Below are 552,097 nucleotides of genomic sequence, written 5' to 3'. Positions count from 1 at the left end.
CACACAGACATGTATAAAATAAAGGAACGCAGGCAGCAGTGTGCAGTTGCAGGGTGCGTTTGCTGCTGCCCACGCGTGTAAAAACGACTGCAGTCTCTGTGTTTTCTAACTCGGGTGTCTTAGCTGAAGAATTACAGGGTGATTTAAAGAAATCCCCTGTCAGGATTGTTTTCTCATTCTCTTGTTGTGATGATGATGATGATGATGATGATGATGATGATGATGTTGTTTATTATTAGAGTTTCATGTTTCTGTTTATCCATGTTTTAGGAATTGTGGTTTCATGTATTATTTTCTGTCCGTGTCTTTTAGTAGTGTTTCATGTTTTCTGTTTTATTGTGAAAGTCGTTGTCTTAGGTTAGTGTGTGCAGCTTTGTTCCCCCCTGTCTCGTTAGCCCTGATCTCTCCCAGCTGTGTCTCCCTCCTGTTGCCCATTCCCTCATTACTACCCTGTGTATATAAGCCCTGTGTTTTCCCATGCTCGGTGTCGCGTCGTACCCTCAGATTATGCCTGTGTGTTTTTTGGTTTCTGTATTCGCGGCACTTCACGTTTGGTTTTCATGTCAGCAATAAAGCTGAGGTTTTGATTTACAATTCTGTGTTCGAGTCCTGCGCTTGGATCCTCCTCTCCGCCTGCCCGCACACAGAGCCCTGACATAGATAGATAGATATAGATATAACCCCTTCAGAAATCCAGTTTACTCCAGTCTGTTTACGAAGACATGTAAAGATATTACTCGTAAAAATTTAAAGGAAAAAAACACACACACAGAAACATTGGAAACCGCTCTTTGGCTGACGATCACTTTTTGGCACAATACCAGCAAATAATAGAGCACCAAACAGAGACAGAGATTTAACAAAAGGAGGCAGGACTTCAAGGACAACATAATTAAAAGAACAAAACACTTAACTAAGAACACTGGGACTCGGGATTATGACACCAAGGTCTGTAAATGATACTACTGTGTTAACTAATCTCACTATTGTTGTCTCTTAGGACAAAATTCATTCAACAATATACAACATAGTGTAGAAGAAACTAGACACATTTTAAAAATAGAAATACAATTAAAACCTGTTCCTATGTAACAGTATATTTGATCATGTGGTTAATAAAACAGTAGGCTGATTGGTTATCCAGCCAACCCTTGCCTATACCCTTGCCAGGCAGCTCTAATACAACAACAGCATGGCAAGAGTATATAATCCGATTATTAAAAGTTGTTTCCTTCTCTGCTTCTGGACAAAATCTTTTTACCTGTAGGTGATAAAATTGTTGAGATAGGAGCAAACTGGATCCATGGGCCGTGTGAGGAGAACCCGGTGTTTTGTCTGGCCCGTCAGTATGGGCTTTTGGATCCAGAAGCCCTCAAGCCGGAGAACCAGGCCTTGGATGTCAGAGGCCATCTTCCTTGGGTTCCCAGATTCTTCAGCAGTTCAGGTTCAAGGATGTTTTTATAAAGTGTATTTGTTGGTTTGATTGTTTTTTTAGATTAGTAATATTTTGATTAGTCTTACACATAACCTAATTACTGGGGCAGGGAAGGTACGTCAACCAAATGCAAAGTATTAATGCAAATAGACAAGGAAAAGGCAGAGGCTGTAAATCATCATTGTTTGCATGCTGGTGTCTTAACAGTGTGAATGGTGTGGCCAACAGCCACTGAGCTCTGCCATCAAGAGGTGATATAGTTAAAGAGTGAAAAAGTCCATGAGGAGTAGAGAATTCCCTTCATTTTATGAGGATGACTTCATGGAACAAATGGATTTTAAATTGATTTAAAAGATTCAGAGCATACTAAATCTGTCTTGGTCATCTTTATTGAATGGGAAGATAAAGTGTGAAACCAGCCTTCAAGAAGAGCTCTGAACTGGAGGAGAGGTTAAAAAAATGTAGAGAAGTCTAGATTTTCCTGACCAGTGTTCTTGTGTAACATCTGCAGGTCGGGAGCTGAACGCTGAGGACATCTTACCTGCTCAGAAATTGTTTTTGGAGCTGATAAATGAAAGTTCCGATTTTCAGAGTCAAAGAGGAGAACCCTGGCCCAGTGTGGGTGATTTCTTACGGGCACAGGTAAATTTCTGGCTGTGTTTTTATCCACAGCAAATCATTAGTGGCATCTAGATTCTCACATGGATTGTGGGTGTTTTTCTTTGCTTGTTATCTGGTGTAGGTGCAACAGCACGCAGCAGAGAAATGGAAAGATGTTGATGAAGCCACCAGATCTCTGCGACTCTGTGTGATCAGTAACATGTTGAAAGTCGAGTGCTGTGTCAATGGGACTCACAGCATGGATGAGGTCAGCATGGGGGCCTTTGGCCTATACAAGACTCTACCTGGACTGGACTGTACATTCCCAGGGTTCGTACTCCTGACTCTGCATTTACACTGTGCAAAAACAACCATTTATTTTGTTAGGGCAAACAAGCAAATACTCAGTCTTAATTATTGTCTTAGTAGATTAGTCAGCCTGTAATGCAATTTTTAATTTAATTCAGTAAATTGTTGCAGCACATATGACTTAATAGTTATGTCCTTTGTTTGTACAGTGGCTATGAAGGTCTAACCCAGAACTTGATAGAAGAGCTCCCTGCTGGTTTAGTGACCTACAATAAGCCTGTGCGCTGTGTCAACTGGAACAGCGCAAAGAGCGCAGAGCCCGTGATAATTGAGTGTGATGGCCAAAAGCTCGTTGCTGATCACGTTATAGTCACCGTGCCACTTGGTAAGTTTCACACGCATAAAATGCTGATTTATACCTCAGTGTATGAAGGTTTTATTACTTAATTCATGCTCCCTTATTCACATAGGGTCACAAAAACAAGTACTTCCACATTGAGGCTCAGTGAATTTAAAGTTGTTGTCTTTTTGTCAGGATACTTGAAGAAGCACCACTCAACCTTGTTCCATCCTCCTCTCCCTCTGCACAAGCTGCTCTCCGTCCAGAGGCTGGGTTTTGGGACAAACAATAAAATATTTGTGGAGTTTGATTCACCGTGGTGGGATGCTGACTGTGAGGTCATCTTCTTCGTGTGGGATGATGAGGTGAGATTTCATAAAGGCATACTCAGCCACCTAAATAAAGATACTGTGCATGCTGTGTTGGATCTTAAACAGGAGTACATCAGCTCATATCTCTGTTTCAAAATGTTTGTAGGTTTATGCTGGTTGTTAGATTCTTTGCTAACGCTTGAATGTCTGTTTAATCCCTTTTCATACTTCAGGATGCTGTGGTGGACCAGGTGCCAGATGTGCAAACATCCTGGATAAAGAAGTTGTTTGGCTTCACTGTACTCAAACCCACTGAAAGGTCAACTGCTCACAAAATGCTAATGCTTGCCCAGCATTTTAGATTTGCACTGAGTGGTAAAAACATGCCAATTCGTACATTAACAGTGCAGTTCTGTGTGTGGTTTAATCTTCAGGCACGGTCACCTTCTCTGTGGCTGGATTTCTGGACATGAGTCAGAGTACATGGAAACACTGTCTGAACAGCAGGTCACAGATGCCATCACACAACTTATTCGCAGGTTTACAGGTGAGTCCAGACAGATCATAAGTAGTGAGAAATGCCAGATATTCCAGTGTCATTAGTTTCACAAGGACTTACAAAAGTCATTTTAGAAAGATATGTTTTGGGGTTTGTTTGTTTTTTTGCATGTTTAGGGAACCCCATCATCACTCCAAGGAGAATCCTGCGCTCCCAGTGGTTTCACGATCCGTGGACGTGTGGATCCTACAGTAATCTTGGAAAAGGCTGTTCAGAGCAGGACCTGGACAACTTGATGGAGCCCCTTCCACCAAAAGGATCAAAATCACAAGTAGCTACATATTATGTTCACACTCAAACCACCAGAAACATCATTAAAGGTCTAACACTTCTTTCTAATTTGCCTCTTTCAGCCCCTGCAGGTGTTGTTCGCTGGAGAGGCAACTCATCACTGCTACTTCTCAACCGTCCATGGAGCTGTTCTCACCGGGTGGAGAGAAGCTGATAGACTTATCTCGCACTACTCACTCATTACTCCTTCTGAGTTTCCAAAGTCAAAGTTTTAAAAAATTGCTCTTTGCCACTAAAAAGCTCAAATTTACTATAATATAAAAATGTACTTCACTTTTGATGTGTTACATTATTTTTAAACAATGAAAATCAGAGTGAATATGAAGGCTTGCTGCTAACTTGAGGATGTTTAATGGGCCTCACTGGTACTTTCAACCAGTACAGGCAACACACACAGTGTGTAGAATAATGATGTGTTGACATGAATAATGGTTGTTAATACTGACTGTGCAAATTTGTCATTTGAGGACTGACGATAACTGACTGAACTTTCCTTTTGCAAACTCGAATTGTTGCGTTTGGACTGATTTTAATTAACTATGAATAAACTGTATTTTCTAGTGGATCGGCTTTTTGTGAATGTAATTTTTAGGAACTAAGCACATCTCCTGACATGATGCATTTTAAGGCAAATATTACAAGGTCCTTCACCTCAAAAATGCTAGAACAGCTTTAAAATATGACTTTTTAGCTGTTTTTTAAGCACGCTCACAGAGTCCACAGATCTCAGGCACAGAGGAGAGTTTGGGGCCTCAAGGATCTGCTGAGGATGTATGGATTTAAAGGTTCACTGAGGTAGGCTGGGGCTTGTCCATGAAGAGCTCTAGAGCAGCAGTAATGCATCTTCACCGGCTGCTAATTTGTAAAGTATAATATACTTTAACTTTTTATTTAAGATTTTCTGCCTTTAGAATCATCAAAGTCCTTCTAAGTCTCATCATCCAATACCGTTTCAGATCACCAGTCAAATCTTAAAAAATAAATTCTAAAAAAGTTTGTTGATTGTAATATAGGGGTTCAACGGGGTGAAAATGTATCACCTCTTTGCAATCTTTTTAAATGATTTTGAGTATACAATGAATAGGTATTATAATGACTGCAAAATGAGTGATGATGATGCTGAGGTCTGTATAAGACTTATTGTTCTTACGTATGCAGATGACACTGTAGTATTGTCAGACTCAGAGACAAAGCTATAGAAGCCTGTATACCTGTTCTGACTCGTCTCCCCAATGTGATGTTTGTGTAATTTCACTGCAGGCAACTGCAAGTGGCAAATAAAGGCTTCATCATAAGAAGAAGAAGACTTTAAATGCAGTAGAAAGATATTGTGTTGACTGGAAACTAAGTGTAAATTCTAATAAAAGTAAAGTTTTTGCAAGAGGTAAAGTAAGAAAATTCCATGACTTCAAATTTGGAATTTCTGTATTACAAGCAGTGGATCGTTATGCTTATCTTGGTGTCACATTTAATTACAATAACCACTTGAAAGGGCTATTAAGTCAACTGGGGCAGATTTGGAAAGCTCTATAGTTTGTTAACTAAAGCTAGAGATCTGGGATTATCTGTTGAAACTCAGTTACAGTTATTTAACCAGTTGCTCTTACCAGAGGCGTGGGACCATGAAGACATTTCATTAATTGAATCTTAAAGCAAGCATTTCAATATACAGGATTTTATTATTTATGAGAACATACCAGAGTGGTGAATGATAGCTATAAGACCACTTACTGAGATGAGTATATCTGATATTCTGAGACAAAATTGGAATTCCAAAATGTTTAATAATTTTGGAATTCCAATTTTTTCCAATAAATTACAGAATATTTCAACAAGAGATCAAACTGGAATAAAATTTGTGTAGTTTCTATTTTGTGTTATCTGGAAAAGGTTTAGATGCGGTGTTCCCAGTCATTATGGGTAGATTGTATGGAGTTATATGTACCAAATGTTTATGTGGACTTTTTAGATTAGGGAAACTTGGAGATGACTCTCATTACTTGTTTGAATTTAGTCATTTTAAGTTGCAAAAACAAACATGTCTGCCTGTGTATTTTAGGTTGAGACCAAATGTTTATAAGATGGAGAAGTTGTTTAATACTAAGAATATTGTTAAGGTGCGTAAACTTGCAAAATTTTATAAAGAAATTGTATATAAACGTGGATATGTGATTTGTTGGGAGAATGAAATATAGCCTAAAAGTCTGTACCAAAATAGGGTTTTTAAAGGCTTCCCCTTGAAATAATCTCCCTACCACCATCTTTGACACCGTCATCAGTTTTTATTCAATGACACGGAAGATTTTCTGCCCAGCTCAGGTGTTCCTGCAGGGGGCGGTAGCAATTTATACGAACCTGAAAAAAGTAGAAGAAGTCGTCTTCATGCCGGTGTGTCTGCCAGAAACTGATTGCCGTCCGCGGGAGCGCGCGCAGCTGCTTAAAGCCGCAGCGCCCGGATTACTTGCGTTGCCAGCTACTTCCGTGCAACTGATACAACGTGGGGGGAAAAAACCCAAACACATTTATGCCTTTGTTATTAGGCAAAGGTATGCATTTATGGAGCTTTAACGTTTCTTGTAACCGAATTATGACGCTATCAGAAGGTTGCTTTCAGTGTGTAGCGCAGTCACGAATGACTACACGCATCACGATGGAATAATTAATGCCTACAGGTTTAGTATGTCTACTCTTGTTGTTCATATTTGTTATAAGACTGTCGAATAGTAGTTAAAACAATAAAGACCTATTGTACCACCATGACTCTTTCTTGTTTGTTCAGAATAACGACTGAGAACATGGCATTTTAGCGCTACCAAAAAGTGATTGTGGCCTATAACTTGTCACTGAAACAATATTTCGGCTTCAAACTTGTTGGATATATTCCAGAGGGGCTACATGTGATATATTATATCCCCAAAACTCTCCAAGAACTGCTGAATAACTTGTACAGGAACAATAAAACTGATAATATGCCATTTTCAAGCTGCCAAAAAGTGATTGTGGACTATAACTTGTCACTGAAACAATATTTCTGCTTCAAACTTGGCGGATGTCATTCAGAAGGGTCATATGTCAAATATTACATCTCAAACAGTCCCTTAGAAATGCTGAATAACCTGTAAAGGAACATTAACATTGATAATATGCCATTTTCAGCCTGCCAAAAAGTGATTGTGGCCTATATCTTGTCAATGAAATACTATTTCTGCTTCAAACTTGCTGCATGTCATTCTGAAGGGTCCTATGTGACATATTATATCTCAAACACTCTCCAAGAACTGCTGAAAAACTTTTAAAATAACATTAATACCGATAATATGTCATTTTCAACCTGCCAAAAAGTGATTGTGGCCTATATCTTGTCAATGAAATACTATTTCTGCTTCAAACTTGCTGCATGTCATTCTGAAGGGTCCTATGTGACATATTATATCTCAAACAGTCCCTTAGAACTGCTGAATAACCATTAAGGGAACAATAAAACTGATAATATGCAATTTCCAACCTGTCTGTGAAGGTTCTCAGTCATCCAGGTCATCATAGTTTTTTTCAAAATTGTTGGATATCATCCAGAAGGGTTACATGTGATATATATTATGTCCCAAACACTCTCCAAGAACTGCTGAATAACTTTTAAAAGAACATTAATACCGATAATATGTTATTTTCAACCTGCCAAAAAGTGATTGTGGACTATATCTTGTCACTGAAACAATATTTCTGCATCAAACTTGTTGGGTATCATCCAAAAGGGTTACATGTGACACATTATATCTCAAACAGTCTCTAAGGACTGTTGAATAACTATTAAAGGATCATTAATACCCATAATATGCCATTTTCGACCTGCCAAAAAGTGATTGTAGACTATAACTTGTCACTGAAATACTATTTCTGCTTCAAACTTGGTGGATGTCATTCAGAAAGGTCATATGTCAAATATTACATCTCAAACAGTCCCTCAGAACTGCTAAATTACCATTAAGGGAACAATAAAACTGACAATATGCAATTTTCAACCTACCAAAAAGTGATTGTGGCCTATATCTTGTCACTGAAACAATATTTCTGCTTCAAACTTGTTGGGTATCATCCAAAGGGATGATATGTGGCACAGCATATCCCAAACAGTCTCTAAGAAATGCTGAATAACTTTTAAAGGAACATTAACATTGATAATATGCCATTTTCAGCCTGCCAAAAAGTGATTGCTGCCTATAACTTGTCACTGAAACAATATTTCTGCTTCAAACTTGTTGGGTATCATCCAAAAGGATGATATGTGGCACAGCATATCCCAAACAGTCTCTAAGAAATGCTGAATAACTTTTAAAGGATGCCATTTTCAGCCTGCCAAAAAGTGATTGCCGCCTATATCTTGTCACTGAAATACTATTTCTGCTTCAAACTTGCTGCATGTCATTCAGATGGGTCATATGTCAAATATTATATCTCAAACAGTCCCTTAGAACTGCTGAATAACTTGTACAAGAACAATAACACTGATAATATGCCATTTTCAAGCTGCCAAAAAGTGATTGTGGACTATAACTTGTCACTGAAACAATATTTCTGCTTCAAACTTGTTGGATACGATCCAGAAGGGTTACATATGATATATTATATCCCAAACACTCTCCAAGAGCTGCTGAATAACTTTTAAAAGAACATTAATACCGATAATATGTCATTTTCAACCTGTGCATAAAACGTCAAATTTCAAAAATGTTGTAATTCAAAAATAATACAAAAAAAGGATAATGGCCAAATGGAAACAGGTGGGAGGAGATCTGCTTAAACACATTAGGAACACCAAGTAATAGGAAAGACAAAACAAACGGTAATAAAAATGTCATTCCAATACAGCACTTATTAATTGAAACGAAAAACAAAAACAAATAACAATTACATCCAATTAAAGAAGAAACCACCAGTTAAACTAAACTAACAAATAGACCAGAAACAGGGGGTATAGCAGAAGCTCAACACCAGTAAACCATGGAACAACATATATATTAATTCTTTGCATACAGTAACTATACTAACATGTTAGGAAACACAAAATAATTGAATCATCCTACAAACAAATTGCAATCAAAGCTGAACTCTAATGTTGTGAACAACACAGAAACACACACAGCAACACGAACATAAATTAATGAATTAATAAACAAATTGAACAGGTTGAAAATGGCATATTATGGGTATTAATGATCCTTTAAAAGTTATTCAGCATTTCTTAGAGACTGTTTGGGATATGCTGTGCCACATATCATCCTTTTGGATGATACCCAACAAGTTTGAAGCAGAAATATTGTTTCAGTGACAAGTTATAGGCGGCAATCACTTTTTGGCAGGCTGAAAATGGCATATTATCAATGTTAATGTTCCTTTAAAAGTTATTCAGTATTTCTTAGAGACTGTTTGGGATATGATGTGCCACATATCATCCCTTTGGATGATACCCAACAAGTTTGAAGCAGAAGTATTGTTTCAGTGACAAGATATAGGCCACAATCACTTTTTGGTAGGTTGAAAATTGCATATTGTCAGTTTTATTGTTCCCTTAATGGTAATTTAGCAGTTCTGAGGGACTGTTTGAGATGTAATATTTGACATATGACCTTTCTGAATGACATCCACCAAGTTTGAAGCAGAAATAGTATTTCAGTGACAAGTTATAGTCTACAATCACTTTTTGGCAGGTCGAAAATGGCATATTATGGGTATTAATGATCCTTTAATAGTTATTCAACAGTCCTTAGAGACTGTTTGAGATATAATGTGTCACATGTAACCCTTTTCGATGATACCCAACAATTTTGAAGCAGAAACATTTTTTCAGTGACAAGATATAGGCGGCAATCACTTTTTGGCAGGTTGGAAATTGCATATTATCAGTTTTATCGTTCCCTTAATGGTTATTCAGCAGTTCTAAGGGACTGTTTGAGATATAATATGTCACATAGGACCCTTCAGAATGACATGCAGCAAGTTTGAAGCAGAAATAGTATTTCATTGACAAGATATAGGCCACAATCACTTTTTGGCAGGTTGAAAATGACATATTATCGGTATTAATGTTATTTTAAAAGTTTTTCAGCAGTTCTTGGAGAGTGTTTGAGATATAATATGTCACATAGGACCCTTCTGAATGACATCCACCAAGTTTGAAGCAGAAACATTGTTTCAGTGACAAGATATAGGCCACAATCACTTTTTGGCAGGCTGAAAATGGCATATTATCAATGTTAATGTTCCTTTACAGGTTATCCAGCAGTTCTAAGGGACTGTTTGAGATGTAATATTTGACATATGACCCTTCTGAATGACATCCGCCAAGTTTGAAGCAGAAATATTGTTTCAGTGACAAGTTATAGTCCACAATCACTTTTTGGCAGGTCGAAAATGGCATATTATCAGTTTTATTGTTCCTGTACAAGTTATTCAGCAGTTCTTGGAGAGTTTTGGGGATATAATATATCACATGTAGCCCCTCTGGAATATATCCAACAAGTTTGAAGCCGAAATATTGTTTCAGTGACAAGTTATAGGCCACAATCACTTTTTGGTAGCGCTAAAATGCCATGTTCTCAGTCGTTATTCTGAACAAACAAGAAAGAGTCATGGTGATACTGGTACAATAGGTCTTTATTGTTTTAACTACTATTCGACAGTCTTATAACAAATATGAACAACGAGAGTAGACATACTAAACCTGTAGGCATTAATTATTCCATCGTGATGCGTGTAGTCATTCGTGACTGCGCTACACACTGAAAGCAACCTTCTGATAAGTGTCATAATTCGGTTACAAGAAACGTTAAAGCTCCATAAATGCATACCTTTGCCTAATAACAAAGGCATAAATGTGTTTGGGTTTTCCCCCCACGTTGTATCAGTTGCACGGAAGTAGCTGGCAACGCAAGTAATCCGCGCGCTGCAGCTTTAAGCAGCTGCGCGCGCTCCCGCGGACGGCAATCAGTTTCTGGCAGACAATCACTTTTTGGCACAACACCGGAACAAAAAAAGCTTGACGGCAGATTCGAGTCGGGATGTAAACAGTGAGACACATGTCTGTTTAGTGCATGCAGTTGAGTCAAAGTAAGTGTTCTCTTAAAGCAAATGAAGGACGGTGGATATATATTTGGGTAAATAGCATGAAACTGTACCAGGCACTCCGTCATGTCGACAAGTTCAGAACCGTTTTCGACTTTGGCGGACGGGAAGTGGCTCACTGGTTCCCCGGACACATGGCTAAAGGTGACAGCTTCGGCTTTACATTGGCTCTAAAGTGTGGTTTATGGTGCTTTTGAAAATGCGGGTAATCTGGTGTTCGAGGTCATTTCTTGGTCACATAGTTGCTGAAATAATTTGTTCTTTGTAGGACTAAAACAGATGAGAGCCAACCTGAAGAGTGTGGACTGCATCATAGAAATACACGATGCCAGAATATCCTTTTTATTATATTACACCATAAAACAGTATCATCTTTTAAATAAAAAACAAACAGTGGTGTATTTAATTGTATCAAAATTCCAATAAAAACCGTATTTTCTGGAGGGTGCTGCATGATGCCAGCTGTCATAGCTTTTATTGTTGATATTTGGACATTATGCCGTGTTATTTTGTTAACCAATACCTTAATAATCGATGAGAGATTTTGGCATATTTTTAGGGTGAAAAATCTTTTATATTGGTGTAATTTTAATTTTAAGCCTGAATATTTTTATTTATAAAAAGCCCTTACCTCTACCTAAAGTACCTCTGCAACATCAGCGGATATGATGGGTTATGATTATATGTATAGATAATCTATACACTCTTAAAAACAAATTATTTTATAGACAACATAGCAACATAGCTTTGACAACAATTAAGCTTTGACTTTGAAATGGGGAAAAATGGTGTATATAGGTAGTGAGTTTTTTTCTATTTTTGATTTTCTTAAATATATTGAAGGACAGCAGACAAGGTCACATAAGAAAAAAGAGCAAATTGATATAAACATTAACAGTGTATATGGATTTTATCACCCTTTTTAATCCTTAAGAGAAACTCTTAAGAATAAGAACATTTTGTGCAAAAGGTACTCTATGCACCATGTTAACATTTTCATTGTAGAAGCGACTTTTTTAAGGCACGGCAGGAAAATAAAACAGGAAAGAAAAAAGCACATTGGTTTGTGATTCGGAGTAACCTTTTAAACTTTACTTAAAGAAAGAGCTACAGGAGAGACAGAGAGTTTTCACTATTATGCCAATAAACATGGTGCATAGTTGTGAAAATAGAAGGTGCATCACTGTGAACTGATCTGGGAGATGCACATGAGCTGATTTAAAAAAAAAATATATTTATCTATGCAAGATTTTGGCAAGATAACAACTAAATTATGTAGAAAGTGGTTTAGTTTAGTTCAGAGCTTGTTTACCACCTGAGCAAGACAGGTGTTTCTAGTCCTCTACTAAGTACTCCACGTGTGTTCTGAATTTCAAAAATAGCATGTGGTCAGGTGATAATTTAAAACTGCGGGAGCCCTGTGATGTTAATCCTTAACTTTAAAAACATCCCATTCTCTGGAAGAAACCCGGTGTTTCAGGACACACTGAGTGCCAAACCACATTTGCTAATTCTCAACAAGATGGACCTCGCTGATCTGTCCAACAAGCAGGTACAAATTCTTGCAGCAGCTTTGGCAGAGTCGCATGTCAGCAGCATTTTACTGTACTACAGCTACATTTACTCTGCAGAGAATCCTGAAGAAGCTAGAAAAAGAAGGGATGACACATGTTCTCTTCACAGACTGCTTAAAGCAGAGAGACCACAACATCAAAAAGGTAGAAAAACATTTTACTGTTTGCAGCCATTTCCTACACAGCTAAAAAAGTTGCAAAAGTTATGAGCACAGATGTGCAAACTAATTCTGTCTTCTTTTCTTTAGCTGGTGCCAAAGGTGATGGATATTATTGCAAGCAAACCACGCTTTAACCGAGAGGAGGTACATTCAGTCTGGACGGTTAAACTATATTGTTTTAGTGCTCTGTGGCAGAGAACATATATCCTCACTGCTTCTATACAACCTCAAATTCAATTTCTTGCACAAGATATGAGGTATGTCCAGAAAAAGTGCCACAAAACTATAGAAATTGCACTCATATCCTCACCATGCTGTGAGTTTTGCCTATTAAATAATGACACGTCCCTCCTTATTGGCTATCTTAGTCTTTAAGCTACAAATATGGAAGCAAATTGCTCACCAGTGTCTTCTATGTTGAAGAAATTAGTTTTCTTTGAATGTTACATTTTCCTACTTCATTGATTTTATTTAAAATGCAACCACATTAACGTGTTAAACTTTCAGATTACAAATTACTGCCTGATGGTGATTGGAGTGCCCAATGTTGGGAAGTCGTCTCTTATTAACTCGTTGAGAAGAACAAATCTAAAAAAGGGTAAATGCAGAAAAGTTGTGGATTGATTTGAAGATTTCAGTATAACTTTCACCTCCTCATTAACGAGTGTTGCACTTGTACACTAATTTCAGGTCGTGCATCTCGAGTAGGTGGGGAACCAGGAATAACCAAAGCGGTCCTAACTAAAATTCAGGTGTGTGTGGAGAATGCGTTTGCCTTTGTTTGTGTTTTGATGGTCTGATCAACCATCCAGTATTTATAACTGCTGCTGTCCTCAGGTGTGTGAGCGACCCATAATGTACCTGTTAGACACACCTGGAGTCTTGCCTCCTAAAATTGAGAGTGTTGAAACAGGCATGAAGCTGGCCTTATGTGGTATGCAGATTTTTTTTCTCCCTAACATAATTATTGTCAGTTTGTATATATGATAAAATTATTTTTTTCCAAATAGTTGGATTTCTTGTTTATACAGAATGATTTGAAAATCTGTTTTTCTCCAGGAACTATACTGGACCATTTAGTGGGTGAAGACATCATTGCTGACTACTTACTCTATTCTCTGAACAGGCTAGGAAAGTTCAGGTGGAATTTTTCTTTCTCCTATTTTGTGTTCATGTGCATTTTTTATTTTTTTTATTTAGCTTTCTCTTGAATGTTTACTGTAAAGATGTGTTTGTGTGCAGTTATGTGGACAAATATGATCTCCAAGAGCCTAGTGACGACATCCAGCATGTCCTCAAACGCATTGCTGTAAAACTTGGAAAAACTCAGCGGGTCAAAGCGATTACTGGAGTGGGTAAGACACTGCTCATCCTATGCATACAACTGCTCTGTACAGTGTAATTAATGATTTATTTATCAGTGATTTGGTTTTATTTATTTGCTTTTTGACTGGGAACAAAATTGATGCCACTGCCTTGTCTGTGTTGCAAGCAAGCTTTGTAGTTTAGCATGAAGGCTTGAAATGGGGATAAAAAAAAAAAAAGTCTGCAGGCAGGAGCTTTAAATAGATATTTTTTATATATATTTAAAAGTAAAGTAAAGAAAAAAATCTTACTATTCCTAAAAAATAAAAGTGACTGCTTATATGCAACTGGCCATTTCCTTAGTTACTATTACTGGGTCAAGATCTGAAGACTGTGGGTCACCGCGTGGTCTTCTGCAACTGTAGCCCATCTGCTTCAACATTTCATGTGATGTGTGTTCAACATTCCTTGAGTTACTGCTGCCTTCCTGTCAGCTCAAAGCAGCCTGACCATTCTTCTCTGGCATCAACAAAAGCATTTTCACCCAAAGAACTGCCACTCACTATTTTCCCTTTTTCTGGCCATTCTCTGTAAACCTTGGAGATGGCCGTGTGGCCATGTTCATTCTCAGTTTGAACTTTGGTAAGTGGTCTTGATCATGTCTGCATGCTTAAATGCATCAAGTGACTGGATGATCATATATTTGCTTTAATCAGCAGTTTAACCTACTGCAGTACCTTTTTTGAACTACTTGCCTTGGAGTCATTTTTGACCAGGACATGTCCTTCAACGCACATATTAAACAAATATGTAAGACTGCTTTCTTCCATTTGCGCAACATCTCTAAAATTAGAAATATCCTGTCTCAGAGTGACGCTGAAAAACTAGTTCATGCATTTATTACTTCCAGGCTGGACTACTGTAACTCATTATTATCAGGATGTCCAAAAAACTCGCTGAAAAGCCTTCAGCTAATCCAAAATGCTGCAGCAAGAGTACTGACAGGGACTAGAAAGAGAGAGCACATTTCTCCTGTTTTGGCTTCCCTTCATTGGCTTCCTGTTAAATCCAGAATTGAATTCAAAATCCTGCTCCTCACATACATGGTCTTAAATAATCAGGCCCCATCTTATCTTAATGACCTTGTAGTACCATATCACCCTATTAGAGCACTTCGCTCTCGCTCTGCAGGCCTACTTGTTGTTCCTAGAGTATTTAAAAGTAGAATGGGAGGGAGAGCCTTCAGTTTTCAGGCCCCTCTTCTGTGGAACCAGCTTCCAGTTTGGATTCGGGAGACAGACACTATCTCTACTTTTAAGATTAGGCTTAAAACTTTCCTTTTTGCTAAAGCATATAGTTAGGGCTGGACCAGGTGATCCTGAATCCTCCCTTAGTTATGCTGCAATAGACTTAGGCTGCCGGGGGATTCCCATGATGCATTGAGTTTTTCCTTTCCAGTCACCTTTCTCACTCACTATGTATTAACAGACCCCTCTGCATTGAATCATATCTGTTATTAACCTCTGTCTCTCTTCCACAGCATGTCTTTTATCCTGTCTTCCTTCTCTCACCCCAACCGGTCGCAGCAGATGGCCGCCCCTCCCTGAGCCTGGTTCTGCCGGAGGTTTCTTCCTGTTAAAAGGGAGTTTTTCCTTCCCACTGTCGCCAAAGTGCTTGCTCATAGGGGGTCATATGATTGTTGGGTTTTTCTCTGTATCTATAAAGCGCCTTGAGGCGACTTTTGTTGTGATTTGGCGCTATATAAATAAAATTGAATTGAATTGAATTGAATTCACGGGCAATCCTCATGGTTTGTTGCACTTTTCTCTTTTAACGGTTCAATCCCTTTTTTTCCTTGTCTCTTTCAGGAAATGTTACCATCACAATACCAAACTACACAGCAGCAGCATATGATTTCATAAGAGCCTTCAGGAAAGGAGAGCTGGGTCAAGTAATGCTCGACTGACCAGAGTCATTTTACCGACGATAACTAAAAACTGTTTCTGGATTTCTTCAAGAGCATATTAGTCTGTGTCTGCACTGACATGGTGCAGTTTTTTGGGCTTGTGGATAATGCAAAAAGTCACCAGACTCCTGCATGACTTGTAAATAAAAGACATTTATTAAATAGTCATTCTCAGTTTTGCTTGTAGGATACATGAGACAGATATCCAGGGTGGTGTAAACAGGATATTTATTGGCATAAAGACAGTGATAACAAACTCTTTAATTATTATGTACATCAGTGTAGCATATAATAGAGTGCACTTGTAAATGTGGAACAGTCTGTTGCTCCTGAGTGTCTTTTGTAGGTAGATAAAAATTTTTTTTTTTTTGGAAGATGTAAACACCGTGAAAGCCTTCCAGAGACACCGGTCGCTTTTGAGAGCAGCGGTAGGTTTGCCTCTCATCCATGTCATGATCACAGATCTCAGATGAATTTCAGGCGTTATTAGAAAAGAGTGAACTATTCAGAATGCGAAGACGATTGTGGAAAACTAGCTGTCCCAAAGCACAGCACTCTTACTTATTCTGTTATTTAAATTATTGTATAAAGAACGAAATGAAATGTGTTTCATTGGTTGAGTTTGGAAGCTGAACAAAAACACGTATTTTCCTCTGTAAAATAAATAAGTCCATATTTCAGAGAAAAATTACTAATACTGTTTGATTTCAGGGGTGAGAAAATGCTGGTGCCAGGTTCCTTTCAACTTAATAAATGTTATAAAGTAGCTGATAATCTGTACTTCCATATTTTAAATGAACTGCAGCAAGTCCAAACTTTATATTAATACACCGGTCTGCTTTTAAACACAGATAGATTCTCTCATTTGTACAGAGCTGCAGTACAAGTCACTTTTTATTTTGTGCATATTATTAAAAGTATATATTTTTTAAATTTGGCAGTAGTTAAAATTGGCAGAAAGCAGCTCGGTTAGACTCTGAAGAGTCATTGGCATTTTGCTGATATGTTCTTCAGTGAAATACTAAGATTTAAGCTTTAGGGGTGGAAATTGACAGTAGTTCTGTTATATATGCAGAGATGAAGTCTGAGAGGTGAAATGTCCCCATGAATACTAAGCTGGTAACGCAGCCTGTTGTTTGCCGGTTGGAAAAACTGTAAAAAGTACAGTACAGTGATGCTTTTGTCATTGTTTTGTTCTGCTCCTGTGTGGCCGCTCTAACTGGTCTTACCCGTGCAGGTTCCAGTCAGTCCTCTGCATTATAATCATAACCTGGATGGAACTTCGGTTCTAGATCCAATCACAAATGTATCCTACAAATCACCCAAATATCTACAGTATACTGTCCATCAAGAGTCCATATTTAGGAGAAAACATTGTGATAATGACAGAAACTACTTTAGAGAAAAAAGATCCATTTTGAGTAGAACCTGACATTAGAGCATCAAAGTAATTGGTCCTGTTGTAGTAATCCAGCTCTTCCTCCGAGTTGTCTGTGTTGCCGCGTCGGTAGGCAGATGCGTACCATTTATCTGCCGTTAACGCCACTGCTGCCCCTGCTGCTGCTGCACTTGCCACCCTCACCGGTGACGTCCGGCCGGCCACCCTGAAACGAGAGCGGGTCCCGCCGTAAGCGCCTCCTCCCCTGTAGGTCCCTGCTGTGGAGCTGCGGGAGGGTGACCCTCGAGAGGAGCCCCTGGACCCTCCACGTCCGCCTTTACACAGCGTGGGCTCAAACAGGAAGGCAGAGAGCAGGAGGCAAGTCCAGCATGTTGCAACCACCTGGTTCATCCCAGACATCTGTACAGGAAGAGGACACGATGGCACATCTTAAACCTTCCTTTGATGCAGTGGTCAAATAAGACTTAAAATATTTTGTCTGTTGTGCAAATATATAGGAAGTATTTGTCAATTTGCATAGTTTTAAGTTTGCATATACAGTCATCATGGTAATGTGGGTCTTTTAATGATTTCTTTGGGCTGCTCTTTTTCTAGACCACGGTGATCATACAGCATACATCTTTCATGACTTTAACCTCCTAGGACCTGGCGTCCACATATGTGGACATCACATTTTGGGTTATTTAGACCAAAATACTAAATCTTGCTCTACAAGGGCCTGATATCTACTTACACGAACATTATACTGCAACTGTTATATTGAAATTTTAAATGAATATCCTCATATGTGGCTCTCATTTATCTTAGAAACAAAAATAAGGGAAAATAAATCTGGTAATACTTTGGTTTTACATTCATCAGGTCCCAATCAGCCCAAATATCAAAGAGAAATTAAAAACGCATGCCATGGAAGAGTTTGGGACTTAGGAGGTTAAAAATGAAGAATTGGGTGCACAAGTTTTAGCTGATTTTGAATTTACTTTCATCAACACAGGGTCAAAATGATACATACAATATGTGCATACATACCCACTAATATTTTGTTGAATAAACCTTAGCAAGTTGCACCTCAACCAGATGCTTTTGGTAGCCATTAACAAGATTCTGGTATAATCATGGCTACATATTTGACCACTCTTGTTAGAAGAATTGGCAAACTTCAAAAAAAGGGTTGAGGTCAAGGCTTTGGGAAGGTCATTCCAGAAACGTAATGTTAGCCGGCTGTATCCATTACAAAAACAGTTTCTTCATTACTTCATCCACTTTGTGCAATGTACCAGTGCTGCTGGCAGCAAAACAGCCCCACAGCATGATGCTACCACCACCATGCTTGACAGCTCGTACAGTGTCCTTAGGTTTGAAAGACACATCTTTAGTCCTCCAAACATACCTCTTGTCATTGTGACCAAATGTCAATCTTTCTCTTGTCTGACCATAAACCTTTTTGTCAGAAGACATTTGACTTGTTGATGTGGGCAGCGAAAAATTTCAGTCAAGCTCAAAGGGGCTTCGTTCTTGGTCGGCACCATCTCAGTCCATGACAATGTCGTTTCACTGTGGACAGTGACATTGGTGATCTAGCAGTTTCCACTTCATGGCAGGCTTGAGCTTTGGTGGTTCGTTGATTTTCCCTGAACACCCTAACCAATTTCCTCTCATTAGACAGTGTGGGTCTTCTACCAAACCATGGCAAAGTGCTGACATATCTGAATAAGTTATACTTACATTTGAACAGATGATCTTAGAATTGGCAGGCTTTTTTTCTTTATACAAATAGCTCTAAGACACCTTCCTTACTTGTGTAAATCTACAGTTCTCCTTAGATCCTTACTGAGTTTTTTAGCCTTACCCATTGTTCTAAGTATTGGACAATCCACTAAGTGTCAAACAAATCCTTTTTATGGTGGCAAAGAGACTCTATCAGTTGTAGTCAATCTTGACCTCATTAAGCTAAAAGACATACAAAGGTCTCTCTCTCTCTCCCCCCTATACATATATATATATATATATATATATATATATGTATGTGTATATATATATATATATGTATGTGTATATATATATATATATGTATGTGTATATATATATATATATATATACATATACATATATATATGTATACATATATATATATATATATATATATATATATATATATATATATATATATATATATACATATATATATGTATACATATATATATATATATATATATATGTGTGTGTGTGTGTGTGTGTGTGTGTGTGTGTGTGTGTGTGTGTGTGTGTGTGTGTGTGTGTGTAGATAGATATTGGAACTGTGTGGATTAGAGAAAGCAGATTAGAAAAAATAAATTCAGACGTTTGCACCCGATTCTTGCTTTTCAAAGTCATTAAAGATGTATGCTTTAGAGTCATTCCATCATAAAAATGTAGCATCCCGACTGTCATAAAAATGTATATGCAGTTCCATAAATTTGCTGGGAGTGTGAAGGGTTCCTATTTTTATTTCCAGTCCCACAGCTTTTGAGGAAACAGCTGTATGTCATTAGTTTAATGACTTCTGTGCACTGATTATTTTTGCATAAAATTAGAAAACCACCATATGTTTGTGTGACACAATGTGTTTAAAGAAATACCAGCTAATGAGCATAGACAGCACTGTCTATGTTACTGACCCCCCAAAAATTGATGTGTCCATTTAATGCTCAGTGCTTCTGTTGCACATCACTCCCCTCTCCATTAGAGTGGAACAGTTTAAACAGAAATATGCTAAGCAAAGAAAATTGCATTTGGGTCTCAGCCTGCAGTGAGACTACATGCAATAATATTCATAAAATGGAGGGTTATAAATAAAAGGCAAAAAATAATAATAATAATATGGCGTGTTTGTTGGTAGCAATAGGCCATCGTTTGAAATGCTAGCAGGAAACTGGGCCACTGTTTTCAAAGATTAAAAAAAATTTCTTCGACAATATATGTTCCATATCTTAAAACTTGTCCTTTTATACAAAATTGTCATATATATGCATACAAATGCATCGACAACGCATCCTATTTGATTGTCTTGTACATTCTCATAAATTAGCACTTTCATGTTACAGCCTGATCATCGATTTAAAAAAAAAAAATCATAATTATATATTGGATTTATACACCCAGGTTACACGCTACATCAAAACAGACTTACCTTTATTCCCTGGTGTTGTTAAGCCCGTTAATGGGTTGGTACTCGGAGGAAAGATGGAGGGGATTGTCGTGTACGGCGCAGGCTTGTTCCATCTGAAGGATGCGAGAGCGCGCAGCACGCTCACAGAAACATCTGAGCATCAAATATTGTTATGCTGACTTCAATAATTCTTCATAGGCATTTTATAATATCAGTTTAGATTCAATGTTTTTTTAATTAGTTTTTTAAAAATGATTTCGCGATCTTATTTATGTAGAAAGTAATTAAACCGGTGTATTTCCTCTGTATATATGAAAAGGTATATCTGTATCATGAACTCATTTTACATCGTTGGCCACACAGGGCTCACTTTTAATCTTAAATTGACCGAACTAGCGACCTTCCCCTTTCTGTAGATACGTTTAAATACATATCAATTCAAATAAATAGGCTGTAAGCAAAAGAAGTTTAACAGCAGGTCTCGGTTTTACTATGTGATTATTATAAGCTTTTCTATATGAAAAGCTACTGTAGTAAATTAAAGAAATATGTCAGAACGAATAAATACATGTGTAAAATTACAGAAAAGCTTCTCGTTGCATATTGTCTTGAAAATTAGGTCTTTCTTTTTTAAAATACAGTTAAAAGTCAAAAATCTATGCCCTCCTTCATATAGTGCAAAACCATCCAGTGGGCGGATTGGCGTCTTTGTCAGGCGTATTCTATTCTAGCCTTATGTTTGACTTATAATAATATATGAATTTAGTGCAAAAACAGGAAGATGGTGGAGAGGACAGGGATATTTCATCACGTATGTAGAAGGAAAAGTATTTCACCTCCGCAGACAGCAGGTGGCGGTAGCGCGAGTTTCTGTCACGTGCTCGTTCACGGACAACACCAACAAATAAGAACCAACAGGAGGCGAGCGAGAGCTGCTAGCTGCTCCCGAAGCAACTTATCTGACGTCCATCCTGCTGTCATGGCCTTCCTCTGCCGAAGTGCTGCTTCGCTGCTGAAGCCCTACCAAGCTGCCCCGGCCGTGCTATCCGCAGCCCGCCTCTACAGCTCAGGTGTTTTTGTGTGTTTGTGGTTTAAGCGCCACCGTGTCTGCAGGGGTCAGTTTGTTGGTGCTGCACCAACAGCTGCTACAATGTCAAAAACCTGCGTCACTGTCTGTGCGACGGCTTCACGTTTAGGGCAACAGTTTATGTGTTGTTGATGGTGTTTTTGCATCGCAAAGTCTTTGTTTGCGGAGCTTAACAGTGTGAAAAAGTCCCCACTTTTGTCAATGTTGTGTTGTGTGCGGTTTGCAAAGGTAATTTGAACGTGGCATCTTCCAGGTGCTGACCGTTTAGTCTGTGCAATTTATTATTATTATTATTATTATTATTATTATTATTATTATTAGTGGTGCTACTATTGTTTTGGGGGGGGGGGGGGGTTGTTTTTTTTTACATTTATTTTCTGATGATTTTGTTTGAAGTTTATGTGACCTGGTGGAGTTTGGCTCACACAAGAAGAGAGCCATTTTTTGAATTACACAACACAGTGAGCAATCTGTTGAAACATACAAGTAGGAGAAAACAATTTATACTGCATATTCAATATTTGGTGTGATTACATTTGTTCTTCAGGGCAGCTTTACTATCATTTCTTTAAGTAGTCTTCAGGAAGAGTTCTCCAGGCTTTTTGAAGGACATTCAAAGCTGGATGTTGTTCCATTTTTTGCTCTGTTCCCTGTCGAGATAATCCCACACTGTTTCAATAATACAGAGGCTTAAGCTCTGGGGAAGCCAATCCATGTCCTTGGTATGCTGAAAAATTAAATTATTGCCAATCGCATGCTCTCCATTTGGTATTGCATGGTGGATCAAAATCTTCTGGTACTTCTTTGTGTCTGTCCTGAAAGACGTGAGCCTCAATTTAATGAGACTCTAGCTCTAAATACCAGGTTAAAGGTGCAGAGTAATTTGAACATTTAATACAAATAAATGCTGTAACTTTGCTCACTGTCTGAAGCCATACTACTAGGCTGTTGGTGTTAATCCTTAACTGTTTCTTGAATAATCGACCTTGACTTTTGAAATCAGTGTTTTATCAGTGAGGAATTAAATGTCCAGGGTAGTCAGATCAGACATTAAAGCTTTTATCTTGCCTTGTTTTTGTTTTTTTGCTGTATTATTATAAAATACTTTCAAAATAAAATATTAAAAAATAAAATGAGGACAGTAACAGCATAAGTTACATTGGAAGTTTTTTTTTTTCGTTAATGTTGAATTTTGTCTTCATGCAGGTGGTAACTATGAGCATATTTTGGTGGAAAAGCGAGGCGAGAAGAAAAACGTGGGTTTCATTCAGCTGAACCGACCTAAGGCTCTCAATGCTCTGTGCGACGGGCTGATGAAGGAGGTGGGACAGGCGCTGGATGCGTTTGAAGCTGATGGAGACGTCGGCGCTGTCGTCATCACTGGCAGCGAAAAGGCCTTTGCTGGTGAGGACTTTTTTCTGTCCTTGTATTTGCAGATTTCCTCCTTTTTGAAGGCACGTAAAACTGTTTAAGTGAACTTGAGTTTGGTGTGGACTTTTTTGCAGCTGGAGCAGACATTAAAGAGATGCAGAATCGAACATTCCAGGAGTGTTACGGTGGAAACTTCCTGGCTCACTGGAACAGAGTGTCCACGGTGAAGAAGCCTGTGATAGCAGCTGTCAATGGATTTGCTGTAGGTTTCAAGTTTTGTTTTTTGTTTTTTTTCTTTGCTTGTTTTGACATCTGGGGTTTTCATGTAGGCTTGTTACTGTCGATAAGTGGGGGATCAGGTTGGGTTGGTAGCCATTTTTAATTCTTCAAAAATCCGAGCGTTCCTGGTTGGGCTCTTTGCAGGACAGTTTCGAGGCTCAGAAAGTGGATGTCACACTGTAGAGGGTCATCATTGTTAAAACTAAGGACAACAGAAGTAATATGTTCAGTTGTATCATCCAAACAGCTCCTGCTTTGGTGTTTTTATACGTGCATTCTGCTCTTTCAGCTCGGTGGAGGGTGCGAGCTTGCAATGATGTGTGACATTATCTACGCCGGGGAGAAGGCTCAGTTTGGCCAACCAGAAATCCTGCTGGGGACCATTCCTGGTAAAGTCTAATTTATGGATTACTGTACTTTTCTATTAAACTGCACCTCTTTACTAGAGGCTGGCTTTTTGAGCAGTCGATTGTAAAGCTTTTCTGCTCATCGTGTCACTTAAGTTGTAGGTCGCATGTGACAGTTTTCACATGACATCCTGTGTCGCGAGACACAATCTTTATGGCGCATTGGCCTGCTGTGCCGTTTTAATGAGAATCCTGCACAGAAACTCAGAGACATACTGACACATAGAGAAAGATGATGGAATTGTTTGAAAATTGAAAATTGTTTGAATTTGTGGAAGAAACTCGACAAAGGCTTCTGGTTTTGACTTCTTCTCTTCCTTATCAGCGTGTATGACGCAATATTGTCTGAGTGGCAACACCTATTGCGTAGGAGAATACTGCAGTGGCTTTTTGCACCTTAACAAGTATAAATGACTGTATCTGTGTGATGACATCACTGAGGCAGGTTTATTGACACCTTAACTTCTCTCTGCCTGTAGGGTCGGGTGGCACCCAGAGGCTGACACGTGCTGTGGGCAAATCCCTGGCGATGGAAATGGTACTAACAGGGGACAGGATTGGTGCTCAAGAGGCAAAGCAATCAGGTAATGACAAAGAGCACTGCAAAGGCGCTTAAGGTTCTACAAGTTTCTGCTTTATATAAACAACCTTTTCTTAAAAAGATTATTTTTAGATTGTGGTTCTGGTACTTTTACATACAGGAAGGTACTGAATAGTTCTGCACCTGGATAACAGCAAAGCTAAACTGCACAGAGTCTGCTTTTAAACAAAATGTGACATGAATAGTGTGTCAAATAAACTGACTTCTTATATTTATTGTTCTCAACTGTGTATCTTTGTGTTCCTTAGGTTTGGTGAGTAAAGTTTATCCCGTGGACCAGCTGGTGTCTGAAGCCGTAAAATGTGGAGAGAAGATCGCTGCCAACTCCAAACTCGTGTCTGCTATGGCTAAAGAGGCTGTTAACGCAGGTATGCACATTTTAAAAGGCTAAATATTCTAAAACCGACTGAGCTGAATATGTTGGATGTTTTATCTGACTCATCTTCTGTGTGACGGCAGCTTTTGAGCTGACTCTGGCTGAGGGGAATCGCTTGGAAAAGCGCTTATTCCATGCTACATTTGCAACGGTGAGTAGAAGAACTAATATGGGATTAAGTGAAAACAGTGGAGTCAGATTTTAATAATCAATCCATGATCTACTTCTGTTTTGTTTTTTTCCCTTCCCTACAGGATGACCGTAAAGAAGGCATGACTGCCTTTGTGGAGAAGAGAAAGGCCAGTTTCCAGGACAATTAGAAAAGGAGCAGATGAAGATCACAGTCAAGAACACAAAGTTTCTGATATCAGTGGCTCACTTCCTTGTGTGTAATATGCTGAGTGATGCAAAAATCCAGGATTATTGGAATTTTCCAGCTGCTGGGACTAGGATTTGCCACCATGTGAGTGCACAAGAGTGTCTCTCTCACTGAAGCCCCATCTGATGAGGATCAGCATCAAAATCAAATGGAGTCGGGGTGCAAGGGGGTTGAATGTGAATATGATTTGATCTCTGTGATTATAGTCAGTGTGTAGCAGGTGGTGTAGGGCATGTGACATGTACTGACTTTGCCTTTTCATTTGTCAAACATTTCTATTTTGTAGGCAAGTTATTCTGTACATTTTACAAATAAACCCTGGGAGTGGCAAGAAGACATGGGAAGACTTTATTGATTATTCACTTGTAAACATATTAGTTTATTCCATTAAACATTTTTCATATTTTACATATTATATTTTTCCAATTTCATATACATTGTGTTTGGTTATTGGCAAGCAGGGGCTGATTTGTAACATGCTAACAAAGCACATGCTTACCAGCTGCTTTGTTAGGTACGCAGGTTAAAAATATCTCATCAACCAGTCACGTGACAGCAACCCAGTGCCTTCAGGCAAGAGAGGACCTGCTGAAGCTCAAACTGAGCAGCGCACCTATATTGGAAACTTTGCATTTCTCAGAGATGAATTCTTTTTTTCTTTAAAGGAGGTTACAAGAACTAAGCAGCAGTTTTTATGTTACAAATTTGAGCGTTCATATCAAACCTTGAAGAAGATTGGCCGCAGTAGCAGGACACCACTCCCCATTTCCATCCCTTTTAGGACCACAGTATACTGGTCTTCTGATGGCTGCTTCCAGTAGGATAACACTCAGATCCTATCAAACTGGTTTCTTGAAAGTAACCTTGAATTTACTGTAGTCAAATCACTTCCATAGGCACCAGATCTCAATCCACTACAGCACCATTGGGATGTGGTGGAACAGGAGAGTCACATCATGGGAATGTGGCCTTCAGACCGCTAGGTGGCCCTCTTGCGCTGTAAACAAGTGCAGGGAAACGCAACATGGCCAGTAAGTCCTCTGGTCGGCCCACAGGACAGAGACACACCGAGCTGGACAAGTAAGGTCAAATTCACAGCTATGAAGTCACTAAAATACAACTCTGGGTTTTATATATTCGATAAGATCAACCTGACGGAAAATATAACACTATATCTTTGCTCAAAATAAATTGTGCCGTTTGCATCGGGCTTTGGATAAAGTGTCAGCTGTCTTTTTTTTCTTCTTAAATTACTAGCTCTGTGCCATACTCCCAAATTTTTTGATGACTGATACCAAGTAGATACCCGACCAGTATTTCTGATGCGCGGTGATATGTTTAACCTATAAAGGGAGCTTATAAAGGAAAAGGTGTGTGTCGTGATTCATGAGATGAATCATCATCAGTGTGCCAAATTTTGGACACATTTTAATAACCACTAAACTATGATTTTAACTTTCCACAACAATAACCCAACAAAACACACCTTTCATTTTATAACTTTTTTTTAGAACATCCAAATGTTAGGGGTTTTTATAGAACTTTAAATGTGCTACAGGTTATAAATAAAACAGATGGGACAATAAAGTTCAGACATTTTTTCATAGAGCATGTTTTTTCTTCATTTCCATCAAAGGAAATAAAAAATTAACACACTTATATACAGAACTTAGATGATAAGGAAAAATGTACCGATCATATACAGTATGAGTCCAATACTAGCGTTGGTATCGATATTATTGATATTTGGATGCTCTTGCCACCTCTGTAAATTACTGATAAGCACTAAAAATCTCAGCAGCAAGCACGCAAGTTAAAGTTAAAAAACAACTATAAAAAAAACTATAGATAAGTTAAGAGTTAAGTTAAGAGTTCCCCATCACATATTGAGTGAGGATCTTCGGGGCCACATAAACCCACAATTTTCACTTCAAAGAAAACACCAGAACAAATTTGGTTAGTGCGCACTTTCTTTTGCCGCTCCAGTCATCAGGAGGCACCTTCTTTCTCTCTGATCTTCACACGGCGGTGCCCCATATCTCCACAAGTCCGTGTCCTAATTGATTTTTTTTATTCAATATTCCCCTGGAGCTTGCTTTCTTGTCAGCCCCTTGAAACAAACCTTTAAAAAGGAGAGGGGGGTGAAAAAAAACTGGTCTCTTCTCTCCGCGGGGAAGCACAAAAGTCCGCAGAGAGGGCCCGAAAAGAAACCTCTCTTTGAGGCTACCAAAAGGTCAAAATAATAAATGTAGACTCAATTGAGGCTCTTCGCTGACAAAGGAAGCAAAACGTTACATTTTGGCAGCGTGGACCCTCGTAGCGTGATAAACTCATTTAAAGAAGCCGGAATAAAGAGAGAGCAGCGTGGGTCCGGGGAGGGTGAAGGGGCTCTCAAGTCTGGCAGACAGGCCTGACTCCCGCAAAGGGCCTTTTCTCCAGCTCAGCAGCCCCCCAAAAACTCTTATCTTCTTAAACAGCAGTGCAGCAGTGCCAGTCATGCCCGGATATCTCCGCTTTTATGTCCGCGTTATAATCCGTTTGCATGCATTTAAATTCAGGCAGCTGCATTTAGTAAGCAAAGCAATATTTTCTCATGAGAAGTTACATACAAACTTAAAAAGTAAGGTTATAGCTAGTTAACGAAAGCAAAACATACGGATTTATATAGTCCTTTACTCGGATATAAGATAAATGCAGATCGTGGATATTTGTTTGCAAATTAAATGCGAGCAATAAAGCGCCAGTATTTCTTTGGTGCATTATTACCAGCATCTGCAAATTCAGTGTAAAAGCCCACAAGCCTGCAACTGTGACTTTACTTTTTAAAAAGCCTTTTTATATCAGCACCGGGCTGGCTCTGCGGTCATGGAAAGGATTCCTCAGCATCTTTTTTTTCTTGTCATCCAGCTGAGAGCATTCTGGCCCAGATGAAACAAGCCGGGTGGAGTGTGGTTTTCATCGTACAAATATTTTCATTATCTCACATTCTTGGCGTCACAGATCGGGTCGGAATAACACGTTCACCGGTGTCTGCTTTGAATTATGCCCACCCAAGGGTGTCAGAAACAACACGGACCTAAGATTAATTACACCAGACTACAGGCGAACAACGCGACCCTGCTTTATAGATTCACGTAAGCACAGTGTGGTTAGATAACTTTTACTAACTGAAGCAAAAAGAAAACACAAACTATTTATAAGCTTATTTAGTATTCGTTTAAGCCACATTAGTATTTTATGCTATTATTTATTTGTTCCAAAAACTGGGCTTTCGGATTTTTGAGACTGTATTTAAAGTTTAAGAAAAGTGAGCTAACCAATCAGATTCATCAGTTTTAGCACGTGATCCGTTTACGTTCATCTAAGGAAGACTGTCAAGATAGTTGTTGCTAAAGCTACTAAACCCTTTATCCGACAAACCAACAACGAAAAATAATAAGAGTTTGAATCTTAGCTTGACGACTGAATCTTCCGCCATAACAGTTAACATTTACAACTTTAAAGTTTTTTTTTTCTTCCTAAATTGGTAATTTTATGTTTCTAGCATGTCACAAACGAAGACGGAAGTTGGCTACAGGCACTACTCTCGCGTCGCTTGAGCCGTCTCCGATTCTCCGTGTTTTGAGGCTGCAGGAATGGTCGTGCTAAGAGGAATCCCCTCTGTTTTATCACCTGAACTTCTGTATGCTCTCGCTAAAATGGGCCACGGGGATGAACTGGGTATGATAATTACACGCATACAGAGCTGCTAACAGCAGTGACCTGTATACCCTGCTTGTAGGCATGCTGCACACTGCTGTGCTAATCTGAGTTTATGTCAACACCACGTAAAAAGGATCATTAACCTGTAGCTACACGGCACAGTTACAGAGATTTTACTCACTCTTCATGAAGTCACTTACTCGTTTAATTATTTTCAGTGCTTGCTGATGCTAATTTCCCAGCATCTTCTATTTGTGCATGTGGCCCAAAGGAGATAAGGGCTGATGGTATGTAAATACACCTGCCTATAAAAAAAATGTGTGTGTGTGTGTGTCCTTCAAGTTTAGCTTTCAGACTGTGTCTAACCTTAATGCAGGGTTGGGGATCCCACGGCTTATGGAGGCTGTTTTGAAGCTTTTGCCCCTGGACACCTATGTCCCCTCTCCGGTACTGAGCTAAAGCATCTGCATAGACATTCTGTCGTTTTTGTGCCTGACTGTTTAATATTTAGTTTATATAATGTAAAATCTGTGCTGCATGCTTTCACAGGCTGCAGTTATGGATCTAGTAGATAGTGACAAGCAGAGAGGTTTAGCTGTGCCTGTGTGGGACACCTACGAACAGCTCTTGAGCCAGGCAGGCTCTCAGGTAAGACAGCCCTTTCACCCTGTTATTAAGTGAAACAAAATGAGTGTGTGTTCATTTGATTTGTGACTCTCTGTGTGCTGATTTCTGTTTATATACAGGTTTCTCTTGAGAAGGTGGAAAGGTTTGCTTTCTATGAACGAGCCAAGAAGGCCTACGCTGTTGTGGCAACAGGGTTGGTGTATTTTCTCTGCCTTCATTTGAGTCTAGGTTCAGCTAGATTGAGTTGCATTGCTAAAAGTGCACTTCTGTGTTTCAAAATCAAGTGTAGAAATGGTTCCGTTTGTAAAAAAGAAAGAAAAAGATGTTCCGTGCTAGAAATCGTTCTCATGATTTATCTGTCAGTTGTTGTTGTTTTTCTTTTTGTTTTTTTCATAAATTAGCAAACCTACAGCATCATGAATCAAGAAGTGTCTCATCTCAATAATCAGACTGTTGCACTGATTTTAATCGCTTCATTGTCATGAACAAATCTGGATATCATTGCAGAGGCCTGGAGCTAGTTTAATTATGGAGATTATGGTCTGCACGCTAAAGTTTAAAATCAACACAAAAGGCTTTTTTCTTTTTCTTTCTTTCTTTTTTTACATTGTGTCTTTATGATTTTCCTCAGGGAGACAGCTCTGTATGGTAACCTGATACTGAAGAAGGGGGTCATCCCTGCTGAGCAGCTACAGTGACACGCACACACACATTTTGAACACATTTGATGATTTCAGTTTTTATTTTTCTGTTGTTCTGTGATATTAGGCACTAATTGAATTCTTTACAGTCAAAATCATCATATTTTGTGAATTCATATGCATTTTTTTCAAATCTGTAATCACTGCTGTAAATACAATCTATATTTTTATAACTGATTTCTGCATTATGTTTATATCAATAAATAAATGAAACACAGTCTCTGATGGGAGTGTTTACAGTATCTTTATCATCAAGATGCATATGAGCGACACAGATTTAGGTGTTCTTGCTTAGTGAAGCTTTAAGGCAGTGTAATTGAATCAAATGAAGCTCTTGATTTTTTTTCTTTTTACTCAGTTGCAGCTACATGAACTTAAATGATAAAGAGCTGAGTTGTTGGAAGATCAGCGATGGTAGATCATATCCAAATCTTCCTCTGGCTCAGTGTGCTTCTGAGGTGGAAAATTGACAGGATAGGCAGCTCTGATGTTGTCCTGGTGAAAGACCGGCCTGACTGGTTCTTTGTGGTAGACAGCATCCATGTCCTCCTCAGGCTCAAGGTGAACCCTGGCCTGAATTTTAACCGCCATCTGAGGTATCACCGGCTCAGCCTGGACAACAGGGGGGACATCCAAGTTTTGGTTTCGACCTCGGAGGAGATTACCCGTTGAGGGATGGTACAGCTCATCCAGGTCTTCCTCAGCCTTCAGATATTTTTTCTCCTGTCCGCTGCCTCTCATACTCTTCCAGATCTTCATGTTGGGGTCAATATCATAGTGGGTCCTATCCATATCCTCAGGAGGCTCAACTGCCACTGCCCAGGCTGGCCTACCTCTCTCATCTATAGACCTGAAATGAGTATCACACACCATTTGTTTTTATCAGCCTAAGCAAACATGAGAACCTTTCTTTTAGTTTAAGAAACTTCAACTCACATGACAGCTTTCTGGAAGACTTCATCTGAAAGTTTATTCTGAGAGAAGAGCACAAATAATACAGGATTACGATTCAAATAAATACTATTAACCATAAAAACATGTTTAAAAGTAACAGTAAAGCTGATTTATTTCAATGTAATATAAGACTGGAAGTAATATATACATACCCAAGGCTTTGCTGTGATGCCAAGTATCAGCGAAACACAGACGATTAGAGAAATCCTACCAGGGGAACCAATTTAGGTTAATTGCTAGAGTTCTACTTCATAAACACAGATCCCTGTCAACTTACAAAAACAACTCATCTAATCTATAAGCATTAAAAACCAGCTAAATCTTTGAAGAGATTTCTCACCTGAACATGGTGCGTCTTCGTGCTGGCAGCTCAGTGTTTGGAACAAGATTGCCTTTTGATCACCTGCTACTGAAACGAAGGACCAAAGATCTATCTATAAACCTGCTGTCCCGACCTTTGTATCCTCCAAGTGCAGGCTGTAAGTAACTTATCATTTCTAATCTCGCCTGTGTTTTGTGTTGGTGCCATTAAAATTCCTCTTTCTGTCAAAGTGTCAAAGTACACTCCACGTAACTGAGCAGAACATGTCAAATATAAAATGTTTTTCTTATTTATATCATCCTATATTTTTCTTTGTTTTAATTTATCACAGTTATGCAAACACAGCTAAAATATGTAATAAATATACAATATTGTAATTACATTTGATGCAATTATCTCCCTTATCAAGGCTGTAAAGTTCCTTGTCTTTATTACTGAGAGTAAGAGATAAACTTTATTATCATGCAGCAGTAGTTTCTCCAAGCTCTATACGACGACGGTATCTAACCTCAGTAACTATTGTATACATGGCTGTATATATGTCAGCTAGTTAGCAGCAAGCACCAGTGGATTATCCTTTCTTTCTGTGCTTGGTTACATTTGCAGCATTGTATTAAACTGCAGTTTTCTATCTGAACATCATATCTTCACTGGTGATGAGTTCGGAGCTCATCTGCTGTCATTGTGTGCAGAAAGACGGTAACAAATCACACACATATTCATCTATAAAATCATTCTCCGTGAACTGCAAGCACATTTTACCACTGGTAGTTTTAACTCAATACACTCACACAGTTGCACACTGCATTTTCCACAGAGTTTGGTTTTCCTGCTCTCTGTTTTAATAATCTTTTTATTACATATTTTCACCGTTTCTCTCTCATTGGGTTTAATGCCCTGCTGTGTATCACAACTGTGTAACATCAGGAATTGTTCACTGAAATATCTCAACTATTCTGAGAACTGTCATGAAGTGCTGTGAAGATATTTATGATCCTCTGCTGATGAAGCCTAATGACTAGCACCACCACCAGGTTGACATGTAGTTTTGATTGAAATGTCTCCACAGTGGCATGCACTGCCATAAAATCTGATAATCTTTGCAATGATGTGATCCCTTTCCTGACATTTGCTGTAAGGAGATCAGGTTCTATTTGAGTTTGTCCAATATTTTGGTTTATTCCTGTAAAACAATGACATCCACCTCATGCTAAGCCCTGTTTTGTGTTCATCTCATATATTACATTGGTAAGTATACAGTAATTAGGGTACAACGAGACTCTTGAGCATTCTGCATGTCTTTCAAATAATTATTCTTACACACATATAGACCTGATTTACTTGTCTGTCCTTTTTTGTGTTCAACTTACAGGCATGAGAGTCAAAGTGCGATGAGTTGATTTTCTGGTCTGATATCACGCCAATAATGCATCTATAAATGTGCAGATAAATTATTGTATTTTCATTCATCGGTTGAACTTAATTAGCTCAGATTTGTTCTCATATTGAAAACATTCTGCGTGCTATAAACATTCCCCTTCTATTAGGGATTATGAATTTAAGATTTCAGCTACGTCACTTAGGCTGACTGTAAATAAGAAGGACAGGCAACCTAATCCTAAGATTAGTTTGTAAGCTCAAAAAACACAGTGGCTTGAGCTCAGCTTCCATCTTTTGAGAAAAATCTTAAGATAAGAGACCTCATCTTCCTTTTTCCTTAGAATTCCTCTATTGTTATCTGCCTGGGTGCAAAACATCTGTAGATGATGTACAGCTGCTAAGATCATGCATGAATTTTGAATAAACTGAGGGGACGTGTTTCCTGCATCCCCTAAAAATCTACACTTACTTACTTATAGGCTATAAGATACAATAATACACAATAGCCTTTTTGAATACGTGTATATCACTGCAGGACCCACAATCCAAATACTGGTCCTACTTTAAATCCTGAGTGTGGATTTTACATTACACATATGTAAAATCAAGTTTGACATATGTATAATGTTACAGTGCCACAAAGCAAAAAAAATGCACACACTTCCCATACCAGGCTTACTTTCATGAGAACTTACCCAGATTCAGACGGAGTCCTATTGTGTACAGCTTTAATCATTTAAACAGACTAATCACCCTTCACATGCACATCCATGTGGACAGATTGGAGGCAGATGATAGGTCTGTGATCTTAGTGCCAGGCACCACAGATACTGAATCATCTACGAGTTTGTCAGCTCTTCATGCCAACATCTTATCATACTGCAAAACTGCGTCGGAATAAAACATTCATTCATTCATGTTTGATGCACAGACTGAGTTGTTTACATTACAACTCAATTCTGAATTGCTGCTTTCTGATATGCAAACTCTGGGATTTATGTTAAACATCTGTAAGTTGAAGCATACAACCATAATTTTCCTCAATCAGCTTACCCCTGAGGAATATAAGTTCATTTCAGCTCAGTGTTTTAGCATTTCTGGCAGTGCCTCCGTCAAACTGCTGTCGTGTCTCTTCGCTAAATGTCTTTCACTGTTCATCATGGCAGCAGGGGACCCATTAAGTTAACCCAAGTTAATATTTTCTCATGCCAACAGGATTCAGTGTAATGTACAGGAGCTGTAAGATACAACACAAACTTCCTGTTCGGTTTAGGGGACGGCTCCAGCATGTCGGCAGTCTCGATCAGATTCATGTGTCCAATATTACGAGACAGTCTGGCTTGACTCGCCCCCGCTGAGTGGTCTGCTTCTTTACTAAAACACGCCTTAAGCAAGCAAATACCAGACATCTTTGGAGGCACTTATTGTAAATCTGCCTTTAAAAATAGTTTAAAACCTCCTAAAATAAACTAAACAGGAAGAAATGACTGCTCTAACCGTATGCTGAAAAACATTATGCTGTTGTGTTAAAGAGAAATCTACTAAAGTGAAGGTAAGTCATTAAGAAGGCACTCTTTTCCTACTGTTGTCTATTGACAAAAAACAAAGCCACATTATGTTTGCACCAACAAGTTGATTTCCAAAGAGATATTAACCAAAATCTGTCCTATCACAGCATGGTGGAAAAGGTGTTCTGAAAAAATTAAGGAAACATATCAAGAAGAAGACAAAAGGAGATGTGGCAGGCCTACAAAAAAAATGTCTACGGCAGATAAAAACATGGTGCAGGCTCTGTCATGGGGCTGCATCTCAGCCAGTGGTGTTGGGGATGTTTCCAAAATTGATTGAATTATGAACACAGAAAAGGGCCATCAGATTTTGATCTACCATGCAATATCATCTGGAAAGAATCTGATTGGCAACTGCTTTGTTTTTCAGCATAACAATGATCCCAAACAAACTGCCAATGCAGTAAAAGTATACCTGAATAGAAAAGCGCACAGTGGAACACACAGTCATGGTCTACATATGCATGTTAGAGTAAATAGCATTTTTCATGGTCCAAGCTAAACAAAAATAAATAATGATGACAGATCTTTGGACAGTACAGCAGATAAAGATATATTATCATTTTTGGATAGTAAATGTGAAGCTACTAGGAGATGGTCTAACTTAGCATGAAGACTAAAGAGAGAGTAAAACCACCTACTTGGTTTTTCCTTGTTAATACACAAACTGTTTTACTTAGAACAACTTTAAGTATGCATGCTATGATAACCTAGCTGTACTCATCTGGACCATGGTGCTAATAAGAATTTACTATTCCTTTAGATAAGATCTGGTCTTTGCAAAGATAAACATGAAAGAGATTGTGATTTTCAGAATATATCGACCATTTGTAAATAGCGGACATTACTCATGTATAGTTTTGGGCTTTTTATGGGCATGTTTGGGCATGTTTATGATCAGACATTAAGGCCTGCACATGTGATCTCATAGAAACCACACCTTAAGACATCCAAAGGAGTCTTGAAGGTGAGCTCTGATGAATATAGTGCGATGCAGCTCTTATCCATCTGCCCCTTATTCCCTGCACATACACATCAAACATCTCTACATGAAACCCAGAGGCAACCAGCAATGGACCGACCACAGGACAGTGCTCTCTGAACTTCTAACAGTCCCGCAGGTTTAAAAATAATCTGATCCTTTGTATGAGTAAGTGGTGCATCACTCAACCCATCTAGGTGCTGCAGTGCTTTTAATCTGTGTTTTGAACTGAAGTTTACAATCAGTGGGATTAGCTGAAAAGTTAAGGGAGGTTGTTTTTCAGAGCAACACTTAATGTAAATCTGTGTGGCAAAAATGTGTGAGCTTTGAATTATATGCATATATTTCTAAGTCATTTATTTTAAAACATGCAAAAAGAATTATGCAATTAAAAGGAATAGTAGCTAAAAAAAAAACCCAACTACCTTTGTAAAACAACAAACTATCAGCAGCAACTGAGGCTAATTTTTTTTACAGACTAACTAATTCCATGTGCTTTTCATGCTGATGCATAATAAGATATCCAGTGTGGAATATTTTGACCCTATCAAAATGAATTTTTATTGGTATTCTCTGATAGTGAACTCTCAGGGTTGCTCCCCTGCATTTCATTCTGTAACCACTTTCTTTCTCTCCATGCTCAAAGAAAAGCAGTTATTATTCAGTAAAACCAGAAGTGTCATGGTCCCTGTGCCTCACCAGCTGATTCTGTATTAGGCAACATGTTTTCTCTCTCTCTCTCTCTCTCCTGCCGGGGCGATGCTCATTATGGGCTCCCGCCCCTGGCCCACGCACCTGCTGCCGATCGGGATAATCACAAGGCCGATTTAAGACAGCAGCACTGTGTCACTCGTCGCTGGATCGTTGAGTTATCAGCGTCAGTCACTCAGTAGATTGTAAATAAGGATCTGTGAGTTCGTTCCGTCTGTTCGCCTCTAACTATAATCTCTGTGTACAGATCTATCCCGGACCTTTCCCTGCCTGCCTGTCATCCCGTGGACGAGTGAGTGGATGGTGTTTCCCCAGTGTGGGGAGTGAAGAGAGAGAGCCTTTGGAGGACGTCAGATTCCCGTCTTTTCCCTCACATACCCCGGAACCCTGGACCCCCCTCCCCTCCCTCCAGCACTTTGTAAATAGCATCACCTGGTGTCGTTGTGTAAATAAAATCTGTAAATCCTGTAAGGAGTCCCGGTCTGCGCCTGAGTCCGTTAACTGAAACCTGACAAGAAGTCTCATCGAAATTGTGAAATCCACATCATTTTTCATTTTGATAAAATAATAACTGCACATAACCTTGTACTTTACCTGCATTTGTGCAATAAAGAACTTCATGTTGAAGCAAAACCAGCATAAAAGATGTTTAAATGCTGGTTTCTTCTGCCAAGCGCATGATTGTTTTCCTCTTCCTGTCACTCAGAGATGTATTAATGTGCGAGTATGTGAATGACAAGCATTTAAGTAAATGTAAAAGCAACAGTGAAGACCAGAGCGAATGGGAGTTGTCAGTAAGCAAAGGCTGATGCCAATAAACTGAAACACACAGTCACACAGTGTTTTTGCACAAAATGCTACAAGCGAGCCAAGAATAAATTGCCTGTCTGTAACTGTTTAAACGCAGCATTAAGTCATGATTTATTCCCGTAATTCTGGGATAGAAAACATGCTGCAAATGTTGCAGCCTGCAGCAATTTACGAGGGAAACCACCAAAATGAATATTTGACAAAACTCCCATTTTAAATTAAATGATCATTGCATCATGCAGCTTAATGTTTGACTCACTTGTTGCATGACTTGTATAAGTGTGTATATAAGACTACTGCATGCAGGAATGATGCATAGCATAGCTAGAAAGATCAATATATCATTCCAGCTTTTAGTCCTGGCTCCGCCCTGAAACCAATAACAGCCCATTACCACTTAGACTTTCGTGAATGCAGCTGTCATGTTTCTACTTGACTCAAAGTGGCATCTTCATCAAGATGTCTTCACTGCTGAAGAAACAAATAGGGAACACAAGATTTAACAGGTGGCAATCAGCTGGAGACATCAGACTCCACACTAGACCTCAGCACATTATGTATCGCTGTTTGAAAGCAAATGGAAACAGAAAAGTCACTCTCCCTGCCCACACTAAAACAATCATCAGCACCAAAACCTCATCATCAGCGTCATTACTATAAGTAAATCCCATAAAGGTTGTCCCGGAGCGCAGGGCTGTATTTGAGGCTAACCACCCCTCTGTCTTTACACGCAGCCTTCCGTCATATCCCCCCGCATTCACAACATTTAGGAAAGCTGGGGTTTTCTAAATAACTAAAATTAACTCAATGATCTACAATTAACTTAATTGATGCTTCACCAACACTCATTAAACACACATCAGACATCTCACGGCGGATTTTTCTTGCACGAATTACAGGGTTGGGGGAAGGACCTCCATGGAAGAGGGGAGGCGAATGTGAAGTGTAGTGACGGGTTGGGTGAACGGGAAAAGGGGTGGGGGGGAGTTATGAAGAATTAGCCACCCATCTGTGTAACAGTTACACAAGCATTATTTCTTTGACACTGCCTTTAACATTGTGAGTGCTTAATAAACCATTTCCTCATGATCAGATGGGATTTCATTTTTTTTTTTGTAACCAGAGCCAGTCAGTCTGGGGCCCTGATCCACCTGACTATCTGGCTCCACAGGTAATGCCTGAAACTGTTTTCCAGCAACAATAGGACTGACGACAGTTGAGGTAGACGAGGGGAGATGCACCAGAATCTGCACAGCTCCACAGAAGACAAACAAAACAATCTGTTATGTAACTGATGACAGAAGAGTGGGCAGCTCATTGTTCAGGAGGAGACGCAGAGGAATGGCTAAACTCTTTTTGTCCAGGGCAGGTAATCTGAAAAGCTGATCTGACCATCTGCATGAAAGATGTCCTTAGCTGTGCCAGCTGCCTGTGCTGACTCAGAACCATCACATTGCTGGGACAATGTGTGTCACCTCCATGAAAATAATAGACTATAATGAGAAGGAAATCTCAGGTGGTCTTTCTGTTTTTCTCTCTCACACAGCCACGCACGTACACCCTCCTCCTCCTTCCCTCAATCACACCCCTCACAAACTCAGTAAACATATGGGAGCTGTTAAACTAAGTTTAATGGCTATTTACTGTGTTTTGTGCGCTTCTCATTAAAGAGATTTTCCACTCAAAGAGAACTAATGTTTTGGAAAACACATCATGCCAACACTTGGCACATCTGGCTTATTTCGGTAATTAAGAAACCGACCTTCTAACGAAAGAAAGAAAAAAAAGGGGGGGGAAACAGAAACCGTAAGTAAGGACATTCAGTTTTAAGTCGATATGTCCAGCACTCACTGACTCAGTCATTCTACTTTTAGCTCAACAAATATGTGATAAATAATCTGCCATGTCCAGCCACTACTTGCTAACAAATGGTAACATCTGGACTGAAAAATGAAGCCAGCAGAATTGATAAAAACTGCAGTTTTTCTGATTTTTGTTGAGGCTAGAGCTAAAATCAGCTCCATAGACACCTACAGCAAAATGCTCAATTCTGTAAATATTGTAAAAATAAAACTGTTTAGCCTTTTTTTAATAGTAAGAGTTTGGTGTCTTTAGCAAATTTTCTCCTTTCATGAGCAGTATTTTTAGCTCCTTACACTTAATTAAGGCCTAAAGTGATCATTATTAGGGGGTGTTTTCACTCACGTGCGAATGTCAGCACAGGTGCTAACTGACTGCTAGAGTTTGCCAACCTCGACTTCGACTGTGTGCTGCTTGGAGCAATTTAATGCAATTGTCTACCATAATAATGTCAAACAGCCTGTAGTTAATGGTAATATCAGCCACTGTAATGGTCTCTTTTCCAGTTTTGGTGGAGGGGGAGTCTAATATTGTATTTGTTATTTATGTGTCTGCAGGCATTCAGTGTACGGTTACCTTGGTAACCAGGCTTGCTTGCAATAGCTGTTAATTTAGCAATCCACCCACTCAACCAAATCAAGCTGGCAAAGGCCAAAATGCCACTGCCTCAAAACAGATCTTCATGGAACTTTTGCCCATCATTTAGATACAGTCTAAAGTTGCTACCTGTGTTTCCTACCATTTAGAAGCAAACAGAGATTTTTCTTATGCCAGTGAAAGTTGTACATCAAGCTCAGATTCCACTCAAGGGTTGTTTTCCACTACTGGTGACCTCAGGAGCAATCGTGGTATTCATAAATAAAAATAAAACAAACTTATTATAGATGCTTTAGCAATCAAGAGGCCCACACAATGCAATTTAAAGACATCTCCTCTTCCAGCTTGCATTGTTATGTGAAAGCAGAGATCATTCATGCCAGAACATTAAAAGGCCTTGAGAGCTGAGTATCAACCATGAAACACAAAAGCCTCGCCCCCTCCCCTTCTACCCCTGTTCCAGTCGCTGAATGACTCCTCACTGGAGTCCACTGCAGCCCTAGCTGCCAGCTGGAATACCCCTAACCTTTAACCTCTGACCTCCAGCCCCACAGAATTTATCACAGAGCCATCAGAGAATGAACTCAGTGGGGAGCACATCCTTGTTGAAAACGTTGTCAGGAGGTGAAGGGCGTACAGTTGTTAACAGAGATTAAAGGTGTTCCAGATGTTTATTACGCTGCCCTCACCACTGTATATTTAATCCAGAAATCCTCTCTGTGTCTGTCACATGGGTCTGAATTTGCGTGTATCTGATGTTGCGTGTCATGACCTAATCTGTGCCGATGCTCCCGGGTTAAGGAAAGGATCCTGCTGTTCCTTGATGGAAAGCCTTCTGCTACAGAAAGATCCAGTTACAAGAGCACCGCGCTTTCATCCTTATTAAAGAAACATGTGCCCGCTCTGAGCAGTTATGTCAGTGGATGAAACTTTGTATGCTTTCGACTTTTATGTTTTTTCCCTGAGAACATTTTACACAAATATGGTCGGTGCAAACACCCACAAGAAGAAATATCCATCTTAGCCTATGAGAATATTTAAAAGTTAATACAAGAGGGCTATTAGTGAAAGTGTTTCTAACAGTAGTGATTTCCCCAGTGATGTAGAAGGTCAAGGTGATTCAGTTAATCAGCATCCATCACTTACAGCTAACTAGAGCGCTACTTTCTGCTTAAGTCTTTAGAGAGATCAATTTTTTCTTAAGTGTGAGTATTTAATAAAGTATTAATTTCATCAATATATATATATACTTTTTCCTTTTTATTTTGTTTATTTTATTATTGCATTTTTTTTTAACTGTATCACAAAGACAATCTGTGATCAGATTTGAGGAATCTTGCACATGCAATGCATTACTGCACTGCATTGCTCACCCTCTGTATCTTTTATAGTAGGCTCCATTCATTTAAAAGTGCGCAAAGTTGCTCATTACACATCATTCAGTAAACTCTCGCCACAGTCAGACGATGTGAGTCAGACCTCCGATTCGACTCCACCAGTAGACGTTCACTTGACAGTGATGACTGCCTCCTTGATGTCTATCTCTGTAGTTCGCAGCCACCGTGCTCCCTGACCTCGGCTCCCAGACCCCGGTTTGTTCCCACGCTGTGCCCTGTGGAAAGTCTGGCTCCAGCCTTTTCAAACCATAATTGCATACCTGTAGAACGCAGACAACAGCAGAGCAAATACAGACACAGCTAAAAGGGAACGAGGTTACCAGCAGAGATATGTGATAGCTTTCTGACACGTACTTTCTGCTGTATTTAACTCATCTTACAGGTCAGCGCTGTAAATAAGGCACTGATTCTTGCACCAGTTACTCCAAATTCCACCAGGCCAACACATATAACAGCTCACTGTTGCACATGTAACAGATAAGATTTTTGCTGTTGGACATGTTTAACTAATGCAAATGAAAGTAGCTACAGATAGTGTATAGTCAAACAGTCTGGGGGCAGATATGGGGGGTAGTACTATGGAAAGAAGTGCAGATGCCATACAAGAAGACATGCTGCATTGTTGTTTATGCTCTTTTATGTTACATTGCTGGAGATAAGATTATGGAAGTTATACGAAGCTGCAAAAAGCTACCAAAAAAAGCCTTTTCTGTTCCATTTATTAAAATTTTATTCACTGTTTAATCTTGTGAAGTAAATTAAAATATCTTTTTTTTCATGGTGTCTTTCTCACAGTGAATCACATGAAATGATGTGGAAAAGGTCTAAGCTAGAGAACTCAAACAAGCCTTTAATAGGTAGCCCGAGCAGAGTTAAGGGCTGCAGACGTGCTGTGCGTACTGGTCTGCAGCCAGTCAACGGGAACTTTAAGTGGATTTTGTGAGCCAAATTTTGCATGTCATATCAGCATAAGTTACAGCAGTAAAATTGTGTTCCACAGCATGCGGTACACCTCTGGCTCACAATATTTTTATCTAAATGGGGCACAAACTCTCTGCAGTTAGTTCATAAAATAGAATTGCATATATTCAGAGATCTGACACAAGAAATTAACTGGAGAGATTAAACGCAGAAGTCAGAGCTTAATAAACTCACACAACAGTGATGTTCACTGTATCCTAACACAAGACAAATCTCACAAAAGAGGGTTTAAGTTACATTGTTGGTTTACATAGCCCTCTGAACTTATCCCTGAGGAAAGACATGTTCCAGAATGGGATTTAACTAATGTCTCTAAATCACTCCCAGCTGGCCTGACTGCAGGAAATGTTTCTTTCTTCTCAAAAACTCCAAGTAAATGCTACATGAAGTATGGTGCATTCATTAGTGTGTCTTTCTTCAGAACTTACACTGAACTGTCTGTCCTGGATGTCATAGCATTTAACGCCTTCCAAGGCCGTGGTCACAGCCTGTCTCTGTCAGTGTGGTTGGCCCTCTGCAGTGCCATGAGCACGCCCCCATTCACTGCTTAACCTTTCAAAAGTGGTCAACTAACTTCAGAAGGAAAAAAAAATCCCAGCAGTTTAGTGTAGAGTCAAACAGCCCGGGGCCAGCAATAACAGAGTGGAACTGATTAGAGGAGGAGAAGGAAGGAGGGAGAAAGAGGAAAACAAGAGAGTAAAATGAGACAGGGACTGATAGCATCTTCTTAACCAACGTAATTACATTAGACAGTTAAAGGCTTCAGACTGCGGCGTGTTTAAAATCTCATGTGAAATGTAAACAATAGCAAAAGATGATGCTGTAGAAATATTTCCTTAATTTGGACTACAAGTTTGTGTTATGGGCATAATTAAAATAACAATAAATGTATCTAAATCTGCCTACTTACTTAATCTTACTGCTTGTAATAATGAATTATTCTAAAGGAAAGCCTGTAATGAAACTGAGTACTTTGCACAGATTCATAGAGAGGCAATGCGATCTAGGCAAAAAAGAGAGCTCTGTGAGATCAAAAAATTAGCCTAAGAGATCTTATTTGTTGCTTGTTTATTGGATTTTTTGCATGGTCTTTTCCTTTCCTTTAGTGCTCCTGTTTAGCCCTTTGCTTTTAAACGCTCAGTCCACTTCTCACCATCGCCAACTTTTCATATGTCAGTGAAAGCTGTTGCTAATAAAAGTTAGAGAGCAAACTATGAACAGGAGGTGCAAGTGAGAGGAGGGAGGCACATTCTTTCTTGTCTGCTTTGCCCTTGGCAAAAGGGAGTCCACAGTGCTCTGGGACAGGACTGAAGGGGAGGAAGGGGGTTAAGAGAGGGGAGGTGCGCATAGGAGTGTCACCTCCATCACCCCAGGACATGGAAAAAACATTCAGTTTCATCAAACTTCAAAAGAACAGCAATTACATAGGAGACACGGGATGGCAGGGCATCCCTGCACGGCGGTGGCAAAGCTGCGGGGAAAGAACCACGCCTTCAGAAACTTAAAAAGAGGGGACTCATCCCAGCCTCTCTTCTCTCATCACCTCTCCTCGACATGGCTATAAGCAACACTAAAGCAGCACCCCAATAGCTCATCTCCATCTTCTCTGTGTCCAGAGAAGGCGGCCATTGTGTGCCCGTTCCTCTTTCCCCAAGTCAGTTTCCTATTGAGGCTCTGAAAAGGCCTTTGAGGGGCCCTGTTTTGGCTGTGCAGCTCACCTGCAGAGGGGAAACTATGGGTCTATTCTAAAGCCCAGCAGCTGCCAGGGCAGAGAGGCTGGCACCCAGTGGGAGAGAGAATAGTGGCCGCAGAGTCTTTCAATATGAAGCCACTTAGTAACAGAAGGCATGTGCCAAGCTTGCAAAGCCAGAATGAAGAGTCATCCTTTGGAGTTCACCAAATATCAGAGAAGAATTAGACCCATCTCCTTTTTGCTCGCTTTTGCCATTATCCACTACGTCCTAACTTTTTCTTGCCTTGCTGTTTATAGAATAATAATCCACAGGTAGCAGGAGAAAGAGAGCCGGGGTGCAGCAGACTAGAGGTGAGTAGGTTTATTTGGAAAATGCAGATCAACAGGTGGGACAGTGGAGTAAGAAAAACAGCTACATTGGTAAATGCATGAGACAACAGGGCTACCAAACAGCTCTGAAAGGCTGAATTTCCTTGCCCTGTGACAGATCGAGCTATGATACCGCTGTGAAGATCCCAGCGGCTGCGGTCCTGTGAAGAAGCCTTCACCACACAAAGCCCCTTTTCTGTCAGCAGGCTAGCTCCCACACTGGCGCTAATTTACGATGCCCTCACAGCAATTTCCACAGTCAGAGAAGTTCAATTGTGTTTTCCAGCTCATTAAGCATCAGCACAACAAAGCTTTCATCTTCTCCTTCATCTACTTCATCCCACTCTTCACTCCCCACATTTATCCTGCTGTCAGCTAATCTGCCTCTTTCACCGAGCATCCAACCTAAAGGGCGCAGGTAAAATAGGCATCTGTATTTACTGCTATTTGTCTATGCCCTTGAGTTTTGTTAGTTTAAAGCACGGCCGCAACTCTAAAGACTCCCCTCATACTTGCGAAGGGAGAATTTAATGGTTGTTGATTCAGGGGCCTCCGCTGTGCCCTCCCATCCCTTTCAGAGCTTCATGAGACGACGTGGACTCTATTGTAATCTCAGAAGAATCAGCTTGGCTTATTTGTTCAGGCTGTCACTGCACTGAGATCACAAACACACACTCAAATTCCAGTTAGTGCACTAAATATCTTTTAACTAAACTATATTTTTATGTGTGATCTGTACTGGCAGGAGACTGCTGAAGTACAGTAGTGGCATTTTTCTTAAAGTTAGAGAGGCACACACGTGACCAGATAGAGAGAGCAAATGGCACAAAAGAGGCCCCGAGTAATGGCTAGCATCACATTTCACCTGAATTTTGAAATGTAATCATTTACTCTCATAATCAAAATATATACAGTTCTGTGCAAAAGTCTTGAGCCGCCTCTAATCCAAATCATATAAAGCAAATACAGAGTTTTAAACAATTCTAACAGTCAATATTTGGTTGACCACCTTTATTCTTCAGCAGAGCTAGAACTCTCTTAGACAAGCTTTCTAGTCATTTCTTTGAGTAGTCATCAGGAATAGTTCTCCAGGCTTCTTGAACTACATCCAAAGCTCATTTTTGGGTGGATTTGTCTGCATTTTGTTCCGTTTTCTATCAAGATGATCCCACACTGCTTCCGTAATATTGACGGTCGGGTTCTGGGAAGACAAAATTAATATGTGTGTGTCTATCCACGTGTGCTTTTACTGCACTCGTAGTGTGTTTAGGATCACTGTCATCCTGAAAAAGGAAGGTGTTGCCAATCAGATGCTTTCCAGATGGTGTTGCGTGGTGGATCAAAATCTGACAGGATTTTCTACTTTGTCCTTAGTTCTCAAATTTTAGTTTATGCAAGCCATGCCGTGTCAACTCTGAGGTCAATGCTGATATAAATAAGCCAAACAACAACACTGAAACATTCTGTCAAATCATTTGTTATTTGACTAAACAGCCATTTAAACTACACAAATTTTTATATCTCAGTTTGACTAAAGGTTAGTACACCAAATAAAAATTTGTTGGCTATTTTTAGAATTAAGATTTACATTTACAAAGAAGGAAAATGGCATCTAATATTTGAAAAAATACCATCTTTGCTACACAGTTGTAATCTATTAAAGGAATATTTAGATATTGTGGAAAATCCATGTATTTAGTCAGTACAAAGACTTGGGAACAGCTGGCTTAGCAGTGCCCAAAAGTGACAAAATAGTTTACCAGTACTGCTAAACATTTAACTAAACCACTGCATGATTTTTGTTTTGTTTTGTTTATTGTGCATAATTAAATTGGTGGGAAAAAAACGCATTGTATTTGGCAGATTATGGGACATTTTTCCTGCTGAATGTCTCAGTGGGCTGCCCATCTCTCAACAGGTGCTGCTGTGTGATTTATCGCAGTTTAAGTGGTCACAGCATGTTGCACTGCAGCTGCCATCACATCAGCGGTTTTTGGAAGAATATTGTTGGAAGTCTTTGGCCGAATTTACAAATCGTCAGCGGCACTTTTACACAAATTGGTGCACTATTTTCATTTTCCAGAAAGCCTAGGCCAGCTGTCTTCGCTATTGTCTCCCATTGTGTTGTGGTCTGACTTCACTCTGCAGTGAGGAGGAAAGAGGAAACTGATGCTGAGGCAGACACATTTGCAAGGTCTTAAGACTGCATAAAGACTTGCAATGTACAGGATCATAGCAGATCGTATTCTGTGGTAACAACCACTCACTTTACCCCAAAACGGCTCAAATTACTATGAGAACATAGAAGGCCCTCTGTGTCCCTCTGTGAAATACTTCTCTCAGGCACCTCTTTAGTAGTTTAATTGTTTTTCTCTGTATTTTAAGACACTGCATTTAGGAAAATGTACCTCTGGTTGTCTGTTTTGGTCAGGTTTCCCTTGCTACTATTAGTCTTCCTATTGCTTCTGTGCTGCACCCTAACACTAATCATGCCTATATCTGCCATCATAGCCAAACAATACCATAATCTGACATCCCAAGCATCTGTTAGTGGGTCATTTTCCAACATCATCATCTTTGTCATTATCATCCCTGAGTGCAAGCTGCCATCTGAGTCCCCCCTCCTGCTCTTAGCGCCATCCCTGAGCTCACTCTGTAACCCCTGGCTCGTTCCAGGCCCATAGAAGGTGTCCGGTTCCCTATACACCCCTCCATTTCTCCCAAACTGCAACAATACAGCAACTCTATCTCTGTGTTCACCTGTTAGCACCTGGCACCACGTCCACATCAGCCAAAGGCTTCTGCTCATCCCTGTCAGACACCATGTGGGACTCGCCTTCCTGTCACCAAACCCAACATCCCACACACAAAACACACAGGGGCACAATGAACCGCTCACCGCTCGCCTGTCAACACTTTCCCCTGACAGCCGAGCCATGCTAACATTATTGAGGATAAATGAAAAGTGCTTAATCAATCAATAATCCATCGGGTAATTACAAAAGCTTCAAGCATCATCTGGCACATGAGTCCTGAGTATGTACTACTTAAGAAATTAATTAGTAAGATAATGCTTTAAACAAGCAACCTCAGTTTCATTCATGCAAGTACGTTGAGTTTGAACTGCATGAACTTCTCCACTGTGCCTCTTATAAATCATATTTATCAACCACTAAATTACAGCAGCAAATGCATTTCGGATTATGGAGAAATAAGGAGCTTGGAAAGAAGTTCTGAACTGAAGAAGCTTCTTGGATGAGAAGTGAAACATCCAGCTGCTTTTTTTTTTTCAAGTTCCTTAAACTGTCATGACCTGGATGACCTACATGATGAAGAGATGCGTTACTAAGCCCCACTATCAAACCTCATACTCATCACATGTTGGCACTCAAAGCATTTAAGATTGTGATTTGTAGCCTAAACATACCAACACATTCGGTTCTGTAAACAAACCCCAGTCCTTGACATCAAGGTCCAGCATTTTGTACACTTGCCACTTCCCTCCAACTCGTGTGTGATATATAAATAAAGCTTTGTTCATTAAAAAGCCTGTGAACATCATCCAGCCCGCAATTACATATGTCATCACAACATAAATTGGAAAAGAAAAGGAAAAAAGATTTAGGACTGCTATGTGTGTGTGTGTGTGTGTGTGTGTGTGTGTGTGTGTGTGTGTGTGTGTGTGTGTGTGTGTGTGTGTGCTATACTTGCTTTCCAAACTTCACTTGTTGCTCAAAAAGTTGTGGATGGAAACTGAAGTTGAAGCTTTCATCGTGGCTATAATCACCTCCTGTCTGGTTTTCCTGGCTCAACTTTGCCTGGATATTAGTCTCTTGTAAGGGTCAAATCTGTGTCCTTCATCACAGTTTTGCTCAATAGGTTACACTTGACCTTGGGTTAAGAGTAGCAGCTCTTAACACACTATGTGCTGACAGTTGCAAAGATGAGAAAACTAATTTAGGCTGACATGTTGTTGCAGTTGCTCTCGACTGCTGATCAGATAACGAGGCACATCAGAGGAAGACCTCGGGCCCTGCACATCCTCTTGGCTGACTGGCATGATTGGGCCTGAGTAAAACTGAGCCGGAGCCAAGAAAGCCTGTACCTGTCAACATTATTGTTTCAGTAACTGATGCAATACCCATGTCAGTCATTCTAATTTTGGCTCTGAGTGCTGCAAGTGGTAACTAGTGCTTAACAAGTAACTTTAACACAATGAATGACCACAGTTTATTTCAAGAAAACAAGACAGAGTGCAACTCCTTGTGAATGTAAGCAGGGAAAGAAGAGTTTGTGATCTTCCATCCACTGACATTTTGACATACCAGCTTTGGCAGGTCCACTCAGACACACAATAATGTTCTGTTATGCTTCCGCAGACAGGCCTCTCTCGTCCCCTTTAAAGACGATACACTTTCACCACCACAAGTTCCCCGCTGTGCGTTTCATAAATGTTTATCCCACATGACTCTAGCCCCCTCCCCAAAAGTTTGCTTAGGATAGCTGCGAGCGCTGCCAACTCAGATGAAAGGGAAAGATTTAAAGAATGAAATATATAAAGCCTGCTTCGACATGCTTGGTTCGAAAGGTTTCAAACTCTTTTACAAAACCACAATTAACTCTTTACACAGTTCTCCACTGAGTTAAATAAGCAGGACTTGGAGTTGGGTAAAGAAAGAAAGTCAGTTTGACATTTTTTGACTTTACATGTAAATAGTTAATAATCTTATAACCTACAGGATGAATGGATTGGCATAAAATATCAGGAAAACACATAAGAGCTGATTCCAAAGGGGAAAAGCAATGGATAAACCCGCACCAGTGTTTGCTGATCACAGTATAATGAAAGATTGCTTAGAAGTGATCTACTTTTTCCAAACATGCTGAAAAGTCATTATTAATTAAACACCAGACTATGTGAAAACAAGCTGCAGCTGTCCTATAGATAGATTTTAATTTCTCAACATCAAAATGTTTGGTTGACTCTTGTGGCATGTGTGTGCCATTCTTAGAGAAGCAGGAAACTTTTTTTATTTAAATATTTACTCATTCATTACAAAACAATAGAGGAGAAACAACAACACTACAGACAGCCCAGCGTCTCCTTTCAAACAGGCGGAGAGTGAGAGTGGTAATATTCACAGTTACTAGAGGAGAATGTAATGTCGCACTAAATTACAGTCATTGAAAGCTTGTATGGTTACCCAGCGATCTATCACTGTCACACAGAGGGGGAGAGGGGGCGGGAGAGCAGACAGGCGCCAGGCGCAGCAGGATCAAAGCAGGGACATACCTCAGGGAGAGAAACAGTTAACTCCATTTAACCAATTGTCCTACAGACAGTCATTCAGTCAGTGCGCTGCCGCTGCAGGCCCAGCAGCAGTTCCCATAAGAGAGAAGAACGCTCACATATAGAGTTTCACTGAAAATGATTTGACTTGATTTGAAGAGCTGCAGAACAAGGCCAATTTGGATGGGCTGCTTGAATGGGCCCTTTACTGTCTCTCAAAGGGATTACAGACAATGAACACAATAGGCTGAAATATGGCCATGGACAATTTGATTACAGGCCACAAGATAGAAATTTACAGTGATAATAACTCTTTGGAATATAAAGAGTGCTGTAAATCGCTGCCTGGATTGCCTTACTGCTTTAATGAAACCTGGTGAAAAACTACTGTCAACACATTCTCCGGTACAACTTCCCAGAAGGGGCCCAAAGAGAAGAATTTGTGTGACATATATCTGGTGAGGTTTACATCTATTAAACTGTGAATGGATTTATGACACAATCACAGCACCACATGGTAAATATTTTTAAAAACAAATAATTACACTATATACACACCCAGAAGGCACGCACCAAATCTTAGCACTCATTTAGAGTCCGTTTGTGTCCACCTGATGTCTTTGTATGCGCAACCCATTTTCTGGTTCTGTTTTGTTGTCTACCAGTTCAGAAAGGGAATATTTGACTATTTAGGCAAAGTTGGGATTGTAAAGCAGAAAATTAAAAACACAAAAATGCTCTGTAAGAACTGAAGGGGACAAGCATGGGCGAATTGATAAACTCTAAATAAAAATATTAACCAGTGCAGATTTAGATTTGGATTCCAGCAAAGAGTGTTTAAAAGGTAGGAACTGCACATCTGTCCTACCTTACATAGAATAACTCGAGCTGTGCCACTGACGAGAGGTTTATATCTGTCAGAAACCACAGCATATAAAATGGACCGCAACACTGTCTTTACAAATTCGGCCTATCAGAAACCGCTTTAGCCCGGTCACGTGGAAACATCTAAAGACTGATAGGCAGGCGGCAAGATGGAAGGGGAACTTGTGGCACTGCGCTAACGGAGAGACAAGTCTGTGCGTAAAAGCCTGAAAAACACACAGCTGTAGCGTCATCGGAGGAACATCTGCACTAGCACTTATCTCCTCAAGAGAAGCCACGAAAACATAAACAGTGTCGGAGAGAGCGGCAGGAAAATTAGTTGTATGGCACCGCAGTCGTGCGTAATGAATCCTGCGCAAGGATCACCGCCCGTGGCTGCTCCCGGGGAGACTTCGCCGGAGGATAGAGCCGCTGATGGAATTGGAACTGATGAGCTGGACCTGTCACCTGTTAGAAGGTGTAAAACCAAAAGTTCAGATCTGCCTTTCAGTGTGGAATCACTCATATCAGACAGGACGCCGTGCAGAAGCCTCCAAGACTCAGAGCCTGGCTCGGGTTGCGTCCGGATAGAGGACGCAGATTGTGCGTCACAGAGAGGATTTTATCGGTCTAAAGCGGAGGCGGTGGACCTCAGCGACAAGGAGACGAGCTCCTGGTTGCAGGCGCCTTGCGCATCCCCTCCAAGTGAGTGTAGAATGCGCTATTGCGACATTTTGTGCGATATTTAAAACAAAAACGTCAACAACTTGTATAGACATATTCAAAGAAGCATAAACAAAATGACTGCTAAACGATTGTATAAAATATTATAATTGTCTGTAATAAAACTATTAAGAGCCAACAGTGAGAGGGAGCTTGAACTTTCCTCCAAAGAGTAAATAACGGCAAAGGTGCACTGACTGTAGAATAGTTAGGATATTAAAAAGCTTTGATATTTCCCCGATCTTTCAGATTATAGTCTATGCGCAATCAAAAATTAAACTTCAAACAATCACTAGTTATGCTATTAAATCGATCGCCGAAGTTCTAGCAGTGTACATAACTTCTTAATTGTATTTCCAGGACTTCCCAGCCCCAGCCCGTGCAACCTACGGAAACACAAGAACAACAGGAAACCCAGAACTCCCTTTACAACCTCTCAGCTTCTTTCTCTGGAGAGGAAGTTCCGACAGAAACAGTACCTCTCCATCGCGGAGAGAGCGGAATTCTCCAGCTCCCTCGGCCTCACAGAGACCCAGGTCAAGATCTGGTTTCAGAACCGCAGGGCCAAGGCCAAGAGACTGCAGGAGGCCGAGCTGGAGAAACTAAAGCTGGCCACGAAGCCGTTGCTCCCGGCCTTCGCCTTTCCTTTCCCCTTGAGCGCACCAATAGGCGCCCCGGCGCTATACGGGGCCCTGAACGGACCTCGGCCTGCCTTACCCGTACCAGGACTATTCAGTGGACCATATGGGATGTACTACTTGTCCTAACTCATACTAACTTTTAAGCTGCTTCGTTGGGGAAACTGCCTTAGCTTTATCCAGCAAAAAATATTCTTATGAAATAATCTGTCTGAAATCTCACATTGAATGAAATGTTTTTCGTTAAAGCGCTAATGGGGAAAGAATAATATAATAACCCACAGCAGGGATATGTTAACATAACAGTCTCGCTTCATTTTAAAGCTGTTCATTATTTCCAGGAACAAAAACAAAACAGTTGATTGCCTTTTTTATTTTCAGCTGCCCCAGCTCAGGTATGCTTCAGTTCCAGTAATTTTACTGTAGTAAGAGAAGACCACAGAAGACGATTTTTTTCAGAGCCTGTTGCTTTGAGCTGAAAGCAAAAACTTGTAATGACGCACTGAAAGACAACGGCTTGTTCATTATTTCTATTTTAAATGCTTTGAAATGTCCCGCCTCTTCAAGGAGAGTTTTAATTTATAGAAAAAATATTTAAATGACAGTTTTGCTGACTTTCTATATTTTTCTGATAGTCATTTCTGATTTATCTTATTCATGTATGCCACAGAGCTCGAATGTTATCCAAAAAGAAACGTATGGTAGATTAATTCGGGGGGTTTTTAATGGGCATAACCGCTCATTTAGAAACAGCTTCACAAATAACGGGAATCACTTTGACACTTTAATGTTGCAAAGATGCGAAAGTGATGGTTGAGAATCTGTGGATTTGGTGTTTTAATAGGGTCTCTGAACTTAAAATGGAAATATAGAAAATTAAAGTTATCCTTTAATCACTTCCTGAGGTGAGCCCTGATGCTGTAAAACTCTAAAAAGACTTTAAAGGCCTTTCCTCTTCAACAAAACAAAAACATACATATTTAAAGAATGTCGTTTCTACACGTTGCATCTTTTGTGCCTTAGTTCTTCAGTGCTTTACATTAACTGGGGTGAGAACCAGAAGATCTTTAAAGGTTAATTTACTGTAACAATAAGATTTAAGTTTCCAGCTCGTTGACAACTGTGCTCATTTCATAAATACAATAAACCTGCTTTACTCGAGCCCTTACCTCAAAAGGAGAATGTTTTTGCACAGGTGTCAGAAGAGCTCTCGAGATCAGCTTCATTACTAAATGTAGATAACTCCTCGTGTAGTTTTGCAAACACTCCAAGTGTTGAACGTGGCAGACCAACTTACATGAGCTATTAAGGTACAGTGTATTTTATATTTCAAGAGTGGAAGATGTTTTGTACAAGTATTAAAGTTTATTATGGAAATCCCTGACATTCTCTTTTGTTTCTCCTAACAAAAAATTTAAAGTGGGCTCCAAAAACCTGCTTTTTTATATTGAAAACACAGCAGTTAAGTATTACTGCATCCTTTTATATATATATATATAAAACTCTAATAAATGCCTTTTCAGTTTTTCCAGTCAAATTGTGAATGGGTAAGTGTTGGTTGTTGTGTAAATGCAGCACTGCTCTGAGGGATCAGCAACACCAGAACAGCACCACATGAATGCAGTTCATTTACCACAAACAAAAAAAAACAACAATTAAAAAAAAAAAGGAAACTTGCAATTTTTGCAAAATAAAACTGTTTTTTATTTCAGGTTAAAAACATCTATGACTGTGAAGGTATTCTGTACAAAGGTTATAACGCTGTAAATCTGAAAGGCCAGAAAATAGCAGCCTTGACTTTGATGCTTCACTTCCTCCTTCCTCGTCGTCCTCTAAAGCCTCGGACCGAACCGTGACCAAAACACACAGTGTTGGGGATCCTGAGAGAAAAGAGCACAGCTGCTCAATTCTGGGCCTCAGATTGCTTAGTTTTAAATGCTAAAAAACTGTAGTACACATGTGCTGTAATCAGTACTTTACACATATTTAACTTATATAATATTCTGGATTTTTTTTAATTGCAAATTTCTTAAAAATGGCTGATTTAGTTTTAACACATACAGATTTGAAGGCTAACCTGTAGGAATACTCAGGCTTTCGTGGCGCTGTGCTCTCAGTGTCCTGGGCTGCAGCAAGAACGTCCTCGGTAGTGGCTTTTTCCTCACACTCGTGTGTCTCCATGGATTCCCCTCCCTCGGGTTCGTCGGACGGAGAGTTACACATAACCTCACAGACACCCTCAGACTCACACACATCATCCACCACCTCCATGGCTGCGTCTTTCTGCTCCTTTCTTTTTGTCTCTCGTCTTCTATTAACAAAGATACAATATTTAAAATACGCATAAGGCAAACATATTAAAGTGATGCTATTTTAAACTGCGCCTTTCACAGAGTTAGAAAAATAATACAAAAATACAAATTTTACACATCAGCATCAATAAAGAAGCAAAAAAATCTTATGCTATAATGTGTCTGATCTTATCATGTCACTAAATAAATAATAAAAGAGACATGTAGAGTGTAATGTAAGAATATAAAGAGTAGATAAGGCAATAAGGAGATTGACTAAAAGTCATAATTTGACATTTTGCTACCATCTAGTGGACAAAACACAGCCTTACCCTCGTTCCTTTTTGGTTTTATCGAATCTGAAGTCTGGAGGATACTTGTGAATTCTTATTAAATGGTCCTTCCTGTGTTTATTAGTCCTGAACGTCTGTCCACAGCCTTCCACCAAACACTGGTACTGAAAAATGTGAAGAAAATGTCATTGTTCTTCAAAAAAATAAAAAAAATAAAAATATCTCCTAACAGCAGAGCTCTATTTGACACCGACTTACCATGTCCTGTTTCTGGGCAAGGATAGTAAAGAGAGAGTCATGCCACTCCTGAATGTGAATGTCCAAGAGCCGGGCGCTCGGCAGGGAGCGGCGGCATGAGCAGCACACGTGCCTGTGCAGGGCGTTGTAGTGGTGCTCGTACTCCTCCAGAGCACTGAAGACCCCACTGCAGCCTGAGATGTGACAGGCAAACTCAGACACGCTGACACAAGACAAGAGGAGGAGGAAGGTTATCAACAGTCTGACCAACACTGAGATTACAAGTCATCAGTCAAGTAGAAAATCCAACACGGTTGCTAAATAATGATCCCTTCTGGGGCAAATTTGTCATTTTACTGAATATTTTTAGCATTTCTCAATTAAATATGTCCAAGTGCATAATCTACTACTGTTGCAATCATCTTATTTGACTCGTTTTATTTCTAAATATGATCGCTTATTTTATTTACAAGTAATCAGCTTCCCAAAATCCCAAAAATGAAATGTGGGATTAATGTGTTATTTTTTTTTGTCATTGTGCAAATATAGTGATTATAACATCCACATGAACGGAATCAACTTCATGGGATTTCCTTACCTGGATGGACATTAAGACACCAAAGGACAAATAGTATGTGGGGCAGGTTAATATGGAAGCCTGTTTCTGCCACTGAAAAAACCAAACATTTTTGGTGATCCATAAGTCAAAATTTTCAGGTTATTGTCTCAAAATTTCAAATTATGAAGTCAAATTTTGAATTCTTTTCTCAGACTTTTGAGTTGGTGACTCAAAATTGTGAGATAATAACCCCAAATCTTTATTTACAGGTAGGTTTTTTTTTTTTCAGCACTAGAAAGGACTTTCCATAGATGAGTCATGCTCACAGGAATTTAGGATGAAATAAATATGTAAAAGGATGTTGAAAGTCAGTTATGCAAGTCTTCTGGCTCCTGTATTTTCCTTTTTGTTTCATTAACCTTTATCTCACTTAGTGTTTCGTCAATCTATGGCAGATTTCTCTCTGAGCAACAGATTTTTACAGAGACTCGCAAATAACGGACAAAAACCTTCCTAGTCTTGATTGTAGTTGCATTTGTTTTTACTTGTACTTCTCATCATATCCCATTACAAATCTGACTTTGTGGTGCAAGCTTAGGGGATGAGAGAGAGATCCAGGATGAGATCCTAGCATGTTCACCTGCAGGAGAGCCATGATGAAAGCTTTTACTGATTTCTTCACAACCATGGGGGGGGGGGCAGGTGTCAAAGTCTGTGCAGTCACACATAAAGAGTGACACCTGCTCACCCTAACAACAACATGAAAATGTAATTTGAAAGTTTCAGGAGACATTTTAAAGGATGAGTGTGTTAACCTATGCATTGGCAAATGTAAATTATGTGCTGTTTAAAGGTGACCCATGCTCATAGCTAGCTAGCTAGCTAGATAGATAGATAGATAGATAGCAAGCACTTATATCTCCTGCCTCCCTCACCTGAGTGCTGGCTTGTCTTCTGCCTCCGAGATGTACAGGTCCTGCAGGTACATGTGTCTGTGAATGTCCCCGTCCTGCAAACAGCATTCATCTGCACGTTACAGCCGTTAGCAGAACGAGCAGCTGCCTGCTTTTCTGCTCGGTTTCTTGGTGCTTGGTTACCTCAAACAGCTCGTGGTCCTTGTGCAGGCGGATGATCTGCGGCGTGAAGCTGAACGGGTTGTTTCCCTCCTCGGACTCACTGAGTCTCCGCTCCTGCTGTTCATCGCGTCCCTCCGTCCGAAGCTGGAGTGCTTCTGGCTGCAGCATCGCTTCTACACGTTTTCATTGGCCGGGCACAGAAACACTCGTTCACTATTATAACGTTATCAAGTCCAATGGTCGCTACGATGTTACCTCTGGGAGAAGGGTCTGGCTGCAGCCACTGCGGAGCTCCACAGTAACCGGATACACGCGACCTCCACACTAACCGGAAGCACGTGACCTCCACAGTAGCCGTAAACACGCATGGATACCGTGGAAGGTTTTTTTGTTTTTTGTTTTATAAACCTTTATTTAAACATCAGTACAATACAAAATGGAATTAAAAAGTACTACAATAATGGTGTTGTACTTACAAAAGAATTGTATGCATAGATAAACAAATACAAGAACAGTATTCAGAAACAACAATATAAATATGCTAGGGGGAAAGTAACTGATCAAGCCAAAGAATAAAGTGATTGAAAGATCTTGATTTTTTCACAAACACCAATAGTTTTTATAGTTTTTGGGTTAGTGGAGTTCTTAATTGAGTTAAGATACTGTACAAGTTCAAAGGAGAATACATAAAAAGAGGGATGTCTTCCTAAACATTTGGACTTGTGAATATGAAATTTAGCCATTAAAAGTAACAAGTTAACCATATATCTGTTATCAAAGTTGAATTGGTTTTGGTTTTTGTGCAGACCAAACAAAACATATTTCCAAAACAATAAAAATCCTTTAATATATTTTCTGAAATAAAAACACATAAACTCTGCCAAAAATCTTGTACAAGGTTACAAAACCAAAAAAGATGTATAGTAGATTCCTTGGAAGTTTTACAAAAGCTACAGCTTGTATCAATGTCTAATTTGAATTTGCTTTGAAGATAATCTTTAGAAGGATAAATTCTGTGTATTAATTTATAAGAAATATCTTTAATTTTGTTGGTAATTAAAAACTGATTAGGGAGTTTCCAAACTTCGTTCCACATAATACCATCTGACAGCCGGTTCCAGAAAAAAATGACATATGGTAGCGTGGTTATGGTACTCTGAAATAAAGCTCTAATCGATTTATTGTTGTTTTTAGATTGCTTAGAAAAGCAAATTTTGCCAACAAAAGTTTGTATGGGAGATGCCAACGGCCTGTGGAATGAAGTGATATTAGGTTGATTCTTAAACAGCATACAAACCCCTGATGGTATTGAGCCAAATACTTTGGTATAATCATGACGAGTTATAGCTAAATTGAAATGTAAACAAAATTCTTCATAGGAGAAAAGAATACCATTTGAATCAAATAATTGGTTGACTAAAACAATGTCATTCCTAAACCAACTATCTAAGAAGAGAGATTTTCTTTTAAATAAAACATCCTTATTATTCCAGATATAATAACTGTGTGGACTAAAGTTATGCTTGTAAATAAGAGTCCATGCTAAAAAAGCTTGACGATGAAAAGCAGAGATTTTTAAAGGGATTTTATCAATATCAAAATTACAAGTAAGGAAAAATTCAGTGCCACCTAACTTAGAAAACATGAACACAGGTATAGTATTCCAAATGGAAGTAGGATTAGTAATTAGATTCTTCAACCAATTTATTTTGAATGTGTTATTTAAAGTGTTAAAATCCAACACATTAAGTCCTCCATTGACATAGGAGTTCATAAGAACTGTTTTTTTAATGTAGTGTGTCCTATTTTTCCAGATAAAGTTGAAAAGTAACTTATCAACCTCTTTTATAAGTTTTTTATCAAGGTGCAATGCCAATGCAGCGAGAGATGCCTTCTGCTTTAGTTATTAATACCCTGCCTTTTAACGACAAATCTCTTAAGAGCCACTGATTAAATCTGCGTTTGAGTTTCTCTAGAATAGGATAAAAATTTTGAGTGATTCTACTTTCCTGATTTTTGGTTATTATGATACCTAAATAACGAACTTCTTGTTTTATTGGAATGTTACACAAAGCTGTTTTCGAACATTCTTTTATCGCCATAAGTTCACATTTAGGAATATTCAAGTACAATCCAGAAGCTTTGGAAAATATGGAGATAGTTTCAATAGCAATAGAGATTTGATTTTCATCTTTTAGGAATAATGTAGTGTCATCCGCTAACTGTGTTATGAGTACATCTTTGCCAATTAGTGATATACCTTTTACATTGCTTGATTTCATATGGTTAGACAATAGTTGGGCAATTAACAAAAACAGGTATGGAGAAATGGGACAGCCTTGTCTTATCCCTCTTTGTATGTTAAATCTGGGTGAAGTACCGTTTGTTAATTTAATACTGCTGTTACTGTTATGGTATAATGTTTTAATCGCTGTAGAGAAGTAAGAGCCAAAACCATACTTATCCAGAGCTTGAAATATAAATTCATGGTCCACTGTATCCAAGGCCTTGTAGAAGTCTAAAAATAATATAAAACCATTGCAATCTATGAGGTCAGAATAATCCAGAACATCTAAAACCAATCTGATATTGTTAGTTATGTGTCTTTTGGGCATAAAGCCAGATTGTGTTTCATCAATAACAGAGTCAAGAATCATTTTAAGTCTGTTAGCTATAATTAGAGCAAATACCTTATAATCATTATTTAGCAAGCTAATTGGTCTCCAATTATCAATCATTAATAGGTCCTTATTAGGCTTCGGAATCAACGTTGTCAAACCTTGATTCATCGTAGTGGGAAGCTGTTGGTTTCCTATGCTTTCTGCAAATACCTCAAGAAGAAAGGGAGACAACTCTTCAGAAAAAGCTTTATACAATTCAGCAGTAAGACCATCCGTACCTGGAGATTTATTATTTTTCAATAGCCCAATTGCATCTTTGACTTCTTCTAATGAGATGGGTTGATCACATAATATAGAATCTTCTTGGCTGATAGATTTAACATTCAGCGATTCTAAGAGATGATTTGTAGCTTCCTGAGAAAATGTAGAGCTATAAAGTTCCTTATAGAAATGACTACAATATTTAGAGATTAATCTGTAATCCTCTGTTATAACCCCATTTATCATTTATTTGCTAATATTATTTATACTTGAGTGTTTCTTTTCTAAACTGAAGAAATAATGGGAATTACGCTCACCTTCTTCAAGCCATTTAGATCTTGATCTGATAAAAGCTCCTTTTGCTTTGTCTGTGTATAAACGATCTAATTTATCTTGTAATTTAGCAAGGTTCATTTTATCCTCTTCAGTTAAAGTGTCAATTTGTTTATTAGATAACTGTGTGATTTGAGAGATTATATTTTCTTCCTCTAATCTTTTGGACTTTGCATTAAGACTACCAACCTTCCTTAAATATTTGCCAATTTCAAATTTTAATAATTCCCAGTTATTTCCATACTTTAAATCTTTTTGAGCTATAGACCAAAAGTTTGAGATCAGTTCTTTAAGCTCCTTTTTCACATCGTCTTTTTGTAATAATGAGCTGTTGAGTTTCCAGTATGTAAATTTAACAACAGAAGAATTAGATAGAGAAGTTAGATTTATTTTAATCTAAGAGAAACTGAGAGAAACTGACCCCTTTCATCAAGTAAGTCTGTTATAAAGATTATGTTTTTTTCAAACCACTCTTTAATAAACAATGACTTCTTATTAATTGTAATTGTTCTGTTATTCCACAAGGTGGAGCAATGTGGTGAAAAGTTATGGGCAAACACCATCTTCCAATAAGACAAGACCTATAGTGACAGCCAGATGCTCTTGACTTTTTCGGTTGTATTTTGGCGCGGGGTTATGACGTCACCTGATAGTCATCACTGAACACTAGTCGCCCTGCTTTGACCTAATACAGCTGTGGGAAACACTGTCTTCCCTCAAACTTAATAGTTAAAAAAAATAAATGAATAATAATAATAATAATAAATATCAATGCTTTATTCCAAAGGAAGGTTATTTCAAGCCCTACCGCTCTCATCTTATAGAACATTAAGTTTTTGGTGTAGTTCAAGAAATATCAGAAAACAGAAATAATTGTATTTGAGTTTAAATTAGCATCAGCCCTAATTATAAAACCCCAAATTTCACTCAAATTCTGAATTTTAACCCTTTTTAATACCATTTAGATCAGCTAATTCGAATTATTTACAAAGAGAAAAGCATAAAAGCATTTTCTAACTATGATTGCAGTTAAATGTATTTCAATAATTAACAGTATCAATGATTATACATGCGTCATAACTTTTTTGTGCAGTGACAGAAAACCCCCAGCAGCATATTCGTGGACAAAAGTGGCCACCTTCTGTTTACCTTCACAAAATGCCATAAATGAATATATTAAAACAATTTCCACTTGATTTTTCAAACTGGTATCAGTCCTTGTCACGAAAACCAACATTTTATTCAAATTCAGATTTATTTATTTTTTTACCCTTTAAAGCCTAGTTTGGTTATATTTTCCCAGTAACTTTTCAGAGAAAAAGGAAATAAAGTTCTGAATTTTTTAACCATATAATGCATGAAACCTAATATTTTTTCAATCATTACAGGTCAGTAAAAGTAACAGTAACAATGATTTATTTAATTTTGCATGATCAGTTCTTGTGATGAATGACCAAAAATAAACAACCACCTGGCGTCTTATTGGCCAGAAATGGCCATTTAATGACCAAATGACCACTAAGATGACAAAAATTTGTATTTGAGTTTGTGTGCATCCTCATTAGGATGTGCTAACCACGAGGGAGTGGTCTTTGTAGGCACACTTTCCATAGGTGGAGCAAGTGGATGTTCTAATCCAACATCTAATCCTGCAGGTGCACTTCTTGCTCAGTCTTCTCATTTTGTTGGTGGGGTATGGGTCACACTCTGGTTCAGACTACTGTATCTTGGGATGAATGGCAGCTATCGAGTACTGGGGACAAGGCTGTCTTGCAATTGTTGAGGTCACCAGCATGTGCCCCAGCTCTTCCAGGATCACTCTTCATTTGTAGGTGTTAGAGGACTCCCACTCCTGTGAAGTGGTTTCCACCGAACAAAGGCATTGTATTCCACAACATCCAGGAGATCGTAGAAAAGACACAACAGCCATCTGCTAGTTTTCCTTCAACAACTCGAGGTGCCAACATCCTGTCTAGGTTATCCACACCGTATTTGTGCTTCTTGTAGTCCAGGCTTCCTCTTCTCCCCATTACTGCCTGTTGGTTACCTGTGTGTTGTGCACATTTTAGCCTCACTTGGGCATGTAGGATACTGCCTTCACCAAAACTACCATGGCAAAGACAGACAACAAAATCTTCCTCTGTTGCAACTGGAGGAGCTGGGTGAGGTAGGTCTGGGTTGTTTCCCCTAAATGTGCCAACCAGAGCCAGATTTCATCTGAGGAGTTTCTTTGCCAAGGTGTGTAACACACACACAAACAGATTCTAGGTCTGACCAGCTGTCTCAGCCATGGGCAAAAGACAACAACCAATAAAATTCAAAAAGAATTTATTAGTACAATGATCAAAAAATGAAGGGATAAAACAGTCCAGTGTCCCACTTGAAAAGGGGATAAAACCCACAGTCCAAGGCCAGAGCCAGCGATGCCTCAGTTCAGTTGCACTTCAGATATCAACCAGCAGCTGTCCCCCAAGACCCACCACCCTGAAAGTAGATGGCCAGTAATCACTCCAGCCTCACCAACCCAATTCTGCCTTTAGGCTGCGGCATATAGTAGGCCCTGGTCTGCACAGAGAGACACAATATAACTACATCTTCAATATACAATTCACAGAGCAGCAAACTATCCATCCTAAACATATTTGAATCAAGTCATCTTAGATCTGATCATATGACATACCTGCACAGAGAGACAAAACATCATAGCGGTGTTTGTAGTGTGGGCTATAAGTAGACTAGCATATCAGTGCAATCAAATACACCCGCCTTCAATTAATCCAACCCCATCACAGCCATTGGCTCACAGTAAATGTGGCACGCAAAACCACAACTTCCCACAACAAACAAGGAGATGAATTAATACAAGCAACATTAGTCCACCATGTTACAGGTGAACGAAGTAAAGATGTTGTCAGCGTGTCCTTGGAGCGCCTCTGTTGGTTGGAGTGTGAACCCCTTTTTCTTTTTAACTCCTTGGAACTTGGAGTCTTGTCATCCCACATGCCACATGTAGCTTTATTCTGGGGTAGGCTCTCATCTACACTTCATGTATATCTCTCCAATTCTCCTCCCATGCAGATTTTTATAGGTGCACAGCAGCTAAAAGAGCTTCTTTCTTATAAAAAAGTCAAAGGCAGGTCTCAGGCTGCTAATGCAGAGAACTGCATACAGTGCGGGCCCTGGTCTGATACCAGTGGGCACTGGATTGTAGGGCAGTCTCTCTTCAGTAGTGGGACCTACATAGTTTTCCTTCACAAGGCATCCAGTCAGTTGCAAGCTCATTGTTCTTGAAAATTGCTCCCTAAATGTGTTTTTTTTGTGACCTAAAAACATTAAAACACAGGTCACCAATCAACATCCCTAAACTTCAAGCCTATGCTTCAAGCACATTACCACTAGATGGCTGCAAATACAACAACGTGCCCTGATGGCTAAAGACAGATAACTCTTACCGTTCTGTAGCAGTAAGCTTTGATACTCAACAGTTTGTGAGAGTGGTTAGGATGGGTGAAACTTTGGTGGCAAAGCGTTTTATTTTTCAGTTAACTGCAGAAATAACTTTCACAGACTTTCCAGGCGTGGTTTTTTAAAGTGCTTCTGTTATTCGTGTCTGTTTCTTCACTCTGCTCGTTCAGCCCCTCATGTAAATCACAGACTACAGAGTTCAAAAACATATTTGGAGACAATTTTTTTTAACAATTTCTTTTTTTCTTTTTTGACAATCTCTTGTGGTGACTCGTGGTTACTCTGATTTAGATGCTACAGGATATTACGAGGCAGAGAGGAAGAGAGAGAGAGAAAGAGAGAGAGAGAGGCGGAGAGCTGAGGATCCTCTGTATTTCCCTCAGAGAGCCAACCACACAATGACAGAGTGTGTCTGATAGAGCAACATGTCAAGTTCTGGATGTTTTATATGGATTTTCTTCTCCTCATGGGGTATGTAAAGAGTTCTTTCTTTCTTTCTTTCTTTCTTTCTTTCTTTCTTTCTTTCTTTCTTTCTTTCTTTCTTTCTTTCTTTCTTTCTTTCTTTCTTTCTTTCTTTCTTTCTTTCTTTCTTTCTTTCTTTCGATTTATCTAATAAATCATTTAACACTTGCAGGGATAATTACAGCCAGTGTAGAGACTCTACCTCATGTCATAAAGTACCAAACAGTGATACCTCTGAGGCTGAAGGACTCATCTGTTTTTAATGATGATGATGCTGCTGCTACACACAAGGTAACACTCACTCTACTGTGCTGTTGAAGCAGTTCATTAAGAAAAAAGTGATCTGAAGAATGAATTTAAATCCCTTCTGCTTCTTGTGTGTGTGTGAACAGAAATACCCTGATGCACTGCAGTACTCTATATGGATCGCAGGGCAAAACCACACTCTGCATTTGGAAAAGAACAAGTGAGAAAACTTTAAATGACTTGTTTGATTTTGAGCTACTTTCTAAGGCTTTTTTAAACCTTAGAGGTTCCTCAATTTGTGCACTTTCTTTTTTCAGGAATCTAGTGGGTAAAACCTTCTCTGTGACACATTACTCTGATCAGGGAGACCAAATCTCAACCACTCCAGATCTAAGTGTATGTATCTTTACATTATTTTATTTGTCTACACCATCGGGAAAATGTGTCTATTTTGTTTTTGTGAAAGTGCACAAGATGCTTAGCACGATACTCCATAGTCATTCTCTCTCAGATCCTTTTTACTGGTATAGATTACCATATAAGTATTTGACTGCACAGGCTTGAATCATATGAAAGCAGGATATCCTGTGCCACCAACTGCTTTCAGAGGTGTTTGTACATTTATCATTCATTACTGGATTTTTTTTTTTTCCTTTTGCGAAATGCCAATATAAATCTTTTGACTATATTAAAATCATAGCTCTGACCTGAAGAAAGACAACAGGTCTTTTGTGCTCACTTATTTGTATCCACGCTTACTGTTAACGTATTTCTAAAGTAAACACTTTGCAGTAAATTGTAATTATCTGCTACAAATATCAGATCAGGGGCATTTTGTGCAGTATGTGTAATTATTTCTTGCACGTTTCAAAATATCAAATTGCATAAAAAAAAAGTTTCTCAGGTTCCCGATTATGACCACAGACACACACGCAGCAGGAAGAAACAGGAGGAAGTGGGAATGACATATAAGGTTAAGATTAGCATCCAGACCACACTGAGATATCTGGGAGATTAAAAAATCCCAAATGTCATTATTAATTCTGGTACAAATCATGGCTGTCTGTTCAGGTTCACTGCTACTACCACGGACACATCGTGGGAGTGGAGGACTCCTCTGCCAGCATTGGACTCTGCTCAGGAATAAAGTGAGTAATGCAGGCTATAATTTTTTTCTTTCATCTTTTACCTCTAATTACAAAAAGGTTTCTTTCCCTGAAGGGGTGCCCAAATTTCATAAAAACCATGATGCTATGTTACGGTAAGACTTCGTCTGTGACTCATGGCCAGCACGCCCAAACTAAAGGGAAGATCAGCATCCCTCCTAAAGATCATCAAGACTGCATGCACAGTAACTCGTGCTCCTTGGATGCAGACTTCTCTCGTTAACCCTTCTGTTGCTGTCATGAAAGGGGAAAGTTGACGTTTGAGAACCAGACATGCTGAAAAGTTTGCCTTTGTCCCCTCTGTAGGGGGTTTGTGCGCCTCCGGGACCAGACGTACCTCATTGAGCCTCTCGGTACCAAGGCAGGACAGCAGGATGACGGCCAGAGTGCCGACACTCACAGCGATGAGGGTCTTCATGCTGTTTACAACTACAAACACCTGAGGAAGAAGAGGAGCCTCTGTTCCCATGGAAACACGACCACTTTCTATGATCATGTAGCTCGTCCGTCTGGACTGTTCCGGCTCGCCAGTCTGGTAAAGACACACAAGATGAACACATCCAGATTTATGGTGCTGTCTCACATTTCATAGATTTATGCAAAAAACAAAAAAACAGGACTTTGCATTGTGATACAAAAATATAAGTAATTCTCTATCGTCATGACATTTATGAAGATGTATGAAAATAGATTTCTTTAGGTCGACAATTAGAAGTGAAGTTACAGTGAAATAACCACATTTCCCACAAGTGACAATACATTTAGTCAATGAAAGGATCTAAGAAAAAAGGGAAACACCACAGAGAGAAGTTATAGATCGCTTTTAATATGTTTGGGTCATTACCTGTGACTGAGTGTGTGAATATTTAGCACAAAGTCACTGTTACACTGCTCTAAAAGCATTTAAACGATCAAATGGACTTACATAGTGCCTTTCTATTCAACTTTAAAAACTCAAAGCGCTTTATACTAGGATTCCTATTCACCCAATCACACACACTTTATTCACACTCACATCTGGGGTAACTCAGGGTTCAGTGTTTCTCCCAAGGACACTGTGACACACAGACTGGAGGAGCTTCTGATTGGTAGACAACCTACTCTACCACCTGAACCACAGTCACCCCAAACACTGAAACTTTTTATTTTTCATTAACCACCCTTTAACCGCATAATCCTAACCAAACAGGTACACATACACAAATGCTCAACATTGTTAATATCATGTGTCTTTTGTGTTTCTCAGAAAAGCAGAGCTCAGAAAGCAGAGCGAACGAAGAGACCCAGGACGGTGGAGCTGGTTGTTGTGGTTGACCATAGAGAGGTTTGAGCTCACTTTTTCTTTTGCCTAGTCACGAGTAAGACAATTTTTGAGGTGTAAGATCTTCTTTTGTTCATGGCATGTTGTTAAATGTGATACTAAGTGAAATAATGGTTTCTTTCAGTATAAGAAGTTTGGCAGTAAGAAGACAATAGAGGCCAGAGCGCTTGAAATAGCAAACCACGTGGACAAAGTACGTTTGTGTCTCGGCACTGTTTCTGTGTTTTCGTGTCCCACATGTCTTCAAGCTTTACTTTCGCTTTGGATTTCACGCAAGAAATGTGTCCTGATACTTTGTTCTTTACTGACTGGAATCTGACCAGTAAAAGGAAGGAGAAGGTTTTTTTTTTTTCTCACTGTGAAAAATCTAACTTTAACTGTGAATCTTCACACCTTAACTGAAAATTTTCACACATATCCCACAATTCTCTTTGCATACTCCCAATGTGTATGCATCATCTTGCAGCACTAGACCCAACATTAGTTTCCTGTTGCACATTTATAAAATCTGCTGCTTGAAGCATTTTGTGGTTTTGCAAATGCTGATTTTAACTGATTTCGCTCACCGCGCTGCTCTGTTTCAGCTCTATCGCCCTGTGGGCGTTCGTGTGATGCTCGTCGGCCTGGATATCTGGTCATACAGAGATCAAATACATGTCAGCACTGACCCTGAGGTCACCCTCCGTCGTTTCCTTGAGTGGCGTCAGCAGCACCTTCTGCCGAGGACCAAACATGACAATGCGCAGTTCATAACGTAAGATGTTCGTCTTTCTACTGCTTACTAAACCTATCTAAAAAATGATAAGATAATTTGTAAACATTTTGCCTCATCACCTTTCAGAGCTGTGGATTTTGATGGCTCCACTGTAGGCTTAGCAAACACCAATGCTATGTGCACCTCTAACTCTGGAGCTGTCAATGAGGTAGTCATGTTTCAATGTGGATTTCTTTAATTAAAAGTGGAAAGATGTGGAAATTAAATGTTTGTGAATTAAATGTCGCACAGGACCATAACACTAATGCAATTGGAGTGGCTTCCACCATTGCGCATGAGATGGGTCACAACCTAGGCTTGTCCCACGACACTGAAGACTGTGTCTGTGGCACTTCTGTGTCAAAAAAAGGCTGCATCATGTCAGAGAGCGTTGGGTAAGCTCAGCTTTGCACCTGTGCAAATGAACACCCTCCTATGTGCAGACCTTCGAAGGAAAAACATCTGATATGGTCTTATTATCGTCCACCTCCTCTAGCTTAAAGTATCCGGAGCTGTTCAGCAGCTGCAGTCGGCAGCAGCTCAGCAAGTTCTTGGAGGAGATCAACCCGGCATGTCTGCTCAATACTCCTTCCACCGATCGAGTTTATGGGGGCCCCATGTGTGGAAATGCCTTCTTAGAGCCTGGAGAGGAGTGCGACTGCGGCACGGTGGAGGTTTGTGCATATCACGTTCGTTTTGTATAGCCAAACTCCCATTACTGAAACACACAATGATGACTGAGATGTGCATGCCTCTGTATGCCTGCCAGGAATGCAAGAATCCCTGCTGCAATGCCACCACCTGCAAACTGAATGCAGGAGCCCAGTGTGGAGAGGGAGAGTGCTGCCACAACTGCCAAGTAAGTACTACTCACTGTGTGAAGTCACACTGATACTAATTATGTTACTATATAACAAGACACAGTCTGACTGTGCCGTCTGGCTGGTTATGTGTGAGTGCGTGTATTTTAGTAGTCGGTACATCACCATCTGTGTTCCTCTCCACTCCGTAGCTGAAACCGACAGGCAGCGTCTGCCGACCGAAAGCAGGAGACTGCGACCTGGCAGAATATTGCACCGGCTTCTCTGCTGTCTGTCCGACTGACGCCTACACCCAGAATGGCCTGCTGTGTAACCATGGAACAGGGTACTGCTACAATGGACAGTGTCCTTCACGCCGGGATCACTGCAAGAGGCTTTGGGGACCAGGTTAAGAAACTAGTGAATCACAGTTTGCTTCAGATGTGCTTTATTCTTAATAATCAAGACTCATCAAGCTGTATTTTTTGCTGTGATTGTTTTCAGATGCTGAAGTCGCTTCAGACGCTTGTTTCTATCTGCATGGAAACTGCAGAAAGACACACTTTAACCAGAGATGCCCAGGCCGGTATGCAATCCAAAGCTCTACAATTGCACATATTCACTGCCAGGTACTGTTTGTTCTTGAAACCATCCCTTGTGGTTTTCGGTTACAGAGATCAGTCCTGTGGTCAACTTTTTTGTTCCGGCGGATGGGAGTTCCCTGTGACATCCAGGAAGTCCCTTTACAAAGTAGGAAACGGAGACATGTGCAATGTGGCAACTATGAACCCTGAAGATAACTACCCCGAAGATTTGGACATGGTACCTACTGGCACTAAGTGCGGCAAAAACATGGTGAGAAAGCTGCTCTTTGTAGCTAAAATGAAGAAAACATCCATGCGCTACAGATTCCTGCAAAGTCTTTGTGTGTCCTTTAGGTATGCTACAATCAACAGTGTCAAGACATAAAAAACATAAAAATGTATGGAAGAAATGACTGCTCTGCCAAATGCAACAACCGTGGGGTGAGAACTTTAGATCCTCGGTACTCTAAAGCACTGTGGATTTATGGCAGCACAACATGCGTACTATGAGTGGGATCTCTTACAGGTCTGCAATCATGAGAGCAAGTGTCACTGCGATCCTGGCTGGGCTCCACCTTTCTGTGATGTGCAGCAGTCCGAGCTGCCTCAAGGTACTCTACTATCCTGACATACACCCACTGATAGCCCGCTTCTCCCTGCCCTTTTAATAACCATGATTTACACATGACCCATATGCTCTGTTTTCCACTGAGCTGCAATACTTGGATTGAATTTCTCATGGGCCTTAAAACAATCGTGCTCTGTTCTGATGAATACAAGCAGACACTGATGCAGTGGCATTTCCTTATTAGTGTGTACATACGCCCTAATTATGTTACAGAGGAGTTTGCTTCCTGAGGGGGGTGACGTATGTTGTTATTTGCTCATCCTTGGGCAAAAAAAATCTCATTGGCCTAATCTGTTGTGTTATTGTGTGTGTGTACAGAGTCAGGCCTGGTTAAGTTCATAGTGTCAGTGGTGGCTGGCTTACTTCTTCTTTTGCTCGTGGTTATCGGGAGTTTGATGTGGTACGTCAGAAAGAGACAGCCTGCGAAGAGGTACAGAAAGGAGCTCCTCCTCTCTTTTAGCTTTTGGATCACCACAATAAGTAAATAAAACTTTATAAGCTTGTCAGAGTTTCTTTTAAGCAATTGTGCATATTTCCTTGCAGATACCTCCCATCTTCCGCGGGACAGTTCAACCCGTTGTTTCGGTCGAGCAGCGAACGACGCAGGCCTCCTCTTGGATCAGCACAAATCAGCCAGCCTAAATTTTTGGAGTCGTCGGCCACTCAAGCATGTAAACCGCTCTTCTCTGCTCCTACCAGATCACAGACTGGAGCACTAAAGCCCAGCCGAGCAGCTCCAGAGGTGAGCACCTTCTGTGATGTAGCAGATTTGCCACCAGAGTGCCGTAATGTGCTGTGGCAGTAGATTTTGGCCTGTGTTATTGGACCAAATTCAAATCATAAACAGACTTGTATTTTAGTCAAACTGTCAAAAACCAGTGAGGAATAAGGCTTAAAAAATAAAATTTTAGACTGTACTCATTTCTATTTTCTCCCTTTACAGCCGCCCAAGAAAGCAGCAGCCGTACCCCAGCCATCTGTGTTTCAGCAGGTAATCTGACCTCCGGTTCCAGCTTCATTTAAATGTTATTTATATGTTTCAACTAGTAAATAAATGTTTTTATTTAGGCTATAAAGCCATTCACGCAGGCTCCAGCTGTTTCAAGAAAGCCAATCTTTACTGAGGTAAAACTGCATGTCTTCATTGTCTTTTGGGGCAGTAATTATTTTTAAAAAATTTTATTTTAGTATCATTATTCTGGTCTTATATATATACTTTTTTTTCTCTTTTTTTCAGAGTAAGCCACTGCCTCCATCGAGACCTCTGCCACCACTCACAACAAAGCCGGTAAACATTCAAACTGAACTCATTATTTGCGTATACACATTTAACAGTGCTTGCGTTTGCTGCTTCTTTAAAACATGAACTGTTTTGTCTCTCAGATCATGAAACCAAAGGCCCCAATGCCTCCAGCGAAGCCAAAGCCCTCCGCAGTCCTGTCTTCATTGCCTCACACTCAGCTGGTATGTATTCAGACTCAGACATTCTCAGAGGCTATCACGTTTATGAAGATGTCTGTGGTTTTTGGCTCTGTCCTAGCATAGCAGTGTAATGAACAAGCAGTCAGTGAATCAGTAAGCATATAAACTTCTCCTGACCACCAGTGAGTTGGTGAGGCACTAACATGGGGAAATAAACACACCAAGACCAAGTTTGGAGAATAAAAATGTCTCATCCCAAGTATGTGTGCTAATACTATTTATCTGCTCCCCTAGCTCGGCGGGAGGGCTGCCCTGATGCCTCCCAGCAGGCCCAGATGACAGTGGGACTAATTCATCGAGGTGTAAACACTGAAATCCTCTGACAGGGGACATTGTTTTTGTCTCACCTAGAAGGACCAAGAAGATCCTGTCTGGAGACGCTCTTCTGTTTTAAAGTAGAAACAGGATCCGCTGAAGAATCGGCATTGTTAAGCAACACAGCTTTTGTGGTCTCCTTGAGGATTACCACTGCTTATGTACACCTTCAGTATGTTAATGAAAACCTGAAGTAATGATCAGCAGACTCATATTCTGTGCTTTATGAATGACAAATGGCACTGCTGCCATGACGATTGTTTAGTTTATTTGAGTCTTTTTAAAGGGAAACATTTGGTTTTTGGGTTTGTTTGTTTTTTGCCTAAATCCTGGGATATGTGAAGATTTTATAAGGTAACTGCACTATCAATGCTGTAACTGTTCCTTTTCCCTTTTCCCTCACATTTTTTTTGGTACTGCATTTCTCTGAAATATGGTTGTTAAGGGATTTTAAAATGTGGCATGAGCACTTTACAGGTAGATTTTTTTAATTGAAGAAGGTCTTTTCTTGTCATTTTTTTAAAACTCTTTGTACTGACCTGTCTATGCTTGACTGTGCAATTGAACCAGTACATATATCTGTTTTATTTTGCGTGCTGACCTGATAGATGTCAAAGGATATTGATTATTCTATGCAGCAGACAAGATCACAAAGTCCTTTCACTCATAATACCAATGATGAGGATTCACCCTCGATTTGTCTTTAAATCTTTCAGTTCTGAATGTTCTAATTTATTGGCTTGCAATAAACGTGATCCATCACACTCAGTGTTTCTGTCACTTTCTCTGTCTTTATATCCAGATGATCCAGAAGATATTCATATTAACATCTGTGACTCTCTGTTGATTTTTTTGCTCTGTCCTATCAGCAGCGTAATGTCAGAACAAAACTCAATTAGATCTATAACTGGTTGGGGGGAAAAAAAGATTGATTTTGTAGTTTTTCCCTGCAAAACCTGATTCAACATGTGAATGGAGTCCAGACTTTCAGCTTTAATTCAAAGGGATTTTTAAGAAACCATTGCATTAACTCTTTCAGTTATAGTAATTTTTATACAGTTCCCCATTTTCAGAGTCTAAAGAGACATTGATTGCCTTCAGCTAAAAGCCTAAACAAACCTATCAGGGAGATTTAAAAAAAAAAAAATGAAAAAAGTCAAATTTGATACATGAAAAGGGTGAATGCACTCATCAACTCAGCCACACCAACAGGGCTGAAATACCACAGAAGAGAATTAAGGTGCATGATGACATAATTATTCCATGGTCATGAAAAGAAAACCTCCAAGAACTTGACTTCAAAAGATGGCAAACACTCTTGAGGAGGTGTATCATTGTCAAGGTCTGCAATAAAGAGATGCCTTCTTCATTTGAAATACAGAGAGTTTACAACGAGGTGCAAACCACTGGTTACACTCAAGAATATAAAGGCCAGATTAGAGTTTCCCACAAACCAACTAAAAGCGTCACAGAAAACAATGGAAACACAAAACCAAGACGAACTTGTTCCAGAATGATGAGAGAGAGAAGTATGGATATGGAAAAGGAGAGAAACTGCTAAAGCATACAGGGTGAGTTTGCTCCAGATGAAGGGGTTACCATTACTACCAGGAGCCTCTCCTCAAGGGTAGATTTGGGGGTCATGATGTCTGCAAGATGCCGTGCTTACTTTTAGATGCTTTGAGCACCAGAGCAACACAAGTTGACTGAATGTATTCAAGAGAAGGCCGATAACAACACAACATTAGAACTGAAAGACTTTGCAACTCCCTAAAACCCCAAATCCCTCAAAGATTGGCCAAAAGAGAAACAAATCTATATTTTTGATTTGGGGTTGAACTGGCCCTTTAACAGCTGATCGCCTAGCAACGCTTCAAACAACCTGAGGTGGGCTGAAGCTATAGGTTAGCTCATCAAGACTGTTTTAATCGTTCAGAAACGACTGTAATTTTATAAATAATGGAACGAGAACTGAACGAAGAGGAACTACAGGACCTGTTTGCGTGGATAGATAAGATACCGCTGTCCCGGCCCAAAAGACACATCACAAGAGACTTCAGCGACGCAGGTAGTAAAGTTAGCCTAGCAGTCCTCATGGAGGTGCTAACCAAACAATCAAGCAGTAACAGCAGGAGTAATATGATCTGCATAGCTCCATGTCTCCAGCTACGGTAATTTTATTTATTTGTGATCTGACTAAGTTTCTCTTTGAACCTTAGTGATGGCTGCTGAGGTGGTAAAATATTTCTTCCCCAAGCTTGTTGATCTGCACAACTATGTTTCTGCAAACTCCACACAGCAGAAGCTCAGCAACTGGAACCTGCTCAACAGGCAAGACATCACTGTTTTATGTGTGTGTGTGTGTGTGTGTGTGTGTGTGTGTGTGTGTGTGTGTGTGTGTGTGTTTGATTCTTCTGAATCTGGTGGATTGAATGACTACATCCCAGCCAGAGAAAAACACTCTCCACAGCTGAAAAACATCACATTTTAACAGCCTGCCACAAAAACTTGTACACAAGCTACAAAAAAGTTAAAAAGCTAGATGGCTAATTAATATCTCTTAATAGGAATGACAGACATTGCCTAATGTTTTTCCCATCCAAATAAAATTTTTCCTGGGCCTCCACATCTGGTCCTGCGGACATATCCTACTTACACCCACTCACTCCATCCCTCGCCACTGATATGGCACAAAGCCAGCTTCAGATTTATGGGAATTTGCTGAAAACATTTTGGCTCCTATGTTGTGTCTCATCAGTTAAATCACACCGAGTCTGCTGATACTACTGTGCATAGTTCTAGGTATTAGAAACATGTGTTTTTATTTATATGAGGATAGGAAGGTATTTTCCAAGCTGGACTTCCATGTGCCTGAGGAGACACTGAAGAAAATTGCACAGAGCACCACAGGAGCAATAGTGCCTGTCCTGAGCAACCTCAGGGAGAAGATAGACAAGAAACTGGAGTACACCACCAACAACATACTGGTGTGTAGTGACACACACGGTATAGGTCATTTTTTTTGTCTATTTGAATGCAAAATATGATTTACTGCATGCTTGTCCATGTTAATCTAACTACAGTGGATATATATTTTGTTTTATAAATTTAGGATATGGAGTATTATGACACCAGGAACCAGGAGAAACCTCATGAAGGTACAATCTTCTGCATTTGATGCCATATTTGGCTTTGCATCACATCACACGATAGTGATGTAGGTGTTGCTGGAAGTTACAAACTGTGATGAAGTCAGTAACATTAAGTAGATTATGGAAATAAAACAGCTGAATTAGGATAAATGCAATGACTTTATATTGGCCTTATGCATGTTGCAGCATGTGTCATAATGATAGTGTAGTTTGTGCAGAATATCAGCTGAAACTGTTGTTTTTTATTTAACTGAAGCCAAACAAAACTGAAGCTAAGATGTGCTTTATTTAGCACAGGAAGTGAGTTTGGTGTTATTTTAGACTTTTTTTTTGTTAATGCAGCTATATCTGCCGGTCAACTCCCAAACACCAAGTCAGCATATTCAGCATTCAGCAAGGTGTTTTTTCCCCCCTCTTTATTTGGTTTTTGTTTAAGGGAGCAGTTTAGTGACTGTTCATCGCTGTTTTTGTCACTGAAATGAAGCGTCTCCAAGATCTTCTCAGGCCCAAATTAAGTGTAATCTATCCCAGAGATAGCAGTGACCAATCAGAAACACAAAGAAACGTCCATTTGAAGGAATTGGGGAGAACTGATTAGAAGAAAATTCCACCACCCTAAAGGAGTGAACTTGTTTCCCACACCTCATCCGTCCCTATCAAAGCTGGCCAGTGCCTCCACCCTCTGCTCTTTCCTCTTCCGTCTACACTCGCTCCCGCCATCAGACACATGACTCAGGTTCTCGTATCAGTTTCCACATGGCTCTTATCGCTGGCCTGAGCTCAGCACCGTTGACTTAAAGCCTGATATTTTTTTCCTTTATCTACTAATCTTACTTCAGCGTTTCACCCTCTTTCTGCTATTGGTCGTCACCCTTTCTGCCACCAAGCCTTATCTCTTTTACTCAGCTGTATAGATTCTTTTAGTCATTGTGTTTTGTTCACATCATAGTTTGTAAAACAAGACACTTTTTTTCTTCAGAAATTCAACAGACTGAGATAAGACTTCTAACTCAGCTGGAGGAATTGAAAAAAGATGAAAAGAACAGGCAAAAAAACAGGTATGACCAAAAAACCACTGCTTTTAATTATAATGCAATGAATCGCAAGAACATTTAAAACAAAAATAATAGCCTGTCCATTCTTTTTTTTATGGTACAGTAAAGTGGAGCGTGCAGTAAAGTTTTATTCAGACATGGATCCTGCTTTCCAACAAATGCTGAAGGAAAAAGAAAAAGCAATTATGTCTTTGATGGAGACTGTGGAGGTAAAGTCTGCATGCAGACATGCATGAATGCAGGAAACACTCTGCTAAAGTGTGTGTGTGTGTGTGTGTGTGTGTGTGTGTGTGTGTGTGTGTGTGTGTGTGTGTGTGTGTGTGTGTGTGTGTGTGTGTGTGTGTGTGTGTGTGTGTGTGAGATGGAGAAAAATATTTAGGAGTGTGTGTTAGGCATGTGTAATGTCCTGTGTCAGCAGTGGCGAGTGAGTCAGTATCTGCTCAGCGGATATAACCCTTATTTTTCTTTTCCATCTGTGGTCACATCTGCATGTTTAGAGAGAAGCAGAAGGATGACACAAACGTGCAACTTCTCCTTTCACCGCACTATGAAGTTTTCAGAAGCCTTCAAAGAAATATCCTCTCTTTAGCCTCATCCCTCTTTTCTTTTTCTTTTCTTGGTTTTCTTGGTCGTGTATGTTTGCAGATCCTCCAGATGAAAGTGAACAAGCTGGAACATCTGGTTCACTTGAAGGATGTCCGTATTCAAGATCTGACACAGCATCTGGAGACGTACAAAGCAAGAGGCAACACACACTGAAGCAGCTGTGAAACTATACAGACAGAGAAATGTCTGTAGCAGTTCTGATATGTAAACCTGTATTTTGTAAAAAAGCAATATTAGTTAAGGCAAATGATCATCTTATCTAATCCCACCAGCTAAAACTGTCACATCTGTTGAAATGCACAAGCGAGATTCCAGATGTGAACTTTTTAAATCCTTGTTTTGAAAAAGAAAAAAATGGAATTTTATCCCAGAACATAAAATGTACACACTTCAGGATGCAGAAATGTCTCTTTTTCTTTGTTTAATAATATGATCCACTGCCTTATATCTTGAATCTTCTGTGTTTATGCTTCATGACCCTTTTATATGAAATCATGACTTGTTGAATGTAAATAGTTGCTTCTTTGTGAAAGGTATCTCTGGGCTTCTTTTAACAGCCCATAATTTCTGACTGTCAGCTTCTAAATAAAGCCACAAATCCCCATTCACAATTGTCTCACTAAATAAGAGGGCAGTGTATCAAATAAGCCAAGTCGTGGGTTAAAGCCAACAAAACAAAACTATATATGGTGTTGCATTTGGCGGCAGCCACTTCCTTCCTTCACTCATTTTTGGTAAGTTTCCTGCTTTTGTGTAAGTGTGAAAACCAGACCTTAGTTAACCAGAACTTAGTTAATAATTTCACTTCCACTTTATCGAGCATTTTTTTTTTTTTAGAATTACTGTGACATCAAAGTCAGGAGCATTGACGAAGTCGTGACACAGCAGCAGCAGACCGCAGCCCAACGTCTGCTTTTCAGATATAAAGTTCATTTCACTTTCTTGAGGTTTTTCTGTAGTGCCAAATGAGAGAGAGATGTCCCTCATTATTTTACTTTATGTGGGCTTTGTTGGCGTGAGAGGCATGTGACCCCGTGAGCTGTACCAGGAGCAGCTGATCATCTCCAGCTGCCTGCCAATGTGACTGTCATGCTCACAATCATGCCACCTCATTAATCATCATTATCACTTAATTAATGACTGAGAAAAACAAACACCTAATGAGTTTACAGTTACACTTATTTTAGATTTAGATTTTAGTTACTCCTTTTTTCACAAGGGGTCGCCACAGCAGGTAGCTCTGCATGTTTGAACTGACAGACTTTTACACTGGATACTTCTTGATGCAACCATAAAGGAATACGTTTCTCCTCCTGGGATCCATTAGCTTATAAACCACTACACTTTGGAGCCACTTAACAAATACATGTATTTAAATTAATGAATTATTGATTTATTTTTGGTAAATTACGCCTAACAATGGAAAACATCTGACTCAGTGTGACACAATATATGTGATGAGTCACAATCACACCCAGTTAAAGTGGTTCTGCTGCCGGACCACACTATATGAAAATGTCCCTGTTTATCTGACAACCAATACATATACTCACTTCATTAGGTACTTCTGTTCAACTGCTGGTTAAATAAATGTCTAATCAGCCAATCACATGGCAGGAACTCAAGCCGAAGTTCAAACTGCATCAGAATGGTGAAGAAAGGTGATTTAAGAGAATCTGAATGTAACATTGTTGCTGGTGCCAGATGGGCTGATCTGAGGATTTCAGAAACTGCTGATGTACTGGGATTTTCCCAAACAACCATCTCTAGGGTTTACAGAGAATGGTCTGAAAAAGAGAAAACATTTTGTGAGCAGCAGTTCTCTGGGCAAAAATGCCTTGTTTATCCCAGAGGTCAGAGGAGAATGGCCAGACTTCTTTGAGCTGATAAGAAGGCAACAGCAACCCAAATAATCACTCGTTACAACCAAGGTATGTTGAAGAGCATGTCTGAAAGCACATCAAGTCTAATCTTGAAGCAGATGGGCTACAGCAGCAGAATACCATACCAGGTGTCTTTAATAAGGACCTCTCTTAAACATAGATGAGCAGATGATTTCCACATTTCTAAGTAAAAACCTTTCCTGATCTCATAACATGCCCGATCACTGTATGAGCAGTGGCTGAGGTGATCTACATTTACAGCACAGCTAATCAAAAGCTTGACTGTGGGAAGTTATTTCTTAAAACAATGTTTTTAGTGTTCAGATGTGCTTCCCTCATCTATTTCATGTTCATGAGACAAAAAGAAATTTTTACCAGAAATCCACAGGAAGATGAAAACAACATCATTACATCACTGTGGTTAAGCAAGACCCAAAGTCCAATACAAAGGACAGATGTTAAAAAAATATCATTCAAAATTTAGATTTCTTTTACTGTAATACATTTCTTTCAATCACAGTACTTAAAATATCTAAAATAAATATCTGACATGTACATTTGTACCTTTGTGATGCTGTGCGACACATGAGATTTTCATCATGGACGTGCAGCAGACAAAACTGTGTGATGCTATCATGTCAGTACGGACCAAAAGCTCTGAGGCGTGTTTCCAAATCCTCTGACTCTATGCCATGAAGAGTTCTAAAAAGATACCAACAATCAATTTTATTTAAGGTTCGTGCTAAGATTTCAAAATAGATATAACAATATACTGTATATAAAATGTATACAAATAATCAAATCAACTGAACTTACAGAGGCTCCAATATGTCAAATATTTGAAAGCTAAAGCCTTTATTCCTTTTTACATGAAATCTCGTGCTTGCACTTTTTATGGCTGGTCGTTAATTCCTTGTTGAGTTTTCCTATTTTGCTGGTACTTGTACATTTACTCCCTGTGGAGGTTTCTTTCTGCCACTGATTCATTTTTATTTATTTTAAGCATGTCAAACTTTTGGGTTAGCATCTTGAAATTTCAACTTACTCAGAAGTGACTTGAAATTTGAGATAATAACTTGACATATCAACTCAGGAACTCCTGACAGCAGATTGAAAAACTGAAGATTGTAAGAGTTAAGATGGCTGCAGCAGCAAACATTAAAAACAGTGTTTACTTAGCTTCCATTTCTCCCTTCCTTTTCCCTCAAAAATCAACTATTTGAACAATTTAAAAGCAAACAAATTAAGCAGACCTGTTTTACCAAGCAATGTTGGCGTCTTAAACACAGTAATCCTGATGATCTCTTGGGTTATTTTCCCAAAACAGAGCTCTATTCATAGCCACAGAAGAGCCCTAATTGTATAGCAGACTTTAGAAATTACCAGGGTCTCCATAGAAACTCAGACAGTGATAAGTGGTAGGAAATAGCAAAGTTAATACTCCTTTTAATACAGACAGTGGATAAGAATGTGAGGGAAAACTGAAGAACAGAGCTGCTTTTGATAAAGGAGCTGCCTGCCGCTGATGAATCACACTGAGTATCACCCTGCTGTTTGGGAACTAGATTTACTCAGAGATGAGGGACCACACCTTTCTGTATCTGGGGACACATCCAGGATGATGTCAAGGCAAGATGGATCATCCAGGATCTGATGAAAAGCAACAAAAGGAAAAGCGCTGGTTCAGCCAGGAAAGGGAAAAAAACCTGACCATAACCTCACTTCCTAAGAGAGAGGACTTCAAACTGGTTGGAATTGCGCAAATGGCAAGAAGTAATAAGACCACCCATTACACTAAGCACAGGCCAAAACACAAAAAAACCCAACAAATTTCCTTTGTAATCAATGAGGAGTGAAGCTTATTTAAACCCGAAAACACTCAATATGATCATATATCTTTAAAATCTTATCAAAAGTGGGGGGGAAAAGTTTATCTGGGTCAATCAAAAGCTAAACCCCTCCCCCAGAAACCACTGGTTTGGCTGTGAGAGGATACCAGGGTCCATGAGGGCTGAGAGGTCACAAGAGGAAGCCATCCTTCATCTGGTAACATGGACTGACACACACTTTTAATGCTTCCTGGAAAGCATTTGTGAACAGCTGACTGGCTGTGCTGAGGGAAGAGCGGGTTTTATTTTCTTCAGATGACCACTTTACAAACTCAACAGACACACACTCACACAGATCTGTTTTTGGAGTGTTTACAACACATTATGTGGGTTAGAACAACAAGGACTGTGTGATGGATCGTGTTTATATATTCAGTGTGTTCACTGAGTCGTGCTCATTTTTCCACAACTACCCAGCCTTTGGAATGAAATAAAAAGCTACAGTCGCACATCATATAAATTCCTCTTATTAGAATATGTGGTGGGATATAAATCATGCCAATTATGCACAGGCTCAAATGTGGGTTGGTATATCTATCAATTTGTAAACATATAGAAAACCTGTAGATATAATGTATAATGTCACTTCTTGAAAACATTGGAAAAAGGACATAAATACAACAACAGTGAGATTTGAGGCACTTGCGCTGCAGTTAAGATGCAAATATATTTTAGTGTGCATGTGTAGTTTTGTGTCACAAAATAGTATGGGAAATTTGAGTTTCCTTCTATAACTTAGCACATAAAATAAAGGTGTTTCTAAACTTTGTACAAGCTCATGATTGATTTTACTTCTATACATACATAACTTTTGGAAATGTACAAACTGACACATATTCAATGGGTCCCTGGGGTCTTTATCCATCCATTTATTCATAAAATATTTTCCTTCTTTCTTTTGATCAAGTCTGCCACTGCTAGTATTCAAACCAAGTGACTCATCTACCATGGCACAAGTTCTCCTCCTTGTGGCATTCGAATGCACAACAATGCCCACACATCAATGCAAAGAGAAGAGAGGTATCAAAATAGGTTTTATTTGTTACATAAGAACATTGTCAAAACTTGAAAACATTTTTGCATATAAACCTTTTAAAACAAGGAAACAATGTTTAAATTTCACAGATTGTACAAAAAAAAAAAAAAAAAAAAAATCGACAAAAATTATTTTTGTGAGTGATTCATCCCCCTCTTTTGCATCTTTTATTTGAACCCACCACCAAAGCAATTGCGAGGTGCAGCGTTAAACTGCCAAATGGAGGTCACAGAAACAGCGCGGCGTCTTCAAAACACTCGTAGTGTTCACTGCCTGTTGAGTCTTTCAAAGCGAGAGCGACGATCCGTACAGAACGGCACATCTTCAAAGTCTATGAGGAGCCTTTTAGCCTGTAAGAATCGCTGAACCTTTAAGTCTGGGGTAAACCATTATATTATTTAAGGCTCGTTATCTCAATTGTATTTCCATGTTTCTAAAACACAAAGCAGAACAGAATCAAAATGTACACACACATTAAAACTAGCACCAACCCGTATCTTTTCTTAAGCCAAAGCAACATTCATCTCTAAACAGACCAACTTGTTTTTGAGTAGAACTCGTGCTGTCAAAAACTGATTGGAGGTTACGTGAATCCTCTCCGAGTTTCTGTCGTCATAGGAAGCTCTGTGGTACTTCAATTATCTCGGTGAGAAATGACAGAAGATCCTGTAGTCCGCTTAGTTATGAATCACCATAAAAAATGTAAACATTGACAATGAAATGTCGATTTCGTTTTAAATATTATTCCTATTTCAGTCGCCCTGCATGCTCTTAAATTGGCATTGTTCCAGACAGACACCTAGCTGAAAAGGTGGTGCTTTTCCATTTTCCTCTCAAACTGCAGCTTTCTTCATGGTGAAAATCTGAATTAATTGTTGTTTGGAGAGTGAACATTAAACAGCTGTCTTATTAATATTTAATACATGTCCTGAGAGTTTACATTTAACCACTTATGAAGACACTGCATAACAACAGAGTTGGTTGCAGGCTCTATCTGAACCATCCCAAACTCATAATTTCAACATGCACGGCTCTGGAAACCAATCTGAAGAAAGAAACATGCGCTGACTTCTTTAATGATAATCTCTACTTCCTGCAGTGCTCACTGTTACAACAATCAGCTGTTAATCATCCTCAATTTGTATTAGACTAAATCTTTAAGCAACGCCAGATCTTTCTTCCATTTTCCCCCCTCTCATTTGCTTCAGAGTCTGTGTCACAGGAGGTCCAAAAAACAACTAATAACAGAATACTACACTAAATAATAAACTACATTTCCAATCTGATACCCCTCCACAGCTAATATCTGTATAATTTCACTCAACTGGACATTTATAACACACTCACTTCTGTATATAACCCATCAAGTGTTCAAGTTCATCCACCAGCAGCTTAAACGGGCCCTTATACTCTTAAAAGAACAGCCACCTTAGTAAGTCAGTGCAAGTGAGGTTGGCACAGAGATGACTTGACCCCCATCACACGCACATACATTGTCCACCCAGCTTTTAATTAGTGTCACCTGTCAGATTCCAGTGCAGCCAAGCCACATAACTCTCAAAAATCAATAGCTCATCACAAATCATTGACCTTGCATCCAAAAAAATCAATAACAAAAAAAGATAACAAAAGAAAAACGAAAAATGAATGCAGCCCCAAAAGCAAAAGTTAAACACCGCACTGATTGCAAGCACATGTAAATTAGGGCGACTAGTTGCCGTCACCTTCTCAGGCATTAGCATGTTTATGCTTGTTTTTTTAACTATGGCATCAATCTCATTTCTAAAGCTCGTCTTTTTAAAAATGTGGAAGGCTGAAAACCCTCCAAAACAAAACAAAACAAAAAAAATCCTTTTCATCTGTCACATTCTCCCATCTCACTTTTCTTCCACCTTAAACCCTCTCCCACTCTTTTTTTGCCATTTAGATTTAAGACTGAAGCGTGCGGTTCACCAAACTAGCTGAAAAGCTACCCCACCCATCATCATCATCTTCAGTTCAGCGCTCTACGCCCCAGTGACAAGACAATTCCTCATCAAGCTCTCCTGTCCTGTGCAGAGGCAGAGCTGTGGACTCACTGTCCATCAGGCTTCACTTTAAAGAAGTCTGATTCAGCATTCGGTAATGAAGGGGAGCGCGGAGACTTTGGTGGACCGTTGCCCCCCTCTACAAACATGTTCGGGATGTCCTGGCCAAAGTAGATCTTACTGTTAGCTGCTATGGCCTGGTACTTCATCAGCTCCATGTATTCAGGTGTCAACTTCAGCTGTAGGGATTTAGAAGAGAGACAGAAGAGTGTGAGGATTCAATTAGTGCTGGATCACATTGCTGTTTGTGATAACACTTTATCTTAATGTGACTATATACAGCTACATGGCTAAAAATAAATGCAACATTGCAGCTGGACCAACTTCAGTGATGAGCAATTAAATTAACTCTGATCAAGTGGAGCTGCTTCAAGACCTGACTCTTGTCAGGAGGACGGTAATCAATGGTTTGTGACATCTTTCTGCAATTACCCAGTTTGGTAGAGTTTGTCGAAAGTCTGCATCTATTTAAAGTTGATTCTGTTTAGGTCAGGTGAAGTGAGGTTATTAAGATCATTACAGCAGGTTTGTGTGGATCCATGCGTTTGCCGTATAAACCTACAAATAAACATAAACTAAAACTATGTTACTACAACTGCTGGAAATCTACGCCATAACCTATGCCGTAATCTAACGTGCACTTCCCTGGGAGTTTAGCTACACACGCAGTCGACGCAGCCCGCAACTATTGTAAATGGTCTGTTCAGTACAATGGAGTCCTCCTGTGAATTTCTGGCTACTTTTTCCACCGCAGTTTTTAAATTTATCATTGAGAAAATATGGATCATCATCTCAAAATAAGGAATGATAATCATAGCATCAATATAAGAACTCACAAACGTCAACAAATTTCTGGATGCAGACTGTTGTAATGATCAGAACTGACGTGAATGTATGCACAGAGAAGTAGAAAAACTTCAGGGACAAATATGTTTGCCGTTAAAAAACAAACAAACAAAAACAAAACAGACCAGTACAAAGAGCAGGGACCAGGGAGGGAAAAAGCCCCAGCATTTCAACTGTTTCTATCAGCTGACACCGCATCAGGACACAACCACAAGGTAATTAACACATATTGGACCAGCACAAGCATAAATGCGTCAACAACGTCAGCCACCTACATAGGTTACATCATGGGCTCTACAAAGAAGTCTAAATCAAGCCTTATTCTCTTTTACATTAGGGATTTTTTTATTACTATAGCCACTGCAAAAACACCTCTCAGCAGAGTGTTATTGTTTTAAAACTATACGATCTGTGATGACTGCATTTGATGTTAACAACAAAGTGTTTAAACTGTTTGGGTCTTTTTACCCTGTTTGCTTCAGCAAACTTGGCAGCAGTGTAAAATTCTGCATCAGCCTTAGCTTTCTCTCTGGCCAGGAAGGCAGCATCTGAAACAAAGAAGCACTATTGAATGAGACAAATAAACCAGCACACCACAACTCAGGAACACACAGATTCATGACACAGAAAGGAACCAAAGGATTTCAGGCAGACCCTCTATTTCAGAGATCTTCTTCTCTGTCTCCTTCTCCATCACCTTCTGCTGGAACTGGATCTCTGCCACCTGAGCCACTTTCTGAGCCTCTGTGTGACAGAAAAGAGAAGGCTGAGGTTGGCAGTGGGGTTTCGCATGAATAACTTTGAGAGGCAAAATGCTAAAATTGCACGGATGGTCATGCAAATAAAAAGGGAACTGCCTGCTTTACAGTAAAACAGCGCATTTACCAATAATGGCTTTCTTCCTTTCAGTCTCAGCTTCCTTTTCCACCACCTTCTGAGTCTGAGCTGTTATTAGCAAACGAGTCTTTTCTGCTTCCCTGCACATACACAAACACACACAGACAGACACACAAGGATAGACAGAAATGAGGTTCTTGCAAATATTTTGCTTTCCATGTGGTCTTGCATGAATTGAGTGAGGAAATCACAGAAACTAAACCATGTACAAAGTCTATGCTGGTAACTTCAATTGTACAAACTCACATAAGTTCAAAGTTCCTCCTGATAGACTCAGGGATCTTTGGTTTGGTAACACGAACTGCCTTTATCGGAAACAGTACAAAAAAAAGAAAAAAAGAAAAAAAGAGGGAAACAGTGAGGGAAAATTGCTCACAAAAATAAAAAGACACATGAAACAGATAGATTGGCCTACTAGTATCTATTCAGACTTTGACTCCTCCCCTCAAACTGGTGAGCAAATGTCATTTATTTTTTTATATTTTCATTTTTATTTATTGTGTGTGTGGGTTTGGGGGGAGGGGTTGTTTGGGTGACACACTAACATCTGTTTCTTCCTAGCTGTGCACTAATGGTCCTGGCCCATGAGCAGGGGTCATTAAACAAACACTAACAGACAGTAACCTGGTTTACCCCGCGGCTTAAAATGAATTTATAGTTCCTGCAAGAAGCTAATAGGTAATGCAGTAAACAACAGTTTAATCTGACTTCTGTTTTACCTCACCTCAAAGGGAGCATTTTTAACTGTATTAACACAGGTTAGTGCGGAAGAAAACGTGCAATAAGTTTGGGCTATTTGGTGATCAACTGCCAACGAGGAAGAGGAAAAAAACAAACAAAAACAACACTATTAGTGTACTAGTAGGCAGTACGAAGGACTGACTGTTAATCTCTACTCTCTGTACATTTGCTGCTAGTGCCCAAATCTAGCTGGTATGAAACTGTGTGTTATTTACCAGCTCCATGATCCATGTGCGATCTCACCTTTTTCCCACTAAACATTCTCTATTTCAGCTGGAAATGTTAAACTATGTACAATATAGACTAAGTACTGAGTGTTACCTTAAAGTCTTTGTAAAAGGGACAGAGCAAGGGAATGAGGGAAGGTGGAATCTGAGTTCTGGATGTGTCACAGCACAAAACCAACTAGCTGATTTTATCATCCCTAAAATGTCACTGAAAATGTGCAGGTTATGTGTGTGTTTAGGTACCTGTATTGTAAGTCCAGGTGCCATAACATTCAGATCTTTCTGTAATGCCGTCTTCAGATTCTCATCTATGATGTCTGCAAACAAAATAAAAGAAAAAGTTCTAATGTATGATCCAATTTCAGGAATTTCAGGATTGTAGTAAAATGCAACCAAAACGTACTAACCAAACAACTCAATGTAAACCTCCTGTAGTGTGTGCACGCTGCAGAACTGGTTGAGTTCATGGTGAATTTTGTTGAAAATTAGAGTTTTGTCGTAATCTGCGGTGTAGTTCCTCACAATGTCCACCACTGAATATAGCAGAACAAAAGCAACAATTACTTTGATGCCAACAGGGTTAATAAGTCAACAAAATAAGGAAGTTTTGCAGTGAAAGAAATTCACAAAAACAAGCTGCACCTGCTGAGGGGACGAGCATGTTCACAACTTCTATCCTGTCAAAATAGATCATCACACCTCCACTGTGAAGAAAAAAAAACATTTCAGGTAAATATATATTAATGTGGGAATGACTTTATTAACAGCTGAATTAGGAAGTTCAGTCACACCTTGTTCCACAAGGCACATTCTTGATCTCATCTGTTTGGAGTGTAGTCTGGAAAAAAAAAAAAAAAAAACATTGAAAATATTGTGACATAGTTATCAGTATAAGTGACCTGTGTGTTTTCCTTTTTGTTAAAACTGAGCATATAAAATCCAGGGTACAACAGGTTCAACTGCTATTAAACATAGCTGAAGTTCAAACTGAGCATCAAAATTGGGAATAAAGGACTACAATTTGCACATGATCACAAAAATTGAAATCATGGATCCATCCTGCTTATTTCATGCTTATGGCCATACGACTCCAAGCACCCCCTATCTTTTCTGATTTGCAGGAGTTCTTCATCATTCAAATGCCACAGCCTTAAATGTCATCTCTGTATGATCTTTTGATGGCTGCTTACAGCAGAATAACACAACATGTCATAAAGGTCAAATCATCTCAAACTGGTTTCTTAAACATAACAATCAGTTCACTGTACTCAAGTCGCCTCCACAGACACCAGATATCAGTCCAAAGGAGCACATTTGGAATGTGGTTGAGTGAGAGATTTATATAATTGATGCGTAGCCAACAAATGTGCAGCAAATGTCTGATGCCATCATGAAACAAAATCTCTGAGGAATGTTTCCAGCACTTGCTTCAGAGAAGCAGATCTGAAGGCAAAACTGGGTCCAATCTGGTACTAGCAAGGTACCTATTAAAATGGCCTGTGAGTGTATTATTAAGATTTGAAATTGAGTGCAATGCTACTTTATACTACATTATATAATTTAGGAGCTATACAAGATTACATAAAGAAGTGCATGGTTGTTTCAAGTTAATACAAGCTGAATGCATACAATGTGTAAAGCATATTCTACTATATTACTATGATACTCTTTTACAATTCTGATTGTAAACGTTCGTTAACTGTAACAGTAGTTTTCCAAAACAGCCATAATTCTTCAAGTTACCTGGATATGTTGCCAAGGTCTGGAACAAGACCCAAACTACCACCCTCAAATGAGAGGATGTTTGTTAGAATGTTCAGGAACAAGCCAGGAACCACTAAAGCTCAAGCCTGCCATGATCTATTGGAACATCGACATCTCTGTCCACAGTAAAGGGAGTTTTATATCACCCTACACTAAGAACATGCAACCAAGAAAGAAACCTGTGTTTCAAAACCAACCAACCAGCTTAACTTTGCAGCTGCCAACAATGACGAGCCAAATGCCTTCTGGAGAAAGGTTTTATGTCAGATGACAGAAAGATTGAGCTATTTTTCCACAATGACAAGACTTATGCTTGGAGGAGTAAGGCTTTCAAACCTAAGAACACTATAACAGCTGTTAAGCATGGTGTTGGCTGTAGCATGGTCTGAGGCTGTTTTGCTGCCAGAGGTACTGGTACATTGCACAAATTGGATGAAATAACAGCGCATGAGGACCATTTCCAAAATCTTCAACTTCACTTACAATTAACAGCTAGACGGTTAAAACTTGGACACAGTTGGGTGTACCAGCAGGACAATGATCCCAAAAATATATCAAAACTGATTTTCGAATGGATAAACCAGGCTAACATCAAGTTTCTGGAATTGCCCTCCCAAAGCACAAATGAAAATTTGTGAACTATGATGCTTAAAAGCCTGGTCTGTACCAAGAAAACAACCAATTTAAATGAACTCTACCAATTCTGCCATTAACGGTGACCAAATACCCAGACAGAATTGTGCCAGAACTTGTAAAGAGACATTTAAATAAGTATTAGAGGGTTTGTATGTATATATTTGCACCTCTATGTTTAATTGCAACACAGTGTGGATTTGAGAAAATCCTAAATAAATTCAAACCTGTGCAACCAATTCTTGTTTCTTAAAGGCATTAAAGATGTAGGCTGCACAATCATTCTACCCCAGAAAAATAACACCTCAAAGAAATCAATGAAAAACCTAAAATTGCCATGACTTTCATGCCAATGATAAGCGTATGCAAACTTCTGCCCACAACTATATATGTATTGGCATGTAAATGCTCCATTTACTTGTTGTAAAACAGAGCCCCTGCAGCCACGGTTGAATAACAACTGTTTGCATGCTGTAGCTGACTTATTTATAGAAGATCCCACTCTAGTTTTAAAGCGCAGGCACCTCCTGTTTGAATCTTACATTACACATGCCTTTGCTCAAAGGCCATGTTTCAAGCCTGGAAAGAGAGGCTTACCTGCACTGCTCTGTAGGTGGTAATGAAAGGCAGCATAATGTGATATCCAGGACCATTGGGAGTAGTCAGCAATGCCCCACCTCTGAAACAAATACAAATTATTTGGCCAGAGTTCAGAACATCTGATTTTCTTTTGATTATATTTAATGAGAGTGGAAAAAAGAAGAGGACATATAACTTTATAACCATCATTTGAAACAGGGTGCTTACAAATAGCACTCCCACATTCTTAGTACAGGTGTCATTTTCATTAGAAACAGGTGTGATGAGTCAGGCCTGATGTACCTGTAGTACACAGCGAGGTGTCCTTCTTCTATCTTGTGAATAGAGGAGTGCAACATGATGGCCATCACTCCTGTTATTGCTGCAAATACTGCCCCTACATGCGGCATCGTCATCCTTGCTAGCACTCACCTGCAGACAGAAAAGGAAAATACTGAAATATTTATACAACACTAAGTCCTCAGGGCACTGTCACGTCTGTGATCAGGTGGAAACTGTAACTATTAACAGCAATACATGCAGTCAAGACTCTTAGGTGAACCATCAGTAATGCATGGGCTGTGCCATAAAACCTGCCTCTTTACATCCAGTAAGTCTATGGTCAACACACTATATGGCTTAGCTTTTCTGCTCCGTGCACCCCGTTTTTCACCCCATTGTAATGAAAGTAAGAGTTTAAGTAAATCGTTACACACACTCTCATAAATACGCCTTTTATATTCACCAGTGAGACGGTCAGCTATTAACACAGGTGCACCCAGGTCAAACATGGAAACCTTTATGCCTATGATAGCTGCCTTAACAGCAATCGATGCATATCATATAGCAACACTATTGGTGACAATTAACGACTTCGCTTAGTTAAAGTACACTTCACGTGTATTTAGTTTAAACATCTAACGGTGACAGGCACGATTAGCTGACAGAAAGACTTGAGAAGGGTAACAAGCAAGTGACTCCTCATCCAACTTATGAAGCAACATATGTGCTTCAAAGCTACAGGTCCTTTGATGTAGCTATAACATTAAAACAAATACATTCTGAAAAAGAAAACACAGGCTTACCCACCACTCGGTTGGTAACGTTTACCCTAGCTGGCTGGGTTGGATTAGCTAGCTAGCTAGCTGGCTGGCTGGCTAGCTCTCACTGGGTGGGATCGGAAGTGAAGCACTGTTTCAGTGTAGCTTAATGCTAATGTAAGCTTGCTAGGCTACTAGCGTGAAGCAAAGCTTTTAAATCGTCCTGCACTACGACCAAATAATGTTTCAGTACGTACTGTAAACCACAGGCTTATAATATGTAAAATTACCGCTGTAGCAAACCGTGTCCCCTTCTGATCTTAGCATTCAACGTCCCACCCCCATTTCCCCGCCTCCCACAGGTTTCAATCTTGCTTTGACTCGCTGCATTATGCTGCCTTCAGGACTGTTGGAAATAAAAGAAGTGACATTGTAAATGGGTGGAATTTGTCAAACGATTTATTTTATTTAAAATCTTGATAAAACCTTTTTATTTATACAGATATATAAGACCCAAATGGCTTCGCAAGAAGATATCAGTATGGATATCAATGTTTTACAAAACCAATATTATAAAACAATCGCCAGTCTTTGACAGATGTCCAGAAAAACCAGTGGACTAAGGAAGTTCTTTTCACTTCATTTTTTTCAAATTCAAATTCAAATTCAAATTTTATTTGTCACACACACACAACCATACACAGTATGACATGGGGGTGAAATGCTTGTAGCTGTACAATGCCCGACCATTAAATGACAGAAGAAAAGTTTTACAATATTTACAATTTACAGTTTACTACAAAAATTTACAAATTAACTTAGGAATTTACAGTAAAGAATGTGCAAATAGCAGAAGAGATTATAAAGATAAGGATTATAAATTATAGGAATTATAGGATTATAGGAAATGTGTGCTGGTGCGTGTGGTGACGTGTGTGAGAGTCCAGTCTTATAGCGACGTGTTTGGGAGAGTCCAGTCCTACACCTGGTTCAGACCCCGAATAGCCTGGGGGAAGAAGCTCCTCCTCATTCTCTCTGTTTTGGCCTTAAGGGAGCGGAAGCGCTTCCCAGACCTCAACAGTGAGAAGAGTCCATTGTTGGGATGGGAGAGGTCCATCATAATCTTCCTAGCTTTGGACTTGCACCGCTTGGTGTAGATCAGGGGTGCTCAATCCCAGTCCTCGAGAGCTACTGTCCTGCAGCTTTTAGATGCATCCTTGTTCCGACACAGCTGAATCAAACGAATGGCTTGTTATCAGGCCTTCTCCAAACTTGATGGCATGCTGAAGAGGTGATCAAACATTTGATTCAGCTGTGTTGGAGTAGGGATGCATCTAAAAGCTGCAGGACAGTAGCTCTCGAGGACTGGGATTGAGCACCCCTGGTGTAGATGGACAGCAGGTCAGGGAGCTCTGATTGAATGATGCGTTCGGCTGAGCGCACCACCCTTTGCAGATCTCGTCTGTCCTGCTTGGTGCTGTTCCCAAACCAGGTGCAGATGTTTGCCATCAGGACGCTCTCGATGGTGCAGGAGTAGAAGTTCTTGAGCACCTTCAGTGGCAGATGGAAGTCTCTAAGTCTTCTGAGGAAGAAGAGACGCTGACGGGCTTTCTTAACCAGGGTGTTGATGTGACAGGACCATGCAGGTCCTGAGTGATGTGGACACCCAGGTATTGGAAACTGTCCAGTCTCTCTACTGGCGTGCCACTGATGATGAGGGGTTTGTAATTCCTTGCCTGCTTTGTAGTGAAGTCCACGATCAGCTCCTTAGTCTTGCTGATGTTTAGGAGGAGGTTATTCTCCTGGCACCAGGTCTCCAGGTTCCTAATCTCCTCCAGGTAGGCCGTCTCGATGTTGTCGGAGATCAGGCCCACAACAACAGTGTCGTCAGCAAACTTGACAATGGAGGTGGTGTCGGATGTGGCTACACAGTCATAAGTGTACAGTGAGTACAGCAGGGGGCTTAAAACACAGCCCTGAGGCACTCCAGTGCTGAGTGAGATGGAGGGGGAGACTTGTTTTCCCACCCTCACTGATTGGGGTCTGTCTGTGAGGAAGTTGAGGATCCACTGACACAGTGATGAGCTGAGTCCTAGATCCGTCAACTTGGTGAAAAGCTTAGAGGGAATTATTGTGTTGAATGCTGAACTGTAGTCCACGAACAGCATCCTAACATAATTCCCTCTGCCAGTGTCCAGGTGACTCAGAGATGTGTGGAGCAGGTGAGATATGGCATCGTCTGTGGAACGATTAGTCCGGTAAGCAAACTGAAGTGAGTCGATGGTGGCAGGAAGTGAAGAAGTGATGTGATCTCTCATCAGTCTTTCAAAACACTTCATCACAATTGAAGTCAGTGCTACTGGACGGTAGTCATTGTGGCAAGCGGGCTGTTGTTTCTTTGGAACAGGGACAATAATGGACTGTTTGAAGCACGTGGGAACCACAGCTTGGGCCAGGGAGAGGTTGAAGATCTCCGTGAACACCGGTGCTAGTTGATCAGCGCAGGCTCTAAGGACCCGGCCAGGGATTGCATCTGGTCCTGCTGCCTTCCTGGTGTTCACCCTCCTGAAGGTGTTCCTCACGGCATGCTCTGTGATGACGAATGCATTTTCTTCACTGGTGCACTCCGAGCGCGCGCAGCCGTTTGTTGTTTTAATTGCTGCGGCGTCGAAGCGAGCATAAAACGTGTTCAGCTCATCAGCCAGTGAAGCATCTGCATTCATCATTTTTGGTATGAATACTATAAAAACATATTCAAATATCTTCTTTTGATACTGGCTGGCTTTTGTTCTGCATTTGCTCTCTGTCAAGATAATCCCACACTGCTTCCATAATGGTAAAGGTTGTGGGATTGTCCCCTAAACCATGATATATCCTTTGTGGTCTTTTACAGATGGCTGTGAGCACTCACTGTTGTGGCTCTCTCTATATATTGACAACAATTTTAACCAAAAATTTGAAATTTCCATTTATCATGGGGTGGCTGTAGCTCAGGTGGCAGAGCACCTGATCAGAAGGTCGGTGGTTCGATCCCAGGCTGCCTCCTGGCTGCATGCCAAATATCCTTGGGCAAGATACTAACCCCATGTTTGCCTACTGGTGGTGGTCAGAGGGCCCGGTGGCGCCAGTGTCCGGCAGCCTCGCCTCTGTCAGTGCGCCCCAGGGCAGCTGTGGCTACAATGTAGCTTGCCATCGCCAGTGTGTGAATGTGTGTGTGAATGACTGAATGTAGTGTGAAGCGCTTTGGGGTCCTTAGGGACTAGAAAAGCACTATACAAATACAGGCCATTTACCATTTTATCACTCCATAAGACCTTTAGCGCACCCTGTGGGTATTAAAGGTACTGCGCTGCAGTTGTGTAATAGAACCCAGTTTGTTCATGTACATGGAGAGTCCTCTTCGTACATTGTACTAATGTAGTTCGTTATTATCAGAATGTGTGAAAAATTCACTGAAAAGCCTTCAGATGATCAAGGACTAGAGAGAGCATTTTTATTCTATATTGGCTTATCTTCTGTTAAAAGCAGGATAAACTTAAAGTCTTTCTCACCAAGGTCTTGAATAATCATTCCCTATCTTATCTTAATGGCCTTATAGTACTCTATCACCCCATTAGAGTTATTTGTGCTTAGACTGCGGGCTTGCTTATGGTTACCAGAGTCTTTAAAAGTAGAATTGGTGACAGAGTCTTCAGCTTTCAGGCCCTTCTTCTGTGGAACCACCACCTAGTTTGGATTCAGGAGACAGATACCCTCTCTACTTTTACACTTAGGCTTAAAACTTGCCTTTTTGATAAAGCATATAGTTAGGTCTGGATCAGGTGAATCCTCCCTTAGTTACACTGCAATAGACCTAGGCTGCTAGGGGCTCTCATGATGCACAGTGTTTCTTCTTCGCACACGTCTTTTCTCTTCCTGCGTGTTTATACACCACTTTCCTTTTGAGTATTAGTTATAATTCATCTCTGTCTCTCTTCCACTGCATGCCTTTGTCCTACGTTTGTCCCCTCACCCCAAACTGGTTGCGACACACAGCCAAGCTTTTTCATGTTAAAAGGGAGTTTTTCCTTCCGACTATTGCCAAAGCGCTAACTCACAGGCGATCATCTGATATTTACTGTTTTCTTCAAATTATTGCAAGGCCCAATTATTGTGTAATTTGGCATATCACAGGTTTTGTTCCTATTTCCCTTTACTGTCAGTACAAATACAGTATCGTAGACTATTGTCTGGTTTTGCATCATATTTTACATTAGACTTTTCTGCATTCTTGCAGTTTGGATTTCAGCAAATCCCAGGAGAATTTTAAACCTGCATTTTGTGTGTGCTCCACTGCGTGAATGTAAAAAGGTTTCACCCGTGCAGATAGAAACTAAACATTGAACAAATTCAAAACCTTGTACATGTACTATAAGTTTCTAGAAATTTATTCACATTCAATCATGCACAGCAGCAGTTTTTACCTTTAGTCAGTATTGCCAGTAAAATAAATATCTTGTATCTACAGCTGGAAATATTTCTTAACATTCAAAAATATACTTCAAATTAAATTGTCTGTAGCTTACCACATCGTGCTGTTTCATACATTCTAGTCAACAGCATTACATAAATGTAAAGGACACTGTGAGGAATAACAAAGCTTTCACATAGTGTGACTCTGATAGAGCACTTTTTAAAGTGTGTGATATCTGGTGAGTTTCTAGAGCGTCTGAGGCTTCACTTTCATTGCTCCATACTGAGTCCAGCTCCAATCCTGATCCTGCACAGAGAAGCAACATATTCGCTCAGTACTTTTGTGCCAGTCTCCAATAATTAGCTGTTAATTAGTGCTCTAATAAAAAACAACTTGGTAATTTGCTGATATACATGAGCAGAACATAAAAACACATCTCTGCCATACCATAATACTGTGCTCCATCTCTTGGGTGGCGTCTTGCAGCAAAGACGTTAGCTGACTCAGATAACGTTGATTTTCATCAAGTAAATGATGAACTGTTTCACTGAAAGAAAAAACAGACTATAAGGAGGGTTGGGGGTCTTTTTTTTCCCCCTACAAACTGAGATTTTAAAGACCAAAGAGTGACCTCTAGTGGTGGTTTTGTGCAAAGATTCATCTTCTAAACTACACATAAAATCCTTACATTTGGGAGATAATCTCAAAACAGTGTGACAGATTATTGTAGCTGTTAACTTCAGTAGTATTTTTCAGATATTAAACTGATCTCACCTGTCAGTGGAAGGCTGTGTAAGTGAAGGAGATGGAGAACTGCTCTGGGCCTGAAAACACAATCACACCCTGTATTAGCAACAGTCTCATTTGACTATATTCAAACCTTTATGTTCCCTAAACACTGCTCATCCCCAAGAATATTTTCTGCTGTGCCAACTATTAAATGCTTACACAGGCAATCTTGAGAAGGTACCAGAACTCTCTCTGTCTCGACACTTGCATCTGCATCACTACTGTTTCTGCAGTTGTTATGTTTTTTAACGCCTTCTCCAGTTTAGGGAACAAATCCATGATGCGCTGCTTACACACCAGAATTGTGCTACAGAGAAAGAGAAAGATGGAAAAAAAATCACACGTGGCCCACAGGGAACTGTAAAATTGTGCCTTAGGTGGGCTAAACTAGACATGTTTGTGTGTGTCTGTTAAAATTAAACTTGCCTCAGGTGGGTGTACATGTCTTTCAGCACTCTGTCCTGGTTCTGAACTGTCTGAAGAATGGTCTTTACCATGTCTGAACTGTCACTGTAGCCATGTGGAGGGTCAGAGGCTGCAGAAGACACACTTACACAATCATGTACATAAAATATTTGGATATACTACACAACTACCATAACTTCTGTTTTTTAATCTAAAAAAATTTGAAAAATCTTTTGGGACCAAAATGATACATTTGATCAACAAGACCTTTTGCACAGTTTGTAACTTGTTTATTAGAAGCTTTATCAGAATTACCTGCACTCTAATTGGCAAAAAGCATCTCTGCTATTTTATTTTTGGAATGACTTGTACTTACTTTTGCATTTAGCCTTAAGTTGCTTGTAGAGTTCAATAGCCTTTTGCTCACTAAACAAGTAGACAGAATAAACACATGCATACGGCAGTTATTTTTAAAGGATATGCTTACATTTCTCTCCAAATAATCATGTATGATAAAATCCCTCCGAAAAGTATTCTGATGTTTACGTGAAGCTAATGTGGACAATTAAGACCATTTTCCATTTTTATTTTTAGTCTAATAGGGATTTCTAAAGAGTAGTATAAGCAATAAAGTAAATTATACAGTACATAAGCCTCCCTTAAAATATAATCCAGTTCTTACACTGGACTTTTACTATGGTGTTACAAGAGAGGGCTATAGTATAAGTTTGTATCACAGATATACTCACAGCTGCTCCATCACATCCCCTTGTCTCCTAGCAAAAGGACTCCTTTGGAGCTCCACAATCTCCGAATGTAGAGCCACTATCTCTTCATCCAGATACCCCACATCTGCAACCTGCAGAAAAAAAACCAAACCAAAACACTCTTAGCTGTCTTTAAACTTTAAAGAAAGTTTGTGAAGAATTACTGAATTTAAAACCGCCTCACCTTTGTAAATTCATCAGCTTTCTCTTCATTTTCATGCCATTTCTTCAGCATTTTTTCCGAAGCTTCAGATAACAACAACAGCACAACAATAAGATATAGTCAAGTTAAGACTTCAGTAATGAGTTAACAGTGTTGTAACAGGACAGTAGCATCCACTCACAGATCCCAGCCTTGCTCTGCTTGGTGTACTGCTCAAGGTCATGCTGGATGCTCGTCTTAAAGAAAGACAGTTTGGCTTGGAGCTGCTGCGACTGGGAGAACAGCATGTTCTTGTAGCGCGTTAAGTTGGTGTTGAAGCGTAGCAAACTCAGCCTACGTAGACACATACATGTTAAAACGTTTGAGTACCTGAATGCACACTGCTCCAAAAGACAATTAAGGGATCACTCCTTCATCACAATATTACACAAAGTCAGTTAAACTTAAGGAATGAAACATAAAGCATTGCAAATCTATTTCACCTGCTTTGGTGCAAATAAAAGTGGTGCCCTGTTCTCTTGAGATGAGATCAGGTTCTTCTAAGGCCCTCTCCAGCGCTCATTGTTCTCAATATCTCGTGGTATCTCTTGGTTTGCTGACGCTAATATCAATGACAAGTGCACTTGCAAAATGCAAAGCTCAGTCAGGAGGGATAAGGAGAAAGCAATGGTCTTTGGCCACCACCTGCTAAACTTTTTGGGATTATCTTTTTCTGTCTTTTTAGCGCTCCTGTTGTCACTTTTATTTGCACCAAAGCAGGTGAAACAGGTTCACAGACTCACAGTTTGTCCAGTGTGCTTCCCAACTGGACAAACTGATGTAACCCACTTTGTGTTTTACTGATTTGACTTATTTACTGATTATCAAATGTTCAGGTAATTTCTTGAAGTAGTGCATTTTTTATGCGTGGTGTTTTATGTACTCACATAGCAGCCCTCTGCCCTTGGTATAGGCGATTGTAATCCTCTTTCAGTCCACAGATGTAGCTGACCGCTTCACCCCACACCTTTCTAAGAGCAGACAGTGGCAGCTGTGTCTTAGTCTCCCTCACTGAGACCATAGAGAGTACACAAAGTTAGTTAATACCACATTGATTTAGACACCACATTGAAACAATTTTGCTTCATGCTTCTAAAAAGCATTCACAAAGACCCAAATCTCATTATAATTATGCACACTGCCACCTAGGTTTGTTCACTTCCTGTAATTAACCTTTATGTAAACATTATGTAAGATCTCCATCAGTTAAGAACCTCATAAAGATATACTAATTTAACTAGATGTTTAAGACAGCTGAGGGATATTCATGGATCTGAGACTTTTAAAAGTTAAATAAATGGCTTCATGTAACCACTCACAATTTTCTTAGTCACTATCTTCCAAGGCTAAAAGACAATCTCCAAAGATCTGCTGAGTAATGTTTACGAGCTCAATATACAGTTTTATAGCTCACCAATAAAGTTGACACTGTCTGGCAAAGGTCTGGCAGTCAGCGGTCCAGAGTACTTGGTTAGGCTCTTATCAAACAGGTAGACTATAAAGGTGTCCCAGCCACGCTGAAAGCAGAGAATGAATATTGTTCTGGGTATAATCATGTGTTTAAGCAATGTTTAATGTTTAACTAATAATCATCGGTAATAACAAACACTCTCCTGCTGGATTATTCCAGAGACTGGAAACAAGTCATTCCTATATATTCAGCATTGTCAGTAATAACTGACTAATCTGACTTGCTTAATTTTTACTTCGCCCTTTGCTGGATTCAGCTGGAAACAGTCGATTCCAGTTAAATTTACCACACTGTTAAAACATGACAACAACAAAGCAGTTTAACTCTGGAAAAACCCCAATATTTCAAAACAACCAAAATGTTTAAGATGAAAAAAAAGTAGGTCACAGGTCTGCACCTGTTTCACATTTCATATTTGTTTTTATGTGTCACATACCAGTCCATCTGGCAGACAGTGCGCGAGCGGTCTTCGAGGGTCAAGGGAGATTCCCGTCTCCAACAGCAGCTCCTGACTCAGCGGGGGGATGTGACTCTGAGTCTGCATCTGCAGGCTAAGCTGCAGGGAGTGTAAACTATCCTCAGCACCCAAAACCACTGAATGCAGCTGGGCTGAGGTCATATCCAACACATGAATGATCTGAAGAAATAAATATGCAGAATGACAGGCTTCTTTTGCTTGCTATCCTTTCTCAGTCCGGTCACATGTATAAAACCACAAAAGCATTCCATATAACCTGGTTTAAGTGAGTCTAGCAAGGTTCAAAATATTAACCTTCATGTTGAGAATATTCTGCAGAGCTGTGTAGAAGTACGGCTTGTTTGCGCCAGGATCCAGGCCGCCACCACGCATCGCAGGGTCCCACAATAACAACATTTGGAGAAGGGACTCGACTGGTTCCAGCAGCGGCCTTGAAACAAACTCAGAGAGGTCAGATGCTACTTATAATGAAAGAAGCTCAACTGTTGGGTACAAAAAGTGTCTTTTTAAGTCTACCTGCTGAGATTGTTGGGATATGGAAGATGTGTAGAAAATCTGACTTCTCCATTCATATCTTCTACTGCCATGATGTCTTTGGGACCTTTGTTCTTGACTTTGCTTGTCCTACCAAAGCAGGAAAACACGTTAAAAACAAAGCCCATGCTCTCTCTTTACATTACTTCTACTTTTATTAACAGGTCTTCACATTACACAGGTGTTTTTTCTATCTATGAAGAGGATAAATAACAGTAATTAAGGTAAAAATCCAGATAGGGAGCCCTAAATTTGTCATAAAGCCCCAGTAGAAACACAATAAAGGCAGATAATTCATCCATGAGGATGATACAAATGATATGAATCATATGTTCTGGCATTTTTGACCCAATTTTAAGGGACATTTTAGTGATACATGGTAGACAGCAGTATACACCACCATAACAAAAACACAAAATGAGTGAATATCTTCTGAATGAATGGTGCACCACTCCTCCAGTGGAGTCACAGAGACTTGAGTAAACATTGCACATTTTAGCTGCTGTGTCAGCAAGTGATGGAACGACACCTTACTAAGAGGCTTTATTTGTATTTACGTAGCACATCAGCTGCGTAGAGGTGTCAAAATCAGAACGTTTACCAGTGATGTTTCGATTTCTAGCCCCATATTTTTATTCCTAGATTCTACTGGGGTAGTTTTGCATGATTCAGTTCAAAATATTCATTATATCGTATTGGGTCACATCTCTTAATCTTTTCAGATTCTTTCAGTCTCATTGCCATCGGTGTAAAGAAAATCGAGTATCTAGCCTTGCAATCTGCCTTTACGAACATTTGTGAAAGACTGGATTTCTCTAATCAGCTTGCTGAATTTTGAATGTGGCTCTGTTAAAGCTGTTGTCATCCACCATTACAACAAGTGAGTTTGTGAATTTTCTTTCAAGATTAGCGGAAGTGTTTGGGAACAGCACCAACTCAGCCACACAGTGGCAAACCATGTAAAGTTATAGAGTGGTCACCAAGTGCTGGGGCGGATAATTGCCAGCACTCTGCTGAATCATTAACTGCAGAGTTGTAAACCGGCAGTTAATGATAAAATCAACACAAAAACTGTGCCCCAGGAGCTTCGTGGCACAGGTTTCTATGGTGGAGCAGCTCTTGTAGGTTTTAGGAGTAGGTGGCCCGGTCCATATAGTGTACAGTGGGGCAAAAAAGTATTTAGTCAGCCACCGATTGTGCAAGTTCCCCCACTTAAAATGATGACAGAGGTCAGTAATTTGCACCAGAGGTACACTTCAACTGTGAGAGACAGAATGTGAAAAAAAAATCCATGAATTCACATGGTAGGATTTGTAAAGAATTTATTCGTAAATCAGGGTGGAAAATAAGTATTTGGTCAATAACAAAAATACAACTCAATACTTTGTAACATAACCTTTGTTGGCAATAACAGAGGTCAAACGTTTACTATAGGTCTTTACCAGGTTTGCACACACAGTAGCTGGTATTTTGGCCCATTCCTCCATGCAGATCTTCTCGAGAGCAGTGATGTTTTGGGGCTGTCGCCGAGCAACACGGACTTTCAACTCCCGCCACAGATTTTCTATGGGGTTGAGGTCTGGAGACTGGCTAGGCCACTCCAGGACTTTCAAATGCTTCTTACGGAGCCACTCCTTTGTTGCCCGGGCGGTGTGTTTTGGATCATTGTCATGTTGGAAGACCCAGCCTCGTTTCATCTTCAAAGTTCTCACTGATGGAAGGAGGTTTTGGCTCAAAATCTCACGATACATGGCCCCATTCATTCTGTCCTTAACACGGATCAGTCGTCCTGTCCCCTTGGCAGAAAAACAGCCCCATAGCATGATGTTTCCACCCCCATGCTTCACAGTAGGTATGGTGTTCTTGGGATGCAACTCAGTATTCTTCTTCCTCCAAACACGACGAGTTGAGTTTATACCAAAAAGTTTTACTTTGGTTTCATCTGACCACATGACATTCTCCCAATCCTCTGCTGTATCATCCATGTGCTCTCTGGCAAACTTCAGACGGGCCTGGACATGCACTGGCTTCAGCAGCGGAACACGTCTGGCACTGCGGGATTTGATTCCCTGCCGTTGTAGTGTGTTACTGATGGTGACCTTTGTTACTTTGGTCCCAGCTCTCTGCAGGTCATTCACCAGGTCCCCCCGTGTGGTTCTGGGATCTTTGCTCACCGTTCTCATGATCATTTTGACCCCACGGGATGAGATCTTGCGTGGAGCCCCAGATCGAGGGAGATTATCAGTGGTCTTGTATGTCTTCCATTTTCTGATGATTGCTCCCACAGTTGATTTTTTCACACCAAGCTGCTTGCCTATTGTAGATTCACTCTTCCCAGTCTGGTGCAGGTCTACAATACTTTTCCTGGTGTCCTTCGAAAGCTCTTTGGTCTTGGCCATGGCGGAGTTTGGAGTCTGACTGTTTGAGGCTGTGGACAGGTGTCTTTTATACAGATGATGAGTTCAAACAGGTGCCATTCATACAGGTAACGAGTGGGGGACAGAAAAGCTTCTTACAAAAGACGTTACAGGTCTGTGAGAGCCAGAGATTTTCCTTGTTTGAGGTGACCAAATACTTATTTTCCACCCTAATTTACGAATAAATTCTTTACAAATCCTACCATGTGGATTCATGGATTTTTTTTTCACATTCTGTCTCTCACAGTTGAAGTGTACCTCTGGTGCAAATTACTGACCTCTGTCATCATTTTAAGTGGGGGAACTTGCACAATCGGTGGCTGACTAAATACTTTTTTGCCCCACTGTATCTCTTACACTGGTGCAGCCCTTCAGTTCATCCGCTATCCAAAACAAATTGTTTTAACTTGTCTCCCTTTAGGCCAATTTTCTTCTGATTGCAAAAAAAATATGTGAACATTGGGTGGGTGGGAATTCAGTGTTCACAGCCAGAGTTATGTGCCCAGGATGAACATATTATGGATATTCCCTCTTTCTGACATCATACAGAGGCAAGAGTACCTTGAGGTTTTGACTCAGATGTTACCTTGTACGTCATTTGGTCTCTTTATTTGAAACGCTGACCACGTTCACTCTGAAAATCTACCATTGTAACAGTATTTATATGACAAAAATAAGGAGAGGAATAATAAACTCTCACATTATAGAGGCGTTAATGGCCTTACTAATTTGGAAGTTCACTAACGCCCAGATTCCCGAGTATTCATGCATCGTTGCTATGTTGACTCACCATTGTACAGGCTGCATGTGGTGAAGAAAGGGGCGAAAGCCACAAGTGCATTCAAAGATTACTGTTCCAAAGCTCCAGTAGTCCACCGTTACAGTGTAAGGCTTGTTCTCAAACAGCTCTGGGGCCTGGCATACAGACAGACAAGTTAATAATAACAGGGTCTGATTTTTAACATACCGTATATTAAAAACACATTGACAGCAAAGGAATATATTTGTGAAACAACACTTACCAGATATTGGAGAGTTCCAACAAAGGATGTACAAAGACTGCCCTGATCTAAGTCTTTTGCATAACCAAGATCAATGATTTTATGCACGTGCTGGAGGAAACATATTTCCATAATGAAAGCAAGGAATACAAAGTCATATTATGTGTATTCAAAACTTGTGCGTGCATGTACAAAAGAAAAGCTAGTTTACCTTCCCATCAATCTCTTGCAAAACTATGTTCTCTGGCTTTAGGTCTCTGTGAATGACCTTATTTTCATGGAGATATTGAATACCAGAACCTGTAAAATTGTACAGATTATGCATCAATATGTATGACTTTTTTAAATAATGTAAAACTGATTAAAAATATTACCAATGTCACTGAGCAGTGCAAGGACTTCACTCTCCTTTAGGCCACAACAATTTTCTGGTTTATTCAGCACCTGAATAAAGAATTATATTGGTTACTTGGATACTTTAAAAGATAAAAAAGTGTTTAGGGTTTTTATTAAATATCCATGTGCTACCTTGCGTAGGTCTCCTTTTGAGCAATACTCCATGGCTAGCAGTGGTAGATCATTTATCGCAATGGAGCTCAACTCTGCTGGAACATCTCTGGCCTGAACAACGTTCACGTGATTCAGCCTGCACATAAAGAGCACCAAACTCGCTGTCACAGTAGAAAACAACACAATGTACAGTGAAATAAGTTCAAATAACACCCTGTCTGTTCAAACAGACAATTACTGCTCACTTCTTCATGATCTGAATCTCTCTCGTCCAGCGGTCTTTGTTCTTAGAGTTCAGCTCCAGTCTGCAAAGTTTCACAGCAATCTTCTCTCCTGACTCCTGTTGCGAACACATACAGGGAGTTAAAACAAATCAAAGGCACACCCGGTTCATGTTTTCAGAGATGTACAGATGGATGACAGAACTTACAAGGTGCTGGTATAGGTAGACGTGCCCAAAGCCTCCCGTCCCAAGTCTTTCCTTCCTCTCCCAAGAGCCACAAGGCTGGCTCTGTTTGAGTGCAGCCCGCTCCATACTGTCAGATCTGCTGCAATCACCAGGCACCAGAGGTAGTTTGTAAGGGCCTTCAGCTATCAGGAAAAAAAAGTTTTTAGGTTATTATTTACATCTTATCTGTTAACAGGTAATGTTAGCAGTATGGTGCTCTGTACAGTATGCGTTTATGCAATAGTGCATTCTTATTCTATTCATTCTTATGTGAATAACAGAGGTGAGTAAATCCATTTAACATGGTTATCATATACCAATTTATATAATCTTCTACACTTGAAGCTAATTGCTTCTTATGTAGTTGTTGGTTTATTTTTTATGTTTTATTCCTGCTGTAATTACAGTAACTAAGGCTTTATAATACTGTAGCTAACTATCTGTTTTGGTCATTTGTTGTTGTTGGACGGTTGTAACGATTTAGTGCCAGTCTGATAACTCAGAGATAACTTGACTAGTTGTACATTCTTTTAAATTAAAAGCATAACCTGCTTCACAAATGTAATCAACTTACCTGTGCAGAAGCTCAGAGTCGGCAGAGGAGAGTTAGCTTACTTTGTATGTGTCAGAGCATTGTTGCTTCAGTTAGCTTTAAGTGTTGTTTACGGGTCGTTTTCCTATGTAGTGTTTAAAATACACCGACTCAGCCCGCGAAAATTCACTTTTACCCTACTGGACCATCAAACAGGGCTTCAATGATGAAGTTTGCGTGGTAGTTCTTTCTGTAGTTTTGGCCGGCAGGCAACAACGACTGAAAAACAGCTCGACTTCGATGTAAAGTGAAAGTACACTCTCTCTGACAGGCAGGCGTAGTTTCTGCGCATGCGTAGCAGGCAGGCCCAGAACACATGGGGGTTTAGGTCTGTCCACTTGATGGGGGATTTCCAAGCAACTCAGTGAATAATGGGTCACGTTTTTCTTTTAATTTCACAAAATTATATATCAATATATATATATGATGATCTGGGTTGTTTGCTTAACGACAAAAGCTGTACCAATTTCTTACCAAGAATAAATGTTTTTCTTTTAAAAAATAGTAATGTCTTCATTTCCTCACTAGGTGGTGCAATGTCTACAGCTACAGTCAACCGGTACACTGCACAAGCTGAAAGACAATAGGAATTTATATACAGCACTGTGCAGAAGTCTCGGCCACCCCTCACTGCCTAATATTTTACTTCCAAGGAGACAGAGGTTATTTTAATTTTAAAAGTGATCATGAGTAGTAGTTCTTAGAGTTTTTGAGGGTCTTTTAAAGTTTTTATCTGGAGATTACTGACTACTTTTGACTCATTTTCAGTCTACTTCCTGTGCCTGACCGTTTTCAGTGGAATCTTTTACAGGTCACTTAACACTGACTTATGAATCATTCAAGCATAAAAACACTAACTGAAGTGATGAATCAGTGTTGTGGCTAAATGTAAAAGGCAACTTTACCACAACCTACCAAGCAATTTTAGATTCTCTCTTCGGGCTCTTTGTTACTAACTGCCTGTCACATAAACACATATTTAGCTCCCATTTATTTAGGTGATTATACAAAAAATACCAAAGATAACCCAGTTTGATGGGCATAAAATCACGGATTCCCAAAGAGTTATTAGTCTAAAACTCTATTGGTGATAAGAGGACAAAATAAGAAATAGCATAAATACCTAGAGCAGATGATGTAATAAATTAATTAAAAATTGTATTGTCTGGGATAAATTACAATTTCATCATTTCTTGTAACATGAGCTCAAAGAAGAAGTACAATAAATGAGGCAATGTGATTGCACCATTCAAAATGTGATTACAAGCTGATGTAATGACAAAGCAGTGTTGATACTCCTTCCTGCAGCTGTCTTTTCTGTTGTTGCATTTGCTGTCGGGTTTTAAAAACCAGACAGATTTCATTAATCAAAGTATGTGATTGCGTGCAGGTCTCTTTCAAAACTGCTTACTTTTGAAATTCTCAAAACCTTTCTTATAATAATTTCCCTGAAAAGCAGAAGTGAGTAATTCGTGATTGAATACAGAGAACCTGAGAACACAGGTGACACAAATTTCTCATTAATCCACTATTCATGTTTTATTTTAAGTCAAGTCAAATATATTTACATAGAAGAGAGAAAGAGAACAGCTGTTGATCAAAGTGTTACACATCTAAATGAATCAAATAACTTAAAATGATGTGAAAAAATGACAGAATTTAAGGAAGGAAACATAAAGTGAAAGTACCTCAGTAAACAGAAGACATCTAAATAAAAATTATTATATTAGTCAAGTCTGGATAACAGGAAGGCATGGATAGCTCTCTCAAAGACTCTGAAACAGAGGAATGGCTTCACTTCTGCAAGTAGCTATGGATGGAAGAAGCATTACTCTGTTAATGTGTGAAACATTAGATTAAATTTGCTCAAAGTGTGCTAAATTGTAAAAGAACTGAGGTCAGGACCACCCAATGCAATTACTTCTGTGTTTTGGTAATCTCAGTTGAAAAAATTTAAAGGAATCCATGACTTACCATCTTCCAGACAGACCTGTAAGGCCTTCAAAGAAATCATGGATTATGCTTCAGTAGCAGGTAAATCTGTGAGTCATCTGCATACCAAAGAAAGGAGATCGAGAGGGGATTTTTTAAACTAAGCCCTAGACTTGCAATAAATTAAAGGATGGTGTAAGAGGTGTGATAAAGCTATTCCTCTTTAACACTAGCATCCCCAGGCTTCTACCTTTCTACCTATAAAACCCGAGAGCAGTCAAATGGTGGAAGTGGAAGCTAAATTGGCTAAATTGACCGCGGAGTCATCATTTTGCGTTTCTACCTTTAAAAGCCGGAGAGCAGTCAGTCAAATGCTGGAGTCATTCATATGTATATTAGGTCGTTACCTAGGAATTCTAGGTAACGACCTAAGGTAACGACAAGGTACCACATGTGTACCTGTAGCAGTGAACACATCGCACAGTGGCCTGATTTTTTTTGCATCTGTGTACTTGGATTTTAGGTCGCAAGCCACCCAAAACTTGCTCCATGCACCACTCAGCAGGCCATTTGTAAATATGTGTACAAATGGTTGGTTTTTTGTACTGTTTTTATCAATAAATGTCAGCAACAAAGGACATACACCCATGTGTGTTGATTTCTCCCTAAGATGGTGAAGGAAATTGCCTTCCCGGGTTTCCTCCGTGGCGTGAGCGATAAGCAGAGTTCTGTCCTTTCCTTCTAAGATTCCTAATTATTTAAAGTAACACTCAGGTATGCCGTTCAGCTGGGTTAGTTACAGCGCCGGGAGCAGCTTGGGAGAACAAGGAAACACAGACTGCTTCAGGTTGCCTTCCCAAATCAACTCAAAGGTTTATTTGATACACAGCAGTTTATATAGATGAAAAAAAAAGGTTCGTGTGTCAGCTTTCCCAGTTCAAACCGGTACAGACCAAATAAGGAAACGTCTTCCTGCCTTCTGAGCAAAGTATCCCTTGTGTAGTTTATCAGTTCAGCTACAATTTATGATCATCCCAGCAAAATACACTCCTAGACATAAAATACAGAGTTCTTTCATCAGTGAATTCTGAAACAAACCACCTAGCCTTTAACGAGCCTTTTCCAGGAGATAAAGAAAAAGGGAGGATGGGAGTAAGGAAGTGGTCTCATCTCTGTGGTGTTTTTGACCTTGAGGTACCAGCCTGTGAGTCTCACATTAATTCTTGGGTCACAGAGAAAGAGAAAAACAACTAGTAGATGGGCCTTATTGAGCAACTCTTTTCTGTATAAAACAATCTTCTGTAAATGCTAACCGTGGTACTAAAATACCTAACAGATGGCAAACTGAAACACTCCAAGTTGGTGACTTTTGGAGATTTGTTTCCCTGGATGATTGAGAATGCATCAAGATGAAACACAAAAGGAAGCTCACCGCTTTTGTTGCTGCCATAAATGCCATTAGTTCAGGGAGGTCCATGAACCAATGAACATGCTCCATGCACCACTCAGCAGGCCATTTGTAAATATGTGTACAAATGGTTGGTTTTTTGTACTGTTTTTATCAATAAATGTCAGCAACAAAGGACATACAAAGGACATGTGTTGATTTCTCCCTAAGATGGCAAACTGAAACACTGAAACACTCCACTCCCCCACCCCCTCAATCACTCACTGAGTGATTGAGGGGGTGGGGGAGCTGCTAAAAGCGGTGAGCTTCCTTTTGTGTTTCATCTTGATGCATTCTCAATCATCCAGGGAAACAAATCTCCAAAAGTCACCAACTTGGAGTGTTTCAGTTTGCCATCTTAGGGAGAAATCAACACACATGGGTGTATGTCCTTTGTTGCTGACATTTATTGATAAAAACAGTACAAAAAACCAACCATTTGTACACATATTTACAAATGGCCTGCTGAGTGGTGCATGGAGCAAGTTTTGGGTGGCTTGCGACCTAAAGTCCAAGTACACAGATGCAAAAAAAATCAGGCCACTGTGCGATGTGTTCACTGCTACAGGTACACATGTGGTACCTTGTCATTACCTTAGGTCGTTACCTTAGGTCGTTACCTAGAATTCCTAGGTAACGACCTAATATACATATGAATGACTCCAGCATTTGACTGACTGCTCTCCGGCTTTTAAAGGTAGAAACGCAAAATGATGACTCCGCAGGGGTCTAAGGTAGAAAACCAAAATGACTGCTCTCCGGGGGTCTAAGTGTTAAAAGAATCTATATTGAAATGCAAAAAAAAAAGAGAAAAATAAAAATAATAATTAACTTCTAAAATTAAAAAGTACAAAACTCAGATATGAATTCTGATTATTTAAAGATGATTCAGTCAGAAGTGTATGCATTTCTGCAAAGTTACTCTATTCAAATATGGTACAAGATGGAAAAAATATGAATCTACTTTTGTTCTGTGAAGGTGTGTGTCATTATCACCTCTTCCACTTTATTCACACAGATGTTTATCATGGTTCCCATTGGTCTAAAAGTGTATAAGCTAGAAAACCAACAGGATATGACATGAAAGCTAAAGAAGAATACGTCATGTTGGCGTGTCATATAAAGACTAGTGTGTGGGAAAAGCATAGATAAAAACTTACTTTAAGCTACTCAATAATTGGAAATGAAAGAAAATTCAAAGAAATGTTATTTTATTTAAGTAAAACAATTCAGTACTGCATTTTTGTACTAAAAGAAGACCCACCCTTTATTTACAGTAGCATTACCTCTTACCATTGTAGCTCAGTAGTAATAATTAAAAGATTAACAGTCCAAAAGAACTGTGCAAGAGTAAATCAAAGGCATAAAAACGAAACTCCTGGAGTCAAAATGACAAAATCAACACTTCGGGTTGCAGCTGACTCCAGCCACAACTATCCTGGGTTTCCCAGGGTTGGGTAATTTTAACATGTAGTTCCCCTTTTGGCTGAACACCTGGCTGTGTTAGTTAAATTAGGCTTTTATTGCATATCTCCTTTCAGAGGCAGTAATGTCTTGGCTTACCGTTTCATTGTGCTGGACATGAGTCCCAAACATTTTGCACAAAGTGCAAAATTTGGCTATCATCATCATCATCATCAAAGAGGAAGCGTGACTAACACAAGCATCAAATGAGGTAATTTGTTCAGTCAAGAAATTTCCAAATAAAATTCATAACAATGGCTATTGTTGTACAGGAAATAGTATGAGGCTGTTAGTGCGCAGAAACAATGAGAACTTTAACAGCTGCTGCTTTTCTTTTCTTTTTTACAAGCAAACATAGGTGCAATTTGTGAGGGGTGGGAGGTTGTTTGGGTTTTTTGTTTTTAGTAATAAAGATATAAAAGTCTATAAAAAAAGAACTGGTAAAAATGTTTTGTTTTTAAATTTATCATTCTTCAGCAGAGATTATAAATTAATGCAGCAAGGAAAAAGAATATAAAAGGCTGTACAGTCAGTTTTTCATTGTTATTAAATTTGCCTCTGTACACCTCCATGGTTGATTTTTAAATAAGATTAACTTTAATTTAGGTTTAATTTGAGGTGTTTTTATTTTAAAAAATTGCAATTTTTGTAGTAAGGCTCAAAGTAATTGGATGATTGACTTGAAAACAGTTACACGGTTAGCACTGTTGCCGCACAGCAAGAAGGTCCTCTTTCTGTGTGGAGTTTGCATGTTCTCCCTGTGTTTGCGTGGGTTCTCTCCGGGTACTCCGGCTTCCTCCCACCGTCCAAAGACATGCAGCTTGTGGGGATAGGTTAATTGGATAATTCAAATTGCCACTAGGTGTGAATGTGCGAATGAGTGTGAATGGTTGTCTGTCCCTGTGTGTTAGCCCTGTGACAGACTGGCGACCTGTCCAGGGTGTACCCCGCCTTTCGCCCTATGACAGCTGGGATAGGCTCCAGCGCCCCCCGCGACCCTGAAAAGGATAAGCGGAAGCGAATGGATGGATGGATGGATGGACAGTTACACGGCCAGCTGAGCCCACACATTTGGTAGCTTTTCACTAGAACTGTTAATACAAGGTACAAAGAGCTGTTGGTGCACATGAAGGAGGCCATCATTAGGCTGAAAAATGAAAACAAATCAATTAGGGAGAGAAAAACTTTAAGAGTGGCAAAGTCAACAATCTGTAGACCCACAGGACTGCTTCGGTGATCATTGCAGATTTATTTCCATAACTAAAAAACAGTTTCATAACATGCAATAAAGTCAATAACATGATCTACAATCAAGAGAGGATTTCATGAATGCAAATACTGAGGGTTTAAAACTGTCAGTATCTGCATGTTCCAGAAAACATCTAAACTAAAAGAACCCGCACGATTAAAAAAACAACAACATATCTTTGGACAGATAAAACCAAAACTTAACTTGTCCCAGAGTGGCTGGAAGAAAAATGCATCAAGAAAGAGAGGCAGATTATTAAACTTTGTCTATGTCCAAACTGACTGTACGTAGAAGTTTGACATTGCATTTTTAATGGTTAATACATTTGAAATCACTTTTTCCAAATAAATAAAAAAATCTTTGTTTGCTATTTTGACATTCTATAGACTTTAAGGCTCTGCTATAACACACACAGCTAGGACAAACATACAGAGTCCGTCAGAGCTTAACATAATAGATTTAGAGCCTTAGACTAATCTCTGAGCACAGTCACTGTAATGTCATGAAAGCAGTACAGACGATATTAAGCAACCATTGTCAGATTTTCAGAACTTTCATGTAAGCTCCATGTACACGAAAAGATTATGAAAAATGCTGTACAGATTAGAGACTTATTCTTACATTTTTTTTCTTTTTTGTGGTCTTATTTTACGTTTTTTTTGTTGTTGTTTTGTTTTTTGTAACCGACTCTGTCCACAAATTCTGGACAGCAATTCTTCAATCACATGTTTCAGTGTACACATGACCAATTTTGGATATTTTTTTTTTTATTTTTCTTAAGAGGAAGGGGCTGTTCACTGGATGTGTGTCACAGGACATGACAAATTCCCTCCCACTTGCAGTCACGGTAATTTAAAAGGGAGGAAACACAAGCAGAGTCACAGCAGAAACACCAGAACAACCATCAGTGTGAGCCTGAGTACGTAAACAGTGCAAGTGCATATCAGAAGATACAGAGAGGAGAGTCAACTGGAAGAAATAATAGTCTTCATTGGCACTGAAAGTCTGGAATTAAAGGTAAACACTTCTCTTGCAAAGTGTCTTAGACTTTTAGACAGTCAGCTGTTTTAGTTATATTTAAGAATGAACATGATTTCTTAGATATGAAGCTGTTTGATGTCAAACACAGCGCACTGAAAGTTAACCACACAATTATTTTCTTATGTCATTATCAAATTGACATTGTGTTCTTAGAATATCTAGAAATTCATAGTTTGAACTGCACACATTGCAATAATAATGTGATATAAGGTTGTGCGCAGACTTTACTGTTAATCAGCGTAGATATTGTGCTGTTTGTAGTGCTAGATTGTTTAAAGTCTGCACACGATGGACATCCTCTATCTGTCGCTCTCACATTAAAACCTTAAGAATGCAGCGTTTCGTCAGGAAGTTAATATCTATGTCAGTGGCATGGCGAAAGAACATGAGTTTGTGTTTGTATGTTTGTATGTTGAATATTGAACTGGTTTGGCATGACATTAAACATTTCGTCACTCTTCACATTTAAAAACCGGAGCAAGAAAGCACACGGTTTCGTAGCGGTCACACGTCTCCGTCATGTGTTGAACGATAAGCACCATATAAGGGGACAGCAAGTTTCCTTCCATTTACCCACGATTGTTGTGTTCCTTTTCTGTAAATTCACAGACAAAAATATCCCCAAAAAACAGAAGCAAAACAAGAAGTGAAGATGAATCTCTTTGTCCTCGTTGCCATCCTTGCAGCGGTCAGCGTGGATGTGGTAAGAGGTGGTTTAAGAGCTATTCTGATGGAGGTCAGAAGGTTTTAAATTTTTCAGTATGACTAAGTTTCTCTATGCTTCTTTCAGGCTTTTTCACAAAGATCATCCAAACAAGCAAGACGTAAGTCATTTCAGTGGGTTTAGGTAAAGTTCTTAAGGTTTATACTTTGACAGCATGCATTAAATGTTCTCACCCCTCTTTGTGCTGTGATCTGCAGAACGGTGTCTGTCTGGAGATGGGAGTGAATACAGAGGAAATATTGACAAGTCATCCACCGGTCGCGCGTGTCTCTACTGGGACAGGGTTAAACCTCAATGGAAAAATGTAAATGGACTTGGCAGACATCGTTACTGCAGGTATGCTTTGGGCTACCAATGTGATGTTTTTATACTGTATGTCTGACAACAGGTAACCCATGTTTAATATGATTGTACTTGAACATTAGGAATCCTGACAATTCTGACATGCCATGGTGCTTTGTCACAAGAGAAAGAAGGACTGTGAAAGAATACTGTGATATTCCCACATGTAAGTCTCATATTGGTGATTTACTTTTTCTATTTGCTATATTTTATTGAAGATTGGTTTGAATTTTTCTAATGCTTTCTGTTTTCTATTCCAACAAAGGTTTTGCACCACTACAGACGCCTCCTCAACTACCTGTAGATACAGGTAATTTTGTTGTTTAAATCCAGTTTTTCCTAAATCACAAGGTATGATTCTCTTTATTAGCTCCCGCTGACTTATCCCATGTGTCCTTCCAGAGAAAACATGTGGAGAGACATCTGAGAGGAGGATTCATAAAATTGTAGGAGGCTCTTTCACACCTATAGAGTCGCAGCCATGGGTTGCTGCCATTTTTCATAAGCGCTATGGCTTCCTCTGTGGTGGCACTCTCATTTCACCAAGCTGGATTCTCACTGCAGCTCACTGCTTCTCTGATGGGTGAGAAAACAAAGCACCGTGTTATTTCCTCCAATGAAGTCATCGCACTGTAATTTCAAAATCATTCATGTTGGTGTGTGACATGTTTACACATTTGTGTGTTTGGTTTTTGTTCAGTGAGAATACCAAACTCACACATCTGTCCATATACCTGGGAAAGAGTGCCATTAATGAAACGAATGCCAGTAGTGAGCAGAAGTTTGCTGTGGAAAGACTCATCATGCATGAAGGATATAATGATATTACCTATAATAACGACATAGGTGAGCACAAACTCTGTTGTGACTAAACTGTGCATATACACATACAAAGAACTGCTCTGAGCACAGAACTTACGGGTGTTTTTATTTTTACATTTCAGCTCTGATTAAGCTCAAAAGCAGAGATGGAGGACGTGCAGCTAAATCAGCTTCTGTACGCATAGCTTGCCTTCCTCCATTTCACACTGAGCTACCTCCTGGATTTACCTGCACCATCGCAGGATTTGGGAAGGAGAGCGCAGGTTAGTAGTACAGGACCTCCATCCTTTAGACTGAGCTCTGCTCTCTCAACCTTTTCTCACATTTGACACTTTGTTGCAGGCTCATTCCAGTTCTCACAGTATCTGAAAAAGGCTGAGGTAAAACTGATGTCCAACGCTGACTGTAGCAAAGAAGTGCACTACGGAAAACGCATCACTGAAAACATGTTCTGTGCTGCAAGCCCTGACTGGAGCACTGATGCCTGCAAGGTAAGGACAGGGCGCAGGGTATGCCATGGGAAACAAGACATTTGAGCTGGCTTTAAAATATACATCAAAAGAGAAGTGAGTTAGAAGAAGTGGTAACTTGAATTGCAGCATGCATCATAACCTTTGACAGCTTTAAAGCGGATCTGAAGAGTATTTCTTCATCTTCTTGAAGAAACTTGCTAACATTGAAAAGTGCTGAATAGCATAATGTCAGATGAGTTACCTTTAGGTTAAAATTTGTTGCTAGTTGTCAACCTCAAGACATGTCAAGGGTTACCTTCTGAGTATATTTTCACAGTTTTCACATGAAAATATTTGTTTGTCAGGGAAAAAGTGAATCAGGAAACAAAATAATGATAAACCTGGAAATTTTAGTTAACACCTGGCTGTTTTGCCCTTTTCCGCAGGGAGACTCTGGCGGTCCTTTGGTGTGTGGAGCATCAGGTCGGATGTTTCTGTTCGGCGTGGTGAGCTGGGGTGAGGGCTGTGCCTTGAAAAATAAACCAGGTGTCTACACAAAGGTCACCAACTACAACACATGGATCGCAGGAAAAACAGGACTCATCAAATACGCAAAAGGACTGATGTATCCCCTGAAATGAAACTGTCCCAGAATCGTATTTATTTATTAAGTGTTCCCTAAAGGCAGCAGGCTTTTTGCACATGCAAGCAAGTGCAGATGTTGCAGGTTTTGTTCTGAGAGCAGCTACCATCGCTTACTGTGAACATGTTTTTGCACTGAAACGATTTAATGTAAATATTTAAAAAGAGTATTTTAAAAACTGCTTTAATTGTTGGTTGCATTATATATTTTTATTACTTGTGCATTTTTCAGGTATTCTGCATATTTATTATTGACTTTTAAAATAAGCAATTAGGAAACATATTTATGTCAAATAATTTAATTTCATATAAAAGGCTGGTCCTGCTGTTGATGAAAAAATATATATAATAAAAGCTTATTTATCAACTCATTTTTACTGTCTCTTTTATCCCTGGGTTATATGTATAACAAATGGCAAGGCCACTTGTTTTCCTTTTATACAGAAATAAAGAATTTCACCCGAGTAGCTGAATCAGACTAAGCTAAAGAGTCCCAAAGTCAAACACCAGAGGGCACTGTTGTGTGAAATTTTCTTTTTTTAGCCTCAAAATAAAGATAATAATAATAATAATGGATTGGATTTATATAGCGCTTTTCTAGGCACCCAAAGCACTTTACAATACCACTATTCATTCACTCTCACATTCATACACTGGTGGAAGCAGCTACAGTTGTAGCCACAGCTGCCCTGGGGCAGACTGACAGAAGCGAGGCTGCCATATCGCGCCATCGGCCCCTCTGGCCAACACCAGTAGGCAAGTAGGGTAAAGTGTCTTGCCCAAGGACACAACGACCAGGACAGAGAGCCCAGGGATCGAACCGGCGACCTTCCGGTTACAGATGCGATTCCCAACCCCCTGAGCCACGGTCACCCTACCGCCCTAAGATCACAAAAGTATTTTAGAGCAAACAATAGTGACGTATGATCTGTTTCATATCTGATCTGTGTGCTGTGTAGCAGTTTGGAGACAGAACTCAATAGACTAGAAACACAACAGGGGTCAAAACAAGACACCAGACTAGATAAACTGCTTTGCATTTGTCTTCTGTCACAGATAAAGCATTCTTTGTCTACAGCAGTCTGCTGTAGATTGACATCCAACCACTCCCACATGCCCTGTACTATAACTTCAACCACTCCTGCTCTTCCTGCTCACTTGTTTCCCATACCCTCCATAGCTGTGGTTTTCCAGACTTTTAGAAACCTGGCGCTTGCAGAGGCATACTCTGTGACTGCATCTGCTAAAACTTCCTTACCTTATCTCATTATCCTGCTGTACCTGTAACACAGATTAACTGTCTGGACTTGAATCTGTGTTTCTAGCCCCAATTTATTATTTAGGCAAAGGCTAAAAATGCATTTGAATACAAACAATTTTAAAAAAAGATAATGCATGAATGGTTAATAAGAAACAAAAGTCTTGAGCTCGATTCGCACGTCAACAGATTAACAATTTTTATCTTTTACACTTGGACACAATTAAGTATGTGACATTTGGTAATTTAAACCAGGAAATGTCATCATGTGATGGTGCTGGATAAAATGTCAGGGGATTACTAAATAAGAACATTCATCCTTACGAATGTGTAGACCGCAAATAAAATTCAAGGAACCTAATCAATTATTAATCGAAGCATTTCTATAAAAACAACAAATGTCAAGCTGTTGACAGTTCTCAGTGAAAGTGAACTCAGGAGATCTTCAAAGTCATTATGCTAAATCCTCAACTCATCTTGTTGCAAAGGAAAACATATATACTGAACTATTGCATGCAATCATCACCACTGTTTATTGCTTCCAAGTGGTCTTGAGCAATAGTTGAAAGTCTTTTCCAAGGTTTTCTCTGACTGTCTGACTTTTGTATTTATTTTCAGCCGACTTCTTCTACCTGACAACTTTCAGAGAAGAAAAAAAAGAAAAAAAGAAAAAAAAAGAGAAGAATCTTTTTCTTTGCTTATTAAGCCACTTAACACTGACCTATGAATCATTCAAGTATAAAAAAACATCTAATTAAAAGGATTAACCAGTGTTTTCCCTACACATAACAAACAGTTTAGCAAAGAAATTTTAAACTGTATCTTTAGTGACTTTGTTACAATCAGCCTGTTGCAAAAACAAACCATTTATTCTTATTATAACAGGCATAAAATTATATTTTTTGCACCAACACGGTGATTCACCAAGAGCTATTAGTTGAAAACGTGTCATACACCAGCACAATGTGATTTGTGTCCTTAAATATAATTGAGGAAACTGGTCAAGTGGAAGACAAAAGAAGAAGTAGCAGGCCTAAAATAACATCTACAGCAAATGAACGATATCTGAAAGTTGCATCTTTAAGAAATAGCAAAAAATCCAGCAAATCCCTGACACCAGATGTGAAAAATACAACTGGGCCTTCAGGTGATCCATCTACTTTTCACTAAAGCCTTATCAGAAATGGTCTCAGTGGATGGGTGGTTGTCAAGAAGCCATTCTTAATGAAGGGAATGGGGGAGAAAAGGCTGAGGTATGCCAAATTACACAAGACGCAGTTCAAACAGGTGTGATGGATCCAAATTTTACATTTTTGGTTAAAATTGTTGTTAACATGTATGGAGCAGGTCAGGAGAAAGCACAGCAGTGCATGTCTACTGTAAACCACAGCAGAGAAAACGTCAGGGTTTGGAAATCTTTCACTGGAAATCTTTTCAAAAGTGATGGAATACAGAACATAGAAAAGTACCATGCATTACCATGTAACACTATCTGAAAAGCATCTGATTAGATCAAGGGTGACTAAAGACATTTGCACAGCACTGCATGTTGTAGTGGTATAGTAAGAAACTGTGGCTTATGTGCAAGTGCAGGCAGTGCTACTAAACATGGTTCTGCTGCACAGTGGCCAAACCTCATATCTTCTCAGACATACAGCATGACTCACAATATGACCACATACCACAACAACAATCACTCAAAAAGAAAAATTTGAAGGGAGCACTAAGCATCACTGCTCCAGCCATGATACGCAGATTAAGTGCAATGAAAGCATCAGAATACACAGTGTTGCTGTGAACAACCACAACATCCAGTTGGTCATTGTGTCATTTCTGAGCACATACTCTAAAGCCTCTCTTAACAACCTGCAGCAATGTTTTCTTTCAAAGTCTGTTTGGACAAGTCCACATATACAGATAGTTCACAGCAGGGCTACTGGAGCCAATCGGAGACTGTCCTACCCCTCCTCAATTACTCATAGACACCAGTTTACTTTATTGCATCTCCTACTCTGCCTCAGTCCGTATATGGTTTGGAGATGCAGTGAGTACAACTCTTACTCCTCTTTAAGGACATTTCCTGAGATGAGAGGACATTTGTGGGGTCATTTCTAACCAGTCCACTATGTCTGATTTGGGGGGGGGGGTTAACCTTTTGTCCACATGCATCCACACTTGGTTGCAGGCTCTTTGGTTAATCTGGGGTCTTGAGGTTATGAATACTGCAGTTTTTGCTGCTGGGTTCGCCACTTTCCCTAACAGAGATTCAATTATGAGGTGCAGGGACAGCAAACAAGCCGGCAAGCATGCACACACAAGCGAGAACTGCAGGTATAAATGACATTCATGGGCATTGTCAGTTGGGTTGTTAAGTAGCCTATCTTCAGCACCAAAGTCCAGAAGCAGAGAAACAGCATGTGGGTGCTGTGCTGTAATCTTTGAGACTCCTTTCAGCTCCAGACTGCAGCAAGCTGAATCCTTGGTCTTTATTTAGACCTGCACATTGAGGCCTGGAGACATGAACTCCTGACCCACCTTTTAATGGACGGAGATCATATGTCAGATGTAGGTTCGAAGCTTCATAAAACCACACCAACAATTTTTTTTCTGCACTAGAGCCTACTAGGTGGTGCAGAACCTGCTCCCTTTTCTATCCCTTACAGTCTCACAGATGTAAAGCTGACCTTTATGAGTCTGCAGGGAGTCACAGCTCAATATGTTTACAACCTTCCCTTGTTCTTTCCTTGATATTGCGCGCCCCCACCCCTTATCTTGAATCATAATAGCTTAAGTTACCCCAACACTTTCCCTTTTTGGGGGCTATTGGCATGCATGACGTCATTTGGGAAGAGCTCTCACTGTGTGTGTGTGTGTGTGTGTGTGTGTGTGTGTGTGTGTGTGTGTGTGTGTGTGTGTGTGTGTGTGTGTGTGCAGGGAAGGCGTCAATGCGCACCAACACCAACCAGCTTGGCAGCTGTATTCCTTCGCTGTGATTGGACAGAGGGCGGTGATTCCTTCTGTCACGATTTGGGTCGCTCCCACCGGAGAACACCAACCGTCTGAGTCCAGCCTTTACCGAAGAGCTCTACGGAGGAGACGGTGCACACCGGGAGGAGAGGGTTTCCTCTCAGGGGCTGGGCTGACAACTCGGTATTTGTCCTCCTGTCGGTGAGGAGGAGAGGGAAGAAGCAGAGATAAGGGAGACCATCAGTGCTGGAGCGCCCAGCCGCCTTTCTTCTTCTTCTGTCGGGGCTGCGGTAAAAAAGTCTTTCACGATGCCGGTGTTTCACACCAAAACCATCGAGAGTATCCTGGAGCCAGTGGCCCAGCAGATCTCTCACCTGGTCATTATGCACGAGGAGGGGGAGGTAGACGGTAAAGCCATCCCGGATCTGACGGTGCCGGTGGCCGCTGTGCAGGCTGCTGTCAGCAACCTTGTGCGGGTGAGTTTGAATCAGGGCGTCAGTTCAGTATGAGCTCAATGGCAAAGTGCCTGCATGAAGTGACATTTACCACTCAAACTTTCAACCTGCAGAAAAGCGACATTTCTGGAGACTGGCTTTTGCAGTGGTGTGACAGCGTCTGTTTAATGTGTCATAAATCATTAGAATAGCAGGTCAGCAGACTGCCCTGCACCTATCATATGCCAATATCGGTTCATTTTATTTTCTGTGGGGCTTCTGCGTTCACGGAGTTAAATCCCTGTTTGGTCTTTATTTGCCATTAAAATTACATAAAGCTGTCATACACCCAGCTAACGCTCGTGCATGTTTTAACGGGGTCCTACAGTAGCTCCTACAGTAGTACAACAAAGCAACACAACATAGCAAAGTTTGCTGAGATTTGTAATCAGATGGCAGCTGAGGTCAATGAAGTTTGTAGGGCGGAAGAAATGAGTGGTGATTAAATTAAAAGCATGCCTCTCTCTCTCTCTCTCTCTCTCTCTCTCTGTGTGTGTGTGTGTGTGTGTGTGTGTGTGTGTGTGTGTGTGTGTGTGTGTGTGTGTGTGTGTGTCCTGCTGTGTCGTAGGTGGACCTGTGTACTGTAGGTTTTGTGCTCTCAGCTTCAACAGCCCAAGTTAGATTATTGCAGACTTTGCAGTTTATGAAACTCATCCATCCGTAGTAATAAACTCCACAGAGACTATATAAACACTCTGGTCATTTATCAGACTCCCACCTCATCTCTTACTCCTTTGCTCATCTCTTTGTTCATTCTTTTCCAAACTTCTTTGACCCTCCACTTTTCCACTTACACCACCACTGTCTTTCTTCTCTGTCCTGTGGAATCTAATTGGTCGATTTTTATAGAGAGCTAAGCTTTAGTCAGTCACTGATGTCCCCTCTGTACGCACTGCCTGGGAGAAAATCAATAGAGGCCACATCATTAATGCTGATCCTGGACGTTTGCATTGATGCTGGGGTGACCTGGCTTCACTCACTTAAGAGAAAATAGCAGCAGACAGGAGGACTTCTTACAGAGAAGAAGCTGGTTTCACGTTCATTAGTAGTTGCTTCTCTGGTCATGTTTTAAATAGAAACGACACACTAAATTGAAATCATTGCTCCTTAAATGTTAAAAATCTGATCTGCTGCACAGTGCCTACATTTTTCGACACAAATGGTGGATGCGATGGTGGGATAGGTTGCACAATTAGTAACTTGTGTAGTGTTCCTGTGAAAAAAACTTACGAGTGACATCTTTTGTGGTTCTTGAATAGCAGTCCACTTTTTCCCGTGCAAGGACACACAAGATCATCTTGATAAATATCTCATTAACTGATAATGACCCAGGCTGTTCAGTTTGAACTCGAACACTGCACCATGCCACAATGAAAACCCCATCCTTTATCCAATACCCTCCAAGTGGATTAAGTCCTTGATGTCTCATTGCTACCAGGCATGTTCCTCTGTCTCTGCTTGTCCTTGTTGATTCATTCAGTTGATCCACACAGACAGCGAGCAGAAGGAGGCTAATAGCAGCCTCAGGCTTGTTGATGGGTCTCAGATGGAGTTGCGAGGTGTGAAGATATCAGGGCTGAGCACAGAGGGGAGGGAAAAAGGTGTCAGACAGAAGAAATGTTGGTAGGTGGGATGGAAGCATAAAAAAGGGATTAACTAAAAGTAATAAAGCCTGCATCTTTCCCCACTTCGCATTCTATAGTGGTATATTTATAGGGATGTACGTTTTGAGAGTTGTTGTACTCTCAGACAAGATGATTGCTCCACTGACAGAGGAACGAGAGCTATGAAGTGGGTGACAAGATTGTGTTGAAAGCGAGCACAAAGGGCGCTTGAGAACTGAGCTTGTAAAACGAGCAGTAGCTGGTTGCTGGGTAGATACACTTAATTGGATGTAAGGACATGCACACATATGCTTTATTTTAGAAAGGTGAATCACTTCTACGCTTGTGCAATTTGAACTAAGATATAACACAGTATACAGCAACATGCCACCACAGAGTCCCACTGCACACTGATACAGTTTCACTGTTAACCCCGTCCACAGTGGGATGGCTGTAGGGGGGTACTTAAAATCTAGGTCACTGAGACACACACTTGCAAAGATAGTGTCTGTCTCAATCCATCAGAAGTTGTGCGTGGGTTGATGCAGATCCGACTAAAAGATGTGAAAGATACTGTTGGTGTTTTTTATGTGCCTAAAAGTGTGAGCTTGGTGGAGTTTGCAAGGTGTCTGCTCCTCAAGGAGTCAGCACAGACCCTGAGTATGTTTGGGGGGTGGGGGGTGGGAAGGGGAGGAAGGAATAAATAGATTTACCGTTGAGTGAAGTAACCACACGCTGATGGAAGTGAGCAGACTAAGACAGAGAGGGAGAGGAGGGAGGCTGCAGGAAGATGCAGAATTTTTCATGATTGGTAAAGGAAGGAGAAAACATCCACATTAGCTTGGACGCTGTGAGGGAGAGAAAGTGTTTCTGGCTTTTTCAGACCAGACCCTGCCAAGCATCATGGTCTGCCCTCCCATCTCCAGCCCTCTACACACACACGCACGCACGCACGCACGCACGCACACGCACACACACACACACACACACACACACAAACTCTTCTCAGCCGGCTCTAAATATGAGCCATCTCTCCTTGTTCTTTGGCAGACCCGGGAAAAGTCTTCTGGCTATGTGTCCACACATGCTCTCTGCTTCCCAGTGTGCCTTAAATCTATTCATGGATAAAGCTGTATTATGACATAAAGTCTTACAGCTGATAGATCGTTTACAGATTTGAAACTGATGTTAATAAAAGCAAATGATATTCATGGGCAAGAGGAACCGGGGGCACGGTGATGAATCATCCAGAGTTATTGTAGATTTGTAAGATATTTCCCCCCCCCTTTTTTTTTTTAGTTTTGAACATGTTTGCTTGTTTTGTTTTTTTATAATTTTGGTGTGAGTGGTATTTGTCAAAGGAAAATATGTAAAAAAACTGACACACAGTCTGAGTCTTAGTCCCAGTTAACATACAGTATGAACCTTTGCTAAAAATATAGTATTTATTTTGTATTTTAGCCAATTAAATTATGTTTCACAGCTTGGTTTAAGGATCTTTCTGCTCACAATAACACAACAATGTTGTTGTTTTTTACTCCATGAGGAAAAATATTCTTCTTTTTCATTTATTTATTCTTTAGTACAAGTTCTTGCACACACTGTCATTAAAGGTCTGGTTACCACATGAAAACCAGTAGAAGCTAATGAATCAAATATTTCCCAGTGGAGACCAAAACAGAGCTAAAACGAGCGGTTGACAGAGGACAGATGGCATGCAGCAGCATGGGATCATGTGGCCACAGTCTGTGAACCCCAGGCCACCAAGATGTTCTCTAAAATAATTATTAGTCATTAGTGGCAGGGAGAAAAGATCAGCCATCATTCACAGATTGGACAGAAATGTCAGCTGCACGCTCATCAGAGGTAATATCTCTGATCTATACACCCGCTCTGAAAGCTGTGATTGACAGCTGCATTTCCTGCCGAAGTAGTCCCACCTTGCAGGATGTACAACTGCACACACAAAAAACAACCCACACACATGCATACACATCACACTGTCAGCAAACCTCTTAACTGTGCATTAATAATGTATTGAATAATCAATACCAAGTGTTGCTGCTTACAGGAAGCTCTTCTGCTCTCCGCAGCGCTTTGATCAGTCACCTGATGGCACTCTTTGAGTTCGCTTGCAGGGTTTAATCAGGAGGACATGCTCTACTTGGGGAGCTACATTCCACACATTTTCGTGTAACAAAATCTTCATTTTCCCAAACAGGGAAACTGACGGCTTCGGCTACTCAGCTAGGACTTCCTGTCCATTTTCAGATTACATTTAGGCATACTGTAAGTATCTATTGCCATATTGTAAACAAAGTTGGTAGTAAAGTGGACTGGTTCTTATATAGTGTTTTTCTACTTGAGTAAACAAAGCACCACATTCACAGAAAAACCCCCAGAAAAACAAAACATATATAGTTAGGTTTTAAAATGGTAAAATACTTGCTATGCACCTGAAAACAATCATTAAGGTTTTTTCCGTCCTCTCTACCCCACGTGTGCTCTGTGCATTTCTGGAAGAAGAAACACCTTTGTTATCTCCTGGAGAAAATATTCATATTTATTCTGCTCAAAGATTGACTTCTGTCCCATAAATAATTGTTTTAGCTTCCATTAAAGAAATTCCTGTGTACTCTCGCTTACTTGTAGATCCTATATTAAATTAACTGTGAATTGATAGCACCTAGCGTTCAGTTTTCTCTGTTTTAATCAGTATTATGTGGTCCAAAAAGCTGCTCTTCTTTTTAAGTATCTCAGTCTCAGCATTCGTGACGGCAAATCAAGCTGTTGAGGATCCTGAATCCTATGTTGAAACTGTTGAGCTGTTAGAAAAGTCTTGAGCTTTGATTGCTGAGTTTTGAGCTTACATCACTTATATCTATCATTTTGATGGCATCATTTTACTGATTATGTAGCATGTAATTTATAGTAGATCTGTAAAGTCAGTGCAACAGGCATAGCTCATTGTTTTAAGGAGTTTAACATTAATTTTATCCATCTATGTCTTGTTCGCATTTACATGGTGATTTCCAAATGTTCTCAAATGAAATCTTTTTTTTTCTAAAGAAAATATCTAATTACAGTTTAGAAGTTTTGTGTGAATACTTTTTTAGGACAGCTGTACTTAACATTTTGAGCAGTTAGACTGGTCATGAAGTACATTTTATTGGGGGTGCAGGTACTTCCATGTCACTTCTTTGAAACTGATTCATTGTTTAAGCATTTCACATTAAAAAAAAATAAATAATGATGATGATGATAGTGTTATGCACTGACCAAAAATGGAGTGCATCGCAAAGATATTAAAATCCCTACAGCAACCATAAATGTCATAAAAGCACCATCATAAGATGTGAAGAGGGAACTGGTTGGGGCTCAGAGTGTGCGATGGCTGCTTCCTGATTCTCTGGAGCCAGAAACTCTATTAAGCAAATTTCAGTGATGCAGCAGCAGGGAGACTGATGTCATCATCTCACTGTAATTGCATCTCAAGTGTGTGTCTTTTTGGGTCAGAGCAAGTTTTCTGTTTCACAGGTTAACAAACAGTCTGAACCTCTGCAGGAATACTGAACTTTAGTACATACCTTATCTTTGATGATTGTATCTGTGATTTTGTGCATCAAGGCTCTTCATTATATATCTGTTACTGATGTAGTTTCTAGTTTTGGGGAAGATTAAATGCCCTGACTTGTACTACTTTAATACCAGACATGTGTAATAAAATCCCAGTGCTTTCTAAAATAATTCCACCTCAACAGGAAAAAAAATGCTTAATAAGTCAAAGCAGACAGTTCTGACACATCAACTTAAAATATTATGCAAACTAGATCACGGTGTGCATTTTTAAATCTTAGCTGTCAAACAAAATACAAATTTGAAGTCAGTTGCGTATTTCTTTTTTGACTTGTGATCTACTTTGATAGCTGGGAAAGGCCTCAGCCTCCACAAGTCTCTGAACTGGATAAGCTGAAGAGGATGGATGGATGCGTGGATGGATGATTACTTGCTTATGTTTAAATTGCTTAAGCAAAGCCAGTGAGTTATACTAATGAATAGATAAAGTCAGCACTGCAGATCTCCAGTATGGAGCCATGATCTAAAGATTGAAAGAGCTTTTGAAGTGCGACATTAAACGTCTTTCCTGCCTCTGTGTATAAAAACAGACCACAAAATCATCCCGAGCCTGAGCTGCTTCCCCTCAGGCAAAGATATGACATGCATGCATGACTGAAATAGGTGTGAATTGATACATACTCATTCACCCGTCATGCTATTAATAGTACTTGAACACTGCTTCCTGTATTGCAGGAGCTAATGATAATTTGTCTGTGGTTTTGTGTGTGTGCTGCAGGTGGGAAAGGAAACGGTTCAAACTACCGAGGACCAGGTGATGAAGAGAGACATGCCTCCTGCGTTTATTAAGTGAGTCTGCATCTGAAGCACTGTGTGCGTCACTCACAGAAACATCCAGAGAGAAAATTATGAGCAACAAATCCACTTTATCTCAGCGAACAGACAGAGAACTTGTTAAAAAGAGAAAAAAAAGATTTCAGCCCATTTAACATTAGGAAACGTGGCTGTGTTCCCAGCTACAACAAAGAGCCACTTCTGAGACCGGATCCGAGTGACCGTCCGGCTCCAGCTTCCAGACTGCTGAGAAGCTGTTTGTTGTTTTCCTGCTTGCATCCAAAGAGCTGACATGAACTCCGGGTGCTGGCTGAAAGCAGCTACTCAGCAGTTCTGGGGTTCACAGACCTCGCTGTTTTTGCTTACCCGTATTTGTTGCATTTATGTCCACGCATATTCTACATTTCCAGTAATATCATCTGTCTGTCTCTGCCATATTTTTTTTCATTGCTTGTTTATATATTTTTTCTAATCGTTTTTCAGCTACGTTAAAAAGGTCCAGACCTCAATCAGATCCACATACCACTCTCACAGCTCACTCACACATACATGGGACACTAAACCATAAATCTCACTCACAGGGCTTAGGAGGGAGCATGTGGGAATGTGAACCTACCTAAATATAGATGAACCAGCAGCCATTGATACCCTAACCAATGGGGGTCAGAAAGAGAAGGGACTGGGCTTTATTTGAATGTTCCTAAAAATCTATCGTAATCACTGATCTCTGAAGTAGAAATTTAGGATTGCAAATGAAACCGCCTTTTTTTATTTAAAAAGCAGATTGCAAACTCTGAATTGAAGGTTGCATCATTTGTCTCAAGTCTCCACAGGTTTTAATAAGAAGGCCTTCTCAAATTTTGATCCTTCGAGTGCCAAATAAATACCGGTAGTGAAAAACTCAAAGTGCACAACACGCTGCCTACTGTGTGGGCTGCTTAGCCTGACACCTTGTCAGCCTCACATCTCGCCTGTGTGTTGGTTTGGTTTTCCTTGATGTCTCTCGGGTCTGATGCAGTGTGACTGACTGGTAGGTGTGCGTGTGTTCAGTATGAGTCCTAAGTCTGCTGTGTGTCTTCAGGGTGGAGAATTCATGCTCTAAGCTCGTCCAAGCTGCTCAGATGCTGAAAGCGGATCCCTACTCTGTTCCTGCACGAGATTACCTGATCGATGGATCCAGAGGGATACTGTCCGGAACATCCGACTTGCTCCTTACCTTCGACGAGGCAGAGGTGTGTCTGTTTGTGCATGCCTCCTTACATTTGTGTGTCCTCATAATCACTCTTACTTCAGAGGTGTGGCATCTTTCATGGAAGTAAAGCTTTATATAGCCGTACAGAGGAAGAAGGAACTCAGCTTAGAGCTGTAATGGAGTCTCAGATGCACCCAGATCTAATCACTGAGATCAAATGACTTCCCTCTGTCATAACTCAGGGCGTGTATGCGTGTGTGTGTGTAAGTGTGAGTGTGGTGGATTTGTTTGTGTGTACTCTTGTGCGATTGTTCAATGGCATCTCAATAAGTGGAATCACATTGGGCACGCGATTATGCGCATCATCACTAGCCTCATTTTTGAAAGAGCAGCTTCTCACAGTCACAAGACGTACATCACAAGACTGTACACGCACACAGACACACACAAGCCCACACACACAGACACACACAAAAAACTGAGTAACTTCAGGCTAAAAAAAGCTCCTGCAAAGAAGGAATTTCCTTGTTCTCATATTAAAATGTGGCTTTTGTTTTACGCCTGCATCTGCTTAAGACTGTGTCCGTGTTGTTGTTGTAGGTACGTAAGATAATCCGAGTGTGTAAAGGTATCCTGGAGTATCTGGCAGTAGCTGAGGTGGTGGAGACCATGGAAGACCTCATCACATACACCAAGAACCTCGGACCAGGTGAAGTTTTATCCCCACTACTCTGTGAGAAAGTCTTTGTGTGGTTCTTAAAACGTCACTTTAGTAAAGTAAAGATTCACACAGGTTAATTAAAAATAGGAGCCCTGATTCAAAATCTACTGCAACATGTACATTTTTACTCATTTTAATTTATTTAAATAAAGAAATTATAAATGTTATGGAACTGGAAAGAGGTAGGAACTGTCACCAATAAAGCCGAGACTAAGCCGAGACTTACAATATCATATTTAAAGATTGAGGCTTAGAAAATGCAAAAAGTCATTTAAAGGTAGAATTAATCGAGGCAATAACCGTCAGATTCACTGATAATGAAACAGAAGTTATAGTAATAAAGAATGTTTGCTGAATAATTTGTGCAGAGCTGTTATAAACTGTGCTTTTCGGATTAGTTTGCTTCATAAAGCAGAAAACGCGACAACAAACTTTTTTTTACACGATTCTTTAGTTTAAAGATCCACCTGCCAGCTAAATTAACCGCTGAGTGCTCTTCTGACACTAAAATGCTTTGATTAAGGATCAGAGTCTTTTCACTGACAGGAGAACCATAAACAGGCTATTTATCACCAGAGGCAACAGGTCAATTGTGTTGTCAGTGCAGTGTGGCATAATGAGCTGGAGGAAATTTGATGCCAAACGTTTTCTCCCACTTGACTGATGCCTTCATTGTGTGAGATCAGTCGTTCGTGAAGTTACAATGTTTGTGTTGGAACTGCTTAGTTAGCGTATACACTGGGGGAAGCTTTTAGCCTTTGATTGTTCAAGCATACTTAAAGCAGCGCCAAAACCAAAGTCAATAACATTTTCTTTTTTTTCAGGGATGACCAAAATGTCAAAGATGATAGAGGAGAGGCAGCAGGAGCTGACACACCAAGAGCACAGACAGATGCTAGTCAGCTCCATGAACACTGTCAAAGAGCTGCTGCCCGTTCTTATCTCAGGTGTGTGTTCGTGGCTGCGCATGTGTGGGCTAACGACAGCACAGATCATTGAGCATCCAAGAGTTGTTATAGCAACGCAGATAATTACAGTCATTAAATGCTGGGGATGGGGATGTGAGTGTGACTGCGCGCATACGTCGCCTACAAACATCTCTGCTGCGCTACTCTTATACTCTGCACCAACCAACAGAGAAGAGGAGCACTGTTTCAACTACTTGAATGCACTGAGACTACATGGTCAAGTGTCATAAAATCTGAACTATTTGGCAACTAAAAGAGAGAAAGAAAAATAATCTCTCTCTCTACATATATATGTATATAGATAGATAGATTAAATTAAATTACATTATTGTTTTACCACACCTAAAAAGCATTTCTGAAGCTCTTTAGCATACAGGACATTTGAGCTTATTGATTTGGTTTTACTGCCCCCCATTTGCTGCACTGGTTCAGTCTCATTGAATTCAGGTGTTTTCAGTCCCACTACCACGGGTGTATCAGATCACATGCCAAGCTATGGACTCTGACTTTGCAAACATTTGTGAAAGCATGGATGGTTTTAAAGTGCTCACTAAATTCAAGCTTGGTATTGTAATAAGATGCCACCTTTGCAATAAGGCAGTTTGTGAAAATTCTTCACTTGATATTCCACAGAACCTCAACCACACAGACTCAGACCATGTGCGGGGTGAAAGCTGCCAAACCTCTCTTTACTGATTAACTGCAGAGTTCCAAACCCCCTCTCGCATTAACATCAGCACAAAAACTGTGCGGCAGGAGCTTCGTGGCATGGGTTTCTATGGCTAAGCTCCTCCTGTAGGTTTAATGCAAAGGCGATACTGGTACTTTTGTCCTGTAGTGTATATTGAAATGTATGTAACCACTGGGAGATCACTAACTGGTTTTGGACCACTGTGTTGAGACTTATCCATTGCATTCTTCCCCTTTTTTTTCTTCATGACCATACTGGATAAGAGGGTCAAACTAGCGATTGATCACTTAACTTTGCCAGGTACATCGATATTTTTAAACAATGGATAGTAAAAAAACAAAACAAAAAACCCGACATTAAATCAAATAAGATACCTGAGAAGATGAAAATGAAAAATGTTTGTCTATGGGTCTACACTTGCTTTTAGAGCCAGTAGCATTATTAGATAATTATTATAAAATAACAATTATAATAGTATTACAGATGCTGAAGACTATTTAAGATTTTAATCCCCATCCTTTAAAAGTTGGTAGATATGAAAAATAATGCCTATAAAGAGAGAAAATACTAAACTTGCATTAATCACCATCAGTCCAAGCATGTTAGTGCTGCCACAAAGGTCATTTAAAATCAGCATATTAAAAGCTTTTATTTTTTAAAGTGGGTCATTTCTATTTGCCACAATAGATTCTTAAGTTAAATGAGCACTTCATCTTAAGTTGAATATGTCGTCCTACCTGAGTTTAAACATAAATACTGTTATTTCTTTCCTCAGCTATAAAGATTTTTGTCGCAACGAAGAGTAGTCGAGGTGCCGGGGTTGAGGAGGCAGAGAGAAACCGAAGGTTCACTTTTGAAAAGATGAGCGCTGAAATTAATGAGATCATAAGAGTCCTGCAGCTCACCACGTGGGATGAAGACGCCTGGGCCAATAAGGTACAACCTGTGCTGCATTTAAAGACTCTGATTTTTCTCATTTTACCCCACAAACCTAAAAAAAACCCACAAAATAATCCCCACATACCTAAATCAGATTTCGCTGGCGTGCCTGCTTGCATACATACAGCCTCACTGAGCGGCATCTCTGAAAAAAAAATCACTCTTCACTTTCTGTCACTTTTTTCTTTTTGCTCGCTAGTATAACTCCTGGTTTTTCCTTTTTTTTCCTTTCCTTTCTGTACCTTCCTCCTCCATTCTTTTCCTCCCTGTAGAAGGTAAGCCTGTTTCTCTCCCCATCAGCGGTTTCCAGCATGCAAGCGTGTATGTGTGTGAGAGATAAGGAGACACAATATGTCCTCATGCTTACATTATTATTATTATCTATCATGCTGGTATTTGACAGTAAGTGTTTTGTGTTTCAGTCCACTGACTGTTGGCTGATGTGTGATGTACAGCACACATACTTCATCACTTTATTGTCATATGTGCATATCTGTTTGTCTCCAGACGTCCATTCGAGTCAAACGGCCTGAAACAGAGGTTTCTCAGCTCGGTTATTTATTTTAACACCTGTCTTCAGTCATGGTATTTTTTCTGGTGTATCGTCTCGTGTTTACGCTGTCAAAGATCGACCATCGTAGCACAATAAGACGCTGTTTTTGGCTGCATATACATGCTTGGAAAAAGTAATTTTTGGGCATCAGTTAGAGATTGTGCATTGAGATAATTTAAGCCAAAGTTAAGCACTGTTTCACTCGTCTAACCTGTAACTCTGCATGTTTCTCTCTGCACACAGCCTCCTTTGATAATGATCTGTCTGTTTGTGTCTGTACCGCTGTGTATGAGCTGTGATAAGCACTTACTGTCAGTTTGTGAGAGAAACCGCTGGCAAGCGATGACTGCCGTCCTCTCGGGTCATGAATTATAGAAATAAGCTGGTTGGTGTCCAGATCCATCCATAATAGATGGGCTGTATTGAACGGTTCCACTTAAGAGGTTCATTCTTCTCTGAACTGGAAAAAACATTTTTTTTCTCCTTTCTGGTTGAAGCACTGAAAGAGTCTGTCACATTTTAGATTAAGTCACTTAGTCTTATTTTCTCCTTTATAATAAGGAATTATTTTTAGCAAGACATTGTAAAAAGTGGTGATTTCTGTGTAAAACATAGAACCCATTTTACAGCATGAAATTAATAATGTAATACGACTTCATTGACTAATATTAATAAAACCAATTTTGTGCTGTTAGTGCCCACATTTAAGACTTCATAGCTTGCAGGCCACCATCCATTTAATCGTGGATAAACCAAAATATAGGTTTTATATGAGGCAGTTTTAATGTATACATCTATGTGTTGAACTTTCCCACAACAAAATAGCCTTTACAAATGTGAGCCAAGCAACCAAGTCCAGCTTTACACTGGAAATTAAAGTCTCACAGTTAGAAAAAATCTAAAAATCAGAAAGCTACACTGCTGGTAATACCGTTCCCCATTACAGTGAACATTGGATTTAAAGTTTATTTTGTTAGTCCTATACACTTCATCAGTCTTGTGTACACCATCCTCAACCCATAAATACTGACAACAGATTTAGATGTGCCCGAGTTTCCGTAAAGATAGCAATTATGACAACAAATAATCTATAAAACTGTAACTACTTATAAAAAGTGTCTTTTTTCTGTAATGAAAGCAATATATTTGTCTTTAACACATCTCTTCTCTTTACTTCAGGATATGGAGGCCCTGAAGAGATCTCTGGCTTTGATTGAGTCAAAGATGGCACAAGCTAAAAGCTGGCTCAAAGACCCTCACGGACAGCCAGGTGGCTGTTTGTTTCTTATCTATTGTGGCTTCAGCTAAAAACACCTAATCGTCAAACGTGAATGTCATGCCATGGCGGTCTGTCGTTTCCAGGAGACCTCGGTGAGGTGGCCCTGCGTGCAATACTGGACGAAGCTGGTAAGGTGGGAGAGCTGTGTGCTGGGAAGGAGAGGAAAGACATACTGGCGACCACTAAGGCTCTGGGACAAATGACTGACCAGGTCACAGATCTACGAGCTAGGTAGGGTTTTTCTGCAAGAACGTGTGAGTTAAACAGTTTTCCATCCTCTGTCCATGGTGTGCGATTAGGTGCGCATTTGAATTGTGTATTCAGCTGTCAAGCCTCGGCTGAGTGTCTTTGTTGTTCTTAACAGAGGCCAAGGCCCGACCCCGGGGTGTGTGCAGCGTGCCGGCCAGTGCTCGCAGGGCTTAGACTTGTTATTTGGCAAAGTGGACAGTGCTGCTCGCAGACTGGAGGCTCTAATCAATGCCAAACAGGCTATTGCCAGGAGGCTGGATGCTGCACAGGTCAGATAGAACAACAATAATATCAGAATGAGCTACACTAACCAGGGAACTGCTTTATTCCAGCAAATCCGACTCTCTACTTCTCTAATCCTTTTCCAAGCAAGTGTTGCAGTTAATACTTTACAAATTCTCTCAGAATTATTATTGTTTAAAAGAGAGACCCCACTGGGTAAAATCTTCACTAGTAAATAGCCCCTTCACATGGTAGAAGCTCTACTGTGAGACATGTGTCAAAAGATGTACTTATTTCATATGTCATACTGCACATGTGCATATTTAGGCATGGCTGGCTGATCCTCACGGCGGTCCCGAGGGGGAGGAGAACATCAGAGCGCTCCTTGCAGAAGCCAAACGCATCGCCGATCTATGCGAAGACCCCAAAGAGAGGGATGACATCCTGCGTTCCATAAGTGAGATCGCAGGACTCACTGCCAGGCTTATGGAGCTACGCAGACAGTACGGTTTCACCTCACATTTCTCATGCTCGATGACACGTGCATTGTGAAAACTATACGTAATACTTAGACACTCTTTCCATAGGCTCAAACTGCAACCCCATGCCACCAATAGGTGGCATATTTTACCCACCTGGAAAGTATGTTGTTGCCTGTCAACCTTGGGCATGAGTCCTCCAAAAAGGTTTTAAACTGTTTGAATACGGTGTCACGGTGTTTTTGTGGAGGGGAATTTAAAGGGAAATATCACTTAACTAAACAACAGTCTTTAATCCAAATGCTTCTGTAGCTCAGTGGATGATGGCGAAGATGATGATGAAGATTAGTTGCTTTTAGGAACATAACTGTAATGGTCTTCTGCTGCATTTATTGAGCATAAAGCAAATTCAACTTCAAACACTGAACAAATTACCTAGATATGCTCTAATTAATACTGATCTGCACTTTGAAGGTAAAAAATGTAGAAAATGTGGCTATGATTTCCGCATTTGGAACAGATAGTACTTTTACAATGTGTAATTTAGTAGAGATATTATCACTGTATTATGGTATCCTGTCAAAACGGCTGTGCAAGGTCATAAAAAGAGAATCTGACTTTGTTCTTCTTTTCTTAGAAGAATGATAAAGGCATTTCTTAAACGGTGCCCTGAATTATTGTCCTGACCAGAACTTGTAGTTTTATGTCTAATAATCTGGACATACACATATAGAAATGTTTTGTCTTTATTTCTACTACACAAAAAAGCAATGTTAGGCTTTAAAAGTGGTATTTCTCTTTTTTGGTGGTATCTAACAGGGGTGTAGTGTTATTTTATAGTCTATATTAAGTCTTTTATGCTTTTTTGTCTCTCCCTCAAGTTGTCTATCTTTGTTACTGTCTCAGGGGTAAAGGTGACAGTCCTGAGGCCCGTGCACTCGCTAAGCAGATTGGGGCAGCGCTACTGACCCTGCAGTCTAAAACCAACCGCGCCGTAGCCAACATGAGACCAGCCAAGCCTGCAGTAACCTTGGAGGGCAAGATGGAGCAGGCCCTCCGTTGGGTGAACAACCCTGGAGTGGACGACAGAGGAGTAGGTAAGTGGTGCTGGATGACTGCTCTAGGGAGTGATGATGCAGTAGTTTGTCTCAAAAATAAACACCCTGACCTTCCAGCGCATTTTGTGCATCTCTGTGGATGATGGACGGATTGTAAAAGAAACCAGACACCAAGTGAATATCGCTCTTTGGGGATGTTAGCCATTTGTGATCAGTGAGGTAACTGTGAAATTACTCAGGCAGGAAATGTGATTGCGTGGCACAGAAATGACTGTGCTGTTTCCTTAAATGCCCACAATGATGCATTTTGTGCATCACTGATTGACTAACTTGACTAGTTTAGTCATTCAGGGACTCTTGTATTGTTTTCATGCTTTGTTATTGCAGTCTTCCTGCTTTGTCATTTGATTGTTTCCTATTTCGTCCCATGCTTCTGTATGGGAGCAGAGTGTGAGATGCTACAGTGGAACACAGGTATCTCTCTATGAAGCTTTCTTAGAAGACATAACCAAACATGTTATTATTAGTAACATTATTAACTTCCTGGAAACTATATAATGTTAGCATTTACTGCAAACTATAGCTTCCTACTATTGATGTTGCAAGAAATGACATCACTTCTCACTTTGTATTTTTAGTCCCTGTGACCAACAAAAAGAAAAAAGAAAAAGCGATACTTCTATATCTGAATATGGGTTGTTATTGAGGTATCTAGAGCATGACTTCTACCCTGTGTTACTCTCTAGGTCAGGCAGCAATCAGAGGAATGGTCGGGGAAGGGAGGAGGCTGGCAGGAGGCCTGTTAGGCCCGTATCGTCAGGATATGATTGGGCGCTGTGACCGAACAGAGGCTCTGATGACATCCTTGGCAGACATGGCTGGCAGGGGAGAGGCTGAGGCTCCTCATGCACGCGCTACAGCTGCACAGCTGCAGGACACCCTTAAGGTATCTCACAAGCATGCACATTTAGTCTATAAATAGATTAATGCAGAAACACAACCTCCCCTGTAATCATATGTAAACAAGTTTCCAAATACACAAAATATACCTGACTAAAAATCATGGAAAAGGGGAAAATGCACGATGGCTAGAATATTTCTGTTTGATCCAAAGGTGCAGCCAATATAACAAAAGCATGGGGAGTGAGGATGCATAGTGTGAGACTCAGTAATGTTGATTTCATTGAAAGTGCTGGTGCAGAGCTCCCCCTGGTGGATTTATGCAACAATCTCTGCTTCATCCAGGACCTGAGGCAGCGCATGCAGGAGGTGATGACCCAGGAGGTGTCTGATGTTTTCAGTGACACCACCACACCTATCAAACTGCTGGCTGTGGCTGCAACTGCACCTCCCGATGCACCAAACAGAGAAGAGGTCAGTAATGCACAAAACACAGCACCAATAACACATCCCATTCACCTGTTTCCACTAATAGACACCATGGCTCAGCTGTGTGGTGTGGGAGGTTGATTATGTCTACATTTTGACTGAAGTGCTGCTAATGTTTGTGAAAGGTTTTTGAAGAGCGCGCAGGGAACTTTGAGACCCACGCGGGTCGGCTGGGGGCAACGGCAGAGAAGGCTGCTGCTGTGGGAACAGCCAATAAGACTACAGTAGAAGGCATCCATGCTGCTGTGAAACATGCAAGGGAGCTCACACCACAGGTACTTCTGTTTGATTTGGCCGCCCCTGATTTGCATGATCACGTATCAAGATAAAACCTGTAGGTGTTATATACAGTCTGAGCGTGACTTGTTTACTTTTTTGTTTGTTTTCACATCCAGGTAACGTCTGCCGCTCGGATCTTGTTGAAGAACCCTGGGAACAAAGCGGCGTATGAACACTTTGACACCATGAAGAACCAGTGGATCGACAATGTGGAGAGACTCACCGGTGTGGATTTTCTCAGCATTTCTCGTGCTGCTTAAAATATTACCTTGCTGCACATGAGAGAGGATTTACAGAGGCGTGCTTATCTGTGTTTTCTCTCCCAGGTCTAGTGGATGAAGCTATCGACACCAAATCTCTGCTAGATGCGTCTGAGGAGGCGATAAAGAAAGACATCGACAAGTGCAGAGTTGCCATGGCAAATGTTCAGCCCCAAATGCTTGTTGCCGGGGCAACAAGCATAGCAAGGAGAGCTAATCGGGTCCTGTTGGTGGCTAAGAGGGAAGTTGAGAACTCTGAAGACCCACGATTCAGAGACACTGTGAAACACGCTTCAGACATCCTCTCGCACACCATCTCGCCTATGGTGATGGACGCCAAGGCGGTGGCAGGGAACATCCAAGATAAAGGTACAGGAGAAAAACATGTTTAATATAATGAGTGATAAAGAATGACTCAGGTTTATTTACCATGTTTTCGCTGTTTGTTCCAAAGCTCTGCAGAAAGCCTACTTGGACTCGTGTCTGAGGATCCTGGCTGCAGTCGGAAAAGTTAGAGAAGCCTTTCAGCCTCAGGAGCCGGACTTCCCTCCTCCACCTCCTGACTTGGATCAGCTCCATGTAAGCACATTCAAACACACATAACACACTTTATTCCCACAGTAGACTTTAGCAGTAGTAGTTAAACTATTAAACTGGGATTCCAGTGTTTTAGGGAAATATATCAGTCTTCCTTTATGTGGGATTAACAAACTTTCTGAAACAGGGTCTTCACATTGCTCATGAGTGGGTTACGACAGCCAAGAATATTTTTTCTATGATTTAAATTTGATTGTCTCCATTTATTTTAGACCTAGATATAATATTGTTTGTCCCGACTTGATAAAAATACTCATTTCTGATATGTACTCTGGTTCTGCTGGAGGTTTCTTCCTGTTAAAAATGAGTTTTTCCTTCTGGCTGTTGCCAAGTGCTTGCTCATAGAGTCCTCTGATTGTTGGAGTTTTCTTTGTATTATTGTAGGGATTCACCTTACAATATAAAGCACATCGAGGAAACTGTTCTTATGAATTTTATATCAATAAAACTGAATTTAAATATACTTGTGAATCACATATTGTTATGCATGGTGGTCAGACCCAAGCAATTTAGGATCAAACAGCAGTATGATGGAATAACGTCTATGAATTATTATGAACTACCTGTATGTGTGTTTTCAGGTTAGTGATGAGCAGGCCCCACCCAAACCTCCATTACCAGAGGGGGAAGTGCCTCCGCCTCGGCCTCCTCCTCCAGAGGAAAAGGACGAGGAGTTCCCGGAGCAGAAAGCTGGAGAGGTGCTCAGCGAGCCCATGATGGTGGCAGCCAGGCAGCTGCACGATGAGGCGCGCAAGTGGTCAAGCAAGGTCAGTTCACACAAACACGCATATTTGCATATTTAGCCAAACATCTGTGTATAATTTTAAAGTCATGATTTCTAGTTAGTTGCTGGCTAGTTGTCTAAAGAAAAAAAAAGTCCCATCTGTGGATGGGGGGGGAACCGGAAACTGTCATCTGTTTAAAGTGTCAGCATGTGACTTTGTTCACGGTGTACACGTGCACACTCAACATGCACGAAGTGAATATGAGATATTGCAGTGAGAAATCCCAGCCTCAAATCTATATTACAAAAGCTCACTCCACTTACAGCAGACGTTATCTACTTCGTCTTTCCTCATATCTCTGTGGCTGTCAATGTTCCGTGTGTGTGTGTGTGTGTGTGTGTGTGTGTGTGTGTGTGTGTGTAAAAGAACTGTACACAGGAACAGCTAATCTGTATAAATAACTAGGAGTAATGCCCTCTTGCTATCTTTGTGGAGCTGATAACCATTTTCCCCTTAATGGCGCCGCTAACAGTTTTTCCACAGATGTTTTGTGTGTCTTTTAAAAACTATCCACAAACATCCAGACATCTCTGGTGTTGGGTCACACTCAGTTTGCCAACTCAGCACTAGACCTTGTTTGATTATGCAAATAGGTTATAAACTCTCAGCTCAGCCACCGCCTCAGAGTAAGGCACATCATCCACCCGCTGCCTTCCCAAACCAGCTCCTCTTTCGTTTTAATTTCCCCCCATCTAAATCGTCTGTGCCTATGTGTGCAGTTTCACCTCCCCTGTCCCTGCACCTTCACCTTGCTTGAATACGCTCCTCCTTCCTCCTGTAAATCTCCTGTCCTTTATTCTTCCACCCAGTGCCTCTCATACTATACTAAATGCCTCCTTTTCCCATGCTTCCTTCCCTCCTGCTATCCCTGGCTTTCCACTCCCCTCTTCTTCTCCACATTCCTCCTTTTTTTCCTCCTCCTCCCACCCCTTTTGCCTCCCTCCCTTTCCTTCCCATCCCCATCAATCCTCCAACCACCACCAACAAACCCCCCCACTGCCTGGCCCAGCCTGAAGATGAGGAGGCAGTAGAGGAGAGGGAGGTAGATGATGAAGATGAGTTTACTGATGGTGAGGATGACTATGAGCCAGAGCTGCTGCTGATGCCATCCAACCAGCCTGTCAATCAACCCATTCTGGCAGCTGCCCAGTCTCTCCACCAGGAGGCGCGCAAGTGGTCCAGCAAGGTCTGCGCACATACATGCACATGAGCGCACACACAACCACATGTGGATCAAACAGTATGTGTAAAAGGCTCTAAGTGTTTTGGGTACTGTTTGACCCACGCACGCACACGTGCACGTACACCCACGCATGCAAAAAGATAAATGCACAACACAAGGAAAGCCCCGCAGGACAGGAAACACCCACCGGGGGCTGTCTGAACACTGAGCTCTGCATCTGCCACTACCAATGGAAAACTCCAACCAGCTGCAGCTGCTGTTTTACTCTTGTTGCATTATTTTCAGACCTGGTTACACAAATGGTAATGCTGATGCCATGCAATGGTTGCACAAAACGTTGAGGACTGTGGGAATGTCAGGTTTGATTGTTGCACCACGTGGATAAACTGGTACTGGCTTCACAAGTCCTTAAGCTCATGTTTGGGTAAAGCGGTTCAAAGGAGGAGGCAGACGCTCTGTCTCATCATTGCCTCTGTTGTCAGACTTTCATTGTCTGGCCAACCTGTGAAGCCAAGGATGACAGTTTCCCAAAGACTTCTGGGTGATTTATATATGACATTAGATTGCCTGCTTACCCACTCTGGTCACCTGCTTCTGCTTTTTAGCCCCTATTATTAATCACTTTAACATTACCTCATGTGTACTAACTTCAGGTTGACTCTAATATCACAAAGAAAATGAAAATCTCAATTAAAAATCGTGTTAAACATGCTTGCATTTAATTTTAATTCAAATGTAATAATACAAAACACTAGAATTTTAATGTCTGGTTTCCCAAAACCATGTTTCTCTGTTAACAGCTTTAACTGCTTCCTCCTTTTCTACATCCCCATTCTTCAACAGGGTAATGACATCATAGCCGCAGCCAAGCGGATGGCTCTGCTGATGGCAGAAATGTCTCGGCTGGTGCGTGGTGGAAGCGGGAACAAACGAGCACTGATCCAGTGCGCTAAGGACATCGCCAAGGCCTCGGATGAGGTGACAAGACTGGCAAAAGAAGTGGCCAAACAGTGCACTGACAGACGCATCAGAACGAACCTGCTGCAGGTGAGGATTTGCATAGACACAAGCGCACTCTGTCTTCAACGGGAAACATCTAACATCTGTTCTTCCTGCCAAAGGTCTGTGAACGAATCCCTACCATCAGTACTCAGCTGAAGATCCTCTCTACTGTCAAAGCCACCATGCTGGGACGGACAAACATTAGTGAAGAGGAGTCAGAGCAGGTAAACGCACAACAAAGCACATACAGTTGTGGTCAGAAATTTAAATTCACCCGTCATGGGCATGAATGTCATGGTATTTTAATGATTTCTTTGAGCTGTTCTTTTCCCAGAGTGGAGTGATTGTGCAGCATACATATTTAATGACTTTAATAAGCAAGAACTTGTGCACAAGTTTGAATTTATGAAGGATTTTCTCTCATCCACATAAGGTCAAAAGTGTACATACAGGCTGAAATATATACATACCCTACCTACTAATGTTTGTTTAATGTCACTTAGCAAGTTGCAGCTTGATCAAATGCATTTGGTAATCATCATCAAACTTCTGGTATCATTTTTGGCTCTCTTCTTGGCAGAATTGGTGAAGTTCATTTAAATTGATTGGTTTCCAGGCATGGACCTGACTTTTAAGTGTAATCCGCAAATGTTTAGTAGGGTTGCAGTCAGGGCTTGATGTTAGCCTTGAGGTTTACTCATTTTAAACTAGTTTTGATGTGATTTTGGGATCATTGTCCTGTTGGAACATCCAGCTGCGTCCAAGTTTCATCTAGATGTTAGTTTGAATTGAAGCTGAAGAATTTAGGGGTAGCCCTCCTTCTTAATTATTTCATCCACTGTCCACTGTATTTGGCAGTAAAACAAGCCCAATAACATGCTACAACTACCATGATGCTTGACAGTTGGTACAGTGTCCTTAGATTTGAAAGCCTCACCTTCAGTTTTTCCAATCACACCTTTAATCACCTCGTTTCACTGTGCACAGTAACACTGGTGTTCCAGCAGTTTCCAGTTCACGGCAGGCCTGAACCTTGGAGATTCCTGGGTTGTTCCTGAATGGTGACAGTTTGGGTTGTTTCTGTTATTACAGTAAATGTATAATATGGCAATCTCTAAGCTGACAGGCAAGAGAAAAAATAGGAAAGAAAGAAAAAGGAACAGTGGAAAAAATGGGACAAAGTACAATAAAAGGATAGAGCACAAATAGAAAAGCACAAATGTTGCGCCTGTAAGAAAAAAAACACCTGGAACAGCAAAATGTTAAAAAGCACAGAGACACAAATCAACAATCTTCTTTTGTTTTGTGTCAGTGTTTGTGTCTTTGTCACGTCTTGCTTTTTAAAGATGTACGTTGTACAATTATTTCACCCTGCAACAGTTCAAAGAAATAATTAAAAAGCTCAAAATCAAAATGACATTTGTAAGTAAACTTCTCACCCCAACTGTACCTCACAGTGATGCACAATCCAACCTTTTTTTCTATTATTATCCATAAATTCAGCATCTGCAGAAAGCAAAGTGCTATTTCAATGCCGTAGCTGTCTTTTCAAACTTGAAAAGCTCTACTACACACTGCAGTCCCTGTTATTACACTAAAAGCTGAGTTGGTAGTCTGGCATTACTGAACAAATGTAACTGATGGGACACTTAATTTTTTTTTTTTTAATCTGCATTTAAGGTGGATTAGTCATGTCATGGCCAAAATTTGTGACAGATCTTTAAGCTGTTATTTTACTGCTTTGTTTGCCTCACCAGGCCACAGAGATGTTGGTCCATAACGCCCAGAATCTGATGCAGTCCGTGAAGGAGACGGTCAGAGAAGCAGAAGCAGCCTCCATCAAGATCCGCACCGATGCGGGCTTCACCCTCCGATGGGTGCGGAAGACCCCCTGGTACCAATAATCATACCTGGTCGCTGACATGGATGATGCTCTTTCTTTAAAACTTTGCTTCAATAGCACAAACCTCGAGTAAAGTAGCAATGTGCATATGCATTAAGCGTAAGCATGTGCACTTCAAGAGGAAGCTGCGGGATTTTGAGCCATTCTCCACTGTAGTTTGGGTGTTTGCACCAGGAAGCATTAGATCTGGTCCCATGCAGGTTTCTTTTAATGGCGTGAGCGGAATCGCACAGGTATATCGGAGACAGTTTTTTAAAGTATATTTTTGGTATGTTGTGTTACAAGACTTTATCCAAAGTTCAGGTATATATTTTTTGCATGAAAATGTTTTCTATTTTCTAAAGGCGAATTATGACACTAAAATGCTCCCAGAGGACGTTTACTTTGCATTCAGTTTTTTTCAGTGAGTTTCTTACTGTCTATTGTACATACAATAATTGTTTGTTTTATGAAAGATTTTTAGCTTTATTCACTCAGTTTGACTCTAAAGTCGGGAGTAGTGGAGCGAGCTGAGGCGCTCACTTTCCTTCCTGTTTACTTTTTAACAATAAAGGTTCTTTACTAAAGATCTACAAATTCAGAAGTTCTAGCATCATCACTTCAATGATTTTATACTTGAAGGACTTAAAGGTGTTATGAATACAAGTGAGACAGTTTTAAAGCAATTATATGATTAGAATAAAATATATGGTTGTTAGTGACTATGTTGTTTCTTGTGAGGTTGACACTACAGCTCACGGGTTTTCACTTGACAGCAGCAGTATGTGTGACATTGAAGTCAAAGTCAAGCTTAACTGATATATTTTTAATGTGCGTTTTCAGTTCTGTGTTTTCATTTTAGTTGAACTTCCACAGTGATCAATGCCAAAGGATTTGTTTTACATTACTGTGAGCTTCTAAACACTCAAACTCCAGGTTACTGCAGACAGTGCCGTCCTCTGTAGAGGACCCGGAGTGCTTTTTTTAAGGTCTGTTTATTTTTAGCCAAAATATATGAATGTTTTACTCTGCTTTGCATTTTTTTTGTAATCTATTTGTAGTGCTGCACTGTACTGCACTCTTTGTAACAGTTGAACTGTTTGGAAATTTTAGCAAAGCTGATGATTTTAGGCAGCATCCTTTTATTGTTTGGGCGTTTATTTTTTAGATATCCAGATTATCCCTCTGTCTGAGCTCAGTAGTCCCACGTTAAATGCTCTAAAGCATCATCTGAAAAATCCATTTGTTTCCTTTTTTAGATGACCCCGGTGGTTTGAAAACAAGACAACTCTTTTTATCAGGCAATATTGTCAGCCTAGCAACGTAGATTTTATTTTTAGGTTAACACTAAAATATATTTAAAATGAGTTTGTTGTCATCTAGGATTAAACATATTTTTACATTAATACATGCAGTCAGTCAGCAAATTCATATTTTTATTTCCCTTAATTTAACAGTGGAGAATTTGTATGCACCTGTATGTGAAGTCTTTTCGTTTAAGCAGTAGTAGTGAGCAGTCCAAATGACACTAATGGACAAGGCTCTGGATTGCAGCACAGAATGTTAACCGCATTTTCACTTTTATTTGGGCCTACTGAGCATGTAGCAGCACTGACTGTCACTGAGAGCGACACAATGTAGATCTGCGTGTGTACCTGATGTGTTCATTCACACCCAGAATGTATACCGATAGCTTCTAGCCCTGCCAACACATCTGCTGTGCCTTGGAAGAAGAATAAAAGACTATAATGATGACTGGACTTGGCCTCTTGTTCTCTGTTCTAAGTATTAGAAAAACTCATGACCACACATAACAACGTCTAGGGTTTACAGAGAATGGTCTGAAAGAAATACCAGGAAAGAGTCAGGCTCATCAAACCAGGTCCCTTGTTGTCCAGTTTGGCTGAGAATGTGTGAATTGTAGCCTCTGTTTCCTGTTCTAGGCTGACAGAATTGACTCCTGGTGTGGTTTTCTGCAGTGGTAGTCAATCTGCTTCAAGGTTTGGCATGTTGTGTATTCAGACTTGCTCGTCTGCATACCTTGGTTGCAACAAAAGCTTGTTTGAGTTCCTGTTGCCTTCCTGTAAGGTTGAAGTAGTCCAACCATTCTCTGACCTCTGAAAGCAATAAGGCATTTGCAACCACAGAAATGACACTCACTGGATATTTTCTGTCCTTCAGGCCATTCTCAGTAAACCTCAGTTGCATACACCAGCATCTATGCCACATTCAAAGTCACTTAAATCACTTTTCTTCTGATGCTTAGTTTGAACTTCAGCAGGTCATATCAGTCACATCTACATGCCTAAATGCAGTGAGTTGCTTTGGTGTGATTGGCTAATTTCATATGTGCATTAACAAGCAGTTGGACTGATGTACCTAATAAAATGTCCAGTGAATTTACATCCAAAAGACAGAACACACTGGTGAGGTTAGCAACAATGAAAGTCCTCAGGTCCACTGAAGAGGAACAACAAAAAACAAAAACAAAACATTAATCAGCCTCAAGACCTGAAAGGTTTGATTAAATTCATGCAATAATTTGTCTATTGAAATATGTGCCCCTAAAAATTGGGGCTACACAAATCCCTACATTTATGTTCAACCTATTAAATTCTGAACTTCTTTAACTGTCTCACTGAGGTGGTCAGAGGAGTAAAATTAATGAAATCTGCATTACTATCCAATTTTTGAAACCAGAAAAAGGGTGAAAAAACCCAACCACTCAGCTTTCATTTTAGAGTTTTTATAAGACATCTTATAAACTGAAATACAGATTCAACTTCATACAAGAGCTTTAAGTAGTATTTCCCACATAAACAATTGATTGTGCAAATGCTGTGCTGAGTAAAGAAGCTGGAATTGAGGTTATTTGAGGATCTTGTGGACTTCAGACAGAAGTGTTCCCGATAACCCGTCTGAGTCACTGATCATCAAACGATGACCACCACACAAGTCTTCACCACACTTGAATGGAGGATATACATTTTTTTGTTTTAATTTCCTCTGGCATCCAAAACATGACGTTTTGTGCTATAAGAAGCATCAGAAGCTCCTCCAAAAAGGCCACATAAGAGAGGGAGTGCAAAACACCAGCAGGGCGTGAAGACACTGCAGCTGCTTAGAAAGTGGATAAAGAGTTTTCATCTTTCAAAAATAAAAATATCTTTATAAAACTGACTAACGAAAAAAAAAAAAAAGTTTTCAAAGGCAGGTCGGTTTATTCTCAGGCAACATGCAGGAAACTTAATTTAGGTGCAGAGGTGCAGTGGTGAGCGTGGCAGTGAGCTGTAAATCTCCTTTTTCAAACCAAAATATTCCCCTTAGGCAACACTCAAAATGTGTTGGATTTTAAAAAATTAAAAGACAGAAAGGAACGAGTCACATTCAAACTGGATAGAAACTAATAGCACTTCAATTAAGTCACGCTGATTATTAAGGCTTCCCTTTGCAAGCTGCAAAAACCATCAGTTCATACAAATATGATGCTAAACAAAATAAATAACCTAAAAAAATGCAGAATTGTTCATTAATTACAATGAGCAGGTGGATATGTAAGACTTATTGGATAGTTGAGTCAGCGGTGCGGCAAACTTCTATTTGGCATGTTGGATTGCTGACCTCTGACAGTAACTGCTCAGGTCCTCACTTGGAATTTGCCCGCTTTAGTCACATATTTGACACCTTTAAATGGCTTGTACGTCTCTCCGTACATGTCGAGACGGCTCACTTTAAGACCTGCACAGAGGAGGAGAGCAGTGTAATATAAATCAAGGAAGATAAATAACAGGGCTGAAGGGATCGACGGTTTTAAATTTCAAACTTGACTGAAGTCACGCTTTGATAGATTACCTGATATGGCCAGCTGCTGGATCTTTAGGTCAATATTGAGTGAGGGGTTCTCTTCAGGGTTAGGCACTCCTGTCTGCATACTCAGACTGCCTCGCAAGTTGGGAAGCTTCTGGGGGTTAAGCTTACCAATGTCCCAAACCAACAACTATCAAAAGAGGAAAAATAAATGCTTTTTATTCATTTTAGTGTCTCCAAAACATCCACAACTGGACCAGGACAGGACCTTCTCAGGCTTTTGGTGACTGATATTCAGCACACCTGTGTGCAGGTTTGTAGTAAAGCAAAAGGCATCCTAACTGCTCGCTTAGCTCACTCCTGCTGTGTTACTGCTCATGACAGCCTTTGTGGTGGCTGGTTACCTTTGTAGTGAAGTCATAGGTGTAGTTTCCCTGTGAGGCTGTGAGGTTGGCATTAAGCACAGCCTTGGGCATGTGGACAGTGACTTTCAGGTCCTCCACTGTCTTCCCCATAGTTTGCTTGGGTCCAATGGTGATGTCGAGGCGACCGCAAGATCCTGCCTCAAAGAAACTGATGCTCTGCTTCACATACACTGGAATAGCTACAAGACTGAGGAAGGACATAAAAAAAAAAAACAATGGCTACAATAAACCTGAATGATTGGTGGTGTGAATGTTCTTATTTAAGTCAATTAAATCTGAATTATTTCATCTCCAAGTGAGAAATGATGCCCACGCTTACTTTTGAGAGCTGATGTGATAGGTCATGAGCGTGAAGTTTCCATCCGGTGGAATGAACGACAGGACACGCTCCGACTCCCAGCGCCTGAACCGCACGCATGGGTGGAAACTCACGTCATCAAGAAGCCGAGGATTCTGTCATCAACAGCAAGAAGTGTTAAAAAAGCAAAGCACTGACGGTTAGGCATAAAAGACTGAGAGGAAGTTACCCCACCATAAAGGACATCGTCAGGTCAGGCATCCCACTGAGTTTCACACAGGCTTCAATTACACCCTGGATCTCTGCAGATACTGTCGTACCTGGAAAAGGAGGAGCGATAAATCTCACCTATGAAACCTTACATGAAGAAAAGGGACTTCAAAATATCCAGCAATATAATATGTGCTGATCAAATACAAATAAGTGTCAGTTTGTACCGGATTTGTCCACAATGGCGTCTATCTCTTCTGTCACATCAAAATACGCCTCATTATTGGTGTATTTGACACCAGCCCGCCTCCATGGGATGTTTGACAGCTGACCTTGTGGCAATGTTTCTCCAACATTACTACCTCCTGAAAAAGAAACAAAACCAAGGTGAAGCCACAAATGTACACATTAACACTGCAGAGTTTACTTGTACTTTAGTTTAGAGGTTGGTAAACACTCCAAAGTCAGGGTGACCTCCAGTTACCTGTTAGCGTGTTGACGACTGATCGCAGGATGTTGGGAGGCCTGATCATCTCCTTGAGGACGTTGGACTCTGTTGCTAGTGGAAATCCATTGTCCAGCATCTCCTCCAACAGCTCATAAACTATCACCACGTTGTCACTGATCACACTTTCGGAGCACTCTCCAAAGTAGTCCTGTCAACAAAGCTGCCCGTTACACCAAAGCCAAAAGTTTATGTAGATGTTTTTCAAGCACTTATACACAAGCAAGCCATCTGGGGCCCATCAGAGATGTATCCGTATGGATGTTCATATTAGACGATGCCACTGTTCTCTGCATCATCTACAGCACAAGGACCAGGACCAAGGCCATAAAAAGTCAACCAATCGGACCACTCTCTCCATGACCAATAGGATCATGATCATCTTTCAGCAGGATAGAAGTGGTATGCATGGTATAAGTGGTAACATGTGTAACAACACAATATTTCACAACTTTTGCTGTTTCACAAAGTCCTTTATCGTTTTGTGTAAGCAAAATCTATCAACATTGAGAATCTTATGTAAACAACTTTGCTGGATGGGTTGGATTCAACACTTCAAGAGCAGGAATTTGGTGAAACTGATAAGTTGTTAAGTGTGCATGAAGGTTATAGTGTGAAAATCTGGAAAATGTGGTGATAAATCAACAACCTCGATCTTTAACACAGGATGGATGAAGTCCCATTAAGTGCTCGCTCGGTACAAGCTTCACTTAAATCTGACCAATACTGATGGAGTAGTAACGATTCTTATGGTTGGTGGACAGAGGGGCAAATGTACAAGCCCCATGACTCCTTAGGCTGGATGAGCCAAAAATGTAATTATTATATTTTTATATACCTCCTTTAATTTTTACAGCAGGTACATTTTATCTTACTCAATACTTGCATCCATGGATCATTCCTGTGCATTACTTTATTGTAATAGAAATACAATGGTTTTTTCTTTTTAATTATATAATTATATATATTTTTTTATTTTTAGGAAGATTGTTTTCTGATGCATTTCTCGTGGCTTCATGGTGTAGAGTTAACACATTATGTCAGCTCCCTGGTTTGAGACCTGAATAAGACAGGAACACCTGGAAGGGTTGTGTCGGGAAGGGCATCCGGTATAAAAATCTACCAAAACAAATATGCGGCTCCACCTGCAGTGGCGAACCTTCATGAATAAGGGAACAGTGGAAAGCTTTCTAGGATGCACTGGTGGAAAGATTACTTTGTTAACATGATACAAAAGACACAATAATGAACAAGATAAAAAAATAAAAAATAAAATAAAATAAAATAAATAAATAAAATGAGTATTGGCCTCTGTTGCCATCATGTCCATATAACACACCAGAAACCTTTTCTGTAAAAAGAATCATTTTATATTCTTACTTCCTTAATATGAATATTTTCTCCAAGACTTGCCTACACACACTCACACACTCTTCTCTGATGTTGTAATGTTGTACTCTAACCTGGTTACTCTCTGGAAATGTGTCCCTCGATCATTTGTGTGTAGATTTACTTCCTTGGTCACAAAGAGTAGGTAACTAAACACTTGATTTCTAATTTATAGGGAGTGCGAAATGGTGAGACACATTTGTTCCCCGGGTTTGACCGTAACACAAAGTGTCACTACAGGCTTTGTGTAGTTTTAACGGGCTGCTTAGGTTGCCTTAGAGCAGGCAATGCCTTAAAAGCCTCAAGTCATGAAAAAAAAAAAAACTCCCCGTGTAGATTAACAACCACAGTTTGACTAGAAGACTGCTTTAAGATGTTTCATGCACATGTGTGGCTTTTTTTTTTCTTGATTACTGCACTTGTATTGAAGGTGAGTGTGCACCTGTCAAATCCTAAAATTGAAGCTTCTTGTGCAGCGCCACACTCCTCTCCACACTCCTGCTACAAATGGATCCCTTCCTCAGAGTCCTGTTCTGATGCACACTGGTGAAACGCAGTGGATTTCCTCCACTGTGTCAGAAACGGTGATACAGGTCAATGGAAGGAAGTGACACGGTTCAGATCAAATGTTCACAGAACTTCTGATGTCACTCTTGTAGGCACTTCCCCACAAGACCAATACTTTGTCTCTGGGTTATAACTGGAGACCGAATGGGGCGTCCGTTCAGAAGCGTATGAGAGAAGAAGGCAGAAACTTCTTTTGTTATGCTCAGTTAATAACTACCATATTTGAATCATCTAAGGTTTCCCATTTGTATAGGCCCAGGCACTGACATTCTTACTTGCACATGATACACGGTTTATGCGTTTTCATAGCTGGTTAAAACAACTCTGAACGATTTTCCAAAATCTCACATAGGAAAGTAAAAATGACACCTTCCTCCTTAACTGTACAATCTCTTTTGTTTCCTTAACTGCATTCTTCCAGACCATCAGCTAAGGGGAAGTGAAATCTGATCACTTGACGTGAACCACAATCTGTCTTACTTCTTCTAGACACAATCAAAGACTTGAAGAACACAGCGCTCAAACCACACCTGAAATGTGTCCGCCACTCTGTGCAGGAATTCGATGACAAACAGTGGAGGGACCTCAGTCTGGATGACAGAGAGGAAGAAGAGTTTTCCCCTGTATATGGAGATGAGATAGTGGTGTGGGGTCTGGAGGACAGGGGGCACATTCTCTGGATCCACTGCTTTCTCCCTTGCCTCGAAGAAGTAATCGCACACACTTCGGCTGATGACACTCTTCCAGTGTTTCTCCAGGAAGATGTCTCCCAAGTGATTAATGACGAACAGGCTGTGGATCATCTCAGCTGCAACAATGAAGTGATTGTTGTTGTTGTTGTTGTTGTTGTTATTATTGTTGGTTGTGCTCAGTTATTAACTAAGAGTGACAGGCAAGGATAAAATCAGCAGATTTTAAAATAAATAAATCCTGACAGTTACCCGACATTGCGCAAATCAAAACAAAGCGATGTCACTTTTTAACATGTACCTTCCTACAGTCAACCTCTCAAACTAACTTTAACCTCAGGTATAAGAGTCACATTGCAATTAACCTTAAAGGTGATCAATAAACCTGACAGTGAGAGACGTAACAGCCGCATGGCAGCTCTAAATATATTTGATAGCCTTAAAACAATCACAAATCATAAAAAAAGAAAAAGTTTTACCTGCTGACTCCACTCCTCTGTGCCAAGATTATTACTTTTGAGCCAATATGGCTGCACAACTCCCCGAGCAGCTCAGGAGACGCCTGCAGATCTACCAACACGTAAACGCAACGACGCCGGTACAACAAGAAAACAAATCAGAAGGTCAAAGCCTACATATTATTAAAAACATTATCCTGGGTGGTTTAAATACCAAAGCAACCTCGGCGTTAACTCGAGCCGCACTTTGATAACAAAGTTTCGGGCTTTTTCATCAGGCTATATTTACGGACAGCTATAACCCGGCGCCGTGTGGAGGGACCGGGGCTTGGTTCCCCTCAGTTTTGTTTGTTTGTTTGTTTTTTTAAATTTAGACTTAGCACAAATTTACAAACTCTCAATGGGAGATAAAATTGGTGCAATAACATCGAAAAAGTGATTTTTTAATGTAATGTGTTTTATAACGCCGAATGAATTGATTGATTACGGATAAAATGTGTTCATTTCTTAAGTAAAAAAATGAACACATTTTCTCTATCATAGTGCCATCCTTACTCAATTTAGTTTTTTTTTTCTTCTTTGTCTACGTTTCTCTAGGTTATAAAATTAAGATGATTCCCCCCCCCCCCATGTTCAATCCACTTGGCTTTAGATCTCACATATGCTCGCTTAGCTTTTTCCAGGTACACATCGTCTAGTTGTGTTTGTAAAGATTGTAAGCTTTCTGACTCTTCTGCAGTTATATCAGGCTTACCACATTGCAAATGTATTTGTTCAATTTGATTTTTCTGTTGATACTTTTTCCCAGATTCTATAGCTAGTTGTTTAACACTGTATTTGAACCATTTCCATTTGCCAACATTAGACATCATGTCATCAATTTCTAATTTTATTTTTTTAACTTGTGTACAGAAGTCTTTGTTCTGCAATAAACTATTATTAAATTTCCATATGCTTTCAGCCCTTTGTTGTCTACATAAGGATAACGAGAGACTTATTAGACAGTGATCAGTAAGTGGGGTTGATTGGGTTTCACATTTAGTAACATAAGTTATTATTTGAGAGACAAGCCAATAATCTCGTCTTGAACATATGTTTTTATTTGTTGGACTCCTTGGAGCACTGTCAGTCATGGATTGGCCTCCCCAGACCCCAAACCTCAAAATTATTGAAGCAGTGTGGGACAAAACCCAGCCAACAACCAAACAAGAGATTTGAATGTCCTTCAAAAATCCTGGAGAATGATTCATTAAGACTACTAACTGCTGCCGCACTTATAAGGTGTTAATACAGTATGTCTAAATGAAAACATAACTGTAAATCCAGACACCTGAGGTTGTGCTTAAAAGAATGATACCAAACAAGGCAAAGTAAATCGTTTTTAAAGGTTAAATAGAGGGAAAATCAAAAGTAGAGAAAAATGGCCAATTATACCGTGGAGCCCAGAGGGTTAAACATTTTTTTTTTTAAGTAACGCAATAGTTACTTTTTTGAAGTAGTAACTAGTAACTTTAATTACTTTTTCAAAGTAACTTGCCCAACGCTGGTCATAGTTGGTTCTAGAAAAAAAATGCAAAGATCTTGAGAACAAATTTGAGATTGATAGAATGATACGGGAGCAGAAAAATAAACATGTGGAACTCCTGACTCCCCTTCAAGTTGAAAATAGGTAACTGAAACAAGAAATAGGCCCTGGAGCACAAACTAAGCCAGGCAATAGATGAAAAACAAAAAACAAAACTTTATAGAACTGAAGCAAAAAGATGATTGAATAAAACACGAACTCATGGCCCAAGAGCAACTAAGGCAGGGTTGTCGAACTCCAGGCTTCGAGGGCCGGTGTCCTGCAGGTTTTAGATATCATCCCGGGTCAACATAAAACCGAATCAAATGATTAGTTTATTAACAGGCCTCTGGAGAACTTTAAGAAATGTTGAAGAGGTAATTTAGATATTTAAATCAGCTGTGTTGGATGAAGGGCACATCTAAAACCTGCAGGACACCATCCCTCGAGGCCTAGAGTTTGACACTTGTGAAGAAAGAGAATAGAAGATAAATTATGAAAAAAAGAATAACAGAATATGTACTCGAGGCCGACACATTTCTTTACTGTCGAGAAAAAACTTAAAGTTGTTTAAGAAGAAAAGGCAAATTTAAGGTTGTACTTCAAAAATAGAAAAAACAAGCCAAGGAAGATTAAGCGGAAAAGGGCCCTAGCAGAGAAAAATGCAGTGCTGAAGAAAAACAACAAACTCTTGGACCTGCTTTTGGACGGGGACCGTGTGTGTGTAAAAATGTGTTACAGCTTAATAAAAAGGTTATTCTTAAATACACTGGTGCCTTTGTAACAATGCAGGGTGAGGATGGGAGTAGTTGGAAGCTGCCACTGGAAGGCTTTAATTTGTCTTATTTGTGTTCGTTTTATCCAAAAAAGGAAAGTCAGAATGAAAGTTAGATGATCCACCTCAGCGAGACGATGTTGTCAGAGAGAGGATCTCTGATACAGTCAGGTGTGTCTTAACACATCAGCCAGTGTGGGTGAAATGACAATCTCTCTGAGTCATGGTGCGAACCCCGAGCTGGGGCTCCTCCCCAATCCACCTAAGTTAAGAGAAAAACAAACGCTTTTTTCCATCAAAAACTTTTCTTCATCAGGGTGGAGAGCCTCCAACCTCTCCATGCTGAAAATGATGAACAAAAAAGCTACAAAATACAGAGAACTGCTTGTTACATGTTTGCATTATGAAATAAATTAATAATTAATTAAATAGTTGTCTATTTCATTTATAAACTTCACTATTTCATTAATTATTTCATCTGTGGTACTTACCCATCAGTGTATGTTCCCTGTGTTTGCATACATTAAAATACCAGTACTGATGACCAGAGCATATAAATGCAGCACTTTTCATATCTGACAATATATTTTGAAAGCACAAAACAAATCAAACTGTTTTTAATTTAGGTCTTTATTTTTATTGTTTTATTTTTCAGCCGTTGATTTTATGGTGATGTGATGCTATATTACATTTTTAAGATTCAGTTGAATTTAAGATTTTTTAATATAGCATCAAACTTTCTCCTCAAGTTGTTTTATACTGTAAGATAAAGATCCTACAGTAGCAGCAAGAAAACCCTGATAAATTAATAATCCCTTATAAGCAAGCACTAGGTGACAGTGGGGAGGAAAAACTCCCTTTAACAGGGAGAAACCTCCAGCAGAACCAGGCTCAGGAAGGGACGGCCATCTGCCGCGGCCGGTGGGGTGTGATGGTAAAGATAATATGAGGAGACAAGATGAAGAATATAAGTTAAATTCTAATTACATCGTTTTTAAATAAAATATACATCAGATGTTAATTCTGAGGCCAGACTAGATTGCTTTAAGATTTAAAAAAAAAAAAAAAAAAAATCAAGCTGACAATTTAGTCATCACTACTGCGTTTAAAGCAGCAGCTGAATGGCTTCTTTTAAGCTTTTAGCACTGCTGAAAAAAACCTGGCAGGCTTTCTTGGAGACACCAAGATGAATTGTTAGGCGCTTCAGTGCAACGAGGAATCCGACAAGGATGCCCTATTTCCCCAAAGCTTTTTATATTGGCAGCTTAATTGTTAACACTATTAATCAAAAATTCTAACAACATACAAGGAATATCAATTTTTAATAAAGATTTTAAAATAAGTGAGTTTGCAGATGATACATTAGCTTTTTGAAAGATAAATCAATGGTAGATAAAACTTTAAGTATTGTCTCAATCTTCTCTAAAGCTTCTGGTTTATCTCTTAATATCAAAAACTGTGAACTCCCGATTCATACAAGGTTGGAGTCCTCAATTGCTTCAATTAGAGTTGAATCTGAAGTCAAATATTTAGGGCTGACAATATCTAAATGCCTCATTAGAAGAGAAGACACTAATATTTCTAACCGTATCATGGATATGAAGAAATCACAGAGACCTCACTATTATGGTAGAAACATCCTATCCAAAGCTGAAGGTATCTCCAAATTGATCTATCCTTGTCACTCTCTATATATCTCCTCTAAAAACATTAATAATGCCAACACAGTTATTTTCCGATTTTTGTGGAAGAGTAAAACCCACTACATTAAAAGATTTCAGGAATACAATAAAGTTGGTATCAAAGCCCCAGAATTTGAATCCATGGTTGGCACCCTTAGAATTAAATGGTTAAAATCTTGTCTGTCACAGCCTGACTCCATTTGGTTTCACATACCAAGATCCTTGTTTAATAAAATAGGAGGTTTAGACTTTATTTTGTAATGTGATTTTGAGGTTAAAAAAAAAAAATCCCAATCAAGTTATCACTTTCACAAACAGATTTTGCATTACTGGAAAATTATATTTACCAATAACTTCTCTCCTCAGAATTCAACCTTATGGGTGTTCTGCGCTCACAGACGGGACAGACAGCGCGCAGCACCGCGCCTAATGATGTTTAAAAGATCCCAAAGCGCAAGTCCATCTTTTCAGACGAACTGCAAAATTATTTCCCTCGTACTGACCCAGCACTGGTAATTTTTCTTATACAGATGAGGCATTATTTCTGTACCATTATTTACTTCCAGAGGCTTTTAGGTTTTGTTTTTTTTTTGCACTTGTTGACTTGTAAAAGCCTGTATGACATATTTTATTTCACAATTCATTAACCCCACGGAGAAGGCATCGTTTAAATGCGTTTCTTTAAGCAAGTTCTTCACGACTGAGCCAAGTGTCCTCTTTTTTGGAAATCAAAATATGGTCACCCTAATAGTTTCATCAAAGGCAAAATATTCCATAGCTATGATAGAATGGTTACTTGGAATGGTTCTAGTTGAGTTACTTCAAATAAATTTGATAAAGTTTACTCGAAATGTATGAAATGGCCTATTCTACCTAAAGTTAAAGAAACACGCTTTAAAATCCATCCATCCGCTTACCCTTTTCAGGGTCGCGGGGGGGGGGGGGTGCTGGAGCCTATCCCAGCTGTCATAGGGTCGGGCGAGAGGCGGGGTACACCCTGCGACAGACTGGCGACCTGTCCAAATTCTTTATTCAAAATCTTTAAATACCATTTATCCTGAGGCAGAATTTCTAAAATAAAATAAAATAAAATAAAAAAATAAAAATAAAAATGTGTGTTTCTCTTTAATTTTCCCCTAATACTGTATGTTTTGTACTGTTCCAAATTCTTATTTGTATTATTACCTGTGTTATCCTCTTTGCGAGTTTGTATTTTGCAATTGCTCAATTAAAAAAAAAAAAAAAAAAAAAAAAAAAAAAAACAACTTTTGAACCAAAAATTGGTGCACAACTCCCCGAGCAGCTCAGGAGACGCCTGCAGATCTACCAACACGTAAACGCAACGAAGCCGGTACAACAAGAAAACAAATCAGAAAGTCAAAGCCTACATATTATTAAAAACAATATCCTGGGTGGTTTAAATACCAAAGCAACCTCGGCGTTAACTCGAGCCGCACTTTGATAACAAAGTTTCCGGCTTTTTCATCAGGCTATATTTACGGACAGCTATAGCCCGGCGCCGTGTTGGGGTATGGGGTTTTGTTTCCCTCAGTACAGTCTTGCAGGATTTCGGTCAGCGCTTCCCGACCATTCCTCGGCAAAGATAGACAGTATACCCTATAACCCATAATTAAGCTGTTATATTTTTTATTCACTGTTAGAACCTTTTAAAGAAAGTTATTTAGACTAGCTTTTAATGTATCCCGGTCTTCTCTTAGCATGTATGATACTCCTAAGATAGACAGATGGCTAGATAGATGCGGTAAAAGACATCTTGTGCTGGGAAAAAAATGTTTTTTGTTTCGTTATGTTTTGCGTCTTTTTCATTACAGGGAGTCACTGCATTGTGTTCTATGTGTCTTTAAAAGATCTAAAGAAACTCTGCAAAAAAAGAAGTGCCAGGCCTAAAAGAAATTATCTACAGCAGATGAACATTATCTGGAAGTTATAAAAATGCAATTGAAAGAAAAAAAATGCAGCAAAAACCTGACACTTTAGTTAATCCATCTCCAAATATATTTCACTAAAGGCTCATCACAAATATTCTCATGGGAAAGGTGGCAGAGCGAAATGAGGTATGCCAAATTACACCAGAAGTGGACTGAAGAGAGTCCCAGATTTAAACCCAGTGGGAGTATTGGCACATGTGATTAGGTAGAGGATCATCAGAAGGTCCTTTTGCCCCTCTTGGGGGGGGGAGAGATACTCGGGATTCTCGGCCATTTGACCTTAGAACTGAAGACTCACCTCTCATCCGAGAAGCGAAACGTCTTCAAGCAACTTAAAGAAGTCCAGACGCTTTTCTTTCCAAGCTCCTTAGACTGTTGGGGAGCTTGTTAAAATCATTGATATCATTAATGCAGAAAAATACCATCATGTTTTGATCCACCATGTACTAACACCTGGAAAGCATTTTCTTTTTTTAGCAATGATCCAAACACACATGCATGAGTAGAAAAACCATGATGGAGCACTGTCAGTCATGGATTGGCCTCCCCAGACCGGGAAACTCAAAATTATTTAAGCAGTGTGGGACAAAACCCAGCCAAAAACCAAACGAGAATGGTTTTTTTTTCTCGAGAATGATTCATTAAGACTACTAACTGCTGCCGCACTTATTTCCTATATATATATATATATATATATAGTTAGTCATGGAGGTGACTAAAGTTGCTCCTTACCTTGCCATCGCTTCACGTTAACCCTGCACGGCGTCATATTTCAGGCTTCTGATTGGTCTAGCTCTGCAAAGGCGGGAGGGAACTATTGCCTGCGAGCCATTCCCCGGAGAAACAACGACAGCCCCATTGCTCATAGCATGACCGCTTTTTCGTGCCGGCTAAGGTGATCGCAACGTGCTTTACCCAGTCAACATGGCTTCAGACGAACCCAAAGCAAAGAAACCCAAACTCTCAGAGGAGGAGAAGCCCGAGCCTCCGCCCAAAGAGAATGCCGTCAAAATAAGGTGACCGAAGACTAAAAAAAATATCCTTAATAACAGCGAGGAGACACGACCCTCCTCCCACGCTTCCAAGTTAAATGCTAATATATGTGCTATCAAACCTTAAAAGGTTGACACTGTTAGCCTGTGTGTGTGTGTGAGAGAGAGAGACACACACACGTGCACAAAATCGCGAATTTAGGCATTGATTTGGGATGTTTTCGAGACCTCTGAAGCAGTTCAATGTTGGCGAGGTCGTAGCGTAAAGCAGCGGGTGCAAAGTCCTTTGATATTTTTGCTTTTTGATAAGCAGGGCTTTAGCTAACTGTTGGCTCATAAAGCCTGCTGGGTTTGGGCACCTCTGCGGTGAAGCAAGCCCATCTAGCTGTGGCAGGTTTTAGGTTGTGGTCGAGCATGAGCACCACCAGAAAGCAATGTTGGGACTTGGTGTGGGACTCTGCACAGCTGCAGAGAAAGCTTACAAGAACCATCCCTTACCAGCTCCCAAAACACTCAATTGTGAAACAAGTCACATGGCGGTCATTGCAATGCTGTAGTGCTTCCACCATCACCACCCCCTCTGAAGAAATCTGATGGCTGCTGCTGATTACTACATTCACCTCATCTGCGGCACTCCAACAGCCCAATCAGCAGCACGCTTCTCACGGTGTAATTTGGCTTCAAATGAGTGAGTGAACTGAGCCTAGAGTCAGCAAGACAAGCCAATCACCACAGAGACACACACAGCCGTGGCCCTTGCCTCCAATTGGCCAGCTCCGAGTAGGAGGAGCTGTGTTTGCAGGGGTAAATCGATCTTCCTGCACACTGAGGTGAAATTGTCAAGTTTTTTTTAATGCTTTAGCTCCCTCTTCAACCGGTTTTAGGTCGCCCAACAGGTTTATCAGTGTGCACACAAAGAGGAACAATATGTCTGCTGCAAGGTAAGAGCAAGCTTACGTTAGGGGAGTTGATCTAAAGGCAGGCATGGTTTAGTGTAATTGTCTGCACATGCCTAGTAATCATCTGACTACACATTGGAAATTATATATGTGCTGTAGGAGACAGTAGATACGATGCAGCAAATATCGACTGGACGGTTTTCCGAGACAGAAACCCATCTGTGTAGCGTAAGTCACCGTCAGGTCTTGGCGTCTCCCTGCTCTTTGCTTTTTTGAAAAAGCTGTTCTTTCGTATTAACTGTAAATCTTTGCCTTGGGCGAGAGTAGACAGAGAACCTTTATGGGCAAGTATGGTTCCATGTGTTCATGTGGAGGTGGCATCTCTGAAGAGCTGTGTTCAAAGACTTGCTCCATCTGGGGGAGGGGGGGTTCCCAAAAGCATTGACAAAGAAAAAAATTGTTCATATGAAGGGCACCTGTGAAAATGACACCAAGACTGAGATCTAAGGGCACGTGGTGGCAGCATGTGGATTATAATGCACGCACAGTTCAGTTTTTGCTTACAGGTGAAACAACTGTGGACTAACTCGCTGGCTGGATTTGGCAACCGATGTGCCCAACATGTTGACACAGAGTAGCGGTTCCTGTGGTGCTCTGAAATTCTGTTATTTGTTTTGGTTTTTTGTCAGCATGTTTAGTTGTGATATTCAAGCTCTACTTTCAGTTGCTTGACCCAGAAAAAGAACAGACTACACAAGCAGCAGAAGCACACGCACACTGAGTGTACTGCTGTCCTGATGTTGCCACGTTGTGACGCCATAACAAAGTTACATGCATGACTGACTGGGTTTTGTAGTGCCTTCTGATGAGTCATGCATGTTTCCTATTTATGTCTCTTTGATTCGTGCTGTGCCTTAAGTCACATAATTAAAGTCAGGTGGAAACAGATCTTTTTTTGAATAGAAATAAAATGGCACGCTCACTGGAGTGAGCAATCATAAATTTTTAAGTCAGTGCAATTTGGCTTTCTGCATGTTTCTGAAATGCCTGAGCATTTGACAGATTGCTCAACCAGAGCAAAGGAGTAATGGATTTCCACTCCAGCTCAACTGTTAAGAGCACTTTATTAAAGTGAAGACAAATCGACGGGACTGAAACGATTTAATGTACAGATGACTTGTGAACGCTGTCGTATTAAAATTAAGAGATGTAGCTCAAATCTGTTTGTCTTTATGTTTCAGCACTAATTCACTCTTTGGGATGGGAAACCCCTTGCTGGACATTTGTGCCGTTGTGGACAAAGATTTCTTAGACAAGTAAGTATGAGAATTAGAATCACGAGTGCTTGTAATCCTGCCCTTTTGATTGGTCCAGTAATGAGTGGTAATAAAATAGTGCATATATATGTAAACACATACTTGGTAGAAGGTGTTTACTTCCAAAATAATACTGCTTTGCTGCTTATTCTAACCCCGATGTTATAAAGGAGAAAGAGTAACGAACTGTGATTTTATTTTTTACTTTTTGCAAGTCACATAAGATCAATTGAAAGGGAGACATTTGGTATCAGCGAGGTCACATCAGTGACAGGCTGGAGGAGAAAGAGATTCCCTGATGTAATTTGATCAGGAGCAAGATGAGGACGATAAAGGGAAGCAGAGCACAGGAAGCGGCAGAGCTGTCTAATAATCAGCGTCAGCAGAGCTGTACGTTCAGCAGATGCATTGCTTTAATGTATCCTGAAAAGAAACCGCACCCTGTTTGATCATCACGTGTATTTACATCACCAAAAACTCAGGACTTCAAAGATCCTGTAGAAGTTGTGATTATTACCTATGATGTAGAAATCCAGGGATTGTATTGACATGACACATTTAAATATTCTCTGTAGTAGTGGGAGCTATCAGCTGAGATCTGCTCAGAGTAGCCATGTTCTCTGTGAGTTGACCAAGACAGACGGGACAAAGGGCAGCTCAGCGTCCACTCATTAACCCCTTGCATAAACTCCTGGATTAGAGCTAAACCAGCCGACTGTAGCTCTAATTCAGTCCCACTTACAAAAAAGCACAACTACAACTGCACTTTAATCCCCAGCCTACCGTTGTGTGACCTCCCGTTAAGGAAACCATACCTTATTTAGCTTTAGTTGGGCTGAGATTATTTGAGCAAGAGGAAAACAAATCACACTTTCACAGGAAAAATGTGTGAACAGCACATTTGGAAGCTTTCCTACTGCACTTAAAATCCCGGCTCACATAAATGGCGTCCACATGCTTGTTATTTCTGTTTTATTTGAAAGTAATTCTTCTTCTTTTTTCTTCTCTGATTATTTGCAGGTACTCTCTGAAACCCAACGATCAGATCCTGGCTGAAGCCAAGCACAAAGAACTGTTAGTATCTCCTCTGTTGCAACATTCACTGTAGATTATGTAGGTTTTTGTAGAGCTCTTCCCATGTGGGTTTACCTAATCTTCAAACATGGCTTGTGTTCTGAATTCATACTGAGTTTGCACCCCTCTGCTCTGGAGCGGGCCAGTCAAAACAAGCGCACACTAGAAAGTGCCACGATTGACCTCTGTGCCTTCACATACAGCCAGTGGTAGAGCAGCAGATTCAGCGCAGTGAGACCATCTCATCCAATAGCAGACTGGGACACTTTTCCTCCCAGTCCCTCTGAGACAAGGGCCAGAAAGCAAACATTTAACATTATGAGATAAGAAAGTCATATGTGGCCTTGTGTGATTATACTGATGTTTTCCTACTCTTCACAGTTCAGTCTATATATGACAACAGGTTGTGCTTTAGTAATGGCAGGCACTTGCATGCACAACTCATTTTTGAGGACGAATGTTATTTGATGTCAACACATATTTAAATGACACTTTTTTGTATCAGTTTGTGATTGATATTGATCTGTGATGTGAACTAAGGGAATCATTGATCACTTACAAGAAGGTGCAAGTCCACACGTTTAATCTGCTAGTCTTGCTTCTTCTTAAGCCTCTCAGGCTGTGCTCGATTTAGTCCTCAGAAGCGTAACATGCAGGGGATTCCCCCCCCCCCCCCCGGTGAAGACGCCTCGGGGAACTGTTAGAGGGAGATAATTCCTACAATGGACAGTCACCCTTGCTCCATTTTTCTTCCCATCACCCTTTCTCCAACCTCTGGCTCAGTCTCAGGACCTTTAGCAACAGTGGGCCTGTTGTAGTTTCTGAAGAGAAGCAATAATGTCCAAAAGTCTTGAGCTGCCCCTCATTTCTTTCTATTTTGCTTCCAAAGAGCCACGTTTTCTTGTAATTGTTTTAAAGTGGTCTTGAGCAATAATTCTTCAGGCTTTCTGAAGGTCTGTTAAGGCCGTCCTTACATCGATTTTTAATAAAGTCCTTGTACTCGATCTTTAAACCAATGTTTTTTTTCTTTGTTTGTTTTATTGTTGTTTAAATCACTTAACACTGACCTATGAATTATTTAAGGACAAAAAAGGTACCTAACTAAAGGAATGAATCAGAACCAAGGATTGTGCGTATACATAATAAAGAACTTAGAAAAGAGTCTTTTTTTAAATTATGTCCTTGGGTACTTTGTTACCAGCAGGCTACTGCAGACAAACATAATTTGTTCCCAGACATAAAATTGTATTTTTGCATCAACAAGATGAGTTATTAGCCAAACACCTGGCATAGGTTAGCATGCTGTACAGTGTGACCTTGAGGAAACTGGACAAAAGAAGAAGCAGCAGAGTTCTTAGACCAATATCTGAAACTAATGTTGTTAAGAAATATTTTTTTAAAATCAGCACCTGAGAGATGTATCTGGCCATTCAGTTAGTCCATCTACTGTAATACTCTTAGTGGATGGGTGGCTGTCCAGAAGCCATTCTTAAGGAAGGGAAATGCCAGATTTCACAAGAGGTTGACTAAAAATTAGTGGCAACAGGTCTTAAGGAGTGATGAATCAAACTTTCAGAGTTTGTGTTCAGATTGTCATCAATATGTACACAAGAGGTCAGGAGAGAGGTACAGCAGTGAGTGTCTACAGCCATCTGTGGAGGCCCTGGTATCCTTTGATTCTGCTTTTCAACCAGTGGTTTTTGGGATTTTATCATAATTGATGAAATCATAAATGCAGAAAAGTACCATCAGCTTTTGAGTTACCTGGAAAGTTTCTGATTGGTAACCGCTTCCCAAGCACTACAAGTCATGGATTGGCCTCCTCAGAGCAACACCCAAAGAAGTCTTGAATGTCCTTCAAGAAGCCTGGCGACCTATCCCTGAAGACTATTTAAAGAAAATTACAAGAAGTCTTTCCTGATAGTTCAGGCTGTGTTGAAGAATAGAAGCGTTCATGTCAAGTACTGACTTTCAAGCTGATTAGAAGTGCACAAACGCACAGACCCCATTTTTGCCTTATCTACAGTATTACCATGTATGTTTGCACATGATTTAGTCATTCACGGCACCTGTTGCTCATTTTCCTAGCAAATTAGAAGGTAACAAAGTGGCTCAAGACTTTTGCACAGTACTGTATTTGAACATGCTGCCTCCGATACTCACATAAACCACAAAAACACATTATGGTGTGTAGGCTACATTTATGGAGCGTAAGATGGCAAATTCTCGTGCTTTAGCTGTAAACAGAACATTGAAGCGTGTCTGTGTTATATAACAGTGGTAAATGGTTCAGATAGTATAATCAGTGGTCAGTCATGCACGTATTGTATACTTGACCTGGAAAAAATATGAGGCTGCTGTCTGCAGAGTCTAGTCTGATACGAAGGGATTTTACTGACTAAACCATCACCAGGCACGCTATAGAGGGAAACCCAATAAAAGAGGCAATTATGCAGTGTAATGCAAACCAGTTTAATGGCACTATGGTAATCACTGCCTGCGGAAAACTTTTGATATTCCCCAATAAGAGGCACATAAATGCATTTTCCTTAAAAAACGTTTTTGAAAAATTGCAAACTTTGGGGGGGGGGGTTGTCTCCAGGACTCTTGAAGAGACTGCAAATAATGCTCTGTGCAGTGACGTCTACATGGAGATTGCCTTAAAAATATCACTTATCAGTGCACTGTTAGACCACTTAGATCAATAGTAAGTGGATTTCTGGTGGCCCAGGGAGGAATCAAAACAAGGAAAGTCAGCTCTGTTTCAACTGATAGTCTTTTAAAAAAAATCAGACATATCTTCATTTAATTGTGCTTTGGGTCATTTGAAAAACCAGGATTAGTTTGCACGCTGTGTTTCCAATCTTTATACTGAACTAAGCTTTACTACCATTAGATTTCATGTTATTTTCTTCAGCAAATAAATATATAAAGTATATTTGATAAGGTGTAAACCTTTGGTGCCAAACACTGTTTGATCAGTCATCATTATTAATCCTTTGCTCTAGGTTTCAAACTTCTGATTAGTGATTGGCCCTATCTAGTTTGACACACTTTCCTTTTGGAAATGTCAGTCACACCTTTGTTTCTTTCTGTAGGTTCGAGGAGCTGGTGAAGAAGTTCAAGGTTGAATACTACGCTGGAGGAGCCACACAGAACTCCATAAAGATCGCTCAGGTGAGATTCATTTGAAGTGTAAATGTTGCCCTCTGTGCGCAGGATGTACTGGCTGATATTGATGCGAGGTTTTGTTACTGTCTACAGTGGATGATCCAAGAACCTCATAAGGTGGGCACGTTCTTTGGCTGCATTGGCAAAGACAAGTTTGGAGAGATCCTGAAGCAGAAGGCTGAGGAGGTGCACGTCGACGCCCACTACTACGAGCAGGACGAGGAGCCCACGGGGACATGTGCTGCTTGCATCACCGGAGATAACAGGTGGGTAATTGAATGTTAACAGCATGCAAACGCAGTGTGATCTAACCTGTTTATAAACCTGTGTTTCACTACTTTTCTGCTCTCAGGTCTTTGGTGGCTAACCTAGCTGCTGCTAACTGTTATAAGAAGGATAAACATCTAGACCTCGAGGAGAACTGGAAGCTGGTGGAAAAAGCTAAAGTCTACTACATTGCTGTAAGTATTACATCACTGTATGCTAATTTGTGCCACTTTAATGAAGCTTTAAGGTGGGCATGGAGTCATATCACAAGCATCTGTTTTGTTTTTTGTCCAGTGGTTTGTAATTTAATTACTTTGTGAGGTCGTGGTCACATGGGCCTGGAGATGGTTGGTGACCACCTGGCAACCTCGAGTAAAGTTGTGGGCGGTGAGCATTTGAAGACAAGACAAGCGACTAGAGCAATCTCAGTGAAGCAGCATAAATTCCTTGCAACCAATGTCATCATGCAACTGCTTTCAGCCTGTAGCAACTAGAGATGGACCGATCCGATATTACGTATCGGTATCGGTCCGATACTGACCTAAATTACTGGATCGGATATCGGAGAAAAATAAAAAATGTAATCCGATCCATTAAATATCACGAAAGCACCTCACAAAACTTGCAACATGCCATAACTCACCTCAGAACGTTAGCACGTCGGAGCAGTATGCATCACGTGATAGAGCGGCTGTGGCATGCGGGACCTGTTGGTGGTCTGGATAGCATTTGGAGCTTCGCTAGCAACCCGGCATTTCATCTCCGACAAAGTTATCCCCGAGAGAAGTAAAGCAAGTGTGTAAGTCCATCTCTGAATGTTTGTAAAGCATTCCTGCGTTAAGCTTAACAAGCGATATATGGAGCGACTGCCTCTTCTTGCTGCTACTTCAATCATGAAACTGCTTAATGATCAGCTGATCGGCTTTTCTGTCCCGAGTCCGTCTCTCTTGTTTGTTTTTGGCCCACTTTGCACCAGAAAGAGGAAACCAGCGGCTGAACAACAGCAGTACGTTTAAGCTTGATAAGCTGTTGTTAGAATTTATTTAATATTACTTTCTACACCAGGATCTTTTTCTACGTAGCTGACGGCTGGTAACTGTGCAGGGGCGGATCTAGCAAAGTTTAGCCAGGGGGGCCGATAGGGCATTAACAGGGAAAAGGGGGCACAAAGACATACTTTTCTTTCTTATTCTCATTTAAAATGTCTAGCTTTTAATAAATAATTATCTGAATCTTACAACCAAAGTTTTAATTTGATGTACAATGAATATAAGTCCATTACTGTATATAGTGGCTATTAAGTCTAATATATATATACCCTAGTAAGCTATAGTACTTTTTCCTTTGGGAAGGTACCATCTGTGCAGTCTGCAATTTTGTTGAAGAAAGATGTTGAATCTATTTAATATTTCTTGAAAAATAATTGATTTCGGTGCATTTTTTTTTTTCACACTGCATCAAATTAAGGTTGATTACGTCGATTAAGCATCATGAGGTGGAGCGTGAGGGGTGGTTCCCTATTTTTTATTTTTTTATTTTTGTTGTTGCTGGGAGTTGGAACCCTATTAGTTAGGTTGCTTAATATTTACGCTAAGTACTCTTTAAAATACCAGAATAGGGAGGATGGTGTAGGTTTGAGTTTATTAGATTGATCAGTATTGCTGAACTATGAAATATTTTTTTTTGCATACAGGTATAACAGAATAGCTTTAGTGTAGTTGTTGTTTTAAACTTGAGTATGAACTTATACAAAATGCAGCAAGATATTTTAAAAAAACAGTTTTGTTGATTAAAGAACACTATATCGGATTCATATCGGTATCGGCAGATATCCAAATTTATGATATCGGAATCGGTATCGGACATAAAAAAGTGGTATCGTGCCATCTCTACTAGCAACCATTGGGCTACCACTCAGGAATGCTTTTTTTCCCCTAGCGACCTTTGGTTTGTGGGGAGGTCACTGACCGGCCTCTAAGCCTGTGTGAGTCTGGCCTAACTTAGGGCGGCGTTCACTTATTTGGCCTGCTCTGTGCTCTTGCATAATCACTTATGTTTTACCCTGGTACTGATCTGCATCTCTCTCAGTATCCAGCCGTCACCCGTGTTGTTTTTTTTATGGTTCTTGGATCTTCCTGTGTTGTTGGTATTAGAGCAGGGCGATATGGCCAAAAATATTTATCACGATATATATTTGAAAATTTGCGATAACGATATAACTGACGATATAATGGATGCGAGACAAAATACAACTCCACAACATTACTAGCGCAAAAAGACAACCTTCCATTTATTTTCACTTAAACAAGAAGCTGGTTTTTATGTACATTAAAGCTTTATAAAAATGCAACAGTGCAAATGCAAATTCCTTGCTGAAAGTTTAACCAAAAGGCATTTCCAGTACAAATGGGCTGACATATCCTGAGCATAACCATGTATAATATCCACTGAAGTTAAAAAGAGGTGCTTTGCAACATTAAACTGCAGTGTGCAGTACGTATGTTTCGGACCATAAGGTGCACAGGATTATAAGGCACATTAAGCGAAACAAAGCAGTCAGATAAATCAAACTTTATTAAACTCATTCTTCTTGCTTCCTCCACTTCTGTACCATTGATTCATTAATGTTGAATTCTCTGGCAGCTGCTCTATTCCCATGTTGTTGCAGTATATTAATGACTAACCTCGTATTGTGGATGGATTATCTCAGTTGTTCTCCTGACTGAAGTTTGGTCCGTTTACAGTATCCTGCCATGCGATTGCATTTGTCTCTAACCATGAGGAACCTTCACGTTAACTTTTATAAGTGGAAAAAAGTTAGCATTCATCCTCCAGCTTCACTGTGCTAATGTTATGCTAACATAGCTGTGTCGCTAGCGATCACGTAGCACATCATTATATACCAGCTAGCCCAACTTCAGTAACCCTACAAACGTCACTGCTGTTTAGTTTCCTGTCTTCATTTATGTTGGAAGTGATAGCAGAGCTGAACGTTTGATTTTTTTCAGAAATCTCTCCATCAGAACGTGCTATATCATGCTTAGGTAACTAGCGAAACTAGCGAGCTAACTTCCGCTAGCTTCCTGTTAACTTCTAACTCCGTTAAATGTAATAACTTTTGTTTTCATGGATGCCTGGAAGTTAAACTTCATAGTTACACCTGGTAAAGCAGCAATGCTGGTCGTTTTATTAAAGATGAAAGAATTTAGACAGTTTTTAACTCTAAGTGATGCTGCAGTGTTGTTTGACCTGAAGATTACGGCGTTTAGGACCCAGATTACTCCCAGATTTAAGAGCATCTTAGTCCGACAAATACGACAATAACAACGGCTGCTTGCATGTTCTGCAAAAAAATGTGCTTTGTCGTGTATCTGACGGACAAACACCAAACCAGTTCCACACCACTGAAGTTGTTTGGCAGCGTGAGTCAAGACGAAAGCAGCACCACAAACACGTGCTTGGATTAATCTGTGATAACTCAGTGGTTTAACTGTGACAATGACCTTTGTGCCCTCAATGTGGGGCTTTTGTTTTGTTGAAGACTTTAGTGTATGTGACTCATTAGACCCATCAGATATAAAAAGCAGATTAGTCCTGACCCAGTGTCGTTCCTTCCTTCCAGGGTTTCTTCCTGACTGTCTCCTTGGAGTCCATCCTGAAAGTAGCGAAGCATGCTTCCGAAAATAACAAGCTCTTTTGCATGAACCTCTCTGCGCCCTTCATCTGCCAGTTCTTCAAGGATAACCTCATGCAGGTTATGCCCTACGTTGATGTGCTGTTTGGCAATGAGACAGTAAGCCACAGTTCTCACAGTGAAATCTCCACACTAACGTTGATGATTTGCACATATTTCAGATTAACTCAATGTGATCTTTGTTGTTGTTGTTTTCTCAGGAGGCAGCTGCTTTTGCTAAAGAGCAAGACTTTGATGTGAGTAGACTGTTAGACTTTATCATTTACACAAGAGAAAGGCTGGATTTTCTGTGTATTTGTGTATCATCTGCTTTGTGTGTTGATGTGTATTTTGTCTACAGACAAAGGACATTAAGGAAATTGTCAGGAAAGCCCAGGCTCTACCCAAAGACAACAAAAAGAGACAGAGGGTTGTAGTTATTACTCAGGGGAAGGATGAAACGGTTATGGCTCAAAGTAATATTTCCTTCTTTTTTCTCCCATTTCCTGGCATCTGTTTCACTCTGTCTCTTGTCCTTGTGTGGAAGTGAACTGTTTTTCTCCTCGTCTTTCCAGGTGACAAGATTGAAACCTTCCCTGTAGTGAAAACTGACCCCAAATACATTGTTGACACAAACGGTGCAGGTGATGCCTTCGTAGGAGGTAAGAGGCCCCGGTGTTGCTATTTTTTTTGTGCCTTGGTCGATTTGCTTCAGTCTTGAGTCTTCTGTTGATTTTTATTGTGGAAGCCTCTTTTTTTTTTTTTTTTTTTTTTTTTTTTTTTTTTGGCAACACAGGTTTCCTGTCTGAGCTTGTCCAGGAGCAACCTCTGGATCAGTGTGTGAAGGCGGCACACTACGCTGCCAATGTCATCATCCAGCGAGCAGGCTGCAGCTTCCCAGAAAAACCAGACTTCAAGTGAGGACTGGTCAGGAAAGCCTTTCCTTCAGCGTGAAACCTCATACCCACTCTGCCTCCACAACCCCAACATATAAGTTCCACTATTTTCTACAAGTGCAACCCTCAAATGTGTTTTACTTCAAGTTTTTTCTTTTCTTTTAATTTATCCACACATCATTTCTTATCAGTTCTTAGTTCATATGCCCATCTTCCACGCTAAGAACCAAGGGAACTTTTAATGCGTTTAAATAAATTACCATAAAGGAATCATGGAAACACCAGGAAATGTGGTAATTGTCCTTTACAAAAAGGGCTCTAACTATAAAATCCTGCTCTCACGGACATTTGTTTTCTACAGTTTTGAACTGTACTTCAGCTCTGACATTTCTTGCATGTGGATGCACTGACACCCATCAGACTCTCGTGGAAAAACCATGTCAACATCGTGTGAGTCTGTTTTATGTTTTTTGTGTGTTATTTTGTCCCCTTGGAGACAAGAGTCCAAGCACAAACAGCTACAGCAACAGGAGGATGCATTTACACACACACAGGACTAAATAATAAAACCCCGATGAGGTTTTGAATGCGGCTCAGAAATGTGCTGCAGTGATTTATTTGATTATGTTATGATTTAGCATTCACAAAATGCCCGTTGTGAATCAAATGGCATTTTAAGTGTACATTTATTTATTTTTTTTAAATGTATCAAGGCCTCTGCCTATTAAGTTGTGTGAAAGCTGCAAAATGTTGATTATGTCAGTGCTATTCAAACGTTACCGGCATCAAATAATGAGTGCCTTTCTTTCTCCCTAGCAGTTTGCAGGCTTGATGGGCAGAGGCCTGGGGATGTTATATGAGCCTGCAGGGAAACTTGTAAGCTTGTGAGAGTATTGATGTATAAGCATGACCTCCCTTCTATATATAATGCGTTTCTGGGAATCCATCATTATATTTGGGGGTTCTCTGCCAGAAGAATACAGTGGGCATTAAAGCAGACTTTTTCTCTCAGTTGATTTATTTTTTTTTTTCAATTGACTTAACATTCTCCTGCATTGTCATGGCAAACCCTCGGGGCAATTCTGTTAAATCATTTTTTAAAAATAACTATTTTTTTCCATTTTTTTTATCAAATCTGTTTTCTCGAGTAATAAATAAAGATTCATAAGAAATTGGAGGAAAATCGTATCTGGGGCCAAGTGTTATAAACCGTCTGTATTAATGTCTGTGCTGTGATTCATACACTGGTGAGATAAACGCTGAATACTTGAATATAACTTTATTCAAAGTTTATGTAAAAGGTAAGAAATATGTGTAGGACTAAATACTGTAAGAGGTGTTGTCAAATCTGTATCTGGTTGGACTGAATCATTGGTCACTGTCCCTAAATTTCATGGCTTCCTTCACATGTTCAGATACACCAAAAAAGCCTTATAACCTGTTTGTTCCTACTGTCAACAATTTTCAGTTTGCCCATCATTGTGGTAAATTTTGAAATTAAAAAATAAACAGATTTTATCATAGATGTTTTTCTGTGTCTCATATTTTTTATATAATGTGAAGTGCACCTCATATTTCAGAGGTTTCTCTCATGGCTCGTTATGGCCTCCTTTCTTTATGTAGAAGAGTTTGGATAATACCTAAAACAAAGGTTTTTTTTTCTCTTCAGTTGCTGTAACTAACACTTTGTTTTTGTGGTCAAAAGGTTTTGAGCCACTCCCTGAGATCTTGTAATACATTTGCAGTACTCACTAACTTTCTGCAGATGGCAACAAAATTCTGTCTGCTGTTGGTCTGCAGGAATCATTCTGCAGGGTTCTGGCAGTGTGTTTGGCATCAATATACTAAAAAATGAAGCAGTTGGTTCATAATTTCTTCATTTCTTTAAAGATTGCAGCAGATTCAAATAAAAAAATGTGTCTTTTTGTAACAAACCACTAGTAACAAAGTGCCTAAAGACAAATTCAGATGGATTCTTTGCTATGTTGCCTGTTTTGTATACACACAACACTGGCTCATCATGTGAAACATAGCATTAGATGGTCAGTTACAAGGACTAGGCTGAAAATGACAGGACAAGTGAAAAAGCAACAAATGTCCAAAGAAAAACTTTAAAAGAACCTCAGGAAGCCTGGAGAACTATTCTTTAAGACCACTTTAATCTTATGAAAAGTAAATCTTTTCTACATGAAAACAGAGTTATGGACTGAATCAGAGTGAGTAACTTAATGAGATTCATACTCGGTTACTGAAAACATGACTTTAATTATATATTAAAAGAAAAAAATAATATCCATGAAAACATGACATGAAGTTAAAATACATTTTTAAGTTCCTTTCTTAGTATTTACTGTTGGTCCTGTGTTTCTTTCTTTTGTCTCAGCCTTTCCTCCTGCAGTGAAATGTCCAGGGCTCTGAGCTGTTTTAAGAAGCCGTGATTGGGCAGGATACAGCGGCGCTGTCGCACATGCTCAATTGCGTCCACTACAGTTAAATTGTGTTTCATCATCAGGTATGCCAGGACCAGTGTCGCTGACCTGCTCCGGCCCATCACACAGTGCACCAGGACCTTGTCTAGAAAAAATGAAGATATATGGATTTATTAGAAACAAACAAACTTATCCTCCAGATAATGAACTCAAAGGTTTCCTCAGAGTCCCGGAGGACTCACTCTGTGGGTGAGCGAGGGCCTCGTGGATGAAATTTGCTGCAGGCCTGAAGTACTGGGACATGTTGAAAGTGGGTTTGTCATCAGCCTCTACACCATAATACTGGATTTCCATGTCTCTGTAGTACTGAGCACCAGTCAGCACATTATTCCACTTTCCCTCTGCTGCATTCAGGATATGTGTAATCCCCAGATCCTTCAGACCAGGCCGCTCCAGAGCAGTTTTCCTGTGTTTATGCAAACACAGACTCAGTGTGAAGCTGTCATCATGAACTTTTGACACAATTGACTGAATAGTTGTATAAGGGCTGATAAGTACAATGACATCTGCAGTACTCAGATTTACGCACTCATCCCCGATGTAGACATCTGGCCAGACCTCGTTGAAGTGTGTGTAATGAGCTGTGGTGCCGGTCCAGAACAGCTGCTCAAGGTCTAATGTTCCTGGAGTGATGTAAGCGCTGTCTGGGTCCACCTGAACAGCTGCATATGGGTTTCTACTTCTGGACTTCACCATGCAAGAGGACATTGTTTTCCTGTGCTGTCCACAACACACACACACACACACACACACACACACACACACACACACACACACACACACACACACACACACACACACACACATATGCCTGAAATTAATCACCTCCTGCACACTGCCATCTGTCCCAAAGCTCTACAGGGATCTAACATTCCCACCTATATGCCAAGGATGTTTATGGAGTCCATGAGCATTTTTTCCTAAATACTTATCAGTCATTTATAAGCAACATGCCAAAAATTAACCGGCTCCAGCTTTTCCAATGTGAACATCTGGTTTTACCTTTTTCCAAGCTGTAGTTTTTCCTTTCTGTTTTCTCTAAATAGGAATTTAAATGACTTTTTTTAATCTCGCTCTCCGCTAATAGATTCACATTAATTATACCAATTTTTCAAAGCTTTTAGGACCCCTGCATTGGCAGCTTTGTTCTTCATCTAGTCACACTTCATACCAAGCCCTTCATGCACATTCTTTGAAACACTGTTCACACTGAAGTCACACTGAACTGAAACCACCAATGATCCACGAGGTGTGTGACATCAAGTCGGGGGGGAAAAAAACAGATATTAAATAAAAACGAGCAATTTAGTATAAAGAAACGACTCACCTCTGTTAAATGTGGATCGCAGACTTCTACTTTCCTCAGTGGATGTCAGTGTGTGTGTGTGTGTGTGTGTGTGTGTGTGTGTGTGTGTGTGTGTGTGTGTGTGTGTGTGTGTGTGTGAGAGCGAGTTTGTGTCCGGTGGCTGTACATGTGTGTGTACCAACAGGAACCTCCCTCAGGAGGAAGCAATGAAGACTGAAATACAGACCTGGAATGGTAACTGCTCTCTCAGGCTCAGTGTTTAACATGATATTTTTAGGTAGTTAGACTACAACACCTGATCTCTCCACATGGCATGCTTTCATAATGTAATCCTGTATATGAGACCCCTAACATGACAGCACGCACTGTTCAGGCACTGTTTTAAACAGAAACAAACTCAGTTGTTCAGTACGAGTGGCATCTTGCATCATCAGAGGAATGTCACTAATGTGTGGACAGCTGCAAGAATCAGTCACGATTCGTCAGTGCCGAGTTATTTCTGGAGGCCTGAAAAAGTCAAGGGAATAAAATAGGTGACACGCAGACCTTTTTTAAAGTTTTAATTATTTTGATAGAAACTAATTAAAATAACACAGGTTGCCAATCAAGGGAGGAATGAAGCGTTCCTGAGTGTGTTCATTATCAGGATGTGTTGGTACAGTCCTCCTCTGGGATCTGTCTGCTCTGTGTATTGAGGCTCAGTTCCAGCTGCCTCAGCTGCTCCAAAAAACCAGAGTTGGGTCCAATGTCTCGATTCAGACGCACAGCAGTGATAGCCTCCACTAACAACAGGCCCTGGCAAATCATCAGGTACGCCAAAACCAGCGCTCCAGAGCGGCTGACACCCATGGCACAGTGAACAAACACCTTCCCTGAAAGACATTTTGATCAGTCCTTTTAATAATAGCTGAAAGTAACTCGCAGATTGCTTAACATTAATGTATGCATGTCTATTTGCTTAGCCTCTAACCATTTTTCTTCAGCGCACTGTCAATGAACTGTGCGGCTGATCTGAAGAAAGGCTGGAGGTTGAACTCTGGGTGGTCTGCAGCTTCAACAGCGTGGTATTCCACTTTGAGGTCTCTGTAGAACTGCAGGCCTGTGTTAATGCGGTGTCGTCCTGCTGCAGCGTTTAGTATGTGAGTTATACCCAGAGATGAAAGTGTGATTTTATCTCGTGCCACAGACCTGCATACACACACGGCATACAGACTGATTTACTAGAATATCGTTTTTGATACATTTGAGTTTTCCACTCACTCATCTCCAATGTAGAGGTTTGGCCAGACTTGATTGACGGGTGCCACCGGCTTCCTGTTTGTCCAAAGGATGTTCCTCAGCTCTGTCAGAGATGCCGTTTCTTCCTGCCGGGCTAAGTGACTCCTGCAGCAATAAAGATGTGTGTGTGTTGTGTGTGTGTGCATATGTGTTTGCATATGTGGATGCTTATGGGTTTGTGTGTGACTGATTGTATCTTTACAGTGTTTGGGCCTGTCTTCGTCTCCTCCTCTCTCTCTCCAGGCTCATGTCGAGGCTACGGAGCTGCTGCAGGAAGCCTGGGTTTGGGCAGATGTCTCTATGCGGCCTGACAGCGGCTACTGCCTCCTGCAGCCTCAGGCCCTCAACAATCATCAAAAAGGCCAGTACCAAGGTTGCAGATCGACTCACGCCCATCAAACAGTGTACAAACACCCGTCCTGGGATTGAGATGATAAACATTACCCTCAATACCATTTATAGATATATAATGCTGTTAAAAAGTATTTGCCTCCTTCCTGGTCTGTTTTTTTTTTTTTTTTTGCACATTTGTCACACTTAAATGTTTCAAATCATCATCAGTTTTTAAATTGTGATTTCATTCGTTACTACCTGGTATGAAAAAGTAATTGTCCCCTCTTGTTAAATCATGAATTAACCATGATTAACAGCATTTTTTGGAAAGCTAAGTTCAGTTTCACTCGCCTGATTACTGCCAGGCCTGATGAATCAAGAACTCATTTCAATAGAACCTGTCTGACAAAGTGAAGTAGGCCAAAAGACCTCAAAAAGTAACACATCATGCCGAAATCTAAAGAAACTCAAGAACAGATGGGAAACAAAGTCCGAAAAGTGTTACAAACCTTTGAAACTCCAGCAAATCACAGTGAGGGCGCAAATGCACAAATGGAGGAAAACTGGAATATGTCTGAACCTTCCCAGGAGTGAGCAATGTGGGTAGGTTTTAGACCTGTTACATCTCCTGCAAAACTAGCACAGCTTTTCATATAAGAATGTCATACCAACAGTCAAACGTGGTGGTCGTTGTGGGGCAATCACTTTTTCACATAAGGCTTGAAGAGCTTGAAGAGCTTGTTCTGCTTAATAAATGAAATCCTAATTTTAAAGCTGGAGCCAGAAACCAAATCTAAATCCAAACTAAAATAAGGATTCCTTATTTTAGTCAAGAATAAAATCTAATCTCATTAGATGGTGTGGCTGTATGACACTGAGATCTAATCCAGCCACATGCTGTAACCCTGCCCACTTGCCTCCCATGGCTAGTGCAGCTCTGATGTATCTTGCTGTTGGATAGAAGAATGGACTGAGGATGAAGTCCATTGCATCATCAGCTTCAACACCATAATAATCCACTGACATGTCTCTGTAGAAGCGCGGGCCAGTGTTGACGTAGAAATAGAGCCCGTGGCCTGGGTTGGGGGTTCCATGAGCAGCATTTACAATGTGAGTAATGCCCAGATTGTGAAGAGTGCCCTTGTCACGAGCTGCTACCCTGAAACACAATAGCACACTCAGTGCTGCACGAGTGCAGAATGTTTATAGATGTGTGTGCACGCATACTCATTGCCTATGTAAAGGTTAGGCCAGACTTGATTGACATGTCCAGTCGGTCGTCTGTCAGCGAGCAGAAACTCCTGCAGCTCTGAGACAGAGGGAGGTTCATACGGAGGATCCCTAAGAGACATACTGTACAAACACACAGACACTCATAAATCACACAAACACATGTCATTTATTAGCCCTTCACTATGAAAAGCTTCTGTAAATGTTAATGTTTGTTATGTAAACTTATTAGTCATCCCAGCTTCTTTTAACAACACACAGACCTGAGAGTGGGATTTTCTCAAGATGCCACACATGCTTTCTTTCTAAATGTTTCTTACCTGAAAGATCCCCCAAACCAGCCCAATCTCATGAACTTACCTCACTTCGAGGCGCTTCGGTTTCCTCTCCTACTCTGCCTGCTCTTATTTGTTCATCACAGTCACACATAGCTGGGGTTGTTTCCTTTTATAACTCTGTAATCATACACTCAAAAGTGACAAAGTTATCTAACATACTGTGTTCACTGTTCAGGCACTCAAAACCCATTTTATTCATGGTGAATGCAGACCTGATGTTTCATTCTCATGGGGCAACCCTGAGCCTTATCCTGTGAACTTTAACATTAGCTCACATGTTTCCACGATGACTGTGGACTGTTATGTAACACGTGGCTGCTCTGCGTGTGTCTGAGTTGCTACCCTGCTGCAGAGTAAAGCCTGCTGCTCTGTCCCTTTAAGAGATGTGGATGATATTCACCAGTGATTTATTAGCTTTATCTGCTTTTAATCTGCTCATACTGATTTAGGCTGTTTACTATCAAATAACCAATTAAAGAAAGGAAGACTGCATGACCTTAGGCGTGCAATAGTGCAACAGTAACAGTTGGCATAACCTCACTTTTATTTTGGAGTTCTCATCCTATATTTTCTTTCTGGTCCCTGTCAGAATTATAATGTTTTTATCTTTTGGGTCTCTTCTTACTCCTGAGCAAACACCTGATGGCACACCTACACTTCATCATCCAATCAAGGCCCAGCACTATATCTACCAGTCTCCACCAGTTTGTTCTGTCAGCTTGTGTGGTAGCAGAAGTGCTTTTATCTGCTTTTTTCAAGCTGAATTTATTTCTTGTTTGTTTAACCATTTCCTGCTTGAACTCTTTCCTGTTGTTCAAGGTTTCCTCTGCGTGCGGACACAAAACCCACAGTGGTAATAGGTCTCCAGTTGGTCCAGACAATACCAATCTCATCCTGACAAATCAATTACCCTTTAAACTGCCACTTCAGAGTTGCCTTTCATGCATCTAAGTTCAACTAATGACCAAACTTAGTAAATAAACCTTTGCTTTGCCATCATTTTAAAACTGTTTATGTACACAGACCAGCCACTTTATTAGGTACAAGAATGTGACCGTGACTCAAAGTTTTAAAACAGGAACCAGTAAGTAATGTCACCATGGCTACTTCCATTTCGATACATACTCACGGGCCAGTCTGTTCAGTACACCTGTTTAATTGCTTGTTAATGCAAATATCTAATGACTTACATTTACATGGCAGCTAGTCATTGCATTCAGGCATGTACACATGGTGAAGGTGACCTGCTGAAGTTGAAGCTAACCACCGGATAGGGGACGAAAGGTGGTTTAAGTGACTTTGAATGTGGCATTGTTGTTGGCAGCAGACAGGCACCAACAACCTTAAATATTCCTGAAACTGCTGATCTACAAGTGGCTGCAGCTCAGGAGGTAGAGCAGGTCATCTACTAAATGGAAAGTTAGTGGTTAGATCTCCTATGTCAAATATCCTTGGGTAAGATACTAATCCAAGTTGCTCTGTGATGCATCCAAAAGAGTGTACATGAATGTTAGATAAAAAGCACTTACTTGGGGGGAAAAGCGCTTGTATGAATGAGTGTAAAGTTGTATAACTTCACATTATTGAATTTTTGAAGTTTTGTGCTCAGGTGAAGTAGAAAAACGCTATATATGAACCAGTCCATTTATCTAATGTGATTTCCCCACACAACTCTGTCTAAAAAGGTCATCTTGAAGCCAGACTGCTTCAAGCTGGTACGAAGGCAGTATAAAGTCATGTAACCACTTGTCAAGGTCAACTTGTTACAACAAATGTATGCAGAAGAGGACCTCCGAACGTATATCACATTTAACTTTGGCTTACAGCAGCAGAAGACCACAGTGGGTGTGGCTCCTGTCAGAAAAGAACAGTTTGCACAGACTCACCAAAATTGTGCAACAGCACACTGGAAAAACATCAGCTGTTCTGATGAATCTCGATTTCTGCTGCGACATTCAAGCTGATGGTGCTGGAATGATTGTAGAGATATTTTGTTGATACACTTTGGGCCCTTTAGTACCAGCTGAGCATCATTTAAACACCACAGTTGACCTGAGTATTGTTGCTGACCATGTCCATCCCTTTGTGACAACACTGTACCATCTTCAGATGGCTGCTTCCAGCAGGATGAAAGACTGTGTCACAAAGCTCAGATCAATAAAAACTGCTTTCTTGAACATTTAAATGAGTTCACTGAATTCAAATGGCCTCCACAGTCACCAGATCTCAATCAAACAGAGCACTGTTAAGATATACAGCTCAGCAATTAGACATACCTGTTTTTGTCAGATTGATTAGGCAATATTAAGTAAGCTCTTGGCAATTAAAAAAAAAAAAGCAAAATGAAACAAATAATTATTTTATTTGAGGAATCCTTGACTAAAAAAGTAGGTGTCTTATCAGGAAAACTGTTCAAGGTTAAACCTTGTTAGAAGTCAGATATACATATTTTTGAACATTATGCATCTGACCAAACAATTTAAGTGAGATTTGACAAAACATTAATGGGTTTCATAAAACTGTCCGTACATAGCATGTGAGCAGGACTCCTAACACTCACAGAGAACATTTGAATATGATTTAAATATGAAAAACAAACCAGGAGAAACATGACATAAAGGCTCAGTGTGAGCGCTGCTGCTGCTGGACTGTAGAAAGGCAGCAGACAACCTCGAAAATAAAAATAAATAAATAAAGGTCACTCCAGACTTACACCTGCAACTACATCAAGCAAAATCTAATTACACATCATATTTACAAACTACTGATCACCAATTAGAGTGGAGTTCTACATATGGAGAGGTGTTCATTAATCAAATGAAGGTGCAGTGAGGAACAAAGGCTGTCAGAGAATAGGACACAGCCTCCTCTTTCGTGTCAGCTGTTCATCCAGCTTGAGGAGGAGGGACAGGAAGTTCCGGTTGGGGTAAATGGCTCGTTTTTGGACAACATGCTTCAGAGCATCTCTCAGAGTAAGACGCTGCCACAGCATCAAGTACGCTATGACCAAAGTGGCCGATCTACTCACACCCATGATGCAGTGCACCAGAACTTTTCCTGTAGAAAAGGATGGAAAATATCATGAGGGCCAGCTCTTGAAAAGAAAAAAAAAACCAGTATAATATTCACATTCAGTTTACCATCTTTGCTCATCAGGGCTTTGTGTATGAAGTCAGTTGCAGGTTTAAAGTACTGACTGAGGTCAAAGTCCTCTGAATCCTCCGCTGGGATGCCAAAGTAAACGCAGGTGTTCCCATAAAAACTCTGGTCACCAATGCTGCCCTGCTTGGAGTGCGCTGCGTTCAGGACATGAGTGATGCTAAGCTTATGCAATGTCTTTTTATTCTGTGCTACAGCCCTGTAGACATGGAAAAAGATGGAAAAAAGAGTAAAACTAAAGAATAGAACAGCCATGTCTAGTGTCTATAAATGCTAAATAACTTAAATGTAAAAGGAATACAAATTCTCCTTTTCAGCAGGCATTTCTCTCCAACAGAATTCAGAAAGATGTTGTACAAAAGCACACTCACACATTTCCTATGTACAGGTTGGGCCAGACTTCATCCACCGGTGTGAGCCCCACAGGGCAGGAATCCAAGATGACCTCCAGTTCTTTAATGAGTAGCAGGTCCTGTAGCTGTTTGCTCCTTGACATTCTCCCCGGACGCAGACTGCTCCTTCAGCACACCCCCGCACTGCTCTGGCTGTCTGTGCCCACCGTCCCCCTTCCCACCGAAGTCTACAGCTCGGTGAGAGGCATGAGCAGGTGGTTGTTTGAACGCTGCTTGGCTCCAAAATTAGCTCTCTGTGTTCAGTGTGCTCTCGGACTGTCTGGATGTAGTTATTTAATGTTGTAACGCTGTAGCATTGATTGGTCTGTTCACTGATGCTAAAAAACCCCAGGGGGAGAATTCAGGAGCTCGCTCTGATACCACTGATGTCACATTAGAAGAGGACAGGGGAGGGGAGTGAATGAAGCTGAACACTTTGGTTTATACATGCAATAAATGGTGCAAATGGAGGAGGAAATAGAGGGTTGTTTCTGGCTTTCTTACTCTGGCTCGTTTAAACCATCATCCTGCAGTTTTTGGTCCAGGTCTATGAGCTGTCGCAGGAAGCCTCTGTTGGGAAAAATCCAGCGCTTCTGCTGCACACAACGTATAGAGGACAACAGACTGAGGTGATGATGAATCATCAGGTAGGCTAGGACCAATGCAGCTGAACGACTCACACCCACAGCACAGTGCACAAACACTTTCCCTGAAAGTCAGAAAAGGCAGAAACAAATATAATGAAAACTCAGATCTGTATCATCCTCTCTGAAAATCTGCTTGCAGTACCTCCTGATGTCAAACCCTGGTGAATGAACTCAGCTGCGGGGTAGAAATATGGCGAGAGGTCAAATGTGGGGAGGTCGTTGGCAGGGACTCCGTAATATTTCACTGTGGTTCCATAGAAATCATCACTACCTTTACAGCAGAGTTTACCATGTGAGGCATTCAGCACATGAGTGATCCCTAGCTGGTAGAGCCCAAACTTGTCATGAGACATAAACCTGACACAAACAGCAGATGTAACACATGAATACAATCCAGATGTGCATACGTTGAATTTAAATCCAGCTCACGATACTCACATGTCTCCCAGAAACAGATTCGGCCACACCTCGTCTCCATGTCGACAGGAGCGTGGAGCTGAGTGTAAAACCTCCTCCAGATCCTGGAGAGATGGGATCTCCCACTTTCTCTCTGATCCCCCTGCCACACACTTCTCCTGTTTTGGCTCCAAATCTTGTATATCACATATCATCCCTGTGGCAGCACCTGAGGAGGACTTTCTGTCTGTCATTGCAAAGTTTTTACAATGGCAGACGGTCTGCTTTGTTCTTTACCAAAATGAAACCAAGCTGCACTCTGCTGCCTTCGCCTTGACTCTCTTTCAGCAGCAGTTCCACCTCACTCAGCCTCTGACTGTCAAAAACAGGTGGCTCATTGGCACTGGTTCTCAGTCAACCTCTCAAGCTTGCTTTCCAGTTATGGCAGACTCAACGGTACAATCTGTAGGAAAGGTATATGACATGAGATCTACTTAAACGTGATAGAAAAAACTATTTAAAAACATTTATGTTGAGAATATAATTATCTGTTGAGAGACCAAGGAGACCATTTGAGTACAATAAACTCATTGTTATGTTCAAGAAAGGTGTGTTATCGTGTGTTATCCATGCTCTTCTGCATATCTTGGTCATAATGAGAATTCCCAGCAGCTTAAAGCAGTTAGTCCAGAGGCATTTTCACTCTGAGATCTGCCATTCACTGAATAGTTTCTGTTTTTTGGGCCATTCTATGTAAACCTTAAAGACAGTTATGCAAGAAAATCCCAGTAAGTCAGCCATTTCTGAAATACTCAGACCAGACCAGCAACAATGCCACATTTAGAGACTTTTAAATCACCCTTATTCCCCATTCTGATGCTTTAGTAGGTACCATGTCTGCATACATAGATGCAGTTTTATTGTAATCTCTAATAAGCATTTGCTTAGTGAATGATGGCACATGTTTTTAACATTATAGGTTTAGTTTGTATTAACTTTTCTTCCTACTTTCCTCTACATAATGATGCTTTCACGGCTAAAAGAGTAACAAGATTTACTGCCGCAGCCGTCTTGACACTAATATTCAATGCCCCAAAATGACAATGAAAACAGCTCATTTCATCAATATTTGTTGCTAAAACGATAGCACACTCTTCACTTATACATAGCTTAAGTTCATGCATGAGATATTGATGTATAACATAACCTCATATAAAAAAGTTTGAATGTTATAAAGGAGGGGAAATGAATGCCAAGGCAAGAATGACAATACTGTTTTAAGAACGAAAACCACAATAAAACAGTCAAAGTTGACGGATTATAGAAATCCCAGGCTTTCCAAGTGTAACCAGCAGATGTCAGTGTCCTTTGAGCTGAAGTCTCGCAGGAAGCATCCTGCTCCTCTTGGCTGCTTTTTGTTTGCTGTTGCCTCTTCCTGTTTGTTGTTGCTTAGTAGTCCGAAGCATGTTGGCTGTGAAATACTCCTATGAGCGGTGGAGTAAACAGACGGCTCATCCGCACCTTGTAGCAGCGCAGTGACAGTGGATGTTTGGTAAGTGAGACGATCATTGGTTATAATAAAGTGGACTTCCTGTGACGTGTTTGCTCTAAGTTGAACATTTTTGTTCATGTGAAGAAAGTTGCTGAGCTAGTAGTGAAATGTTGCAATCTGACGTTACATTGTAGCCTCTGCGGTGAAAAGACACTATGAGCTCTTTGTTGAGCTGCCTCTGTCTCTCTCACACACTGAAGGGCTTTCTCTCGCTCTCTCTCTCTCTCTCTCTCACACACACACACACACACACACACTGAGCTGTGTCCTACTGCCTGACTGTGACTCACTGTAAGCCAGCCAAACAAGCTGACATGGCACTTTTATATCCCAAGTAGCTGCGGGATGTTGCCAGTAAAATCTCGAGGCTAGTTAAAAATAACTTATTTCTCTTTGAGGGAGCAGATCTGCACACGCCTCGGTGAGTGAGCTGCTTGTAGGTTTCAGGGATTTTCATCAGCGGTGACTTTCAGTGCCAAACTGAACCAGTGTCAGAGGAGTGATGTCATACTAGGTGTGGCTGTCAGGCTGAAGGCGGAATTCAGAAACCACCAACAAAAGCTTTGAGGCTAGAATCTAGTATTTAGGCTGTTTTATTTTTAAATCAATTAATCTTGTCATAAATGTTTAGCTGTTAAAATGTCAGAATATATTACGAAAAAATGTACAGCACGTTCCAGAAACTCTACCAGATTTTCTGCTTCTTAGAGGGATTGTTTGATGAATTTTGTCAGTAAATTTTTTGCTGCTTGATCAGCTAATCATTCAATCAGTCAGCTCCATAATGAGCCTGTTTAACATCATGATAAAAAAAGAATTATTCCTGGATTTTCTCGGTTTGGTTCAGTACAAAATAAAAATTTCAAGGCTGTATATAGTGTCGACTCAGCAGGCAGGCCATCGGTACAGTACTACAGCCGTGTTGGTTGAACTTGTAGACCTTTGGAGTACGAGTGGAGCTGTACAGTGGTGAGCTTGTCAGAAGTTCAAAGGGCAGAAATGAGCGAACTGCAAAGCAAAGATTGATTATAGTCTCCTGTGGGTTTTTTTTAGTGACTCACTGTTTTGGGGTTTTGAATTCCTGCTTTAGGTGGGACACTCTGTCCTGGCTAAAGCAGGACAAAGTGCTAACGTACAGTCACTGACCTGAACACAGATGAGGCAAAACCAGCTAAGCAGGCTGCAGCGTGCACTGCAGAGTTTCACTAAATAAGAGCACATGCAGGCAGCCAACCCCTCGGCTAATTAACCCTGCACTTACTGATTAAAAATGATGACTTTTTAATTGTTAAAGTGACCAAAAATGTGAAAACTGTAAAATACGGCAATAACAATTTGCCTTGACCTTGAAAGGACTCATTTTGTCCATCTAACAATCTCTAAATGATCAAAGTGGCTTCAATTCTGGGACGGCTGGATTACAAATCCCAGTTTTGGAGAAGTCATGATGGATATGCTTATCTGTGACAAAAATAACAGACCTCTAACCCATATATTTACTAAAGAAACAATTAATTTGTTGAAATTTGCTCTCATTTAGTTTTACTTTGGTTACTATACTGTTTTGTTTGAGATGCTGCTGTGCCTGATGCTGTTTTTTGTTTTGTTTTTTTTTTTAAATCAAATTTCATGCCAAAAAAGAAAAAAAAACATGAATGGTTTGGAGAATAAAGAAGCTACTTTCAGCTGCTCTGTCATTCATAACGGGTCGCCACAGCGGGCTTTTCCGCATATTTAATTTGGCAGATCTACACCCCAGATGATCTTCTGGATGAACCAAAGAGATTCATGACTCTTCCCGGGGATCAAACCAGCGATCTCTCGCTTGTTATTCGAATGTATAAACCGCTACACTGTGGAGAATAATCAGCAAACTTATGAATAATTTATATAACTGCAGCGCTGTATGATATGAACAGCGGGGAAAGTGCTCGTGTTAATTTTCATGCAAATTGAGTAGAAGTGTCAGTGGGTGAGCTTCAGGCAGTTTTGCATTAAAAGAATGGCACTGAACAGTTATGAAATCAAGTGATCAAAATGCAGAGGAGGACGTGGCACTTAATTATCAAGCTTTAGAGAATTGTTAACAGCACCCTTTGATCAGTCAGAACATCAGTGTGTGTGCGTGTGCATACTTCTTTTCTCTGCCGCTGTAATTTCAGTTATTTTTTTATCTGTCATACCCCACGTTACTTAACAGTGTTTGTTTCTGCAGCAGCATGGCACTGTCGGAAGATGATGTGAGTGCCTGGAGCTGTAAGCAGGTGGCCCAGTGGCTGAAGGAAGAAGGTTTTGGGCAGTACGTGGAGCTACTGTGCACACAGCACCGCCTGGACGGCCTCAGTCTGCTGGCTCTGACTGAGGCCGACCTGAGGGGTCCTCCTCTGGGCCTCACGGTGCTGGGAGACATCAAAAGGCTAACCATAGCCCTCCGCCAGCTCCAGAGAAAAAACCAGGCCCAGCTAGAGGAGCTGGGCCTCTCACCTTCGGACAGTCTTCCCGCCGGGCTCTCCACAGGCACTACTGGGGTCAAGTGGAGCTGCGATGGAGCTGACGGGTGTAATGGAGGTGATCGCTTGTGTAACGGGACTGAGCTGCGGTCAAGGAACAGCAATAGATCTGGATACAGCTCAGGAGAGGTGCTGTGTCACACACACTCCAACGGGAGGTGTAGGCAGCACTTAGCTGGTAGATTGGACCCAGAGGTTTGGAAAACAGTCATCAGTTCCATATATGTTTTTCTTGTTTTTGGATTCACATCTTTTGTCATGGTCATCGTACATGAGCGCGTCCCTGACATGAGGACATACCCACCGCTGCCTGATATATTCCTGGACAGGTACAAGCTTGCATATTTTATATGTTTTGCATATTTTGCACTGATAAGTATCTATATGGTGGTTCCAGGGATTGTTGAGCAACGTAAGCTCCATAGTTCACGTACACATTGAGCTGCACTCATATCTTATCTGCTTTCTGATATGCATGTTTTTGTACTCTTAACAGTGTACCCAGAATTCCTTGGGCTTTTGCCATGGCTGAAGCTTGTGGTCTCATCTTATGTTACATGTTTCTGTTGATCCTGCTCCTTCACAAACACAGGTAGCCCATAGGTCCCGTTTCTGCAGTTTGCACATTCCTAGCTGCTGCCATCACATTACGCTGAGTTGGGCGTGCGTCTGTGTTTCAGGTCCATCCTCTTCAGACGGCTGTGTTCTTTAATGGGAACGGTGTTTTTGCTTCGTTGCTGCACCATGTTTGCCACCTCGCTTTCTGTGCCAGGGCAGCACCTGCAGTGTGCCAGCAAGGTGGGAAGTGCAAATCATTTTTCCTCCTGGAGTTTTTTTTATTTTTATTCTCATTGCTGTTGGCAGTGTTACAGTTCAGTTGATCACTCAGCTGTACTGCGGTGATAACTAATAAACAGCTGCCACTGTGATTCACAGCATGACTAATTACTGGAGGGGTTTTTTTTGTCCCTCAGACATATGGTGACACCTGGGGAAAGATACAGAGGGCTCTAACAATCTGGAGTGGATTTGGGATGACTCTGACAGGCGTGCAAACCTGTGGAGACTACATGTTCAGTGGGCACACTGTTGTCATCACGATGCTCAACTTCTTTGTGACTGAATGTGAGGATTAATTATTTTGTTCGGCTTTCAATGAGTTTAGTGAGAGTGTACTTTCTTGTTAGGTCTTGTATTTTTACTAGTAGGAAAGAAATGATGTGACTATAATTAAGGAAAGTACACCTTCTTTTAACTCTAAGGTTTTATGTATTGGGACTTAATTTTTTTTATAAATCACCTGTTCCTCAGCAGGTCTTAAATTCCCTTAAATACACCTCATGTCATTATTTATTTAACAATAGATAAGCCAAAATGCAGAAGTAATGCATAAAACAACTAAGCACAGGCTTACCTCTGTCATAGGAATCAAGACCACAAGTAGAAACAAGTGTAAGTAATATCTGATCATCAGCAAGTGTGAGCACCTCTATCACAGTAGAGGTTTGCAGCGGCTGTTTGTTGATTTGGAGCATTTAGACAAGTGTTAACACAATGCCAAACATGAAATGTATCAGAAACAGTTGTTTCTGCCCATCAGTCTGGGAGCAGTTAAAGTCCATTTCCAAACTATTTGAAGTCCATCAATCAGAAAAAGACCGAACAAGTATGGCTTGTTTGGAAGAGTTGCCACGAGACTCTTCTCCCTAAAAAGAACATGGCATTAATGTTAAGCTTTGAAAACTTCCTTTCAACAAACCACAAAACCTCTGGAAAAATGTCTTTTGGATAGAGAAGACCAAAGTGGATATGTCTGGACAAAATGCACAGTGGCACATTTGGCAACAACAAAGTATATCAGCACAAATATCTCATACCAGCTGTCCAGCTCAAAATAAACTAGTACCAAGGATGTCTGCAAGCTTTGGATATACATAAAATACACTGAGCATGTCTTATAATTATGTTTCCTAATTGCAGATACTCCACGAACATGGAATCTGATTCACACCATATCTTGGGTGTTAAACCTGTTTGGGATTTTCTTCATCCTGGCTGCTCACGAGCACTACTCCATCGACGTGTTCATCGCCTTCTACATCACCACCCGCCTCTTCCTCTACTATCACACCTTAGCTAACACTCGTGCCTACCAGCATAGCCGAAGGGCACGCATTTGGTTCCCCATGTTCTCCTTTTTTGAGTGTAACGTGAATGGACCCGTCCCCAACCAGTATCACTGGCCCTTCAGTAAACCGGCCTTCATGAAAACTCTGATTGGATAAAGTTGAAGTTACAGTAGTGGAAACATGCATGGGACTCTAATGTGAATGCCTTAGTGAAAAAACTTGATAATTTATTATACAAAAAAACTTAAAAACATGTTCTCTTTGATTAATTTCTCTGATAAAAGTGACAGTTGTGGAACAATACTTTCTTACATGTTAGATTAGCTGTCAATATAGAAGTTAGCTAACTTCTATGTTGACATTTAGCTAAGCTTAGCACATGGACTGGAAACCGGGGTATAGTTGACCAGGGTCTGTTTAAGGGTACACTACCAGCACATTTGAAATGATAAACTCTTTTATAAACATCAAGTTTTAGTAATACTGATGTTTTGATATTTGTTGTTTGGATTTTTATTTTTTTATTTTTTAACTTTGGATAAATGTCGTTGGTTGTTTCTGGTCTTTACGCTAAGCTAAGCTATGCTGTCTGGCTGCTAACTATAGAGGTTTCTCACAGGACAACAGATTTCTCACCATGTTGGACATGATACAACCACCAGTTGCTAAGAAAAATACATTCACCCTGTGATTGCCGTGGTTGCAAGAAGATCATTGTAAACGTCTGTAGTTAGCATGGAAGATACCAACTTAAGTGGAAATACTCTCTTACTAACCACTGAGTGGTAGTGAAACTTGGAAAAAGTGTAGCGCAAACCAGAAATGGAGATTGTCTCCAAAATAAAAGCTGTTTCTCACAGTTTACAATGTTATTTTTAAAACTCAACTTCTGCTTTCACTTTAAAGTCAAATAGTCTCTGTTTGTTGGACTTCTCACAGTTTAACTACTTTTTGGAGAGCAGTTGGTGAGTGATTGCAGACAAGTTGCTTTTTTCATGCTACGTAACTATGGGGAATCAAAATAATCTCAAAGAGGTTTTTGCCAACCAGTAGGGGATTACTCGTTTTTCCCTAGTAACTGGTGGGGGTCGGGTCACTGAATGTTCTCTACACCTGTGAGAGTGGGGCCTTATTTACTTGGCCTATATTGTCACATGTCCAAAATGGCAAAAGTTAACATCACGTGGTTAGCGGTCACATGACTCCAAAAAGTCAGTTTCATATGTACATTATATCAGACGCTGAATAAGTGTTTGTCTCAAAATGTTGAGCAGTACCTTTAAATGTAATTGCACACTGCCAAAGGAAAAGAATGAGATTTATTTGTTGGCTAAGCGATGCAGGTACATTTATTTTCTTTGAAGATTTGCCTTTAAATGATCACTTTTGTCATTCTTAGCTTCTGCTTTGGGTTTGTTTACTGTTCGGTGGTGGTTTGGGTTTTTGGTGGTACTTGATAATTACAGCAGAAATCTAATGAGATAGCTGTGGGTTGATACTGTAGTTGTGCCTCTTCGGGAGTTGAGGTGGTGATGCCTCAGAGCTCAGGCTTTGCTGCAAACATATGACACCTGTTGGATAGCTGCTACCAAAGGAGCACTCGTTTCTTTAGATGTGCAAAAAAAAAAAAAATCCTCTGCACTAACATAAAAAATGTCTTTTATTTCACTTGCACTAAGATGAACTCACCACTGACATAGAGCTCCCTATATTCAGAGTTAAACTCAATAAAGTATGTGAATATTCATTGCAAAAAATGTATATTTTGCACATTAAACCTTATATGTGTAATTGTTTCTTTATCCCAGTTTGATACTCTGTCATGGTTTTCTACGATTTTTTTTTTGATTTTTTTTTTTTTTTTTACTGATTGTTAAGTGGTGACTGTAGAAACATGGAGATATCATCTGTTGCCTATAAAGCTTTAAAAGCAGTTTGTTTTTTTTAAGCAAAGGTTCAAAAGTGCAGTGTTTACTCTGGCAGGTCTGATCCAAACTTTTATCTCTTTAACTGTTTACAACGTGTATCGTTTATCGATGCAAGTAATCAATCTCTGCCTTTTGGCTCAGGAATAAAAGTTGCTAGACAAGGAAAATAACTTTTGTTTTGCTGACTAATTATTTCACGGCTGCTTTTTCACTGTGCTTGAGTTTGATTCGTGAGAAGAAACAAACCATTTCTATCGCTGGTGAAAATGTTGTTTTTGATATGCAGTTTCAACATAACCTGCTGGTCTTCTCCACCTTAAAACAAATATTTGATAAAAAACGTTCATCACTGTTTAAATATTATCATAATGATATACATGGGAGTCACACCTTAATAAAATCCGTGACTACCGAATTTTCACACACAGTTTTTCTGTTGGCTGGGATACATCATAACTGAGGATGGTACGTATTTTACACTTTCTTTTATATATTCTCTAATCACAGCTATTTTTTAAAATAACTTTCAGTATAAATGTAAATATGAATAGTTATGAGATTTCAATCACGTAATTGTTGTCAGAGTGTATATATTTCACAAACTCAGTTCCAAAAATGTTATAAAATGTAAAAGAAAACAGATTTTTAAATCTCATAAACCCATGTTTTATTCACCATAGAATATGTAAATCATACCAGTGTTTAAAAAGAGAAAATTTAACATTTTTTAAAATTAATTTAATGGTACCAAAGCTTCCCTGTTTATCTCTGTGTTGCATCCACTCTTTTTTTAACTATAGTCCACAAAAATATTTCTTGATCGACCAAAAGTTTGGTTCACTTTGTCCTTTTTAAATAAGCTTTGGCTCAGAGAAGATGGTGGCTTTTCATCATCATGTTCATATATGGCTTCTTCTTTGTATGATAGAGCTTTAAGTGGCATTTGTGGATGACACAGTTAACTTTGTACAGTGATTTCTGGAAGTGGTTTTTTTTTGAGCCCATGCAGGGATTTCCGTGACAGATTCATCCTTGTTCTTAATCTCGTCCTGCCTGATGGACCAAAGATCAAACGTCCAGAATTCGTTTTCAGCCGTATCTCCTGCGCACAGAGATTTCTGCAGATGCTCTGAATCTTTGGATGATGTTTTGTGCTGTAGATGATGAAATATTCAAAGTCTTTGCAGTTTATGTTGGGTCACATTATTCTGAAATTCTTCCACAATTTGTAGAGGCAGATTTTTGCAGATTGGTAAACCTCTGCTCAGTCCTGTTGCTAACCTGTTGCCAACGAACCTAATTACAAATCTTTGACTTTCTTTTTAGTAATTGTACCTACTTTTTTTTTTAGATGTGGTACTGTCAATTCAGATTCAAAATAAGCTCATAATTTTCATGAATTAGTAAAATATCTTAGTTTAAACACTGAGTTTATGACACCTGCAAATCATTCTGCTTTTTCAGAATTATATTTTATATTTACACACGCCTCGGGTTATGTAAGATATAAGGTACAACTGTGTATACACTGTGTCAACTGAACAGAATAGTTGTTAGTCGAAGCAGTAGTTGGCCATTTCCTGTCATGTTAAAGGTCTTAAAAGGATAGAAATTACTTTAGTATGAAATGTGTTTCTCTTTCAGTCCTCTCTACATGTGTTTGTCTGTCTGCTGGGGCTCGTTGTGCTCTGTCACTCTCAATGCTTCTTCGAGGAGTTAGAGGTCAAAGATCCAAATAACCCTCCAAAAGGTGAGTCACATGAGACCTTTCTTGTACAGATACAATACTGCAGCAGTGCAGCAGGACACTGGGTGTGGGGGAAAGGTTTCTCTGTCATGATTTACAGATATTAGACATTTATTCCACATCTAATCCCTTAACCACACCTATGCATACACTAATAGATGCTTAAACACAAGTAAGGAGTGCCTCTGAGTAAGTAAGTCAACAACTCCTTTGAGTTGAGCTGTGTTTTCATTTCTTTACATGTAGGGTGTGTGGATAAGGATGGAGAGCTGCATGATTTTGACTCTGCATGGGTGAGAGACTGCATGGACTGCTCTTGTACAAGCGAGGGTTTGAGCTGCTGTACCAAGTAAGACTTCCACATTATTGTTTTTTTTTTAATCATTAAGGCATTTTTTCTTTAAACAAATAAACCTCTTTTCTCTCAGCTTTCTTACTCGTAGGACTGTGATAAGTTCTCTTTTTAGGCTTTAACAATGATAACTTCCAATTTTAGAGTTACTAAATGAACAAAACCCCTGAGATTGTTTTTGATTATTATTGTTTCTTTTTTTCTTTTTGTATCATAGGATCCCCGATGCAAACACTGTAGATGTTCCTGAGGAGTGTGAGCTGGTTGTGAATGAGAAGGCCTGCTCTGTTAAGGTGGTGATGAAGTCTGACAATGAAAAAGAGTGCAGCCCTGTCTGAATACACTCTAAAGGCGACTAAAATCCAGACCGGGTCTAGATTATGACATTAAATTACCAATGAACAAAGATGACCACTTTATCAAACTTGCTCTTCATCAATAAATTCGGTTCAACTCTGCTTCCTGAGTCTTCAGTGTCTTCTTGTCAGCACTTGCAGCTGGTTTCATTTTCAGGATGCAATTGAATAAATTCACCACTGTGTGACAGCAGAGCACGGTCCTCAGAGGGTCTTTGGCACCTGAAGGGGCTCTAAGCACAATTATAGCTGTGCTCCTCTCGCTGCTGCCTCTGACACAATCGCTTTGGTTGTTATAGTGCACAGCTTCTTCTCCAACTCTAATCCCTGAGGATTCACACCTGTTCAGAGCATCATTTTCTCTCATCCTGGCTTCACTGAAACTCATTTTTCAGCTAAACCATCACGTGAGTCCTTTATCTTTCTTTTTTATAAACACGCAATATTGATGTATTGAATGGATTCATCATCTTTGTCGAGGGAAATCAGTATTGATTAGGATTCAATCAGCTATGAAATGAATGCTGTATTGTTTCTAGACTGTCAGCTTGCAGTGTCCAGAGACTGTAAGCAGGTGTAATGTAGGTCTCTCATTCTACAAATATCTTTTCAATTATACAGTCTAACAAAAGCATCTGACAGCACGCATGTCTGGTGGTATTTATCCAAAAGAAAACGCAAACAGGGGAACAACATTGCATTCATATTTCGTGTTCTTTGTTGAAATGTAAAGAGAACCACATTGTGAAAGTATTTGTAGTAGATTTGAGAGGTGTCACCCACAATCCCTGACACCTCCAGCAGATAACAAGGCTTAGCTCAGGTTGAGCACACTGCACAGTGCCTGCTGCCGTTACCCTGATTATCACCGGCACAAGGCAATATGAAAGAAAATAGTCTCTGAGCAGCTGTATCGATTGCACACACATATTGGACTATTCTTTTGGATTTAGGAAATTTTTAGAATCTTGTAAGTGGCTGTACTGGTAAGAAGTGAAGCAGAAACACAACCTGTGATTGCAGAGGGGTAATTGAAAGACTGGGCTTTTTTTGTTTTTCAGTCAAGTATATATCTTTATTTTCATTTTCAAATGCATTTTACCTGCAGTACAGATTCATTACACGCAAAAAAAACAAACAAACCCCAAATCGTTCATCCCTTTGGAATAGCACATGTCAGACCTTTATAATCAAGTGCAGTGTTCAGCTATAATAAACTATTTTTCATTTCTCAGAAATATTACCTTTATATGACACTACCCTCAGCACTCTTTAGCAGGTAGATTAAGTGCAAGATTGCTGCTTAAAAGGTATATGTGGAATCCACCTTTCACTGCACAGTACAATGTCTTTTTAAAAATAAAAAGGTGAAGCTTCTCCAAGGAAAATTACAGCCTTGCCTTCATTTCTGTTTCATCTATTTTCTCTGAGATGGAGGGCACTTTTTGAGGCAAAGATAAGAATAATATGACGGGTCAAGTGGAGACAGGTCACAGTGTTCCTTACCATGCAGAGACTTAGCGCTGCAGTGTGTCCAACACACTAACACAACTACTTGATGTATGTGTTCCCCACAGCATCGCACAATTGCAGCATTAGCGGTTTAAAAATGGCTGTTGGTTTTCAATATTTCCTTTTCTTACTACTGCTGTACATGGTTTCTACTCACTGTTGCAGTTATTTGTTGCATGTAGTTACCGGTGACATTACACTTGCCTTTCCTCACCGAACAAAGGATGATCGATGCTGTGCCACCCTGCCTGCAGCTCACTCAACACACTGACACAGTAGGTTAGTAATGATGCAGGGTGAAGTGACTGATAGCAAAGTGTGTGCGCTGTTAATGGAAAGTGACAGTCTCGTTTTCTTATGGTTTTCATGGCACATAGCAGAGGTTCCAGGGAAGATGGCTACAGTCCATTTTTAGGATCATGACAATGTCATACCCTTTCATTAAAATAAATGAATCTAAGTCTGTGTATTCATAATCATTTTGATATCATTAGCTTTTTATGTTCAGTCTTGAGACCTGACTGTTGATTTTTGGACAAGGAATTGCAGCAATTATTAGTGTGAGGCCAAGTCGCTTACAAAAGAATGTAATTATCACCTTTTATCACCTGTACTCAAAGTCTTTTGTTATTTAAACTGTGAAAGCACTTCATATTTTCTTCCTTTTTATATAGGTGTCATTCTTACATGAGGACTGCAGTCAACCTGATATCTAAGACAAAGATAAATCTAGATGTTTAATAATTATAATGTTCAACATCTGGATTTAAAGTGTGGAGGATCGCAAGAGCAGTCGTTGGTCCTGACAGTTTGTCTCCACCACGTGCATTTTTTCTGCACGTTTTTCAGTCATCTGTCTCACAGGACTGACAGAACACATACTCTCTTATCTTCACCAACTCACCTGTCTACACAAGCACAGCTTCTGTTGTATTTTATCAAGTCTATTTTGCCTTTTGTAATGTACAAACATTCACTGGCCACTTTGTTAGGTACAGTGGTTCAACTGCTTGTTAACACAAATATAATCAGCTGTCACATGGACGCTAGTTAATATAGATATGAAGTTCAACCTTAGCATTAGAATGGGATGATTTAAAGTACTTTGAATGTCGCATGATTGTTGCTGATATAAGGGTTGGTTTGATTGTGTCAGAAACTGCTTGGATTATCCTACACAACTGTCTCTACAGTTTTCAGAGAACAGCCCAAAAAAGCCTGGGCTAAAATGTCGTATTGATGCCAAAAGTCAAAGGAGTATGGCCAGATTGCCAAGGGCAACGGTAACTCTAATAACCGCTCTTTATGACAGAGCTATGCAGAAGAGCATCTCTAAACACATTACCTGTCAAGCCTTGAAGCGTATAGGCCAGGGGTAGGGAACCCGAGAGCCAGTGTCCTGCAGGTTTTAGATGTGTCCTTAATCCAACACAGCTGGTCTAAATGGCTAAATTACCTCTTCAACATGTCTTGAAGTCTCCAGAGGCCTGGTGATGAACTAATCATTTGATTCAGACGTGTTGATCAAGGGTGAGATCTAAAACCTGCAGGACACCGGCTCTCGAGGCCTGGAGTTCCCTACCCCTGGTATAGGCAGTAGCAGAAGACCACACTAGATGCCACTCCTGTCAGCTAAGAAGAGGAATGCAAGGAATCTTCTTAGCTGACATTTCACACAAGCTAACCAGAAGTGGACAGGAAAAGACTGGAAAAATGTTGCTTGGTCTGATGAAAAAAATTTGATGGGTCAGAATTTTGCATAATAATGACTTGGGGGATATTTTTTTGTACACTCTGGGCCTCTTTATACCAACTGAACATCATTTAAATAGTACAGCCTACCCGAGTATTGTTGATGATCATGTTTTTTATGACCATATTGCATCTATACTCAGATGGCTGCTTACAGCAGAAATATGCATCATTTCAGAAATAGAGCACCTTTGGGATGTGGTGGAATGGAAGATAAACGCACAGCCAAAAAATCTGCACCAACTGTGTGACTCTATCATGTTAATTTGGACCAAAACTCTGAGGAATTTTTCCAGCACTTTGTTGAATCTCTGCCATGAAGAATTAATGCACTCCAAAGGCAAACGGGGGACCAACCTTGTACTGGCAAAGCGTAACTAATAAATGAGGCCAGTGAATGTAATACTACTTGTTTAGTGGGATCTGAGGACTTCCAAAATGTCAGGTAATATACGACTCAGTAGTGGGCCTGAATGAATCTTGTGTAGACACAGATTGACCATAAAGTGACTGCAATGACTCACACAGACCATCCATTACTCGCAGTCCTGATATCCTTGCTACACCAAAGAGCCCCTACGAATTTGAGGTCAGCAAACTAGCCAATGAGTCATCATAGTGTTTAGGATTTCTGCTCTGGGGACCCATGAATGTTAGTAAAACATTTCATAGTAACGCTTACCAACCCCTGGACAGGTTCTCAGTCTGTCGCAGGGCTAACAAAGAGACAGACAAACATGTTCTCATCACTTAGATTCACCATTTAACCTAACCTGACTAACTGCATGTCTTTGGACTGTGGGAGGAAGCCGGAGTACCCGTGCAGACACAGGAGAACATAAAAAACTCCACACAGAAAGGCCTCAGCCTGAACCCGCAACCTTCTTGCCTTGAAGCAACAGTGCTAACCACTGTTCCACCCAGGAGCGTAATTTCCAGGGGGGTTAGAGGGGTTATGACCCCCCAATAATGTGGCTCAAGAGTTGGGAGTTCGCCTTGTAATTTGAAGGTTGCCGGTTCGAGCCCCGGCTTGGACAGTCTTGGTCGTTGTGTCCTTGGGCAAGACATTTCACCCGTTGCCTACTGGTGGTGGTCAGAGGGCCCGGTGGCGCCAGTGTCCAGCAGCCTCGCCTCTGTCAGTGCGCCCCAGGGTGGCTGTGGCTACAATGTAGCTGCCATCACCAGTGTGTGAATGTGTGTGTGAATGGGTGGATGACTGGATATGTAAAGCGCTTTGGGGTCCTTAGGGACTAGTAAAGCGCTATATAAATACAGGCCATTTACCATAATCAGACGCAACCAATATAACCCCCCCACCACCACCAATAAAATTATGAATTATCTTGCATAAATAGGCTGATTTTCTTTACTCATTTCAGGTATTACCAGCAATATAGTAGCATATTTAATCATCTGGGAATTTACCCAGATTTATTTATTTATTTAGACAGAGATCTTGCTGTCTTGCCCCCCCCCCTCCCCCCCAATGTTCAGCACAAAGCTACGCTGATGGTTCCACCCCATCAAACATTTATTGTACATATAATTGAACTTCCTTCAACTCTATCAGGCACTAATTCCTCACACATGTAGTTTCTATTTTTTAGAAACAGGATCAGCTTAGTTCTCCTTCATTTATAGCAACAGTATCACTCCTACATACACACATTAAATGACTTCTATAGTATAAGAGCAGTAGAATAAATGCATTTCATGAATCTGTGATTTCTCTCTTTGTTTCAGATGCATGTTTTCAGAGGGCTGGGATGGACAGTTTGATCCATGGTGCTGGTGACACTTCAGTCTTGGTGAGATGTCCTTGAGTGGCAACACAACCCAGTCTTCTTTGTCAGCGTCACCTTTTCCTTTGATCTTCAACAGCTCCACCCCTCCACAATCCTCAGCTTGGGAGAAAGAGCGAGCCAGCCATGGGTCTGTACAGGACTGGCCAGGGAATGAGACCCAGCTCCTCTCAGACTTCGCCATTCTGGAGCATGATGAGCAGTGCCACATGTCTCCTGTTCTGACAGCATGCCTTGTAGCCTGGTACAGTGTTACAATGGTGCTAGGGTTGGTGGGCAACATTGGCCTCATTTGCATCATTGCCCGCCGCAGAGAAAAGGTCAATGTCACCAGCATTTTCATCTGCAACCTGTCATTCTCTGACATTCTGGTATGTGTCTTCTGCCTCCCCTTCACTGTCATATACACAATCATGGACCACTGGGTGTTTGGCTCGCTGTTATGTCGCCTGGTGCCGTTCATCCAGTGTGTCTCTGTGAGTGTGTCAGTGCTGTCTCTAGTGTTTATCGCCTTAGAAAGGCACCAGCTTATCATTAACCCCTCTGGATGGAAACCAAGTGTTCCTCAGGCCTACATGGCAATTGTTCTCATTTGGATACTGGCCTGCTTCACATCTTTGCCTTTCTTAGCCTTTCAGCTGCTCACAAATGAGCCCTATACCAATGTAATCCTGCCCGTGTCATCGGTACATGACCAAGATTTTCCTCATGCTTATCTCAACACATCTCCTACTCATACATACAAAAACCTGTCTGCGCTTCAAAATTCATACCGTTCCCTCTTTTCTTACGTCCCCACCTCTTCACATATGGAAGCCTGTGTGGAGCACTGGCCATCCCAGGGTCACAGGGTCGCTTACACCACATGGCTTCTGCTGTTCCAGTACTGTGGGCCACTGTTTTTGGTCCTGCTCTGTTATGTTAGAGTTATTGTGCGGCTCCGTCACCGCAAAGAAATGTTGGACCGCGCCCGGACCCCCGAGTGCCAGCGCATGACCCACAGCCGCCGGATCAACATCATGCTGGTTGCTCTCATAACAGTCTTTGCCCTTTGCTGGCTTCCGCTCACCATCTTCAACGTGGTGTCAGACTGGAACCAGGAGGCTCTGCCCGTCTGTCACCACAACCTGCTGTTCTCCCTCTGCCACCTGCTGGCCATGTCCTCCACCTGCATTAACCCCGTCATCTACGGATTCCTGAACTCCAACTTTAGGCAAGAGGTGAGCGAGGTGCTCCTACACTGCCGCTGTTTCCCACTAGAGGAAGAGTGTGAGCAATATCCCATGTCCACTGTGCACATTGAAGTGTCCCATACCTCTGTGCCTCTAACCTGCAGGAGCAACTCTGTGTGACACTGATGCTTCAGCCTAAAGGATCCTTCTTACGTAAACTGTACAGTTGTAAGACAAACTGTTGCTGTTTGTTCTTACTTTAATGTCAATAGATCCATTTAAAAAGCAGCTTAAAGCTATTTATTGTAAATTTATATGTTTAAAAAAAAAGTTCACCACAAGTTTATGTAAAAAAAAAATCTATGTTTTGTGTTAAATAAATATTAACTGAACTTAAACTAGGACGAAACTGTACTTTTGTATGATACCAGTATGTAACATAACATGGTGCAATCAGTCAGCCCAGCAAGTCATTGAAGCCTTGTTTCCACAACTTTGGCTCAACTCAACTTTGCTATACTCAGTTTCTCATTTCCACCTCAATGTGCATGGGGTCGTTATAACAACGTCATTGTTATCTGACAAAGACAACAACGATGGAGGACATCGAAAGAGTGGTATAAGTCTATAAGTCTATGGGTTTTTCTCAGACTTGGAAACCACGGTGTTGGTTTTTGTTGCTGGGTTTCACCTTTCCATTTGCACCTAATGACAAACCCTAAAAACAAGGTCGAGTCCAGTCAAACAGGTACTTGTAGAAAACAGGCATTAGTCATTGACGCATTACTATGAAACAGATTCCCAAAGTGTGGGCTGGAGCCACAATAGGCTGCGAGTGTACTACAGGTACAGAAATTCCGTAAAATGGATTTATTTATTTAAAAAGTGAATAAAAATGATAAGATGCGGTTAGTTTGTTATATTACTTATTAATCCAACCTATATTTGCTTCTCTTGTATTGAAGTTTATATCCCAGTAGCAGGTGGGTCCCATATTGACCATAGTATTTTACGTATGACTTGGTAACTTTAGCAATTTCTAGCCAAAAGCCTGTTTATGTTTTTTGAATAACATTTTCAAGGAAATACATCTCTTTTTATTGTATTTTAATTGAAGTGAAATTTTAAAATGGGTGTGCCCCATGGGATCTTCTAGTTTTTAATTGGGCTGAAGCACTCTTGACTTTGGGAATCGCTGCTATAAACAATGGTGGTGCGGAAAAAGCAAAACTTTTTGAGGAATTTAAAGTAAGGGTTAAAAGAAATATCACGTCAAAAGAAATGCACAACACCTAAGAAAAAAATCTCAACACACCCACTGGTAAAATGCTGCCTGCAGTGGTGAAAATTGTAGTCAACATTTGCATAACAAAAAATACCTTTAAAGTGCAACGTTTTGTCAGTGGTTTAAAGTGAAGTGTTTCATACCGTGTCTTACTATGAGCAAACTGCAACTATAAAAACACTGAAAAAGGAGGTGCATTTAATCTTAACTGTTGCTTTTTCAGAATTTCATGCTTCATGCCATATACTATCTTACTGTATCCTGTTATTATGACATAAATCCAGCGGGTGTTAGCTTAACTGTGACTTATAGAATTACTGCCAGTTAAACATTTTAACACTTTAAATTTATGCTGGAATCATAGAACAAATCCATATTACAGTATTATCAACACCTACAGTGGTGACCAGAGATAAAGGGAAAACAGAATGAAAGAGTGGAGGACCATAGTAAATGCCGATATATTTATAAGGCATGAGTGGTCATTTGACAGGTATTGCAATGTTTTAAAAGGACCAGTGTGGTTGGGGTTGTTCAGTTCAGGTGTCTCAATGAGCCATCAGACACCAAGAATAGTCATTATTCGTTTTATTTTTTGCACCTGTTTTCTGTGACATGTCAAAACCTTTGCTGAATCATATTAGTTGTTTATTAAGTATAAAACATGTGTGACCATACTGTGGCCTTCAGACTCACCGGACCTCAAACCAACAAAATGCCTAAAGTAAACTTTGAAGTGATGTGTTACACGGTGGGACGGAATGCCTCTCATAAGGATTCTACTCATCCTTCCATACACTTTCAGAGACTGTGAACTGTTCAGAGACTGTTTGTGACAGAGATTGTTTCAGAGACTGTGCTACCAGTTGTGGTGGTAGCACAGGCCCTAAATATAAATGTTCATTTCATTTATCGTGGAACTGCACGGTGTGCCATTTTGAGACATATTAGACGCTTATGTAACAAACTGTTTTATGAGAGACCCCCTGCCGTTGTATTTCACGTATTTCAGTACAAGAAAGTCTTTTATATTCATAGTATCAACCCTGTGAAATTTCTGTCTTAGCTTTCATGGTGAATAAAACACAAGGAGGGTTTTGTTCTGTGATTGAAGTGACAAATAAAACTGAAACTTACTAACTTATATACATTGTTAAATTGCAGGCCTTAATTTATTTTTGATGGGTTCAGTAAATATTGAAATGCTTGGACATCAAATGTGCATGGGCATGATTTAAACTACATCAAAATGTGTTAAATAACTTGTTTCGTTGAGGCAGTATGTTTATGTTGTTGCAGTAAGTGCTAAGTTTTGCCTGCATGTGGATTACTTAAACGTGTCTTATCTAGAGACTTACTTATGTGTGAATTTAATAAATTTATATTCCTTGAAAGCGTCACAACTAATATCTCAAATAAATGTCTGTTTTAACTTCGACTACATTGCCAAAAGTATTAACTCGCCCCTTGTGATGATTGATTTCAGGTGATCCAAACACTTCCGTGGCCACAGGTGTATAAATTCAAGCACCTTGGTATGCAGACTGCTTCTACAAACATTTGTGAAAGAATGGGTCACTCTCAAGAGCTCACTGAAACTCAGCATGGTACTGTGATAGGATCCCACCAGTGCAGCAAGTCCAGCTACTAAATATTCCACAGTCAGCTGTTAGTGGTATTATAACAAAGTGTAAGGGATTGGGAATGACAGCAACTCAAAATGGTAGGCCACAGAGCTGAGTCAACGGACACTAAGGCACATAGTGCACAAACGTCGCCAACTTTCTGCAGAGTCAGTCCCTACAGGCCTCTAAACTTCATGTGGCCTTACGATTAGCTCAAAAACATTGTGTAGAGGGCTTCATGGAATGGGTTTTCATAGCTGAGCAGCTGCATCCAAGCCTTACATAACCAAGTGCAATGCAAAGTGTCAGTGTAAAACATGCCACTGGACTCTAGAGCAGTGGAGATGTGTTTTCTGGAGTGACAAATCACGCTTCTCCATCTGCCAATCGGATGGTGGAGTCTAGGTTTGGCAGTTGCCATGAGAACAGTACTTGTTTGCATTGTGTCAAGTGTAAAATCTGGTTGAGGGGGGGTGTATGGTGTAAAGTTGTTTTTTGGGAGTTGGGATCGGCCCCTTAGTTAAAGGAACTCTAAACGGTTCAGCATACCAAGACTTTTTGGACAATTTCATTCTCATACCTTTGTGGGAACAAACTGGTTCAACCTGGCTGCACACCAGTGCACAAAGCGAAGGATTAGCGAGTTTGGTGTGGAAGAACTTGACTGGCCTGTCCTGACCACAACCCAGCAAAGCACATTTGAGATGAATTAGTGCAGAGGCTGCAAACCAGCACTTCTTGTCCAACATCATTGTCTGACCTCACAGATGCACTTCTGGAGTCTGCAGATTTCTGAATGTTCAGAAATCCCAATAAATACACTCCTAAACCTTAGGGAAAGCCTTCCCAGAAGAGTTGACGGTATTATAGCTGCAATCATATTAAACCCTATGGATTAAGAGGAGGATGTCACTAAAATTCATAAGCATGTCAATGCAGATAAGCCAACATAGTGTAGATCATGTGTCATGAATTTATATGTAATTCACCTGCAAGCTGCTTTTTAAAACAATCTTTCTATTATTTATTTTCTTTATTTATCTTCCTTGTTAGTTTTCAATTTTGTGATTAAATATATTAATTGTTAAAAAGATTTTTTTGTTTCTTTTATTTCATCAAACTTATTTATTTTTGCATTATACTTACGAGTGTACATAAACAACCAACACAATAAACAAAAAAGCAGTAACTTACAAAATCTGATGGCTACCTTTTCTTTGCGCATATCAAGTAAAATTAACCGATTGTTGAATTAATTAATTAATTTTTTTAATTAGGCAGGCTAAATCGTGAGTTTTCTTCATGGAGCAAAACAGCAAGTGGCACAAACTCGTACTTTGTATCATAACGGTACCGCATAACACTCGTCTTCTTTGGATTAGCTGTATATTTTCAGCGTTTGCAGAGCTTAACCAAATAAAAACTGTGATTAAAGGACACACGCGGTTTAGTAAACCCTTTGTAGGGGCCCTACCACATTCCTTTCTAGACCGGAAGTGTCGTATGTCACACATTAACCAATCATAGCTGTTTGTCCCAGAATACATCATTTCCACAAACTGCACGCGCGAACAATACAAGCAGGAGTGAGTTGTTGGTCGAAACTGTGCGATTTAAAAGTGACTGCCACACAAAGTAAGTCAACGGCAACCTCTGGAAGTGCGTGTTTATATCTTCTTTCACGTCTTCGGACTCCTAAATGTCACAATAAGTGAAATGCGTGTGCCAGCGGAAGTATGAACCATAGACGGCCACCATGGTTAGCTTCGCGAGTTTAGCATCAAAATGCAGCCTAACGGTTTTGTTAACATTATTGGCATTCATTCATGCTCTTTGATAAGTGTTAAATTTAACGACTCTGCCCTATATATTTTACGTTACACAGTAACTAATGTTATATCCATATGTTTGATAACCTGCCTTGAGTCAATTTCACTAATAGGTGGTTTAGTTAGCTAACAGTAAAATTGAGCGTTTTAATAATTTGATTTAAAGTACGAGTTAGTACAAAGCTTAGAAGTCGTCATATATTTTGTATGTACCTCGCATAGAGAGTATATTCATAATTTGCAGTGCTGTGGTATTCGCTACAAGTTTAAGCATGTACCCCCAGCAAGCGTCTGTGCCTTGAGTAATTTATCAAGAAGTGCTTGGGGTAATTGAATAATTGATTTGACACAACATTACTACGCAGCTCGCTTGTTATTCTCAGTTCAGAACAAAGTTGTCAGGATCTGATACCCCAACTTCAGACAAAACTGAGATTGTTTTTTTTGACCGTAAAAATCTGATAAACATGGTGTCTAACCAGATATGTTGGCCTCCAGAGACATTGTGAGGAACCTAGGAGTCATTTTTGATTTGGTGTGCTCATAAAACAAATGTGTTGGACGGGTTCCTTTTATCTGGGCAGTGTCTCTAAAATGAGAAACCTCCTGTTGCAGTACACCATTGTACTTTTAAGGTTGGGCTAAAAAAACCCATCCTTTTTAATTAAGCTTATAGCTATGACTGGATCAGGTAACCCTGAACCATCCCTTACTTATGCTGCTCAGACTGCCGCAGTACTATTGATGCTATTTATATAGTTAAATAATCAGTTACATTAACGTATTCCTGATTTGTGGCTTTGATTTCAACACTTGACACACTTGAATGATGTCTGTCATTGATACATTTCTGATGTAGTATGGACCCGGATGGACAATTTCCTTGTTTCCTTGTGTCACAGTAAGAATTTCTTTGGACTGATGAAGCTAAACTTTAATTTCAAAAAATGTCGGGGTTTTTTTTTTTTTTTGAGTCCAATAAGTTAGTCAAGTGACTCGGTATTGTAAATAATATAAATCAGCTAGTTTTCTTGTTCTTAAAAGTGTGACAGAGTAAAATTCATGCGGTCTGCTAGGTCACAAGCTCACAGTATGTCTTTTTTTTTAAATTTTCTAGTATCTGTGTTTCGGAGGTAAAGAGGCCAGTAATGACCACAACGACCAACTCTTCAGTTCTTAAAGGTATTGCACATCTTGGTGTTATTGCAATTAGAGCAGGGCGATATGGCCAAAAATATTTATCACGATATATATTTGAAAATTTGCGATAACGATATAACTGACGATATAATTGATGCGCGACAAAATACAACTCCACAACATTACCAGCGCAAAAAGACAACCTTCCATTTATTTTCACTTAAACAAGAAGCTGGTTTTTATGTACATTAAAGCTTTATAAAAATGTAACAGTGCAAATGCAAATTCCTTGCTGAAAGTTTAACCAAAAGGCATTTCCAGTGGAAATGGGCTGACATATCCTGAGCATAACCATGTATAATATCCACTGAAGTTAAAAAGAGGTGCTTTGCAACATTAAACTGCAGTGTGCAGTACGTATGTTTCGGACCATAAGGTGCACGGGATTATAAGGCACATTAAGCGAAACAAAGCAGTCAGATAAATCAAACTTTATTAAACTCATTCTTCTTGCTTCCTCCACTTCTGTACCATTGATTCATTAATGTTGAATTCTCTGGCAGCTGCTCTATTCCCATGTTGTTGCAGTATATTAATGACTAACCTCGTATTGTGGATGGATTATCTCAGTTGTTCTCCTGACTGAAGTTTGGTCCGTTTACAGCATCCTGCCATGCGATTGCATTTGTCTCTAACCATGAGGAACCTTCACGTTAACTTTTATAAGTGTAAAAGTGTTAGTGTTCGTCCTCCAGCTGCACTGTTTATGTTATGCTAACATAGCTGTGTCGCTAGCGATTACGTAGCACATAATTATATACCAGCTAGCCCAACTTCAGTAACCCTACAAACGTCACTGTCATTTATGTTGGAAGTGATAGCAGAGCTGTAAGTTTGATTTTTTTTCAGAAATCTCTCAGTCAGAACTAGAGCTGGACGATAGAACGATAACGATATGTATCGCGATATAACTTTTACTCGATAGAGAAATTAAGCTATCGCGATAGACCTCGCTGCTCTTGTCCTCTTTAAAAAAAAAAAAAAAAAAAAAAAAGGTCAGCCAATCTAAATTAAGTAGCGCAGAGCCGAACCAATCACAGCCGCAGCGTCACGTCGCGTGACTTGTTACATACAGCACAAGTGCCAAGCCGCACGTGTGTTTGTTTGGGAAGCAGCCAGCGGGTAATGGAGCCAGCGCGTAATGGAGGAAATGAGTGTGCCGACTAGAAAAATCAACCGAGCGTGACCGAAGAGAAAACAGATGATGGTTCCAACGCCGGAGAGATTGTCGAACGGAAGAGCCATAGAAGTTCCGTAGTGTGAAGGTATTTCGGCTATTTCAAGTCTGACAAAAAATAGAGTAGCGTGCACTGTAAATTGTGCCGAAAGCAAGTCTGGAAATACAATAAACTGGTGCATGCGTCACACTGTGCGCCACGTTATTGTTTCGGTGAAATGAATTTCTACAATACTGTTACTGTTAATTGTACTCTCTGCAGTGTTTAAATGCTTACATATACACACAGTTACTGTCCCTCCACACATGCGACTCGGTTCTGCTTCTATGCCCCAGCTTTGTTTACTTTTTCCCACCGAGGCTTCTAGACTTCTGATTGGCCAACATTTCTGCACGGTTAGGAATCTAGCGCCACCTGCTGCTTTGGCATGTTCATAGCAGCGTTTTCCTTCATTTCTGCCTTTATGTGTGGACGGGATTATTTTTTTAAAACGAAAACGGAAAATCTCCGTTTTCAAAAATACCCGTGTACGTGTGGACGTAGCCTCAGTCTCTGACTGGAAGCGCTAATTCGTCATTCGGCTTTTGTCAGACTAAAGTAACTGTTAAAACTGTTTGAAAAGCTCAGCTATACAACAAGGAGAGATTGAGAATTTCCTTTTAGTTCTCAGTTTATTTGATATTGACAAAAGTTAGTCAGTTTTGTCTGTTCTTCTGTAAAACAAACTAAGATTTATTTTTAGAATTAATATTTTGTTTCTAAGTGGAATTGACAATTTAGTCTGTTTCGTTTGTTCTGTTTTGAAACTTAAACGCTTTAGCGGCTGCCTTTTGTGTAGTTTGCAATATTTGCCTTTATTTATCTGAAAAAGTCTCATGTTCCTTAAGTACATCTACCCTGTTGAACTTATTATGGGAAATAAATATTTAAATAAAAACAAGCTGCTGATTATTTCACATTTTACTTGTGAGCAACAGCACATTTAAATCTTACAAATATAGTTATTTGGCTTATATCGTGATAGATATCGTTATCGCCTGAAATGAAAAAAACATATCGTGATATGAAAAAATCTCATATCGCCCAGCTCTAGTCAGAACATGCTATATCATGTTTAGGTAACTAGCGAAACTAGCGAGCTAACTTCCGCTAGCTTCCTGCTAACTTCTAACTCCTTAAATGTAATAAATTTTGTTTTCATGGAAGCCTGGAAGTTAAACTTCATAGTTACACCTGGTAAAGCAGCAATGCAGATCGTTTTATTAAAGATGAAAGAATTTAGACAGTTTTTATTTTTTAACTCTCAGTGATGCTGCAGTGTTCGTTTGAACTGAGTTTAGGACCCAGATTACTCCCAGATTTAAGAGCATCTTAGTTCGACAAATACGACAATAACAACGGCCGCTTGCATGTTCTACAAAAAAATGTGCTTTGTCGTGTATCTGCTCTATTCCCATGTTGTTGCAGTATATTAATGACTAACCTCGTATTGTGGATGGATTATCTCAGTTGTTCTCCTGACTGAAGTTTGGTCCGTTTACAGCATCCTGCCATGCGATTGCATTTGTCTCTAACCATGAGGAACCTTCACGTTAACTTTTATAAGTGTAAAAGTGTTAGTGTTCGTCCTCCAGCTGCACTGTTTATGTTATGCTAACATAGCTGTGTCGCTAGCGATTACGTAGCACATAATTATATACCAGCTAGCCCAACTTCAGTAACCCTACAAACGTCACTGTCATTTATGTTGGAAGTGATAGCAGAGCTGTAAGTTTGATTTTTTTTCAGAAATCTCTCAGTCAGAACTAGAGCTGGACGATAGAACGATAACGATATGTATCGCGATATAACTTTTACTCGATAGAGAAATTAAGCTATCGCGATAGACCTCGCTGCTCTTGTCCTCTTTAAAAAAAAAAAAAAAAAAAAAAAAGGTCAGCCAATCTAAATTAAGTAGCGCAGAGCCGAACCAATCACAGCCGCAGCGTCACGTCGCGTGACTTGTTACATACAGCACAAGTGCCAAGCCGCACGTGTGTTTGTTTGGGAAGCAGCCAGCGGGTAATGGAGCCAGCGCGTAATGGAGGAAATGAGTGTGCCGACTAGAAAAATCAACCGAGCGTGACCGAAGAGAAAACAGATGATGGTTCCAACGCCGGAGAGATTGTCGAACGGAAGAGCCATAGAAGTTCCGTAGTGTGAAGGTATTTCGGCTATTTCAAGTCTGACAAAAAATAGAGTAGCGTGCACTGTAAATTGTGCCGAAAGCAAGTCTGGAAATACAATAAACTGGTGCATGCGTCACACTGTGCGCCACGTTATTGTTTCGGTGAAATGAATTTCTACAATACTGTTACTGTTAATTGTACTCTCTGCAGTGTTTAAATGCTTACATATACACACAGTTACTGTCCCTCCACACATGCGACTCGGTTCTGCTTCTATGCCCCAGCTTTGTTTACTTTTTCCCACCGAGGCTTCTAGACTTCTGATTGGCCAACATTTCTGCACGGTTAGGAATCTAGCGCCACCTGCTGCTTTGGCATGTTCATAGCAGCGTTTTCCTTCATTTCTGCCTTTATGTGTGGACGGGATTATTTTTTTAAAACGAAAACGGAAAATCTCCGTTTTCAAAAATACCCGTGTACGTGTGGACGTAGCCTCAGTCTCTGACTGGAAGCGCTAATTCGTCATTCGGCTTTTGTCAGACTAAAGTAACTGTTAAAACTGTTTGAAAAGCTCAGCTATACAACAAGGAGAGATTGAGAATTTCCTTTTAGTTCTCAGTTTATTTGATATTGACAAAAGTTAGTCAGTTTTGTCTGTTCTTCTGTAAAACAAACTAAGATTTATTTTTAGAATTAATATTTTGTTTCTAAGTGGAATTGACAATTTAGTCTGTTTCGTTTGTTCTGTTTTGAAACTTAAACGCTTTAGCGGCTGCCTTTTGTGTAGTTTGCAATATTTGCCTTTATTTATCTGAAAAAGTCTCATGTTCCTTAAGTACATCTACCCTGTTGAACTTATTATGGGAAATAAATATTTAAATAAAAACAAGCTGCTGATTATTTCACATTTTACTTGTGAGCAACAGCACATTTAAATCTTACAAATATAGTTATTTGGCTTATATCGTGATAGATATCGTTATCGCCTGAAATGAAAAAAACATATCGTGATATGAAAAAATCTCATATCGCCCAGCTCTAGTCAGAACATGCTATATCATGTTTAGGTAACTAGCGAAACTAGCGAGCTAACTTCCGCTAGCTTCCTGCTAACTTCTAACTCCTTAAATGTAATAAATTTTGTTTTCATGGAAGCCTGGAAGTTAAACTTCATAGTTACACCTGGTAAAGCAGCAATGCAGATCGTTTTATTAAAGATGAAAGAATTTAGACAGTTTTTATTTTTTAACTCTCAGTGATGCTGCAGTGTTCGTTTGAACTGAGTTTAGGACCCAGATTACTCCCAGATTTAAGAGCATCTTAGTTCGACAAATACGACAATAACAACGGCCGCTTGCATGTTCTACAAAAAAATGTGCTTTGTCGTGTATCTGACGGACAAACACCAAACCAGTTCCACATCACTGAAGTTGCACCATTTGTACAAACCAATTCTGGTTCATCTGTTTCACTCAACAATCAGCCATGTGTGTATGAAAACAAAGGCACTGCGCATGCGCGTTTTACTCATATTCTATCGCGATATTTCATTTTCCTATCGTTGCCTAACATTATACCGGTATTACCGTGGACAGTATAATATGGCCCAGCCCTAATTGCAATACATCCAAAATGAGGTTTATGACTTTGGGTTTAAGTGTGCAACTCTGTTCAATGTATCTGCAGATGTTGTTGCCTATGTTGATGTGTGGTCAGCCGACAAAACAGGAAACTACTCAAAACCATTTGTTCAGCAGCTCCTGGAAATGGGAGCTCAGGTGAGACATTATTTTCACTTTAGTGTTTGTTGTGTTTACAGACTGTTTAAATAAAGTTGGGTCCATGCGTTTTTAGACAACAAGGCAATTTTGTAGTATTGCCTCTTTACACCATCAGAGTTAATTTTAAAGTAAACTGTCAAGATATGATTTATGTGCAGACTTTCAGTTTTCAGTCAAGAGGTTTGTAGCTAAGTACACTTTTAATTTCACACACAATTCATCCAACTACATCTACCAGCAGTCCATCAGTAACCACTGATAATGGTTGCTGATGATGTAAGCCACTTGGTACCCACTGGCAGCCATACACGCCCATGCTGTAACATTGCCTCCAAATGGGTTGGTGTGCTTTGGATCATAACCCGTTCCTTAATTTTGGTTTCATTTGTCCAATGATTCCATTTTTCCTGAAATGTGACGGCTCTTTTAGATATTTTTGGGTAAAGCCTTATGCTGACCTTGTTCTCAAGTGTTTCCATTCACCAAGACCTCAAAAAGAAGGTATTTCTTAACCATGAAAATAATTCTGTCATGATCCACATTAGTTGTTTTCTGTGGCTGGTCAGATCTTTCAATGCTCCTGAGCTGGCCAGTGCATTCCTTCCCTTTAAGGATTTACCAGAATATTCATTTTTCCATTTATTTTTTTATTTTTTATTTTTTTTGGGGGGGGGGTTGTTTTGCTTTGCCTGCATTATTTGCATGAACATCTGTTTGGGGCTCATATTTAGATTTCCTGTAAGCAGCTAATTCAACAGTTGGAATCAACTCCAGGTCTTTTACCCTTGTTTTACAGGTATCAAAAACCTTCAATAAGCAAGTTACACATGTAGTCTTCAAAAATGGTCATCCAGCAACGTGGAGAAAAGCCAAAAAAAGTAATGTGCATCTCGTCTCTGTTCTGTGGATAGGAAGGTAAGAATTATACTCAAGAGGTTAGTAGTTTTGAATTTAAGGGTCCATCATGTTTTTGTTTGTTTTGTTTTTGTTTTTTTTGTTATTATTGTGCTGTCATGAAGCCTTTTTAAGGTGTTGTGTGCCTTTTCAAATTTTTTGTGAAATGATCTTCAGATGTTATGATGATGGCGTCCGTGTGGATGAGAAGTTATATCCAGCGTTAAATGATGAAAGCAATCCTGTGCTGAAGAACAAGAAAGTGAGTGAGATGCACCTCGATGATTATGTTTATCTTATTGTAAGCTGTAAATAAGCAGTGTGTTTATTTGGGATCACTAGTGTGAATAAATAAGTGTGAATATTCTCATTTCTATTTATCCTGATGTATAAATACAGAGAAGTCACTAAATTAAGTCTGATTGTTTCAAGGTAACACACTCTTTATTTTAAATATGTGTACCAGCTGTTATTATGCATTTAATCCCCAAAGACAATTGTGAGCCAAGAAAAACCTGCCAGTCAGGGAGTGGAGTGGTTCGGTTATGCTGTTTGTGCTATTTTGCTGATTCCCTTTGAGCAAGAAGTCACTGAAAATTAATGAAAAATAAATTAATTGTTGCTCTTATCACCTGTCTGTGTGTCCTGTTTATGTTGATCGTTCACCTGTGTGTTTACTGTAATCTGTGTGTTAAAATCAGTGATTTTCATCTAAAACTAGTCAAAAATGTATTCTGTTTGTGTTTGCTTCACGTAGCATCGTTGCATGCAGCCAAAAGATTCTCCAGAGAGGACACCTGAAAATGACAGGCGCATGAGGAAGAAATTAGATAAGATGATGAAAGACTTTGCTCCAAAAGAACCAATAGGTAAAAGGCTATAACAGCAGTGGATTATTTTTATTTTTTTTTTGTCTGCCATTTCATACTTTCTTTTCTTCACAGTTACAGACGTGTCACCCATCATTATTGACGAGGAGAATGGAATAGTTTATAGCCCTGCTTTTAAAAGGTCAGAATATATGGCTCAGCGTTTGAAAGACATGAAGGATAAACGAGAAAACCTTTCGCCCACAGGTAAGTGCAGCAGCAGGTGAACAGCCTGATGGACTGACAGACTTAAAACACTTCAGGATCTTTGAAAGGAAGCCAACTCATGAAAATGTCACTGCCTTTCAGCTTCACAAATGGCTGAATCTCCCTCACCCACCAGATTGAAGCCTTCTCTTGGGAGCTCACCGAGTGTCCTCAAATTAATATGTAAGAAAACTGGGTGCTGTTATTGATATATCGATCTACAGGCAATGGTAGTGTGATATTTATCTTTCCTAACACAGAAAGTAAGCTTGTATATTGCTAAGAAAGGAAAGGGGTCTGTAATCGAATTTAGACAGGATGGTTTATTTTCTTTTTTCTTTTTCAGCCAGTTTTTCTTTTTGTTTTCTCAAATACAAGACCAGCATTGTTTCCCTCGTAACAGTAAGAGCTCTCAAGCCAGATTCCTATTTATAATGCCAGACTGTATCCATTAGATGCCCATTTAGTGCATCAGTAGGATTGGAAACATCAATAGTACATGTTTTAGTGAAATGTATTCATTTAAAATTAAACAGGAAATGTCTGAAGGGATTTCAGAAACAACCTGTAAGAGAGAACCTGTTGTATAGTGCTGCAGTTGGCAAACAAAATGGTACATCTTACATTAAATTCACCAATACAGTGTTGAGTTTCTGTGTACAGCGAATAGAATTAAATTTCACTGTTCCCTTAGGGACATCTTTATTGACTGTCTTGGATTGCCAAGAACAGAACACACACAAAGAAAAAGACACTGTAATCAAGAGGGTAATCAAGAGCCTTTGGATAGATTTATGGTGACTGCAGTACAGTGTTGCTTTGTAGTGTCCTCTCCTAAGAAGATATCCTGGTGTTTTATTTTGTTATATATATACAGTTCTCTTCACCACCTGTTATTTAGTTTTACCACTCCGGGCAATTACTGTGGGGGTGTAGTGTTCAATCTGGATGTGTGAAAGGCAAACAGCTGCCCGTATATTTTGTATTTACATACCGGTATTTGTATAAGGGCGAGAATTATTAGTAATCAGCCACACTGCAGAGCAAAACAATGGACAGAAGGTGGTTAAAATAAGTATGAAACAATTGATTTATTATTATTATTATTATTACTATTACTATTACACCTTAACATTTTTGTTTCTGTGTAAAGTGTACTGTTATTCTTTCTCCTACATAGATGACCAGTCAGACGATGATTCCAGTGCTTCTGTTCCTGAACTTGGTTACTCACCTGATAAGGAAGAGGGGAGAACACACACAGATGTCAGAGACCATGAACATCTTGAGCTGTCCCACAGGAAAGACTGCCTCTCACCCAACCATCATGTGGCTGAACAGGTCATAAGTGTGCCTGCCTGCCCTGACCCTGAGCATGAAGAAGGAAATAAACAAAAAAAGTCACGGAGGACCTTGGTTAGAAAAAAAGAAATGGATAAAGACAAATCAATAGATTTTTTACAAAGTCCTTGTCAGGACAGGAAGTCTGACAACAGTAAGAACGATCAGAAAGAAGGAACCCAATCACAGATAAAGTCACCTAAATTAACACCTAATAAATCTGAGAAAAGAAAAGAAAAAAACACAAAAGTAAACGTTATAGCAGAGACCAAATCCCATATTTTTCCTGACACTCTGGAATCCTCTAGCTGCCTCTCATCACCTGTACAAGGTGGTGCTGCTTCAGGACAGAAAAAACCCAAACGGGCTCAACAGTCATTTTCAGCATTGGTACGATCTTTCACTTCATCCAGTGAACACAAATGTGGCACCCCCGGTACGGCTGACAGAGGTGATGACATGTTTGAGGACTATTTCTCTTCAGCTAAACATAGCCAGAGAAAACGAAGACATCGGTCACTTAATCTACCGGTGGCAAGCGATATTAAAATACCTTTTAACTTGGATACTCTCCCAACGAATAGAAAACAAAGAAGTGAAATCTTTGGACCGAAGGGTCAAAAAAAGAGGAAACTGGAAGAAAGTGACACTGGTAAACATTTTGATCAGCAGTCTGAAACTAGCATTGAGACCCAAACTCATCAAGGGGAAGAATCTTTGCCCATGTTGGATAGTCCAAGCGTTAATAAAAAGCCAACGGGGAAAAAGCGAAGACAAAGCACCTCAACATTTACAACCATCAATAAAGCTACAAGTGAAACAACAGAAAGAAGAAGTGCATCAACTTCAGGCCAACAAACGATGTTGCCCGAGTTTAAAGCTGTGCCAGAGCTGCAGAAAAACTCTGATTTCAATGTTCCTTCTCAGATTGTGGAAAGTGAGTAGTATGGCTGCCAGAATTTAGAAAGTGTAATAATACAACCCCAGTTCTTTAAAAAAAAAAAAAAAAAAAAAAAAAGTTCAGATGCTATGTAAGAATTAAATAAAAACGAAAAAATGATTTGCCAGTCTCATAAAATGATCTTAGACATAAACTTAGACATTTTGCATTTCATGAAAGATATGAGCTCATTTGGATTTTGAATGCAGCAACACGTTTCAAATAGCATCGAATGGACAAGAGGTTTGAAAAGAAACTGCTAGAGAAATACTACTAAACTGATAAGGTTTGTTGGCAACAGGTCTGTAACTTTTATACAAAACATCTTAGGCAGAGAGTCACCAATCTGCATAAAAAAACAACTAAAACTTGTGGACCAATTTCAGAATATTGAAGTTTTGGAGACTATGCTATACTATGAATATCTTTTTCTCCAGTTACTGGAGAAATTAGGGCTAAAAATCGATACTGCATGCCTGTGATTTTTAGGCCCTCAGGCAGCCCTGCATTAAAACTGGCATGGTTCTATCAAGGAAATGACTGCATGGGCTCAGGAACACTTCTAGAAATCATTGTCTTTGAACACAGGTTGCCATGCCATCCACAAATGCAGATTAAAGCTCAGTGCTGCAAAAAGGTCTTATCTGAACATGATTCAGGACTCATTTAAAGTGGAAAATTATTCTGTGGTTTGATGAATAAACATTTGAAATTTCTTTGGGAAACATGGATGTCACATCCTCTGGCCTAAAGAGGAACGGGGCAATCTGGCTTGTCAGCACTCACTTTAAAAGACTGCATCTCTGATAGTCTAAGGGTGCATTAATGCTTATGGAATTGGCAGTTTGCACATCTGGAAAGGTGTGTGGATATAGATAAGTTTCAGAGGAAAATCTGTTCCCACACAACAAACATGTTTGTGAGGGAAAGGTTTTTTTATTTCAGCAAGATGATGCCAAACTGCATACTCAATCTATTACAACACAGTGGCTTTACAAAGTCTGGGTGCTGAACTGACTTGTGAAATACAAAATCTGGAAAGAAGATCAAGGACTGTTAAGGAGCTAGAATTCTATGTCAGACAAGTATGGGACAACATTCATCTCTCAAAAGTCCAGCAGCTGGTCTCCTCAGTTCCCAGATGTTTATAGACTCATATTAAACCAAGAGAGGATGCAACACAGTGGAATACATGGACCTAGCTTTTATGAGACATGTTGCTGGTATACAATTCAAAATGAACTTTAAAAGAAAAACAAAAATGTAATGGTAAAATTTCTCAATTTAAAGATTTGAGATGATTTCTCTGTTCTACTGTGAATAAAATGTGGCTTTATGAGACTTGTAGATCATGACATTGTGTTTTTATTTACATTTTACAGTGTCTCAGCTTTTCGGGGGTTTGGGTTAAAAATGAACCCAGGACTAAGGCCTGGTCTGCTCTAATCACTTCATTATGAACTGAACAAATCATATTGATAACATGGCGGGAATCTTCACAGATGTTTATACTGTTGTCTGTAATCCCTGGGTTTGTGTGTGGCTTCACATGGCTTGCAGTATAATTATTTCAGCCAGTCTAAACATTTTTGTAATGCATGGTTCTTACAAGATAACATTAATAAACAAATGAGGCCTTTATGAAAGCTCTCTCATAATAATCTGTAGGTGTGTTTAACTTTTAAAGGCCTAATATCTTATTTATATATAGCACATAGTTAAATTAGATTTAAGTTGCACATAAAAGTGATCTTCCTATGTCACTGTGGGTTTTCTCTGGTTTCATTTTGCGAGTTGCAAGTTAGATTATTGGCTCCGTTTCCATATTTCCCAATGAATGCTGAGGTCTGACTCCTAAGATCCTCAACAGGATAAGTATAAACCTGGAGAAACTAAGTATGGATCAACAGATCATTTAAATTTAAGTGCTTTATTTACTGTCCAGGAACTAAATGAAGTAAGCACGTTGTAATCCTGGGCAGCCTGATCAGTTAAAATTATAGAGAAATCAAAATGCACAGTGTCATGTGGTAGTAAGTAGTGTAAAGTTGCAGCTTTCATTTAATGTTTCTGTGCACAAATGCGCAGACATGAATGCACACACATACAAAACAGCACCTGTTGTGTGATAGCTCGTGTAAAACCACCCCACCACCACACACACACAGTTTTAAATTGTCTTGTTTTCCAATGTAGGTAGAGGAAATGAATGTACAGTTGCAGCTGGTTTTGCAGAGAGCCTAACTGAAGCTGAAGGAAATTACAATAAGCAAGTCAGCTTGACTCTACAGAAAATGGTTAACAAAACAAAGGTAAGAAGACTTCACATCTGTTCTAAATGTGTAATTGAATTCAACTCTTCAGTTTGACAGTTTAGTCTCCATGCCTTAATTGAAAGACATTATTTTTGCACTGAACAATGCGTGTTTACGGTACATTTCCTACTGTGTTGTGGGAAAATTGGAAAGCAATTGCAAAAAACAGGATGTTACAAGTATAATGCCACCAGTGGGAGGTTTACTGAGTCATTAAAGATATTGCTCGTGTATGGGAGTTTGCAGTTTTAATTATAAATCTCTTATTTTCTTATTTATATAGTCGCTTTCTTTGTTGTGCTTTGTTGCCAGCTAAATTGCCTATATTAACCCTTTCAGACACACATTGATATTACTTTTCTTTCTTTAGTTTAGTGGCTATGGTTACTTCCAGCTTACAGCCAGTGTGGGCTTTGTACAGCCCATTGTTTATCTTCCTTCGTCACATAGATAGATAAAAGGGAACATGGTGTAAGAGAACAAAAAGATTATTTTCCCCATGTTTGTCTGTAATATAGGAAGTTTAGGAAGTAAACCAAACATCGCTTGTGTGTGTAACTTCCTAATAAGTATTTCCTCCGTAAGGTCATACACTTCCATGGCTGTAGGCGTTTGACGCTACTGACGGTACTGTCGGCTCCTTAGGGTTTCCTGTGTTTTGCCTCTGTGATGGTACCATACAACTTCCTTGCTTGTGAAATGCACCTGGGTTGTGTTTTCGTTACACTCGTAACCTCAACAAGCTGTAGATGAAAATGATGTCATATCCCCGGAGGATCTTTTATTAGTTAACTTTATTATAGCTTGATTACAAAGAGGTTGTAATTGTTGTTTTGGTTTTGTAAAGATTGTGATGATGGATTAATCTCCCTATAGTCCTGGGAAATACAGTCATCAGAGATAATTTCTTGTCTTATCTTTAAAAGTGCTTATATAAAAGTTAAAACTCATATTACACAGCTTTAGGTTAAAACTGCAAATTTGTAACATAATTTTAAAGTTCTGGACATGTCGTCAGCTTATACTTATTAAATACAACTCAGATATTAATGGGACCTTTGCTCTTCTTTTGTCTTACACTTCCTACCTTTGCGTGTTCTCAGATATCTCACAAAGATGCAGTTCTTTAAAAGATCATATTTTGGCATTGTCAGTTTACTTTGTGATTTTATGTCTAAGGCACTAAAGCTGTGGATGTACACTTACTGGTCTCTTTGTTAGGTACACCTTGCTAATACTGGGTTGGATCTGCTTTTGGTTTTTGCTTTATTTCTTCACTGCACAGAAAAACAGCAAGATGCTAGAAACATTGCTCAGAGATTTTGGTCCATGTTGACATGATAGCATCACATAATTGACCACATTTATCAGCTACACATTCATGTTGTGAATCTTGCGTTTCGCTACATCCCAAAGGTCCTCTATTGGGTTGAGATCAGGTGAAAGTGTTGGCCATTTGAGCACAGTGAACTCATTTTGTTCAGGAAACCAGTTTTAGCTTTGTAACATGGCACATTACACGGAATCACTGACTTCTTATCAATTCACATCCCTACTCAGAGAATTTCCACGTTCTGCGACCCTTCTCTGTAAACCCTCTTCTGGCACCAACAATAGTGCCACTTCATCATCTTTCTTCCCCACTCTGTTGCTCAGTTTAAACAGATGTACCTATCAAAGTTGCTGGTATATCATCCCTATCGTTTTCCTAGTTTATTATAGGTTAAACAACTCTCTAACATGCTCAAGAAATATTATGTAAACCTCACTAATGTTCATGTAAATTATTCTGTGTTGCAGCAAGTAATAACCTGGCTGTTTTATTGTTGTTGGCTCTCAGTGGATCCAGTTGATCTCTCCGTGATTGTCTGAACTGCTTCATTTTAACTTTGTGCTGAATAGTTGCCATCAAGGAGATCTAGTCATACTGAGAAGAATTTCCTTCATTTGTGCTGCAAGTGTTTGTGCTCTGCCGCTTTGCTGGTTCACACCAGCTCTTTGTCAGAGGCTAATTCATTCTCATTGCCCTTTACTTGTGCCAGAACATGACCACTGCATAAGATAGAGTTTCTTTAAGGCTACTTTCAGAGTATCTGCACATACTTTCAGTTGTTTGACTTGGCTTGAAAGAATTTAAAATGAGCTTGTTTCATCAACTTTTTTTCCCCAGTCATTTAATGTCTATAAAATAAATTGCAATATCAAAATAGTGACACAACTACTGACTGCCTTCCCAAGGGGCCTTCTTGGTGATAATGTGTTTTTTGACCAGCATGGTGTCAGCTCGTGGACGGTTTTGGCTCTACTGTTCTCAGCAGACCTTAACCCCTGACTTCCAGCTTGGTGGGGGCTGACATCAGTGTGTGGCAGGAAAGGTCTGGTGGTCCTGTTTGTGGTTAGGTGTTTGTGCTGCTGATATTTTTCTGTATTAGTGCCAGGCATGTGGTTAAATAGACCACATCCACCAGGCTGTACATTTACTGTTGTTACAGTAGTCAGCGTCTCTGAAAGTGTTTTTCATCTTTCCATGGCCTTGATGTTTTTGCATCAATGCTACAAAACATTCAGCTGGTTTGTAAAAAAAGTGCATTGCCACTGAAAGAAAAACTCTTTTACTTGTTCAGTGCTGCATCATTCAACAAAAATCAAATTACAATATTTACACACAAAAGAGATATAATGCGCAGTTTCAGTTTCCTGGTCTCTTTGTGTAGCTGCTGCTTGGCTACTTTAAAGTGAAGATTGTTGTTCACAGATTTCTCTCTTCCTCTCTGATTTGTGTCCCTATTAAACACAAGCCAAGAAACAAATGAATCCAAATATTCATTTTTAATCAAAAGGCTGTATCTACTCCACTTATGCTTGATTGCCAAAAATGTGATGGCTGTTCCTGTAACACTAAGGATTATAAGTAGCCAAGAAAAATACAAGAGGTGTGAAACCAATGAACACAGACATTTCAAACATTTACTGGCAGTGTGTGGTTGTCATTTATGTGAACACAGATTTGTTCATTCTTGTAAGCTTTGTGGGTTCATGTTTCTTGCAGGCACTGAGAACACTCGTCATGACAAGCATGCCTACTGAGTAAGTAGGCATGTGCTTCTTTGAATACCACCAGCTTCATATTCTTTAATTTTATTGTGTTAATTAACAAGTTGGTAAAAGAAGGCATCTAATTCTTATTATTCGTCTCTTGTAGGAAGCAGAACACAGTGGTTCAAGTGGTGAAAGCACTCGGTGGTTTTTTAATTGTTGACTGTGTTTGTGAAAGCACAACTCATGTGGTGTCTGGGGAACACAGGCGGACTCTCAATATTTTGCTGGGTATAGCTCGTGGCTGCTGGATCCTCTCATTTGAATGGGTACGTGGACATTTGAAATTATTTCAAAGTTAAGATGCAGGGTGATTCTGTCTTATCTCTAATCTTTTGAGTAGATACTCTGGTCTTTGGAGCAAAGGCAGTGGATTCCAGAGGAGCCGTATGAACTTTCAGATCAATTTCCTGCAGCACAGGTAAGTTCAGAACTACTCAAACAGTACTAGTAAAAGGGTCTTTGACAGATTTACTACCAGCATTGAGTTTACAGGAAAGCTTTTTATTTTTTCCAGTAGGGTAAAAAAAGCTGTATCGTCTTATCTTCACATCGTTATTGGTTTAACTAGTTCAAAATCCTCTTGAGATTAAAGCCTTTTTCAGATATGACTCAACAGTATTAAATAATCTCTTCTCCAATTTATTACTCTCCAAATGCAATAAAAGATATTTTTTATTTTTCCAGGACATATATTTTAGAGATTTTAGTGGCACCTTAAACATAATCTAGAAAGCATTCCACTCATGCTTTAAGTCTCATTACTGCCAGTCATCCATTTACAGTAGGCTTGTTTTTCCTAAAGCATCCTGTGTGAATTGTGGATGTTGCCTCTTCCTGCACTTGCCATTCATGAATCACTGTCCTGTCCTGCCCTGCAAGGAAAGACTTGGGGTCTTAATGTAGACGAATGTCAGCATGTTTCCTCTTAAAATTGCCTGATGGCTTTTGTTGTGACAGATCAAATATTTTATATCCCCATGGCCTTTTATCATTTGGCACACCACATGCTTCCCTTTTTCATTCAATTCTTGTGGCCTCTATTGTGTGGTGTGGTGTTCCTTCAGCTGTGGCCAGTTAATCATAGAAACAGATTTTAATAGTATTGTCTTTTGTTTTTTTTTATTCTGTCAGATAATTTGTGATAAAAATTTGGTTCTCTTTTGTTATTTTTTATTTATTTTATTCCAAAAGCATGTAGCCAGGTGCCATTTTTATACCAATTCAAATCTTTGTAGCCGTGATGGATCTACTCTTAACTATCCCTCTACAGTCTCTGCATTAGGCCAGCAATAAAGTGGTGTAAATCAAATGATCAAGACTACTCTTTACTAGAATAAGAGGAGGTTTGCATCAGTCTAATATCTCTTGAAATATCGTTACAAACTGAATCAGTTTATCTATATATAATGCAGCACGTGAAAACTAGGCTTAAGTCACTTTTTTATATTTCTTACAGTTTGAAAAATTCTAGACAAACATCCAAAAATGGATTTAAATAGTTTTTTGGTTTATTTTTGTATGAAATTTTACGACGGCAAACACTGGAAAATCTACTCTGTTCTCGATTGCGTCATTTCCCTGATGTTTTTATACATTACTTATTACATTACTCAACTGTCGTCTTGCAGTCAAGTTTGTTGCTCTACATCTTTCAATGGCTTTTCTCATTCTAGATTACCATCAGTAGCTAAACATGCATTGGTCCTTTGAGGCTTTAAATCCAAAATGTGCAGCTGAATCTAATAATGGCAACAATAAAATCACAAGTTTGTAGCATGTAGAATTTATTGTGTATTGTGGAAAAGATAAAATGACAGAAAGATTTGAAAGATCTTAAACAACACTTTAGCTGTATGGCAGATCAGCATCCACAAGGCTGTTTATTCTTTGTCACATGACTTATGCTTAACTATTATGTCACCCACTACAATGCAGAATCAACCTCTCTGCCTTGTGGTTGATTTTTAACATTCAATATCAGGTTTATAACAGCTACTCAAGCATTACATGTCCTAGTCTCCTAAAGCCAGTGTTAACTGGTGTCCAATTTTTCTTTGTTGTAGTTTGTTGTAGCTTCAAAAGAACCATTACATAAAAATGCAGATTAAAAAACATTCCCAGTACTGTAGAATTATATTAAAATAATTAATTTCCCTTCATGTGCAATAAAATTAATAACTAGCAATAAGAAATCTCCTTTCTTATATGATAAAGTTTAAAACCAACCTTAAAATCTACTTATAAATTAAACAACAAATGTACATATAATCTCTATAGCAAAACATTGTTATCATAAGAGAAACATTTTGTGGTATTTTTACATTAACATTTACATTTTGAAAAATGTTGACAATGCAAAAAAAAACTTTCACCAGATGTTTATCAGCATTTTGTACCATCGTCTCTATTATACAATGACATTGGCAGCTGTTTTTAAAAAATAGTTCAACTGTTAAAGTGATTCAAAGAAATTAAATGAATCTGATAAGCTAGCTGAATAGAGCCTGACCGATATTTTAATATATTTTAATATAACTCATTTTAATTACTATTCAAATAACTGTAAATACTACAGCTATGTGTATTGCTGTGACTCTCCATATTTCAAAATCTACCACAGAAAGATGCACAAAGGTGTATAAAAATATACGCACAAAGTGTTTTGGATCCCTTGAGAATTTTTATTTTTGGTCTTGTTGTTCCCATTTTCTTTAATCTGACTGTTCAAAGGGAACCCGAGAAGTCTGCTGGCCGGATCATCATTGTAGTGGTCTTCAGTGAGTAGCCTGAGCCTTTCCAGTAGTACCATTTGATTCCATTGAAGCGATTGGCGTTTTGGCCCTTTTGGTAATACATCCCATTCAAGTTGGACGGACCACAGGCATCAAACCACCAGCCTACAATAGAAAAACATTATTAATTTAACTGTTGTGTACTTTTTTAGAGGTGGTAAGTTTGTGTTTAGACACATTACAACTAATCTGCTTGTTTAGATCCATTATACAAAACAACAGATTGTAAGGACAGTTATGTCTAATGTAGGCTTGAGCTGCCTACATTGGGGGTGGGGGGTCATTAATGTACCCTGTAAAGTAGTATTGCTTGAGGAAATTTGTCAGATTTCTCAGAAGCCAGTCCGGAGGAGCAAATGGCCTTGTGAAACTAGCGTAGTGCCCATTTGGGGAAAGTGTAAGCAGGTTATTTTTCTAGCTAAAGTTCATAGATTTCCTCTAAACCTGTGGCAGGCAGGCAGTCATAAAGTTACTGTTTTAAGAAGAGGGCAGCTATATAAGGATACGGTCAGTCAAATCAAATGTGTGTCTGACTGTGCGTGTTTAAAAAGTGACTGTCCGGAAAAGGTAGATGCCAGGTTTCTCAAGAACTGCTCATCCATTTGGGAAACCAGAGAGAAACAAAAAACAAAACAAAAACCCCAGAATTAAGTAAAGAAAGCGGACCCAATGTCTTTATGGAAACCACTTCGGGTTTTTAGAGTGATTACTTTTTGTGGAAGTTAGAACATTTTGGCCGGGCCTCATTTTTAAATTTTAAACCCATTTTAAAGTTAAGGTTTTTTGTGTTTATGGCGCTCCTCACCCACTCATCTGAAAATCCTTGAACTACACACAGCACTTACTCTCATACTCAGCAGCACACATACAGAAGAACTTTCAGACAGATTATTAATGGGGGGTTTTTAACCCTCGGCCTGACAGACGATCCATTTTATGCTATTTAAGTAACCATACGTCCATTATCATTTGTGATAGAGTCAAAATTCAAATGGTTTCAGAATGAAGTGAAGACGTGCTTTTGGGATATTTGGTGTATCAAGGTAGCACAAAGCATTCACAAGGTACTGCTGTCTGAGCACTGGCAGAAAAATAAGCTCCACCTAGGTTTTACCATGTGTGCTTCACATTAGCAAAACTCCTCAACTATTTCTGCACTAGAGAGAAAATTTATATGGTTCCTGAAAGATAAGAAGTATTTTGTAATTTACAAAATACAGCCAAAATTACAAAATAAGACCTGACAGGCTGTAGAATACTTGGCTGATAAAGGGTTAAAAAACTTGTTATTTTTGTGTGTTGTTTTGAAAGACATTATAGTGAGAAGTGCATTTAGCCCCGTTTAGATCCAGATTTATTGCATTCATTAGCATTTTTGTTTATTTCAATTTCATGCTTGTAATGACAGATCCCACTTTTCTCTTTTTGCTGGACCAGTGCCCCTCTGTTACAATTGTGTATAATGTGCTCAAAGGAGTCCCCTGTGAGAGACCCCTCATGGGAAAAAAAGGATAGGGTAAGGGTTTGTGTGTTTTCATGTTCACTTGGCAAACCCCAGTACTGAAGGAGGCAAACTTCTGGCAGCTGAGTTACTTTACGGGGAATGGACGAGGACCTTTAAGCCATCAGTAGAGAGAGGGAAAAGCTCTGTTCCCAGGCTATTAATGTGAGCCATTGTAGAGACTGAATTCCCCGATGAGTTGATCAGTGATTAAGTCTGAGCTAATTGTGCTCTTTGACACGACTACAAAAGGATGGCTGCCCTTAAATTGGCCTTAAAGATTTTTGGGGCAAGTGCCAAGATTTTGTATGGATGGGAATTTGTTCCAGAAAATGTCCATTACTGATTGACACGTTTTTATTTTTTAATTTTCCAAGCTAAGGCATGATATTTACAGTAGTGTGTTCCTACCTCCTGTTGTCAGTTGTGAACATTTGCAAACACATTTGTCATGGTCTGCATCCTTTGTACTGAATTCACTTCCTGGCTGCCCAATGCTGCTTATTTTGCCTGCCGTTCCGCTGTAGCCTTTAAGGTGTATCCTGTAAAATGGAAAAGGGAAAATGAAGGAAGAAGAGGAAGTCTGTAATTTCTGTTCCTCAAAAGGCATTGCTCAACCTCACTTATGTACTTCTTCGGCCTAACAGCAGAAGAACAGAAGCCAGCGCTATTTAATTTTGTTGATACTTGTGTCTAGCAAATATTTTAAAAAAAACTACTTTTATTTTATGACAGTGAAGTTTTTTTGTAATGCTATTTGTCTGTTTTCTTTTTAGTTATCCGGCATCGCTGAGCAAAAAAGATCTCAACACCAAATTAGAGTAGAGTGGAGACCTCAATAAAGCTGTGTTGAAATGGGACATTTCAAGCTCTGATTGTCAAATTAAGCTTCAGGTATAGAAGTCAGCTTTGATTGGAAAGCAAAAACATGTTTGGAGGTTGTCTTATTGTCAGGAAAGAATGTCTGAAAAACTGAGGCTTTTAATGTATTTCCTATTTTTCATGTACTGAAGAGCTTTAGTACGTTTTCTTTGGGCTGATGCCAGTACATCAGGATCAGGAAGTATATAGTGTTATACAGCATGAAACACTATCCAGGGACATTTCTAGAGTGGGTCCAAATAGTAGTTGTTGTTCAGCAGTTAAAATTGTATAAATGATAGTGATGAGTGATGAGGTCAATCAACTCAGTAGTCTTGTGTTTGTCAGTAAGGTAAAGGACGCATACTTGTGATGATCTAAAAGTTTGCATCCAGAGTAGCTGAAAACATTTTAAAATATTACACCCATACTTTTCTAATGCAGATTCAACTTGATGTTCACGTGTTGGAGATTGCACTCTGCTGCATTATGTTGAGAATATAGCTTGTTTTGAGGCTACTAGCTTCTCTATATTTACATATTTAATTTCACTGAGTTTCCAGACTATGCTTTAATTATGTCATGTTATCTTGGCTCAAAATTAGCAGCAGTTTTTAGTATGTGTTAAGGATAGCAGTCTTCAAAAGTGCTTTCGTAACAGTGTATAACTTGCTGATGGGCTTTTTTGTCCTTAATAACTTGAGCTGCACGAGCAAAAACATTTTGCTGCTCAAAGCATGAAATTTAACAAAATATGAATTACTTGCCACTTGGGGCCTGATAGATTTATTTCAACATACTTGTAATTTTGTGCTTCATTGTCAAGAGAAAATTGGTCGTATTGTGAGAATCCAGAGTTTCCTTCCCAGTCACTCAGCTGGATCCTTAATTTGTAGGACTGTTGATTTGACAGTCTGGAGACAAATTCATTTCCTAACCAGAATTCTCCAGAAGGTTCTCCGAATCCCTGAAAGTACACAAAAGAAAAGTTATAAAACTGTGTGAATGTCCTGCAGTCATTGCTTTTCAGTTTAACAAGGAGTACACCAATGGGAGATCAGAATGTGCTACATTTTTGACTATAACATTAAAAGTTATTTTTCCTCTGAATATAAAATATTTATATATAAAATCCAATTTAAGAAAAAATCACAAATATTCACTTTTACAATAAGAAGTTAATGAAAAAACCATGTCAGTTTTAACTACGCTTGCATTCATAGTGTCAGCCCAGTTGTATCCTACTTGTCGTTGTACAATTTCAGGGGCATTGGCTGTAATAACAGTGGAATTGAATATGATACTTAATGACAAAGAGCGAAAAATATGTATAGCCTCTTTCTAAAATGTGAGGGGGTAAATGCTACTATTATTTTCCTGAGCAGAAGATGGGCATTGCTTCTCTGTGTTAGTGGTTACGGTTTGTTCCTTCTTTGAATTACCTCAGAGGAGACAATCTCCAGCTCCTTAAAATATAGTCAATGGCCCAAACCAAATCTGACCACTGTTGGGCTGTTTGATTTGGAATGGAGGCCGTAACCTGGGTAATATTATTTTTAAGGGAAGAATTTCTTCCTCGAAGCTTTTACCTTTTTGTACTCTTGCCACGTACGGTGAAAGTCAACACGGCCGTCAAAGCGTTTTTGTATAACAGTCCAGCCACCTCCTTCTGTCTCCATGTCACAGAAAGCCTACAGACACAATGAAAAAAAGAGGAGTGAAAATTTATTCAAATATAATCCTCTGTAAACAGTGCATACTTATTTATATTTTGACCTAGATAAAATAAATGTGTTCTAGGTTTCAGAAGTGCAGTCAGAAGTTTTAAAAAGTATCTAAGGAGATCACAGTTGTAGCTCAAGCATGCGCGTTGCTGATAAAAGTCAATGAACGTTTTAAGCTAACCTCGCTGCCCTTTTTAAAAGACAAAACTGAATTTCTCCTAAAGCAGCATGCTCTGTTTTATTAACTGATAGGTCAGATCATGCCTGTGTGGATGTTTATGTACATTTTGAAGATTTTCAGTATGTGCTGGCACTGATACATGTGTGACGTACGAGTGAGTGATTTTTAATGATCTAAAAAAGTGTGCCTTACCCATTTATGGCTCAGTCACACGAGAGAAAAAATAGGATGGCAACATCCTTGTCACTAGGAAGGCAACTTGTGTCCAAACAGTCATGGTCCAATTGGGACTGACTTCACTCTCCAACAGATTAGCGAAGGTTTGCAAATAATTGCTGCTTAATTTATAAATGTGTATGGATTGCCAACACATTTCAATCAGTCTGCATCAATGAGCACAATTAATCTGCAACAGGGGACTCAACTGGTTGAAATAATTTCTGTTTCCAGTCTACTTGAATTGCTTTTTATTGCTTTTGCTGTGTACGTAGATGGCACCAAATTTAAGAGTTTTGTGGATTTTTCACTGTTAACTGCCGTATTGTCACAGATTGCATATAATCATCAACTTGCTGTTCAGTCACAAAGTAATAGCAGACCGTCTTTGTCTTATTTCTGTTTTACCGCAATCTTGAGGCTCCAAAGTTGTTTTAAAGACACATTGATTGCGAGTGTTTGCAGATTTTGCCCTCATCTTCAAAGCAACCTTTTCAAAGGGAACAAGTTTAATGGGCATGGTTGCAGTCATTTTGTTTGTCCCATACCCACCAACCACTGTTTTTTCTAGTATGACTGTAGCATGATAATGTAGCATAAAACCAGCTGAAAACAGTCAGTCAGGCCTACTTTACCTTAACCTCCATTGTACTGTTGGGTAATGTTAGCGTGTAGACACCACTGTTGGTATTTCCTGATTTGTAGACGGCAGCACAGTCCATGAATGTAGTAGGTGTGTCCCGCATCATGACAGTTTTAGGACCTGTAGAAGAAATTAACTTTTTCATTTTAAACAACTCACAGCTGTATAGCATTTAGCTGTCAAGTTGTGCTAAGCTAATATGTTTGGATTATGATAAAAGTTCTGCATGTTTCTTTAGTCTCAAAACGTAAAGTTTAAAAGACTTAAGCTGATGGGAAACAGCTAGCCTAGGTAGTATAAAATCAAACGAAATAGCAACAGCTTGTAGCTTCATCTTAACTGATTTAATGCTATTGGTCTCGACTTTTACTTTTACGTCAAGCTGTCTCAGCCTACATGTAAGGTCTACGGTCGGACCCCTTAGCAAATGTAGGCTGACATAAATGCTACTTAAAAGACCCCCTACTTGATCTTTCATTTTAAAAGAGGTTACAATGGCCTGATGAGGGGCTGCCTCACCTTGAGCGGTGCCAGAAGCGATGTTAGAAATGAGGTTGTTCACAGTGTCCAGTAGCTCCTGCTGCTGATACTGCAGGGCTGTGTTGTTGGTTGAGACTTTGAGCAGTTGCTGCTCCAGCTCACCGATGATAGCCGTCTGCTTCAGTATCAGAGTCTGGAGCTGCTCCTTTTCTTCTTGAAGCGTCTTCATCTCCACCTGCCTCTGCTCCTCCATCTCTTTTACTTTCTTCTCTAGAAAACTGAGGAGAAGCATGCAGGTTCAGCAGGTAGCTTCTTCATTGCCTAAATACTGCTGCTAGTGAATTTGAAAATTTAAAATTTTTCCCATTTTGTTTGCTTTCCTCACCTGTTCTTGTCATTCAGTTTGTTGATGTCGTTTGTTTGGACAATTAGTTGCTTTTCCAATTTGTTGGTTGACAAAGAGTTTTCAAGAAGCTGGCGCTCAATCCGAGTTGTATGATGAATAACCTAAAATTAAAAGAACGAAATGAAGCACAGTGTCTTAGCCATATCTCATTATAGGTCATCCATTGATTCTGTAGACTTGAGACTTGAGATTGTGCTGTAAATGTTTTGTACTGTCTTTATGTCAATTGGTTGCCAATATCCTAAGAATTGGATGGACCCAAATGAAACACTCTTTTACTTTGGATATAATGAAATTAAATATTATTGTGCTTTCAGGTTTAATACAACAGCCAATTTCCTGGAAATAAAAACCTTTAAACATGTAAATAAGTCCTAAATTTAATAAGAGTCAGAGATATCAGTCAAGAGCCAATCTGGACATGAATCTTTGTATTTCGTCACGTTGATCAAGTTAAACTGGGTTTGCGCCTGTGAACAAATAACCATTTTAAAATGGAAAAAAACATGACAGGAAAGAACAGCCAAGTTCCAATACAGCAGACATACCTGAACAAGGGGAAACTGAGAATCCACGTATTTTCACAAACCTACGTATTGAACTGCACATGGGGTTGGGGACCTTGCCACCAATTTCCCAGTTCGGAGGAACTGAACTCAGCAAAAAGCAGCTTGTTTACATGGATCCTAGCTGTGTGTCTCCAATGGAGCTGTTGATGTCTTTGAACAGACGGATGTCTGATTGTGACAAACTGATAGACCCTTTCTCTGGGAATACAAGTGTGCTAATAACAGGAAATGCTGTACAGTTGGCTCACATAAGGTCATTGACGTGTAGCCACAATAATAAACTGACGCCATCATGCCTGTTTTTCTCTCTGCTTAATTTTTTTTAACACTTGCAAATGATAATATTTATTGCAGCGTTTCACTGAGTAGGCTGTTATTTCTGCTTTTGAGGAATAAACAAAATGTGCAGTTTCACCTGTGCCTCCACATTGGTCAGTTTCCTTGTTTGCTCAGCAGTTTGACTTAGCAGGTTTGTCCCGATTTCAATCATTGTAGCGGTGTGGTTGTGTACAGCAGTCTGTTGGATTTGGATCATGTCCTGCTTCATGCTGTCTTGTATGTAGCTCTCAAGCTGCAAAAGAGAACGATGATAATTAGGTTTAGACAGTTTTTGTGAGCTACCGATTCTCTTCATCACCTGGTCATTTTGTTGTATATAATCCTGTGTATTAGGGGTAATACAGAGGTCTACATATTGACATTAGTATGGGACACAGAGATTCTGTTTCTCATTGGTTGTGGACAAGCAAGAAATCAGGAGTTAAATAAAATGTTTCTCATGAGCTAAAGCTACTTTCAGGTACTCGCTTATTCACAAGAGGTCACCACAGCAGGCAGCTCCCTTCCTAACGCAACCCCCAAAGGGATTTGTGTCTCCTTCTGGGATTTAACGGGCGCTAACCTGACGCTTGTTTTGTGAATATGTGAGCCATTACACCTGCCTCCCTAAAACTGTATGGACTCTGATAATATATATTTTTTATAATCTGTAACCCTAATAAATGTAAGTGCTCTGTGTATTTCATTAGTAATGTGGATGATAATGTAAATGTCGGAAATAGGACGATAATACAGTGAAAACATGCACCAAGATTGATTTTTAAGATGGGACCACAGGGATAGAAATTTACAAAGGTTGCCCATCATGAGGCCTTTTCACTGAAAACCTGTCTCGTTTCAGTGTCAAACATTACGTAACCTTGCCCGTGTCAAACTTCTTAATGATTTAGGGATTTGTTCTCGTCTACCTTACTGTATTGCCAGATTTAGACCCAGACTAATCATTAAGTTATTTCCTGCATGGTGTTCCTGAGTGGCAATCAGGTCACACGACTCGTAAACAGGATGGAAGTGCTGAGTGAGAAGTTACATCCTTCATGACAGTGTGCAACTTGTGTGCAACTGGAAACCAGCGTCAGTCGAATATCGATGTTATCGCCTCTTAGTTTGCATAATCACTGTTGTTATTTATTCATCAGTCAGAAATGCAACGGCAGACATTTTATTTGACTACTAATACTTATGCTAAAACAACCAAAGGCTGCAATTAGTGCTGATTTTGTTTGTCTTCCTCTCTTGCTGTCTAGTTTGTTTATGTTCTCGGATTCACGCAGATATGTGGAAGGGTGTCATTTGAATTGTTGGCAGGATGTCCCATTGATAGTCAATGATCTAATCAGTTGTTTACTCTGTGTGCCTCAGAGGCATCAGTGAGGCAATGACTGTGTTCCTCAGTCATGTGACAGACATTTTTTCTCCAGCTGTCATCAGTTGGTGCGGCATGAATAGTACTTTCATTAATGAAATGAGTACACTCTAATAATAAAGCACAACAAACCTACTGATTTGCAACTTTTTCTTTTCTAATGTGCAACTTTATTTAAAGACCCCCAGTATGCTTATTTGACTGCTGTGAAGTCCTCTGCATAGATGGAATTGCTTGTTTTTTCAGATTATTTTCTTTTCGTCTAATCTCTTCCATCCATCCACCAAACCATTGATGGATGGAGGTGATGATGAGATTTATAACCTCAGTGAGGCAGGGCTGTGAGGCATTCATTCAAACATGAAGCAGGCAATATTTCAATTCACCTTAGCTGCTTAGTGTTTTTTAGGGTTGCATGACATACATTTTTCTCAGTGGAGCTTTTAATGAAGAGTTAAAATAGAGTTTGAGCGCTCTGGAAAGCTGTGCCTGAACACGCTCTCACCTGCTGGATTAGATGAGCCTGAGTATCTTTTGCTGTTCTGATGTTGAACAAATATGTCTCTCTTACTTTATTTGCGATGACGGTGTTCACCTCACTTTTAATACACACAACAAATTTCTGCTTAAAATTACTAAAAAGTCTCCCTACAGCTATTGGGTAGCAAAGTCATTGTCACAGTCAGCACAGTTTCCAAATGACACTTCAGTGTCATCAACTGCTGTGAGTTTTCAGTTATTCATTATGGCAGAATTAAGAAATACATTGGTTTGTTTTGTATATTAGTATATGCCTTAATACTTAATATGACATAGTGCAGCTTTTTCACACCTGAGTTGTGAGTTCTTCTCCCTAAAGTGTTAATTTGAGGCAGACATGTAACAGATGAAGATAAGGGAGTCGTCTTCTGTGCGCAGAGACTGATGTGAAACAGATGAAGTGCGCTGCTCCAAGTAAAACCACATTTTTAGTGCCACATACTTAATTAGCAATCTTCTTTAGTCTGTAAGAAATATCTGGGCGATCAGTACATTAGACGTGGCTTTGGATAAATGTTCGTTTGTATTGTGAACAGGCTGTGATTTCTGAGGCAGCGCTTGAGTCTTTGTGTGAGTATAGCGCCATGTAACGGATCAGGGTTTGTTTTATGTTACGAGACGGGGGTCGTGTCATCAAACTGTGAGATGCTTTTTGTGTTTCTGGCTCGTCTTGTTTCGTTCTGATCATTAATCACACTCAGAAAAGGCCCAGGAAAAGAAACATCTCGCTTCTTTTGCTTGAACATGTAATGGCTCAGTAAACTGAAAGGAAAGTGTGCATCCACTCGTGTGGACACCTGCGCCTGCAAGTCTTTGTCAGTCCGGGTTGAATAAAGGTGTCTCACAGACACTGAGCACATTTTTTTGTGTCAATTTCAAATGTCATTAAATCAAAATAGATTCTCAAAGAGCCTTTCATCCATTCATCCATCCATTTTCCCAACCACTTATCCAACTTAAGGACGTGGGAGAGCTTTCAGAAGAGTCTTTCAGTCTTACAAAAACAAGTTTTGTTTTGTTCTTTCTTTTTTGTTGAATATGTGGTTGTTGGTGCTGTGATTTCTTTTAACTGCTTCTATGTAACTACACAGTGAGAGAGAAAAAACTGTTCTTGTTTTAATTTGGTCCGACACAATGAGCCATTCACCACGTGAAATGTGCAAGTTTCACATAATCATCTGTTCCACCCATAAAAGTATATTTGATACTTGCACGTAAGTGTAGAGGCAATATGGTGAGAGAATAATTTACTAGTCTTTGCCCACGTTGGGACAAAAGATCGGCATGAAAGTATCTCCACTTTGACACCCCTGTGGTGACTCCTTCAGCTCTTCACCACATTTTGTCCTCTTTCACATCATTGCAGTTTTTGGTACCTACGGAGGCTTTCTGTCATTACTCTTAACTTACTGCGATACAGTTTAACCACTGCGTTTAAATTTCTTTCACTGATGTCAAGGGTGTGACACAATTTTACCTTAAGCAGCCACTGCGTGTTGTTCTCCATGCTGATCTCCAGTTGTTCCAGCCTCTGAATTGACTCGTTGTCCGTAGGTCCGTCCTTCTGGACAGGATAGTTGTAGTTGTTATACTGAGTTTGGCAGTTATCCTGCTCAGGCAGCAGAAACGTATAGCTGCAAGGGCCATTTTGGATTTGATATTGTGTTTTCTCAGCAGCACTGAATCCAGTTCCCAGACCAAGGCACAAGCTTAAAACTAGTAGGTCCACATTCAGCATCTTCATTGTAGATCGAGTTATGTTAAACTTACAAATAAACCCCCTTGGATTTTCAAGGTTTCTTTAATCTTATCTCTATCTGATTAGATATCTTCTTCCAGCAGCATCCAAGTGTAAACAGCTCTCTTGAGTTTCTGCAGGTTCCTTTTATTACCTCTCAGTGGTAGGAGGAGAAGAAGCCATCAGGAATGAGAGGTAGTGTGTCCTAAGGTTGATGGTGCCAGACTGCATGTGCTCGCCTTTCATTAGACCCCTGACCACTTGCTATAGTGCTTTAAACTGTGAGTTTAAACCACACCCCCTTGCCTTTGGCCAGTCAGTGTGAAGAGCACTGAAGTGGAGATTCCTTTCAGTACACGCTCGCTGAGCAACACACAGGAGCAGATGCACAAACTACACATCTTCTACTATATCCTCCACAATACCCACATGTTTTTTTTGCTTTAGTTGAACAACTACTCAGGATGCAGCTGTCCACCTTCAGCACACTCTTTGATAGTAGCAGCGTCCATCCCATTCATTGAAAAATGTTTCCCGGTTTACAGCAAGCGCCCTGAATGGGAGATTCAAAGGAAGAAGTGTCCATTTCAACTTTATTATTAACCATTTCCTGTTTTGTACATATAAGCAGCACCTACATTAAATACACTGTCCTCTTTTTTTTTTTTTTAATAAAATTGGTTTATTTGATAAGCTCAAAATTTCTTAAAACTCTAAATAGATTTTCATTTCATGTCATTTATTATTTCCCAGTGGTTCAGAGTGGCCGTTTTATGACCTCCAATTAGAAAAACAAGATGGGTTTTTTTCATTTGCATCTACTTCAGAGTTTAAATGACATTAGCAGAACCATGATTCACAAGTATAATGAAGCATTAGATGCTTTTACCCTTGAAGACCAAAAAAGTCACAGGAAAGCTCATTGTTTTTTCCTTCTTACAAAAAAGAATCCATTTTTACAAAGCAGGTTTTTCTGTTAGGTTGGGAGTTTTAATCTCAGCAAGTTGTGGGTGTTTTCTGTAGCCTAGCCCATTGTTGTTTACACAAGCCCAAAATAGCCCAACAAAACATGGTCCCACACTCTTACACACAGCAAAGTGCAATTTTTTTTAATTTATTTATTTATTCTCATTTATTTATTTTACAGACTGAATGTTTTTGAAGCCTTCTAAAAGGTGTTGTGATTTTCCAGGATGTTCTGATAGTAATTAGGAGTAATGGAATATTTCCAGAAACTGTGGTGAACAACACGCCTAAAATGCATGCATTAGCGATTTGTTTTTCTGTGGCTTAAATAATGTTTTGCAGCAGAGAGCAAAACATTATTGTGAAAACTAATGGTTACGTTTGATAGAAAATTAGGGAACTGGCTTCCAGCAGCATGTAATGATACAAGCACGTGCATCCATTTATTTTTATAATAACTATTCTGCAACACACAGAGTGCATACTGTGGGGTCTTTTTTTCCAATTGGAGCACTATCTTGACATGACAAAGTTGTTGTAGTCAGTAAAAAAAAATGAAGGGCTCTGTGACATCAGAAAACTAACCACATGTGTGATGTGTAGTCTAATCACATTTTAGTGGCACCTAGAGGGGTCTTCTCGATGTCAAAATGACAAAAAACTGAATCGGACTAAACTTACAACACACGAACATGCACAATTTTAATGTTTTATATAACACACTGGACTCAAAGTGCAGGCTGAAAAAACAAGGTAAACTAGTTCAGTAACTCAGAACCTCCTTTAGCTGCAGCAGCCTCCATCAAATGTTTCCTGCACCACAAGTAGGAGGAATGTTGAACCATCACTCCTACAAGACTGTTTTAGGTCATCATTATTTCTGGGATGATTTGCTTGAACATTTAATTTCACTGAGTTGCTCATTCGACAACATCTCAGTTCAGTTTTCCTAAACACTGCTTCTCATTGTTTTCAACCTCTGGGTCATTTTCTCATTGCACCATCCAGCCTCTACAAAGCAGCAGGTCATGTAGCTCTCCCCTTACATTTTCTTGTGAAAACTTGTGGAGCGATGAATACATTGGTCTTTCAAAATGCTTTTGTAGATGTTTGCCATCGTTGAGCATCACTGTAATGCTTCTCATATGGTTTTGTCAAAGATGTTGCAATTGAGGCATGGTGCATACCAGCCAATATTTCTTGAGAAGAGCAGATTGATAATTGTAGATTTACATGAATAGTACAGCTGTTAAATATTTATTTGTGTCACGGGCTGCGACGGCAGACCGTGGAGTTGTAGAGAAAGTAGGGCCCAAACGCGAGACTCAAGTGAAGGACAGTGGATTTATTTATGGCGAGTGGACAGAAACGACAACTATATACAATTCAAGCACTGTGACTCCTGTGGCGATTCCTCCAAGAATCCCACACAGTGCACGTGTCCATAGCAGTGAAAAGGTGACAACTCCAAAAACCCGATTCCACTCTGTGATTTCCCCTCGTGACGACGTTCCTGACTCCCGACTCCTGGTGACACAAAAACACACACAGCTCAGCAGGCAGCCTTTAGTAGCGAAGCCGATCACAACACACTAATCTACGGAGGTACTTAACAGGTTCGACTTAGTATAATCCCGCGCCGACTGGGGCTCCGCCACCTTCTTAAATAAAGCGCCCCTCATGAAGCCATCAGCTGCAGCTGGTGAGGGCTAATGGGCGGCAGGTGCGGCAGTCCCCAGTGCGGGAACACTTCCGGATCGCAGTCCCCTCAGCGACCCCAAAACATCCGGGAGCACCCAGGGAGAAAGGACAAAAAGGGAGAGAAAACCACCATAACATATGGAAAAACATATACAAGAAATACATGAGCTCTGGGTCATCAGACCCAGACCATGACAATTTGATCCAGTTTGATTTGTTTAGATGACGTTCAGACCACATTTATGAGCACTCGACGTTCACAAACCTTTTCATGGGACAGTACAAATACCAAAACAGAATTGTAGGAAGTAGCCTGATGTAATAGTTATGGTATAAAGGAAATGTTACACATTTTAAGCACATTACCAAAGAGGAAGGACATGCAGTCATTGCAAAAATATTGACTTTTTCAGGTGTTCAGGCTGAATCACCCACGCAGTAGATTGATCTGCATCACTTTCAGTATTTCAGTTTATTTTACCGTCATTGAAAACTAAGGGAAGGGCAGGAACATCAACAGTGATTCAGTTAAACATACATCCAGTCCAGGGACCATTCATTAATTGAATTTATTACTGCTCCATTTATACAGCTTCCTTATGCTGTTAACATATGTAAAGTCTGCTGAGCTGTCGAGAACACAAAGTGTTTGATTATACAAGGATGCTAATTTATTCATCCTGGTTACAGCGCTGCTCATGCTGTCTGTTTGCCTCCACTGCCCTCTCTGGATAAGATAAGATAAGATAAGATAGAACTTTATTAATCCCTCGGGTGGGTTCCTCTGGGAAATTCGACTTCCAAAAAAAGCACAGCAACGACCAAAGTTACAGTTACAGAACTGTTATATATATATATATACATACACACACACACACACACACACACACACACACACACACACACATATATAAATACAGAGACAAATATAAATAAAATATACAAAGGGGATAAATAGAATAAATAGGAATAAAAAAATAAAAATACAAGTGAATTGCACATTTCAAGTATTGAGTCTATTGCACTGTTGACTATTTACAAAAAGTATTGCACAAGGTATTGTACAGTGAGGTGCAGAGGCACTACAGCTTAGTTGTTCCCCCCTCCTTTGTCCTCCTGTTTCCCCTCCCTCTCCCCTCCAGAGAGGAGTTAAACAGTTTGATGGCGTGTGGGACAAAGGAGTTTTTAAGTCTGTTAGTTCTTGTCTTGGGGAGAAGCAACCTGTCACTGAACAGACTCTTCTGGTTGTTTATGGCCGTGTGCAGAGGATGCCCAGCATTGTTCATAATGTCCAGCAGTTTCTTTAATGTCCTTTTCTCTGCCACTGTCACCAGAGTGTCCAGCTTCATGCCGACCACAGAGCTAGCCCTCCTGATCAGTTTCTCCAGCCTGGATGAGTCCCTCTTTGCTGTGCTGCTCCCCCAGCACACCACAGCATAGAAAAGTACTCCAGCAACCACCGACTGGTAAAACATCCTCAGGAGCTTCCTGCAGATGTTAAAAGTCCTCAGCCTCCTGAGGAAGTACAGTCGGCTTTGGGCTTTTTTATACAGGTGCTCTGTGTTGCATGACCAGTCCAGTTTATTGTCCACCCACAGCCCGAGGTACTTGTACTTGTTGACCACCTCCACCTCCTCCCCCTCTATCTGAACTGGCAGTGGACCTTCTCTGGACCTCCCGAAGTCCACAACCAGTTCCTTAGTCTTTGAGGTGTTGAGTTGCAGGTGGTTTGTGTGACTCCATGCGACAAAGTTCCTCACCAGACTTCTGTACTCCTCTTCTTGATCATCCCAGATACACCCCATGATGGCCGTGTCATCTGCAAACTTCTGAATATGGCATAATTCAGAGTTGTAGCAGAAGTCAGAGGTGTACAGGGTGAAGAGAAGAGGGGACAGCACAGTTCCCTGTGGTGCTCCTGTGCTGCTGACCACTGTGTCAGACGTGATGTCCTTCAGCCTGACGTACTGTGGTCTGTCGGTGAGGTAGTCGGAGATCCAAGCCACCAGGCAGGGGTCCACCTCCATCCTGTTCAGTTTTTCCTGAAGCATACAGGGCCGGATAGTATTAACACTAGCATCCCCAGGCTTCTACCTTTCTACCTATAAAACCCGAGAGCAGTCAAATGGTGGAAGTGGAAGCTAAATTGGCTAAATTGACCGCGGAGTCATCATTTTGCGTTTCTACCTTTAAAAGCCGGAGAGCAGTCAGTCAAATGCTGGAGTCATTCATATGTATATTAGGTCGTTACCTAGGAATTCTAGGTAACGACCTAAGGTAACGACAAGGTACCACATGTGTACCTGTAGCAGTGAACACATCGCACAGTGGCCTGATTTTTTTTGCATCTGTGTACTTGGATTTTAGGTCGCAAGCCACCCAAAACTTGCTCCATGCACCACTCAGCAGGCCATTTGTAAATATGTGTACAAATGGTTGGTTTTTTGTACTGTTTTTATCAATAAATGTCAGCAACAAAGGACATACACCCATGTGTGTTGATTTCTCCCTAAGATGGTGAAGGAAATTGCCTTCCCGGGTTTCCTCCGTGGCGTGAGCGATAAGCAGAGTTCTGTCCTTTCCTTCTAAGATTCCTAATTATTTAAAGTAACACTCAGGTATGCCGTTCAGCTGGGTTAGTTACAGCGCCGGGAGCAGCTTGGGAGAACAAGGAAACACAGACTGCTTCAGGTTGCCTTCCCAAATCAACTCAAAGGTTTATTTGATACACAGCAGTTTATATAGATGAAAAAAAAAGGTTCGTGTGTCAGCTTTCCCAGTTCAAACCGGTACAGACCAAATAAGGAAACGTCTTCCTGCCTTCTGAGCAAAGTATCCCTTGTGTAGTTTATCAGTTCAGCTACAATTTATGATCATCCCAGCAAAATACACTCCTAGACATAAAATACAGAGTTCTTTCATCAGTGAATTCTGAAACAAACCACCTAGCCTTTAACGAGCCTTTTCCAGGAGATAAAGAAAAAGGGAGGATGGGAGTAAGGAAGTGGTCTCATCTCTGTGGTGTTTTTGACCTTGAGGTACCAGCCTGTGAGTCTCACATTAATTCTTGGGTCACAGAGAAAGAGAAAAACAACTAGTAGATGGGCCTTATTGAGCAACTCTTTTCTGTATAAAACAATCTTCTGTAAATGCTAACCGTGGTACTAAAATACCTAACAGATGGCAAACTGAAACACTCCAAGTTGGTGACTTTTGGAGATTTGTTTCCCTGGATGATTGAGAATGCATCAAGATGAAACACAAAAGGAAGCTCACCGCTTTTGTTGCTGCCATAAATGCCATTAGTTCAGGGAGGTCCATGAACCAATGAACATGCTCCATGCACCACTCAGCAGGCCATTTGTAAATATGTGTACAAATGGTTGGTTTTTTGTACTGTTTTTATCAATAAATGTCAGCAACAAAGGACATACAAAGGACATGTGTTGATTTCTCCCTAAGATGGCAAACTGAAACACTGAAACACTCCACTCCCCCACCCCCTCAATCACTCACTGAGTGATTGAGGGGGTGGGGGAGCTGCTAAAAGCGGTGAGCTTCCTTTTGTGTTTCATCTTGATGCATTCTCAATCATCCAGGGAAACAAATCTCCAAAAGTCACCAACTTGGAGTGTTTCAGTTTGCCATCTTAGGGAGAAATCAACACACATGGGTGTATGTCCTTTGTTGCTGACATTTATTGATAAAAACAGTACAAAAAACCAACCATTTGTACACATATTTACAAATGGCCTGCTGAGTGGTGCATGGAGCAAGTTTTGGGTGGCTTGCGACCTAAAGTCCAAGTACACAGATGCAAAAAAAATCAGGCCACTGTGCGATGTGTTCACTGCTACAGGTACACATGTGGTACCTTGTCATTACCTTAGGTCGTTACCTTAGGTCGTTACCTAGAATTCCTAGGTAACGACCTAATATACATATGAATGACTCCAGCATTTGACTGACTGCTCTCCGGCTTTTAAAGGTAGAAACGCAAAATGATGACTCCGCAGGGGTCTAAGGTAGAAAACCAAAATGACTGCTCTCCGGGGGTCTAAGTGTTAAAGGCACTGGAAAAGTCAAGAAACAGGATCCTGACCGTGCCTTTTCCCCCATCCAGGTGTGAGTGGGCTCTGTGTAGGAGGTACAGGATGGCATCCTCCACTCCGACACCCACCTTGTATGCAAACTGTAGTGGGTCCTGGGCATGTTGTACCTGTGGTCGGAGGAGGTTGAGGAAGGGCCGCTCTAGAGTCTTCATAAGATGTGACGTCAGTGCCACCGGTCGGAAGTCATTCAGCTCATTGGGCCGGTTCTTTTTGGGGACCGGGACGATGCAGGATGTCTTCCATAGGGCGGGCACTCTCCCCAGTCGCAGACTGAGGTTGAAGACTCGTTGTAGCGGCTCCCCAAGTTCAGCAGCACACGCCTTAAGCATCCTAGGACACACCTTGTCTGGGCCTGCTGCCTTTCTGGGGCGAAGCTTCCTCAGTTGCCTCCTGACCTGATCCACTGTGACACTGGGAGATGTTTGGGAGGAGGGGAGGGGGGGAGATGTCTTGCTGCTGAGAGAGGGATTGGAGGAGGGGGGTGTCATGGTGTCAGGAAGGGGGGGAAGCGAGGGAGGCAGGAGAGTGGGGAGAGGACTCTGTAGTGAAGGTGAGGGTGAGGGTGAGGGATTCTCACTTTACAAAAAAAAATGTAAAATTTGAATAAATAAAAGGTAATAAAATGCAGCTCATCCATTGTGTTACAATTTTGTACATTTTTGGCATCAGTACCATTTTGTTGGGGTGAAAAAGGTTCTTGCTTCCACAGCCCAAATGCATGCTTATTAGTTTGAACGTGTTTGAATGTGAGCTATATAAAACAATTCAAGTCCATAGAATAAAGTGTTGTATGAATATATGTGAAAAAGGGGGGATCTGGTTAGTCGTAGCTTACTGTAGAAACTCCTCATCATTGTCTGCTTTGTTTCACTGGAGTCAGAAGCACAAATCAAAAACCTTACCTGATTTAACTTGACCTTATTTCCCCTTCAAGGTTGCCTCCTGCACCTCTAGACAGCACAGCTTCTCTTTATGTCAGACTCAATTCACGGGACTTTATCAACTTCCCAAAAATGAAAGTCAAGGATTATCTTTTAATACACTGGAACAGATCCAACGTGCATCACAAACGCACAAATTCAGGGGGGCAGAACAAAAGTTCTAGGCATTAATATAAAAACAACAACCACACCAATAGAGGATCTCGACGTGTCGGAGAACCAGACCTAGAAAGTGAGATTGGCTAAATTTAAAAAAGATTTTGGACTTTCATGGGTTACGTTTATTGATTACATTTCATATGCGATTGCGCTGTTTATCAATTAACTCAAGCATTTTTTTCCACATTATGTTAAATTAAAAAAAGGTTTTAGCATATATGCTGATACTGATGCAGTGGGCTTTAGCTCGTCTCTACCCTTAAAAATTGGTATTAATGTTCGACATTAATAAGATACAAACAGAATTGTGAGTTATGATAAATCTATCTGCAACTACTTTGAGGGTAGATGGTCTCTGTTTCTCGCTTGTGTCACACTTTTCACTGTTTCTCTACAGCTCCGACAACAGCTGGACAGTGTTTGTAGAGAAGTCTGTCACTTCCACGCAACCTCACCAATATTCTAGAGACCAGAGCAATAACAAGGATGTTTTTGCCCACAGTATGGGGAATACACATTTTCCTTCATGACCAATGATCATGGACCAATCTAAGCCTTTGACTGGGGACTTATTTGCTTATTTGCTCCTACATTGTCACCGTGATTGTCATTCGTCATAAATGGCAGGCGAAATAATTGATAGACAAACTTCTTCTTGTATGTGTGCTTCTGTTTTTCCTCCCATATTATAGCTCAGATAAAGTCTTTTAATCTTTAATGAGGGTTAAATTTAATATGATGCTATTTCCTGAACTCTTTCCTCAACAGTGTCTGATTTTGTGAATAAAGACTTAAAGCCTTGAAGTCTGTTTTTTGCAGGTATTTGACTTGGTATAGAGCCGTTTGCCCCTTCAGTTTATCAGCTGAACCCTGCTGCGTACTGTACAGAACTGTCGTGAGAATTTAGAGCATCAGTTACCAAACTTGAAAAGAAAGACCCTCCAAGAAAATCACAGCTTCAGTCAGGCAAAGAGCTTCAAATAAGTCTGAGAACAAGGTGAGCTTAAAAAAATGAAACAAGGCACAGAGGTTGGGATTGTAGTTCAACTTGTTCTTACCTGAGTTTATGTGATTCTAATCCGATTAGAGTTACTTGGATGTATCAGAGTTTGATCAGAATTTATCAATTTTCTACTGCAATAAACTGTATTTGAGTGAGGTTTAGCATTTAGCTGTGGGTTGCAAATGTCTGCTGTTGCTGTCTAAATTGGTCTCATATGCTGCAGTGATTGTGCGTTGGTTTAGGCCGTGAGGGTGTGTGCCTCCCAGCCAAACTGCTGCTTTATCTCCAGCAGCCACCTTCAGGCTATTTTCAGTACTTCAGTGCTGAAACTGGCTTGAAGGAATCAGATTTGTGATTCTGATGAATGCAAATTAGATTTTTGAGGGTCAAAGTGGACACTTTAATTTGCTCCACAGATGAATAACATTTTTGAATTTGACTTGAATTTATTCATCGGCGGCAGCACACATTAGTATCATGTAAAAGCGGTTTCAGGGAAGAGTGCTCTATTTGCCTCTTTTAGTGCCGTGCAGGTTGACAGCACTGATCTTTAAAAGGGAGAGAATTGTTTTCATGTTTATCAGAGAAAGCAAAGCTGTGACTCATATTTATCAAGTTTCCATTTGAAATCTTGGTAGAACTACAAGGGACAAAGGTTTCCTGAAAATCTGAACACAATGAATTCTGGGAAGTGTGCCAAAAAACCTAACAATGTTTGATGGATTAGTGAGCAGTCATCGGGAGATTAAATTGACTCATAATTCCTTGTAAAGTCACACAATATGAGTTCATGATTATTCTGTGTTTGTCTCTGCTTGGCCACCGTGGAGCGATTGTGGTGGTGTTTTTGCTTGTGTCCCCTTTTCATGACTGTGTGGGCATGTACAGTTTATACTGTACTAAACCGACAGCTCACTTCCTCACAGACCTTTTTTCCCCCGCAGATGGCATTTTGACACGTCACAGTCGATAAATCTCAGGACTAAATAATGAAAAGAATTAAGAATAAATTGCTTCTTCCTCAGGGCCCTGAAACTGTGCATGATGGCTCATTCTTAATCTGTCATTAACTGTTGTGAGACTGGAATATAATTAATCCATGGTTAATGGTGCTAGTAGCACCTGCATGTTTACTGCTATCACAGGGCAAAATGATGTGAACATGCTTGTGCTTATTAATCCAGTTTGGTAAAGTCATATAATCCCCATTAGAGCTCATAGACTTCATCCACACCGCTGTTATAACACGAAACAATAGGTAAACACGGGTGTTGCTAATGACGTTAATGAGAGTCCTGTTTTCATTTAGAACTGAGCCCAATAACTAATAAAAGATATATCAAATATCAAATTAGTAGCACCTGATGTTAACCACTATTTCATGTAAGAGAGATTTAACAGGCAGAGTGATGACACATCTTTTAAGTTAACAATGAGTTTTTCTGCAAAGGAATCTCTGTCATTATGTATAGTTGTGATGAATGAGATGTTAAAAGTGGAAAACATTTGATGTGGCAGGTTCAGTGCCTTTAATTTAGCTTTTAGACATTTTGAGTAATGCTCTTTGCTCTGTCAGAAGTTGGATTACAAAAAAACTGTCATTACTATGCTAATTAATTCCTGGAGTCTCTTTATTTGAGTCAGCATCAAGAAACAGACAACAAAGTCTGCCACACATGCAGAGCTGTAACTTTTACACTTCTGTTTTTGTGCAAAACATTTTAATGAACTCTGGATTTGCTGTTAAAGAGCCAGAATAGCTTCTAAGTCTTGTTTCCAGCTTTTGTGCTGAGGTATGCCAATAAGCTGCTGGCACTAACTTCATATACTCACTGGCACGTCATAGGTTACGTCTTACTATTAATGAGTTGGAAGACCTTTTGCCTTCAGAATTGCGTTAATACTTCATGGCACCAATTCAACAAGGTGTTGGAAACATTCCTCAGGGATTTTGGTCCATATTAACTCGATAGCATCACATCACTTGCTGCAGATTTCTCAGCAGCACATCCATGATGCAAATCTCCCACTGCTCCACATCCCAAAGGTGTCCTGTTGGACTGAGATCTGGTGATCTCACTGTCATGTTCAAGTAAGCAGTTTGAGATGATTTGAACTTTGTGACATGCTGCTATATCCTGCCAGAAGCAGTTATCAGAGGATAGGTACACAGTGATCGTAAAGGGACGGGCATGGTCAGCAACAACGCTTGGGTAGGCTGTGGCCTTTAAATAATACTCACTTCATACTAAGGGGGCCAGAATGGGTAAAGATAATATTCAGTTCAGGACAGGTCATTTCGGAAACAGGCTCAGGGAGGCGCAGCTCTCTACTGCTACTGTTTGGTGGAGAACATGCATTATGGAAATGAGAAGACAAATTTAATGACATGCAGCAGTAGTACATAAATACCTGGGGAGTGGACAGAGGTGAGTAGAGAACTCCTGCAGATCAGATGAGATTAGGCATGCTCATGGTGGTATGGCCGCAAGCATAAAATATTCCCCGCACATCGCAACAGACTGAACTGTTGATTCAAGGCAGATTCCGTGTTTTCATGATATTTATACTGAATTCTGCCCCTACCATCTGAATGTAGTCAAATAAATCCAAAACTCATTAAGCAAGTTTTTTTCCCCAATCATCTATTGTCCAATTTAGGTGAGCTTGTGTGTATTGTAGCCTCAGTTTCTTCTTCTTAGCTGATAGAGGTGTCACCTGGTGTAGTCTAATGCTGCCGTAGCTCATCTACTTCAAGTTCTGATATGTTTTGCGTTCAGTTATGCTAAAGCCCAAGTGAAGCAGTCTTGCCATTTGTTCTGGCGTGAACAAAGTATTTTCACAAAGAGAACTGCAACACACTGGATATTTTCTTTTTTTCACAACCTTTTCTATAAAGCCTAAATTTGGTTGCCTGCAAAAAATTCACCGTGCTGTCTTTAAAGTTGCTTTAATCACCTTTATTCCTTATTTGTGACGCTGAGATATAATTTTTAGGGCCCGAGCACCGAGAGTGCGAAGGCCCTATTGTATCTGCTCCGTTTCTTATTATTATTATTATTATTATTATTATTATTATTATTATTATTATTATTAGGGCCCGAGCACTGAGAGTGCGAAGGCCCTATTGTATCTGCTCCGTTTCTTATTAGGGCCCGAGCACTGAGAGTGCGAAGGCCCTATTGTATCTGCTCCGTTTCTTATTATTATTATTATTATTATTATTATTATTAGGGCCCGAGCACCGAGAGTGCGAAGGCCCTATTGTATCTGCTCCGTTTCTTATTATTATTATTAGGGCCCGAGCACCGAGAGTGCGAAGGCCCTATTGTATCTGCTCCGTTTCTTATTATTATTATTATTATTATTATTATTATTATTATTCAGGCGAAACAAGGGCCTTTTTGAGGGCCTAAACATGCTCAAAAACTCATGAAATTTTGCACACATGCCAGGTCTGGTGAAAAATTTTGTATTTTAATGGTTTTACATATGAGCACTGGGAAATGGCTCTAGAGCGCCACCTATGCCTTGTTAAATGCAGCCCTACGACCACATCGTTTGAGCTACATGTATGAAATTTGGCACACATGTGTATCATGCCAAGACGAACAAAAAAGTCTGTGGGCCCATTGACGCAAACCCAACAGGAAGTCCGCCATTTGGAAGAGAAGGTGACATTTTGGCTCTAATTTTGCCATTTCCATGCCTCGAACTTTTGCGAACTCCTCCTTGGGGTTTCATTTCATAACCTTCAAATTTGGACAGTGTCAACTACACCCTTGTGCCATGTTAAATTGCGGAGCTTTTGAGTTTTCACAATACTATGAGGCCGTGGCGCCATGGCGAATTTCGATGACTCGCCATCAAAATCTTATTGCCTCTCATTTTGTCATACATTTTCTGACCTTGACCAAAGTGAACACATATGATAAGGCTCCACCCCTGAACATATTTCAACTGCCATATTTGACACCAGGGACAGCGCCACCTAGTGGGAACAGGAAATGTCATGTTTTACACTTTGGGGTACAGTATAGTGATGGGTGACACCTGCAGCCTCAAATTTCTCCAGGGAAGCCTTAAGGAGTTGGTCTTGGGTTACAGTGAAAACTGTGACTTTTCGCAAAAGGGTGTGACCCCAGCAGCATGGCGAACTTTGATGTCACGCCATGAAGAAACAAATTAGTATAACTCAATGAAATCCAGTCTGATCAGTACCAGACTTTACAGGCATGATGTCAGACCCGCCCTGAACAGATTGACGTGCCCATTGTCGGAAATACGGACAGCGCCACCTAGTGGCAACAGGAAATGTCATGGCTTTAATTTTGTTGTACTGATTTTCACAGGTTCATCGTGGCCACCTCAAAAGCGGTGAATATCACCATCAGTCCCTCGTGATGCTTCAGTGCAAAAATTGTGACTTTACACTGAACGGCGCACCCTGGTGGCAACGCGGTTCAACATGAAAGATGAAGTGGCTTTTGAGGGGCTTGGAAAGTTTATAGAGGCTTTAAATTTGGCACACACCCCCAAATGGATGAAGGCTTTGTTGTCATGTGATCATTTTCATTGAATAGCGCGAAATTTCTCCACAGCGCCCCCTACAAAGTTTCAAAATCACAGCCCCTGCTCTGTGTTTTATGTATGAGTCTGAAACCTGGTAAGCTTATAGGAGATATCAAGATGTACAAAAAAGTCTCTTGGAGCAATATCCCAAATCCAACAGGAAGTCAGCCATTTTAAAATTAATGTGCAATTTTGGCAACATTTTCCCCTCTTTCCAGGCATCGTTCTTTGACGAACTCCTCCAAGGGATTTCATCATATTGCACTATTCTTCAGTGAGTGGAATCTAAAGACCTTTGTGTTGTTAAATTGCGAAGCTTTTTACGTTCAGGGAAACGGGGTGGTTATGGCGGCACGTAGACTCTCAATCACTCGCCAAAACGCAGTAATATGCTGTCACTCAAAAACACAATGTCCAATCTCACCCAAAGGTCGCAGGCATAATGAGACTCGAGTTCGGAAATGTTTGTTATGCCATTTGTACATAATGGTTAGAGCGCCACCTAGTGGAACGACTAGCTAATCATGAATGAATGAGTTGAAATGTTAGCTGGTGGTTAAATGCATGAATTCCATCAATGTGACATCGATCGGACGTGCTGGTTTTAGGTGTTGGGCGTGGCTCGACGCGCCGGGGGTGCGAGGGCCCTCATAACGCTGCTTGCAGCTTTAATTATTATTATTATTATTATTATTATTATTCAGGCGAAACAAGGGCCTTTTTGAGGGCCTAAACATTCTCAAAAACTCATGAAATTTTGCACACATGCCAGGTCTGGTGAAAAATTTTGTATTTTAATGGTTTTACATATGAGCACTGGGAAATGGCTCTAGAGCGCCACCTATGCCTTGTTAAATGCAGCCCTACGACCACATCGTTTGAGCTACATGTATGAAATTTGGCACACATATGTATCATGCCAAGACGAACAAAAAAGTCTGTGGGCCCATTGATGCAAACCCAACAGGAAGTCCGCCATTTGGAAGAGAAGGTGACATTTTGGCTCTAATTTTGCCATTTCCATGCCTCGAACTTTTGCGAACTCCTCCTTGGGGTTTGATTTCATAACCTTCATATTTGGTCAGTGTCAACTACACCCTTGTGCCATGTTAAATTGCGGAGCTTTTGAGTTTTCACAATACTATGAGGCCGTGGCGCCATGGCGAATTTCGATGACTCGCCATGAAAATCTTATTGCCTCTCATTTTGTCATACATTTTCTGACCTTGACCAAAGTGAACACATATGATAAGGCTCCACCCCTGAACATATTTCAACTGCCATATTTGACACCAGGTACAGCGCCACCTAGTGGGAACAGGAAATGTCATGTTTTACACTTTGGGGTACAGTATTGTGATGGGTGACATCTGCAGCCTCAAATTTCTCCAGGAAAGCCTTAAGGAGTTGGTCTTGGGTTACAGTGAAAACTGTGACTTTTCACGAAAGGGTGTGACCCCAGCAGCATGGCGAACTTTGATGTCACGCCATGAAGAAACAAATTAGTATAACTCAATGAAATCCAGTCTGATCAGTACCAGACTTTACAGGCATGATGTCAGACCCGCCCTGAACAGATTGATGTGCCCATTGTCGGAAATACGGACAGCGCCACCTAGTGGCAACAGGAAATGTCATGGCTTTAATTTTGTTGTACTGATTTTCACAGGTTCATCGTGGCCACCTCAAAAGCGGTGAATATCAACATCAGTCCCTCGTGATGCTTCAGTGCAAAAATTGTGACTTTAAACTGAACGGCGCACCCTGGTGGTAACGCGGTTCACCATGAAAGATGAAGTGGCTTTTGAGGGGCTTGGAAAGTTTATAGAGGCTTGAAATTTGGCACACACCTCCAAATGGATGAACGCTTTGTTGGCATGTGATCATTTTCATTGAATAGCGCGAAATGGCTCCACAGCGCCCCCTACAATATTTCAAAACATCAGCCCCTGCTCTGTGTTTCATCTATGAGTCTGACACTTGGTAAGCTTGTGTAAGATATCAAGATGTACAAAAAAGTCTCTTGGAGCAATATCCCAAATCCAACAGGAAGTCAGCCATTTTAAAATTAATGTGTAATTTTGATGACATTTTCCCCCCTTTTCAGGCCTCATACTTTGACGAACTCCTCCAAGGGATTTCATCATATTGAAGCATTCTTCAGTGTGTAGAATCTAAAGACCTTTGTGATGTTAAATTGCGAAGCTTTTTCCGTTCAGGGAAACAGGGTGGTCATGGCGGCACGTAGAGTTTCAATCACTCGCAAAAAGCAGTAATCTGCTGTCACTAAAAAACACAATGTCCAATCTCTCCCAAAGGTCGCAGGTGTGATGAGACTCGAGCTTGGAAATGTTTGTTATGCTATTTGTCAATAATGGTTAGAGCGCCACCTAGTGGCATGACTATAATCCTGGTTGAATAAGATGAAATGTTAGCTGGTGATTAAAAGCATGAAATCCATCAATGTGACATCACATCGGACGTGCCGGTTTGAGGTGTTGGCAGTGGCTCGACGTGCCGGGGGTGCGAGGGCCCTCATAACGCTGCTTGCAGCTTTAATTATTATTATTATTATTATTATTATTATTATTATTCACCCCAAACAAGGGCCTTTTTGAGGGCCTAAACATGCTCAAAAACTCATGAAATTTTGCACACATGCCAGGTCTGGTGAAAAATTTTGTATTTTAATGGTTTTACATATGAGCACTGGGAAATGGCTCTACAGCGCCACCTATGCCTTGTTAAATGCAGCCCTACGACCACATCGTTTCAGCTACATGTATGAAATTTGGCACACATGTGTATCATGCCAAGACGAACAAAAAAGTCAGTGGGCCCATTGACGCAAACCCAACAGGAAGTCCGCCATTTGGAAGAGAAGGTGACATTTTGGCTCTAATTTTGCCATTTCCATGCCTCGAACTTTTGCGAACTCCTCCTTGGGGTTTCATTTCATAACCTTCAAATTTGGACAGTGTCAACTACACCCTTGTGCCATGTTAAATTGCGGAGCTTTTGAGTTTTCACAATACTATGAGGCCGTGGCGCCATGGCGAATTTCGATGACTCGCCATGAAAATCTTATTGCCTCTCATTCTGTCATACATGTTCCGATCTGGACCAAAGTGAACACATATGATAAGGCTCCACCCCTGAACATATTTCAACTGCCATATTTGACATCAAGGACAGCGCCACCTAGTGGGAACAGGAAATGTCATGTTTTACACTTTGGGGTACAGTATAGTGATGGGTGACATCTGCAGCCTCAAATTTCTCCAGGAAAGCCTTAAGGAGTTGGTCTTGGGTTACAGTGAAAACTGTGACTTTTCGTGAAAGGGTGTGACCCCAGCAGCATGGCGAACTTTGATGTCACGCCATGAAGAAACAAATTAGTATAACTCAATGAAATCCAGTCTGATTAGTACCAGACTTTACAGGCATGATGTCACACCCGCCCTGAACAGATTGATGTGCCCATTGTCAGGAATATGAAGAGCGCCACCTAGTGGGAAGAGGAAATGTCATGTCTTACACTTTGTTGTACTGATTTTCACAGGTTCATAGTGGCCACCTCAAAAGCGGTGAATATCACCATCAGTCCTTGATGATGTTTTAGTGCAAAAATTGTGACTTTAAACTGAACGGCGCACCCTGGTGGCAACGCTGTTCACCATGAAAAATGAAGTGGCTTTTGAGGGGCTTGGAAAGTTTATAGAGGCTTGAAATTTGGCGCACTCCTCCATTGTGCTTAAGGCTTTGTTGTTATGTGATCATTTTCATTGAATAGCGCAAAATGGCTCCACAGCGCCCCCTACAAAATTTCAAAACCACAGCCCCAGCTCTGTGTTTTATGTATGAATCTGAAACCTGGTAGGCTTATAGGAGATATCAAGATGTACAAAAAAGTCTCTTGGAGCAATATCCCAAATCCAACAGGAAGTCAGCCATTTTAAAATTAATGTGCAATTTTGGCGACATTTTCTCTTCTTTTCAGGCTTCATACTTTGACGAACTCCTCCAAGGGATTTCATCATATTGAACCATTCTCCAGTGTGTGGAATCTAAAGACCTTTGTGATTTTAAATTGCGAAGCTTTTTACGTCCAGGGAAACGGGGTGGTTATGGCGGCACTTAGAGTTTGAATCACTCGCCAAAAAGCAGTAATCTGCTGTCACTCAAAAACACAATATCCAATCTCTCCCAAAGGTCGCAGGCGTGATGAGACTCGAGCTCGGAAATGTTTGTTATGCCATTTGTACATAATGGTTAGAGCGCCACCTAGTGGAACGACTAACTAATCATGAATGAATGAGTTGAAATGTTAGCTGGTGGTTAAATGCATGAATTCCATCAATGTGACATCAGATCGGAGGTGCTGGTTTTAGGTGTTGGGCTTGGCTCGACGTGCCGGGGGTGCGAGGGCCCTCATAACGCTGCTTGCAGCTTTAATTATTATTATTATTATTCAGGCGAAACAAGGGCCTTTTTGAGGGCCTAAACATGCTCAAAAACTCATGAAATTTTGCACACATGCCAGGTCTGGTGAAAAATTTTGTATTTTAATGGTTTTACATATGAGCAATGGGAAATGGCTCTACAGCGCCACCTATGCCTTGTTAAATGCATCCCTACGACCACATCGTTTGAGCTACATGTATGAAATTTGGCACACATGTGTATCATGCCAAGACGAACAAAAAAGTCTGTGGGCCCATTGACGCAAACCCAACAGGAAGTCCGCCATTTGGAAGAGAATGTGACATTTTGGCTCTAATTTTGCCATTTCCATGCCTCGAACTTTTGCGAACTCCTCCTTGGGGTTTGATTTCATAACCTTCATATTTGGTCAGTGTCAACTACACCCTTGTGCCATGTTAAATTGCGGAGCTTTTGAGTTTTCACAATACTATGAGGCCGTGGCGCCATGGCGAATTTCGATGACTCGCCATGAAAATCTTATTGCCTCTCATTTTGTCATACATTTTCTGACCTTGACCAAAGTGAACACATATGATAAGGCTCCACCCCTAAACATATTTCAACTGCCATATTTGACATGAAGGACAGCGCCACCTAGTGGGAACAGGAAATGTCATGTTTTACACTTTGGGGTACAGTATAGTGATGGGTGACATCTGCAGCCTCAAATTTCTCCAGAAAAGCCTTAAGGAGTTGGTCTTGGGTTACAGTGAAAACTGTGACTTTTCGCAAAAGGGTGTGACCCCAGCAGCATGGCGAACTTTGATGTCACGCCATGAAGAAACAAATTAGTATAACTCAATGAAATCCAGTCTGATCAGTACCAGACTTTACAGGCATGAAGTCAGACCCGCCCTGAACAGATTGATGTGCCCATTGTCGGGAATACGTACAGCGCCACCTAGTGGCAACAGGAAATGTCATGGCTTTCATTTTGTTGTACTGATTTTCACAGGTTCATCGTGGCCACCTGAAAAGCGGTGAATATCAACATCAGTCCCTCGTGATGCTTCAGTGCAAAAATTGTGACTTTAAACTGAACGGCGCACCCTGGTGGCAACGCGGTCCACCATGAAAGATGAAGTGGCTTTTGAGGGGCTTGGATAGTATATAGAGGCTTTAAATTTAGCACACCCCTCCAAATGGATGAAGGCTTTGTTGTCATGTGATCATTTTTATTGAATAGCGCGAAATGGCTCCACAGCGCCCCCTACAAAATTTCAAAACCACAGCCCCAGCTCTGTGTTTTATGTATGAATCTGACACTTGGTAAGCTTGTGTAAGATATCAAGATGTACAAAAAAGTCTCTTGGAGCAATATCCCAAATCCAACAGGAAGTCAGCCATTTTAAAATTAATGTGTAATTTTGATGACATTTTCCCCCCTTTTCAGGCCTCATACTTTGACGAACTCCTCCAAGGGATTTCATCATATTGAAGCATTCTTCAGTGTGTAGAATCTAAAGACCTTTGTGATGTTAAATTGCGAAGCTTTTTCCGTTCAGGGAAACGGGGTGGTCATGGCGGCACGTAGAGTTTCAATCACTCGCAAAAAGCAGTAATCTGCTGTCACTAAAAAACACAATGTCCAATCTCTCCCAAAGGTCGCAGGTGTGATGAGACTCGAGCTTGGAAATGTTTGTTATGCTATTTGTCAATAATGGTTAGAGCGCCACCTAGTGGCATGACTATAATCCTGGTTGAATAAGATGAAATGTTAGCTGGTGATTAAAAGCATGAAATCCATCAATGTGACATCACATCGGACGTGCCGGTTTGAGGTGTTGGCAGTGGCTCGACGTGCCGGGGGTGCGAGGGCCCTCATAACGCTGCTTGCAGCTTTAATTAGGGCCCGAGCACTGACAGTGCGAAGGCCCTATTGTAATTGCTCTGTTTATTAGGGCCCGAGCACCGAGAGTGCGAAGGCCCTATTGTATCTGCTCCGTTTCTTATTATTATTATTATTATTATTATTATTATTATTCACCCCAAACAAGGGCCTTTTTGAGGGCCTAAACATGCTCAAAAACTCATGAAATTTTGCACACATGCCAGGTCTGGTGAAAAATTTTGTATTTTAATGGTTTTACATATGAGCACTGGGAAATGGCTCTAGAGCGCCACCTATGCCTTGTTAAATGCAGCCCTACGACCACATCGTTTGAGCTACATGTATGAAATTTGGCACACATGTGTATCATGCCAAGACGAACAAAAAAGTCTGTGGGCCCATTGACGCAAACCCAACAGGAAGTCCGCCATTTGGAAGAGAAGGTGACATTTTGGCTCTAATTTTGCCATTTCCATGTCTCGAACTTTTGCGAACTCCTCCTTGGGGTTTGATTTCATAACCTTCATATTTGGTCAGTGTCAACTACACCCTTGTGCCATGTTAAATTGCGGAGCTTTTGAGTTTTCACAATACTATGAGGCCGTGGCGCCATGGCGAATTTCGATGACTCGCCATGAAAATCTTATTGCCTCTCATTTTGTCATACATTTTCTGACCTTGACCAAAGTGAACACATATGATAAGGCTCCACCCCTGAACATATTTCAACTGCCATATTTGAAACCAGGGACAGCGCCACCTAGTGGGAACAGGAAATGTCATGTTTTACACTTTGGGGTACAGTATTGTGATGGGTGACATCTGCAGCCTCAAATTTCTCCAGGAAAGCCTTAAGGAGTTGGTCTTGGGTTACAGTGAAAACTGTGACTTTTCGCAAAAGGGTGTGACACCAGCGGCATGGCGAACTTTGATGTCACGCCATGAAGAAACAAATTAGTATAACTCAATGAAATCCAGTCTGATCAGTACCAGACTTTACAGGCATGATGACAGACCCGCCCTGAACAGATTGATGTGCCCATTGTCGGGAATACGGACAGCGCCACCTAGTGGGAACAGGAAATGTCATGGCTTTAATTTTGTTGTACTGATTTTCACAGGTTCATCGTGGCCACCTCAAAAGCGGTGAATATCACCATCAGTCCCTTGTGATGCTTCAGTGCAAAAATTGTGACTTTAAACTGAACGCCGCACCCTGGTGGCAACGCGGTTCACCATGAAAGATGAAGTGGCTTTTGAGGGGCTTGGAAAGTTTAAAAAGTCTTGAAATTTGGCGCACACCTCCAATGTGTTTAAGGCTTTGTTGTTATGTGATCATTTTCATTGAATATCCCAAAATGGCTCCACAGCGCCCCCTACAAAATTTCAAAATCACAGCCCCTGCTCTGTGTTTTATGTATGAGTCTGAAACCTGGTAAGCTTATAGGAGATATCAAGATGTACAAAAAAGTCTCTTGGAGCAATATCCCAAATCCAACAGGAAGTCAGCCATTTTAAAATTAATGTGCAATTTTGGCAACATTTTCCCCTCTTTTCAGGCATCGTTCTTTGACGAACTCCTCCAAGGGATTTCATCAGATTGGACCGATCTGCAGTTTGTGGAATCTAAAGACCTTTGTGATGTTAAATTGCGAAGCTTTTTACGTCCAGGGAAACGGGGTGGTTATGGCGGCACGTGGAGTTTCAATCACTCGCCAAAAAGCAGTAATCTGCTGTTACTCAAAAACACAATGTCCAATCTCTCCCAAACGTCTCAGGTGTGATGAGATTCGAGCTTGGAAGTGTTTGTTATGCCATTTGTACATAATGGTTAGAGCGCCACCTAGTGGAACGACTAACTAATCATGAATGAATGAGTTGAAATGTTAGCTGGTGGTTAAATGCATGAATTCCATCAATGTGACATCAGATCGGACATGCTGGTTGTAGGTGTTGGGCGTGGCTCGACGCGCCGGGGGTGCGAGGGCCCTCATAACGCTGCTTGCAGCTTTAATTATTATTATTATTATTCAGGCGAAACAAGGGCCTTTTTGAGGGCCTAAACATGCTCAAAAACTCATGAAATTTTGCACACATGCCAGGTCTGGTGAAAAATTTTGTATTTTAATGGTTTTACATATGAGCACTGGGAAATGGCTCTAGAGCGCCACCTATGCCTTGTTAAATGCAGCCCTACGACCACATCGTTTGAGCTACATGTATGAAATTTGGCACACATATGTATCATGCCAAGACGAACAAAAAAGTCTGTGGGCCCATTGACGCAAACCCAACAGGAAGTCCGCCATTTGGAAGAGAAGGTGACATTTTGGCTCAAATTTTGCCATTTCCATGCCTCGAACTTTTGCGAACTCCTCCTTGGGGTTTCATTTCATAACCTTCAAATTTGGTCAGTGTCAACTACACCCTTGTGCCATGTTAAATTGCGGAGCTTTTGAGTTTTCACAATACCATGAGGCCGTGGCGCCACGGCGAATTTCGATGACTCGCCATGAAAATCTTATTGCCTCTCATTTTGTCATACATTTTCTGACCTTGACCAAAGTGAACACATATGATAAGGCTCCACCCCTGAACATATTTCAACTGCCATATTTGACACCAGGGACAGCGCCACCTAGTGGGAACAGGAAATGTCATGTTTTACACTTTGGGGTACAGTATTGTGATGGGTGACATCTGCAGCCTCAAATTTCTCCAGGAAAGCCTTAAGGAGTTGGTCTTGGGTTACAGTGAAAACTGTGACTTTTCGCAAAAGGGTGTGACACCAGCGGCATGGCGAACTTTGATGTCACGCCATGAAGAAACAAATTAGTATAACTCAATGAAATCCAGTCTGATCAGTACCAGACTTTACAGGCATGATGTCAGACCCACCCTGAACAGATTGATATGCCCATTGTCGGAAATACGGACAGCGCCACCTAGTGGCAACAGGAAATGTCATGGCTTTAACTTTGTTGTACTGATTTTCACAGGTTGATCGTGGCCACCTCAAAAGCGGTGAATATCACCATCAGTCCCTCGTGATGCTTCAGTGCAAAAATTGTGACTTTAAACTGAACGGCGCACCCTGGTGGCAACGCTGTTCATCATGAAAGATGAAGTGGCTTTTGAGGGGCTTGGAAAGTTTATAGAGGCTTGAAATTTGGCACACACCTCCAAATGGATGAAGGCATTGTTGTTATGTAACCATTTTCCTTGAATAGCGCAAAATGGCTCCACAGCGCCCCCTACAATATTTCAAAACATCAGCCCCTGCTCTGTGTTTCATCTATGAGTCTGACACTTGGTAAGCTTGTGTAAGATATCAAGATGTACAAAAAAGTCTCTTGGAGCAATATCCCAAATCCAACAGGAAGTCAGCCATTTTAAAATTAATGTGTAATTTTGATGACATTTTCCCCCCTTTTCAGGCCTCATACTTTGACGAACTCCTCCAAGGGATTTCATCATATTGAAGCATTCTTCAGTGTGTAGAATCTAAAGACCTTTGTGATGTTAAATTGCGAAGCTTTTTCCGTTCAGGGAAACGGGGTGGTCATGGCGGCACGTAGAGTTTCAATCACTCGCAAAAAGCAGTAATCTGCTGTCACTAAAAAACACAATGTCCAATCTCTCCCAAAGGTCGCAGGTGTGATGAGACTCGAGCTTGGAAATGTTTGTTATGCTATTTGTCAATAATGGTTAGAGCGCCACCTAGTGGCATGACTATAATCCTGGTTGAATAAGATGAAATGTTAGCTGGTGATTAAAAGCATGAAATCCATAAATGTGACATCACATCGGACGTGCCGGTTTGAGGTGTTGGCAGTGGCTCGACGTGCCGGGGGTGCGAGGGCCCTCATAACGCTGCTTGCAGCTTTAATTATTATTATTATTATTATTATTATTTCGGCAAATGAATTGGCCGTTTGAGGGCCTAAACATGCTCGAAAACTCATGAAATTTTGCACACGCGTCAGGTCTGGTGAAAATTTACGTATTTTAATGTTCTCAGACATGGCCAGGGAAAATTAGCTCAGTAGCGCCACCTAGAAAAATGAAAAACGCGAGCCCCCGGTATGGGTATGACCTACATGTTTGAAAGTCGGTACACCTATATAATGTTCAGAGTCGAACAAAAAAGTCTATTATGGCAATGTCCTAAACCCAACAGGAAGTCCGCCATTTTGGATTGAAGGTGACATTTTGGCTCTGATTTTACCATTTCCATGCCTCGAACTTTGACGAACTCCTCCTTGGGGTTTGATTTCATAACCTTCATATTTGGTCAGTGCCAACTACACCCTTATGCCATGTTAAATTGCGGAGCTTTTGAGTTTTCACAATACTATGAGGCCGTGGCGCCATGGCGAATTTCGATGACTCGCCATGAAAATCTTATTGCCTCTCATTCTGTCATACATGTTCCGATCTGGACCAAAGAGCACACATATGATAAGGCTCCACCCCTGAACATATTTTAACTGCCATATTTGACATCAAGGACAGCGCCACCTAGTGGGAACAGGAAATGTCATGTTTTACACTTTGGGGTACAGTATTGTGATGGGTGACATCTGCAGCCTCAAATTTCTCCAGGAAAGCCTTAAGGAGTTGGTCTTGGGTTACAGTGAAAACTGTGACTTTTCGCAAAAGGGTGTGACACCAGCGGCATGGCGAACTTTGATGTCACGCCATGAAGAAACAAATTAGTATAACTCAATGAAATCCAGTCTGATCAGTACCAGACTTTACAGGCATGATGTCAGACCCGCCCTGAACAGATTGATGTGCCCATTGTCGGGAATACGGACAGCGCCACCTAGTGGCAACAGGAAATGTCATGGCTTTAATTTTGTTGTACTGATTTTCACAGGTTCATCGTGGCCACCTCAAAAGCGGAGAATATCACCATCAGTCCCTCGTGATGCTTCAGTGCAAAAATTGTGACTTTAAACTGAACGGCGCACCCTGGTGGCAACACGGTCCACCATGAAAGATGAAGTGGCTTTTGAGGGGCTTGGAAAGTTTATAGAGGCTTGAAATTTGGCACACACCTCCAATGTGATGAAGGCTTTGTTGTTATGTGATCATTTTCATTGAATAGCGCAAAATGGCTCCACAGCGCCCCCTACAATATTTCAAAACATCAGCCCCTGCTCTGTGTTTCATCTATGAGTCTGACACTTGGTAAGCTTGTGTAAGATATCAAGATGTACAAAAAAGTCTCTTGGAGCAATATCCCAAATCCAACAGGAAGTCAGCCATTTTAAAATTAATGTGTAATTTTGATGACATTTTCCCCTCTTTTCAGGCTTCATACTTTGACGAACTCCTCCAAGGGATTTCATCATATTGAAGCATTCTTCAGTGTGTAGAATCTAAAGACCTTTGTGATGTTAAATTGCGAAGCTTTTTCCGTTCAGGGAAACGGGGTGGTCATGGCGGCACGTAGAGTTTCAATCACTCGCAAAAAGCAGTAATCTGCTGTCACTAAAAAACACAATGTCCAATCTCTCCCAAAGGTCGCAGGTGTGATGAGACTCGAGCTTGGAAATGTTTGTTATGCTATTTGTCAATAATGGTTAGAGCGCCACCTAGTGGCATGACTATAATCCTGGTTGAATAAGATGAAATGTTAGCTGGTGATTAAAAGCATGAAATCCATCAATGTGACATCACATCGGACGTGCCGGTTTGAGGTATTGGCAGTGGCTCGACGTGCCGGGGGTGCGAGGGCCCTCATAACGCTGCTTGCAGCTTTAATTATTATTATTATTATTATTATTATTATTCACCCCAAACAAGGGCCTTTTTGAGGGCCTAAACATGCTCAAAAACTCATGAAATTTTGCACACATGCCAGGTCTGGTGAAAAATTTTGTATTTTAATGGTTTTACATATGAGCACTGGGAAATGGCTCTACAGCGCCACCTATGCCTTGTTAAATGCAGCCCTACGACCACATCGTTTGAGCTACATGTATGAAATTTGGCACACATGTGTATCATGCCAAGACGAACAAAAAAGTCAGTGGGCCCATTGACGCAAACCCAACAGGAAGTCCGCCATTTGGAAGAGAAGGTGACATTTTGGCTCTAATTTTGCCATTTCCATGCCTCGAACTTTTGCGAACTCCTCCTTGGGGTTTCATTTCATAACCTTCAAATTTTGACAGTGTCAACTACACCCTTGTGCCATGTTAAATTGCGGAGCTTTTGAGTTTTCACAATACTATGAGGCCGTGGCGCCATGGCGAATTTCGATGACTCGCCATGAAAATCTTATTGCCTCTCATTCTGTCATACATGTTCTGATCTGGACCAAAGAGCACACATATGATAAGGCTCCACCCCTGAACCTATTTCAACTGCCATATTTGACATGAAGGACAGCGCCACCTAGTGGGAACAGGAAATGTCATGTTTTACACTTTGGGGTACAGTATAGTGATGGGTGACATCTGCAGCCTCAAATTTCTCCAGGAAAGCCTTAAGGAGTTGGTCTTGGGTTACAGTGAAAACTGTGACTTTTCGCAAAAGGGTGTGACCCCAGCAGCATGGCGAACTTTGATGTCACGCCATGAAGAAACAAATTAGTATAACTCAATGAAATCCAGTCTGTTCAGTACCAGACTTTACAGGCATGATGTCAGACCCGCCCTGAACAGATTGATGTGCCCATTGTCGGGAATACGTACAGCGCCACCTAGTGGCAACAGGAAATGTCATGGCTTTAATTTTGTTGTACTGATTTTCACAGGTTCATCGTGGCCACCTCAAAAGCGGTGAATATCAACATCAGTCCCTCGTGATGCTTCAGTGCAAAAATTGTGACTTTAAACTGAACGGCGCACCCTGGTGGCAACGCTGTTCAACATGAAAGATGAAGTGGCTTTTGAGGGTCTTGGAAAGTTTATAGAGGCTTGAAATTTGGCCCACACCTCCAAATGGATGAAGGCTTTGTTGTCATGTGATCATTTTCATTGAATAGCGCGAAATTGCTCCACAGCGCCCCCTACAATATTTCAAAACATCAGCCCCAGCTCTGTGTTTTATCTATGAGTCTGAAACTTGGTAAGCTCATGGAAGATATTAAGATGTACAAAAAAGTCTCTTGGAGCAATATCCCAAATACAACAGGAAGTCAGCCATTTTAAAATTCATGTGTAATTTTGGCGACATTTTCCCCTCTTTTCAGGCTTCATACTTTGACGAACTCCTCCAAGGGATTTCATCAGATTGGACCGATCTGAAGTTTGTGGAATCTAAAGACCTTTGTGATGTTAAATTGCGAAGCTTTTTACGTTCAGGGAAACGGGGTGGTCATGGCGGCACTTAGAGTTTGAATCACTCGCCAAAAAGCAGTAATCTGCTGTCACTCAAAAACACAATATCCAATCTCTCCCAAACGTCGCAGGTGTGATGAGACTCGAGCTCGGAAATGTTTGTTATGCCATTTGTCAGTAATAGTTAGAGCGCCACCTAGTGGGACGACTATAATCATGGTTCAATGAGATGAAATGTTAGCTGGTGGTTAAATGCATGAATTCCATCAATGTGACATCACATTGGACGTGCTGGTTTTAGGTGTTGGGCGTGGCTCGACACGCCAGGGTGCGAGGGCCCTCATAACGCTGCTTGCAGCTTTAATTTTATCTTGATCTTGAAGAGCTGCTCAGGTGTACGCAACTAAGTGGCTGGTATAAAGGTCTCAAGCTTATTTTCTGAAACAGGAAAACATAGTAAAAACAATGCACCCGTGCAGCATTTGAATGTCCGTTTTCTTCACAGATCTGTCGTCTCCAGAGGCACCTGTCTGCTGGGGAGCACCAGCAGGACCTGTTCCAAGGTCAGCCTGCCATGTTTGTGTCTCAGCACTCGCAGCCCCCCACGCAGAGCCTGGTGGAGCTGATTGAGCTCTGTGGAGGGACAGTCTGCAAAACTGTGCGGCAGGCGGGAATCTGCATAGGGAAATACAGCGGCAGGAGGCCAGAGGGAAGCAGGATCCTGTCCGAGCAGTGGGTGTTGGGTGAGACATATTCTGTTCAGTTCTGTGATTTATCATGTCACTATAATAGCATGTCCCTATTAACTTTGTCTCGTTTTGTGTGGTTTTATTTCAGACAGTATCACACATCTGAAGCAGCTGTCATACGATAACTATGAGCTGGAGTGACCTCCACTGACTTTTCTTATTTTCTCTCTTTTTCCTGTTTTTCGGAGCATGAAGTGTAGTTTTAACAATTGAATGTGTGATGGTGTGCGATTGTATAGTTTACCTCATTTCTTCCATGCAGTATTCATCTTGGTCAGATTTCTTATCTTTTTTTGTGTTCATAGATTTTTTGTTAACCCTTTGACACTGTTGAATAAGAAATAATCTCAGTTACTGTGAAACCCTAACTTATTTACTGTCCTGGGTTAAAGTAGCAAGCACTACTGTGTAAAAAGGAACAAAATAAGACAATGTGAGTTTAAAAATCCTTAATGAGCCAGTTTGACATTGTAATTAGAAAGTAAATTTTGTGTGATTATAAATTTTTTTGCAATATCTCTTTTGAATAAATACTTTATTTACAAAAAATTGATTTTGGACCTTGTTTCCTGAACTCCTGGATCAAAATGTACGATAAAAATAACTTCTTTTTCTTTGCTTCTTTGTCATCTTATGTATTATTGATTTGTTGTAGTGTAATGAAATGATTACTCCACGAGTGTAACAGCTTGGTCTTGGTCAAAACTCAGCAGTGAACTGAAGAAGTGTGATTGGAGTTTACTCAGCAGGGGCACTGGATGACAGATGACAAGCCTGATGTTTCACAGCTTGGACTCTGACACTTATCATCTTTCCACAGCAGACAGGGAAATAAACACTTTTACATAAATACAGGTGGATAAATGCAACTGTCACAATTTTTTAGAAACACAAACGTAATACAGGGAAGATGTTGCCATTTTAACTGATCACTTTTGGAGCTTCGTACCAAGCTCAGTAAACTAAAGAGCAGCGCCAAAGTCAGCATCATAAATTCTGACTCCATTTACATGTTAGGTTAGCAAATTTTATCATCATCTGCAGATGATGATTTAAAAAACAGAATATTCTAGAAAGGATTGTAAATACTTTTCAAATCCCAGAAAATGATCTGGGCTTTCAGTCTATTCTTAGTAAGCACCACATACCTGGCATACTATACCCACCTACCTAAATAACATTTTCTGTGTTTGTAATTGGCCTCATGTCCTCCTGTGTCTGAGTTTTTAGAATAACTCACTGGCTTTGTTAGGTACGCCTGTTCAGCCGCGTGTTATTACAAATGTAACTGGTCATCCAATCGCATAGCAGCAACCCAGTGTGTTTAGTTGTGTAGATGTGGTCAAGATGACCTGTGGATGTTCAAACCAAACAGAATGGGGAGCAAATGTGATTTGATCTGGGCTGATCTGAGTAATTGAAACTGCCTCTCTACTGGAGTTTCTCACACAACCCTCTGTGGGGTTTACAGAGCTTAGTCTGAAAAAGAAAATATTCACTTTAGTTCCCTAGCTAAAACACCTTGTTGAAACCAGAGTTGGCAAGTAAATGGCAAGACTGCTTCTAACTGATGGCAACAGTAACTCATTACAGCCAAGGTGTGCAGAAAAGCATCTCTGAAAGCACAAGACATTGAACCTTGAAGTAGAAGCAGCAGAAGACTGCATCCAGTGCCAGTCCTCTAAGCTAAGAATGGAAAACTGAGGCTACAATTCACATGGGCTCTACAAAATTGGACAATGGAAGATTGGAAAAACTTTGCCTAGTCTGATGAGTCACATTTTCAGCTGGTGGATCAGAATTCGGTGTAAACAACATGAAACCATGGATCTATCCTGCCATGTATCAACAGTTCAGGGTACAGAGTGTAATGGTGTGAGTGATATGTTTTTGGAAAACTTTTGGCCCTTGGTACCAATTGAGCATTATTTAAATCCGTCTCTTTATGACCACAGTGTTCCCATCTTCTGATGGCTCCTTCCAGCAGAATAATGTGTAGTGCTTTTGCATTTTTGGTGTATAGATAGAAAGAGAAACCCACTATGCCAGGCACTGGAGATATCACCTGCATAAATCTGCCAATATTTACATCATCCGCCTCAGTGTTCCTATTAATGAATGTGCATCTTCCCTTTAAAATAAAATAAACAGAAAGCTCTGTTATATTTCCAACTATAAATATTACTATTACTATCTTTACTTTAAAAAAATAAGTACTAATGGCGTTAATATATTCACATATCATATTAAGCAATCTCCACGTGTGTCCTGAGATAACTTTTGACGCCACATGTTCTCAAACAAGAAAACGAAAATGAGGGGTTTTGCTGGAAAGAAAACCAAAAACCGCGGCATACGCCTTTAATGTTACAGCATATGGTTCTCGTGGTGCACTGTCGCTGATTGGCTGGCCCCTATTACGTCACGTGGCCAGTCGGTTTTACCCGGCGTCATTGCGTAGGGAGGCGTGTGTGACATTTGCGGTGCAAGAAGCTAGTTTGAGAACAGCTAACCGGGTAAAGATGAGGACCTAGAGAAGAAAGTAGGAAATATTTTTTCCGTTTAGCACCAGGGTCGAGTTTTGGCTTTGACTTGGTCATGGTTCCTCGATTAGAGAAGATATTTATGTCAAATGTAGCGTTTGGTAAAACTTCCTGTGTTGGCGAGCACGTTGAGTAGTTAAGCTAATGCCTTTTTTTCTGAACTTGTAGTAAACGTGCAGAGTTCAGGCTGAGGACGTGTTCCGGTTTGCTGTCCTGAGATGTCCGTACTAATATTTGATAACTGCAGCTTAAGTTTATGCATTGCTGTATGGCTTTAAGCGCTTGAGCCGACTTGACAAACTGCGTTTTTTTTTTTTGCACACAAGGTTAAAATTAGCTTTAGCCAACTAGCTCCTCATTCCCTTCTTGCTGCAGCTTTCTCACTTTTCCTCCGCTGACTAGTCGGGACAGGTGTGCTGAAATTGGGACAGGTGTGTTGTGGGATACCCAGGGTGCACTGCTACTTAATCACGGCGTGCGCTGACAGTCCACTTCAGGGATTTTCTGTCACTTCAGTGGAGCCAGAGGTGCAATCATGCTGCTCTCTTTGGTTGTGCACACATACTCGCTGCGGTACTGGTTTCCTGCTACGATTATGCTGGGGACAGCCCCGGCTTATCTGCTGTCATGGGGGGCTTGGCGCTTGCTGTCAACTATCTTACCATCGAGTTTGTACCACAAAATAGACGACCGGTTGTACTGCGTCTACCAGAGTATGGTCCTATTCTTCTTTGAAAACTACACAGGAGTTGAGGTGGGTGATCCTCCACTTTGTGTGTGGGTTATTTTACCTACTAATATCTAGTCTACGAATAGAAAAACAGACTGTCTTAAGATACAGCTGCCTCTGGGTGCATATGTCTGCAGGTTTTCAACTTACAGCGGATTAAAGTCTGTGGAGAATGTTGCACTTTTTCAGGTCTCTGTATCTGTTAGAACTGTTGGGGTAAATATATAACATTGTAAGAGTGTGTGTACACATTCAGCCCAGTTAACCAGATGGACCAGACACATTGCAAGAAAGTCTGCATTCTTTGGCACTGCTGTTGCCACACCTAGAACAATAGGCGGTTTTCGTACGTTAAGGTGTGTTTACTGAAGGCACGTACAGTGGTGTAGCTGGCTGACCTTTGCCTTTGAAAATGATTAATCTCATAAATTCATTGCAGTATCCTCAAATGAAGGCTTCTTAAATGTGCTGTAGTGTTTGAGTAAATTCTTTAGGATTAATTGCAAAGACTCAAGTTTTAACATTTAATGAAACAATATAAATGTTAATTTTACAGTGATGTAAAATTACCTTTTTGCTGACACGTATACTGCCTTCAACCTGCTTTCTTTTCTTTTTCTGTAGATTGTTATTTATGGAGATATACCAAAGAACAAGGAGAATGTGGTTTACCTGTCAAATCATCAATGCACAGGTACTTAATTTGAATATCAAGCTTTATAAAATGTAGTCCAATGTAAAGCACTATTCAAATATCTAACCTTTTCTTTTGTTGTAGCTGACTGGATCATTGCTGACATGCTTGCCATCAGGCAGAGCGCTCTGGGTCATGTCAGATATGTCCTTAAAGATGGACTCAAGTGGCTGCCGCTATATGGATGGTATTTCTCTGAGGTAATGTATCTGTGTGAGTATGAGGAGGTCATTTTTAAGATTAAGAAGAGACCAGCTGCTTAATCTGGGGTGGCTGTAGTTCAGGAAGTAGACAGGAAGGTTGGTGGTTCCAGTCCCTGGCAAGATACTGCTAACCCCAAGTTGCTCTCTGATGCATCCATTGGAGTATGAATGTGTGTGAATGTTATATAAAAAGCACTTGAGTAGAAAAAAAGTGCTTGTTTTAATGGGGCAAGGTGTGTACTGCGTTTTGAGAGCTCAGAGTATAAAAGCATTTACCAGCTTGGCACTGTGACTGATATTTACTGCATTATTATACAACATGAGTGCTCATGGGTTACACCAGTGCTGCAACGTTGGCATTCCATTTGAACTTAACCTGTAAAGTTTCGTCACTTCATCTTGGATCATTAAGACATCATGGTAGTTAACCTGACATATTTTGCCACAGTAACACATACACAGATGGATATAAGGGCTGGTTTGGGGCAAGGGAAAAAAACAAAATGATTCTACCATGCTCGCCAGGTGTATGTATGTATGCATCAACATGTTTAAGTTGCATTTCTTCTCTGTAAGAGTGGAAGGGAGTTGTCTCTGAATGCGCTGCATTGTTTGCAGCCTCAGCTTGGAATTTACAGATCTCAGAATAAAAAAGGCTAACCCCAGTGTGGCCGGGTGATTACCACAAACACTCTTCTAACATGTGAGAACGCTGTCTAAAACAGGAAGAGTCTTTGACACAAGAATTTTTTGTTTTTGTTTGTGTGTGGTGACTGGTTTGTAGCAAAGCTTTCGTCTCATCTCTAAAGTCTCAATTTGTTGTTGATGAAAGCACACCTAAGCCAAGAGACCACACTTAGCATTGGGGTCACACCATCTGTAATAAACATAATAAACCAAACCCATCTCTAAACGCAGCCTTCATTTTGCACAATTGTGTTCCATAGCATTAAAAAAAATCTCTGCTATAAACATATGTAGTGCTTTTCTACTCAGTAGAGCACTTTAAGTCTCACTCACCCAATCACTTCTATTCATACACGCACTTTTTACCAAATGTTTTTTGTTTGTTTGTTTTGTAATACATCAACACTGTGATGTATGCATCAGGGACAACTCAGGGTTAACATCTTGCCCAAGGATACTCTGACACCGAGTAGAGCCGAGAAACGATCCACCAACCTTCTGATTAGTAGACCTGAACCACAGCTTCTCTATTAATTAACTACTCTATTAATCTCATTTGGATTTTTTTTTTCTCTTCTACCTAGCACGGGGGAATCTATGTGAAACGAAGCTCAAAGTTCAATGAAAAGGCGATGAGGAAGAAGCTCCTTGCTCAGACTCAGCGTGGAGCACCGGTAACTACACATCTTCAAGTATTTCCTGAATGTAAATCTTTTTTTGTCTCTTAAGTTGAAACAAAAGAGGCTTCAAGATTTAAATTGCACGTAATTATATTCTTAAAACGGAAAATCCAAAATGTTTTGTTCAAAGGTCATTTGAAGCCATTACCATTTCAACACATTAATTTTTTTTTAACCTCCTGGAATATTTATGAAAACAAGATAGTAATTGAAATTAAAGTTATAAATATTTCAGGATTTGTTTTGTTCTGTATCAGTAAAATGTTTTATTTTCTGCCGTGGGAAACAGGCAGCAGTTTTTACTCCATCTAAATGGATAACTGGATGTTTTTATGTGTTGAGATTCATTTGTTTTGTGTGTTTGCTGCGGTGCAAGGACTTGCTTTTAATCGCTTTTTTGGATTTGACTGTGGGGGATTAGTGTTGCCTGTGCGTATGTGTGTGTTGTAGCACAAGCCGTCATGGTTTCCAAAAGGCTCACTGTGAAAACTGTGTAACACAGTTCACTGCTGATAGTTCCTGTTCATGTAATCAATTGTTAATGGAACAAAAATTTGGAAACTGAGACAAGAAACGTACGATCATATTAATAAAGACACAGATTTTCACAAATGGTTCAGTTTGGCTGGAATCGGTAAATCCCACTTGGCTGCGGATGCCAGTAATTCACATTGGTTCAAACTGCTGCATAGTTTCATTTGGTGCAAATGTTGTCATAAAGGCATCTGCACAGGTTGGGCAACAGTAGATGAATCCGATACAGCTGGGGCCTGGGAAGCAGGGTTTGTTTTCAGGTTAGCTGGAATCTAAACTGGTATGAATCAAGATAACCCGATAAAATGTTTTCATTTTCTTTTAAGCCTAAACAATGTTGGGTTTACAGATTCCTTCTCAACAAATAGTACATTTGTTAGAAAACTGTCTTTGATTTCATGTGCTTTTTCTCCTCATAGATGTACCTCGTCATCTTCCCTGAAGGAACTCGGTATAATCCAGACCTCAAGAATGTTATCGCTGACAGTCAGGCTTTTGCTGCGAAAGAAGGTAGAGTCATAACAGCAGCCACTCACTGCTGTACTTGTGCATACTGATTCAGTTCAGCCCACTCAGTCAGTAAAACAGCTGACTTAAATTTAGTTCTGAGACCTTCTTTGACCACTAAAACATAACCTGCAAATAAAACTTTCTTGAGCGTTAACAAATGAGAAAAACTGTATAAAACTAGAAGCAGACCTGGATTCAGTAGGATTAAGGACTCAGAAAGCCATATAAATGCTCATGAATATAAAAGATTATATGGAACAGTAAACATATCAGGTAAAAACCTCACTAAATAAAAAATATTGTAATACTGGTGCTGCGCTGAGAAGTAGCCACGTTCCACCAGCTTTGTTATTTTGGCACCACCATGAAGTGCAATGAACTGAAACAGTTCAGGGGCTTGTGCTGCTTTCTGCTCACAAACAGCCTCGATTCTGCAGAGATTAGGACTATCTCGGCCTCGGCACTGAATATCACCTTCCCCCATTAATCCAAATAAATCGCTCTGGAGCGCTGACATGTGCGCATGACATTATCTGTTATTAGTGTGGCATTAGTGAGCAGAGGACGGTGGCACACCAACCTAGGATCCACCAAGCTTTGCTGTGAATATCTCAAACAGCCACATTCACATTTGTTTTTCTTCATTTTGCGGGGGATTCTAGCCGTCACCTGTTTTACAGTAGAGCAGTGGAGCTGGCAGGAAATGAGAAGAGATGGGGAGATGGCGCACAACAAAGGTTCCCATGCACACTCGTGTATGAGGAGCCGTCTGCGTGGCTCATAAATCACTAAGACACCGGGACTGTAATATGTAAAACACTGGTTGCATGTGCTGATAAGAAACAAATTTATGACGGTTTTTACATATTTTTCACAGGGCTCACTGTCCTGAAGCACACTCTAACACCCAGAATGAAAGCAGCTCACGTAGCCATCGATACTATGAAGGGCCACCTGGATGCTGTGTATGACGTCACTGTGGCCTACGAGGGAACGCTGGACAGCTCCGGGCAGAGGAGATCTGCACCAGCGATGCCAGGTATGCAGGCATGTTGTTTTAGACACGAGTCGTGGGGGTTCTGTTGTTGGTGTTACAGCTGATTACGTGCACCTTTATTTCTGTAGACGGCAGCTGTTGTTGCACGAGATATGCTTTGGTTTGCCCGTAACAGCGACCTCAGTTTGCTTTCTTCTTAATCAGTGCATCCTTAAACACACACACACGGAGTATTATTAGTCCTTCAACATTGTAAACGACGCCACCGGTAATTAATCACACAGCAAACATCACCTATTAACAGTCACACCTTCCTGTAAACAACATGACTCGGTGTTTTGGAGCCTTTGATTATTCCGTGTTCCCAGTTGTTCAACAAGCGCTCTTTGAATGAATTAAAAAAACAAAAAAACATCCCGTTTCAGGAATAAACATCTGTGTGTTTCTAGAAAACAGAACAGAGAATAGAAAAGCATTCCTGTCCTCACGCACTTCCTGGCCTCATGTGGCGAAGGTGACGCTGGTGATTTCACAAGGAACTGGAAGGGACTCAAGGCTGCCAAAGCAAATGTTTCTTATCGGGGTGACTAAATTAGCATTCAGCATATTTCTGTAGTCCTTTAATAGCTGCAAATTGAGAGAAGACAAATTAGTGATTTACTGCACAATAGAAATTATAATATTTGCTGCTCCAATTCCTGCTTTACTTAACAAAAACAACAAAAAAACACATTCTTAATATTAAATGTAATGCATTTCAAATCAGAATGGCTTGTTGATTTGATTGCAGTCATTTCAGTGCCTCTGTGGGAGGCCTTTTGTTTTGATAGCTGTAAATAAGGGGTGGTTTTTGCATCGCTACAACAACATTAGCATGTGGTCCAGGACTTTTCCTTCGTAGTCACAAAAACATGGTTTAAAAAATGGTAGCAGCCAAAATGTGGAGACTTAAAAATAACTTTATTAACTTATTGGTTACTTGGATTTGTTCATTGACTGTGAAGGAGGGGGGATAATGCTATTGCAAATAAAGTTTTATATCCCTTTTTTATTGAGTGTATTAAAAACAACAACACAAATCTTTAAACTGATTAAATTATAACTTAAGAACAAATGCTTGATTGTTACCGGTGATTACAAATTACGTTCTTATCTTCTGGAGTACTACTTGTATACGATTACACATATTTGCAATTTTTCTTTTGTACTTCACCGCAGCTTTTAAATCAGTTGATGTGATTGAAGTGCACATGTTCAGCTTTAAATGAAAGAGAATAAGAGAGAAAAATAATAAAATCCATGAAGTGTTTCTGAATTGTAGCAATTTTTATACGAAGTTCCCAATTTTTCATTGTCAAAATTAGTTTGACAATAGACTGACAAGCAGTTTCATGGCCAGATGAAGACCCGTCCCTTTTTTATGATAAATGAAGGAGACGTGACATCTGAAGGTCAGTTGGTATGTTGACTTAGTATTTTACAGCTTCTCACTGTGATTGTAAATAAGGGACCAAAGATGTATTGGTGCATGTGAGGGAGGCTGTTGTTAAGCTGTCAGGTTATCAGAGAGAAGTTTTAAGTGTAATTGTAAAGACTATCCTTGTTTAAAATATTATGGTCCAACTTGTAACTGCACCGCTCATGGTAGCAATCGGTTTCTTTCAACTTGCGAGATCAAAGATTCCCTCTCTGTTTTTAATAAAGATATTTGGATCATAGCGAGTTGTTTGTCACTTCACAGCAGAGTTGTTTTCCCTTCCAGGTGGTTGTTTTTTAAAGGTTGTTTTGCAGCATTGTTCTGCTCAAACACACATGACATGCAGTCATTGAGACTGAGCTTTGATTTATGAAACGCTTTAAGAGTCTTTTAGCCTCTCGGTGCCAAACACGAGTGTCTGCAGCCAAGAAACCCAAAAACAGGATTTAACCCCCCGCAAGCACGAGGAGGAAATGCACCAACACTGCTTTGCACCTTAAGAATGACTCCGGCGTTTTTATTGTGCGTTACAGTAAAAATATTTTCGTGCCTTCAGCCGTCAACGAGTTGTCGACGCTCGTTAAACTGGCACACATTGTGTGCGAAGGTCAATTTAAATCCGGGCAGCCGCTGATGGAGGTGCTCTCTCCAGCAGTCTTTCGCTGCCGACTTCGATCAAGTTTCCTCTTTTGGCCTCAGTGCCACATTTCCTGATGATATTGCATGTTGTGGAAACAGGAACTTGAAGGTCTCTGGGGATAGACGAGCAGCCTTGAGCGTTCACACTTGGTTACGCTTTTATATATGACCTCCTCAGACGTGTGACTTTCTGTTTCTTTGCTTAAGTGCAGACTGACAGTTGGATTTTAACATATTGTATGAAGAAAAGTTGAAACTGAAACATTAAATCTATAATATTTGGAAAGATGTTTTGTCTTTTGTGTCATATGATGTAACACCAGTGACTGTTTTGGAATTGCCTTTAAGTGATTTCCTTCCTTTACTGGTCTTTACTGGGCAATTGCATCACAGCAGCTCCAGTCCATCACTGTCACCTCGTGTTGGTTTTTAAGTGCTTACTGTATGTGTCGTTGCACTGACAGGCTTTTCCTGTTTTTGATTGGTCTTTTTATGGATTTATTTTTCTCTTTGACAGAATTCCTCTGCAAAGAATGCCGCCGCATCCACATACACTTCGACCGTGTGGACATAAAAGAAATTCCCTCGGAGCCGGCGTTTTTCCGCAGATGGCTGCACGATCGCTTCGAAATCAAGGACCGGTGAGTGTGTGCGTACCTGTGTGTGAGAGCATGTACACGCACTTGTGTGTGGAGTAATTAATCATGTTGAAATTGCATGTCATCTAGTCAATATGTGAGCTGCGAGGTGTTTTTGCAAAACGACTTCTTTTGTGTGCCACCGCTCTGTTACAGAGAGATAAACCTTAACTTTGTGTTTCTGTAGTTAGAATAAATTAACACAGTACCAACTTAATATTCAACCAGTAAAATATAACAAAGGGTTTTGTTTCACAGGTTTCCAGCTGGAAAACATAATTATTTACTCTACATATCTCTTCTTTTTTTGTATACGATGCTAACTAATTAATTACTAATAAAACAATACCAGGTAGTCATTATGAAGTTAATAATTAATAAATCATTTATTTTAATAAGCTTTCTCATTTAGATAAAGATCGTTTGTTAATCAAGACCTGTGAACAAAATACATAAACGACAAATTGACCCGTAACAAAAACAGTTACACATGTTGGCAAACTGAGAAAAGCGTGTCTAAGGGTTGTTGTGACGGTGAAAGAACACAATGTGGTTTTGACTTTATGTAGTTGTGGACAACAAACTGTATATAAGAATTGCTTCTTGGCACACAGTTTAGTAAGTAAAAAAAAAAAAAGAAAAAAAGGCTGCTTCAGGCACACGTGTACAATTGGGTCAAATGTGGTCGCCGATTTGCTCGTTAATTAAATTGTCTTTACACTGACAGCTCGTCGCGGATAGCTTATTCATTTTTTGTGAGAAACACAGAAAAGTAAGGTTTTCTTTTGTGGCTTCTCTGGTGTGATTATGTGACATTACCTCTGAAGAAACCATTTGAATAATGGTTTTGTGACATTTCCATGTGGGCACAGACAGAGAAGGGTCTAGATCAGTGGTGTCAAATTCAATTTACGTCATGGTCTAAGTACACTTAAGTTTAAGTGGTCCAGATCAGCTCATTTCAGCTTCATAACCTGTAAAAAGAAATAAATGTCCCCTTTTTCTCTGCTTCAAAAAAAAAGTTGACCTGCACATTTTAATCCATGAGGTGTTTTAAGAAAGTCTTTTTTTTTTTTTTTTCTCTCTCTCTACGTGATGAAGAAATCAAGGTCAAAGGTGTAAAACTGCATATAAAAGTACTGGTAGCTCACTACCTGTATTGTAAATTCCACTGTAATAAACTTTAATTTTATTTACTGTTATACTAATGACAAGAAAACATTTGTTTTGGTATTCCTTTGTTGTAGTATAACAGACCATGTGTGATTTCTTAGTCTGTAAGAAAGATGTGAAAGTGACAAAAATAGTCTCAAATGTTTTTCTCTCCTCATCCTGATTTCATGAGACTTTTTTTTTCTTTCTTTTCAAAGGCTGCTGACCAATTTCTACGAGTCGCAGGATTCCGACAAATTATGCAAGTTCCCCGGTGAGGGCAAACCTTCTCCGCTGAATCTCTCGAAAACCCTGCCCTCCTTGGTCATCCTTGGGGGACTGACACTGCCAATGCTGCTGACAGAAAAGGGCAGGAAGCTGTACGTGAGAACCTGGGTGTGTGGGACGCTTCTGGGCTGGCTGTGGGTAAACATTTTTCCCTAACAAATCGAGGCCAGTCTGCCACGATGAGACGCACAAAAGACTCGAGACGGTGCCATTTTCCTGTATCGCGACACAATGTATGCTCCAGATGCAGAGCAGTATGTGATAAAAGGCTCAGAGATATTTTTGTTTGACTGTTTGACCGGAGACACTGAGAAATGTTAGCCTTTTGTGCTACTTGCTCCCTCCTCAACCTGAAATGACAAAACCTTTGTTAAAGTATTATATTCCCCAAAAGTTATTGAAATAGCTTCATACCTCTATTAAAATAACCCCTCCTTCCTTTCATCGGATTTAGCCAAATTAGTATCCTTGCATGCTGTTTTCTTCTTCTTTGGTCTTTGGCCAGTTTAGTTCTAATTATTTCTGAGAGCAAAGTGTGCCAAGCACTCTAAAAACACATGCAACGATCACGGTCGGCTGCTGTACTAAAGAGCACAGCCTGCTGCTGATTGATCATTTAAGTGCACTGATTTATTGGTATTGGTTGTAATGTTTGTCTTGTTTCATGCCAAGTCTCATATCAGGAAGAAATGCACTTTTCCCCCTCGTGTAAGGTGATGTTTGTTTTTGTTTTTTACATTGGTCGAACAACATGCAGTCCTCTACACGGGCCCATACGGGTGACACCAGCTACATTGTTTATTTTAAATATTCATCTTTTGTTTCCTCACTGTGAATGTAGCCGTAAGAACAAGTATATTTGTGGATCTGTGAAAGACTAGCCCCTCCCCCTTTTCTCTTTTCAGCTCAGCCTTTTTTGTCAAGAAACACTGTTGGAGCTCGCAGTGGAGGACTGTCAGTGAACTTGTTCCACTAATGTAAATCATTACTTCCACCTTTAAAATCGTCAGTCATTGCCAAAACCTGTTGCGTTTTGTTTTTCCACATCGTCCCACTGAGAGCGTCTCTGCGTGTTTTAAGTTGAGCAATACGTTGTCGACGACGGCAAAGAGACTTTACGTGTTTGTTCCTCTGAGTTAATAAAAAAATCTGATTTTTTCATAATTATTCATAACTTTTCTATATGCATTTGTTACGACCGTGTTAAGGTTCACGTCTGTCTACCTAACAAAAAGCTGACAAAGCCATGTTAACAGTATATCGCAGGTTTCCTGTGCACTCAAAGCCATTTGTATTTTAAACATCATTGTATCGTGAAATGCACTGTATGTCTGTTGTCGTTGTTTACCATGAAAGCGTTGCATTTTCCACACGTCACTTTACGTATTTACGACCTCCTGTAGCCTGATGTGTTTTATTTCCTTGTGTGGATGGTATAGTAATTTACATCTTGCTCTAATACCTCACTTGAATAATCCTTCCTTGTTTTTAAATGACCTTTGTCAGCCATTTTCTAGTCATTTTTATCCAGACGAGCTCTGACTGTAACTCATCAGGAAACTCTGTGTAGACAGTGTATTAAATGCCAACTGTTTTTGGAAATGCGTGCCTTCTCTTTGGAGGAGTCGGTCCTCGACCGTCTCACAGAGCGCCACGGTGGCTCTATTTTCTTTCCGCCAGGTGACTGCACAGACGCTCTCTGCTGGAGCTGCTGCTCACTGCAGCATGCGGCAACACTGTCTACAGTTCATAGTGGCTTATTTTCCTCTAAGAATGCATTGATTTACACTTGAGGACTATTATTAAATGGTGAAACCTTTAATGCGTGTAAGTTATGGAAGTTGGGGGTGAGAATGAAATAAAGTGGTTTTCCTGGGCAAGTTGTCTCTTCTCTGTTGCTCTTACTGCTTTGATTATAAGTTTGATATCACATATATGTAGAAGATGCATACTGTTCTGCCTCTGTATTATGTATATACATTATGCTTTATTACTTCTCATGGTCAGGAACAATACTCGGGTGGGCTGTGGTGTTTAAACTGCCTTTCAAAGTTTTGTAGACAGCCTCTTCAGTCTTAGGACCTTTCACGGCCCTCCATACAAATGATTCTTCCCACCTGCACGAGTGACTGAAGTTAAGTTTGGCACTTAGCTTGGAGATTAAAAGCCTGGGAATGCATTAATATCAATAACACAAACGGCAGGCATTTCTGAAATTGGTGAGATAAGCACCAGCTCAACAATGAGATGCAGTCGGTCTGCTGTGGGGTTTAACCTGTTGTGTTTATTCAGAGTAACGACATCATGCAGAAACAAACCTGATGATGTTTAGTTTTTAATGATTGGTGATGGATGGTCAACAGAGGGCTGAGATAAAGGAGGAGGTGGGCAGAGAAAGGGAACAATGGAGACGATGATGAGTGAGGCGGGGAGGGGAGGGGGCCCTGGCTCTAATTTTTTTTTCGCAAATCAGTTGGTCAACATGAACTAAGGCAATGCCTGGTTTTACAGTGTCTTTTAAAACATGTCCTAAGTTTTCTGCACCAGTTTTTTCTAAATTCTGTTTTTTAATTTCTCATGAAATATTCTGATTTCCCATGATCCCTTCAGCCTTGTTATTGGCTCTCCTCTGTTCCCCCATTTAAATCCTGCAAACACCCCTATAGAGGGGGGAGGCAGAAAGGCAAGTCTTTACCTTCCCCATCACTTGGCACAGTCACGCTTCAGATCCAGTTCCTGAAGCCGAGCTCCTTCTCCTCTTCTCTGGCTTCTGAACTCTTTTCTCCTCCTTTTCTCTCTGTTCGTGTTGGTCCTTATTTTCTCTTTTGTCACCTTTTCTTATTCTAACTCTTTCTTTTTTGTTTTTTTACTCTCTTACTTTTTTCCTGTCTGCTCAGCCTGTTCCCTCCCTTTGACTTTCCTTTTCCCCCTTTCTTTGCACTTTGTTTTCTTTGTTCTGCAGCTCTGCCTGCTGTGCTTGAAAAAACACAAGTCATTCCTTTTTCTTTTAATTTTACTTTTATACTGCTAATTCTTCTTATCATCCAACCTTTTCTCATCCTTTCATCAAGTTTTTGTTAAATTTCTTACTTCATCTCCTGCATTTCTTTAATCCCCAGTAACTTTTCCAATTTCTTCTCACCCTTCAGTTTTGTCTTCTCGTCCTCCTTTTTCATTTCTTTGTTCTTGTCTAGCTTCACCCCAAGTTTCTTTCCACCAGTCCTCTAGTTCTTCTTCATGACAAAGTCCTCGCCTTCAGTCACAAGTTTTCTGATGTGCCTGTTTGGTTCTGATGCATCATCTGGGACATGCTGCTGAAGATCCAAGAGAGCAGACTCTTCACATCACCATCTGTGACATGGGTAAGTTCTTTGGGCTACGGCGCTTTGAAACTATGATACTACAGAGAAGTAAAGTAAAGCTTTACAGTAGGAGTGTGCAGTTTACTGTAGATTTTATTTTATGTGTGCAACACCCAACACACCAGAGTAACCAATTATCTTTGATAAAACCCTGAAAAACTACAACAAACAGCGCAAAATTTCCACACAGCTAAAACCTGATAACAATCTGTTGGTTTTTTTATAAGATATTATCTCCTCTGTGATCTCATTATTCACGTGTGTTATGGTGTTACTGCAAAAAGATGAGTTTAAAACATCCAGCAGGCTGTAATGTGGTGTGAAATAAGACATGTTTTGGTTAAGCACTTGCTTCTTAGTAGTTTTAGCAGATAGCCTGACATGAATCCAGCTCTTGCTATTGGTTCCCTGTATGCTTCCTGAGTGCGTCAGGGTCTGGCTGCATGTCAGAGCATGTTGACTCCTCATGGGCCATTTTGCAAATTTAGATACTCAGCTGGGGCCTTCCAGCTGTTTCACAGTCACACTCTAAAGGTGATCACTGTGCCATTAGAGCCCCTCGACTCTAGAATGATCTACCTGAGGAGATTTTATTGGTGTCGTATGTGATGTCATCTCTTTTTTTTTTTTTGTCTCTTTTGGTTCTGTTTATTGTTTCAGCTCTCTTGCTTTTGTGATTTTATTAGTGTTGTTTATTTGTCATAACCTTGAATCTTTATTTCTGTTTCATCACATTAACTGTATCTGTTTTCTTTGGGCTGATGTTTGAATTTACTTTCTGAAAAGTCTGCTTTTTGTACTTTAAGTCTGTTTTTTAAATGTTGTGTGTACAAATAAAGCGTATTAATATTATCAAGATTTGTACTTAAGAAGAAGTTGTTTGATTTTACTTTAAAATGCCGTAAAAGCTTTGACTGTATCCTTGCTCACCTCGTGCCCTTCCTACCCGCCCTTGCAACATATTTACATACACTGCAGATCTAATCGAATTTTGCACTGAAAGCCAAACTTTAGAATTTTCTGTTTTTGTGTTTTTATTAGAGACATTGCATTCACTAAATTTCACATTAAATCAGTATAAATACAACCCCAGTTCCAAAAAGTTCAATTTTGATTTGATGTCAGCCACACGTCTCAAAGAATTTTGCATGGGGGAACAAAAAGTTTGGAAAAGTGATACTACAAAGAAACAATTATGTTAATTGGCAACAGATCATAAACATGAAGGGTATAAAAAGGGCCCCTTATAGAGTTTCACCATTCAGCAAGAAAAACAAAGAAATACTTTGAATATCTATTTTTTAACATAAATTGGGAAGACCTGGCTCGAATATCTCATCATCTATATTACATAATATCATATAGAGATTCTGGGAATCTAGAGAAATCTCTGCACAGGGGACAAGGTACAAGGCCCAATGGTGGCACTGTATAAAAACCTAGAACGAATCTGTCGTGGAAATCACTGCATGGGCTCAAGAGCACTGTCAGAAACCATTATCAATGAACACAACTCTGTGCCAAAGCTCATTCAAAATGAACCCATTCAAAGTGGAAATATGATGAAACAAAATGTGAAACCATTTTCGGAGAAAATGAACACTGCATCTTCTGGGCTAAAGCAGGGAGAGACCATCTTTTGCTTTTTGATGTGCATGGAGTTCTGACAGATCTGAGGAGAACAGCATGGAATAATTTACAGAAAGACCTAAAATTAAGCACACTTGACTCTGTAGCTCAATGCAGTGAAGGAGACACATGTGGGGCTCTTCTTTGGGAGATATATTTTATATCATATTGCAGATCTTGAATTTTATGTTTCTTTTTTGTGCTTAAATGTTAGATTAAAAGACTGAGGTGTAGAAAAAAAATCTTTTGTATGAATGTGTGTGAATAGGTGAATGAGGCATGTTGTATAAAGCACATTGAGTGCTCAAGTAAAGTTAACAAAGAAAAGGAAAAAAAGCACTATACAAGCACCAGTCCACTTACCATTTGTAATATGCTTTGTGTCTCCAGTTTTAAGAAATAGAGTCCTGAAGGGCTACTTTTAGAAGTGTGAAAAGCCATAGTAGTTCAGAGAAGTCACTTGCCACTAGAAACTCAGAAATGGGTCAGAGATAGGGAAAGTTGTCAAAATATTAGCTCGAGGTTACCGCTAGGGGTCGCTTCTGGTTTTTGTTTGGAAGTACTCAAGACAGCAGCCATGTTGGTCCGGGAGAGCCGCACCTCCTGAAGTCAGGATTTTTAACTTTCCAGCGGTTTCATTTGCTCTGCCTGTAGGTTGAACCTGTATGGACAGCTGGACATAAGTAAGTTGTTCAGGATAATTAATGTAATAAGGTATTTATTTTAAATGATAGGGTTGAGTGCGCTTATATATCAAATTGTTAATGTTTATGTAAAAATTTAATTTGACACTAAGTCTTCAAAGATGAACAGGAAAGGTAAATACTGACAAGTTCCCCCTTTAAAATTAGTCTTTACCAAAGAATCTAAAAATAAGTAAATGAATAAAATGGAAAACAGACAAACATATGTATAGTCATGTTTTTGTACTTTCAAAGTCTTCTTATTAACAAGCAGACAGGAAGAGATAGGGGACGTTTTTTTTTTATTATTATTATCCTGGAGTGACCAGAATGGGCAGGATTAGATTTGCAGTGGAGGGATAGTAGATTTACCGGAGAAAAGATGGTGGAAGGATGAAGTCAGGAGTCAGGCCAGTCAGGAGGAAAAGAAGAGGACCACAGAGAGGGTTGATGGAAGATGGTTGGTGTGACAGAGGTGGATGCTAGGGTTAGAGGGAGATGATCCGCTTCTACTTTCCGTCCACGAGTTTTCTACCTGAGCAACAACATTTTTAACAAATCATTTTTTCTCTTTCACCAATAAAAATTACCTGGACCTAAAAATTAACCGAAATTAGAATCTGGCTTCGTATTGGTACAGAAAACAGCTTGGGTAACGTGTGAAACGTTATGAATAGATAACGTTAAAATAAATAAACACAATAACATTCGGGAGCTGTGCATAGAAATACGATATATAACTGTGGCCACAACCCCTGAGAAAGATGGCGGCGGGAGAGACGCGCTTCACAACCCCTGATGACGCGGGATTTACGCATTTCTACGTATCTCCACGGCCAGTCAACGAGGAAGCGCAATTTCGGACCAAAGGTTGTGGCTGCTGCTGCTGCTCACTTGTCTGGACTCCAGGTATGTAATATGCAGCAACACGATTCATACAACAGTAACAATTCATGTGAGCTTCACCAATACGTAGTCGTTTTAACAACAGTTTAAAGAAAGTAGCCAGCATAGGCGTTCATGTGCACGTCTTTAGCTTTGTGCTGCGATTGTTTCTGTAGTTGAATCATCCCAGAGGCTCACAGCAACATCCGGAGATCTTATTGTGGGTAGATATGATTAGATTACACATATGTCGAAACCCAAGAATTATGAAGAATAGTTTGGGAGTAGTGCAGTATCTGCATTGGTGAGCAGTGCTGTGCCTGCAAAATTGCGTATTTATCCAAAACCAAGTGGATGCAGTAGATAGCAATACCGATATTTTTAACTTATGTCATGACTAATGAGGTGAATCATCATCAATTTACAAATCAAAAAATAATAACACACATCAGTGGCTATACACTGAACTTAGAGGATAGAAACAAAGTATCGATCCTGTCATGTTAGTATCGATCCGATATCGATACTGTCGATAATTTGGGGAGCGCATGCTTGGTAAAGATTAAAGCTGAATAAGTGTCCTGAGTTGTGTCTTTTAACCACCTGACACCCTGCACTGCTTTTTGGTTTTCAGCTTTACGATGGCGTTGGACTGGATTGGCTTCAGCTATGCTGCAGCCATTGCTTTTGGAGGATTTATGGGATACAAGAGAAAAGGTTGAGGAGCATAATTTCCTTCGGGATTAATAAAGTATTTCTGATTCAGATTCTGACCACAGCTGTGCATAAAGCTCAACTAAATATTAAAGTGTTGGAAATGAAATCAAACCTGATTGATTTTTGCGTTTCCCCGCAGGCAGCGTGATGTCCCTGATGGCTGGTCTAGTTTTTGGCGGATTATCCGCTTTCGGTGCCTACAACATAACGAGTGACCCAAAGGACATCAAGGTGTCACTGCGTGAGTATGGCTCTCTATATGCAGCCCGGCTACAATCAAGAGTGTAGAGGTTCAGTGTCCAGCTAGTGTCATAACAGGGTGTTTTCTTTCTTTCAGTGTCCTCGGGAGTTCTCGCAGTCATCATGGGAATGAGATACAAGAACTCTGGGAAATTAATGCCAGCTGGAATAATGACAGGGCTAAGGTCAGAGTCAGACGTGCTACCAGACAGTACAAATTGTTGCACAAATCAGGGATTGGGACATTTATTTGTTAAACTCGCTGATGCAGTTGCTTTTGTCTGTCTTACAGCTTGTTGATGGTGTTTCGCCTCTTACTTCTGATCGTCTGACCGGGAGAACATCAACCTTTACCCTGGAAACAGGAAACATTCCCACTAAGCCGACTAAATCAAATTTTACTGCAGTATTATTTTTTTAATACATGCATATGAGCAAGTGTATGAATGGGAACTTCCATGATTTCTTAACCCACACTACAGGAGACGACTGTGAGCTCTGGGTGCTGTTAGGGCTCGGATTTATTTCTAGAACTTGAGAAAAAGAACAAGTTGAAGCATTTTCATTTGTATTCTTGTCCGTCTATGATGGGGAAAGAGTTTTTGTGATTTTTTTCTAATAACAGCAAATTAAAACAAGTTTAATTCATTAAAAACTGTTGTGTTTTATCTAGAAGAAAAACAGCAGCTTCGAGTGTTTTTGTCAAATGCATTTATTGCTAAAGAAGATTACAGAAGTTCTTTCCATGTTGTTGTGTTGGTGCCTCGTCTATCTTCACGTATTTACTTGCCTCTTAACAATAAGAGTTAAGAGGCTGGTAAATGATTATCTGCCTCTTAACTCTTATTGTGTTGTTTGTCCTTTAAACTAATTAAGATTTTAGATGTAACTGATTTTTGATGTAACTGATCATAATCACGCTGCCTAATGAGGAATGTAACAGATCTTTTGTAGCGTTTTTCTTAAAGTGGCAACTTGAGGTTTAAGACTTCCACAACATTCTTCAAGTATTTTTCATCTGGCGGCGGCTTCCTCTTGCTGCCCGGCTGCAGAAACCTGCTGATGGCGGGGATTTGTGTCATCCTGCCCTGAAAGGACTGGAAGGAATAACAGAAAGATGAGCGTTTCACAGCACTGGGCTTTGGCTTTCTCATTGAACTTGTTGTTGATTTATTTTTTTGTTGAAACACGTTTACCTTGACATTGGGGAAGTCTTTCAAAATGTCTGGAAATTTCTCCTCCAGCATCAGGGTGCATTCAAGAAGCAGCACATCAGCAAGGCTTAGTTTACCTCCCACCAGGTACACGGGTCCAGTCAGAGCCTATTTTATGACACCTATTTTAGCAATGATCAGCAGAAACTCAGGTTTTTAAACCAAACAATCAGTTATTTTACCTTTTCATACACAGGAAGGTAGCGCTCCTTTGCTTTGCTTTGAATGTTGTCCAATTTGGGTTTGGGATCTGGGGTGAAGGGGAGGATCATAATCATTTCCATGAGGTCTGTCAATCCCTCGGAATACATGTTGATCCTGAAGGAAAGCATAATAACCTATTTAAATACAGCTATGATGTAAGACAAAAACTTTATTACACTTTTTTTTTAAGGACCATACATGACTCGTTCTTTGGGATCCTTTGCATGCAGATTGTACTTCTCTGCGATGTAATTCAGGATTGCTTTTGTCTGAATGAGCTTCATGCCATCCATTTCCACCAAAGGGACCTGTTGAAACATGAGCGCCCCATCTTTGGAGAAAGCACAACAGCAGCAGGTAAAGCAGGTTTGCACTCCCAGTGGAAAAGACCAACACAATTTGTTTTAACGTGCATCTTTGACTGTAGATGAGAAGATATTAAGAGATGTTTGCATACAAGCTGCTATCTCAATCTAGATTACATAACGTGGCTCTAAGACCATGGGGTGGATGGGAGGGGAAGTTAAAGCATGACTTGGAGGCAAACCACAAAAACTCCACCCACAGTCATGAGTTCAATTTTAAACGATTTAACAGATTTTAAAAAAACCCCAAAACTTTTAACCTTCCTTGTTTGAACCTTTAGTTTAATGTTTACCCAGAATAATCCTATCTCTTGCATTCCCTGCATGCACCCATCTCACCATCAAGGAGTTTTTCATACTGCTCCCGAGTTGTCAGAAGCACTTCATCGAACTGCAAAGAAAGTATTTCAAATCAGATTTGCACAAAAGCCTGCAGTTCTTCAAAAACTCACACCTCCTTCACTTACCTCGACTTCTGCAACAGTTAAAAGCCAGCGGATTGACTCCATCTTCCCTCTCCCATTAAAATAGTACACCACAGGTTTTTCGGACATGGCTGTTGTCGGTGTTTTCTTTTTGTTTTTCAGGGCCTAAAATCTGTGAAGCAAAGTGAAATCACAGTAAATTCGCAAGCAGCTGCATAAATGTGGAAGCTGTTCCCCTGCGTGTGTAGTTTTCATACCTGTGCGCACTCAACCTCTACGCAGAAATGCAAACGAGTGGAAGTAAAAGTTAATCTTACGTAACATTCACAGCGCTCAGGGTTGTTGAAGGGGTGGAGTAGGCGGGGAAAATGCGTGAAGGCGCTGATTGGGCAGCTTCAGCCAATGCAAGCATGCTTATTTGCATTTTGTCGCTAACCATCATGGGTAAAACAGATACAGTTTTCTGTTTTACTGTTTAAAATAATTTTACCGATGCAGCTTCTATTTATAAGATGAACCACACAAACTGTACGGATCCCGACCAGGACTCTGAGTCTTTAAACCCTCATTGTGAACAGGTTTGTTATGCAGGGCTATAAAATATGCTAAACGACCGAGCGTTTCTGGATGTGAGGGCGATCTGGCTGCGACATCTGTCACCCCATTGATCGCTAGGGTTGATTCGGCTGATCTGGCTGGCTAGGCGGGTGTCCCCTTCCTCCCTCACCGGTCCATGTGTGTCCCTCCCGACGCCCAGCGCTCGGTGGCAGCGGACGATGTCCCCCCCCGGCGGACGACCATCCATCGGTATACCAGTAGCTGCGCTCCCCTGCTAGAACCTCCAAACAAGCTCAAGGCCCATTTGTAGGAGAAACGTAGGGAAGTCAAGCTCCAAGCTTCAGACACATCCAAATGCGGCGCTGCACGTGGCAGTCTGCCTTCCTTTTTTAGTTTTTGTTGAAAAAACAAACTTTTTATGATCTTTTTTTCTTAAAAGTTTAATCATTTTATTAATAATTTCTACTTATTTAAAAGGTTATTTGTTTTGTTATTGTTTTTTTAATCACTGTTGTATATGTTAAATATACAGTATGAGGGCCTCACTATGCACCTGTGGCACTTTTACTTTATCTATCTATTCAATTTTCATAAAAGCATTTAATCCAACAAACAAATAACTGAGTGTATTTGTGTGTGCACTCATCCATGCTTGGGCTGGTCTTTATGTGATATTGCATGTTTGTGTGTGTTTAAGATAAGATAACTCTTTATTGCAAATGAATTTAAATGTGTGGAACTTTATAAAACAGAGCTGGGTGTCATTTCTGTCATTTGCCTTTTGGACTACCATCCCGGTACCTTCCAGCTCCCTTCATAAAGCCCCCTTCCAGCTCCCAACACAGGCACACATCATCATTCATATACACACACACTATTGGTTACCCACACACTTGTACATGAACATGTGTGTCCTTTAACTGACCCTTGATCTCCTAACTGTTCCTCAAACCTAATTCTCACTTTCATCTAGTTCACTTTCCTCACTGAGGGAATGACCCCCAACTGTCCAATCACATTTTTTCCTCCCATAAAAAGTTCTTGTGCCTATTTCCTGCAATTTGGTACAAGTTCAGTTGGTTTGGCTGCTTATGTATCACTCAGTGCTCTCAAATCATTTCCCCAGAGGTTCTCCCTGTGACCCAAGTCCCTGCAGTTATCCCCATAAAAACCTTTCAACAAACCTAAAACAGAGTCACCAGGATCAGAGTTCAGAAGCACTGCTTTAGCGTTGCTGCCCTAAGAAAGGCAGCCTAACTGCATAACATTGCTCTGAGGCAACAAACTAAAAAGTGTTGTGTTAGAAGACAAAATTCAATCAAAATGTGTCTTTAAACAACCAGCGACACTTCTTCAGATGTTCATATAAGTGCACATAATGGTTTTAGATCTCACCCGGGCGATCGTGGCTCAAGAGTTGGGCGTTCGCCTTGTAATCGGAAGGTTGGCGGTTCGAGCCCCGGCTTGGACAGTCTCGGTCGTTGTGTCCTTGGGCAAGACACTTCACCCGTTGCGGTGGTGGTCAGAGGGCCCGGTGGCGCCAGTGTCCAGCAGCCTCGCCTCTGTCAGTGCGCCCCAGGGTGGCTGTGGCTACAATGTAGCTTGCCATCACCAGTGTGTGAATGTGTGTGTGAATGGGTGGATGACTGGATATGGAAAGCCCTTTGGGGTCCTTAGGGACTAGTAAAGCGCTATATAAATACAGGCCATTTACCATTACCCTGTTTCAACACACCTGAATCGAATGATTAGTTCATTACCAGGCCTCTGGAGAACTTCAAGATATGTTGGGGAGGTCATTTAGCCAACATTTATTTAGTTCACATTGTTAGAAAAGCTCACATACCTTCTCATCTATCCTGTTAGTGCAGCATTTATCGACACGTAGGCCTGCAGATATAAATGATCACAAACATGCTGCATGATAAGGAACAGATTTTACTGAGATGGTAATTTGGACTGGGAGACTTCCATGATAGCCTTTGCATAGTTTTGTATCCGGCGGTGGCTTCCTCTTACTGCCTGGCTGCAGAAACCTGTTGATGGCAGGGATTTGGATCATCCTGCCCTGGAAAGACTGGGAGGAAAGACTGGGAACTGACTAAGCGTTTCACAGTACTGAGTTTTAATAACAATAATAATATGAGTCATTCAATATGAAATTCATCAAATCTTAAAAAAGCTTCCACCTGAATCCCTGAGAACCAGCTGACGTTTTTTTAACCTCTGCAATTGTGTTTGTGTCCTTCTGTCATGTTAACCACCCATTAAAATTTGGGTTACATCCACCAAGGTCTTCAAAGTGTACTTAATGGTATATTAGTGGAAAGCCCTATAACCTAGAAACATTAAATATTACAACTGTGGCATGTACTGTCAACATATAGAAAATACCACATAAAGATTTAAGATATCATGTCACACTTGACCTCTGACTTTTTAACATCAACAGAGTGATCTGAAAGGTCAAAGTGATAATAATCCTATATAGAGATATTTAAAACATGTTTCTTACTTCCATTGTTTTTATTGACAGCATATAGAGAATAGTTTAAGGGAATTTTAACTATCACATTACTTTGGATTTCTGACCATTTCAAGGTCAAATAAGGTCCAATTTCTATCTTCAAAACTGCACTTAAAAGTCTGCTGCTTTTGTTTGTATTGGCAACATTTAACAAATACCTGACCTTTGATCTCACTTTTACATTTCACCAAATGCATTATGTCTTTAATGAGCTGTACATTTTTTTCTTTTAAAAGTACATTTTAAAAGGAAAAAACCAAAATGATTGCATACAAAATACAATACGACTCACTTAAAAGTAAATATTGCCCACTGAGTGAGCTGCTTTGGCAGAGGTTTGCGCTCTGGGAGTGCTTCTCATTGTAACTTTGGTTTATTTAATGAAAATATGCAAAATTTGACATTTATATTCTGACATAGCAGAGGGTAACCACCTCGGTGTAGTTAAACGGTCTGTAACTTATTAAGTATTCATAAAATAGAGATACAAATTCTCATGACGTCTCTAAATATACTAAAGTTATTGTAGAAGTTGATTTTGAGAGGACGGGGTGGGAGGCACTGATTTTTCTTGGAATGCCCTGTATGTGCTTCAGTTTCACAAGGACAGGTGATTCGTTGTTTCGTTGAATCATATCCAGCTCTGTCACTGTTACCTTAATGTTGGGAAAGTCTTTGTAAATTCCTGGAAATCTCTCCTCCAGCTCCAGGGTCCATTCAGCCAGCAGCATCTGCGAGGCTTAGTTTACCTCCCACCAGGTAAACGGTCCAGTCAGAGCCTGAGAAATTTGTCCAAAAAAATGCATAATGGCCATTTTGGCAACAATCATGTTTTTCTAAACAAAAAGAGTCAGTTATTTTACCTTTTCATGCACAGGAAGGTAGCGCTCATTTGCTCTGCTTTGAATGTTTTCCAGTTTAGGTTTGGGGTCTGCACAGAACGGCAGTGACAGAGTACATGTTGATCCTAAGGAAAAGCTTAATAATGTATTTAAATACAGCCACGATATAGTATCAGAAGTTCTCTCTTTATTATTCCATGATTATTGAAGTGGAGCATACATAACTCGATCTTTGAGGTCCTTTCTGTGCAGGTTGTGCTTCTCAGCGAGATGGCTAAGGAGCACAGATAACATGACCAAGAAAGTAGACTCTGTGCATTATAATAAATCCTCAAGCGATAATCCCCCCTTGGACTGTCTTGGTGCAAAACCAAGACATAAATCATGTCTCCTGGAAGGGGGAGGACGTATCACAGGCAGGACACAGCGAGCTGAAATCTCTGAAACCGACTGGCCTTCACTTCCTACGAGACAGGGAGGAGGTCAGCCCCCTGACCCACTGGTGTCAAGACAACCATCTCACCCTCAACGTTGCAAAGACAAAGGAGTTGATAGTGGACTTCCGGAGGTGCAGAGAAGTACACACCCCCATCACCATCAACGGCGCTGCTGTGGAGAGAGTGAGCAGCTTCCGGTTCCTTGGAGTACATCTGGCTGAGGATCTTACGTGGTCAGTACACATAAACAAAACAGTGAAGAAGGCGCAGCAGCGCCTCTTCTTTCTCAGGAGACTGAAAAGATTCGGCATGAGCCCCCGCATCCTCAGGACCTTCTATCACTGTGCCATTGAGAGCATCCTCACTGGATGCATCACCACCTGGTATGGCAACAGCACCGCCTACAACCGCAAAGCTCTCCAGCGAGTAGTGCGGTGCTCTGAACGGATAATTGGAGGTGAGCTTCCCTCCCTCCAAGACATCTACAGGAAGCGGTGCCTGAGGAAAGCGGGGAGGATCATCAAGGACTCCAGTCACCCCAGCCATAAACTGTTCAGACTACTTCGCTGCAAAGGGGGATCACGCTTTTCAAACCCTGGCTCCAATACTGTGGAACGGTTTACCCTCCTCACTACGCACCATCGACATCTGTTTAGACAGGCATTTGGGTAATGTTAATGCGTAATATGTTGTTTTATTTTATATTTATATTGTACTATTGATTGTTTGATATGCTTTTATATTTCCTCTATGTTGCTATATTGTTTGTTTGACATGTCTTCATGTTAAGCACTTTGTAACAGCGTTTTTGTCTTAAAAAGTGCTATATAAATAAATTTTACTTACTTACTTACTTACTTCCATCAGGAAGGAGGTTCTGCAGCATCCGGTCCCGAACCAGCAGACTGAGAGACAGCTTCTTCCACCAGGCCATCAGACTGCTGAACACGTCATAGACACCTCAGCTTCACTACTGGAACTTCAACATTATGCACTCCATACTGTACAGTAATGCCACTGTTTTGCACATGTCTCAACTCTGTATATTTTTATATATTTTATTTATTGTTTACTCTATTTAATTTGTAAAATATGTGTATACACACACACACGTAGAAAAACATTTAGTATACACATCCAGAAATTTTTTTTTTTGCATATACTATTATATATTGTACATATATTTATTAGTTTCAGATTTAGCCATTCGTATATTTTGCCTGTTTATGTTATTGTATTTTGCACAACTCTGTTGCTTGTGAAGCTCGCACACAAGAATTTCACTCACATGTGCTGTCCCAATATACCTGCACATGTGATGTGACAATAAAAGTGATTTGATTTGATTTGATTTGATTTGATTTGATTTGATTTGATTTGATTTGACAGAGAAGCTCTTCTACCCCTGTACACGGGAGGAAACAGGACTGGACAACCGTGAATAGGAAGGTTAACAACAAACCTCCAAAACAACTGAATGTGAAACTGCAGAACAGATTTGCTCCACTATCAAAGGACCCTGGATCTATATCGGACAACCATCCATCTAAAAGCAGCGAAGTAAGGTCTGAAAATCTGTTGAAAAGTAAAAGGCCACAGGGAAAGCTAAAGGCTAGGCCTGAAACTCTGATTGTGGGTGACTCTGCTGTAAAGGATGTACAAAGGATGTGCGGTAAGAACACTAAAGTCATCTGCTTTCCTAGGGATATGGTCAACAACCTGAAGGAGAGAATTCTTCAAATTGCAGATGAATATCCAACTGTGACAAACATTGTTCTGCATACAGGGTCAAACGATGTGTCCAAACAACAGTCGGAGGTTCTGAAACGGGACTTTACTGGATTATTAAATACTGTAAACTCTCTGAATGCAGCTGTATTCATCAGTGGACCTGTACCGCCTGTCAGAGGAGGAGACGAGAGATTCAGCAGGTTGTTTGCACTGAATAAATCAGCATGTGCTGACCACTCAGTGCATTTTATCAACAATTTTAATATTTCTTGGGAACGCAGGCATCTGTTTAAAGCAAATGGATTTAATTTTAACAAGTCAGGGGTGAAACTGTTCACCTCCAACTTGTTTTATTCCATACGTCATCCATCTGTGCTTGGTGCCAAGGCTGAGATAAACGAGGAGTTATCTCATAAAGAGGAACAAACAGTACTCCAAGAACAGACAAAACCCAGCAGAAACCTTGAGGAGGAGCTCCATCTGCCCCCACCTGGGATGAGCAAGAAGAGGGGTCCCTATTTGCCTCCAACTCTCTCAACAACACCAACGACCAGGACCAGGACCAGGGACCACGACCTTCCCCAGTCCCCCAAACCCCTGACAAGCCAACACCCTCCTCCCCCTCCCTTTCTCCCTCCTCGCCACACCTGAAATTCACTGAGGAGATGATGGAGCTGGTCAATGTTGGGCTCAGATCTACCCCCCGGCCCAATCCCTTTTTGTCCCCCATAAACCCCCCCACCAGAGCAGTTAAAGGTTCGCCATCGAGCCCCGTCCTCAACAGAGCAATCGAAGTTACATTGCCCAGCCTCGTCCCCCTTAGCTCCTCCTTACCACCTTCATGCTCTGTCTCCGCAGTCTGATGTGTGATGTGTGGAGGGTCCGGGCTGCGAGGATTATGGCAGTGATGACTTTTCCCAGGAGAAGCTGGGACCCTGTTTACTAGAAGGTTTTAAAATTTCTGTACTTTTAGGTGACAGGAGACATGTGGCCTGGTCAAAACACAGAGAGCTGCACTCTAAAAGATCTTTAAACATAGTAAACATACCTTGTGTGCCATAGACTGCTCCCAAACACGAGGGGACAAGTAATACCTCTAAAACACTTAAGTTGGCTTTATTAAACGTTAGATCTTTAGCTGGGAAAACGTTTTTAATTAATGATTTAATCACTGAGCACAGCCTTGATTTTATGTTTTTAACTGAAACTTGGTTGGACCAAAGTAACAGTGGAGCTGTTCTCATCGAGACGACCCCTCCTAACTACAGTTTTATCAGTGAGGTCAGGGCGAGCAGGAGAGGAGGAGGGGTTGCTGTCTTATTTAATGAATCATTTCAATGTAAGCAGCTATCTCCTGGAAGTTTTCAGTCTTTTGAATATGTGGCTTTACAGCTGAAGGCCCCATCCAAAGTTGTGTTTCTTAATGTTTACAGGCCTCCCAAATACTGCACAGACTTTTTTAATGACCTCAGTGAACTGCTGTCTGTGATCTGTGTTGATTTGGACTGTGTAATTATTGTTGGGGATTTTAACATCCATGTGGACAACCCTCAGGACAAAGGGACTAAAGACCTGAGTAACACTCCGGGCAACTTTGGGCTGACTCAGCATGTAACAGAGGCCACACATAATAGAGGACACACTCTTGACCTGCTGATCTCCAAGGGCCTGAACATTTCGAAGGTTACTGTGTCTGATGTGGGCCTGTCTGATCATTACTGTGTTTTCTTTGAAAGTAAAAGTTCAGCCCACACAAATATATCAACAGCGGTGATCACAAAACGGTGTATAACTGAATACAGTTGTGAGATATTTACCAGGTTTTCCCATTAACACCTGACCTGTCCAGAGGTTCAGTCAATGAGCTCGTCAATAGCTTCAATGCTAAAATGTTAAATGTAATGGACACTTTTGCTCCTGTCAATGGAAAATTGTACTTAGTAGTCAGTATAATCTTTCAGTGATATAAGTTTGCATATGGTAGAATACTGCATGTAATCACTTGTGTGTAGAAGTATATAGTTTGTGGCATATTGAAAGATTGTCTCATCCTAGGAGGTCTGTAACATTCCAGGGTGTTCACCCCCACATCCTAGGAGCATGGGAGAGGTCGTACCTTGTCTTATTGTTTTACGGTAGGATTAACGTAGTTATGTCAGTTTTAGTCTAAGTGCCTTTTGTTTAGATGAACTGCTGGACTTCTTCACTGTGTTATCTAGGGTGAACCATCTAGGGTGAGGGGGAGACTACCCTCTTTATGACCAAGGCTGTTCCTTTTGTGCTGTTATATGACCCTTTGATCAGCAGGACCCCCCCCCCACACACACACACACACACTGAAGTATAAATAAAGACCGGGGCAGTTTCTCAGCGCGAGTCTCTCAGTCTGGAGGCTGCCCTTGCTAGCAAGAAGTTCTGTGTGTTTCTCTTCTCTGAGTCTTTACTGAAGAAGTGTTTTAGAATATATTCCTTAACAGCTCCCATTAAGGTGAAGGTTATCTCTGGAAGGAAAAAGTCTTCCTGGAGAAACTCCACACTGGTGAAAAATGAAAAAAGAGAGTGTAGGAAAGCTGAGCGCAGATGGCGAAAAACAAACCTCCAGGTTCAATTACTTCTTAAAACAGAATAACTGCTATGATGCCTTCCAGTCAGGTTTTAGACAGAACCACAGCACTGAAACCACTCTGACCAAAGTGTTTAATGACATATGTCTGAACACAGACAGTGGAAAAATGTCAGTCTTAGTTTTGCTGGATCTCAGTGCAGCATTTGATACAGTTGACCACAACATATTACTCAAACGAGTAATGTGGGCAGCATTGTTTGACTTTGTTGTGCATGTTCTTCAACCCTCCTGCTTTAAACCAGCTGCTTGCTCAGTGATGAGAAAATTACACTTCCCTTTTTCTTGCGTTCATGGCGCAGATGTCACTGAAGCAGTACTCGCCACCTATAGCTAGCACTACAGAAGGGTTACAGACTAGTGAACGCCACACTCACTTCCACTAACATCTCTTGGGGCCTCATATTTAAAAGTACAGTGAGAAGCAGTAAGATTTAAGAATCAACTTGAAATGTCTGCAACATTTGACATGAAACAAAAGAACAGGAAATATTGGTTTCTGGCCATAAAGTGCCAGTCAGTCAATTGTCCACTTAATTTTCAGCTCCTGAAAAAGGGAACGGTCTACTGCTCAGTGAGGTGGTTTAGTCAGATTACTAAGAAATGTTTTCCCATTCTTTATTTCTTTGACACAAATTTATTATAATTATTATCTTTTTTTAAAAAAAAATCAGAACAAAAACACAGTAGCTTCAAATATTTTTGGAAGATCAACATTTATTTATTTCACATTGTTAGGAAAGATCACACATCAAGATTCATATGCTTTCCATAGTGTTAGTGCAGCATTTGTTTCCACGTAGGCCTGCAGATATAATGCAGCCTAATGAGGAATGTAGCAGGAATGTAATGGGTTTTACTGAGGTTATATTTTGATCTGGAAGATTTCTATGACAGCCTTTGCATAGTTTTCACCCGGGGGTGGCTTCCTCTTACTGCCTGGCTGCAGAAACCTGTTGATGGCAGGGATTTGGATCATCCTGCCCTGGAAAGACTGTGAGGAAACACAGAAAGCTGACTGAGCATTTCACGGTACTTGGTTTAATAATAACTGCCATTCCATGTATAAAATAAAGAAAAAACAAAATCTAAAAAGAGAACCTCTTACCTGATTTTTTTTTTTTAAACCAAAACTTTATTTATTAAAGATTGAAAAATTGGACCTTTATACCCTGAAATAGCATGCATGTCCCAGAAAAAACCCTGTAAAGGGCCTGTAACTTTAAAGGTAAATACAAACTTTCATGGTGTCATTAAAAAAAACCAAGTGTTATGATAGAAGAAGGTGTTTCTGTCAACGTTACCTTAACAGCAGAGAAGTCTTTGAGAATCCCAACGCATTTCTCCTCTAGCATCAGGGTGCATTCAACCAGCAGCACATCTGCGAGGCTTAGTTTGCCTCCCACCAGGTACACGGGTCCGGTCAGAGCCTAAGACGTTTGCCCAAAAACACATAGCACATACTTTAGTTGTCAGAAACCATTATAATCATCAACAACTCATTTTATTCTGTTTTTCTACCTTTTCAAACACAGGAAAGTAGCGTTCCTTTGCTTTTTTCTCAATCTCTTCCAGTTTGGCTGTGGGGTCTGGATTGAAGGGCAGCACCATAATCATTTCCATGAGGTCCATCAGTCCCTCGGAGTACATGTTGATCCTAAAAAACAAAAACAACAACAGCAAAAAAATAAAAAATAAAAAAATTCTTCAATTACAAGACGGACTATCTTTATTATGTCTGATAAATAAATAAACAAATAAAAGACCATACATGACACGGTCTTTGAGGTCCTTTCCATGCATGTTGTACTTCTCGGCGAGGTAATTTAAGATGGCTTTTGTCTGAACGAGCTTCATGCCATCGATTTCCACCAATGGCACCTGTTGAAACATGAGCTTTCCATCTGCAGGGTAAACACAGAAGCTAGTAAAGCAGGGTGGCACTCCCAGGCATAATAATTCATCTTAGGCTACATCTTTGTAGGTCATGACACTCCTGAAACCTTTTGCCCACAAAAACTGCTGATTCACTTTAGTTAAAAGATGAACATGATTTTAGCTTAAATCCCCCCTTTAATTCATGTCCGTTTCATTCAGTTTTTCATATTTTAGTTACGGGTTTTGTTTTTATTATTAAACTCACCATTTACGAGTTTTAAATACTCTTCGCGGGTGTCCAAAAACTTCTCATCAAACTGTGAATATAAACATTTAGATCAGTTTCTGGGACAGTAATAATATGTAAAGCCTGAACTTTGAGTGCATTTTCATTATTCAGCTGTAACGTTTACCATGAAATGACAAATGTTACAGCTGATCAAGTCTGCAGGTCTTCAAAAAAAGCACTTACCTCGACTTCTGCGACTGTTAAAAGCCAGCGAATAGACTCCATCTTCCCTCTCCCATTGAAATAGTGCAGCACAACTCTTTCACCCATGATTGTTGGTTATTTTTTCCTAAACTGATAACCCGTGAACCTACAAGCAACAATGCAATCACAGTGAAATATGAGCTGCTGAATGAAGATGGAAGTGATACTACTGGATGGGAAGCTGCGATACCTGCGATCCTTCCGGCACTCGTGGAGAAGTGACTGAAGCGAAGGGAGAAGTGCAAATAAAAGTTCAGCTGTTATATAACACTTATTGAAGTCCAAGGTTTGGGCGGCTGGAGGATGAAGGCGGGGAAACATGTGAAGTCTGTGATTGGTCAGTGCCCACCAACACAGGCTGTGAATGTGCTTTGGTAGCAAAAAAAGAAAAAATTCCCAAGATGTTAAGATTAGTTCCTCCCTGTTAGCGGTCCATAAAATATTGCGTGAACTCTTAGTCAGCTTTTTTTCTTTCCTGTTTCTTTAAGTAGTCATCAGGAATAGTTCTCCAGGCTTCTTCTTCCTCATTCAAAGCTCTTCTTTGGATGTTGGCTGCCTTTTCTTTGGATCTCTGTCAAGATGAGCCCATCACTGCTGTTGAGGTCTGGGCTTTGGGGAGTCCAATGCATGACTCATAGTGCTCCAATGTGTGTTTTTCTTTGGTGTCAGTCTCCACATTAATGCTGGTTGTAGCAGTGCATGCTGATGATGAGTTCCAGTCCAGCTCTTCTGTAATTTGGCACACTTCAGCTTTTTCTTCCCGTTTTCTTTCCTGAGAAAGGCTTCTTGCCACCCTTCCACTGAGACCATTTCTGATGAAGCTTCATTGATTAAAAATTGGCTTTTTACAGAGTTGTCTGTTATATGTAGACAGAAATCTGGCTTATCCCTCAGCTATGTCCCTTTTTTGATGCTTTAATGATTCATAGGTCAGTGTTAAAGTGGCTTGAGAAAAAGAACATTCTTGTTAAAAATAAAATAAATAATAATAATCAGCCAAATCCCAAAGAAAAATTTGGAAATGCCTCCAGAAAGCCTGGAGAACTATTTCTCAAGACCACAATAAAATAATAATAACATCTGGCTCCTTGTAAGAAAATTATAAAGAAATGAAGGATGTTGCAAGACGTTTGCACAACACCGTACTACTTGCTATTAAGCCGTTTGCCAAAATATATTCAAGTTACAGCTGAATAATGAAAATGGGCTCAAAGTGCAGAATGTCTACTTTAACATGAGGCTATTCACATGTAGACTGGAGCAAAGGTTTAGGACATGCAGTTCTTCAATATCCCGCCTTCTTCCTTTTAAAGCAAGAAAACAGAATTTGACAGGTACAGCTGTGAGCTGTCATACGTTGAATAGGCTGACGATCTGAAACAACAAGGAGTCAGAGGAGCTCTCTGTGCAAGCGAAACAGGTCATCCTTAGGCTGGAAAAATAAAGCAAATCCATCTAAGAAGGTAGGAGTATAAACTAGTTACACCAACTGATGGAATATTTTAGTTAAACCCCTTGAAAGCTTCAAGCAGAATCCAATTTTGAGTTAAAATGATGAAAACTGTGTCACTTTCCAAATATTTCCCAACCTATCTGCTTTAGTATTAATAGCTGGATTAATCCCTGACAGAGTAATCCAGCAGCCAAGCTGTGCTCATCCTGCAGCAGCTGTGGGCCTGACATGGAAACTGGGCTGACAGGTAATAGTTCCATTTAAAAGAAATAACAATAAAACGTTTCAATCGACTACAATTGCTTCATAAAAGAATAAACTGTGCGAATACCAGTACCCAGTCAAAAAGTTTAATTGTACTTGATAACCTGCATTTCAATAATTACACTCAGTTTGGCCGAGAGGGGTTAAATGTGTTACTGAACAGAAACGGATCTATACAATGTCACAACCCCTTGAATTGCATTAAAATTCAGTGACATAAAAAAGGAGATAACACATAAATGACAGCTACCTGATTGGAAATGCAATCACTGTAAAACAAAAGAATAATCATGTAAAAAGAAAAACATTACTACTGTACAGAGGCAAAGTAACTTGTCAGCCAAAAAATGTCACAGTGAATAGTTACAGTATGCATATAAAGTGTACATGTGGTAAACAACAGATATGATACAAAACTGCGAATGCAACCTCCGCAGGGCATACGTTCAGCTCCAGAAATACAAAATAAAACACTGATGAGCAAATCTGGGCTCACATTTTGGCAGGTTGCATTCTACCTGTTTACTTAAATATTTTACATATCACAACATCCATGGTGCGCACGACAAAACTGAATTTATTGCTGTGTAAGATTTATGTACACATTTTGATTATAAAACGACTATGCCTACTCTTTGGAGAGAAACAGTTCTTAGGGCACAGATCGGAGCTCAGGGGCGAGGCCACTAGCGGTGTCCGTATTTGGCAGACCAGTCCGTTCGCCCATGAATAGTCTGCAGCGGCGGGCGAGGCAGCAGACCCGGGGTGCTTTTGTTGGTCGATGGCATGTTGGCAGACGTGTTCATCTGGCTCCGGCCAGACCGCCATGTTGCATAATCTGAAACGGCAACAAAGAAACACGAAAAGCGGGTTTTGAAGGCAGTGTTTTTTTCCCTTTATAAATTCCTTTTTTAAGAACTGGGTATCAAAGAAAGCTCAGATCTGTGCTCACTTGATGCTGTTGTCTCCACTGAAGGACCCTGATGCCCTCTGTGACCGGCAGAGCCGCTGTCTTTTTTGTAAAAAGATGGCATGTATCCACCTGGGACTGTATTTGTGCCTGATAGTTAAAAGCAAAAGCCCATTACTTTGAACCTCTTTAACAACAACAACAACAAAGAGTCTAAAGGTTACAGTGAAGTTACCGTGAGCGCCTCTACTCGGCAGAGTCCCTCCGAATGGAATACTACTGCTGCCCCAAAGATGGCTTCCAGTGAAGTCTTTACTGGCATTTATGGCCACGTTCTTCTTTGTACTAATGCCTGAAATGAACAGAAAGGCAATCATAAATATTAGACTCTTAAATGGGCAACATTTAAGAATAACAGAGCTAGGTAAACCTATTAACTGAGACCCAACATTATAGATTTTTTTTTTTTTAAATAAAGCCCATCCCTTACTTCTGCTATGTATAAAAATACACTGTTTATTACCAGGTAAATATCTCGACTGCCTCAAGTAATGTTGCTTAGCAGAGGCAGTTCTTGATGGCTCTTGATAGGATGCAGTCTTGTTCAGGTTTAAAGGTGCATCTTCATTTCCAGTGGGTCGGCTAAAATCCAGAATATTTCCATATCTGTGAGACAAAAAAGTGGAGGGATCTGAATAACCAGCATGCACATAACTAATGTGCAAATGTCACAAACAGATCAGAGCCTCACCTGCTCGGCGTGCCCTCTCCCTGCCTCGACTTCTGTGTGGAGAAGTTACTTTTCCCAAGAATACTTATAGACGTCAGATCAGTTTCTTCGTAGTCGTCCCAGTCGTCACCCTTGAGGTGCCCTGTGCCGTGGCCCCACCGCCGCCGCCCTCCTCCTCCTTTAGGTTTCAACTGATAGCTCAGCAGGTTTGCATTTTCTGGCTCCTGCCTCGTTTGCTACACCAAGATTGGCCAAGAATATAAAGACAATGCAACAACTTGTCTCTTTAGCCTTTCACTGATTCATTTTTTCTGTGCTCTACATTTGCGCTACTCAGATGTGGATTACACAGATTTTTCAAAGCATTTAGGAGCCTCACCTTGCACTGGAGAGTCTTGTCAACGATGTAAGGAAGATGGCTCTGCGGCGTTCCCTCAGTCTGCTCCTGCTTCAGGATGTGCTTTGGCTGCTGCTGCTCTCGCACCAGCTCTGTGTGCCGCTGGTACGCTGCAGCCTGGGCGGCTGCCGATGCAGGGGAGTGCTGGACCTGCTGAAGAGGCCTGGAGGGCGAGCAGTGTTGGTTGGGAGGAGGAGGCTGGGAGGGGGGCACAGGCTTAAGCAGCAGAGGCTGCTGCTGCAACATCTGTTGAGACTGTAAAGGAGTCTGCATTGGCACACGGCTCGGCTGAGGCCTGCCCTGCTCCAAGATCTGCTGAGGCGTCCCCAAAGCTTGGCCAACATGGAAGTACGAATACCTGAGAGCCTGTGAAAAAAAAAAGTATTTGTTCTCTTCGCTAAGCTGCACAGAGTAATGGAAATACCAGGACATCAAATCAGACACTACCTGGGCAGACGCTGGTCTCTTCTTGGGATCCCACTGCAGCAGGTCGGTCATCAGATGGATGGCTTCAGGACTTGCATTTGGGATCAGTGTTTTCAGATTACTGGGAACACACTGAGGCCAACGGAAATTCATAGCACTGGCCAGCTGATATCCCTCGGACCAATCATTCTAGAAGGAGGAGTCAGTCCACGGTTCACGTTTTGAGACTTGAAAAACTCAGAAAGCTTCACATTCTCGCTGCGTTGCCAACAGTAGACATGATCGCGCCCACTCAAGCCTGTCCTTATGATTCCACCATATGCACCGTAGCATGTTTCTAAAGGATCACAAGCAGTTCTCAACACTAATAAGCACTTAGTTTGACAGAAGTCGACTCAAACTGCACACAGCAAATAAGGAGGACTCAAAGAGTCTTTTTAAAAGACCCTTTTTTAAAGATGGCTCCTCACACTATAGAGTTTCAGTGAGGTGGACACCAACTCTTATTAAGTAACACCTTGTTTCTCCCAAACTCAAAATGTTTTTGGCTCTGTGTGTGAATAACTACCTTCTTTGGTGTACCCAAGACTTGGCAAATCTTGAATATGGTGTCTACTTCACTGGATCCTGGGAAAAGAGGCCTGAGGGTATACAGCTCTGCCATAATGCAGCCAACTGCCCACTGGTCTATAGGTGAACTGTAGGATGTGGATCTGAGGAGCACCTCTGGAGCTCGGTACCTGGTACAAAAAGAAGAGTAAGAGGACTTAGGCATCCTTCAAGTACATGAGAACTACGTTTGCTCGAAAACAAACAAACAAAAAAAAAATCAAATCACCATCTAGTTGAAACATAATCCGTGTAAGGCGGTCGAGATCTGATCTCTCGGGCAAGCCCAAAGTCAGCTATTTTCACCAGCTCTGGGCCCATGCACAGAAGATTCTCTGGCTTCATATCCCTGTGGAAAAAACCTAACCAGAGACGCGTGCATGAGCATCTCGCCAGATTGAAATGGCAGGGATGCAATATTTAATGAACACCCTGGAGTAAAAACAACAAAAAAACAAACCAAACCAAACCAGACGTACCATGTTTATGAATGAAGGCGAGCCCCTGAAGTATCTGAAACATGATATTTCTTACAGTAGATTCAGGAAATAACCGGGTCCTGCACAAAGAAACCATTCAAAGCTGGATGAGTACAGAAACAGCAAACCTTACTCAAATACACTTTCAAATATGGAAATACCTAAATCACTGCACACACCTGTCTTTCATGAGCTGGTACAAATTCTCCTTCATGTACTCAAATATAAAGTAGAGGTGATCATTTTCCCGAATTACCTCCTTAAGCTTGATCACGTTAGCATGGTTCAGCTTCTTTAAGGACTGCAAGAATAGACACAAGCATTAACACAATGTGGACTCCATAAAGCCGAAGCAGAGGGAGAAATAAATGAATCTAAACATGCTGGACAACACACAGAGGTCACTGCAGCACATTCAGAAGCACACCCTACAACTACCAAAAACCCTTGTAGGTATAGGTAGGGTGTAGTTTGGAGGGTGAAATGCTGCAAAGGTGGGATTTATGCTTACAATTTAAAAAAAAAAAGTGTGGGGGGGGAAGAGATATGGAATAAATAGAAAGCAGAATGGAGAAATATACACTTTCCCATGCACTGGGATGGTATAGGTTTAACCATGCTATATTTTAGTAAGGGGGAGGAAAGCCATAATGGGTCTCAGATTTCATGATAGCATGCTGTAATTATAAATCTACTCAGCAGGACTCAAAGGAGCAGCATGTTCTACTCGTGTCTGCTGTATCAAGGTTAAGCTCTAGAAAGGGGTGTGTGTAGGCCGGGGTGGGGAACAGAGCTCAAAACCAACAGCACACAAGAATCACCTTCTGCTCTTAGAGCTGGTGTGTGACTGTTGCACTGTGAGGAAATTTAGACAGTAAAATACTGAAACGGTGTGAAAAACAAACAGAAAGGCATTCATTGATTTCCCAAATGGCCTAGCATGTAAATCATCACTACATTACCCATAAAGCAATAGCATATATACACAATAGCATTAAGAGCATTATGAGCTTTCTAAACAAAATAATGAAAAATAATCAACCCAAACTGAAACATTGGCCTTATGTGATAATGCTTTTCCTTATTTTGTGTCATATATGTGCTGGATGTTGTTATTCATACCATAATTTGATAATAATGAGATTTGAAAGTAATCCTAATATGTTTGATTTTAGATGTTTTTTTTACTCTTGGCTGTACATGACGTCAGAGTGAGTGTATTTCCTAATATGGTTCTCTCAGACACACAGCAACCCAAACAACTGCTGTTCAAAGGTTTTTCATGTGGAGCAGCCAATCAGAAGGAGAGTGTCCATAAAAGGGAAGGACAGTAGATGCATTATCGTGGGATTAAAGCCCAGTATGTGGTAAATATGGTTAATTTTTAACTGTAAATCCTGAAGAGCTAGTCACGTGTAATAACATCATACTTTATGGTCACGTTTCCTGTTGCAATCAGTGTTTATTGATGTACCTGCCTGTAGTGCAGAATGTCTTTCTTGACATCATGAATTCAAAAATATTGTCACTGGGAATTTAATGAGTGTTATACACCCAACTGATACTTTATTAGGTACATCTCATCAACTGCTCATTAACACAAATAACCACCCCGCCCCTCGATTCTCAGTAGGATATGGCAGCAATTAATTCAATGCATTCAGACATTTGTTGAGACGATCTGCTAATGTTCAAACTGAGCATCAAAGCCACAGTAAGACAAATAACCACTTGTTACAACCGAGGAACGCACAAGAGAATCTGTGAACGCACAAACAGATGCGCTACAGCAGCAAAAGACCACACTGGGTGCCACTCCTGTCAGGTAAGAGCAGGAAACTAAGGCTACATCCTTGGACAATAGCAGCTTGGAAAAATGTTGCCTTGTCTGATGAGTCTTGAATTCTGCTGCAACATTCAGATGGTAAGATTTGAATTTGGTGTAAACAACATGAAAGCATGGATCCACCCTGCTTTGTACCAAAGGTTCAGGCTGGTGCTGTTGGTGTAATGGTGTGGGCGAATCTATACCACAAAGAACTTGAAGTAGTTCTGGGGTTTCAACCTGGTACTGGGAAGGTGTAACTAATGAAGCCAGTAAGTGTATGTAAGTAATATTCAGACAGTGAAGTAACTTCAAGTGTCCAATTCAGAAATATACAATGAGGTGAAAGTTTTAAGTTTTGTTCAGGATAAAGACAAATCTTGCTAGCTATGAAATGACCAATTGATGTTTTCTCTGAGTTGTGTCATATATGTGCTGTTGCCATGAGGGATGTTGTTATTCATACCATAACTTGATAATAATGAGATTTAAAAGTAATCCTTACATGTTTGATTTTAGATTTTTTTTTTTTTACTCTTGGCTGTACATGACGTCAGAGTGACTGCATTTCCTAATATGGTTCTCTCAGACACACAGCAACCCAAACACAACTGCTATTCAAAGGTTTTTCATGTGGAGCAGCCAATCAGAAGGAGAGTGTCCATAAAAGGGAAGGACAGTAGATGCATTATCGTGGGAGACTGCACTAAAGCCCAGTATGTGGTAAATATGGTTAATTTTTAACTGTAAATCCTGAAGAGCTAGTCACGTGTAATAACATCATACTTTATGGTCACGTTTCCTGTTGCAATCAGTGTTTATTGATGTACCTGCCTGTAGTGCAGAATGTCTGTCTCAACATCATGAATTCAAAAATATTATCATGTTGAATTTCATGAGTGATATACACCCAACTGATACTTTATTAGGTAATCTTATCAACTGCTTATTAACACAAATACCCCTTTGATTCTCAGTAGGATATGGTAGCAATTTATTTAATGCGTTCAGACATGTAGACACAGTTGAGACAATCTGAGCATCAAAGTTACAGTAAGACAAATAACAGCAACTGAGGAACGCAGAAGAGAGTCTCTGAATGCACAAAGATGCGCTACAGCAGCAGAAGACCACACTGGGTGCCACTCCTCAGGTAAGAGCATGAAACTGACGCAACAGTTCTCATTGGCTCACCAACCTTGAACAACGGCAGCTTGGAAAAATGTTGCCTTGTCTGATAAGTCTTGAATTTTGCTGCAACATTCAGATGGTAAGGTTTGAATTTGGTGTAAACACCATGAAAGCATGGATCCATCCTGCTTTGTACCATAGGTTCAGGCTGGTGTTGTTGGTGTAATGGCGTGGGCGAATCTATACCATGAGTAGTTTCTGAGGTTTCAACCTGGTACTGGGAAGGTGTAACTAGTGAAGCCAGTGAGTGCATGTAAGTAATATTTAGACAGTGAAGTAACTTACAGTGAGGTGACAGTTTTAAGTTTTGTTAAGGATAAAGGCAAATGTTTCTTGCTGTGAAAGGGACAACATATATTTTCTCTGAGTATGTTAAATTCTTCAGGACTACTTTGGATGGCACAAGCATGACAGGGGTCAAATGACGTGTTCTAATGCACATCGAGCCAGAACCAGCTGGCCACTTTGGTTTGGCTGACTATTCCTGTGTAGTACAGCATAAATCAGTTTCTGCTGAGAGTCTTCAGTGTGCAAAGCTACCTCTTTCCCTCATCTGCCAAGGAGGACTAGTAGAATAAAAACAAAAATCTTCAGGAAAAGCACATTTACATGTTTTAAAATCATAAAAATGACATCTTGTGTCACATATAAATATAATTCTGTGTATTTCATTCAGAAAACAAGGTACTATGTTAAAGCACAACAATGCTGATCAATTCAAGCCTGGATACAACTGAAGAGGCTGCAAGATATCCTTTAAGGATTAAGTGTTTAAAGTAAATGTGGTAGGTTGATTAAATCATTTTTCCCCACCAAGAATGAAGAATTGTGTTAACAGATTCAATGTTAAATTTGGGTTGATTTATTTTCCATCACTCACTTTAAAATGTTAAACTTTTAGAAAATGTAAGCTCACCTTCACTTCACGGAGGTTCATGCATTCTTCCCAGGAGTAGAACTTCCTTTTCATTCTGAAATAACATAACAGAAAAAAATAAAAAAAACAAAACAGCCTGTGTCTTGGCTTACAGTTAGCTTTTTAAGTCGAGACCAAATGAAATCATACTATAGCTAAACCCAAGAAGGAAAAACATCTATCAGATTACAGAGAAACACAATTTTGTGATACTCACTTCTTAATGGCAACTAGTTCCCCCGACTCCAGACTGCGGCCGAGGATGACTGAGCCGTAGGTGCCATCCCCGAGCTGTCTGATGGTAGTGTATCTATTCATTATGCTTGTCCTTCCGTAGCATTGTCAGGGGACAGATAATAACGGGGTGGAAAACAGAGATGTGTTCGCCTCCTACTGCTGAATGCAACCAGATTTTCCTGTGACAACAGCAGAAGACTACAGGCAGAGGTGGAGGACTCATTGTGTCATGGACTTCTGTCCTTTGAGCTGAGAAAGAAAAAAAAAATAAAGAGACCAAGCATGAGTTCACTCAGCAAAGGATCCACAAACTAACCACTGAGTGGGACATTATTTCTTTAAGCCTTTAAATCTTATCAGTCAGTGATGGGAGACAATATTAAATCTTTCTAAGTATATGTTTCCACAATATATCCAGGTACAGATATACTAACCAAAAAGTCACACAGATAGTTAAGAGCCTTGATTGGTTAGTTCTGCAGTAGAGTCTGAACTCTGGAACAATGCTAAAAGGTCGTGCGATCTGATGAATGCTCCAGAGTGATGGATGTGATGCATCGAGGTAAGAAGAGAGGCAGGTGAAGTGATGCGCCCACCATGCATAGTTCATACCGTCGAGTTTTTCAGGTGACCAAAAACTGTGGCCAGCTAACTACTTGAATATATGGATTAAAAAACAAAAAACATGAATTATTATTTTTTCCCTTTCCTGATAGTGCACCATTTTCGGAGATGATAATACTAGGATTTTGAGTAGTTCAGGGGGGAAATTTTGGGATGTGCTGGAGAAGACATTATACAACTGTCCGCCTCTCCCATCATAAACGCAACATCATGGTGAAAAAGTAATGCAACTCTGCATGGAAATAATTACGACACAGCGGAAGTTTGTAGAAACATAAACACACCAGCTCACTCATATCATATCTTTTATTGAATGCATGCAATTTATAGTCACCCTTCCATCCCTTATTTAATAGAATACAGGATTTGGAATAAAATAAAATAAAAAAATCATAACCCTCGAGGTCAATGTGTTATTACACAGAAAATTTAAGTCCACCTCCATCAAGATGTGACTGAAAGACTTGCATGCTTTGCGTAGTGAGTTTCAGTTTCTTACTTCTACACAAAGGCTTTTAGTGCCAAAGTACAGCATAACAAGGTTTAAAAATAGCTTTCTTCCAGCAGCCATCACTCATAGTTTTGCTATCCTAGATGATGCTGTGCAGATTCTCAATATCAGCATCAGAGAACATTAGAGGGACAGCTCAAGTTGAGATGGAGACAAAGTTAGAGTGGCAAGGCTGAGATGGTTTACACATGGGCAGAGGAGGGAGAGTGGATATATTACATAAAGGATGCTGAATATGTAGCTGCCAGGAAGGTGGAAAAGAGGAAGACCATGGAAGGAGTAATGAATGTAGTGAAGCATGACGTGAAGAGGGTTAGTGCTGGGGTGGTAGAGATAGGATAAGGCGGAGGCAGATGATCTGTCATGGTGACCGCGCTAAAGGGTGCAGCTGAAAGAAAAATTTGGGCAAAATATTCTTTGGACTGAAGTAAAACTAACAAAAAAAATTCATAAAAATAACGTCATACCAACAGTCAAACATAATGGTCACAGTGTGATGGTCTGGGGCTGCTTTGCTGCTTCAGGACCTGGAAGACTTGCTGTAATTGATGAGACCATGAATTTCTGATATCTATCAGAAAATCCTGAAGGAGACTGTCCGTCTGTTTTGGAGTGGCCCAGTCATGGTCTGGTGTGAAATCAGATTAAGATCATGCATTTCAAGCATCTCAAATAGGCTGTTCATGCCGGAAAACTCTCCAATGTGGCCAAACTAATGGAAGAGGGGCCAAAATTCCTAGACAGTGATGTGACAGACTCATTGCCACTTAACACAAACACTTGATTCCAGTTCTTGCAGCCAAGGGTGGCACAACCAGTTATTAGGTTCAGGGGGGCAATCACTTTTTCCACACAGTCATGTGGGTTTGGATAGCTGTGCTGTTTTACCCTAAATAAATGAACTCATATTTAAAAACTGCATTTTGCATTTACTCAGGTTATGTTTGTCTAACATCAAGCTTTATTCATGACCTAAAACGTTTAAAATGATAATAAATAGAATACAAATTAAGAAGGAGGCAATATCTTTTTCTTTCTTTGTAACAGCACAGTATCAGGAAACTGATTATATTGGCCAATTTATCACCAATCATTTCAAAAGAGGGGTTCACATTATGTTAACCTACTGGCAAGAGCTAGCAAACCAGCTACTGTTTACTGCTTTGTTCACTGACGTTGTTCAGACTGACTGGATTTAATACTACAACAACCCCCTGTGAGTTTGTGGTTACATTTTAGCCAGCCCTCTATCAGCTAGCGTGGTAGAAATAAACATTGACCGCATTGTGATGCTGCTGGTGGCCCAGCTGCTGACAAGCCATCAGAGAAACAGTGGACAGAATGGGCTTCTTACTCAAAATAAAACGACGAGCAGCACACAGCACTTACCCTCCTCGCGTCAAACCGCCAACAGTTCATAGCCAGTCATTCGTAGTCGATGGTAAACAAATGGCTTACTCCATTAGCCCGCTAACTGTTACCGTTACACTCCGAATAGCCGCAACCAGTGTACCCAACACACACCGTAAATAAATCTCCAGCTAGGCCCCTTCCTCCCTTCCTTCCCTCCTTCCTTCCTCACAGAGATTACCAAGATCTCGCGTTGCTGTGAAAAGACCCTGCGGTTTAATTTCAACAAATCACAGCAGTCCTCCTCTCATCCCGTCGTAAAGATGCTGGAGCGTAAACACCAGCTTTTATGTATCTATATCGCTTTTAAGGAGTGCGGACTATTTAAAGAAGGGCTTTTACTGTGTTTAGTCCACGCATTGCTAGAGAAGATAAACATGAAGCAGTGCAGTCATTTAAAGTTATCGACATTTTATGACATAATCGTGAAGGGCGAATGGCGAGGTGTAAAGACCAGCCAGTAACATAAAAAATACGCAAAGAGTGGAAAAGATGTTTAGGTGCAGAGCAAAAGCGAAAGTGAGCAACATTTAGTGCTCTTGTTTCGCACTCTTCTTTGATTAAAGAAAAAAAAAGAGCCCTTATTATAAATGTGAGGTCATCATCGTTTTCCCTACTCCCTAAATTGTTAGTCCGCATTCTTTTTTACATGTATAAAGTGCCTTTCAGAGACTGCTGTTACCATTTGGTGCTATATTATAATGAATTGCAAAAATAAATAAGTAAATTTAAAAAAAAAAAAAAGAATGACATATGTTGACTGTGGAGGCCAATTGAGTACAGGGAACTCACTGACATGTTCAAGGAGTCAGTTTGAGATTATCTGAACTTTGTGACATAGTGTGTTATCCAGCTGGAAGAAGCCATCAGAAGATGGGTACACTGTGACCAAAACTGAGGTAGGCTCTGGCATTTAAATGATTGGTTGGTACTAAGTTGCCCAAAGTTTGCCAAGAAAATATACCTAACACCATTACACCATCACAACCCTGAACCATGGATACAAGGCAGGATGGATTCATGCTTTCATGTTGTTTATGCTAACCATCTGAATGTTGCAGCAGAATTCAAGACTCATCAGACTAGACAGCATTTTTCCAATCTTCTATCATCCCTGTGCAAACTGTAGCCTCTATTTCCCCTTAGCTGATGGGAGTTGCATTTAGTGTGGTCTTCTGCTGCTGCAGCCCATCTGCTTCAAGGTTCCACATGTTGTGCATTCAGAGATGCTCTTCTGCGGTTGTGATGAGTGGTTAATTGGAATCTAGTTTTAATCAACAACCATGCTACATTCAAAGCCACTTAAATAACCTTTCTTCCTCATTCTGATGCTCAGGTTTAGCTTCAGTGGGTCATCTTGATCATGCTTAAATGTGCCATGTGATTGGCTGGTTCCACCAGCAGTGGAACAGGTGCACCTGTCAGAGTATTTAATGTCCCGTAATTAACATGCCAACAATTTGGTCACTAAAGACAGTTGTTGTTATAATATAACACACACATACAGGCCACTCATAAATGACAGCTGCTAGTCGCTGCCCCACACAGGGATGTTTATTTTTCAGCTGATATTGAAGAGCCGGAGTGACACAGGGCGCTTCTCGAGTCTCACAGCGCCTCCTGACTTCCTGTGCCACTGAGGCTCCGGGCTACTCAGCGAAATGGCTGCGTTCCTGCGAGCTCGTAAATATGTCCGTTGTGTTGTCCGTTTCTCCGACCGTGAACTGTAAACGGTAATACTGACCGCCTGTGAAGATAACAAGGAGACTTACTGGCCAGGTTGTCATGGTGGGTCACCGTGTTTTTGGCAGTTATGCAGCGAAAAGTGTTAGCGAGCTAGCGAGCTAATGTAGCTAACGTCACCTGGCTTCTTTTAATGCTACCTGCAGCTCAGCCGAGCTGTAAGCTAACTAGTTTACTAACTAGTTACGAAAGTAGTTGATTTACAACACTTGGCGCCTACATTTAGATGCAAGACCCTCAAATCAACGATATGCAGATTAATTCACAGTATTATACACCGAGGTTAGCATCGCAGACTGTTAAGCTAAATATGGTTGTGTTACCTGAGTTGCTTCTAAATCAGGCCCACAGCAGAACTTTATAGTTTCTATTTTTTGCAACAAGTTTGACCACTTTGACAGTTTGTATGTTAAAGAAAAATGAAACTTATTTACCGCAACATGAACAGGGAAGTGTGCTGTAATAACAAGGAGCATCAAACTGTCAACAAAAAACGGTGTGCAATGCATATAAAGCAACGTGTACTTACAATATTGTTGTTTATTACGTATTTCATATGCATTTTAAATCGATTTTGTTTAGGGAGTAGCAGTGTAATTAACTTCAACCCAAAGTGAGCTACATGCATATATTAATGTTTATGTTTATTAAGTTTGGTTACATGAGGCTTGCCATTCTAGTCTCTAAATTTATCACCTTATTGACTGCTATATACAGGATGTCTGATAATCTGTTTTTTATATAAATAGTTAACCGTAAATTAATTTTTTTAAATTATAACTTCGGTTTTGTGTGCAGGCTGACGAAAATGCAGATATTGAAAGTACAGTAGAGGATGAAGATGAAAGTTCAGATGATCCAGATCTTCAGGTGAGCAACATAAATTATGGTTTGTGCAACACTCTAGGGCTGTGCTTCATTAAATTTTACTTCCAAGGAGCCACATTTTCTTGCAATTTATTTATTTAGTCATAAAAGCACACAGTGGTGTTAGTGGAAGGTAAGCGTGGTAAGAAGACATTCTTGAGGGGACACAGGGAGAAAAGACTGAGATGTGTCAGATTACACAAAACTTGCACTGACAATCAGTGACAGCAGGTCTGATGGAGTGATGGGTCTAATTTTAAATTCTTCTTTTAAATTGTCATCAATATGTACAGTTGAAGCCAGGAGAGTGGTACAACAGTGGGTGTCTGCTGCCGTCTATATAACATGGTGGAGGTGCTGTTATTTTGATCCATCATGCAAAACCATCTATAAAGCTTCTGATTGTCAACAGCTTCATTTTTCAGCATAACAATGATCCCAAACACACTACCAATGTAGTAAAAACATACCTGCAGAGAAAAACACACTATGCTATCAGTCAGGGCTGGGGCCTTCCCAGAGCCTGGAGCAGTACATCTAACTTATCTTCTGAAAATAAAACAAAAACTGCAGTGTCATTAATGCATAAAGGTCAAGAAAACTACAATATTCCTAAAAGCGAACCTGTACTGTGCATCAGTGTATCCTTCGAGCTAGCACTGAAATCACTAACAAAAACATTTCTTTTGGCCAAAGATAAGATATGTTATCCCCTCATGTACTTATTTGTTTAAAGTGGCAAAACCTGCGCTGTATGCAAAACATGGCAGCCAAATTAATTCTCATATGTTAGGCAGGTACAATGAAAGACGAGGAGGACTTAATTTTGTTTGTTTGCAACGATTATAGCCTGTTATAGCCTGTTTGTAAACCAAATAGGCTATAACAGCAGTGTTAAAGTTCAACTAAGCATGGATAAGCTGAAACCTTTCTTTGGCACTCACTCTATTAATGTTGTAATCGAATTCCAGCTGGAGCTCAATGTGTTCAGAGCTCAGTGGATGTCTGAGCTCAAACCGAGCTCTGGAGCGAGTGGAACGAGCAACCGACTGCTCCAAGCCAAAGGTCTGAGGAAGGCTCAAGAAATTGCTAGAGAGGAAAAGGCAAGTTGGGGAATTATTTTTTTTCTAGCTGTAAGCTTGCATGTGTTGTCGATTATTATCAGCTGTTAAATGACTGACGAGAGTCACCTTCCCTCAGGCCACAGAGCTGTTCTTGAGAGCTGCTCAGGAGGAGCAGAATGGAGCTGTCTATGAAGGTATGCGCTACATAGGATACAGATGGCACTTTACCACAAATAAAAATAACTCTTTAGAAGTTAACAACTCTTTATCCTTACCCGCCGTCCATTTAGTTCTGTAATTTCTCTGAGGTTGTTTGATTTGTTTCTCATGTCTAATCTGATGTTTTTACTTGCAGCTATCAAATTTTATCGCATGGCTATGCAGCTTGTTCCTGACATTGAGTTTAAAATCAACTACAGCCGTCCTCCTGATGCAGACAGAGGTGGAGGGAACTAGTAAGCTACTTTATTTTGTTTAATCTTACCGCAGGTCTGTTTTGTGACAGCATGTTTTCAGACATTAAGTTGTTCTAAAATTATAGTCTTATGCAAATCGCTTTCTTTTCGGGGGATCATTTTCCCCTGTGAGGTAATTAAGATGCTAAACAGAGAGCTGCTATATTAATTATTATTGAAATTATACTAGTAGTATAAAGGCTGAACTACGGCTGCTCAATCGAATTTTAATCACGATTACGATCTGGGCTTTCAACGATCATTAAAAATGACTGAGCCGATTATTAGCCCCTCCCTCGTGCTTTACTCTCGCGCTGCTCCGTGTGGCAAATCGAGCGCACCTCTCTGCATTTCGAACAAGTGCCACAACAATTACCGGTAAGAAGACCCAAGGGAAGCTCGGAAAGCTAAGCAGAAGTTACTTGGGGAGGAGAGTGACTGCCGTTGGTTGAAAAGAGAGGTAAAAAAAAAAAAAAACTTCAGTGGTGTGGAAACATTATGGGTTCTACTTGTCGTGGATCAAGTAGACATAGTGTGTAAACTTTGCTACGGTGTCGTAGCTGCACCACAGAGCAACACTGCAAAGTTCACTAAACATAGATGTTTACATTTTTCATTTATTTTTTATATTGCAAACATTTGCCCTGTTATCAGTATTTGCACACTATTTTATATTATTTTTTAAAGTCATTATTCAATACATTGTTATTGTTAACCCTTTAAATCCCTGTAGAACCGGAACTGCGTAAGCTAGCGCAATAATTTGTTTTGCATATGAAACCGGAGGAGTTGTACTTATATCTTATGCCATCAGCTTGTCCTCGGTCACAGTTTCCTTCCACATAAAGCTTTTCAAAAATTGCATAAAAAGCGCTTGCAGGAACAAAAACATAATATTCCAGAAACAGCTGTTCGTAACACTTCCCACAATGAAAAAGACGTCAACGCGAGCTATCGTATGTCCGCCATTTCCTGTCCGAAACCGGAAGTGACGTCATTTTCGCGGAAAATGTAGTTTTTTACTTGTAGGCCTTAAAAGCCTATACTGGTGTTTTTATAAGTCATGTTTGACTTTTCTGAATAGTTTCTGGGATGCTTAGAACTCGAATTGCACTGCTGGAAATAGTTTATTTTGATGCACATGCTGTTTTCTTTGCAAATATTTTTTGCAACTTTTTTGTATTTAAAGTTTTGAGGGATAAGCCTCTTAAATTTCCCCAAGTAGAAATATATGTTAAAAAAAAAACAACGATTTTCAATTTTTTTGTAGTTTATTGCACTTTTTTGTAATTAATGTAATTACTATGGACTTAATGCATACATATTATTAAAATATGGGCTATAACAGTTGTATTGATGTATAGCAACTTGAAATGCTCCCAAAAATGGCACTACAGCATGTAAAAAAAAAAAAAAAAAAAAAAAGCTCTGGCGGACTTGGTTCTATGGTAGGTCTTAAAGGGTTAAATAAATATCGTCAAATAATCGAGATCTTAATTTCAGTGAAAATAATTGTGATTATCATTTTTGCCATAATCGAGCAGCCCTAGGCTGAACTTATAATGAGGGTGTGAGGAGGATCACTCAGCTGGATTAAAACTTAAGCTGCCCCATTTACAACAACAACAAAAGCAACTTTTCTTTCTTTGCTTTAGTTTGGTAGGTGAATAATATAGTGTGCTGGCTTGTATGAGAGCAGTGCATAGTCTAATTTCTTAAACTGAGCATACTGTGTTTATTTTTCTTTTTTGCAGCATGGAGGATAGTGATGCTGATGGGGAGATCGAGGATCTACTTGCCTACTTCGAGCAGCAGCTATCTGTGGAAGGCTCATTTCCAAAGATCTGCACTCCTGAGGTTGAAATGACTCAGGTGCACATTTCAGGTAAAAAACTCTAATGTAATTTCATTGTAAACCTCTCGAGTCATAATAAACACATAGCCATTATCATTCTTTTCTTTTTTTGATTGCAGCTTTGCCACGGGAAATCCTGATGTACATATTTCGGTGGGTTGTATCAAGCGATCTGGACATGCGCGCTCTGGAGCAGCTGTCTTTGGTTTGCCGTGGGTTTTACATTTGTGCAAGGTCAGCCTCGCTTTCAAAGAAATCAGCTGGATGACAAATTATTTGTCAGCAAGCTCAGCTTTTGACAAAATTGCCAATTTTATATCAGGCAATAAAGGATCTCATGGTGCTGTGAGCTCTTAATTTTTTGTTTCGCTTTCATTCTCTCTCCAGAGACCCTGAGATTTGGCGCTTGGCTTGTTTAAGAGTTTGGGGACGGAAGTGCACTAAACTTGTACCCTTCACATCTTGGAGGGAGATGTTCCTGCAAAGGCCCAGAGTCCGTTTTGATGGTAATTACTACTGACACCTCAGGTTTCTAAACCCACATTAGTGCAGGAAAATACCAAAGGTACTGTTTTGTAACAGATACAAAATGATTTAAGAGCTAGAGTGTCATAGAATTTTTTTTTTTTTTTATCAAGACAGATACCACAAGCGTGCTTATCAAGTAAAATTTTCCACGTAATGTTTTTTTTTTATTTTTTTATAGCAGTTTATTTCAAATCACGTTGGCCTAGAGACCTGGCAGCGACCATCTCCCAACCACTGTTGAAGAGGGAAAAGAGCAGTTGCTAGCAATTGCTAACTTGAAATTTGTCACAGAGAAATATGGTGCTGTCGAAAACCACCTCGTGATTGCAATCTTCAGTAGTTTGCATGGAGGCTGATCTGCAAGCATATGTCAGCTACTCGGTGGAGATCATTCACCTTCAAAATAAAAATTTCAGATTTTTAAACGTGTGGTTACAGTGGTAAAACCCAAGTTTTACTGTGAAGGGGAATGTTTTTTCACTACATCATGGAGTGTAACTGTACAGTGTTTGCAGACGAGTCTGTGTCTTCCATGTAAACTATGGGGAATCTGCTAGTGACCCGAAGCAAACGAAAGGAGGTTTTTGGGGCAGAAATTTCTTTGTGACTAATTTCATTTGGTGGGAAATTCATATTTGTGTCGCCAACTGGTCTCTAGGTATAAGGACTTCATGAAAGTTTGCCACCCACGTTTGCATACCTGCTCTTAACTTGCAGTTCACTGTTGCCCCCTGCAGTGTGAGGCAGCTGCTGGAAGGGTACTGAGTTTCAGTACATAAAAAGACCGCAGGAATAATGTTACGGGTGTAATACTTCTTTATGCTGCAAACTTTTAGATGATTGTTACATGCAGCTAACAACAGTTGAGAGCTAAATGCCTCAAATTACCAGCCACTAGTGTTGTTTTTTGCTGATGCTTTTAGAAGTTATTGCTGCCATATTCAATGTAAACGAATTACTGGATGATTCATTTTCTTTCCACAGGTGTGTATATCAGCAAAACATCGTACATTCGCCAAGGAGAGGAATCACTGGATGGATTTTACAGGGCTTGGCACCATGTTGAATACTACAGGTAAATATTTGAGTGTAGTCTTTATTTATTGTGAGTTGTAACGAAACCACAGATGACATTTTTGACAGTGACGACCAGAGATGGGCAGTAACGCGTTACTGTAATCCGATTACTTTTTTCAAGTAACGAGTAAAGTAAGGGATTACTATTGCAAAAACGGTAATTAGATTACCGTTACTTTCCCGTAGGAACACTGCGTTACTAAAACCGTGATTTTTTTTTTTTTTTTTTTTTTTTTTTGCAAGAATGTCTCATGACAGTGACGTAAGCAAGTGCGACGTTGGTGACAACAGCTGTGTGCAGATCAACAATGGATAATATATCGAGTGCGGGAGAGAGTATGAGCGTGCAGCGTTTAAAGTGTGGAAGTACTGACCTTACTTTGAATTTGATTCCATAAAAAGTGACAAAAACATTAGCGTCCATCGTGCGTGGGAAGAAAACTTATTTTTACAGCGAAAAAAACCTCTAAACTTCCAAGCAAGCACCAAGTGTGCTACGACGTAATGTGAAAGTCACAGAGAAACTCGCGGATTCTTCCACTGACCGCTGCGGCACACCTGCACCAGGGTAAACCTCCGCCTACCCTACTCCTGCTTTACAGGTGAAAATAGAGCAAAAGGACCGCTAGACCAAAGGACTTTATTTATTTTCTGCTGTGTTTTACTTGCATCTATTTGAAAGAGTGAGTGTAAACACAAAAAATATTTTATTTTATGTGCTGGAATGTGCAGAAAATAGGTTTAAATGTTAAACTAATTTCTTCCAGTCAGAGAATGTTGCATATAATAAAATTTTTGCTTGATGCATAAAGTTAAAAGATTAAAACTAATAAAACAAGTTTTAAAAAGATGCTTTTCCATTTGGTTACATTTTGTATGATTGATTATGTAGAAAAAGTAGAATTGGGCTGAAAGATCTATGGCTTTATCACCTATTCAGGTTGTAAATCGTGTTTTTAAAAAGTAACTAAGTAATTAATTACTTTTGAAAGTAAGTAATCAGTAAAGTAACGGGATTACTTTTGGGGGGAAGTAATCAGTAATTAGTTACTGATTACTTTTTTCACGTAACTTGACCAACACTGGTGATGACATTGTTACCTCAGGTACCTCCGCTTCTTCCCTGATGGCCACGTCATCATGCTGACCACCCCTGAGGAGCCTTTGTCCGTTGTTCCCCGTTTGCGTACCAGGAACACCAGGTACACCTCATCTTTTCTCTAAACTCAGCTGGACCCATAGAGAGTATAAAGGATTGACAATTGTTTAATTGTGCTTCATTTCTCAGAATGGATTCAGTTCTGCTCGGTCACTTCCGTCTCTCACAGGAGACAGGCAATCAAACCAAAGTTTTTGCTGTTGTCTGCAAGAAAAAAGATGAGGTAAGGAAATGTTTGAGGCATTTGAGGGGTGGGAGATGAATAGATAACCATATATGTATAATAAGGCCAGCTCATTGAGTAAATGAAACCTCAATAAATGGAAGTGGTTAAAAAAAGTCATGTTTAAAACAGTGCAAATACAGTTGCAGTTACACAATTTGGGGAATTTTCCCCTTGAAAAAAATTACATAGTTTAATCCTAGTACCTCATTCATCAGTGTGTTAGCATGTCTGTTTCTTTTCATGGAAGAAGTTGGCCTCTTATTGGCCTCTACTCGAACACAAATAAGTTATTTAGCGTGCAGTACATGGCTGCACCAGCGTTGTGCTTGTCAAAAACATTCCTGCATAACATTACATTGCATTACATAAACACAACACTGTTAAATGTATTGTTATAGTTTACTAGGTCTAAAATGATTTCCCCCTACACAAGTTATACTTCTACTAATGTGTGAGGGTGCTAAAGACTGCAGCATTGACCCACAGGTGCTGACAGAATCTATGCCTCTGTTCGAAGCACCCAGAGCCCGGGAAAAAAACGCTTTATTTATGTTACGGATACAGTTAGAAACAAAATCTGAAATAACTGAATCTCAGCTGTGAGTTTGGCTTAATCTCTTCTGGTTGATTGCCAGCTTTGTAGTTATCACATTTCTGGCAGGTTTACAGTATATTCGGCATTCTTAGGTGCCATGTCTCTGAGAACATCTGCTGTGAATTCCAGTTTTCCATAATATTTCACCTAACCTGTCGGATTACGTCTGAACTTGTAAACCGCATCTGTTGACAGAAAGCGACCGACTTCCAAAGGAATCGGTTCTGCAGGCGGAACCCAGCTCCGGAGGCTGAACACAGCTTTCACGTGGGACTGGCTCTGTCCTCTGGGGGGCATCAGAGTTTTAGTAAGCTTGTGTGGATCCACCATTCCTGCCACATCACTTACAAGTAAGTCACAGGACTGCTAATAGAAGTGACCAAGAAGGGAAAAAATGTCAATTTCTGTTCTAAACCTGACCGTGATTATGCTTTTAGGTTGACTGGGGAAACGGTCATTACTACTTTTGACCTGGACAGGATGTACACACCCTTCTTCTTTGCACGTGTGAAGAGTTACACTGCTTTCTCTGAGCAGCCTCTCTAAGCAGACCCTGCACATGATCTCACGAAGACCACAGCAGAGATTGAGTCATCGTTGCATCAAAAACTCACGTACTTCTCAGCCTGTTTTAATTTGTGCTGCAGCTGCTTTATGGTGTTGCTGTTTGAACCCTCACGTTTTCTAAATGAAAGCATGTCATTCTTTCAGGTACACTTTAGAGAAAAATACTTATTTTCTGATTTCAGAAATTGTGGTAATATGCTGAGAGCTAAAATAATTAGCAGAATTTCCCACCTGTTCCAAGCAATGAATGTTCATACTGTTTTTGTTTTGTTGTGCACTTTCTTCCTCAAATAAACAGTGATGAACAAAACAGCCTCGCTGCTGTGTTGGGGCTTTCTTTTACTCAAAATTGATAGATTACAGAAAACCTACAATAGAAAACCTATTACACAACATGAGTTCAACAGAAAGCATTGCAGATTTAATTTCATGCTTCTACATCATTTGTCTCTTTGAGGACACGTGGGTTTAATCCACACATTACATTTTCTCTGAACTGAGCAGATCAAACAGGATTTACAGGAAAAAAAACCCAAAAACAATAAATGTGAAAGTTGTTTGGATTAGTCTGAAATCATTTGTAGCTTTACTAGAGCTGGTGGCTGATCTAAAACTCTATGAAAATGGCAGTTGCCAGTTTTTTGGTGGTTCACAGTAAACTGAAGGAAAAGGTCAATAAACAGCTTCTTTTACAGCAATCCTGAATCACTGCGATGAAGCCATCGTTTGGTCATTTAGCCGGCACTGATTCATGGGAAAAGCAGTGGGAGGATAATGAGGAAATTGCCTAATAATACCTCCAGAAAACCACACCAGTAAGCAGTTATTGTTTCTGACTTTTTTCCCATTTTCATTTTCCCATAGCAAGAGTTTGAGAAATTAGTTTGAGGCAAATTACCTGAACGGCCACTTGAATGTTTGTCTGTTTCACAAGTCTTTAAAATATCTCTGTTTGCATGTTTACATTTCAATGACATGTTCGAGTTTGTTTACCATTTATGTAACAGTGTAAAAATGTACAGTTATTGCTATTAATGTGGGTTTCCCTGTCTGCATCCCCTAATCCCAACCGGGCGCTCCTCCCTGAGCCTGTTTCTGCTGGAGTTTTCTTCCTGTTAAAAGTGAGTTTTTGTTTTCATTTCTTTCAGACTTTTTGCTTTTCATTCAGTTAACTTTCCAACATTAGTTTGTTAATTTTACTTTAGTTTTTATTTATTGAAAATGTTTAATTTCCATTGGTTTTAGTCGTAGTTTTAGCCTTTAATATGTCAAAGGTAAGATAAAAAGAAATAAATCAGCACATGTATTGCAAAAAATATGAATATGTCTATCAAAGCCTCATGAGGTATTTTTTTCCCCAAACACTAAATCTAAACATGCATTTACTTTGTTTTAGTTGGTTTTCCAAGTTAAAAGAGGATTTGTTTTATTTTTTCAGAGGTCTAATTGTTATTTGTATTTCAGTTTACTTTTTTTTTTTTTTTTTTTACATCTAGTTTTACAGGGTTTTTTTTTTGTTTACTTTCAGTTACCTATAATAACTTATAATAACTTATTGATGGAGCAGCAGGAGATCTGATAACCAAACCTTGTTTCTACCTGTGCTTATGTTAGAGATACTGTGGGGTGGGGTGGGGTGGGGGGGGGGAATCTAAACATTGCATACTGTACTGCTGATTTTATAAACGTCAATAATGTACTCTGACCTCTGGATGTCCTCAGGCCGTGGCCTCTAAAAATCAGTGAGTAAGTCATTGTTTGAATAGTGGCTGGCCAGCAGATACGCCACCAAAGCTCACAAACAGTGGCTCTGTCCTCCAAACGCGACCTCAGTGTGACTCACGGCTCTCCAGTGCATTAAGTCTGCATGCAGTGCTCGTGAGGAGGAGAACAGGGCAAATGGAAAAAACTTTGGGGTGAGGGTGGGTCATTGTCTCAACATATACTGTGTAGACTGAGTCGAAACGACGCTGACTGACCTCGGTAACAGAGGGGAAGAGACTTTTTTTCTGTCCCCACACCATTAAATAAAAACTTTGTAAGACAAAGCTCCCAAAGAGCTAGTTGGAATAGTTTCATGTGTAAGTGAGAAAGCTGTGCAGGGTGTGACCCCCTCACTCTGGCCTCATGTCTGCTTTCTGAGGTCAGACATTTGGTCACAACATCCTGATTAAATCCACAGTGAGCGAGCACAGACAGAGAGACATAGAAATTGATAATCTCCTGAGAATCATAAAAAATCATTTTGATATCTAGATTTTTTTAAAGATAATTAAGCATTGTGTTTGAAAGAAATCCACAAAAAGTCCAAATTCTCCTACACACAGTAATACCAAAAAACTTTAGAGGCCTAGCTTACACATTGGTTTTTATCCATAATGCACAATAGAACACCAAATACAAGTTTTATTTTGAAAAGGTTAAAATTACTATTCTGAACTAAACTGAATTTAGGAATCTCACACTGAGAAGAAAAAAAGATTATCAATCAAAACATTATTAAAAATGAATAATTTAACATCCTTTCTTGCTATAAAATGTGGAAACTGCAATGCTTATGACTTTGAAAATAAAGTCTATGTTGTCTATCAAATCCCTACAAATGTGGCATCACTAGAAAGTCGAGGATGTCCTCTTGACTGTACACCAGGACTCAAATAGATGCATTAATGTTGTTTGGTATAGAGCTCTCAGACTCATGTCCCCCACATAGGACAATAATATATTGCTGGGTCTGGATCATATTTAAAAACCAAATAAAAGCACAATGCCCTGATATGCAGATCATTCAAAACTATAACTACAAGAGCTATAACTTATTTGGAAGCTTTAATGCAAACAAGAAGTTTTCAAAAAGTTGGGTACAGGGAGAACAAGAATTCTGCCGATGTTACGTAATGGGGAAAAACCCACAGCTGGTGAAGCTTCTCAAAACTAATATGATTATTCAGTAAAATGCTTGGGTGTGGGAAAAAAAATCCCAGAGAGGTTGTTTCATGTCTCAAATTAAAGCTGGAAAGAATTTCAGGATTTCATAAACTAAAGGAAAATATCATTAAAGATTCAGACAGTCCAGACTCACATCTGCACACATGGGACAAGACTGAAAGCTAATATTGGAAGGTTATTTTGGAGCCCTGCATTAAACACAGGCGTGATTCTGTAGTGGGAATCGATCATTGCTCGGGTTCAGGATCACTTCTGAAAGACAGTCAGTGAACACTGACATGCTAAAAAAGAGAAATGTTTACAAAAGACACAGAAATGCTTCTGCCTCCTTTGGGCCTGAGGGCTGCGGAGAAGAAGTAAAGCATATTGGGATTTGGCCAGTAAATTAATTTAAGAAAATGTGAGTGCCACGTCATAGCTTAAAGAGAAGAGGGAACATGCAGCTTGTGTCCCCAAAAACTAGGTGCGTTAATATGGTATAGAAATTTATGAAGGCACCTGTATTGTTCAACGATTCAAATTTCTGACTAACGTATGCTGCCATTCTTTTTTCCCCAATGCAACAGGCCTCACTTATCTTCAAAACTGATAGCAAACTGCATGTATTCCAAATGCACGGCTGTGTAGCAGCAGTGAAAAACACTGAAAACATGCATATTTTTTAATGTCGTTATATAAAATGACAATTAAAATGATTGGTTCATTGATGTGTAAATCATTTAATGTTGCAGCGGTTTACTTAAATTACTTTTGCACTGCTTGATCAATAATAACTTCACCTATAATAATGCAGTTTATCTGGAAAATGATTCAACTAAATGTTATTTATACAGCATATAAATGTTATTTATACGCTGCAAGATAAAAACCCTACAACTTTAGAAAGAAAACCCCAGGAATCGGATGACGCTGGATGAGCAAGCACTCGGTGATGGCGACAAGGAAAAACTCCCTTTTTACAGGAAGAAGCCAGAAACAGAAACAGTCACAAAAATATTTGTAAATAACTTCTTTTTTTAAATACATAGAAATTGTAAATCTTTTTATTCATGCAGCCAGTCGTGCTAACATGCTCACATGGCAGCATGTTCGCATACCAACAGTTACTAACTATACATAATACAACTGATAAACTAGTTTTGCTATTAGCAACGGCTAGTAAATGTTTTGCAAACTCAAAAATAATTAAGAGTCTGTTCTCTTTCGTTATTGTCAGTGTGATTAATTTTCAAGACAAACACAACAAACATGTTCATAGTCTTTTTTTTAATGTGTTACAGTGAATAAACAAATTCTAACACATTAATTTGGATTCATGACCTGATTTCAGAAAATATATCTATCGATTTAACAATCTAGAAAATCTTTGATCTCAGTGCATCTTATTACATGTCATTACATGCCTGTATGATTTCATGGGTACAGTGTCAGAAATTAATTTAAGATTCATCCTTTAGCCACCCTTATACATTTCTTCTTCCATACCAGCATTTACTACCGCCTCTGCTTGGAAATTAAATAAAATTAAATAGTTTAATCACTAAAATCTTTTTCCCTCGTTATTTATTTATTTATTTTTGGGTGGGTGGGTGGGTGGGGTGGGGTGGATATGAGAGGAATAGAGAAAATACTCATTTGCTGATATATGTGTGCCAAACATGTAGCTACAGCCAGTAGTTTAGCATGAAGGCTGAGAACCAGGAGAAAAGCTACTTTGGCTATTTTCACGTATATTATGATCCAAAGTGAGCTTTCGAGGGTTTAAGTGGATGTAGTTACTTTTGAATAGAAAAAGGTCGGTCTTTTTTTTTTTGCTGTTGTTTTTTTGCTATTCTGTTTTATTGACATCAAATTATGATTAGAAGTTGTTAGAAATAATAATTTGTTGAAATTCTCAAATCCCACAAAGGAAATGTAGATTCAGGCACAAGATTCAGACATGAAGTTGGACACATATTTGTCTGACGTGAACAAACATTAAGAAAAATGGGAAAATGCTACATTAGAAACCAAATCAACTGGTCCAGAAGGCACAGAAGACCCTATTTCAATAAAGATATAATTAAAAAGAATTGTAATGATATTAATAATAAACTGTCCTAACTGAGCTTTTAATGTAAAGCTCCTCAGCAATGGGATTCGTCCAGTTGTCATAATCTTTCCAGTTTTTGAATGTTTAGTCACGTGTTCAGGCAGATCATAGATGTTCTAACTGGTTTACCTACGGGAGGTAAGATTGCCTTTCAACAACTTGATCTAAAGATAACAGATCTTTCATAGTCAACTATAAAAACTATAAAATTTGTCTGAATACAACATATTTACTTACTTAGCCAAAAACACTATGATTATCTTTACCATCTAAATAGTTTAAAAATAAACATTTATGCTGCAGTGCTAATGGCATAGGTTCATTTAATCAAATTATATTTAAGGTCTTAAAAGCTCAGTGGACAAGGGAAGACTAAATTTTCTGAATTAAGCAGAACTGAATTTAAACTACTCTCATGAAACACCACAGCTGCCCTGTCACGCTGTCTTAAATGCTTTTTAAATAGAAATCCTACAATGCGCAGAACACTATACTTTGGTTATGCTTTGTTAGATTGCTAAATATTCCAAATTTGAGACCCTGCACTGAATATTTTTCTGTAAATGTGCAATTTCAGGTGTTACAGCCTCTCAGTAAGTATGCATTACAGTATTACAGGGAGCAACATTTAAGATGATGCAACTGCTGAGGCAGGAATAAGATAAAGCAAGACGCGAGATGCGTATTCTGGTTACACATTAAGGACCACAGTAAGCATCGTGTACATGTGCATGTTTTCAGTCCCTCAAGTTGACGTCACTGAGTGTGAGAAGAACCTTCAGCTGCCAACACACTCGGTGCAGCTTTCATTTTTAGATCTTGCGGGTGTAAAGCGTTACTGAATGTGTGCTTGTTTGCTGGTAGCAAGAACAACATGTTTGCTTTGGATTATCATTACCTCTAGAAGGTGGGGAAGGCAATATTGTACAGTGTCAACCTTACTACAAAATATTAATTTTCTTCATTAAGTCAATAATTCAGTACAGTAAGTAGCAATATGTGCAAAAACATGGAAAGTCTCTGGCTATACTGTATGTGGCTATGGCTTATTTCATCTGAAGTAAGTGCTAGGCTATTCTAGGTAAGAAGACACATCTAGCAGCATTAGCTAACACACTACATTGAGAAATAGGTTTCTCAAATGTCAATCCACCCTCAGTTTCTTGGGTGCGGTGAAGTCCGTTGATGGCGTCCCGTTAGCATGTCCATTTGTTGATAGCAGGGAGCTGTTCTGTGGATGCTTCCTCTGAGAACCGCTCTTCTTCTTGTAAGTCTTGAGTGAGACAAAAGAGGGAAAAATAAATCACTACATATAATTTTATAGATGAAAATTCACTCTTCCTCTCAGCCTTCCTGGTTATTATAGTATAGCCCCGAACGACATATAGGAGAACAGGGCTCCACTCCTTGAGGCGGTAGTAATGTTTCCATGGTATTTCTCGATTCCTGGCTCCTCTAGTCGCATAACACAGTAACCTTGGGCTGGATACTGAACTCTGAGGAATCCATCAGAGTGTGAATGTTAGCTTGAGAACAGAACCCGTCTGTGAATCGGGCATATTTCATTTTATATAAAAACAAATGTAAGTTTGCTTGAGAAATAATAACTGCTGGCCACTGCTCTAATGACTCAAAGGTGCAAAGGGTACGTTTGCAGCAGACTACAGTCAGCTGTAGATAAAGGTTTGTGTTGGTGCTTTCACAAGTTCAGGTATTTTAAGGAGCAAGTTATTGTAGGACTGCGGATGTCATCCACTCCAGTGAATGGCTCTCTAAATTTTAATGGGTTTTGTGTAAAGGCAGAGGGCTGTAGCACAAAGGAACAAGAAGCACATCCGTGATAAAGAAAGTTTTCATAGGGAAAACTAAGCACACGTTCACTGCTTCCTTATGATTTAAAAAGGGTCCAAGTAGCAGCCAGGTATTCCTGATAAAATGCAATCAATTTAAATGATCATCAGAAAGAGTGCATGCTAAATGTTCACAACATTAAAATGAGAAAGACTGAACAAGTATGGCTCGTTTGCAAAGGTTTCCAACAGAAAGCCTCTTCTCTCTAAAAGAATGCAATGTTGCATCTGAGCAAACCACAAGGCATCTGGAAAAATGTCCTTCGGACAGATGTAACCAAAGTGGAAATGTTCAGCATTAAAACACAGCATAATGAAACAAACTGCTTATATGAACTGTCAAGTTAGATGGACCTGAATCATGAACTTTAAAGGCCATCTGTGTGACATCTAGGACTTAGTCAAAATCAGCTTAAACAACATGACAATGATCCCAAGCACCGTAACAGACTGGGCGAAAAAGAAAAGAATCAAGATGTTGCAATGGCTAAGTTAAGGTGTTACTAAGTCCAGATCTCATTTGCACTGAGACCTGGACTTTGAGAGCTGTGCCTGCAACATTCAATGAACTGAATCAACATTGTAAGACAGAGAGGGACAAAATTCCACCATAACAATGTGACACGCTGATAAAGTCGTGCATAAAACAATTACTTCCTTTGAATGTTTTACCTTCTTGCAAAGAAAAAACTCACCTGAATGTAGAAGTTCATGAAAAGGATAATGAGTGTGAACATGTAACTTATTTGGAAGTACAACCATCCCATCGGGAAGCCGCATGGCCATATGACTGCCAAAGTTGTCTGGGTCACAGTTAAAAAGAACTGGATCTGTGGAGAAAAACAAACAAACACATCACACACCACAGAGTGAGAGGGTGACAGAGAGCCCCCCCCCAATGTTCCATACTACTTTATATTTCTGCAACACTACAGGCAAAGGAAATATTGCTCTTTTTATGCCACTACGTGCACGTTTTCATACAATACACACAAAGTGCTTATAAAATATACAGTTCAGTGTGTCAATCAGCCTTAAGTTATTTGACCTTGTAACGGAGTCTGTATTTCCTTTAAATGTTCTTTAAAAGAAATAAATTTAAAGGAGAATTACAGCAAACAGATTTAAAACTAGGAAGCACTTTGAGACACTGTTTAAACCCAAAGTAAACCTTTTTTTAACAATACATTTTCATAACTGCTTATTTAAACAGGATTACAAGGGATAGTAGCAATCTGAGCTGACATAAGACTGTTCTGCAAAGAAGAATGGGCAAGGATTTCAGTCGCTAGATGTGCAAAGCTGGTAGAGACACACCCCAAAAGACTGGCAGCTGTAATTGCAGCAAAAGATGGTTCTAAAAAGTATTGACTCAGGGGGCTGAATAATTACGCACACCCCACTTTGCAGTTATTTATTTGTAAAAAAATTTTGGAATCATGTATGATTTTCGTTCCACTTCTCACGTGTACACCACTTTGTATTGGTCTTTCATGTGGAATTCCAATAAAATTGATTCATGTTTGTGGCTGTAATGTGACAAAATGTGGAAAAGTTCAAGGGGGTCAAATACTTTTGCAAGCCACTGTATATGAGTTTAAATACCTGGTTGACCCCACGTATTTAAACTCATCCACCTTCACTACCTGTCCTTCTTGCATCTTCACCTTTCCACCCGCCTCCTTCCCTTTCACATATATGTTTTCTCTTGCATCTCCTGACTTTCATTCATCTTCCACACGCACGCTAATCTAGCTACAAATCACAGAGTCATCTGCAGAAACTAAAGTCCATGGAGTTTCCAGTACTTTTGGATTTTAATTATGCATTTAATTGCACTTTTATTTGAAACAAACCACGTATTTTTTACTAAAATGCCGCTATTTTTACTTAAGAATCTGAATATTGTTTCTAGCACTGGAGGAAGAATGTGAACCCACCAGCTGTAACTGCGTGATGTACTTCTTCCACCAAAGGTATGGCCGGATGGCTGGAATGGCTGAGAGGCCATAGTACGAATACATCACGACGTGAATGAAGCTGTTTAGTGAGGCACCGAAGTACGCTGGAGAGGCACAAAAGAAAGAGACAGGATGATATTAACAAAGAGAGAGCAGGGATAATAAACTTGTTATTAGTCTGTTGTGTTTGGAGAATTTACTACAGATTTTATGTTAAGATAAAAAATAAAAACACTAGAAACCATTAACAGTAAAGTAATGCAGAAGTAATATGGTTTATGTGAGCAGTAAAAAGCGCAAAGTTAGTTACACATTGTAGCAGCGTGTGGGTCAATAAGTGTCACTTTGTATCCTTCAAGGCTAATGGGTTAGAGCACTTGAATTATTTAGCTGAACTGTGATGCCAGACTGTTTCTGTGGTTACTGGAGGGTGAAGCTGTGTAAAAACACTCACAATGCCCACAAGGTATCCAGTTCATAACAAACCACCAGATATTCAGCATGCTAGCATGGTGGTAAAGGTGCAGGAACGTGATCTGGTGATTATTTTTTCGTAGTATGAAGAAGAAGGTGTCCATGAACTCGATGAGCTTGGAGAAGTAGTACCACCAGAGGACATTTATAATCTGGGTGGGGGTGGGGGAGGAGAGAGAGAGAAACCTTCATAGCAAACAAAATATATACACAAAAAAAAAAAAAAAAAAATGTTGGCAAAATTGGAATGGGTTCCCAAAGGCACCCAAAGGTCTGGGAGGAATCTGTTTAACTGTAGGACTGACAAACTGATAAACCTTTTAATTTAATCGCTGCAGAACTGCAGAGCCAAGCACATTTCAGTGAGAGGCTTGTTTTCACTGATGCTGAAGACAGCCATCATGATGTCGAAAACTGGATTAAATGCACTGTCTCTGCAGCTTATCTGACTGGATTTATAGCTACCTGCCCACAGAAATCAAAGCAGATCAGTGGATACACATTTTAAGTAAAATGCCTACATATGCTCTCTCTCTCGTATAGACTCTCTTACAATTTCACTATAAAGCCCATCAGTGTATCAAAGAAGCAATCAAAAGACAGAGGAACACCCACACAAAAAGAGTGCACAGTGTAAAGGTGACTGACCTTAATATCCGCTTCCTCTGCACTGTGAGTGTTCTGGCAGTAGAAGTTGTAGCCTCCGTGCCACGCAGCGCTAATGAGCTGTAGATAAAAAGACATTAAATGTAAAATTAATTTATTTTGTACCAAAAAAAAAAAAAAACTAAACACAAAGAATGTGCAGTGCACAAATAGAAGTGCATGATTTGTGTTTTTAAATATGACTCAATCCTTCCAGCAACTAACAAACGTGTGCAAATACACGCACAAATAGCAAGTAAGATAACTATTTTCTCCTGTTAATACATGTTGTGTCAGATTGTGATGAACCATCTTTAGCTGATAACAATTAATGACAACAAAGATGATACAGTTTAAAAGGCATCAAGCTCATTGTTTATCATCACACAACGTGAGGGAAGTCGTTTAATCTAGGAAAGGCTAATTGCAGTACTCTAGGACAGCGGTCCCCAACCCCCGGGCCTCGGACCAGTACCGGTCCGTGAGTCGTTTGGTACCAGGCCGCGAGAGTTGAGGCTCAGGTGTGAAATGTGTGGTTTTCAGGGTTTTTATCGGTTTTCAGCGTTATTTTGTTATCGTTTTTATCGTTAACTCGCTTTTCCTGGGTCTTTTCACGTGTTTTATGTATAACTCTTCTATTTTTCAGTACCGGTACTAGTTTTATTTTGTTGTATTTTTCTGCGACACCTTAAAGGCCGGTCCGTGAAAATATTGTCGGGCATAAACCGGTCCGTGGTATTCAGCAAAGGACACCATGTACTCACCTTTAGTCTACATTAACTCCCTTTTGTTTGCACTGATTTTTGTGTGTGTATGTCAAAGGTTTCATTGGAATGTTTGCAAAGCTCCGAACACTTTCTGACCGGCTGCTACGTTCCTTAAAATCCAGACTCTCAGACCATCTGCAACATGTTAGCTTCAACAATAAACATGCAGCAGCAGCAGCAGCCTGTAATCTCTGTGGACTACATAAGAGGAGGAAACTTACAGAAACTGGATTATTCAGCCTATTTGTTGCCATTTCTAGTAAATCTTGTTAGAGGCATTGAAAGGGCACATTAAAGAATAATTATTCAAATACACGTGGATGACTTAGCTGATTGCTGAGTCACCACTTCCATATAGATGCACTTTGTCTGCTGCTGTAAAAGGCTTCACTTACACAGCTTAGAGCCAAGAAACCGCCAGCAGAATGAGGTTTGTATTTTATCTTGTGGGCACAGATATTAGCCTGTCTCTAACTTAATATACAGCTTTGATTGATTGATTTTTTTCAGACTTACAGATGCATTATAGTCAAACAAAACTGATCACAATTACAGTTGTGCTCTGGAAAGTTGACAAAGATCAAAAGTGGCCTGTACTTTGATTCACATCAGGTGGCCTTGATTGATTTTGCACTGCCAAAAGTTCACCCCGTGGCTGCGGCATTACCAAACTGGAGTGCTTAATGAATCAAAGCAGGCAACAGTCCACTGGGGCCTTACGCAATGCAGCGGGACAGACAAGATTGGTCTGCCAGCTGTGATGGGGAGGAGACTAAAGATACTTTAGACTTACACGTCCTCAGAAATGCTATGTCTGGTTCTGACATCCTGGTGTTCACAGTACGCATAACAGCAGATGCTGTCACTGATAAGAGAACTCTGCACTATTGCCACATCCCAGTGCACTGAGCTCAGACTGACTGAGCCTCCCTGCCAAATAAGAATGCTCTTCCATGTTTGTTTACATTAGTGCGTCTCTCAATTGCAGTCACTTAGTCAGCCCGTTTATAAAAAAGCAGTTTTCCAGCAAACAATAGTGTCCTGTGCTAAAAGCTGGCACAATGAGCCTGTCAGCATCCAGCTGCGTCCCTCTCTCCCCCCCGGGGGCTTTGTCTCTTGGTGCAGCTTTCAGCCACAGATGCAGGCAGCCAATTCCTCGCAAAAGAGTGATGGCGCACTGATATCTGTTAAAAATGAAGCTATAATTAATTTTACACTCAATTTTTGTACTAATCTAGCATGATAACTCATGTTAGAGGCAGATGTGGGAGGTAACAAAGTATAAATACTTCGTTACTATAGGTATCAGTACTTTTTCTGACAGCTTTTTACTTTTAACTGCTACATTTTCAAATCTGTACTTTCTACTCCTTACATTTTCAAAACTTTTTGAGGGGAGTTATTATTTCGTCACTGTGTCTTCAAACGTGAAACTGATTTAAGCCTGAAGAGTAACAAATGGAATCACCGGAGGACGTCGCATAAAAAGAGATGAAAGAGGAAAACCGTGTGCCAAATTGGGCGGGTGTTTTTTGGCACACCGGAATGATTGCAGGTGTCTATAAGTTGCGGTGTCTGAAGTTCAGCATCTTCAGCGAGCATCTTGATGAATTCATTTGTGTACATCCACAAAGAGCAGTGGGTCAGCTGATCACAGCCTGTACACTAAGAAGATCTACTGGAGCTCTAAACGGTAATAATTGTGAGTTGTGATTCTTTTCCCCATGCTGAGCCATTACCGCTGATTTTAGGATTCCCCCACCTGCTAAATTAGTCTTTAACCTCTTCCCAACTCATTTTCCTGTTTAGAGGCAAAGTCACCCTCTACAGAAAATAGAGCTATTTTTTAATTTTCTGTCTTTTTCTCTGCTCATGTCCTACTTCCCTGATTCAAGCCCAGTACCTTTGTAAGAATTAAAATGTAAACTGAAATAAAATCAGTATTTCTATCTACTAATATTATTTTATCATTACATTAATATAGGACAAGGTTCGGTTAGCTTTGCATTGCAAAAGTGGTAGAAATGTTCTTCAAGGAGGTACTTTTACTTTCTTTAAGTAGGTGAGATGCCTGCTGTTGTGATTTGGCACTATATAAATGAAACTGATTTGAATTTTCAACACATTAACTTAAACAACCGTCACACTTACTGCCTTGTATAACCTGCCTCTTGATAGTTGCCACAGTAACAACACAATCAATGGCCAATTGGTGTACATCTAGTTCTGGGTCATTTTAGTTTCCTCCTCTTTATTTTATAATCTATTTGCAGTGCGACTCTGCTGTGTTTGCTTTGGCCCAGTTTAGCTCATCTCTCAGCGCTGAGCAGTTCGTTTACCTCATAGAACATATAAAAGGACAAGAGCGTCAGGCCCAGATTGTAGAACACCATGACGGCTCTGCAGGAGTACGGCTGCCTGTGTTTCATGTACTTGGGCCCCATCCAAACGATCAGAAGGTACATGACTGTGAGTGCAAAGGTTGGTGGGTAGTTGTCGAGCAGCAGCATTCCCCGAACCCGCTGATCTGAAATATGGAGATAAAGAGGTGAGGAGAGGAGGATGGACAATAAGGTGGCCTGACTGCCAGCAGCAAATGAATGAAGAGAGCTGAAAAGAAATCACCAGCAAAAGGAATATTGCTCAATACCTAGAAAGTTAGCAGGCGGAAAAGCACAAGACGATCCACAGAGCAGTGTCGAGCATGTAACGTACGACTTGGGTCAAAGGTTTTAAGTAATGTTTACCTTATATAACATTTTCTCACAGGGTACTTGTAGAGTTGTGAATGATTTGCACCGTTCAGTGAATTAGTGCAATTTGCATCATCTTACCTCTTGGACCCATCCATGAGTCGATATACGCGTTCAGTTTATGATTGAAGGTCTCCATTTTTCACCTAGAAAAAGAACAGAGTGTTGTTAGACGTTATTACAAAATAATTATTCAAAAGCTTAAAAAAAGAATAATAAATGTAAAGGAGTATGTGCTACAGTAAGGTAATCGAACTACTCTGTATCATCTACAATTAAGACTTTTAGCAGCATGAGCATCACGGCGACTGTGGTTAGCACCGTTTCCTCACAGCAAGAAGCTTCTGGGTTCAGACCTTGGTGGGGCACTACTGTGTGGAGTTCGCAGGTTCACTGGGAGCTCTGGTTTCTTGCAGGATTAAAAGATATGTTATGTTAATGCTGCCTATGTATGCCCAGGGTAAACTTGAGTTCTGTGCATTCAGGAGAGGATGACTCATCACACCACGATTTTATATGCAACATACCAGGTTGAACCCCATTTTCCTTCACAACTTCATTAATCCTTCATATTCAACATAGATTCAAGGTGCTGGAAACACTCCTGGGAAAGCCTTGTTCATATTGACATGATGACACCACGCAGTTACTGCAGATTTGTCAGCTGCAGATCCAAGTGTAGCCCTGTTGGATTGTGATCTGGAGATTGTAGAGGACCTTTGAGCACACTAAACTCATTGTCATGTTCAAGAAACAGGTTTAAGATGATTTGAGCTTCGTGACATGCCGCATTATTCCCCCAGAAGCAACCATCAGTAGGTATACTGCTGCCATAAAGGGACCCGGATTAGTCAGCAACAATACTCAGGTAGGCTGTGGTGTTTAACCAGTGCTCAGTTGTTATCAAAGGGCTCAACATGTGCCAAGAAAACACCCCAATAAACTAATATACCAACACCAGCAGCCTGAACACACTTTCATGTTACCTGGACCAAATTCAGACCTTCAACATCCAAATGTTACCAATGTTTCCAGTCTTGTATTGACCAAACTTGGTGGGCCTGTGCAAGTGGTAGCATCAGTTTCCTGTTGTTAGCTGCCCATCTTCTTTGAGATTCAATGTGTTATGCGTTCAGAGATGCTCTTCTGCATACCATGGCTGTAACGACTGGTTGTTTGTATAGTTACTATTGTCTTCTCATCAGCTTGAAGCACTCCGGCCATTCTCCTCTGACTTTTGGCATCAATGAGGCTTTTTCAGCCAAAGAAATGCTGCTCTTCAGGATATCTTACCAGTCTGTGTAAACCCTGAAGATGGTCATGTGAGAAAATCCAGGTAGATGAGCAGTTTCTGAAATTTCTAACCGATTGTGTTGCTTAATCAGTCATTTCAAATGTGAGTTGAGAGACTGAGCTAACGCCACTGGATGTCTCTGTGCGTCTCTCTCACACACACACACACACACACACACACACACACACACACACACACACACACACACACACACACACACACACACACACACACACACACACACACACACACACACACACACACACACACACACACACACACTACTAGGTTATAACCTAAATTTAATACCACGGTACCTAAATAAGTCTAATGAAGAACATGACGCCCAAAACCACCTCTCCCAATATGGTTGTCATTTGGAATTAGTAACAACAGTCACTTATGAGAGCAAGTACAATTTCAGGGAGTAAAACAAAACCAGCACAATGAAAAGATGTTAAGTCTGTAGAGTGTGGTGGAAACCAACCATAGTTTTATCACTACAAGTAGACATAGAGATGAATGCAGTGGTAATCAATCCTTGTGAAAGATGTCTTTATTAGTGATCAAAACCACAGCCTTTTAAAAAATATGATCAACTCTAAGCAGCGTTTAAACACCATGACATAACTCCAAGAAATCAATTCTGATATATGCCTATCAGCAGCTGAAAGCATCTGTGCCTGCCTGCCTTTTTAAGTCTCCATACTTCAGTCCATAGATTCTCTCCACCTAACACATCCCATAAACCTAGCAGTGATCCTTCACATCCCTCTTGTTTCCATCAACACATCAAATATATTCAGTTCTCACTCTGGGATGCAAATGAAGTGCAGAGGCCAGGAGGCAGGTGTACTCAGAGGATAACCACGACTCTATCCCATTACTACCAATGTGTATTGATCCTCTGGCTCTCAGATTGTTGAAGATGATGAACGTGTCAGAATGTGCAGATTCATTAGCCCTTTATGTGTATATTTCCTAAACCTTGTGGATGTTCTGCTGCCAAAGCTGTCATATTGTGGTGGTGGTTGTGGCCCTGTGTCTGCTGATAGTTCAGCCCTTTGTGACCGTTTCAAACCCACAGTTTGTAATGTCCCCCTCCTGATTTAAACAGCTGCCTGAGGAGCTGTCAAGAAGAGCGTGAAAGCAAATTATTGCTCTGTCAGTAGATATACCACTATATAACTGTCATACAGCAAAAAGTTAGGTTTTACTGCTATACTTCAGAAAGTCAGATCGGCCCAGTGATATGAAGCAGAAGGCCATGTACAGGCCAGTATGAACGTCTGGATGTGCACCACTGGATATTTTTTCCATATAAGTCTAATAAGTTACTACTGCCAGGTTCTGTTCACAAGCCTGTCTCCTACTATGATTTACAGCAGCAGGAAGCACATTCATCACGACACGCAGGCCTGGATAAACGCATCATGTTTTTAACATTACAGGACATTTTCAAAAACCAGTGCTTCTACACAATAACAGCACTGCTTCCACATACAGTCTTAACAATACTCTCACTTCAGAAGTGCATGAATCCCTGCGTTAAGATTTTCTTACTCCCAATCTGATAAGTCTCATGATCACATGCTTTATTCATTATCACCCCAGAGGTGTTTACACATTCCTGCAGGCCTTTATATTGTTTGCAAAAGCCTGCTGTATCACTTCAGCCTTTGCAAACAGAAATAGTACGACTGCCTTCTTTATATCCTCTGACATGTTTCCCCAGCTATTGAGTCAATGCAGCAGTCTGTGATCTAACCGACTGCTGCACCGCTGGACTGTCGCTACACCTGCCCCCTGAGAGCATGAAGACAAATCCCATTCTCCTGCAAGCTGAGAGATACTGTAGCTCTTCTACCACATATGAAAACACTTTTTTGACTCTTACATTGACAGTAAATCGCACCGTTTTTCAGAATAACCTTGGCCACTAAAGACAGAAATGTGAGCAGATCTATCAAATTTAACCAAAGCATCTCAATTCAACCTGCACACGCCTCTTAGACACAGTCATATGATACTGAAATGCAACTAACAGAACTGAGAGGACACACTAATGACTTTGTTTACATGCATTCAGAAAGTCTTTTAATCTATGTAAAGAAATTCTTATTTAAACTGACTAAAGCCCATAAATACAGAGTATATATAAGTAAAAGTTAAACACCTATTTGAATCGCTGCTCAGGGAACACATAGCATGTAATCATTTATCTGTCGGCACTGAATATGGCTTATTCTGATCGACCCCAGTTTGGTGATATCCTCGCTGATTATCTGAGATGCATTAGGCTGCACCAAAACATGATAATCTGCAGGGCCTTAATCAGAGCAGGCTGAGCCTCAACAGGGGAGCAGGTTAGCAGCCAGTCAGTGAGTCTTTGCTGGGTACAAGCTGCATGCAGCCCTGCAAAATATGTCTAAACAGTCAGAGCTGAAGCTTCTATTTAGTGTTGTTTTATTTATATAGCACTAAATCACAACAACAGTTGCCTCAGGGTGCTTTATATTGTAAGATAAAGATCCTACAATAATGCACATATGACCCCCTATGAGCAAGGGCTTTGGTGACAGTAGGAAGGAAAAATTCCCTTTTTAACAGGAAGAAAACCTCCAGCAGAATCAGGGTCAGAAAGGGACGGCCATCTCCTGCAACTGGTTCTTCTTGAAGAGAGGAAGACTCTCTAATAGTATTCATCACTGCAGTATGTGCCACTTTAAAGGCTCTCTGTTTCTTTCAGGCTACTCTGGGAATGGTTTGTAATAATTTCTCCACTACTGTGGCGATTTTCACTTTATTTACCAGGTGTTTGTCAAAAATCAGAGTCCTCTTATTAGAGTTCTCCTCAAACATCACCACACAAAGATAAGACTATCAAACCAATCCATGCACATCTGTTTTGCTAACCTGCACAAGAATAAACACAACCTTAGCTTTTTAAACTCATTTCATTGTCTTCACATTCATTACTGGTACTTTCTTGGACACTTTTATCTTCTCAATTTTTTTATGACTGCTGTGTGAAGGTTGTCTGGCAAACTAAGATTTCCGTTGTACAGTATAAACCTGTCTGTGCTTATTTGCATGTGTATATGACACTTACAAAACTTTATGGACATTTCCCACCTCTGGTAACACATGTAACTAATTCTCAACAAAAATTAAACTACAACTAAAAACCAGCATCATGTTTTCACTCTAAGCACCTGTCATGTCTTATTAATTACATGGAAATAGTCGATATAAGGCTAGCTTATTCTCTCTAGTGCCCTGCTTTAAATGCTAATGTACTCATTAACTGCATGGGTGACCACCAAGAATAAAGTGGCTCTACAGATGATGATGATGATGATGAAGAAACCCAATTCAGTTCCCGAGAGCACATAAAAATGCACACTTTCACTCCTGGGTTTGTCACATTATCTACAGCCATCACTTACAAACATGTATTAAGCGCACAAAAACACGTTGCAGTACTCGGTGGCTACTTCCAAAGAGTTTTGACGTGATGATCGCGACAGGTTCACGGGACTGCTACACAAAACCGCCTCCCCCCCCCCCAACACACACACAGTATTATTGTATAATAGCAACTATTCTGCATGGAGGGGGGGGTCACACGTGTAACCCTAAGCTGCACTTTACGCACTATCCTGTTCAGCAGCAGCCCCGTTAACCTAAAGATGTGAGCTGCTGCCGACGACGTTAACCCCGTTAATTTCAAAGCGGAAACTTCCAGAGAGGAATTCATTAACATGCCGAGCAGCAAACTTCGCATCCCGTCGATCGCAACCTACAACCCACAGTAACAGCAGAGGTCACCGCTTCGGGAGCATCAGTCAAAACTGGTCGCTTTCACTGCAGACGCCATGAAGGCAGCATCATTAATAATAATTATAATTTTTTTTTTTTTAAAGAAGAACTAAAACGTAGAAGAAGACAGAGAAAGCGCCTACCGTACAGCCACGGAGCTGGGCCGGCGCCTTATTTAGACGGAGGAAGAAGCCCTGAGAGTGGATCAGGAGAGAGTGGATGCAGCTGTGAGCAGCGGACTGCCTACCTTTGGAGGCGGAGTGAGAAAAAAGGAGAAAAAAAGCCCGCCTGTGTAACCTTGGCTTGGCCGGGTCTGGGCACAATGTGCAGCCTTGTCGCTCACAGTGGAAAATAGTGGGAGGAACACGCAGATTGGCCCATTGCCCCGCAGGAGGGCTACAGCCACGAGGTGACCCGATGCGTTGCAACTGCACACGCAGGAAAAAGGGAAAGAAGATGACATGCAGGTTTTCTGTACCTTCCTGTAACTTTATTACAAAGTCACATTCATTAGAAGGAAGAATTGGGTCGTTGCAGATTTTATTTCTCATCAGTGGGAAACATATTTGAAGTAGAAATGAAGTAGAAATAATTGAAGCCACACGTGACGTTTATGGTTTAAAGACACGAGTTATGTCACAGGTTTTTACTGCTGGTCAAAGGGGCGCTCGTTCGTGCATCGTGATTTTTTTTTAAGCTTTGCACTATGCCAAGGAGTCAGGCTTCTGATCAGGCATCATTTAATCTGTATCAAAGATCACTTCTGATGTAGAAAAAAAATCCTCCTGTCGCAGGAGACTTAAAAAAAAATCTTTTCTTTAAGTGTCTAAATCAGGGGAGTTAAACATAAGGTTTGGGGGCCAGAATCAGCCCAGCAAAGACTCGAGTTTGGCCCACTGGAAGGCTGTGGAAATATGACAGATGGCATTATATTTAGATTTTTGTTGTATTTTCATAGCTTTTTACAGCTTTTCCTAAGTAATAGATAAAATAATATCAGTTAAAACACAGAAAATCCCCGTTTTTTACATTTCTTTCTTCTTCTTTTGTTTTTTTCCAGTGAGTCCACGGGAAAAGGGGACATTTTTTGCAAATTAATGTGAATTACTCTCATGCTCACTTGAAATCAAAGTGAGTTGACGTGGCCCACTATGTAAAATGAGTTTGATATCCCTGGTCTAGTTTACAACTGTTTTTATGACCTGTCATAATAAAGACACTCTTTCATTGTCTTTCTCTCTCTTTTGAAATGAAATATTTTGCAAATATATAATCAGTGTGTTTAGTGATGGTGTACAGTTCACTGAAAGTTTCCTTGATTTGTACAGAGCTAGCTGCAGTACATGCTACACTCAGAGGTAATTCTTGCTGAATGACATTTAATATTGTGCATGTGGCTGCTGAGCTAAGCGTACTTGAAGTATGGCTGTGTGCTCACTATGCATTTTTAATAAAAAACAGCTTTTTCTTTCTTTCTTTTTTCTCCTTACAGTTATGACTGGATGCTTGCAGGGTAAACAGGATATTTATGCATACCTCACACCCATCTCTTTTAAGAGACCAGTAGGTCCATAAAGCACAGACACAGTCCCAAACAATCCCACATGTTTAGCCACATCTAAATGGGTTGAGAGAAAAACCTTTGGTGAGCATCACTTATGAGGAGTTTACAGCACAGCACAACATAAACCACAGTGGTGCTGCGGTTTATGTTGGATTTTGAACTTTTTTGACTCAGTTATTAGTTTTTATATTGTTTAATTACTTTTATAATTCACCAGTAACACTTTCCAGGTCATACTTTAATTTTTTTTCTTAATTTTTTTAAAAGAAAAAGAAAACACATTTATCCAATTTGTCATTAATAAGTACTCAGTTCACACTGATACAGACACACTCGCAGAAACACCCTTTGGCCATTGAACGTTCCCCCAGAATTTAAAATCCTTCTCCTCACATACAAGGTCTTGAATAATCAGGCCCCACCTTATCTTAGAGACCTCACAGTATCATATCACCCCAACAGAGCTTGTCACTCTCAGACTGTGGGCTTACTTATGGTTTCTTGGGTATTTAAAAGTAGAATGTGAGGCAGAGCCTTCAGCTTTTAGGTCCCTCCTTATGGAACCAGCTTCCAGTCCTCCCTTAGTTACACTGGAAAAGGCCTAGGCTGCTGGGGACTTCCCATGATGCACTGAGCTTCACTCACCTCTTTTCACTCTCTGTGTCTATATACGCCACTCTGGATTTAATCATACATTATTATTAATCTCTGGCTCACTTGTGTGCCCTTTGTCCTGCCTCTGTCCCCTCATCCCCAACTGATCGTGGCAGATGGATGCCCCTCCCTGAGCCTGGCTCTTCCAGAGGTATCTTCCTGTTAAAAGGATGTTTTTCTTTCCCACTGTTGCCAAGTGCTTGTTACTGTAGATATAAAGCACTATGAGGTGACTGTTGTTGTGATTTGATGCCATATAAATAAAAGTGAACTGAATCAGTGATGATTATGTGGGCTTTTTTTCCTGCTTATTGATAAAGCTTGTGTCATACTGCCCAAAGTGAGACAACAGAAAGAAGCTGTAAGCATACAACTAACAGATTTATCTGATATAGCATGCATGTTAACAACCAGAAAAACTAAAAATTAGTTGAAGTTAAGTTTCTGATCTGATCAACATCAAAACTCATTTTTAATCTGTTTTTGGTCTTCGTATAATCCTAAAGGAAACAATGGTGTCTTTGTCTAAACGCTCCGGTAATTTTCCACTAATTTTTTGTAAGCATCCATGCTTTCCTTTTTCCTTTTAAATTTATAAATAAAGAAGTTTCTTTCCCTGAATTTGACCCTTCCCAATGGTTTGGAAAAGGGTGTGTACACGTCTGCCTTCTGCTGATAGAAACCCTGCTGATCAGAGTGGGGGTGGAGACTATAACCCCCCCCCCCCCCCAAAAAAAAAAAACAAAAACAAAAAAAACAACCCATGATTAGTATGCCTTTAAGAAAAGCCTTACTCTTTGTTGTTACAATCATAGGATAGAATGTTGTTGTATTATCACAACAGGAAGGCTAGAAAAGCTGCAGTTCAACCGATGGCCACTATGATTACAGCTTAAAACATCTTTCGTCATCATTATGGTCTTTTTTAATTTAATCCCCCCTAATAATCATTTTAGAAGTTTTTCTGTATAATCACTGGTCAACCTGTAATATTTTGAAGACCTGCTACTGGTTACTGAACGACCGCTGTTTCCACAAAGAGACCTAACATTGATTGCAGCACATCATCATGCCAACAGCACATTAGCTGCAGATTACTGTCAGAAGAGCATGATTGTCCTCTTGTTATGAGTACACAGTGTGAACCTGATATTTGTGCACAGCCTATAATCATGCATCAATTCAGACCAGGGCATTTTATTTTAAAGAGAACATTGGGTCCTAGGGCTTTGATTTCTTTTGCAGGATAAGTAGGCCTGTACCAACCACAATCGTTATCTTTATCCTGGAGGTCAAACCGAGGTAATGCTCTCATCTGTCACTGTTGTGTGAAACGCTGGTTCAATACCACCATCTTGTGGGTGACAAGGTTCAGGACTTCTACAACAGAAGGTGACCAAAACAGAAAAAATATTGAAACGCGCACTATTCCTTAAAAGGTCAACTCTAGAGCCGTTATTAATTCACTGCAAAGTGTAGGTTGGTTCCAAGGCTTCTGCATCATATTTGAGCAAAATGAAATGGGACTCCATTAAATAGAAACCCATGAGCTTACTGTTGCACAGATTTATTTTAAAACAGCATCAGATTGCAAACAATTGTTTACCACTTGAATGCAACACCAAATTTAAAGGTCCCACTACAACGTCAGCCAGTTCATTCTCATTCCACGGGGGGAATCTGATAATGAGGTTTTTGTCAAAGTTGGCGGTGTGTCACATGAGACAGGTCAGTCACATCCAGTCCATCTTTTTTAAAAATTTGCCTCCACATTGCAGGATTACCACTGCAAAGGGATTCACGTCCTCCCAACACAAAAACAGTTTTTAATGCCCGCATATGATCAAGTAGTTTCACTTTAGTGCCTATATGCGACAGAGTACTGATTGGTTCTCACTCAAACACATCCCCCAACCAACAAGTGATAGTAAACAAAACAAAAACAAGTGAAAACAAAGTAATCTGAGTGGGGGGGAAGAAAGTGAACTTCATGATCTCCAGGCTGACAAACCTGCCCCAGATGTTGTAGATCTCACGGTCCTCTCACATTGAGTACCACCACCAAACCAATACATTGTGCGTTACTATGACTGGCAGTCAACGGTATCTAATTTATGACCTCCCCGGGATGAGAACGGATTGGGTCAGCAGCGCAAAGCAAACATGTCATATAAATGTATTTTAAAAAGGCAAAAAGAAAAAGTTGTGTTAATGTTTTAAAGAGCTGAAGTACAGTATTTACAGGAGATTAAAAGCAGACTACTGTACAACTCTTTGCTACATTTACATTCTCACAGATAGGCTTAATTTCCAGATAAAAATAAATACACATCTGATTTCTATTACCCTTTGCATGTCTTATTGCTCATCTATTAAAATAACATTGTAATCATAAAAATCTCATACAGTATATACACACACATATGTCTGAAGCAGGTGCATTTCTTTACATTACACACATGCCGGTTTGCATTCTCATATGATTGGACCTCTTCTGTTCCGAGCCACACCTTTGGTCTTTCTTTACATGCATGTTTGTATCATCTACAATATTTTTTGCCCTCCTCTCTCGTTTACTGGGATCTGTTAACTGGGTTGCCAATGAGCTCAGGGCACTGCTCCTCTCCTTTAGCAATCCTGTCGCACTTCCTGAGCAGGTCGTAGTTGATCTTGTCGGTTATGATGCTGTCCTGCTTGTAGTCGGGGTGCTTCGCGACAAATTCCCTCATCCACTTGGCCATGGTCATCAGTTCACCTATTTAACATCAGGAGAAGTCGTTTAGGGAGCGTTACAAGGAGAAAAATGCTTTTGCTTATGAGACTACTCAGTATTAACCTTTTAATGACACTTTACCTGAGGCACGTTTCTTTATGAGCTTCAGATAATTCAAGATGGTGCACCTGGTGTCCACATCCACCTCCATGTTTTCCAGGTAGCAGTTAAGTATTGGGATAAGCCCTTGAAATACTCCCTCCTGATGATTGAAAAAAGAAAAGAAAAAAAAGAAACAAAATGCTGAAGTCTCCTCAGCAGGATAGAAAAAGAAAACTTAAACTACTGCAACTACAAACCCTTCCAGATTATTTCAAGAGATTTAAAAACAGATACCCTTGCGGCCAAAACTTTTAATATTGTAAATGTCTCTCTTTTATTTGTATAACAAAGCTCCTTTAAAATTGGATAACTCAAGTCTGCGGGTTTCATTTCATCTACATGCATCTGCAAACAATGTTTTCTTCACAGGCAGAAATATTGTTCCTCCATCTCCATCCCAGAGTTTGGCTACTAAAATACATCTGCATGTTAGTTTTAATCAATACGATGATAACTGAGGGCAGCTTTATTGTCTTATCACTTGTATAGTGCTCCATCCAAAAGCTGGTTCATGAATAATGACAACTTATAGTTGAGAACATCATCAGGTTTTAAAATCAATAAAATTCAACTCTGTTCAATTCATTTTTATTTGTGTAATAGTCAAATCAGTGCTCTGTATACTCTAAGGTAAAGACCCTATCAGAAAGAAAACCCCAATAATCCTCTAGCACTTGGCGACAGTGGGAAGGAAAAACTCCCTTTAACAGGAAAAAACCCCTCTGGCAAGACCAGGTCATGGAAGGGACAGACATCTGCCATGACCAGACCAAGGTGAGGGGAAAGAAGAGAAAAGGAGAGCAGACGGGAGTGTACATCTGCTTCTGCCAAATATTTCTTATGTTAAAAGATTCCCAACACACCACTGCCAACTGCTGCTGGATGAAGATCGTTAGGTTTCTATTTGTTAAATTGCATGGCCTGACAATATTAAGTGCCTTGCAATAACTGCTATTGGAGTTTGGCATCGTAAATCTAGGAATCCCTTTTCTAATCTTCTGAATCAACTTCTCAGGGAAATGGCTAATTTACTGGGTTTGTTGTTGAAGCAGTGGTTATCGAAGCAAAAATGAACTCTTCTCTCTGCAGGTCCTCATTTTTGTCTAGAGATACAATCCCCCCCAGCTCAGTCACGGTCTGATGAAAGTCAGTTGTCGTCTAATGCATTTTTGCTCTTCACAGCAACGGTTAACCTGCATGCAACTAATGCCTCAAACGTGACTGGCCTATACTTGCACTACAAGTATAAATCTGTCATTACAGACTGAAAACAGGATTTAAAAAAAAATAAGTTAAAAATAAAAAGAAAGAAGGGATCGTGACTTAAAAAAGGTGAACTGAAATAAAATGACAGATACGGTCGTTCAACATCATTTTCCTATTGAGTCATTACCACCAGCATAGCTCACACGTCATGTGCAGGAGAATAACTCACCTTTCCATTGATGATTGTGTCAATGCTCATCAGTGTGTACTCCTCATTGGCACCATCAGACTCCAAGCCGTTTTGAGCAGACGCGGTGCCATCGAGCACCGGGTTGCAGCCTGCAAAATAAATATATCAGCTGCTTCAGTCTGAGGCCTTGACAACAAGCGCAGATCCAAAGATAAACTGTTTTTTTAAGCACCTTTAAAGATGTCCTTGCGGAAGTAAAACATGCCTTCCTGGACAGCGTTTCTCTTCTGCGCGACCTTCATGTTTTCATCCACCTAATAAAAGACACTTCCTGTATCAGATCACTGTGTACAAAAATTCACAACCCTACTCACTGGTTAATTTCCTTTTTTAGAAAAAGAACTGTGGGGTTGTTATCACCTTTGACAGCGGGATTATGAAGTCCAGTTTGTAGGACAGGATCACACGGGTCAGCAGGACCACAAACACCACATATGCAGCGTTTTCAAAGTCAGTGAGCTGCACCTGGAAAGAAAGGGCAAAAAAAAAAAAATTAATAATAATAATAATAATAATAATAATAATAATAAGACGACAACTCACCACATCACTGAATTTGAAAGCAGATTACAACAAAACAGTCAAAGAGGTGAGCAGTACCTCCATGGGGCGGAACTCGACTCTCCAGCCGATATCAGAGTTTGGAGGGGGAGGTTTGAACCTCATCGTCTGCCAGTTGGTTGATTGGAGGTTCTGCAAGAAGTCTGAATGAATATTCGTGTACACTGCAGCCATGTGTATACTGCATTTTTACATGCAGGTGGCCCTCTTCTAAAAAATCATTTAAATTCTCACCTCAAAGTGATCGGACTCGTTCTCGTCATCCAAGTGTATTTTCTCCTCAAAGACAGAGAGTGGGTCTCGTATAAAAAGATGCGCTATGTGCTGGGCCAGGAGCTTGTCGATGCCTATTCACACAGAATGCATTATTCATTTCATTACTGCGCGATCATCTCGTTTAGAATTTCCCCCGTGGCTAAAACGTTTGTATTTTCAGAATCAGTACCTGCACTCAGCAGCTGCTTGTAGATCTCCTCGTCTATCGTCAAATCAATGTCATTGTACTTTTCCCCACAGCAGGACAGGTAGCTGTCAATGGAATCATACCTCGACTTGAAGATCCTGTATTTGTTGTTTTTTAAAGGCTGCAAGGAAAGAAAAACATTTCGTTACTGCTTCACTTTCACTTCAACAAACTATAATAAAAAGTAACGTAGTAATGAAAATAAAAAGTTGGCTCTTTACAAGGTTAGATGAGAAGCATCATAAGCATAAGAAAAAGGGGGGAAAAAAAGCAGTTAGTAAAGTAGTAGTTGATGACAAGAAATTTACGGCAGAAATTTGTGTTTGACTAAAACCTATTTTAAATCCACTACTGCCACTTGATAGGACTCAGCACAACACTCAAACTGCATAGACCATCAGTGGTCCTCTGGCCATTTTACTATACATATTTATCATTTAAGTTACAACAGCCATCATTACAAATTATTTTTAAACACATGTAAGAAAGTCTGTATAATCTGAAATCTGAGCATACTCAGTCACTGCAGTGGTTATAATACAACTTCCAGTGTTTTGTTCCTTGCACCTTTATGCAAAAGCATTATGCAAAAGCAGAAATGCATCTTAGTTTGGCCTCTACACACAGATGTGACACTGCACTTCATTATAGGAGGAACGACGAGAGATTAGTTTCCAGGAAGCATGAAAGCACATGATGCAACACATGACTGACATAAACTTTACAAATAAAAGGGTCAAGCCATGATGTAGAGTGCCTACTGTCACTACTGACACCGGCTGGACTAGAAATACTAGAAATACAGTGAGTAAATAAAGCTACTCACTTTCATTCGAGGTTTTTAAATCTGATCAGTACCCTGAACTAAAATGACGGCCTGAACTGGGTTTTCTGAGCTCAGCTCATCTGGCATCATCAAGCATGAAAAGGTTATGCTGACCTGCAGCTCACGCACTCTTTGCAGTTAGTTTCACAGTCTCATATCATATTAAACTGCTTGAAAGCACTGTCAGAAAACTGCACTCAAAAGAAAAAAAACATTCAAACTTTGTTGGGAAATCTCCCTAGTAACTTAGTTTCACCATTGCACTCGGGTTACTTCCGTGGATCTCAAGAGCTAATGACTTTAGATGTCAGAAACAGGAACACAAAAAGCCCCTTTTAAATCCAACAACTCACCAGAAGTCTGCCTCTACAAATGAATAAAACACATTTATAAAGTCATGGCTACTCCTGGCCGTTTTCAGGTCCACCTGCTCACCTTTAGCCCGCGCTCCTCCTGCGTCCTGTCGTCCACCGAAGCAGAAATAACTCCCCAGCGACAGTCGATGTCTGACACATGGCCTCTGTAGAAGGGTGAGGCTGCACTCAGTGCCATCTGGTAAAGAGTGAAAACTCTCTTTAGTGCGTTTAAAGGAAATGTGGGTTCAAATAAATAAAATCGATGCAAATTTGTTAAAAAAAACAAAAACAAAACAACCCAACAAAAAACGAGCAACCTCCTTAAATAGCTGTTAAGAACCCAACAGCGCTTCAGAGCTTCTAACAAATCAAATGAATGCATATCAAAGAGGTGACTGCATCAACAAAATACCAAAAATTTGCATAAATATGTATTTATAACACTTGGTTTGTTTGCAGGTTTTACTATTTGCATTCCCCTGCATGGAGTGTGCATCTACTGTAGAGCCACAGACAGTGTTTATTTACAGCATCCATTATGTCAGTGTGGTCTGTTTTTGGCTTCTTAGACGTCACATCTACTATAGCACAGCAAAAACTGCAGGTTCTAAAGCTGCTACAGCATCAAGCGCATAAATAGCTTGATAAGCAGTTGAAAAAGTCCTGCTGAGAATGAGGTCAGTTACGGAAACATAATATATGACAGGAAGCAAGTGTTTTGTTTATCCACTCACCACAATGGGGCAGAATGTTGCTAGTTGGTCATAAAGATACCTTGCCTCATCAATGCTGCAAGCCTGGAATGTCACCTGCAAAAGCATCGTAAAAATAGGATGAAGTACACTTATAAGTTACTTATTAGGAATGTGAAGCTGACAAAGACAACCAGACGTGGCACGCTGCTCGGTCAGTTCATTCACTACCTGCAGACAGCAGTTGCCCATGCCGAAGCCCATGGCATCCATGTAGATATGGTCAGGCAGAGCCGCCCTCGCCGCTTCGCCATCATCCTCAGGAAACTCTTCCACAAACGGAGATGGAGTGCACTTGTCTTTGAAAACTAAAGAAATTTGGTCACATGCATTTATTCCACAATGTCTTAAAGGCAAATGAATCACATAAAAAAAACAAAAAAAACCCAACACAACTTTAACTCCATTTACAGTAGCTTACAGATGTGTTCGACTCTGACCACATCTACAGGTCGCAATTGTTGCTTATCACAAAAAAAAAACAAGAATATAAAAATATCCTCAATTCAGTCAGACTTACTTGGCACATTTATTACAACTTTTTCTCCCCTTCTGTGACGTATGTTTCTGGTTAGAGTGCTGAAAAAAACCCGTAAAAAATGCAAGTAAAATGTATTTATTTATACAGCACTTTTCACAGATTAAAAAAATAATAATAAAGTGCTACACAATAAAAACACAAGAAGCAAAAGTATGACATCACAATCTAAAAGGTAATAAAAATCACATGTAACCATGTGGATATTTCCTGCCCATCAGTTTCTGATCCATTTTGCTCAACTAACTCCAAAATTTCTAATTAAACACATCTAAACTGTACTGACATTACAACCATGAAGCCTACCTGAATCTCGGGTGTCTGTTGATGGCTTCATCGGGGAAAAACAGCGACTTGGACACTCCTGTTTCAACAGGAGTTGGTCGGTACTCTGGTTTGGTGAAACCCGGGCAGCCTAACCTGAACAAAACCATCACATAACGCAACATTAAAAAGCTGCGGCTGACATTTATTAGAACAATCCCATATCAGCTTATAGATTCACATTTGTATTGACTTCCTTTATGAGGGTAAAAACCTTTGATCAGTATAAACTGAAGCACCTTGGAAATGCGGTGACGGTGCAGAGCGTTTCTCTGGGGTTCAGGACAGACGACGCCTCGCGCCGCCTCTTCCTCATGTTGCCCTCAACAGTGTTGAACTCTGACATTGTCCCGCCGTATGGCTGACCTGGAGTTCCCTCGATCATGTAGCTACCATACTCTGGTCTCCACAGTGTGGGGTGACTGCAAAAACACACAAAGTGTATTATTAAGCTACAACACTTAGAGGTCAGGCTGGAAAAAAAGCCCCTGGTTTCAGTATCACGATGACCTTTCTGATTAAATAAACGGACTGCTCTCCCTTTATCATACGTCGGGCGTAATCCTGGCAGGGGCAAATGAACGCGACACATTTGTGCTTCTGAGCCTGCTCTTTGGTGTGTGCGACAGAGGGGCAGTAATGAGGAATGCATCGGCTCTACTATTCCCACTGTCACTGGTATTTCCCCTGGGTGAAGTTGGCTACACAGATTTAGACCGATGTCATGGGCTGCAAGCAAACATAACACTCAGGAGCCTGTACAAACACATTTACAGCGACTGCAGAGATGGCACTACAGATTAGACATGCAAACAGTATTCCCAGGAGGAGCTCATCAGGGGGGAAATACCTTGGCATCACCTTGGAGATGTCAGTCAGTCATCAACAAAACTTTTGTAACAGATTAATTTCCGCGTCACATATTTTTAAAGCCACCTAAACGACGCTAAAAAAGGGCACATCACAGAAACACTGTGCTGTACATTTTTTTGTTTTTAACAAGTGTGCTACGCACCCTTTTCTTGTGCTGCAATATTAATTGAACTATTGAGCAGAAAGACTGGAAGATTCAAGCTTTGGTACCATGTGCAGGGAGCCTGTGGGGCTGTGCCAAAATCAAACAGAATAACTCAAAGCTCTGAGTCGGGGAGATGTGTCTCTTCCAGTTAACTGCTTGTGCAAAGACAATGTGATCAACAGAGAGTCTCTGTGCATGTTCTGTATGGACACTTTTTTTTTTTTTATAACCTTAGGTTAAAAACTTCTGATGAGATAAAACAAGACAACCATGTTTGACTGTTTAAGACTGTAGTTTTTAGAGTGTATAGTAAAAAAACAAAACAAAAAAAAAACAAACTACTGATCTCAGGAGCGTTTCACAGCAAAAATACTCAAGATTTCTGTTAATGGCACCAACTTGTGTGATTTGAGGAAAAACAAAAACAAACAAATACTCAAATACAGTGAATGGAAACAGCTGATTGAGAGTGAAAAACAGGATGAGACAGGAGGGTCTGACTCCTGCCTGCACACTCAGAATGGGACATTCAACTCAACTGCACTTCTCAGGTGCTTTTGTTTAAGTGTGTGTGTATACATGTAAATAAAAAAACATGTAAAAAACGTTTAGCATTTTATTTTTGTGGGAATAAGCTGCCACAGAACTCTGTTGAACATTGCACATTAAACTAAATGTTCTGCAACAGCTGGAGGAATAGGGAGCTAGAGCAGGGCGATATGGCCAAAAATATTTATCACGATATAGATTTGAAAATTTGCGATAACGATATAACTGACGATATAATTGATGCGAGACAAAATACAACTCCACAACATTACTAGCGCAAAAAGACAACCTTCCATTTATTTTCACTTAAACAAGAAGCTGGTTTTTATGTACATTAAAGCTTTATAAAAATGTAACAGTGCAAATGCAAATTCCTTGCTGAAAGTTTAACCAAAAGGCATTTCCAGTAGAAACGGGCTGACATATCCTGAGCATAACCATGTATAATATCCACTGAAGTTAAAAAGAGGTGCTTTGCAACATTAAACTGCAGTGTGCAGTACGTATTTTTCGGACCACAAGGTGCACAGGATTATAAGGCACATTAAGCGAAACAAAGCAGTCAGATAAATCAAACTTTATTAAACTCATTCTTCTTGCTTCCTCCACTTCTGTACCATTGATTCATTAATGTTGAATTCTCTGGCAGCTGCTCTATTCCCATGTTGTTGCAGTATATTAATGACTAACCTCGTATTGTGGATGGATTATCTCAGTTGTTCTCCTGACTGAAGTTTGGTCCGTTTACAGCATCCTGCCATGCGATTGCATTTGTCTCTAACCATGAGGAACCTTCACGTTAACTTTTATAAGTGGAAAAGTGTTAGTGTTCGTCCTCCAGCTTCACTGTTTATGTTATGCTAACATAGCTGTGTCGCTAGCGATTACGTAGCACACCATTATATACCAGCTAGCCCAACTTCAGTAACCCTACAAACGTCACTGCTGTTTAGTTTCCTGTCTTCATTTATGTTGGAAGTGATAGCAGAGCTGTACGTTTGAATTTTTTCAGAAATCTCTCAGTCAGAACATGCTATATCATTCTTGGGTAACTAGCGAAACTAGCGAGCTAACTTCCGCTAGCTTCCTGTTAACTTCTAACTCCGTTAAATGTAATAAATTTTGTTTTAATGGATGCCTGGAAGTTAAACTTCATAGTTACACCTGGTAAAGCAGCAATGCTGATCGTTTTATTAAAGATGAAAGACTTTAGACAGCTTAACTCTCAGTGATGCTGCAGTGTTCGTTTGACCTGAAATATACGGAGTTTAGGACCCAGTTTACTCCCAGATTTAAGAGCATCTTAGTCCGACAAATACGACAATAACAACGGCCGCTTGCATGTTCTGCAAAAAAAATGTGCTTTGTCGTGTATCTGACGGACAAACACAAAACCAGTTCCACATCACTGAAGTTGCACCATTTGTACAAACCAATTCTGGTTCATCTGTTTCACTCAACAATCGGCCATGTGCGTATGAAAACAAAGGCAGTGCGCATGCGCGTTTTACTCATATTCTATCGCGATATTTCATTTTCCTATCGTTGCCTAACATTATACCTGTATTACCGTGAACGGTATAATATGGCCCAACCCTATAGGGAGCTGTAATTTCTAATGCATAAGACCTCCACTGAGCAGCTATAGCATCTGTTACTTTAAGTCACATTGATGCATATCAAAAAGAAGTGTTTTCTCTTAACTGCTGCACTTCCAATTTAAGTTATAAAAAAGCCGCCATGCACCAACTCAGGAGCTTTCACTGAGGCTGATAACAAAACAAATACAAAAAGAAAGTGTCCACCTGCAATGCATGCTGATTTAACCTTTATACAGCATCTCATCTCACTCCTCCTCTTCTTATTATCCCACTGTGTCATAAGCAAAGCAAAATCCGCCATTAATCTCTCAGCTTACATTTATTCAAAACAAACAGACAGCCTTTTTGTCACAGCTCCTGACATTTGAGGTGTGGCATTTATTCAAATGTTTTTCATATTCTAGTTTTGTGTGTTGCCATTTCAGTGCAACAACACAGTGTCTCCTCCACAGTGTAGTGGTTTACACATTCGCCTAACGAGTAAAAGATCCCCAGTTTAATATTGGGAGGAGACACAAAGGAGAAAACAACACTAGCCAAGTAAATTATGAACATCTTTCATCTTTTAGTAGCATATGCAACTGAACACACACACACACACACACACACACACACACACACACACACACACACACACACACAGTGTACCTACTTGGGGTTTATGTTTTCTCCCTGGTCCTGCAGAGTTGCTAAAACATCTCCACCATTCAGGACGAGGTGAACCTTCTCATCCTTGTCGTCAAACTCCACCAACATGTATTCAACCTAAAAGCAAAACGATCAAAGACAGAATTAGACAAATACTGTATTTAAAGTACTTGCCTGATTTTTTTTTATTTTTTTAAATAAACACCAGACTTTCCATCGGCGCTATAGATGCCATCACATCAATTCCAATTCATCAGTTACATTTCCTTGACTTTTGACTCTGCTACCCTGTAATCCCCTGTCTGAAAGAGGGATTAATCTATAACAACAGCATTCCACATGGTTTGAAATCAAAATACTTTGTTCAAGCTGTACAGATTTTTGTGGCTGGTGACGGATGAAGAGATGTGAAGTTTTGAATGAAAATGTAAGAAAACCACAGCGAGCAACAGACAAACCCACATACATTGCATAGTAGCCATTAAGTTACCATCCACACAATAAGGAGTGTCCTCATGTGGTAGCAGGCATGCCAGCAGTGTAAGCAGTAAGGGAAAATAAATGAGTGTTGGACCACCACCAGTGACAAAGCTGGACTTCTGTTTTGTCATGTTTTTTGCTCACGGCTCTCTTCAACTCTTATTCAACGCTCCCCAACACCTGACTTAAAAGTCAAAACTGGCTCCATGTCTAAAATTGCTGCCCATAAAGCAGGAAACCTTTTCTTTTAATTTACAGAAAATGTCCTGCTTTATTTATTTTATGGTGGACACATGAAAAACTGAAAATTCTATATCAGACAAACACGAACTTTTCTGTCATTTAATTGTTTATCTATTACTTAATTACTTGTGTGTAGGCAGAGTAGGGCAAGCTGTAATATATGTAAAAATACAGTTAAAAGTCCAAAACTTATGCCTTCCTTTGAAATTTTCCAAATATGGCCAGAGGGTCGGATTGGAGTCTTTGCCTGGCCAATTCTGGAACCCGGGCCTTATGTTTGCCACCGTTGGTATACAGTATCAAAGAGCTGCAGGATTTGTTGCAGTTACATGTGTATGTGCTGCAGTCGGTCAAGGTGCGCGCGCGCGCACACACACACACACACACACACACACACACAATATTAGTCTATCAACACAGGACCACTGTTGCATCATGCCCAGCCGCATTACTAATAGATTAAAAGCATTAACAGACAACACCAGCATTAATATTATTCCACAATCCTTACCTCATCGCCCCACTTTAGCACATCTTTCTGACGATCCTTCAGTTTGTTGTAGATGTTGAGAAACTGGATGATACCGTGTTTTCTAATGTGGTCAGCATACTTTCGGGTTTCTTCCCAATTCAGTGGAGATCCCTGTGACAGTAGACCCATCGCACACGCTGACTGCAGGTATAAAGTGACCGCTGTTCGGCTCTTGCTGCCTGCTTTCTATTTAAACGGCACGCCGGGCGATAGCTAGCTAGCTCGTCTGTCCAGGTGGGAGAGCTCGCATGAAGCGTCGGTTAAAACAAGCGGCAGAGTATGGAGGGCTTTCAACAGAGCCGCGGGCTGAATGAAGGATCTCTTGGGGTTTCTAAGCAACAACGTGCCCTGTCGGTAACCTCAGCTGGACGTCCAAAAGAAACAGGCCCCTGCTCATCACTTGCTAATGCCTCGTTAGCTCGGTACCGTGAGTTAATAACTCCGCACCCGCTGCTAAACGGACGACTTAGTGCCTGGTGACACCAGCTCGGTAAACAGTTACGGACTGAAGCCAGTAAAAGCGCAGCTATATGGGGGGGGAATGACAGCGACGTGCGCCGGTAGAGAAGTCTGTGTTTCGGAACCACTCTGCCGCACGCAGTCGCTCAGTGTTGTTCATATGAACGCCCTCCTACTTCAACACACGTGACATCTTCAGGCGGAGCGTAGCGTGGAGTTGCGTCACTATGACTCAGCAATCTTCGCTTCGAGTCTCCGCCCACCAAGCCGTCAATCATAGCGAGCACCAGGGCACGTTCAAGAGCGAGATGCCGTAGATATAACATTCGTCCATATTACAGTTTTTCGCAAATGCTAAAACAGATTTCACAAACGTTTCCACCATGTTCCCCAATGTCTAAACACAACACCCCTTTCTAAAGCTACATAAATACAACCACACCTTCCCACTGCAAAACTCAAACTTTCACACCAAAAGAGCAGCTTGAAGCTTTCAAAAAAAATGTAAACACTATACACATCATTACACACTACAGCAAAACAATTGAAAACACAATGCTCAATTTGTGAAAAGGTTCTTTGTTTCATAACTGCCAATGCATATTTTTTATAAACCATACAGTAACGGATTGTCGTAGATCTCTGCAGAGGATTAGGCATTTAGATTTGTGAGTTTCATATGAAGAGTATAAATCTATAGAAAATCTTGCATGTACGTACACTACTGTAACACAACTGAATGCAAAAACAGAATCTATTGTACACAACAGTACTCCTGAAAACATGATCAGGGTGTGAAGCTTTTGGTTTTTTTTAAAATTTATTATTTTTTATTTACATTATTCACACCACAATCACTGTGCGGCATCATGTCGCTGAGCTGCATTGGGCCACATCACCTCACCCACATCGCAGGCTATATTGTCTCTTGCCAGGCACCGCAGGAAAAACGCCCTGGAATGGCGAATCCATCCTTGGAAGGCCTCCGCTGGGATGTCAACACAGGCCAGCTCCATTGCCCTTAGGAGGTTCTCTCTTGTGTATGGTTGTCTGTCATAAACCTTCCATCTCCACGATGAGAAGAACTCCTCTATAGGGTTCAGGAAAGGGAAGTAAGGTGGCAGACAGACGTTTAAAAAGTTGTCACCGTTGGTGGTGAACCGCTCTCTGATTTGGTTTGTTCTGTGGAAGCGGACATCGTCCCAAATGATCTAAAGAAAGAAACATGTGTTGTCAATTGACATGTGTTACAATACAGTCACAATTGATATGAAACCAATAGACTACTTTCACAGGTTTGTAAAACTGTATTGTGACAAAGAAAGCAATCGAGTACAATACCTATTGTGTTGTCTGAATGCCCTGATAATGGTGGCCACGGTGAACCTACTCAGGTTTGGACGGACTCTTAGTCCTGCTTCAGCCATTGTCATGCCATGGACAATGACATGGTCAGTGACTGTTGCTCGCATCTCATCCGTAAAGATGGTGCGAGGTTGTCTTGCTCTCCCTCCTGGGCCTGCTCCTCTTCTTCCAGGGCCAGCTCTTCTTCCAGGGCCAGCTCTTCTTCCAGGGCCAGCTCTTCTTCCAGGGCCAGCTCTTCTTCCAGGGCCAGCTCTTCTTCCAGGGCCAGCTCTTCTTCCAGGGCCAGCTCTTCTTCCAGGGCCAGCTCTTCTTCCAGGGCCAGCTCTTCTTCCAGGGCCAGCTCTTCTTCCAGGGCCAGCTCTTCTTCCAGGGCCAGCTCTTCTTCCAGGGCCAGCTCTTCTTCCAGGGCCAGCTCTTCTTCCAGGGCCAGCTCTTCTTCCAGGGCCAGCTCTTCTTCCAGGGCCAGCTCTTCTTCCAGGGCCAGCTCTTCTTCCAGGGCCAGCTCTTCTTCCAGGGCCAGCTCTTCTTCCAGGGCCAGCTCTTCTTCCTGCTCTGCATCAAATTCCTCTTCCCCTGACTCTGCCTTCATCCAGTGTGTTTGCTTGACCTCTTCAGCATACTGTGCACTCTGAACTTGCTTTTATACATGTAGTCACAGCATTAGCAACAGGTGTCTTCAATTTTGAGTCGTTGTGTGTAATGAATGACGCCAGGTGTGTTCATTGTGTTCAAATATTGCTGACTGTGGCAAGCATGTTGCATCACATGAGCTTTCATTTGAGAATATGAGCAGAGTTCTTTTGCAACTTGTGTTTTAGCAAGGAAAGATGTGTTTAGATTTATGACAACGGAGGATTGTGTTCTGTGAATTGTGTCTGCATGTGTTTATGATATTGGTAAATGATGGCTAGATTTAGTAAATGTGTTTAGACAACTGGCCATTTGGTTTAGAGGACTGGCTTTTGTGTTTTAGCATATGAGAAAAACTGTAAAATACTTTAATAATTTAAAAATTATTTTTTATTTCTAATTTTAAGATTTTATTTTAGTTTCATTTAAAAGAAAAACAAGCTACACAAAGAAGAAGAAAAAAATACCATGACAGTGAGCAACACCAAAATAATCAAAGAACTTATTTAAGAAGGTCTATTTTTTTCTATAGGGTCATCGGCGAGGCTCCACAGGCAACGTCTTTCATCCTCTGTGTTTCTAGCCAGGAACAGATTTAGCCACAGTCTATAAATGGTAAAATGATAATGGAAAAATGGGGCACTGAACTTCAAAGAGAGTGAGTCCTTCCTTCCTGTGGAAATCAAGTTAAGCTATTGAATTACTGTTATTGTTGTTTAATTTAAATGTAATTATCTAATCGCGCTTACGCTCGAGCAACTGTTAAAAACAATTGACTATAGGGAAATCGTTCATATTCTCTTTACATTGACCTTTTCTAACGCAGATTACTGTTTGCCATTGTCTTTTCCATAATTATGAACTGATTATTTTGGTAAGACCAGAATCCACGCCAACTTAGGTTAACCTGCTGTATGGCAAAGTATTAAACATTCACTTTAGGCTTAATTATCAAAACTGGTATTATGTGACTTTCTGTCTTGACAAATAAATAATGAACATATACATTTACATGGAAGATTTGGTTTATTCTTATATGAAAAAAGAGGGTTATTACATTAAGAACAATGACTATTAAAGACAAAATATCATTTTGCCAGAGTAAATGTGCCTCCTTGTATACACAGAACACAAAATAAAAACACTGTTGTTTATCTGACATAAGGCAAGCTTTTCGTTTCTTTAGTTTTTTGGTTTCATGTTCGTTTGGAGTTTTCTGATTATTGGCTCCCTCTTTGTTTTTGTTTTTTAAAGTAAAGAATAGTATGAGGAAGACTATGGAAGACAAAATCAAAAGCAGCCATGTCCTGTTTGTTTGTTTTTGCAGGGTAACTTATTTACCCTTAGTTTCCACAGCACTAAAATGAACGAGTCATGTTTAGGGTAGAGTGTTCATACTAAGGCAAATTTGCAAAAGTAAATGTAATAATGATACAGCACTCTCGTGAGAGGGCGAGGATAGGCCTATTGTATATGCATGAGTTGACAAAATAGCTTGTAGGGTTATTACACTCATAGCCAAATAAGGATTTGAGGATGTGGTTTAACCAAACACAATCGACTGCTCGGGTCACACCCCCTCTGTGTCGATAAAACCTGCACAGTCACTTAGAGGCAATCACTACAAGCGATGTCACTGTCGATGTAATGTTTTTGCCCAAATATTAAGAGTTTCTTAAGTTTTATTCACAAATATATAGTAAAATACATTTGTGAGACTCGGTTTACAGCTACAACCCACATGTATTTAAATTTAAATACATGTGGGTTGTTTAACACATTCTCCACGTGTATGGTTACATACTTATATAATAATTATTTTGTCTCGTTTGTTATATTAATTACTTGTTTCTTCTTTTTTGAGTGTCTGGAAAGCAAAAAGGTGTGGCAAAGGCTGGAGGATTGTGAAGTACTGCAGCTAGATTATAAAGATTAGATTATTAAGCCAAAGCATGTGCTGCCACTGTATGGGGTTTAGAGAGGTTAGGAGAGGGTGGAGAGCTCCCACTGCCCCCCCAAGAGCACAAGGCAACGTTAAAAACAACCATTCAGACTTTCTGTTTGAATTGCTGTTGTCTTCAGGCAGAAGTTTTAGGACATCAAAGATAAGGACAAACATATTATAGATAAGTTTCCAAAAACCACTAAACCACTTCAGTTACACTAAACTCTGCTGGAGAATGACTCATGTGATCAACGGTCAGGGAGACTTTCACTGTATATTGTTTTCCGTGTATGTGCAGAGATTCAAAATGATGTGTCAAAGACATTGCAAACATCATGGGACCTATAAAGACTGAATTAAGACCAGAAACAAAAGGTGCATGTCTCTTTCATATTTTAGAAGACAGGAATGCCGCTTTACTAATCCAGCCAGTTTACCAACGACGCTGTGAAAACCACGCACTACTAAATCCCGCTGATAATCATTCAATTTAAGGTTTGTACCGTCAAACAATCCAATTCAATGTTATTTATGAAGCATTTCTTTTTTAAAAACAACAGACTTTGACAAAGTGGTGTACAAAGCACCAAAACAACACAATAAAACAATAAAAACATTAATAATTACAAGATAAGAAAACACCACTCTCATTCTCAGTAAAAGCCAAAGAGTAAAAATGAGCTTTAAGACGTAGTTTAAAAACAGGCAACGAGGGGACCGATTCTAAATCGGGCAGGGAGATTGTTCCAAAGTTTGGGGGCTATAGCTGAAAAAGCTCAATCGCAGCTGTTTTTCATTTGAGTCTTTTGGGACTAGCAGGCCTCAGTGACCTCGAGGGGACATATGGAGTCAACAGCTTAGATATTTGAGCAAACTCACAGCTAGTTTGGAAATAAGACATTGTGCTACAGGCAACGTAGATGAGCATGTCATATGCCTAACTAAGGGCTTGTCATAAAGGCCAGTGTGACTTTACAGACTTAACAGTGAAATATTCAAGTTATGAAATCAGTTCTCTTCATCAGCTTTTGACTGTGAGTTATGATCTCTTATCTTATCAAGTTACGCTCTGTTCAAACACATTCTACTTTTGCTTCCATGTGAGCTCTTTGTGCTATTGTATTACAGTTTTTTCTGAATGCTTAAACCCTAACTGTGATTCCTGTAGCACAATCTCTAAAACTATTGATACTTATAGCAAAACCACTCACTGAGTTTGCAAAACTAAAAGCACAAAAACTGCTTTGCACTCAGTTTGCAATTTTGTAACACACACTTTGCAAAACTGTAGGCACAATTCACTGCACAACACTCAATTACCAAATTTCCAACACACTCCTAGCAAAAGCATACACATGTATGGCTATCATTAACACTAATTTGCCAACTGTCTGGCACACTTTCACATGTGAAAACTTTTTTAGATAATTCGTTCACTTTGCAATCAGCCTAAGCACTATAATACAGGTAAGCTGTGTGTGCGGAGTACAATGGAGGGAGCAGGAAGAGTGAGAAGTAGAGGAGGCCGAGGAAGAGGACGTGGAGGTGAAGAAGTAGGATGAAGAGGACGACAAGGACAAGGAGGAGCAAGAGGAAGACGAGGAGGGGGGAGAGGAAGATGAGGAGGGGGGAGAGGAAGGGTAGGAAGAGTAAGAAATAGAATTGCTGATGACATCAGAGCTACAATAGTGGACCATGTAATCAACCGTGGAATGACCCTGAGGGTAGCTGGCCAACGGGTCCAGCCTAACTCGAGCCGCTACACTGTAGCAAGCACCATAAGGACATCTTGAAATGAGAATCGGTTAGTACAGTCACTTCGCACAAAGATTTGTAGCACTGCCATATGCCAATGAGAAACACACCAATACCATTGATGTAAAAATACTGAAATTGTTACTTTACAGAATTGCTAGATGACCAGATGCTGGGGGCAGATGAAGCATGTTCACTGCAGACCACGTAACCCATATAGTCATTATGGCGATTGCAAATAATCCTATACTTGGAAATGAACACTTGTGTTTGTTTTGATGTGTTTGAATAAACACCAGTACTTGAAGTTTGGATCCCTCTATGCTTATGGATCTATGACAGAAGTATGAGCTCAAACTGACATAGCCTACCTTGTGCACAGAGAAAGCAAAAGCCAGATGTGTTTTGTATTCATACCATCAGTGTGCAGTTGGCGCATTGTGTGCTTAGTAGATGATGGCTTGTGTGTACTGTTTGATACGGAAACACCATTTTTACGAAGGTGTGAAGAGTTAATCTAGCTGTGTTTGCTTTTGCAAGAGAACTACAATGTTTTGATGATTGGGTGACAGGTTTTCTTATTTGTGTGAAGAGTTTTGCAAAATTAGCCAATAGTTACAAAAAATGTGCTTAAGCAATCAGAAAAAACTGTAATGCACATGTTAGCCAAGTTTTGCTGTAATACTTGCAGATGGTGCCCACCAGTTTCTGACTCATAAATTCAAACTTTATGAGTTGTATTGAAAGGTCATTGGACTTTTCAGCCCAGTTACAAAGCACAGAAAGCTGTAAATGCACATATAAATTTGCAAACACAACACATTCTGATTTGTTGATTTATGCAAAGTGTGCCCAAGAGTAGCAATAAAAAATGGTTTTCAATAAATGACCACAGCTCAGACTAGCTTATCCTTATTCTCTTTAATTAAAACAAAGAAAAAAAATGGAAACACATGAGCAGTCAGGGAATCCATAAATAACGATTTCCAGCAAAGCTCAGGCTCTGAACATCATTCCCGAGTTAACTTGTTCCTTTTTTTTTGTCCTTTTTACAAAAACAGTGTCTCACCATCACATCTAAACTCATTCAACCCTCATTGTTCCAACACGTTCCTAACCCCAACCTGTTTTCTTTGCTGCAATAGTGTTTATGGTGATCACACAACATACAGAGCAAAGCTGCAGAATGCTGCACGTGGCACACAAGCAGAGAATCTGCAGTCTTGCTCCGTGGTGCGTTTCAACACCAGTCACGAGCGCCTACTCCTGGTAGGTGACACCAACACTTATTCCAGCTCCAGCTTCTTCTTCTTTTCAAGTATCTGAGAATCACAGTAGCTATAATCACCATAAACAAGACTGTCAGACCATACATTGTTTCCATGGCACTGGGCCAAATAAAATTGTTGTGCTGCAAGTGAATTTTAACAGGAATCTTGAAATTTATATCTTATATTTGATTTTTAAATAGCACTCCATTTGCTGTAGAAAAAAGGCTAACAAAATTAGTCTGGCTGAATTGGCCCCAGAGTTAGATTTGTCAAAAAAAAGGAAAAAATAAAGAAGATAAATTAATAATTTACTACATCAATTTATCTCTTTCATAACCATTACCTGGCTTTACTGATGCCAAATATAATATGAAAGCTAAGGACCATTTTCAGGAGCTTGGACAAGTTGGAAACCTCCAGACATGTAAAGTACAAGGTTGTTATGATCTAATTCTTTATATACTGACAGGTGCAGATGAAACTGAACTGGCTCTGGACTCTCGTGTTTTCCGTGTCGGTATGGTGACGACACAGCATGAAATTCCGACTGTGGCTTCTGGCAGCTCATCATCCTCAGTCCATTCATTGAGGTCAGGGTTGTAAACCTGAATGCATTTCTTGTACTTCTTCTCGCCCTCGTTCCAGCCACCGAGGAGATAGATCTTGCTATTCAAAATGGAAATCCCTGCTGTGCTCACCCCCGTGTGAAGAGGTGCGCAGTAGCTCCACTGCCCACTATGAGGGTTGTAAGATTCGACAGCAAGGACGTCCACCCTCTCCCCGCGCCCTCCTAGCTGGCTTCCGCCGATCACATAGGCGCGGTCTCCCACAGTGGCGGCACAGTGCCAGCCTCGAGGCGTGCTCAGACTGCTCTTATCCTGCCAGGTGTCAGTGGAAGGGTCGTAAGAGCACACAGACCTGGAGTAGGCGTTATTAATGTAACCTCCAGATACAAGTATTTTTCCGTCGATCACAGAGCTGCCGTGGCAGCAGCGGGGGACCTCCATGGGTGCTTTCATCTGCCACTGGTTGGAGGAAGGCACGTAGCACTCCACGGAGGCCTGCACACCATCAGCATTTCGCCCTCCGATGGCAAACAAGAGGCCATTGAATGTGTTGAGGCTGAAGTGGGTGCGCCTCTGGATCATGTTGCTCAAGTGAATCCAAGCATTGAACCGGGAGTCATACCTAAGGAATGCAAAGGGGATTATTTTATGCTACACATACACTAACTAAAATGACAGATGGTGGGCTTACCTGTCTTAGTTCTTACCTGCAGAAGTTGCTCACGGCATGTTTTGCCTGGTTTCTTGCATCATTCTGGTCCTCACCCCCCGCAGCATACAGGAATCCGTCCAGGACTGCAACACACTGATTGAAGCTCTTTGCTGGCATCTCCGTCAGCTTATTCCACACATTATCTGAATCTCTGTAGAGAACGTCTTTGCTGAGAGATTTCTCTGTCAAGGCAGGGCGTCCGCCAACTGTGAGAATCACTTTGAGACCACCACGTACTTTTGTTCTGCGTGACTGGAGGATGTTCTGTTGGTACGGAAGCAGATGGTAATTCATAGCATCGACGAGGAGGCGGTGGCACTCGGGGTCCTGCATCATTCTTGGCACACCTTGGACATGATTCACCAGGTCTTGGGGAGTGATAGTGCCAAACCTGATGAGAGTTAGCAGATCTGCCGCATACTTTAACCTCTTCTCATCAAAGTCCAGCCATTTCATGGCAATCTGGAAGGCTGTAACTTCAGAAGGTAGCTGCAGGGAATCATCTGACAGAAATTCGCTGATCTGCTCATAGGTTAGCTTCAGGAACTGCTCCATCTCAGAAAACTCAATGAAGTTCTCTCTCATGAACTTCTGAGTCGCTTCCTTGGTTTCTTTGAGGTCATAGGCATCAGCGATATTGGCTACGTACATGCAATTCTCCACACTGAGCTCCTGCATGAGGAAGTCACTGCACATCTTCACTAAGGTGCCAATCTGCAGCAGCATGGCTGCAGCAATAGTGCTGCCAATGCTGTAGAGCGACAGAGTGAGCTTTCCTGAGTATGCGTACGTAATTGCAGTAGCGAGGCCAACCGGTGAGAGGTCGTTCAGGTCTATCTTCTGGAGGGTCGAGTCCTTCTTCAAGATGTTTCTAATGTACTCACTGCAAGAGGCCATGACAACCTTGTGCACATCAAATGACTTTGATTTGGTGGCGACTGTTAGATCACAGAGGAAGCTTTCGTTTCTCATGGTGCTCAGACCTTCAAGGAGGTTCGGGGCATACACAGAATCAGTGACTTCAGTCGAAATGCAGCTAAAGCCATTTCCGCCTTCAAGCAGAGTGTTCAGCCCGTTAATCTTGTTGATGGGGCTGTTCTCAACCATCAGGGCCATATCATTTATGTCTCCCTTGCTCTTTTTGGTTGCCTTGTTCTTTTTGGGTGCCATGGTTTTAGCAGCAGAACACAGCCCGGACCTTCTGAAAAATGAGCACATAAATGTTAGCTTTTTTAGTCTATTTCAACTTGAATGGATAAAAAAGTGTTTTATGAGCAAACTAGATAAAACCAGCTGCAGATAAAGTGCGACAAATGCAACTTGTGACAGAAATTAATTTTTCTGGGTTATCTTATTGATGAAAGCAACTCATTTTAAGCAGTGGGGACAGGGGCAGCAAAAGACACAGCTACCCAAGCTAATAGGTAAAATAACTGGGTAAAAAAGAGCACCCGAGAAAGCAACTGAAGAAAGTGTTCAGCTCTTTGTGAAAGACCATAAGGACAAATAGTTATAGACATTCAAAGACTTTAAGGAAGATTCAGATAACCCTCAGAGAAATTCCTGCACAAAAGGGACAGGGCGGAGGCTAAAATGAACTGAGGCAAAGCAGAAAAACTGATTGTTAAAGATTTGAAATTCTGTTTGGAACTCATTGGTGCCCCGTCCCCAGGGCTAAAGAAGAAAAGGGAAAATCTAGCTTAGTGTCACAGTGTGGGGTACGAGAGCCAGCACGTGTGAGGACATGAGGGTTCAGGAGGTGCACATGGCACCCTTTATCCTGAAAATCACATAGTCAGGCTTTTAGGGCAACATATATTGCCATCCAGCCAACTTGTCTTTTGGTAAGAACCTTGCTTATTTTAACAAGACCATAATGAACTGCACTGAGCTCACCATACCCTGTGTGAACACTGAAAATGAGGTTATATTTTTCAATGAACAATAAAGTTTTTACAGTTTTAAAATGTGATGTGTTGTCCTCATAGTATCATCAATGAGCGAATAATTGCTATCTGTTTTGTATTTATATTTTATATTATCTTATTATATTTCTAATTTATATTAATCATTTTCTTGTCAAATATGTAAGATGTCTCCACCTTCAATGTTGGTTTTGTTTTGGAACTGTTCAGATTTCTTTTGGCAGATTTGAAAACGTGTGCTACCAGGTGAGCCAGGAGTGTTTAAGTGCATCAGCATGCTCCCTCGTTGCATCTGTCACAATTTATCAGCAGCATGTCCAGGAATAGCAACACTGGCCGGCTCACCCATGACGTTCCTTTTATAGACTTTGAGACATGAACAGCAGGCCTAATGTCCTCTGACTGTTTGCTTGTTCTTTTCTTTTTTGACACTTTTCTTTCATAAATTGTTTCAAGTTTGTCTTAAAGTCTACAATGACGACCGTATACAAGACAAAACACTATCAGAAACGTCATTGCTGGCATTATTTACCACAGGCCTAGCAGACACAGATAGTTCTTTTTCCCATGCCTATGTTTGAAAAATGAAATTACAAGTTCTACTCATCAGACATTTTTGATATTTTGAAGCACAATATTTGGAGCGAGAAAGCAGATTTTCTGTTCTGTAAAAGCTTACAAATGCTGATGTACGAGCTTCCTCTGACTGCCTCCTGCTTTGTTATAATGCCAAACAATCAAGCTTTAGAAACTTACCTAAAAAATGAAGTTGAGGCCGGTGAAGAGGGAGCTTGCACCTCCAGTTACTGGAGCAGGAGAGAGACCAGCCGTCACCCCCGTGGAAAGGGATATGCAGTAAACTCCTCCTCCAGGGGAGTGGGTTCCAATCAAGTATTGTGCAATACCAGTGGCAGAAGACCCTCAACATGAAAGTGTCCCACAATAGCCTGTAATCATCTGATAACAACATACTGCCGGGTGGCTGTGTATCCTCAGTGGGATGCCATGTGTTACGTGATTAGTGCAAACAACTTTGTACACTTTTACAATAAAACTATTAAAAGTAAATATTCATTTGCAGACACGATGTCGCTGCCAAATAAAGGTTTAATTATAGAGAGGCACGTGCAACATTTAAGCAACGTTAAAAATGTAATTGCAAAATTCACAGTGACCATACTGTCATTTGTTTTACAGCTTTTTTTATTGTAATATTTTTTTTGTTTTACAGAACATTCATGTATTCCTAAAATACAGCCAGCTTACATTAAAATGATGTTGTAATATTTACAGCAATTAGTGTCCCAGTACAGCACATTTAATGATCTGCATGCTAAAAGGCTACAGCAAAAGACAGAGACAGCAGAAGTCTGAGGAGATGTTGAATAAAGGTGAATTCTGCAGCTTGAGAAAGCATAAAGATGAAATATTTAATAATAATAATAATAATAATAATAATAATAATTATTATTATTATTATTATTATTATTATTATTAAATACTCATTAAAACATCAGCATGTAATTGTGGGGACTTTCTCTTGTCAGGTCTTAACTTTACAGTATAAAGTGACTTGAGGGGATTGTTGTGATTTGGCATTATATGAATAAAACTGACTTGAATTGAATTGTTCTGAATCAAATAAATTATTTTTTCAAAACTAACCTGTTTATAGATACAAAACCTTCACTTTTTTAAATCACACCAGCATGGATTATTGCTGTTTGCTGATTTGAAGGGTGCTATATCCATTTTATTGGCCTTACACGTGTGTTCAAAAGGCCAACAGCTTCCAGATAGGCGCCTGCAAATGACCAAAATTGAGTTAAGTCAATTTTAATTTAATTCAGTCAGTACCAAATCTCCACGATAGCCCGTGGGCACCTCTGATTGTAAGACCCACACAGTAAAAGGTCCCATAGCAATAATATTCTCAAGAAGCACTATATGTTACCGGTTCATATACACGTATTTATTATAAATTGTTGTAATTATAGGACCCCCCTCCCAGTAAATGCTTTAAGAAGCAGCTCTTTAAACAATAGGCTTAAGATGATCCAGCATTAGTGGCATCATTTTAAAAGCCACACCTCACATACCATTATATCATTTGTCACTAGTTCCGCCCATTACTATAATAGTGTCATCAACGAGCGCGCGCTGCCCGCTGTGTGTAGACGGCTTCACGTGAGTCACCGTGATGGCCAGCAGCTCTGATGTGGTGAAGAAAATCATGAGGCTCAAACGTCAGCTCTCAGACAAAGCAGATCCTGCTACGGTAGTTATCGTTTGATTTAAACGGTTTAAAACGTTTTTCTAATCCCAAAAACCCGGAAAGTTTTGAAGAATTATTTCACCGCTGTTTTATTACCGGCTGAACAAATCCCACCTGCTTTAGTCATGGCTTTGTCTAATCATTGGCTCACAACACCTGCTGCCACATCGGGCGCTATTTAAAAAATGACTTTGTTCCCTTAATGAAAATTATGAAGCTCAATTTGATTTTTGTTTTTGTATATATTTTGTATTAGTATATGTGTGAACAGAAGCTGAGCTGGCAGTGTTTCCCTGCCGCTTTCACACAGCACTGAAAATCCTTTGATTTGGTGTGTGTGTGTGTGTGTGTGTGTGTGTGTGGGTGGAGGGTCAGGCTGTTTAAACTGGAGGCCCTTGGCTGCTGCTAAAAATGGCAGCTCCTGCAGTTGTTCAGCTTATGGCTGCTGTCCATCATCAGTGCACTGCAGGCAACTTTAACCGCCTGTGCCGTATAAGCCTTCTCATATCGTCTTTGTATCCCGTGGATCAATTTTCAGTTGAGGAATTTACACGCAAAATCTGTAAATGACCAATTTAGCTTTAAAGACATAAGCTGGTGCTACTACTACTACTACCACCTCCCATCAGCCAGCCACGGCTATATCCATTTATAGTTCAGGGTAAAAGGAGCAGTCTAAGTGGGTGTGTAAGGTCCCCATACATAGGTTCTGCTCTAAAATGCACAGTCAGCTACTGTGGCAATCCAAAACCAGGACTGCCATATTTGGCAAGTCAGTTTATCTTTGACAGAGGTCCCATTCTAGGTACTTTTTAACCAAAAACAATCAATCGAATCACCTTTATGTTGACAAAAATGCTTGAACATTATGAAATGCACCACAGCATGGCTGCAGGCAGTGGGGATAATATGCTTGTCACTCTTTCCAGGTTCTAAAAATCTTGCAGAAACTCAAGGATCTGGATATCACTTTAGATGTTCTTGCCGTGAGTCTCTTATTCACAGACTGTTTTTTTGTTGATGTACATTGTGGTTGATTTTCATTTTTATTCCCCTGATAATGGTCTGATCATCAATTAGGAGACTGGAATTGGCAAAACTGTTAACTCCTTACGCAGACATGAACAGGCTGGAGAATTAGCAAAGTCTCTAGTAAAAGGTTGGAAAAAGCTGCTCTCCAAAGAATCCACAAGGTAAAGTGCATTTAACAATAAAACATTGCTTCTTAATTTTATGTGTTTAGCGGCTTAATCTTGAATTTTCATTCTCCGCAGCCGTGGAGAAGATGGGACTTTCTCTGAGAGCCTTTCTGTGAAAGACAAACTAGATGATCAAAGCAGTCCAAATAATGGAAATTTGGAAATGGAAGATGTGAACAATAATCTTCTAACATCTCATCACAGTAAGAATAGTGATTCTTCAGATGACGGCAACTTTAAAACAGGGAAAAGGAAAATGGATTCACAGAAAGGACAATGTGAGGGACGGAAAAGAAAAACAGACTGTGAGAAAAGTCCAGAAAACCAGTACGTCTCCCGGCACGACGTGTTGACACAGAAGGACAAAATGGACAAGAAGAAGAAAAAGGATCGGAGCGACCGAAAACCTGGAGACTGCGATCGTCTGCTCGGAAACAAAAACTTGAAGGAAAGCCAACAAAGATCCAGATCTGATTCCAGAGAGAAATGTAAAAGTGCCTCTGAGAGTGGGAGGTTCGGGTCAGACAGGGAGAAGAACACAAAATCAAAGCTTTCGAAAGAGTCGAGGGGAGGCAAGGAGGATGACAGAATGTCAGGAATGTTGAGAAGCTCCGACGCCCAAAAGAGAAAAACAAAGCATATAACTTCGCTGGAGTCTGAAAGGGAACATTCAAAACACAAGAAGGCGAAAACGAATGAGACTAAAAGTGATCCAGAGGAGCCCTCTATGTCTTTTGAGTCCTACTTGAACTATGATATGACTGTTTACAAGAGAAAGGAGCGATCTGGAATGAGAAAGCCGCCCAAAAAACCCAAGATGATTCCCAGTGAGCAACAAATAAAAGATCCTGTAATTAAAAATATGGAGTTGGCCCCAAAACAGGTATATTTGTCAAGAATCTTTGCTTACGGAGAAAAGGCCAACTTGCTGATGCTGATTAACAATGCCTCATTATTTATAGAAGTTTCTGGAGCCTGTAATGCACCTGATGAACATTCCTTTGCCTGCTGCTTTACCTGAATGTGACAAGCCCTCCAGCTTTGACTACTATGAAAGGAAAGGTACACGTTCAGTAAATGCAGGTGTATTTTCAGCTTTATCATTTGGCTCTTGACACCTCTGCTTTCGTTTTAAAGTGGAGAAGGAGCCTGTGGAGCCTGATTTCTGTGACGTCTCTGAGGAGTCTGCAGTCTTCACCGGCCAGCGTCTCAACAGGAAGATGCAGGTGTACTCTGGTGCCAAGACCGTTTTTCTCCCAGCCATGCTGAGCTTGTACCAGCAGTGTATCCGCACCCTCCAGAACAACATTAACTGTGAGTGAAGCCCAGGAAGACATTTTTTCCTAGGCTCTGTTGGTTTATGTCTGATTTAATAATTAGGTGCAGGCATCTCTTCTTAGTGCTTTATGAAACTGGCGGGGTCCCGTTTGAAATCCTCGAGCCTGTGTTGGAGAAGTGTACCCCAGAGCAGCTGCTACGCATCGAAGAATGTAACCCAGTAAGAAAGTGACACGCCAACATGTTTAGTGCAGAACAAAACCTTGTGGCCACTTTAATAGGTCTACCTGACCAGCAGTGGGTTTACTCCTCCCAGTTTGTACCTGTAAATCTGGGTTGAAAGCCTTGTTTATCTGCTTTTCCTTAACCACCTAATCATTACTGTTTGTGATATGGATTAAGAAATCAGTTTTAAGAGTTTCATGCCCCTTTCCCAAAAAAAGCAAATATTTACCCAATAGGAGTCAGGTGATCTACCACATAACCTGAATATTTGTGGATATAATTTTTATGATAATGATCTAATGATAAGTACACAAATATAAATCTGGATTTAAAAGGTTAGCATTTTTAACTGCACTACTTGAGGCAGGGCTGTGAGGAACTTTGATTTTCATTATACTTCCTGGTTGGTTATTAATTTATTAAATACTTTTCAGTCTATCTGGTATCAAAAGGTGAGAAGTGCACAATTAAAGTTCCCATTTTTACATCTTATGTTTGTTTAGAGAAATGGACCCTACAATAATGTGAAATTGGAGAAAAGCAGAATACCCATGAGCTGGGATTGTGAAATTGGGCAATCGGTTTATATTTTATATGAAAGGACAGTTACACAAATTCTTCCAAATTAGTTTTTTGATCCTCTAGTCAAAGTTTTTTTTCAGTCGTCCTCCTTGGCTATCAGTACAACAGATGATCTTTTTCATATAGGCAAGATTCAACATGTTTTTGATACTGCCTATGTGTCTTCTCTGGGCTTTGGCTAATAAGGTGTACACCTTCAGTCAACAGAGAAGTCTAAACTTGCGTGCCAATGGAAAGTGCATCTTTGTGAGAGGGCTCCCACACTTGGCATCGATGATCGAGCCACATTCAAACTTTGTCATGCAGAACAATGTTTATTTGAATAACCTAACCTTCTGACCTCATTATGCTTTATTTATTTTGTTTTGTTTGGTTACAAAGTATGTAGAGGATGTTGTCTCCTCCAAGGAGGTTATATTTTTCATAGCGTGTTTGTGTAATACTGTAAACACAATAGCTTGAAATATTCTAAGTGATTTCTAATAAAACTTTGTAGGGGTGTAGATTTGGGGTCATGTTAACAATTCATTAAAATTTGGTTTGGCCACAAGGTCTTCAAGGCCTGGACAAAAAAAGGACTTGGAGACGTGATTGTGACAAATGTTGTTTTGTCAATTTCACATCTGCCGTTCTTTCAAATTGACCCCAAAATGCTTCTTATCTTTAAAGTATTGTTGAGAGAGAATGAGCTGCCTAATTAGAAATACACTGAAATATACTGTGTATACTGTGGTATATTATAGTTTAATAAGGTCAAGGTATTTATGTGAAGTTATTTACAAAATTAATGCCCATCATCTATTAATTATTCCAATGTAATTGTGTAAACATCTGTCGTGGTACTCTTACTGTACTACAAATATCTTAATTTTCCCCCCCCCCCATTCATTAATTTTGCAGATCTATGTCGGTGTGACAGACCATTTATGGGGCAAACATTGTCAGAGAGACTTCAAAGACTCCAAACTTCAAGAGTATGAATCATGGAAAGAGATGTACATCAGGCTATCTGAAGAGAGAGAAAGGAAACTGAAAAGACTGACAAAAACTATTGTCTCAGCACAATCTCAGAAACCCAAAGGTGACTGCTCTACACTGAATGCAACTCGGGTCATTCCTACTGGTGATAATTCAGAAATAAAACAGCCATATGGTCGATGTAAGACATTTTATTGATTGATATTCATCCAGAAGTTCTGTATGAATTAAAACTCTGAAATTTGTAAAAAGTAGAAGAAAAGTAGTCTCTAGTGAGGTTTGTTTTGTGTACTGGCTTTCATTAGACCTTTTTTTTTCTTTTTTTTTTTTTGGCATCTCTTAGGTCGGCAGGTGAAGATGGCATTTATTCACACGGTTGCCAAGCCACCGAGAGATGTGCGAATTCAGCAGGAAATTCATGGAACTGCTGTTCAGCAGCCTCATCAGCCCAGGAGCAGGTGGGTTTCAGCCTCCTACATACAGATGATACATCTTCTGACCAGGTTTTCGTAAAATCACATTAGAGCATATTTTTCTAATGTTTATATATTCATGACATTTATATTATTGGTCTCAATATTAAGTACACGAACAAAAAGCCCATAAAAGAGCTTTTCTGGGGGATTTATATGCATCTGTTTATCTTTGGCAAAGTGTGGACACCTGGCTCGTTCTGTTCCTTTTCCACATAATAGCCCTTAACCACAACGTGATCACTAAACAAGAGCAGCTTAGCGGGGTCATAACCCATCAGAGATTCATGTGATAACGGTGGGCGAAATGCTTTTTGGGTGAGCTTGGCTAAACACAGGAATTAGAGCAATGTGCTGGATAAACTGGTTTTATTCTAGTTGTAGAGAGCCTTGGGTGCTTTTGTTGTGAGTTGTTGCAACATGGGATGTGCTCACCAGCAGTGTGTAACACCGATCTTTGGAGGTAGATGGACACTAATTTTGTAGTTTCATCTGCATTGTTTTTTTGTTTTTTTTTACTCTTTTAAATAGTTCAGTTTATTTCCTCTGTTCAGTGTCAAGATTCAGGACAATCGATCGAAGCAGAGTTATGAGCCCAGCAGGCCCAGCAGCACCAGTTCAGGGGGAAGCGGAACACAGGACGCGCGCAAAAAAACAAGTGAGCTGGTAGTTTATGGCTTTCCAAGCCTCCCAGATTGATTGCTTCAGTTGTTTCTTTTATGCATATTTTTCACTGATCATCAGGCTGGAGGTTAAATGAATACATGTGCCATGTGCATAGTAATCCTGACATCATTTTACCTGATGATTTATACTTTTCTTTGTTCTCACAGGAGTGGCTCCAATGATGGCGAAGTCCTTGAAGGCATTTAAGAAACAGCTCGGACGTAGATAAGTGTTTATACAATGCTACGGTGTGGATGTGCACAACATGAACTCGATCAATGATTAACTCTGGGCAGTAATAAGCCTGTGTTCACTTTAGATTATTCTGTGTTGCTTGTCTATATGTACTGTGATCAGGCAGTGCCATGTTTCTTTTCTGCAAGTTGTCTTCACTATTAAATGGGCCATGAAGTCAGCAAATTTACTTGGCTTTGATTTTGTCTCTGTTCTTTAAGGGGAACAAGGTCATCCATTTAATGGCATTTGGTGCCCTCTAGAGGATATTTTGTTAAATATTTTTCTCTTTTGAAATTGGAGAGTTCATAGTCATATTATATGGGCATTTTGACATTACTGATATCATATCTCTCAGCTCTTGCAGGACTATAAATTCAAAACTGAATCCAAATGTAGCAAACGTGTCAACTTTATGTGCGGTACTGTGCAGTCTTGAGATATCCCTGATTTATTAATATTTTGCTCCAAAGAGCTAAAGCTGGACTCTGTTCTAGTTTTTTTTTTTTTTTCTTTTAAAGTGGTCTTGAGCAATAGTTGACAGAAGCCATTTCAACAGACAAAAATAATGGCTGCTTTCTTTGCTCATTTTGAATCCAGTAACCACTTTCAGAGGAATGTTTTGTCTAAATCACTTAACGCTGACCTGTGACTCATCCAGTTACAAAAAAGGCAGAAAACTCATGGGATGAACCAATGTTGTGCCTGCACATAACAGTTTTAATTTGGGTCTTTAGGCACTTTTCTTTGGTCAAATCTGCAAAAAATCCAAAGATGAGTGTGATGGGGGAAAATGGTATTTATGCACAAGCAAAGGTTTCCAAAATATTCTTTGCTGAAAATGTGGTATATCACTGCATGGCGTTCTTATAAAACACACAGGATACTGGACAGATGGAAGATGGCCCTTCAGTTTGATTCATCTGTTTACTGAAGCCTCACTAGGCATGTCTGTGCAAAGGGTGTCTGTCAAGAAGTCATTAAGAAAGGGAGATGGGGAGAAAAGTCAAGAATTGGACTGCAACAGGTCTTATGGTGAGTGCAAATGTGAAACTTTTGGATTAAATGGTCAGTATATACGGAGGTCAAAGAGGTACGACAGTTACTACAGTCCTCTGTAAAACAAGGTGGAGGATCTATCTTGGTTCAGGGTTGCATTTCAGCCAGTGGTGTTGGATCTTGTCAAGGATGAAATTTTCATCACAGCAAAGTGCAGATTGTGATCCACCACGACCAATGATCCCAAACATACTGCTAATACGGTGAAAGCATACCTGGATACAAAAACACACAATGGAGCACTGAGTCAGGAATTTACATCCCCAGAACCTGGACTTTATAGAAGCAGTGTGTCAGTGCGCCCCAGGGCAGCTGTGGCTACAATGTAGCTTGCTATCGCCAGTGTGTGAATGTGCGTGTGAATGGGTGAATGACTGAATGTAGTGTAAAGCGCTTTGGGGTCCTATGGACTAGAAAAGCGCTATACAAATGCAGGCCATTTACCATCATCTTGGCAGAGAACGGAACAAACGGAAACTCTGAGGGTTAATGAAGCAGTCCTTCCACAAGAGGACCAAATAAATAAGACAAATGGAGCTGATGCTGACCCTTAGAAGGATATAATCAAGGGATTATTTGTCGTACTCCGCACATTCCTCAAGTCTGACCTCGGCGAAGTAGCAGAGGGCAAAAGATGGCTGCAGCACAATGATTCACACTTGTGCAAACAAACTGTTAATGTTTCTGCATCTTCATCAAAGTCAAAGTGCACAAAGCCATTGTAGTTGACCTAAACCAGGTATATAGCTGTCAGTGGGTAATTGGTTGAACAGGGTTTATATCCTATTGGGTAAGGCAAGGCAAGGCAAGTTTATTTGTATAGCACAATTCAACAACAAGGTGATTCAAAGTGCTTTACAGAGACAATACATTTAAGAGTGGGAGTTGCCAAAGTCAGTGCATTAAGTGTCACACCTCCAAAAGTACAAAATACAGCAAGTACAACCACAATTCCAAAAGTTTGTATACTGTGTGAAATATGGGGGAAAAAAAAAAACCTGGAATGCGATGATTTGCAGATCTCACAAAACCACATTTTATTCTCAACAGAACACAGAAAATATAAAACGAGAATATTGTTTTATTTCTAAGAAATAAACTTTTTTCTTTTTCTGCTGTCAACAATTTCAAAATAAGCTACCTTTTTTTTTTTTTTTTTACAAAATAGTATAAAAATGTCTCAGTGTAAAGATTTTTCTATGCCCTATTGTGAATACAACAATCAGTTGCCCTCCAATTTTATTTACATTTTACATAGTATCCCAGCACTTTTGGAATTGGGGTTGTATAAACATCTGCCCAGTGTGACAAATTTAGATATTTGTTTTAAGGCTGCAAAGTGTTTAGAGTATAAATCCCAGATGTCTCTTTATGGAGCAGTGACTTGCGGTGACATGAAGAAGGTAACTGCTTTTTAATAATACAGTCTGTGAATAATGCTATCCAATATTATGATCTATGTTTTTTATACATTTTTCAGTCTGCATGTCTTAAAAGTTGCACAGGGGCATCTCAAAGTAGATGTTGTGCAGCTGCAGTTGATAAAGATGTAATGGAGGACTTTCCCAGTATGTGGTTGCATAAGTACCTGGTATTTGACAATTAGAACACTGTGCACAGTGGCCATGGCAAAACAAACAACCATGCAGACTGGTTAGACAGCCATGTGAAGGTATTTCTGCATACAGCGGAAAATGCTGAAAAACTCAGTTACTTTTGGTGCTCTCGGGTGGCGCTTCATTAATAACAGAAGTGAAATTTTCTGCATGAGCTCAGCAACACTTTTGAAAACCACTGTCAGAAAACACAGTTTGTCTCTGCAACCATAAAATCAAGTTAAAACTTGGAGATTCTGAGAAAAACAGAATTACAAGTAAAGTTTCGTTTGTTTTTGTTTTGCTCTTCGCTTTCCTTCTTGCCACTCTGCCCCTGGCATTGTTACACTATAAATGTAACAAATCTAAAAAGAAAAAGAAATCGGCTAACAATAGGAGTCAGGAGGAGACCAGGATTTTTCTTGCTAAAGGTGCCACAGTTTAGTTAAAAAAAACACAACAGAAAAAAAAATGCTGTAACTTTTTCTGGGTACAAGCTCATGTAAGATGGACTGAGGCAAAGTGGAAATCTCTTGTGGTTTCTGATGAATCTATATTTAAGGAAAATTTTTGGAAATTATAGATGATGGTCTCCGGGCTAAAGATAAAAGGGACCATCTGACTTTTTACCAGGGCGAGTTTTAAAAGCAAGCCTCTGTAATGTTGTGGGAGAGTGCATGTGGGAGAGTGCATGTGGCACAGACAGATACATAAATGTCCGATTAAACAATGACGTTTTATATATAAGCTCTTCTTTGGTTTAATGGCTCTGTAATAAAAGAGTCCAGGGGAAACTGGTCTTCCAGACCTGGCAACTAAACATTTAGTGCTTTATGAAGAGCAGGAGATGCAGCATAGTGTTAAATTTCCCCCCATCCTAGCCATTTTTAGGTGTGTTGCTTGCATCAAATTCAAAATGATTAGGTACTAAAAAAAGAAAAGAAAGAGGATGTCCCAGTTTTGATGTCAGTGTCAACTTTAATCTTACAGGAGATTTTGAATGATTGATTGTCAGACTGTTTTATTTCAAACATGTACAGTTATCTGAAATAGCAACAAAATACATTGTAAATAGAAAAAAGTAAAGAAAATAAAATTGCCACAAATATCAATACACAACACAATGTACATGTTTAAAAAGGAGTACGATGATCCGAATCTTTTAAATCTATTTCATTAGATATGAACTCAACACAGGATAAAAAAACAAAGGCAAAAATAATAATAGGATTTATTATTAGTTATATAATATTTATATTAGTTATTGTGTGTAGGCTTGTAAGAATAAAACTGTTTTAAGCTCGCTTTTGAATTTAGCTGTAACTGACCTCAGGTCAGCTGGCAGCTTGTTGTGAAGAACAGGATCAAAGTAAGAAAGTCAAGACACTTAGATTTAATTCAAGGAAGGAGTTAAAAGATCTGCCCCTGATGACCTGAGAGGTCTGACTGGGTAAAGATACCGAGATGCACTGGGATTTTATCAACTATAATAAAAGGATTTTAAAAGGTAAGTCTGTATTAAACTGGGAACCAGTGAAGTGGCTTTGTCAGTTTTAAGACATTGTATTTGTACCATTTTAAATGAGATCTAAACATTGAATATATTATGTGAAATTCATTGCTTTCTGTTTTTATATTGAGTTCACACAGTATTTCCACGCTTTTTTTGTTGAATGAAATTGAATGAAATAAAATAAAATAAACAAAGCAGGTTAAAATAGTACAGGATAAAACACTGGAACCCTTTAAACCTGAACCATGGACTAATTACCAGAAAATTATATATTTTTAAACTAAAGTACTTATTGAACCCAATGGCATTTTAAAAAAAGGAAATTAAATCACAATTTGCATATATGAGTAGTACAGGTCTTAAAAACTCATGTATCAAGTATGAGTACCTTGCAAGTGAGTAACAAGTTAAAGTTGTAGACATAATACAGGTTTGAACTCGGATAATTCACATACTTGAGGTCCGGGGTTTACACTGTGGGTGCCCTTCCCCCGCCCCGGGCCGCTGCCAGTCATCTGTGCCCTATCATGGCGGCCCCGTGCGGGACGGGATCCAGAGGAGGGACCGGAGGGAGGAGCAGCCTGGAATGATGACGTAGGATTGGAATGAGGGAGTGAATTTTCCGGGTCAGAAACAGGACGGGAGAGGAAATTAACTCCAGGACGAGACGAAAAAAAAAGAAAAAAACCACACGAGAATGCCGCCCTCCTTTACACTGAGATGTAGCCCGTGTGTTTAACGCTTAAGAGGGGGCTTTAAAAAAGGCGGACGTTGGACGAGGAACCGAGTGGAGAGAAAAAACAGGTGTCTGCAAACTACAAAGTGAACCTACGACGGGGACTGGAGCACCCATGTTACTCGCGACCTGCGGAACGTTAGCTCGGTAACGTTACAGCGGCTGACTTACAGCGGGAGTTTCGGTGTTTACTTGCCTGCGAGTTTCGCCTCGCTTGTGTTTGTCGGTGGCTGTCCCGCCATAGCAATCTGTTGCATCTTCCACCATCTCCTCCTCCCCGCTGCTTCTTTTATCGCACGGGTACGAGATTTATTTCCACCTTCCCCGTGATGTTTAACTGTATACCCCTGTGGCGGTGCAACCGTCATGTCGAGACGATCGATAAACGCCACTGCTCCCTGCTCTATGTGCCCGATGAGATTTTTCGCTACGGACGGAGTTTGGAGGAGCTGTTGCTGGATGCCAACCAACTCCGAGACTTGCCCAAGGTAAGGAGAAAGCAGCTTCCGCTCGTTTAAATTAAATGGCAGGTAACTGAGCTGATCTGGCACCCCGTCTAGGTGGGATCCGGGCACGAAAATTACACAAGATCAGTAAAGTGAGACACCGTAAGGGTGGAAATTTCCCCCAAAGATACATATTTGCACCGCAGGGTAGCTAGAATTATGATTCACAATCTTAAAACTTAAGCTCTCAAATATTCATCGCGCTGATACTACTATCTGAACTGCTGAACCTGTTTGGGCAGGTTATGATGACCTTTGTGTTTGTGCTTTTTCCTTACATGTAGTATCTTTCTGCATGACAGAGAGCCATACATGCAGATGATGTAGCTTATGTATATTTTCCCCTGGGAGTATAGAGTTAAACAGCACTGCTGCTCCAGGCTGATATTTATCCATGAGTATGGATGTCAGATTTTAATTAAGAGAAATGCAGTCATCATTTATGTGGATGTGGTTGCCAAGCAGGAAGAGGCATTCACTTCTTTAAACGAAACAGCTGTTTTTTCTCTTCTCTAATGCAAATGCTGAATGGCCTTGGAAATATGTTGGCGAATGAAGCAACCTGTCTGCTGATAAAAGCACTGAGACCTCTATAAAAATTCCAGCGAGGAGATCATAATTTTCCGTCTGTGGCAATAAGGTAGCTTGTAATAAAACCAGGAATAGACAATAGATAAATGATAGGACAATCAACACTGTAAGTGGGTATTGTACTATGACTACTAGTCAAGAGACACTGCATGTACAATGAATTGTTTTAGGGCTATCTGATAGCACAACTTGGCAGCACTAACTAACATAAACGGGTACTTTGACATTAAAAATAGCAATCTTTGCTGTGGGTTGGTCATGATCATGGCTGATGCTTCATCTGCTGCTAATACAAATTTGAAAAAAAAAATAGCCCTATCACAAGCTTGATATCACAATTTTGCAGAGACCAAGGGGATGCTGTCAGATTACTTTTCCAAAAAAAAGGAAGCAGAATTGAGAAACAATCATGCTGAGACCACACATCCACAAAGTTTTACTAATATGTACGTGAATGTAATCACTCAAGTGAGTCACTAATGGATTGTCTTGAAAAGTTCTGTAAAGCCAAACTGCTTTTCCCCCTGACATTAGATATTATGACTAAAGTCCTGGTCCTTCATCCTTTAAGAGCAACCACGTATTTTGATTGCAGGCTTCTCAGTGTGACTTACACTCTTGGTGAAGTTGGGATACACAATCCTAGTCTGTTTACATGTGACCTTAGAGATCTGGATTACTACTCAGAAGATTTACATGTTTTTTCCCAAGCGCATGAATGGGTCATGTAGACTTTTCTGGCTGAAGATACCTCGCCTGACATTAGTATTCTCTTTAGCAGAAAAGTTGGTTTTTAGAAGGTGCCCTTGGTTCAGCTCTGAGTACATTTTAAGGTGGAGAAATTGTTACTCGTTCATGCTGTAACCTAGGAGTAGTAATTCATTGGGTTTACAGCTGTTCCTGACAAGCAAGACCTTCCTGAAGTCACGGTGGGTCAGATGGAAAGCTTTGGTTCTGGAGGGCAGTTTTCTGCTCAACCTTTCTTCCTTGTGTCAAAAAGCTGAGATGTAGCCATTTTTAAAGCTGATGAACGTTATCTAAACAGGATGTACAGTGATTTGGTCTGCAGTTTTCAGAGAGCCACGCAGGAAAGAAAAGACCACAGAAAGAATATTTTTGGGTCTGGCATGAGCATAGAAACGTGATGGAACAGAGATAATGTGAGCAACCTCCCATGGCTGTGCCACACTGCTTACTTTGTCCATCGAAGAAAGCACAGGAACAGGTATTCTGTCTGAAAACAAAGACTGCATTATGTGTTTTGTTGTTGCTTCACTAGAGCAATTGTGTGTTCTAGCATTTTCTAATGAAGTCATAATGAATCAATGACCTGAATTGTAAAGTACAGACTGATAAAGCCACAAACAAATGCACAAAAAAGAGAAAGGGGAAAAAAAAAATCCCCAACACTTGACAGACTGGATATTTGCACCAGACAGGATGCAGTTAGCAGGTGTAATCTCACTGTGACGGTGGAGACAGAACTGTGTGACATTTAAGCTATTTCTACACTTAGTTCACAAATATTTTAAGCATGTTTAGGGGATGGAGGGGTTGCATCATTTGCGTGGTGACAACTGAAAGTGTTGTCATCAATGCTTGCCAAGAGAACCCAAGAAACGCTCGACTGGGCAAACTGTTGTATCCGTCCAGTCCAGTGCGCACCTCGCAATCTCATTACATTTGCCTCGGAGGTGGCTAACTGATCGCACTGAAGCCTCCCCAATGTTATCATTGTATTGACAATGGCATTACAGAGCCTTGACAGTAACGTATTTCAAGTCGCTTTTACACAGCAGGCAGATAAAAACATGCACGAGGCAGTTTTAATAGCAAGATACAACGGCAAAGGTGTGTTTTTACTGTGACAAGATGGGGCAAGTTGAGCAGATGGTTTCATAGTTTTACCAAGACAGATCAGCTGACTAAGTCAAGGAACCTGAAGCGTGGGTTTGTGTGAGTAGGGTTAATAGTTAGGCCCTGCTTCTCTCTTTGTTGTTTTAATTGTTTTCTGTGTTATTTGTTGCCCAGGTACACGACTAAGTTGGCAAACTGTAACTCATGACTGTCTGTGTATTCAAAGTTCCCTTTGAGCAGCTGGCTCTTAGAGTACACACATCAGGCTGGCTGGTAAACAGCATTCAAATGAACAAACTGCCTGCAGAGACAGAATAGGAATGCAAGACTAGCTGGCTGTTGAAATGCACTTGCCTGTTTATCCAGTTTAAAAATGAATGCAGTTTCCAGCATACTGAGCTTCACTGAAACTGTAAGACACAGAGGTAGCGGTGACTCTGTTAAAGGTCTTTGAATGTTTTTGTTCTTTACCTGTGTAAGCATCAGTTTGTAATATCGGACACAAAACAGAGACTATCAAGCCACATGTAAAAAAACAAACAAAAAGCATTTAGTAGAGTAGAAACTATGATGACAGCCGTTGATATGAAAAGCTAAGAGCGGTCGATCTGGCCTTTACTGGGAAATTAAAATAACAGTTTTGCAGTTTAACAAGAAAGTTGAGGACAATGCTGCCCTGATGGGTAGCTGAAAATGAACCTGCGAGGACACGTACAGGAGAAGCCAGAATACTTGATGACTTTCAGGCTACTGTTAAATCCGAATAAATGAAAGCAGATCGATTAATAAGTCAGTCAACTTTTAGTCCAGTGAAAATTGGTTCTTGTTTTTGATCACTGTGAATCTGTCACAGTAGCATGGTTCATATGTTTTTTTACTGTACATAATCAGCAGATTGAGTGACAATGTGAAAATAGGCACTAGTTTTTGGCCTCTGTAACCTTTTGGAGATCTGGTGTGCATTCGTTCAGAAAATACAGACACGGTGACTGTGGTGATGGAAGGAAGAAGCAATATCCGGTCTGAGACAGGAAGCTGCAGGGTTTATGACCCGAGTTAAGTGGTAAAGAAAGTTGTGCTCTGAGTATCCTGTGATCTACAGGAAGAACTGTCATAAAGGTAGTGCAGTTGTTGGCTGTCTGACATGCGGTTGAGACGGTTTTAACTCTCGCCTATGCTGCGATATATAATACTATAGCCTACTTTGCAGTGAATTAGACTCCACAACACATTTGACACTCATGTCTTTCACTTAAGCTTCTGTGCTTATAGGATTGTGCCTGGCAGTCAGTTTTGCTAAGTGTGTCAACATGTAATAGTTAAGTTAGTTTAATGCAGTCTGTTGTTTGTATGGACTAGACTAAAATAAACAAAGGTATTGTAAAGCAATTGTGTGATTATGTTTCCCAATTGCAGTCATTTTACCACAAAATCCCTTCAGACTGCTGCTTATGTTCTAACTAGCGCTGCTGAAGGTGAACCTGAGGATTCAAACGTCGGTTTGGACTGCATGAGAATGGTTAATGTTTTCTTGACTTGCCCTGTTTTGGTTTTTTGCGTTTCATACATGGGTGATTGTTTGGGGCGGAGCGTGAAAAAACCAACAGGAAGAACAGGTTTGTTGTCAGGGTTTCAGTTAATGCAGGACTCTGTCACAGTTGAAATAAAAGGTGGTAACAACACTGGTACCGGCTTTGCATTGCTCCCTTTTAACTCTGATTGTCTTTATTGTTAAAAGGATTTCCATGAAGCTGTATCTGTTTTGTCCTTAGCTGTTCTGAATCCTTGACATTGAACCTGTATGTCCTTCCCGCGTCGATTGTTGTGTCATAAAAGTTACACAGGAGGAAGTCGGATAGAGAAAAACACACGCTATAATTGAGTTTAAAAAATGTTTTTTTCCAAACGTGTTAAACTTTCAGTTAGTTTCCTGGTTGGAAACATGACAAATCTCCAGGTGTCCACTTGTAATATAGGAACTGGCTTGGCAGAAAAAAAAATTCACCCACACAAATGTGTTTTTTAGTGAAAGTGAAAAGAAGGGATTTAGGATGCAAAAGATCAGACATATATTGGACATCAGCTTTGTTTGTGTGTTGAAAAGACAGATTAAGAGGTGTTTAAATGTCCTTAAGAGCTTGGAATAACATGTGCATTTTGCAACAGGGTGGAGTTTGACTTTTGGACTCGTGGGTTTTATTTATTGTGCACGGATTATTACAGTGTGATCTGTATCTGGATTTGGTCTGTAGATAATGAGCAACACATTTACACCTCACTGACAGTAACTCAGATCAGATCTGCTGCTGATTTGGCAGCTCAATAACATTATCATTGTATTTGGTGCTGCCTATGGTTACAGCTTTTTATATTGCTTATCCACATAGATAGCATCTGTAGTCTTTATGCAGTTTAAAGGTGGTGGTGTTTAACTTTGAGGAAGTGGCACAATTTATTAAGTATTAGTCAGGAATCATTAAAGCTGGTAATGTGCTGGACAGGTAAGTTTAACTTGGTAATCATAAGCTGCAGGCATTGCAAACAAAGGGGAACAACTGTCTAGTTTCCTCTAAACTGCAAAGACAAATTTTTCCCATAGCCTGCAGGTTTTCTCTTCAAATAAGAGAATTGTTATCCTAAATGTTTTGTTAATGAAATGAGTAGCCAAAAAGTTTGTACTAAGCAGCTGCAGTAAGAATTCATGTAGTTTTCAGTGGATTACAATTGTGAGGCATTTTTACATTGAAGTTCAAATACAGCGAACCTAATGTGTTTGGAACAAACCGGACATGCAGCTCAAAAGAGAAGAAGTGGTTGGTTGATTTAAATGATATGTACAAAGTGGATGAAACCCTCCTGGCCTCTTGGCACACCTTTAACTCACAAAGCCCAGGGGGGAAGATCAAGAGTTATTTAGTTCATGCCAAAACATTAAGAGACCCCCCCCCCCCCCCCCCCCCCCCCACACACACACACACACACACACACACACACACACACACACATTCAAGGCTCTGCCTGTTCTTGTTATGGCTGTCAAGTATGTGCCTGTGATAATTGATTTTTGCATTGTAAAGAAGTGTGCTGGCTGGATCTTTCTTTCTTTTTTGACCTCATGTCTAATATCATAGTCTGAAGGACACAAAAAAGATCGGAGGGGCCTGTGGTGAACGTAGCCTGTCGGTATTTTCTATTTTGCTTTAACTGTTTTAAGGTAATCAGTGTTTTAATAGTTGTTTATTTTATTTCTTTTGTTAATTCATATTGTGTTTGGAGTTTTTATTTCCATTCAGTTTAGGACCAGCTAATTCATTACTTTCAGTATTTGTTTTAGTCTTTTGAATTATTTATGTGAATGGATGGTATTTGTTAGGGGTGAGTTGATATTACAGTGCAAACAGGCTTACAGTCACACAGACATCCCAAGTTTCAATAAACGTCTGTACCAAAGCAGACCTGCACCAGAAAGCAAAGTTAACAAACCCGGAGTCTGATCCTGAACTTCTGAGCTCGGACTCTGCTTTTAGTATGATCACCCTGAGTTAAACAGCACGGGGGAAATTTTTAAAATGGAGCTCAAAGATTGACTGTTTGCAGGTAAATAAACATCAGAGCCTCCATTTTACTCCTGTGAAACTGTAAATGTGACTGTATGTCAGTGGGGACCACAATGTTTATCTTTAAAATACAAGAAAAAGAGTTATATAATTTATTTCACCTCCGGTTTTTTGGTGCAGCTCCCGTTTTGCTGCTAATTTCACCTAATGACAGCTAGCAACCACTCGCCAACCCGCTGGGGATTACACATTTTTCCTTAGTGACCGGACTTTGCCAAGGGTAGGCTGACTGGTCTCTAGGCTTGCGTGACCAGGATTGCGTTACATCATCTTCAACAAAATTCCTACTATGACAGGAATTTATCCAACATGGTGACAGTCACTCCTTATCAGTGTTTACGTGTCTGAAGTTTCATATAGGTTTGTATTATCTACACAGCGAATAACACATAGTAATGGATAGTAGAAGGTTCAGCACAGAGGAAATGGCTCACAGCCTGACCGCTGCCTTACTGTACGCAAGCACAGCGTTTGAAAGCGCAACCTATAGATTTTGTGCCAACCTTATAATAAATCTACAATGCCCAGTGATCACCATCACTGTCCTGTCCTAGAAAACTAACATCTAACTGGGATTTCAGTGTTTGCAAAGATGTACATTTCTTAATTAATTAGTTAATGCACTCTGATATGAGTTTACAAATCGATTGTATGAATGTGTTTGTACACCACTTTGCATTTAATCTTTAGTTATTATTAATCTCTGGCTCTCTGCAGTGTCTTCTGTGCTGTCTTCCTCTCCTCATCCCCAGCCGATCATGGCAGGTGGCTGCCCCTCCCTGAGCCTAAGTGGTTGGTTGATTGCTGGGGTTTTCTCTGTATTATTGTAGCATGTTTACCATACAGTATTAAGCACATTGAGGGGACTATTGTTGTGATTTGGCACTATATAAATAAAACCTAACTGAACCGAATTGAATGAGGAAATAAAAACAGTGGGTCAGACAAATGCATCGGGAGGAGTTCAAAAGAGTTGTAGTTTAAGTTAATACTCTTTCTGGAAAGTCTACAGTTCTCTTGCCAAAACTCAAAGTTTAAGCTAAACCTGCTCTCTGGAGCAGACCTCAGGCAGGTTGTGTTGACAAATGTGACTAAAGTCACTAAAACATAGGCTTTTAAATTATTTTCATTTTAATTTGATTCAGTTTTGTTACTTTTTCTGTGTCAGGGAATGTTTCTACTATGTAACAAATTTCTAACAATGAAACAATTATTTTTCATTAAGTTGGAATAAAATAATAGTGTAAATAATTTTTTTTTACAGTAGCAAGTTGATGGAAGAGTCATAATGAGCAGCACATATTTTTCATTGTATTTGAGTTCTCCCTCTTTACAAGACTTTTTCTGAGTGGTTGCTAGTAGCCGTTTTGTTTTCGTTCAAGTTTCTTGTCATGTGCTGCTTACTTTTCAAACACCTCAGCTTAAGTAGACACATGACAAACAATAAGCAGACATTTTGATGTGTCATACTAGAGAAAACACAGATGTTAATACCATTAACCTCCTAAGACCTGAACTCTTTCATTGCATGAATTTTTATTTTTTCTTTGCTATTTGGGTTGATTGGGACCTAAAGAATGTAAAAACAAAGAATTACCAGTTTGTTTGTTTGTTTTTTAAACCTAATTTTTGTTTTTGAGAAAAATGAGATCCACATATGAGGACATTCATTTCAAATTTTGATTGAACAGTGGCAGTATAATGTTCTCGTAAGTGGATATCAGGCCCTTATAGAGAAAAATTAAGTATTTTGGTGTAGATGTCTACATATGTGGACACCAGGTCCTAGGAGGTTAACGTTGGCTCTATTCTGTGTCCCAGTAAGCCCCGACAGTGAACCACCATAACAACCCAAAGTTCTAGAAACCGCTAAATATGTTCAGCTTTCTTCATTTTATTATTTACAGCTGTGACACAACCCTGGCAAAGGTCTGTAAAGTTGTTTGTGATAGGAGAGCCGTATATTTATCATGACAGACTTAAGTCATCAAATATTTCAAGACACAGAAAACTACTTGATGTTAAGCGTGGGGGACAGGGATAGTGGCTTTTGTGTGAGTTTCTGCAGTACAAAATCAAACATGTGAAAGATCAGAATAACAGATTTTAAAGGATTTAACAATTGCGTTCTTGAAAATAAAACCTCCTTCAGTATTCAGTTTTTCCTTCCTACAGTTGTGTAGTTCGTCCTTATAGTGATCATCTGATTGTTGAGGTTTTCTCTCTATTGGGGTTGAGGTTTTCTTGTTGTCTTACAGCAATTGAGGAATGAAGGCAACATTTGTTGTGATTTGGCACTATACAAATTGAACGGAAGTAAAAATGCATTTAGTCTCTTGTTGTGACATTGTGGCAAAAGTAGCCATCTTCCAAAAATAAAAAGCTCTCTGACTGTTTTTGTTTTTATTAATTTTGTAATCCAGTGTCGTACAGTTTAATCATCACTTATTATTCATCTCTGGCTCTCTTCCACAACATGTTTTTTGTTCTGTCCTCCTCCCCTCACCCCAACCGGTTACGGCAGATGGCCGCCCTTACCTGAAGGTGGTTCTGCTAGAGGTTTCTTCCTGTTAAAAGGGAGTTTTTCCTTCCCGCTGTCGCCAAAGTGCTTGGTCATAGGGGCCATATGATTTTGTTTTCTCTATTGTATTATTAAAGGGTCAACCTTACAATATAAAGCGCATTGACGCAACTGTTGATGTGATTTGGCACTGTATAAATAAATAGAACTGACATGAATTGAATTCATACAAGAATGAATCTTTGACCAGGTTGTGTAATTTGAATGTTAAATATCTTGAAGCCTATTAATAAATCGATGTTTTCCTCCCTTCCATCTTTCAGCAATTTTTCCAGCTGGCGAAACTTAGAAAACTTGGCCTGAGTGACAATGAGATCCACACAATTCCATCTGAAATAGCCAACTTAATGCAGCTGGTAGAACTGGATGTCTCTCGAAATGGTAAGCAGAGTAAACACTGGTATATCACATGGCTAAACCACAAAATAACAACACAAGTAAACATGTTCAGAGACGTTTCATCTGTCACTGCTAGAACAGGTTTTTACACAGAAGAGCTCAGAAAAAGAATTGCACTCACATATTTAATTGCCATTACAAAAACTAATGCCACAAACAAATTTAAAGATTAATTGACTTATTCTTTTTGATATACTGGTGAGGTTCCTTCTGTAACAGAGCAAGCCTTTCTCAGCTGTAGCTGTAAAGACCTCTTAAGTTCAGAGACAGCTTAAACAGCTTTGTTCTACATAAAAACACTTATTATTTCACTTATGTACTTTTCTTTTTTTTTTTTAAGTTGGCACATTTTAAGACCCAATTGCAGTCAATGAGCAGTGTTATAATTAACATATTTTCTCTTGTTCAGATATTTTGGGCATTCCAGAGAGCATTTCAAACTGCAAAGCTCTCCAAGTGGCTGATTTCAGTGGAAATCCATTAACAAAGTAAGAATTTGACATACTTTAAAAAACTTTACCTGTGATTATTTTTAATACTTTTACAACAGTCTGCATTCAAGGCTTTTCAAATGGTACATTTCATATGTGTTTATTTTTATATGAAATATTTTATTTATATATATATATATATATATATATATACATATAAAATTTCATTTTCTGCATTGTGTGGTGTTAACCTCTCTGCTGTTAGTAACATTAGTAATATTTATATACCTGGCAGATTGCATATTTCCCATACTCTGCTTTTCCATGTGTGGGTGAGATCATGTCTAATTTGCACCTCAGCAGGGGCACAAAGCCACACAAGTTTAGGAAGTAATAGTGACGCTTTGGTGTTCAATACTGTTAAAGTACACACACGCACACACACACACACACACACACACACACACACACACACACACACACACACACACACACACACACACACAGAACACTACTTTCCAGAGTAGTAACCTAATTTCCCACTCTTCATTCTACATCAGCCCTATTTTAACAGGTTAATAGTAACACCCCAGGGATGACTGGACTGTGGACTGTGGCTTTACAGGAATGTGACATCATTTGGTTATCAGTCATAAATTCAATGGAGCAATAAAGCCCAAACTGGTGTGTGTATATTTTGGATATGCATACACATAATAACACCTAAGCTTAAGGTTGCATATGGTCTTTTGTTTAATATAAAAAGAGCCAATCTGAGGGCAGAGATGATAAGCAGCAAACACAGATAATGGCATCAGGGTCATCAATGCTAAACAATACTGTCTGAATGATTGAAATGTCTGGATCAAATTATACTGTTAATTCTCATGGATTCACTTTGTGTCTTGTTGTTTGTTCATCCAGGTTACCTGAAAGCTTCACGGAGCTGAGGAATTTAACCTGCCTTTCCATCAATGACATTTCATTGCAAGTGCTTCCAGAAAATATTGGAAAGTAAGTGATTTAGCACAAGTATGTAAAAGTTAAAGTATATAGATTTTATCATGAAATCTGAAGTGTGTCTAATGGTAACATACTCTGTTAAGGATGAACCTGAATCTTTCTAAGCCCACTGAGGGTTCGATGCACTGGTAGACTGATGTTTATCCAGTTTAAGGGAGACTAGTGTTTGATAATATCTCACCTGCCTCCCTTTGCATTTTCAAGTCACATACCTTGCTTTAGTCTTTGTGATCTTGCCAGAAAGGAATTTGATAATTACTGTAACAAAAGGCACATATTTCTGTTGTTTTAATGGCAACTTCAATTATGGGGTTTGTCAGTTACTCTGCTCAAACAAAGCACTTAGCATAAGCAACAACATTTTTACTTTAAAACACACAAAGCTCCAAAGTATTCCTTTAGGGTGCCACTTCTCTGCGTGATAACTTTGTCTAGTGGCAAATTGTCGAGGTTGGCCTCCTACACAGCTAATTAACACACAGTATGTTCCTTCTGGAAAGCATTTCAAAATCTGTGATGCTCCCAGGTCATTATTCTACCTCCCACTGTTCAAAGGTTACACAGTAAACACCATTAGAAACATAGAAGCAGGTTTCATTTTCAATATCTCCTTTTGCTGTCATTTCGCCTTCTTCAGAATCTCCTCCATCTCACCGTATCTCACAGGCGAACATACCAACCACATTACTCCTTACCAACTCATCAGTTAGCGTCTTTTGCCTTTGTTCATAAAAGGCAAAAATGCTTGTTTGGAGATGGCATATAATCCAGAGTAGTTAAAGGCATGCCTGCCAACATTCTCAGTCCCGTGGGGTCCCCTTTTAAACATTGAGATCAGTTCTAATTGAATTTAATAACAAAGCTATTTGCTTTCAGGTCAGAGTGCCACAGGAGATATTTTAGTAGAGGTTTGGTATTTTAAGGTAAACTGAATTGGAGGCCTGACAGGGATAGGATTATTCCAGATGTGTGAAGCTGTTTGACTGTTTTTCTCAAGAACGGTTCTCTGCCAGGTTTTCATTTTGCATCTCGCTCTGGGTCTCAAAAAAAAAAAAAAAAACAGACAAGAAAAAAACTTTCCAAATTCCAGGTGGTGCTGTGGTGTCTTCATGCAATTAGTTATTCCTTTAAGATAAAGAAGATGAATGCTCATATGGTGATGGTCTTGGGTCAAAGCCTGCTAGGAGTAACTCTTAAAGCTCCTTTGTGAACTGAGCGGCTTCTGTCATATTCCAGGTCTGCTTATAACACACAATGCCTATGCAGCAACCCAGAAGCTTTTCAAGTGATCAACAAACCGAGTCTTTGTCAATACAGTTCATATTGAGGTGTCAAACTTGTTTTTGAGGGTATAGGGGAGGCAATCAGATGTCATCTTTATGGGAAAAAAGTTAAGAATTGTGATTGCACAAACTCTTAGGATTGCCTCTCCCCCCTCTTTCTGCCTCATGGTACGGCATGTTCCGCACATATGTCCAATATTTTATCTCGCTTAACACAATGGCTTAAGGCCTGCTCTCTGTCAAAAGGAGAAGGTAATGAAAACCATAGCGCAGCTGGAACAGGATGCCTTGGTTTTTTAGAAGTAGATAAGATAAATGTCCAAGGGGTTACACGGCAGCAGCGGTTTATCTTGTGAGATGGGAGTGTTTGCTGATGTGAAATGGCACGCACAGAAATCAGAGAGTTGAGCAGTAAGGTGGCGTGTTTTAAATCGAATCTCAGACACAGTGTGCTGGAATTGGGAAGATTTTCTTTTGTCTTTTTAATATCTGGTTTTAGTGATCTGCTGCGGTGGAAGCAAGGTGAATGAAAACTAGCAGCAGTATTGGAGCTTTGCATAAATTAATTTATTTGCTGCTGTGTCTGTAGTTTTCCACAGTGAAATTGCTAACATGCAAGGAATGCCGGCTTGGCGTTTCAGTCAAGGGTGTGCTGTAAAAGGCGTCGTCTTCTTGGTCCATCACTAATAACACACAAAGTCTAACCTATTTAGAGTTACTTCTCGTAAACAACATAGACTTTGTACTGTTCTAGACGGCTACTGTTATAAAATCCTGTATCAGCTAGGTGCATGTATAGCACAAAGGCATACATGAATGGCCAGATGACAACCCTGTCCTTTGGTCTGCGATGTCTCTGTTTTTTTGCTCTTCATTTAAAGTATTCAGACGTTGTTTATCCTGCTGCAATTTTACAGCCTCGATAAGATGGACACACCTCCAAACTACTTCCTGTTTTCAGATGTCTGATTGCAAAAAGACTGTCTGTGGCCATTTTTAACTGTCATTTAAACTCATTGTTTTAAAAACACTCAGAGTAACATGTAATCATCTTTCTTTTTTACCTGTCATTGCAGCCTCACCAATTTGGTATCACTAGAACTCAGAGAAAATATATTGCAATTCCTACCAGAGTGAGTACTCATTGCTTTATGTGGATATGCATGCGTTCTTAAGCATTTTTCTATTTTTTTTTTTTAACTTGTCTTGCACGTGTCATCCACAGGTCATTATCACAGCTTCATAAACTTGAAGAACTCGACCTAGGCAACAATGAACTCTACTCTTTGGTGAGGTTTTTTTGTTTTAACCCAGAAGAATGCCAAAAACACAACTTTTCTCTTTGCCTCGTTCTTGTCATGTCCGAGCAGATTAGCATCCCTCGAGAACAGCTTTCACCTCTTATCGTGCAGATGGGAGGATGGCCATCTGTTTTCAGCTTTGGTTTTAAGTTGTAATCTTATGTGAGAGGTTTAACTCCGATGGTGAATGAGGTACTGGCAGATCATGCAAGGATGAGCTGCCAAGAATTGTCTAATGGAGATTGTGTTTAGAAATTTGAATGGGCTCTTTGCTATTTTGCCAAAAAGCAGCATAACAGGTGCAGTCATATTAAAGCAAGCAGCATTGTATCGGAGGGAAACTCATGTTCAGTTTAAAGCAAATAACTGAGATGGCTTTTTCTGCTTTGTCCCTTTTTTGTCTCTTTCTCTTTTATATTTTCCTGGCTCTTATGGTTCCTGCATTTATTCCTCCCACGCAGCCTAAGTCAATAGGCCACCTTGTCAGTTTGAAGGACTTGTGGCTGGATGGAAACCACTTGACAGAAATACCTGCAGTAAGCTAATCATGCATTTCATGTCTATGTTTTACAGTCTGTTCCAGTCTTACTGCTAATCATAAAACCACTGTCATTTGCATACTGTTACATATATAAAGTTTAGAAAAAGACTGTCTCTGTTCCTACTCCTTGATCAGGTTTGCCGTTGTATTATTTTAACATACACAAGTTTTTGCTGTGAATCTTAGGAACTGGGCAACATCAAAAGCCTGCTGTGTCTGGATGTATCAGAAAACAAACTGGAGAAACTTCCAGAGGAGATGGGAGGCCTGGTGTCACTCACTGACCTGCTAGTATCTCAGAACAACATTGATTCTCTACCAGAAAGCATTGGTATGCATATGAATTTGTCAGCATGATTGTAATAAATCTGAAACATAATATGTGGTTCACAAATGTTCTTGGGTCTCTTATGTTTTTAAATGTATAATAATAAAACACAATTAGCCATGACTTATGATCCACCAGAGGTGTGTTAAAGCGAGCAGAGAAATCATCTTTGCCTGTCGTCGTATTCTTGGTGTGTTTGAGATGTTTCTGACCTTAAACCTTTTGGGCAGTAGGTGTGTCACCAACAGCCAATAACAACTGTAGGTCTAACTCTAACCCTGTCTGTTTGACAAAGGTGGGGCTGAGCTACACACACACGCAGAGCAGGATGAAGGGTGACTTTTGTCCGCATTTATACCAGTTGCCTTAGAGCAGCGGTCCCCAATCTCCGGGCTGGTCCTTGAGTCGTTTGGAACCAGGCCGCGAGAGTTGAGGCTCAGATGTGAAATTTATGGTTATCAGGATTTTTATTGTTAACTCTGTTTCCCTGGGTCTTTTCCCACGTTGTAGTTGTGTGTCTTATTTTGAAAGAAATATTTACACGTTACCATAGCGACCAGAGAGAATTAAGGGGAAGAGAGGAAGATGTTACTCTCAATGTTGTTGGCGCATTTCAGGAGGACGCTGCTAATAAAGTTACACAATTACACAGTACATTTGCCTTTATTATTATATTTACCAAAAATACCACAGTTTTTGTCTTGGTCGTATTATTTTATTTTGTTGTATTTATCCGCGACACCTTAAAGGCCACTCCGTGAAAATATTGTCTGACATTAAACCGGTCCGTGGTGCAAAAAAGGTTGGGGACTGCTGGATTAGAACATGACTATCATGAAGATACAGATAAATATGCAAACACCAAGATTGATGTTGATATAAATGCCTCAGTTGACTGACTGCCTTTCAATGCTTACAGGGTTTATATTGTTTAATGTATATCATGTTCAACATATGTATATATTTTCTCTCGCTGTAGGAAAACTACGAAAACTTTCTATACTGAAAGTTGATCAGAATCAACTGGCGTATCTTCCAGAGAGCATTGGCAACTGTGAAAGTCTTACTGAACTTGTGCTCACAGAGAACCAGCTACAGGTTTGTTTGGGGTCTTTTTCAGCTTCATGCATCCTCTTTAAAAACAGATTAATGAGCTCATGGTCTAATGGAAAAATGGCTACAGCCAAGGTTATTGTACAAATGTTTAAACTAAGTATTTACCAATAAATATACACTTAGTGGTCACTTCATTACGTACACCTTGCTAGTACCAGAACTGTCTTAATTCTTCATGGTATAGATTCAACAAGGTACTGGAAACATGTGCCATTGAGATTTTGGTCCATATTGACATGGTGGCATCACACAGTTGCTGCTGAATTTTCAGCTGCACGTCCATAATGAGACTCTCCCGTTCCACCACATCCTAAAGATGCTGTATTGGATTAAGATGTGGAGACTGCGAAAGTCATTTGTCATCAGCCTGAATAAGGCAGGGTGGACTTGTGCTTGTGCTGACAGCCTTAGTTTGCTGTTCTTAGCTGTATGGAGCGGCACCTGGTGTGGTCTTCTGCCGCTGTAGCTCATCTGCTTTGAGGTTCAACCTCAGATGCACTTCTGTATACCTTGTAACGAGTGGTTATTTGAGTTTGTGTTGCCTTCTTAACAGCTTGAAGCAGTCTGACCATTCTCTGTAATCCATAGACATTGGTATGTGGGAAATTCCCAATGGATCTGCAGTTTCTGAAATGCAGCCATGCCACCTTCAAAATCACTAAAATGATCTTTCTTCCTTATTCTGATTATTATGCCTGAATGCATAAACCAGATTTAAGATATTTTTTTCTTTGGAGACATGAAGGAGATGGACAAACTGATTACAGTTAGGCTTCTCAGGATGCACACCCTGCACACAGTGGAAGCAACCAGTGAAACAGAAAGTATTGTACACATCATCACCACTGATAAGTCGGCCTGTTTTTATGTTGTTGTTTTGTGTGTAAATGACATGACAACGTGGGCAACACAGTGCATGAAAGCACTACATGGATAATTTGACTTTATTGTCCTTGTTTTATGGATAAATTGATAAGTTGCTTAGTATTGAGAGAAATAAATATTTCTATTTAATGTAAAACCGAGCAGACGCTGATGTTTCCTCTAATTTTTGTTTTGGTTTATAATTACAGAGCTTGCCGAGGAGTATTGGAAAGTTAAAGCGACTGTTTCACCTGAACTGTGACAGAAACCAGCTACTGTCGTTACCCAAGGAGGTAAGCTTCTTTTATGCCACCTGACAATGCTGGCGTTTTAAGAGCAAGCTGGCAAACTGCTTATTCAAGTTTATAGCCGCACTGAAGCACTTCCTTTCTTTGCTGGTAAGTGACACAGATATGGATCTCTTGGGCCTTTGCTGTTACTGGTTTTGTCACTTGTTTGCACAGGTTAGAGCGGAAATTGAAACCGAATCTGTTTTGTACACAATGATGTAATGTGGTTAAGCCAGACTGCCATTATTGTAATATGATGCTTTTCTGCAACTGTTATGAGGGAGTTAAAGCTCAAACCGAGGTTCATTCACATTTGACTGGACAATGCTCTTGCTTGTGGTGCTCTCTCATTTCATTTTTACTGCTCGGCCCCCCGGTTTGTTCAGCTTCAGCTCTGTCTCAGTGTGTCCTTTGTGTTTGCATGCGACATTCTTCTCTAACCTCTTGTCTGCGTAAGTGAAGGCTCGCTTAGTTTAAAGCTTCATCTGAAAGGCTTCTTGAAATGTTGGACAATGCCCCTGTGTCTAAATGATGCAAAGCCTGCAGTGTTTGGGGAAAAATAACAGTAGGCACACTTGGCCTAGATAATGAATCCATGGTATCACTGTTTTGCATTGCATGACATGTCTAACAGGGACAGTGTTACTGTGGCGTGTGTATTGATTTGAGCTTTGCTCAGCTACTTGATCACTGGCTAGGGCTGGACAATTAATCAGATTTTATTTTCAATTAGGATGTTGGCTTCAGTCGAATATAAACACAAGGTGATCGATAATTATTGTGTCACGTTGTGTTTCGTCGTCATGTTCTTGTTTTGCACCGGATTGTGTGTGTGTGTGAATAGCTCCACCATTGGCCCAGTTGTATTAACTTTATTGACTCTATTAATTGATTATTAGGTGCACAACCGTTTCTCCTGGATCTGCTTGGATGGAAACCAGCACATTTGGTTGTTTTTGCTTATTCTTGCTCACACATACGCAAGTAGCTCAGTAAATTTGAAAGTTTCTTACTCTTCTTGCGTGTAATTGCTTTTAGCACCTTTAGCCATTTACTTTACCCTGCATCTTTTAGCCCGATTGGTTCTAACCTGTACTGGTTAGTCTGTGCTGATAAATATATTGTAGCTGGAGTTCAGCCGGCACATTGTTTTCTCTGGCTACCAGGCCTAATTGTTCCTAATTTTAGGCCACTCTGCCACATCTTATTGACATGTAATTGTTCTTCCATCAAGATCACTAAACTGGGGACAAAGTTTCCAAATGCTGGCAAAAGATCTATCGTGCTTTTTATTACTGTGGCATTGTTGAAAAACATCAGACTGGATTCATAAAGCTATTAAGACAAACTTGTATTGGCAGTCTTGTGTGCGTGTGTTTACTTATGATTAATCATTTTAACTTTGAAGTGCCGGCAGCCTAATCACGTTGTTGTTGTGTCTCCTGTTATTAAGATTGGCGGCTGCAGTAGTCTGAATGTCTTCTGCGTACGGGAGAACAGGCTGACGAGGATACCGTCAGAGCTGTCGCAAGCCACAGAGCTGCACGTGCTCGACGTGTCTGGGAACCGGTAGGTTCATTTATCTCGAGCTGGCAAAGTCAGATTGTTAGTTTATTCCATCTCGATTAAAAAAACAAAACAAAAACAAAAAACATTTCATAATAAGTAGCAAAAACATGGTTTGTGTTTCATTTTTATGATGCTGTTTTATAATTAAATACTTGGTTTCGGCCTGCTAATCCCTGAAGATCATCCTGATATTTTGACCATGTTATTCAGTTAGTCAGAGGTTGTTTTGACCTTTATTTCCCTGCCTGTACCTGTATAGCTCCCAGCTTTGTCTAGAATGAAAGCTGCAGATATCTGCAGCTTGAGTCACACAAAGACACGTTCACCTCTGTGTCTGGAGAGTGTTTTCCCTCCTCCACATAAATAAAACAACTGCCATGTACCTCATCCAAATGTGACACCTTTACTAATTCACACTGTGCCCACAGCAGTGTGTATGTTTTGGAAATAATAACCAGGAGGTATCTTGGAGGTGGGGAGGTTGTGTGGGCAGTGATTTATTTCCTGTTTGTTTTTCAGGCTCACCCACCTACCGCTTTCTCTGACGACGCTACAGCTGAAGGCCTTATGGCTGTCAGAAAACCAGTCGCAGCCGCTCCTCACCTTTCAGACTGATCAGGACCCTAAGTCAGGCGAGAAGGTGCTTACCTGCGTGCTGCTCCCTCAACAGCCAAGTGATGACAAAGGTAATGTTATTCATCGAGTATAAGCCTGAGATAATTATGGAGGTTTGAGTGTAGAGAAAAACATTTTTCTCACTGGTTGATTGAAATCACTCTGCTTCTTTGCATGTGAGAACTTTGTGTGAATAAACATAGAAGTGGATCAGCGTCTCCGTGCTCTTAAAGTGATGGGCTTCGTCCAGAGTGAAATAACTCTGTGCTCGCTCTGAGACATTTTTAGTAATGTTCATCGTTAAGTCTTGTACAGTCTCCTGCAGTTTTCGTGACATTATCACATGATCTGCTCGGAGGAGCACAGTGTGTTCTGCAGCCTCTGATCCCTTCCTGCAGTATCTGTCGATTATAAGGTCCTGTAAGGGATCACAGCGCCTATAACAGGTCAGGCCCTCTCTTGTCCCTTGAGGCCCTCTTTCAATATGTTTTTCAGAAATGTTGTGGATTGGACAGCTAAAGAGGCTTAAAAGCGCCTGGCTTGCTGCCATTAAAAGCTCACAAACTGGGTACAGACATGCTGCTGACGGCTGGCTCTATCGCTGCCTGATACAGCAGATTATTGTAATTTTTTCTTTTTTTTTGTCCTGTCATTGACAGATTTTCACACAGATTTGTAAATATTTGTGATATGCTTGCTGATCACTTTATTTTTCATGTTGTTTTCTGCCAGCAAAAATAATTAGCAAATTCATCCATCCGTTGATTTTGAGAAGTGCTGCATGTCTCCTGTCAGAGAAATGCAGCTATAAAGCTGGCGGAAGTGGGGAAAGTGAGGCTGAGGTTGGGGGCAGGGAAGATTGTGTTGCTGTAAGCCTGTGACTAAGCTCAGATTTGAAATGGTGATCTGACAGTTTCAGGCTCACTCATTAGCACTGGACAGCTTTTATTTCTTGTGTTTGCAGATTGCAAACATTGCAGAAGTAATCGTAGCCATACTGATTTTGATCTATTGACATGTTTGCTTTTAGCTTGTACTAACATTTTTATGTGAATTCCAGTAATATTAAATATGCTGTTTGTTTTAAAAACAACCCCAGGCTCTGATAATCTTGCTCGCTGCGGAGGTATGGAGAGCCTGGTGAATGACATTGCTAACGAAACATGGGACAACAACGCCGTGAACAGGACCAGCGTCATTCACTTCGTAGATGGAGATGATGTCGACGATGACGACGATCCGGTGAGTCCATAGGCTGCATATAAAAGATGGATGCAATCTTAGAACTCCCATTTTTAAAGCAAGATTTGAACATTTGAGCACAATTTAATTATTTAGCAAGCTTTACCAAGAAGCAAGCTTGGTTAGCTTAGTTTCCATAGATTTTAATGGGTATATGTCCTCATCTGTATTAAATATGCCATAAATAAGGTTATGGGGATTGCCTCAAGCGGCTTTTTCAGGAACTCTGATCGTTTTATATCCACAGCCTTGGGGTAGGACAGTCATGCTAAAGTGCTACAAATTACTGCAAATAATAATAATAATAATGTTTTCTGGGATATTATTTTGACAAATCATGAATGCAAGGCACGTGCATCGAGCATCACAGTCTGCTGTCATGTAAACATTGTTCTTCAGCTCTCTCCAAGGCAATTTAAGCAGATTTTAAAAAGCATCCCACTAATTAGATTCTGTTTCATCTACACAGGGAACACTACTTCGGCGGGCCACGCCTCACCCCGACCAGCTGAAAAGTATGAAGAGAGCAGCAGAGAACCTCCGCAACGACATGAATGCCGCCAAAGGGCTGGACTCCAACAAAAATGAGGTCAATAACGCTGCGGACAGCGTGACCACGTCTGTGTGACCTTTACTTCAGAAATGTCTTTTACCTCCTGTGTCTCGCCGTGTTGTCCTGCACAACCCAGTTACCCCTTTTCTCCTTTACCTACAAACCCTGGTGTGGCCTACCCCTCCTGTGATTAAACCCTAGGGCGCCTGTAACCTTACTCTATCTCCAGTCCTGTGTAAATCCCACTCAGTCTACCAGGGCTGCTGTGCCTTCAATTTTTAAAAAAATTATTGTCCACAGGAATTTTCTGCACAGAGAGACTCCTTTTAAAAGACATTTTAGAGATTTATTACTTTTTTAAATGGCTCATTTTAAGAATATAATTTAGGTAGTTGCACTATTATAAGTCTTTATCAATGTGGTCAAACCTTTTAAATGTATTATTATATATATGTTCTATATATTTTTTAAAACACTGGGTGAATACTTCTTTTTACCTTTTGGGCAAACAAACCAGGATTTTTTTTTTTTTTTTGGACCTACTGATTAAGGATTATTGTACATACTCTTGTGAATATTGATACTTTTATACTTTTTGGCAGCTCAGATGTAAATAAAATGTATAGCAAATTTCTTAATCATTTGCAATTTCAAAACTTTTTTTCCCCTTTTGCAAACGTGGTACATTTGTCTTTCTTTGTTTTTCTTGGTTTAAATCAAAGCAATGAACAAAACACAGTCACTTATGTCTTATTCAACCAATATAACTGTGATCGGATGAGTGGATGGCCTTGGATCCTCATATTAATCTATGAAACATCTAGACCCATAATTTTGGAAATAAATAGATTAATTTAGTTTGGATTTAAGTACTGCACACTAAATTTGAATTACGCATCTGCAATGTAACTATGCAGAAGTAAAAATGCTATCTTATTATAATATGTGCTGTGCTTCACTGCTTTGCAATCTTTTTCAAATAGATGCCAAAAACAGATGTATTTTTCTTTGTCTTTAACAAAGAGTACTGTCAAGAATAATCATTGGAAGTTTGAGGTTTTTACCACAGTGTCGGCATTCTTTACAAATGTAGTTGATAAAGTTCCTTTTCAATACACTTTTCAGCTTTGCTCAAATCCTGTTCTTGAGATGGTACACGATCAGCTGTATCATTTTGTTTTTAAACTGAAAAAAGTGGACCAGGGAAATTGGTTCAAATGTTGGTTTTAATGTTTTTAGCTGTTTTCTGATCAAACTGCACAAAACAGATCTCAAATAGGTGGTGAGCCTGGGGATTTGGATGACTTTCTAACCACTGATCAATAAAATGAGTGCAACACTAAACGATATGTTTGTTTTTCCTTTAATTTCATTAGTCACCCTGTATAATTCAGATTACAATTTAATATTTTCTTTTTTTTTTTTTAATTGAAATACATTTGGTGGGATCTATCTCCCTGTCCGAAAATAATATATTTTCAAAGTAAGCTTAGAGTGGACCCGTCTCATTCTTGGCCCTTTCACGCTTGTTCTGTCTGTCCGGAAGTGCATGATATTTCTGTAATGCTTTGCAGGCATGACTTGTTTATCCTGCATGTGCTGCATGTTGTTTTGCTGCTGGCATGCTTCCACTTCAATGCATATATGTTTTAAAACGTTTAAGGGAATGCTGAATCATCATGTAACACAAAGTCAGGTAAACTTGGGGGGATATCAGCCTGTCTAGTTTATACACTAGTCTAAGATTTATAAACTACTTTGAATCCATTTCATACTTTGGTTCAAATGAAAGTGACGTCAGATGACCTGGAGAGGCAACAAGAATATAACCCCCATTAGGTAATGTCTTTGTAGGTGGTGGCCACAGATCATTTCTCTCCTTATCCCCACTGGACCGATGTTTCTTCAGTTTTGCTTTCTGTGAATGCCCTCACCATGACGGATAGCGTGATATGGTACCTGCAGCCCAGTCATGGTGCACAGATAGACCAGCTCTTCCAGGATGGCATATACGTTGCAAGAAGGTTTAGTGTGTCTCCTGGCACAATCTCAACACCGTAGAAGAGGCAACAGAAGACAACCTATATACAAGAACACCTGGACAGGGGCCATGGAAGGGATCAACCCAGCAGCAAGACTGGTATCTACTCGTACAAGAAGAGGACAGCTTCACGGTCTCTTCACGTTGCACAGGTCCTTGTACAGTGACAAGGACACTAGAAAAAAGCACATCTAGAGAAAAATCAGTCAGGAGGGTAAAGAGTGTCTCTGGTGTCCCTCAAGGGTCAGTGCTGGGACCATTTACGATTTATCTCCTCTGTCCAGAGACAGACTTTCATCATTTTGGTGTACAGTTTCATTTTTATATCGATGACTCTTTTTCTACAAAACCAAGAACCTCTCTTTCCTCCCCCTTTTCTTATCTCCATTACCTCAATCAGACCAAACTCAGTGAGAATAAAATGCAAGTTTTTACAAAATGACGCCCTTTTATTGTCTCTATAGATGGATGTCAGGTCCACAGTGTCAAAAGTCTTGGAATCATCTTGGACAATACTCTCTCCTCTACTGCCCACATCAGTAATGCCTAATTTCACCTATGTAGCATTTCTAGACTACACCCTTTTCTCTCTGAACACAGCACACAAGTCCCCCCCCCCCAAAACCTCTCCTTAATCCATTTCAAATGGTACAGAACTCAGCATGAGTCATCACCCTCATCGAGTCTATTACACCTATTCATATCCAGCTTCACTGACTCCCTATTCCTCAGTGTATCCAGTACAAGATTTCTCTTCTTACTTTTCTCCTCCTTTCCAAGGCACTTAGCACTCCTGTAACTTTTAGACCTCACTCCTCACATCCCTTCCAGCAGCTTCAGCTGCTCTTCTGATTGCTGCTCACTTCAGGCATCATGGGTGCCTTTAACTTTGCTGCACCTTTGCATCTGATTGCCACTTCACCTTTGTCAGCTAGACTCTATGACGTAATTCAAATCGAAACTCAAAAACAATAACTATTTTGTTTTATGTTTTAAGTTCATATTATTTGTGTCTTTAAGTGTCTTTCACGGTCGTTCATGTTTTAATATTTTGTTATAAGGTGACCTTGAGTGCTTTGAACAGCACCAAAAAAATGGATGTATAATTATTGTTATTAGGGGGAGAGCAATAGTCTGTGGACAGCACATATGGATCCGCCATGGCCTGCAAAACCATCCTCTTTTTCGAGGTGTTGTCCTGTTTTTGGCTCTTGAGTATAGCTGTTGTCACTTTCATTTGCACCAACGGAGGTGAAAGAGATTCACAATGGTTTGTTTCCTAATTAAATAGATTGACATCCCTGAAGTTTGACTGACTTCATGCTATATTGAGATGACAAAGTGTTGTCTTAATTTATTTTGAGCAGTGTATATACAGTATATATAGTGTTCTCCAGTCCACACCCAAACACAGTGAAACTGGAGCTACAGATCAAAGGGGCACACGTATGTATTGATCTGTTATCTTAGTTCGAGGCATCAAAAAGTAAGCTAGTACTCATGCACTTTTAAATTGGATCAAACATTTAAAGACAAGTGTACTAGCCTTGGTACTGAAAGAAGTTTAAATCTTTTTTTGTGAGTTATTAAAAAGCTTTCACTGACCTGTTTGTATTGATACATTTAGCACTGCCTCAAGTGACCTTCTACTGTTTTAAAGTATGGGCTCCATAAGTGAGACCAATGAGTTTAAAGCATGTCATCATTCTTTATTCCTTCTTTGCCTTGCTTCAGTCATACAGTCATGGGAAGGAAAAATTGTGGCAAAAATTAGAGAAAGAAAGATGAATTCAGCTTTTGTCTTTGTGGCTCTTCAGAGCTTTAAAACTATGTAAGGGGAAAGGTACTGCAGTAGGATACTGACTGTTTTGATGTACTGTGGTGCACAAAATCCTAATGGTCTCTCCTAGCAAGTATTAACATTGTCCCAGGACCAGAATGGCAACCACGTTGGTCCTTTGCTACAGACAACTGTACATTTTCATTCAAGGTTTACTTAACCCTGAGCCATCATTGTCATTAGATCGTTTCTACAAAACATCTCATTGACTTTCAAATTTTCAGCAGCAGGCACTGTCTTCTGACCAACTCCAGGAGTGTAGAAATCCTCATACTAACCAGCCCCTCAGGACCACTTCAAAAACCTGGGTCATCCCAGGCTTCAGCTGGGTGGCAAGCAGAGAGCGTCTACAGGAGGAATCTCAGGTGCTGCCACCCAGTGACAGTGTGTGCAGTCGCTTCACAGAGGAGGACGGAAAGGAAATGAAACAACCCGAGGAGGTTTGTTGTCCAGCCTAGATATCTCAATCAGATGATATTGCTTAATTTGTTATCTCTTAAAGCTTCTCTGCTCCCCTTCTTCACCAATTAAAGATTTTACATCCTGTGCCAAGAAACTTTTGTAACTGGAGATTTCATTCTTCTAATAATCAGTGTCTTTCATAAGCCCAGTGAATAAAATTTAAATGTTGTCATCTATATATGTCACAGAAAGCCAGTAAAACCATGAAATTATTTCTTATCACCAGGCTGGTGCGGGCGAGCTGTCAGAGTGTGATGCCTTACCTCGTCTGTTTCGCCACCAGAGAGTTGAAACCCAAGAGTGCAGGAAATTTCAGCATCACAAAGCTCTTATTAAAGTGGGCTCTTTTCCCCATGGAGACCCCGTCCACAGCATAAACATCCCATCAATCACAGTGCATCAGAAATCTTCTGTGGTGACCGAGAAGTCCCTTCTTCAGGAATCATTCATCTCCCAAGTGCCATTAAGAGTAACTTCAGTCTTTCTTAAATGTCACATTGCATCTGCAGGATTACTGTAGTCACTGCAGAGAAGTGTGTTCATTCTGTTAAATTGTTACTAATTGATTTTAAATATACCAGGGAGTGTTGCTCCATCAGGCCTCAAATTACAGGATTTTAGCCTTTTAGCTCTAACAAAACTATTTCCTTTAGTTACAGATCAAAGTGTCTGGTCAGAGGGGTAGTTTGGGAATCAGCATAGCTGGTGGAAAGGGCTCACTGCCTTACAAAGATCACGATGAGGTGAGTGCTGGTGGAGAAGCGTCGGGTATTGCTCAATCTCTTGCAACACTACATTTATAGCGCATCGTTTGGCTGCCTGACTGAAGATGATGAGAAGCAGCTGCCGAGGTTCTCATGGATTTGCTGGTTTTAGTCAAACTCATATAGATCTGTGTGCAACTTGAAGAGATTACCCAGTCACAAAAGGCTTTTGTTACATACTTAAACAATAATTTCATCCAAGGTTATTGTGTCTGTTTCTTTTCAGGGCATTTTTATTTCCAGAGTAACTGCAGGGGGGCCATCTGAAAAGGCTGGAATCCATGTTGGAGACAGACTGCTGGAGGTATTTGTAATAATTATTAATAACTTCTGATTTAATCAATATGTGCAAAGGTCTTGAGCCACCTCTCATTTCTTTATATTTTGCTTCCAAGCAGCCTTTTTAAAAGTGGTCAAGCAATAATTCTCCAGGCTTTCTGAAGGTCTTTTCAAAGTTTTTCTTTCCCACATTTTCAGCCCTGTACCTGAACATTTTCAGTTGTCACACACACACACACACACACACACACACACACACACACACACACACACACACACACACACACACACACACACACACACACACACACACACACACACACACACTTCTTTAGTTGATTCTACAAAAAAATGTCCAAAATTATAGTATATAAGTATTTTGGCATATCTCTGTATGTTGTCTGACAGTCGTGTCCTTAAGAAATAGGAATAATCCAGCTAAGAAGATGGATCTGGTCCTTCAGTTGATCCATCCAAAGTTCACTGAAGCATATCAGTGAATGGATGGCTGTAAAAAAGCCATTCCTAAGGAACATTCGGCTCCTTCAAACGCTTGGAGAACTATTCCTGAAGACTACTTAAAGACATGAAGAGATAAGCTTGCCTAAGAAATTTCAGACTCCTTTGAAGATTAAAGGTACATGCCAAATATTTTGATTTAATTTTTACCTTTAATATGGCAGAGTACCGTATTTACAAGTTTCAGTAAATTGCTACACCTTTTTCTCATTTTCCTATAGCCAATTATAAAGAAAGCAGTGTTGGCTCAAGACATGTAAGGGTGCGGTATGTGCAAGTTTGTGAAATGTGAGTGAATTTAAATAACACACAGAGATAAAACTCAGGTACTTCCCATTGATGTTCCTCTTCTGACCAGTGGAGGGCATCATAAGACTAACAGAGGAGACAATCACTGCTGTGAGAAACAGAAAACCGCAATTAAGAAGTGAATATCTACCTTTAGACATGCTATTTCAGTACTTATGGTGTGTGTGTGTGTGTGTGTGTGTGTGTGTGTGTGTGTGTGTGTGTGTGTGTGTGTGTGTGTGACTCCTCTGACTCATGCTCCTAGTTTCATTGCTCCTCAAAGTGTAATGTGACCATCACCCTCCCAGGTCAATGGCATCAGCATGCAGGGGGCGACCCACCACGAAGCGGTCAGCGCCCTCAGGAATGCTGGGAGTTGCATCAAGATGAAAGTGCTCAGAGAGAGGCTTCTACCTCGAGTGGTGCGTGACCTGGATGTGTCTCAGGATCCTCGGGACGTGGCTGGACGGCAGCTGTGCAGCCAGCACGGCGGAGGCCAGAGTAAACAGCTCAAGCTGCAGAGCGCAGAAGACTGTGTATCCAAGAAGATTGAGGCGGTTGTGTGCAATGGCAACGGCATTGTGGGTGGTTTACAAATATATATTATATAGCGTACAAAACGCACTTTTTCCCCACCTGCCATGTGTGGATTGAACCTTCAGGAAACAGCACTCCTTGAGTAATTCCTTTGCACCTCTTCCCAATTTGCTCTGTTTCTCTTGTTTCAGTCTGATTTGGAGAGTGATCTGAAAAGGACTGTGTCTGAGCTGGTGGCGGAGGCTTTAACAAAAAACGATTTCCTAGCAGGGGGGAAACAGACGATGACAGTAAGCAGATTTCTTATCCTTCCTTCTGAAATAAAGCCTATTGTTATTATTTTTCAGGGAAATCTTAGTGTCTTGAGACACATCAGGAAAAGCTGAAACTGCCCCACAAGTAAAAATATTGTATTAACAAAAACATCACAAGAAAAATACATTTTTTTCAGTAATGTCTTAATGACAAATGACAAAATCTTTTGTGGAAAAACTAAATACATGACCGGCCTTAGACACTAGTTTTGTGCTCTTAGGAGAAATGGCTTTTTTGTCCTTATTTTTTATCATAAACACAGAGGTCACATTCTAGTAATGCATCTGGTCTCCATCCTGTTGAAAGCTTCATTTGATTTTAACTGTCACGCAGATGGACTTACATTATATTCAATCACTCTTTGATAAGAGGCAGCTTACTATGTGCAAGCTGCCCAGTCGCAGAAGCAGCCAAACAACCTCCCAAACCATCAAATTTCCACTGTTCTGAGCTTCCCAGTCGTTAGAACTTTTCTTATGAAAAGCTGTTTTTTTTTTATCTGCTGAGAGCACGTCTGCTGCTACCGTGGCTGCTTAATTTGCCTGTTCTGGTCAGACATACTCATTAGTAAGCTAATATTTCTGCTCTGTTGCTCTTTTTGTACAGCAAAGGCTTCTTCCTTGTGTGCCTGCAACACATTTTCTTTAAATTGTAGCGCGATGGTTGCAAGACTTACCTGCAGATCTTGGAGGCTTCCTTTTGCAACTAGAGACTGTGTGTGTGAGCTGAATGTCTTAGGGCAAACTATCTTGGCAATATTAGCAGTCATTAAAAACCTGCATCCCTTGTTGATGATGTTTTTTCATTGTGTAAAGACTTTCAAACAAATTGACTTGCCAGATGTCTGCACGACCATGAAGGCTTTGGGGAAAATGCTTAACATTTGGCATAATGTCACCAAACACTTCAACAGAAAGCAGAATGCAAGAATCGGAGAAACCATATTCCACCTGTCTCTCACTAAGGTAGTGCTGATATTGGACACCTAATTTGGAACTCCTGACTCTAATCTTAATGGATTTGAGGATGTGCACTTAAATAAACCTTTGATTGGATTTTTTTCAGTTGGCTTTTGCTCAAAATTATTGCTTCGTGTTTATGAGAGCCAAGAATAAATTTTTAGTGTACTTTCTCAATTAAAAACAAGCAAACAAATAATAAGAAAATGGTTGCAGGGTGTAAATATTTTATGTCTTGGCCGTGAGTAAGTCTCAGTCAATTGATCAAGTAAAAAATGGGACATCATCATTTTTCCACCTGAGTTTAAAAGAATGTCCTGTCTTCTGGAGTAGTAGATACTACTATTCTTCTGAGACTTCAGCGTCTTCACATCATATCACCTGATAGCTTGCCTCTTTCCTTACTCCATCTTGTTTCCTTCTCTAACAATCATGTGGCAGATCCCCCGGATCATCCTCACACATCCCTCTACCTCAGATGAAGATGTGGAGCTCTTGACACAAAGCCCCTGCAGAGAACTGCTACGTGACTTTGAGTGTCCTGGCAAATGAGTGCACGCTGACCGCTGTGACAGTGCTTTCTGTCTGCCCTGACCACAGATTGGTGCTGCAGAGATGCAGGACACAGACTGTTACTCTCCAGCTATTTGCTTTATTTCAATACTGAAGCTTCACTGATGTTACTGTGTAGTCTAGGTTTGAAACAGACTGTTGGATTGTGGTTTTTACTGTCACTGCAAAGCTTGTTTGCCTGTCAGTTTCAACTGCTGCTGATAGTGTTTAATATTTTTAAAGCTTTAAATGCTTATTAGAAATGTTTGTTTTTTTCGTGCAAAGCTGAATTAAGACGACTGTACAGCTCTGCAAAGTCCACATAAAATACAGGTTGGAATGTCAAATGTGATCACTTAAACAGCGAATGATTGCTGGATACCTCTGCTTCACACCACGGAGTGTAAGTAATGGACGGAGAGGCACACAGTGTCTCCGCCCATGACAGTGTGAAGCCCTTAAACCTTTTATAGCCCACGTTGTGATAAATTGCTACATGGATGAACAGAGTGCACAGCAGGGAGTCTGAATCCCACAGAGACCTGAGACTGACTGAACTCCGCTTCTCATCTTCACACACCTGCTGTATGAGCAAAACGCACACTTGTGAGATTATACGCAGAGCTGAGGGAGAGAACGGACACATCGCAGGAGGAATCTGCAATCTCGCTTCCACAGCCCTACAATGTTCGGACCGTAAATGCATAATTACATCGTGTTACTTTCTCAATAAAAAGCAGCAATATCAATATTCCAAGAGGCTTTTATCTGAGTCGCAGGAGGCGTGTTTACTTGTGCAAATGTAAGATTGCACAATGCTTCTGTTTCTGTTTTCACTCTTCCTTTGCTCACAAAAAATTGTCTGCTTCTTTAACATATGGTAGTGATGACTCCTGGGTGATATTCCTTTAGGGATACAACCTGTTTGGAAAGCACACCCAGTGTGCGAAATTCAATTCAGAGTCTATTGAAACTGTCTCAAGAGGCGTTTGTTTAAATTCGCAGAAGGAGATGAGGAGGATGAACATGGATTTGGAGGACTAGATAATAAACTGTGAATCTGGGACGATTGTCACAGTGCATATGTTTTCATAAGTGCCTTTACTGTAGGAAACAAATTCCTTTGACAATGTCAGATTTACTGCAGTGATTTTTAGTCTTCAGATAATGAAAAACTTTAGGTTTACGTGATTCAGGATAGCTTTGAACCTTGGAGAGTTATTTCTTATTTTAGCCTTATGTATACCGTATATATATATATAGGTATATTATATACTTATTGCTTTCATAACAGGCACATAATATATTACCCAACTGCAGACTTGTTGCCTTGCAGGCTATGTCTAAAGACACATCTTTGCAGTTAATATAGTCATATTAGTTATATTAGTTCTTATTAGTTGAATTAGCTGGCAAGCTTTTTCCGATATATTTTGCCAACAATTATCATTTTGACAGCAAAAATAACATTTCTGGATAAAAATGACATACTAATTGCCCATTTTAACCCAAGTCTTGAGGTTTAACTTTGTCAAACTATGTTCATCACTTGACCATAAGGCAAAACAAAATAATCTGAAATGCATTAGTTTTAAAAATGCATAAACATTTTTGAATATTAAACTTCCAAAATATGTCCATACATTTTGAGAAACACAATCAAACTATGGCGTTATTTTTCTGCCACTATTCTGAGCGCATGTAAAAAAATTTTTGCAGGTGCAAGTGTTGCATTTTGAGAAGAAATTTATTTTGAGCGAAGAAAAGCTAAATTTGAGTGAACGAAATTAATTGCTGCAGGCAAAAAATGTTTTTCAGTGTTTGCTATTGTCCATACACACACACAATAGCAGCCCCTATCGCTCAGTTTTTGCATTGGCGCTTGCTCGCAATGTGTTGCTTGCGCTCTCAATACTTCTGCCCGTGAGCGTTCAACTCTTTCTGTACACCGTTATATTTGTGCCACAAAACCAATCATTCACAGACTTACGGAAGAGGATTAGGGCCACTGGAAAAAAAATCAGAGAAAAAAGTCAGAATTCCTTATAGTCCTTATAAGAAAAAAGTCAGAATTCTGACTTTTTTCTCAGAATTCTGAAAAAAAATAATTTTGATGAAAAAGTCAGAATTCTGAGAAAAAAAGTCAGAATTCTGACTTTAATCTCAGAATTCTGACTTTTTTCTCAGAATTCAGGAAAAGAAAAAAAAAAAAAAAGACTTGCCCACTTTTTTCCCCCAGTGGCCCTAAGTACAGACTTGGATGCAACTAATTTGATTGACTGTTTTGGTCTCCAATCAGCTCGAAATGACGAAATGCAATATCCCAGAATGCATTTCGTTCACAACTCAAATGAGGTAAAATAAATTTCGTCTCAAAAAGCAACACTTGCACCTGCAATTTCTTTTTTTACGTGCGCTCAGAATAGTGGCAGAAAAATAACGCCATATTAAACACCATTTGTAAAATTTACAAGACATTTCGCTTGAGTCCAGACAACATTTACTATTCTTGAGCTCATTCATTCATGTGTAACATGAACCAGTGGGAAGGGAGACGCCTCCACAGGCAAGAAAATCTTATTCATGTATTTTTTTCCACAACCTCGACTGAGAAAGAGCCCAAATTTGTGAAAGCTTCAAAGACGTCAAAACGCTAAAACACAGTTTTCTTGTCTGCTATCCAGTTCCATCCGCACGCATTCATAATGTTACAGAGTAATGAACAACTGAACACGCATGTCTCAGCTGGGTCCATCATTAGCACACGTGGAAGCTTTTTGCAGGGAAGACCTTTTTGCTTGTGTTTCAACTATTGTGCCGTCATAATCAGCGTCCCTTAGTGGCTTCAAGAGAAGAAGAATCCAGTGCTGTTTGTTTGGATTAGCCATGATTTTTTAAATTTCCTTTACTATTTATCTCCTCCACATAGTGCAAACGACTGCAACCACTAACACAAGCTTGAAGATGTTCACTGTCGTCAAGAACAATAACTGTGTCTGAAGCAAAACTGCAGCCGTGCGTTCGTGTCTGTTTGAGGGAGAAAATGTAGTTGTGGAGACTCCATCTGTAGCAGGAACTACTGAAAAAAAGCAGTTTTGAGTATTTTGCAGGCAGATCAGAGTCTTGAAAGGCGCAGGTGTATGGTTGACACCAAATAAGGAGATAGCATTCAGGGGTACACGAGGTTTGACATCTGAGAGCTGAGTTAATGTAATCATGTAATGCAGTAATGACTATGATGACAGCATTATGTCAAGATAATTGCTAATTCAAATGCTGATTTGCTGTAAGTGGATTAGACACACATCTCTGCTGATGTTCACTTATGCCACCCAAATCGATGTGTCACTACACTCGTAAGAAAATCTCCTCAAAGATGAAAGCTAAGAGTCATGCTTCCTGCCTACATGTGACTCTCCCCCACACCCTCTTATGATGGATGCCAGATGTCAGGTGAAACACGATCACATTTATCGTTCGAGGCTGTAATTTAAAAGTTGAAGCTATCAAGATTTGCCACTCAAAATGCATTTCGGGCACTTGTCGAATACTTATCACGATAAAAGAAAATTCCAATATTTCTGAGAGTATACAACAGTTTGAGTAAAATAGAAAGGAAGAGGAAGCAGGGTTGGAGTAAGCTTTATCTTAATGTGTTTTTCTCTGCCATAGACAGGCAGGAAGAGGGAGACAGCAGGGTGGAAATGGACAAGAACAGCTGTGACAGGAATGAAGAATGTAGTGTACGTAAAGGATTAGCATCCACTTCAGAGGTCTGTTTTCACTCACTGATAAGGGAGCCGGGAGGTCGATGTTGCAACAGGGTAATGAATTCTGTTTCTGCTTGATATCTCATTATTGCAAATGTCACATTGGTCTGCTGGCTTACAGGACTCTAGGTTATCTGGACACTGTAAATGATCATCTGATATTATATAGAATTTTTATTTAAAAGTATATAATTGTTGTTCATTCCAAAAAATGACAGTAATTTTATAATGCTGTCCTCGGTGCACCAAACTGCTGCATTCTTGGTGGTTACACGTGAAAATAGGACAAAGGCGCTATTATTCAGTGTTCTCTGCTAATACAAAAGCTTTGCCAAACAACAACAAAACGTTCAGAAACGCCTTCCTTTGAATCTTTTTTTTTTCTAAGACACATATTTTTCACAGAATAATCCATTTCACATTCATCTCTTTTTGTTGTAATCTGGCCTCTGTCAGACAATATACTTTTGTATATTCAAAGGAGCTTGCAAAGAAAAGCGTCAGTTCTGAACTGAAGAAGCTTCTCGGATGAGAAGTGAAAAGTCCAGACGCCTTTCATTGCAAGCTCCTTTGACTACGATGACCTGGATGACTGAGAACCTTCACAGACATACTTTTTTATATGTGTAACAGATGATGTCTGCTTCACCCATCAGCCCTCCAACCATCCACTTCAACTCCACACGCACACACACCCACAAAACTGACTTGTCCTTATAAGATAATCTTTATTAGTCCCATTTGTGGGAAATTTGCATGCATGGGAAACACAGAAACATGCCAAGGAAAATCCACAGAGGATCACACACGATGAAAGACTATAAGGGACTTTAAGGGTTCAAGAAACTGATGAGTGATGGGAGAGAGGAGGGGGAGGACTACAGGTGAGCACATTTAACAACAGACGATAAGAAGAAACACCAACACAGGAAAGGAAACAAACCTTTCAAAAGCCAGACATGAATACTAACATTTATCAAGGAATCGGAGAGGGGCCAAGGCATAAATATGGAAATGAGACAGAGGGTTGCACAGTGAAATACTAGGAAACAAACACTTATACAAATTACAATAGACACAAGCTAAAACAAAAGATAATGTAAAACCTATTTAATTCAGTTCTATTGATTTTGGTACTTTATATTCTAAGGTAAATGCCTTGCAATCATACAACAATCAGAAGCAAACACTTGGGCCATCCTCAGCTACCAGTTGGGTGTGAAGCTCTAAAACAATAAAAGTAAGAAAAATACTGAAAGAAAGCTCCCACTCAGGACAGTTTCTTTTGTGTGTCTGACTGTGAAGCAGTAATTTTAGTAACAGTAATGCGATTACTGAATTTTTTGAAAAGTAATGCTTTCTAAAACCGTGTTACGGACAAAGTAGTATTATTACAGTGAAACTGTAAAGATTTGTGGGTGACAACCGGATCAACTCAACTGAGTTGTGAGAAATGTGAGGAAAAAGAGAGAGTTTATTTTAAAAGAAAGTCAAAAGCAAAATGAAACAGTTGTGGCTATTTTTCTCCCGTGTGTGTGCTGCTCCTGTTGTGAACATTGTTACCACTGCCCAGCAGGCAGATTGCTGTCTGCAAGCTATTTGTGGCTATTATGTGTCTATAAAAGGAAATCTGCAGGGTGATACACACACCAACAGTAATACACTTTGAACTTCATGAGAGGAGCTGAAAAGTGGGCATCCTGCTTTCCATATCTACTTTGATTTCCATGTGAAGTCATTTATTAAGTCTGGACTCAAGAGAAACTTCTGGATGGGGAGACATTTGAGACCGAAATGGACAGTTTAAATCTGAGTACGGGAGAGGTAAGATGGTTTGGAAATATATATACTTTTTTCTCTTGAAGACATTTAAACTTCTTCTTGGGTAATTGCTATAAAGCTGAAGTGATGCGACTGACCCGCCTTTGCCTTCTTTTGACTTTTGTACTTCCAGTGGAGCTAGTTTAAAATGACGTTTTTAGAAGAATATTTCCCTCAAGGCTATTTTCCTGCTAGAAAAAGGAAACCAGGAATTTAATTTGAATGCATTAACACTATTCTGTCTAAACAACACTCTCTCTGTGCTCTCTACCAGCCATCACCACCCTCCAGGCTTACACACATAAACACTTAGACGCAGTTTATTTTCAGTGGTCCGGTGACTAACGGTTGCCACATTTTCACTCAGAGTAATTTCTCAGTGATTTAATGCTAACTTTTACTACAACAGAACTATAACTTACAAGAATAGAACTTATAGTAATGCTAATATATAGCTGGAACTTTATATATGACTTTTATTAGCTACAGTATCACTAAACTTTCATTTTTCTCTACATGCCTTTTTATCCATGTACATGTTGCCCTAAAATTTTCAGGCGTTAACTGAAAATTATTGCTGTTGTTATTGTATGAGATATGTAATGATAATATTTGTTTATAATCTTGAGCAACAGCCTAGTGAGCTCTGAAGCAGCTGGCTGTGAGCTATATTTGCACAGACTACGCTGGAGGGGTTGTGTGTTTGCTGTAATTAAACTCTTTGCTTAGTGGCACACCCAACTCCTTATGCATGTGCTGTGGCGCAGCATGTACTGCTTTGATATGGATTTTAGCATCTGTGGAACACAGCAGTCTGGGCTTTACAGCTGTAATTATGGAAATTAACTGAGCACTGTGAATAACAAGGACTGATAACAATATGTGAGAAGTTAACTCTAAATTTTTAGATATTAAAGAAAAAAATGCAAAAAGTGCACAATATTGAGGATATTAAAACTGTGATAATGTTGAAGAAGCATAACATCCTTGGCATTCATTCATAATGCTGAGATTGCTCAAAACAGAGTTTTCATTTTGCAGGAGGTCACTTTATGGGAGTCCCTGAAGGCTCCCACACAGGGTGGTCTCCTTCAGGAGATGATTTAATGCAGCTTTTATAAGGTCTTTGGGACGGGTTTGACAGACCACAAGACATAACTGAGTGATGGCACTCGCACACAGTGAGGACACACGCAGCACACTAAGCCAGTGGTGGCTGGAAATGTGATCCATGAGGACATCATGACCTCAGCAACACTCAAACATTCACGAGGGCTTCGCCAGGCAAGTAGGAAATGCCTGTTTTAACCTTTCACCATGTAAACTTACTCTGCTATGACTACAGAGGACTCACAAACAAGGGGGTTTCATAATAACACAAGTACATAAACAAGTTAATGTGATGACTCAGGATTATTTTAGCCTGAGAATTTATCCAGGTTGTTTATAAAAAGCTGATTAGTGGCACGTTGGATATAACTGAACCTCCTCACGGCCACAGAAGTCTAAGATGTCACAAAACTCAAAACAAAATTATTGTTGTTGTTTTAATGGTAAATTGCACTTAAAATTGGACTAGGTACTGACAGTGTTAAACTTAACCTTAATATTGTTTCTGGTAAATATGAAAAAAAATCATCAAATGCCACTATTGATAACTATTTTTACACACACACACACACACACGCAAATTGAGAACCTTGTTTTATTGCAGTTTAAATAAATATTTCCCTCTCTCTGCTCTTACTGCATACAATTCATCATTTGCTAGTTCCACAGCTTCTGTATTCACTAAACATGCAGCCTAAATATGATCAGAAGCATTTTCTCCAAGACACCCCCCCAAATAAAATGTTATTTATTCAGTTTCCTTATTAATTATTTATGCATAACACCCACCAAAACAGAGGGCATCGCACCAGGAAGTGTTGTTCCAGCAAAGTTATACTACTATATATGCATATATAATTTTTACCTAATATATAGTGCTGATAAATGGTCAAAGAGTTTTTAAAATTTTAACAACAGCTTATCAAGCTTAAACGTGCTGCTGTTGTTCAGCTGCTGGTTTTCTCTTTCTGGTGCGAAGTGGGCAATAAACAAACAAGAGAGACGGACTCACGACAGAAAAGCCGATCAGCTGATCATTAATCAGTTTCGTGATTGAAGTAGCAGCAGGAGAGGGAGGGAGAGAGAAGAGGCACTCGCACCATATATGGTTCGATCCCAGGCTGCCTCCTGGTTGCATGCCAAATATCCTTGGGCAAGATACTAACCCCATGTTTGCCTACTGGTGGTGGTCAGAGGGCCCGGTGGCGCCTGTGTCCGGCAGCCTCGCCTCTGTCAGTGCGCCCCAGGGCAGCTGTGGCTACAATGTAGCTTGCCATCGCCAGTGTGTGAATGTGTGTGTGGATGGGTGAATGACTGAATGTAGTGTAAAGCGCTTTGGGGTCCTATGTACTAGAAAAGCGCTATACAAATGCAGGCCATTTACCATTTACCATGGTTGTTAAGCTTAACGCTGGAATGCTTTACAAACATTCAGAGATGAACTTACACACCTTGCAAGTTTTGTGAGGTACTTTTTTGATATTTAATGGTTCGGATTACATTTTTTATTTCTTTCTGATATCCGATCCAGTAATTTAGGTCAGTATTGAACCGATACCGATACGTAATATCGGATCAGTCCATCCCTAGTATACATCATATGTTTCTAATGGACTCTAGTTGGTTCGTGTAAACTGGGAGTCTTCCTCACACACTAAGGTCAACTATTCTGTGCTGGGACCAGTTCTGTTTACATTATGCATGCTTATGTTAGGTAGTATTATTAAAAGAATAGCATACATTTTCATTGCTATGTAGATGATAGATAATACCCAGATTTATGTATAAAGACAGCTGACATACACCAGTTATTTAAACTGCAGGACTGTCTTAAAGACATGAAGGCCTCTCATTTCCTGCTTTTATAATTCAGCCCTAATTTTTTTTTAGAAACATAGTGTCTAACCTAATACTCCATTAACACTGTGAGGAATCTTCGAGTCACTTCTGACCAGGATATGTCATTCAATGTGCATATTTACTACAAATACGAAGAACTGCTTTCTTACTGTGCAATATCTCTAAAATTAGAAACATCCTGTCTCAAAGTGATGCTGAAAAACTAGTACTACTACTATTACTAGATACTGGTTACTATTACTTATAGGCTGGACTACTCTCATTCCTTATTTTCAGGTTGTCTTAGTTGATCCAGAATATGGTGAGAGAACTGACAGGGACTAGATTGACAAAGCATATATATCCCGTACTGTCTTCTCTTCATTGGATCCCTTTTAAATTCAGAATAGAATTTGAAATCCTCCTTCTCATATATAAAGTCTTGTATAATCAGGACGTTGTCTTAAAGACCTCATAGTACCATATCACCTAATTGAGTGCTTTGCTCTCAAACTGGTGGTTAACTTGTGGTTCATACGGTAGAATAAAATAGAATGAGAGGCAGCGCCTTCAACTTTCAGGACCATCTTCAGTGTAACCAGCTCCCAATATGGATTTGCACATCCTCCTCTAAGATCAGGCTTAAAAATTTCCTTTTTTTAAATAAAACTTGATAAAGTGCTGGATCAGGTAACCCTGAACCACTTAGTTATGCTGCAACAGGCCTAAAGTGCTGGAGGCTTCCTATGACACACTAAACACTTCTCCTTCACCCACCTCTTTTCACACTCCACAGTATTTGTTTATACAGCACTTTGCATGTAATCATTAGTTATTATTAACCTCCTCCACAGGGTCAAAGTCTAATAAGATATTTTTGAAGAAAGAAAGAAAAAACCTGTAGCTGAAGTCTTTATTTCCTGTAAGGAATTCAAACATCACACCTACTTACATTCCACTGTTTGCAATACACATCTACGTGACATACAATATAAATGAAATGATATCCTGAATAAGGGAATGCAGTTTTACATTTAACATGAATAAGAAATCTTGTTTTGTAACTATCTGAGTAAATATTCTATCCAAGCTCCTTTATAAAGTAGTTTGGCTCATTCTCCGAACACTGAAGAGCAAAGGTTTTGTGATCCATTTTTAGCACTGCCTCAAATATCTGCTACAATAACCTCCACTGATTAGGCAAGACGCTTCAGCGGCCTCGCTCTTCAGCTTGCTGTTTGCAGCTGACCCCACCACACTGAGCAGAGAAGCGCGATTACTGAGCAGCAGAAACACTTTTGATGACTGTGTATGAGCTTTGATTGCTGCAGACAAAAACACTTTAAACTCTCATTCTGGAGGGAACTGGAAGTTAGCACTTCCTCATATATATGCACAACACTTAGAGTGCCTCAACACACCAGGGTAATGTGTAGAATGACTTTGTGCAGTTTGATCTCAGCTTTGTAAGTGGAAATAAACATCCTTTTCTGCCAAATTTGAATTTGTACACCTCTCAACTGCACGAGTGGCCTCAGTGAGAGTCAGCTGATTATCACTGCTAGCTAATGTGATACGTACTGAGCTGTAGAGGCTCCAGAATAGTTGAGTCTTTGATGTAAAGACAAGCAGCACAGCACAGCATTGCAAGACAATCATCTACACCTCAAAATCTTTTTAAATGACAAATTAACAGAGACAAAACAAAAGTATTTTAATAATGGGCTTCTCTGGCTTTTTTTAAACATATTTTGGTAGTGCCATGTTAATCATTTTGCCTCTCTATATCATTTATGCTAAGCTTAGCACAAGAGTGATATGTCATTTAACTCTTGACAGAAAAGTCTATTTACTCTCGTATCTCTTTACAAAGCAGTAAAAATGAACGTTGGACGGCTCCACAGCTTTATTACTGTTTTAATATCCTGCTAAACTTTAAGCTTAACCTTCAAAAGAAGTGTCTGTGTCCTCCAGCGTGGATTCCAGGAGGACTTTTGCAGAATCTGTGACATTTCCATGACCAGCTGGTCCACCAAAGAACTTGCACTTAACAGCATTTCTAGCTGATACACTGTGGTATTTGTTTTGATGATAATCCCGTTTAGTGCATTCCCCTTCAGTGTTTTTCTCTCTGATGACACTGACATTTTGACAAGCACCTTCTTGTTTCTTGTTGTTGTCATGGCTCTGTTGTTGTTCAAGTTTTAGTTCTCTTGATAGATGCAGCTGCTGTTGTGAAATGGTAAATATCATCAGGATAACAGTGATGAGCTGATCACTTATATAGCAGGAACAATAAAAACAATGCCACTTGATTCTGTTTGGCTTCTTTCTTTCTTTCTTAGTTTTGCATTCATTTCTTTTTTCTATTATCTCCGTATCTCATCAGAGCTGTGGTGAGTGAACACAGAGCCAGACCTTATGAGTTACTAAATTATTTAACCGGCTTCTTTCGATGTAGTTTCTTTAAAAAAAATACATAAAATATGAGTGAAACAGCCCAGTGCGCGCATGTCAGTGTGGCCAATTGAATTTGAAGGCTTATTACCATTCTAACTACAGAGTTATATAAAGACTTATCTAGACTGTAAAAAGAAGCAAAGAAAAAAACCTTTAAAAGAATAAATACAATCGTAAAAGGTAACATTTTTAATCTATTATATTTGGTGAAATTCAACGTGTGGTTAAAATATGGAGAAAAAAACAGCATCTCTGAAATATTAAAACAGGAAATTCATTCATTTTAAAATGGTACATCTTATTGAATATTTTCAGTGTAGATGTCATGAAGAGGGAAATTAGTAACAGCGACCAACATTTCTTTCTGCTGTAGAGTCCATGAGGGTTTCACTAGTTTTTGAAGATCTACAGCTCTTGGCACTTTTCAGACTTTTCAGACTGCTTTGTTGTTACACAGACACACAGAAGCACTGATTAGTATTTAGGCAATTTCCTTCCAGGCAGTCAATCTGAGGTTCTTGCCTCAGAATAGTAATTATGTCCAACCCACAGAATGTTCTGGACATTGACAAAATGCCCAGATTATCAGTCTGCCTCTGGTCCCTGAAGTTTTCCTGAGCTTTTTCTTAGTGGTCCATTAGTATCACTCCCTGCAAAGCTGTGATTACATCTGTCACATGCATTTCAAAAGACCCGCTGTGCAGCGCTAAACCCATGAATATTCTCACCCAAAATATGGAAATAAAAGCCGGCCCTGTGACGAAAACTCCTGCAGTGGAAACGCTACAGTTTTACTCTCAGTTGTGTTTGTTTAACACAAAGGAGGATCTTTTGCTTATTTGATGCTGATGAGAACAGGAGCTGATTTAATTGCAATCATCACTCCTTGTTGAGGGTATGTGTGTCAGGCCACTGAGCTGTAGAGTGCTTAATTGCCTCATCTGTGTGAAAGTGTGATGCTGGATAATTAGTGGTCGGGCATAGTTACACAACCCTGTGATCAGAAAGAGATCAGAAATGGGAGCGACTCAACGTTTCGTAGGGCGCTCGGCATCTTTCCTTAAACTTGTTTTTGCTTTCTAGCTTTTAATTGAGAATAAGCCTCTTTATGCTTGACTCAGCATGCTCTCCCATACTATATGAATGATTTGCTCCCCTCCTCTCTGTTCTACAGGTTTCCGTAGGAGTGCCGTCAAAGCTTTCTACTTTCACGTTTGTGCCAGCAGTGCAGAAATTGCCAATTAAAAACATTTTTACTGAGAAGGGGAGATCTGGAGCTCTGACAGAAAAACCAGATAAGGTACAGCAGCACCACATGTCCACAAGATGGCAAAGCAATACTTATATAACTAATAACTAATATTCATCTTTGAAACAATTTGATTGTAAAACATTGATCAGATTTTATGCCTGATTTGTATTGGTTGTGGCGCTGCTGCAGAGCAACGCTTTCATGCTTCATGCTTTGAGTGGTGAGTCACTAGCACTGAATATGAGCCCACTCATCTGACTTGTTATATAAAAACTTCCTCCAGCTTATGTCAAAAGTTGAAGTAATCATGTTTTTGAAATTGCAGACTCGGTGTTAAAACGAGAAGTTTACATTTCTGTCCTTACTTAAATCGGATGACAGCATAAAAAAGTCCTTTAAAAAAGTTTTCATAGAGCTCTATGCAGCTCTGTGAAATACTAATCACACCTTATGGTTTAGTAGCATGTAGAAGCATATTTAGCACTGCTAACTTGAAGTAATCTTTTTCTGTATAACTCTCTCTCGCATCACTGTGGAAGAATTTTGGCCCACTCTTCTTTAATGTTACCTCATTTTATTGTGGGTTGTGGACATTTGTTTACATCCCAACACGGCATTTCAATCAGGTTGAGGTCTGGACTTTGACTGGGCAACATTTTGAATGTTTGCTTTATTTGCAGCTTGCTGCAGTGCTTGGAATCATTGTGCTGTTACACGAACCCGTTTGCGCCAAGCTTTAACTATCAGACAGATGGCTTCACACCTGATTCTAGAATATTTTGGTATACAGAAGCATTCACGGTTGACTTGCAAAGCAACCTCACTTCATCTCCCCTCCACCACTGCTCCCGATTGTTGGGGTGAGGTGTTTGTGCTGACATGTTTGGTTTTCACAAAATGTGAAAATGTGTGGACTGCAATAATGTCCAGTTCAGTCTGTTCTGTCCAAAGGACATTTTTCCAGAAATCTTGTGGTTGTTCAGCTGCAGCTTGGCAAAGCTAAATCTTGCAGCCAGGTTCTTTTCAGAAAGCAGAAGCTTTCTTTTGGTAAACAGTATGGTCATTAACTTGAACAGGGAGCTGAGAGTCTGAGATGCCTGCTCTTATTTACTTTTTATTATTGTGCAACTCATCTGACCTTGCGATGAATTTGCTGGGAAGTTTATATCATTGTGTTAACACACACCTGACTGCTCCACACCAGCAAACTGCCAAATATTCTGCTTTCATAGAGGGAGTCACACCTGCTGATAATCAAGATTAATCAAGTGCATTTAGTTAATCTTACTTAACCTTTTTAATTCCTATGAAAACAGTAAGGGCATACTTCGTTTTTCACATGACTTCAAATATATATTTTGTCAATGAATTACTCAACTAAATTTGCATGTGACTGTATATGTCATTGGAGACAAACCACACAAACCCTATTTTTTATTAAAGGAAATTGGAATGAATATGTCCCTTTTTTCCATTAAACTCTTCCTGCATGGGGGACACCCCAAGTCAGTTTCGCCTTAGGTTAAGCTAGGGTTAGGTTTATCACCTATGATGGCTTAGACTTCAGACAGAATATTAAATTCTTTTCAGTGGAAAATGAAACGTAAACTTTCCAAATGACTCTAATTGTGAACGACTAATAATGCCAGTCACCCGAGGATCAAAAGACACACCTTAGTTTCTGAGACTCTTGGTACTTCCTTCTCAGACATTGCAACAGATATCCGCATGAATCACCTTCCCAGAGGAAAAGGCTATAATTAGTTCTCAGGTTCACAATGAAAATATTTTACCCAGGTAGAAATTTCCTGTTACATTTCTACATCTTTAAACAAATTGATGGAGTCAAATTATTCTAAGTATTCCAGCAGCCAGACTCACACAGCCTATATCATGTTTGAAGATTCATATATCCACATCAAACATATGTCAGAGTGACCTCGGGCATTAAATTAGATGTTCTCTGACTGTAAAGGGCAGAAGAAATGGTTCTGCTGCTAATGACGCTCCTCGGCTCATTGCGTGAAAGTTACATTTTGTATAAAATAAGGAGCAAAAATGAATCAAATGTAAATAATCTCACACCATATACGTAACATTTTTTCTGCTGGAAACTACTTTAGTGCACACACACACACACACACACACACACACACACACACACACACACACACAGACATTAGAAACACCAGCTGATCTCGGGGAGGGGGCTGATGCTGACCATCAGTTGTCACGATTGCTGAAGGGGTTAACGTGCTGTTGGATGTTGATGCAGCATCTAAATCACAGCAGCATCACAGCTCTGCGTGCCTGGAGTCAGCTTGCTGTCTGCCTCTATATAGACTTCAAAGTTCTTCTCACTAGGGGGGTGACACCATTAGTTTCTCATCTTCCTCCACAGCTATTACCTACAGGAGTGACAGCCCTTCATGTTATTAACTGACAACATATAGGCGTAGCTACGCTGCTGCAGTGCAGAGAAGTGCAGAGAAGCCTGTGTTCAGTCTTTTTGTAAATGAACAACATAGAACTCTGTGTGTGTGTGAGTGTTTGCATGCATCCAAATTTCCCTGCTATGAATCCAGCTGATCTTCTGAGTTTTCTTCTCTATTCAGTTGGACCTCTACAGTGATCTATATCTTCCTCTCATATGGTTGCATTTTTTTTCTGTTATTCAATTAGAAAATGATTAAACACCTGTGGAAGTTAGCTACAGAGGTTCTTCTCATATAGATTTAAATGATCAGGTTTTATCATCTATATTAAGAAGTAATTAAGTATTACTGCAATCAAGCCTGATAGCTTTTTATATAATGATAAAAAACTATAAATGAGAAATGGAGTGGTATATAACTCCGTTGTACTCGGTTAAACACTCAAAGTGCTTTCTTAATACCTTTACACACCAGAAAAATAAAAATCGTCAAATGTTTTATTTAAAAGGTTTTTCGGACTCACCTGTTCTTTAATGAAGTTGCTCATACATGTAATTTCACTGGACAAATTTGCAGCGTTTAGCTCACATTCTTCTTTTTTTTTCTTTTGAATTTTTCTCTTGCAAATAAACAGATCTGACCAATCAGACCAAAGGATTTGGCTGCAACTGAGCTAGAGGCTCAGGCGTGCACCAGTATTGAATATACAAGTAGTAAAATAATATTATTTTACCTCAGACACACAGCTAGACGCTGCTCCGGGTCGATCGGCTTTCTGAAATTATTTCTCTTGCTCCTTGGATGTGGCCCCAAATCTGCCAGCAAGAGCTCAAACTGTCCCACTGACATCCTGAAATATATAAGAAAGTGGCCGTGATACGCTTCAACTCCTGGATCGAGCCATGAAATTGTCAGTGCTCCTGCCTTGTACTGAAAATTGGATGATGGACCCAGAATCCTCTCAGTAAGGCCCTTTACTACCAGTCTCATTCACACACACACACACACACGCACGCACACACGCACACACACACACACACACACACACACACGCACACACACACACACACACACACACACGCACGCACGCACGCACACACGCACGCACACACACACACACACACACAAGCACTTTTATGTACACTTAATGCATGTATGCCCAAGCCTACTCTCGTGTGCAGACTGGAGGAGCTGAGGGCTCAATCCTCAGACGTTCCAGTTGGCAGACGACAGATGTTGGTGTTATTACTCAAGAAACAAATCATGTATTACATGATACTAATGACTTTTCCTAAAAGCAATGCAGTATGTTAATTAATTGCTTTCCGCAGAAAGTAACTCACCTTAATGCTGCAAGCTTGGCTGCTCATCACTGCCTTTGTTACCTGAAGTTCAGGGTCAGGCTGCCGGGTCAGCAAACACTCAGCCTTAACATCATTCTCAGTTCTTGGCTAGCTTTGTGTTGGCATGCTGTCTAGTTGATGTTGTGTCGGGAGTATACTGGATTTGTTTCTGTCCTGGACACAGTTTTCATTTCACCATTGCACTAATGTCCTTATCTCCACTGCTGAAAAGCTGTCGATCACTCCACCATTGCCCTCCTCCTGCACAGGAACCAAAATCAGCTGACCGTAAAAGGAGGCAAAAGGTTGTTTGATATATTTTCTTTTCTTTCTATTCTTAATGTGCAGACAACTGAAGAACCTTTGTAATGCAAGTAATGACATAATTGTGCTGTCACGTAATAACTGACTTTAGTGTAATAAGTTTCATTACTGTGTGACTGATTACAGTAACACCTTACACCCAACATTAAAGGGTACGTGTGAGTCACAGCCACCTCAAAAAGGAAAGAAATTTATAAATAAATGTAAAATTATAAATAATGAAAAATAATGCATAGAATTTTGTTACATGGTGGTACGCTGGTGCCTCACTGAGTGACATGCTTTTAAATCTTCAACACACACAAGTCGCCCCTGAAATAAAGCTCTCTTTGTTTCCTCCTTTAATTTTTCTCTCCCCTATTTGTTCAAGTCCTTGTCATCCTGGATAAAAGAAAGGCATTCGATAACAGTGAAAAAGGCTGCTTTCTGCTCTCAAATTATCCACTTTGTGAAGCCGAGTTATGAACTCATTTTCACACCACTTTCCATTAAGCGCAGAAAAAAAGCCTCTTTGGTTCCACTATTGCAATCTTCCCTGCTCAGCCGCTGATATTTTACACTCAGGTTAACAGGGTGCCCATCAGTTTCACGCAGCGATCCGAGACCAGACTGAATGAGCCAGTCACATCTTTATTAATCTTCTATTCATTTGGGTTTTTGTTAAAACTGAAATCTAACACGAACAGTTGATCCCACCATTTGAAGTGCAAGAAAACAACTCCATAACACTCTTTCAAATCATTTCATTTTAATTATTTCTACGGGACTGATCCAATTCTGGGCTCCTTGTGGCCATTAATTGAGGGCTGGCAGCCCAAACACACAGACATTTGACTGGTATTATCTGCCTTCTGATCTAGTTCTTTGCTGGGGAGCAAAAAATTTCCCACAAATCTGGACAGATATCTTTGACTTGCTTCCATCCTTTGGCACAGCCTTTCCACACAATCCCCCAAATCCTTTTTTCTCTCCCTTTAATGAATTCAGTGTCACAGGATCTAAAGGTCCATCTGCGAGAGAGGCAGACTAACAAACGACTGTGCTCAGTTATCGCCATCCTTGATATGTCTTTCTTAATGAGATGTTATATGGTTATTAGAAGTGAAGCTGTAGTCGCTGACAGGCCAGAGTGCAGATCGGACTCTGTTTGGTCCATCACTCAACTATGGGGGGAGATTAATTAATGAGCAGACTTTTTCCTTTTTCCTCTGTCTGTGAAGACACCGGTTTATTAGAGTGGGTGCCTTGTTTCTGCTCAGTTGTAGCCTCAAGTTGCACACAGCTATCTGGGATAACTATGCCTTTCATAATATGCATAAAAATAACAGGCTGGCAGTGCAGTGCAAATATTTCATTGGTGTGGCTTCATCGCTTCATCACAGCTAAGTGCTCATCCTGATATTGTGCTTTCATGTCAGCTGTATATAAACACGACTCCAGCATCTACCTCCACCTGCTGTCTATAGCTCATGCTAAAACCCACATCCAGCCACACGTTGCTCACTTTGGCTCATCGAACGATTCCACTGTCTACACTTATTGCCTGAATTGAGCTGACTCCTATATTGACATCCCAATATACAGAATGTAAAGAATTCCTAGTGAGACATTCAAGAGCTCATTCATCCTTCAGTGTGATTTAGCACAGTCAGATTTAGAGGGAAGACACATGTCTTTGCGATCGATGGTGATAAGTTCTCATTGAAAGTTTGCCTTCTGATTGGCCAACATTAATTTGAAATGAGGCTGTACAACACAATACTCAGATTCTTCCCATAATTACTAACTCATTTTGACTTTTTTCTTCATTTTTATTCCCACTTAATCTGTGGTGCATCACAGATTTTCTTCAACTCTACAATGAATGCACCAATGCTGAGCAATGAGCACATCTCTTTCTGAAATACTCTTCAGTTTCTTGCTAAAAGATGGGGAAGCTTAACTAAGCCACCATAATAAATAAATGTTGTTATATTAATTAGTTAAGAACTAGGCAGACCAGAGTAAGACATGTGAAGTTAAGATACTATATTTGTATCATAGAGGCAATAATTTATCTTATCACTTACATTAACATTACTTTTTTTTTAATGGCACTTAGTTTAGATAAGAAAAATCCCTTTCATATAGGTTCTAAATATAATGACATTTGACACAAGGTGTTTGATAAGCTTACTGACATTAGATGACATTTATGCTGCACACACTTCCAGAAATGAATGTCCTTCTAGCAGCTTTTCATTGCTTTGATTACTGCTCCTCTGCATTACAGGCAAAAGAAAAATACAGAGAATTTTTTAATTGGTTCAGAAATCTGAAGGTTGTCATTATAAGATAATGTTGTATGTATATTTAGCACCCTAATTGCCATGCCAGGGAGAGTGTGCTCATATCTATAATGATTCATATAATGAGCAGTTACACGTTTTAGCTCAACATGTATTTTCACAGATAATCCTGTTTTAAACTGGATTCCTGAAATGCATTTATAGTTCACTCACTAATATTAATTATATGGAAAACAATGAAAAGGCCTCATTTTTGGTTATCTGTGGCACTAGGTTTAAACAGTGTTGGCCTCTGCAACACAAAGTGAAATGAATGTTCTAAATAATGTGGACTTAACTTAATAGAGTTCATTTGAAGTTCTTCAGTGTCTAAAATGTATGCCACAAGGCTGCAGGAATATGTGCACTGCCGGTGTCGTGACTCAGGAAACTTAGCTTTACAACTTACCAGTTTGCCTGGAAATATGTGACTAACACTGTGAAACGGTGCATTTTAAACCAAATTCTATTTCTTTTCTTTTTTTTTGCTAAGTCTAACCACACAGCTTTGTTGCCCAACTTTAACCAAACACCAGAAAGGAAAAGTCAGAAATGAAAGTAAAACAAACAGGTTCAGTGCTGACTATATCAAAAAGATTAGCTGTCGCCTCACACCAAAAAGCTTCTTGGTTCAAACATGCTGGTCAGCATAGAGCTCTTCCTGCACCTTCGTGGGTCTTCTGGGTGCTCACGTTTCCTCTAACAGACATTTACTCAACATAATTAAATACCATAGAAGATTTTACGCTTCTAATATGGAATATATTTCTGAAATTGTAGCTATATAGTCAGAGATGTTTCTTATATAAAACTTCTATGTGCTTTATACAGCAGGCCCCATTCACACAAGCACTTTTTCCTACATGTGAGTGCTTTCTATGTACCATTTACACAGATTCACACTCTGGTGAATACATCAGAGACTTGGGGTTTAGTATCTTCCCCAAACATAATTAAGCATGCAGACTGGAGACTAGGGCAGCCAGAGACTGAACCACCAACCTTCCAATTAGTACATGACCTGCGATACTTCCTGGAAGTCAGCCTTCCCAATGTTTTCACAGGTTATTATTTGGATATTCAGTCCTGAATATAAACCTTAAGGATGCTCTGTTATCCTGATTGTTGCAAGCGCTTAATTTTTTGTTTGACTTCATTCTGTCTAAAATACACATAGCTATATATTTTGATTGGGTTGGGATCTGGAGAAATGGGTTCAGAAGGTGCAAATCCTCAGGTGAGAAGGATCCTGCCAGAGCCTTAAAAGGTTAAACCTTTAAACCTTTTAAAGGTTTCTTTTGCTACTACCTCGTCTTTCTAATTATCCCCCGGTAAGAGGATTAAGGTCAAAAGGACACCACAAGCGCAAAATTTAAATTCCGTCTAGTGGCAAGCACGCCGTGTTACTGTAATACACAAAAACAACAAGGCTTTAATGTTTCACACTCTCTGCTGTCACTTTACATTTTATTAATACTTTGGCATGTACACAGACCCTGCGTCAGAAGCTCACATGACGCGTGTACTACGCCGGTGTCTGCAGGACATGTGCGTGCCCATGTGAGTTATATGTGTGGGGGGATGTGGCGTGTAGAAACCAAACACACCCCGAGCTCAGAAAGGGTCACTGATGATCACCTCGGGTTTCACTCGCTAAGTTTCTGTTTAACATTTGCTTCATTTTCCCCTGTCAGAACGGAGCCGTGTCCCACGAGAAGACGAGCAGGAAAAGTGTATCAGACGGGGAGATTATCAGAGCAGAGTGGGTCTTAATTAACGACTCTGTGGAGGGAGGAGCAGGAAATGTAACCCTACCGCAAGTAAGTACAACTCTCAATGTCACGAGCAATGTAGAACTAAAAGGATTTGACTTAATGTGATGTAGATATGTGTTTGTGTGTGTACATGTATACACACAGTGTGTATCTTTGAAGGGTCTTAATTAACAATGTAAAGTTGAATTTGGTAAGCTGACATTCACTAAAAAGGCACTGTCAGGAAATTAATTTAAAAATGAAACGACTGTCCAAGGTGTGCGTGTGCTGCTTTTCAAATGTGACATTTTAATTGGACTCTAAAAATACAAGAGTTCTAGTGTCTATAATGAGTACATTTCAGTCGTGCTTTTGCAGGGGGTCAGATGGTGTTTTTATCAAAGTAATTTCATAAACCAGCCACAAGCTTGTTACAAACGCTATTTTGCAGGGGTAGCATTTTTGGTATATCTGGGCTTTTAAGAAAGTGGAGGAAAAGTCCATTTTCAGTAATTGCTTCCTGAGGTGTGAATTTTCACATAAGACGCAGGAAAGAAAACGAAAATAAAACCAAACCCCAAACTATCTTTTTTCTTTCTTTTTGTTTTTCAGTTGAAGACTTCTCCAGCTCGTGCCAGCCTCTCTCAAACCAAATCCTCTCTTTCAATCAGTGCCCAGTCTCAAAATACACCCAACCACGCAGCCGCAGAGACGGCCTCCATGGAAACAGGCGCTGATAAACACAGGGACATTTCCCAGCAGCAGTGTCACCACACCTCCAGACATGTTGAGGTTAGCTTGGGTTGCTGTGCAAATAGAACGCCAGGGTCAGAGGACATATTAAGCCCCGCAGACTCTGGAGACCTGCTTCCCACACTGGCTTCTTCCAGGGAGTCCATCCTCTCAGATGCCTCGGACAGAGAGAAGAGCTGGTCCGCCGTGCAGCTTTCCTCGGTCACTTCTCCTGCCTCGTTAAGCCGTACCATTTCTCCCTGCTCATCCGTCCCCTCTGGTGTCTTCACCCCTTCTGTGATCCAGGTCAAGAGGCACTTTCTTGCTCCAGGCTCTAGTCTGATCCACATCCCTCAGACCTGCTTCTCATCCTGTGAGAGCCTCTCCTCCTCTGTCTTCTCCCAGAACCCTCCTCCCCGGCATCGGCCTCCTCTCACTCGACTCTCTCTCCTCACTGCCATCCTGAGAAAAGGTCGTCTTCCTGTTCTGTCCTCAGCGCTGCAAAGACCTTACACCCCCTGCTGGCCTGTTAACCCCGTAACACTGTCCTTCTGTAACGCGTGCTCAGCAGCCTCCAGCGTGGCCTCCATTCCCCTCGAGTTTTCGTCTCGGTTCTCCTCACTGGCATCTATAGACGTTCAGAACCACCATTGCAGGGAACCAACATGTCAGTCAAATGAGCTCAACAGAACGTGCACGCCATCTCAAGTGCAAAGACGCTCAGAGCCAGTGAATTTCACGCTACCCCGAGCTCCTGTATTTTGCTCAAACTTCCTCTCTGCTTCTCCACCAAAGCATGAAGAAACAGTCTGTACAACTTCCAAAACCTTGCCCCTCACACACATCTCCATATCCAAACTCCCTGAGCTGAAGCCCGGCAGTAATCACACGTTCCTCAAGGGCAGTGCGGATAATAACCTTAAAAAACTCATCTCCCCGTCCCCCAAACTCATTAACGAGCCACAGACTTCCACGCCCCAGAAATGGAGTCGCAAGCCAAATTCATCTCTCTCAAAGCTTCGTTGGCTTTCTCAGCAACTGAGATCTTCGCCTGTCTTCCCCCCTCATCCTGAGCCTTCTCACTCATGTGCAACGATTTTCCCCGCTCGTGCTGACACAGCATCACCTCTCCCTCCTCCACGAAATCCCACAGGAAGGTACGAATTAGAGAGGAGCCACTTCGACCCCACAGGTGCCACACATTCGCAGGGCATTCGCAAAGCTCCCTGTCTGTCGCCTTCCTGCTACACGCCCATTGTTTTTTCTGGATGGCCTTCACCCACCAGCTCTCCCACGCCAACGCCCTCTCCTGCTCCACCAATCAGAGATCTCACCCCTTCCCCTTTCTCCCTGCGCTCCACACCCTCACCAAGGCTGGGGAGTGGAATATCAGACTACAGTGACAGGGAGGGTAAAAAAAGAAAGGTAGCCTCTATCTGTGCCGTGTGCATGACTCGTTTAAAGTGAGGATATTTTTTACTGTGTTCCCTCTGACATACTGTTCTCACATGCTGCGTGGCTAAAAACAGACTTCTCGCACTTGACATGTGGATATCAAGCGGCATCGTCTATGTGGAGCTGATTTTAGATGTGTCTTTTATCCATTTGTCTTTGTCAGTGCTCATTTGTTCCTTTGCAACAGTTTCAAGTGCACTTTTCCAATGTCTAAAAAGGTTTTTTTTAAAGCCGACATTAACCGAATGGGTGCAAAATTCAGAGTATTAACCACCAGGAATTCAATTTATTTCGAGCCAGCAGGGGCAAAAGAAGTTGATAACACACTCATCCAGTTTTCTTGCCCGTCGGTGAAGGAAAACTAAGTTTGTTCATAATGTAATCCATCAAACAGGCCTCCTCTGCAGCAAAGTGATGTAGTTTCCACAGGCTAACACACTTCGGCTCACACTGCTGGACAACTCTGAGTTTGACTGTTTTGCATGATAAGCAGCCAGCACTAACAGGAGACAGAGCATGCCTATAAAACAATTTCCACCAGACTGTCTACAAAGTTTATCTTCAATAAAATTTAAATTGTAATTACATTTATATTCATATTGTTTGCTCTTCTGTCTCCAGACACACAAAATTACGCTAAGCTACAAATCCCTCGCCGCTATTCCCACAAACACCCTGCTACTGGATCAGCAAGTGAGTTCATTTCTGGCTCTAATCCCATTAATTTGCCTTGTTAAATGGCAAGCCATACAGTACGAAGCGCTAATGATGCAGCCAGTGTTGCTATGGTGAGCATGATGTGAGTAATTTAAGATAAATCTTGAGATGCACTAATCAGATTTTGAAACTGCAAAAAAAAGACATTTTGTTCCTTCATTTCAGAAGGACTTAACAGCAGCTGCAAGGACAGTACTTCTTAAAGCTTTATTAAAAGTCATATCAAGCTCAGGGAGACATGAAAACACATTCACACCTCTGTATGATACATGTAGACGAAGGAGTTATGCCTGTGAAGAATATAGAGTGGATCAACAGGAATTGTCTGGAGGAGATGTAATGAATTGCGTGCTATTGCTCCAGTGAAACCATTAGTGGTGGAGGGGAGCTCAATTTCTTCTCTCTCTTTGCATTCACAGGCCATAGATGAGCAGGTCGAGAGAGAAATGAGTTCCTGTGACACGCTGAACACAGGCATCGCATCAGACACCCACACTGAGGTACCACAGCACACATCGCCGCCGTTATTTACCGCACACGTTGCGAAACGGCATCAATAAGTCTGTGCTCTCCACAGATGTGCTCGCCTGCTCAGCTCCGGCAGCAGTCTGAGGAACTTTATGCCGTCATTGATGAGATATTGGCAAATTCCATTGCTGCAGTGAGTTTGGTGTTTTATTTCACTATTAATATGAAATTAAACAAGTATAAATGTGGTGCTGAAAGTCACTTAACAGGTTTCTTTTTTTTAATCCTTTAACTCCAACACAACCCTGCCACTGTAGTCCATGTTAAGATTCAATATTGAGGAAGGGTACAAGAGGTGATCGAAGAATAACCACACCGATCCGGCCGGGTGAAGTCAAACGATGATTTTAATGAATACACGCGTGGGAAGACACTCTGTACGCAGACAGCCAGTAGTCTTCAACTTAATCAAAGCATGAACAGATATTTTATAGCATCAGGGTTTGTTTACTGACGCCCCTTCATACGTCACAGACACATTTTATACATAGATCAGATCAACATCATCATGACTTTTCACCCAGAAAATCATCTCCTATTTTCATGGCTTGGTACTTTCCGTTCTTATCTTAAAATGAATTGTTCCTCTTTCTTGTCGAGACAACAAGAAACGGTTCCTCTTTTACCGAGACAATTTTGTAGTTACAGCCAAACATAACTAACCTCTTCCTCTAAATAAATCTAATTTAAAGTGTGTGTGTGTGTGTGTGTTGACCTCACATGCTCTTTCTCAATTCACCTGTTGCACTTCTGACCTTTTACCAGACCAGAAGCTCACTGAGACTATGTGTATGTCTTCTACTAAATAAATGTTTTAATCAAGAACCTCTACTAAAACCTTAATATAAAATGATAAAGCTATCTGTTACATTGTTAAAGCCTCGTCTTAGCCTGCGGCTCAAAATAACTTCCTGCTTCTTTCTGCATACAACTTCCTGTCAGCCTGCAACTCAGTCTTTCTGAAAGAGACACTGTCTAAACCTTGGAATGCAATATCCATGCTGCAAATTATATTATTAATGCAATAACAATTATTTAACAATAGCAGTAAAATAATTTCCCTCCTCGACACTCCCCCTTTTGACCTCTGAAAACCAGAGGTCACAATACATTGTGTCCTCACGCAGACCCTTCTCTGGTGGTCTCGAACCTCGAGATCTCCAGGATCCTCGCCCCTCCTGTGGTCGCCGAGATCAGTCTTCTGCAAAGGAAACAAAACACCTTTTCTTGCATCTCCCTAACTTATCCTATCTGGGACTCTTTAATTAAAAGCATGATCCTAATTATGCTCTTAACTTATTGACTTGTATTTATGTATACTCTTCAACGTTACTCATCACTTTAAACTCTTTGAGCCCTGCTTTCACGTCCAGTTGCTCGCTCTATTTTCCCTTATCTGATCATCAACATCCTGTGCACAAATTGTCGCTGCTGCAAGTTAATCTACTCCAAAAGAAAACAACCACTTTAATCAATTAAGTTCAAGCATATAAGCAATTACTCCTGTATACATTTCATCATAGCTAAATGCTGCCTTGAAACAACTCCTATGTGTTAACACTAACTTCATTTTAAAACCTCACATTTCCTATGTTATCACCTGTTTTTGGTATAGCCTTTTTATTTCATTTTGCTCCCTTTAATGTAACAATACCTCCTAATTCTAGTTTATCAGACTTAACCAAAATATATGCTTTCCTTCCTCTTTGGTCCTTCTTTAAGTTCAGTTAAAAGCTAAATGAATTTAAGGCCTTTTGCCTGGAATCAATACTGTCATGTGTGTTTCTTAACTCTGTGTCTGTAAGCGTGTGCAATCCTTCATGAACTCATATTATCCTCACAGTAGATTGGCTAATCATAGCGCTAGCCAAAGGCTCGTGACCCTCCAGAGACAAATTTGAGCCACAACTCCTTTAAAAGCACAAAATGCAATATGTATAAAAATCATTTCTATTTATAAGCTCCCCCTTTTATCCTAAAAATACCTCCTATGTAATATCTGTATGTGTAAGCCTACATTATAACCACTTCTTCTAAAGATCAAAAAATCAAACCTGTTCTACCCCTTCAACCCTCACTAATTTTCCCTCTAAGATTTATTCACAGCTTTGAAAAACTGGCATTGTATCTTCTAAACAGGATTCATGGTCCTGGGCCATGTTGGCCCAGCATTCTTGGTTCCTTGTATTTTCGCTCCTTATTTAGGCCAGGTTTTCTGAGGTGTCCTGTTGTGGTGTTCCCTAAGTGTTTTTTCCCTTTGTGACTCTTACCCCCTTGTGCCCCTCTGTCTATTTATGAGCTCTCGTCTCTCTTTGTGTTTATTCCATGTTTCCCCCAGCCTGTTATGTCTGTGTTCTCCCCGTACTTTTTCTCCTCCTGTCTGAACCTCTGTGTACTTCCTGTTTTACTTTGACAGTCTCTCGTCAGTATGCGTAATGTTGTGTTCACTCCTGCCCTGTCTCGTTATGTTTATCAGTGTCACCTGTGTTCCCCACCTGTGTGTAATCTCCCTGTGTTCTCTGTGTGTATTTCCCCGGACCTCCCTGCATCCTCGTTTCTGGTTTGTGTTATTAGCTTACCCAGTTTTCCGGTTTCTTGTTTTTCCACCAGTGCTGTTTTGTGCCCACCGTTGTAAATAAATATTCACCTGCACCAGAGCTGCCGCCTTTTGGGTCCTTTTCTACAACTCCACACGGCTTGCCTCGCAAACCGTGACAAGTTCACTTTTAATCCTTTAACCTTAACTTAAAAATAACAGTTTCAGTTTTACCATATCCAAATGATCAAAAACCCAAAAGGTCCTAAAATGATCCTAAATTATTAAACAATTAAATTATTAAACCCTAAACCCCCCTTTATCTTGATACATTTCATGTGTCAAGATACTATACAAAACTTAAAACTGCTCAGTTTTCCCCACTCATGATCCAATCTATGTCATAAAAATAAACTTAAAACAGAACAGTTATCAGTCATGTGTTTCTACAATTAATGGTAACTGAGTTACATCAAAAAATATTTCCCCTTTAGCATTTGGCATTCTCCCAACAATATACTATAATCTCATAATCTAACCCCACCTAATAAAACAAAACAGAAATTTTCTCTGGTAAAAACAAATTGTTTGTCCACATTTATTCACCCTCACATTCACTCACATGCAGTCACACCATATATTTGCTGATAGTGGAGCTTCCCGCACGATCAGATACTCCACCCTCAGCAAAATGAGCTCAGTCATTTTTATTTTCCATAGGGAAATATTTCTTTATGCTTTTGGACTGGATTGACTCGCATAAAATCCTTTTTACAGGGACTTACGACCTTGATCAGTCCCCACAGGTAGCTCTCCTCAGCCAATTGTAATCTGGAAAGCCCCCTTATATTTGCTCCTCCCGAGAACTTTCAGCGCCGTTATTCACTGTTGCAGGCCTGCTTAAAACAGAAATGAAAAAAAAAATAGAGCTGATTGTTAGCTCATAAAAACAAAACAAAATCACCTGACAGGTTTTCTTTAAGTGCACTGTTACAAAATAATGGGCCCAATTTTAGACATGTCCATGTTTCCTAAAACTCCCTCTATTAAAAACAAAAATAACAACAACAACCTACCTGACAGAATCAACCCATCACCACAACAACCTTAAACACACAAATCTTGCCACCACATAATTTCACCTCCTCAATACACCAAAAGTCTCATTAAAACCACTCAATTTGCACACAAAAATCACCCCCTTATGCTCTATAACATACTTCAATTCAGCATAAAACCCCCTTACGACATCATATAATCACTAAACTATAAATTTCCTACCCCAATCTGCACTTCTCGTCTCTGCTATGCTTCCTCTTCCTGAAAGTCACAGTCACACACACACTCCAGCTAATTTGCATACTGAGTCATCTCTCAAGAAGCTGTAACAACAGAAACATATGTTTAAACATTCCCAACTCATTAAATCATTTTATTTCTTCCAACAGTGATCACTAGTGTTGATCACTCAGTACGAGAGCACTCCTAAGTCACTCTTTTTTAAAACTACTTTAATCCCTTTTTCGTTTTCATAACTCCCTTTGTCATATGGCTTATTCTATTCCTCAATTACAAACTCAAATGTATTTTATTAAACATTCACACCCTTGTATCATTCATACAAAATAGCAAGCTGTTCTTCATTGCCTATGTTTGTGTTCTTAGCTAGGTTTAATCAGTGTCTATGCATTAAACTCCATGAGCTTGTCTTGTCTTGTCTTTATAAGTTTAATGCATTTTCTGTTTGTGTGTGTGAATTTGCATATGGTGCTTTTACAGTGTGTCAGACTCCTTCATAATTTTGCCTTTAAACAGTCAATTTTCTCCTCCCCAAATTTACTAACCCAAATTCTGATTTCCTACCTTAAATAGCAGCATTCCTTGTCCTCAGCCAGAAGGTAGGGCTCCACTTGCCACTTTCCACCTCCACCCTAGCCCAGCGGTCTTACCCGTCAGGTCCGAGAGTATTCGTGACTGTGCCTGCCTTAGGTTGTCCCAGGGTTTCGAGGTGGGATCTTACCCGTCATGGGCTATCCAGCCTTCCATACTCGCCTGATACGGGGCCCAAGTGGGCAGGGGAGGGAACACACTGGCTCTGGGAATTAAAGGAATGTAAGCTGCTTCCTTCATTGCATCTTATGTTAAACTATCTCTATAATAAGCTATCTCAATTCTGACTCCTTCCTAGAATAATTTCACATATGGCACTTTGTGTATGTGTGTTTTCTATTCATTAATGTAATTGTCAGTTATTTTCTCTCTTCATTTTACTTTATTTATCTGTTTGTTTGTAACGTTCTACTTTAGTTCTACTAAACCTTGATGTAAAAAACAATACTCCCTTATTTCACGCACACACTCTGCATTTTGCCTACGCACACACTTCTCTCTCAGACTTCCTCTGTTCACACATCACCTTGCACTCACTCTACTATCAACTTTCATAGTGTTATTATTATTTAGTATTTTGTACACCTCACACAGAATCATTCAAATCGAGTACTCACAGCATTCACATCACAACCTTCAACTTTCACTTTCGATCCTGCAAGACGCAGAGATGGACATCTCCTTCACCTAACATAAAACTAAATTACCATATCAACATACAATTACTGAAATTCAAACTCAAATACACCATCTGTTTTAATAAAGTCAAAGAGTAAACAGGTGTACCAAGTGTATGTACTTATGTGTTTTAAACTGAAAGAAAAAGAAACTCAAAACTCTCATAACATCACTCATGCATCTCTTAAATTAAAAACACTTTCAAACTTTAAAACCTCCTACTTTACATCACCAAAGAAATACCTCTCACACCTTCATTCATCATTCAAAACCTTCTAGTCACCGCATTCACACTTAAACTGTGACTAGAGTTGAAGAATATAACTCAAAACACAATTTCCTAAGAGTATTTTAGACATGCTTGTCATAATCAAAAAAGCAAGTAAAAAACAAACAAACAAAAAAATTGAAACCTCCATTAATTCTCACCGCACACGCAAGAAATTGAAAAAATAAAACCCACCAGCAGCTAATGCTGGAGAACAGTTACTACTGAAAGTCATGTGTTAGTCTTAAGTATATACAGTGCACTCAATATATTTATATATCTACATCCAAACTCAATCAATTACTATACATCCACTACGGCAACTCAAAACTTTATTTATAGTCCTTTGCTAAACATAAATGGCATTTTAAACACACACTCTACAATGTTTGCAGCAGTATTTGTAAAACCAACTGTGGCTTAAACAGTTCACTGCTTACTCATTTGCATTTTCACTCACACACACACCTCCAAAAATAGCAGCAGGCAGTCAGTGCATTACTGACTCGACACACAGAGATCTCTTATTACAAAGACGTCTTATATTTACAACTACTGTCAGATCTGTCAGCTTTAGCGCCTAACCAATTTAGACAAATTTAAAATAACCGCCCACCAATTAACCAGTATCAAGACTTTAACTGTTTCTGGCCTCATTTCTAAAATCCCTAACTCAATTTAAAAGCGTCAACCAACCCAAACTTTGCCTGAAGCTCTATTTTTGGCATTTCACAGCCAAGGCTTACCTCGAAGTGTTAAGTTAAAGTTACACGCCCGAAGACCAACTTCTCCTGTCCAAAAAAGCGCAGATACCGTTGCAAACGGTAAGGAGACTCTAACTCCTAGCTTAATTCCGGGATGCCCTGTACCCCACAGCTAAACCACACTGAACTAACCCTCTTCGCCGAGAGGTCAATGTCGCGCGTCCACGACAAGGAGGGAGCGTAACCTCCGGGCTCTGCGCTTCCTAGCAGACTCAAACTGCCGTTCTAGAATAATTTAGAATATTTTGAAACAACAATCAACACCCGAAACAAGTGTATAACTGAGGCAGGTGCAACCTAGTGGCCAATTTGACCGCTCAGGTCCACTCTTATGACCAAATTTGGACTCTAACCAACACAATAACCAATTCCCTACCAACTACTTGAGACTCTAACTCAATTTCTTTGGGACTTCAACCCATTATTTAAACTTTTCTTATCAGACTCTTAACTACTTTCATTTCTTCTTAGCAGAACTCTAACTGCTTCAACTCATGAGATTTTCATCAAAATCAAAACAGACATCCACCAGTAACTTCAGTGAGTAGACTTAAATTTTATCATGTCCAATTTGGCACACTTTGGAAATAATTCAACAGGTAGTGCCTTACCTTTTGGATAAGCCGGCTTATGCCCACTCACTTAGACCACTGGAATTCACGTCTGCCCGTCAGACCACCCAAGACCCCGGATTTCTCCGTCCAAACCTCCAACTCTCCTTCCCCAATAACCGGACGAAGCCCCCAAATGTTAAGATTCAATATTGAGGAAGGGTACAAGAGGTGATCGAAGAATAACCACACCGATCCGGCCGGGTGAAGTCAAACGATGATTTTAATGAATACACGCGTGGGAAGACACTCTGTACGCAGACAGCCAGTAGTCTTCAACTTAATCAAAGCATGAACAGATATTTTATAGCATCAGGGTTTGTTTACTGACGCCCCTTCATACGTCACAGACACATTTTATACATAGATCAGATCAACATCATCATGACTTTTCACCCAGAAAATCATCTCCTATTTTCATGGCTTGGTACTTTCCGTTCTTATCTTAAAATGAATTGTTCCTCTTTCTTGTCGAGACAACAAGAAACGGTTCCTCTTTTACCGAGACAATTTTGTAGTTACAGCCAAACATAACTAACCTCTTCCTCTAAATAAATCTAATTTAAAGTGTGTGTGTGTGTGTGTGTTGACCTCACATGCTCTTTCTCAATTCACCTGTTGCACTTCTGACCTTTTACCAGACCAGAAGCTCACTGAGACTATGTGTATGTCTTCTACTAAATAAATGTTTTAATCAAGAACCTCTACTAAAACCTTAATATAAAATGATAAAGCTATCTGTTACATTGTTAAAGCCTCGTCTTAGCCTGCGGCTCAAAATAACTTCCTGCTTCTTTCTGCATACAACTTCCTGTCAGCCTGCAACTCAGTCTTTCTGAAAGAGACACTGTCTAAACCTTGGAATGCAATATCCATGCTGCAAATTATATTATTAATGCAATAACAATTATTTAACAATAGCAGTAAAATAATTTCCCTCCTCGACATCCACCAGGTCATCAACAACCAACAATGGTCTGCAGGTAAAAGATCTCTTTAACAGCATGTGAGCTATTTTCCTTTGAAATTTTTACACCAAGATATTATCACTTTAAAACTAAGAAGTTGGAGGATTAAACACGTTACTTAGCTAACAAGTATTTTAATTTGCAAATAATGTGAAACAGGGAGGAAACGTGGGATCTGAGCCCACAGTGAAGTACGCACCTGTATATGATCATAACCTGTCTTATTTTCTGATTTCTTATCAAAATGATTAAAACTGTATTTTTCTGAGATTAGCATCGTGCTGTATCAAAGACATAAAAAGCTTAACCTGGCAGTAAATCCAAAAGTATGGTCATTTTTCCACAAACTTCTATTAAATTGAACTTGAGTTTGTTGCCACATGAGTCACTCCCGGATCCTATTATACAGAATGCAGCTTTAATTCAAATGTTTCACTCTCGGAGGCCATGTCATTTTTTTTTCCATACACACTTTATGCTTAGATGGAGCATGTCTTTATACTAACCTAAGGTGACTGGCTGCTGACTCCAGCTTCATATTCAACTGGGACACATCTGAGAATGGTGTCAGATCAATCTTTGGCCCAGTCCCAGGTGAAATCAGTCACAAAGAAGTTTATTTATCTCCAAGGACACTGCTGCTCGCAGTCGTCATTCACAGGCTCAGAATCGCTTAGTTTTTCCTCGTACACAACTAAAGAGCTTTCAGTCACTACAACTGCACTAAATCGACTCTGTGGAATCTTTTAAAAGAAGCAGTTAAAAACATTTTAGACTAAACACGCCTTCTGTTGGGAATTCTATTGATTGCATTTTATGTCTTTATATTGGCTGCTAAAATGTTCTTATTTATTTGACTCTTTTCCTGTTGCTCACTGCTTTGTGACTGTCTGTCTATGGAAAGTCTTAGCTTACCCTGCACTGGCTGATCTGATTGTTTTCTTCACTGGAAGATTGCAGCAATCAGTTTATATGGAAGATGTCAACTTGTCTGCAAATACTCACCAACCTGCTCACTGAGCAAATTGGAAACAGAACCCATTTGCAATCATCACAAAAGCTGCCCCTTTTGAAACACGTGGGTTACAGCTTTTACTTTGAAGGTGAACATCCTCCGTCTGTAGTTTCACATTCTTTTGCTTGGTGGTTAGTTAGCGAGTGTTTACAGACAAATGGCATCTTGAATACAAACTACAGATGACTGTCTGCTGGTGACCAAATCAATCATGAGCAGATTCTTGGTTTGCCCCCCCCCTGCTCTGCGAATGAGTTCCCCACTCAACAGCCAGATAGACAGTTTCCCCTAGCGACTGGTAGTTTCCATGAAGGTCACTGGCTGTTCTCTAGGTCTCTGGGACTAGTGGTAGCTGACTGTGTCTTTGTCAGCTACCACTCTGAAACGACATCATCTTGTCCAGTTTGTGATGATTAACAAAACTTAATTTTTTCCTCTTTTTATCTTTTTTTTGTCTTTCTTTTTGTAAAAACTGTTAAAAGTTCACACTGCAAATTTTGCACACACAGTGATGCAAAGCTGACTAAAGCGTTGTCATCTCAGTTCTTTAGTGCAGAATTTGTTTAGGTCAATAAAAAGCAAACGAGTAAACACATGCTCTTTGCACCCAGAATAACAATGCGAATCAGTGTCATCATTTTGCATCCTAATTGCAGTTTCATCATTTTTAAAAGGAGCAGGCAAGCAGCTTTCACACAAAAACACACCCAAAAACAAATAAAAGAGAGAAAGAAAATGTATATGTGTGTCTATATATAACTAAAAGTGTGAACCATTGAAGTAAAAACGAAATAGAAAAGATAAATAAAGAACTGTAGTAGCTTTGGAACTGAAGAAATGAGTCCTCTGTATACTGTTTTACTGAAGCACAAGCAGGAAGTTGGATAAAAGTGAATTTTAACTATATGAGCACAAGAAATGAAAGGACATCTGTCCATTATTTATCAAAGGAGAATGCTTCCTATAGTTTGCAGAGAAAACAAGTGTGTGAGAGAGAGAAAATGTCATCCATGGGATGTGTGCTCTTAAGCTAGATGCTTGTGTAAACTCAGCAGGGGGGAAAGTATTCATGAAAACATCAATTTTTCAATCGCTAACAAGAGAAACTGTGTTGTGTAACAAGAAAACATGTTAAATTCAAGTCTGAGAAAATAAAGAGACGCGTTCTGGAGAGACCATGATTCATGTTCTCCAAGGACTTCTTTAGATCATTTTTTCATTAATTTCTTTTCTAAAAAATGACCATCACAGTTACAAATGAATGAGTCGTTTGATGATTCTTTCTTTTTCCCTGACATCCAGCTTGTGTCATTCAGTTTCTGTTATTCTTCTTCATTTCCAGCCAAAAAACTCATCATTTTCAAAATCGTTGGGACGTGAAACCAAATATGTGAGTAGAGGTCAGGTAGTTTTGCACGTTGAATTAAAGGCAAATGCTTTCTGTTTTTCTCAGCTTTTACCCCACAGGATAAACAACCTGCTGCTGACGGTGCTTATTCTCAGTGTTGTTCAGATGCTTTTATTCCAAAATTCACAGGACATGGCGAGCAAATCATTTTTTCACTGTGAGGTGTTAGGTGAGATATTTTTCATCAGGAACTTGAAGGTGGCTCGAAGATTTTCCAAAACATTTGCTCTTTGAATATTATAAAATAGAACTTGCCAAATTTCAACCAGCTTCAAAAAACTTGGTGGCACAGTGGTGCAGTGATTAATGTCGCCTCACAGCACAGAATTTGAATCTGAGATTACATGTTTTCCCTGTGCCTACAGTGCGTGGGTTCCCTCTGCTTCCTCCTACAGTCCACAGACATGCATGTTGGGCTCACTATTGATTCTAAATGGGCTGTAAGGTGTGCTCTTGCACTAGGACAGCAGGGATAGACTCCATCCTCTCGGTCTGTGTTTGTACTGAGCTTCTGACAGATTTCACAGTTCACCAGGAACACGGGTCATTTATAAAGTAGCTTACTGCATAAGTATGCACGTATAAGAGGTTCAAAACAGCGTGCTATCATGTGTTGAAGCTACTTCAGCTCATAGCAACAGTTTATTAGCAAGCTCACAAATAAAACCTTATTCCTGGGTTCATTAAACTCCAATTTAAAACTTAATTTTCCTCTAAATTGTATATCTTCTTGCATGAACAGAATAATTTTCCGTTATTTTGAGTAAGAATAATTAATCTGATTTGCAACCAGATGTTTATGTATTTATGCTATCATAAAAACTCAAAAATAAATTACTTCTCCCAGTTGTGTATGTTTTCTCTCTGATGGCAAATATCATAATTAATTGAAAGAGAAGAAGGCGGGAGTGCTTTCGGTTATCAGTGTTTAACTTTTGTGAGAGGCATTAGTAATTGTGTTAATATTTCTTTTTTTCCTCTAACTTATTTATTCAGGCATCTTTATGCAGCTTGCACCCATCCGCCGACGTGGAGAGAAAGCTGCTGGGTCGCAAACAGGTACACATTCTTTATTTGATCACGCTCCTTCATCTGCTGAATTAGGAGAATTTATGAGCTGCTTATCAGAATTAATTCCTTTGTGCTGTCAAATGTCTGAATTGTACTATCCAGACAAAACCGGTCATTCGCCCGATGACGGCCATTCCAAGACTGACAATAGAGGATAAAGATGAATTTCATCCAAAGCCCTTCAGGCAGTTTGCCAGCAAGCAGACCTCAACTGACAAGAAAAGGGTAAGCTTGTGGCATTCAATCAGTTTTTAATTTAAGTGATAACAAGACTTCGCAGTCTGCACAATCCTCCACATTGACTTGAAATGTGTCTCGTTGGTGCCAGTTGCACTGAACTGCAACTGTCAGACTCACAGTAAAAATAAGCTTCCAGAAACTACTCAGACTATATTCCAATCTCCATATCATGGATAGCATGGATACTTTTTTTTTGTACATTTACAGTACAGAATATACATCCATCAGGCATAACATTATAGCCACTGACAGGTGATTATTTCTTTATCGTGGGAAGTGGTTGGGATATATTAGGGAGCGTGGAGTGAACATTTTGTTCTTAAAGCAGGAAAAATGAGCAAGCATAAGGATTGAGCGAGTTTGAAAAGGGTCAAACTGTGATGCTAGATGACTGGGTCAGAGTTTTCCCAGTCTGCAGTGGTTAGTACTGTATCTGTTGAAGGTGGTCTAAGGAGGGAACAGTGGTGAACCAGCAACAAGGTCATGGGTGGCCAAGGCTCAGTGATGCACGCGGGGAGTAAATATGGAACAGAAGAGCTACTGTAACTCAAACTGTCAAAAAATGTAATGCTGATTCTAAAAGAAAGGTGTCGGGACAAACAGTGCATCGCAGTTTATTGCGTATGGGGCTGCATAGCTGCAAACATCATGCGGATGGCCCAGTGGGTTTGGCACCACAATGAAATCTGGGTAAAAAAGCAAACCAGTGGAGGCAATGTGATGCTTTGGGCAAGCTCTAATAGGAAGTCTTGGGTCGTGCCATCCATATGGATGTTACTTTGATGCTTAGCACCAAGCATTGTTGCAGACCACCCTTTCAAGCGAACAGTGTATTCTGAATGGCTGTGGCCTCTTTCAGCAGAATTGCTCCCTGCCACAGAGCAAAAGTGGTTCAGAAATGGTTTGAGGAGCACAACAACGAGTTTAAGGTGTTTACCTCTGCGGGATGTGCTAGGTAAACAAGTTCAACCCATGGAAGTTTACCTCTGCGGGATGTGCTAGGTAAACAAGTTCAACCCATGGAAGTGCCACCTCTCTTACGAGACTTAAAGGATCTGTTTCTAACATCTTGGTACCACAGCACACCTTCAGGGGTTGAGCGGAGCCCATGCCTCGACCAGTCAGCAAATGAGGGACCAACATGATATTAGGCAGGTGGTCGCAATGCTACGACTGACTGGTGGACATTTCTAGATTCACCATAATATAAAATCACTTCAAACACAAGAAGACAAAAAGTTTTAGAAAAAAGACAAATTCTGGTAAAACTTCTGAACTTGACCGTATCCTATCTCTCGCCCTTCGTTTCCCTGAAGACACAAGGTAATTTGTCTAAAAGCTCTTACCAATTTTCCTTATGCTGAGAAAAAGATAACAAACTTGAACACCTTTGCCTCTATTATCAGTGTAGATACCGGTTCTTGTCTTCCTTTGTTGTTTGTTTTTTTCATACATACAAAGATATTTGTAATGTTTCCCCTCATCACTCTGTCATCACCCGGTCTTGTCAGATTATCTTAGGAGTCCCTTTCCTTCACGAGCCACTGAGCGTCTGGCTTGTTTCCAAACTGTCTCTTTCTCACATTAAAGAAAAGTGAAGTGATGCAGAAAGCGGTAACTGCTTCACTCAGCATCATGCTGGACGCCCAAAAAGCCATCTTTTTAGTGAAGTGATTTTTCAAAAGAAATTCACTTTTTTGTTTAAAAAGTATTGTGGAAAAAACATTAAAGCAGAAAACACAATTAGCTTGAATGTATCTAACAGGAAAGACTGTGGGGGAACACGTTTAGATATTACTGGAGCATGGATAAATGACACCTGATCAGTCCAAACTCATAATCATTCTCTGTAACAACTAATAAACTGTCCTGCTAACTGGAAATGGAGTCAACCTGGTAATGGCTTTCATTTCAATCACTGTTAACATTTTCTCTTAATAGTGTGATTGGGTTTTTGTTGCATCCTCAGAGAGACATGACTCCATTCTCCTTTTTGCAACTTTATTCTCCTCAGTTCAGTTTTGGAGTTTACAGGCAGCATAGCGTATCATCAGCAAAACATTGCTCCCACATCTCAGACACTGGCTGTATCCCAATTCAGGGTCTGCAGCCTTAAAGTACGCATTTCAAGGCCGATTACGTCACAGCGGCGCGCCGAAGGCTGTCCCAATTCAAAGGCTGCTCGAAATGCGGCCCTGAAATGCGTCCTTCATTTCCCTGAATCTTAAGGCTGTGGCAGTGTAGACTTCGTGGTCCAACATATCCCAGAATGCATAGCGCGGCGGTGGGTGTGGATAATTTTGCCGAAAAAAAACGGCGGATGAGGGGCAGCCGAAGAGTAAATTTTAAGTAAGTACTGAATATTATGTCACTTATTTATGTGCAAATGTTTAATAACGAAGAACATTAAAACATTACTGTTGACCACATGTCGGCAAAGTTATGTGACATTAGTGACGTTTGTACTAACTTGGTTTTAAAGCCTTTACTTTAACCCTTGTGATGTCCTCCCGATTTGCATACAATGTGAGCCATCAGGGGTCAAAAGTGTCCCCACTTCATTTGACTGTTTTTTAAAGTATAAAGTATAAATTGTCAATCAATTCAGTGTTACACCTTAGTTTTACTTAAGACCAACACATTAAAACAAAATTTACTCAACATTTTACATTTTAGGGCCACCAGACCTTCTTTACAAAAAATAAACCCTGTTTTTTTAGCGAAAACAAATTGAGAAAATTAAATATTTAAAATATACGCCGTTCAATAGCTGAGCTTAATCTTACAGAGAATGATCAGAGCTCATGTAGAAAGAAACAAACAAATGAACAAAAGATTTTCTCCTTCATTTCTGTCAAACAAAGCTGTATGACACGTTTCCAGCTGTTAGTATCATGGTTGCTAGGCAACCTGGGCAGCGCAACGGAGGCTAGACCGTCCCATTTCACAAGCCTCGCACTTCCGGCCTTAGCGGTCTTTGAGTACGCGGCCCTTGAGGATCGTTGAGGCTGCGTATTTTAAGGCTGCAGACCCTGAATTGGGATACAGCCACTGTTTGTTTTTCTGCGCTTACTGATGACATCACACGTCTGAACTCTGACCTCCTGGAGCTAGTAAACTACAAAAATTAACTAGAAATGTGTCCAAAAACAAAACACAATTAAATAAGAATAGTCTTTAAAGATTTTCCCAACGATTCAGAAAAATGTACGTTTTATAACTACTTTTAGAGCGCAACATTTTGGCACAAAAAACATTTTAATGAGGGCTTTTTTGTTTTAAAATATACCCCTTTATATTGTCACACATTAGGAAGCTTCATTCTGTAAGCTTTCCAGGGTGGCGACTTTAACCTAATCTCCACCTAAAAGTTGATGATTCCACACTGTATTTTCTGTGCAATTATTCCTTTAATGGTCGGTTAACTTTAAAACATAACGATGGGTCATAATTTCTGCCTGCACAAATGGCTTATGACCCATGGCCTCTAAGGGCTGCAGTAACAGCTGTTAAAATATGCAGATTTAGACGGCTTCCCAATTGGTTTGTTACATTTGCAGAAAGAGTCATATTCACCATCCGGCTGTATGCTGTTTATACGACTGCTGCCATTTAACATGCTGGTGTTGTTTACCCATACAAACACCCACATGCTGCAGCAGATTGTGAAGAAAAAAAAGGTAAATGGCCTGTATTTGTATAGCGCTTTACTAGTCCCTAAGGACCCCAAAGCACTTTACACAACCAGTCATCCACCCATTCACACACACATTCACACACTGGTGATGGCAAGCTACGTCATAGCCACAGCCACCCTGGGGCGCACTGACAGAGGCGAGGTCAAAAAAGGTCAAATATATGTAATAAAATATTAATTTCTTCTTACGTTTAGGTGTGGGACCTGGAAGGAAGTGTTTCACATTTTGATTGTTCCTACAATTATGTCACTGCAGCTGCAGTCAGAAGGCTCCAGCCACCAGTAAAACAAGCAAACAAGAAAAAGATCACTGTATATAAAACTCAGCCATTAGCACATTTGAAGAAAAAAAAACAAAAAAAAAACAACTTTTTTGTTTAATTAGTACTTCCGTTGAAGCATTGTCTAGAAGGCTACAGGCGGTCCAGCGTGTCACATTCATCCAGTTATTCTAATGGTGTACTGTGTTGGTACAAAAATAGGATGTTGCTGTCTGCCACAATACTTTCGACAGGGTGCCTTTTTGGTCAATTTCAGCTGTCATTTTTGAAGACTTGTGGCAACAACAAGCAGTTGCGTCAGTCTGTATTTATTGCCACATAACAGAGGCAATTTCTGTGACTATTTTCAGGGTGTATCTTTGGCTCTGTCGCAGAGAAAGGATGCCCCCAGCTGTGACTTTTGACAGCAGTTTGGAGTTTTGAGGTCTGGCTAGCATTTATGATCAGAAGTGTGCAGTTGAACAAATTATTATATCAGCAAATTGTGAAAAATGAAACATTTGACATTTGAAAATGCTACTCACAGACCAGATTTATTGTATTCATAAAGAGAATAAAGATGCTTTCTTATAGTCACGCAGAGAGGTGTAGTGTGGAAAACAGCAGACATCACTCTTACTTGACTGAGCAGCAAACAATGTTAGTTTATTGTCCTCTAATCATCACACAAGTAGCAACTTCCAAAATGGCAACCCATCCATCTCCCTCTCTGTCGTCCAGCAGTCCACCTACACTTTCAGACCCCGCCTTCTCATTTCAAACTGGCCTATCAGTTTGAGGAAAAAGAAAAACAAAGAAGATTCATTTTCACAAATAATCCTAAAATTATCATTCATTTGGCTGCCACAGTGGTTTGAACTGAGTGACTTAAGCCAAACATTTTGTTTATACGCTGGTGCACAGAGGTGTGTTTAGCACTCATTATACAACATTTTAAAAACCCACCATAGGGGACATGGGGAAGCTTTCTAACACGTATGCATTCCTATTTGAATCTGGTCACCAGAGTTTTTATATTGTCGTAATCTGAAATAGGATGACATTTTTGATTTTTAATTTGAGTTTAGTGTCAGTCATTTTCCAAATACAAAAAATTATAATAATAAAATAAATAAATTTTTGCAACAGAGGTTATTACAGACTTCAACAAAAAGAAAACAACAAAGAAGAATTTTACCCAATGTGAAATGGAGACACAAAAATCACAAACTGAAAAAGGAGGAAAAAGACCCTCTTAGAATGTCAACAAATGGTTCTGACTAATAACACTACATTAAACTACAAAATTACATTAATTTATACAGGGAAAGTATACACAATTGAGAATGTTAACAATATAAATTAAGAAATATGTTAATTGTAATAAATGAGATAAAATGCATGATTAAATTTACTACGTGTTTAATTATTTGAAAAGTTTGTGGATGATAATTAGAGCATACTAATATGCAGCAATGTGAAAGTTTTCACATGGCTCTCTATAATCCCATGAAAAACTAAGCAGAACCCATAATTTAGTAGCTACTAAAACCATCTTTAGCAGAAATAACTTGACTTAATTCTTTTTTGTATGATTTGTCAGACTCTCACACTGTTGTAAAGGAATTTCTACCTGCTGTTTACAATGTTGCTTCAGTTCATCGAGATTTGTTAGCATTCGTCTGGAGGTCTGGACTTTGACTGCATAATTGCCAAACCTGGATTCTTTTCAGGCTCTATGATATAGATTTGCTGTTGTGCTTGGTATCATTGTCCTGTTGTATGACTCAGTTTGGCCCAAGGTTTAGCTATCAGACTGATGACCTCAAAATATTTTGGTATACAAAGGAGTTCACGGTCGACTCAATGACTGCAGGATGCCTAGATCCTGTGGCTGCAAAACAAGCCCAAATCATCATCGCTCCATCACCGGGCTTGACAGTTGACTGAAGGTGTTTGTGCTGATATGTTTGCTTTTCACCAACTATGCATTCTGGCTAAACATCTCTATTTTGCACTAGTCTGGTGTTTTGTTAAATTTTACTTTGCAAACCTAAACCGTGATGCTATTATTTTATTCAATTCAATAAAACTTTATTGATCTCAAAGGTTGATCCCGAAGGAAATTGGGTTAAAATTGGCTGTTGACCTTTGCCAGCGCCATCTTTCCCTCCGACCATATGTACATTACACAACATCACATGGGGAAGACAGGTCAGAGAGGTATAACAATGGAAAATGCACAACATGAGGTAAGACGAGGAGAATAAAGGACTCCCCCCAGGCTGAGCTCCAACAGGGAGATCAGTTTGAGAACAGAAAAAAAAAACACCTCAGGACATAGCACATGAATCATCACATCTCACAACGTAGAAGGCATAAGCTTCGAAGGCGTTTCGAGGGGGTTGGGGGGGGAGTGTAGGTCTGTGTCAGAATTTTAGGGAGAGAATAAGCATTTTACTGGCAACCCTTCCGAACAAGATATGCCTATTCAGTAGAGCTGGGCGATATAAGATTTTTTCATATCACGATATGTTTTTTTCATTTCAGGCGATAACGATATCTATCACGATATAAGCCAAATAACTATATTTGTAAGATTTAAATGTGCCGTTGCTCACAAGTAAAATGTGAAATAATCAGCAGCTTGTTTTTATTTAAATATTTATTTCCCATAATAAGTTCAACAGGGTAGATGTACTTAAGGAACATGAGACTTTTTCAGATAAATAAAGGCAAATATTGCAAACTACACAAAAGGCAGCCACTAAAGCGTTTACGTTTCAAAATAGAACAAACGAAACAGACTAAATTGTCAATTCCACTTAGAAACAAAATATTAATTCTAAAAATAAATCTTAGTTTGTTTTACAGAAGAACAGACAAAACTGACTAACTTTTGTCAATATCAAATAAACAGAACTAAAAGGAAATTCTCAATCTCTCCTTGTTGTATAGCTTAGCTTTTCAAACTGTTTTAACAGTTACTTTAGTCTGACAAAAGCCGAATGACGAATTAACGCTTCCAGTCAGAGACTGAGGCTACGTCCACACGTACACGGGTATTTTTGAAAACGGAGATTTTCCGTTTTCGTTTTAAAAAAATAATCCCGTCCACACATAAAGGCAGAAATGAAGGAAAACGCTGCTATGAACATGCCAAAGCAGCAGGAGGCGCTAGATTCCTAACCGTGCAGAAATGTTGGCCAATCAGAAGTCTAGAAGCCTCGGTGGGAAAAAGTAAACAAAGCTGGGGCATAGAAGCAGAACCGAGTCGTATGTGTGGAGGGACAGTAACTGTGTGTATATGTAAGCATTTAAACACTGCAGAGAGTAGAATTAACAGTAACAGTATTGTAGAAATTCATTTCACCGAAACAATAACGTGGCGCACAGTGTGACGTCAAAAAATGTGCACATCTTTGACGCTGCATTTTCTCCGTTTTTCTAGTCCACACGTAAATGCAAAAACGGAGTTTTTAAAAATCTTCGTTTTCAGTGACCAAAAACGGCGTTTACTTGTGGACGAAAGGCGCAAACGCATAGAAAAATCTGCGTTTTCAAAAATACCCGGGTACGTGTGGACGTAGCGCATGCACCAGTTTATTGTATTTCCAGACTTGCTTTCGGCACAATTTACAGTGCACGCTACTCTGTTTTTTGTCAGACTTGAAATAGCCGAAATACCTTCACACTACGGAACTTCTTTGGCTCTTCCGTTCGACAATCTCTCCAGCGTTGGAACCATCATCTGTTTTCTCTTCGGTCACGCTCGGTTGATTTTTCTAGTCGGCACACTCATTTCCTCCATTACCCGGGCGGTACGGTGGCGGGCTGCTTCCCAAACAAATACACATGTGCGGCTTGGCACTTGTGCTGTACGTAACAAGTCACGTGACCTGACGCTGCGGCTGTGATTGGTTCGGCTCTGCGCTACTTAATTTGGATTGGCTGTTCTTTTTTTTTTTTTTTTTTAAGAGGACAAGAGCGGCGAGGTCTATCGCAATAGTTTAATTTTTCTATCGAGAAAAAGTTATATCGCGATACATATCGTTATCGTTCTATCGCCCAGCTCTACTATTCAGTCTTCTAACTGTACTGTCAAGAGCTTCAATGTTTAACATGCTAACGGAGACCTGCATTGCCTAAATTATAGCTCTTAAGTTTTTTGCAATTTCTTTGAGCAGGTCTGAACTTTATATGAGTTTGTTGGAAGGTCCACTCCTGGGAACACTGTGGTACTGTGTTAACACACCTGAATACTTCAGATCAGAAAACTGACAGAATCTCTGCTTTTATAGAAGTGCTCACACTTGCTAATGATCAGTCAATCAGATTAATCTGATTAGCAGCACCTGGCTGCTACTTACCTTCTCAATTCCTATGGTGAAAGTGCAAGTCCTTAGTCTTTCACAGGACTTCATAGAGTCCTTTAAAAACTTTGTTCTTCACATAACTGCAAAGCTGGTACAGAGTAGGTGTTTTTGCAAACTTAAAAACTTAAATTCAGTCTCACCTTACTTGCATAATATGAAGTATGCATGTAGAAAACATATTCTTACATCAGGCTGCAGAAGTTTATGTAACAGCAGGGGAAAACCTTTTTTGGGGGGGGGGGGGGGGGTTCTATTTGCTTTAAGGCATTCAACAAACAAACTTTGAAGTGAGTAAGTTGGGAACATATCTGGTAATTAAAAAGAGTGACCTCCTTCGCTGCAGCCATCTGTTTAGCCTTCACATGTAAAATTATTCAGATAGTCAGATACACAAAATAAATTACTGCTGTTCAAAAATTTCACATGTTTTTGGCTCCACTAATAAATGTCACACCCTGTGAATGTTGATGATTATGTAACTTCTCTTGCTTTGGATTCCATCCATCCTTTTCCACTTATCCAATTCAGGATTGCAGAGGGGCTGAAGCCTGTCCCAGCTGTGACAGAGCAAGAGGCAGGGTACACCCTGGACAGGACGCCAGCCACTGCAGGGCTGGAGAATGACAACTAAATTACCTAATTTTGAAGATACAGACAAATACTTGGAGGCTGGATGCATCAGGGATTGAACCACTGACTTTCCAGTTAATAGACCTCAAGAGCGAGGCACCCAGAACAGAAATCTTAAAACGTACATCATTTGTAATTTTAGTAGCTTCCTCAAAGAGTTTCAAACACAGCACAAGTCAGAAAAAAGGTGCATAAGAAAATTTAAATGTTGAGAGCCAGGAGATGATTAATCGCTGCTAATATTACAACCTCTCTGCATGATGCTCATTATTCTCTTTACTGATTTGCCGGTGTCCTTTCACAATTCCCGCTTCTTTGCCTGTCTGCTTTCTTTCTTAATCCTAATTGTGTCAACTTGTCAAATCTCAATTGACGTCACTGTATATGTATATTTCATATCTGAGTTATATGCATCAAACCAGCTTCATGTGGAATTGCTTCACAGCGCTCCCTGGGAAATTTTATCCTGCTTTGATTTAACTGGGGCAGATTTTAAATGCCAAATGCAAAAATACAACCAAATTCTGTACGACATTATGTCTGTTTGGTTTTCTGTAAACCCACCACATCGAAGCAAATCTAATATTACAATCGCAGCCACAGCCTTAGATCACCATCATCATAATGTCAGAATGAAAGTACAAAAGATGTGAGTGTTGCATTTGCCAAGAAGAACTGTTTAAAGAGTGAGTATTTGACTGACAGAAGAAAACCAAATACGACGGCCAAAAGTCAGTTGTTCAATTTGAGAGGCAAAAAGATTTCAGATTAGCTCCTTGACAGATACTTATGTGCTTATACTGTATTTAAAAAACAAAAAACAGACTGAGGAAACTGAACAAAAAAAAGAAAGAATACTGCAAAACAACAAGCATTGTCAAACATTTCTAAAAAAGAAAGATGAGTGTAGTTATGTTTCAGTGACAATTCATAGTGTGCCTAAAACAATGTGTTTTAAACAAACAATAGCACTTACCCCAAAGAGCAAGGGCTATACTAAAACTTTAATGCTTCACGATGTTGTTATCACAACATGCTGATGTCGGCCTGTTGTTATTACAATATGATGACATCAACCTGTCATGGTGTCATTGTGATGTTGTAATGATGTTGTTGAAAAAAATAAAAATTGTGTCAACAACTGAATAAGTGTTAACATCCCTACTAAATCTCATTGTCTGGTTAAAAGCAAGCAGTTTAACTCCAAACCTATCCTCACTCACAAGTATTGACGTGCTTAAAGGTAAAAGTGTCCTGTCAGACTATTTTTATTTGATATCATTAAAGGTGACGCTATAGAGCTGTGTTGTTGGTGAGTGTATAAATATACGTGTACACAATGTACATCAAGAGATGCAGCAGTGCAATGCAGTTACAAAGACTGGTAGCTGGTAATTATACATGTAACATACAACAAACAAAAAGTACAGCTTTTATAAGGGAACACATTTAACGTTGACATTAGACCTTAATGCACAAAGTGCATTAGTTAAACATTAAGTAAACACAATGCAGTTCAGGACAGGTCTCCTTCAAATTGGTATAAAAACAGAGATGAAGACAGTCAGGTGCTGTGAGTTTAAACACAGATGTATCAAATGTGTTTGCTTTAACCGCCCTGGCAGAGGAGATGTGACTCCCTATGTCAAAACACAACAGAAGATTTGAAACAGATCACTGTGCTGTGTTTGATCAAGATGATTCCATCTGACACCAGTTTCTTAATCTACCTTTTATGATGCCCTTGGTTGGTCTGTGCGGGTTCCTCTGAGAAATACTAAACAGCAACATCTTGCGGAACATTAACCCTGTGGAGGTCCAGGAACCCTTGTTACCCTTACTCTGATCTGAACATAAAGTCTGGAAAAGGTTAAGTAATTCTGATTTGGCGTTACCAACCGCCACGAGTTGGCAGCACCTCATAAATGTTTAAACCTTCTAAACTGTTTGGGTCAAATTTGACTAACCTGATCTTTTCAGATTAGATTTTAGATCCACCAGTGCAGTGTGGGTGAAGTAAAGGAAAATTGTGGTTTTAGTAGAGACAGAGTTTGAGGGAGACCTTCAGAACGTCATAAGAATTGTCTGTGCTCCCAACACATTCCTTAGGTTGCCACACAGACAGGAACCTGCTGGGTCTTTGAAGGCTCACAAAACAGTGAAATAGTAAAAGCCAAAAACTCTGAGTGATGATAGATACAGTAGTGCACTTCATGAAATGAATTATACAGATGTCTGAGAGTACCTTCCCACAGATGTGAGATCTGAAATCGAGCAGCACAGTGATGGAGAGGTCAGCAGTGTCAAGTCACAGCAAGACAGTTCCCAGCAATGGTCTTTATGTGCAACATTTGCCTGTGCCTGCTTGGGTTTCTGTCTTCCTCCCACAGTATAAAGGCATGCATGTTAGATAAATTGGTGATTCTAAGTTAGCCCTCTTGGACTCTATAGAATAAAGTGTTGCATGCGCTTGTTACATGGCGAGTATATTACATTTGCTCCTGCATGCACCCACGATGTAACTAAATAATCTAAAAATAAATTAATTAGAATCCAGCCATTGAGCTAACTGTGTCGGGCTAAGAAAGAGCAAGCACACCAATGCAGAGTCAAAGGCAGGCTTGAAACTTAAAACAATCATTTATTGAAGGTCTACATCAATCTGTGAAAGTGAGAACACAGATATAAAGGAAAATTAATACCGGGAACAAAGATTGGGCGAACAGTATGACACGACTAGGCTAAGACAGCATAATGGGTGGGAAAGACAGTGGGAGCAAATCAGAAATAAGTAGACTAGGGAAGTAAATTTAACACAATGCACACGAGACAAGAGAGACTAGCACAAAGTATAAGTAATACTGAAGCTTCAACTAAGACACGCCACATTTACATGGGCAGAAAATAAACACGGATACAGAACAGAGAGAACAGATAGACATTATGACAAGACTGAGGTAACAATAGGATCACTAACGACGCCAACTAAATATTACAAGGCCAAGAAGAAGAACCAGAGTATAAACAAAGACTACAGACTACGAACTTGATTTGAACCTATAAGTAGACATAAACCAAAGGTAAACAAACACAGAGACAAAGGCTGACTGCACAGAGATGAGACACAGGAGAGGATGAAGAACCAAGGTATATAAAAAAATAAACCCACAACAAACAAAACTTAGAAGCAATAAGAAAATAACATTAAACTCAAAAGACTAAACACCACCAAAACTAGAATATCAATTATTTTCACAAACTCAAAAATAAATCCAAACCACCAAAACTCAAAAACACATGGTCAGAGAACCTAAAATCCTCACAAACTGACTTCAAGCTAAATGCAAAGTAGCTGAGATTGAAAGAAAAGAGTGCGTGGGAGGTGGGGAACTATAAAGACTCCTGAGTTGCCGTTTCAGAGAGTCTAGGGAAACACATGTGCGGATCCCACACAAAGTCTACTACTACCACTTTAAATGCACTAGTTTGCCATGAATTAATAGGGATATTATAGATGTTAGTTACGGAGGTGTTTCTGGTATATACTATAGCAGTGAAGGCAGCTGTAACTTAAGGTAAGACAGACTGTAAGGCCAAACTATGTTAAACTGCACTGTCCCTTTTAAATAAATAAATTCAAATGCAAAAACAAATGTGGTAAAAGCTAAAAAAAACCCAAAAAACCACACTTTCTCTGACCTCTGAAACATTATTAATATCAGATAGGCTGTTTATACATTTTAAATCGATCTGTATTTCAAATTTTCATGAAACCATGAAATATTTAAAATATCAAAAGTTTAAAAATGCCCCAAATCACATCATTTAAATTCCTGTAGCACAGGGTTAATTGCTATGTTATGTTAAAGCAGTGATGCTTACGCTTGTTAAGGAATATATAAATACGTGTGAATGTTGTCGATAAAAAGGAAAACTTACACATATTTTCGGATATGAAGCAGAATTTTTGAATGCATGGTTGGTAGTCCTGGCATTTTTCTGTTGTTCATCATGTTTGACAGTGTAATGATCCTGCATGAAAAATGATGAAAAAATGATGTTTTTCCTGTAATGAGACAACATAAAATTCAACACTCAGTATTGAACAATTAGACTGACTTTCAGTGAATTTTACATCTCTGACACCAAACAGTCTCTTTCCTGAAAATTCAGACACAAAACTTACAAAGCTACAAATCTTTTTAGATTGCGTTTATTGAGGATAATGATGTTGGTTTTTCAGTATGCATATAATATGTGCCCATATAGAAAAGAAATGTTTTAATAAACTTAAAGATTAATCAAGCAAACAATATCTCTGATAAGCATGGAAACAATTACTTTATATGTCATATAAAACAAACATTGATTTTTACAGGTACTCTGAAAAAAATTTTTTTTGATAGATATTTCTCCATAGGTATGGATTTATGTGATCACACATCATAATACGTCAGCTACCCAGGAGTGAACTTTATAGAAAGTGTTGCTATTTTTTTTTTTCTTAAAGAAAGGGTAAGAAAATAGACATTGATTTAATGTCTGTCCTTTTAGCAGAAAAAAGAACTAGTCAGACTGCACTGGAGAGAAGAAGCAGTGGGTGGTAGCTAGTCAATAGGGAAGAGGTAAATCTTTCAACAGCTCCAAATTTGTCTCATTTAGATTCTTGTTTTTGTAAACCAGAGATACAGCACTGAGTAAAGGCAGTTCTTTTGATCAAAATCACCTTTAACACAAAAACTGCTTTGAAATTGCTGTCTTATTATTCAAGGGTTTTTTTTTTTTTGCATATTTCCAAAAACACAAGTTACAACATGTATTTATGAAAACTTCCAACTGAGAATCACCTTTGATGGTATAGATACTGGCTGACTATTTCCCCCTGCATCCAGCCTCTATGCACAGCGTGACTGAGGCTCTGCACCAAATACAGAGCAAAAAATAACTTTTTATTGATTTTTTCATGCAGCTTCTCAGTCAATCAGAGGATTTCCAAATGTTGGAGATTCTCTTGAAGATGGCAATCAATAGATTTTTAAATAGTTCTGTCACCACAAAAATGTTAGCAGAAGCACAAGTGATGTGCATATACAGTAGACCTTCAAAGGTCTTTATGCAATTTGCTGGGATTCATTTATGCACAGGTCTCTTAAGGTCCCGCCACTGCATTTCATTCGGGTAGAAGTATTGCAACACCTTGATGCATGACCTACCATCCTTGTCAGTTGATACGATCTTCAATCTTCTTCTTGTACCTTCATGAACTTGAAAACCGAACATGATGACAGTGGCCTGCAGGAGTCTGAGATGTAGCTCTTGGGTTTTTTGCAGTTTCTCTGAGCGTTGAACCTTGGGAGGGATTTGCTGAGATATCCGCTCCTGTGAAGATTGTGGCATTGAGTTAGCACATATCTTAAAGCTGCAGACACGGAAACGGTCAAACCTCTGTTTTTATATAAATTGTTTGAATTTGCATAAAACATTTGTATATGATATTGATATTATCACTCACATGCCCTGAGCAATGTTCCTGTTTATCAAGATTAGTCCACTTGTCTAGGAGCAAATAGGGAACGTACAAAGATACATATATCATTATAGCATGACATCAGACTTCATTATAGTAGATATGATACTAGGTTTCTTTGAGTGATGTTGACTTATTTTAAAGTAGGGATCAGTTCATTCTCCATTTGAAACAAGCTGTTCTTGTTATTCTTTAAAGCCAGTCTCTCTAAAATTTGCAAACGAAAGGTTTATGGAGCAATATGGGTGGGGCTTACATATCCATCGCCTGAGCTGTGACAAGTCTGAAACAGACAGTTTAGAACAGTAGGACGTTTTTGCCTAAATCCACCAACCTCATGTTTTGAAACTGTGCACACGGCATGACACCGGTAATTATAAATAGCAGAATATGAAGGGACAATAGGTGCACTCTCATCCCTCAATAGTGTACAATCTTCTTTTTGAGAGACATATTTGTTGACAAAACAGGAAATTGTAATAATACATCAGCTCAAACACCAATAATACAATGTTCAAACATTTCCAAATGTGTCATATTTTGGCATGTAAATTAGCTCAGGTGATTCAATATAAATTATTTATTTTTGTAGAACTACAGACAATATACCGGAGCATCTGACCAGGAATCAACATTCAGTACAGGGAGATCTCTGTCAGTTAGAATTAATCACACAATGAATATTAATGCAGGAACAAAACCCAAGTGAAGTATCAAGCAGCTTCACAGTGGGATGAAATTGGGCTCAAGGGGGGAAAGTCTAAATTGAAACTGACAACTAAAAAGTGCAGAAAATTGCAAAGCCTGTAATTGCTTATGTCGGCCATTCAGGACATTAAAATGAAAAACATTGTATTCTCATCTATTTCAGGTGGAAAACAAACATCCCGACGAGGTGGGGAAAGATTCACACGCAGGTACAAAGGGCAAAATGTTGAGAGAGGAGAGGAAGGCTGAAAGAAGAAGTCCATTTTCACTATGTGAGCTGCACATTAAAGAGCCCGACGAGCAGCTCAGTCGCCACGGGAAAGGTGCTTCAGCAAGTTTCAGCTCCACCGAGAGGCATATGGAAGGTTTTGAAGCTCATATTTAAAACAGTGAATAACTCTTATTGAATTTCTGATAAGCCTCACTCGGCATATAAAAAACATCACATCTAAAGGATGAAAAATTATATTTCATCTTTATCTATACAGGTAAATCTCATTGAGACACAAGGTCTCATTTTCAGGAGCAATCTTTATTTTACCTTTCAAGAATGATAAAAAAAATTACATCTCCATATGATTGTTTACAGTAAATAACGCTGGTTTAGTATTCCTTACAGAGACCTTAAATCTGTGTGCAATTGACCCTTTGCTGCTCGTTCTTTCCACAGCACGTGTGCAGCTGATAATTAAGTGCTTGCAGATTAACCACCAAACAAAACGCCTTTAATTTCAGACATAGTGGAGAAAAATTGTGACCTGATTACTCATGTAATTAAGCTACATGCTCCTAGCTCTAACCAAAGTATTTTAACCAAATTTTAATAGAAAGCTAAACTTAAATATAAAAAAAAAATAAATCATGCAAATAATGCAGACACTTTGTTGTTGTATTGCACCACTGAGCTACAGTATAACCAATCTTGTAAGTATGATAGGGAAGGGTGGTGTGTCATGGTTGTCTCGGTAAATAACATGCAAACATCCTATTGCTCATATTTTATTCAGCATGTTGATAGGAGTGCAGTGCTATGTCATAACGTACTGACTACAGGAGACATCCTTAAATCTAGTTAAAAGCTCACAGAGCTGCTAAGATTTACCCTAAAGTTGGATCTTGTAGCATCCTGGATTACAGTTGTGAAATATGTGACAGTTGCAGGTTTTTTTGTTACTTACATCATCCGTTAAACTCTTTAACTGTAGAGAATGAAGTTTATCGAAACGTCACCTGAATCCGTCAAATAATCAAGAGCTTGACTGATCAGCAGTGCCTAGATTAGCGAATAGTCAATTGCTGTTTTGCAGCTGTTCAATTTACCAACGGCCTGCATTAAATTAATGCAAATTATGTAACTCACCGGAAGAAAATATTTTATAATTTCTAATTCGTTTATGAAAAATTGTTACATTTAATAAAGAAGCTCTCTATTTTGATGTGTGTTTGATTTCTCTATGCTTTGGTCATGTGAGACTTTCTATGAAAATGACTAATGGCTAATGATGTGAAACTCTGGTTAACAACAACACCACAACCACCACCATCATCAATAACAAGGACATGGGCTAGGAGCTTTAAGAGAGAAAGAAGGAAGAGTTTCATTTCCAAAGTGTAAGTCTTTTTATGGATCCAAGCAAACATATAAACACACAATCAAATGTTATCTACTCTATATAAACATCTTGAACCTTGAATAGCTCAGGGCTGTTTTCGGCATGTCATTCATCGCTCCATCTCTCATCTGCTGCCAATTTAGAATCACCAGTTAACATAACATGACTTTGGATGGAAAATGAGCTGTCATCATGTGACTCTGACCGGACCGAAAGAGCAGACTCGAGCGACAGTACTTATGGAGACATTTATAGAATGATTGAGGGTGAAGGTGAGAAAGAAACTTCAGTTCAGGCAAGTTCACATGGGTGTTAGGGAAGAGGATAGGTTATTGTCTATTCCAGAAGGTGAGATAAGCGTAATTGGAACTGGAGTTGAGTGATCTGACGTTTTTGCACTGTGGAGGCTGAGTGGGGAAGGAGCACTGGGTTGGCAGACATAGTTCTAAGATTTTCAGGTGGATAGAAGCAGGCAGTTTGGGGGCTGAGAGACTTCTTACTGAGATTTTGAGGCCAGAGAGGATCGCAGAAGCAAGAGAGCTGTGTGGTCAGCTGAGCTTGCCCAGGATTCTCTGGCAAGAGTCTGCGAGGTGAGTAGAGGCAACAAGTTAGCTTAATAGTTTTTCCAAAAGCAATTTCAAACAAAACAAACCTAAAAGTTACTATAATGATATGAGCAGTCTAAAGAGTCTTAAAGCCACACAACCTTGATATACCTGCTGCTTAATTGCTTCATTGTGGAAAGTTATAAGGAGGACGGCTCAGCAGGAAAGGCTCCATCGATAGATTGAACACAGACCAACGACTCCAATTAACAAAAGAGAGGAAGAAAAAGAACAGAAAGAAAACAAACTCCACCCCAGTCCTAAAACCATAACAGGAGCACCCAGTTAAATAAATGCCATTTTGTTATTTTACATTTCTGTTTGCAGTGCACAATAATGTGTCTGTCTGCCACACTTAAAACATGAACAACAGGGTTTTCGTTATTAGCTTAGTTTGACAAAAACACATTTTATTTTGAAATTAGCATTTGCAGACTAAGACCAGATGGATGCTGGATAGATCAGAGAGACTGTGTGACTGTAGTGTAAAGATCATGTTTGTCAGGATCCTGGGTCTCCTGACCCAGCGTTTTTAGTTCTTTGTGATTCTTGTATTTTGTACTCGTGTGATTTATTCTATGGTTTCTAGTTTTGATCCCTTGCCCTTCGTGTTTCTCTGTGCCCCCTATGTTCTGTGTACATCTGTGTCTTTGCATGTTTGAGTTTCTTGTTTTCTGTCACTCTGTATTGTGAATTCTCATGGTTGGTCTTTTGTTACTCCCTTGTGTTCCATGCTTAGTATTTCCCTCTGTGTATTTTGGTTCTTAGAGTCTTCAGCTTTATGGTTTATGTCTCTGTGTTTCTTAGTTGCTGTCTCCACCGTGTCAAGTTCGCGTCTCTGTGTTATACTTCCTGTTTTACTTTGAAGGTCCGTGTCTTATGTGAATGTGTCCTGCTTTGCTTCCTTGTCTCGTCAGTTCTGATTTCTCCCAGCTGTGCCCTCCTTCTGTGTCCCATTCCCCTCGTTACTTCCCAGTGTATTTAAACCCTGTGTTTCTATGAGTCAGTGTTGTGTTGTCCCTCTTGCTGTGTGGAGCTCCCTGTATGGATAGTTTGTTATTTTTCCAGTTTAGGTTAGTTTGCTTTGTATACTCGTTTTTCCTGTGCCAGCAATTAAAGCTGTGGTTTTGAGTTCATCCCTTGTGTCGGAGTCCTGCCTTTTGAGTTCTCATCTCCTGCCTGCCACACAGCGATTCGTGACAATGTTAGGTTAAATATAGTGATCCAATTCAGGATCATTGTGGGGCTGGAGCCTATCTCAGCTGTCATAGGGCAAAAGCTGGGGTACACCCTGGACAGCTAGTGAGTCTGTCACAGGGCAGACATAGAGAGTCAGACAATCTGTCATGCTCACAAGTTATAACTAATTAATAATTAATTACTAATTACCAGTGTTGGGACTAACGCGTTATTAAGTAACGCGTTTCAGTAACTACGTTATTATTGTGGTAACGAGCACGGTAACTAGTTATTATGCCAAAATCAGGAACGCGTTAGTCGTTACTGGGATTTAGATAGGCTCGTTACTCGTTACTTCGTGTGGTGGCTATCGCGGAGCTTCCACAGATTCAGTAACATTAGCAAGTGGTGGAGGCCAGCAGGTGGATGAAGGAAAGGGGACGCAGAAGGAAAAGAGACCCGAGGCGGCCGCCGGTCCAAGTGTGAACTGAACTTCAGGTAAGAAGTTATGACCTGCAGTCTCTCTGGGTCAGATATAAACCAAGCTTAGGTGGAGTTTATTTTCGTTATTCTGACTTTTTCCATACTGTGTGCTAGCATGACGGAGTTTCTATACAGCTGGGTGGTGCTATGTTACTGATGTTGAACTTTATTTTGTTCATAAGTTATTAGAGTTGCCAACCGTCCTGTCTGGTATTCAGAGAAAATATTACGCGTTTCTTATTATTGAGGTGAAAAGGAACAGTTTGTCCCGTAATTCAGCTACAATGAAAAAGACACAAAGCTGGAGTTATTCTGTCTTTGCTGCACAGCTGCCTCTTCTTCTTTCATTCTCTCCCTCCCTCTCCTGTTTCTACTTCAATCATGAAAACTGATCAATGATCAGCTGATCGGCTTTTCTCTCTTGTTTGTTTATCGCTCACTTTGCGCCGAAAGAGGAAACCAGGGGATGTCGCGCTAAACAACAGCAGCACGTTTAAGCTTGATCAGCTGTTGTTAGAATTTATTTAATATTAATTTCTAGTATCAGCTGATGTTTTCTGGAGCCACAGCTGCAAAAAAGCTGCTGGTCATGATATGGTTTGGTTATCTGGTGAGAGGGAAACATGAAGATGAAACCAGGAGATGTCCTTACTGGATCGTCAGAGCTGTGATGAAGAAACAGGTTTACCTTTTAGGTGACATGAATGAGTTGAAGGGAAGTTATGAACTGTTTCTGAGAGACAAATAACACCAGGATCCTTTTTTAGGTAGCTGACAGCTGGTAACTGTGCAGGGGCGGGTCTAGCAAAGTGTTGCCAGGGGGGCATGTAGGGCATTAACAGGGAGAGGGGGGCACAAGGAAATACTTTTCTTTCTTATTCTCATTTAAAATGTCTAGCTTTTAAAAAAATAATTATCTGAATCTTACAACAAACGATTGATAGATTGATGCATATATACCATCAAAACAGTGTACATCACTGTCACAACAGTGTTTGTTTTCATTCAAAGGCTTTATGATTTTTCCTATAATGGTGGACCAGTCTCTAGTCAAAATACCCGGGCCAATTTTCTGTCCCAGTCCAGCCCCGTATGCAGCTCATCTGCAGTCTGTTGTTACCTACATCTTCCTATTCAGAAGGCAGAATTTCAGAGTTCTGAGTACAATCGAAAGCACCACGACTGCAGTTTTTGTGTTGGATGTAAAAGGCGCACATGACGCTGTGACGTAGGCTAGAATCATGGCAGCAGTCAATGACGGTCCAGGCGTGGGATTTCTCTCGTGGAAATATGCACATTATCTTTTCCTTTCTATTGGTAGGTGGCACAGTGCACTTGTGGCAAGTAAGCAAGCTAGAAGACTGGCAAAGTTATGGAAGCAACACATTAACAAGAGAATTCTGAGTAAAACCAAAGTTACTTTCCCTAGTAACTAGTTACTTTGAAAGTAACGAGTAACTTGAACTAACTGAGTTACTTTTGAGAGAAGTAACTAGTAATGTAACTAAGTTACTATTTTAAAGTAACTTACCCAACACTGCTAATTACCCTAACTTGCATGTCTTTGAAAAAAGCAGAAGAAAAAGCTCCAGATAGTCCAGAGAGAACCCATGCATGCACAGAAAAAACCTGGAAGCTCCACAAAGAAAGGTCCTAGTCTTAAATCAAACCCAGGACCTTGCTGTCGTCCCAGACCTTGTTGTGGGGCAATAGTCAACAGTGCTAACCACTGCACAAGTATGCTACCTAGTTTAATACAAGAGTAGGTTCAAAAAATAAAAAGGCATTTAAGCTCAGACGATAAAACCTGAACAAATATATGCAAGAGAAGGTCCGTGTGGAGTAGATATCTCAGGGCACTTAAAATGCACATTTTAAGGTCAAGAGGATAAGGAAAAGTCAAGAGTCTGCCAAATGCCCAGAACAAACGCTTGACTTCCCCTTTAACATACATGTGAAATCAAATTATTATGAGGAAAGACTGCAGAGATTGAATTTAGTGTGAGACGGGAAGAATCGTGGCCAAAGAAGATGAAAAACTCAGGGTGAAGCTTGAGGCCAGGGGGTGGCGGTGAAAGGTCTTCAAAGTCAGTATAAGAGGTTTAAGAAATGTGAAGGGCTGCTGAAAGCAAAAGAAGAGAAATATGAGTTCGCAGTAGGGACTTGAGGCCACTCGAAGGGCATGGAGGAGATGCGGAGTAAGGCAGGAGGTTGCTGAATATCAGAAACAACAAAATTAAAGTGTGTGTGTCAGTGCAGGAAAAGCAGAAAAGGAATATAAAGATTTTGAGAAATTTGGTTAAATATGAGTAACCAAGAGCCAGGTTTGATTAGATTTATTGTCATTGAAAAGTAGATTAGTCAAACAATAAAATAATGTTTGGCATTCAATTTGACATGCAAACATGCAGTGTAGCTTCGTGTTTGCAACTGGTCAAGACGCTTAGGATGACGTCTCTGTAGGAGTTCGTGACATTTCAGGTAGAAAGCTCATTTTTCTATAAAGTCTGCAGAAAGTACAACCATTTCTGATTGTGTTGGTGCGCCAACTGAGGACGCCCAAGACAATCAGCTTAAGGACACACTCCACCTCACTGCCTCTGAAAATGGTTAAATTGAGTGTGTGAGCTGCCCCAGTGTTAGTCTACAGTAAGCTCCTTGGTCTTCTTGGTGCTAAGGGTCATTCATATCTCCACACCAAGCAGCCAGCTGTTCCACCTCCTTCCTGTAAGACTCCTTGTTGTTCCTGCTGATAAAACCTGGCACCATGTGGTCATCTGCGAACTGGTGTTTGATTCATGCTCATAAACCATTCAGAAATTTTCAGTTTTTGTCCTTTGCAATGTTTTTTTTACTAGAAAAAATAGACTTTTTACAGTGCTGGGGTCCGTTCTTCGTACCTCGCTTACTACATCCAAGATCAAATGACACATCCAAGATCAAATCATCGCGCTAACTTTGAGCTCGCTATTCCGGTTCTCCGAACACCCCTGTTGTTGACGATTAGTATAGCTGGATGAAGTAATGTGAGATCACTGGGTGGCTTAACAGGGGCTACGCATCGATAGTAGAAACATTGATCGGCAACCCTTTGATTGGTCGGCGAAAATGTCGAAGGAGCGCACTCGGTATTTTTCGGCAGCAGAGCAAGAACTCTTGAGTGAGGGCTTTCAGGAGTTTCAGAGTTTAATTAAAACGCAAGGGAACACTGCAAAAGCAAGGAGAGAGGGCTGGCAGAAAGTTGCTGACAAATTAAACTCGTAAGTAATTTAATAATAATAATAATAATAGATTGGATTTATATAGCACTTTTCAAGGCACCCAAAGCGCTTTACAATGCCACTATTCATTCACTCTCACATTCACACACTGGTGGAGGCAGCTACGGTTGTAGCCACAGCTGCCCTGGGGCAGACTGACAGAAGCGAGGCTGCCATATCGCGCCATCGGCCCCTCTGGCCAACACCAGTAGGCGGTAGGGTAAATATATTATATTATATTACATTATATCCTCTTTCAGATTAGAGCCACGGCAGGACCCACTAGAACATGGGAACAAGTAAAAGTGAAATAGAATATTCTACAGAATGGTAATATTTATCACTTATATTGCTTGTCGTCTCTTGGAAAGAGACCCTGGAATACTCTGTTTGTTTATAACAGCAACCAAGAAAAGGGCAGAGCAAAAAAAGACATGTGGTGGTCCTGCACCCCCTCGTCAACAAGTTGGTTAAGTAAATAATACCCTCACGGGAAAATCGATATCTCTCTATGAGCACACTGTCGCGCTGGGCTAAAGGATCCTGTCTATCCCGCAATATACGCTGAATTCTGAGGACTCTCCTTATCAGTCTTGCACCTTCCGCAATGGGTGGCTCGCGTATACGGACAGGACATGGCTGCGACAGGCTTCCCAAATCCACCTTCGCTTTTATAGCCGTGGTCTCTCATCTTGATTACATGAAGTAATTTACAATTACTACTCTGAACTGTGAATTACATCTGTAATAATCACATACATGTAATAGAATGTTAATAGTACATTTCCCTTTTTTAGGAAATGACCTGTATGTATCTGTGTGACATCAATAAAAGGATCAAGTGCTGCATTGTCTTTAGTTACATTGATGTTATTTATTTATGGTGAAACAGTGGAGGAATATCGCTGTTGCTTTCGTATAAATGAAGCGGACATACCTGCGTGGCCGCGAGCTAATCCTGTTTACATAAAGTAAACCTGCTCCCGGATGAGCTTCGGGGAACCGAACGATCCAAGATCACGCGAAATCGTCAACAATCAAATCCAGCTAACTTACTTAGCGAGGTACGAAGAACGGGCCCCTGGACTTTTTTTTTTTTTCTTCATATTTTATCTAAGGCAACATGGTGGTAAGGTGGTTAGCACTGTTACCTCAGAGTAACAAGGCCTTGAGTTCAGTTCCACCATCAGGCTGAGGTCTTTCTGTTCTCTTTGGGTACTCCAGCTTCCTCCCACAGTCCATAGACATGCAGCTAGTGGGGTTAAGTTAATTGGTAACTCTAAATTGCCCAAATGGTTGCCTGTCTATATGTGACAGACTGGTGACCTGTCCAGGGTGACATCTTTTTTATATGTAAGAATGGCTAGAGAAAAATTCAGGCTTTTAGCTTCAAACACTGCCTCAGTTTTCAATGTGGAAAGAAAAAAAAAAAGGCCTGAAAGCCTTAAAAAGTGTTTGATATATGAAGTTAAAACTTTACAGCAATCATTATATACGTTTAAAGTCTGTGCGTGACATTTTTCAAAAATAGGATGCAGTCGAGGAGAAGGCCTGTGCTGATTTGAAATAGAATGAATGTTAGCAGCAAAGTAATCACAAGATTTGGAACATGTGGCAGACGCTGAGCCTCTTGATATGCAGACCCTCCATCTTGATCAGGTAGCAACACTGCACTGACTTTGAGACTAACTTTACAATGCAAATTAATACACTAATGGGTATAAATAAGGATAGAATGATTGTCTCTGCAAAATGAATAACTTCTGTTTGTAAGTTCAAAACGTGTATTCATATGCAATTTATCCAGCTTGAAAGGTTGTCATATTTTTAGGCAAAATGGGTTGTGGCTCATTGGTTACCATGCTGTATTTGAAAACGTTATTATTTGTGTTTTAAGACTGTTTTGCTTCCGAGTTTTTCAGGGCTCCTCCATCAAACAGCCCTTTGGGGATGCTTTCAGCTAGGCAACAGTTTTATGAAGGGAAAAAAATCCGTTAATGCCTTGAAAAGTCTAAATCTGTAAACATCTTTTCAACAAAGTAGCAGATGCACTACAATTAATGCTTTAGGGAGAAAGCCTAATCTGTTTCAAGCAATTGCATATTGTGGCCACAAATTATTTTAAAATGGGAGAATGAATAATTCAAAACCTGGGATTTTGTGCACAGACAACAACTTTGAGTTGCCGTCTGTGGCGACGCTCAGGCTTCGGAATTTAAGAGTACGACTTGTCTTCTGCTTAACAACCATTATTTTAATAATTGTTTAAATTCTCTTTCATCCCAGATTAGCTGTGGTATAATCCACAACACCCTGTGGACAGGGTTTAAAATACAATCTGATTTATTGATCCAACAGTTTATTTCACAAAATAGAGCAATGTAATAGATGTAGTGCTCACCAGTACCAGCAGCTAGAGACTAATACTAATACATTTAGCTGCACTGGAGGAAATGTTAATACATTTTCAGTAAACTCAACGTTGCGCCTCATAAAAATGCAGAAACACTTTTTGTTTGCAAATTCAAGGTTGATGTTGCGCTGTTAGTTTATGCCAGACCTGGATCTGTCACTGCTGCCAACCTCATCAGAACCCCTGAGCAAGAGACACTTTTTGTCATACATAAAAGAGCTTGCATACAAAAAAATTAGGAGTACTTATATTGAAAAAGAAAGTTAAAGTTTTTGCACAGCATTTTCAGGGCAAGGAATGTTTTAGTCAAAGCAGTCAAACAGGTTGCACAACAGTGCATTTAATATGATGGCTTGATGTCAGATTACTTTTTTCCCCATTTCATACTCTTACAACCATCATTCAATACCACACTTACTTATTTTTAAATTACATGTGAGTGTGAACTGAAAATTGTAATTTCACCTGCACTGACATGAGTGTGCCCTGAGATTCATATGAATGAAATTAGATTACATTTTAAAGTTTAATATGCGTGACATTTGAAGAGGTTTTGCTTTGCAGAAGGTGTCATTACTGGTCTAATCTATCAACATTTTGAGGAGAAGGGTGAAACAGAGACGATGAAGAAGCTCCAGAGGATAAATCATGGTGAAATCGAATAAGGTCGGGCCTCAAGAGTGAGGAGGTGAACTTTTGTCTGGCTTCAGTTCCACCCTGTGAGAGAAACAAGGAATGGAGTACCACTTGGAGGTGCTTCAAAGAAAGTTACTAGCAAAAGGAAAGGTGAAGCAACAACCTCTTACAGATTTGAGAGCCAAAGTTCTGTATGCGTGAGTTTCAAGTACTTGAAGCACATGTAATGGCACCTCTGGGTATAGCTATTTGTAATGAATGAAACGACAGGCTATCACTGAGAAACCTCTGATTCGTTTTGAGAGAAGATGATGAATTTGGAAAACGGTGTGAGGGAAGAAGCAGACATATTCCGGTCTCTCGGATGCCCTTGAGTCAGAAACCTTTTGAGGAAGCAACACTTCTTTTTAAATCCCTAAAAAATGCTTTGTTGTTTAGAAGAGAACATTTTTTAAAGAATAAATCATTTTGTTTTAGAAAACATTAAAACATTTATTTCCCAAAGACAGGGAGAAATCACTGACTGTGATGCAGCTGTCTGTCCAGCCTCACACACTAGCCTTTGTTTGCCTTTGTGTGGGTGGAGAAAGTTTTTATTGCTTTCATTCTGAGTGTGCTTTTTTTGCTCTATGTGAATGTATGAAAGCACTATCCATGGTTGCTTATAAATTCATATAAAGAAAAATGTTCAGCATTCAGACAGACAGAAGTTTTCCCATCCAGCACTGGCAACACAAAGTTAAAGCTCCAATCTCTAATATTATGCTGTATCTCTGCAAAAAACATAAGCACAATTAAAGAATTGAGCTACTGCAGTGTACGGCTCCTTGGTAAAACATTTTACAGGAATTTTTAAACCACTGTAAGATTCTTGTGCTGCATGAAAGTGATGCAAGAGTTGCCACTAGGAATGAAAGATTTGTCAGAGGGAATGGCACCCGTGGGAGGGAAAACTTTTTAGGAGCTTCGGCTCTGTCCTGTAGCTCTTCCCCGAGTCTTCATTCTGAATGTTTAAAGCCGAGCCACATCATTTTTTGCTTCAATAACACCAGTATTTGAATGCAGCAGAGCAAAACTTAATGAACTTAATGTGGATTGATGGAGAGTTCAAGAAAAGCGGGGGGTCAGTTGGTTATATTGACAAACACAGTTATCTGTCATGGTCCTGGGTCATTTTGACCCAGCGTTTTGCGTTTCCTTGAAGTTCATTTTTGTGCCTTGTGTTTGTTCTGATTTTGTATTAGTTTAGGGTTGAACCTGAAGTTTAGTGTTTTATCAGCCCTACCTGTGTCTGTCCTCGGTGCTCTGTTCGTGTCCCCGTGTTGTGTTGTAAATCAGTCTGTGTGTTTCCTGCTTTACTTTGAAGGCTCGTGTTCTGGATTTCCTGTTCTATTCTGAAGGTCTGTGTCTGTTGTCATTGTGTTCAGCTTGTGTCCTCCAGTCAGCGTGTGTATTAGGATCAGCTGTTCTCCCTTCCTGTGTGTGATTACCCGATTACCTTGTGTGTGTGTATTTAGTGGGTGTCGGTCTGTGTTCGTTGTCGGCTTGTCTGAGTTCATCCGTGTATCGCTGTGTTTCATGGTGCTTTGTTCCCGTCTCTGTGTCTCTGCCCCGCAGCCCTTTTCGTATGTTCTCAGGTTTGTTATTTAGTTTTTCCCAGTTTAGGTTCCCGTTAGTATTTCTCATGCTTCATTGTCTGTTTCTGCCACTGCCACTTGTAAATAAACGTCACACTCTTCATCAGTCGCTTGCTTGCATTTTGGGTCCTCATTCATCTACAACACGACTGCTGCCCCAGCCGTGACATTATCTGAGTATTGAACATTTAAGTTTATCAAGTATTCTATATCTCCCACTACTATGTATCCTACTACTCCTCTACTCCACAACATATCCTATTCCTAGACTTAGACATGGCTTTCTGGAAGAAATTGGTGAACTTTTTCCCAAATTAAAACAAAATGTACTATATTAGTGTCATTTAATTGTAATATTCATATTGACAACTTATAGTAATTAACTTGCAGTGTCTCACATTCTCATCCAATTACTGCCACAAGCACGATGTCCACATTTCCCCCCTGTAAATTCAGAAGAGCTGGATTAAATTAACTATAATTTAAAGACTGGCACAAGTTATACAGTTCAGTACATCTTACAACACGGCAACAAGTTTGTTTTACTCAAGTATTTGAATGACGCTTAACTTAAAAAAGCACCACTGACGAACAATGGGGGTGTGAGGTCAGTTTTTTGATCATTAATATGCAAATTGTCATGACCATTGAACAGCGGCCACTGATCAATGGCCATGAGTACCATCGACAGAGAGCTGGGGAATGTGTCATGGATCTGGGTCATTTGACCCAGTACTTTGAGTTTATTGTGTTTTTGTGATTCTTTGAGTTGTAATGATTTAGTTTTCTGCAATTTAATATTGAGTTTAGTACTTTTCATGCCCCTGAATTTGTTGGTCATTTCTGGTTTGTTCTCTTGTCTATTAGGTTCTCTTTGTGTCTTTGTCTTCATCTATGTGACCCTCACTCCCTCACTCTCCAGGTGGTAGTCATGTCCTTGTATCTCCCTTAACAGTTTACATGCTTCCCTCTTTCTGTCTCCTCCCTTTGTCTCCCCACTATGTCTTGTCCCTATGGTCCTCCGGGCATACCTTTCACCATCTTACAATGCTGTGATTGCAGCTATTCCCCAACTCTCTGTGAATGGCCATTAATCAGTCATTGATCAAGTCCAGATGAACATAGTCAACTTTTTGGGCTAACTTTGAGACAGACAGGTGCCTGAGTCCTTTAAAGAGACATGGTGGGAATAAAATTACATTCATTCAGCAGATTTTGTAGTCAGATATGACTTGAATCAATTTAGCATTGTGCCGCTAATACCAATCTATTTCTCTAGACAGGAAATCAATTTTTCATGTGTGAATGCAGTAATGAGATTAAGGAATATAAGCAGAGCACAGTCACCAGCATCTGCAATACATAAAAGATTATTAGAAGCTCCTAAAAGTGCACATTCAGTGCTTTTTGCTGTAATTTAAAACTAGACTGAAAAATCCAATCAGTGTCACTCAAACTTCAAAATGATTGCAGCTTTAAAAGACAGCTTTCTCCAGAAGTTTAGACAGAAATGGCAAGCTAGAGATTAGTCTAGAGTTTGATGGATCATTTGGATCAAGAGTGGTTTTCTTTATCTTTACAAGAAGAGCACAGCTGCATGCTCAAAATGTGGAGAGACTGAACCTGTGACCGGACACAAATTTGTAATTGCTGAATCTCTGGTAGCCAGTGAACAGTGGACACTGCTATGTTGTACTGTGCTGGGGCAGCACAATGAGGACAGTGGACACCAACAGACTGAATAAACTGACCTGCAAGGCCAGCAACACTGTGGGTGTGGAGCTTGACTCTGTGACTGAAGAGTCAGAGAGGACAAGTTACAGAAAATATTGGACAATCCTTCACATCATCTCCACGATGTGCTGGACAGGACAGCAAAAGACTCATTCAACAAACAATGCCCCACAGAAATTTCTCACCTGTGGCCATCTAACTTGATGGCCCTGTGACACCTTGGCTAGTTTCACTTGCCATAGCTTGTTTATATTGATTGTATGTGGTTTGACTTTGAAGTATTTATTTTAACATATTGCATCTTGATGTGTTCTGGCTGGTTCGAGTTTGAATCTGAAATCAGTGATCCTTTTGCTCTCTATACCTTTGAAGAACCTGGGTGGAAAGAAAGCGTTTATTAAACTTGTCAGTTTTAGTCTAAAAGTGAGACGGGCTCAAACTGATGAAACACAGTGGTTGGTATTATGTGGTAAAGTGCTATAGCTGAGCACGGCAGCATTAGGCAGACAATCTGGTATCTGGTCATTTAAGTGAACTGCAGCTCTGCTCTCCTGTATTGCATATCTGAGTGAACAAATAGGCTTGTTCAGCGGTGGTTGGAGTTTTACTTCAGAGATGTATGACCTTAATGTGGCAACAATAGCCATGTGACATTAAAATAATTATGATCTCATCTGTGTGACAGTTCAGCGCATGGTCTTTGAAAGCCATAGCAAACTGGTCAGTGGTAATTGATGTGAAAGGATGTGCTCTTCAAATAGGGGCACTGGTTTTGATCATTATTTCAGCAACCATAAAAATAACTGACATGTGATCATTAAAAGTGGCAATTACAATTTCAAAGATAGTCAGAGATGAGCTAAAAAAAAATCCCAAACTAAATCTTGCCTGTGATCCAGCTCGTGAGTAGGGCCTTACTCCAGGCACCGAGGCCCATACTGTACAAAGTATTATTCTTTACTTATTATGAGTCCACACAGATCTCGCTGCTATTTAAACTGTTAAACAGAAATACAATGAAAGCGAATCCCACGTCTATTAAAATGGATAATAACAGTTTTTTTTAATGTAGTCCTTTAATAACTTTCTGAAGTTCTCCACATTCCCCACATTCTGTTCAAGTCCACCAAGACTTACACAGACGCTACTTTTCTTTATTTATTCATGTGCATGTGGCTCTATAAGACTGCACAAACGGGGATTACATTTAGGGTTAGGGTCACAGACCTATTTGCAGATAATTGGGCATAAGGGACTGAGTTCAGCAGAGAAATCTTCAGATAACTGGCCAAATTTCAAATGAATTCAAAGTTAACTGAATATTAGATGTGAGAAACTGTGCTTTACTTAAACACTTTTCTCTGTGTAGCTTCCTTGTCGCTGTGGCTACCCATCTGAGGAGAAAACGTGTTTTATACATTACAATTTGTATACATGCTTTGGAGAAATAAACTGTAGTTTGAAAACTAGCTAGACTAGCCAGCTAGCTAAAGCTTGTCTCCTTAGTCTGATTTCATTCAGCTGTGTTCCATGTAGAGTTTTTCATGTCCCTAATTACCTGGTGTGTATATATTGTCTGAGTCTCCTTTTGTGCTTTGTTGCGTCGTCCCTCATGGCTGCGTCCTTGGACTATTTTCTCCTAACCTGTCTTCCTTGTGTTCTGAGAGAGTCAACAATAAAGTTGTTTTTGAGTGTTACTTTGTGCTTTTGGAGTCCTGGGTTTGGGTCCAAAACTTACCCTCCACACATCTGAACCCATTTGTCTGTATCTAAATATTTATAAAGACTGTTTATATCTATAGTCAAGTTAACACAAGATGCCAATATAACCTCCCACTCACTCTTGCTGCTGCATCAATAATACACAGAGGACCCAAAACCTACTTAAATGTTTGACTTGTTTGAGATCTGGAGCTGATCATGAAACATCTGGAAATATAATCTCAAAGCCCAGTCTTAATCCTTCTGTGGAGAGCAGCAACGGGGACTATTTCTTGGAAGGTGTTTTGCAGTTGAATTCATGCACATCTTGAAGAGCAACCATGTCCGTGTATATGTACATAATGAAAAAAATGTTATGGGCTTTTAAAAAGAAAAATTTTACCCATTTTTTTTTTTTTACCAATTTTCATAATGGTGAAATCATGTGTGGCATCACAAGGTGGTGGAGGGTAATGAGTAGAAGAGCAAGTAACCAGTGATGTCACAAACACACTAGGACTGCAGCAATTGGCAGCTCAAAAGCCTTTACAATTATTTTCAAAACCCAACAACTGGGACTGTCACCCAGAGAATAATTAGTTTGAACATATGCTAATTATCAAGAAGGTTCTTAGATAAGATAAGATAAAGTTCTTATCTCATCTTATCTTATTTATCCCGAGGGAAATTCTTTTGTCTTAAACATGCTCAATGCGGCAAGAGGAAAAAAAGTACACAAGAATAGAATAAAATAAAATAACATAATATCAATACAAGTGACATAATGTCGGTGCAAGGAATAAAAATAGAGTAGCAGTATATAATGGGGGAATGAGACAAACATTCAATAACAAACATTCAGTAAGATACAGATGAATAATAATATTGCACAATCTGAGTAAAAAGACAAAAATTGCATTAATATTAATTCTAAAAAAGTCATCTACAGAGGGAGGAAGAGTTATATGGTCTTATTGTCACAGAAAAGAAGGATTTCCTGTGGCGGTCAGTTCTGCATTTAGCGGCGATCAGTCTTTTGCTGTGTGTGCTCAGATGGGATCAGAAGGGTTGTTCATGATATTGAGAAGCTTTTTAGCATTCTCCTCTCAGACCCCTCCACCAAGTTCTCCAGTCTGACACCCAGGACAGAACCAGCCTTTTAACCATCGGTCCATTAGGTCAGTTATACTTGAGAGAGAGAGATGTGGTTCAGTGTAAAAACTATTTATTGACATCTATTTATCTCAAATGTATCACATAAAAGAGCTCAGGAATCGATTCTACATGTACTGTAAAGCAGTTGCTTACCACTGGGTGAATGGGATGCCAGATGAGGTCAGGTCCAGAAAATCACCAACTTATGTTACGTGCAACTCATCTACTCACACTATGGTGCAGCTTGAACCAACGGTGCATAAATAAGCACATCACACAGAAGGCCCCACCACCAAGGCACCCAGTCACCTCCACTTTAGGCCTTCTGCTTCTAAATAAAAGAGAAACACAAGTTGTTAATGTATCCAAAACAAAAATCAAATGCACCCTCTGTGGTTAACCTGACTGCAGAAACACACTGGTGATCATCAGCTAGAAAAAGGGCCTCCTACCAGCTGAGTAACAGCTAACTATCAGATAACTTCACAGTGCTGGAAGGCTTCAAAGGAAATAATCTGCAGGTGATCTCTACAGAAACTTGAGTAGCACCAAACAACAAAAATGAAGCCAACTGAGTCTGAGGCAGCAGCAACATGTGCGCGACGCCCACCTGTAACAGTTATGCACAGCAACAAGTGAGTTAGTGGAAGATACTCAAATAGCAGCTACGATTTATAGTAGCACCATATAATGTGATTGACTAATAACGGTCATTAATAATGGAATACTGAAACATAATATTCATTCTGCTACACATACATGTCTCATTGTCAGATACCACAGCATCCTCACACCTATTTAATTTTACAGAAACCAGATGAATTCCCAGATACTGGCCTGAAAGCATTTTCATTCAGACGGCACACTGTACATGTGGTAATAAGTGTCACGGACCCAGTTCCGGGGACTCGGGGTTCGTGAACAGTGTGGACCTTTATTGTTATTAGTGTATTGGATGTATGTTTGCTGCACTGTGTTCTTGTGTTCAATGCTGGTGTGTGTATGTGTGTGAGGCTGGAGGATGAAGGACAGCCACCTGCAGGCCTGATGGGTGTGGCCCTGCCAGCTGCTGGTCACGCCTAGCTTACCACACACCTGCTTCTGATCAGGATCGTCGGGGGAGCTACTTAACAGAGCGATGGAGCTTCCTCCGGCGCAGGATCGTTGAGTTAGACTCCATGTCAGTGTTTCTAGTGTTGTTAAAGTGTATGCCTGCCGGAGTTGGTGCCATAACGGCTGTGTCTGTGTTTTTCCCCAGGAGGACAGCGGAACACAGGACTGCAAGACACACGGGGTGTGTGAAGGCACAGGGGCAGAGAGCACGGGATACCAGCACTTGGGAGAAGACACGTCACGGGAGTCGAGGGAGCACTTTTGGAGATTCAATGTGTGGTGTACCATTACCTCACTGTAAATAAACCCACTGTTCATTCCATTAAGTCCAGCGTTTGGGTCCTATTTCTCCTACATCCCCCACGGTCTGCCCCCCAGACCGTGACAGAACGATCCTGCCAGATGGACCCAGCGGACTTTTCGGAGAGGTTCAGGAGGGAGGTGACAGACAAAGTAAATCGTCTATGTGAACTGTGGCTGGAAGCGCACGCGGAGGGTTTACGTTGTGCTGTGGAGAAGCGGTTGCAGGAAACACTGACTTGTTTTCCCTGGGTGTTGGACAATCTTTTTCCGATTGTGGCGGATTTCCTGCTCAACACCCTTCACCTCCACTCTCCGATCCAGGCTGCCCCCCCCACTCGGCCAGCCTGAGGTTCTTCAGCCTGATACGCCGGCCCCGACGTCTACCCGGAAACGGCGTTCGCGCCGCCGGCGTTCCTCACCGCAGCCGCCCTCCCGGACATCTCAAGAACCGGCTGTGGTGAGTAATAAGGACACTTTTTCATTTCTCACCCCATCTGCTTTTTTGTTTTCAGTGGATGGTGACACCGCTGACGCTGCTGCAAGCCGGCCAACAGTACAACTAGCGTGGCCTCATTCAGCAGTCTCCACGCCACTGGTGGCTTCACCATCTGCGGTTGTAGCGCCGTCATCATCCCATCCGCATGCAGTCACCCCTCGGCCATCTTCTTCACCGGCTCTACCTTCACCTTCCCCACCTGCGGACACCGCATCACCATCTTCGCCTCCGGATCATCCATCTGTGGCTGAAGCGCAGCCAGAGGTGCCCGCACGGCCAGCTGTTGAGCCCTGCGAGCCGGAGCAGGAGCCCGGAGAGCGGGAGCAGCGGCTCGGCGAGCGGGAGGAGCTCAGCATGCCCGAGCAGGAGCTCAGCGAGCTGGAGGAGCTCAGCATGCCCGAGCAGGAGCTCAGCGAGCCGGAGGAGCTCAGCATGCCCGAGCAGGAGCTCAGCGAGCTGGAGGAGCTCAGCATGCCCGAGCAGGAGCTCAGCATGCCCGAGCAGGAGCTCAGCGAGCCCGAGCAGGAGCTCAGCGAGCCCGAGCAGGAGCTCAGCGAGCCGGAGGAGCTCAGCGAGCCGGAGGAGCTCAGCGAGCCGGAGGAGCTCAGCGAGCGAGGGGAGCCCGCGTCGCCAGCTGTAGAGCTCAGCGAGCCGGGGGAGCCCAGCGAGCTAATGCCGGAGGAGCACTGAGCTGGAGCAGCTCAGCGAGCCACCCACTGAGAAGCCCGCACCGCTGCTGGCGGACCTCAACGAGCCGGAGAGACCGGCGTTGCCAGCAGAGGAGCTCAGCGAGCCTGGTGAGCCCGCGCTGCCACCGGAGGAGCTCGGAGGTCCGGAGGGATCCGCTGAGCCAGAGCTGGAGGTCGGCGTGCCGGAGGGGCCGCCACGTCCAGCAGCCCGGCCGCCACGTCCTGCAGCCCGGCCGCCACGTCCTGCAGCCCGGCCGGTACATCGAGAATCATGGGTTGTGCTGAGGCGGGAGCTACAATGCCGTCGCCACCGGACCCGTGGCAGGCCGCCGGAGGAGCAACGCCGCCGCCACCGGACCCGTGGCAGGCCACCAGAACCGTTCCACCGCGGCTGCCGGACCCATGGCCGCCCGCCGGAGCTCCTGCGTTTCCATCAAGGGGTTAGAGGTAGGCCACCTGAACTTTTTTGCCGCCACTGCCTAACCCGCAGCGGGTCCCGCTTGTTTTGCCGTCCTGCAGATCGGCCGCCAGAACTGTTTGCTGCCACTGGACCGGGGGATTGGACTGTTGACCTGTGTTTTTCTTTTGTTGCTTTGTGGTGGCTGTTTAGCGGAGTGGTTTTGGGGCCCTCCGTCCTGGACCCCCCGCCACCCGCCCTGGGTTGGTTGTTCTGTGGTTTTGTTTTGGGGTCGTCGGGAGTCGACCCTTAGAGGGGGGGGTACTGTCACGGACCCGGTTCCGGGGACTCGGGGTTCGTGAACAGTGTGGACCTTTATTGTTATTAGTGTATTGGATGTATGTTTGCTGCACTGTGTTCTTGTGTTCAATGCTGGTGTGTGTATGTGTGTGAGGCTGGAGGATGAAGGACAGCCACCTGCAGGCCTGATGGGTGTGGCCCTGCCAGCTGCTGGTCACGCCTAGCTTACCACACACCTGCTTCTGATCAGGATCGTCGGGGGAGCTACTTAACAGAGCGATGGAGCTTCCTCCGGCGCAGGATCGTTGAGTTAGACTCCATGTCAGTGTTTCTAGTGTTGTTAAAGTGTATGCCTGCCGGAGTTGGTGCCATAACGGCTGTGTCTGTGTTTTTCCCCAGGAGGACAGCGGAACACAGGACTGCAAGACACACGGGGTGTGTGAAGGCACAGGGGCAGAGAGCACGGGATACCAGCACTTGGGAGAAGACACGTCACGGGAGTCGAGGGAGCACTTTTGGAGATTCAATGTGTGGTGTACAATTACCTGACTGTAAATAAACCCACTGTTCATTCCATTAAGTCCAGCGTTTGGGTCCTATTTCTCCTACATCCCCCACGGTCTGCCCCCCAGACCGTGACAATAAGAGAATATTGTACTATGATAACTAGAAATTAATTTTAAACAGCTGCTTCAGAGATTTCCGCATTAAACGGGAGGTTCAATCATCTGCAAATAGCTCTACTGTAATCAAGACTATAAATGTGTTAGAATAACATTACGAATTATTTATGCCAATAACCCATGGCTACAATATAACCAGGAAAAAAAGTGTGCAATTACACTGAACAGAACATGTTTGAGCTCTTACTGCACACTTACTGACAGCACATATGCAAACTATGGAATAGGCAGGCTTTTATATAGCACTTTGAATAATTTTACAAACCACACAGTGCACTTTATTCTATTCACTGTAAACAAATAACTTCTTCTCACATTAAGGCCAAGTCCTGGCACTAAGAGTTTTTAGTTGACTTGCTAAATGATTTAAATTCCCACACTCCTAAATCATAACTTGGATTCTTTAAAGGTCACTGATTTATCTTGTCTAGAAATGTATTCTATGAGATATTTATCGGGCGTGGAGGCACCACCAGTGTGACTAAAAGTATGAATATTTAAAATGAGACACACATGTTGGCAGAAGAAGAAATGACTAAATATGTGCAGCTACATTTATTCCTATAAATAGAAAGGGATGCAATGAGGGTTGCAAATGTAAAAGACATCTTTGAAAGCTGTGGACGAATGCTCTGCAGACAGCCAGACAGAAAGGTAGTGGTGACCTACCCGCATAAAGAAAAAGGTGGGTGCTTTTTACAAAAATGTGCTTTCAAAAGCATCCATTTGACTTTTCAGAGAGGAAGATTAGCTTTGGCTATGGTGGTGGACAGTGGAGAAGTGCAATAGACTGAAATTTAACTTCCTGCCCACACAGCTTGACTGACTCCAGTGAAACCTTTATATGTTAAATACTTATTTATTAGACAGCCAGTGTGGACACAGACACGTGTCCTTTCAGTCTGATCCTAGCTGTTCTCTTGTGTAATGAAGATGTTCCTTAAGATGCTTCATATTCTTTACATCGAAATTGATCATCACATTGATTTCATCTTGATTTATTTTAAAAAAAGAAGAAAAAAGGTGTGTGGGGAGGTGGGGGGAAATTTCTGGTTTGTGACTAAGACCACTGTAGTGTAGAGGCAAAATTAAGCTTTAGATCCAATTATGTCCAATTAGAAGAAAATTGGTCTCCGTGTACTACTGTTACTGCCTGCTAATGTATGTCATTATTCCCTGCTGAGTTTCATTCAGGTCAGCTGACAATAGTGACATTTGCTCTAACATGACAACTTCTGCTTGCTTTACAAAAATGGAGCGCAGAGAAACAATAGACTGTGAGAATACAGGCTCAGTGCATTGCATATTTAGGGAGGAAAACCTTGACCCCTACAGCGAGAATGAATCCAGTAGCTGCTTTATGATGTGAAAGCCTTTTTCTGACATGGTTTTGGTTCACTTCTCCCATTACAGAGACAATGTCAAAGAAAATCAATACAAAAGTTCTTCTGAGTGCTTCTGTCCTGCTGGATAATAGTGCCCCCATCCAGCAATTATGATTGGTCACTGAACAACTTAATGAGAATTAAAATGATATGAATAATTATGATAAAATTAAATGAGGGGGTATCTTTGGCAAGAATGGTGCTCCACACAGTTCAGAATCAATGACAGCTGAACTTTAGTTGAGTCTGACCACCCATGGTGGCCCCAAACCTTAAAAAAACACTTTATATTGAGCTTTTTTTTACCTGCTTTAACAATGTGAAAACATACTGCAAAGTCCATTGACACAAAACTACATACATGTGCAATTAAAATATAAAACCAAAGTATAGAGTCCAAGATGATATATAAAAATGTGTCTATTACATTATTATATTCTCACAATTCTGTGGAATTATAAATTGCCTTATGGATTCAAAATATAAAGAGCTACTTTTAACATATCACCTTCACATGAGGGCTTGGAAGTTTATCCATCTCATGTATTGTTTGCTGATCCAGAAATGCAGGGTGCAGCCAAAACTCAACAAAAGTTCGATTTGGTTTGTAGATCTCGGTTGCTGTTGTGCAAGTGTGGGTAGCATCCGTGAAGAAGGTCTCATAAATTATTTCAGAGAGCCTTGATATGCGTCATGTGTGGAGAGCTGTATGTTTTGATGTGCTGTCAAAGGGATAGCCAAGAATATCTATAAAACATTACTGTTTGCCTTTTTGCGTGCCCCCCAGAAAGCTTGTTTACTTCCTGCTGGTTTTATTCCAGCAGTAAAACTACATATCCTCCCTTGTGTTGGTATTCACAATGTTTACACAAATGTTATTATACTGTAAAAACAGAAATAATATCACTGTGAGCAAATAATGAACTCGTGACTAGGAAGATTAAATTTATCTCCAGCATCCATGAAGAACAGAGCGAAGAAAACTGCAGCAGAAAGTATGGTGGCCTGGACACAGTAGCCTCTGTAAATGTCAAAGCAAATCTCTCAGGTCAGACTATAAGTTGCTTTTCCTGAGAGGAGAACTTGTTAATAGAACAAAAAAAATACCATTTAATGGGTTTAATATACCGATCAAACAGGACAACTTATAAAATATTAATGCTGAAGAATAAAATGTTTATTTGTTTTCTTTTGGGGTGTCACCACCAGGTCAATGCATTTCAGGTGCACAAAAATTCAATACAAATTCATCTGCTAGCAGTTACTTGAGGGCAATTCTTTAAAAAACCCAAACGATAACAGCAGAGCATGAGGAATCTTGAGGTGTCCCTGAAATATCACTAGTGTCATCAGCCAGAGGCTGAGACATCTGTCACCTTTTATTCTTTTGATACATCATTAAATCTTCATTTTCTCCCATGAATATAAACTATGGCTATATTGTGTGCTATAGTCCTGCAAATACATCAGCGTCATCCTATATTTTCTCCTTTTTCATTCACTAGAGATAGATGATGTGAGGGTGAACACAAATGTCACAGCAAGTGGACGTTATTCTCTAAACTTAATTAAGTGAGTAAAAAGGGATGTGACTGTTCTTGCCAAAAGCAAATTACCACAAGATGAACAGGCAATGAAGCTGCAAATTACAAAAAGAGCATCTATTGATGCTTCCTCTGTGACAAAAAAACAAAACAAAACTCTTTTGTGTGCTCAAATAGCAAACATTATGAGATCTAAAGTTGTCTTATCAATATGATAAGCACACATAAGCACCAGTGTCTTTTCTCTATTTCAGAAGCATAGGTTTTTTTAAACACGTGGTAAAATGTGACTAGATTAAAAAATAGTTTTGACAGAAAAAAAACAAGGCTGTGAGATAAAGAGATCTGCTGACAGCATGATACTTCCCATAACACTGATGCTCAGCAGTGTCGTGCAGTACTGCAAATTTTCACACCAATACCTGTATCCATACCAATACTGATACTTTTAACCTATAAAAGCAGCCTAAGTAGGGGAGAGCAGTGTGTCATAATTTATGAGATCAATCATTTCTGAACACATTCTACAGACACTTCCATAGTGTATGTAAAAGTAACACAATTCATTGGTCTACACTCTGAACTTATAGGCGAGAATTAAGATATCAGTGCTATAAAGCTAGTATTGGTTGGATATCAATACCAGTGTTAGGATGGATACTATGGATATTTAGATCAATCACCTTTAATGCTCAGAGTTGGCTACAGAAAAGCAATATATGGATATAAAATTAATAGATGAATGAAATTTAAAAACCCCTGGTCAGATTGTTGCAAACAATGGAAGTGAAAGCAATGAAACAATGAAAGAATAAAGTTACGTTGAAACCAAGCACACCATTGTTTTTCTTGTGACATTACCAATAAGTTTGATGTGTCACATGGCCCTCTTCCTATTGAAAAAACAAAAGTTGTATCCAAGATGGCCGACTTCTAAATGGCCACCATGGTCACCACCCATCTTGAGGAGTTTGCCCCCTCACATATACTAATGTGCCACAAACAGGACTTTAATATCACCAACCATTCCCATGTTATTACGGTGTATCCATATAAGTGGCCCACCCTGTATATGTTTGCCATGCTCGTGTCCTCCCAGGTTAACCTGCGTTCTCTATCTTTGTCCTCTGTGTTCCTTGTTGGACTGCTGGTATACATTGTGTTATTGTAACTCACTACCACAGAACCCACAGCTCTCATGCTTTGTTTGCTTACCTGTTAATCCGTTCAATGCACTTACCAGACCTGTCTTCTTTTGTCACAGATCTTGTCCTGCTGTAGCCACCTGCTTCTGGAGAAACTTGTGTTCCACTCCCACCCACAAGAAAATACTTATCTGAGCTCAAACTCATCAGAAACAGTATTCTTACCTGTTTCTGTGCTTGTGCCACCCAAAGACTCGCCTGTAACCTCCACTGTAAAAGCAATAACTACTTGAACCAGCAACCAGCTTGGAAATAGAAACACACTCATCTGTCAAACCACTTGATGGTAACAAGACTTAATCTTGCAAAGGAACAGAGATTTCTGAATAAGGATAAATACTTACTCGTTATAAATTTGAAGTGTTCATTAAAATCATTAAAATCCTTGAACTTTCTTCCAGCGTGTCCTGCCAATGAATCTTTAGCATGGCCTTAGCAGAAGCTATGACAATATTATGATCAACTGAACTCCTTTTTTTTTATTATTATTTTTCTTCCTTGGAGCCTCCTACACATGGCTTGGCAGTGTTATGACTGCTAGCACTTTGGTTTAATTACTTTTTACAAATCATTTCATAATTTGTTGCAAAAATCTGAATAATCTCCATCAATACTCATTCAAGTGAAAGGCGGGGTCAGAGTGGATGAATTAACCAACAGAGTGGGAAAAGCAGAAAAAAAATCTATTAGTAAGACCATAATTTCAGGTCCCTGGGATATGTTGGAGCCTATCCCAGCCACCACAGGGCCGGAGGCAGGGTGCACCTTGGGGTGTGCCACGCAGGGCTAACACAGAGAGGCAGAGAATCATTTACGCTCACATTCACACCTATGGGCAATTTAGAATCACCGGTATCTCTTTATCTGTCCACCATACACAGACTGACTGCTCATATGCCTAGAGAACAGAATCACACATAATTTTTAACGTGGAAAAGTTTTTTTTAGTGCAAAGTGCTAAAAATAGCAGCACAACTGAATAGTGAAACAGCAATGTTTCATGGCAATATAACTCATAATCAAAATGTTTAAAAGGCAAGGTTTAAGCCACATAATACAATTACAACATATTTACAGTGTAAAATGGGGAAATAACTAAATAACACAGAGGCTCTGCGTATAAGATGACTTACAGTTTAGGTATTTCTACTTTCCTGTGATAAAATGAATTATTACTCCATTAGTGTATGAAATTTGTTTTGTCAACGTTTTCTCAGGAAGAAGAGAATAAGACCAAAGTGAACCTTACTGACTGGCCTGCACACAGTCCTGACTCGATTGATCCCACTGAAAATCTGTGGGGTGAACTGAAGACCAAGGTCCATGTCAGAAAACCATCAAATCTGGAGGAGAAAAATGGGCCAGGATTGCTCAGGAGACATGAGTGAGACTTGTTGAAAACTATAGCAAACAACTACAGGCTGTTATCCCCCCCCAAAAGGATACAAATATGTATCTACACATTTTCAAGTAAATATAATTACATTGTAATTTCAAATAAAATGTTTTGGAAACTCCATTTAATTCTAGATGATTTGTACCCTTAGCCCTGGGCTGCATTCCAGATATAAGCAATGGGCGGCTGAAAAATTGATTCAGTTGAATATTTCCATCTAAATGGTTAATTTCAATATCCTTTCTCGCCCAACTATCAACCCTGTGATTGGCTGATATTTGTCTTGTGCAATCACACCAAATACCTGTCTGTCTCCCAGGCAAATGCTTGAGTCTGATTATAAGGCCATGTTTGAAATTATACACATTTCAGTGTATTTAAAGCTATCTAGCCATCTATCTGTTATATCTGTGGTGTCGCTGACAGTCTGTGACCGTCTCCTTTGGCAATGAAAGTACAGAAAATACAAAAACATGTTTTGAGTCAAGGATATAATTTAAACTCTGTTTTAAGACAAATTGTAACAGCATGTATGTATGTAGGTAAGTACAGTATGTAAGCTGCCGTTCTGTCATGGTCCTGGGTCTTTTTAAAAGTTTTTGAGAGTTCTTTGTTCTTTTTGTGTATGATTCATGTTTGGGTTTGCCCTTTGTTTCTTTTGAAAAATTAGACTACCAGTGTTGTTTATACTTTTATGTATATATATGTTTTATGTATTATATTTACGAGCGGCTCCTGTATATATTGAGCTTATTGTTCAAGTCTTTTATTTTAGATTTTCTTTGTTTGGGGTTCTGTAAGTTTTGGTTAGTCCTTAGCTTGTTATTCATAAGAGTTGTTTTCATTCTTTTCCTTCAGTTTCATTTGTGTTTCCCTGCCTGTTTGTTCTCCCTGTGTCGACTTGTTATCCCCTGTTCAGTTTTTTTTTAAATTTCCTGTTTTATTTCGGTAGAGATTTGTTTGTCTCACCTTTGTCACATTTTCCATGAAGCTGCTTGTTCTCTTGAAGTAGTTTCCTGTGCTTCATAGATTTGTATACCTAGCTTTGGTCTTTGTTAATCTTTGGATTTTGAACTTTGTTAATCTCTGGTCTTATCAGCATTAAATGATCACCTTGTGTTTGACTTCAGCCTACATCGCCCTGCTGGCAGTAGTAAAGTAAAACACAGACGCGCACACAATTTTAAAGCTGTCTTCTGCTTTCTCATGACACATACTGATGTACAACAGACAACAGTCCCAGACCCTGTTAGTAGCTAACAGGAAGAACCAGGTGTGTTGTATTTTCAAAATAAAAGCCATTGGTTGATCGGGAGACCAGTGTGATTTAAAATGTATGGACTTCTCAAAGTACAACTTCTCAGTTTGCACATACAGCTACAGTTATTTTGTAGTGTGATTTTCAAAATAAAAGCCCCAGGATAGTTATGGGAACTTAAATAAATCCTCCAGTTACATATTTCACATTTTCAAGATGTTTTAATGTTTTTAAAAATAAAAACTGTGTGTTCATTAAAAAAGATCACTGAATTTTGAATTAAAGTCTTCACTTATGGAAATTTACTTGCATGCTTTAAGCTGTCAGATTTTCAAGATGAAAACATTCTATTTAGCTTTTTGAATCTTTTTTAAACCTGTCAAATGTTTTGTCACTTCGGCGAGTTTAGTCAGCCTTTTGAGTTACAAGTGTTGAGAAACCAGCATAAGATAAATTCCAGCAGACAGAACAAAGACCCTTGACAGTGATGGGCTGAAAATGGGTTTCCATTGACAGCGTGATGACAGTAGGGACTGTCTACCTGCAGAGAGAATCTGTCTGTTGCCAGATAAAGGCAACTGGTCTGTGGGCTACTCTTGTTCTGCTGTTGTTAGTGTGGCAGTCACTTGTAAAGAAGAGTGAAGTTTAAACATTAAGAAGAGCAAAATCAAAACAGAGCCACACTGAAGCCACTGTCTGTGCTTTTCATTTTGTATACATGGGACAAGTATCTTTTTAAAAAATTGCACATTTTCAACTCCACCCCCCACCAGTCATTGCGACCGACCAGTTGCACCAGCAGCAACAATTTCTCTGGAGTTTCTTCAGTAATCACAAAACTCCGTTCAAAATGCTTGACAAAAATATTTGACATTGGACCATCAGAAATGAAGATGTGGTTTGCTACAGTCTTATAAAAGTCAGCAATATTAAATGTCCCACGATCCATGAAATAGCTAACAAAAATAGCTGTGTTGTTAGCTATTTGTTGTTAGCTAATAAATGGATACTAAAATTTAAGTTCACTGAGATTCTGTCCTCTTCATACTTTTGTGGGTAGCAGAAAATAGAGAAGGTGATGATCGTTTTCAACCTCAAACCAAAACAGCTGTCATATACAGCATGGTCAAATGGCACACTGTGCACTTCTAAGGTACAAAAGTTTCTATAGTTCCTTCAGCACCTTAGCTTTACTTAATTCCTCTGAAATAGCGCTGAGGGCGGCTCTGTGTTTGTACTTGTTTCCAGGAAACAGTTTATATTTTAAGTATTTGGCACAGATGTCAGACCATTTTGAGATGACAGTGGAAAATCTTTTGTTAGACTTTATGCACGAATGCTAATGAGTACTTTAATGTTCAAAAAAGGGAATGCTTTGTTTTTCAAGCACTGCTATTTCTAGTAAGAATGCAGCCATATTGCTTTTCTATGATTCACTGTAACGACACCACCAGGGGCAGTTTTTCAGCCCATGTTAAAGGCTGGGTACTGACACGGAGTCATGTACTTAATTTTACTTTTACTTTTTAACGATAAACTCACTGAAAGTGAAAAGAGAAAGCTGCAGTGCAGACATGACCATGCACTGAATGTGAACACAACGGGGGAAAAAATTGGGAACTGCAGGTGTTAGCACGGCCTCATGAAAATGGACCTTCTAACTGACATCTGAATGCCAGTGTGGGGCTTTGATTCAGTGCTATCTAACAAGCTGAAGAACAATGCATTCTGTTTGAGTTAGACACAGTGTGAAGACATTGTTTTGAAGAAGGGAAAACCACAAATGAGAAGTTTTTCCTTCATTACTGTGGGAGGTTAGGGCTAGGTGGGTTCGGGATGGGGAAGGGTATGTGATTCAGTGATTCAGAAACAATAAACAAAAAAACACAAGAAAAAAGGTTTAAAATAAGTGCCATCAGCTGACATCGTCTTTAACTTTAACTAGAAAAGCGCTATATAAATACAGGCCATTTACCATTTACCATTTACTTTAAAATGTACTTGAGTGGAAAACATGTTGGATTCTCATTTTATGAAACTAATTGGCACTGATTTGTGTGCTGTAGAGTGCCTTTAAATTAAAAAATAGTCTTCAATTTGCATCAAATTTAACTACACTGTTTGAATGTGTTTTTCTTTTTTAGACTACAGAAAAATGCACATATGTAAGTCTTCCCACATCTCTCCCCATTAGTTTCTCTCAGTTTCTGTTGTCAGTAAAAGCTTCAGCATATCGACCCCTTTGCCCTCCCATTCATTGATGGGCGGGATATAAAAGCAAAGGGTTTTTTTTTAAATTAAGAAAATATCACAATTTTATAAATCTATGTTTTGCCATATATGACTAGAAAGTGTATAGATACAATATCTGTAAGGTGCTGTACTGTGCAAGTCTTGAGCAACCCCTCATTTCTTTATATTTCACTAGGTAAATTAGAATTAAGTGAAACCATTTATTAAGACATGCAAACAGAAATGGAAATACAGCACAGGCAAAGACAGAGTTTGTACAAGTCTAATGAACTTGAAAGTCTGTATAACCAACAGAACTATTTTAGGAATAGTTCACCAGTCTTTTTAAAGGACATTCAAAGCTCTTCTTTGGACGCTGGCTGCACTTTGTTCCATTGTCTCACAAGATGATCTCACACTTCAAAAGAAGCCAGTTGATAGGATTTGGGCATCTGTGTAGGATGCCTTTTAGATAAGGCATTTTGGGTATGTTCTACTAGGAGGAGGCCCCAGGGCACACCCAGGACTCCCTGGAGAGATTGCATCTCTCGGCTGCCTTGAGAATCTCTCAGTGTACATTATATAACATGCCTCATTTACCCAACCACACACACACTTTTGCTTTACCTAAGTGTTTTCTATCTAGCATTCACACTGTGATAAACGCATTGGAGAGGAACTTGGGGTTCAGTATCTTGCCCCAGGGATACTTTGGCAGCGACTGAACCACCTATCTTCTGATTAGTAGAGGACCTGACCCACATCCTGAGTTACAGCCTCGCAGCACCAATAGAATCCCACCCCTGGGCGCTTTTAAAAAAATCTAATATATCTTCCCCTACTGGCCAACAGAAAAAAAATGTTAGGTTACAATGGCTCCACTTTTCAGTCTCTGAATCTTGAATTCCCATTTTTCATATACAGTCCACTTTAGTAGACTGTCTTACTGTTTGAGAGCTTGGTTCATGGATGAAGTGGACGGTTGGTTAGCTTCTGCTAGGGCACCAGAAATGAGTATCAGCGTAACTTCAAAACTGAATTTCTAATATGTTGTGTTGAGCTGGCTTGATGAAAAGCTGGAGGGTGAACCACCTATCCACATCCTTGGCTGACTGCTGAACCATCAAGTCAGGACAGGAAAGTATGTATTTACCCACCACAGCAGATAATGAGTGACCATAAAGAACCTGACTACTGTTTGTCTGGATGCATTTCCGGCATCTGTGTTTTTCCATTTGTTACTTAAAGTTGTGGTTAGCCTGGCAGCAATGTTTGATTTGTGTGGGCTATTAACTAAAAATCCAAACCACTAAACAAGGTGTGATCAAGCTTCTGCACCGAAGCAGTGATATAACACTTCCTCCCGTGTTTAACAGATACAAATCCAGCATGCATAATTACACCTGTAATTTACAACAGCCGAAACCTTTGATTTCACCTTGTATGTGAGCATACTTCTATACTGATTACACTGTAAACCATTCATTTAAATGTTGCAAGAGGAATGATTTAAGATTTAAGCAGTTGTCTACTAAGCCTGCTGCTTAGTCTCTAGAGATTTCTCAATATGGAAAACTAGTCAAAACATTTTTTTTTTACTCTCAAATACAAAAAGAGCAAAAAGCTATAGGAATGCAGCATGAGTTTTAAATGCTTCTAAGACTAATAAGTTCCTTCTTTATTTTGAGCGTACTCAGTGACAAGTTTCTTGCTTCAGCACTGATGTTTATCAAGACGTCAGAGCTGTAGTTAACTGATTACAGGCGCTGCACAGCGACATAACAACACACCACTTGCTCAGACTTGCCGGCAGGAGCTGAGAACAGCCTGAGGAACTGACCATGACTACAGGGATTGGGTGTCACAAAAGGTGACTCACAAGGAGGCCGATTAAGGAAAAGAAACTCCCTGCATACGTTACTTAATCCACACACACCCAGACTCAAGACAGAACAATGGTGCAGAGATTTTGTTCGTTGTGGTTTTACTTTTCAAGCGAAATCCTGGAGAACTACCCGAGGTGTGTGAGCCCTGACCCAGGAGCAGAGTGTCGACACTGTATGTAACAATGCCATTTTTTCATGAGCAAACATTACCATGAATCTTTGACCAGAGACAAGTAATTTGGAATAATGTAATGAGACAGGCGCTTTTTTGATCAAGTCCCTCTTAAATAATCATCATATTATTGCTTTAATTTCTCAGCATTAGCTCAGTGAGACACATATATGTAAAAGAACTTGATTTTCATATCTTGGTCATATTATTAGGAACAGGTTACTTAAGACAGAATTTATTTACTGATTAAAAGAATGTGATGCACAGAAGAAAAAGAACTAGGCAAACTGATAAGCCATGGTAGTCTTAACTAGTTGGGACTGAATGTGCTTTAGCACACTGTGAAAGTTAATTGATAGTTAATTGAAAACAGAATAAGCAGTCGCTTAAATCGTTTCACTCTGCTGGACCTGTAATAGTGTTTGTGCTTAATAATTATTTTGCATCTAAGAGAAAAAAAAATCCATTTAGGATGCTGATAGGTTTTAGGAGTGCTGGTAGGCAGGTCATCTTTGGATGAGCCATTTTCTCCCATTTCCAGTCTTCGTGCTGTTGCAAGGATAATTCAAGCTATCTTTTGACTATCGGTTAAATGGATACCTCCTAAAATGTCAGACTGTTGTTTTTTTTAAACTTTCCCAGAGATTAAACAGACATCTTTTCAAACTGAGGCTGCAGGGAGTGGACTGGAGGGGAGTCTGTTTCTCTAGGCACAGGCTTAATGGTTATTTCAGCGGGTGTCCTGTGGTGTTAGTTAATCAATTGTTGTTAAAGTCCTCAGCATGATATATAAACCTGAACTGGCCTGAAAAATGCTTTGAGTGCTTTGAGGCTAATGGCATTTGGATACACCGAGACAGGGAGGTTAGAACACTGTTCTTGTCACACTTGGTCATTTCAGTTTAATAGTCAGCAAATAAAGTAATTAAACTGAAATTCAGGTCGTCCCTAATCCATGATAACACACTGTATACTGTAAACGGACGTGCAACAGAGAATACATTTGTCTCAGTCTGACACACACTTGGGTTCTGTAAATGTAAATGTTTGTGTAACAAACATCTTTTATGGATGTCTTGTTTATGTTAGACACATTATTTCGCAGTCACCCAGCCCTTGAACAAAGTTAAACTGGCTGTTTGAGTTGTTGTCCTTTAGACTCGTTCGCATCAGGTAAAATGCTTTAGTGATTGCGGCTTTGTTACCCAATAGCCCCTTTTTCATTACCAACTGAGTGCTGACCAAAAAGGACAAGGGATGTGACTTGTGTCAGCAAAATAAGTTTGAGTAGCTCCACCCTGACATTTCAGCCACAGGGGTTAAGATAATGAGTAATCTTTCTGGTTTGAGTTCACATGGGTTTATAGGAGTCATCTATGTGAAGACACTGCAAATGTTTTATTTGATTTTAAACCAACATTCCTTGCCATACATAACAATAAATAGAGTCACACTCTAAAATTAAAATGTATTGTCTTTGAGGAGTGCTGTGCCGCTATTCCCGATGTATTAACAAAACCTCTTTGTGTCCGTCAATATGCTAGATTTTCGTCATTCTGAACTTTGTACCCAAATACAGAAGGGGAGTGGCTTTAGGTCTGAAACAGGTTTATGACTCCCTGTGAGCGAGTTTCGAGTCTGATAATTTGCATGTTAGAACTGGAATCCACACCCTCAACCTGCAGACTGCTTATCATGTTGAGACACCTCTGCTTCTTTGTCTTTTTCAGTAGGCACACATGAGTCTCTAAACATTGAACATAAGTTGAAAGTATGTAAATGTAAGCAGGATATTCTGGGAGCAGTCAAGAGGATTTTCACAGAGTCAGGAATCTAAATGTAAGTCACTGTTATTGAGTATAAGATAACATTGTTGTGACTAGCTCACTAAGCTTTTGAAGCCGCTGAGAGACATTCAGCGAGCGGCTGTAAGAATATCAAATGCCTCGCTTTCAAATGAATGAACACTGGGAGATTTATGAATAAATGTAAACAGAAGCTGTTGTTATGAGGTGTGTGTCCTATGATTAAACGCGTTGCGATAACAGCTGCTCAGCCTTTTGACATTTCTGTTTACCAGAAAAGCAGCACAACCAAGCCGCACACTTGAAGGAGCTTTGATAACTGAGATCTAACTCAAAATGTAAATAACTGCGCATGTATAAAATCAGAATGTACAAGAAAGCTGAAAAGGTACCTGAAAACAGGTATAAGAAACAGCTGTACATAAGGTGATCTGTATGTTGGCAATGGTTCATGCTCTACAGCAAAGTCGGCAGTGAAAGTATAATTTCCACTCACACTTTCCCATAGAGGAAAGTAAAAGCGAAAAGGGCGAGTGCAAATTTGACTCTACGCTCTCTACACTTAGCCAACATTAATGTGAAACTAGAGTGAAAAGCTTGAATGTTTAAATTGTAACACTCGTTTGTTCAGCCGACATGTGTTTGCATTAATCTGGTGAGACCTGATTGGACATATAATGTCAAATATAACAGGGAAGCACCTGGATCACCGAATTTATGAAAACCGTGGGCTTTAAAGGTTACAGTGTTTTTTTTTATTTCCTGTTGTCCAGTACTAATATTAACAGGGGCAATAGCTTTAAGCTGTCAATCTGTCAATCTAAACTCTAAAGGGGCAAAAGGGCACCCCAGTTTGAAGCGATTCACATTTAAACATGGAAGGAGCAGATATGGTGTTCAGTATTTCAAAACAGCTTTCAAAACCAAAATAAGTGTAAAACACAGACCAGATTTACCAGAGTACATTAAAAACCACTTAAAATATAAATCTACTGACAGCAAATTATCATGTAGTTCCTGGTTTAGCAATTTTATTTTGTGTTATTTATATAACATGGGCATGCTGAAGCATGAGATATTTACCACCCTCTTCTCAAGTAATTTATCATATCTTATTATTGAGTGTTACTGAGGAAATGCTGGTTAGCTAATCAGTAAACAGCTCTTTGTACAGCCCCTGATTTCTTTTTCTAGTGGTGAGCTCACCTTAACGTCAGGTGAAAAACAACTACACCTTTCTAACCATCCAACCATGCTGGGTCTTCACGTTGATAAAAGTGACAGAAGTGAAAACAGGTTGGTTTTATTTACATTTCAACTGTACAGTGGAAATTCCTTGATTCCACATGCTGAGGCCTCCATCAGAGGCTCGGGTTAGAGTTTGCTTTCCTGTCTGTAATATGTTATAAGGCCTGGAAAATGCCTAAAATACATCTTTAAACATGCCTTTTAATATCTTCATCACCTCATAAACGATCTAGAACATTAAATAATTTACTGCTTTATATAAGAACACTGCCTTTAATGTACTCTTTGACCTTTCCATGCAAACTGTAGTATAGTTTAACATTAACAACTTTCCGCATACTGCATTACAGCTTACCTTTCCTCGTTAGGGTTGCCATGAGTCAACATGTTCCACCCTGTTGCACTGTTTGCTCTCTGATCCTCTAACATTATGTCATTGATTTTCATTTTCTATTACAGGTCCTACTGAAAAAGTCTGGAGCCATGGAGTCTCCAGAGTTTTCCCTGTTGTCCTCCTTGCGAGGTGAATTTAAATCAGAGGATTTCATTCAGCCTCACTATAAGGAGTCGTATCGGCTGGCAATTGATCGCTTGGTGAATGGCGGCAGAGACAGTTACCAGGAGTTCTTAAAAGGAGAACGGCTCGGGAGCTTTCTCTCCGAAGATGAGATCCTCTTCATCACTGGAAATGCAGAACAGCTCCCACCTCAAACCCAGACCGAGGAAATCAAAGATCCCTCGGATACCAAATCATCCTCTGGGACATATTGGCCCATGCACTCAGATGTGGAAACGCCAAATCTGGACTTAGGGTGGCCGGAGGTTTTGCATGAAATGTTACAGACTAATATAGATCTGCTCTTTCATCCACCGAGACTAAACAGCCCAACAATTAAAGAAGTCATCCGGAAGCACATTCAGGATGCAAGACAGGTAATCAGAGCTACCAGCAACAATGGACTGAGATATGCGGGCACGCATTGATCACAAAAGCATGTCAGAAGCACCTTTCTCCTTCAGGGAAAAGGAGTGTCTGCCTGGGCCAAAATCTGGTTCTGCAACTCACCATCATGTGAAATGAGTGTGTGAACTATTTTTATAGTAATTTCGATTACTGCATTATAAGAAGCAGTTTACACCTCAGTAAACAGCCTGTGTCAGTTTTGCGTAGTGGACGATTGCTTTTTTAAAAGTCTGAGCTGACTGTTAATTAAAGCAGCATGTTCACCAGAAAATGGCAGGAAAGTATCAACATAAGTGATCAATGCGTGCCCGCATATCTCAGTCCTAAAGCTCACAAAGCGCTAAAGAACCCACCCCCTCAGTTCTCATGCTAGTGAAGTGTAAAGAAAACGGAACTGGAATAAATCTTTAATGAAACAGAGCAGCTGCACTGTCTCAAGCCTGTCCAGACAGCAACTTTTAATTTTTAAATAGTGCATATATGAAAGTGCATTGGAGATCACACACAGTCCAGGCACAATATGTATTAAAGTAACACTCAGTAAAGTCACACATAGGTTCATTACATCCTGCAGTAACACAGTGTGATAGTGCTATTTTCAAAGCGTCCAGGAATTTCACCGTCTGCATTATCATTAGGAACCTTTTATGTACACTTACTGAACCTGAAGTGAAATCAAAGAACGAAGCAAAAGGGCTCTAGTTTGGTCCCACTCACAAAAATGTTCCAGGAGTGACTGAAATGGATTTGAGATCAATGGATGGCTGTGGCTCAGGAGATACTGAATCTCAAGTTGCCCCTGATGCATCCATTGGAGTGTGAGTGTGTGCATGCCTGTTAGACAAAGTGCTTAGGTATAGAAAAAGTGCCTGTGTGAATGTGCATGTGATTGGGTAAACAAGACTTGTGGTAAAAAGTGCTTTGAGTGCTCCAAACATTTAAATGTATTGATTATAGATAAGCACATGTAGCCGTTTATCGTGTCCCTTTTTCTTCAGCATGGAATCATGTTGGAGACTTTGTTCATAAGTGATTTTTCAGAATCTCATTTAAGGCAATTTACCATTTATGAGCTTGCAGATGTCAGATTGATTTACTATTCACTGTTGATTTGTCCTTGCAGGTCATTGCCATTGTAATGGACGTGTTTACTGATGTGGATATATTCAAAGAAGCCGTCGACGCTTCAATACGGGGAGTCCCGGTTTATGTGCTTTTGGATGATTACCATTTGAAAAGTTTCCTGACAATGGCTGAAAACCAAGATGTGAAACTCCAACAACTGAGAGTAAGTTTAGGATGGAATGGATTTATTTGATGTTTTGGCTGTGCATGCATTCTTACATGTAAATATTATCTTCCCAGGCTTAAAATGTTTTTAAAGTTCACAATAATTAAGAAGATAGTTTTCAAAAAATTGTGTTTATTGCCATATGCAAAGTAACAAATGACCTTTTTTAAAAAAAATAAACCTTAACTTTAAAGCGTTAAATTATTAGTAAATCTGGTTAAATCTGGTTAATCCTGTTTTTGGGTGGAGTTGTAATTACTGTAATTACGACTCAAACACACCTACAAAATTACATAGAAATTACATGCCAACAGCAACAACAACAACTCGACGATTCAACAAATAATCGGAATGATTCTGTACAATATGCATGCCTGTATCACATATTAATTTCCTCTTTGACATATTATTACCACTTGTAAAATGTGACAGTCATACATATGTTCTGACACTCTCCTTTCATTGCTCTGATTGCAGAACATGAGGGTGCGCACCGTGAAAGGTCAGGATTACCGCTGTCGATTAGGAGCTAAATTTCATGGTGCAATGGAGCAGAAGTTTCTTTTAGCTGACTGTCACACAGCAATTTACGGCTCATACAGGTAAACAAAACTGCAATACAACCGGAGCTGTGGTTGAGACCACTGAGGTGCACACAAAAAGCTTTCAGCACTATATTTGTTCTGGCTCTTTACAAAATTTCTGTCACAGTTAGTATTTATTATTTGTTTCAGCTTTTTGCTGTTTATTAATGTGAAAAGCTTGTAGAAAATGTGACTGCACTTATAGTGGAAAAAAAAGTTTCAGTATTCCAGGTGTTGTAAATGTATTTTACTAGTGTACTTAGAGTCTGTAAGTGCAAACCTTTAAGTGAAAGGTTTTCATTTAAAGTGAAAGCCTTTCAGTTTGAGACTAACAACTATTTGAGGATAACAAATCTAAGCTGTAAACCAAGGGAAACAAATCAAAATACAGTTTTTTATACAAGTATTTTCCTGTTTGTTTACAGTTTCACCTGGTCATTTGAGAAGATCAATCTGAGCATGGTTCAGATCATCACAGGACATCTGGTGAAGTCCTACGATGAGGAGTTTCGAACCCTCTATGCCCGATCGATCGTGCCACCTGAACTGTGTCCTCCAGAGGGTTTGCTCCAACGAAACGGGTCACTTGGGCAACAGATTTTACCAAACTGTCATTCTGCTCCAAATCTTCAGCGGAGGGACATGTTGAGGCAAAGTCTGGACACAGTCTATCGGAAGACTCGTGAGAGGAACCTTGGTCAAAGAGATTATGAAGAGAGGCTGTTTGAAGAGGAAGATTACAAACTTAGACCCTTGATGGAAAATGGCATTGGTGTTCAGGAATTTCAATCGGTGGAGGAGATGAACTTCTTCAAAAGGCACAGCTATGCTGGAGAGAGGCAAGATGGACACGAATCCATCCCACAGAACATCAAGCCTAGAGGGAGCAACTGGAATATCTCTAGAGATGGAGCAAACAACTATGCTATGAATAATTATTTACAAGTGCCACAGATACACAGAAGTCACAATTTGCAGTCTTACAACGGAAATGACAAACGAGTTCTATCCAAGCAGCAGAACATGCCAACATTGGAGAATATGTCCAAGTCCTATATGCGTACATTGAGGATCGAGTCATATCTTAATAATCCTGATGTCCCATTTGGGGACTCTTGTGACTATTTAGACCAGTTTGAACAACTGGACAAAGCTAGCCCGTTCATGCAGGGAGGGATGAGGTCCTCTCTTGCTCTCAGGCCAACCGTACAAGAACAAATGGAGGCAAACAGATATCTACATACTTCTAGTAGTCTTAGCCCCACAAAAAACAGTCATTTACACTACTCATCCATGCAATGGACTCCAACAGGAGCAGGCTATGATACAGGTAGAAACCCTTATCATTCATATGCCAACCTGAGCCGAGCTAAAGACAGGCAAATAATCACAAACCCTAACATTTTCAGTGACAACTGGGTCAAAAGGCACAGTGTGGCAGATCCGAGATCAAGCACACACGAATCATCAAATCACATGTACAATGCTTTTGTAAGGATGCAAGAAGGCCAAAGTGAAGCAGCAATGACTGCACTGAATGGAGGACATGGGTCAAATCTAAATGAAGATCAGAGATCTGTCTCCCATTATGATGTCAAGAGCATGACAAGCACAAAGAGTCCCAGTGGCCCCATTTGGCAGGAGCCACCGGCCCGGGCTTTGTCAGCAGCAGCCCTGGATGTGAAAAGCAAGGATTTGACTGATAAATCAAACCGCACAGGTGCTAAGAAAATCACATCTTTGCTGAACATACAAGAGAAAAAAGAGAATTCAATTAGGAACTCAAAAACACCAAGTCTCACGTCAGCGGACAGCTCAGACACTCTGACTGCTGAGGATGAGGAGAAAACATCAGTTATAGAACAAAAACATCTCCCAAGCAGAAGCATTTCTCTCAGTTACTCCTCAGAGCGCCAGAGGAACAACGTGGAGGGCATAAAATCTTTAAAATCGCGATTCCAAGCTGAGAAAGAACAACAACCTCCGCAGAGCGCTCTCTCCAAAACCACCACACAGAAGAAACCCAGCATTTTTGACAAAAACACAAGGCCTGGATTTCACTCAAGCAGCTGGAGCAAAGACCGAGGAGGTGAGAATCGCCTGTCGAGCAGATTTGAGCCTTTCGGCTCATCGGAAAAGAAAACCTCTCTACGCACTCCACACAGCTTCAGAATCAAACCGTCCCAGGAGAAGTCCAAAAGCCTTCCAAAAGGCGAGGCAGCTATTGAACTCAACAGCACTCAGGCTGCCCGTGGACATCATGAAAACAAGCTGGAGAAATTCTTTCAAAGAGTGGGAAATTTTATACACAAGAACAAGTAGCGACGTGTCTTAGCATTACGCACACTCTTCACAGGTCAATAACTACTAATGCACATGTGATTGGTAATGTTTATACATGTAGCTTTGCACTTTGCTGCGTTAAGAAAATGTTTTGGCAAACAGAGTTTACGTCTTTACTGGTTTATAGGTGCACTGATGGATGCCATATATTGGCAATCTGGAAATACAATTGTCAAGCTGCTTTTGTGTCTTTCTTCTACTTGAACTTCCTAACAAATTCACTGTCAGAATGTGTTTGGGGATGCGTACCTTTTTGTTGTTTCAAAATGTCACAAAAGTATAAAATGTATTGCTGCAAGTGCATACACATACCAAGGTGCTGTTACTACTGCCAAAGCCACATAAATGTTGACGGGCAAGTTACAGAATAAACATTGCAAATGCTACAGGTGTCCAAGATAAGATATGATGGAGCACATCCTGTGTCAGACAGGTTTTGCCGAATGCTGGGAGGGTGCAATACTTCTGTAAAACATGTGCTGTATTTTCTTAATAAAAATTTGCATCACTTTTAATATATTGTATTCAGGAAAATGAAGAACACTTTCTTTATTAACTCATTGCTTTTAAGAGATTCATCATAAGAGTTTGTTTTAATTCATGGGTTTTGTGCCTTAAGTCAAAAGTCAATGTCCCACACTTGACTCAAGGTGCAAGCCTGTCTCTAGGCAATATGTTCGTATATTCTTCATCCTGGCGTTGTTCCCGCTGGTGCAGGGTCCGCTCTTCGGCAAAGGTTTCTCCATTTGGTTCTGTCCAAGGTGTCCTCCTTAATTTTGTCCATCCACCGTTTCTTTGGTCTGCCTCGAGGCCGGCATCTTTCTGGGTCGATCATCATTGCCGTTTTTGCTACAGAGTTCTCATCGCTTCGAATCACGTGTCCATACCACCTCAGGCGGGACTCAAACATCTTTTCCTTAATTGGGGCTACACCTAGTCGCTTCCGTATGTCTTTGTTCGTAACATGGTCCCGTCTTGTAATTCCGAAGCTCCATCGGAGCAGGGCTACTGGGCGGGCCACCGCTTTGTAGATTTTTCCCTTGAGTCGATCTGGCATTCTTCTGTTGCAAAGGACACCAGTGACCTGTCGCCATTTTAACCAGGCTGCATTTATTCGTGCTCGGACATCGGAGGTTATATTTCCATCGTAGCTGATGACTGAGCCCAAGTAGCGGTCTTCTTCAACTCTTCGCTGTCAGTTATGATGGTGCCATCAGTTTGGGGGCCTCCTTCCAGGTATTCGGTCTTTTTCGTATTGAGCCGCATACCGTATTCATCGAGCCGGGTCTTCCAGAGTTGTGTCGTCGTTTGGGTCTCTTCTCTGTCTTTGCTGGCGAGGAATACATCATCGGCAAAGAGGAGAGACCATGGACGAGGTAACTGGAGCTCGGCCGTGATGGTATCCATACATAGAATGAAGAGGAGGGGTGACAGAGCTGACCCTTGGTGGACCCCAACTCTAACTGGGAAGGGAGGTGATAGTCCAGCGGTGCATCGGACTGAACTGGTGGCATTGTCGTAGAGGAGCTGTATCCATTTGATGTACGCCTCAGGGACACCATGCGATCTTAGGGAGTGCCATATGAGGCCCTGTCGAAAGCCTTTTCAAGGTCTAGGAAGGCAATATGTACCGTCTTGTTCTTTTCCCCTGTGCTTCTCCAGCAGGAGTCGGGCGGCGTGTATGGCGTCAGTTGTTCCACATCCCTTTACAAAACCGCATTGGTTGGGGGTGACGTTGACAATTTCCCGAAGACGTGCATCGATGACTCTTTCGAATATTTTCGTCGTGTGACATAGTAGGCGGATAGGACAGTAATTTGAGCATTCGGCTACATCCCCTTTGTTCTTCCATATGGGTATGGTAATGCTGGTCATCCAGACCGTTGTTCGTATGTTCGTATATTACTACATTGATTTCCTAATTTGATTGTGTTGACACACAAACACTGGCTGTACTCTATGCTATGAGTGCCTCGGGCTGGTGGGGAGCACACCACATGAGTTATTGTGTATTCAATCAGACCACAATCTTTTAACCAAGTGGCAAAATATTTGCTCTTATTTTATTCTCTTTAGGAAAAGCAGTAAATATTTTTAATGATATGACAACAACAACAACAGCATTTTTGTGACCTGTCAGGTATAATAATTAACTTCATGCATAGCATAGATTCAGAGATCTTAATAGATATGTTATTCAAAACAAGCACCCAGGAAATAATGGTAAAGCATCCAGTGCACATGCATTTACACTTTGCCTTGAGTGTAAATGCATGTAAACTGCAGCAATTCATCTCTCGTTTTCATTATTCAAGTATTATTTCTATACAGTTAATATACAGTGACAAGCTCACTGCACAGGAGTATTTAAAAAAGAATTCAATATGCTGAACTTGCCAGCTGTGAAGCTTTGTTTATTTGCAGTATTCCTGAAATTATTTTTGTTAAATATATGGAAAAAGCTAGAAATTCTTATTGTAAAAAGAAAGAAAATTACAGTATTTGACGTGTTTTTTTAATGTTATCACATGTCATTAAAGACAGTTGGTCAGCCTCATTAAAGTCAACATTTAAAGATGGATAATTTAGATAAGGTAAAGAAAAAAACAGATAATAATAAAGTAAGACAATGAGTACTTACAGTTTTTGCCCGTTGCTTGAACACTATAAACCCATGCTTAGACTAAAGTAACACAACTTGAAGCTTTTGTTACCATACCTCAAACACATGTACCCATACCTTAAACAAAAGCGCTCCTTTGCACCCTAGTTGCAATTATGCAACACACTTACTCCTTTATGCAACACACATGGTCCTGCATACTACACTCCATTTCATACATAAGACACTTTGTTCACAAAATTAAATTTCAGGGTGCCATTTGGAAAACACATGTATCCAAAATACAAAACACATCGGGTAATTGCAACCACTCAAATACACACCTGAAGGACCTTACTTGCAAAACTGAACACCAATTAGCCAACTACAAAAAGCCCTCAGTTTAGCCAATTCAAGAACTTTGCAAGCATGGAGCAAGAGGAAGAGGAGGAGGAGGAGGTCGAAGAGGCCATGCACAGACCCATATTGCTGATGATATAAGAGCAACTTTGGTGTCATCAACCAGGGCCTGACTATGAGGGAAGCTGGGCAGAGAGTCCACCCACATCTAAGCCGCTTCACAGTGGCATCTGTAATAAGAACATTCCGAAAACAGGTCTGTCTTCACCTCTCTACCTTCTACTCTACTCTACAGTATATCACATTACCATATCAAGTGTACAGGGTATTGCAAGGTGCTAATGCTCCTTTTGCAGCCAAAGTGGTAGTTTCTGTGAAACATACCATGATTACTTATATTGAAGTACAGTGTTGTACAGTGGATGATACAGTATATACAGTAAAGTACTGTAAGAAAAATAAGCAAAGCGATGACAATATGTGGTTGTATTCCTCTAGAATGACTCGAAGACCTTCTGGGGGAGGACGCCAACGCATGTTCACACAACAGCAGGAACTTGCTGTTGAGGACCTAGTGAGGGCAGACAATGCCATCCGTCTCCACCAGCTACGAAAGCAAATACTTGCAGACAGGCAAGTGTTCAACAACATAAACCATGTGAGCATCACCACCACCACTGCATTTCGTTGCCCTGTACCTGTGCATGTGCAATGACAGTAAAGTTGAATTCTATTCTATTCTATCACACGCATCTTGAGAAAACACAGCATCACCATGAAGCAGCTCTACAGAGTCCCATTTGAGAGGAACAGTGACAGGGTCAAAGGACTTCGAGCTGAATATGTACGGGTAAGTGTAACTGTCCTTTACATGTATCAGAATCAGAATCAGAATACTTTATTGATCCCTGGGGGAAATTATTTTTTGTTACAGTGCTCCATTTTAAACCAACATTAAGACAAGACAGACAATACGCTAACTAAGAATAGTACAATATATACATATATATACATACATACATACATACATAAGTCACTTATAAATAAATAGTTGGAAAAGAAACATGTGTAGCTGTAGCAGCAAACAGTGTGTTAAGTGGATGCGTTGTACAGGGAGATGGCCACAGGCAGGAATGATTTCCTGTGTCGTTCAGTGGTGCTTTTCGGTAATCTCAGTCTCTCACTGAACGAGCTCCTGTGACTGACCAACATGTCATGGAGTGGGTGGGAGGTGTTATCCAACATTGTCTTTATCTTGGACAGCATCCGCCTCTCCGACACCACCTTGAGGGAGTCCAGCTCCATCCCCACAACATTGCTGGCCTTACGGATCAGTTTATTAAGTCTGTTGGCATCTGCTCCCCCAGCATGCAACAGCATAGAGGATCGCACTGGCCACAACAGACTCATAGAAAATCCTCAGCATTTTCTGGCAGATGTTGAAGGACCTCAGTCGCCTCAAAAAATAGAGACGACTCTGGCCCTTCCTGTAAAGTGCTGTGGTGTTTTTAGCCCAGTCCAGTTTATTGTCAATGTGTACTCCAAGGTATTTATAGTCCTCCACAATGTCAACACTGACCCCCTGGATTGAAACAGGGGTCAAGTGTTTCCTGGTCTTCCTGAAGTCCACGATCAGTTCCTTGGTCTTTGCCACGTTGAGCTGCAGATGATTCTGCTCACACCACGTGACAAAGGAGTCGACCACAGCCCGGTACTCTGTCTCATCATCCCTGCTGATGCATCCAACCACCGCAGAGTCATCAGAAAACTTCTGAAGATGGCAGGTCTCTGTGCAGTGGCTGAAGTCTGTGGTGTAGAGGGTGAAGAGGAAGGGGGAGAGGACAGTCCCCTGTGGTGCCCCTGTGTTGCTAATCACCTTGTCAGACACACACTGTGGGAGACGTACATATTGTGGTCTTCCTGTCAGATAATCAACAATCCAGGACACCAGAGAAGCATCCACCTGCATCGCTGCTAACTTATCACCCAGGAGGGTCGGCCTGATGGTGTTGAAAGCACTGGAAAAGTCAAAAAACATGACCCTCACAGTGCTCGCCGGCTGGTCCAGATGGGTGTAGACACGATTGAGCAGGTAGATGATGGCGTCCTCTGTTCCGAGACGAGGCTGATAAGCGAACTGAAGGGGATCCAGATGTGGTCTTACTATGGGTCGCAGCTGGTCCAGGATGAGCCTTTCCAGGGTCTTCATGATGTGGGAGGTCAGTGCCACGGGCCTGTAATCCTGGGGGCCACTGGGACGAGGCGTCTTTGGTACAGGGACGAGGCATGATGTCTTCCACATCACCGGGACCCTCTGCAGACTCAGACTCAGCATAAACAGTTTATGAAAGACTCCACACAGCTGGGGGGCACAGGTCTTGAGGACAAGGGGACTCACTCCGTCTGGTCCAGCAGACTTGCCTGAGTGAAGTCTCCTCATTTGCATCTCAACCTGGTATTGAGTGAAGGTGATGGGTGGGGGAGGGGTCTCAGGAATCTCACAGGAGGCAACATGTGAAGAGAGAGGCTGGCACAGTGGTGTGGCTCTGGATTCCAGGCTGACTGCAGGTGAGGTTGTGGGGGTGGGAGCAGACACTGTGGTGTCGAATCTATTGAAAAACAGATTCAACTCGTCGGCTCTATTCTCACCTCCCTCAGCTCCCTTGCTGTTGGTTGGCCTGAATCCAGTGATGGTCTTCATGCCCCTCCACACCTCTCTCATGCTGTTCTGCTGGAGTTTCCACTCCAGCTTCCTCCTGTAATTGTCCTTAGCCTCTCTGATCTTGTCCTTTAGTAACACCTGGATCTTCCTCACCTCCTCTTTGTTGCCCCCTCTGAAAGCCCTCTTCTTGTTGTTGAGGAGGGCTTTGATGTCCTTAGTCACCCACGGCTTGTTATTTGGGTAACAATGAACAGTCTGAGCTGGAACAATGGAGTCGGTGCAGAAAGTTATGTAGCCTGTGATACACTCAGTAAGCCCATTGATGTCCTCGGCGTGAGGCTCACAGAGTGTTTCCCAGTCGGTCACCTCGAAACAGCCCTGTAGTTCCGCTATTGCCTCCTCTGACCACCTCCTAACAGTCCTGGTGGTCACAGGTTCCCTCCTCACAATTGGCACATAGCGGGGGGTGAGGTGAATCAGGTTATGATCTGACCTACCAAGTGGGGGGAGGGAGGAGGAGCTGTATGCATCCTTGACGTTAGCATACAGTAAGTCTAAAGTTTTCTCTCCCCTGGTGGGACAGTCCACATATTGTTTGAATGTTGGTAGTGTATTGTCCAGTGATACATGGTTGAAGTCACCCGAGATCACAATAAAGGCACTCGGGTGCTGAGTCTGTAGCCGAGCTATGGCAGAGTGGATAGTGTCACATGCAGCTGTGGGGTTAGCAGAGGGGGGAACATAGACAGCCACCAAGATGACGTGAGAGAATTCCCTGGGTAAATAATACGGCCTGAGTCCAACAGCACACAGTTCAGTGTCCGGGCAACAAATCCTTTCTTTGATTGTTATGTTGGCAGGGTTACACCACCGGTTGTTAACTAAAACAGCAAGCCCACCTCCTTTACGCTTACCGCTAGCGATGCTGTCCCTGTCCGCCCGAACAGTGTGGAAGCCTTCCACGGAAGCATTCTCATCGGGAATGTCCTGGTATAGCCATGATTCGGTGAAACACATCAGGCTACACTCTCGGTATTCCCTCTGACTCCGTACCAGTGCTGAGAGCTCGTCGATTTTAATTGCCAACGATCGCACATTTCCCATCACGATAGACGGCAGACACGGTTTAAACCTCCTCCTCGCTTCGAGCCTCCGCTGTCTCACCGTCACCTTTTTTCTTCTCTTCTGTCCTTGACCTCTGCATCCCCGATGTGTTTTCCTCCAAATTTCAGCTGGTACTTCTGCGGGCCTGGCCAGCGAGCCGGCCGGCATCAGGGCGATCAGCTGATCTCTGGAGTAAACAGTCCGTGCGTGTAGGAGATGTGCCGCGGTCCCGTTCCTTGATAAAAGTAACAGTTCCACGGCCACCAGAAGAACAAAAACTCTCTCAATCCTCTCAATGTACAATACAGTATTGTTGAAATCCAGTAGCAGCTGAATATGTACCATATCAGTACCACATGGATCCACTCTGAGAGCTACACAGGTACCTGTGTGATGGGGTGAGGGTTCTGTATGTGTAGCACTGTAGTACAGTAATATGTTCTCTTTTTTTTACAGAGAATCTTGGCCATGGATGGAGCTGCACAGCCTCATGAATTCATTTTCATTGATGAAGCTGGATTTGACCTGTGCAGAACAAGATGACGGGGTCGTACTGTAATTGGCCAAAGGGCAATTGGGGTAGCGCGGGGGAAATATCACATTGTGTGCCGCCATAAGCCTTCGAGGGCTTCTGCATCATCATACAAAACTAGGTCCATACAATAGCCAACATATACTCACATTTCTAAATGCTCTCCATGATATAGTTGTACAGAACAGAGCAGATCAGCCCATGTTTGTAGTGATATGGGATAATGTCAGTTTCCATCGGGCTGCTCTGGTCCAGGCCTGGTTCTCCAACCACAACCAACTTGAAGTGGTATACTTGCCCCCTTACTCACCATTTTTAAACCCTATAGAGGAATTTTTTTTGGCTTGGAGATGGCGTGTATATGACCGCCAACCACATGCCCGCATGCCTCTTCTGCAGGCAATGGAACAGGCCTGCGGCGACATTCAGGTGACAGCAATCCATGGATGGTTTCGACATGCAAGAGGATATTTTCCCCGGTGCCTAGCAGGAGAAGACATTGCTTGCGATGTCGATGAGGTCCTGTGGCCAGACCCCAAAAGACGGCGGGATCCATGAGCCCACGTATGCACAATTGTCATGATTTTTTGTGTTCACAGTATGGTGTTTTTTCTATTACTGTATTGTGTTTGTTTGTTTGTTTTTGCTTTATCTGAATTCATGGTACTGCAATGTACAGTGCTGCAATGTACAATATTGAGTCCTATTGGCTTTTTTGGTTGTTTGAAAATGTGTCTCCTGAAAATATGCCTTCTGAATAAACAATGAACATGAAAGACTGCAGTGTTTTATATAAAGTAGACTAGTGTGTTCCCCCTGATCTGTAAGTGTTTGCATATGATGCAAGTATGTGTCACTTTGTCAACAGAGTTACATTTTGACAAAGGAATGTTAGGTTTTGACAGCAGAGTTTAGGTTTTGAAAGTAGAGTTTCAATTTGGCACAGATGTGAATGGTATATTTCCCAGTGTTGTGTCATGTTTACTTGTGTTTGGAGTTTTGGCACAATGAGCGAAGTTTTGCAAAATGTGTTCAAGTGTTGCACATTTGGACAAATGACACTTCCAGGCGTGCATGAGTTCAGAATCGTTCTCTTTACTTGCTCATTTGCAACTGCAAATACAAAACACAAGCACTTCAGTTCAGCGTAACTGCGCTCTGCAGGCTATCTGTGCAGTAGAACACACAGGACCATTTTACATATAACTACTGAACACGTGTTAACAAAGTACTCATTTACTCAGTATTTTCCCACCAATGTTCATATTACAATATTCTGCACACTCATATGCTCCTCCAACTAGTATTGTTGCGCATGGAGACTACCCTCTCGATCCCCTCATTACATCATTTGCGATGTGACATCCCGTTTAACACCAGTTCAGGTACATCATGTAAATCACAAACTCCGACATTAGCGTTGTGTTCCATTAATGACAGTACCTTACTCTAATACATTTCTCATACGTCAACATCATTCCGTTTATCAACACATAACTTGTGCTCACCTGCAAATACAAAACACAAGCACTTCAGTTCAGCGTAGCTGCGCTCTGCAGGCTATCTGTGCAGTAGAACACACAGGACCCCAAGGCTGCCCGATTCAGTGCCTGCGTGAGCCCAAAGCTGCCCGATTCAGTGCCTGCGTGGGCACCACCCGTGGGAATCATCATTGATCAGAGTATCCTAGCTATATTGCCAGTTATCACAGTATGTGTCAGAAATAGTAATACAGAACTGAACGCATAACATAACAATGATAAGAATGCATGAGATTATGGAGGGGGGGCAATATCTATTACAATACTTCCATCTGTGCCCACCCATTACATGAGTCCCACACTCTCCCCTCCAAAAATGAATGTCATCCCGACATTAGAGATTTTTTCCAGAATGCATGTCTTCAACAGAAGGTTACAGCAGTAGCTTCACTGGGAGTCAGCCTCTCAAGATACGTTCTGTCCGGTAACAGTCTTTGGCATGACATACATCTCCCCCTTCATGTCATGTACCAGCAACAGACACTACTGGCCAGGCAATGTCTGTAAAGTCTCTCCGCCACACAGGCGTGCTCTGTATCAGGCTGAAGGTGTAGACCTATCACTCTACCATGTAACCTTTTACACAGACACACATTTACTGCTGTATATCTCACATACAAGCCAGTATCTCTCTATGTGTAGCTAGTCTGGTTCTGGTATTCCCTGTTTAACTCATGTGAACTATTAAACAAATACATGCAGTTGTTGCTCTGTCAAATTTGCTCTTTTTAACATTTGCTACTGTGAACACTTCCCTTTCTTTTTAAACTGTCACCACAGTAAACTCAACATGTGACAATGAACTTAGTTTTTTTCTCTTAGCTGTGGACATCACTTGTGTCTGTTTATGACTGATGGCTGACCTAAGGTGTCATACGTGAGTATCTTGGGTGGATTTCTGCATCGGAAAGGATACTTTCTTGTGGGAACTGGCTGTGAGTTGGGCTCTCCCTCGTCTTCTTCATCAGATGACGACACCTGTCCTTGACTTCTTCTGTTCTCCTCCCCAGACAGCTCACTTCGCCCTGCCTCCTCCTCCTCTGCACTTGACTCCAGTCCACCTTTTCCACCCTTGTCTAGGCACTCGCTGCTGACACCACCACTTGACAGTTCTCCGTCAGCTTCTTCTGGCTGGAACTCCTCTGCCTCTGCCCTCAGCTGACTCCTGATCTGGGTGGGTGATTCCGCAGCTTGTGTGGTGATAATTCCCCAGTCACCCTCATCCTCTGAACCGCTGTCGTGGTCACTCTCCTGCTGCTTTTCTTGGGTCTTTCCTTTTCTTTGTTGTTTGGCATCCTCCTTCCCATTCTTGTTTTTCTCCAGCTTCTCCTCCTGGACGGGGAGAAAGTCACAGGGCAGTAGGAGGTTCCTGTGCAGAACTCTCACTTTCCCTGGTCCTCTCTCTGGCTGTACGGCATAGACAGGGCTATCTTTGTGCTTTCTTTCTAACACGACATGTACTCGCTCCTCCCAGTAAGACCTTAGCTTTCCGGGCCCACCCCGATCTCTGAAGTTCCGTACTAGCACTCGACATCCCGGTTGCAGTTCCACTCCATGAGCCTTCCGATCGTACTGCTTTTTCGCTCTGTTCCTCTCTTTCTGGGCTGTTTCTGATGCCAATCTGTATGCCTCTTGCATCCTCCACTTACGGACGTAATCACTGTGAGAAGTACTCTGGTCACCTGGAACCATGCCAAACATGATGTCCACTGGTAGGCGGGGGTTTCTGCCATAGAGAAGATAATATGGGGCATATCCTGTTGCTTCACTGCGTGTGCAGTTATACGCATGCACCACTTTGCTCAAGGAGTTTTTCCAGTCCGCCTTGGCTTCCTCTGTCAGGCTCCTCAACATGGAAAGGAGTGTCCGATTAAATCTCTCCACCTGGCCGTTCCCCGCTGCATGGTAAGGTGTTGTGCGTGACCCCTGGATTCCACAGTACTTTTCCAGGGTGGCAAACAGCTGGTTCTCAAACTCCCTTCCCTGATCATGGTGTAACTGGGCAGGGAATCCAAATTTGAGCACAAAATCTCCAAAGATCTTTTCTGCCGCTGTTCTTGCTGACTTGTTGGTGCATGCATATGCCTGTGCAAACCGGGTGAAATGATCCATCACGACTAGGATGTACTCATATCCTCCTTTACAACTCTCCAGATGCAGGAAGTCTATTGAGACCATCTCAAAAGGGTATGTGGTGACAATGTTGACCAGCGGTGCTCTGTCTGGTTTGCCGGGACGTTTCCGTTTCAAGCAACTGCACACCTTAGTCACATAATGTTCCACATGTCTTTGCATATGTGGCCAATAGAATCGATCACGGACCAAGGCGAGTGTCCGCTCCACTCCGAGATGTCCCATTTCCTCATGGAGCTCCTTGTACACCAGCTGATGGAATTTTGTGGGTAACACTAGCTGAGCTCGAGCAGCTGATTTCCTGTACAGGATGTCATCTTTGTCGAGGTACAGCTTACTCTTTTCCCGGCTTAGAACGGAAGTGTCTTCCCCCCTGTCTCTTCCTCTCCAAGGGGGCCATTGTCCTGTCATAACCCAGTCTCGCACCCTGCCAATGACTGGATCATCCTCCTGTGCTTTCTTTAGTGTCTCTTTGGAGATCTGTGTCACTGGGGCCATTACTCGTTCAAGCTCTACATCAGCACATGCTGTGGTTATGGTAGCTGGACACAACCATGGCTCATCTTCATGGGCTTTCAACTGAAGCACCTGTGTCGCAGGGGTGATTACCTCTGGTTTCATTTCCTGCGAGCATGTGCGCATGTACTCCTCCATGTCTAGTGGCATCCGTGATAAACCATCAGCATCGCCATTAGCCCTTCCCGGCCGATACTTGATTGAGAAGTTAAAATCGGCTAGCTCAGCAACCCAATGTGTTGTAGCATTTAGCTTCGCTGTAGTCAGGACATAGGTCAACGGATTGTTATCTGTATACACTGTGAACGAAGGTGCGTAGTACAGATACTCCCGAAACCTCTTACAGATTGCCCACTTCATTGCTAGAAACTCTAGCTTTCCAGAGTGGAGGTGGTAGTTGGTTTCTGGAGCTGTTAGAGTTCTCGACCCATACCCAATGACAACCAGTTGGCCCTGCTGTCTCTGGTACAGGACTGCACCAAGCCCTTCTTGAGAGGCATCACAGTGCAGCACAAATGGCCTTTCGAAGTCAGGGTATGCCAGGAGTGGTGGACTCAGCAGGTGTTCTATCAGTTGGCATAGCACTGCCTGGTGTTGTTCTGTCCATGTGATTGGCTGGCTTGAGTGGCGTTGGTCTGCTTTTTTCCGCTGTCCTTTGTGCTTTGTTACCGTTGATCTTCTGTCAGTAATCACTTGACTCTTTCCGATCGATAGCAGCTGGTATAGTGGCTTGGCAGTGCGTGAGAAGTTTGGAATGTAGGGACGGTAGTATGACAGGAAACCTAGCATTTTCCTTAGGTCTCCCACAGTCTCAGGTTTGCGGTTTTTTAGTGCTTGCACTGGTGCCAATTCAGCAGGGTCCATGCAGTAGCCATCTTTGGATACAATTTTTCCCAAGAATTTCACCTTGTCCTTGAACACTTCACACTTTTTGGGGGTTAGCTTCACCCCGTGCTCTTGGTAGCGGCGCAGGACCTCCCTCAGATCACGCAGGTGGTCCTCAAATGATCTGCTGTGGACCAAATTGTCATCCAAATATGGCTGAGAAATTTCATCCCTCAAGCCTGCAAGGCACTCTTCCATACTGCGCTGGAACTCTGCTGGAGCCGAGGACAAACCAAAGGGAATCCTTACCCACTCATATAAGCCCCAAGGTGTGATGAAGGCTGTGAGGGGTCTGCTACTCTCCTCCAGGAAACCCTGGTGGTACGCCTTGCCCTGGTCCAACACTGAGAACCATGCACTCCCAGTCAGGCTGTTTAGCATGTCTTGAACACGAGGGATGGGGTGACGGTCAGGAATGGATTTCCGGTTTAACTCACGGTAATCCACGCAGAGACGCAGACTTCCATCCTTCTTGCGCACACAGACGATGGGCGATGAGTAGGGGGAACGGGATTTCTGAATCCATCCTCTATTCAACAGGTCCTCCAAATACTCCTTCACCTCCTTGTGGAGTGGCTTGGGGACTGAGGTGTATGTGCGTCTTACTGGGGTTGTGTCATTCAATCTGATCTTTAACTGCAGGGAGGGGATGCATCCCACATCGCTCTCATCTTTTGAAAATGCAGCACACTCATCACGCAGGACTTTTCTCACCTGCTCCTGCTGGTCTGGGGTCAGGTGATCAACTGACACCGGTGGGTCCCATAAATCTTGGCTGCATCTGCCCACCTCTTCATACTCCCCTTTGTGCTGTTCTGGGGCGCTGATGGTGCTCCCTGTGTTTTCACTAGCACACGTCAACTTGCCCATGTTTTCAGCACTTACCGGTCTTACGTCTACTGGGTAAATAGCCTTCACTTGCTGTAGCCGTCCCAACACTGCATGAGGGAGGAGGGTGATGTCATGGCTGCTGCCATTCGTGACTGGAATAACCACCCTGGACCGGGTTCTCCTCTGCAGTCCAATGACAGTTTCATTCAGGTTAACCCCCTCTGGTAGTTTTGAAATGTCCTTTGGTTCGAAAAGAACCTCCTGTTTCAGGGGAAGGGGACCTGTCCTCACACTGCACTTAACCTCCCTGCTTTGTCCCGCTGGAATCACTATCTTTTGCCTCCCAACTTTCACCACACCCTCCTCGTCGCTTTTGTGGCAGCGCTGCACGATGTTAATTAGCACTTCCGCTTTCTTACAATCAATCGAGAAGGCTTCCCTTACCACCGCAGGTGGATGCTGCTCCATTCCATCCTTTACAAAATGCTCAATCACATTATAGCCAATGATAGGTGGCTCTGCTACTCCTGGTTCTTTTGAGACAAGCACGGGGACAACTAGCTCTGGCTGTGGATCTCTAGTTGACCCCAGTCTAAATTTTAGCTCAACCCAACCTGCGAAGGGTATGGGTGTTTGGTTCGCTGCTTTGCCCACCAGAGCCTCATCCTCACCTAGGAGTTCACTTGTGCTTCTCAGTTGGATATGTGGAAAGCAGGACTTCCTCCAGTTCTCATTAATGATAGTCACCTGTGAGCCTGTATCCCACAATGCTTGTGTTTCTACACCTTCAAAGAAACAATCCACCATACACTTCTTCCCGATCAGGGCTCTCAGCTTAGCCTGACAGCGTAGTGAGAGATGACTGGCATATGTGGCACCCACAGTCTCTTTAGCCTTGCCACTCTGCTCTAATTCTGCCTCCAGCCGTCTTATCCGATTCCAAAGCAGTCCATGCAACTTGTCATCTGCTTCAGCATGGATGGGAATTAATGATTTGGGAGGGGCGATGGTCTGGATTCCCACTTGAGTGCTCTCCGATCTTTCTGTTGCCCCCCTTCGCCCTCTACAGCCTCTGGAGAGGTGTCCTGGCTGGCCACACTTGAAGCAGTGTTCACACCCTTCATTGGTTCCCTGCTCCTGGCATGCCTTACATCCCCTCCTCCCACTGGTTCTTAGTGGGCGAGTGGGGCCTTGAGGGGTGGTGATGCTCCTCCTTAATTCAGCCATCTCCTCTCTCAGCAGCCTGACCGCTTCATGCAGCTCTGACTCTCGGGAAGCAGCTACAACAGGTGTTCTGCGGTTCTTGGGTTTCACCACTTCAGCTGATTGCTCTTGAGTCCCCAACCTAGTTTCGGCTACACCCAGACCCAATTGACTGGCTGGCCTTTCCGTCTGGAGTTCATTTACTTTCACAGATTTGCTGCCTGTAGTTTTCTTTTGCTTCAATTGTCTTTCTGATTCAACACTAGCTGCTTCATTCATCTTATCAATGAGGATTTCATCTGTCACCCGAGGGTCATCCAGATAGGGCTTGAGCTGAAACTTGATAGGGTCACTCAGTAGCCCAGTACTGACCGACCTCAAGAATTTCTTCTGGATGAGCTCAGGGCTGTATTGTTCATCGGACCCCGTGTCTTCCGATGCAAGCAGCAGCCTCTCTTTTAACTCAATTGCTCTGAAGAGGAAGTTTTGGGGAGACTCGCGGCTGTCTTGTGTGACGTTCACTAGTCTGTGATACAAATCTGTGGTGCTATCTTTTTTAAAATGCCCCTTTAATATGGCCTTCAATTGGGGGAGGGGGAGGTCACGTTTTATCTCAAGCATGTCTCTAAGACTCAAACCTGGGCTGACAGACTTCACCACAGCCTCTATAACCTCCGCTTCACTGTGTCCTTTGTTCAGACCTCTGTCAATCTGATGCATCAGGTTGGTGTATGAGAGTCTGTCCTTTTGGCCCTTCTCCCCAATTTGACCACAGATTTTGAATTCCCTCCTTATCGTCACTTCCGAAAGGCGGTTGGCTGCGAAAGGAAACACATTTTGTGGGGTGGTTGGTTGATTTGGTGGTGTCCTCTCGACCCTTCCACTCAGCCTCCTAATTTCTTCCTGCAGTGCTTCGCTGTTTCTCTGGAGCTGTGCGTATCTCTCTGCTAAATCAACTTCTTACCTTATTTCCTGAGCCCCCTGTGGCGAGCTCGTTGGATTTGATCCACTTTCTGTGCTTCTGGAGCTCCCTATCGCTGGGTCGACACTTTCTAACATTTTCTTTAGATAGCAGAGTGCAACATCCTGCTCTTCATCATTAATAACCTTGTCCATCGATTCTGTAATAAATTTTATTAACGCTCGTCTTGTTGTGACATTTCCACTAGGGATTTTAGCTTCAGCACATACCCCTTTGAGTTGGTCGAGTTGTAGGTTCCAGAGTGTCTGGGACACAGTCTCTGCCAGCTCCTCGAGGTCCATCGTGGTTGCTGTAGCCCTTCCTTATTTTCATCACGCTGGACACGGCGTTAATAATCCCAGCGGTGCCTCCAATATTTGTTGCACACTTGGACAAATGACACTTCCAGGCGTGCATGAGTTCAGAATCGTTCTCTTTACTTGCTCATTTGCAACTGCAAATACAAAACACAAGCACTTCAGTTCAGCGTAACTGCGCTCTGCAGGCTATCTGTGCAGTAGAACACACAGGACCATTTTACATATAACTACTGAACACGTGTTAACAAAGTACTCATTTACTCAGTATTTTCCCACCAATGTTCATATTACAATATTCTGCACACTCATATGCTCCTCCAACTAGTATTGTTGCGCATGGAGACTACCCTCTTGATCCCCTCATTACATCATTTGCGATGTGACATCCCGTTTAACACCAGTTCAGGTACATCATGTAAATCACAAACTCCGACATTAGCGTTGTGTTCCATTAATGACAGTACCTTACTCTAATACATTTCTCATACGTCAACATCATTCCGTTTATCAACACATAACTTGTGCTCACCTGCAAATACAAAACACAAGCACTTCAGTTCAGCGTAGCTGCGCTCTGCAGGCTATCTGTGCAGTAGAACACACAGGACCCCAAGGCTGCCCGATTCAGTGCCTGCGTGAGCCCAAAGCTGCCCGATTCAGTGCCTGCGTGGGCACCACCCGTGAGAATCATCATTGATCAGAGTATCCTAGCTATATTGCCAGTTATCACAGTATGTGTCAGAAATAGTAATACAGAACTGAACGCATAACATAACAATGATAAGAATGCATGAGATTATGGAGGGGGGGCAATATCTATTACAATACTTCCATCTGTGCCCACCCATTACATGAGTCCCACACAAGCAACGGGCAAAAACTGTAAATGAGGCTGTAACCGATTCCCCCTCTCTTCTTTCATTATTCTTTCAGTATCCAAAAGTCTCAACTAGCAATTTAATAACCTGCACAGTTCTTCAGTTTGACTGTTAAAAGTTTTTGTTTTTTTAGAATATGGGACTGCTTTTAGGTTATAGATGATGAAACCCCGTCTTTTCTCAGTGTAAAATAAAAAGGCTCCGTTTAATATCTGTTTGGTGCTATTGAGTGTAAATTAAAAACAACAACAAAAAGGCTTTAACATTAATTTTTTCTAAGCAACTTGGTACATTCTAGTGTTTCTCAAGTTTATGTGAAAAGCTGAAAAAAGACAAGCAGCCAACTCTGAGGTTGGGAAATCAAACTAAGCCAAGGTGCCAAAAACTGCAGTTTCTAACACAACTACTAGAGTCTGGTTTGAAAATCAAGTTCATCCCCACTCCACTCCCATTATCGTAGCAGAAATTACACCGCAACACAAAATATACTTACATCCTGGAACAAAAAACCTCCTCTGCCTGTATTAAGTATTATGCGGGAGTGTTCATGTGAATTGACTGACGCGTTCTTTTCTATTCTTAGCTCATAAGCTACAAAAAGCATTCTTAGGAGCTGTTCAGTTTCCGAGGTAAGTACATTTTGTCTCAAGTCTGTTTACCTTTCCAACTTACCATTCCATATGTAATTGTCCCCATTCCTCCTCAAATTAGTCAGTGGAAGAATCAGATGCTAGCTAAACATTCCGGATTTGCTTTTCTTCAGTTCTCAGATTTCCACTAAACCTAGCTAGCTGCACTAGCTGACATAACCCCAGAGCCATGTACTACAAAGCAGGATTTGAACCTATCCAAGTAACTTCAGCGTTAACCCTGGGTTATCAATAGAGGTGGGCAGATCAATCCAAATATCAATTTTATTGAAACCAATACTGGTATCAGTGTCAAATCGATACAAACGCAACTGGATCGATACTTTGTTTCTGTCCTCAAAGTCTAGTATGTGAAGAGGGGGGGCTGGAGCTTATCACACCTGTCTTAGGGCGAGAGGCAGACTGGTCACCAGAAGGGCTAACACAGAGAGACAGCCAATTATTCACACTCACATTCACACCTATGGGCAATTTAGAACCACCAGTAAACCTAAACCCACTGTCTCCCACTGAACTGTGTTAATTAAATATTGTGGCAGTTAAAACCACAACACTATTGTGTTGGTGTTCATTAAAATGTGTTCAAAATTTACCAAATGTACAATGATTCACACACTGCTCTCCCCTACATAAGCTCCCTTTACAGGTTAAAAGTATCTGTATCAGTAGTAGTATTAGCAATATTGCACACAGTTTACTTGGTATCGATCGATACCAGAATTTGCAGTATCACACACCACTAGTTTTCAGTGTTACAAAGGTGCCTCTCTTCTTTTGGAGAGTGCATTGCCATGGTTACGCTGCAGCCCTTTATCTGTTCAGAGTGAATTATGTTTGATATTAAAGATTTTTTCCCCCTCTGGTTGAATGGAAACTATTTTATACAAACGTTGTTGTTCTATATGTCTTAGTATATGATCTTAAAACAGAACACCTATCTATACTAGTTGGATATGACTTGTTAGAAGAATTTATACTTTTAGACTACACTGCTATTCCTGCCACACACCCACGCTGCTGCTTTGGAAACTGTTGCTTTCATTGTCTTTGTGACCCTCCGTGTGTAACCGCTTCATATTTTTCTCATATTATAATTTTGTCTTCTTTTGTAAAATCAGTTGCTCTGGTTCCAATAGATTTATCTATTAACTCTGGCCTGATCCAACCAACGCCACCCCTTTTATGTGCATGAGCTCATTGCTAGATTGAGTTATTAAGTTGATAACCACCTTCGTGTTACCACTTTGCCTGTTTGCCACTGTTTGGGTACGTGAAGCCAGATCAGCAAAGAGATCCTGGGTATGTTAAATTTGCTTCATAGAGCACAACTCATATTAGTCTTAAAAAAACAAAATTGAAAATAAGCTGATAGACAAGTTGCAAAATTTCAGGCTTCAAAGGGCAGTACAGTAACCAGCTGCTATTATCACATCGCAGAGGCTTCACTGTCTATTTTCTATGGCGTGTAAAGTCTTTGTGATTGGATTTAGAAATGTAGCCTGTCAGTGCAAAATCCAGATTCAACGCAATCCTACCATGTCCCATCGTATTCAGTCGTTCTTTTTCATATATATAAATCTAAATTTGTGTACAAAACTGGCTTCTTGCAATAAAAGCACACAAATATCTGACTTAGTTATCAGAAATAATAATTTTCATGCACATTAGTTATTTATTTGGACCCACTAGTTAGTGTTTTTTCTAATTTGACAACAGACAAAACTGACAAAACTGACTGCAGCTAAACCCTTCATCACAAACAACAGCACTGCTATAGCAAAAATGAAGGAAAAGCTGAGTTATATACCAGCAGTGTACTGCAGCAACTTAGCAGATACCCTCACTCCCGTGACAAATCTGACTGAGTGACAGAATTGCTACTGGCAAGTAACAAACAGGCAGTTATTACACATTTTCTGATACAGAAACCTGCCACTCCCAAAGAATCGTTACTCTATGCCATCCTATCATATTCTAAAATAACCCATTTAATCTTATTCTACAAGTCCCTTCCTCTCTATCTTAATGTAAAAAGCCCAAGCAATATATTCAGTAACAATAATCTCAATATCTGATGCAATACAGCAATAATAGATCCTTCTCCCCTTCCTCCTCCTCATCTCCATTCACTAAAGATTCTCTAACTTTTGATGGCAGTCATGAGTAGTGAGACTTTGAACTATTTGGATACAGCAAGCAACAAAAGCATAATCTCCACCTCTCTATTCTAGCCTGGTGATGCTGTTGGTATGTCTTTCCATCTGATTGTAATGCAGTCCACCTCCAGCTGTAAAATTTGCCACAGGAGTGAATAGATATGACCCGATTACATTATTGTTGTCCCCGTGTGGGAGGGAAAGAGAGGCTCTTGCTTACATGGTCCCTTGACAGCCCGATTGCGTCCTGAACACTATAGACTTAGGAAAATTTAACAGACGGCTGTGTCTACATTAGAGATTAGCTTTGAATGGCCAGATAACAGAGGCATTGTCTTCTTGCAAGTCTTTAGAGAAGAACATATTTGTGTCCCATTAATCCTTTTAGGAATAAGATCAGTGAAATAATCTTGATTAAGTAGTTTTTAATCTGTTAAACTATTCAAACAAACATGTTATAGACTGCTCCTATTATTCTGCATAGATTGCAGAAGTTTGGATGTGAACTTCACTCCGATATGACTTTTTCACATTTTTCACAAAGATTCACTCTTTGAAATTCTGCACATGTCATATTTAGAGGTTTCCACAAAATGTTTCACAGCAGCATATAAAAGAAGCTGATTCAACAGTAGCACAGGGTTGCAATAAAAAAAAGCCATCTCCGAAACATTGAATAGAAAAGAAGGTGGGCAAAAGAATAGATGCTTGACAAAGAAGGACAAAAAGACTCTTTGTTTGACACCCTTGAAAGTCAGCATTAAGGTGTTGTGCCTTTGCTGACGCTTCTTTACAGGTACCATTTATTTTATCTCTTAGCTTTTTCTTCAGTTTTAACACATTGATGTACCTCTTGCTCACTTCTCTTTTTGTTTTGGTTGTTCAGTGTGTGTTCTTGCGTGAAGGGACTATTAAAATTGTATCTTCTTTGTCAATTTTGAAATACCTTAAAAGAAAGCTCTCTTTTCCAGGCCACATTAAGACTCTAAAACTGACAAAGGCTGATACATCATTAATTAAAAATGTTGCTTCTTTAATCATCACAAATGTTTTCACCAGCGCTTACATAATTGGAAAAGATTTTAATGATTAATCAACCTTTGCGAACATAAACATGCATTAGCCAGAGTTAAAAACAAAGTGGGCCTCTGTAGTGCTTCCTACATTGACAATCATATTAAAAAGTTGCTAATCATTTATGTCTTTGTTAATCATTAATTTAACTTTAATTTAATCAAAAAGAATTCCTTCATTTTCATCAGGTATTCATTCACATTAGGTAAACAATGAAGGATGCCATGCATTTGGAAAGACTGTGGAGTCTCCTCAAAAAACTGGAAAACACACTTAGGCAAGAACTGATGTCTCCGTCAAATAATTTGGTGTGTCATAGTAACAGGTGAATGAACTTTTTTTTTTTAAATTATTTGAATATATATGAGTGCTTGTGTATAAATACACAAACCATACAGATATGCTTTCAATTGTGTAATTTAAGTGATCTAGGTAGCTCTGTTTTGGAAGTTCAGTTAAAGCTAGAAATGTGTTTTGGAGTTTGTACGTACTTTGGCGTTTGTACATGCTTTGGAGTTTGTACGTGGGGCGATCGTGGCAGTTCGTCTTATAATTGGAAGGTTGCCGGTTCGAGCCCCGGCTTGGACAGTCTCGGTCGTTGTGTCCTTGGGCAAGACACTTCACCCGTTGTCTACTGGTGGTGGTCAGAGGGCCCGGTGGCGCCAGTGTCTGGCAGCCTCGCCTCTGTCAGTGTGCCCCAGGGTGGCTGTGGCTACAGTGTAGCTTGTTTGAATGGATGGATGACAGGTTGTGTAAAGCGCTTTGGGGTCCTTAGGGACGAGAAAAGTGCTATACAAATACAGGCCATTTACCATTTTTTGGAGTTTGTATGTGCTTTTTGGAGTTTGTGCGTGCTTTGGAGTTTGTACGTGCTTTTTGGAGTTTGTACGTGCTTTGTCTCTAGGGGCCACCACATATATTTATATATAAACATATATAAATAAACCACTTTTTTTTACATTAGTAATTCCTTTTGTGCATAATTTTATATTATTGTTAATAATAAATAAATTAAAGCAACAAAACAACCTGAAGAGCTGGTTCGGAGCCGAAAGAGCCGGCTCTTTTTAGTGAGCCGAGCCGGAAATCCCATCACTAATAAGAAGTCTATTTATACAGTTAGATGTAGTGGAGAGAATAAGACTGCTAGGCTGAATGGCGGGGCTCTCTCCTTAGATAGTCCATGGGGAAAGAGCCACAGACTAGAGAATTATCCTGGTATGATTACTGTTCAGGGGAAAGAAGCCAGCAACAGAATGAGTTTGAGCAGTTGGGAGGTTACTGACATAAAGTTGAAGATTAGTGGTTGAGACTCGGAGTGTAGCGAGCTGAAGGGTGCAAAGAAACTTGAAGACTGTTGGCTGAAGAAACACCAGGGCAAAATGTAACAAAGCTCAGCCAGTGCAGGAGCAGCTCAGCGGTGGCAGCAGGCAACAGTTGGCTGATTCTACAATCTGGCTGTGCAGTGGCGCAAAAGAGTGGTATATAAGGCTGGAGCTGCAGCAGGTGATTGGATAATTAGAACCCCTGAAGCCCCTCCTGTATTATAACAGACAGAGAAAGGGGAGGAGGGGAGTGGATAAGAGATGTCCACAGTAGGAGGAGGCAAACAAACAAAAAAACCCAGAAACAATTATTTTATTTTATTTTATAATGTACGAGAAGTTAGAGTTGAAATTCTCACTCTGACTATTGTGTTTCACAGCTTCACCTCTTTATTATCGGCCTATTGCTTTAGTCTTCAATTTTCACATACCGTACACGAATGGATGTACGCACACATATACTACACATAAACTGACTTTTGGGTTTTTCAAAAATACTCAACAAAACTGTGAATGAAAGGCTCTAAACATGAAGTTTAGGAACAGTCTCATTTAACACAGAACATGTACTGTATCCCATATGTATTATGGATTACAGTAGGTGGAGTTTTAAGTAGGTTATTGCTGCTAGACAGACAGGTGTCAGACAGTGAGATCCAGTAGTGAGCACAGACCTGTGACTAATGGCGCCATGTGGTTCTATAATTGCTTTCTGGACCATATACTAGAGATGGACCGATCCGATATTACGTATCGGTATCGGTCCGATACTGACCTAAATTACTGGATCGGATATCGGAGAAAAATAAAAAATGTAATCCGATCCATTAAACTTGAGTATGAACTTATACAAAATGCAGCAAGATATTAAAAAAAACAAAACAGTTTTGTTGATTAAAAACCACTATATCGGATTCATATCGGTATCGGCAGATATCCAAATTTATTATATCGGTATCGGACATAAAAAAGTGGTATCATGCCATCTCTACCATATACTATACTTTTTGTTCACCGTTTTTGAATTAGCCATTATGGTTATTTTAATAGCTGCATCTTTAATGAGCTGTCAGAAACTTCAGTTAAAATTTTGCATTTCACCTGATCATTTTAAAAGACAAATTTTCTTAACATGAAACTTTTTGCTAGGTCAGACCTGCTGTATTTTTTTGGAAATTCAAAATTCTGTGTTTAGCAGTGACTCAAACAAAACTGCATCTTAGATACAGATTTTGGTGACCATTGTATGTTTGTACTGGTAATATACGTTGACTGTGACATGTGAAACAAACACAAATGGACAATATAACATTGCATTTGCAGGTACTGAAAAAAAGAGCATGTTGGTTTTACTTAATTCAATAGCGGAAATTGGTTGCGCACAATTGTTTTGCTTTGGCAGAAACTTAAACAACTGAGTTAAATCAACACAACTTATTCATGTTCAATAAACCTGTGAATTTTGTGATGATAAACCGTGATTGAAACATGTCTAAATGAAGTAAGGTGAGCTCTTGGAATATTTTAATCCTCCACAATTTTGTCATGTTATTCCAACACTGTTCAATAACTTTTACCCCAATACAACTTGGTCACATAAATACTACATGTTGTCTTCATATTATAAATGTTTAACGAAGTCTAGAGTGTAGTTAATATAAAATTTGTCCTTGAATTCCATACAGATCCAACATGATTTAATTACTTGAAATTATTTTATTCAAATTAGAAGTTAGACTTTTTAAAATGTAACAACCACCCAATTTCCTACAATCAGTATACCAAAAAAAGTGTCTGTTTGACTTGACTGAGATGGATGCCTTCCTCAAACCACGATCCAAAGTGTGCGAGACAAAAACATGTGCGGCTAGTTTGCACTGGGTTCTCTCTTGGTATTCTGGTTTCTTCCCACAGTTAAAAAGTCATGCAGTTGTTAGTTAGGTTAATTGGTAATTCTAAATTACCTGTCAATGTAAGTGCAAATGGTTGTTTGTGATAGATTTGTGAGCTGACCAGGGTGTACCCTGCCTTATAACCTATCACTTCAGGGTTATTTCCCAGCCCCCCCTGCAACCAGGATAAAGATTGGAGGATGCTAGTTGTTGTAGATCCATTCACTGTTTATGGTAACCAGACTCTAGACTTTGTTGAACATTATGCAATATGAAGACAACATGTAATATTTAAGTGACCAAGTACTATTGGGGTAAAAGTTATTGCATAATGTTGGAATAAAATGACAAAATTGTGAAGGATTAAGATATTCCAAGAGGTCAACTTACTAAACATCTAAACATGTTTCAATCGCGTTTTATGAACACAAAATGCACGTTTATTGAATATGAAAAAGATGTGTTGATTAAACTCAGTTGTGCAACCAATTTCCGCTATTGAATCAAGTAAATCCAACATGGCCTTTTTTTTCAGTGTGAATGAGACTATAGGCTGTGTCATATATCTGCCATTAATCAGCAACAGTGAGGATTTATTGCACCCACAGCCATTATATGAGGTGGTGACATTAATGAGAAAAGCAGGCCAGGTAATGTAAAATGGTCATAAGTAACTAAGAGTAACACAACAGGAATAAAGGTCCTGCTGAAATGAGTTTAGTCAAAGGTCACTAGAATATACTGTATATAATTGACATTTATAATGCTAAGAATCATTCAAGAACAAAAGAGCCTAGAGTCAAAGAAGAAAGGTGAGTTTAGCAGAAATTGTAGTAAATCTAAAGTTTACATCCACCCAGAAAAATTCAATACAGGTCTAAATTTTAATCTCTGCCATCTCTTCCCTAAGAGTACCCAGACGTTGAGACATGCTCATACATGCATAGAAAGTTGAATGTTGCGAAAGGGATTTGGCAGATATAATCAGAACCAACCAAACCTGCAAATCATGATAAGGGGGAAAAAAACTTTAAAAAACAACAGACGATGAGTTCTGCATTGATGTCATTTCTCAGTATTTACTGAAATCCTGATTATGGATTGTTTTTAGTATCTCTGCAAGGAGATAATAACAAAAATAAGAAACATTTAAGGTCATGTAATAAAAAAAAAAAGCTTAGATTCTGTATTTTCAATTAAAGAACAGGCTACTGTGGATTATTGTATTGCTCATTGGGGATTTTTGGCAAACTGAATTGGGATTCAGAGCCTCAGGTTGGCATTTCAACAAAAAAATTGGATAACACGCTGCTTAGTTGTGATTATTATTTAATGCTGGACTTTATCTGATTAGCGGAGCACCAAAGGCAGAATATCTGATTAATATTTTATTTCTTTACAGTTAGGATACTTTAGAAGGCTCAATACTGAATGAGTATAGATCCTGGGTGTTACAAATTTTATGAGCGTGAGCTTCAGTCATATATTTGGTGAGCAACAACCAACATATAAACTCAAAAAACATAGCGAGAATAAAGAAGAGAACCTTAGAAATATTTTTGTTTAAACTGACTCGACTGATACTTTACACTCATTTTTCAATTACAGTGTGTGAGGATTAACATTAGGTACTCGTTACCCATACACAGAAATGAAAATGTTGCATTAAACAAGGCCTTTTACTAGAGATTGAGACCAATATCTCATTTGGAAAGTGTTTGCTGAAGCCATAAGAGAGTGAGCAATAGGGCCTAGATGTCTTTACAAACTGAGAAGCCTCCTGCTGGCAACATGAAGCTATGCATGTGTGCTTAAATGCATCAGGGCTAAAGAAACAACACATGATCACTGAGCAGTATTTTACATGTTTCACGCATGTTTGTATTGAAAGATGCGGGATTTCACAATTGCTCACATCAGCTTTTTAAGCAAAGAAAGACTAATTTTTCACCATCGTAATTTGATGTTGTGCCTGAATTCAGCTGGAGCCGTTCTTCTGGTTTGGGGGTTACAACTTCTAATGTTCCTGTTACTGCTATTGATTTTAACTTTGACATCTTTCATCCCTGGTACTGCTCATTTTTCTCGTGCGTCTTCTTTATGATGTGATAAATGCGGCAATCCCAGCTGATGGAAAATCAAAAGGAATTTCTGATTTGCTCTCAGCCAGGATTCCCACATCTTCAAGCTACCACTGTGTCTGGTTGGTTAGCCAGGAGCTGCATGTCTGTCTGGAAGTTGAGGTCCCACAGCACCTTAGCCTCTTTGTTTTCAATCACCTTAGCTGTTGTCTCCCAGCCTTCTAATCCATATGCGGCACAGATGTTTCTGTATACTATCCCAGCTGCTTAGTTGTGCATCTCTGTGTACACTGTCCCATCTTGCTTCTTCCATCCTGCTACTATGAGCTGGGCTGTATCCAGGGCACCTTTGCACTGCCATCAGTCCTGATGGCTGTGGTAAATTTCTGCCTGTGTGGATTTGGTGCTTAGGATCTTGTGCTGTCATGATCAAAACATCTTTCCTGTCCTTTTGGTCAGCCTTTTCTAGCATTTGGGAGTATTTCTCAATATCAGCCACTCCCTCTGTCTGTCAATAGCACATTAAATGCAGGGTCTTGGTCTTGCACCATACTTCCTCCTTTTGTTTCTTATCACCATCTGTCTTCAGCTGCCTGAGGCACTCTTGTAGCACCTCCTCTCAAAGGGGCCATCTCCCTAATGTATAGAGATTGACAGACCACGTGACTTTCGCACATTGCATGCCGTGAACTCGTGGCAAAACAATCCAAGTACCGCATCAAATGCAAGCATTTGCAGCACCGCAAAACGTTCATTCTTCGGTTCCAATAAATTCTTGCTTTTTCTTTGCCCCCCAAAAAGGTATGCACAAAACGAAGGAGAACAATGCCGGTCCGTACAAAGACAGACTTGATGAAAAGTCAAAGAAAAGATACAAGGAAAAAAATCAAACCAGTGAAAGGGTCAGACCCTTACGAGCACACAGAGGGACAAAATACATTAGCGTGCTGCCCAACTTTCACCACGCTCATATTTATAATTATAGCTCTGACACCCACTAGTCCCCCTCTTCCACTTTTTGTGGCTCAGAGAGCCATAGGGTGGAAACATCCATGCAAAACATCTATGCATTGTGAGGAACTCATGTTTTGACATCCATGGCATTGATTTCTTCCTTTGGCCTCTTGCTATTCCAGCTGGGTATCTGATGACCAGTAAGGCCTATGTATTGATTGCTTAAATCTTATTCATGCTGTTGATTTGGCTTCTCAGCTCCCATTTCACTAAGTGGGAGTAACTGGCTATGGCTGACCTTTTGCAACTTCATCATTGTTCCCATTAGACGTTGGAATACCAAGGTGCTTGTAGCTGTTTTTTCAATAACCTGCCAATATATATATGTACACTCTCTCCAGTATACATATAAAGCATTTTTATATACAGTATATAAATAGAATAACAAATTACACAGATAGTTTGTTTCATATTGCACATATTGGAAGAATAAAAGAGTTGTGATTTTGTAAACAGCTCAGTGTTGTCAGGTGTCTAAATGAAGACAAAAACCTAGCTGAGCAGATCGATACAAACAAAAGATGGATCTATTATTCTCAAACATGAAAATAAAAGGCGACTATGACAGCAGCTCACTCCTACATGACACAAAATTAATGGATCAGACTCAGGATTTCATAGCTGATGCCTACTCATTATTGCAAATAGTCTTCTTATATTTGGGTGCAAAACAAATTGCGATCATTTTGTCTACAGTCTTAGGTGAACCCTCTGAAGAGAAGCTTACCTGCATCGTGTTTGACATTATTTTGCTGGAGGCTTGGTTCCTAAAATAATGAGTTCTGCTTCTATGTTCTGAGTGTCAATTGGGCTCAAAGAAAACAATCTGCTTTCACTGATGACATCTGAAACATATAGCATTAATTTAATAGAAAAAGGCAGCTTTGAAAAAGTGCATGCTCTTCCCCTGTTAGAGACCTTGACACCCACTCAAAGTGACATGAACCCCAGGAGTTATTTCCGAATGCATAGCATACACGCTCAGAAATTTGGGATTTCTATTTCTGGTTTTATAGGTACAATATTTTTGAATGCACCCCCCGGGGCTAATCTTGGGCTTCCAGACTTTAAGATGCAATGTGAAAAAACGGCTTGTTTTTGGCTAAGGTTAAGGTTTTATGATTTATTTATATTAAATGAAAAACAACTGTCATTCTCCATCTGTCTTATATATATGTATTTAAAGGTGAAGAGCACTGCCACCTCACATCAAGAAGGCGCTGGGTCTGAAGATTTCTGCAGCCTTTGTTCTCTCTGTGCCTGAAACATTTTCTCCAGGTAGTCTCCTTCAAAGGTCCAAGGACGTGTAGGTTAATTGCTGATTGTTCGCTGTGGGTGGAGAAAAAGACTGCAAAAGTAAATTTCCAAGTTAACAAATGAATATTGTGAAATAAATATGTAATTTGAATGAGCTGGGGTTTGTTTTTTGTTTTTTGTTTTTTTTTACATCACAGGGTACTCCTGCAGTGCCACACAGTTGTAGCAAGCAGCTGCTATTTTTTCTGAGAGTTTATTATAGATCAGATGTTTTTTTCCTCTATATTATTCTTTGGGTATCGGCCATTACATCTCCATAATTGCATTAAAGTGGAAGATAAACATGAAAGGGTCTGCAAATTGGTGTGACACTGATACTTTCCCATTTTGTCACAATAAACAAATTATGTGTCACGGTCGGACGGCCCTTTCCGGACGACCCTGCTTGTGTTTATGTTTTCTGTATATGTGTTTGCTTCTCCCTCCCTGGCCCTCGGGGTTGTTTACGGAAGTGCGCGCCGTGGGAGAGGCGTGTCCTGGCGACTGTCGTCATTGGGAGTCCCTCTTCGCTGTTGCCGGCCCACCTGCAGCTGATTACCTGACCAGTGGTTGGTAATCATTCCTCCAGGCTAGAAAGGGGTATTTAACCTGGACTCACGGTGACAGTCGACGTGGGATTATTACTCCGAACTGGTATAGTCTGTGCGAGCAGTGTGAGTGTGTTATTCGGCTAGCGTGTGGCTAACGCTGGATTTTCCTTCTTCCTCCAGGAGGGGCGAGCGGAGAAGCGAGTTGGGGAGCACACACACTAAGGGAGTTACTACACGGAACGCACTGGGAGCAAGGGACGAGCACGATTGGAAAATTGCACTTTTGAATGGATTGTTGGACTTGTCTGTTTCACTGTAAATAAACGCACTGTGTTTCTGTGAGCAAGAACCGCGCCTGGGTCCCTCTTTTCCGTGACATTATGTACATTAGCAACTATAATAAATTAACCTCACAGTAGGCCAACACACCTCTCAACATTTTGAGAAATGTAGATCACTTAATGTGTGCACGCTAAATGCAAGGTCACGTCCAACAAGCAATTAGCCTAGCTTTATACAAAGCAGGGGCAAACATGCTGTTAAAGGATACCAGGAGGTAAGTCTTAAAACAGTTTGGGATTTTCAGAAATACACTCATTTGCTTTTCCTAATGATGCAGGGTTCATAAGAGAAGATAAGACGACTCTGGACTCAGGCGAGGCATTTTTACCCATGAACTACTGCTCATCGGCTATTTTCTCTTTTTTTCTTTAAAACCCTTGAAATGGTTTTGAGGGGAAATGCCAGAAGATCAGCAGTTTCTGAAAAACTCAGACCAGCATGTATGATACCAACAACTACCCCACATCCAAAGTCCCTTGAATTTGATGCTCAGCTTGAACCTCAGTAGCTCGTCTCAAGCATGCTGTAGCAAAAGACCCGACACACACAGGATGGACGTGCTTCGGAAATGTTTATTTTGCTTGTTCAGCCATTTCTTTTGCATTACATCACAGGTGACTCAATGAGCAGCTTCTTCCTACCTACTGTGGTGTAATCTATATTGACGTACATCATGCGCCACTAGGCAGCAGTACTTACCCACTAAACAGGAAATAGGGGCATGTAAAACATTGCTGTCACTACCCAATCCGTACCTGAAACCCGATCGGTACCCCGCATGCGCAAATCTTACGTCACTTCCTCTCTTTGCCAAGATTGCGACATTCAATATATTTGAATGACACGGTTAGCGCCCAGTTAGCTCCTAGCATTTCTCAACAGCTCTGCCTCCTTTTCGACTACCGGGACATTTAAACAATGGATACCTCCGTATACAAACAAATTCATGCTTTTTCCTCAACAGAGAGCATCCCCCGATTGAACAACAGCGCCGTAAAATAAGAAGAATGGCGCCTAATTACAGAGTTACAGATTTGTACGGTCCGACTTTGCACTCCGAATTCCGAAGCAGACACCAAAAGCAGTTCAAGCCACAAAAACCACAAATAACAAAACAAGAGAATAAAACATGTTCTAAATGTGGAAAAGCACCGATGCACCCAGAAGCACAGTGCCCAGGCAAAAATGCAGAATGCCACAACTGTGGGAAACGTGGACACCACGGGAGAGTTTGTAGGTCTACAACTGTGCATGAGGTGGCAGACAGTGCAGACGGACTTTTCCTAGGTGAACTGGATTCAGGAGAAGACCCGTGGCTTGCTAACATCTGCGTGAGAGGCAAAAGCATGACATTTAAATTAGACTCAGGGGCAGATGTCACAGCTATCTCAGAGGAGACATTCAAAGACATTTAGCAGCTAAATGAACATTTGCAAAAAGCTGAAAAGCCACTGTATGGACCAGGAGGTGCAGCACTGATCGTACTTGGGTCTACAAAGGAGGACATTTCCTACAGTGACAGGAGCACTACAGAGACAATCTATGTAGTCAGAAATCTGCGTGTAGCTCTCTTAAGCAGGACAGCTTCTGTGAGACTGAAACTAATTGCCCGAATGGACAATGTTGACCTTGAAACAGTGAAGAAAGCGTACCCGAAACTATGTGATGGGCTCGGCTTGTTCAAAAACCATACACGTTTAAGCTGAAGCCCAACGCTAAACCTTATTCACTGAAAGTGCCAAGGGGTGTTCCACTGCCACTACTGGGCAAAGTCAAAACAGAGCTGGAGAGGATGGAACAGTTGGGAGTAATCAGTCGTGTGGAAGAGCCCACAGACTGGTGTCGCGGCATGGTCGTAACCCCCAAAAAGGACAAAGAGAAAGTCCGCATCTGTGTGGACATGACACCTTTAAATGAGTCAGTGTGTCGTGAAAGATATATCCTCCCCTCTGTAGACCAAACGCTAGGCATGCTCACAGGTGCGCAGTATTTCTCCAAGCTTGAGAAATACTGGGCTTTTGGCAAATACCGCTGTCCAAAGAATCTGCTCTCCTCACCACATTTATTACGCCATTTGGTAGATACCATTTCAATCGTTTGCCATTTGGTATTTCCAGTGCACCAGAGCATTTCCAAAACATGATGGCGACGGAAGTGACAGCCGGCCTCGCGGGAGTCGTGTGCCACATGGACGACATCCTGGTCTGGGGATCCACGAAAGAGGTGCACGACATGAGACTCCACGCTGTCCTCGACCGTGCAGAGAAGGCGGGCGTCACCCTGAACATGTCAAAATGTGAGTTTGGCAAAAGAGCAGTGAAATTCTTAGGATTCATTGTGTTATCTGAAGGCATGAGTCCTGACCCTGACAAAACTAGTGCGGTGCAGAATATGAAAGAGCCAAGCACCGTGAGTGAGCTTAGGAGCTTCTTAGGAATGGTGAATCAGCTGGGGAAATTCATCCCAAACCTCTCCGAAAAAGACAAACCACTGAGAGACTTGCTTTCAACTAAAAACGTGGTACTGGGGGCACGAGCAACAAAACGCGTTTAGCAGTTTAAAAGAAGAACTGTCATCCGCTCCAGTACTGCAGCTTTACGACCCAAACAAACCCCAAAAGATCTCAGGAGATGCCTCTTCATACGGGTTTGGGGGCAGTTTTGCTACAGAAAGACAATGACATGGGTCACCAGTCTCGTATGCCTCACGATCATTGACACCCACAGAGCAGCGCTATGCCCAGCTGGAAAAAGAAGCGCTGGCGCTCACCTGTGCCTGTGAAAGATTCAGTGACTTTATTCTAGGGCTACACTTTGAGCTTGAGACCGACCATAAGCCACTTGTGAGGCTACTTGGAGGGCAAGCCTTGGATTTGCTTCCACCGCGGATACAGAGATTCCGCATGCGCCTAATGAGGTATTCTTACACTATAAGGCACATTCCAGGCAAAAGCCTCACCACAGCCGACACGCTGTCACGGTTACCGCTGGCAGACAGCGTGATGCCCAGAGACAATGATCTTATGAAGGACACCGATATTTACGTTGACGCAGTGCTGGAGGGCCTTCCTACTAGCAGCAAATACCTTGCAGATCTCCGTGAGCAGCTACAGTCTGACAGCGTCTGTTCCCAAGTCATGAAGTTCTGTGCAGAGGGCTGGCCTGACAGGAACCAGCTGCAGGGAGTAGTAAAACACTACTGGTCAGAAAGAGCAGTTTTGAGTGTACACAACAGACTACTACTGCGAGGCACAAGGTTGGTCATACCTGCAAACATGCGAAATGCAGTTTTGGACAAAATACACGAGGGTCACCAAGGGGTAGTTAAGTGCCAGAGAACGTGCCCAACAAGCAGTGTGGTGGCCAGGCTTAAGTAATTAGATCAGTGAACTTGTCCTTAAGTGCAGGCTGTGCATACAGGAGAGAGTTAATGTGAGGGAACCTCTTATGCCCACACCTTTACCTGAGAGGCAGAATTTAGGAGCTGATTTGTTTACACTAAAAGACAAAAACTATCTGTTGGTAGTAGATTATTTCTCGAGATATACTCAGCCCAACTCGTTCAGCCAATGTGATTGTGCATTTAAAGTCAATATTTGCACGCCATGGAATACCTAAAGCATTGATTACCGAGAATGGCCCACAATCTGCATGTCAAGAAATGAAAGACTTTGCAAAGGACTACTGTTTTGAGCATGTCACCAGTAGTCCCAGGTACCCGCAGAGCAACGGCGAGGCTCTACACTCTGCCTTTGTATTGTCAATAAAATTAAAATGGTTCCAGATTTTTCTTCTTTTCTTGGTGTCACTCAATTTTCTTTACCATACCTTTTTAATGTGACGATGTTGTGACTTGTTGTTGCTCCCGGTGTTCTGGGAATCCATCCTACCTGACAAACCATCCTACCCGTTGTTTGTGCGCATGCGCACAACACGAAGTTAAATGGTGAACAGTCCTAACTTTGTGAAACTGAGCTAGAAGCATACTTTAACAGCTAAAATTAAGTGGAAAATCATCATACCTTTATTAATAAGAGCTAGAAAAACACTTTAACGGGTAAAATTAAGTGGCAAACCGTCCTGGCTTTATGAGCTACAAGCCTACTCTGATGGGCGAATTTAAGTGGCAAACCATCATACCTACTTAAATTTGTGCTGGTATTACTCTGTGACAGCAGAAATGTGCATTAACTACTTAGGGTAAGACATTTTGCCAAAGTAGGATGGTTTGTCAGAAAACCCAGCTCTCTTTCTTTAACCTCCTGCTCTTTTCGTGTGCGAGTGTAACTACCGGCTGAGCAGAGGAGGCAGGGCGCAAACGCAAGGGTCTGTTTGTTTCCTCCTGTCTCTGCTCAGCGCAAACAAAAGGCTGACCTGCGAAAAAAAGTGAGAGACAAAAAAAATCCCACGGCTCCCAATAAGGAGTCGGCTCGCATCGTTCACTTCAACAAGCCGGCTCTAAGAGCCATTTCTTCGCGACTGACCCATCACTTATGTCTATGTACCTAAATACACAGAGTTTCTGCCATGTGATTGGCTCATTAGATAGTGGTTTTAACAGGCAGGTAAATAGGTGTAAGCTATAGTGAGCAGTCAGTTAGTCTAGCATTAAGACAGGAAACATGGTGTGGGGTGACAACTAGTCTGCCACTTCTAACGATTATAGCTGAGCACTTGTTTGCCTGAACATGTTCTTTTTGCATTACTTTATGTTATCAAGAGTGAAGTCTTGAGAAAGGACACATAAGTGTCTGACCTTCAGGATAAGGAGGCATAGTTGTAATGACTCAGTTCATGGCTGCACTAAATAAAAAACTCTTTGATAAATCTCCACTTTGTGTCACATTAATGCAGTAAAAACGACTAATGAGGCATATCTAACACAAGTCTTCTCTGACATACAAGAAATGATTATACAATGCAGTAAACAAGGCAAATTTCAGCGTAAAGAAAAGAAACCCTGCTGTCCCCTAATAATGAAATCACAGTCAGAAAAGTCAATGCTAGTGATGGGATTTCCGGCTCTTTTTACAGATCCGGCTCTTTCGGTTCGGCTCACTAAAAAGAGCCGGCTCTTTCGGCTCCGAAACCGGCTCTTCAGGTTGTTTTGTTGCTTTAATTAATTTATTATTAACAATAATATAAAATTATGCACAAAAGGAATTACTAACGTAAAAAAAGTGGTTTTATTTATATATGTTTATATATAAATATATGCGGTGGCCCCTAGAGACAAAACACGTACAAACTCCAAAACACATTTTTAGCATGAACTGAACTTCCAAAGCAGAGCTACTAGATCACTTAAATTACACAATTGAAAGCATGTGTGTATTGTTTGTGTATTTATACACAGGCACTCATATATATTCAAATAATTTAAAAAAAAGTTCATTTACCTGTTACTACCACACACCAAATCCGGTCGTTGGTACTTGCTGGCTTGTGTAGCCACAAGATAACAAAGGCTCAACACTGCGCCCAGCATCCTGGAGCACTTCTGTTGTCTTTTGTACGTGTTTTGAGTTTTTATGTGCTTCTGAGTTTTTATATGCTTCTGAGTTTTTACGTGCTTCGGAGTTTGTACGTGTTTTTACGTGTTTTGGAGTTTTTACGTGTTTTGGAGTTTGTACATGCTTCAGAGTTCGTACGTGATTTGAAGTTTGTATGTGCTTTGTCTCTAGGGGCCACCGTAAATATACTTTTATTTATTCACTCCACATAAAATGTAATAAATAAATCACATAATACAAAAATCAACTATTCACATTTCAAGTTTTAACTATTTACATTTTCAGCTTTTTTCTTTTACAAATTTAAAGTGAAAACAACATAAAACACTGCAAACCACAACACAATTAAATATAAATTATAATATGAAAACAAAAAGAACATGCATATTCTCTATCATATGGGCCTGCATGAATAAACTTTCTGAATCCTTTATCATCTGCAACCAAAAATAGTTGTGGATGATTACTATACCTTTCTAATGTTGTTGTCCCTGCCTCTCTTTCTCTCTCTCTGGCTCTGTTCCTGTGCTACTGAGTGTAACTACCGCCCCTCCCCCCTCTGCCCAGCGTAAAGCACAAGGCTCGCTTGCGGAGTGCAGCGGAAAAAAAGTGCGAGAGAGAGGCTGAGAGAAAGAAAACAAAAAAAAAACAAAAAAAAAAAACGTGACGGCTCGCGATAAGGAGCTGGCTCGTGTCGTTCACGTCAAAGAACCGGCTCTAAGAGCCATTTCGTTCGCGAACGACCCATCACTAGTCAATACCTGGATGCTCTGTGGGAAAGCTAATGGACAATGACAATGACTGGGGGTAAAAACAAATATTAATCAATTTGCTACAATAAATATAGATGACTCATGTTGCTGAACAGACCGATGTCTCCTAAAAGGTTTTAGCAATAACATTGACTGCAACAACAATTAAAAATTTATTATTTCATGAGCCACCTTCAAATTAATGTCAAGAAAACATTAATACTGTCAGGGTCCTGGGACTGGGCGACCCAGGATCCCTGGGCAGTCATGGACCTGTGTATTATTATTATGTATGTAACACTTTTACCACCGGCTCGTGTGACAAGACTCCCCCCTTATGCCCTCGGGTGCAGTCTTGACTCTACTTAAACATTCTGTGATAAAAGATACATCTCGAAAAATAAATATCAGTCTAAGGTTCATATGATTCTCGTGTCTACACAGACAAGCGGAGGCTAAGGAAATACACTTAACCGATTAAGGCTAATACATGTGAATACTCAAATGATAAGACACCATGCAATAAACCCAACACAGGATCTCAGGGTTAGAAAATGTATTAAACAATTGCAGGAAATTCACATCCAACCCTTTTTTTTCTTCATGAAAAAACACATATACAAAACATACAATAAACCCCCGGGGGATAGATTTCAGTATTTTTTCCCTTAATCTGTCCAATGTTATTCTTTTCCCAGAGTGCACTCTTAGTTTATTTTTGTTGTTGGCGCGCTTTAGTTGGAGCTCTTAATAATAACAACAATACCTCCGAGTATCCGTGATGTCTCCACCTCCTCCGATGAATAACTCGCTCGTTGTGGTAGCAACCGTCTCCACTCGCGGAAGCGAGCAACGACTCTCCGGTTCCTTAGATAGCAGCAAATCATCCACGGTTAGCGACTCTCTCCCGAGACAACTCTCAAACTCCGTCTCTTCGCTCCGGCGGAATCTCCGTTAGCCAGGACCGTGGCGTTAGCCTAGCTCCAGCTAGCCAACGTAGCCAAACGTGCCTCGTGCTTAGCCAAGCACAAAAGATACGGGAAGCCCGGCTCAAACGCTCCGAATGATTACCGGGAAGTCCGCAGACGGGTGATATGTTGTTGCCGAACAACTGTGGTGACATAAGCAGTCCCGAAGTCCAGGCTTCGTCTATGCCATTTTTGTAATCCTTCTTTTTTTTCTCCTCTCTTCCTCCCGAGTCTCTTTCCCCCGGAAGTCATCTGCAAGTCATGACCTCTCGTGACGTAGCATACAAAACAAGTTACACTTCTTCTCTTTTAACAGACATTCACATTCCATGAAATTATGGTTTTTTAACGTAACTGATTTTTTCACACACTATTTATGCATTTTAATACAAACATTTATATCACATATCTATACCACTCTTAACCTCACCATGAACCGTTATTTTCTCTTCGACTTATTCTCATGAAAACAAAATAAATACCAGATATTTATCAGAGTATTACACTCTCCCCCCACCAAAGAAAAGCATGCCCTCATGACTTTGTACCTTGAAAACATAAACCATTATGGCACAACAGGTGAGTAAAACACACAACTAAGCAAAGATGGGTGTGCCTATCCATTTATAAAAACAAGAGACATATTTCACTGTTGTGGCGGCTACCACACTGGGATGACCTGGTTCATCATAAGTTAACCTCAAAGGAGCCCTCTTCAACCGCTGAGGTCTGGCCTTAATGTCAACATCAAGATTAGTCTCAGAGTTAAATTCAGTGTCCTCTTCTTGCAAGAGAATGTCTTCAGGCAGTACTTTGTCTTTCCCTGTCTCCTCAGGATTCTCGCAAGTATCAGGTGATTCGGCTTCGGTGATCTCAACAGACTCAGATTCATTTACACTGTCCGTCTCAGGTTCCTCTACACATTCCTGTGTTACTCCCAGCCCAACTGTTTTTGGTTGTTCAGCTACGTCACTTAAGGAAATACCCAAATCCAGACTGAACGTTTCCAGAGTATCACTATCCATGTTGCACCTGAGAGGTTCAACAGTCAGATCACACCAAAGTCCAAAATCCTCATCTTCGGAGTCAGTGTACTCTTTCTCATCTTTATCACTGGCCGTGACTCCTTCCCTTTCAGAGTCTTTATCTGCCGTTCTCTGCGATAGTGTCTTTTCCTTTCCAGGCTTGTCTGTGCATTCTTTCTGTTTCCTCCGTCGCAAGACTCTCCTTGTAGGGGTGAGATCCGTATGGGATGCAGAGTCTAGACATATCCTCTCCCCAAGAGGCAGTAAGTGATTTCGATGGAGGATCTTGATTGGTCCATCACCATCTTCAGGTTTCAACCGGAACACTGGTAGGTTCGGCATCTTGCTTTCCACAACATATGGTTTTGACGCCCAGCGATCGGCCAGTTTATGCTTCCCCTGTAACCCGAGGTTTCGTAGCAAGACTCTGTCTCCAGGTAACAACTGTGCGAACCTGATTCTTTTGTCATACCGCTGCTTATTGTTCTCATTCTGTTTGGCCGCGACGGACTCTGCTAGTTCATAGGCAGCCTTTAACTCCTTCCTCAGGTCAGAAACGTACTTGAGGTAAGTTTTCTGTGGTGTGCCATCACAAGAAGTCTCGAAACACAAATCCACAGGTAACCTAGCTTCACGCCCAAACATAAGGAAATAAGGAGAGAAACCTGTAGCTTCATTTGGAGTGCAATTATAAGCATGAACCAAATGAACGACGTGCTGACTCCATTTTTTCTTTCTGTTCGGTTCCAGGGTCCCCAACATGTCCAACAACGTCCTATTAAACCTCTCGGGTTGAGGGTCTCCTTGAGGATGATAGGGCGTCGTTCTTGATTTTTCAACTCCAAGCGAACTCAACACTTCATGAACAAGACGACTTTCAAAATCTCTGCCCTGATCACTGTGCATCCTCCGTGGCAGTCCGTAATGAACAAAATACTTCTCCAGCAACACCTTTGCAACCGTAGAGGCTCTCTGGTCTCTTGTTGGAAAAGCTTGAGCATAACGAGTGTAGTGATCGGTAATGACCAGAACATTTTCTGTGCTGCTCGAATCAGGCTCTATGGACAAAAAGTCCATACAAACAAGGTCGAACGGTCCCTCACTTTGCAAATGCGACAAAGGTGCAGCTCTCTTGGGTAGAGTCTTTCTTTTTATACACCTCTCACAAGACTTGCAATACTCTTCAATCTCTGACTTCATCCGAGGCCAGTAGAACCGGTTTCTTACCAAGCCGTATGTCTTGTCGAGGCCCAAATGACCTGAGTCATCGTGCAGTGATTTCAGTAAAGGGACTCTATACTTTTCTGGTAGTACCAACTGAGAACAGCGTGATTTTCCTGGAGGAGTTACAATGCGATACATCACTCCTTTCTGCATCTTTAACCTGTCCCACTCTCTCAACAGCAAAGAGCAAGTTGGTTGCTTGGTCTTGTCAACTTGGTTACTATTCCCATTACTCAGAGTTGTCCACACTTGTCCTATGCCGGGGTCTTCCCGTTGAGCGGTCGACAACTCAGCAAGACTCACAAAAGGCATATTCTTAACACTCAAAGAAGCCAGATTGCAATAAGCTTGTGGGATAGCTTGTGGAGAAGTGCCAAAAGAGTCAATGGCTCTTCCGGATCGTGGGTTTTTATGTTTCATCACCCCAGACATTTGACACAAGGCTCTCACTCCTGCTGCAGGAACGTCGTCCCACTCGGATTTGGATATCGACCCCGATTGTGGCCGGCGAGAGAGAGCGTCAGCGTCAATGTTTTGGACTCCTGCTCTGTACTTGAGACTAAAGTCATATGTAGACAGGGCAGCAAGCCAACGGTGACCCGTCGCGTCTAGCTTGGCAGACGTTAGCACATATGTCAGAGGGTTGTTGTCTGTCCTCACCTCGAACTTGGTCCCGTACAGATAGTCATGCAGTCTGTCCACTACCGCCCACTTTAGCGCCAAAAATTCCAATTTATGGGCTGGGTAATTCTTTTCTGAAGGAGTCAAACTCCGACTGACGAAAGCCACAGGTCTCAATCCTTCACCTTGATCCTGGTACAGCACTCCTCCTAGCCCCTCCCGGCTAGCGTCTACATGTAGCACATAAGGTAGCTGAGGATCGGCAAAGGCCAACACAGGAGCTTGGGTAAGTCGTCGCTTCAGCTCCTCAAAGGCTGCCTCACATTCTCCGCTCCAGCGACCACCAAAGGGCTCTGCGGGGTTAAGGTACGGACCATCCTGTCTGTCCTTTACTTTCTTCTTTGCAGTTGAAGGGTAACCAGACAACAGTTGGTTCAATGGGTGAGCTACCTTGGAGTAATCTTTCACGAAACGCCGGTAGTACCCACAGAATCCAAGAAACGACCGTAATGCAGTCACAGTGTTGGGTCTTGGCCATGCGGTTACAGCTTCAGTCTTCTTTGGATCAGTAGACACCCCGTCTTGAGATATGATGTGCCCAACGTAAGTCACCGATGGCTGACAAAACTGACATTTATCCAGTGACAGCTTCAGTCCTTCATCCTTTAGACGGTCAAGCACCTTCAGCAACCGAATCTCATGCTCCTCAAGCGTGGCTCCAAACACAATGAGATCGTCGAGATAGACCAACACCTCAAGCAAGTTCATGTCTCCAACAGTTTGTTCCATTACCCGCTGAAATGTAGCGGGAGCCCCTGTCACTCCCTGTGGCATTCTTTCAAATTGGAAGAATCCAGCCGGGCAAATGAAAGCTGTCTTTTCCTTGTCGGAGTCTGCCATGGGCACTTGATAGTATCCACTCCGAAGGTCAAGCACACTGAACCACTTGCTTCCACTGAGACATGCCAAAGCATCTTCAATTCTTGGCACCGTGTATTGGTCGGGAGTGGTGCGGCGGTTTAGGGTCCGAAAATCCACACACATCCTTATTTTCCCATTCTTCTTTCTCACGACCACAATGGGTGAGGCATAAGGACTGCGTGACTCTGTAATAACACCAGCAGTTTTTAGCTGCGCTAGATGCTGTCTCAATGCCTCCACGTCAGCAGGCGGCAACCGACGAGACCTCTCCCGAAATGGTTTGTCCTCTGTGGTTTTGATAGTGTGCTGGGTGCTCTTACTGCATCCGACATCAAACTCATGCAGAGAGAAAACTTCACTCCGCTCCATCATTTCTGTCACCAACCTTTCCTTCCACTCCTTAGGAACTGGTGAGTCTCCAAAGTTGAAAGAAAAGGGGCTCAGCTTCCCAGCGAACTCGACTTCAGACTCTTCTCTCCCAGGTAGAGATGACACAACGTCGACTGGAAACAGATGAGCTATTGGTGTCCCTCTGGTCAAGGTAATTTCCCGTGCTGACATGTTTCTAACTAGAACAGTAATTCTTTTGGCCGTCACACCAGTGGAGGTCTGCAACTCTGGTCTCACCAGGAGTCCATCGGGAAACCGTGACTCATTCGCAGGGTCATCAGGTGAGTCTACAAGGATTGTCTGAGTGCCCAGCACTCCATGAAACTTTGGTGCCCCAGCCACTTGGGCGACTCCCCCAGGCCGTATGGTGACAGGTTTGGCTTGGGTGAACCACACCGTTCCCCTCTGGTTACTGTCAGCATCAGGTGGTAACACTGAGATCTCACTGAAAACTTTTCTGAAGACTGGGTGAATGTGCATGGATCTCACAAAGTTTTCTCCTCCCTTTTCCCTGCAGTGGCTAAGCAATCGCCTCACAGTGGGTGTGTTGGTGCCAACAAGCAGGGAAACTTCACCTCTCACAACTGGGTCGGGACATACCAACACAAGTGCATCAATGGTCTCACTCACACCTACATCTGCTTCCAAAAACTCCAGCCTAAGTGACAAATAGCCATCATAAGGGTACTCGGCGGAACTGAGACCCCATATCGCCAACGTGTCGATAGACGTCAATGGCAGGTGTGTCAAATATCTGTCGTAGAAGGATCTGTACAGCAGGGTTACTTGAGAACCAGAATCGAGTATGGCTTTAGAGTAGATGCCTTCAATCTGTACCGACACTACAGAGCTAGGGCCCACTAAGCCTGCAGGTACAGTGTCTTTCACTTTTCCCTCTAAGGTGCTGCACTTGGTGGAACGTTTTACAACCACCGGGATGCCAGGCCGTTCCTCTACTGGACCCCGCGGTAGTTTCCCGATTTCTTTGTCAGTTTAATGAGGCGCTTGTTGACTTTGAGTAGGTTTTCTTCACCTTCACATTCTCTCTTAAAATGTCCATCCTCCCCACATCTGTAGCAAAATATTCCAGGTTTATCCTCTTGATAGCCAGACCTTTGTGGGGTAGCATTTCTTTTATAAGGTGGCTTGGCAGGGACTTCTGGTTGTGAAATCTGGGTGTCTGGATGTGATGCAACCGTAGCAGCTTTAAGACTAAGCATCTCAGCTTTCATGACACTTAACTCTTTTTTCAGCTTTGCCACTTCAGGATCAACTTCTTGTTCAGGTGCCGACTTAGAAATAGGAGTTACAGACTGTGACATTACTGGGTTCTTACTATCGTTTCTGCTTTGGAGCATGTCCTCTTCCTCCCTTACTTCTTTTAGCAACTCACTGAAAGAAGGGGGTTCTCGCAGCTTGTGAGTCATACGAAGACGAAGTGCAATCATGTCTTGTTGCAGTGCTCCCCTCACAACCTGCTCCATCCGTAATCGATTCATGTCAGACAGTGCCACGCCTCCTTTTCTGAAAATACAGTGCAGCAGTTTATCCAACCTCAACAAGTAAGTAGACAACTTTTCGCCCACATTTTGGTAGGTATGTCTGAACTTCACCAGAAGATCGGACGCACTCTCAGTTGTTCCAAAAGCCGTCTCCAAAACCTGCATGTAGTCATATGAAGTTGCAGTGGGCTGCTGGACTCTCAAGAACCTTACAATGTCTGCAGCTGGACCTTTCAGACTTTCCACTATTCGCTGTTTCTTTATGTTGTCACTGCACTGCCACTCATCTAGCAGATGTGTTGTCTGTTCTGCCCAGGCATCATACTCTTCCTCCCCATTGGGCGTAGGTTTCACACCAGAGAACATGCGCAGCTTACGATAGCTCTGAGAATCAACAGATGTGGTGTTACATTTATCCACTAAGGAACTGATAGCATGTATCAAAGCCGTGTTCACATCAAGGGGTGAAGGCTGAAGTAAGCCACCAACGTCAGTAAGAGTTTTACCTTCCGCATTCAGGAATGACATTAGCTTAGATTGAAACTCATCATTTTCTGCAGGAGCAGTGAGCACATGAGCTGGCCATGGACCCGCCTCCCCAGGAAGTCCAACAACATCCGGTACGGTTTGATTTTTTAAGTCAGTTGAAGTCTTGATCAGTACCAACTGTGTCTTAGAAGCTACATCAAGACAACGGTCAACTATCTCGGATTTTCCAAATACTTTGACCTGGCTCAAGGCCGATAGCAGAACTGCATCTGTGACATCGGGGTCCACATCACTCAAAACAACTGCATGTCCATAAGCTAACTGCTTCCTTTTTCTTTTTTTCTCTTTTTTTTTTTTTTTTTTTTTAGCTCAAACAGTAAGAGATCTCACAATAAATGTAACCACACTTGACAATGAAAATAATTTCCTTAGCAATCTCAAAAAAAATTAATTCCCTCTCTTTGGTGAATAACAGAAAACCAGGTCAGTCATAACAAAAATTACATACATCCCGGCTCGAGCCCCCAAAAATGTAACACTTTTACCACCGGCTCGTGTGACAAGACTCCCCCCTTATGCCCTCGGGTGCAGTCTTGACTCTACTTAAACATTCTGTGATAAAAGATACATCTCGAAAAATAAATATCAGTCTAAGGTTCATATGATTCTCGTGTCTACACAGACAAGCGGAGGCTAAGGAAATACACTTAACCGATTAAGGCTAATACATGTGAATACTCAAATGATAAGACACCATGCAATAAACCCAACACAGGATCTCAGGGTTAGAAAATGTATTAAACAACTGCAGGAAATTCACATCCAACCCTTTTTTTTCTTCATGAAAAAACACATATACAAAACATACAATAAACCCCCGGGGGATAGATTTCAGTATTTTTTCCCTTAATCTGTCCAATGTTATTCTTTTCCCAGAGTGCACTCTTAGTTTATTTTTGTTGTTGGCGCGCTTTAGTTGGAGCTCTTAATAATAACAACAATACCTCCGAGTATCCGTGATGTCTCCACCTCCTCCGATGAATAACTCGCTCGTTGTGGTAGCAACCGTCTCCACTCGCGGAAGCGAGCAACGACTCTCCGGTTCCTTAGATAGCAGCAAATCATCCACGGTTAGCGACTCTCTCCCGAGACAACTCTCAAACTCCGTCTCTTCGCTCCGGCGGAATCTCCGTTAGCCAGGACCGTGGCGTTAGCCTAGCTCCAGCTAGCCAACGTAGCCAAACGTGCCTCGTGCTTAGCCAAGCACAAAAGATACGGGAAGCCCGGCTCAAACGCTCCGAATGATTACCGGGAAGTCCGCAGACGGGTGATATGTTGTTGCCGAACAACTGTGGTGACATAAGCAGTCCCGAAGTCCAGGCTTCGTCTATGCCATTTTTGTAATCCTTCTTTTTTTTCTCCTCTCTTCCTCCCGAGTCTCTTTCCCCCGGAAGTCATCTGCAAGTCATGACCTCTCGTGACGTAGCATACAAAACAAGTTACACTTCTTCTCTTTTAACAGACATTCACATTCCATGAAATTATGGTTTTTTAACGTAACTGATTTTTTCACACACTATTTATGCATTTTAATACAAACATTTATATCACATATCTATACCACTCTTAACCTCACCATGAACCGTTATTTTCTCTTCGACTTATTCTCATGAAAACAAAATAAATACCACTGATATTTATCAGAGTATTACATGTATTTTTGGTGTCGTTTCCCCTTCTCTGTGCGTGTACATATGTGTGTTTCTCTGTGCTGTGTTAGTCTGTGTCCCACTCATATGTTTAGGCGAGGTATGGGTGTGTATGTCTGCGGGTGTGCCTGGAGGATGGAGCTCGGCCACCTGCAGGCCTGAGGGGTGTGGCCCTGCGGAGGGACTGGCCACACCCGAAGCCACACACCTGCTGCTGATCAGGCCTCGTCGGGGGAGCTACTTAAGAGAGTCTTGGAGCTCCCACCGACGCGGGATCATTGCATGAGACTCCACGTTAGTCACCCTGTCTAAGCTAAGTCTGAAAGTGTATGCCTGCCATTCTGAGTGTCCTGACAGCTGCCGTTATTGTTTCCCGCAGGAAGAGAGTGGAAGGCACGGAGAGCAGCGAGCACCGGGGGGTGCTGACACGGGAGCAGAGAGCACACGGACTATTCACGGGAGACACGACACGGGAGTCTGGGAGAATACGGGGATTTATTGTTACGTTGTTTTCACTCTGTAAATAAACACTGTTTGTACATAGAGCACCGCGCCTGGGTCCTCCTTCCCCCACTCCTTCCACGGTGTGCCATGCCATACCGTGACAAATACAATTATTAGCAGTACCTCAATCAATGACACTTTTGAGGTACATTGAGGGACTTACAGTTTTTTCTGAATGCTTAAACCCTAACTGTGATTCTTATAGCACAATTTCTAAAACTATTGATACTTATAGCAAAACCACTCACTGAGTTTGCAAAATTAAAAGCACAAACACTGCTTTGCACTCAGTTTGCCATTTTGTAACACACACTTTGCAAACCTGTAGCTACAATCCACTGCACAGCACTCTTTTTGCAGAACTGTAAACACAACTCACTGCTTTACACTCAATTTCCAAATGATCAGTGCACTCCAGCAAAACTATACACATTTATGGCCATTATTTACACTACTTTGCCAACTGTCTGGCACACTGTCACATGTGAAAACTTTTTTAGATAATTAGTTCACTTTGCAATCAGCCTAAGCACTATAATACAGGTAAGCTGTGTGTGCGGAGTACAATGGAGGGAGCAGAAAGAGTGAGAAGTAGAGGAGGCCGAGGAAGAGGACGTGGAGGTGAAGAAGTAGGATGAAGAGGACGACAAGGACAAGGAGGACCAAGAGGAGGACGAGGAGGGGGGAGAGGAGGACAAGGAGGGGGAAGAGGAGGATGAGGAGGTGGGATAGGAAGGGTAAGAAGAATAAGAAATAGAATTGCTGATGACATCAGAGCTACAATAGTGGACCATGTCAACCGTGGAATGACCCTGAGGGTAGCTGGCCAACGGGTCCAGCCTTACTCGAGCCGCTACACTGTAGCAAGTGTCATAAGGACATCTTGAAATGAGAATCGGTTAGTACAGTCACTTCGCACAAAGATTTGTAGCACTGCCATATGCCAATGAGAAACACACCAATACCATTGATGTAAAAATACTGAAATTGTTACTTTACCGAATTGCTAGATGACCAGATGCTGGGGGCAGAGGAAGCATGTAACCCATATAGTCATTATGGCGATTGCAAATAATCCTATACTTGGAAATAAACACTTGTGTTTGTTTTGATGTGTTTGAATAAACACCAGTACTTGAAGTTTGGATCCCTCTATGCTTATGGATCTATGACAGAAGTATGAGCTCAAACTGACATAGCCTACCTTGTGCACAGAGAAAGCAAAAGCCAGATGTGTTTTGTATTCATACCATCAGTGTGCAGTTGGCGCATTGTGTGCTTAGTAGATGATGGCTTGTGTGTACTGTTTGATACGGAAACACCATTTTTACGATGGTGTGAAGAGTTAATCTAGCTGTGTTCGCTTTTGCAAGAGAACTACAATGTTTTGATGATTGGGTGACAGGTTTTCTTATTTGTGTGAAGAGTTTTGCAAAATTAGCCAATAGTTACAAAAAATGTGCTTAAGCAATCAGAAAAAACTGTAAAATAACTAGACACTAATGATTTCATACTACAGTGGATGGCTGAACAATTTTCACAACCGCTTATCCACCGAGACTCTCAGCTGACACTGGCTGAGAAGAATATAAAATGGACAGGCTGACAGTTTACGTGGCTAACGGACAGACAGATAACCGTTATATTCACACACACTTAAAGCTAAGTTTAAATTAATCTTAGATTAGATTTTAAACTGCAAGAAAAAAACAGATCACTCTGACAGGGAAACAAAATAGGGAAAGGGAGATCATACAAGGAGCCAACCAGAACTCAGTAGTGGGTAGAGTGGTGTAGCAATGCCCCCTTGGGACAGTTTGCTTCACAGGCACAGTAGCCCAGTACAATGTATACGTGCATGCACATATAGATACATAAAGCACAATTTACAAAACCTAATCCTGAATTCAAATATATTATGATGTCAACATAAACCATGAGGAAGAGGATTCATACAGAGGCTTTTTAAAGGACCCTCACTTGATGTATATGTCTTATGTTATCAAGGGTACTGAAGCTTCCTGTAAGGCAGCCTTGTTAAGCACTGCTCCACCATGAGATTCACATCTTTAATTCAAATGTACCATTTAATTCATTTTTAACTTCTCAGCAGGAGTCCGTGCAGTTGTGCTTTGACTGCCTTGCAGATTTAATCTGGTCTATTCATTTTGAATGGAATCATGATTTCCATACCGTCATCATAACACCATATTTTGCTCAGAAGAGCTGCCTAAACAAACCCAGCGACAGTATGCAGTATATGCCCCCAAAAAACAAGATGCTGAAATGATGTTCAGATTTATGATTTGTTTACACCAGAGCTGTTCACAGCTTATGACAAAGAGAAATAAGACTAAATAAATACAAAAAAGGAGTCTTAATGACATAAAAACAGCAGTTTATATTGTTGTCATTGTTTCGTTTTGTTTTTTAAATAAAATTCGAAAACATGTCCCCAATAAATTGGTACACAGTCTGAGGCTTGTCCCACCATTCAGTCATTACCTTCACACAGTCACAACAATTTGCTCAAGCACTACAGGACCCAGTTAAACCAATTAGTTTAAAACAAGTGCACTGTTGGATTAAGGGGGTTAACCGTGTCCGTGAATTGGTCTCAAGCCGTCCGTCCAATGTGCCCTCCTTTATATGCTTGTAATTGAATTTCGCACAGAATTAAAGGCAGATTAAGCTGATGCATTTTAAATCACCCCATTCATTTCCAAACCTTGTTCATGCACCCCTCCCCGCAGAAATGCCCGAACACCCCGTTTCTCTCTATTTTTACGCGAGTGGGCATTCGGGTTGCAGCTCAGAGCTCGTTGCTCGCTGCAATCTGCTGTGTTGGTGTTTGACCCTGCAGTGGCTTTGAATGGAGACAGAAGGGAGACCAGCGTCATTCTGACGAGTGGTCCGTGCGGAGCGCATTTAGAATCGCGTTTGCAGTGTGCTCAAACAACCTGCGGTCACTGCAGACGCACAAGCAACAGCTGCAGTTCATCGGGCACACAAAACACCTGGAAGCATGTCTGGCATCACTGGGAACGTGGACTGCGAGGAGTGCTTATCTTCTGGACATCTACCCAACAGCACGGAGTTACATGTGCATCCCACCTTGGATGACGACGAGGAACTTCTGAGATACATTTGGAGAGAGTATTTACACCCCAAGCAGTATGAATGGGTTCTCATTGTGGCTTACATTATTGTATTCTTCGTTTCACTCATTGGGAACTCGCTTGGTGAGTCGTACCTTTAAATGCATTCATTTCTCTCTCTCTCCATTCATCTTAACAACTTGCAAAAATCATAAAGCAAAAGCACACTTCGAGCAAGTTTTCCCACCTCTCCATAATATCAGCGCAAATATTACTTGAAGTATGAGAAAAATCCAAATCAAGAGCGATCAATAACTAGAAGCGCATTCCCCCCCTCTGTGATGTTCACTAATCGCAGTCGCGCCTCTGCTGATGTGGAAGCATCAATGAGGAGGAGAAACCGTCAATCAGTCCAGGAAAGCGAGGTTAATTTTGGAAAATCGGTAACCTTTTGATTTCTTTGAAGATACATCGAGTAAAAATAAATTATTTCACACCGTGCATTTGCGTAACTTGCAAGTTTTGCAGACCTATTGTCTGCGAAATTCCATTATTGGACTGCTTTGTTGCTGGTGTATTTTCTCAATGGTTTAGCAGCAGGGGCAGTTTTACTATTTAGCAAAGAGAAGTCAGACTGACCTGTAGCTCTGTTTTTTTTAATTGTGAAATTTCTTATCGGGCTGCTACCACACATTTGAGAACCTCCTTCTTTGTGTCAGTGTGGGAGTCTTAGTTATGCTCTACTGAAGCTCGATTGTCACAGTCACTAAAATAACCTGCTCTTTTTCCGCTTGCACTTTGATCTATTTCAACTTTGAAAGCTGTCTTTGTGCAGGCTTGTGTTCTATGCCTCATCTCAGGGTTCCCACTAGCTATTTTTAGACTTTTTTTTGGTAACAAGGAAAAGGGCCCCCGCATAGATGCAGCTGCGCACTGCAGAATTGCACTCCAGCTTGAAAGGCTGAAGGTGTGCCACATTACCTGTCATTTTAGGCAGCATTTATCAATCTAACAATTTGTATGGTATTTCAGTGAGGAAGACAGCATTCACCCTCTTGCCATCTTCATTATCCTTAATGCAACACCCACTCCCCAGACAGTGGATGACATTTTGAAATGGGCCACTGGAAATGCTGTCCAAGAGAATTTTGTAGATGCTTTCAGAAAACAGCTTTCCACCCTTGTGCAGAGTCTACTTCCCCTTTTATGCTTTTAGTCTCACAATGGAGTGAACAGACACTTTGAAAATGATACATGAGTGGATAAGTTACGATTCCAGAAATCAGACAGGCCAGCTATTCACAGTCTAATGTTCAACAGTTTCATATTAAACATGTTAAGTGAAATAAGCAGGGTTATCATTTGCTTTTTAAAGCTCAGATTACAAAAATATGTGCTTTATAGTACTGGTTTACTAACAATACCTGGTTGCTGATGTAATCAATGTTTTAGTAAATACTTCAAGAGCAGGAAGTCATTTAGGAAACAAATTAGTCATTTTGTTTATGAGCAAAATTTGCATTTCTTTGCCGAACAGAGCAATTAAGGACATTGGAGGGGTCCGTGTGTGTTTAATCAGTATGGCCATGAGTTTCAAAGCCAGAGATGACAGGTTCTCATTATAACTGTCAGTGTTAGATGAGGAAGCACAGCGCAAATCTTTTAAATCATCGCAGCTTCTCTTTCTTTGTTTCCTGCACTGTGTGCTGTTTTCTCTTGCTGCAGTTTTACCTGCTATGAACAGCAGGAAGTGACAACAAAGGTGTCACCCCTGCCTGGAGAATCTCTTCCATAGACAGAAGTAAAGAGAAAAAAAAATCATAAAATCAGCATTTACTGTTGCATTTTTTATTCCTATAAGGGAAAAGGAATCCAGTGGAATTTTTGTTAGAGCTGAAAGTATTTGTTCTCATAGTAAATGGCCTTGCTGCTGTAATGGATTCAGGCACACATTGTACAGTAGGTACTCAATTTAAAACTTTAGTCTTCCTTTTCGTAGAGGGTCTTTCAGTGTAATCCTCTTTAGCATTTCTTTCCTGCTGCTGTAAGTACAAATTTTGATTCATCAAATTGCTGCCTGTATTAACTTCACTGTTCACTGACGATGTTAGGGACCACCTGGCGAGCATAACATTAAGCAACTAAAGCACCAGATATTTCCCTCAGAGAGTTGGCAGAGACTGAACTTGGAGTAAAAAGTAAAGAGAAACCACTAATAAATCTGCTCTGTATGTGATGGATGTGTAACTACAAGAAGCTTTTTGCTAAAATGTTTGCAACATTATTATGCTTTTAAACCTTGGACACAGTGTGTACACTTTGTGTTCAAGGCTCTCGCCTTCCCATGCCAACATTTTACCCCATAGGCACTGAAACATTAGCTAAAATTCCAACTAATAATGGGCGGGCAATTGTCATTAGATCATCAGAAACATTAGGGCATAGGTGTCAAACTCTGGCCCACGGGCCAAATTTGGCCTGCAGCCTAATTACATTTGGCCCGTGAAGCCATACCAAATTATTATTAGAGTTGGCCTACTGGTATTATCCAGCTAATATATATATATATATTTATTTTTTTTTTAGTATTAAGCTTTGCTTGTTCCATATTCAGTTTTTCAGCGAAACATGTTTGAGTCCATAAGAAAAGATTCATTCTCATATCTGGAGGAATAAATATATTTCAATAAATATTAACGTTAGCCCGCAACTTTGTTCCAGTTTTGAATTTTGGCCCACTGTGTATTTGAATTTGACACCCCTGCATTAGGGCTACTTACCCTGCTCAACTTCTTGTTAACACAACAATACAATGAGGCAGACATATGGCAGCAACTCAGTGCGCTCCTCCTCATGTTGACACGGTCAAGACGACCTACTGAAGTTCAAACTGAGCATCAGAATGGGGAAGAAGGGTAATTTAAGTGGCTTTGAATGTGACACATGGTTGTTTTTGCCAGAAGGACTGGTTTGAATATTTCAGAAACTGCTGATCTACTGGGCAGAAAACCATCCCTCTGGTTGCGTTATTCATTCAGAGGTCAGAGGAAAATGACCAAACTGCCTTGAGATGATAGAAAGGTAACATAAACTCGAATAACCATTCTTTAGAACTAAGGTATACCAAACTGGATCACTAAACACATAAGATCTCAAACCTTGAATTCTGGTGCTGGGCTACAGCAGCCAAATTCCACACTGGACGCCACTCCTGTCAACAAAGAATGGGAAACTGAGGCTGTGATTCACACAGGCTCATCTAGATTAGACAATAGAAGACTGGAAAAATGTGGCCTGCGCTGATGAGTCATAATTTCTGCTGCAACATTCGTATGGTGAGAATTTAGCATGAGCAACATGAAACAACATGATCCTGTCTTGAATCACTGGATCAGGCTACTGGTGTTGTACTTGTGTGAGGGATATTATCGTGACTCGCTTTGGTCCCCTTATGAGTGTAGTTTAAACACCACAGCCTTCTTGAGCATTGTTATGACCTCAGTATACCCATCTTTTAATGGCTGCTTCCAGCAGGATAAAGTACATTGCCACAAAGCTCAAATCCCACACAAACTGGTTTCTTAAACATGACAGTGAGCTCACTGTACTCAAATGGCCTCCACAGTCACCCGAGCTCAATCCAACAGAGCACCTTAGGGCAGTGTTTCACTGAAATATGGTTTTCTAATGTGAAAACCATATTTCACATTAGAAAAATCACACGGCACACAAAACAAAAATATCACAAAAAGCATATTGATCATTTTTACCTGCACATCAGGTATAGCAGAATTGGCTCAGTTTGTCCACAGTACACGTTTTTTCTTCTTCTGACCACTACTCACACTAGGGTCTTAATATGGGTCGGAATTTCTCCAGGAACCAGGTCAGATTGACTAATTTTCTTTTCAAATATTTTTCTATTGCTTTTACACGATGTTCTTTCTTCTTTGCCTTCTTCTGTTTTACTGGCAGTTGGCAACCCATTTAATTAGAGCAGGCAGTTGTACTGCCCTCTAGTGGAAGAGAATGTAATTGTTCTGCATGTTACTCACGCTAATTGACCCTGTGCACGAGAAAATGCTAGCTTCCTGGTTTGAGACCGGATGTGGGGTTGTACATTTCCGGTAGCTTTACTTTGCGGTCAATCGCTACTGCGAAAATATACTCCAAAATCATGTCCAAAACTCGAAAACGGAAAGATCGCGTTAAGTTACAAAGAGCAGAAGGTGGGAACACTCACCACTGTTGTGTCATAAAAAATCTAATGATCAATTTTGACGTTTAAAGAGTTTAGATCGATCAGTTGTTTACATCACTCAACACAAGCAACACAGAACTGCATCACTGCAGCAGAAGACACATCGTCCACATTCAGAAGCACATCTCTGTATACTGACTGGTCTTATGATTTAAACAGGCAAATGTTCAGCATTCAAACTACAGGTGAAGAATAGTCAAACCAGATGTTTCCTCCGTTATGTCGATATCAGCTAGTCAAGTACACACCCACACAGCATGTTAACAAACCGTGAAAAAAGCCACACAAAAAATGAATGATTGTTGGTAAGGGTTTCTATACATTAGTATTTACGAAGGGTATGTTGTGACTTACCTTCAAAATTACAGCGGTCCCTCGCTAATAACGCGGTTCACCTTTCAACTCGCTGTTTCACAGATTTTTTTAGTGCAAGTTTGCACGTTTTTTTTACGTCACATTGTGTCCTGCGTCCTGATCGCTGCAGACGATCTCCTCCGTGACGTCTCTCATGTACAGTACAGAATCGCTGCATCGATCGCTAGCAGTGTGACTCTGAAGTGCAGTACTGTATGTCCACGATGTCCACGAAACGTTTTGCACCGTCAAAAAATTTAATTGGCTATTTGATTTCACCTATCGCTGGTTATTTTTAGAACATAACACCCGCGATAAACGAGGGACAGCTGAGAAATATAATATTTGAATCCCTTTTCTCTTTTGCTCTGAGGCGCGGGGGAAAAAATATCGACAAGTTGATGAACATCATTTACAGATATATTGGGTAAATGCCCAAGACATCTATAGAAATGTAAATTGCCGCTTGATTCATTCATTTGCTTAACTTGTTTTGGACCATAAACAGGGCGTGAATAGGACACTGAAAACAAAGTTCCCCACAGGAGTTTCCGCACCGGAAGTAGCATATGCTAACGTGCACAAAGTCAATTGCTCAGAGTACCAATCAGGTGGAACCAGATAATCTTCCGAGGCACACCTGATCATTTCTCACAGAACACCTATGTTCCACTCCACAGTGGTTGGGAAACACTGCCTTAGGTATATGATGGAAGGAGCTCTGCACAGCATGGATGTGAGGCCAAAGAATCTGCAGTAACTGTAATGTAACCATGTCATGACCAAAATCTCTGAGAAATGTTTCCATCACCTTGTTAAATGTATTCAATGAAGAAATAAGACCGTTCTCTAAAACTCCAAAACTACCAAGGTCTTCCTAACAAAGCATCAAGTAAGTGTAGAGTAGGTACAGTGGGGCAAAAAAGTATTTAGTCAGCCACCGATTGTGCAAGTTCCCCCACCTAAAATGATGACAGAGGTCAGTAATTTGCACCAGAGGTACACTTCAACTGTGAGAGACAGAATGTGAAAAAAAATCCATGAATTCACATGGTAGGATTTGTAAAGAATTTATTCGTAAATCAGGGTGGCAAATAAGTATTTGGTCAATAACAAAAATACAACTCAATACTTTGTAACATAACCTTTGTTGGCAATAACAGAGGTCAAACGTTTACTATAGGTCTTTACCAGGTTTGCACACACAGTAGCTGGTATTTTGGCCCATTCCTCCATGCAGATCTTCTCGAGAGCAGTGATGTTTTGGGGCTGTCGCCGAGCAACACGGACTTTCAACTCCCGCCACAGATTTTCTATGGGGTTGAGGTCTGGAGACTGGCTAGGCCACTCCAGGACTTTCAAATGCTTCTTACGGAGCCACTCCTTTGTTGCCCGGGCGGTGTGTTTTGGATCATTGTCATGTTGGAAGATCCAGCCTCGTTTCATCTTCAAAGTTCTCACTGATGGAAGGAGGTTTTGGCTCAAAATCTCACGATACATGGCCCCATTCATTCTGCTCTTAACACGGATCAGTCGTCCTGTCCCCTTGGCAGAAAAACAGCCCCATAGCATGATGTTTCCACCCCCATGCTTCACAGTAGGTATGGTGTTCTTGGGATGCAACTCAGTATTCTTCTTCCTCCAAACACGACGAGTTGAGTTTATACCAAAAAGTTCTACTTTGGTTTCATCTGACCACATGACATTCTCCCAATCCTCTGCTGTATCATCCATGTGCTCTCTGGCAAACTTCAGACGGACCTGGACATGCACTAGCTTCAGCAGCGGAACACGTCTGGCACTGCGGGATTTGATTCCCTGCCGTTGTAGTGTGTTACTGATGGTGACCTTTGTTACTTTGGTCCCAGCTCTCTGCAGGTCATTCACCAGGTCCCCCCGTGTGGTTCTGGGATCTTTGCTCACCGTTCTCATGATCATTTTGACCCCACGGGATGAGATCTTGCGTGGAGCCCCAGATCGAGGGAGATTATCAGTGGTCTTGTATGTCTTCCATTTTCTGATGATTGCTCCCACAGTTGATTTTTTCACACCAAGCTGCTTGCCTATTGTAGATTCACTCTTCCCAGTCTGGTGCAGGTCTACAATACTTTTCCTGGTGTCCTTCGAAAGCTCTTTGGTCTTGGCCATGGCGGCCTTGGAGTCTGACTGTTTGAGGCTGTGGACAGGTGTCTTTTATACAGATGATGAGTTCAAACAGGTGCCATTCATACAGGTAACGAGTGGGGGACAGAAAAGCTTCTTACAGAAGACGTTACAGGTCTGTGAGAGCCAGAGATTTTCCTTGTTTGAGGTGACCAAATACTAATTTTCCACCCTAATTTACGTATAAATTCTTTACAAATCCTACCATGTGGATTTTTTTTTCACATTCTGTCTCTCACAGTTGAAGTGTACCTCTGGTGCAAATTACTGACCTCTGTCATCATTTTAAGTGGGGGAACTTGCACAATCGGTGGCTGACTAAATACTTTTTTGCCCCACTGTAACTAGTGATACAGCCAGTTAATCACACTTTAATTGTCTCTTTATTTCATTGCAAACTTCAGTTGGTTTTTACCATAGCTGGACTGGCCATCGGTGGGCGGGCCCGATGCTGACCGATGTGTAAAAATAACTCAGTTGTTTGGTGGTGGTTTCTATGGCGGAGCTTTCACAGAGGCCAGCAGGTGGATGAGGGAAAGGGGAGGCAGGAGGAGGAGAGACCCGAGGCGGCAGTCCGAGTGTCAGGTGAACTGAACATCAGGTAAGAAGTTATGACCTGCAGTCTATCTGGGTCAGATATAAACCAAGTTTAGGTGGAGTTTATTTTCGCTGTGCTGATTTTTTACAGTAAGTTACAATAACTCGTACTGCATAGTAGCCAACATGACTGAGTTTCTATACAGCTGGGTGGGTGCTATGATGTTACTGATAGTGAACTTTATTTTATTCATAAGGTTAGTTAGTAGAGTTGCCAACTGCTCCTTAAAAAAAATGGAATGGTCCCTCCATCAGAGAACGTTATTGTGTCGTTACGCTGTCAGCTGGCTCTTCTTCTCTCATTCTCTGCCCCTCTCTCGCCTGTTGCTACTTCAATCATGAAACTGATCAATGATCAGCTGATCGGGATTGCTGTCTTGTTTGTTTGTCTCCCACTTTGCGCCAGAAAGAGGAAACCAGCGGATGTCGCGCTAAACAACAGCAGCACATTTAAGCTTGATCAGCTGTTGTTAGAATTTATTTAATATTAATTTCTACTATCAGCTGATGTTTGCTGGAGCCACAGCTGTAAAAGCTGCTGGTCTTGATATCGGTTTGGTTATCTGGTGAGAGGGAAACATGAAGATGAAACCAGGAGATGTCCTTACTGAATCATCAGAGCTGAACAGGTGATGGAGAAACAGGTTTACCTTTTAGGTGACATGAATGAGTTGAAGGGAAGTTATGAACTGTAGTAGCTGAAAGCTGGTAACTGTGCAGGGGCGGGTCTAGCAAAGTTTTCCCAGGGGCCAGGTAGTGCATTAACAGGGAAAGGGGGGCACAAAGAAATACTTTTCTTTCTTATTCTCATTTAAAATGTCTAGCTTTTAATAAATAATTATCTGAATCTGACAACCAAAGTTTTTATCTGATGTAAAATGTATAGAAATCATACATATACCAACAAGACAGTGTACATCACTGTCACAACAGTGTCTGTTTTCATTCAAAGGCTTTATGGCTTTTCCTGTAATACCTGGTGGGTCTCTAGTCAAAATGCCCAGGCCGATTTTTGTCCCAGTCCAACCCTGGTCTTAACTGGTCCACGCTTTTTCTTTAAATCCACAAATGATGAAGCTTTTTAACATTTAGTGCATAAACTTTGGAATGGCACTTCCTCACTCATTAGGTCAACAAAATCAATAGTCTGTTTTTAAATGTCTGCTGAAAACACATTTTTAGAGATTAGATTTTCTTTTAAACGCACTCTACTTGTTTTCATTTTTTGGCAATGTGCCCTATAAAGGGCAGCGGGTATATTATTTGCCATCCGCCAGCAACGTATATCAGAAGCAGATGCGGGCCCTTTTTTTGCCTTTAATGATAAACTTATATGTAAACTTATTATGACTGCATTGAGAGGAGAGATCTTTGAAGTAGGCATGCACATCTGCTGCTGTGGAAGACACCCACAGGCAGCTGCAGGGGTGGCCGTGGGAGGTAGAGTGGGTCGTCTACTAATCGGAAGGTCGGTGATTCAATCCCCGGATCCTGTAGAATGCATGTTGAAGGATCCTTGGGCAAGATGCTGAAACCCAAATTTCCCTTGATGCTGATCCACTGCAGTGTGTGTGTGTGTGTGTGTGTGTGTGTGTGTGTGTGTGTGTGTGTGTGTGTGTAAATGTTAGACAAAGAATAAAAGTGCTGTATAAATATGTGTGTGTGTGTGTGTGTGCGCGTGTGTGTGTGCGTGTGTGTGTGTGTGCGTGTGTGTGTGTGCGCGCGCGCGCGCCAACATCTCAGATCTGACTTGCTGACTAAAGAGATAACCTTCTTTGGAAAATCAATCAGCATATTTTATACATTAACTTGAACCACACAAATCTGTGTACTTGTATAATAAATCATACTGTTATATAAAAAGTAGAGCAGCAAATGTCCTGTGAAACAGTACTATCTCCTGTGTGATGCTCTAATCAGTAAATGCTTGGCGAAAGTTCAAACAAGAATTTAAACATGCATGTTAAATTTTACAGGACTATTTGACATTTATGTCTTTTTTGTTTAAGAATAATTGATCACAAGCTCTTTTAAAAAAAAGAAGCAGTCCTCCATACTATTTTTTTTACTATAACAACAGTAGAAACTGTTTGAACTAACTAACTAATTACCACACAGAGCCTGCAACAATTCAACTCAATAATCGTATGCACAGCTATCCAGCTGAAACAAGGAAATATTATCCAGCTCGAGTGTTTTTCTGATCACCTCTTGTCCATTACTTAATAGCTTTTAGCAGTACATTGGTTCCAGTTCCACCTGAGTGATTCTGGCTTGCTATATGTAGCAATATTTTTTTTTTTAAAAGCCGCTCATTATCTTTGCTTCAGCTTCCATGCACTTATTATCTACGTGTGAGTTTCTGCAAGTAGGTTACTGGGAGTTTTCAGGACAAACATTATCAGCTGTTTGGGTTATATTGATATTTATAAATCTATGGTATAATGTGCATTAGTCCTTTTTATAGTTCCTAGGCATCACAGCATCATAGTGCTATGTTAATTTTGATTTAAAAAACCTTAATTGGGCTGTCAACTGGATCATTTGTTCTCATTCTAAATATAAAAAGAATCCCAAATAATCCACAGTTCAGGTTATTGTTGTTTAACCTCATCAAAGGGAAGCCTGAGACTTGTCAACACAACACTCAGTTCTTGTAACCTTGCTGTGTTGCAGCTAAACTAAATAATAGTTTTAGGATTTGTTTTTGATCTGTTGTTTGTAGTTTATTTATTTCTTACCTCTCCTCGGCTCCAGTCTAGTTTGAATCCAGCAAATCCCAAACCAGGTCCCGGTCCTTTAGGACTCTTTTTATCGTCGTGGTCCTGGGGGATGTCAGGGGGAGTTTTGTCTGATGTTTGAAGGACGTTTTGATTGTAAGCAAATGTAAAGCAGGCCCACTCTCTTAATGAAATTAAATTTGTTTTCCCACTGTTTCTTTATTATTGTCTTTTGAATGCTGGATTGAGCTCTGCTGTAAGCTAATTTTGTGCTCAGTATTTAATTTCCTGAATTGGGAGGTGCTTCTGACTATGCAGACATGAGTTTTAGCGCCTCTCGAGTCATTTTATATTAGGTTGTTTATTGAGCAGGCCATAGTAGGTATATTGACAGGGGTGCTCCTGAAATGGGGGAAAGCCTGGTGCAAAGCTGTTTCCTCAGTTTTTAGTTTTCATCATCTTTTAGATGGAGATTCTAAATAAATTCTACATGTATTTTTCCACAACTTCAATTGAATCCAAACTGGGAGCTGGTTCACAGGAGAGGTGCCTGGAAGCAGAAGGCTCTGCCTACCATTCTACTTTTAAGTACCCTAAGAGTCTTAGGAGTAGGAGTAAGTAAGTCTGCAGTTCAAGAGTTAAGTGGTCTCTTGGGGTGCTACTGTACGATAATTTCTTTAAGATAAGATGGGGAATGATTATTTAAGATATTCTATGTGAGGGAGAGGATTTTAAATTAAATTCTGTGTTTAACAAGGAGCCAATGAAGAGAATTCAATATAGCTTCTCTTCATTGGTTCCGTCATTGATTTGGCTCTCCGTTTAGTTCCTGTCTGTACTCTCACTGCAGCATTTTGGAACAGCTGATGGCTTTTTGGGGAGTTTTTAGGACATCCTGATAATAATAAATTACAATAAGTCAGCCTAGAAGTAATAAATGAAGTCTATAGGTATATAATTTAAGCTGAATTTACTGTCAGAGGCCATGAGAAGATTATTTGCAACTACTACAAACATAGATTGATTTTCACAAGGATATTTCTCCTGTATAGTAAAAGATAATATTTTATTTCATTTTGCTTCCTCACAATGTGTCATGGTCCTGCGACCATGACTCAGTGACTTTATGTTTATGTTCTTTATTGTTATTACTTTCATTATTATTCATGGCTGTTTTGGGATGGTTTGTGTTTGGGATTTTAGACACTGGGTTCTGGGTTTGTGCTCCCTCTGTTGGTCCCTGGTGTTAGTGTTCCCCTGTCTCGTCAGGTTAATCAGGTCCAGCTGTTTCCCCCACCTGTGTGTGATTTCCCAGTGTCTCTCTGTGTACTTATAGTGTGTGATTTCCTCTGCTCCTCGTCGCGTCGTCTGTGTTCATACCTGGTGTAATCCCCTGCGTGCTCTCCCTGCTGGTCTCCCTTCATGCTCAGGTTTGCTATTTCTTTGTGTAGTTTCTCCCAGTTAGTTCATCCTTAGTTCTGTTTTACCATCCCCACTTTATATTGGATATTATCAATAAATCACCCTCACACCTGAATAAGTGCTGCGTTTTGAGTCCTCCTTCCGCTCTCCACACGGCCGCTGCCCCGGACCGTGACAGTACGACGCGAACACAACATGGACCCAGCAGCGCTTAACCCGTCCAGGGAGCTACGGGAAAATCTCATCGATGCCACACAGGAGCTCATCGACCGGTGGCTGGAAAACCCGGGTGGCACGTCCCAGCGCTATAGAGAGGCGGCTACAGCGTCTGGTGACCGGTCTCCCATGGCTTCTGGGCTCGCTTTGTTCGTGGGAGCGGGAGTTCCTCCTTTTGGACCTCGGACTTCACCCACCGTCTGCTTTTACTTTCGAGCAGCCCGAGGCGGTGAGCGAGCGACATGTTCTGGCTTCCCCAGATTCCGGGACTCTGTTTTCTGGGGCTATTCAGAGCGGGATGAGAGACAGTGTAGATAGCTTACCTACCTTCGTGGTAACGGATCCTTCGCAAGTGGGCGTCTACAAACCCTCTGTAAAACCGAGAGACTGTTTCTCTGCCGCTCCTTCTGAGCCAGGACTTTATCACCATTCTCCGGCTCAGTTCTGTGTCCAGCCACAAGCTCCCAGGTCTGTGGCTCAACCGTTAGCCTCCCTAAGGGCTCAATTACCCGTTCTGCCGCCGCTCCAGTTAGCCACTCAGCCACCACCACCGCTAGCATCGCTACAGCCCACAGTTCCGGTAATGGCTGAGCCACAATTTTCGCACTGTTTTTCCACCGCTGTTTCTGGGCAGGGAGACAAACTGTTTCGCTACGGACCTGTTCCTCAAAAGCTGGCAACATTAGAGACTGTTGCTCACTCCGGGGCTTCCCCAGAGGCTGGGTTACTGCCCTCAGCTTACTCTGGACCCCTGGAGGCCAAGATGCCAGCTGTGAACTGCACCGGGCTGTCACTGCCTGAGCAGGGTCAGTGCTCTGCGCAGCTGCAGCCCTCCGTACGTGCGCCAGAGGCCCACGTGCCTACTGGTTTTGTTTCACGTGCACCAGAGGCCCACGTGCCTACTGGTTTTGTTTCACGTGCGCCAGAGGCCCACGTGCCTACTGGTTTTGTTTCACGTGCGCCAGAGGCCCACGTGCCTACTGGTTTTGTTTCATGTGTGCCAGAGGCCCACGTGCCTCCTAGTTTTGTTTCGTGTGTGCCAGAGGCCCACGTGCCTCCTAGTTTTGTTTTGTGTGTGCCCGCTGGTTCTGCGGCTGTTTTCGCTGGGGGGCCCGAGGAGCCCGTCCAGCCTCCTGCTTCGCCTGCTGGGGGGCCCGAGGAGCCCGTCCGGCCTCATGCCACACCGGCTGCCACGTCGGCTGGGGGGCCCGAGGAGCCCGTCCGGCCTCCTGTGGCTGCTTCTCCACCTGTGGCTGCTTCTCCACCCGTGGCTGCAGCGCCGCCTCCTGCAGTACCACCACCTGCAGCGCTACCACCTGCTACTACCACGCCTCAGCCTGAGGACGCAGCCTCGCTTGGCCCGGCTTCATCCACGCCTGGTCCGGCTTCATCCACGCCTGGCCCGGTTTCAGTTTCATCCACGCCTGGCCCGGTTTCAGCTTCATCCTCGCCTGGTCCGGTTTCATCCACGCCTGGCCCGGTTTCAGCTTCATCCTCGCCTGGTCCAGCTTCAGCTTCATCCTCGCCTGGCCCAGCTTCATCCTCGCCCGGTCCAGCTTCAGCTTCTGCTTCAGCCTCGCCCGGCCCGGCTTCGGCTACAGCTTCGTCCTCGCCCGGCCCAGCTTTCGTGTCTGCATCCTCGTCTGGTCCAGCCTTCGTGTCTGCATCTTCGTCTGGTCCAGCCTTCGTGTCTGCACCATCGCCTGCAGCAGCGTCTTCAGCATCCGCACCATCGCCTGCAGCAGCGTCTTCAGCATCCGCACCATCGCCTGCAGCAGCGTCTTCAGCATCTGTACCATCGCCTGCAGCAGCGTCTTCAGCATCTTCGCCCGCTGCGGCCCCGGCTTCTGTGCCTTCAGCCTCGCCTGGCCCAGCCTCGTTTGGGTCTGGAGCTAAACGGCCGTTTTCTAGACCGCTGGCTAGACTACTGGCCGGGCGCCGTCGCCTGACTGGCCGCCGTTGCCTTCCGCACGGCCGGCCCCCGGACCCTCTTCGCCTGAGTGGCCGCCGTTGCCTTCCGCACGGCCGGCCCCCGGACCCTCTTCGCCTGAGTGGCCGCCGTTGCCTTCCGCACGGTCGGCCCCCTGAACTTTTTGCGCGCCGTCACGGCCTTCTTCGTGGCCGGCCGCCTGAACTGTGTTTTGGACTCTGCTCCCCTGTGAGGTTTTTTTTTTTTTTGTGAACATTTGTTTGGGACTCTGGGGCCTCCGTCTTTGGTCTTGGCCCGGTCCCTCCGTCCTGGGCCCCCTGCCGCCCGCCCGGATCTGGTGGTGTGTTTCTGTGGCTGTCGGGGGCCAGCCCTTGAGGGGGGGGTACTGTCATGGTCCTGCGACCATGACTCAGTGACTTTATGTTTATGTTCTTTATTGTTATTACTTTCATTATTATTCATGGCTGTTTTGGGATGGTTTGTGTTTGGGATTTTAGACACTGGGTTCTGGGTTTGTGCTCCCTCTGTTGGTCCCTGGTGTTAGTGTTCCCCTGTCTCGTCAGGTTAATCAGGTCCAGCTGTTTCCCCCACTTGTGTGTGATTTCCCAGTGTCTCTCCGTGTACTTATAGTGTGTGATTTCCTCTGCTCCTCGTCGCGTCGTCTGTGTTCATACCTGGTGTAATCCCCTGCGTGCTCTCCCTGCTGTTCTCCCTTCATGCTCAGGTTTGCTATTTCTTTGTGTAGTTTCTCCCAGTTAGTTCATCCTTAGTTCTGTTTTACCATCCCCACTTTATATTGGATATTATCAATAAATCACCCTCACACCTGAATAAGTGCTGCGTTTTGAGTCCTCCTTCCGCTCTCCACACGGCCGCTGCCCCGGACCGTGACACAATGTAAACACTAAAACTGTAGGATCTTCCATTTCTTCATTTTTAAACTCTTATTTTGTGGTGCAGTAATTTCAGTAACAGTAATTGTTCAAATATTTCATTTACAAAACATTACAGATAAAGTGGGAGATACTGCATATAATTTTAAACTGATTTTAGCATTTTATTTTGGGTTTAGACCAGAGAGTAATAAGAAGGCCTGTAATCTGTCAACATTTTCTTAAAAATTATGATATTGAATGTTGGTCTTCTATCGTGGCCATAAACAGACATTTCAGTGTAAGCAAAGTTCTAAAAATGATCTATTAATCATACTTTTTATAAAGAAATAAAAATTGGACTTGTCATCAGAGTTGGCACTGAAAATTGCAGTTTCTTTATTTGTAGTTCACTTCTGGCTCCAAAAACAGTAAGAGACAGTATGACAGCAGGTAAAATGCAGTCATTTACCTTTAAAGCCTGACTTCAGAAACCAGTAAGCAATCAGCTTACTCAATCACAATTTGTATCACGTCAGCTGCTTCCCCGATACTCACTCCTGTTTTTGGATTTAACTGAAATCAACAAAATGTGAGCAGATGTTTCACAAGCTATCATGGCTGATTTCTAACCTCTAGACATAAGGTAGTATGAAAAGTGGAATTCAGTAAGTGAATCTATTCAGCATCATCACTTTAAACATAAGCGGATGTTTTCTAGCCTTGATGTAATCTAACATTGAACGCCACAGCCTGCCCTGCACCATTACTGTAAACCTTACAACAGTACGTCAAACTGCCTGATATAGTATTTAAATAACAATGTTAGTGTAGTCAGAGCATTTAGTATTGCCAGTGAAACTTCTGATGATTTGCTCTCAAAGCTGCTCAAATAATCCCCCCCCACACACACACACACACACACACACACACACTGCCTAGCTCGTGGTCTCGGCATCACTGAAGTAAGGAGAGCATGATTAGTATATTGGGCTCAGCTTGCACCACCCCTCTGCAGCGGAACCGCAGACCACATCCCGCCACAGTTAGTATACTTCATTTGTTATGCAAGATGTTTTACAGAAACATAATTCAACAACACGCTGCACATAGATCCATCGGATCTAAAAACTAAAAATGTATTAAGCCATCACTAAGGGCATAATTGAGCAGTCCGTACCTATGAAAATCTCTCAAACTTTCTTGCATCTTTTTTTCTCTCCCTGGAAAATATAACAAGTGTGTATTTATGAAGCTAGCAGACAGAGTTTGTGTCAAAGTGTACGGAAAACTTTGTGTGTTTGGTGATATTTGTCAAACTGCTTGAAAAGCTGCATTTTAAATGATCTTCCTTTAAAAATTTGGTTTATGCTTACTTGTACCAAGTGCCATGACTGCAGCTATATTTACTTTGCACCGTAAATGCACAACCAGGTGAGAAGAAAAACGGGGCTGACGGATGTCATTATTTTGTCATTACTGTGCAAGTGTCACCTTGCTATCAATGCAAGCAACATCACGCTGCAGCACACAATCAAATATGCATCAACCTGCTGATCAGATTCAATTATCCTTCACGAAGGAAGGTGCTGTTCTAAATCATTCCAGCACACTTAAAAAACCTTGGTGTCATCAGATGATCTTCATCTCTTCATCTCAATATAGCTTTTTGGGTTTTTTTTTTTTTACTTTAATATCTTAGTCTCTGCAATCTGTTTCTTGATTTTAGCATGTTGTCTTTACATTTTGGGCACATAAAGTATCACCAGTGTGTTGACGGGTGCTTAAAGTCTTTTCCGAGTTCAGATCTCACTTGTATGCACAACAGGTCAGCATCATTGTCTCTGTCTGTGAGCGTGAGCGTTAAATGGCAGAGGTGGTGACCCCTATTCTGTGTCAAAATGTCAGTCTTTTGTTACTTGTTGATTGCAGTGATTCAGTGTTTGATGCAGCTCGAATTCCCTTTCCCATCTAGCATCTCGTTTGTTTGTGAAAATCTTTGGATCTAAGCAAGTAATTTTTAAGAACTTACTGAAAGTTCGTAGTTTTTAGTCTAAATGTTAATTAAATTGAGAAAAAAAACTCTGATAGCACAGCTTTATGGACAAAGATTTTTAGATGCTTGCAAGATCTGAACCACATCACATTCTAGGATAATCAAGTCATATTTCAAATGGTGCTGAGATGCGTGACAGTTTCTTTCTAGTATGGCTCA

At 40.5% G+C, this 552,097-nt stretch overlaps 40 protein-coding genes and 4 long non-coding RNA genes across 80 annotated transcripts in view; 24 read left to right on the top strand and 20 right to left on the bottom strand.

The window, feature by feature from the left end:
* The window catches only part of LOC113034520 (peroxisomal N(1)-acetyl-spermine/spermidine oxidase), a 9,833-nt gene extending 5,425 nt beyond the window's left edge, over window positions 1-4,408 (top strand). The window contains exons 2-10 of one of the 2 annotated variants that reach the window (XM_026189151.2): window positions 1,268-1,444; window positions 1,947-2,077; window positions 2,178-2,365; window positions 2,554-2,729; window positions 2,880-3,049; window positions 3,229-3,314; window positions 3,430-3,542; window positions 3,671-3,825; window positions 3,908-4,408. In XM_026189151.2, coding sequence (XP_026044936.2) covers window positions 1,268-1,444; window positions 1,947-2,077; window positions 2,178-2,365; window positions 2,554-2,729; window positions 2,880-3,049; window positions 3,229-3,314; window positions 3,430-3,542; window positions 3,671-3,825; window positions 3,908-4,060 — 1,349 coding nt within the window. In that variant the 3' untranslated portion in view covers window positions 4,061-4,408. The remainder of the gene's footprint in view (window positions 1-1,267; window positions 1,445-1,946; window positions 2,078-2,177; window positions 2,366-2,553; window positions 2,730-2,879; window positions 3,050-3,228; window positions 3,315-3,429; window positions 3,543-3,670; window positions 3,826-3,907) is intronic. The other variant, XM_080287944.1, reaches the window with a different exon arrangement.
* A 6,387-nt stretch (window positions 4,409-10,795) lies between these two features.
* On the top strand, window positions 10,796-16,658 carry mtg1 (mitochondrial ribosome-associated GTPase 1). 2 transcript variants are annotated; one of them, XM_080287939.1, is made up of 11 exons: window positions 10,796-11,108; window positions 11,233-11,299; window positions 12,414-12,516; window positions 12,596-12,682; window positions 12,787-12,843; window positions 13,207-13,297; window positions 13,390-13,451; window positions 13,537-13,633; window positions 13,759-13,840; window positions 13,942-14,054; window positions 15,873-16,658. In XM_080287939.1, exons 1-11 carry the CDS (start codon window positions 10,934-10,936, stop codon window positions 15,968-15,970), a joined length of 1,032 nt encoding a protein of 343 aa, XP_080144065.1. In that variant the 5' UTR covers window positions 10,796-10,933; the 3' UTR covers window positions 15,971-16,658. The 2 variants fall into 2 exon arrangements, with proteins under 2 accessions (XP_080144065.1, XP_080144064.1); XM_080287938.1 differs by lacking the exon at window positions 15,873-16,658 and adding an exon at window positions 15,545-15,795.
* A 642-nt stretch (window positions 16,659-17,300) lies between these two features.
* sprn (shadow of prion protein) lies at window positions 17,301-17,768 on the bottom strand. Its single transcript, XM_026189197.2, has one exon. It carries the CDS (start codon window positions 17,766-17,768, stop codon window positions 17,301-17,303), a length of 468 nt encoding a protein of 155 aa, XP_026044982.1.
* A 3,618-nt stretch (window positions 17,769-21,386) lies between these two features.
* On the top strand, window positions 21,387-25,353 carry echs1 (enoyl CoA hydratase, short chain, 1, mitochondrial). The gene is made up of 8 exons (XM_026189167.2): window positions 21,387-21,587; window positions 22,811-23,008; window positions 23,110-23,237; window positions 23,544-23,643; window positions 24,141-24,245; window positions 24,511-24,630; window positions 24,722-24,789; window positions 24,893-25,353. The coding sequence occupies exons 1-8, from the start codon at window positions 21,497-21,499 to the stop codon at window positions 24,956-24,958; spliced, it is 876 nt and encodes a 291-aa protein (XP_026044952.1). The 5' UTR covers window positions 21,387-21,496; the 3' UTR covers window positions 24,959-25,353.
* Window positions 25,354-27,924: 2,571 nt separating this feature from the next.
* Window positions 27,925-30,264, top strand: fuom (fucose mutarotase). Of its 3 annotated transcripts, XM_026189198.2 has the most exons (7): window positions 27,925-28,151; window positions 28,562-28,737; window positions 28,938-29,006; window positions 29,096-29,166; window positions 29,269-29,367; window positions 29,466-29,539; window positions 29,978-30,264. In XM_026189198.2, the coding sequence occupies exons 2-7, from the start codon at window positions 28,653-28,655 to the stop codon at window positions 30,042-30,044; spliced, it is 465 nt and encodes a 154-aa protein (XP_026044983.1). In that variant the 5' UTR covers window positions 27,925-28,151; window positions 28,562-28,652; the 3' UTR covers window positions 30,045-30,264. The 3 variants fall into 3 exon arrangements, with proteins under 3 accessions (XP_026044983.1, XP_080144067.1, XP_080144068.1); XM_080287941.1 differs by lacking the exons at window positions 27,925-28,151; window positions 28,938-29,006 and having other exon boundaries at window positions 28,508-28,737; XM_080287942.1 differs by lacking the exons at window positions 27,925-28,151; window positions 28,938-29,006 and having other exon boundaries at window positions 28,615-28,737; window positions 29,062-29,166.
* An 8-nt stretch (window positions 30,265-30,272) lies between these two features.
* LOC145419687 (uncharacterized) lies at window positions 30,273-31,506 on the bottom strand. Its single transcript, XM_080287940.1, has 4 exons — window positions 31,342-31,506; window positions 31,154-31,208; window positions 30,984-31,021; window positions 30,273-30,897 (listed from the first exon to the last, which is right to left on the bottom strand). The coding sequence occupies exons 1-4, from the start codon at window positions 31,347-31,349 to the stop codon at window positions 30,453-30,455; spliced, it is 546 nt and encodes a 181-aa protein (XP_080144066.1). The 5' UTR covers window positions 31,350-31,506; the 3' UTR covers window positions 30,273-30,452.
* Window positions 31,507-35,993: 4,487 nt separating this feature from the next.
* Window positions 35,994-36,608, top strand: LOC145419761 (uncharacterized). Its single transcript, XR_013901101.1, has 2 exons — window positions 35,994-36,130; window positions 36,212-36,608. It is a non-coding gene; the product is annotated as an uncharacterized LOC145419761 (long non-coding RNA).
* Window positions 36,609-49,998: 13,390 nt separating this feature from the next.
* Window positions 49,999-52,563, top strand: msx3 (muscle segment homeobox 3). Its single transcript, XM_026189184.2, has 2 exons — window positions 49,999-50,530; window positions 50,909-52,563. Exons 1-2 carry the CDS (start codon window positions 50,170-50,172, stop codon window positions 51,313-51,315), a joined length of 768 nt encoding a protein of 255 aa, XP_026044969.1. The 5' UTR covers window positions 49,999-50,169; the 3' UTR covers window positions 51,316-52,563.
* Window positions 52,564-52,866: 303 nt separating this feature from the next.
* On the bottom strand, window positions 52,867-55,989 carry znf511 (zinc finger protein 511). 2 transcript variants are annotated; one of them, XM_026189180.2, is made up of 6 exons: window positions 55,664-55,989; window positions 55,502-55,575; window positions 54,029-54,230; window positions 53,810-53,934; window positions 53,264-53,497; window positions 52,867-53,066 (listed from the first exon to the last, which is right to left on the bottom strand). In XM_026189180.2, exons 1-6 carry the CDS (start codon window positions 55,808-55,810, stop codon window positions 52,994-52,996), a joined length of 855 nt encoding a protein of 284 aa, XP_026044965.2. In that variant the 5' UTR covers window positions 55,811-55,989; the 3' UTR covers window positions 52,867-52,993. The 2 variants fall into 2 exon arrangements, with proteins under 2 accessions (XP_026044965.2, XP_026044966.2); XM_026189181.2 differs by having other exon boundaries at window positions 53,264-53,494; window positions 55,664-55,978.
* Window positions 55,990-62,345: 6,356 nt separating this feature from the next.
* adam8a (ADAM metallopeptidase domain 8a) lies at window positions 62,346-70,844 on the top strand. The gene is made up of 25 exons (XM_026189122.2): window positions 62,346-62,793; window positions 62,957-63,075; window positions 63,177-63,250; window positions 63,348-63,426; window positions 64,102-64,178; window positions 64,503-64,731; window positions 65,443-65,520; window positions 65,642-65,710; window positions 66,102-66,271; window positions 66,359-66,440; window positions 66,524-66,666; window positions 66,768-66,945; window positions 67,041-67,130; window positions 67,284-67,479; window positions 67,576-67,657; window positions 67,746-67,926; window positions 68,010-68,096; window positions 68,182-68,266; window positions 68,602-68,713; window positions 68,827-69,025; window positions 69,227-69,274; window positions 69,352-69,408; window positions 69,521-69,571; window positions 69,667-69,747; window positions 70,000-70,844. Exons 1-25 carry the CDS (start codon window positions 62,748-62,750, stop codon window positions 70,042-70,044), a joined length of 2,658 nt encoding a protein of 885 aa, XP_026044907.2. The 5' UTR covers window positions 62,346-62,747; the 3' UTR covers window positions 70,045-70,844.
* Window positions 70,845-71,931: 1,087 nt separating this feature from the next.
* spef1 (sperm flagellar and cilia associated 1) lies at window positions 71,932-75,501 on the top strand. The gene is made up of 7 exons (XM_026189185.2): window positions 71,932-72,148; window positions 72,300-72,411; window positions 72,920-73,067; window positions 73,193-73,238; window positions 74,212-74,290; window positions 74,391-74,496; window positions 74,933-75,501. The coding sequence occupies exons 1-7, from the start codon at window positions 72,040-72,042 to the stop codon at window positions 75,044-75,046; spliced, it is 714 nt and encodes a 237-aa protein (XP_026044970.1). The 5' UTR covers window positions 71,932-72,039; the 3' UTR covers window positions 75,047-75,501.
* A 5,689-nt stretch (window positions 75,502-81,190) lies between these two features.
* erlin1 (ER lipid raft associated 1) lies at window positions 81,191-88,915 on the bottom strand. 3 transcript variants are annotated; one of them, XM_026189172.2, is made up of 12 exons: window positions 88,806-88,915; window positions 87,779-87,907; window positions 87,494-87,575; window positions 85,291-85,337; window positions 85,142-85,203; window positions 84,907-85,032; window positions 84,743-84,816; window positions 83,778-83,836; window positions 83,520-83,611; window positions 83,289-83,378; window positions 83,103-83,182; window positions 81,191-81,967 (listed from the first exon to the last, which is right to left on the bottom strand). In XM_026189172.2, the coding sequence occupies exons 2-12, from the start codon at window positions 87,889-87,891 to the stop codon at window positions 81,776-81,778; spliced, it is 1,017 nt and encodes a 338-aa protein (XP_026044957.1). In that variant the 5' UTR covers window positions 87,892-87,907; window positions 88,806-88,915; the 3' UTR covers window positions 81,191-81,775. The 3 variants fall into 3 exon arrangements, with proteins under 3 accessions (XP_026044957.1, XP_026044958.1, XP_026044956.1); XM_026189173.2 differs by having other exon boundaries at window positions 88,565-88,859; XM_026189171.2 differs by having other exon boundaries at window positions 88,561-88,852.
* Window positions 88,916-92,926: 4,011 nt separating this feature from the next.
* LOC113034514 (inhibitor of nuclear factor kappa-B kinase subunit alpha-like) lies at window positions 92,927-102,803 on the bottom strand. The gene is made up of 22 exons (XM_026189136.2): window positions 102,565-102,803; window positions 101,973-102,133; window positions 101,788-101,882; window positions 101,561-101,678; window positions 101,407-101,476; window positions 101,244-101,332; window positions 101,054-101,143; window positions 100,822-100,946; window positions 97,597-97,704; window positions 97,375-97,510; window positions 97,039-97,239; window positions 96,546-96,648; window positions 96,019-96,142; window positions 95,274-95,425; window positions 95,114-95,175; window positions 94,912-95,021; window positions 94,539-94,588; window positions 94,184-94,292; window positions 93,917-94,064; window positions 93,743-93,792; window positions 93,416-93,515; window positions 92,927-93,274 (listed from the first exon to the last, which is right to left on the bottom strand). Exons 2-22 carry the CDS (start codon window positions 102,075-102,077, stop codon window positions 93,215-93,217), a joined length of 2,205 nt encoding a protein of 734 aa, XP_026044921.1. The 5' UTR covers window positions 102,078-102,133; window positions 102,565-102,803; the 3' UTR covers window positions 92,927-93,214.
* A 6,751-nt stretch (window positions 102,804-109,554) lies between these two features.
* On the top strand, window positions 109,555-113,068 carry plaua (plasminogen activator, urokinase a). Of its 2 annotated transcripts, none has more exons than XM_026189164.2 (11): window positions 109,555-109,691; window positions 110,325-110,418; window positions 110,506-110,539; window positions 110,637-110,775; window positions 110,865-110,947; window positions 111,047-111,091; window positions 111,184-111,364; window positions 111,482-111,627; window positions 111,726-111,866; window positions 111,946-112,094; window positions 112,502-113,068. In XM_026189164.2, exons 2-11 carry the CDS (start codon window positions 110,368-110,370, stop codon window positions 112,694-112,696), a joined length of 1,164 nt encoding a protein of 387 aa, XP_026044949.2. In that variant the 5' UTR covers window positions 109,555-109,691; window positions 110,325-110,367; the 3' UTR covers window positions 112,697-113,068. The 2 variants fall into 2 exon arrangements, with proteins under 2 accessions (XP_026044949.2, XP_080143737.1); XM_080287611.1 differs by having other exon boundaries at window positions 109,558-109,691; window positions 110,325-110,403.
* A 3,930-nt stretch (window positions 113,069-116,998) lies between these two features.
* On the top strand, window positions 116,999-139,755 carry LOC113034509 (vinculin-like). 5 transcript variants are annotated; one of them, XM_080287596.1, is made up of 24 exons: window positions 117,017-117,398; window positions 123,375-123,445; window positions 124,512-124,662; window positions 125,223-125,331; window positions 126,168-126,290; window positions 127,778-127,938; window positions 129,674-129,764; window positions 129,857-130,004; window positions 130,138-130,291; window positions 130,572-130,747; window positions 130,832-130,930; window positions 131,630-131,820; window positions 132,229-132,255; window positions 132,528-132,727; window positions 133,027-133,155; window positions 133,296-133,445; window positions 133,566-133,674; window positions 133,776-134,078; window positions 134,164-134,288; window positions 134,888-135,073; window positions 136,101-136,277; window positions 137,118-137,321; window positions 137,396-137,500; window positions 139,034-139,755. In XM_080287596.1, the coding sequence occupies exons 1-24, from the start codon at window positions 117,231-117,233 to the stop codon at window positions 139,178-139,180; spliced, it is 3,504 nt and encodes a 1,167-aa protein (XP_080143722.1). In that variant the 5' UTR covers window positions 117,017-117,230; the 3' UTR covers window positions 139,181-139,755. The 5 variants fall into 5 exon arrangements, with proteins under 5 accessions (XP_026044900.2, XP_026044903.2, XP_026044905.2 ...); XM_026189115.2 differs by lacking the exon at window positions 130,832-130,930 and having other exon boundaries at window positions 116,999-117,398; XM_080287597.1 differs by lacking the exon at window positions 132,229-132,255.
* Window positions 139,756-141,888: 2,133 nt separating this feature from the next.
* ap3m1 (adaptor related protein complex 3 subunit mu 1) lies at window positions 141,889-154,388 on the bottom strand. 5 transcript variants are annotated; one of them, XM_080287603.1, is made up of 10 exons: window positions 154,209-154,227; window positions 147,528-147,618; window positions 146,890-147,238; window positions 144,383-144,554; window positions 144,126-144,263; window positions 143,923-144,008; window positions 143,710-143,843; window positions 143,370-143,577; window positions 143,011-143,155; window positions 141,889-142,896 (listed from the first exon to the last, which is right to left on the bottom strand). In XM_080287603.1, exons 3-10 carry the CDS (start codon window positions 147,160-147,162, stop codon window positions 142,796-142,798), a joined length of 1,257 nt encoding a protein of 418 aa, XP_080143729.1. In that variant the 5' UTR covers window positions 147,163-147,238; window positions 147,528-147,618; window positions 154,209-154,227; the 3' UTR covers window positions 141,889-142,795. The 5 variants fall into 5 exon arrangements, with proteins under 5 accessions (XP_080143729.1, XP_080143726.1, XP_080143730.1 ...); XM_080287600.1 differs by lacking the exon at window positions 147,528-147,618 and having other exon boundaries at window positions 146,890-147,167; window positions 154,209-154,388; XM_080287604.1 differs by lacking the exon at window positions 147,528-147,618 and having other exon boundaries at window positions 154,209-154,231.
* LOC113034554 (adenosine kinase-like) lies at window positions 154,269-167,287 on the top strand. 5 transcript variants are annotated; one of them, XM_080287608.1, is made up of 12 exons: window positions 155,176-155,272; window positions 155,353-155,409; window positions 156,609-156,683; window positions 157,704-157,757; window positions 160,856-160,934; window positions 161,022-161,194; window positions 161,281-161,389; window positions 164,818-164,988; window positions 165,090-165,125; window positions 165,230-165,344; window positions 165,444-165,530; window positions 165,665-167,287. In XM_080287608.1, the coding sequence occupies exons 2-12, from the start codon at window positions 155,396-155,398 to the stop codon at window positions 165,787-165,789; spliced, it is 1,038 nt and encodes a 345-aa protein (XP_080143734.1). In that variant the 5' UTR covers window positions 155,176-155,272; window positions 155,353-155,395; the 3' UTR covers window positions 165,790-167,287. The 5 variants fall into 5 exon arrangements, with proteins under 5 accessions (XP_080143732.1, XP_080143736.1, XP_080143734.1 ...); XM_080287606.1 differs by lacking the exons at window positions 155,176-155,272; window positions 155,353-155,409 and adding an exon at window positions 154,269-154,492; XM_080287610.1 differs by lacking the exon at window positions 155,353-155,409 and having other exon boundaries at window positions 155,083-155,298.
* Window positions 167,288-167,904: 617 nt separating this feature from the next.
* Window positions 167,905-169,807, bottom strand: LOC113034549 (dual specificity phosphatase 29-like). Of its 2 annotated transcripts, none has more exons than XM_026189193.2 (4): window positions 169,581-169,807; window positions 168,783-168,968; window positions 168,436-168,659; window positions 167,905-168,338 (listed from the first exon to the last, which is right to left on the bottom strand). In XM_026189193.2, exons 2-4 carry the CDS (start codon window positions 168,959-168,961, stop codon window positions 168,112-168,114), a joined length of 630 nt encoding a protein of 209 aa, XP_026044978.2. In that variant the 5' UTR covers window positions 168,962-168,968; window positions 169,581-169,807; the 3' UTR covers window positions 167,905-168,111. The 2 variants fall into 2 exon arrangements, with proteins under 2 accessions (XP_026044978.2, XP_026044977.2); XM_026189192.2 differs by having other exon boundaries at window positions 168,783-168,973; window positions 169,581-169,795.
* A 184-nt stretch (window positions 169,808-169,991) lies between these two features.
* On the bottom strand, window positions 169,992-172,900 carry dusp13a (dual specificity phosphatase 13a). The gene is made up of 7 exons (XM_026189165.2): window positions 172,761-172,900; window positions 172,398-172,523; window positions 172,088-172,329; window positions 171,040-171,256; window positions 170,820-170,942; window positions 170,530-170,747; window positions 169,992-170,431 (listed from the first exon to the last, which is right to left on the bottom strand). Exons 2-7 carry the CDS (start codon window positions 172,520-172,522, stop codon window positions 170,202-170,204), a joined length of 1,155 nt encoding a protein of 384 aa, XP_026044950.1. The 5' UTR covers window position 172,523; window positions 172,761-172,900; the 3' UTR covers window positions 169,992-170,201.
* Window positions 172,901-175,081: 2,181 nt separating this feature from the next.
* LOC113034551 (dual specificity protein phosphatase 13A) lies at window positions 175,082-176,540 on the bottom strand. Its single transcript, XM_026189196.2, has 3 exons — window positions 176,269-176,540; window positions 175,879-176,096; window positions 175,082-175,795 (listed from the first exon to the last, which is right to left on the bottom strand). Exons 1-3 carry the CDS (start codon window positions 176,391-176,393, stop codon window positions 175,584-175,586), a joined length of 555 nt encoding a protein of 184 aa, XP_026044981.1. The 5' UTR covers window positions 176,394-176,540; the 3' UTR covers window positions 175,082-175,583.
* LOC113034547 (dual specificity protein phosphatase 13A) lies at window positions 176,504-177,715 on the bottom strand. The gene is made up of 4 exons (XM_026189190.2): window positions 177,375-177,715; window positions 177,079-177,293; window positions 176,794-176,998; window positions 176,504-176,672 (listed from the first exon to the last, which is right to left on the bottom strand). The coding sequence occupies exons 1-4, from the start codon at window positions 177,584-177,586 to the stop codon at window positions 176,651-176,653; spliced, it is 654 nt and encodes a 217-aa protein (XP_026044975.1). The 5' UTR covers window positions 177,587-177,715; the 3' UTR covers window positions 176,504-176,650.
* Window positions 177,716-178,749: 1,034 nt separating this feature from the next.
* On the top strand, window positions 178,750-184,382 carry LOC113034526 (sphingomyelin synthase-related protein 1-like). Of its 4 annotated transcripts, none has more exons than XM_026189159.2 (6): window positions 178,750-178,884; window positions 181,103-181,723; window positions 181,891-181,986; window positions 182,075-182,192; window positions 182,369-182,519; window positions 183,375-184,382. In XM_026189159.2, the coding sequence occupies exons 2-6, from the start codon at window positions 181,104-181,106 to the stop codon at window positions 183,677-183,679; spliced, it is 1,290 nt and encodes a 429-aa protein (XP_026044944.2). In that variant the 5' UTR covers window positions 178,750-178,884; window position 181,103; the 3' UTR covers window positions 183,680-184,382. The 4 variants fall into 4 exon arrangements, with proteins under 4 accessions (XP_026044944.2, XP_026044943.2, XP_026044945.2 ...); XM_026189158.2 differs by having other exon boundaries at window positions 178,756-178,884; window positions 181,100-181,723; XM_026189160.2 differs by lacking the exon at window positions 178,750-178,884 and adding an exon at window positions 179,170-179,305 and having other exon boundaries at window positions 181,100-181,723.
* A 1,244-nt stretch (window positions 184,383-185,626) lies between these two features.
* On the top strand, window positions 185,627-188,008 carry LOC113034557 (beta-microseminoprotein). Its single transcript, XM_026189204.2, has 4 exons — window positions 185,627-185,916; window positions 187,096-187,201; window positions 187,445-187,547; window positions 187,768-188,008. The coding sequence occupies exons 1-4, from the start codon at window positions 185,914-185,916 to the stop codon at window positions 187,886-187,888; spliced, it is 333 nt and encodes a 110-aa protein (XP_026044989.1). The 5' UTR covers window positions 185,627-185,913; the 3' UTR covers window positions 187,889-188,008.
* Window positions 188,009-188,168: 160 nt separating this feature from the next.
* npy4r (neuropeptide Y receptor Y4) lies at window positions 188,169-194,542 on the top strand. The gene is made up of 2 exons (XM_080287599.1): window positions 188,169-188,313; window positions 192,914-194,542. The coding sequence occupies exon 2, from the start codon at window positions 192,984-192,986 to the stop codon at window positions 194,322-194,324; it is 1,341 nt and encodes a 446-aa protein (XP_080143725.1). The 5' UTR covers window positions 188,169-188,313; window positions 192,914-192,983; the 3' UTR covers window positions 194,325-194,542.
* A 4,018-nt stretch (window positions 194,543-198,560) lies between these two features.
* On the top strand, window positions 198,561-256,594 carry mcph1 (microcephalin 1). 2 transcript variants are annotated; one of them, XM_026189134.2, is made up of 15 exons: window positions 198,590-198,689; window positions 200,001-200,065; window positions 205,116-205,207; window positions 206,007-206,125; window positions 206,282-206,366; window positions 206,862-206,973; window positions 207,049-207,180; window positions 207,283-207,363; window positions 208,361-209,458; window positions 211,658-211,773; window positions 214,826-214,863; window positions 214,979-215,141; window positions 215,216-215,293; window positions 255,802-256,039; window positions 256,134-256,594. In XM_026189134.2, exons 2-15 carry the CDS (start codon window positions 200,032-200,034, stop codon window positions 256,184-256,186), a joined length of 2,439 nt encoding a protein of 812 aa, XP_026044919.2. In that variant the 5' UTR covers window positions 198,590-198,689; window positions 200,001-200,031; the 3' UTR covers window positions 256,187-256,594. The 2 variants fall into 2 exon arrangements, with proteins under 2 accessions (XP_026044920.2, XP_026044919.2); XM_026189135.2 differs by lacking the exons at window positions 255,802-256,039; window positions 256,134-256,594 and adding an exon at window positions 236,508-236,914 and having other exon boundaries at window positions 198,561-198,689.
* angpt2a (angiopoietin 2a) lies at window positions 216,643-228,485 on the bottom strand. Its single transcript, XM_026189155.2, has 9 exons — window positions 227,971-228,485; window positions 224,664-224,819; window positions 223,659-223,780; window positions 223,313-223,551; window positions 222,786-222,913; window positions 221,619-221,720; window positions 220,830-220,996; window positions 219,580-219,710; window positions 216,643-217,772 (listed from the first exon to the last, which is right to left on the bottom strand). The coding sequence occupies exons 1-9, from the start codon at window positions 228,235-228,237 to the stop codon at window positions 217,600-217,602; spliced, it is 1,485 nt and encodes a 494-aa protein (XP_026044940.2). The 5' UTR covers window positions 228,238-228,485; the 3' UTR covers window positions 216,643-217,599.
* LOC145419567 (uncharacterized) lies at window positions 230,523-230,951 on the bottom strand. Its single transcript, XR_013900859.1, has 2 exons — window positions 230,812-230,951; window positions 230,523-230,724 (listed from the first exon to the last, which is right to left on the bottom strand). It is a non-coding gene; the product is annotated as an uncharacterized LOC145419567 (long non-coding RNA).
* A 1,918-nt stretch (window positions 256,595-258,512) lies between the features above and the next one.
* On the top strand, window positions 258,513-269,697 carry agpat5 (1-acylglycerol-3-phosphate O-acyltransferase 5 (lysophosphatidic acid acyltransferase, epsilon)). Its single transcript, XM_026189166.2, has 8 exons — window positions 258,513-259,342; window positions 259,943-260,012; window positions 260,097-260,212; window positions 261,487-261,576; window positions 262,536-262,626; window positions 263,504-263,665; window positions 266,257-266,380; window positions 267,748-269,697. The coding sequence occupies exons 1-8, from the start codon at window positions 259,124-259,126 to the stop codon at window positions 267,971-267,973; spliced, it is 1,098 nt and encodes a 365-aa protein (XP_026044951.1). The 5' UTR covers window positions 258,513-259,123; the 3' UTR covers window positions 267,974-269,697.
* A 4,558-nt stretch (window positions 269,698-274,255) lies between these two features.
* tmem14a (transmembrane protein 14A) lies at window positions 274,256-275,988 on the top strand. Its single transcript, XM_026189205.2, has 5 exons — window positions 274,256-274,400; window positions 275,011-275,093; window positions 275,233-275,334; window positions 275,431-275,518; window positions 275,626-275,988. The coding sequence occupies exons 2-5, from the start codon at window positions 275,018-275,020 to the stop codon at window positions 275,663-275,665; spliced, it is 306 nt and encodes a 101-aa protein (XP_026044990.1). The 5' UTR covers window positions 274,256-274,400; window positions 275,011-275,017; the 3' UTR covers window positions 275,666-275,988.
* Window positions 275,989-276,029: 41 nt separating this feature from the next.
* LOC113034545 (glutathione S-transferase 3-like) lies at window positions 276,030-277,921 on the bottom strand. 2 transcript variants are annotated; one of them, XM_026189187.2, is made up of 7 exons: window positions 277,799-277,921; window positions 277,584-277,713; window positions 277,456-277,507; window positions 276,950-277,082; window positions 276,730-276,865; window positions 276,530-276,655; window positions 276,030-276,430 (listed from the first exon to the last, which is right to left on the bottom strand). In XM_026189187.2, exons 2-7 carry the CDS (start codon window positions 277,668-277,670, stop codon window positions 276,296-276,298), a joined length of 669 nt encoding a protein of 222 aa, XP_026044972.1. In that variant the 5' UTR covers window positions 277,671-277,713; window positions 277,799-277,921; the 3' UTR covers window positions 276,030-276,295. The 2 variants fall into 2 exon arrangements, with proteins under 2 accessions (XP_026044972.1, XP_080143721.1); XM_080287595.1 differs by having other exon boundaries at window positions 277,859-277,908.
* Window positions 277,922-282,079: 4,158 nt separating this feature from the next.
* On the top strand, window positions 282,080-283,797 carry LOC145419565 (uncharacterized). 2 transcript variants are annotated; one of them, XM_080287593.1, is made up of 4 exons: window positions 282,080-282,573; window positions 282,773-282,908; window positions 283,295-283,465; window positions 283,609-283,797. In XM_080287593.1, the coding sequence occupies exons 1-4, from the start codon at window positions 282,215-282,217 to the stop codon at window positions 283,654-283,656; spliced, it is 714 nt and encodes a 237-aa protein (XP_080143719.1). In that variant the 5' UTR covers window positions 282,080-282,214; the 3' UTR covers window positions 283,657-283,797. The 2 variants fall into 2 exon arrangements, with proteins under 2 accessions (XP_080143719.1, XP_080143720.1); XM_080287594.1 differs by lacking the exons at window positions 283,295-283,465; window positions 283,609-283,797 and having other exon boundaries at window positions 282,773-283,251.
* A 3,159-nt stretch (window positions 283,798-286,956) lies between these two features.
* LOC113034546 (glutathione S-transferase A2-like) lies at window positions 286,957-288,962 on the bottom strand. Its single transcript, XM_026189188.2, has 7 exons — window positions 288,821-288,962; window positions 288,610-288,736; window positions 288,403-288,454; window positions 288,031-288,163; window positions 287,781-287,916; window positions 287,564-287,689; window positions 286,957-287,253 (listed from the first exon to the last, which is right to left on the bottom strand). The coding sequence occupies exons 2-7, from the start codon at window positions 288,694-288,696 to the stop codon at window positions 287,125-287,127; spliced, it is 663 nt and encodes a 220-aa protein (XP_026044973.1). The 5' UTR covers window positions 288,697-288,736; window positions 288,821-288,962; the 3' UTR covers window positions 286,957-287,124.
* A 1,457-nt stretch (window positions 288,963-290,419) lies between these two features.
* Window positions 290,420-300,794, bottom strand: cilk1 (ciliogenesis associated kinase 1). 2 transcript variants are annotated; one of them, XM_026189137.2, is made up of 14 exons: window positions 300,592-300,794; window positions 298,048-298,316; window positions 297,831-297,885; window positions 294,078-294,199; window positions 293,899-293,978; window positions 293,649-293,781; window positions 293,379-293,550; window positions 292,832-292,999; window positions 292,367-292,750; window positions 292,009-292,223; window positions 291,781-291,923; window positions 291,493-291,609; window positions 291,300-291,407; window positions 290,420-291,185 (listed from the first exon to the last, which is right to left on the bottom strand). In XM_026189137.2, exons 2-14 carry the CDS (start codon window positions 298,146-298,148, stop codon window positions 291,034-291,036), a joined length of 1,950 nt encoding a protein of 649 aa, XP_026044922.1. In that variant the 5' UTR covers window positions 298,149-298,316; window positions 300,592-300,794; the 3' UTR covers window positions 290,420-291,033. The 2 variants fall into 2 exon arrangements, with proteins under 2 accessions (XP_026044922.1, XP_026044923.1); XM_026189138.2 differs by lacking the exons at window positions 298,048-298,316; window positions 300,592-300,794 and adding an exon at window positions 294,720-294,753.
* A 1,315-nt stretch (window positions 300,795-302,109) lies between these two features.
* fbxo9 (F-box protein 9) lies at window positions 302,110-311,060 on the top strand. Its single transcript, XM_026189161.2, has 13 exons — window positions 302,110-302,400; window positions 303,154-303,225; window positions 304,194-304,325; window positions 304,423-304,480; window positions 304,642-304,741; window positions 306,496-306,626; window positions 306,716-306,830; window positions 306,984-307,102; window positions 308,109-308,199; window positions 309,308-309,403; window positions 309,490-309,583; window positions 310,377-310,531; window positions 310,619-311,060. Exons 1-13 carry the CDS (start codon window positions 302,398-302,400, stop codon window positions 310,725-310,727), a joined length of 1,275 nt encoding a protein of 424 aa, XP_026044946.1. The 5' UTR covers window positions 302,110-302,397; the 3' UTR covers window positions 310,728-311,060.
* A 5,671-nt stretch (window positions 311,061-316,731) lies between these two features.
* elovl5 (ELOVL fatty acid elongase 5) lies at window positions 316,732-329,637 on the bottom strand. The gene is made up of 8 exons (XM_026189178.2): window positions 329,499-329,637; window positions 324,321-324,385; window positions 323,826-324,013; window positions 320,723-320,800; window positions 320,055-320,226; window positions 319,580-319,704; window positions 318,335-318,469; window positions 316,732-317,062 (listed from the first exon to the last, which is right to left on the bottom strand). Exons 2-8 carry the CDS (start codon window positions 324,376-324,378, stop codon window positions 316,934-316,936), a joined length of 885 nt encoding a protein of 294 aa, XP_026044963.1. The 5' UTR covers window positions 324,379-324,385; window positions 329,499-329,637; the 3' UTR covers window positions 316,732-316,933.
* Window positions 329,638-333,124: 3,487 nt separating this feature from the next.
* Window positions 333,125-345,417, bottom strand: gclc (glutamate-cysteine ligase, catalytic subunit). Its single transcript, XM_026189143.2, has 16 exons — window positions 344,775-345,417; window positions 343,545-343,657; window positions 339,964-340,146; window positions 339,707-339,820; window positions 339,383-339,441; window positions 339,034-339,170; window positions 338,845-338,919; window positions 338,190-338,306; window positions 336,911-337,049; window positions 336,700-336,812; window positions 336,505-336,597; window positions 336,265-336,369; window positions 336,077-336,158; window positions 335,884-335,993; window positions 334,428-334,548; window positions 333,125-334,328 (listed from the first exon to the last, which is right to left on the bottom strand). The coding sequence occupies exons 1-16, from the start codon at window positions 344,922-344,924 to the stop codon at window positions 334,147-334,149; spliced, it is 1,893 nt and encodes a 630-aa protein (XP_026044928.2). The 5' UTR covers window positions 344,925-345,417; the 3' UTR covers window positions 333,125-334,146.
* A 6,438-nt stretch (window positions 345,418-351,855) lies between these two features.
* On the bottom strand, window positions 351,856-356,293 carry klhl31 (kelch-like family member 31). 2 transcript variants are annotated; one of them, XM_026189141.2, is made up of 3 exons: window positions 356,180-356,293; window positions 353,494-354,699; window positions 351,856-353,408 (listed from the first exon to the last, which is right to left on the bottom strand). In XM_026189141.2, the coding sequence occupies exons 2-3, from the start codon at window positions 354,666-354,668 to the stop codon at window positions 352,676-352,678; spliced, it is 1,908 nt and encodes a 635-aa protein (XP_026044926.2). In that variant the 5' UTR covers window positions 354,669-354,699; window positions 356,180-356,293; the 3' UTR covers window positions 351,856-352,675. The 2 variants fall into 2 exon arrangements, with proteins under 2 accessions (XP_026044926.2, XP_026044927.2); XM_026189142.2 differs by having other exon boundaries at window positions 353,494-354,696; window positions 356,180-356,273.
* Window positions 356,294-357,547: 1,254 nt separating this feature from the next.
* Window positions 357,548-363,523, top strand: eloal (elongin A, like). 3 transcript variants are annotated; one of them, XM_080287592.1, is made up of 11 exons: window positions 357,548-357,701; window positions 358,628-358,684; window positions 358,779-358,891; window positions 358,973-359,780; window positions 359,863-359,959; window positions 360,035-360,211; window positions 360,298-360,395; window positions 361,883-362,141; window positions 362,304-362,418; window positions 362,988-363,091; window positions 363,267-363,523. In XM_080287592.1, exons 1-11 carry the CDS (start codon window positions 357,624-357,626, stop codon window positions 363,326-363,328), a joined length of 1,968 nt encoding a protein of 655 aa, XP_080143718.1. In that variant the 5' UTR covers window positions 357,548-357,623; the 3' UTR covers window positions 363,329-363,523. The 3 variants fall into 3 exon arrangements, with proteins under 3 accessions (XP_080143718.1, XP_026044930.1, XP_080143717.1); XM_026189145.2 differs by having other exon boundaries at window positions 359,860-359,959; window positions 361,883-362,063; XM_080287591.1 differs by having other exon boundaries at window positions 359,860-359,959.
* A 4,493-nt stretch (window positions 363,524-368,016) lies between these two features.
* LOC113034519 (leucine-rich repeat-containing protein 1) lies at window positions 368,017-390,287 on the top strand. The gene is made up of 14 exons (XM_026189148.2): window positions 368,017-368,724; window positions 377,652-377,769; window positions 378,197-378,275; window positions 379,143-379,232; window positions 381,601-381,657; window positions 381,750-381,813; window positions 382,287-382,361; window positions 382,553-382,697; window positions 383,674-383,792; window positions 384,884-384,967; window positions 386,418-386,533; window positions 387,053-387,219; window positions 388,248-388,390; window positions 388,860-390,287. Exons 1-14 carry the CDS (start codon window positions 368,566-368,568, stop codon window positions 389,016-389,018), a joined length of 1,575 nt encoding a protein of 524 aa, XP_026044933.1. The 5' UTR covers window positions 368,017-368,565; the 3' UTR covers window positions 389,019-390,287.
* A 132-nt stretch (window positions 390,288-390,419) lies between these two features.
* LOC113034538 (disks large homolog 1-like) lies at window positions 390,420-398,250 on the top strand. The gene is made up of 7 exons (XM_026189177.2): window positions 390,420-393,264; window positions 393,513-393,755; window positions 393,940-394,029; window positions 394,277-394,354; window positions 395,445-395,717; window positions 395,865-395,963; window positions 397,389-398,250. The coding sequence occupies exons 1-7, from the start codon at window positions 393,247-393,249 to the stop codon at window positions 397,497-397,499; spliced, it is 912 nt and encodes a 303-aa protein (XP_026044962.1). The 5' UTR covers window positions 390,420-393,246; the 3' UTR covers window positions 397,500-398,250.
* A 4,680-nt stretch (window positions 398,251-402,930) lies between these two features.
* Window positions 402,931-449,449, top strand: mlip (muscular LMNA-interacting protein). 3 transcript variants are annotated; one of them, XM_080287577.1, is made up of 12 exons: window positions 402,931-403,093; window positions 409,674-409,799; window positions 417,875-418,000; window positions 418,547-420,091; window positions 420,743-420,814; window positions 421,258-421,338; window positions 421,416-421,499; window positions 429,061-429,096; window positions 431,439-431,486; window positions 432,501-432,563; window positions 432,678-432,800; window positions 448,177-449,449. In XM_080287577.1, the coding sequence occupies exons 1-12, from the start codon at window positions 403,064-403,066 to the stop codon at window positions 448,396-448,398; spliced, it is 2,556 nt and encodes an 851-aa protein (XP_080143703.1). In that variant the 5' UTR covers window positions 402,931-403,063; the 3' UTR covers window positions 448,399-449,449. The 3 variants fall into 3 exon arrangements, with proteins under 3 accessions (XP_080143703.1, XP_080143705.1, XP_080143704.1); XM_080287579.1 differs by lacking the exon at window positions 448,177-449,449 and adding an exon at window positions 441,677-442,924; XM_080287578.1 differs by lacking the exon at window positions 409,674-409,799.
* Window positions 444,400-448,180, bottom strand: LOC145419563 (uncharacterized). Its single transcript, XR_013900857.1, has 2 exons — window positions 446,992-448,180; window positions 444,400-445,844 (listed from the first exon to the last, which is right to left on the bottom strand). It is a non-coding gene; the product is annotated as an uncharacterized LOC145419563 (long non-coding RNA).
* A 13,162-nt stretch (window positions 449,450-462,611) lies between the features above and the next one.
* On the bottom strand, window positions 462,612-524,293 carry LOC145419725 (uncharacterized). The gene is made up of 3 exons (XR_013901062.1): window positions 523,663-524,293; window positions 464,583-464,760; window positions 462,612-464,462 (listed from the first exon to the last, which is right to left on the bottom strand). It is a non-coding gene; the product is annotated as an uncharacterized LOC145419725 (long non-coding RNA).
* fam83b (family with sequence similarity 83 member B) lies at window positions 479,270-488,247 on the top strand. Of its 4 annotated transcripts, none has more exons than XM_080287621.1 (6): window positions 479,270-479,488; window positions 482,488-482,589; window positions 483,001-483,474; window positions 484,629-484,793; window positions 485,274-485,398; window positions 485,806-488,247. In XM_080287621.1, exons 3-6 carry the CDS (start codon window positions 483,025-483,027, stop codon window positions 487,700-487,702), a joined length of 2,637 nt encoding a protein of 878 aa, XP_080143747.1. In that variant the 5' UTR covers window positions 479,270-479,488; window positions 482,488-482,589; window positions 483,001-483,024; the 3' UTR covers window positions 487,703-488,247. The 4 variants fall into 4 exon arrangements, with proteins under 4 accessions (XP_080143747.1, XP_026044913.1, XP_080143746.1 ...); XM_080287620.1 differs by lacking the exon at window positions 479,270-479,488 and adding an exon at window positions 480,842-481,327; XM_026189128.2 differs by lacking the exon at window positions 482,488-482,589.
* Window positions 524,294-552,097: the final 27,804 nt, after the last annotated feature.

This window comes from Astatotilapia calliptera, chromosome 13, assembly GCF_964374335.1.
Source record: "Astatotilapia calliptera chromosome 13, fAstCal68.1, whole genome shotgun sequence".
Lineage (NCBI taxonomy): Eukaryota > Metazoa > Chordata > Actinopteri > Cichliformes > Cichlidae > Astatotilapia > Astatotilapia calliptera.
Note: the sequence above shows the minus strand (reverse complement) of the source record. Positions and strands in the feature narration are given on the sequence as shown.

Coding starts and splice junctions, on each gene's coding strand:
- mtg1 (XM_080287938.1), top strand. CDS start 10,934: ATGCAGTTGAGTCAAAGTAAGTGTTCTCTTAAAGCAAATGAAGGACGG. Junction 11,300..12,413: donor GAAATACACGATGCCAGAAT/ATCCTTTTTATT, acceptor CTTTAAAAACAT/CCCATTCTCTGGAAGAAACC. Junction 13,841..13,941: donor AACAGGCTAGGAAAGTTCAG/GTGGAATTTTTC, acceptor GTTTGTGTGCAG/TTATGTGGACAAATATGATC.
- sprn (XM_026189197.2), bottom strand. CDS start 17,768: ATGTCTGGGATGAACCAGGTGGTTGCAACATGCTGGACTTGCCTCCTG.
- echs1 (XM_026189167.2), top strand. CDS start 21,497: ATGGCCTTCCTCTGCCGAAGTGCTGCTTCGCTGCTGAAGCCCTACCAA. Junction 21,588..22,810: donor AGCCCGCCTCTACAGCTCAG/GTGTTTTTGTGT, acceptor GTCTTCATGCAG/GTGGTAACTATGAGCATATT. Junction 23,238..23,543: donor CAGCTGTCAATGGATTTGCT/GTAGGTTTCAAG, acceptor CTGCTCTTTCAG/CTCGGTGGAGGGTGCGAGCT.
- fuom (XM_026189198.2), top strand. CDS start 28,653: ATGGTCGTGCTAAGAGGAATCCCCTCTGTTTTATCACCTGAACTTCTG. Junction 29,167..29,268: donor ACACCTATGTCCCCTCTCCG/GTACTGAGCTAA, acceptor ATGCTTTCACAG/GCTGCAGTTATGGATCTAGT. Junction 29,368..29,465: donor TGAGCCAGGCAGGCTCTCAG/GTAAGACAGCCC, acceptor GTTTATATACAG/GTTTCTCTTGAGAAGGTGGA.
- LOC145419687 (XM_080287940.1), bottom strand. Junction 31,022..31,153: donor GCATCACAGCAAAGCCTTGG/GTATGTATATAT, acceptor CTCTTCTCTCAG/AATAAACTTTCAGATGAAGT. Junction 30,898..30,983: donor GTCTTCCAGAAAGCTGTCAT/GTGAGTTGAAGT, acceptor TACTCATTTCAG/GTCTATAGATGAGAGAGGTA.
- msx3 (XM_026189184.2), top strand. CDS start 50,170: ATGGCACCGCAGTCGTGCGTAATGAATCCTGCGCAAGGATCACCGCCC. Junction 50,531..50,908: donor GCCTTGCGCATCCCCTCCAA/GTGAGTGTAGAA, acceptor TTGTATTTCCAG/GACTTCCCAGCCCCAGCCCG.
- znf511 (XM_026189180.2), bottom strand. CDS start 55,810: ATGCTGCAGCCAGAAGCACTCCAGCTTCGGACGGAGGGACGCGATGAA. Junction 55,576..55,663: donor AGGACCACGAGCTGTTTGAG/GTAACCAAGCAC, acceptor TGCTGTTTGCAG/GACGGGGACATTCACAGACA. Junction 53,067..53,263: donor AAGCCTGAGTATTCCTACAG/GTTAGCCTTCAA, acceptor CTTTTCTCTCAG/GATCCCCAACACTGTGTGTT.
- adam8a (XM_026189122.2), top strand. CDS start 62,748: ATGTCAAGTTCTGGATGTTTTATATGGATTTTCTTCTCCTCATGGG. Junction 63,427..64,101: donor CAACCACTCCAGATCTAAGT/GTATGTATCTTT, acceptor CTGTCTGTTCAG/GTTCACTGCTACTACCACGG. Junction 68,714..68,826: donor AAGAGACAGCCTGCGAAGAG/GTACAGAAAGGA, acceptor ATTTCCTTGCAG/ATACCTCCCATCTTCCGCGG.
- spef1 (XM_026189185.2), top strand. CDS start 72,040: ATGGAACGAGAACTGAACGAAGAGGAACTACAGGACCTGTTTGCGTGG. Junction 72,149..72,299: donor AAGAGACTTCAGCGACGCAG/GTAGTAAAGTTA, acceptor TTTGAACCTTAG/TGATGGCTGCTGAGGTGGTA. Junction 74,497..74,932: donor CTTTGATGGAGACTGTGGAG/GTAAAGTCTGCA, acceptor GTATGTTTGCAG/ATCCTCCAGATGAAAGTGAA.
- erlin1 (XM_026189172.2), bottom strand. CDS start 87,891: ATGACGATGCCGCATGTAGGGGCAGTATTTGCAGCAATAACAGGAGTG. Junction 85,204..85,290: donor AATGTGCCTTGTGGAACAAG/GTGTGACTGAAC, acceptor TTTTCTTCACAG/TGGAGGTGTGATGATCTATT. Junction 83,183..83,288: donor GAAGATCTCTGAAATAGAGG/GTCTGCCTGAAA, acceptor TCTTTGTTTCAG/ATGCTGCCTTCCTGGCCAGA.
- LOC113034514 (XM_026189136.2), bottom strand. CDS start 102,077: ATGGAGCGGGCTGCACTCAAACAGAGCCAGCCTTGTGGCTCTTGGGAG. Junction 101,883..101,972: donor TCTACCTATACCAGCACCTT/GTAAGTTCTGTC, acceptor TGTTCGCAACAG/GAGTCAGGAGAGAAGATTGC. Junction 97,240..97,374: donor AGAATATTCTCAACATGAAG/GTTAATATTTTG, acceptor TTATTTCTTCAG/ATCATTCATGTGTTGGATAT.
- plaua (XM_026189164.2), top strand. CDS start 110,368: ATGAATCTCTTTGTCCTCGTTGCCATCCTTGCAGCGGTCAGCGTGGAT. Junction 111,365..111,481: donor GCTCACTGCTTCTCTGATGG/GTGAGAAAACAA, acceptor GTTTTTGTTCAG/TGAGAATACCAAACTCACAC. Junction 111,628..111,725: donor TACCTATAATAACGACATAG/GTGAGCACAAAC, acceptor TTTACATTTCAG/CTCTGATTAAGCTCAAAAGC.
- LOC113034509 (XM_080287596.1), top strand. CDS start 117,231: ATGCCGGTGTTTCACACCAAAACCATCGAGAGTATCCTGGAGCCAGTG. Junction 126,291..127,777: donor GCTGCCCGTTCTTATCTCAG/GTGTGTGTTCGT, acceptor TTCTTTCCTCAG/CTATAAAGATTTTTGTCGCA. Junction 136,278..137,117: donor CGCGCAAGTGGTCCAGCAAG/GTCTGCGCACAT, acceptor ATTCTTCAACAG/GGTAATGACATCATAGCCGC.
- ap3m1 (XM_080287600.1), bottom strand. CDS start 154,245: ATGACGCCGTGCAGGGTTAACGTGAAGCGATGGCAAG. Junction 144,009..144,125: donor CGCCATTGTGGACAAATCCG/GTACAAACTGAC, acceptor CTCCTTTTCCAG/GTACGACAGTATCTGCAGAG. Junction 143,578..143,709: donor TATCACATCAGCTCTCAAAA/GTAAGCGTGGGC, acceptor GTCCTTCCTCAG/TCTTGTAGCTATTCCAGTGT.
- LOC113034554 (XM_080287606.1), top strand. CDS start 154,401: ATGGCTTCAGACGAACCCAAAGCAAAGAAACCCAAACTCTCAGAGGAG. Junction 156,684..157,703: donor GACAAAGATTTCTTAGACAA/GTAAGTATGAGA, acceptor GATTATTTGCAG/GTACTCTCTGAAACCCAACG. Junction 161,390..164,817: donor CTAAAGTCTACTACATTGCT/GTAAGTATTACA, acceptor CCTTCCTTCCAG/GGTTTCTTCCTGACTGTCTC.
- LOC113034549 (XM_026189193.2), bottom strand. CDS start 168,961: ATGTCCTCTTGCATGGTGAAGTCCAGAAGTAGAAACCCATATGCAGCT. Junction 168,660..168,782: donor GATGTCTACATCGGGGATGA/GTGCGTAAATCT, acceptor GCATAAACACAG/GAAAACTGCTCTGGAGCGGC. Junction 168,339..168,435: donor GGCCCTCGCTCACCCACAGA/GTGAGTCCTCCG, acceptor CATTTTTTCTAG/ACAAGGTCCTGGTGCACTGT.
- dusp13a (XM_026189165.2), bottom strand. CDS start 172,522: ATGTCTCTTAGGGATCCTCCGTATGAACCTCCCTCTGTCTCAGAGCTG. Junction 171,257..172,087: donor AGCTGCACTAGCCATGGGAG/GCAAGTGGGCAG, acceptor TCTCAATCCCAG/GACGGGTGTTTGTACACTGT. Junction 170,748..170,819: donor AACCTCTACATTGGAGATGA/GTGAGTGGAAAA, acceptor GTGTGTATGCAG/GTCTGTGGCACGAGATAAAA.
- LOC113034551 (XM_026189196.2), bottom strand. CDS start 176,393: ATGTCAAGGAGCAAACAGCTACAGGACCTGCTACTCATTAAAGAACTG. Junction 176,097..176,268: donor AACCTGTACATAGGAAATGT/GTGAGTGTGCTT, acceptor CCATGTCTACAG/GGCTGTAGCACAGAATAAAA. Junction 175,796..175,878: donor AGCCCTGATGAGCAAAGATG/GTAAACTGAATG, acceptor CCTTTTCTACAG/GAAAAGTTCTGGTGCACTGC.
- LOC113034547 (XM_026189190.2), bottom strand. CDS start 177,586: ATGACAGACAGAAAGTCCTCCTCAGGTGCTGCCACAGGGATGATATGT. Junction 177,294..177,374: donor AATCTGTTTCTGGGAGACAT/GTGAGTATCGTG, acceptor TGTTTGTGTCAG/GTTTATGTCTCATGACAAGT. Junction 176,999..177,078: donor CCAGGGTTTGACATCAGGAG/GTACTGCAAGCA, acceptor TCTGACTTTCAG/GGAAAGTGTTTGTGCACTGT.
- LOC113034526 (XM_026189159.2), top strand. CDS start 181,104: ATGGCACTGTCGGAAGATGATGTGAGTGCCTGGAGCTGTAAGCAGGTG. Junction 181,987..182,074: donor CTGCTCCTTCACAAACACAG/GTAGCCCATAGG, acceptor TCTGTGTTTCAG/GTCCATCCTCTTCAGACGGC. Junction 182,520..183,374: donor CAACTTCTTTGTGACTGAAT/GTGAGGATTAAT, acceptor TCCTAATTGCAG/ATACTCCACGAACATGGAAT.
- LOC113034557 (XM_026189204.2), top strand. Junction 187,202..187,444: donor TCCAAATAACCCTCCAAAAG/GTGAGTCACATG, acceptor CTTTACATGTAG/GGTGTGTGGATAAGGATGGA. Junction 187,548..187,767: donor GGTTTGAGCTGCTGTACCAA/GTAAGACTTCCA, acceptor TTTGTATCATAG/GATCCCCGATGCAAACACTG.
- npy4r (XM_080287599.1), top strand. CDS start 192,984: ATGTCCTTGAGTGGCAACACAACCCAGTCTTCTTTGTCAGCGTCACCT.
- mcph1 (XM_026189134.2), top strand. CDS start 200,032: ATGACCACAACGACCAACTCTTCAGTTCTTAAAG. Junction 207,181..207,282: donor AGAAAACCTTTCGCCCACAG/GTAAGTGCAGCA, acceptor ACTGCCTTTCAG/CTTCACAAATGGCTGAATCT. Junction 207,364..208,360: donor GAGTGTCCTCAAATTAATAT/GTAAGAAAACTG, acceptor TCTCCTACATAG/ATGACCAGTCAGACGATGAT.
- angpt2a (XM_026189155.2), bottom strand. CDS start 228,237: ATGAAGATGCTGAATGTGGACCTACTAGTTTTAAGCTTGTGCCTTGGT. Junction 220,997..221,618: donor CGTGGCAAGAGTACAAAAAG/GTAAAAGCTTCG, acceptor GTGTACTTTCAG/GGATTCGGAGAACCTTCTGG. Junction 219,711..220,829: donor AATGAAGCACAAAATTACAA/GTATGTTGAAAT, acceptor TCCATTTTACAG/GATACACCTTAAAGGCTACA.
- agpat5 (XM_026189166.2), top strand. CDS start 259,124: ATGCTGCTCTCTTTGGTTGTGCACACATACTCGCTGCGGTACTGGTTT. Junction 259,343..259,942: donor AAAACTACACAGGAGTTGAG/GTGGGTGATCCT, acceptor CTTTTTCTGTAG/ATTGTTATTTATGGAGATAT. Junction 261,577..262,535: donor AGACTCAGCGTGGAGCACCG/GTAACTACACAT, acceptor TTCTCCTCATAG/ATGTACCTCGTCATCTTCCC.
- tmem14a (XM_026189205.2), top strand. CDS start 275,018: ATGGCGTTGGACTGGATTGGCTTCAGCTATGCTGCAGCCATTGCTTTT. Junction 275,094..275,232: donor TATGGGATACAAGAGAAAAG/GTTGAGGAGCAT, acceptor GTTTCCCCGCAG/GCAGCGTGATGTCCCTGATG. Junction 275,335..275,430: donor GGACATCAAGGTGTCACTGC/GTGAGTATGGCT, acceptor TCTTTCTTTCAG/TGTCCTCGGGAGTTCTCGCA.
- LOC113034545 (XM_026189187.2), bottom strand. CDS start 277,670: ATGTCCGAAAAACCTGTGGTGTACTATTTTAATGGGAGAGGGAAGATG. Junction 276,866..276,949: donor GATCCCAAAGAACGAGTCAT/GTATGGTCCTTA, acceptor GCTTTCCTTCAG/GATCAACATGTATTCCGAGG. Junction 276,656..276,729: donor ACCTTCCTGTGTATGAAAAG/GTAAAATAACTG, acceptor GTCATAAAATAG/GCTCTGACTGGACCCGTGTA.
- LOC145419565 (XM_080287593.1), top strand. CDS start 282,215: ATGAGCCCCCGCATCCTCAGGACCTTCTATCACTGTGCCATTGAGAGC. Junction 282,574..282,772: donor CTGTTTAGACAGGCATTTGG/GTAATGTTAATG, acceptor TACTTCCATCAG/GAAGGAGGTTCTGCAGCATC. Junction 282,909..283,294: donor AACATTATGCACTCCATACT/GTACAGTAATGC, acceptor TTGATTTGACAG/AGAAGCTCTTCTACCCCTGT.
- LOC113034546 (XM_026189188.2), bottom strand. CDS start 288,696: ATGGGTGAAAGAGTTGTGCTGCACTATTTCAATGGGAGAGGGAAGATG. Junction 287,917..288,030: donor GACCTCAAAGACCGTGTCAT/GTATGGTCTTTT, acceptor TTTGTTTTTTAG/GATCAACATGTACTCCGAGG. Junction 287,690..287,780: donor ACTTTCCTGTGTTTGAAAAG/GTAGAAAAACAG, acceptor CAAACGTCTTAG/GCTCTGACCGGACCCGTGTA.
- cilk1 (XM_026189137.2), bottom strand. CDS start 298,148: ATGAATAGATACACTACCATCAGACAGCTCGGGGATGGCACCTACGGC. Junction 292,751..292,831: donor AGAGACCAGCGTCTGCCCAG/GTAGTGTCTGAT, acceptor TTTTTTTCACAG/GCTCTCAGGTATTCGTACTT. Junction 291,408..291,492: donor GCCGAGTAGAGGCGCTCACG/GTAACTTCACTG, acceptor TTTAACTATCAG/GCACAAATACAGTCCCAGGT.
- fbxo9 (XM_026189161.2), top strand. Junction 303,226..304,193: donor CAGATGATCCAGATCTTCAG/GTGAGCAACATA, acceptor ATCGAATTCCAG/CTGGAGCTCAATGTGTTCAG. Junction 304,326..304,422: donor AAATTGCTAGAGAGGAAAAG/GCAAGTTGGGGA, acceptor ACCTTCCCTCAG/GCCACAGAGCTGTTCTTGAG.
- elovl5 (XM_026189178.2), bottom strand. CDS start 324,378: ATGGAGACCTTCAATCATAAACTGAACGCGTATATCGACTCATGGATG. Junction 319,705..320,054: donor CTGGATACCTTGTGGGCATT/GTGAGTGTTTTT, acceptor GTGCCTCTCCAG/CGTACTTCGGTGCCTCACTA. Junction 317,063..318,334: donor TCATGAACTTCTACATTCAG/GTGAGTTTTTTC, acceptor GTCTCACTCAAG/ACTTACAAGAAGAAGAGCGG.
- gclc (XM_026189143.2), bottom strand. CDS start 344,924: ATGGGTCTACTGTCACAGGGATCTCCACTGAATTGGGAAGAAACCCGA. Junction 335,994..336,076: donor CCGCAAGGACATCTTTAAAG/GTGCTTAAAAAA, acceptor TTTATTTTGCAG/GCTGCAACCCGGTGCTCGAT. Junction 334,329..334,427: donor CATAAAGAAACGTGCCTCAG/GTAAAGTGTCAT, acceptor GATGTTAAATAG/GTGAACTGATGACCATGGCC.
- klhl31 (XM_026189141.2), bottom strand. CDS start 354,668: ATGGCACCCAAAAAGAACAAGGCAACCAAAAAGAGCAAGGGAGACATA. Junction 353,409..353,493: donor GCCGTGAGCAACTTCTGCAG/GTAAGAACTAAG, acceptor TGCATTCCTTAG/GTATGACTCCCGGTTCAATG.
- eloal (XM_080287591.1), top strand. CDS start 357,624: ATGGCCAGCAGCTCTGATGTGGTGAAGAAAATCATGAGGCTCAAACGT. Junction 359,781..359,859: donor TGGAGTTGGCCCCAAAACAG/GTATATTTGTCA, acceptor CATTATTTATAG/AAGTTTCTGGAGCCTGTAAT. Junction 359,960..360,034: donor TGACTACTATGAAAGGAAAG/GTACACGTTCAG, acceptor TTCGTTTTAAAG/TGGAGAAGGAGCCTGTGGAG.
- LOC113034519 (XM_026189148.2), top strand. CDS start 368,566: ATGTTTAACTGTATACCCCTGTGGCGGTGCAACCGTCATGTCGAGACG. Junction 383,793..384,883: donor TCACAGAGAACCAGCTACAG/GTTTGTTTGGGG, acceptor TTATAATTACAG/AGCTTGCCGAGGAGTATTGG. Junction 386,534..387,052: donor CTCGACGTGTCTGGGAACCG/GTAGGTTCATTT, acceptor TTTGTTTTTCAG/GCTCACCCACCTACCGCTTT.
- LOC113034538 (XM_026189177.2), top strand. Junction 393,756..393,939: donor TCTCCCAAGTGCCATTAAGA/GTAACTTCAGTC, acceptor TATTTCCTTTAG/TTACAGATCAAAGTGTCTGG. Junction 394,355..395,444: donor TTGGAGACAGACTGCTGGAG/GTATTTGTAATA, acceptor TCACCCTCCCAG/GTCAATGGCATCAGCATGCA.
- mlip (XM_080287577.1), top strand. CDS start 403,064: ATGGACAGTTTAAATCTGAGTACGGGAGAG. Junction 403,094..409,673: donor TAAATCTGAGTACGGGAGAG/GTAAGATGGTTT, acceptor TCTGTTCTACAG/GTTTCCGTAGGAGTGCCGTC. Junction 420,815..421,257: donor CCCTGCTACTGGATCAGCAA/GTGAGTTCATTT, acceptor TTGCATTCACAG/GCCATAGATGAGCAGGTCGA.
- fam83b (XM_026189128.2), top strand. CDS start 483,025: ATGGAGTCTCCAGAGTTTTCCCTGTTGTCCTCCTTGCGAGGTGAATTT. Junction 483,475..484,628: donor ACATTCAGGATGCAAGACAG/GTAATCAGAGCT, acceptor TTGTCCTTGCAG/GTCATTGCCATTGTAATGGA. Junction 484,794..485,273: donor TGAAACTCCAACAACTGAGA/GTAAGTTTAGGA, acceptor CTCTGATTGCAG/AACATGAGGGTGCGCACCGT.